This window comes from Ambystoma mexicanum, chromosome 14 (assembly GCF_040938575.1).
Source record: "Ambystoma mexicanum isolate Mex_15411 chromosome 14, UKY_AmexF1_1, whole genome shotgun sequence".
Lineage (NCBI taxonomy): Eukaryota > Metazoa > Chordata > Amphibia > Caudata > Ambystomatidae > Ambystoma > Ambystoma mexicanum.
The window spans coordinates 169,953,543-170,426,819 of NC_090940.1; the positions used below are offsets into that span (position 1 = coordinate 169,953,543).

Consider the following 473,277-nt stretch of genomic DNA (forward strand, 5'->3'; position numbering starts at 1 on the left):
CGCTCCAGTACTAGCAAACCCAGATTATGGGCGCGAATTCTTCTTATTTTCACACTGCAAAGGAACATTGATGACAGCAGTACTGACACAGAAAACATCTTTAGGGCACAAACCACTCGCTTACTATAGCGGCACCCTAGACGCAGTAATGCAAGGTCATTTCGCGTGCGAGCAATCCCTAGCTGCAGCCGCGTTCGCAATTGAAAAAAGTGCCACGATAGTAATGGGCTGCCCGGTGACACTGTTCGTGGAACACTCACTTTTTGCAATATTAGAGCGAACAAAGAGCACATTGACAACACAACGCGCCACAGCATATGAGATAATACTGTCCAGCGCTAACATCCATATAGTAAGATGTAAAACAGTGAACCCAGCCACATTCATCACAGAGGCATGCACCATAGAGGACATGCAAAACCACAACTGCGCCACGTACACAGGTGACGAAAGTAAGGATCAAGTGATTTTTGAAAATGCCCTGACCGAGGGTGAGGTGTATTTTGTGGACGGGTCAGCATCAATAGACATGGAGACAGGAGAAAAGCATGTGGGTATGGCAGTGGTACGATTAGAGGAAGATGAATATGAGATACTAGTACAACACCGCCTCCCATCACACTATTCAGCGCAAGCAGCAGAACTAATAGCGCTAATAGAAGCATTGCATGCCGCCAAGGGGTGCGCAGTGACCATATATACAGACTCAGCATACATGACAACAACAGTTCACGGCGGGTTGGCCCGGTGGGGGCGGAGAGGGTTCCGACGAGCAGACGGAACGCCAGTCCAGCATGCAGAATTATTGAAAGAACTGATTGAGGCCCTGCAAGACCCCACGGCAGTGGCCATCGTAAAATGTCAAGCTCATACCACCAATACAGATTTTGTATCTTTGGGGAACGCGGCAGCAGACGCCGCTGCCAAAGCAGCTTCATATCTACAAAAAGGTGAAATAGGAGAGTACATGTTGCACCACACAGCAAGCCAAGAAGTCCCCACAGGATACAACATGATGTCCACACAGGAGATAATAGAGCTGCAAGAGGGAGCTAGTGCAGAGGAAAAATTGCTGTGGACTAAGAGAGGATGCAGCAAATCACCGACTGATTTATTGTGGCGACAAGAGAGTTCAGGAAAAGTGGTAATGCCAATCACGCTGTTAGAAATAGCATTTCAACAACTACACTTTCCTGCACACAACACAAAGAAACACATAATGGCAGAGATACAAGAAGATTGGTTTACACCTTGCCTCCAGGAACACGTCACAAGGTTAGCTCTAGAATGCACGACATGTCAAATTTACAACTCAGGTATGACATTGCGTACACTAAGGGGTACGATACCAAAACCAAGTGGCCCATTCAGAGAGCTCCACATTGATTATGTAGACATGGGAGAAAGGTGTAACGGGGCTCGATACATGATTGTGGTTGTATGTCCATTTTCGAGGTGGGTGGAGGCAGGCCCTTGTGCCCGCCCTGACGCGAAGGGCGCCGCGAAGTTCCTAGTGCGGGAAGTGTTTCCGCGCTGGGGAATTTGCGACGTTATTCGCTCAGATAACGGGACGCATTTTGTTAATGAACTCTTTAAAGAAGTGACTACATTATTGGGAATAAAGCACAAATTATGTTCGATTTATCATCCTCAAAGTAATGGCGTCGTAGAAAAGATAAACGGCCTGTTAAAAAGCAGATTATCAAAACTTTGTTTTTCCCTTAAAAAGACTTGGATGTACTGCCTGCCTTTGGCCTTGTTTGAGCTACGAAACCAGCCAAGTAAGGATCACCATTTGTCCCCGCACGAGATCGTCACGGGAAGAAGAATGCACACAGCGCATTCGCCTCTCCGTGAGCGTTCTGATGCACACAGAAGCGCAGCCATATTGGGGGAGGAGTTCACAGAATACCTGCGAAAATTGACACGGGCAGCGCGCGTAATTTCAAAGCAACTAGCCCCCCCCTCGACAAGAGAGGAGGGGAACGCGACTGAACCAAACGGTTTGCCTGAAAAACCACTACAGCTAATGCCTGGGGACCTTATATATGTTAGAAGTTTTGTGCGGAGGTGGAACGCACCACGCTTCCATGGCCCCTATGAGGTAGTGTTTTGCACGCCTACAGCAGTAAAGGTTAAGGGCCTGCGATATTGGGTGCATTTGACAGATGTACGTAAAGCTTACAGCGCTGCGGAGAGTGAGGTGCAGGATGAGGCACAGGCAACAGCGGACGATGAAGTTGTGCGGAATGAATGATTTGAATTTCGTGTGCTTCATGAGATGAACAGTGAACACAATTAGCGCGCAACAAATGTCCTGGACTAAAACATGTACACATGTATATGTAAATTTTCTTTTTACAATTTTTGAAAGTTTTGCGTGGGGTTCTTTTTTTTTCCTTCCTGTACTATTTAAGATGTTTTTTATTATTGTTGTTTTTAGAAATGTCATGTTTTTTTTTTATTATTTATATATATATATAGTAAGTTACAAATAATATTGACTGAAAGATACCTTGTCTGTCAACAAACCCCCTTCCTCACCCAACCCTATATTTTATCACCGAAACGTTACAATGTGGAAATGCTTACATGTTTGTATTTAATGAACTTTTGTGTCTCAAACAGGATTTATCATGGCATCGAATGGGCAGCCTGCAACTAATAGATATGTTAGATTTAGAGAAATGTTAGTGGCTAGATTAACATATTCATTTGAATGTGGTTTATCAATGTGTGCTATCGTGTTCTTCATCTCAATGTTTTGTCTGGTGTTACACTGGATTATAGCGTTCATCTCTACCGAGATGAACGAGGGGGGAGGGGGGAACAACACCACCCTTGCTCCTGGAACGAAAACAATTCCGACTGTAGGTATCAAAGAAGGTGATTTCTTGATCTGGGATGGATCACACTTTGTGTGGGGATACTATACTACACCACCCACTGCTGTCCTCTCACAATGGAGAACCAAAAATGTAGATAATGACACAATGTCCCAACCTGGAACATACAACAACCACACGATCCCTCCCGCCCCAATTTCAAACAACGATCTCTTGTTTATTAATGAGGATGGAAAAGTGATTATGATGGCAGAACACACGCCCCTATATGAAGAATTAGAAAAGGGGGGTGGGAGGGAGGAAGGGGGGCCTGGTTCTTCACCTCCTATAACGAGAAGGTACAGAAGAAGGGAGAAAAGTAGGCGGAGAAGAGAGACTGGTGGAAAAGGGTATGATGAGTATTATGGGCTAGGGTTAGACAAAATGGAAGACCCACGACACCCTCACCAAGCAAATAAATGGTATGCAGATATGAGCACAACAGCTAAACAAACAACCAATGAGAGCTGTTATGTCTGCTCACTTATCCCCCATGCATCAGGCACACCTAAAGTATTGTTGCCACGAGAATTGCCCATTGTGGATGCCCAATGTCTCCTTCATCTCACGCTGTGTAGAATAAAGAACACTTTCCAAGCACACGATGTCTCTTTCAGAATGGTACAGAACAACAAAACGTGCTATTCGCAAGCGTCCGGAGTGATCTGCCTTAAAGAACCTTTCTTTGCAATACAAGGGACACTGTTTTCCGAAAACAAATGGAAAGACGAAGAAGTGCTGTGCAAGGCAGAAGCGCTGAAAGGTGTCCAACCGGACAAGTTGCGGTGGATGGAAAGAACGTGCTTGCCAATATGGAAAGAACACATCCCTAAACTAACATGGGTAACAGCGATGGAGAAACCCTTCAAGCTACAAAGTGAAATACAAAACGAACTATGTTTCAAGGGAGAAGGAAAAATGGCAATGGGAACGAACACGAACTGTAACAAAACTCTCACCATCCCGGATATGAAAAAAGGGACAGCAGCATTAATGGACACCTACTGGGTATGCGGAAACCAGGCGTACCTGCACCTTCCCCAATCATGGAGTGGTAGCTGCTCAATGGCCACCTTGCACTCGACACTAATGGTGATTCCAGAAAGCCATATTGACAGAAGTAACATGATGAAAGGAGGCTTGAACCAGAATGCAGCTTCTCCAACTACACAAGCGCACCTTTATGTCCTGTCCTCCGGGGGGAAGGAAGAAGAGCTCTCAAGAAACAAGCGAGCCTCGAACTACATATCACAAGCATCATCTGATTTATTGGCACAGATCCCAGACAAGTATCGCCTGTTCAGCTCCGTGGAAACATTCTTTGCTTCACTAGTGTCCAGTGTCCAAGCAAGAGCAAATGCAAAATGGCTCCAGATCACACGGTGGGAACTGATCCAGTTGGCCAATGACACTGAAGAAGGGTTCAACATAATAAAGGTGGAACTACGAGCTCTGCGACTAATGACCATGCAGAACAGGTATGTTCTAGACCTGTTGACAGCTATCGATGGAGGTGTTTGCCGAAAAATAGGAAGTGCGTGCTGCACGTTCGTACCTTCTGAAGACGCAGAAAATGGGTCCCTGTCCCACGTTATTGAAGCAGTACATAACCTGGGCGAGAAGATGAAAATGGAAGGTGGAGCTGAGGATAGCTCGTGGTTCGACAATATCTTCTCCTGGGTTCCCTCATGGCTTGGAGTGACAATGAAGTTCCTGATACCAATAGTGGTGATCATCCTTGTGATGTTCTGCCTGTGCCAGGTGGGCCTCCGATGTTGTGCTAATGCAGTCCCTAACGGTGCAATGATGATGGTGACAATGGGCAACTCCGGTGGTACAATTAAAGCAACACAAGAAGTACACGTGCAGACAGGAACAGACAACACCCCCAGGTACCAGTTAGTGCCTATGTGCCGTGACAAGTACATAGTAGATAAGCTATGGCACACCACGATTAAAGAACCACGAGACGTAGAACTGGAATGGTATGAGGAGGTCTGGGTAGATCTGGAAGAGACCGGCGACTGTATATATTTGACATGTACACCAGACGAGTATGCTAGGAGAGGTGAGAGCTTAAGGGGGGTGTGCAGAGCATGGATGCCTATAAAAGGAACCCCTGCATGGGATGGTGCAGTGTTAGAAGAACAAGAATGTAGAAGATTAGAAGAGCTAAAGAAATTCGTTACTTTAAGTAACGAAAGGGGGGAAATGTAGGGGAGGAATGGCCACGAGGCCCTCCTCACCTACAGCTCCCTCCCCAGGTGAGGACCATGGCTCGGTGGGAGCACCCTCATGCCACCCGGGCCCAGGTGGAGGGGGGTTCACCCGCCGACGACATTGCCCACACGCACCCTGTCTTTGCATTTACCGAAACTTAAGTTAGGCCTAGACGCCATCGTGCACAGCAAACATGGTGTGAGTTCAGCACACTGTAACGAGGCCCCCACCTTTGGAGGGCCTTTCATGCATCTCTGCCGCCTCAGCAGCCCTGGCAGATCCGCTGCGAGCGCGTTCCCATGAGAAAGTCGGAGATGAGCTAAACCCGAGATGCCAACACGGCAACATTATATTAGTAACAATGTGATATTGCACCCCGTATGACCCAGACCGCAAGGCCGGGGCAACGGGGAAAAAAGCTGAAGCATCACTATCTGAAGAAGGTAGAAAATAGTTCAAGTATTGGTGTTAATGAACTACCTCTGTTTAAAATGTGAACGAACCATAAAAATGTAACGTTATATGATATCCCTCCAGGTCTGGACTAATGCTGCTATAACCACGGAGAAAGATGTTGACCAAACGTGTAACCTCTATTTGTAAAAGTGTTTTTCAATAGTATGTAGAAACTTGAACTCATATATGTTTTGAATCACCCAAAGCGGCGGGCATCAATCTCTGTAGGCCATAACCTAGATATCCCTCGTATAACGTCTAATGTACATACAATACGCACACAATGTAGTGAACATAATGTTAGGTAATGAAAAGGTACTGGAACCGACTGTATTAAAGAAATGTGTAACGAAAATGAAATATATATATATATATATGTGTGTCTGAATAACGTTAAAATGAGGCAGAACAGTATAAAACTTCTGCATTCACTGATCAGCAACGCACGAGGAAAATACCTTTGTGAGTATATGCAAGGTCATTCCCTCTCCCACCCCACCAAGCCTGCCAGATAAAAAAGCTAAGACTTGTGCTGCGCTCCCTCACCTCCCCCAACCAAGCTGGCGTTACTTCAGAGAGTCAGAGGCCCCGGCGCCGCAACCAAGGCCACAGCCCGCCACCTGTGTTATTTACAGCACGGTAATAAACCCACGGATGAACCCACTGATCTACCAGCACCCTCTCATAAATCCCCACGAACCCCCCCAAGAATCCTGACCCCGTGTAAGGACGACCCCCATCATTGGGACAAGACACAGAGACCCATCTATATAATAACTTCTAACGCAGCAGACAGACATGTATCACTCGGCCCAGGTCCCAGAGCCCCGTCCCGTGACCTAAAATACCGGTCAATAAGACTCAGGTAAATCTCACCCCAACCAACAACCACCAGACCTCTCACGAGGTGCATTCCTCATGTGTTGCGTTTATTTTATAAGATAAGCTACGGAACAATTTATTAGTGAACGTAAATGTCATTTTCTGAATAACTGCAGTGTGCATGGCCTAGGGCAACTAAGACAGGAAAGGTATTCATCATTGTCACAGGCTGCCCCAGCGCACCAACACCGCACGGATGACCTCAAGCCGGCCTGCCAGGCCCAACCCAACCCACGAGGCTGACCAGTGACGTCGTCTTGCCAAGACCAACCATGCTGCAGCAACACCTATAGTTAGTCGACGATACCCAATCCCAATTAACTTGTGCCCCCTATAGTGTTTAGGTGTTGATGACGTTTTCTGTATTAGAAATACGCCTGTCTTTGCTATTGTCAGACAGAGCGCTCTCGTAGGTTGCAGAGTTCTTTGCATGCCTTATCCTTGGATAAACTCCCACTTACGCTCACCCGCACTCTGTCTTGGTCTTATTCCCACTACGGGAGAGTCCCTTATTGTCTCTCATTGCGGGGAGGATCGTGCTGAATTGGGGGCGCTTCCTTTCAGGCACGCCAGTATATACTACAGATATACCCATTCACTTCATCCAGTGCACAGTTGCAATCTCTTCATGGAGCCAATTGAATGCTTAAATAAAGCAATTGTTAAAAGTTTTGTTGTTTGACATATAACAGATCTACGTGTGCACAGAGTATACAGTGGTAGGGCAACATGCAACCTTTCGGTAACACCATGAGCCTCAGACCTGAGGGTTCAGTGCGCTGCAACACATGCACGAATAAATAAATAAATATTTCGAGTATGGCGGGGGAAAAGTAACTTTTGTTACATTTCTAGCCCTGAGAAGCATCTACATGAGATCATGAAAGTGAAGTCTTTTCTGCAGCTTTGTGGTCTAATTTATTGTGTCAAACTCACTACTTGTAAATACTTTCAAAACCGCTTAACTGCTGAGCTTTAATCAAGTCTATGCAATAAGGACGACCGTACTCGTCCTTAGCACTTACCAGTTAACAAAAAACAGCTTTGGTTTATATTGGAATCATTTCGAGGCAGGGTTGCAGTGCAGGGTTTGCGGTATGGGCTTTCATGCCCTGGACAATTTATTCTCAAGAAACTGCCCTGAACACACAGTCCAACAAAACTGGGCATCATGAATGAGCATGGGCAGGGCAGGTGCCCGGGGCAAAGCAGGTGGGCCTCCAAGGGCTGGGCTGTGAGCTCCAGTAGGGCAGAATGACATGCATGATGCCACAGAGTGAACACAGCCCCTCTTCTTCCACATGGCTCCTGGATCCCAGGAAATACTTCTAGCAACTGGCACACCAGACCTCTCCTCTCACAGAGCTTCCAGGGTGGCATTATAATGTAAACCGACACCTCACGTGCCAGCTTGGCGCAGTCAATGACACTCTGACATTATGTGCCCCTGCTGTGGTGCAAATACACGTTGGGTGAGTATGCTCATGGCTGGGCAACTGTTGTAATACAATCTAAGCCCTGGTTGGTGAGCTGCCAACAGCCCAGGAGAGCTGTTGGAGGCTTCACTCGCAAAACCATCTGAAAAGCATTTTATACTTTTTTTTTAAATTTCGATTTATTCTGTTTCAAGGAACATAAGATACACAAACATAACAGCTGGACTTGTACACCTAGCTCCGAACAACACAATCCCCTCTCCCCCAGATCCGCCGAAGAGAACAACAAAGCATTTTCCCCCCATTTTTTTGGGAACAAGAAAAATGCTTTTTATTTGCTCTTTTGGTCAATCCTGCACTAAGGTTTGGAGTGGTGAAAAATAGAACAAGGGCAAAGAATAAGGAAATGCTACCACTTGATTTCAAAGTTTCAGAGTTACATGCATGACATGGCACATGCGTGTAATATGTTATGCAATGTTACTGGGATTTGTACTGCACCCATCTGTCATGTGCATGATCGTCAGGCATTCTGGTGGACCTGAAAGAGAGCTGCATAATTTAGGGTAATGGTAAAAACTGCAAACAATGGCAACGCTACATTTACCAGAATTTAAGAGCCCCTCAAAAAACCTGTAACATGGAATATTTAACACTGAGAAGGTTGTGAGAAACCAGAAGGTGTCTCACTCACTAGTCCCCAGGGATCTTTCATCCAGGTGGCCAGGACACAGCCATCGCTTTTGGATCCAGTTCCTAGGGGTGGACCAGTGTGGGAGGATCACTTGATATGATATGATATGGCATTGATAACGCGCCTATACACAAGTGTTTCAAGGCACGATGAGGCAAGGGGGGGAACAGAGGGAAGACAAGAAGGCGTGGACCTTCAATAGGGTATTCCAATATATTAACTTGTGGAGATCCGGACTCCAGAGGCTGCAGCACCAGGGTTATTTTGCCCTACACTGGAGAGCCATATTCATGGTTTTCCCCCCTCCCCCTGCTAATGGTATGATGTGTGTGTTGGAGGGGAGTCTTTTCACTGGTCACCTGAATTGTTTAAATGGGTTCACTACATTGACCATAATTCCTAGAGACTGGAGCTGCATTTATACTGGTTTCACCTGAAAGTGAATGGCAACTCAGCCTCCCTGATGAGTATTGCAGATACGAAAGCGCTTGGAGGAGTACAACAGTGCAAGAACCCTGTGAACCTTATTGGGATTTAACCATGTGAATATTTTGGACACTTTGGGATTTACTCTGTGATTAATTTTGGATACTTGTTCAGGTAATATATCGGCCAGGAATTGGAATGCGCGCCTCACCCCTGCTTTTTTGAATAATACAAAAAAGGTGTGAGATGACTTTCAAGCAAAGAAAGAAGTGTTCTCAGATAATATGTGAGGATGCGGTAGCTTGATTCTCCCTTCCCCACATTTTGAGCATGGGGTAAGGTAGAATCTTGGAGCACAGCACACACTCGAGCTTTCCCAGCACGAGTCAACATTTCTGTTCCAGTTTATCAGGAGCCTCGATGGCCAAGTCCCATTTCTCTTGAAAGTCTCATGCCTTCGAGGACTTGACGTATTCAAACGACAAAAAAAACAAGTTTCTTCAACAAAATCAAAGTTAGTTTCCTTGTTTTACTTAGAGTGAGGATTCTTCATCCCTGGGTCCACCTCTTCTGGGCGCTGGCCCATGTTCCTATCAATATCAAGGCTTCAGTGGTTGTGTCCCCTGGTTCTGAGGGCCTGATAGATTTTCAAATAACCAAAACAACAAACAAACCCAAAGTTCTGTTCTACGTATTTCTCATTGATGGATTCACCCGTGGGTCCCCCTATTTTGGGCACAGACCCCTCTATGCTTTCAGCCTCCCTCCACCGGGTTCACTCTGGCTTTTCTCAGGAGATGAATTCACACTGGGATCTCCTTCTATCGGTCTCAGATCCCTCTCGACTAATGGTCTTTTTACAATGAACTTCAGGTGATAGCTTCACCCCTGGATCTCCCTCGTTTGGGTGCGGACTCTTCTCAAATGTCAATGTCTTTTTAAACAGTTCATAATGGACATCCCTCGGCTGGGTTCAAGTTTGTCAACACACTGTTTCTTGGGACTTTAAACTTTGCCCCCTTATCATCAGCACTCCGTTGTCGGTTTCACTCTTGCCAACTTCACATTCACAATTGTTTGCAGGAGTCACTTCCCTTTCTTTCTCATAGTTCTTAGGTCAAAGGCTTTCAACTGGACAGGGATTTTACTTGACCTCCTGTATTACTACTTTGACCTAACTTGGCGGCTCTCCTACGGCCTTCCGGTACCTGTAGTTCCATTCAAATGGGGATCGGCCAGAGTCTGAGTTAGCACCCATGTGGTGCTGATTCCCTCTGTAGCTGGTCTCTCCTCAACACTTTTGCAGTTTTTTTTTACTCAGTTCAACTTGCCACTTTGCGTCTTTCATTCACCACAGCCCAGATTTTATGGGCTCTCCCCTCGACTCACCGGCTGTGATGAACAGCTTGGCTTTCTTCTTAACTGGAGTCAAGGCTGGTACCAGGGTAGCAGGAGTTTCCCTCGCTCCTGCTTATCAGAATTGACGCGCCCTGTGCACCGTTGACATCTGCTGCAACACTCTTGGGCTATTGTCCTCGGTCTTACGATTCACTCTGCGGAGGTTTCATGGGTATGCGTCAAAAAGGGCATAGCCGTGTCCCTCCTTGTCAGCCTCTCAATATTCGCCACCTTTCTCCTCTTGATCTGCCGGCTCTGGATAGCTGTCTCATTGTGCGGTCTGCCTTGCTCGTGCTGTGCTTTCTTGATTCACGTTTTATCCCTGTGGGGAAAGTAAAGATCCGTCCGGTGTGTGTGATTCATGTTAATTGCCTGACTTTGACTGACGCTTGGGTTGGGACATGTCAGGTAAACGGGGGGAAGCAGATTGTCAGATTTTTCTACGGAATAGGTTGGGGAAACAGTGCTATATTGGGTTACAACCCTCGTACTAGAGGGGCTTTTTGTGATCTTGGAGGGGTGGGTTTTGGAGGGGCTTTGAAATAAGTAGAAGGGTTTGTGAGGCAAACAAGAATGACCAGAATTATTAGTATGAAATGAACAGGGGGAATTGTGGGGTTGGTAGTGTTTTGTTTGAGCAGGCGGGGAGTGAGGGGAATAGTGACTAGAGGGGCATGGAAAAGAAGACCGGGAGTATGTGGGTAAAACACGGGAACACAGAGGTTATGGGAGAGATGGTTTCTAAATGTGATGGGGTTTGAGATCCTAGGGGACTGGTTATATACAGAGGGCTAGGTGGATTTGGGTAAGAGAGATCCAATGGGAGGAAATGAGGCAGATGTTGCGCAGCCCACAAAGATCTCAGGGATCTTGCCCTCCTCGTCTTCTTCAGTAACATACCGCGTCTCCATTTGGATCTTCTCCTAAGCACAACTCTGGGCTCCCCTACCCAGGTGATCTTTCTCTGCTCATCTGCCTTCAGGGTTGGGATAAGAGAGGGTCAGCCCTTTCTTGGCCACCTGAAAAAGGGATTCTTGAGGTTTGCTGGGGAGAATTCCCTCAGGTTTCTCACAACAGACAGTTAAAAGACGGAAAAGTGATGCACTCTGGATTCCGTCAGGAGAGTAGTCAGTATGGTTAATAACCACAACAGTTTAAGGTTACTTGGCTTGAGCACAAAGGCAGCAATAGGTCTCAATATGTCCCTGGGGCCCTTCTGGAAAGGCCCAGGGGGACAGAACCACAATTTACCTTGTGCTGTATGTGTTCTTTGTGCTCGACAGGGTTGAGTCGGCTTCAGGGTGCTTTGCAGGCTTCTGCAACAGAGTTCGAGATGGGAGTCAGGCGGCAAACGGTTCAGCGAGCAAAGCTGGACGAACGGCAGCAGGCTGGCCTACACGGCTACGGGTCAGGAATCATTGTCTCAGTGCTAATAAGTGGTTCTGAAGTACTGGTCGAGACATCTCGGATTTCTTTAAGCGATGGTGGCTTGACAGCAGTCAGCATTGCCGTCAGTTGCGTATCACAGAACTCAACCCGCTCGAAAATGTCCTTTATGGCAGACGTTGGTAGATGTTTGTTGTGGCACTTCTCCCAGCTTCTTCAATGGACTTGTGTCGTCCTTTAAGGTGGACTGTCCACAGCTGTGGAGTGTGTTGCAGGGTTATGCCTTATCCTTGGTATCAGGTTCAGAGACCTTCTGGCACTTCCTAACTAGGAAGCTTGCGGCAGAGCCTAGCAGGGCACACTGTATGCTGGCTGGGTACCGGTTTAGGAGTGGCTGTAGGGTCCTCTGAGTTCTTTACCTCCCTCTCTTCCCTGGGAGATGTTTAGGGCAGGTATCTTGCTTCCCTCTTTGGACGAACTTGGCCTTCCTTCATTGGCAGAAGCTGTAAGGCAGACGGTACCTTCAGCCAGGGTCCAAGGGTGAGTTCTTCTTGTGAAGCCTTCAGATGATCTGCCAAAAGAAGGGCTCAGCCATCTTTTGAAGCCAAGTGGGTCACAGTGGTTGATCTAGTCTAGGCCTACCTTAATAAACCAATCCTGGGGTCTCCACCAACAATCTCCTATTAGCATAAGGTCATAACCAGAGTGCTTTGCAACGGGAAAGGTAAAGGGGTGAAAACTTGTGATACTAAATCCCACCCATCTTCCTGTCTATTGTTGACAACATTGTCTCTCTGGGTAATGGATCTCTCTATTTGGTTCCTGATTAAAGCAGAAGATCTCCATTGAAGCTGTGGCAAGACCAAACCCTCTGGCTCCTTCAAAATACATTCTTGTACCTTATTAATTGGGTCCCTATACTAGGGTGGCCTACTGTAAACTCTAGCCTCAGACATGACAGTTCACTCTCCTTGATACTGAGGGTGGGAGCTGGCTTCAGGTTGACACAGTTACGTAAGAGAGTGTTTGGGTTTCCTGTCTCCTTTGTTAACCTCTGCAGCCAGGCCCCATGTGGGCCTGTTTGAAATACCCTCTAATTGGTATATTAATCGCTGCCACCAGCTTCTGCGCCTAACAAAATACCAGGGTGGGTCCATGGATACTTTGTTAGTTAATCAGGCTGGCTATGGCAGGGGGGAGGTTGGCCCCCTTCCCGGAGATGACATGGTGCACTCCTGGCTGTCACATTTCAACTAAATATGACAGGGGGGGGGGCTGTGCTTGTAATCTTAGTTCACCCAGAGTACACAGGTCTATGTGTTTGTCATAGTGTGAGCATAGGAAAATGTGTGTGGATTAGCCCCACCCATTTTCCTGAGGTTGGTCTTCCATCATTCTATTTATTTAAACATTTCAAGAAGCCCAGGTGAGCGCACGCCCACCATGCGGATTGGTGGAATTTCTCACACTTGCGGTCTCTCTCTGTCTCACTCTATACCCCTGTCTTTCTCTCTCACTCCCTCAGGAGCACTCTGTATTCCTTTCTTTCTCTCTGTAGCCAAGAGTCACAGTGTGCTAGAGCCGCCCCAACAGTTGCTGACAGCAGCACAACCAGCGAGAAACACAGATATCTCGGAGGGGACCAACGGGAGAGGTTACAAAAGAAGCTATTAAAAATTGAATTTTTTATCTATACTACCATTCTAAATTGGCTCTTTTAAAAAATGTGATAGTGTTCCTAATGATCACTTCCACTATACATTGTAGTCATAATAAGGGCTTTACATGTGTCTTACTGAACAAAAACAAGTTATCAAGATACAAGGTTATCATTTCAAGATGGACTGTCTGGTACACTCCGATTGTTCTTTTTCGAAATACCCACATGGGAAATGTGAAGGGGACAAACAAAAAAAGTGATGATCCATGGCTGCTTTGCATAAAATCAAAGAGCATTTTGGGAACAAATGAATGATCACAGATCTTCATATTTGACAAATATGTCTGCGAGCAAAAGGTTGTATAGTTGAACTAGTAAGAGCATAATCCACACTGGGCGTGTTGCTCATTTCTTTCTCCACAACCCTCACCTTAACATTAAAATGTTTGCAGCCATGAACCGGATATAGCCATTTGGACAGCATCAAGGTTAAAATGGCTGTAATATCTGCCACTCCATTGGAGTCCAGACGTGGTATTACTTCGCGTTTCCCAGAGAATTAAAAAAAAAAAGAGGGGCTGAGTCCCAGCCCCCAATAAACAGACATCTTTAGAGAAGAATATATGTAGGGTGAACATGGACCAAATTCAAGCAATAGGGGATACATAGTTTTTGAAGTACAAGGGCGATGTGCAGGATAGCGATTAACGGCGCCAGACCCTAGTCGACGACAATAATCTGCAATTTGGGCAGAGCAAGAGCAGCTGAAGTTCCAATTTTCAGCCCAAAAAAATGAAGAAAATGTAGTTATTAACCTGTGTTAAAATCCTTTTGTGAAGCATGGCGATCCCTTAATGCCGGCGCTGAATGAAAACACGGTGCAGCTGCATGTGTCAGAATTGTACAATGTTTTAGTGAAGAGGCCGGTTTTTAGGGCCCTTCAGAAAGAAGGGTGGCTTGAGGGAAGCCTAAAGTCCAGCAGCAGGGTGTTCCAGAGCTGTGGGGCCAGGATGGAGAAGACGCGACTACCAATACATATTTTAAACGAGAAACAGACAGAAGGGGATGACACCCTTAGTACGGGGAATGGGCGGGGTGTTATTTTCCAAGCCTATCAATCAATCAAACAGAAAAAGGAAAGGCTCGGTCCCGTGAAAGGAGTTTCTAAAGACTCCCCATGGAAGTGCCACCATAGCGCCCTGCTGCCTGGCCGCGTTTCACCTCAAAGCAAAGCTTTCTCAAGGAAAATCGCCGGTTTGGAAATAAAGCCCTCCTTTAATCCCGGCGAGGCTCAAGGGCATTTGAAGTGGTGTACACGTGTTGCATATAATGTATGCTTCTTCATTGAAATATCCCAAAACCTCCAAACGTAGTCCCATGCTGTAGAAATGGGTGGCATGGAACAGCAAAGCCACCCTTTCTCCCCGTGCTCTGTGCAATTGTGTACAGGGGTGGGGCCCAGAGGCAAAGTACCAGAATTTGCACATTAAGATGCACAAGGTAACGTTGTTGGAAATGTAACTTTCAGGGATGTTGTCATTAGGGGTGGACTGGGCACCAAAAGGGGCCCTGGAAATAATGTTCAAAGTGGTCCCATGTCACACATTTTCAGCAAGCCCACCCATTTTTCTATGGGAACATTTGGAAATGAAATAGGTCACCAGTCAAAAGAGGCATAGGGTGCAGCTGCCATCTGGGAAATCTCCAGAGGTCACTACAGGCCAGTCCACTCCCGATTCCCATCTTGGTTTTGCGACGGTCTAATGTACCCCTTTCTTTACTTTTAGAAGGAATAGCCGCAGCTAAATAATGTCAGGCTTCCAGTCATCAGTGCGTGTTTGTTACTTGGTAACATTCGCTGTAGAGTGACAAAGAGTCATTCTGGATTGGCTTCTAAAGAAAGTAAATTTGATTGGCCTTTTTGGGCACCAATTTTGTTACTTACATATACAGCCTGATTCATGGAATTATTTGCGTGAAATACGCAGATTTGCGCGCCTTTCTTCCCGCAAATCACTGTTTGAAGTATGGTGATTTTCGCGCAGAAAGGCGTACAAATCTGCGTTTTTCACGCAAATAATTCCATGAATCAGGCATTAAGTCTATTGATATTCTCTATCAGGCCACTGCTCTTCTTTTTAAATGAAGCAGGATACCTGCCACTCCTTTACAGAAACACAACAAAAGAAATTGTATGATAAGGTTGCATGCTTGTAGTCAGTGTTGACACTCGTGCAGCTTGCTATTATGGGCAATATCAAGAAATGTTGAAGTTTCGCAAGAAATAAATAAATCTCAAAACAGTTTAAAAAGCGTGGCATTTTAAACTTAAAAAGCTTTCTTTAAAGTACAACCATAGCAAGCAATTGCACAGGCATCCTGATTAGATGTTCAGGTGGTCTTGTGGGTAAGGGCATCCCCCTGCTTCTAACCCCCTAGCTTCAGGTGTGGCTTCTGAACGACATTAAAAGTGAAGGATACAATTTGATTTTTTTTACACTAAAAGACCTGATTTGTCCAAATGTGTCTGTGCGTAGGCAATTATATCTGGAAAACAATTTCAAGAATTTTAAATATTTATTATAGGAAAAGATTTGGGCAATGATTTTTTAGCTGGGAAAACACCTCACTTGTTCTAGCAACTATCACATTTTTAGAAACAATAGAAATAGGAATTTAAATTGAATGTATTTTAAAGTATGAATTTCGTTGTCGAGTTCAAAGGTGTGAATGAATTTAATGAAGTTGTTTTTAAACTATTGCATAACTGTGTATATTTACTGTGTCATTGCATAACTGTGTATATTGACTTTGTTGACTTTTAGCACGGAAAACACCTTACTTGTGTTAGCAATGATCACATTCTTGGAAGCGTTAAACTTAAATTGAATTCATTTTAAAGTTTGAATTTGGCTTGCGAATCCAAAAGTATGAATGTATTTAGTTACGGTGTTTTAAATGGTGTCATTGTATAATTGTGCATATTAACAGGGTAATTCATAGAATTTCGCACAAAAGTGGCGCACGCGGCTGGCGCACAGTGTCCCCGTGCGATACACTGCGCCAGCCGCGTGCGATAAAATCCATTTCATCGCACAGTGTATTCATGGATTTCAGCCTCCAAAACTAGCCGTGCCGCAGAGTGGCGCAGCGACCCTTCAGCAGCGGCAGTTACGCCCCCAAGAACGCCCTCGCGCAAGGAAAAGCCATCAAAATTCCCAATTCATCGCAAAGGGCTGCGCTAACCCTGGACCAGTTCACAGGGCTGCCAAACAGCAAACGCCAAGCGGGGAACCTGTATTTCAGTGGTTCGCGGGAAGTTTCACACGCGATTGTCCTGGGTACGTGTACATCAGGGGTGCGCGTGAAGTAACACACGCAATTCCATCAGGGCACGTGTATTCCAGGGGTGCGCGGGAAGTATCACACGCAAAATCAGCAGGGTACGTGTATTTCAGGGTTGCGTGGGAGGTATCACACGTGATTCCATCAGGGTACGTGTATTTCAGGGGTGCGCGGGAAGTATCACACGTGATTCCATCAGGGCACGTGTATTTCAGGGGTGCGCGGGGAGCACTACACGTGAATTGTCTGTGTGGGTCCTACCAGGTGTTCCCTCTACACCCTCCACAGCCCCTGCAGCCAGCCCACACCACAGGGGACTACCCTGCACCCCTGCTCATGTCCCGCAGGCAGCCCATCCACCATGGCCATGCCCCCCAGCCAAGCCACATGTCACCTTGCACTACTGATCAACAACGCATGTCTCCCAGCACCCTTACCCCCCAGCACTGTGGGGCACCTGCCAGCAGGCCCTCACACATGTCCAACTCATGTCCCCCTGCACCCCCACCCCCCAGCACTGTGGGGCACCCTCCACCAGGCCCACACTCATGTCTCCCAGCACGCCCACCCCCCAGCATCCAGGGGCACCCTCCACCAGGCCCCCACTCCTTTCTACCACCCCCCTAACCTCCCAGCAGTGCGATTTGCCTGTGTACGTGTATATCAGGGTTGCACGTGTAGTCTGATATGCAAATTCATCAGGGTACGTGTATTATGGGTCCGCATGAACTTCCACACGCGATATCAGCAGGGTACGTGTATTACGGGGTTCGCGGGAAGTTCCACATGCGATTGCCCTGGGTATGTGAATTTCGGGGTGCGTGGGAAGTTCCACACGCGATTTCAGCACGGTACGTGTATTCCAAGGTGCGCGGGAAGTACCACATGCGATTGCCCTGGGCACGTGTATTTCGGGGTGCGCGGGAATTTCCACACGCGAATTCAGCAGGGTACGTGTATTCCAAGGTGCGCGGGAAGTTCCACACGCGATTGCCCTGGGCACGTGTATTTCGGGGTGCGCGGGAAGTTCCACACGCGATTGTCCGTGGTGCGTTTATTTTGGGTTGCGCGTGAAGTTTCACATGCGATTTCAGCAGAGTACGTGTATTCCAAGGTGCAAGGGAAATTCCACACGCGAATCCAGCAGCCTACGTGTATTCTGGGGGTGCCGGGCAGTCCTACACGTGAATCTGCCGTGTGGGTCCTCCCAGCTGTTCACTCGACACCCTCCACGGCCCCTGCAGGCGGCCCACACCACAGGGGACTACCCTGCACATGTCCCACAGGCAGCCCATCCACCATGCCCATGCCCACCAGCCAACCCACATGTCACCTTGCGCTACTGCCCACCAAAGCATCTCCCCCTGCACCCCCACCCCAGAGCATCCAGGGGCACCCTCCACGAGGTCCCCACTCATGTCCCCCTGCACCCCCACCCCCCAGCACTGTGGGCCACCCTCCACCAGGCCCCCACTCATGTCCCCCTGCACCCTCACCCCACAGCACTGTGGGGCACCCTCCACCAGGCCCCCACTCATGTCCCCCTGCACCCCCACCCCCCAGCACTGTGGGGCACCCTCCTCCAGGCCCCCACTCATGTCCAACTCATGTCCCCCTGCACCCCCAACCCCCAGCTCTGTGGGGCACCCTCCACCAGGCCCCCACTCATGTCCAACTCATGTCTCCCAGCACCCCCACCCTCCAGCACTGTGGGCCACCCTCCACCAGGCCCCCACTCATGTCCAACTCATGTCCCCCTGCACCCCCACGCCCCAGCACTGTGGGGCACCCTCCACCAGGCCCCCACTCATGTCCAACTCATGTCTCCCAGCACCCCCACCCCCCAGCACTGTGGGACACCCTCCACTAGGCCCCCACTCATGTCCAACTCATGTCTCCCAGCACCCACAACCCCCAGCACTGTGGGGCACCCTCCACCAGGCCCCCACTCATGTCTCCCAGCACCCCCACCCCCCAGCACTGTGGGGTACCCTCCACCAGGCCCCCACTCATGTCCAACTCATGTCCCCCTGCACCCCCACCCCCCAGCACCGTGGGGCACCCTCCACCAGGCGCCCACCCATGTCCCATTGCAACCCCCACCCCCAGCACTGTGGGGCACCCTCCACCAGGCCCACACACATGTCCAACTCATGTCCCCCTGCCCACCCACCCCCCAGCACTGTGGGGCACCCTCCACCAGGCCCCCACTCATGTCCAACTCATGTCCGCCTGCACCCCCACCCCCCAGCACTGTGGGGCACCCTCCACCAGGCCCCCACTCATGCCCCCCTGCACCCCCACCCCCCAGCACTGTGGGGCACCCTCCACCAGGCCCCCACTCATGTCCACCTGCACCCCCACCCCCCAGCACTGTGGGGCATCCTCCACCAGGCCCCCACTCATGTCTCCCAGCACCCCCACCCCCCAGCACTGTGGGGCACCCTCCACCAGGTCTCACACATGTCCAACTCATGTCCCCCTGCACCCCCACCCCCCAGCACTGTGGGGCACCCTCCACCAGGCCCCCACTCATGTCCCCCTGCATCCCCCAGCACTGTGGGGCACCCTCCACCAGGCCCACACACATGTCCAACTCATGTCTCCCAGCACCCCCACCGCCCAGCACTGTGGGGCACCCTCCACCAGGCCCCCACTCCTGTCCCCCTGCATCCCCACCCCCCTGCATCCAGGGGTACCCTCCACCAGGCCCCCACTCATGTCTCCCAGCACCCCCCCCCCCAGCACTGTGGGGCACCCTCCACAAGGCCCCCACTCATGTCCAACTCATTTCCCCCTGCACCCCCACCCCCCAGCACTGTGGGGCACCCTCCACCAGGCCCCCACTCATGTCCCCCTGCACCCCCACCGCCCAGCACTGTGGGGCACCCTCCACCAGGCCCCCACTCATGTCCAACTCATGTCCCCCTGCACCCCCACCCCCCAGCACTGTGGAGCACCCTCCACCAAGCCCCCACTCATGTCCAACTCATGTCCCCCTGCACCCCCACCCCACAGCACTGTGAGGCACCCTCCACCAGGCCCCCACTCATGTCCAACTCATGTCCCCCTGCACCCCCACCCCCCCAGAACTGTGGGGCACACTCCACCAGGCCCCCACTCATGTCCAACTCATGTCCCCCTGCACCCCCACCCCCCAGCACTGTGGGGCACCCTCCACCAAGCCCCCACTCATGTCCAACTCATGTCCCCCTGCACCCCACCCCACAGCACTGTGGGGCACCCTCCACCAGGCCCCCACTCATGTCCAACTCATGTCTCCCAGCACCCCCACCCCCCAGCACTGTGGGCCACCCTCCACCAGGCCCCCACTCATGTCTCCCAGCACCCCCACCCCCAGCACTGTGGGGCACCCTCCACCAGGCCCCCACTCCTGTCCCCCTGCACCCCCACCCCCCTGCATCCAGGGGCACCCTCCACCAGGCCCCCACTCATGTCCCCCTGCACCCCCACCCCCAGCACTGTGGGGCACCCTCCACCAGGCCCCCACTCATGTCCAACTCATGTCCCCCTGCACCCCCACCCCCCAGCACTGTGGAGCACCCTCCACCAAGCCACCACTCATGTCCCCCTGCACCCCCCCACCCCCCAGCACTGTGGGGCACCCTCCACCAGGCCCCCACACATGTCCAACTCATGTCCCCCTGCACCCCCACCCCCCAGCACTGTGGGGCACCCTCCACCAGGCCCCCACTCATGTCCAACTCATGTCCCCCTCCACCCCCACCCCCCAGCACTGTGGGGCACCCTCCACCAAGCCCCCACTCATGTCCAACTCATGTACCCCTGCACCCCGACCCCACAGCACTGTGGGGCACCCTCCACCAGGCCCCCACTCATGTCCAACTCATGTCTCCCAGCACCACCACCCCCCAGCACTGTGGGCCACCCTCCACCAGGCCCACACTCATGTCTCCCAGCACCCCCACCCCCCAGCACTGTGGGGCACCCTCCACCAGGCCCCTACTCCTGTCCCCCTGCACCCCCACGCCCCTGCTTCCAGGGGCACCCTCCACCAGGCCCCCACTCATGTCCCCCTGCACCCCCGCCCCCCAGCACTGTAGGGCACCCTCCACCAGGCCCCCACTCATGTCCCCCTGCACCCCCACCCCCCACCAGTCAGGGGCACCTGCCAGGAGGCCCCCACACATGTCCCCCAGCCAACATGTCATCACAATCTAGATCCCTGGGCCTTATGGGCAGCCTCCAAATGCCAAACACCCACCCGAGTATTGCATCCACCCACTTAGAAATGGCAATTACATGATACAACCCCAATGGCAAGTTTGTAAATTTACACATGTCCCTCACATACACACAATGGGTGTCAGTAAATGTCAAAACCCATGTCATGATATGCATGAAACCAATGAGATGATACTACACATTGAAGTTTGAAGAAAAAATATGTATTAAAAGCAACATAAATTGAATCAAAAATAAACAAACGAAATTGGGAATTAAAAAAAAGAAAGCAGCATGTCCGTAAAATAATGTAAAACCACAAATCATAATCCAAAGGAAAGGTGTCCAAAGTCACAGTTCACAAAAGTAAATCCAATGGAAAATTAAAATCGAAAACCATTGCTCCATGGGTAAATTATAAAAAAAAATAGAAAATCCAACAGTCAACTATATACAGATAAACAATCCAGGGTCCATGATCCCAACAGAAGAAATGAAACCTATCTAATAACACTACCTAATAAAAAAAACTATATACAAAAATGTGGCCCATTGTCCAAAAGGTCCAAATAAAATGCAAAACCAAAGGAAACCTAACACTAACTACAGAACTATTTACAAGGGCAGCGGGCCAGTCCGACGGCTCACTTCGGGATGTTCCGGGCCAGGGCATCATCGAACTCCTGCACAATGTCCCGGAGGCGGTCCTCCTCCATGGCGCCGAGGGTCCGCAGGCCCGTCGACATGTTCACTTCCAACTCCCTGCGGATTGCCTCGAGGCACTCGGCCCGCCTCAGGGCCCTCCGCATGGAGTTCTCCGCCTGCCTCAGGGCCCTCAGCATGGAGTTCTCCGCCCTGACCATCATGAGCCGTGCCTCGTCCGCCCGCTGCCGCTCCGCATCTATGGCGTGGCCCAACCGCTGCCACACGGAAGACACTTCCCGTCCTGGGTCCTCCTGCCCTCCGGCCGATGCCTGCCCCTCTGATGTCGAAGGCCCCGAGCCATCATGGCTCCCACCTCGTTGCTGCTGCTGCTGTGCCTGTGCCCGTGCCCTGGCTCCTGCTTCCTGCACATCCTCCACCGGCTGGGGTGCAGTCGTTGATGTGGCCACCCCTGCTGGACGTCCGACTCCCGACTGTGGCAGGGATGCCTCCTCCACCAGCCTGGCCGCACCGTCAGAGGCAGCTCCACAGGGCACCCAGGTGACTAATGTGTGGGAAGATGGCAGGGAGGACGACTGGCGCATAGGGGGTTCAGTTGAGGAGGGGGTCTGAGCAAGCCCCATCAAACGGAGGAATCCGGCCTGGGTGACCTGTCCCAGTAGGCCGACGCGGTCAACGAGCCATTCGAGATGACGTGCAGTCTCCTCATGAAAAGACTGCAGGTCACCTTGCATGGCCCGTTGATGCAACGCCACATCAGTGAGGACAGGCTCAACCCGCACCCAGATAGCCATGTCCGCAGGCAGAGGAAGGCCAGTTGTTGTGAGCTCATCCCCTGCCTGAAAACGGGTCTGGACGTAGGCATCCCTGCTGGTGCAAGATGATGCAGTGACAGGATCAGGGACAGGATTGCACACAGGCACCTCTGTGGCGGCCTGTGCTGCCTCCTGTCCCTGGTCCTGCACTGCACCACTAGCACCAGTGGAATCCCCACCTCCAGACCCCATCTCTGTTGCTTGCACGGCCTCCTCCTCCACCAAACCCCCCACCAACCTGGATGACTCCGTGTCATCTTCCCCCGTTGGGCCCTGTGGGGTCCCAGCTGCCCCTTCTGCTGCCGAGGAGTCCAACTCCGACCTCCACCTCTTGGACCTCCCCCCGGCAGCTGCGGCCTGGGACGCGGCACCGGACTCCTCACTCCCCGACGAGATCACAACCTGGGAGGGGAGCCGGGCCTTGCGTCTCCGGCTGGCGGTGCGATCCCCGCCGCTGTGCTCCACAGCACCTTCTCCGCCCTCTTCATCAGTTGACGCTGCAGACAGGGAGAAATAAAACACAGGCATCAGGGCACTGTACAATAGACACATACAAACATGACAGTTGTACATGAGTGGCATTGGCAAACCTCAGACATGGCATCACAATCGCCAACACACATGTCATTTCAACTTGCACACATGAGCCATACCACAGCCATATCGCAACTGCCAGCACCATCCATACACATACAACAGCATGAGCAGGCAAAGGTGACCCAGACATCACATGCAACACAGGGAGTGCACTACACATGTGCACACACCACCACACTTGCATGCATGTGTACACCTCTGCCAACTGTCGCAGTGTTCAGATCGGCATCCATGTCACATCTGCCAATCAGGCTTCCACATCCCGCTGTCACATGCATCCATGTTGCATCACTGTTGCACCCTTGTCAAATACACACACATGCACATGTACACAGTGCTGATACATGCAGCTGAAAACAACATCCATGTGTGACATCACAAAAATGCCTACTTACATACACATTCATCCAAACATGTATGCCCACACAACTGCATTAGGCATGCAAGCCTACACACACAAGCACCATCCTTGTCTCACACATGACAGCCCTTGCATGTGTTAGCCTCACGGCCCTGTACACCCCACCCATACTTGGCCCCATACAAACACATGTGCAACCTGCACACTACTGGCACATCACCACACGCACAGCTTACAATCATGATGCATGTACACTTACCGCTCGACTCCAGACGGGTCTGCCTCTCAAGGACCTGGACGTGGAGCGCTGGGGATATGCGTTCCAGGACCCTCATCTGATCGTCCGACAAGTGGTCCCGGCACCCCTTAGCATCCGCTGCCTTCAAGAGGCGCCGGGCCTTGTTGAGGGTCCTGGACCTGAAGTCCTCTGAGCGCTTCTTGACATGATGGAATAGTTGGACTGCCACCCCCTCCGCGTTGATGGCAGTCACGATGTCTGTCCAGATCCGAGTCCATCCTTCCTTGTCGGCGCGCAAACTTCCGAAGAGGGCATGATACTGCCCCAGGACTTGCTCCACCAGGACACCAACTTTGGTGGCAGTGAAGCTGGTGCCCCTCTGCTTCTCTGGCTGGGGGTTGTCAGTGGTGCCAGATGTTGCAGTGCCCGACATGACAACCCCAGAGGCAGGAGTGGGTGGGCAACTGGGTCCTGGGGCTGGGCTGTGGAGCGATGGAATCCCAGTCGGGAGTCTTCGGTTCCAGCAGGGGTGGTCACAACAACAGCACCCCTGGCTGATGTGCAGGCAGCAAATGGCAGGGCACGTGGGCAGCAGGCAATCAGGCAGCAGCAGATGGCAGGTGGGAGCGTGCTCGGGGCTCTGGGGGGCAGTAATTCGGCCTTCTGGGCAGGAGCTTGGTCTTCCGTCTGCTTACGCGTGGCCAGCTTGATACGGAGTGATTTGGCACGTGAAAATCCAGCACGTCTGCGTGTAAAGGAAAGGGCCTTAGCGCATAAGCGCGTCAGCACACGTACGCGAATTCATTGGCCCTGTGACGTGTGTGCGCGGGCGTTTCCCTGTACACGGGTGCATGTTACACGTCCAATGTCTGCACGTCAGAGTGTCAGCTCGTGTAATTGGAGGATGGGGCCTTAGCGCGTACGTGCGGAAGTGACGCTGGACGTGTGGGCATGTTTAAAAGGTACGTGTAGAACGCCATTTCCTTGTACGTGCTTTTCGTCGAGTTCGTACTCCCTGTTACCTCTGACAGCTTTTTGTCTTCTTGTCTTTTTCCTGGGCCTGTTTCCTCAAACAGCCTTCACTTCTCCTGTTGTCCTGTCTCCTCAGAAGGCGTACAATTCTTCTTTTGGCGGGGGTGTTGCGCGTATTTTTCACGTGATTTTTCCTGGCAGACGGTGAGTCGCGCACGTATTTGACATCTGTGCTTGCCCCGTGTGTTGCCTACCCCTTCAGAGGTCAGTTTAGGCTGCGTGTGACACGCATACGTTAATTTTTGTGTTTCTGGGTGCCACAGCGTAGTGCAGGGTTTTTTTTCCACGCACGTGGTCTAGGAGGGGTTGCGTGCACATTATCTCCCTTTTTCGGGGTGCCTGTGCATTGCGTGACCCGTCATCTTCCCCCAGGGGTCACATACAGCCTTGCTAGAGCACTAGGGTACGAATTCCATCTAGTACCCTACCCCTTTGACCCCCAATTGCCCAGGACAATAGTTTACTGCAACTCCCATATGCACAACAACATCAGTGCCATGGTTGGGAGGCAAGCACGCGGTAAGGGTGGCAAAGGTGGGCGAGCCACAAGAGGTGGCCGTGGTGGATACGGTAGGGGACGTGGCCAGGACTTGCAGGGTGCTCCTAGCCCCCCATGTGTGGGTGACCAGTCAGGGACAACCATGCCCCCCCCTGGTTCAGGGTAACGTGGCTGACACCATCCCTGCTCAGCCCTTGTTGGACCAGCCCATTGTGGCACCAGACCTGGCACTGGGTGACTCCATGGCTGACTTCCAGGCCAGCAGGTCTAGGCCAAGTGTGGCGGTGCACGTAGGTGTCACCAGCCCACGTGGATCAGGGGCAGCTATGTCATCTGCTGCCCCGAGTAGGCAGGGTGGGGAGGCTGCAGGGGCAGCTGCGGCTCCATCCACCCCAGCTCTGAGTGTCCCAGCCAGGACAGTGTCGGTCCTAGTCCATCCTGCTGACGTTCCCCCTGACTACATCACACTTCAGCTAATGCCTGCACCAAGTCCCATGGTGAGTGTTCATTCCCACACTCCTAGTCCACAGTCCACCGGGGCTCCTGCCCCTAGTGTCCAGAGCGGCGTAGGACACTCAGTATCACCACCACCTTCCAAGCGGAAGAGGAAGAGTGCTCGTCCAGTATAGGCTGATGCCCCAGACACGGCTACACAGTCCAGCCCACCAAGGAAGCCCAGCTTCAATCAGGTCGAACTTGATGCACTTGTGGAGTATGTGTCCGCACATGACAGCGAAGTGGTGATTACTGCAGGATGCAAGACCACACCTGCACAACGTCAGGCACACTGGCAGACCATTGCGGAACTCATAAGTGCCCTTGGATTCGTGAGGCGCACAGCTAATGATTGCTACAAGCGCTGGAATCACCTTAAGCGCAGGGCAAAGAAAAAGCTGGCCTCAAGTCATGCCGCAACTCTAGTGACTGGAGGTGGGTGTCCGGCAGAGGACATAGAACTCACTCCACATGAGTATGTTGCTGGGACCTACGTCACGGAGGAACAGATCCAAGGCGTGGGAGACCTGCCAGATTACGAGGCGTTGTCCGGGGAGTGCACATGCATGTGTGTGTCATCCATGTGCATGGTGTGTGTGTGTGTGAGTGCTTCTGATTGAGTGCCAGGTGAGGGGGTGTGTGCCTGAGTGGTTTGGGTCACCCATGTGCTTCATCCAATACATTCTGCGCACCAGGATTTGGGTGTTGCAGTAGCCCTTCTGGCAACAGTAGACATTCAGCCCAACCTCACGCCAGCTGCCCTTGAATTGTCATCTTGCCACAACATAGTTGCATGTTATTCTGTGTTCATTCAGGCTGATTGTCTGCATTCCACCACTTTTACTAGGCATTTCCCAGTCCTAGTGTCACATGTGTGACATGGCTAGGGTACATGCCATCTGTGTGATGGCATGTGTCATGTATGTGTATTGGACATGCCAATCACAGGCCAATGTGTGATGACACTGCTAGGCAGCATGCAGCAAATTTGTTGGTCTTCCATCTTGGTGTCATCAATGTGTGCCATTTGCCTCCCCTTCATACGCAGTGACAGTGCATGCATGGGAGGGTTATAGTCATGTGGTACATGTGTCAATGAAGTACTGTTTCTGTTGCTTCTCAGCCCTAATTGTGTTCCATGTTGCTAATGCCTGTTCCCATTTCTTTTCTTGCATGTCTTTGCAGGGGATGACGCACTTGATACTGCTGGGGTTGTGGAGATGGTCCAGACCCAGGAGGGGTCTCAGGCCCGATCGAGCACCAGTGAGGGATGTGGTGTGGTGGTGGGTGAGAACCCACACTTGCTGCAGGCCGTCATCTCAAGGGGTGTCTCTGGGTGCACCTCCCCCGAGCTCTATTCAGGTGTCGATTCGGACAATGAGACCTATGTGCCGTCGCAGGTAAGTGTTTCTGGGAGGGATTCTGTACTCTCCAACCCACCTGCACCAGGGTAGAACCCTCAATGGGGATGTCAGTGTTGGTAGGTCCGCCTTTGGTGGTTACAGATGCAGGGTCACACTCTGCTACATCTGATCCTGTTCCTGGGCCAGCAGATCAGAGGGGGGAACACAGTCCTGCAGCCTCAGGCAGTGCCGGCACAGCAAGGCGCAGTTCGCCTTGCCCCAGACAGGTGTGGTGCCCGACGAAACGGTGACCATGCGCCACCTGGCAATACCGCATGGGAGCAATCCATATACGGTATGGCAAACCAACAGGCAGCATCAACTAAGATGATGGCTCAGGCCATGGATAGGGTGGCCACTTCCATTGTCCCCCAAGAAAGGCTAATTGAACAACTACAGCAGGCAACAGACTCCATTAGCTAGTCACACAGGGAGGACATGTTGGCGTCCAACAGGGACAGGCGGGCGGCACTGGAGACTCTGCGGGAAGCCATTTCTATTCAGTCCCAGGGCCACAGGGAAGCCCTGAGGGTGGAACTCCGTCAGCTCAGGGCAACTCTGGTTGAGCTTGAGGCTTCAGCTAACACGAGGACAGAACAGCAGCTGGAGCGGCTCACATGTACGCTCTCGGCTGAGATGCAGGCAACTAGAGCGGAGGTCCGGGCATCCCGTGAGTTGTTGCATGGGGACCTACGCACAATTAACCTCCAGAACCAGACCTTCCACACCCACATGCTTGCTCCATGGAGGACCAGACTAGGGCTTTGCGTGGGCTGCCTCCCATAGTGCCACCACCTCCTGATGCAGCTGCAGAGGGTGAGGAGAGCGACAGCAGCGATTCTCCCACAATAGGAAATCCATGCAGGCCATGAGCCCATGGAGGTGTTTTTTTTCGCAAGATCCACACAGGTGGGTTTTGGTGTGCCCCCTGTCCTCGGACCTCCTGGGTGGCCTCTCCCACCCCTCCCCCCCTCCCCCAGGCGCATTCGTGGCCATTTTTTTTTTTTTGATTTTTGAATCTTGATTTTTTTTACAGTGTGTTGCATTGTGTGGCACCTGTGGGCATACGCTGTATTGTGGCTGGGCACATGCAGGCTTGTCCTGAATTTGGGTCAGATGCTTGGGTTTGTGTGACACACACCCCTCCTGCTTCCCGTTTCCATGGGCTTGCAAAGGGTGTGCCCAAGTGACATTGACTTACACAGTGACGTTGGACTCCCATATGATGTGTGGGAAGTCTGTAGTCAATACTGTGCATACATTCCTAGTGCATATTGTGGTTGTATTGTACACTGCATGGTGTATTGATATGTGCCTCTGCATCCATCTCATCCTCCTAATTTGCAGGTCCATTTCTCATGTCTTCACAAGGTGGTCTACTTTGGAACTGGAGTCCATGTTGTAAGCAGTGCACCTACACTCTTGCGTGGCGCTAACACTGTATAGTTGGAAGTGTTCGAAGTGCTGGCATTATCAGGTAGTGAGGCTACCAATTTTTTAAGTCCGTACTGTCATGTTTATGGTAGGTTGGAGGTTGTGTAGGTGATTGGTATTATTGGTAAGTATTTGGTAATGTGTGTTGTTGGTCCTGCATTACTGTGAGCATTTCATGTGTGGCCAGTTTCCATTAGGGACACTGTAGTTGGTGACACTTGGGGCATGTTGTGGGGATTAATTTGTTTGCTCTCACATTGCATGACATGCCATGGTGTGTTGTGTGGCCGTGCCGGGGAGGGGTTGGGTGACATGGCACTGTTCTCATGTTGTATTTATTTTGCAAGTGTGTATTCATTTTTGCTGCATGGAAGTGTGTCTTTTGATGACACTGCATTGGTGGTGTTTGTGTAGATAGGGATGCACACATTGTGACACTTCAAACAATCTCAGGCTGCTATGGTTCTGACAGTTGACTGTCCCTTAATTCATCAGAATTGTCAGATTGAGTCATCATTGATTGTCAGATGGTATGTGCCAGGGCTGTGTGCACTCCACAGGGGTGTCCTTTCTATGTGAAGTAATTAGCCACCAGCTGCGTACGGGCTGCCTCACCCCGTGCCCTTTCCCCTCCCATGCACAGCGGGCGTGCATGTGGTTGGGAATGTGGGGGCACCACCATGTCCACAGCCAGGCCCCGGCATGTTGCAACATTGTGCAGGACACATGCTGCCACTATGATCCTGCACACTACTGGGGGAGCGTATAACAGCTGCCCACCAGAACGGTCACGGGAGCGAAAGCGTGACTTGAGCACTCCGAATGTGCGCTCCACTATGCCCCGTGTTGCAATATGGGCTGTGTTGTATCTTACCTCGGGAGGCGTGATGGGGTTCCGAATTGGCGTCATCATTTGTGTGCTCAGAGGGTAGGCACTGTCCCCTGGGGAAGTGGTGATGGGGATCATTAGTGGGGTATTGGCATTACTCTGTATCTGTCATGCATGCATGTGCTGTGGCATTTCGACTCACCAAGCAGCCATGCATCGCCATGCCGCCCAGCTTCCATGTCCCGGTTTAGGGTTGACATCCTGTAAATGAAGCTGTCGTGGGTGGACCCTGGATAGTTGGCATATACTGAGGTGATGATTCCCTTGGCATCACATACTACCTGGACGTTGATGGAATGCCAGTGCTTGCGGTTTCTTTAGATGTGCTCAGATGCCCTGGGGGGACATAGAGCCACATGGGTGCAATCAATGGCACCTAGCACTTTGGGGAATTGTGCCACCCTGTAGAAATCCTGGCTGACAGCCTGCCTTTCTGCAGGTGTTCTGGGCAGGTATATGTGCCTGCGGACTGATGGGCGTGCAGTGATGATGGCCAACACCTGGTGTAGACACCGTGACTGCGTGGCCTGTGACACCCCCACCACTATGGCACTTGTCCGCTGAAATTATCCGGTAGCCAAGAAGTGCAGTACATTGAGGACCTTCTCCAGGGGGCTGAGTGCTTGGGAGCACAGGGTGGGTGATGTGAGGTCATCCTCCCACTCACTGACCAGGTCGAGTATTATGTGTGGTGGAAACCTGTACCTCCCATAAACCTGGTCATCAGGCATACCAAATAGGCTGGTTCTGGGTGTGAAGATTCTGGCCCTGACTATCCTTCTCCTCCTCCTGCGGTATCCCACGGCCACTGCTGCTAGGAACGGTATATTCATCCTGGCGTCTGAGCTTGTTTGTTGTTTGCGCACTCTTTTATGCTGCGTGGGACGTGCGCCTGCTTCATGCTGGCGTACGTGTTTCAGGATTGGACCTTTTATTTTTTGGCGCGTTGTAGGCAACCGTGTAAATCTTCCCGCCCACCCCAGGAATACACGTAACACGCTCTCCCAGGCCCAGTCGCGAGTAAATATTCCCACCCACCCCTGGAATACACGTACCCCACTCTCACAGGCCCAGTCGCGTGTGGAACTTCACACGCACATTGAAATACACGTACCCTGCAAATTCGCGTGTGGAACTTCCCATGCACCCCGAAATACACAGACCCTGCTGGTATTGCGTGTGGAAGTTCACGCGGACCCATAGTACACGTACCCTGATGGAATCGCGTGTGAGACTACCCGCGCACCCCTGGAATAGATGTACCCTGCTGGTATCGCGTGTGGATGTTCACGCGGACCCATAATACACGTACCCTGATGGAATCGCGTGTGAGACTACCCGCGCACCCCTGGAATACACGTACCCAGACAAATCGCAAGGCTGGGGGTGGGGGTGCAGGGAGACAGGAGTGGGGAACTGGTGGAGGGTGCCCCTGGATGCAGGGGGGTGGGGGTGCAGGGGGACATAAGTGAGGGCCTGGTGGGGGGTGCCCCTGGATGCAGGTGGGTGGGGGTGCAGGGGGACAGGAGTGGGGGCCTGGTGGAGGGTGCCCTACAGTGCTGGGGGGTGGGGGTGCAGGGGGACATGAGTGGGGGCCTGGTGGAGGGTGCCCATGGATGCAGGGGGGTGGGGGTGCAGGGGGACAGGAGTGGGGGCCTGGTGGAGGGTGCCCCTGGATGCAGGGGGGTGGGGGTGCAGGGGGACAGGAGTGGGGGCCTGGTGGAGGGTGCCCTACAGTGCTGGGGGTGGGGGTGCAGGGGGACATGAGTGGGGGCCTGGTTGAGGGTGCCCCTGGATGCAGGGGGGTGGGGGTGCAGGGGGACAGGAGTAGGGGCCTGGTGGAGGGTGCCCCTGGATGCAGGGGGGTGGGGGTGCAGGGGGACAGGAGTGGGGGCCTGGTGGAGGGTGCCCTACAGTGCAGGGGGGTGGGGGTGCAGGGGGACATGAGTGGGCGCCTGGTTGAGGGTGCCCCTGGATGCAGGGGGGTGGGGGTGAAGGGGGCCAGGAGTGGGGGCCTGTTGGAGGGTGCCCCTGGATGCAGGGGGGTGGGGGTGCAGGGGGACATGAGTGGTGGCCTGGTGGAGGGTGCCCTACAGTGCTGGGGGGTAGGGGTGCAGGGAGACATGAGTGGGGGCCTGGTGGAGGGAGCCCCTGGATGCAGGGGGGTGGGGGTGCAGGGGGACATGAGTGGGGGCCTGGTGGAGGGTGCCACTGGATGCAGGGGGTGGGGGTGCAGGGGGACAGGAGTGAGGGCCTGGTGGAGGGTGCCCCTGGATTCAGGGGGAGGGGGTGCAGGGGGACAGGAGTGGGGGCCTGGTGGAGGGTGCCCCTGGATGCAGGGGGGTGGGGGTGCAGGGGGACAGGAGTGGTGGCATGGTGGAGGGTGCCCTACAGTGCTGGGGGGTGGGGGTGCAGGGAGACAGGAGTGGGGGCCTGGTGGAGGGTGCCCCTGGATGCAGGGGGTGGGGGTGCAGGGGGACATGAGTGGGGGCCTGGTGGAGGGTGCCCCTGGATGCAGAGGGGTGAGGCTGCAGGGGGACAGGAGTGGGGGCCTGGTGGAGGGTGCCCCTGGATGCAGGGGGTGAGGGTGCAGGGGGACAGGAGTGGGGGGCTGGTGGAGGGTGCCCCTGGAGGCAGGGGGGTGGGGGTGCAGGGGGACAGGAGTGGTGGCCTGGTGGAGGGTGCCCTACAGTGCTGGGGGGTGGGGGTGCAGGGGGACATGAGTGGGGGCCTGGTTGAGGGTGCCCCTGGATGCAGGGGGGTGGGGGTGCAGGGGGACAGGAGTGGGGGCCTGGTGGAGGGTGCCCCTGGATGTAGGGGGGTGGTGGTGCAGGGGGACAGGAGTGGGGGCCTGGTGGAGGGTGCCCTACAGTGCTGAGGGGTGGGGGTGCAGGAGGACATGAGTGGGGGCCTGGTTGAGGGTGCCCTACAGTGCTGGGGGTGGGGGTGCAGGGAGACAGGAGTGGGGGCCTGGCGGAGGGTGCCCCTGGATGCAGGGGGGTGGGGGTGCAGGGGGACAGGAGTGGGGGCCTGGTGGAGGGTGCCCCTGGATGCAGGGGGGTGGGGGTGCAGGGGGACAGGAGTGGGGGCCTGGTGGAGGGTGCCCCTGGATGCAGGGGGTGGGGGTGCAGGGGGACAGGAGTGGGGGCCTGGTGGAGGGTGCCCTACAGTGCTGGGGGTGGGGGTGCAGGGGGACATGAGTGGGGGCCTGGTGGAGGGTGCCCCTGGATGCAGGGGTGCAGGGGGACAGGTGTGGGGGCCTGGTGGAGGGTGCCCCTGGATTCAGGGGGGTGGGGGTGCAGGGGGACAGGAGTGGGGGCTTGGTGGAGGGTGCCCTACAGTGCTGGGGGGTAGGGGTGCCGGGAGACAGGAGTGGGGGCCTGGTGGAGGGTGCCCCTGGATGCAGGGGGTGGGGGTGCAGGGGGACAGGAGTGGGGGCCTGGTGGAGGGTGCCCCTGGATGCAGGGGAGTGGGGGTACAGGGGGACAGGAGTGGGGGCCTGGTGGAGGGTGCCCCTGGATGCAGGGGGTGGGGGTGCAGGGGGACAGGAGTGGGGACCTGATGGAGGGTGCCCAACAGTGCTGGGGGGTGGGGTGCAGGGGGACATGAGTGGGGGCCTGGTGGAGGGTGCCCCTGGATGCAGGGGGTGGGGGTGCAGGGGGACAGGAGTGGGGGCCTGGTGGAGGGTGCCACTGGATGCAGGGGGGTGGGGGTGCAGGGGGACAGGAGTGGGGGCCTGGTGGAGGGTGCCCTACAGTGCTGGGGGGTGGGGATGCAGGGGGACAGGGGGTGCTGGGAGACAGGAGTGGGGGCCTGGTGGAGGGTGCCCCTAGATGCTGGGGGGTGGGGGTGCAGGGAGACATGCATTGGTGGGCAGTAGTGCAAGGTGACATGTGGGTTGGCTGGGGGGCATGGCCATGGTGGATGGGCTGCCTGCGGGACATGTGCAGGGGTGCAGGGTAGTCCGCTGGGGTGTGGGCTGCCTGCAGGGGCCGTGGAGGGTGTAGAGGGAACAGCTGGGAGGACCCACACGGCCAATTCACGTGTGGGACTCCCCGGCACTCCCGAAATACACATAGGCTGCTGGATTCGCGTGTGTAATTTTCCGTGCACCCGGAGTACACGTACCCTGCTGAAATTGCGTGTGGAACTTCACGTGCACACCGAAATAAACGTACCCTGCTGGTATCGCATGTGGAAGTTCACGCGGACCCATAATATACGTACCCTGATGGAATCGCGTGTGAGACTACCCGCGCACCCCAGAAATACACGTACCCTGCTGGTATCGCGTGTGGAAGTTCACACGGATCCGTAATACACGTACCCTGATGGAATCGTGTGTGAGACTACCCGCGCACACCTGGAATACACGTAAACAGGCAAATCGCATGGCTGGGGGGTGGGGGTGCAGGGGGACATGAGTGGGAGCCTGGTGGAGGGTGCCCCTGGATGCAGGGGGGTGGGGTGCAGGGGGACAGGAGTGGGGGCCTGGTGGAGGGTGCCCCTGGATGCAGGGGGCTGGGGGTGCAGGGGGACAGGAGTGGGGGCCTGGTGGAGGGTGCCCTACAGTGATGGGGGGTGGGGGTGCAGGGAGACAGGAGTGGGGGCCTGGTGGAGGGTGCCCCTGGATTCAGGGGGGTGGGGGTGCATGGGGACATGAGTGGAGGCCTGGTGGAGGGTGCCCCTGGATGCAGGGGGGTGGGGGTGCAGGGGGACAGGAGTGGGGCCCTGGTGGATGGTGCCTCTGGATGCAAGGGAGTGGGGGTGCAGGGGGACAGGAGTGGGGGCCTGGTGGAGGGTGCCCCTGGATGCAGGGGGGTGGGGTGCAGGGGGACAGGAGTGGGGGCCTGGTGGAGGGTGCCCTACAGTGCTGGGGGGTGGGGGTGCAGGGGGACATGAGTGGGGGCCTGGTGGAGGGTGCCCCTGGATGCAGGGGGTGGGCGTGCAGGGGGACAGGAGTGGGGGCCTGGTGGAGGGTGCCCCTGGATGCAGGGGGTGGGGGTGCAGGGGGATAGGAGTGGGGGCCTGGTGAAGGGTACCCCTGGATGCAAGGGAGTGGGGTGCTGGGGGACAGGAGTGGGGGCCTGGTGGAGGGTGCCCTACAGTGCTGGGGGTGGGGGTGCAGGGGGACAGGAGTGGGGGCCTGGTGGAGGGTGCCCTACAGTGCTGGGGGGTGGGGGTGCAGGGGGACAGGAGTGGGGGCCTGGTGGAGGGTGCCCCTGGATGCAGGGGGGTGGGGGTGCAGGGAGACAGGAGTGGGGGCCTGGTGGAGGGTGCCCCTGATGCAGGGGGGTGGGGGTGCAGGGAGACAGGAGTGGGGGCCTGGTGGAGGGTGCCCCTGGATGCAGGGGGGTGGGGGTGCTGGGAGACAGGAGTGGGGCCCTGGTGGAGGGTGCCCCTGGATGCTGGGGGTGGGGGTGCAGGGAGACATGCGTTGGTGGGCAGTAGTGCAAGGTGACATGTGGGTTGTCTGGGGGGCATGGCCATGGTGGATGGGCTGCCTGCGGGACATGTGCAGGGGTGCAGGGTAGTCCCCTGTGGTGTGGGCCGCCTGCAGGGGCCGTGGAGGGTGTAGAGGGAACAGCTGGGAGGACCCACACGGCCAATTCACGTGTGGGACTCCCCGGCACCCCCGAAATACACGTAGGCTGCTGGATTCGCGTGTGGAATTTTCCACGCACCCGGAGTACACGTACCCTGCTGAAATTGCATGTGGAACTTCACGCGCACACCGAAATACACGTACCCTGCTGGTATCGCGTGTGGAAGTTCACGCGGACCCATAATACACGTACCCTGATGGAATCGCGTGTGAGACTACCCGCGCAACCCTGGTATACACGTACCCTGCTGGTATTGCGTGTGGAAGTTCACGTGGCCCCGTAATACACGTACCCTGATGGAATCGCGTGTGAGATTACCCGCGCACCCCTGGAATACACGTACACAGGCAAATCGCACGGCTCGGGGGTGGGGGTGCAGGGAGACAGGAGTGGGGGCCTGGTGGAGGGTGCCCCTGGATGCTGGGGGGTGCGGGTGCAGGGGGACAGGAGTGGGGGCCTGGTGAAGGGTGCCCTACAGTGCTGGGGGGTGGGGGTGCAGGGGGACATGAGTGGGGGCCTGGTGGAGGGTGCCCCTGGATGCAGGGGGGTGGGGGTGCAGGGGGACAGGAATGGTGGCCTGGTGGAGGGTGCCCCTGGATGCAGGGGGTGGGGGTGCAGGGGGACAGGAGTGGGGGCCTGGTGAAGGGTACCCCTGGATGCAAGGGGGTGGGGGTGCAGGGGGACAGGAGTGGGGGCCTGGTGGAGGGTGCCCTACAGTGCTGGGGGTGGGGGTGCAGGGGGGACAGGAGTGGGGGCCTGGTGGAGGGTGCCCTACAGTGCTTGGGGGTGGGGGTGCAGGGGGACAGGAGTGGGGGCCTGGTGGAGGGTGCCCCTGGATGCAGGGGGGTGGGGGTGCAGGGAGACAGGAGTGGGGGCCTGGTGGAGGGTGCCCCTGATGCAGGGGGGTGGGGGTGCAGGGGGACAGGAATGGGGGCCTGGTGAAGGGTACCCCTGGATGCAAGGGGGTGGGGGTGCAGGGGGACAGGAGTGGGGGCCTGGTGGAGGGTGCCCCTGGATGCAGGGGGCTGGGGGTGCAGGGGGACAGGAGTGGGGGCCTGGTGGAGGGTGCCCTACAGTGATGGGGGGTGGGGGTGCAGGGAGACAGGAGTGGGGGCCTGGTGGAGGGTGCCCCTGGATTCAGGGGGGTGGGGGTGCATGGGGACATGAGTGGAGGCCTGGTGGAGGGTGCCCCTGGATGCAGGGGGGTGGGAGTGCAGGGGGACAGGAGTGGGGGTCTGGTGGATGGTGCCCCTGGATGCAAGGGAGTGGGGGTGCAGGGGAACAGGAGTGGGGGCCTGGTGGAGGGTGCCCCTGGATGCAGGGGGGTGGGGTGCAGGGGGACAGGAGTGGGGGCCTGGTGGAGGGTGCCCTACAGTGCTGGGGGGTGGGGGTGCAGGGGGACATGAGTGGGGGCCTGGTGGAGGGTGCCCCTGGATGCAGGGGGTGGGCGTGCAGGGGGACAGGAGTGGGGGCCTGGTGGAGGGTGCCCCTGGATGCAGGGGACTGGGGGTGCAGGGGGACAGGAGTGGGGAACTGGTGGAGGGTGCCCCTGGATGCAGGGGGGTGGGGGTGCAGGGGGACATGAGTGAGGGCCTGGTGGGGGGTGCCCCTGGATGCAGGTGGGTGGGGGTGCAGGGGGACATGAGTGGAGGCCTGGTGGAGGGTGCCCCTGGATGCAGGGGGGTGGGAGTGCAGGGGGACAGGAGTGGGGGTCTGGTGGATGGTGCCCCTGGATGCAAGGGAGTGGGGGTGCAGGGGAACAGGAGTGGGGGCCTGGTGGAGGGTGCCCCTGGATGCAGGGGGGTGGGGGTGCAGGGGGACAGGAGTGGGGGCCTGGTGGAGGGTGCCCTACAGTGCTGGGGGTGGGGGTGCAGGGGGACATGAGTGGGGGCCTGGTGGAGGGTGCCCCTGGATGCAGGGGGGTGGGGGTGCAGGGGGACAGGAGTAGGGGCCTGGTGGAGGGTGCCCCTGGATGCAGGGGGGTGGGGGTGCAGGGGGACAGGAGTGGGGGCCTGGTGGAGGGTGCCCCTGGATGCAGGGGGGTGGGGGTGCAGGGGGACATGAGTGAGCGCCTGGTTGAGGGTGCCCCTGGATGCAGGGGGGTGGGGGTGAAGGGGGCCAGGAGTGGGGGCCTGTTGGAGGGTGCCCCTGGATGCAGGGGGGTGGGGGTGCAGGGGGACATGAGTGGTGGCCTGGTGGAGGGTGCCCTACAGTGCTGGGGGGTAGGGGTGCAGGGAGACATGAGTGGGGGCCTGGTGGAGGGAGCCCCTGGATGCAGGGGGGTGGGGGTGCAGGGGGACATGAGTGGGGGCCTGGTGGAGGGTGCCACTGGATGCAGGGGGTGGGGGTGCAGGGGGACAGGAGTGAGGGCCTGGTGGAGGGTGCCCCTGGATTCAGGGGGAGGGGGTGCAGGGGGACAGGAGTGGGGGCCTGGTGGAGGGTGCCCCTGGATGCAGGGGGGTGGGGGTGCAGGGGGACAGGAGTGGGGGCCTGTTGGAGGGTGCCCTACAATGCTGGGGGGTGGGGGTGCTGGGGGACATGAGTGGGGGCCTGGTGGAGGGTGCCCCTGGATGCAGGGGGGTGGGTGGGGGTGCAGGGGGACAGGAGTGGGGGCCTGGTGGAGGGTGCCCCTGGATGCAGGGGGGTGGGGGTGCAGGGGGACAGGAGTGGTGGCATGGTGGAGGGTGCCCTACAGTGCTGGGGGGTGGGGGTGCAGGGAGACAGGAGTGGGGGCCTGGTGGAGGGTGCCCCTGGATGCAGGGGGTGGGGGTGCAGGGGGACATGAGTGGGGGCCTGGTGGAGGGTGCACCTGGATGCAGAGGGGTGAGGCTGCAGGGGGACAGGAGTGGGGGCCTGGTGGAGGGTGCCCCTGGATGCAGGGGGGTGAGGGTGCAGGGGGACAGGAGTGGGGGGCTGGTGGAGGGTGCCCCTGGATGCAGGGGGGTGGGGGTGCAGGGGGACAGGAGTGGTGGCCTGGTGGAGGGTGCCCTACAGTGCTGGGGGGTGGGGGTGCAGGGGACAGGAATGGGGGCCTGGTGGAGGGTGCCCCTGGATGCAGGGGGGTGGGGTGCAGGGGGACAGGAGTGGGGTCTGGTGGAGGGTGCCCCTGGATGCAGGGGGGTGGGGTGCAGGGGGACAGGCGTGGAGGCCTGGTGGAGGGTGCCCTACAGTGCTGGGGGGTGGGGGTGCAGGGGGACATGAGTGGGGGCCTGGTTGAGGGTGCCCCTGGATGCAGGGTGGTGGGGGTGCAGGGGGACAGGAGTGGGGGCCTGGTGGAGGGTGCCCCTGGATGCAGGGGGGTGGTGGTGCAGGGGGACAGGAGTGGGGGCCTGGTGGAGGGTGCCCTACAGTGCTGAGGGGTGGGGGTGCAGGAGGACATGAGTGGGGGCCTGGTTGAGGGTGCCCTACAGTGCTGGGGGTGGGGGTGCAGGGAGACAGGAGTGGGGGCCTGGCGGAGGGTGCCCCTGGATGCAGGGGGGTGGGGGTGCAGGGGGACAGGAGTGGGGGCCTGGTGGAGGGTGCCCCTGGATGCAGGGGGGTGGGGGTGCAGGGGGACAGGAGTGGGGGCCTGGTGGAGGGTGCCCCTGGATGCAGGGGGTGGGGGTGCAGGGGGACAGGAGTGGGGGCCTGGTGGAGGGTGCCCTACAGTGCTGGGGGTGGGGGTGCAGGGGGACATGAGTGGGGGCCTGGTGGAGGGTGCCCCTGGATGCAGGGGTGCAGGGGGACAGGTGTGGGGGCCTGGTGGAGGGTGCCCCTGGATTCAGGGGGGTGGGGGTGCAGGGGGACAGGAGTGGGGGCTTGGTGGAGGGTGCCCTACAGTGCTGGGGGGTAGGGGTGCCGGGAGACAGGAGTGGGGGCCTGGTGGAGGGTGCCCCTGGATGCAGGGGGGTGGGGGTGCAGGGGGACATGAGTGGGGGCCTGGTGGAGGGTGCCCCTGGATGCAGGGGGTGGGGGTGCAGGGGGACAGGAGTGGGGGCCTGGTGGAGGGTGCCCCTGGATGCAGGGGAGTGGGGGTACAGGGGGACAGGAGTGGGGGCCTGGTGGAGGGTGCCCCTGGATGCAGGGGGTGGGGGTGCAGGGGGACAGGAGTGGGGACCTGATGGAGGGTGCCCAACAGTGCTGGGGGGTGGGGTGCAGGGGGACATGAGTGGGGGCCTGGTGGAGGGTGCCCCTGGATGCAGGGGGTGGGGGTGCAGGGGGACAGGAGTGGGGGCCTGGTGGAGGGTGCCCTACAGTGCTGGGGGGTGGGGGTGCAGGGGGACAGGAGTGGGGGCCTGGTGGAGGGTGCCACTGGATGCAGGGGGGTGGGGGTGCAGGGGGACAGGAGTGGGGGCCTGGTGGAGGGTGCCCTACAGTGCTGGGGGGTGGGGATGCAGGGGGACAGGAGTGGGGGCCTGGTGGAGGGTGCCCCTGGATGCAGGGGGGTGGGGGTGCAGGGAGACAGGAGTGGGGGCCTGGTGGAGGGTGCCCCTGGGATGCAGGGGGGTGGGGGTGCAGGGAGACAGGAGTCGGGGCCTGGTGGAGGGTGCCCCTGGATGCAGGGGGGTGGGGGTGCTGGGAGACAGGAGTGGGGGCCTGGTGGAGGGTGCCCCTGGATGCTGGGGGGTGGGGGTGCAGGGAGACATGCATTGGTGGGCAGTAGTGCAAGGTGACATGTGGGTTGGCTGGGGGGCATGGCCATGGTGGATGGGCTGCCTGCGGGACATGTGCAGGGGTGCAGGGTAGTCCGCTGGGGTGTGGGCTGCCTGCAGGGGCCGTGGAGGGTGTAGAGGGAACAGCTGGGAGGACCCACACGGCCAATTCACGTGTGGGACTCCCCGGCACTCCCGAAATACACATAGGCTGCTGGATTCGCGTGTGTAATTTTCCGTGCACCCGGAGTACACGTACCCTGCTGAAATTGCGTGTGGAACTTCACGTGCACACCGAAATAAACGTACCCTGCTGGTATCGCATGTGGAAGTTCACGCGGACCCATAATATACGTACCCTGATGGAATCGCGTGTGAGACTACCCGCGCACCCCTGAAATACACGTACCCTGCTGGTATCGCGTGTGGAAGTTCACACGGATCCGTAATACACGTACCCTGATGGAATCGTGTGTGAGACTACCCGCGCACACCTGGAATACACGTAAACAGGCAAATCGCATGGCTGGGGGGTGGGGGTGCAGGGGGACATGAGTGGGAGCCTGGTGGAGGGTGCCCCTGGATGCAGGGGGGTGGGGTGCAGGGGGACAGGAGTGGGGGCCTGGTGGAGGGTGCCCCTGGATGCAGGGGGCTGGGGGTGCAGGGGGACAGGAGTGGGGGCCTGGTGGAGGGTGCCCTACAGTGATGGGGGGTGGGGGTGCAGGGAGACAGGAGTGGGGGCCTGGTGGAGGGTGCCCCTGGATTCAGGGGGTTGGGGGTGCATGGGGACATGAGTGGAGGCCTGGTGGAGGGTGCCCCTGGATGCAGGGGGGTGGGGGTGCAGGGGGACAGGAGTGGGGCCCTGGTGGATGGTGCCTCTGGATGCAAGGGAGTGGGGGTGCAGGGGGACAGGAGTGGGGGCCTGGTGGAGGGTGCCCCTGGATGCAGGGGGGTGGGGTGCAGGGGGACAGGAGTGGGGGCCTGGTGGAGGGTGCCCTACAGTGCTGGGGGGTGGGGGTGCAGGGGGACATGAGTGGGGGCCTGGTGGAGGGTGCCCCTGGATGCAGGGGGTGGGCGTGCAGGGGGACAGGAGTGGGGGCCTGGTGGAGGGTGCCCCTGGATGCAGGGGGTGGGGGTGCAGGGGGATAGGAGTGGGGGCCTGGTGAAGGGTACCCCTGGATGCAAGGGAGTGGGGTGCTGGGGGACAGGAGTGGGGGCCTGGTGGAGGGTGCCCTACAGTGCTGGGGGTGGGGGTGCAGGGGGACAGGAGTGGGGGCCTGGTGGAGGGTGCCCTACAGTGCTGGGGGGTGGGGGTGCAGGGGGACAGGAGTGGGGGCCTGGTGGAGGGTGCCCCTGGATGCAGGGGGGTGGGGGTGCAGGGAGACAGGAGTGGGGGCCTGGTGGAGGGTGCCCCTGATGCAGGGGGGTGGGGGTGCAGGGAGACAGGAGTGGGGGCCTGGTGGAGGGTGCCCCTGGATGCAGGGGGGTGGGGGTGCTGGGAGACAGGAGTGGGGCCCTGGTGGAGGGTGCCCCTGGATGCTGGGGGTGGGGGTGCAGGGAGACATGCGTTGGTGGGCAGTAGTGCAAGGTGACATGTGGGTTGTCTGGGGGGCATGGCCATGGTGGATGGGCTGCCTGCGGGACATGTGCAGGGGTGCAGGGTAGTCCCCTGTGGTGTGGGCCGCCTGCAGGGGCCGTGGAGGGTGTAGAGGGAACAGCTGGGAGGACCCACACGGCCAATTCACGTGTGGGACTCCCCGGCACCCCCGAAATACACGTAGGCTGCTGGATTCGCGTGTGGAATTTTCCACGCACCCGGAGTACACGTACCCTGCTGAAATTGCATGTGGAACTTCACGCGCACACCGAAATACACGTACCCTGCTGGTATCGCGTGTGGAAGTTCACGCGGACCCATAATACACGTACCCTGATGGAATCGCGTGTGAGACTACCCGCGCAACCCTGGAATACACGTACCCTGCTGGTATTGCGTGTGGAAGTTCACGTGGACCCGTAATACACGTACCCTGATGGAATCGCGTGTGAGATTACCCGCGCACCCCTGGAATACACGTACACAGGCAAATCGCACGGCTCGGGGGTGGGGGTGCAGGGAGACAGGAGTGGGGGCCTGGTGGAGGGTGCCCCTGGATGCTGGGGGGTGCGGGTGCAGGGGGACAGGAGTGGGGGCCTGGTGAAGGGTGCCCTACAGTGCTGGGGGGTGGGGGTGCAGGGGGACATGAGTGGGGGCCTGGTGGAGGGTGCCCCTGGATGCAGGGGGGTGGGGGTGCAGGGGGACAGGAATGGTGGCCTGGTGGAGGGTGCCCCTGGATGCAGGGGGTGGGGGTGCAGGGGGACAGGAGTGGGGGCCTGGTGAAGGGTACCCCTGGATGCAAGGGGGTGGGGGTGCAGGGGGACAGGAGTGGGGGCCTGGTGGAGGGTGCCCTACAGTGCTGGGGGTGGGGGTGCAGGGGGACAGGAGTGGGGGCCTGGTGGAGGGTGCCCTACAGTGCTGGGGGGTGGGGGTGCAGGGGGACAGGAGTGGGGGCCTGGTGGAGGGTGCCCCTGGATGCAGGGGGGTGGGGGTGCAGGGAGACAGGAGTGGGGGCCTGGTGGAGGGTGCCCCTGATGCAGGGGGGTGGGGGTGCAGGGGGACAGGAATGGGGGCCTGGTGAAGGGTACCCCTGGATGCAAGGGGGTGGGGGTGCAGGGGGACAGGAGTGGGGGCCTGGTGGACGGTGCCCCTGGATGCAGGGGGCTGGGGGTGCAGGGGGACAGGAGTGGGGGCCTGGTGGAGGGTGCCCTACAGTGATGGGGGTGGGGGTGCAGGGAGACAGGAGTGGGGGCCTGGTGGAGGGTGCCCCTGGATTCAGGGGGGTGGGGGTGCATGGGGACATGAGTGGAGGCCTGGTGGAGGGTGCCCCTGGATGCAGGGGGGTGGGAGTGCAGGGGGACAGGAGTGGGGGTCTGGTGGATGGTGCCCCTGGATGCAAGGGAGTGGGGGTGCAGGGGAACAGGAGTGGGGGCCTGGTGGAGGGTGCCCCTGGATGCAGGGGGGTGGGGTGCAGGGGGACAGGAGTGGGGGCCTGGTGGAGGGTGCCCTACAGTGCTGGGGGGTGGGGGTGCAGGGGGACATGAGTGGGGGCCTGGTGGAGGGTGCCCCTGGATGCAGGGGGTGGGCGTGCAGGGGGACAGGAGTGGGGGCCTGGTGGAGGGTGCCCCTGGATGCAGGGGGCTGGGGGTGCAGGGGGACAGGAGTGGGGGCCTGGTGGAGGGTGCCCTACAGTGATGGGGGGTGGGGGTGCAGGGAGACAGGAGTGGGGGCCTGGTGGAGGGTGCCCCTGGATTCAGGGGGGTGGGGGTGCATGGGGACATGAGTGGAGGCCTGGTGGAGGGTGCCCCTGGATGCAGGGGGGTGGGAGTGCAGGGGGACAGGAGTGGGGGTCTGGTGGATGGTGCCCCTGGATGCAAGGGAGTGGGGGTGCAGGGGAACAGGAGTGGGGGCCTGGTGGAGGGTGCCCCTGGATGCAGGGGGGTGGGGTGCAGGGGGACAGGAGTGGGGGCCTGGTGGAGGGTGCCCTACAGTGCTGGGGGGTGGGGGTGCAGGGGGACATGAGTGGGGGCCTGGTGGAGGGTGCCCCTGGATGCAGGGGGTGGGCGTGCAGGGGGACAGGAGTGGGGGCCTGGTGGAGGGTGCCCTACAGTGCTGGGGGGTGGGGGTGTAGGGGGACAGGAGTGGGGGCCTGGTGGAGGGTGCCCCTGGATGCAGGGGGTGGGGGTGCAGGGGGACAGGAGTGGGGGCCTGGTGAAGGGTACCCCTGGATGCAAGGGGGTGGGGGTGCTGGGGGACAGGAGTGGGGGCCTGGTGGAGGGTGCCCTACAGTGCTGGGGGTGGGGGTGCAGGGGGACAGGAGTGGGGGCCTGGTGGAGGGTGCCCTACAGTGCTGGGGGGTGGGGGTGCAGGGGGACAGGAGTGGGGGCCTGGTGGAGGGTGCCCCTGGATGCAGGGGGGTGGGGGTGCAGGGAGACAGGAGTGGGGGCCTGGTGGAGGGTGCCCCAGATGCAGGGGGGTGGGGGTGCAGGGAGACAGGAGTGGGGGCCTGGTGGAGGGTGCCCCTGGATGCAGGGGGGTGGGGGTGCTGGGAGACAGGAGTGGGGCCCTGGTGGAGGGTGCCCCTGGATGCTGGGGGTGGGGGTGCAGGGAGACATGCGTTGGTGGGCAGTAGTGCAAGGTGACATGTGGGTTGTCTGGGGGGCATGGCCATGGTGGATGGGCTACCTGCGGGACATGTGCAGGGGTGCAGGGTAGTCCCCTGTGGTGTGGGCCGCCTGCAGGGGCCGTGGAGGGTGTAGAGGGAACAGCTGGGAGGACCCACACGGCCAATTCACGTGTGGGACTCCCCGGCACCCCCGAAATACACGTAGGCTGCTGGATTCGCGTGTGGAATTTTCCACGCACCCGGAGTAGACGTACCCTGCTGAAATTGCGTGTGGAACTTCACGCGCACACCGAAATACACGTACCCTGCTGGTATCGCGTGTGGAAGTTCACGCGGACCCATAATACACGTACCCTGATGGAATCGCGTGTGAGACTACCCGCGCAACCCTGGAATACACGTACCCTGCTGATATTGCGTGTGGAAGTTCACGTGGACCCGTAATACACGTACCCTGATGGAATCGCGTGTGAGATTACCCACGCACCCCTGGAATACACGTACACAGGCAAATCGCACGGCTGGGGGGTGCGGGTGCAGGGAGACAGGAGTGGGGGCCTGGTGGAGGGTGCCCCTGGATGCTGGGGGGTGCGGGTGCAGGGGGACAGCAGTGGGGGCCTGGTGAAGGGTGCCCTACAGTGCTGGGGGGTGGGGGTGCAGGGGGACATGAGTGGGGGCCTGGTGGAGGGTGCCCCTGGATGCAGGGGGGTGGGGGTGCAGGGGGACAGGAGTGGTGGCCTGGTGGAGGGTGCCCCTGAATGCAGGGGGTGGGGGTGCAGGGGGACAGGAGTGGGGGCCTGGTGAAGGGTACCCCTGGATGCAAGGGGGTGGGGGTGCAGGGGGACAGGAGTGGGGGCCTGGTGGAGGGTGCCCTACAGTGCTGGGGGTGGGGGTGCAGGGAGACAGGAGTGGGGGCCTGGTGGAGGGTGCCCTACAGTGCTGGGGGGTGGGGGTGCAGGGGGACAGGAGTGTGGGCCTGGTGGAGGGTGCCCCTGGATGCAGGGGGGTGGGGGTGCAGGGAGACAGGAGTGGGGGCCTGGTGGAGGGTGCCCCTGATGCAGGGGGTGGGGGTGCAGGGAGACAGGAGTGGGGGCCTGGTGGAAGGTGCCCCTGGATGCAGGGGGGTGGGGGTGCTGGGAGACAGGAGTGGGGGCCTGGTGGAGGGTGCCCCTGGATGCAGGGGGGTGGGGGTGCTGGGAGACAGGAGTGGGGCCCTGGTGGAGGGTGCCCTTGGATGCTGGGGGGTGGGGGTGCAGGGAGACATGCGTTGGTGGGCAGTAGTGCAAGGTGACATGTGGGTTGTCTGGGGGGCATGGCCATGGTGGATGGGCTGCCTGCAGGACATGTGCAGGGGTGCAGGGTAGTCCCCTGTGGTGTGGGCCGCCTGCAGGGGCCGTGGAGGGTGTAGAGGGAACAGCTGGGAGGACCCACATGGCCAATTCACGTGTGGGACTCCCCGGCACCCCCGAAATACACGTAGGCTGCTGGATTCGCGTGTGGAATTTTCCACGCACCCGGAGTACACGTACCCTGCTGAAATTGCGTGTGGAACTTCACGCGCACACCGAAATACACGTACCCTGCTGGTATCGCATGTGGAAGTTCACCGGACCCATAATACACGTACCCTGATGGAATCGCGTGTGAGACTACCCGCGCAACCCTGGAATACACGTACCCTGCTGGTATCGCGTGTGGAAGTTCACGCAGACCCGTAATACACGTACCCTGATGGAATCGCGTGTGAGATTACCCGCGCACCCCTGGAATACACGTACACAGGCAAATCGCACGGCTGGGGGGTGGGGGTGCAGGGAGACAGGAGTGGGGGCCTTGTGGAGGGTGCCCCTGGATGCAGGGGGGTGGGGGTGCAGGGGGACAGGAGTGGGGGCCTGGTGAAGGGTGCCCTACAGTGCTGGGTGGTGGGGGTGAAGGGGGACATGAGTGGGGGCCTGGTGGAGGGTGCCCCTGGATGCAGGGGGTGGGGGTGCAGGGGGACAGGAGTGGGGGCCTGGTGGAGGGTGCCCTACAGTGCTGGGGGGTGGGGGTGCAGGGGGACAGGAGTGGTGGCCTGGTGGAGGGTGCCCTACAGTGCTGGGAGGTGGGGGTGCAGGGAGACCGGAGTGGGGGCCTGGTGGAGGGTGCCCCTGGATGCAGGGGGGTGGGGGTGCAGGGGACATGAGTGGGGGCCTGGTGGAGGGTGCCCCTGGATGCAGGGGGGTGGGGGTGCAGGGGGACAGGAGTGGGTGCCTGGTGGAGGGTGCCCCTGGATGCAGGGGGGTGGGGGTGCAGGGAGACAGGAGTGGGGGCCTGGTGGAGGGTGCCCCTGATGCAGGGGGTGGGGGTGCAGGGAGACAGGAGTGGGGGCCTGGTGGAAGGTGCCCCTGGATGCAGGGGGGTGGGGGTGCTGGGAGACAGGAGTGGGGGCCTGGTGGAGGGTGCCCCTGGATGCTGGGGGGTGGGGGTGCAGGGAGACATGCGTTGGTGGGCAGTAGTGCAAGGTGACATGTGGGTTGTCTGGGGGGCATGGCCATGGTGGATGGGCTGCCTGCAGGACATGTGCAGGGGTGCAGGGTAGTCCCCTGTGGTGTGGGCCGCCTGCAGGGGCCGTGGAGGGTGTAGAGGGAACAGCTGGGAGGACCCACATGGCCAATTCACGTGTGGGACTCCCCGGCACCCCCGAAATACACGTAGGCTGCTGGATTCGCGTGTGGAATTTTCCACGCACCCGGAGTACACGTACCCTGCTGAAATTGCGTGTGGAACTTCACGCGCACACCGAAATACACATACCCTGCTGGTATCGCATGTGGAAGTTCACCGGACCCATAATACACGTACCCTGATGGAATCGCGTGTGAGACTACCCGCGCAACCCTGGAATACACGTACCCTGCTGGTATCGCGTGTGGAAGTTCACGCAGACCCGTAATACACGTACCCTGATGGAATCGCTTGTGAGATTACCCGCGCACCCCTGGAATACACGTACACAGGCAAATCGCACGGCTGGGGGGTGGGGGTGCAGGGAGACAGGAGTGGGGGCCTTGTGGAGGGTGCCCCTGGATGCAGGGGGGTGGGGGTGCAGGGGGACAGGAGTGGGGGCCTGGTGAAGGGTGCCCTACAGTGCTGGGGGGTGGGGGTGCAGGGGGACATGAGTGGGGGCCTGGTGGAGGGTGCCCCTGGATGCAGGGGGTGGGGGTGCAGGGGGACAGGAGTGGGGGCCTGGTGGAGGGTGCCCTACAGTGCTGGGGGGTGGGGGTGCAGGGGGACAGGAGTGGTGGCCTGGTGGAGGGTGCCCTACAGTGCTGGGAGGTGGGGGTGCAGGGAGACAGGAGTGGGGGCCTGGTGGAGGGTGCCCCTGGATGCAGGGGGGTGGGGGTACAGGGGACATGAGTGGGGGCCTGGTGGAGGGTGCCCCTGGATGCAGGGGGGTGGGGGTGCAGGGGGACAGGAGTGGGTGCCTGGTGGAGGGTGCCCCTGGATGCAGGGGGGTGGGGGTGCAGGGGGACATGAGTGGGGGCCTGGTGGAGGGTGCCCCTGGATGCAGCGGGGTGGGGGTGCAGGGGGACAGGAGTGGGGTCCTGGTGGAGGGTGCCCCTGGATGCAGGGGGGTGGGGGTGCAGGGGGACATGAGTGGGGGCCTGGTGGAGGGTGCCCCTGGATGCAGGGGGGTGGGGGTGCTGGGAGACATGAGTGGGGGCCTGGTGGAGGGTTCCCCTGGATGCTGGGGGGTGGGGGTGCTGGGAGACATGCGTTGGTGGGCAGTAGTGCAAGGTGACATGTCGGTTGGATGGGGGGCATGGCCATGGTGGATGGGCTGCCTGCGGGACATGTGCAAGGGTGCAGGGTAGTCCCCTGTGGTGTGGGCCGCCTGCAGGGGCCGTGGAGGGTGTAGAGGGAACAGCTGGGAGGACCCACACGGCCAATTCACATGTGGGACTCCCCGGCACCCCCGAAATACATGTAGGCTTCTGGATTTGCGTGTGGAATTTTCCGCGCACCAGGAGTACACGTACACTGCTGAAATTGCTTGTGGAACTTCACGCGCACAACGAAATACACGTACCCTGCAAATTTGTGTGTGAAACTTCCCACGCACCCCGGAATACATGTGCCCAGGCCAATCGCGTGTGGAACTTCCCGCGAACCCCGTAATACACGCACACGCTATTTTTCACACAGCGGGTGTCCGTGTTTGTCGGTACCCCTTTGCACCTCATTTGTCCTGGAGGGCCACTGTATGGATCATTCATCATAGCTGTATATGGGTGCTTTTTGTTAGCGCACATTTTGGCGCACATTTATTTCAGGCGCAGGGACGCTACCGCCTGCTTTCTTGTGGCGTACTTGTTTGGCCCTGTGCGCGTCTTTGCCTGTGCGCTGGTTTGCCCTATTCGATTCCATGAATACGAGTTGTAGGCGAGCATGTGGGCGTTCCGCGCACTTGCCTCCTGTACTTCCCCTGTGACGCCCATATTTTCACTCGTTGTTCCCCATTCCGAGTGTTACGCCCCGTGTTCCGCCTACTTTTGTAATGTGTGCCGCGCTATGTGCGATTTCGCAGCGGCCGTGGCGCACGCCGTTGGATGACCTGTGCGCCGCACACTTTTTCAGCGCACATCCAATTTTTTTCTCACGCGCGGACTTCCATGAATCGATGTGCGCTGGTTTCCCTGCGATTTTCGCACTTTTACTGCGAATCGCACGTTTTGGCACCTCTGCGCAGGAATTTTCGGCGCACATTAATTCCATGAATCGGCCTGTAAATTTATTGAAATGTTGAGAATTCATCCAAAACAATAAGAAACTTATTTTTTTACTGCATTCGTGATCTGGTGAGACAAATGCCACCCAATGCCAGCGTTAGCTAATCTTTGGCAAGAGAGAACTGTTTACTAAAGTTATTGATACATGTTTAAAAAAGAGTGTTATGCCAGAATACAATGAATAAAACAAGACTAAAGCAAAGCTCCCAAGTTTCCGGTGGAAATGTGTGAGAAGCATCCAGTCCTGATTTGTTTCCCTTTGGATTCTGGGACTTGTAGTTTTTCTTTGCCATTTGATATTTAGGAAAACTACAAGCCCCAGAATTCCAAGCAGAAACAGGACTGGTCGACGTACTTACGCATGGCCATGGGAAATTTAAGAGCCCCGCTGAGGGTGTTCCTCACAATTGGGATAAGACAACTTCTGTGCTCTTCCTGCAAAACTTGAAACTACAGGTAGAGTTTGCGTCACCACCCGGGTCCCACGCAATCCAGTCCTAGACAGAATGCCTTTTTAACAATAGATGCATTCTATTGTCGTCTGGAATGTCTTCAATGAAACGAAGTCCACTTCTGCCAATGTTTTGTTTCTGTGCTGGCCAGGATGATGAGAATTGGGAGCGACCAACCATGCACCATGGCTGCTGCTTGCCTCTCCATTTGAAAGATGGCCTTACCTTTAGAGAGCAGGTGGTGGTGTGTTAGGCTCTTGTGGTTTTTTTAAGGAATGCTTTTGCAATTCTCTGCCTCAAGCACCAATAGCGTGAGTGCAGTGCGGTCTGTGCGAACATGCCCCGGTCTCCTGGCAGGCACTCCACGCCACGCCAGAATAGGAAGACGCTATAGGTCGGTGCCCGTACTATTTTTACTCTTCTTGGCTGAGGGAGGGCACCACACACAACAGCACTCGCACACCATCTGCGGATATAAAGTTACCCCCGCGTTCCTGCCTTGCAGGGGGGAGAGTCCAAGCGCCGGTGCAGACCGAGGAGACACCACGACGGCGGCGGGCCGGGACTTTGCCACCTGGATTTCTTAAAAACACGAGGCCTCCCCCCATTTGAGAGACCAGCCCTGCAGTTCCTGCCATCGCTCGCAGCTGCTCTCCTAACCGCTGCGTGCTTGTGAAATCATTTTGGGGGAAGCACAGGCAGGAAGGAAGATTTCTTCTTTTTAAATTACAGGGGTTGGGGGTAGGGCATTGTTTTTCGAGAAATAGCTTTCGGCGAGTGCTCACTATTTTAAAGGGTGATATTTTAAAATGGCTATAGCCTAAGTTATAGCATCATTTTTAGGGTTGAAAAAGTACATATTGTGGATGTAGCAAGGTGGTTGCATTAGGAGAGGAACTCCATGTTTATGAGGGCAGGGGGTGTTGATTGCATTATTTTGGGGAGTGGGGCAGGATAAGGTGGTTTTTCATGGGCAGGGGCTTGCTTTTAGGGACATACTGTTTCTTTTTTTTATTTAAGAAGGTGGGCTTTGGAAAGGTCGGCATTGTTTGTCCTTTTATTTTCGAAGTGGCTTTTAGAAAGGGCTCAGCTCTCTTTTGAGGGGTAAACACCTTTTTTGAGTGGAGGGGGAAGCTTGGCTTGGGCAGTGCTGTAAGTTGGAGGGCAAGGACATCTGCCTTTAGAACAGTCCTCTCTGGGCTCGCCATGCCTTCAGCCATCATCCCGGCGGTGGCCCAGGAGACTGGCGCAGGCCCGATCCCTGCGCAGAATATGGGCACTGAAGCGGGCCCGGTGGGAGGAGCAAGCGCCCCAGGAGGCATCTTAGCGGCCATCCTCAGCCGCAACCAGCCCATCAAACGCCGGGAGAGGACCTTCGAGGAGCTACTGAACAAGTGCCTGGAAAGGAAGACCCTGTACCAGGACCCAGAGTTCCCGGCTAATGACAGCTCACTCTTCTTCAGCCAAAGGTTCCCTATCAACTTTGAGTGGAAGAGGCCGGCGGTGAGTGTATGCGGCGGGCGGATGGGTAATGGAGGGTAATGGAGGGTGCATGCTCAGGTCTGATGACCAACCAACCAACAGCAAACGTTTCCACACCTATAGGATGCTAGACTGATGCGCCCCGTTGCACGCAGGGTTGATCTGATGTTGGTCAATGTACCCGTTACTCAGTCATTACCTCTACACCTAGTATCTACAACTTTGTCCATCATACCCAACATTAAACCGACAAGCTCCACTATATCCAACTTTACACTGAATAGTACCACAGTACTAAAAATGAGTCCTACTTTACCGAGCATTGAACCCACAAGTGCCGCTGTGCCCAACAATACACTCACAAGCCCTGCGGTACCCAAAACGAGACCCACAAACTCCATCACACCCACCATTAGTCCCACCATCTCCAACATATGACCCACAAGCCTCACCACTCCCAATATTTGAACACAAGCCTCACCGCCCCTAACCTTGAATCCACCAGGTGCGACACACCAAACGTGAGAATAGCACTGCCCGGAGCTTCTGGCATTCACATGACTGGCTCTTTATGCAAAGCGGCGACCTACAGCAGTTCGGGCCAGAATGCTGATTAGCACAAGGGGGGTCTTCTGTGGTGATGCAGAGGCTTTAAAAATTATACAAAATACTTAAGGTTTTCCCGCTTGTTTAGAAATGGCAACACAAGGATTTTCCTCACATTGTTTTGACTCTGGTTCCATAATATCATAAACGCATGGCCAGGCTCCACATCATACAGTATCCGACTGTAAATCACACCATCAATAGCCAGATTGACCGCAACAGATACTAATCCAAAAAGGTCTACAGCCATCAGCATTACCATGATGGCCATTAAAAGTACAGTTTTATGTAAAAGCTTCCATAGCAGACAGAATTACAGTAATGTTTTGTTTATTGTAAATTGTTTCTTTTTTTTAAACAAAGCTATCCAATTGTAATATTATATCACAATGAAAAAGAAACATAAAACAGAAGAGAATTCCGTACAAGCAAGTAAATGTAATACAAAACGAAAACCCTATTTGAGGGCTTTAAAAAATTCTAGCCCAGAGTCTTCCCCGAAACAAGCATTGGCAATGCCAATAGTGTTGGCGTTTACTGTAGTTCTTTGCTTTTTGCATTTATAGGTGCGAGGAGGAAAGGACACATTTTTCAAAGGAGGATTCGATAAAGGGTGCAGACGGGCAATAGAATGAGAAGGGGAATAGAACAAAAGAGGAAGCCACCGAGAGAGCGCACCATTGATGATGAGCAAGAGAAATACGAGCGAGAAAGAGTGAGAGTGCGGTAGAGAAAGTTGTTAGGCTGGGTCACATGGGAGTAGTGAGAGATGGGTATTTAAAGAGAGTTGGGTGGGGTAGGGTTTATTGGTGGGGTAGAGAGAGGGGCTAGATTCTGTGGGGACAGAGAGAGTGGGGTGGGTGAGAGTAGGGTGGGGTAGAGGGAGTGTAGGTAGGGTGGGTAAGTGGGGGTAGGGTGGGTGGGGGCGGAGAGAGTAGGGTGGGGTAGAGGGAGTAGAGGTTGGGTGGGTGGGGGCTAGAGATAGTGTGGTAAGGAGATAGTGTGGCTTTCAGGTACTTTTGAGCCTCATAGTGGTTTTTTTTCCGGAAAGTATCAGGGTGTGTAGTCCGACATTTGGAACGGGAAAAGCAAAACGACATATTCCCCAATGTAAAATGCATAACAAGGTGGGTTGGGGGAAAACTTGTATGAGCATAGCAGGTTGAGGATACGCATTTAGTGCATTGGTACAATTTAGGTTTAATCACTACGTCGTGCAGACACCAACGGCCTTCAGTCTTAACCACATTTACATCAGTGGACTCTCATCTGAGACGACCATAAGAGGTCTCTGTGTCTTTCTTGGGACTACCGTGTGCCATCCGTGCAGATATCGCCATTACACGGGGGATCCTCCATCAAGGCACTTGTCCTCACAACCGCTGCAAGTTTGCTGACCTGGAAGCTGCTTGGGTGTGGGCGTTCTCACCACTGGTTATCAGCACTGGGTGTGAGGCCAACTTCTCCCACTGTGGACTGGATCTGCGCTATGTGTGTGTGTGTGTATATGTGTATATATAATGAAAACACTGCGGCGGTGCATAAAAAATGGTGTTTCACTGTTTGGGAGACGGTGCATAACATTTTCTTTCATTGTGACACCACAGCCTTTTTTAACCAAATTGATCAGATTCCATGGAATGACAACTATCTCTTAGTAGCACTTCACATTGTCTTGCTATATACTTGCATTTCTCACCAACAAGGAATTGAAGCAGTGAAGCGATATCTCTCAACGAGTTCCTTAGGCTACCATGATCACTCACAAATGCTGCTCGATATGTTATCTTTCTGCCTGACACATAATACCTCCATGTTCGATGGGCAATTTATAATCAAATATGCAGTACCGCCATGGTCACCACAGTCACCCCTACATTTGCTAACCTGTATATGGGTGCATGGGAGATTAAACTATTTGCCTGTGATGACAAGAATATCCATACAGACAACTTAATTTTACGGTGTAGATACATCGACGATCTTTTTATTCTTTGGGACGGCACAGAGGCAGAATGGCTGAAATTATTTCAGGTACTCAACATGGATCAAAACAACTTGAAATTTACTGAACACCATGATAGAGTGGAGGTGGTCTACCTAGACATCGAAGTCAAGATAGTGAATGGGACGATCACGGCAGAACTACATCGAAAAGCCATTACAAATTCAGTTGTACACGCCACTAGTGCGCAACCAACTTGTGTCAAGAACAGCATACCGTATTGTGAGATTTTACGCATTAAACGCAACTGCAGCGAAAAATAAATATGGGTGAAAAATGCCAAGATGGCAGCCACCAGATTCCATGTCAGAGGATACCAGAAAGAGACTTTCAACAAGGCCTATGATAAGAGCTTTGGCCAATCCAGAAATTATATTTTCACTAAGAGGAGATCCCAAAGTCTGAAATCTAAAAAGAAGGAAAAAATTATTATTCATTACTACGTTCAACCAAGGAGCCAATGAAGTGTGAAAAATTCTGGAAAAACACTGGGATTTTTTTGAAAAGAGACAAAGACATCTGTCACCACATACAAGCTAATGCGACTGTCACGTTCAGAAAATCGCCATTGATACAGTCCAAACTATCACGTCTGTTCCAATCCATCACTGCTGCCAGCTGGCACATAAATCAATCTCCAGGATTTTACACCTACTCGAAATGTAAAACATGTCATTTTGGAATCAATACCAAGATGTATATCCATCCACGTACAGGGAAGGAGATTGTAATTAAAGTTACCACCTGCTCTACACAGTTCATCATATATGTCATCTCCTGCAAATGCAACCTGTGGTACATAGTACCAAACTCGAGGTGAAACACCGAATTTTACAGCATCTAAGAGCGATTAAGAACCGGGACATGGCTTACCCGTTGGTAAACATTGCGAGGAAGTACGGCAGGGAGACATCTCCTCCCTCATGTGTTTTGCGATCGATATCATAAATGTACACCCAAGAGGAGGAAACAGAATAATGAAGTTGAGACAAACAGAGTGACGCTATATAGTAGTTTATAACACCAAGTCTCCATCTGGACAGAATAAGAATGAAGAGCTGTATACTTTTGTGGGAAAATGGAGATCACAACTAGATCACATGCTCACAAGCATATCCTTAATTTGAAACATACTGATGGAATAGACATGGACCAATCGGGGGATCATCTAGGGTTTTTGAGACCTCCAATATGGGCGATTGGACACTTTCAGGGTTCTGTCATTTAATGCAATCGCTATTCCATTGCAGTTGAATTGTAATATTTTAATGTGTTTATGCTCACTCTCTTTCTCGCTCTGTTACGTACAGTGTATAGTCAGGCCTTTGACTTACTTACTGGTCCCTACTCCACATGGGTATCACTTGTACACGTATAACAGTTCCAAGGACCAAACCTCAAGATGGTTTGTCAAAATGAGTCATTAGTAGGGCCCTATCGAATCTGACACGAGACACAAGGACAAATGGTATTTCACCATCTAAAGATGATTACCTCAGGCACGTACATTTAAACAACAGTACGTATACAACATTGACGCATGCAACACTGAACGCATAAAGCACTTTGCATCATAGTTCCCTTTGTTGTCAGACATACACAAATAACTCTGTTTAGAACCCGTGTCATTGGACTAACTTACAGCGTCCACTAGGACTGTATTGTCACAATGTCACCAGTTTGGACAAAGGTCCTTTTGGACTTGACTTTCATAGATCAAGATCTTAAAAAAACCATACACTCTTTGTACATTTTAACAATTCAGCGCTTCAAGGGAAATCTAATATATGGGTCAGAACTATTTGCACAGCGGGTCACATTTTAATTGGGACACAGGCATTCGCACAGCACATGACACTTAACATTATATCTACATATGTGACTTGGAGAGTTAGTTTAACGAACTAATGGGCTCCCAGATGCACAGTGCAAGATCTCCACATCGGACAATTCAGAGACCTACATTAAAGTTAAACATCTATGCTACTATTGTTGCACAGCAGGTTGCACTTTACACTGTGTCGCTATACGTGTCATCCATCTAGTATTGGTTTTTTATTCATGTAAATGATATGAGATACATTATGTCGTTATTGTCTCTAGTGCACCTAGCACCTTATCATGTCCCATTTTCAATAAGCAAAGTCACGACTAGATGTAATCATTTTAATATATATCAGCACTTTAGGTAAAAGCATGGCGTGCTTAATAGACAATCCCGTTCCAAGATGCTGGCTAGTAATGACCATACTAGAAACCGCGCCATCTTCATTTGCACAACACGTTGCACTTTTTATTGTATGTCTAATGATACAACTACACAGTATCGGCGTTCCATTTGTGCAAACGGGATGGGCTAATTATGTTATCTTTGTCTCCACTGCATTTAGCACTTTATCATGTTTTACCATTAATACGTAAAGTTATGATCAGATGTAGAAACATGGTGTGCTCTTTTGATAATTATGTTCCAAGATGTCGGGCACTAATGACCATACTAGAAACTGTGTACCATTGTAGACCCTTTCCGGCAGCAACACCGAAAAGGGACTGGTCCTGTCATGTAAATACGACCTGCGTGCATTGTACTCACTCAAACCCGAACTCGCCCACATTTGTCCACCAAGCTTTGTGAATAAAAGACACTATTTTGCCGCTGCTGAGGGAATCACTCTGATTTTTGGAAATATTACTTGTATGCCGCTGTACCTTTTTGATTGCTTCGCAGTCCCATTTTTTTTTTTTCATATATTACACGGCCCGCGGTAGCGGCCATGTAGTTATGGTTAAGTTGCCAAACCTATAGGAAGAGCACTTTTTGGGCGGCTTATAACTTCGCTCCCCTTGGACGAATCCTCACCAAACTTTGTAAAAAAAAGTATATGGCCCACTCTGAATTTCTTTGCAAAGTTATGGGGGCCCAAAATGTCTTTTTTTTTCCCATAGACTGAATGGAGAAAAAAACTTTGCTCATGCCTACAGCACAAACCGCTGCATGGATTTTCACCAAATTTGCGCCAGGAGTGGCGGCTTGGTCCCACAAGCGTGCTTTTGTAAATTTGGTGGAAATCCGTCAAGTCATTTATTTTAAAACGACCAAAAAGTAGGTCTACATTTTTTAAAATATATATATATATATATATCTCACAACAGCGCTGAATAAAGTTGATGTTTCACTGTTTGGGAGACGGTGGATAACACTTTCTTTCATTGTGACCGAGAACGCAAACAACGCCACTACGTTCAGGATCAGTAACGCAAGAAAAAGTCGGCTTGAAAACAGATCACTCCGCATTGACCAGAGTTTAAGTGATAAAAAGCATTGCTGCATACAAATGAAAAGAATAATGGCCATATACTTAAGTGCAGTAATTTTACTCGTACTTCGAAGCTTGCACAGCTTCCACAACAACAGCAGCAGGCCTCCAAACGTGAGCAAGAGGTTGTCAGCCCAAATGGTGCTTTGCCCATTTCATTGCCACGCACTGCAAGTTGCCATGGCAACACCACACACTGCCTCCCTTTCTCCATTTATGCCCTCTTTTTCGATTTCCAATACAATGTTTTAGTGATTAGGTGGCTTACGCCACCAAAGCACCAAAACCAAAAGACAGATATAAAATGTTTAAAATACGGTAGCCAAAATGTTCTCTTGGCTGACTCAGAATTAACTTTTTGTATTCATTACATTTCATATAGCGCTTTAAAGCAAAGTGCTTCACATAAAATAACAAGAATACAATAGGTACAATGATCCAAAACATGAAGAACAGTAAGTAGAACAATTTGCCGAGGTAATTAGATTAAGAGCCAGGGTAGGGGAACTAGGGGAGGGAGTAGTAGAGAGCTGTCAGGAGGGAGATTGAAGAAGGTGGGATTTTAAGGAGGAGCGGAAGGAAGTGTATCAAGACAGAGTGTATAGGGAGAGGAAAAGAGTTCCAATGGAGAGGGGCAAGGAGCTGGAAAGATCGGAAGGGGCACAAGGAGGGGGTGGGACAGTGAGTAGGAAGTGGTCAGTAGAATGGACCGGGCGAAAGGGAGAGTAGAAAGAGAGGAGGGAGGAGAGGTAGGGGGGTGGGCAAGATCATGAATAGAAGACAAGACAGAGGAAGTTGAATTTGAGTTGGGAGTGAAAGGAAAGCCAACCAAGAGAGGAAAGCGCAGAGGGGATGGAGTCGTGAGGAGAAAGGGAGCAAAGAGTGCGAATTGCAGAGTGGTAGAGGGATTTGAGGGGGACATATGAGAGGCGGGGAGGCCAAAGAGGAGAGCTGAGCAGTAGAAGAGACGAGGGAAGAAATTAAGAGTTTGGTGGCGTGGAAGGTGAGGGAGGAACAGATTTTACGAACATTGTAGAGATGGAAGCGACGAGCACAGGAAGTGAGAGAGATGTGGTGAGTAAAGGAGCGGTTGGAGTTGAAGTGGAGGCCTAAGTTGCAGGCAGAGGCAGAAAAGGGGAGATGGGCAGGAGGAAAGAGGATAGAAGGAGGGGGATAAGGCGGAGGAAAGGTGTTGGCGGGAAGGAATACGACTTTGGATTTGTCCGTGTTTAGGGTGAGAAAGTGGGAGGACATCCAGTTTTTAATAGCAGTGAGACAGGAAGAGAGTTTGAGGTGGATGTCGGGAGTGAAGGAAGAGAAGGAGAGGAAGATCTGGGTGTCATCAGCGCACAAATGGTAGGAGATACCAAAGGAAGAGATGATTGGAGCTAGAAAGGTGGTATAAAGTGAGAAAAGGAAAGGGCCAAGCACAGAGCCTTGGGGAACACCAAAGTCAAGGGAGTGTGTAGGGGAGGAGCGGCTGCCCCAAGAGATGGCAAAGGAGCGGTCGGAAAGGTAGGAGGAAAACCAGGTGAGGACAGAGCCTTTGAGACCAAAGGAGGAGAGAGTTTTGCGGAGTAAGGGGTGATCAACAGTGTCAAAGGTGGCAGAGAGGTTAAGGAGAATGATGATGGAAGAGTGTTTGGAGTAGCAAGCAGTAAGGAGGGAATTGAGAATGGAGATGAGCGGTTTCAGTGGAATGTTTGGGGCGAAATCCAGATTGGGTAGGGGGAGAAGAGAGGTTAGAGACAAATGCTAAGAGTTGGGAATAGACTAGACGTTCCAGCAGCCTAGAGAGGAATGGTAAAAGAGAGATGAGACGAAAGTTGGAGACCAGAAGGGGGTTAGCAGAGGGTATTTTCAGGATAGGGATGATGGTAGTGTGTTTGAAGGCTGAGGGAAAGGTGGCGGTGGTTAGACAGATTTTAAAGAAAGAGGTAAGGTATGAGGAGAGGTGGATTTTGGGAATCAGAGGGGTGGGAAGTGGATCGGAGGTGGCAGCAGTGGGGTGAGTTTTAGATAAGAGGAGGGATACATCGGAGTGAGTGACGGATGAAATTAGACATGGAAGAGGATGGGGTGGTGAGAGATGGGGGAGGAGGAGAGTAAGAGGGGGAGTGTAGAATGTTTTGTCGTAGGTGAGTTTCTTAGAGGAGAATAAGTCAGCGGAGTCAGAGGGAGAAAGAGGCAAGGCGGTAGAGTGGTCAGGAGTGGGAGGGGAGAGAAGAAGAGTACGGGTTTGGAAGATACATCGAGGGTGAGAGGATGGAGAGTGGAGAAGGTTAGAGAAGTTGGATCGTTTGGCTCACCTAAGGCAGGAATCATAGAGGGAGTGATAAGAGAAGTAGGAGGCTTGGTTTGCTGGTGAGCAGTGTTTAAGCCAACGTCTTTTAAGGCGTTGGGGAAAGCAGTACATTGACAGCAGATGAGAGGAAAGCCAGGGTTGGGAGGGTCTGCGGGAGGGGCAAAAGAGGGAGAGAGGGTATTGTTGATCAAGGCTGGAGTAGAGGGAGGAGGATAGAGTGTATAAAGCATCATTGGCAGAGAGAAGAAAAGGGAGGGAGGGAGGGAGTAAGGGAGGGAGGGAGGGAGGGAGAGAGGAGGTACAGGTATCATGGACGTGAGAGGGGTTAAAGTTACAGAGGTCTCGTTGAGAAAAAGAGATGGAGGAGTGGAGAGACATGGGGAGTGACTGAGAATGAGAGTAAAGATTGGTTAGAGAGATAGTTGGGCAGGGTTGAGACAGGGGAGGGGGAGAGGGAAGAGACAAAGATAAGATCAAGAGTGGAGCCAGAAGAGTGTGTAGGTGAGGTAGGGAAGGGGGTAAGAAGAACGGAGTTGAGAATTGAGAAAAGAGGGGAGGTTTGGTGGGAGGAGGAGAGATGAAGGTTACAGTCACCCGGTACAGTTAAGGAAGAGGGGATGGGAGAGAGGAGGTTATCCAGGTCATCATAGAAGGAGGTGAGGGGGCTGGGTGGGTGGTAAATAATTAGAAAGGAGATAGCGTGGGGGGGAGGTGAAGGATTTGTACAAGTATTCAAACGAGGGGAAGACGGGGAGATAAGTAGGATAGGGGGTGGACAGGCAATTAGGTTGAAAGAGAAGGCCAATGCCGCCGCCAGGGCCAGTAGGGCGGTGGACAGGAGTAAAGGAGGAGGAGGATGTGAGAGAAGCAGGTACTGTAAAGTTGAAGGGATGGATCCAGGTTTTGGTAATACATAGGAATTGAAGATTTAGCCGTAGAAACAGCTACCGTTTTGTTACAGAGAGATCTTGCATTCCAAAGGGCGATGCTGAAGATGCAGGAAGGTTCAACGATGGGAGGGTAGATGTGGTTGGGGCGGTGAGTTAGGGTAGAAGGGTGTTGGGACGGACAGGAATGATTGGGTAGGGGAGGCAGAGGAGTTTGAGAAAGGGCAGGGAGGTGACGTGGGGGAAGGGATGGGAGAGGGGAGGTAGCCAAGTGGTTGCGAGTGGAAAGTAGGATCTTGCATGCCTGAGGAAGCAATAGGAGTGGGTGGAGGCGTAGACGAAGAGTGAGTTAGAAATGGGGTTGTGCTCAAGGATGGTGGCTAAGGTGCAGTGTTTGGCCACAGTGCCTGGTGGTTGCAGGAGGGGAGTCCACCGAGGTCACAGGTGGAAGAGACGTCGCACAGTTGCTGGGGACAGGGCAGAAGGTAGAGACAGGGAAGGTCTAGAGAGCAGCTCCACAGGAGTCTAGGAGGAGAAGTCCTTGGAGATTAGAGCACAGTGCTAAGGGAGAATAGATCAGTATCGGCCAGTGGCAGGCCCCGATGTCGCTGGATACAGGACAGGGGTGCACAACACTGGTCACAGCGGGGAGCAAGACAAGATTGGGAGTACAGCACCACAGGAGAAGGGCTTAGCTTCGACGGGAGGAGGGCCCACGTGTGGCTGGATGCAGGATTGGGGTGCCCAACACTTCGCAAAGAAGGACCAGGGACAAAGTAATCAGGCTGAGGAGCCCGACCACTGAGGAGCAGTGATCAGGCTGTGGGCTCCAGTGTGGTAAGATGCAGGATGAGAGGACAGATGATGGCTAGGGACAGAGCAGGATGTTAAGTCAGGGGAGCTCGGGGCACCCTAGGGTGGTGGGAGATGGGGTCCTGGAAGATTAGGGACACAGCACTGCAAGAGAGGAGATCAGCTGCAGCCGGTAGTAGGGCTCAGGGTGCAGGCTCACGGTGGGTGGGGGCCTGCTGGGCGCCAACCGCATTAGCTCGCGTGCCGTACTAAGGAGCTTTCAGGTCGTGCACGGGTGTGGAGATGAGCCCCAGGGGGTGTAGAAACGCGGAAGCCTGCAATAGCGTAGATGTCAGGAGCAGAGGGGTCCGGCGGCCCAAGCCAGACCAGTCGTTCGCATCGACCGGCTGACGGAACTAGAGAACAGAGCACACTCTGGTTGGGGGGCCGGCTGGGTGCCAACCGCCGTGATTCACAGGCGAGCACTGAGCTGTCAGATCCAGGTGGTGTAGAACGTAGATTCAAACACTGAACAAGATATTAGTAGCAGGAGGGCAAAGCTGCTCACATTAGTGCACTGCAGCGAACCGCTGTCTGTTCTTGTGCGGTCTTGGTATGAAGGCACAGAAGCAAGGAACACAGAAGAGCTACAGCGCTGTTGGAGCTAGCGTATGCTGCGCTGTCAGGATGTGCGTTGGTGTAGAGGTGAGCCCCAGGAGGTGTGGGACGAGGGTGCACACAATTGAGTCAGATGGCAAGAGCAGGGGGGGCATTGCGGCACAGGCCAGTGAGGCGTGGTCACCTGCTGACAGATTATGAGTGCGGTGTAGGCACAAGGTGAATAGGGCCTGCTGGGTGCCAGCCGCTGCAGCTTGCAGACAAGGGCTGAGTTGTCGGGGCCTGTGCAGGCCAAGGGGGAGAGCCCCTGAAGGTGTAGAACGCAGAGGCACTCGCTGTAAAAGGAGTCAGGAGCAGTAGGATCAGCGGTTCAGGTCAGAGCACTGCAGGCGACCCGCAGTCTGAGCTTGAGCAGGCTAGGAGAAGTGACACAGGAGCAGCGGAACGCAGGTGAGCTCCACCGCGTTAGGGCTTGAGAAGGCGTGAGGCCGTGATAGCGCAGTCGCAGCAGAGGCCCACGAGTAGCGTTCAGGTGGAATCCGTTAGCGGTTCTTGTTGAAACTTGAACCAGGCATGCCTGGGGTGCTAGTGAGCTGGAACGTGAAGGGAGGTCACGAGAAAATGTAGTAAATACTGAACTTAATCTAACTGATTCAGCCTGAATTGAGGAGACGTCGGATCAGGCATCCGAGCTTCAGTACCAGACATTAACTATCGATTTAACTAGACAATATCAATTAATATAATGAATTGATTATATATAATGAATATATTAATTAATTGCCAATTAATATCATATCTAGTTAATATCGATTAACTAGACAGTCGCTCAGATTAATGTCAGGACTACAGAGAAGGTTTTGGCATTTTTGTACCCAAACAGTAACTAGATGAGATGTAAAATTATTCACAGCTAATTTAATATGACAAAACTGCAGGTGAACAAACATATACTTGAATTGTCCAGTGTACTGTTGCATGCAGGGAGTCTAGTCCCAGTTCATACCCAATAATATATATGGGTATAAAATTAGGGAGTCCCAGAACACGTGTCCATATCATGGCCTCTATTCTGTCATATTTGAACATGTCTTCCATGTGTATAATTTCAGAACCATGAGTTAAAGCAGGGGTGACTTTTGATTTGTAATACTGAATCACTGGAACAAAACAAGATCTCCAATATTTCCTAATAATAAATAACCAATTCTTGATTCGAATTCATTAGGAAGAACAAGATAGACCTTTTCTTTCAACCAGAGTTGGCCCTACCGAGAAGTGGAAAACTAAGATCATTAAATTGTTCAACCACCTTCAGGTTGATGTTATGAAGTCTTCAATTGCAGAAACTCTGTTTAGGATTGTTAAAAAAATGAAGACTCTGGATGTATTTACTACCATTTAGTTTGCTATCATAAAGGCAGTCATTGCTTCCAGATATCTTTGCAAGCCTATGGGAGAAAGATCCAAAAGACTTCAATCGTCTGTGTAAAGCAACCATTGAATTCTTTCCTTACCTAAGGTGGGCTGAAATGCTCTTCATTTGTGTACTGATTCGCCCAAATCGGAGATATAAAGGTTAAATAAACCAAGAGCCAGAACAAAACCTTCTCTCGGGCCATTAAACAAAGGACTTTTACCAGATAAAGTGCCTTGTGCATTGAGTCGAATCTGGACTGATGTATTTGAAGTGAAGTCGATCAAGGGAGCCAAAGAGTGTCTGGTATCCTCCATTTGCAGAGCTTCCACCATAATATATTTCTGCTCAATTTGTCAAAAGCAGCCGTTTAATCTGTAAAAGCTATATAGGTGGTAATGTGCTTAGACCAGGTCTGCTGTTTGAAAACGGTTTGGGTCTATTTGACCTAAAACATTTGACCTAATCACATTTGATCAAATTGATTTGACATTTTCTTCGTTCTAAAATGCAGGGGGAGACCCTCCTCCTCACTTCCCCTCAATCTAACCTATACCCTTACCCAACCCCATATATATATTTAATTAAATTTGACCAAATAAAAGGTCAAAAACATTTGATCAAATGTTTTAGGTCAATTATGCTAATACCTTGAAAACAGTTTAATACAATCCCATTCAGGGATGTTGCTAGATTAGTTTCTAAATCCAGTTTGATGGTAGTCCATTCGACTGCAGTTGTTAGCCCAGGCCACAACATGCTTTAGTAGACGAGCGGCACATATTTTGCCCAGAATATCTAGTAAATCAATGGGCGTACCATTGCTTGGGTCCACTCAATCCCCATTTTTAAATGTGGGGACTAGGAGGGACGTTTTCCGAGAGTCTGGCAATGTCCGTCTTGCAATGAACTCTCTAAAAAGGGGTTATGTTTTTTCCGGCCACAATTCACGATTTGCTTTAATAATTAGATTGGACTGCCTGTCTGCACCTGGGTCTCGCGAGGAGCTAAGGGCCATAATACAGTGCAAGATATCATAGTCAAAGTAGAAGGACCAATCTACGTTAATAAACTTTAACGTGTAGTCGGCCTTATTTATCAGTTCAGATTATAGGTTAGCATAAAATTGCATCCGATCACGCTCAGCCACAGAATTAGATTGCATAGAAGCTTGAACCTTTGCGTTCCCTTTGATGAGATGCCATAATTCAGCGGGCTTCCTAGTAGCTAAAAGGTTTAGCATTAAGTCACTGTCTATGTGAAACCTAGGCAGACTTCTGCCTCAGAAGGCAATTCTTCTATTGCTGCTCAAGCTTTTTCTCTGGAGCCAAAAGTCTGTGATCTTATTTTTTTCTTTTAAGAGCCCTCAAGGAAGATCTTTTCATCTGGACCTTCTCACCAATACATGATTTCTTGAGAGAATGTATTTTTGCTTTTGCATATTAATACATTCAAACCCCTTGGAAATGTTACTATGTATATGATTCTTGAAAACCAGACAGAGAGTAAAGGCCCGCTTTGTGTGCATCTGTTAAGCATTCTTGCATGTCTATTAGCTTGGCATTAGCACTGTTGTTTCTCCTGGGGGTTCATTTGAGCCGATTACCAGCATTATTGATAACGAAACAGGTTTCACATCTTCCGCAGATTGCAACACTAGCAATTCAAACCAATTCAACATAATGGATTTATTAAATTTTGTTATTGATTTAAATGGTTTAGTTTGTTACAAACTTCATTATTTCATCATCATTTCCATCACTAAAAAGAAAAAAAACGATAAGGATTTGTAAGCAATTCAACATAATGGAATGTTCGCACATAGAGGTGTCTGTGACCGTAAGGGCACTACCTTGTAACGTAGGGGTTAACAAAAATGCATCCCCAGAATTCGGGCGCAAGAACCACTATGGCAAATAGTGGCAGCTGGTATATCGCCTACGATTGCACCATTCAGCATCTTTAAGCTTTGATTTTTCCTCTATATGTTCCAGTATGTTCTACAACATCCAAATTGGGCAGACGGGCTTCACACCACCGAGCCATAGATTCACAGCTTTCAAAATGACCAACATAACGGCATTCTCTTGGCTGCCACAAAAACCAGCATGGGACAAAATCGTACCACAGCACCCGCAATTGGGCCTGAATGTTCCACAACAGCCAAATTAGGCTGACGGACATCACACCAACCAACCAACCATAGATTCACCACTGCCAAACTACCCAACATGGCAGCAGGCGCTTAAGCTTCACAGCAACCAGCATGTAACTCGATCACACCACGGCACCCAAAATTGGACCAGAAGGTTCCACAACAGCCAACATTAAACTAAAGTGTCTAGTACCTCCCAAGAAAAATAATCAAACAGATTGACAAGTCCAACAGAAACTAACCTTAAGCTTAAAGCTTCTGTGACAGCGACCATTCCACGTACATCCTACATAACCGCGGCATTACCCGGTCTCTACAACACCCACTAAGAATAGAAAGCCCTTTACCAGCAAAAGTTGAACTGATACACCTAAAGGATCATGCAACAAACCCAAGGCATCGGATATTAGCTATGCAGGCTCCAGTTACACAACATTAGAGTGAAATGTTATGGTCCATAATAACGAGCATTAGACTAACGGGCTCCAAAGCACCCACATTGGGCAAATCGGCTCCTTAACACCTAATATCCATTTAACAGTCTCTGCAACATCAGCTGAGGATCATCATAGCACCCAGCATTAGACTGCTTGGCTCCAAAGCACCCCACAGTAACAATATAAGCTTCAGAACATCAACGTCGGGCTCTAAAACATCCAACTGCCAGATGACACCACAGCCCCCAACTTTAAAATGTACAGCCTCATGGCATCCCCATTAGGCTGACTGGCTAATAAGTAGTGTGTTGTGACTCAACCCTGATGCGACTCAACCCCCTGAAGTGTGTGTGAAATAAACCTTTAATGAGTCTTTTTTTTATTTTTATGAAGAGGAGTGAACAAGAAAGCCAACCACTCCAGAAACAAAGAGCCACGTGGTGCTGGCCCCAGTTCAGGAGCTTCAATTTAAACAAACAAATAAATAAATAAATAGGATTTTTATTTTTTTTAGGGGTAGCAATGGAGACCACATGGGTCACAGGTGCGACCCCCAAATGACGTCCCTGTTTGTGGTGGTTGGGATTCCAAGTCCAGGCCTAAAATAGATAATTTCGGGAAGGGCTCTCCTGGCATCCTATCTAGTACTAACCTGATGCCATCAAGAATGTCTGTCCAAATGTTCCTCTCCCTCGGACACACCCACAGCCTGTGCTGAACTCTGCCCTTCACCGGGCTGTAGCATGAAAGAGGCCTTTATAGATCTAGTTGCTGGAGTGTAAATATGTATATTGGACCGGTGGCAGTGGGCAACATCTCTACCTCTCTTGGAAGACTCTCTGATGATCCACTTGAAAGATCTTTGACTTCACCCCCCCTATATCTACTACTCCAAATCTCAATAAATGTCTTGGGGTGCGAATACTAATGAAACCTTTGGTCTGTGTTGCACCCCATGCAGTGCTCCAGATAAAATTTTGTAGTGGGAGTATTTTACTCGCTGGATTTTACAAAAGCACCAATTTCCAATGGCAGTATTTTATAAGCGAGTACAAATATTTTTATTGTTTGTAATAAATATTTGTTTGCGTCAAGTTATTCATGCACATTAAAAGATACATGTTTACCTCTTCTAATTAGGGTTTCATAATAAAAGTTTCTTCATGTAGCACCACGTGTAGAACTGGCCTCAAACATATCCATGGAGCTGCATGGGTGAAAACGGGGGGGGGTGTTGTGGGGAGGTGGTGTGTGTGTGTGTGTCTTCCTTTTATTGTTGGAAGCATTTTTGCTCCCTAATATTGTTCATTTCTCGGATTATTTGCCCTATTTTTAGGGAGTAAAAGTGGCTGATGCACCTCTTGTCTGTAGGGCTGACTGGGGGTATGTTTAAGCACAATGATCTCACTATAGGCCCACTTGGGGTCTTTTCTGAAGGGATGCCCTCCCATACCCAAGTGCCATTGTTCAGGAAGGCCCAACTACAGATTTCTATTTCTGAATCTTGTTGTTTCTGGGCTTCCTGCCCAAATCTTCCTGTGCCATGTATACATATGTCTTAAAGCATTCCCTTTTCGTTTTTTTCCCTTCATCTGCTCTGTTGCATTAACCTGTCCATTTCTAACATTCTGATGTATTAATTTTATAAAGTGAGCAGCTATCCCTCTGTTCTGTGATTTGCAATCCAAATATGTAAGTGACTCACCTTGGTAATGTATGCAGATTTCATCAGGTGGGGGCGGGTGCACCAACTCTCCCCGCCCCTGGACCGTTAATTGGCATAGCCCACCTGATCAACAGCATCGAAGGGCTTCCAATGTCTTCAAGCTATATCTTTCTACCTGTGCGTTGACCGCATCGGGTTGGCAAGATAAATGAGTGTGCTGTTGGCATAACGCAAAATGTATCCTTCTGCCCCCTGACTCTGCATAAACCACAACAATGATAGCTCCCTTCGAATGCAGACTGCTAAGGGGTAGAAGCTAGCAGTGATCTTTTAAGAAGTTGTCTCCTTAAAACGGATACACCTTTTTAAAATCGTTTAATGGGCAATGGTGCATTCCATACATTCTATTGAGCTCTAGGGTCTAGAACACCTTGCACCAGACATACAAAATGACCGGAAGTCTTCACAACAGCTAACATTAGACCAACAAGCTCAACTTGTGTGGGCAGGAACCCTTCATCGTATCCACTAGTACACAGATGGATTCTACATGCCAACAATTACCAGGAGGCTTTGTGTAGGAGGCCCATATGCCTTCTGCTGAAGCCATACTTTTTCCTGTAATGTGCAGTTTCTTTGCTTACACCTGTTGGGGCCGCATAGGCTGGCAAGCCCTTGGCTAGGCAATAAACAGTCTAACATTTCTTTCAAAGTGAAAGTAAGTGCATCTGTGCTGACAAAAATAACCCAGTAATTGAGCTGGTGTGAAAGGCTCCTTTCAAAAGCCACACCACCGCCATTAATTTGTTGATGGGCACATTACTCTGGCCTGTCTATACAGGTCAGAAAGTTGGTGCACGATTTTTAATTCTGATGTAGGTTTTAATTATAATTGTAGTTGTTGGGGAAATTAGGTATGACTCCATATTGTCTGATTTTCTGAAACCTACATTTGGCTTAATTAGTGCTTTAGTATGGTTCCCCTGCGTGACCTTTCCTCAGCAGTTGCAGGCCGGACAGCAGACAAGTAGCGGCCTCTGGGTGGGAGTACTGAAGTCTCTTTTCAGGGTCGGGGACCATTTCTTTACGAGCCTCCTGAGAAAATGCCTCTCTTGCTAGCCCCTGAGAATTGGTGGCCACTATCTGGAAATTCCAATCGTTCCATTAGAGGTGTGTGGAGATCCCTTGAGTCCCTGCTCTGACCGAGTTGCCCAAGGCACGCAGCAAGTGACTGAAAGAAAGGGAATCCATTTAGCACATACCGTTTTTGGCAATGGACAGCTCCAGTTTGTCACTTTATTTTTCCAACATTGTCTGTCCTTTATTTCCAAATACTGGTGGAGCCCTGGTACCCTCCTCCATCATAGGTTTCCAGAGGTAGGTATGACCAGTGCTCTACTCCCTGTGGTCTGGGTAAATGACATAAGAATCCATGAAACATCTAAGCAGAAAAGCGGACCCGCGCAAGAACTGCCGGCACCATTAGTCACCTCATGGATCTTATTGGGGGAGGAGGCACGCGACCCAAAGTGTCACTTCCTGAGAAACGGTAGCGTAAGTGACAACACCGCCCCGCTGATAATGCGAAGGTTAAATCGTATTCACTACAAAAATGGACCTTACACCCTCTTTGATCCTGATGAAATCCTACTAAGTGGATATGGAACGTATATAATGCATGTACAGCTATACAATAACTTCATTCTCACGGAAACAGTGCTATATAGAACCAATCACGGGTGACATCTTAATACCCCCCACCCACACCGTTATCAGTAACTGTGCCACAGAATGCCCGGTCAACACTTCCTTACTGGTCGTTGCATTCGGGGTCTAATACACAAAACCACCTCTTAGTGGGCTTCTGTAGGTTCTTGAGACCCAGAGCCTACCTGTTGAATCCATACTCTACCACAGGCTGGATAAACCAATGGATGTATGTTTGCAGAAGCATAGCATACTCCATGGATCAAACTTCCTGCTAGTTTATTTTTTTTTTTTTTTTTTTTTTTTTTTACAATAACAGCAATTTGATTTTGTTAATAAAAAATGCACCATCTTTTATTATACACACAACCATTTAATCTGAGGAAAAGATAAGGTTTTGAAAATGGCATAGGAAAAGTAAGAATCACAAAATCTTGCAAAGAATCCCATAGTCCAAGAATTTAGGGGAGCGTGGACCCTGGAGGAGTGTTACTTGCCGTGGAGCACTGCCTGCCTTCCTGGACCAGCATCTGCAACACCATTTGGTCTTTCCTGCTACCTCTGCTGTTATATTCATACTTCTAATGTGCCTTATCGCCAGAGGCATCTTGGCGCTAAGCAAGACCAACCAGCAGGCTGTAAAATAAACCAGAGTAAGCTAGAACAGAAAGGTTTCTAGAGCACGTCTAAACTCTAAATGATTCGTTGTAGTTCTTAGCAAGCATGCGGTCGAGTTCCATATTTTTGCTGCCACAATAAGCGCCCACCAGTTCTCGCTAATCCAAAACGAGGAACTTGGAGCAGAGACTTGTCTTGAGACCTTGGACACTCTACTGTGATCTCACTGAATAGCGCCCATGCTTAGTGGTCTCTTGCTTTTGCCTGTTTCAGATACCAGTGAAATTGGAGGCCTCCTTTGGTTCTGCGCTCTGAGGGCAAGGGCGAAATTGGTCCTCTTAATTTCTTACCATTGTGAGGGCCCATATTCTCTTCATGTTCATGCTTGTGCTATTTGGTGGTGTGTGGGGTGGTTTGGGCTTCTGAAGGGAAGGGTGGTACAGTTGGATATCCAAGGATTCGAGGCTGGGCACGAATGATTCTGTGAATGCGTATCAGATTCTTTGCACGCAGGTCTACGCCTTATGGGAGTGCATACACTGAGGAAACATCCCGCTCTAAGCCCACTTCTTGGCAGCCTGTACTGCTTTCCCCTGCAATTACTCCAATCAGTTAATCTCTTTGTGTTACTAATAGTTTTTAGGACAGAAAGTTGTGAAATAATGAGGATTTTGGCAGCTCACGGGGGGAGGCGCAGAAGGTGGTGGGAAGGCAACGTTAGCGTGCAGCAAAAAAGGAACAGTTGTGCTTGTGTGCTATTTTTTGGGATACTGTTGTATGCAGGCCACTCTTCTGTTGCAAGGTTGGTAGGGGTAGTGACTGTGCACACCACCGAGAAGTAACACAAGAGGTTGATGGAGTCAGAGCCCAGCTCGCTGGGGAAAGAAGCACACAGGCAATATTGTGCTTGCTGGGAAAAAAGTCCCAATCCCCTTACCCCCCCCCCTCCTCCACCTCCCCAAAATGGTTCCTTTCTCAAAGCCCGGTGCATTACCAGCAATTTTGAAAAGCCAGCCATCAGACCTCATGGAACCTTATGGAATCTGCCAAGTGTAGACCAATAGGAGCACCCCGCTGACCACAATCGGGAATGGGCATTTCAAAGCTGGCACTTGGAAGCATTTGTATGCGCAAAATCCAATGGTAAGGAGCACACCAAGTTCAGAGATGAGTTATTATAACTTACGATAAAGGGGGCGAGGGACAATACATCCCTGGCACTGGGTTGAATACAATGAAAACCAACAAAAAGGGTCCACACACTGTGTAACACGTGTGTCCCCCGCACACCTATTAGTACTGTATAACAGTCAATCCTTCTCAATGAAGTCTACGTATATAAAGGTCGCCCCTACTTGCAATGGTGGCTGGAGTAAACTGTCAATATTAAACAAAGAGATCCACCATTGAAAAATCTACTTGTCACAATAATTCCAACAATTTGATAAGTGTGAGTATCTAAACTGATATCCTGCTTGACAAAACTCTAGTGCGACACTGTGAAACAGCACCCTGACATATAAAAAATTGCATTGAGAGAGCTTCAGGTTTCAGTACAAATGAGTGAAACAAGGAGAACGATGAAGAAAAAACAAGTAAATTGGGTTAATATTGAGGAATGCAACAGGCTATTCACGTGGACATGTAAACATCAAAAATGGCCCTAGAATCAAGGACAGATCCTTGAACACCAATTGAGAGGGAAAGCAATGGGAAGAGAACCAAAAGCAAAGCAGTGGTAGGGAAGAGGGTGAGTTTGCCTGTAGTTTCAACTCTCCTCTCTTCTTTCTTTCCCAGAAAGAAAAGGTGTGTAAAGGGGAGCTAAAGTAAAAAATCAGTAAACAAGAATTAATTCAATGGCATGAACAGATAGATACTGTGTTTACCTATGTTGATTGTGTTAAATGTCTTATTGAAATGGGGCTGTATCCATTTTCCGAGTTCCTTAATTTGATTCTTAGGCAATGAATACAATACAACAATTAAGGTACATATCATTAATTTGATTTGTATCTTGTGATTGGTATCTCCTACATTCTTTAGGATACCCTGTTATAGCAAGGTTCGGTAAATGCAGGGGTCTACCAACGTGTGTCAGACTACTTGGGGTTGAGTGGAGGGGTGTCGGGCAGTGGAATGAGACCCCAGTGGGAGCAAGTTTTGGCAAAATTGGATGCAGTCCAGTCACCTTCCTCGGGGTAATTCACTCCTTCTGTCATGACCCGGCGAAATTGCCCCTTCTGAACCTCATGGTCATTGTCACGAAGGGCTTGTACTCCTTGTTCCTCCCAACATGGCCGTACCAAGCTCGTTGTACGCACTAGCTTTCACGTCGTAGCACATACTTTAAATTGGTCACGCCCTTGCGGGTCCGCGCGTCTCAACGCTATCTTCGATAGTGACCCGACGTGTGTTTGCTCTCTACATTTGCTTCCTTGATCCTCATCTTCCTTCCTTGCCTTTTTTCATGTTCCTGGACTTCCCCCCTACATTGCTTGTTTATTGCTAATCCTGGACACCCTGGAACCACGAACTTCCCGGAACTCTGAACGCGCTCTGCAACCTGACGAGGCTCGGGCGAGCCTATTCAAGACCCGAACCACCCACAGGAACAGTCCTGCGGCCGAACAAGGGAGATCCCGATCACAGGTGAGACGGGGGAGATTTACGACAGTTTGAGACGCCCACCGATCAATACGGATTCTACCATGGAGAATGCTATTCAGGACCTGATGCGCGGAATGCAAGAACTTTCCACAGAGATGCAGAATATAAAAGCCGAGAATGCGGCGCTAAGACAGCTCGTCTTATCACGCGACGCCGCGAACAAGGACAGCGTATTATTGGCAAGAGTGGTTGATAAATGTGACGGTTCAACAAAGACCTTACGTGGATTCCTGGATTCTTGTTTGGTACATTTTACCTTCAAGCCCTACTATTTCACAACTCCTAGGGCTAAGGTTGGCTTCATAATATCGCATCTTTCCGGTAATGCCCTTACATGGGCCACTCCATTACTCAATTCAGGGGATGCTCTCCTGGATGATTATGAAGGGTTCATCGCGGAACTCAACACCATGTTCGAACGACCAGAGCTGGTTCACAGTGCTCAAGAAAAGCTACTTGACTTCCAACAAGGATCCCAAGACATGTTGACCTATGTTACCAGATTCAAACAGCTAGCCAAAGAGGCGGACTGGCCCCTGGAAGCCAGTTTTACTTTGTTTCGCAGAGGTCTAAATGAAGAGATTAAGGACGAGTTAGCCAGGGTGGCACGTCCTAGTTCATTCCAGGCCCTCCTGGACTTGTCTATGCAAATAGACTTTAGAATCCAAGAAAGAAAGGCCGAAAAGAAAAAGAATAAAGTATCAATTCAAATATACTCCCTAGAGAATACTACAAGGACAGAATCTGCCAAGAGTCCGAGCACTCATTCTGAACCCATGCAACTTGGAGCCTTTCGTGGACCAATTTCCCCGCAGGAAAGGTTAAGAAGAATACACACAGGCTTATGCATGTATTGTGCCTCGGATAAACATCTAGTTAAGGTATGTCCTCTGGCTCCTCCCCGAAAACGCCAGCTCCCGATCCTAAATGGAGCAAGGTTTCGGGAGAGCGATGTTTGCTCCACATCAATTCCATCCTTGAACTCTCCTGGACAAAACAAATTGGTGATATTACAGGCCTTTTTATCGCCATCCAAGGACAAGGTCTACCCCATACTGGCCTTGGTGGATTGCCTAGCAATGGGAGTCTTCATTGATCAAGATTGGGTCAGAAGTCATAACATTCCGTATGAAGCAAGAAGTTTTTCACAGCCAGTGGAAGCGATTGATGGAAGACCTCTTTCCTCAGGACCCATAAGTCTGCAAACAAGGGAGATCCATCTTTCCATAAATCATCATCAAGAAAGAATTGTGTTTGACATTATAAAATCAGCCCATTACCCCTTGGTTTTGGGCATGCCCTGGTTACAAAGGCACAATCCATATATCAACTGGATGGCCGGATCCTTATTCCTGGGCTCGGAGTTCTGTATGAACCATTGTTTAAACCTGGATACCTCATTCACAGCCCCTAAAAGTCCACCAAGGTGTCCAGAGACACCACTCATGGTTTCCAATATTGTACAAGTTCCAGAGATCTATCAAGGGTATGCTGATGTATTCTCTACTGCCATCGTTCAAGCCTTACCTCCACATAGACCCAAAGACTGTGCCATAGATACTGAACCCTCAGCAGTGATTCCCTTTGGCAGGATGTTTATCCTTTCAGAACCAGAAAAAAGAGCCCTCCGGGAATACCTAGACACTAATCTTGAGAATGGCACCATAAGACCTTCAAAATCACCAGCTGGTGCTTCATTGTTCTTCGTTCCTAAAAAGGATACCAAAGAGCTCAGACCTTGCCTGGTCTATCAGGGCCTAAATCAACACACCCTGAAAGACAGATACCCACTACCCCTGATCTCGGATATCCTTGAAGCTGTGAGAGGTGCAATGATATTCACGAAACTGGATCTCTGAGGTGCTTACCATTTGATCCGTATCCGGGAAGGAGACCAATGGAAAACAGCCTTTAGAACACCCTTTGGTCACTTTGAATACCTAGTCATGCCCTTTGGTCTGACTAATTCTCCCGCAGTCTTCCAGCGTTTTATGGATAGGGTGTTCTCTGGCATGTTATTTCTCAATGTTATCGTCTACCTGGATGACATATTGATCTTCTCAAAGGATTCCTTGAAACATGAAGAACATGTAAAGGCAGTACTTCAACTTCTCCGTGAAAATCAACTCTTAGCCAAACCAGAAAAATGTTTGTTTCATGCTACATCAGTTCACTATCTGGGGTTTGTCCTTAGTTCAGAAGGAATTAGTATGGATCCTTCAAAGGTGAAGGCCATACTGGCTTGGCCCGCCCCAACATCTGTAAAGCAAATACAGTCCTTCCTGGGGCTTGCCAATTTCTACCGGAAATTCATTCCCACCTTTTCCGAGATTGTTCAACCCATTGTTAATCTCCTGAAGAAAGACGTTCCTTTCAACTGGTCTATACCACAAGACAAGGCATTAAAACGCTTGAAAAAAGAATTCACTCAGGCCCCTATCCTGGCCCAACCTGACATAAATCATCCTTTTCTAGTGGAAACAGATGCCTCCAATTACGCCATAGGAGCAGTTTTAAAACAAGAATCCGATGATAAATTGGAACATCCCATGGCTTACCTTTCACAGACCCTGACTACCAGTGAGACTCACTACTCAGTTCTGGAGAAGGAGTTATTGGCCATTCGTCATGCCTTCACTGAATGGAGACATCTACTCCTGGGCGCTAAATATCCAGTTCAAGTCCGTACTGATCATCCAAATCTTCAGGTCCTACAATCCATGGAGTGCAGGAACAGTAGACAAACTCGATGGGCCTACTTCTTTGCCCAATATCAATTTCAAATCTCACATGTTCCTCGACCGCAAAACATGATTGCCGATGCCCTTTCTCGGCGTCCCGACTACGTTCCCTTGGAGGATAAGATCTATCCTAAAATGTTTCCACCTACAATATTTGTAGCTCAAGCGATCAATCTCCTGGAAGAAATCAGAGTACAGACTCAATCATCTGAACTCTGGAAGGATGTATCCGAGAAAAATCCCTGGCGTTTGACAATCAAGGAAGGATATTTATTCAAGAACAATTCAGTGGTCATTCCGACAAAAGAACTTCAACAGAAGGAAATGAATCTATGCCATGATACTCTTCACTCCGGCCATCGAGGGGTAACCAACACCTTCCGTCTTATACAAAGACAGTTCTGGTGGCCAGGGATGAAGTCCAGTGCAGTTTAATACATCAAGACCTGTGCAATTTGTAGTCAGAACAAATACGATAATCAGAGGCTGGCGGGTCTGCTTCTACAACCTATGTTGCCAACCAGACCCTGGGAAGTTATTGCCACTGACTTCATTGTTGAATTACCACCTTCCCGAGGATATACAACCATCATGGTAACCATTGACTTGTTCACTCATCTAGCTCATTTTACACCATTGTATAAACTACCATCTTCCTCAGAACTTGCTGGAATTTTCCTGGAACATATTTTTCGTCTTCATGGCCTCCCTTCCAAGATTATTTCGGATCGGGGACCTCAATATATTTCACAATTCTGGAAACAACTTTGTCGTGTTCTAGGAATCCAACGTGCCCTTTCTTCAGGCTATCATCCACAAACCAATGGGGCAACGGAACGAGTAAATCAAACCCTGGAACAATATCTTCGTTGTTTTGCCACCAAGGTTCAAGACGATTGGTCTCTCCTCATACCTCTAGCCGAATTCTCCTACAATAACTCAGATCATTCAGCTCTCAAGATCAGCCCTTTCTATTGTAGTCAAGGTTATCATCCGTCTGTTTTACCATCAGTTCTTCCAGAATCGACTCCGGTACCTACCCTTGACTCTTGGATTCAGACGCTGATCGACTTACAAAGAGAGGCTAAGGATCAGTTAGAACAGGCCCAGACTCGTACCAAAAGATATGCGGACTCTAAGAGAAGACCATCACCTTCCTATTCAGTTGGCGATCAAGTCTGGCTAGCCTCGAAACTGTTACCTCGACATCTACGACCAAACAAATTAGCTCCTCGCTATTATGGTCCATTTTCTATAAAGGAGATCATCAATCCTGTCTCCTTCCGACTTAAGCTCCCGGATTCCTGGAAGAAGATACATCCAGTCTTCCATACTTTCCTGTTGAAACCCTACGTTAGTTCTACTCGAAAACCCTTCAAACCCACACCTGTCGTTGTGGACGACCAGTTGGAATATGAGGTGTCCAGGATATGTGATTCCAGGTATAGAAGGGGTCGATTACAATATCTAGTCGAGTGGAAAGGCTACCCCCCTAGCAAGAGAACATGGGAACCAGTTTCTAATTTAAAGACCCCTCGTTTGCTCAGAAGATTCCATCTTATTCACCCAGGCAAGCCTGGAGGAACCAGTCTTCGGAGGGGGCATGCTGTCATGACCCGGCGAAATTGCCCCTTCTGGACCTCATGGTCATTGTCACGAAGGGCTTGTACTCCTTGTTCCTCCCAACATGGCCGTACCAAGCTCCGTGCTACGCACTAGCTTTCACGTCGTAGCACGTACTATAAATTGGTCACGCCCTTGCGGGTCCGCGCGTCTCAACGCTATCTTCGATAGTGACCCGACGTGTGTTTGCTCTCTACATTTGCTTCCTTGATCCTCATCTTCCTTCCTTGCCTTTTTTCCTGTTCCGGGACTTCCCCCCCTACATTGCTTGTTTATCGCTAATCCTGGACACCCTGGAACCACAAACTTCCCGGAACTCTGAACACGCTCTGCAACCTGACGAGGCTCGGGCGAGCCTATTCAAAACCCGAACCACCCACAGGATGAGTCCTGCGGCCGAACATGGGAGATCCCGATCACAGGTGAGACGGGGGGAGATTTACGACACCTTCTCAATGAGTCAGTTAATTTACATATGGTCCTATGGGACCATAAATAAACTAACAGCAAATATCCCAGTCAATATAAAAAAGGGTAACCAACTGCCGGAATATATGAAGAAGTTCCCGAACAGAGCTCTTTGGACCACCTTCTTAAGAGCTCATTCAAACCTGCTGGCGACAAAAGAGGGTCTAGCCATAAGAGGCCAGTCTATAACAAACAAATGTCGATATTGTGAGAACCGAGGGCAGGTGGAAACAGTGTGACATCTGCTGCTTTCATGTCCAGGTAGCAATGAACAAAGAAAAACTTATTTAACCCACCATTTTGCTGCATTGCAGATGCACGAAGAAGACGACTGGTGTGTCCGCTTGATGGGTGGAGAAAAAGTGTCAGTAGAGATCGCTGTGGCACTCTTTCTCCAAAACATACTGCTCAGGGGTCTGAAACCGAAAAAATCGTAATCCACGCCAGATGGAAGGAAATGGGGGACAGAAATTCCTGGGGAAAAAAGGAAGAAGGAGGAAATAAGGGGAAAATTAGGAAAGACTGAGAACATTTTGTAAAGAAATTAAATTTGGAAATGTGTAGTCTTGTAAAAATTGAAATCAAGTAAATAAAAAAGTGTTCCTCTATTCCTATTGTAAGATGTAAGCGGGTGAAAGAAAAGCCACAATGGTCCTACCTTGCAAAGAGTCAGGGACCCACCCAATAGTCAAGAAAAGACCAGGGGAAGAGAGAGAACTATCCTTTGGCACAAGTCAAGAGAAGACCACAGGCTCAGATTCCCCTGTCAGGCAGAAGGGAAACAAGAGTGCATATATGAGATGTGGAGCTGCCCAATGACTACATTTATATATAATATGCAAACCTATTGGCTATATCTCTGAGGCCAGCTTTCTGGTAAATTGCGTGAAGTTTGAACCCACCAACCCAGGATCACCCACTAGGCCAAATAATACAGCCTATCACCCTAAGTAAGGGGAAAATAAGTGCTTGCTGTTAAGCGCATGGGAAAACTAATGCGCCAAGCAAGGGGGGGATACTTGCTGGTAGGAGTGTGTCTTGCCAACGTAGCCCGTAATGGCGACCAACAGGTGCTATCCAAGTCAGACCTGTATGTGGAAGTACTTGCTGATAGGTGTAGTAAGACTAGGGCTGTTTTCTACATCCAGGGAAGTGAGGAGACAAGTAAGCTTGGTTCTATAACCCTGGCACTGCGGGTTTGAGCCAAGACGCGACTGGAAGCCATTTCCCTAAGTCTGTGTATTAGCCCAGGAATTCCTGAAGCGACCAGTGTCCTCTGGAGGGATTATTTTTCCCTTGGTTACTCATTTTGTCTGCTTTAGTAATAGTTTGGATGTTGTTGGATAGACTAGTCCAGAAGTAGGGAAACCTACTTTAGAGCCCCTGTTCTTTAGTTTGGCCCCTTTATCCACCCTGACACGTTTATGTCCAGTTATCTTTTTTGAATTTCATCAAGTATGTAGGCCCATTGTCGTTATATTAAATTGTTTAATTTTTAGGTACGTGTCAAAATGGGGTGTATGTGTTTGTGATCGATCGTGTGTGCGTATGACCATGTGTGCGTTTGATCGATCCTTCAGAACAAGTAGTGGCTTTACAGTGTTTATCAAGCAATCATTTAATTAGGCTAAGACCTCATGCATTAAATGTCGTCGTTGAGGATTTGCCCTTCTTTTTGAGAAGCACTTTTCCCAATAAGTGTACTTTAATGGTAGGATCTACTACCCACTCTGTGATCTCAGACGGGTAGGACGGATCTCTATACTACAGATCATGCAGTGATCGCACCCCATGAGCTTTAAATAAGCTCTGGAGTAACCACGCATAGGAAACACGAGGCTAATGTTTGTATCAATAGGGGAGTTAGGTGGGCTCTTTGTAAAAGTATATAATCCATTTAAATTTACAATGCACAGAGCCTTCTGTGGTATGGTAGCAGATTGCCCCCCCCCCCCACCATTAAACTATCCCTACAGATCTTTCTCCCTGGCGTTTCTGGCTTTCAATGAAGTGGAACATCTTTCTGAAGGTACCGTGGAAAATTGGCTGAACTAGCTCAAAGCCCTAAACAAAGCCCCCCCACTAGCCATCAATGTCTCTTCCACCTGTAAAGTTGCGAGCATTTTATACGTGTGTAAATTCTCCCCAGTCCAAAAACTGTCTTTCCTTCCTGCAACATAAGTTGAGGTGCCCCAAGGAGACCCACCATAACTTAGGCATTCAAACAGGTACTATGTTCCATACTGTATTCTCTTTGTGGCCCATGTAGTGCCCCTCGAGGAACTCGAACGTGATCAAATTTGGACCTTTTGCTATCACACATGGAGGTGAATTGTGATCACTGATCTTTTTTGTCCACTGAAAACAGCTGGCCAAATGTTCGAGTGCTCGACCCCAAAAAGCAACCGTGTTGCATGATGTTTTGGATTTTGTCTCTTAGCGAGCTGGTGATTTGTTCAGATAATGGTTCAAGCCCTGTTGCTGGCGGGCCACAATTGTTTACCCTAACATTTCTATAGGCTGCAAGGAAATATGGAGTGTTGCGCTTTCTTGCCCCATGCCACATAATGGCCATAGGGTCAATCCTGAGTTAGCGTTTGCAGCTGTGACTAATCGATCGGACAGTCTTAAAATGAACTGAATAACCGCTCGGTTTGTACGTTCTACTTGTCTAATCCTGTAAGATTATGGGAACGGGTGGGTTATCATAGTCTTGTGTTGGGTGTTGGGAATCTTCTAGGGAATTAATGGAGATCACCACTGGATCCCAGTAGGAAAAGGTCTGCTACAGGTTTTACTCAAAGGTGAGCAATAGTAACATCCAGTAGTTTGAAAGGAAGCCGCTATGTCTGAAAAAGAGACCTCTGTGAGGGCATACTCCAGAGTACTGCTTTCCAAATGTGCAGGAAACATTGGCAGTGGCTCAGAGCGAGTAACCTACCAAGCAGATTCTCCCTTTATTTTGTGAAATAATTCTATTTTGCAGGTTTTTTTTTCACTAATCGCATCTGATGATCTGACCAGGGACATACGTTGTTATCTAGCGTTATTAAATACTTTTCGATCACGGATTAAGTTGTCTTTGTTGTGGTTTCCTTTATAATATTCTGTTTAAATGTTGATATACCACTGGCTAACTGGCATTGCTAAATGCGATGTCTTTGAAACAGAATGTCCACATTTCAAAACTTCCAGGATCTTATTGGGCACCTAGAAGCAGGTCCATGCACAGTAACTAGATACTTTCTAACTACAGGCACCAAAACAACAGCAAAGCAGTGTAGTGTGTGCCATTTCTACCCACCTTCAAATCCACCAGAGCCCCTGGAGACCCTGCAGATAGCAGTGATGTACATCCCTGCAGCATAACATGGCATGTGTGGCCAGGTGCATAGGAATCCCTTGTAGAAGGTTCTGTTGCGGTTAACCAGGCGGTATAATGGTCCGTCCAGGCCGTATGCAATGGAAGCAAGACCAATTCGATCAAGGTTAAGTGAATCGTGTTCGGCTAATGTGCATGTTGCATAAAGTCTCTAGACTTTCCAGGTTCACGAGGAAGCTGTGGGTGGCACGGTGATGCACGCTCTCAGCCCACCGTGGTGGATTTCTGTCTTGCTGATACATTTGTGGCGGGAATCATGAAGATGTTCCAATGGCACAGGGGGAAAGAAGTTAGTGGTATGTGATAGCAGAGTGGCCTTTGCAGAACCATAGAATGGAGAGGCCACTACTGTGGATCAGGATAGGACTGCCGGTACGGGTGAAAGATATACCCCTTTTCCTTACACGCAGAGGATGGAAGAAACCAACTGAACAGCAGGATTAGATGAAAATCATGAGGACGTCCCTCCAACAATACAAAGAAAAACTAGTATAAAAGTGGAGGCAATGCAATGATTTAACGTTGAATGGACCATGGCATTGGAACGCTGATTCCAAATTCTCCCGGTTAGAAGCAGAAAGTTTGTTATAAATGGTACAATGCTTCGTACACACGGGGTATCGGGCACTGGCCTTCTACCTATTGACCTGGGTACCCTGTTGGAAAACATGTTTTGTTGTCTTGTCGCCGAAAAATGTGTTTGTGGCTTTTCAAAATACATCTTCTAGTTGGTTGTGACGGGTTGGATTCTCTCTTGGGAAGGGTCAACCCTTAGGTTTGACTTTCGCAAAGTCACAAACACGGATGCTTTCTGATTGCAAAAAGATTTCTGTCCAAACACGGGTCGCGTGTCTGAAAGCACATTTTGAGAGTTTCTTTGTTGCCTCTAACCACCCCACTTGTTAAAAACTTTGCATTGTGAAGGGCTTCGACACGCGTGTCGCCTGGTATGTATGTTTGGCCATTGTGAACAGCAAATCGAAGCCTACACCTTTGCCCCCATTTACTGGACCCATGTGGCAGTGACTTTAGGCGCTCGCTGCAGTAAAACCACCACCTGGAAGCCAAAAGAAAATGCAGACTCTTCTGTCCTGGTTTGCTGAAAGGACTCACTTGCAACAAAAGGAGCCAGAGGTACCAATCGCTAGTGGGCTAGGATTCTGTCGATACTGCAAACTCCAGGAGCAAAGGTCGCGTGACACCATGGGACCACAGTTCATTCATGGACATTTCGAATGGCTTACTGCTACCCTCCCATCTATTTGTCCTTCAGAGGCATGATATGATAGGTTATTTATAACGCGCTTTCCCCGGGGATCGAACCTGTGTTGCTCTGTGTCATCTTGCTTCCAAAGCGAGCGTGTTGTCGCTGCGCTATCCTCCCGAGGCATAGCCAGGATTGTCTAACAAGTGGGGCTTGAAGCTAATGTAGTTGGGCCCACTGCAGTGACATCAACATCTGGAAACGGTCACGCAGCGCCACTGAGTGGGCATTTACATATTTTGGGTGGGCCTAGCCCACTCAGGCCCTACCCTGTCTACTCCTCTGATGTCCCTCTTTCCATATATTCTGAGTAAAGCACAATGAAAGGAAATGTTTTCATCCGCATTCTTTGCTCTCTCCTTCTCTTGATTGGGTGCTTCGGCCCAAAGCTCCCACCAGTGAATGACCTATGGGTATAGTGTTGTGCACATTCTCGGGAGGATAGCTCAGGGGCAACGTGCTCGCCTTGGAAGCAAGATGACACGGAGCAACACAGGTTTGATCCCTGGGTCCGCTCTTAGAAACCTCTAGGTATTAAGCGCATTATAAATAACCTACCATATCATACATTGTTGGCATGCAGCTTCAAAGACGCCCTGCCTGCTCATCACTCTCTGTGGTGTGAAACGACCTTCCTGTAGGCATAAAGCACACTATGCAAGCGTTCCAGAGCTTTTTGCAATGACAGCCCTCTATGTAGGAACCCTGCAGTGACTGCACTCAAAGAATATTGCACTGTTCGCTCCCACTACACTCGTCCTGTGGCTAGCCAAGTGGGTCTCTCAGAGAGACCGCCCACGCACCCCGATTTCCCTTCCTCTGTGTTTACCTCGCTCACGTTGCACACAGTCCACTGTCTGGGCTACAGTCTGCTGGGCAGTTCCAGATTCCTCTCTCTCTGGGGTCTGTCTGGTTACCCTAACACCAAACAGAAAAATGAGTCTCCACTTCAAGGGTACGCTGGAGCACATCTAAGCTCATCACACAGCACTCATTGGGCCTCATTCCGAGTATGGCGGTAAGGGATAGCGGCCACCGGTAACGAGACCGGTGGCGGTAATCCCTTACCGCCATACTCCGAGTTCCCCCTGCGCCCTCGCCCTTAACGCCTGCTTTGAGCAGGTGTTAAAGTCGAGGGCGCAAAGGGGCCTCCAAGCCAATAACGGTGACCGTAATGAACGGTCAGCGTTATTTGCATCTTCCCCATTCCCATTGAGCCCTATGGGGGCTCATTTGGGAATGGGGAAGAGCCTTGGTGAATGGGGAATTACCGCCCCGCCAACCTTGGAATGGGGCGGTAATTCCGCCATCCACCAAGGCGCTGCCGGTCTGGGTACGGCGTCAACCAAGGCGTTAATAGCGCCATTGGTTAGCGCCGTACTCGGAATGAGGCCCATTGACTCATTTCAGTAATTCACGGTAAGCACAAAGCACCCACATGGGTGTAAGCTGTTTTGCAGGAGCATTAGGTTCTTACCCGATCATTCTGCAGCAACTCTGCAGGCATGCAAACTATCACAAACTCACTGTTGCACGCGATTCCCTTTCTCCTCCTTTGCCCTCTCCACTCCTCTATGCCTGGAGGGGGCACAATACCCCACTCTCTGGACAAACCCCGACCCTGTTATACCCTTATGGTGGCAACTGGCACAGTATAAACACTTTTAATATGACATACCATTTGTGAGGAATCGTACAATTTGATGTCGCCTCGTTTGACAAACCATCGGGCCCTGGTGCTTGAGAATTCTTACATGGAATGATTAATGACGCTATCTGCTCCTCTGAGCAAGCCACGCGCCACGCGTCACGAGACTGATGTAGGTTCCTAATGGCGATCTCTCACTCTTTTGGGCCCTGAATCCAAATGCTAGGGTATTGGTTAATGGTGTGGCCACTGAAAAATGTGTGACAAGGGGCACCGGACAAGGTTGGCCTCTTGCCCCTTCTTCTTGGATCTATCTACCCATGGAACCACTGCCCGTGGCCATATATAGACCTATAGGTACTGCTGCCCCCCATACCACGGTTTCACGTTTAAGGTGCTACTTTACACTGACAATATATTGCTCCTTATATCTAACCCTGAAAGCTGGGTGTATGCCTTTATTCTCGCTTTTGGATCGATTTGGGGCAATCTCGGATTTTTCAAGGAAGGCATGGTATCAAACAGTAAGACAGACACAAGTGATCACAGTTCAAGAGTGTTTATTGAACTTCAATTGGGTTTGAAAAACGCCTATCTAATCCTAAATCTAAAGATAGGAGCAAGCTACGACCATCAAATAATAACGCAGTCCTAGTCGAGTCGGTCAGAATAAAAGAGCCTATGCTAATAAACCTATTGCTAATCCTTACTTCTAAATACTAAGTGTGGGAAACAATGTTATGCAAAAGAAACGTTTTCAAGAAATAATGTGTCGGGATATTCAAGCTGTTGGCTTCCCTTCCCCACGTTTTCAGCACAGGACAATGTGGCACACTCGAGCTTAGCACACTCTGGCTTCTCAAGACTGCAACATCAGGGCCTTCTGTGCCAAAGTCTCTTTGCCATTCAAAGGGCCTCATTATGAGTCCGGCGGTAACCGAGGCGGTGAAACCGCCTGGTTACTGCCGGACTCGTATTACCATTCCGCCTCTGTGATTCCCGGAATTACCGGGGCATTACAACCCCGATGAACCAGGAATTCCGGAGGCGGAATGGTGTAAATCCCCATTCCCATTGAGTCCCATAGGACTCAATGGGAACGGGGATCATGGAAACACCGGCACCATCTTGTGATGGTGCCGGTGTTTCCTCGTCTGTCTGCAGGCGGGCGGTGTTAAACCCGCCAGGTGAGACCTGGCGGGTTTGATGCCTCCGCCTGCAGGAGTTGTGATCACCTGGCATGCAAACAACAGTCGCAGGACGTTTACCGCCACCGTTGTTTCCATACTAGGTCGGTTGTAATGAGGCCCAAAGTCTCTTATTTGAGAGGGCCTGATGCAACACTACAAAACATTCAAGTTCCTTTCCTCTCAGGATTTTCACTTCTACAACTTCTCGGGTGATTTACGGGTCCCCCTCTGCCAGGCTCAGGCCCACTTTAACACAAAACTTTCAATTGGTCTACCGGGCTCGGACCAAATTCATGTATTTTTCCAAACTTTCTCTACTTCATCAAAAGACTTTTGATTGTGTGTGAGATTTTGCTTGACCCGTCACAGGACCACTTCGATTCACATTTCTTCGTTCTCCTTCAATTGGTCTCCCTCTGCCGGGCTCAGACCAAATTTATATACTTTCGTCACTTCTCAGCTTGATACCTTACAGAGACCTTTGAGCACCTATGCAGTGCTGGACTACTCTTATAGCTATTGTAGCTTTCTTTAAAGTTCAATCACTCATCAGCATTTCAACCTCACTTGCGTCTCTTATCACACATGTTTTAACAATGGTCGTTCCATCGCTCGCCATACAATGTTGCTGCTTGCAACCTTGGCTTCAACACAGACCGGTCTAGTATCGGTCTCCCCAACTCACCGGCTGTGTTGACTTCACTGAAGCAGCTTTGTTCTTGCAGCCAAGCACGGTACCACAGCGACTGGTGATTCTCCCTGCCTTGATTATTGATGCCGGAGGGCCCCGGCTATCTGACACACAATGCAGGATTCTTAAGCCTTGTTTCCTGGCCTTACGCTTTCTATTCTTGAGGTCTCTGGAAAGTAACAGTTACTTGTCGAAAAGGTCCAGGGGAATTTCCCTCCTTGCGATCCCCTTCGGTTTTGCTGTCTTTCCTCTCTTGCTCAGCTGCCGTCTCAAAACTGCTGTTTCCTCGTGTGCTTTGCCTCGCTCAGAGTGTACTCTCGTGCTGCGCATTTTTTCCATGTGGGAAAGTGTAATGGAAGTCAGGTGTGTGTGATGGTGAGTAATTGCCTGACCTCACCTGACCATTGCATTGGGACACGTCCGGTATACTGCTCGGTATTAGTCTGTTTTCTCTCATAGCGGGCTGTCTGTGAGAAAGTGTTCATGTTGTATGTTGTAAAGGGTGAGGGGTAGAGTTCCTAAATATCCTACCTAGTAGGATGGGGTAAAGGTGTTACAAGGAAGGGGATACCGCGTCTCACCATCCGGTGTCCCACACCCACTCCCTGAAGACCCCTCTCCCAGGTGATCCTCCTACACTGGTCCACCCCCAGGAACTGGATCCAAAAGCAATGGATGTGTCCTGGCCACCTGGATGACAGATCCCCAGGGACTAATGGGTGAGACACCTTCTGGTTTCTCAAAGTAGGTGTGAACCTGAAGTCTTCCATGTAAGCTCTACCCACCTTCCCTCCATGTTTACATGCCTGTACTTTAAACGAGTCAAGGTTTTATTGTCCTGGGTATCAAGGTGTCACATAATACTAATGTTACTGCTGGAACACCATGTGAAAGGTGTGCATGGAGAGTGTTCAGCTGATGTTAGTTAACTTGGTTTTTCTATCTCCTATCTAGGGTAAAATGTATAGCATTAGGATGCCGTTACACCCCTGGTTCCCATATCTATTTAGTATGATCCCGCTCCTGTTGACTGCAAAGGTTCAGAATTCAAATGAAAAACTCTTCAAAGGGTTTGCATCTGACAGAAACAAGGGTGCAAAGCTCCCCCTTGTTGTACCCTTGGAAAATGTGGAGGATTATGGTTTTGGATTTCTGTATGTCTGTAGGCATCGTTGAGCTTTCAGACTCTGCTTGCTACACTTGTAGGTCTCCCCCACACCATTGTGCCGGAGCTGTGATGGCTGACTATAGAGTGGATGGCTGTCTCCCCAGTTCCACTAGTGGCCCTCCTGTCTAGGGATAGTGGTGCTACTAGAAAATGACCTCTCCCTCTAATCCAGGTAGCAGTGAAAGAGTTTCAGGGAGGTGTCCTGGATATGGGAGATAAGTTCTTGCTTCACTCGGAGGAGTCATTCTGGGGCAATGTGGAGCTCAGGTTTGATAGCCAGTCACTGTACTGATGGGTATGGGCAGAGGCATGTATCCTGTGGATCAGGGATAAATGGTTGTTGATCGGTCTGCTATTATTTGACTTTTTGAAGTTCACTGGACTGAAAGAGGTGCTACAGGTTGTGTTCCATGAGGGGTTGCTGCTTCAGCAGAAGTCTCCGTTGCATGCTTTCTCAGCCTCGACAGTATATCAGCTTCCTGAAAACTAGCCTTGCTGCTGTTCATACCGTGTGTAGAATGCATTGGGAGGCTGAACTTAAGGTGATGAGTAAAGAGATGTGGCCTGCTGCATGCCCCAAAATTAAGATGATCGCCTTCAATCTTAGGTTGATTCATCTGAAGAAATTATCAAGGTTGTACTTGTTCCCATCAAAGATGCTCAGTGGTGCTCTGGCAGATGGAGGCATCTGTTGTGGGTGTAGGAAGGCTTGGGGTGTCTATGGACCAGATGCTTGGTGAATGCAATAGGATTGTTGGGTTTTGTGGAGATGTAGAAGCTTAGTTGGAGATGATTGTTGGGTGTGAGCTCCCAAGAACTCCTTTCATGATCCTGCTTGGGGGTGTTTTCGAGCCATCTGTCTGTTTCTGTGGGAGCTCAGCATTGGTTCTTCAGGGTTTTGATTGCTTCAAAAAGGGAGCTACTCAAGGTGCGAAAGTTGGATAGAAAGCTGTTGTGTGATGAATAGTTTGAAGATCTCATCTCGTTATCGGCCATACAAAAAGTTGTCCGTCAGAGAGGAGAAGAAGTTTCAAGGGGTGCTACAATGCTATTTGGAAGTATCAAGCGATGATGTGGTCTGGTCTCTCTTCTCTCTTCCTCCCCCATACTACCTACTGTTTTCTTATTCCCCCTTGCTTCTTTCCCTATTGTTGTTGTTGCATTGTATATGTTTCCTGTGCTGTCTATTTTGTCCTACCTTACCCACTGTACGGAGTGGTAAAAACATCTGAAGCTCTAGAACTGCAAGGTTGGCCACAGTAGGGTTGAAAAGATGCAGATCATTGCTATTCTATGGGGTTTCTTTGATTTTGAATAACCCTTTCGAATGGTGGCCCTGTAAATACTGTGTTTTGAACAATTTGTGGTATGTTTGAATTTGCTCCTTAATGTAACCCCACAGATGCTGATCATTTGTATGTTTGTGAAGCTGTGTTTGACAAACATTATGCTGAAAAACACCCAAGTATCTCACACTGGATCCGATACAGTCCAACCTCACGGCAGGCTTCCCAGGGGTTCCTGTACCCTTGAAGACTCTTGGGTGGTTGTTGCAGGGTTCCAATGGGTTGCTGGAATGTGGGTTGCTGGAATGTGTTCCCAATCCTGGCCCACCAAGTTCCCCAAATAAATGTAGCTGCATACTCCACCAGCAAGGAGGAGATGTCGTTTTTGTGTTGTGTTGGGTTGAGATGAATCATGGGTGATTCACGTCCCCCATGCTCTCTGTAGCCCATCCCAGATTGTTCTGACCACTCCTCCTCTGGCCTGCTTCCCTGGGTCTTTTTCCTCCTCCAACCACTTCTGCTTGCCTTGGGCCGACATTGCCTCCATGTTGCTTCCTATTCTGTTTTGCTTCACAGATCCCCCTACTCTGTTGATAATGCCAATGACGTTATCACATCCTCCTCTGCTGTCCCCACCTCTTGCTTTTATCACCTTCTCCACATTCTGCTCCCCTGATTTCTAACACCTACTTAACACTCCTCGTATTACACTCCAACCACCTGCCGCAACACACACTGCCTGATTTGAGGTATCTGATTTCCTAGTGCTTTCTCCTCCCCTTGGGTTGGACATCTGGTGAGGGTTTGCACCTGTGTTTTGTAATTGGGGCACGGTTTGATTGGATGCTGATCCTGGGTGCATCTAACTTTACTTTTGCCATTTAGGGGCTAGAGAAAGCCTTCATCTGGGGTGGCTGCCATTTCGGATTGCACTCGCCCCTCTCTAAGTCTTCGTAGGACCCAGGCTTGTTGTTTCTCATCATGTGAGTAATGGGGGAATAAATCTCCTTGTAAGGTGTTAAAAAACTCCAGATGTCTCAGTTTGCAGTGAATTTGTAACATATTCTTGGCTAGGATATGCTCTGCTGGGAGACACGGGATTGTTACTTTTGTCTCACACGCAGTTATTTGCGCCCGGGAAACTGAACACTTTCAACATGGTATCGTGTGTAGTACTTCAGAGTTAACACATAGAGAATACCGCAGTCGGAAACCTGTAAACGTACAACATTTTATCAACCGCGGGTCCGATTACTTCATCTTATGTTATGTTACCTTGCATTTATATAGCGCCTTATATACCATTGGTATAGTCTTAAGGCGCTGGTAGGTTGAACGCCCTTGGGAACCGAAGTTCAAGTCAGTAGAGAGAGTAGAGAGAGTCAAAGGTGCGTGTGAGCAGCAGATATGTGTGCATCTGGTGTGGCATTCGTGTAATAGCTGCTTCTTAGCGGTAGGTGTGGTGGTTGAGAGATCACGAGTATGTGTTCGTTCTGGCAGGATTTATCCAGACCGATTGTGGCTGCGTAAGGCCTGAGGAGAACGCCTGGCTGGGGGGGGGTGTAACCAGCAGTGTTTAGTTAGAGTGATGTGGAGTATGCGGCAGATGTTGATATGAGAACAGCTATACCGAATGGTGTCATAGTATCTCTGTGTTCTAGTTGAGTGGTGGTGTAAAGAAGAGAGTAAGCATGGTGATGTGATATGTAAGTCGCGCAGTTCTATGGGCTCCAATCCGTTCCACGCACTCCAGCCCGCTCCACGCACTCCAGCCCGCTCCACGCACTCCAGCCCGCTCCACGCACTCCAGCCCGGTCCATGCACTCCAGCCCGCTCCACACTTTCAAGTCTGCTCCATGCACTCCAATCCGTTCCAGGCACTCCAATCCGCTCCACGTACTCCAGTCGGTTCCACGCACTTGAAACCGTTCCATGCATTCAAATCTGTTCCATGTACTCCGATCCGTGTATTTCTAAGTTGTTTTATGCACTTCATCCAAGTATTTCACTCGTACCATCCACATAGTTCCCGTACCTTTCACATATTACAGCAGTACTTTCCACATACTTCATGTGTTCCATCCACATATTTCATCCGTTCCATCCATGTACGTCACCCATTCTGGCCACATACGTCACCCGTTCCTACCACATACATCACCCATTCCATCCACATACATCATTCATATCAACCACATACGTCAGCTGTTCCATCCACATACATCATCCGTTCCAACCACATAAGTCACCCGTTTTATTCACATACATCACTTGTTCTATTCATATATGTCATCCATTCCATCCGTTCCAACCGCATACGTCACCCGTTCCATCCACATACATCATCCGTTCCAACCATACGTCACCCGTTCCATCCACATACATCATCCGTTCCAACCACATAAATCACCCATTTTATTCACATACATCACTTGTTCTATTCATATACATTATCCATTCCATCCACATACTTTGCCCATTCCGTCCGCTCTATGCACTCATCTGCTCTACATGCTCTACGCACTCATTCGCTCCACGCACTCGCCCGCTTTTGCACCATGCTCTGCTCTCACGCACCCCTCCTCTCTTACGCTCTCATTCGCTCTTATGCACTCAACTGCTCCATACACTTGTCCGTTCTATCCACTAGTCTGTTCTACGCATTCAACTACTCTACACACTCCTTCGTTCTTACACCTTCCTCTGCTCTACACACTCTTCTGCTCTGGGCACTCTTCTGCTCTGGGCACTCTTCTGCTCTGGGCACTCTTCTGCTCTGGGCACTCATCCGCTCCCCGCCCTCATCCGCTCCCCGCCCTCATCCGCTCCCCGCACTCATCCGCTCTATGCCCTCGTTCTTTCCACGCACTCATCTGCTATATGCACTCATCTGCTCTACAAAGTCGTTCGCTCATAGGCACTCATCCGCTCTATACACTCATCCGCACTATACACTCATCCGCTCATCACATTCATCTGCTATATGCATTCCTGCATTCTACACTCGTCCGCATCTACACACTCGTCCGCATCTACACACTCGTCCGCATCTACACACTCGTCCGCATCTACACACTCGTCCGCATCTACACACTCGTCCGCATCTACACACTCGTCCGCATCTACACACTCGTCTGCTCTACACACTCGTCTGCTCTACACACTCGTCTGCTCTACACACTCGTCTGCTCTACACACTCGTCTGCTCTACACACTCATCTGCTCTACACACTCGTCTGCTCTACACACTCGTCTGCTCTACACACTCGTCTGCTCTACACACTCGTCTGCTCTACACACTCATCCGTTCTACACTTGTCCTCATTTATGCACTCATCCGCTCTACATAATCGTCCGTTCTAGACACTCATCTGCTCTACACCCCATGCGCTCAACATACTCATCCGTTTTATACACTCATCCAATCTACACACACAACTGCTCAGCGCATTCATCCGCTCAACGCACTCATCCATTCCACCTGCTTCATCAATTCTAACGATTTCATCCGCTCTCCGTTCACTTCGTTCATTCATCATGCACTATTGATTCAGGCCATGTCACTTGTCATATGCACTGGATCCGTTCCCTGCTCTCTATCTGTTTCATGCACTACACCCGTCTCATGTCCTTGAATCGTCTATTCTGTACATAAAGAGTTTCACTGGGGCTCAGAATTGATTAATCTAATTTCATAAATTAAACAGTATCAGAATCCACACAGATGGTGCCAGATCTATGAAAATGACTTCACTTGATGGAAAGTTTGTTTTTCCTTGCTAGGGCTTTGGGTCTAAGAAAACATCAGGCTCTCACAGCTGGGGAGGCGTTCATGTACATGGTTCTGCGACTACCTAAAAACAGATTCTGGCATCATTCCATGTCATATCCTTGAGCATGCAGCAGAGTGCAATACATAGACTAAAACACATCTTACCCGACTAAGTCGCCGGTCAGGGAATTGTTCCATGTGTCCAAGTACCAACGAGAGTCCGAGCGCTGCAACCACGGCAACCTTTGTAAAACAGCACAGCCATCGGTGCATTCCCGACGGTGCGTGGCCTGGTACTCAAGTAATGAGCCTACATTGGCTCCGGCATTATTGGTTCCGGTATTGGTATACTCACTGCTTTCTGATGTGTAATGCACACGGACAATGGGGCATCAAACCAGTGAACCGGTTGGGTGCCCTGCATCTGCAATAAGACGCCAACGCTGCCATGGCAGCAGACCCTCTGGAAAGGAGCTGCCGTGCCTCGCACGTGGAGGACATCTTAGTCTAGTTTCGATGAATACTATTTCCTATGCTGGAAACTCCATCGTTGTCACTCAAGTGTCTCCCTTGACCGTAAAACATTACTCCACATATAACAAGGTTACCATCATGGCCCAGATCTCCCTCTATTCAATAATTCCAGCCTCATGTTTATTACGTACCAGACCCCAGGGGTTACTCTAAATGCCCCTCATCTTGGGATACAGACCTTAAAATTACTTGGGTATTGTGTCTAACAATGCTTCTGTTTTTGTAGCTCTCGCAGGCTACAGGGCATCTAATACGCTGACTGGTGTAATCTTTTCATGCGTCAACCGAATGACGCCGCTGATATCAAGGCAACACTCCATGGCCAGTTGGGCTGCAGAGCCCACAATGGATTTTGTATTTAGCAATGTCTTATAAAGGACAAAACTGAGAACCCCTTTGGTTCAGTGCTTAGAGTGCCACAAGTGGGAGAAAAGGAAGGGGAAAGCAAGTAGGGAGATTAGAGGGGGTTCTGATCATTTTTGATTTTGGGATATTCCAGATCAGTTAAGTGCATGGGACGAGGACTGGTGGAGTGCAAGTACAATCTAGTAGGCTGTGTACAACTCCCTTATAGTGCTCAAGGTGAAACAAGCCTTGTCATAGTTAATGGTTTATCTCATCTAAATAGAGCAGATAGTGGGTTTAGCATTTGGTGTAAACGCTAGCCTTTGGTCTGCGATCTACTGTGACCTGTCACCAATTCTTCAAGTATATGATCATAAACAAATTGTGTATTAATGTCGCAAAGACTAAAGTCATGTCCTTCGGTTCAACATCAGGACAAAGAAACAGAAACTTCACATGGTCAATTGGAGCGGAAAAGCTAGAAACCACTAATGAAATACGATACCTGGGAATCCCTTTTAACACTTCTATAAGAGAATGGGAGTGGTCTAAAGACTTAATTCATCGGACAATAACATTTGCCCATCAAGCTACAAAACTGCATAGGCTGTATGGCAAATTCACGATGCAACCTGTACGGGAATTTTACCAACTGAAAGTTATACCAGCACTAACCTATGGCGTTGAAGCAGCCTGGAATTTAAACCATAGAATATGGCCGTATTTAGAAGCTCAATTTTGGAGAAAGGTTTTAAGGCTACCCAAACATGTATCAGTTATCAAGATCAGAAATGAACTCACATTAAACCCCCTCCAAGGAACTGTTCTATGGAAATCATTGTCCCTACTTAGGAAAATGAAGCTAAGTTCCCCGGAACCGGCGTACGAAATTTTCCAAAATTGTGACAAAAAATGCTCGAATTCCCTGATAAATGAATGGCAACGAAAACTCGTTGAGACCTTGTCTCATGCAGATACATCTTTGGACATGTTAATAAATCATCTGCAAAATGCAAAAAAGAAAATAAAACAATGGCAACGGATCTTAAACCTAGAACATTATAACAACTTGGACTCTGCACTATACTTGGGCCCAGTTGCAAATTGTCTTGATTTGCTACCCAGGTACCTTAAACAATTTCCATCAAGACACCACCGAGACTCCTTTATGAAATTGCGTCTAAACGCCTTGAGGACAAATGAACTGCTATTCAGGATACACGCCCAATGACACGATCGACAACCTATGCAGATTTTGTAGGGGCGAAGTTGAATCCATCAAACACCTTACAATTGAATGCGTGGACTTAAAGCGCCAAAGATCAACTCATCTTGGAAAATATGCACCAGAAAACTTGAATATGGAAGACTGGTGGTTTCGTATTCTTGGTGGAAACAATGTGATGCTGACTTGTCGAGTCATTGACTTCTTAGACGAAATCCTAAAGGATCATATCGAAACTGCCACTTTAGAATTTAAAATCAAGAAACTGTAACGAGAGAGATATTGTTTTAAAAAGTTTGTAAATCAAGCTGTAAAAAATTTTCAAAAAAAATAAAAAAAATATTTTTATACTGTATATGAACCTGGGCGCTGTTGGCTTTTCACCCTCCTCCGAGGCAAGGTAATCTTTCGGCCTGTAAAAGCTAGCAATAAGAGAACATGCTATGAAAGCACTATACGTCCCAGCAGGCATTGAACTCAAATTGACAGAATAAAGAGCAGCCTGGAATGGGAGATCAGCTAGTGAACATAGAGGTTCACCTACTGACTGTGTCGGAGTGGATTGGTGATTCTGTGATCAGATGCAGATGACTTTACCCAGAGCCGGCCTTAGGGGAGGGCGAGCTGGGCAACTTCCCGGGCCGCCATGCCCCCCAGGGCGCCATTAGCCCTGACCTCGCCAGCTCAGGGGAGTCTTTCAAGGGCTCCCCGAGCTGGCGTTGTGGGAGAAGGCGCGGCAGGCGGCCTTTTGTTGTTAAATGCGCCTGCTACCTCATATGCCCCACGCCAGCTCGGGGGAGTCTTTCAAGGACTCCTCCAAGCTGGCGTAGTGGCAGAAGGCGTGGCAAGAGGCTCATTGTCATTAAATGCACCCGTGGCGGCGGGCTCATTTAATGACAATAGGGTGCTGACGCGCCCCATTCATATCATTACCTCCTCGCTGTAGCCAGGAGATTAAAATAAAAAAGAAAAAAAGTGGCCCATCCTGGCCTGCCCCTTTCTGCCCCGCCCCATGTTAACCAGGGGCACGAGGGGGGGGGGCAATTCGTCCAGGGCGCTGCTGCCCTTAAGGCCGGCCCTGACTTTACCACTCTGTCAGCACTTGCCCATCAGGGTAGAGCACAAGACCTGCATATAGGCAAAGAACGAAATCCAAGATCGAACCAATGCCACAGGCTGTACAACTGTACAGACATTTCTCAATGATAACCTTGACAATCTGCCCAATACCCAATACAATTGAAGAACTAATCGTTAAAATGCCCACCACTTAAAGAACCAGGTAGAAAGGGGCCAAAGAGAGAGGATGAGGCAGCTTGGCAAAGGGAGAGACCAATCCCAGGCAAAGACACCAACACACCTTCTGACCTATGCGAATGAAAGGGGCTGGGAGAGTATGTGTCTTGGATCAGTAGGAAGCAGACTTGCTGTTGGACACCCACTGGGGACATAAGGAGACAACTACTTGCAAGACGTTGTTGCTGCTGCTGGATCTGCATTGCAGCCTGAGCTCTGCCTGCTGCAACGTAGTGTTCCCGCCACTACAACTTGGTGTGCAGGAGGAGGAGCTTCCAGCAGACCCCTATCCCAGAAGCCTGGGGGAGACAGAAGGACCTAATCGATGGGATTAGTAGGAACCTTGAAGGAGAAGGACCTTGATTAGAGGTGTGACAAATCAAGGGAATTTCTCCCTTCTTTTCAAGGACAGGCGGGCGGGGGGGCGCAACCCCCTTTGAGGCAAGGGAGGAAGCCTGCTTAGCAAAACCCTCCCTAGGGGTTTGAGAAAACTTCACTCGTGGGGAAATGGACTGCTATTCCTCTAAGGAACTTGCAGTCACAAATACCCAATCAGCCTATATGGGACTGGAGAAGACTGGTGTGGGATCCCCCAAGGTGGAAGCAAAGACCTACTGATCATATTTCATCATCGTTGGCTGAAGCCAATGCTGACTACCAACATAGCGTAGCAGCTTACGGGAGACAACACGCCCCCCGCAAGGATGACGCTACGAATAAAGGAGTTACTATTCATGGCAACAAAGAGGGAATCCTATGCAGAGGCAAAACCCTGAGGTAAGAACGTCCTGGAGGGGCAGAGCGGTGTAGAATCGCAGAGCTGACGGCTGTGAGGGCAAGCTCAACAGCAGAAGAGAGACGCCGACCAGCAGGTGCAGAGAAGAAAGAAGTGCAGAGTCGAAAGCGGTAGAAAACCCACTATACCTGGTGGCAGTCGTGGTGGGCTTGGAGCCCTAACACAAACACCAAGACCGGGGAATGATGGAGGAACAAATCCTCCAGTGTCTAAGCAGGCAAAGAGAAGCAGAAAGCAAAACAGACAGGAGCCATGAAGCCAAACTCATGTCTCTCGGAAATGCCAGAGAGAGCGAAAAGCGGCAGCCTGGTCAGTGAGATGCAACCCCACTGGAGCACACGCAAAAGAAGCAATGGTAACCAGGTTGCCCAGGATAGAGGGAGTCAAAGTGCACAAACGCCAAAAGGAAACCACCTATGGGTCAGTCAGACCCTCTGAGAAACACTATCCAGAAGGGTTGCAGGCATCTTGAATTCCTGTGCATTAGACATTGGCAAATAAGAGTGAATCAGCCCCTGTGGCTAAGAAAGCCAGAAGGTCAGAGGGAATTGGAGAGCCCAGAAAGCTTCAACCAGTTAAAGCAGGAGCACAGTGAAGGGGAACTGGCAAAGCTCCTTTTTGTAGAATCAAGAGAAAATAAACCGATACATTGGTGGAGATGGATTAAGGAAAGTGTACCTCCAACAAGAGGACTTGGGACATTTGGTTTCTTAAAAGACTTTTACATCTCATTCAGCTACCTTAGAGAGACTTGGGGAGCTTCTTTGAGGAACTTTAACCTTGTTTTGGAGATACCACACTGAATAAGGCTGGGGCTTGCGATCCCAAGTGGGTTTTAAAACAAAGCAGCCAGAACAGAGAGCATCTGTGGGATGTCTCTTATTTTCTATTTTAATCCAATAAGTAAGACTTATGAAAAATGCTAATTAATCGTCTGAATAATCATCTCTTAACAATTCATCTGTCAAATCTGTCAGTCTGTATCCTTCACCAAGGGCTATCACTACTCACCATCCTCTTCCCTCATCTGCCCCATGAACAACCACCCTCTCTTCTCTAACTACTGCTGCTTCTAACTCTACGGAAATTATCTGTCCATCTTAATTACCATAGGTATTTCTGGTCTAACAAAAAATCATCTGATATCCTCAATATTTTACCTACTAATCTGGTGAGCCATGATAACAAAATAGTTACCCCGTATAGGAATACTTCTGGATCTAAAGGGAACCCTCGTAAAGCCTTGTGTTTTGCAAATGCAAATATGAACTCTCTTACATTCAAAAAATGTATTCCTGGAGTGGAACACACAATCCCTTGAGTGAAAGAAATCGTGATGTTTAATTTTGTCATCAAATCTCGTCCTAATATGTTAACTGTTGTCTGTTGAGAGAACAATAGTGGCATAGATACATCATGTTCTCCTATAGAAATTGGTAACTCATCAGTAAAAGGAACAAAAGTAGTCACAGAGAATCCCTGCGTGTTCACGGCAATGCCAGACATTAAGACATTAGGTATTTTCCCTCTGGAACACAGGAACTAGTTGCTCCGGTGTCTACAAGAAACAGAAATGACTTGCCTCCGATCATCACTTTGACCCTTAGTTCCTCTTGGGGGTCTGGTCTCGCTGATGGTACTGAACACAGGTCACTCTGTGGGCTGTCCTATTGTGGATATACATTTATCCCAGTACCCGTGAAAGGATTTCCTCCTACTTCAGTCACACTCCCTATCCTGGGTGTAGGTGCTTTTGGGATTCCTGTATTCGTATTACATTGCAGTGTTGCTGCTTGCTGAGTCTGTACTTGTTGTGCTTGTATAGGCGCTTGCTGTAGATACCCTTGTGGCATCTGTACTTGTGCTATACTTTGCTGTTGCTGTATTTGCAGCTCATGCATCTGATTTTGTGTGTAATATCTGGGCATAATACTCCTGTGGTTTTGCATTATGCTGTGGAGAATAGCTCATCTCCCACTTGAAAATTGCCAGTTATGTTGCATGCCCCCTCTTCTCCCGCAGGATCAGGCTATATGTCCCATCCTCCTGCAATTCCAACACTGTTGTTGCTGTCCTCCATTAAAGCCGCCTCCTCCTTGAAAGTTTTGGAATCCCACTAGTCCTCTAGGTACATTCCCTCTGGCCAAAAATGATACCCACTCTGATCCATAGGATACACTACATTACATTGCTGCGCTGGCTGTACTCCTTGTGTTACCACACCTTTACCACTTGTCAATACTGCTCCTTCTAGGCCAACATTTGACAACATTTTCGGAACTGACTTTGCTTCCTCTTGCTTTCTCGCCTCAGCTTTTTTCTTGTTCTTCTCTTGCAATAATCGGCAATGATGTACAATAGTCAATTGTATTTCTGGCCAGGGCTTTGTTTCCATTCCCACCTGTTTCTTCATTTGTTGTTGCACTGGCTCGGGCAACCCCTAAGACAAAATGTGGTAAAATAATGCCACTGTTTTATCCCACGGTTCTCTCGTCTTGAGCCTCCAGCGCTCTTGAATCTCTGGAATAAAAGCAACAGGGTCTTTATTCTCACCCATTTTCCTTTTCATAGTCGCGCCCATGCCTGATGTGTCAGGATACTGTACCCTAAGCGCACTCCATACATCTGCTCTATAGTTATTGAATGGTGCTCTGTCATGTGTCATGTTCTGTGCAGTTACACTCGAATATCCTGCTCTCTTCCAAATGTCATCAGCTCTCTCCCCTATAATGGCTGCCAGAAAGCCTTTTTTTTATGACACCCACTGCTAACATTATTCCTGCTTCATTCTTTCTAACTCGTAAATCAATTTTCCCGCACCTGCAGTCAAACTAGTCAATTTACATTTCAAATGATCTTTATCCATTTGTGGCCATGGTATATGTTGTGGTCGTCCTCTCCCCTTCGCTAATAATGGGAATTGGGTATACCCTTGCCTATAATCATACCCACCTATGCTTCTCATTTTCCAGGTGGGGCTAGTTTCACCCGTCTGTCTTTGTCCTGGCAGCGACCTTAACATGCTTGCATATGGCAGGGATAAATCCCCTGCATCATGCAATGGTGCTGGTGGTCGTTCAGAATATTGTGACGGTTCCGGTGTTTTCTCTTTAGGGTCTTCTAAATCTGACCATTTTACCCCTTTTTCTATACTCTGGTCTATCGAAAACCACATGCAGCCTCTTTTTGTACCTTCTTATTTTGTTCCCTTTCTTCATCTGATATCATTATGCTGCAGCTAGTATGGCTGTTATCCCTTTCCTCTTTGTCAAGATCTAGTCTACTTAGGTACAGCGCACTATGCTTGTCCATCAATCTATCACCTGTACTACTTCCTGTTTCCTTTGGTGGAGATCCTGCAGGGCTCTCCATAGCCTCATAGCCATCTTTCTCGCGCATCTCTCTATATAGATCCCCAATCCTTTTCCCTATGCCTTCTGCCTCATGCTAGTCAACCCATGTCTGTATTTTCGGTATCCCTTGCAACTCCCTGTGGGCTGTTGTGACCCTCTCTTCCTCCCATTGCTCTTGCGCTCAATGGGTACCATACTTCTTGCAACCTACATTCTTTCATTCTCTGAGCTTCTATTTCTCTGTGTTTTCTGTTCTCTAATCTCTCCTTCTTTCTTTTGTTCCTCATACCTTCTTTGTTCTCCCCTTTGTTCCCTCTCATTCTCCTTTTCCTCTTCTATGCTCTTTCTACCTTTTCCTTCTCTTCCTGTGCTTCACTTTCTTTCCTCTCTCGAACGGCATCAATGCCCTTTCCATCTAACTTGAGTAATGTCTGTCCTCCCATCCATTCGTTTTGCACTACAATCCCTTCGTTAACTCTGTCCTCCTCCTCTTTTTGTCTCTTAGCTTCCTTCTCCATTTCTTTCAGTCTACTTTTTCACTCATCACGCTATTTATGTTCGTATGCATGCTGATATTTTTTTCCATTCTTTAGTCTTACTTTCTTCCATGCTGTCTTCACTAGTGTAAGCGGGAGGTGTGTATATTGGATTAACATACACTGCTGCTGCCTTCAATTCCTTTAAAGGATACATTCCGTCTGTATCTTCGGTTGTGCTATCTTTTTTTGGTGCAGTAAGAGGAGCTGAAGGTGTTACGTCCTCCTCTTTGTGCTGATTAAGCATCCACTCCTCCTCAAGTGGGGTTTCTATCTCATTCTGCTAAATCTTGCACAATTCTAAAACAGCTAACCTCTTTTGTAACTTCCTTCCCTTGTATGTAGGATACAAATACGTCGTCATGTGTCATTTGTCTGAAGCCTAATGAATAGACCGGGTCATCTGTTCTTGCATGATGTGTTAGTAGACCACTAATTTGTCCATTCCATCCTTTTATTTACTGCTATTTGATTTAGTTGTGCTGGGTGCTATTACTCCTCTTTGCCTCTGGAGACTTGGTTGTTCCACTTTGCATATGCTTTTCGTATCTTTAATTGTCCAACCCTTGGGCACTTGCAGATGTTTTTGCTTCTGCTTAATCTAAGAGAAATGTGCCCTTCGTTCTTAGCTTAACCTGGTTAACTCACTTTGTACTTTACAATTATGTCCTGCTGCATCATCATTGGACTTAGTAAAACAGATATTCTTTGTTCATTGCATGAAGCTGTTTCTGCAGAGTCTCCCAGTCCTGCAGCCTCGGTTTGTCTCTGAGGAAGTTTCAATATGATCAGACGTCCATCTTTTCATCATGGCCGCTCTGTACACCTTATAGCATTTATTGCAGAAAGCTTCTATATGTCTCATCTGCCTTGCATTTCTGCATATGTATATTTGTTGAGCTTCATTCTCACTCATCTTTTTAGCATACACAATGTTTTCATCTCTTACACTCAATTACTTTGTTACTTCAAATCCATCTTCGTTCTTTAAGTATCTGGATATCGTTTCCGTGCGTCCTCTTGTCTTACCTTTATGACGTCACGTTGCAGCTGGCAGTATGCACTTACAGCTCTTCTATGTCCAATTGTGTATGTCAACATCCTTCCACCAATTTCTTGATGTATAAACGCCTTACAAATTCAAAATAAATAAATCAATAAGTATGAGGGTGCATTCGATACGGCTGTTTGAGTGCATAACGTCTCTTATCTTCGGTGCGGTATTGAGATGATACATGGTGTCACACACAGTGCTCTCTTGCTGTCCTTCCAGTATGACAGAGGTGAGGGGGCTGGCACTAGAGATGACACCACCTGCTCCTCTACATAAGGTTGGGAGAAGGCCTAAACTGCCATATTCTAAGGTGGGATTTACCTACCTATAGAAACTAATGATCGTCTGTGTCCATGAATCCAAGTTAAAAAGTCAGTCTGTGTTCAAAACCTATCCTTGCACTCACATCTAAAGATACATAACGTGTAGGGATGTCAGCAACCACAAAAATAATGTTCAAAACAAAGTTCTGAGCCTCTTCCAGTTCCTCGGCTTGTATTATAGCCCTTCTTTAATTTCAAAGCAGGTTCACAAACAGGACCTCGGGGATCCTAGTCTCAACAAGGATCTTGGGATTCCCTTCCCCAAGTTCAACACAGTTCCACAATAAGGCCTTGGCGTTCCCTTCCCCAAGTTCAACAGAGTTCCACTAATAATTCCATTTCTCTTGGTTTTCAGTAAGGTCTCCAATCCAACTTTGCAACCGAGCTTTCCATTCTAGGCGCAGTTGTCGAACCACACGGTCCACTCATCACTGGTCGCACAACTCGAAAACCCTCTGCACTTCATTATAGTCACTGGTTCTCTTTAGAGTTCCTTGCAGGCACAGGTGCCCTCTTTAAACCTGCACTATTTAGCTGTTTGCAGCTCTTGTCCTCTTTGGCAGCACCCCATGACTTTAACAATGTTCACTTTGGAGAGACTTTCCTTGCTTCCCTAACACACTTTAACACTTTCAAATAGTGTAGTATTCCTTGTACTTCCCACTTGTTTTTTTTTAAAAAGCCCTGGTTACTGGCTTTCCTTCAATTCTTATTCTCGCAGTGTTCATGGACTTCTCGATTTGGTTTTCTTTATTGTCAAAATTGTATTTCACTTTCCTTTCATTTATACGATAATTTAATGTGCTTCATACAACTTTACTTCGGTATTCACAATTTGCAGGTAATATTCAGAAGCTTGTTTGGGTTCCATAAAACTCTCCTTTGGTCTCCTGGCCCAACAAACATTTGCCTTTCTCCGATAGGCATCCTTGCATGCCCAAACCCAAGCCCCTGGAGTTGGCCCATGTGAATTTCCCTCACGGGTATCCAGCAATGCCTCTGGTTCTCTCCTTGGAATTTGCTCGCTCCCCGTTGTCCCACCGGGAGCCTCGGCGAGCCCGGCTCGCCTCCTCTGAACCTTCCTGCTGTAAGCTGCGGCTCCCAGGAGTCTTCAGTGTCCCCCAGCTCCAGTGGGGTACACATGGCCTCGTAATTTGCAGGACTCTGGCCACTCTCACAACCCAGTCGGGCCGTGGCATCGCTCTGTTTGTCCTGCAATGCGCAGCGCCCTTTTCACTGAGCAGGCTGCTTTCTCCACATGGGACACCGCCTCTTACATGTTGGGCTCAACCCCAACCCACCACAGCTGGAGTCTCAGTCTTTCTCATCTCTTTCTCCTTATATACACATGTGGCCTGGCAATTGGCTCCAGGTATGAGTCCTTTGCCTGACCCCAATTATTGAGACATGCCTGACTTGTATACTGGTGTTTTACAGTCCTCTTCCTCGTCCCAGTACTAGATTGGGTTAGACATGGGGGAAATGCTTTACTATAGGCTGTAAAGGCCGGGGGAGGTTAGGGTTGGTTCTCAGCAGTAACAGTGGGGGATACCATGGCTCATCTGTGGATATCCCCCCCCCCCCCGCAATCCCCAAGGACTCTCCAGGTGATCCTCCCTCACTTTTCCACCAGGAGGATCAGGATCCAAAAGGGATGGCCTTTCCCTGGCCACCTGAGCAGAGGATCCAAGGGGAGTAGGTGTGAGGATACACTCTGGTTTCTCACAGGGATGGCTCCTCCCCTAACTCTGCCACTGGTCTAGCAGTCTATCACTCTTTCCTAATGACTGCGCCTCCTCACTTTCCTTTCACTGACTTTTGCCTTTTGTGGCCGAGGCCACCCCTGGGGGCGGGATACCCCAAGCTTTTTTTATTTTTAATAATAAAATGATGCTGGTATATTGGTCACTGAAAGTGGGATCTGCTAATCAGACCCCCATAGTGCAAACACGCGACTGCTGAACTTGTCTACTGACACTTCTCAGCAACTGCCTTGCGGATTGGCAACATGGCAGTCACAACGTGATGTGCACTCCTGCCAGAAGCTGTTGGAACCAAACAAACCAGCAGTCAGTATCTGCCTATAGCAATGGGAAGACCTCATCCTGAATTAAATTCTATTATTGTGAGTTTCCAGAGACTGGTGGCAGAGATAAAAATCTAAATATAAGCCATGTATTTTACATGGTGGTTTCTGGGAATCCACAGCAAATCTAGTCAGAAAACCTATTGGTGTCATTTTATTGTCATCTTGGTTCGTGGTGACCTACCTGTCAGGGCTTCTTGTGTATTCCTTGTATGGGACTGAGTTTTACCCAAATCAGACCATGTGGACTCGGTAACTGCAAAACTGTTCTTCCCTGGGAAAGGTTTGTCTCCTTTCAGGAAGACAAACAGGCTCCACGGGCCAGAGAGGTCCAGTGCTTTAATGGACATGCTCTTCGAAGCCAAATGAAATCACATCTGGGAGGAAATTAAGACTTTTTGTTATATGCAGACAGGAAAAGGGAGCAAAGTAGAGGAACCCAAGAAAGTACTTTTCAGCAAGCGAAGTGTTCCACAATCCCAAACTTCATGTCTCCAGCTCCACTTCCTGTAGACCAAGCACTCTGGATATGACATCACAAGGCAGAAGATTTGGAACACCAAAGCCAGGATTGGGACTCTTAAGGAAAGATAGCGAGGAACCAATCTGCTGTGGCATTTTGCCTGTATAGGCTGAATCATTTTTGGACTACTAAAGAAGATGGATTACACCTGGAACTTTGTTGGGAGTACAGTCTGCTCCAAAAATCTGTTTCATAGAGGTGAAGGGGACTTTCAAGAAAAGGGCAAGCCTTTTCCTTCAAGCATCCGATGGGACTATTTGGCGTGACCTGCTGACTGAGCAAGGCCTGAGGCAAGCTGAGACCACTGGTAACCAAGAGCCTACTCACTGTAGGTGACCGAACCACCCTCAAGTGTTCTCTAAAACGTTACTGGCTAGGATGTGCAGCACAAAAGACTTAACTTGCCCCTGAAGACCCTATATAGGCCCCCTTGCACACAGAAGATGAGAAACAGCGCTGGACCCTGTTTTTCTAGCTTTCATCCGCTTGCAAGCCTTTTCAACAATTTTGAACAGCTTTTTGAGCCGCTGCAAGCTTCCAGATCTGCCTTTGTCACTCACAGCCTTTCCATCTCTCGTCAAGCCACTGACTCAACCCATCACCTGCCTACATTCCAGCTATTTTCAAACCAATCACCTTCTGAAGAACTACATTGCATTGTTTGATTTTCATGCAGTCTTAACCGATTTGAGGCCCTGACTCGACTGGACCTATTACCTGCTTGTTATTCACCCGATTGAAGCTGATCACTGCCACATGGCTGCATCTCTAGCCAAGTCCACTCTCTTAATGTTCGTGACCGTTTGGGAACAGCCAACTCAAAACTCCTTGACAATGACTTGACCCGTTGTGAAGCACCTAGAAGCCTGGCTTGATACTGTCAAGCCCTAAGAACAAGCATTAAAGGTATTTGAAGTGGTTATGCCCTGCTTGCCTGCCTTAACGGGCCCTAGTCACTAGTACTAGTATTAGTCACTTGGCCTAAGCCCTGCTTGCCTCTCTTTTTCCTACTTAAGGAGCCCTCCAGCCTGTTTTCCTTTGCAGATGGGGAGCAGGTGCAAGTGGATCTAGGTCACCTGGCCTAAGCCCCGCCCACCTGGTGCCTTCCTGCCTGCCGCTTTTTTTCATCACTTAGCAAGCTCTGCCCACCTGGTGCCTTTCTGCTTGCCGCTCTTTTTCACCACTTGGCAAGCCCCGCCCACCTGGTGCCTTCCTGCTTGCCTCTTTTTGCTACTTAAGGAGCCCTCCAGCCTCTTCCTATGCAGATGGGGAGCAGGTGCAAGTGGATCTAGGTCACCTGGCCTAAGCCCCGCCCACCTGGTGCCTTCCTGCCTGCCGCTTTTTTTTATCACATCACTTAGCAAGCTCTGCCCACCTGGTGCCTTTCTGCTTGCCGCTCTTTTTCACCACTTGGCAAGCCCCGCCCACCTGGTGCCTTCCTGCTTGCCTCTTTTTGCTACTTAAGGAGCCCTCCAGCCTCTTCCTATGCAGATGGGGAGCAGGTGCAAGTGGATCTAGGTCACCTGGCCTAAGCCCCGCCCACATTGTGCCTTCCTGCCTGCCGCTCTTTTTCACCACTTAGCAAGCCCCGCCCAGCCTTTTGCAATCTCCTCCCCTTACTTTCTTCTATGCACTTACTCTATCAGAATTGTCCCTGGACCTAATATGATAGCAACCTCGTCTGTTTCCTCCAACCTCCCATTACTGGTTTTTTTCCTCCCCACACCCCCTCCAGCACTATTTGGAATGTCGTCATGCCTAGTATGATAGTTGCTTGTTTTGTTCCTCCCCTCCCTTTCTGCAATCCTCTCCCTCACCTTTTGTTTTCTCCGGCTCTACCAGAAATGTCGGCAGGCCTAGTACGGTAGTCGCCTGTCTGTTTCCATTTCCTTCCCACTCTCCCCCTCCCTTCCTTATCTATGTCTTAGCTCTTGCACTATCTGAAATGTCGTCAGGCCGAGTACGATAGTTAATTTCACATCCTTACTGTTCATGGCCTGTAAGAATGTCATTGTATTTTCCCTTGTTCCCTCCCTTGCCTTGAAGCGCTTTGACCCTGCTCTCTACCTTTTTAAAAGATTTCGACAGTGAGCTTGACTTTGCTGCTGAAATTATCTGTACGCCCTTTGTCTTCAGACATTGTGCGCCCCCTTTCTTTACAATGTCTGCATTTTGTGTGTTTTCTCTTACAGGGTGGGTAATGATGTTTTTGATTGGTGCGTTTGTATTTTTAGTTTGATTGAAGTATCTTATATTTTTTGTAGAACCTTGGCTGGACATAATTTTATTTTGGTATCACAATACCATTGTTTGGTTCATTGGCCTCTGCACGCAGAACAAAGACAGCGAGCAAGGGAGCTGACAACCTAAATGGCCACTTAAAACCTATAAGGGTCCTGGCTGCCAGTGCCTATCATGGGTACTGGCTGACTTGGGTAAGGTCTCTTCACTTTGGGTGATGCACACCTTTGTGCTATTATTGATGCAAACTGATTATTCTTTTTACAAAAAAAATAAAAGAATTTCACCTAGCGAAGCCTGCAACCTTTGGTGCACTAATCATCTTGACTGCAACTACTACGATCTGCCTTGTTTTGTACCATTCCGAATCTTATCAATTTTTGTTCGACTCTGGGCATTCCAAGATGGCTGCTCCTGGCTACCTTAACCTGGCTCTTTGGTGCCTGAGCCTGCTCCCCTCCCATTGGTTGCATTGGTCCTCTTTAATCAATTGCAGCAACCGGGAGGCAGGAGCCGGCCCGTTACTACTAAGGCCCGAAACAAAGGCCCTGTCCATCCCTGTCAGTGCCTGGACGTGCCCTGGGCTCGACTTCTTGGCCCACTCAATCCACATTCCTTTGAAGATTGTCACCACTCATTATCTCTGACAGATTGTTTCTTCTCGGTCCGCACCATCAGGTGAGATCAGTGCCTTCCCCAGCCCTTTGATTCCCTTCTTCAAAACCTACCAAGTTCACTCTAGAACAGCCCTATGCTCTACAATGACCATGTTTTTTGCTGCTACCCACTGTGACTCTTTCACCATCTACTGGAGTCTCGTGCTACAACCATCGTTGCATCTCTACGTTATTTACTTTTCCCTAAAATTGCTTTAGCTCTGCATGTATGCTGCCTTGAAAGCATGCATTTTCGCGCAAATCGCTCTGCTACTTCCCTGCCCCATCTATGCTTTAAAAGTGCCTGCCTGATGCACCACCTGCCCCTCCCCCCTTGTGTGATGCCTAAAATGCTCCTCATATGCACTCTGTGCCTCTTATACACTTCACCGCTCCCATTTGGTTTCACTAAGGAGACCTGCAGGCAACAGCTCCACTGTCAGCACATCAGTATTACCTGACTTCACCTAACCACACCCCCTTCCCCTCACGCTATCGCCTGACCGTATGGGTCACCATAATACTGAACTCCCCACTACTCATCTGCCCTTTGCAAGATATTGTTGCCCACCCACCTTGAGGCAGGGCTTTACAAATGATGCACCCTAATGTATGTCGCTTTGTATCTACCTGTAACTGCATGTTTTGATGCAGCACCCCGTACCATGAGGTGAGGCTTTTCCAAATTGTGCATCCATACCTTTGTTGCTTTTTACCTACCTGCAACGGCATGTTTTGATGTAGCACCCCATACCATGAGGGGTAGCTTTCCAAACTGCACCCAAAACATCTTGAGACTGACCAATCTGTAACCCATGTACTATGCACTTCCTATAACCAGCGCCCAGATGCCCCAGGGTTCGGTGCACTGAAATAAATGCAAAATAAATGTAATAAAGTTGGTCCTGGGTGATTTATTTACAGAAGGAGGGTTTTGAACTCCCTAGTTTAATTCTTTATTTACTGAGAGAGAATGTGATTTATTTAGACCATTTCTTTTTCCACACAAACTGAGCCAGTCAGAGATGTATTTGCAGCATGTAGACTGGATGCAAACCAGATCTCCCGAGACTATGTTGAGTGACCCAAAATGCATAGTTTGTGATGTATTGTTTTGGTAGGTGGCCCTTTCATAAGCCACCTGGCCCTTCTTTAGGCCACGCCATGCGCTTTGTTCACACCTCCTTGTTAGAGCACATCCCACTTAAAGCTGTGAAATCTACTTCTGCTGACATTTTTTTTGTTCCTAACTCAGTCATATGGTGAATACTGGCACTTCTTTTAATCATTTCAATGACGGCTGGCAGGCAAGTCGTTTACAAATGGCCAAATGTGTCATGCGCACATAGGACTAAAGAATGGCTGCAAGACTTGGATGGTGTGTAGGGTGGTCCCCGGAGAACCACTCTGTGTTTTCCAGAACTGATAAACCTCCAACAACCGGGGTGGGATCCAGCCAGGTTCAATATTTCACTGAACGATAAAGGGAGTTCATGGTGTAAACCCTACATAGCAACATGGGGTTGAGGGTCATAGTGTACTGGTGGCGCACATCATGGTTTCTATCTTTGATGGGATCTAGAGAAAAGCTCTCATCAAGGCATAGTCAAAAACACAAGGGAACTGTGTAGTGTGAGAAACCTGAGGGCGTTCTCACTTATAGACCCCAGGGATTCTTTGTTCAGGTGGCCAGAGCACAGCCATCGCCTTTGGAATGAGACCCTAGGGGTGGAGCAGTGTGGGAGGATCACCTGGGCAGGGGATCCTTGGGAACTGCTGGAGGAATGCCCTCGGGAGAGACGCAGTATTCTCCCCCCTTTATGACACACCCCTACCGGACACCGCCTACACCTTTATAGGTTGTGTTAAGTTCTGTCCTGTTGCCCCACCACCCCAATTCCAACAGGTACCCACATCAAGGGGAGGCATAGGAGGATAAATACATCACCCTATATTTCACAACAAAATATTCCCCTTCTTCTGACAATATTCTTCTTCCTTTTTCTAACACCACTCGAAAAAACTAGAACTTACAATTCCTACTTCCACTATAGAAATCCCATTTGTATACTAGAATACCAAAACACTAAGAAGAGGAAAAAGGAAGCTATGAAGATTACCCATAGGAACCAATGCACAAGGGATTCCTATGGGCAGTAGCCATTTTGTCCTGATAATGAGGCCAGGCAAGGGCAGGCCTCCCTCCACAATCATTCCCACCTGCAACCTCTTAAGCCTCCCTTTCAGTATAAAAGGCAGAGCACACAGGCACACTTTGAACGAGCTGGGGATGTTGGATGGAGCACAGAGACCATGAGGAATATTCCAGCTGGAGAGACCCTGTAAGACCAAAGACTGTCAAATTGCTTGGCTTGTGAGTACAGGGGAGGCTGCAGTGTGGCGAGGGAGTGCCAACTCCAGGCAGCCAAAACCAGGGGCCGTTGGGGGCTTCCTGCCAGTACCCATACCAGAGCTCCTCCACTGGGTCAGGCAGGAGAGCCCAGGCCTTTGAAGGGTGGATGGTAGGACCTTGACATCAGCAAATATCCCCTTGAATTCCTGCAGCTCCCAAAACACTGGAATGTGTTTTTTTGGGAGCTATCGATGTGGGAGCGAAAAAATGAAAGTGCATTCTGGGACTTGAAGTCCAAAGACATTAATCTTGCAAATTAAGAGGGGTTTGAGCCGGGCTGAGGGAGACCCATGTGGGAACTTTAAGGAGAGGGTCCGAGCCCGACTGAGGGAGACTCCTGGAGAGGACAAGAAAGGAATGCACACAGCCGGTGAGTTGGCACGCGACATGAAAGACCGGTGTGTGTGTGTGTTAAGCAAAGATTGAAGTTGCAATAGTATATCGCACCATTTAAGGCTGCATGCATGTGGATGAGATGCAAAGGAAGGCAGACCTGTGCTGAACTTTGAATAACCGATAGCTGTGAAATCAGCGATACTGAGTAGTGGAGTGGTCTGGTGAATGCAAGTAGCCTATTTGAAAGTCTGTGAAAGGTGAAATGTTTTTGTCGATAAAGTGAATGAACAAACTATAAAAGTGAAGTGATAACTTGGTGCTTATGACATCGTACTGACCAGACGGAGACACTGGGGCAAATAACATGAAAGTGTGAATTGAAACAAAAGTTCAAGTGGTCCTGGGGAGGTCTATAGTAAAAGCCAGGCACATTCGAAAGTCTTCAACATCAGGAAAAGGTCCAAGCTCGACTGAGGGAGACCGGAAGTGTGATAAGTTAGGGGGATGGAAGCCCTAAAGGATGTGAATTAATCTTGGGGAAGGGAACCTCTGCAAGTGCTGTGTTTGAAAGGTCTGAGCCCGATCGGGGAAGACTGTGTCAACTTTTTGTTGACCTGTGTTTTGAAAGCTGGAAAAAGAGAATTTAACGTGGAAAGCCAGGGTCCGCCTCAATCCTCCTTTTTGAACTGCCTTTGTTTTGAGAACCTGAGCCCAGAGTGTGTCATCCTGTCTAGAAGCGCTTTATAAGAACGCAAATTATTTGTGACAAAATGCCATCTGATGAGGGTGCGATCACCTGAGCTCTTTTTAATGTATTTTTATTAAATAAAATGATGCGGGTATTTCTGTTTCAGAAAGACAGGTGTGCTAATCCGACCCCACTTTCATAATTGTTCCATGTCGAAATTATAATGCAATCACATGCCTTTTGCTGAGACAGTCTCCTGACGCCCCCAGCACCAGCCATGCAGTGTCAGCAAGGCCAAAAGTAACACATGCATTCATGGAAGCTGTTGGAACACAATAATTAATAATAATTGTGTCTCCCAGTAAACCTGGTGGAATGTTAAGCTATAAATATGACCCATACTGGGTTATGGCATGGTGGATACTATGATCACACCGTTATATAGCCACAGCTATTAAATATCCTATTAGTGTTTGTTTGGGTTGCAGTGTCCAGCTATGACGGGGGTGCACATTAACTGCTTGGCCGGGCTGTCTCCACAACAGCCATGTGGGACAATGACTATGAAGCTGCCTTTTAATTCTCCTGGGCGATGTGCAACACCTTCCTCCCAGGGCACAGAAACCCTCTCCGGGAGATCCCATGGGAATCAGTGCTTCAAAGGCAGCACTGGCATACTAAAAGACACACTTAGACCAAGGTGCTGACCACTGAAGCCCCTTTAAAGTCAGCAAGCATTTATAGGGGCAGAGATAGTGACCAGAGGTGAGAGATAGTCAGCAAGAGGAATACCTTCATCATGGGCTCAGCTAGAGCTCTCTACAACTTCCTGTCCTCTCATGCCATGCAGACAAGGCACTCTGGATATGATGTCGGCAGGCAAAGGACCTGGTTACAACAGCCTGGATTGGATCCCTTATAACGGGCTTGCTTTGGACTAATCCCTGTGACATTTGCCTTTATAATTAGTAGTAACCTTCTCCTTATGTGATTCATCTTTGGACTCTCTAAAGGATTCACTGGACTGCTTTTGGGAATGCAGCCTATTGCAAAGTCCTCTACCATAGCCGTGAAGTTATTAGCCACCAAAGAAGAGGAAAGCTCTGCTCCCTAACTTTCCCTAGGGAACAGTGGGGGACACGCTGCTGTGGAGCAAGACCTCTATGCGGCCTCTGTGCGGGAGCTAGGATCCTGCTCTCTCGAGGTGAAAGACCCCCTGTAGGTGCCAGAATACTTCCTGGAGTGGAAGTGCAAAACTAAGGACTCACTTTGTCCCTGGAGACCCTGGATTGGGCCTCCCAGCAACCCTGAAGTAGCAGAAAGCCTCTTTCATCGCCTCAATCTCTGAGCAGGTTTAATTGCGCCCCATTGCACTTCGATCCGCTGTAGGCCCCACAGTGCTTCTTTTGGTGCTATATGCAATATCAAATCGCTTTTCTGCCTTTCAAGCCGTTTAGATGCCGGCTCAGTCCATTGAAGCGTAATTCCTCAAATGACAGCTCGACTCTGTGGAGGTAACTGACTTGACTTGCTGGAAGCCATTGACTCGCCAGTCTCGAACGCCGACTCGACCCCCCTCCCCAAGAAAAGGCATTGTTTTGCTACCGACTTGAACGCTGCCTTGATCTCCAACCATTGGAAACCATTGACTTAACTGTTGTGAATGCCAACGCAACCCAGCAGGAGCCTGTGCATCAAACAGAGTCTATGCCAGGGCTCAAGTTGCGGGTACACGTGGGTGGGTGGAGTCCCACAACTTTTTTCAGAAGTCCCCCGCACCCCACTACTTTTTTCAGAGGGTACCTTGATATGCTAATTTCTGGTGATGCCACATTCAATGGGTGTGTTAATGAGTCCCCCTACTTTTTGTGTTAGGAATTAACTCCTTGGTCTACACTGACTCGCCAGGACTGCACAACTGTCTCAGCACCAGCTCTATTGCAGGAAAGGCGCTTAGATGTCTGGCTGGATGCTGTTCACCCAAGACGAGAACCACATTTGAAGAGGCCCTGCCCCCCAATATCCACTTTAAAGGGTCATAGTGACTTTGAAGCACTTTTTTTTTAGCCTTTTTGAGAAAATATCCTTGCATATTGGCATCACTGCTGAAATCTCTTGCCTAAACAACCCTGCTTATCAAACCAGAGTGCGCTTTCTCATCATTTTGCATTTCCTGTGCTTCTCCAACTAGGGTGGGTTTTTAGTGTTTTTGGTTAGTTTGTTTGAATTGAATGTATATATTAAAGTCCGTATTTTTATAGAACTTTGATTGGACATTCTTTTCTTTTGGTATCGCAGTACTAGTTGCTGTTTTATGTTGCAACTCTATCGGCTCACACACCTCGTGAAGATATAGCCTGCCTTTGGCCCGCGTTACCAAAAGAGGCCAAGTAGGTATACTGTCTGGCTGTACATGTTTTATCTTCATGACTGGGATCACTCCTGGTTCAGTGGTAGCGTGGTGCTGAGTAGGCGGTACAGCCACTACTCGTCCTTGTACCCCTGCATAGCAGTAATCATTTCGTTGGATTACTATTATTATAGTCCTTCATTTAAAATTGCAGGACTACAAGTCCCAGACTGCAAATGGAAAAAACAGACCTGGGCTAGTATCTCCCCATTGCAATGGAGCATGGTGGCATATCTACGCTTCTTCTGCATAACAAAATGGAAAACGTGTCTAAAATAACTAAATGGAAACCTTCAAGTTGTTCGTAAAATTAGAAGGGCAAAATCGTAGGCATTTATTTTAGAAACGATACCGGCCATTAATCGTTGCCAAGCCGGTGCGGGGAATTAATCTTCCTTTCGCTGCCATAATATAGCGCCCGCGAGGCCTATGCGGAAGCGAGGGCGCCGAGGGAGCCACTTACACTTTGGGTGGATGGCATAAATCGACCCCAGCCACGCTCGCTATGTAGGTCACGCCATCAAGAGATGGCACATGTGTTGGACGAGAGGGGGCCGGGCGTGGCTGACATTTGGAAAATAATTCCACTGCGAAGTAATCCTGATGGGCCCCACATTAGAAGTGGATGGCAGAGTCGCTGCCTTTACTTTTTCTTCACACGTTTGTGCTGTGCAAAGTATGCAGAATTGGTTACACACACGTTTCTCCCCTTTCAGATTTGGGATCGGCGCGAGCATGCTTGCCAGCTTGTAACCAGGCCCCTTCCCGGTGCTTCTGACAGTCGCAGGGTTCTGTGCGCAGGGAGGGCGCGCGCGCACGCGCACGCACGCTCTGGGTGGCATTTGCTGACTGGGACGAATCCCGTGCTGCGTGTCTCCAGTTCCTCCTCTGATCGGAAACGGCAGCTGTTTGTTTATTGCAGGAATCCGTTGTCAGTCAGCTGCAGGGCAGGGGCAGGGCACGCTGCTTTGATCAGTCAAAAGGTCATCACATGGCATGCCGAGCTAGTGCGGGAGATGTTTTTTTTAAATTTTTATCTAGTAATAAAATATTGTGTACAGAAACCATTAGCTAGAGGTGCATTTACTTGGATATTTCATTGTCAAAAAGTAGCATTCTAGTTCCAAAATGCTAGATGCAGTTTAATCGTTCGTCAATATTTTTCATTTTTTCCTCTGTTAAAAAATTGTTTTGTGCCGATTTTTGCGGCATGAAATAGCAAATTTAACAGCATTAAATAGCAAATTTTGCGGCATACACCTTTTTATTTATTGCAGCATTTTTGCAGCACAATGTTTATTGACTGCAGGGTGTAAGATTGGCACATTGCAGGAAAGAGACAGTGTGCAAGGCTACAAGAGAGGCAGGGTGACATTATTTGTACCTTTTTGTATCAATTTAATAGGAAGAGTCCTAGATGTCCCTGGCTTGGTAGAACAGTGTTTGTCTTTGCTACATTTTTTGGTTTAATGTGCATGCCTATTTAATATTTTTAATGGTATTGATCATTATCAGTTGTAATGCTGAAAATATTCTCCTTCTATGTTCTCCAATCACTCAAACACCCACATACCTCTCTCACCTAACACCCCTCAGACGTTTCACCAATTCTCCATCACAACTTGTATTTTTGAACCTCACTCTCTGTCATACACATGCTCTGTCACACTGCAAGTCATAATTTGCACTATCCGGTCCCTGCCAAACTCCAAATCCTATTCCCAACTCCCACCTTGCGCTCCCCAATTCCTCTCGCAGTGTACAGTCCTTCATTCTTTCATGCTACTTCTGCATCTCGCATCCTTTCTCCCATTCTATCGCACTCTTCCCTCATCCTTTCTCCCAATCTGCAGCTTACTACCTCTTTCTGGCCAACCCCTCTGTTTATTTTTGGCCCACTGCTACCCCTGAGCCCACGCTCCTTCCACTTCTGTACCTCCGCTCCCTCTCTGATTTCTGTCCCACTGCATTCTCTCCTCTGTTGCCCACCGCTTCCTCCTCTGACACACTGCTCTCCTTCTGACCTCCCTCTGCTTTCTTGCCTACCACACCACAGCTCACCTATCACTCCCCCTCTCTCTCTCCTTTCCCTCTCGTATTGTGACCATTTTTTAATTTTTGAAAACTATTTTGGCCCGGATCCTCAAAAAATGGGGCATCTAAACATAGAGCAGAGTATGTGCTATTTTTAGATAACCCATTTTTGGAAATGAGCAGGTTACTTTATTCTCAAAGGTGACTTGTGCGTTTCCACGGGGCTGAGCTGTAGCGCAAATGATGCGCTGGCCAGCCGCCTTGAATACGTTTGTGTTGGAAGAGCTTTCCCGACAATGGTCTACAGGCTCCCCGTGCATTTCACCATGACGGGCCCTTAAGGGTCCTGCCACTGTAAAATGCAACCCAAAAAACAGTTCTACCCCATTGGGGAACAGAAATGCAAGTGAGGCAGCAGCTGTCACACTTAAAAAAAAAAATAAAAAAAAAAAAAATCTTTTGTCAATTTGGGATGCGCTTTTAAATGCGGAGAAATGCCCCCTCATTTGTGCAAAGGGGTGAAAAAGGATATCTGAATGGGCGCATATAAGAAGCGGCCATTCAGATGTCCTTTGTGAATTGGACTGCAATTTTTTTTGCACAAGTGATGAGATGTACTTGCGCATTTTATTTCTTGAATCAATAAGTGTTGAGTAACTGGCAACTTGAGTATTTTATTAAAAAAATGTTTAGCAAAAAACGGCAATTTTTGGAGGTGTTTTTGCGCTTTTAAAAAAAAACTTCAAACCCGCCAGAGGCCCAAGAGAGAAAAAGCTGGGTTATCTGACAAGAAGCTGCTCAAGATCGTCAAGAAAGCTCTTCAGGACTAAAGTGTAGAGGAAGGAGAAGGCACTGAATCTCTCCTCCTTCCACAGAGTCCACAGAGTCTTCCCCCTCAGTCTCCTGGCTCCACGGAAGGATAGCAGAGGGGGAATTGCTAGCACAAGTATTCGGTTCAGTGCTTTAAATGGAAAAAAAGAAGCACTGGTGCTCCCGAATCTAGGCTTTAAATCGGTGAAGGCAAGTCCCTGTTACGCTCATGCCAGAAAGAATACAACCCTATAGGGAAACAACTTGAAACCAAGAATACAACCTTCAATGACGGATGTTTTAGGCTAACCGTTTTAGGGGTTCGAACCTGAAGAGCTTTCAACACTAAAGGGAGATTCCATGCTGCCAAACCTGTTGGTACCATTGGCCTGGCCTGCAAAAAGCTTTTGAGTTGCTTAGACACCAATTGTTCTCCCTCTGAAGATGAAGATTGTCCACAAAGGTCTCTAAATGCCTTTATTTCTGCCCACTGTGCTCTCGGGGAAGAAACTGCGCGACTTACCTCAAATCCTTCTTACAAGAACAGGAGAATTGATGGGTTAGACCGTTCTCTGGATATACATAATAGTAGTAGTAGTAGTTTGCAATCTTTTTAGCACCTTTATCCCATTAGTATGGCCTCAACACACTTGTGGTGGGAACGCCCTTGGGGGACCAACGTCCAAGGTTTAGGAAAATTGTCATGACGATTAGAATGTGTCTGTGCATTTGGCCAAGATAGGGAGTTAGGTGGGCTGGCCGAGCTCCAGTAAGCCACCCATGAAGGTCAGGCATGTGGATGGGTCATGAGGTGGTCAGAAGAGTGCGCGAGTGCAAGAGACTTGTTATGTGTCCAGCTAGACCAGAATTTATGTCTTAGGTCTTTGCTGCATTCTGGTGCATGTGGATGGGTAGCCGTGCCTGCGGCAGATGTCCACCGAAGTGGTGCGTGAATAAGTAGCTTGAGGCTCAGATGGAGCTTTGTTTTTGTTGTAGCTGTGTGATCACATCTTCTATATAATAAACAGGCTACCCTCATAGATCCTCTAAGCGCAATAGACAGGCTACCCTCATAAAACTTCTAGTTACCTGATGAACCCATGGGGACTAAGGGGATTATGAATACCTGAGATGTGGGTAGCTCTAGGAGGAGGGATACCAACTCCTTCTTGGCCATAGAGGGGCCAACACCAGGATATCAAAGTCCCTGATCCTGAGCAGAGGTTTAAGGAGAAGTGGAAGAGGCAGAAATGCATACAATAACCGATTGGGCCACTGAACTGTCACCATAGCTCCCCCCTCGCCCCCAGACTCCCTCTGTCTGTAGCCTGGAGCAGAAGAGCAGATCTATGTGACAAACACCTTAAGGATGTGATATTCACGGCAAGTTCCCGCCATTTGGAGGTAGAGGACCTGTTTGCCTCTTGCCATTCCGAATGCTTCTGCCACTGATCTCTTCCCAGCATGGCTTCACATCCCATGGCACTGATGGCTAATGAGAAAGATCTCTGTGGAGGAGGAAAGAGGAAAGCCCCTGAAATATTTAATTTCCAGCCACCCCTTCAGTGACTCTCTCAATTGCTACAGAATGTGGATCTGCATCGAAAAAGTTCCCGTAATCTTGATCGCAATGTGTAAGCAGATGGTTCATCAATGGCCCTCTTGTGTTCTGGTCCAGGGAACCTCAAATACACATGCTGCCATATGTCCCTGCAACTGGCACACTTTCATGGCTGTGATCCGGTCGTCCTGCCGAAACTCCTGCAGGAGATTCTGCAATCTTCTTGCCCTGCATATTAGGAGAAGGACCTGATTTGTTGCTGCTCAGGATCTGGTCTAGATCGATTTCAGGTCATGGCATGGTTTTAAATGTGATTTCTGGTGGTTTATTTGCAGACCTATCTTAGGAACCTGCATGTTTCCTCCGTGTGGTATCTCAAGCATGCCTCTGATCAGCCAACTGTCCAAGTATGGGAAGACATGAATTACCTTCGTGTGTAGTGCTGCCACCATTGTACTCAACACCTTGGTGATGACACAAAGTCCTTCTTGAGCCCAAATGGAAGCCCTCTGAATTGTCAATGGAATTCTGGAGATTCCTGTGTACAGGGACATTAAAATATGCACCCTGCAGGCCTATTGATGGTAAGAAATCTGCATCTGTAATCATCAGGATTATCTATTGTAGTGTCTCCATTTAGAATTTCTTCAAGGCCACAAACTGATTTAGATTCCTTAGAGCGAGGACCAATCGAAATGACCTGTTATGTTGGCTCATCTCTTCCTTCCTTTTGGGGGAATCGAGATCTGTCCTGTGTGAAAAAACCTGAAGGTTTCTCACCTGCTATTCCCCGGGGATCTGTTATCCAGATGGCCAGGACATGGCCATCGCTTTTGGATCCAGTTCCTGGGGGTGGATCAGTGCGGGAGGATTACCTGCATGAGGGGACACTTAAGGGTGAGAAGCAGTATCCCCTTCCTTATAACACCTTTTCCCCACCCTAACAAGTAGGATACCTAGGAAATCAACCCCTGTCCCTTTCCCGACACAAATACGTTCTCACGGACAGCCCACCATGAGCAACGACGGACTAACACCAGAGCCATATACCTGACCTGTCCTAACACCATGGTCGGGCAAGATCGGGCAATTACGGATCATTACACACCGGACTTCCATTACACTGCCCCACATGGATAAAAGGTGAAGCACGCTCTGAGCGAAGCAAAACACACGAGGAGACAGCAGTTCCAAGATGGCAGTTTAATGCAAGGAGAAAGACTGCAAGACCAGAGAGGGTCACAAGAAGAGAAGTGCCCTTGAATTGTAAAGACGTTACATTTGTGAACCTTGGAAAGTAAGAAACCGAAGACCAGGAATGAAGGCTGATCAAACCTGTACAGTGTGTCTGAGGTACCCGGGCACTCCTGTGTCAATAACGCAGGTGCGGAGGAGCGATTGCCACTGTGGTACTGTCTTTTTCCTCCTGCAACAAAGCAGCGTCAGAAAAGACAGCACTGCCGGGGAGTCGGAGAGACTGATATCAAATCAGCTTTTGTTTCGAACCAAGGTCGCAAGCAGCAACTTTGTATAAAGAGAACTTTGTGAGAGGCGTTTGCGATGTGAGTCACAAATGTAATTGAAAGCTATCAAGACTGATTGAACTTTTGGAAGGTTAAGCAAAGATACCATATACAGAGTGGTCCTGCGCCGCGTGGGTGCTAATTTGAAAGTCTCTGTTAGGTATACAACTGATGCTTTATGTTAAAAAGGAAAGGTTGAGGTCAAAGTGGTCATACAATGGGTTAAGATAAACCCTGTGTACATTTGAAAGTCTTTGACCATGTAAAGTGTATCAACATTGGTCCGAGCCCGGCTGAGGGAGACTGATTGATGTGAAAAGGATCTGAGTCCGGCTGAGGTAGATCCAGGGTCACTTGTGTCTGTCTTACTATTGCCACCATGCGTTCCTTACACCTGTCAGTTGTGGTTGTACTGAAAACTCTATTCTGTGGCCAAAGTGGAGGATGTTGTCACCAATCTGTTTGAGGACAGTTTTATCCACTCTCTTGAGAACCAGTGGATTCTTACCACCAATGGCATGGCGTCACGACTTCAGGCTAAGATGTTACATTGGTATTTTCCACTACTGGTATGGCTCACATATCCTAATTCTCAGATACTGATTTCCAAGTGACGTCTCTGATCGACTGAATCTGGACAATTTCTTCCCATGAGTACTCAGAGATGCCTTTCTTGCTATATTCTTCATTAGCCTATCTACGTGTTTATCTTCCTTGAAGACTCTGTGGACCCTATTCTTCAGAGAGTCTCTAAACATCATATGTCCTTTGAAAGGTATCTTCAATGCCTCTGTTTTCTGATGACTGCCAATGTGTCCGTTTCTTAGATGTAGTTGGAGCCTACCGAATACCACTGCACCCCTGACCATGGCCCACATTTGATTTCAGCATACGCCAAATCCGACAGGAACTCTTCCTCGGCCTGCAGATTCATCATAATGGGAGCACAGTCTGTGCCTTCCTTTATGGCGTTGAAAACCCTCCCAGGTTTGGTTCTGCTGTGTATGATGCCTATCGACAATCCCTTAGACCCAGGACTTGGGGGAGCACCCGAGTATGCCTTCTTGTGAATAGAGCTTCTTGACCGCAGCCCCCTCTGAATCCATAGATGAGCTACCAACTAGGCTTATTAGTATTTTGTTGATGAGCACTGACTGTGGCAGGGAAGATTCATCACCCTGTAAAGGGCATAGCTTTGTCATCAATCTGGGAACTTTGATTTTTATCAGGATCTGTCTATTCACTTAGGAGTTTGTCCTTTATCTCTGGTAACCAGGGCAATATTATTTTCATCAAGCACTTAAAACTGCTTTGGAGGAGGCTGCTTTTCCTGTGTCTTTGAAGCTGAAGCAGTCCTTTGTTGGGAACCCATGAATTCTGCAACCTGGGTTGCAACTCTTTAGAAGGATCCTGTGCAAGAGCTTTTCCTTCCTTTCTTTCTCATCTTTTTCCTCTTCCATTTCAGTGATTGAAGAGAAGGTGGAGGATGTATTGGAGTAAGTCGCCCTCACATTTCTTGTTCCTTTTTCCAGACTTCCTGAATGCTTTCGTGAAGCATTATTTTCAAATCCTTCTCTATTGTGCCCGAATGTTCCCTTGATTCTGAGGCTAAAGAGGAGGCGGAGGAAGACTGCATCTTCGCTAAATGCATCCTTTTGCAAGCCACCTTTCTACCACTCATGTCTGACTCGGTCAGGTATGTTGCACCAGCCATAATGGTTCTGAGAGTCCTTTTTATATAAACTGTAGTGTGTGCTCTGTAATTGTGCGTTATTATCCACAATGCAAGATGTCTACCATCTCTTGCTCCAGATGGGCCTCTTTTTTTTTTTTTTTTGTTATCCTTTTTATTGCATGCCTAACGATGTGCACGAAAAACAGAAAAACCAAGCCGGCATCTTTACCCCTGCGGCCTGTTCTACTTGTGTCAACCACCGGAGACAGTTCTGAAAACCCACCTCCTTGTAGCTGTGGGGACTTCGGTGTCCCCCAACGAGGCCATGTGCCCCTCTGTGCGCCCCATGAGGACGTTCTGAAACCATTGTGGCTGAATGACATCTAATTATAGGACACCACAAATCCTAAGATCCGACTACATTTTCTCTCATGCCGGGCTGTGCTTTGCTCGGGTGAATCTGTCATTGTCAGCGTCTACACCTCCCTACTGTTCTAGTTCAGTCCGCGCTTTGAGCCTGCTTCAGATCTGAGATGGTCCTCCTTTTGGTTTTCATGGCATAATAATGGTCTTTCACCAGAGGGACAAACCAGTCTTTGTGCTCATCCTGAGCCCCTCGTCTAGCCGGCAACTTTGGATGTAGTCCTTGTGAAGCTAACTGCCCTCTCAACCGTGGAGCTGCAAATGTTACCCCTCTGAAGCCTAGCAGCACAAGGATATTTGTAGCAGCATACTGCTATGCAGAACAACAAGAGTGCTCCTACCAGAAGGCCGGCTGTTTTTGTAACTGGACTGGGTGGGGTGTTATCATGTCGAGCTACCTCCCAATGTCTTGTAGATGAACCAATTACTTCAGTAGCATTACTTATGTTGGTAGGAGAATGCTTGCATGGTTGAAGCCAATAGCCTAAACCCTCGGTCATACAAAATGCATAAATATTTTTATGATCATTAAACAAACAAAGCTGACATGTGTTTCGACTTCCAGAAGGACCCCATCGGGGCTTAGTGTTCAATAAATGTGTCTAGAAGATTCTGTTAAAATCTGCTGTTGTCTTGTTGTGTCCCCAAAACTAAACGTTTCACAACCTCATATTTTTGTGTTGCTCCATGAATCTCTTTCGTAAGCTAGAGCATGTGTAACTATGTATGGTGGAGGTTGAAACACGTGCCGGCTTTGTTTTTTTATTGATCATAGAAACATGTATGTTTATTGAGCGTTATATGTTTGTACTTATTTACAAGTAGGGATTTGGACTATTATTGGTATAAATAACTAACTCACTAAATGTAGGTTCTTGTTTAATTTTCCTGGGAGATAATTGAGCGCATGGAGTAGAGCCTTACATGTGTATTGATTTTGTAACTGGTGCATCATGGGAGAAGGAGGAAGGCCTGGGTTTTGCAACAAAAAAAAAACTGGAAAAAGGGTTTCTGTCATGGAGGCTAATGACTCTTATATAAGTTCTGAGCAGGGCCGGTCTTACACCAGATTGCACCCCAGGCAGGAAGCATCGTTGGCACCCTCCCTCCACCCTGACTGGCTCACGTCACTCTGAAACTACACCTGTCATGCGACAAAACCTCTCTTCAATATGAATAAATAATTGCTATACAAATGAAGCTAGTTTCATTACATTGTAATTCAAGTACTTTACAGAAGAATTATAATGTGAAAACACAGCTGTTGCTGCCCAAGTAAATGGTTTTTCTGTCACCTGCTCTTAGGGTAGGCCTTGCCTGATTGTAGTTTTCAAACTGTCCATATTGGCACACTGTGGTGTGACCAGTCTGCCGGGGTCTGATGGCCCACTGACCACTGGCCCTGTGTTGCAGGATTTCTGTTCGTACCACCTCACGTATTTCACAAGGGTCTAGACTAAACATAGGAATAATTTTCTGATAGTAGGTTGTCATTTCAAGATGGACAGTCTGGTACACTCTTATTGTACTCTTTCAAAATACCTCTCTGAGAGTGGGAAAGGGGACAAATAGCACCAATGAGGATTCCTGGATGCTTTGCATTAAATCACAGAGCATTTCAGGACTATAACAGTGATCAGAGATCTCTACATTTGATAAACATGTCTGTGATAAAAGGATTGTATGTGTGAATCTCTAAATGCATAACCGATGCATGGCTTGGTGCTCACATCACGGTTCACAATACTCACCCTAACATTAAAATGTTTGTAACCATGAACCATACCTGCTCATTTGGACAGCTTAAATTGTTGGATGCAAGTATTAAATGGCTGCAACATCTGGACTGCATTAAGGTAAGCCAACTGCCGCAGCCCACATGCCGGCACCTCTTGACAGTGGTTAGCTTAGCAGCACCAGCATTAGCAACACACCGACTTACATTATTGATAGGCAGAAGCACTCAGCATCCACGGGCTGCGCTGTGGCTGAGCCTCCTGACCCATTCACAATTCCGTGCAAATTATGACTGACGCATATTAGTCTTAGGACAGCAGGTCAAGGAAGGGCAAGCTGCCATGCCCAGCAGTTCTGCTCCAAGCTGAGTGAATCAACTCTACTCAGCAGGGGTAAAGTCCTAAAAATGTAAGTGGGCAGACTCATTAACAAATGCAATGCAATGGGATGTGACGTTGCCAGAAATTAGCATAACAAGGTGAAATATGCACATTTCATTAAATTGGCTTTGCATAACCACCCAAATTGCACAGGACGAAGGGCATTTGCCTTTTCATAAAATCAACACACACAAAACCAAGAGATATTTTCTTCTAATAGTGTTTTTGAAAACGTTAAAAGGTATGCAACTCTAAGAACCAATACAACTGTTTCCCCTGGGATTTGCAGTCCTGAAATGGGACATTTCACCCTTTGCTGTTGTTGTTATTTTTCATCATGTAATATAATGCAGAGGTGAAGTGTCCGGCATACAATCCTTGGGGGCAATGCAAGGGTACTATTATACATGCCGCATTGTATGGGAACGGGGTGCAATAGGCATCGAATGGGGCATATTGTCCGCTAAGAGATATACACACATGGTAACTGATGGTCTGTGCAAAGAGCAGTGGATGTGAGTGATTGGGTACAAGGCGAGCCCGGTGCTGGTGAGATTGGTGCCCTCAAGTTTGGGTTTGGTAGTCATCGAGGAGATGAATTTTGGTTGGAGAGTTCGGGGCTCTGTTGGTACGTTTTCAGTGCCATTGATGGCTTTGGGAATATTGAAAAAGTCAAGGATGGGTTTGGGGAACGCAGTGTTGGGGGTGTTGCTTTGCTCCCTGTACTGTTATGCCATACATGGTCAATATCAAAAGTGCTGCACGGTTCCAGCGTGTGTTGTAGAGGCAAGCCGCGGGCAATAACACCATTGCTGTTTAAATGACCTGCCTGGTGCAGCGCTGGAATTGGGTGACCAGAGCGGTTCCGGTACCTGCTGGATGAGGTGGGGGAGCGCTGGTTCACATTGCGCAGATAGTAATCAGCGCCAATGGTTAGGGGTGGGAGGATGCGCCAGGCAGAGAGATATGTTCTGGGACTTGGCCACTAATAATCAAGTACGTGATGCCTGGGGGCTTTGGATCACCGCAGCTAGATTGAGGTATTGGGGAGCATTCGACTGCTACGGAAACAGACGAGTGCATCGGGCGGTAAGGGGGCATTGCCACAGGGCATTGGAAGGGAATGGACACTGACAAGCGTCCAGGCTACTGGAGGATGGGCACAGCTCGATAGGTGGAGGATAGCTAAAGGGCATTGGACTGGCACATTCAGCGACTATCATTATAACAAAGATGTCAGGTGGCTGATGCTGCTTGTTTTCAGTGTCCAGTGCAGGGTCCCGAAGGGCAATGACAGACACAGAGAAGGTATCACATGGATGATGGCACAGCTCACACAATGCATGCCATGCGACGCAGTGACGGGGACTGGCAGCCACCCATCCCCCACCTGCCCCGGCCCTCCCCTCAGCCCGGGTTGGAGAACACACAGCGCACCCCCACCCGCCTGCCCAACCAACCATTAGGGCCAGCAGCAGCAGCCAAAGGAGCTGACAAGATCACAACCCCGGGTCATTACCACATCATGCCAGGCAGTGCCCCCAAGCCCTTACTATCACCTGCGCACCCACTCCCCTTACCTCGTAAAGGAGGGGAGGGTGCCCGTCAACGCCAGCCCCAATCAATCCTTCCTGTGTCACTGTCAGTGCATGGTGTGCGCGCGCATAGCCTGGCCGCGCATAGCCTGGAGGAGGGCATGTGCGCACCTGGGCCCGGCTCCACCCGGGGGGAAGTTAAGTGACATAAAGCAGCAAATGTTACTAATTTTCCAATTGCTGCCTTGCCTGAGGGGCGAGGCTGTAGCAGTGTGCTTCTAGCAATAAACATTATCAAAATGATGAATGTGGCTAGCTGGCTGGTGCATGCGGCCTGGCCTGGCTTTGCAGGAGCACCGGCTCGAGGCTCAGGCAAGCTATAACAAATGCAGCAGCAGGACTAGCGGCGCCCCCTAGGGGCTGACTGATGCGAGGCAGCCGCCTGTGCTACCTGACACAAAGACCGGCCCTGGTTCTGAGTCGAGGAAGGGAAACATGAAGGTAATGATTCTAGCATTTGATAGAATATGTGTGCTCTATTATTAGAACTTTTCTTTTGGCTTCTTCACCATAAAAGTTGAATTTATATCACATAAGCAACACATTTTGCCATATAATTAAAAAGCTACCTTAAAAACATTGCAACGAGTTAAAACTGATCAAAATCTCATTGCATGCAACCAAAAACTACATAAAGCATTCTAAAAGCAAAGTGAACATGAAATTATCAACAATTGTGCATAGAACAGGTTACATATAACATTCAACAATTAAAAATGTATTCTCTATAAAATGCTAAATGTCATGAAAAAGCCAAGGAGGCTAACGCATGAAGACCAGCCAATTTCCGATATTGGTTGCAATTTATCTGAATACATTTTACTTAATTTCTCCAGTTATAATGGATAAACGGAAACTTGGGCCATATACCAAAAACAATACCGCTATACTCCTATACCGACTTGACTTCCGACACATAACCTCTATATGAATGCATGTCTTCCCGTCCTCCAGGAAAACAGCAGATGATTTGCTGCTGAAGATATTACTACATGATTGTTGCTCTGACGACATAGAACTAGGTCTTCACTGACCGAGAATATCCTTTTGCCAACATAAAATGGCTTCACTACAATGTCCTTAAATATAAATATGCTGGAGAGATGAGATTGACATGCAACAGATTCTCGGTGTGGACGCACAATGTGGTCAAAATACAATCGCCTCCATTCTCCAATCAGAGGTCGTATACCTAATTTCAATTTCATATACTTGTGTTTTGCTGCATACGCTCGGTCCATTTCAATATAGGCCTCTGAACCCCAATAAACGTTCAACTCCATATTGTGAAGACATGACTACTGTTCTGCAATAGTTAAGGGATGAGTTGTGGCTAAAGCACCTCCTCTGCGTCCCACTACTACTAAACCAGCAGTGATGCCAACAGGTCTAAGCCGAAAGGTAGGCTTCCTTCGTCTTTTTTGGTAATGTGAGCCGAGGTCTAGCTATGATTTTCAGAAGGGCTGTCTGCTATCACAGAAACATCCAAAACAGCAGTAGTACTGTGGTATCAAAATGAAAGAAATGTCCAATCAAGGAGGTCTTTGTCTGCTCTCCACCAGAACCATATCTCACATAGGCACTGTTATCACCATGCAGTGCCACAATCATTGATAATAGGACCCTAGTAGTCACGTATGAACAATCCAAAATGTATTTGGTGTAAAATGCATAGGTTGCCTTTGCATACTCCCACATTTCAAAAACCGCAAATACATTCTTAAAATCTGAACATGGGTTTCGATTTCCATTTTCTAAAACCAGCCTGGAAGTTTGAGAGAACATCTTCCAACACCCAGTTCCCCAATACTTTTTTCAGAGCTATCCAAAAGGTAAATTGGGTGATAATATGTGTGAATCATTTTGTCATCCTTCTTTTACAAAAGGATAAGCCCTGCCACACCAAGCTATCTTTTACCAGGTTGTCTCTCATGATACCATTATAAAATCATGCCAATATTGGAGACTGAATTTTTAGCTGTGACGGAAAACATTCCACAGGAGGTTGTGTGGCCCAGGGGCTTTCACCCGCTTTCTGGGACTATGTTGCTTGCTTCACCTCTAAGGCAGTCACTACCACAGAGTCATCTGGGCTTTGATGTTCTAAATTAAGTGGTATTTTTCAGCAGCCGTCTCCTGCAATATACAGAGATTAAACATTTCCCTACCTAAAGGAATAGCTAAGGGGCGTATCAGTCATCTTTTACAATGTCTAAAAAGAATCTGTCCACCGTCTGAAAACTAACATCATCTGACCCCATCACTATTCCAAACAAAATAAAAGGGGCAGGAGAATGACTCCCTTCTCCTGGTCGGTATTTCAGCACATGTCTTCTCAATATTTGGTTTTTCAATTGTTCTTGGTAAGTCTTTTTATCAGTTCATTTGATTCTTTCCGCACATTACTATATGTATTCTTCACTTTATATGTGTCTTTACTTGGTTCAGATTGATTTCTCATAAACACTGTTTTGATCGGACTTCAGCTCTTCATACTTTTTTCTTAGGTCCCACTCTTCTGCTTGGAACACAAGTTTTATATTTATTTATTTCCAGGACAAAGAGTTATTCACTTTATTATTCCCTCCTTAGGGTATCTGTGTTTTTCTGTCTTCTATTAAAAACACTTAAGTTCATTTAGGTTGACGTTGAGCTTTTCTCACTCTCTTTCAACTCCGTTTTTGGGATTGTTATTCCTTTTCTTGCATTTGTAGTTTGGTTTCAACAAGGATATCCCATTTCCATCCTCCTTCCCTTTGGGGACCAATATTGTTTTCCTTCTTAGACTGTCACAGTTCACATTTAACAAGAATATTCCTCTTCTATTCAATTCTCCTTCAAAGAGTGGTATTGCTCTCCTCCTTGCTGTATCATAGTTCTAATTCAATAGATGTTTTCATTAGTACTGAGATGAGTTATTCATGTTGTATAATACTCGTCTGTGATCTTCCTGTGCCTTCTCTGTGCACCGTTACCTTTGGTCTCACCACATAAGATTCCTTGCACGTAGCAATTGAAAGGTTGTATGATATAGATACTACAGTGTACAATCCAAGATTGCGTTGGAGTGTAACAAACTGTAATCCAAAATGGTGCCCAAACAACATCACGTGATCATACTATTATGTGCACATGATCACTATAAGAAGGGCAGACGTGTTTTTGCCACGTGATTAGTGGCTTTCCAGAGTCTACGTGAGATTTTGCTGCAACCATAACCTGATTTTTGTGATACAGGTAGAGGAATTGGAGGTTTCTACTCCACTGCTTTACATCGATAGGGACCCTTCTTGACAGACTACTATACTACAGAGAGTCTCTCTATTCTTTGCATGTCCTGGGTCTACTGTAAACTAAATGCCTTATCTGGTATCGGCTGTAACTTGGATGAATTTTGTGAACATTTAGATCACCACTAACCATTGTGAATTTCTTTCTTAATTGAGCAGCGCCAGCTCATCTGGAAGGTAGGAGCTTTCTCATCTTTTGTATTTTATTGATTAGTGTGTAAGAACTAAACATATAGTTTGAACATTCTTTTTTCCCCTGGATTCTTTTTCGAACTTTGAGACTCAAATTTGGAGGACTCATTTGGGGATTTGTTTTGGAAAATCTTTATTGTAAACACCATGGAGGTCCTATAGGAATCATGGTTTCAATTACCCTTGCTTATTCCTTACTGCCTTTTATAAACCCTGTTGAGACAATACTGTTCGTATTCCATCTTTTTGTTAACCTTAAAGATATAAGTTGACATTTTTCTCCTGAAGAAGGGGCGACTAAGTCCCGAAACATGTTGAGCTGGATCCTACTGTTTTTAAAAATAAATATTCTGGATGAAGACAATTAAGACTGGGCATTACTATATGTGACTCTATGACAGAGTATGTATAATAACATTAGGAAAAGAACAGTAAACTTGACTTAAACGTTTTGCCGACGTTAGCCATTGATTGAGTGCAGGGAATGAGAGTGCCCCCAAAATGGGACCATTTTTTTGCTTTGCTTTTTTACAAACTTTGTGCTAGGATTGTGTGTTTCTCTCCTGCACCTTAATTTTCTTCATAATATTTTTGACCTATGACTAATTCCCATATGTGTAAGTGTTTTCTTTACAAAATAGGAGTGCAGTGTGAAATTGATAATTTGTTTAGTCCTGATGGTAAAGATTACAAATGGACACACTACTTTCACAAGGGCTCATAAAATGCGATGAGCCTACCTCAGTGGAGTTACAATAGCTTTCCATCAGAGGGAGAAGCCATTTATACAATACCGACAATGAAGAGACCAAGTCTAGATTATTACGATGGATTCTACTCGTATTGTGCAATGCTGTATTCACTGAGACACACTCAGTGGGTGATATACAATTAGAGTCGGGTTGCTTCCAGAAAGCATGAGATTCCAGAAATAAAGCTTCTTGGTAGCTTTCCAACCTAGAGAGAACACTTCATTTGCTCATTCTCCATCAACTATTTAGCTGCATAAATCTATGTATGTTTTATAGTACCCTCAGTGAAAAGGGGCTCTGGCTGAACATCATCCACAAATCCGCCGTGGCAACATCTAAACCCTAGTTCATAAACATTCATATAAATTTGCTCGCCAGAGAATTTTCGAGCTGTGTTCATGTAAATAGTATGTGGGATTTCATGGGTCTAATACTCCTTCTCTAATTCTGTCCAAAGACACCATGGTTCAAGATTAATTGAAATCCCCACCTATTATGAAGATCCCATTTCGTTCCTCAGATTTTTTGTCCTATAGAGCGCTAAGTGCTCTCTAGCAGCGAGAAGGATTTCGATCCCATCTTCCATACACATTGAATAGCAACAAAGATTCCGCACTTCTTAGTTTCACCTTTGCTGATGTTTTTCATTGACTATGCCGGCAAGTTGGGCTGGGGATTTGCCTAATGAGTACTTCTGTTATTGAACTGATAGTGACTCCTGCGGTTGCACGACTTCAGGCAATGAAGTGGGCAGGGCTGGCCAGTAGATATGTGGCTCTGTAGCAAGGGTTGTCACCATCAACGGTAATTAGTTCCAGGAAATGTTTATTCACATCCCTTGTGCAAAGCTTTTTTATAGGAATATTGTTGTAGTGTCAATATTCTTATAAAAAAGCTTTGCACAGGGGATGTGAATAAACATTTCCTGGAACTAATTGCTGTTGATGGTGACAATCGATTGCAAATACTTTAACAAAAGGTCACGTACAGGATTTCTAAAAGTGCAGCCCTCCTTAGGGCCAACTGAGAGCACCAGTTTTTTGATAGAGTAGTTTAACTCTATCTTTTTGCTCATTACGATTTGGTCCTTATGCCATAGGACCTCCTCATAACTGGTAGACCCCGGCTAAAGTTTGTTTATTTTATATGAAACAATACATATTTTTTGGATGTATGAATAATATTGTAGTGCCCACCTTCATACTTCATTCTGCAGCAAGGGTTACCAGATTGGTGTGAAGAGGGGGAGAGAGAATAAGCCCAAAGCCAATGGCAAACAATATAGGGTAGGTGGCCATGGTGCCTCCAGCTTATATCTCACTGTACAGGGCATTTAGAGGCAGTAGAGCTGGAGCATGGCACATGTGTCCGCATAATCCCAGAGCCCCCTCCCTGCCAAACAAGGCATTCAATAGGACAGGGGTCTGCCACCTGAGGCTCTCCAGATGATTTCAAGTATGTCTCAAATGCTCCCTCATCATTGACTATGCTGATTAGGGCTGATGGTAGTTGTAGTCTAAAACATCTAAAGAGTCAAAGGTTGCCGACACCTGCAATAGGACATCACAGGGTTTTGTAGGGGTCAGCAGAAGACATTTGGGGAGTTCCCTGTTCTAACAATCATATTGAGACCAGATCACACTCCATGTGTGTTTGTGTCGCTTCTTCTCAATCCACACACACCTATCTACCTCCTTTTTTACATATTCTTTGATTGGTTCCCGCCTGCTTCTCTTTTATGATCATTAGAAAAATATTTTTAGAAAATGCTTGGTACTGGAGTTTTCCCATTAAGTACTGAGGGCATATATTTTTGTCCTTCATTCCATTCTACATAATTACAGCCCACCCACTCCTGTACATCAGCCATTTTACAGAATGGTTGTTGCACCTAAAACAATGGGACTCAATTTACCAGTCTTTGAAAGATGAAAGGCCAAGTTGCCACTTCCAGAATGTAAACCTACACAGTCAGGTTGAATATTTTTCCATAGCTCTCTGAATACCTAGATGCAGCTCGAATTGGGCCCTGTTGGTTAACCCCAATTAGTTGCAGGTGATTCATGTCTTAAGTGGGGTGAAAAAAGTGTGGGAGGGCGTCACCTAAAGCCACAAATAAAAATGTTTATTTGGGGTGTGGTGCAAGAAGAATGTTCAACAAACGTTCTTATGAGGGTCTAGCCTATGAGAGGGAGTGGCCTAGCGGGTGTGGACAATAATCTCATGCTTTAGTTTGTACATTCGGTGAGGAGTCAGGAATGAAACTCGGACACAAGTGAACTAACTGTAGACTTCCAGCCCTTTAAGATGAGTAGCAATACCCTGGAGATGGATGGGGATGCAGATTTGAATCAAACATCAATAATTCCGACGAAAGAAATAGCTCAGCAAAAGTTCATCCTTTTTAATGCAAGTAACTAAAACAGGGAGTACAATGAACATCCGCAATCACTCGATACTCAAATCTCATTTCATAAAAAAGATGGGTTCTTAAACCCTAAATTGGTCATAGCGGACGTGCTGACATGCATCATTACCAACGTCATCCTGCATGGCAAACTTCTAAAACCGATCTGGAAGCGGGATTGGTTGTAAGTGAATAACTACGCAAAGCTGCTATATCTGTATAGAGTAACGGAGAGAAATAATGGTATACTTAACATCAGGTGGGGCAACTAAGCCCTCTCTTGAAAATGGCCATGATGAACGTCACTAAATGTGCGATGTCCCATTGGCTACACAACTATAGGACCCCCAACTATGTGGCCCTTTACAATTGGTTGGCTACTTACCCCCGTCAGTAACTTTCCACATACGTGAGCAGACCGAACAACCAGGTGTGGGTGAGCTTGTCTTGATACCCACCAATTAAAAGTACACTCCATCAGCTCAATGGTTCAGTGTCAATCAGTGTTTGAAGTTGGCCTTGAGTTTGTACTGTTCTCTGAGATTTTTTAAGGAGTATGGGTACTGTCTGGCTACCGTGCGTAGGTATCATCTTCTCATGCGTCCAACTTTCTTTCATCACATGACTGGACACCACAATTTGAGCCTTTTCGTGCATTTGATTTATTCTCCAATAGTCCTCTGACGTCTCTTGTTTTCACTTGACCTTCTTCTTGAACAGGATCTTCTGTTCTTTCACTTTAATTGTATCCAATGTGAGCCAATTCTAGTTCTGATAAGACCTTGGCTCTCTTGGCTCAGCCAACTCCTTAGCTGAAATATATTCTGTTTAATTCAATTGCTTTTGTAACTGCGACACTGACCTGAGGCCTTCCTCGTTGCTCAAGACTGCTATATATGTAGTGGAACATTCATTCTTTATTTAATCCATATGTATCTGACTTATATATGTATATGTTGGCGCTTGCCGTGATCTATTTACTCTAAGCATTTGGCTAGCTTCACGATTGCTTTGCTGCTTGCGTTTCATTGCATCTGTACATGTTTAAACTAACTAAATATCTTCATCATGCTTATGGCATAAAATCTCTTCATCTTGATCCCAAGATGTCACTTATCCTTGGTACTTCTTTGTTCTTCATAAATAGTCTGCCTCTCTGGTCTGGTTATCATCTATATGGAGTCGATTCAGCCGCGTATGATGTCGCCATTCATCCTGGTCATTCAGTTTCTTTATTTCATCAGGAATCGCGTTCAAATGGCCATCATATTGTCTTGGATGTAGGTATGGTTTCCTTAATGGGTACTTTACTTCCCATATTCTCTTAGGTATAGGTATTCTAATGGGCAATGCACAGAATTGTTGCTCTTCTTCTTGCTTTCTTATTGGTGTAGTATACGTCGGTTCATACTTTTCAAGTAATGTAGCCGGGGCAGGTGGAGTGGGGGGTACTTGGCTCCTCCTCTACACAGGTGAACCATGTTTTTGGCAATAAACATTTATTAAACAGAAATGGGTTTGGAAAAGGCCTCTGTCCCTGCTGCAAGGGGATTTCCCTACCTAAAACTAAACTAATGTGTCTGTCCCTTGCCAGGTTGTCCGAAATAAATTGTCCAAAAAACTATTCTGACCCTCCCATTCTAAAAATCAACTACAATGTGAAAAGGGGAAATATCTTGAGCCTTAGAAGGTGCATAAATGCTATAACAGTGAACTGCTCTACTCTAACACAAGTTCCATGCAAAGCAAGTTCACAAATCCAAAGGGTGGTGTCTTCCCCTGGATTCATCTTAACTTAAGTTTATAAAGGTTCCTTTATGTTCCAAAACAAACTTGGATTACAAAATAGCTTGGCAGACAGTTTGTCGAACTGTTGACAAACTACCAGGTGTACTCTCCTGCTGGGGTTCTCCCTTTACTGTTTTAATTGCACTCTTGACAAAGTACCTGGTGTTTTCTCCTGCCAGGTTTCGCCTTGTTCTGTTTAAATTACAGTCTTTATGATTCACTTGAATATTCTTGGGAGCCTTATACCTAGTAGTGAATATTCGTATGAATTGTTCAAATGGGTCTCACCCGGTATACTCTGCTGCCGGGCTCCTTTCAAATGTACAAACACGGTTTCTCTTCTTCTAAAACACTTGTGACTTGAAATGCCTTGTATACTCTCCTGCCAGGGCTTTTCATATGCGCCTTGCGCACACTTGTTAACCTTATAATCTTGTACAGTCTTTCTAATCTGTTCCTTTAAGATATGTGGTAACTTTCTTTCTCTTCCATTTACTTCATTCTTCTTTATTTGCATTCGGTTCCATTGCTGAAATCATCCAGTGTTCCCTTCTCCCTCAGGAGAACTCACTGGTGTGTAATAAGGGGTACAGCTCTCTCTGCGGTGAGCCCACAGCGACTCCTTGGCATCCTGCTTCCCTCTTTCTGGTTCACCGCCTCCTCTGGGGTTCCTGTCTCTCTCACGGCTTTCGTTTGCTGTCTCCCTGAGAATCACCCCCCCACACCTGCAAGGTGTCCTCCCTCATATACCCACCCCCAAAGGTCAGGATCAGGAAGTGGATGCCATCCCACTGGCCACATAGGGGTAGGTCACCCAACGGAAAGAAGTGATGACATCCTTGGATTCATCACAATTCCTTCATAGAGCAGACCGAGGGACAACAGCAAATCAAGAAAGGAACATGATCGCTATTGAGGGCAAAAATAAATTTGACTCTGAAGATGGCGCACCTGTGCAGTCTCCCTCCAATGGAATGTGCTTGGGACATAGTGTATGCCCCAGATCACACTATCTATGGAGCTTGAGCAGCTACACCAAGTAATCCAGTGCCTAATTCTTACTAAATAAGTTGTTTCTCTTTAGGTCTGACACACAGCAATTCTTTTTTTACATTTTCCTCAATTATCACTTTGTACACCTTTCACCATTGCTCGGTGAAAGTCATTATGCCATCTATGCAATATCTTTAGTTATATGCATCTACCATATGTAAAACAGGGTCATTATTCCTCTTCTGAATAAGGTGTGTGCTGCCTCTTATGTGGCTGAGAAGTACTGCCTCTTTTCTCCTCTTCCCTTTGTGGTCCTTATCTTGGGAAGAATTGCCATCTCACTGTGCCCGCTCTACACTAATCATCATGGCTTGCTACGAGATCTTCACACAGTATAGGTACTGGGAATGCCAGCCTAAATACTTTCGAAAAATTGTGCATGCCGGGGTACCTGGGCCAACCGGCAGCATTGAATCTGGCAGATCTATTGCCTCCGTTTGACACTGTAGACCATACCTTTCTCATCAGTGCTTGAACAGTCTGTTTTGATTGGCCCTGCTTAAGGCTGGATCCAGTCTTTAGTGACAGATAGGATGGAGCAGGTATGTTTGAACGAACATTGGTTAGGGGCGGAGGACCCGGTGACCTGTGGAATTATTTCTCGGCTCCAAACTCTTCCCTCCACTCTTTGAACACCGCACATGCTACCCATTGTCGGCCTGGTTGTGGAATCTGCTCTTGGATTTTATATGCATGTTAATAACACCCAAGTGCTGGCTTAGCCCGTCCCAGGCCAAGATACACAAAGTTTGGAGGATCGGCAGGCACATGGCTCTTACAGACCAAAGGTGGTGGAGAGTTCTTCAGAGGAGAAGGACATCCTGACGTGGTCCTGGAAGGGCATATTGCCATCTGTCAGGCAGGGGTGGACTGGGAACCAACAGAGGCCCTGGAAATCATTTTCAAAGTGGCCCCATTCTGCACATTTTCAGCAATCCCTACCCTTTTCCTAGGGGATAAAGTGGAACTACCGCAAAAAAGAGGCCCAGAGTGCAGAGGCCTACCGGGCAATCTCCGCTATGAAAAAGTGGAAAACCATAAAGGCCGTAAGTGACTTGTTTGACTGCCGTTGGCAGAGCCAAAAAGATAGAGGGAAGTGCGGACAGACTAGGGCCCTTGAAAGTTGGATTTGCTAACCTTTGTTGCCTTTTTTTGTATTAAATTTTTCATTTTGAGTTTTCAATTCTCTTGACTTCAATCCACCCTGATCTCTTGGCACTTTTACTTTATAAAATGAAACCCATTGTATTTGATATTCAAGGCTCGTGTTTTTTTTATTTTGTATCCCTCCCAGTGACAGGCTGCAGACAAGATCTTGAAGATAGAGTTGTTTACTTCCTATTTTTGAAATTGTGAATACAATTGTGAATCCTCCTTCTCAAAAAACCCAACCTAGACCCTAACATCCGCACGAACTATAGACCCTTCACTACGGTCCCTTTTCTCCTTAAAATCTTAGACAGAGTAGCCTACCTCCAAATACAACAACATTTGGAAGACCACAACCTCCTAGGCTTGCGACAATCCGGCTTTAGACCCAGGCATGGGACTGAAACTGCCCTCCTTGATCTAAAAATCCAAATGGATGATGCCAAAGACAAGGGCAAACTGGCCATTTTGCTCCTGTTGGACCTCTCCACTGCCTTCAATCTGGTTGACCACCAGATCCTCACACAACACCTCTCTTCGGCTGCTGCATTCTCATAGAATGCCACCAATTGGATTCAGTAATTTTTCGTCTGACAGGTCGACTAGGGTCTTCGCCCCCTCTGCGGCTGTTGACCCTATCCCAATCCAATGTGGAGTTCCTCAAGGCTCCTGCATTTCGCCCAGACTTTACAACATCTTCACTAAGCTCCTCTTTGACCGTCTCGACTGGGTGTCAGCTACACTAATTACGCAGACGACACCCAGGTCCTCATCACTCTCACTGGTTGCTATGAAGAAGATGTTGCAAAGCTTAATGAAATCTACCTTGAAATTCAAGCCTGGATGGCCACACAGTCTCTTTCTCAATGACGATAAGACGGAACTGCTTAGCGTAGGATCCCAGGCCCGCCTCAATAAATTGGACCCTAGGTACCAATCCTTTACCATTGACGGCAACATTATAAAAGTCTCCAAAGAGGTCAAAACACTAGGTGTGTACCTTGATTCCATCCTGTCGCTAAAAAAACAAATAAACACCACCATTTCAACCACCACCTACACCAATAAACTGATCAATGCCTGTAGGCCTTTTCTTTCCCACTCCAGTTGACTCACCCTAGCTAGAGCGTTGATATTGTCTACATTAGACTACCGTAACACACTCTACCTAGGCACCACCACCAAAAATTTTAACAGACTCCAGGTTCTCCAAAATAACGCCTTAGGATGTGCCCTAAACCTCCCACGTAAGGCCCACATATCTACGTCCAGCAAAGAAGTCCAATGACTCCCTATCCCGGACAGAATCAAGCTAAGAACCCTTGTCATCACACATAAGTGCCTGTCCCTCACTGCCCCACGCTACCTTTCGGACAAATTCTCTAGACACTGCTCCATTAGACCCACCAGAGCTCCCTACCTGCACCAACTAAAGGTTCCCTACTACAATCTAAAAACAGCAGGAGGATCCAGCTTCTCAGTGTTCGCAGCTCAATGCTGGAATTCTCTCCCTCTTACAATCAGATCGAAAGCCTCTTTCTGGCCATTCAAGGCCATGGTGAAATCCTGGCTCTCAGCCTAAACACCTTGCCATATACTTACACTTCTTCCTGGCCTCCTCTCGCCACTATCCAGAACTGTATGCCCTATTTAAATCATGAACTGGACCACCATGTAACTCAGTCCTTTCTTTCCGTTGTAATTATCTCATGCCACATTCTGTACCATTCCTTTTGTCCATTGAATGTATGTACCCTTTTTCTATACATGTGTTCGTGTAACGATATGTAACTATGCTGTGCACATGATTATGCGCCCAGCTACCTGAGGGTTCGGACGCGCTCTATAAATAAACAATCTAAACTAAACAATCATGTTTATGGAGTAAAAAGTACTATATGCGGACAATGTCCTTCTATACTTGAAGAATCCTGAGGCCAATGCACCAACAGTACTGGGGGTACTTGATAACTATGCGAAATACTCTGGGATACAGTTTAGCAGACACAAATCCTCCGCATTTCCCCTGGCCGGACTGCGAGGCATGGCAGCGAAGGACCTCCCACCTATAGGGATAAAGTGGCAACTCGACAAGTTCCGATACTTAGGAATCAATGTGAGCCACACTCCGCAGCTCACACACGAGCACAACACTGAAGTTGCAATCACCGGCCTTCGCCGAGCTATAAAATTCTGGTCCAAACTCCCACTGGCAATGGTAGGAAGAGCGGCGATTGCCAAGATGATAATTCTCCCCCAATTCCTGTATTTCTTTGTGAACATTTGCCACTACGTTCAGCCGCCCTTCTTCAAGAAACTAGAGGCAATCATCAAAGACTTTTTGTGGGGTCCTCATAGGCACAAACTAACATTGGCCACGTTATCTTTGCCACATAAAGAGGGAGGAATAAAACTTCCAGATCTCCAGCTGTACTATCTAACTGCCCAGCTCAGTCACATAACGAAGTGGATATCAGACGAACCTTCAGCCGAAGCGGGGCTACTGAGGCAGTCTCCTAGCAACATAATCCCCAAGGAAACCCTATGGCACCCTTTCCGGCAATCTTCGGAAACCCCTCTGGTCGTTGAGCTTGGCAGGCAGATATGGGCCAGGACCTGCTACATAAGGCAGGTGAAATATCTGTACTCTCCACATAATCCTATATTGGTGGATGTGTGCAAAACGGAGGCAGAACTACCCACAGCAAGGAGGTGGGAAGAAGCTGGCATATACACGTGGGGAGACCTGTTTGAAGAAAGGGAATTTAGGGACTTGGAGTCGCTACAGGCCAATGAAGGACTATCTAAGGGTCAGTTTCTTTGGTGCCACCGGCTCAAACAGACCGCCAAGAAGCAATGGAACAGTTGGCCGGAGGAACCCACCCCGGACCCATTGCTACAGGAAATGCACGACCTTTCAGGTGGATGGAGACCAATCTCCAGGCTCTACAACAAGCTTAACGACAAACCTAATCCCAAAGGAGAGGCTCTGAAGGTGAGATGGGAAGCAGATCTTGAAACCTCACTTACTGATGAGGAATGGGAAAGAGCATTAATATACCCCAAGAAAGTGTCGAGAAACTCCAGATTTGGTCAGATCCAGCTGAAAATCCTTTATCGGACATATATGACCCCCCATAGGGTCGCTTCCTTCAACGAAAGGTCTCCCCGGCGTGCCCATGGTGTGGGAATGACAAAGCGGACATGATCCATATGTTCTGGACCTGCACTAAGGTGATGACACTCTGGTCCAAAGCTAAACAGTCCTGCACAGACGCCGGAATGGAAGGGTACGACTGGACACCCGGAGAATGCCTATTAGGGACTTACCCCAGACCAAGCAAACTCAAACATGTTGTAAAATTGATGGACATTTCATGTATATTAGTTAAAAGGACCATAGTGATGGCCTGGAAGACTCCAGCAGGCCCCAGACATGAAAGATGGTTGAAGGAAATGGCGAGATGGACGACTGCCGAAATCAGGGCCTGGCAGGACGGAACCATATCCAGTGGAGACGTGGCAAGTGGCACCCTGGACTCCTGGAAGGCCCTCCTGAGCGACATGCGCTTCAACGCAGACCACAAGCCTCCTTGACAATCCACAGCGTTTGTAGCAACGGATTCCTTGCACCAACATAGAGACGATGTTCCCTGAAACTGTTCCCTCTCACTTCCTGAGATACCAGAACTTTGTTCTAATGCACCATCCCGAATGCCACATGCAGTATCATACGAAGACTGTTGTTGGTTTTGTTGTTTTTCTTTGTTCTTGTTTTAGTTTGTATGTTTGTATTGTTTTGTTCTTACCGCAAAAAAACAATAAAATACTTTTTAAAAAAAATGGAGTAAAAAGTATTTCTCACTAACATAGAGGGATATTTTTGGGTAGGAACATAATTGTAACTCGAAAACCGATACCTTTTTTTAAAAAAAATTGTATTCCGTAAATCTTTGTACTTTGTAACTCATGCACATTAAAAGATGCAGTTCCCTTCAAGGTCCACTTCGGATTAGGCTGTGATAACACTAAGCCCCTTCCTGCTGTGTTACTCTGCTCGTGGCACTCCTCTAAACCTATCAGTGAAGCTCTGTGGGTGGGAGCAGGGTGCAGACCCCTCTGTCAGTGGTTTCCTATTTTTTTGTTGATAGTATTTTTATTCCCGTTTCTCTTTTTCATGGGAGCATTTTCCTGTTTGTAGGGAGTTAAAGGGACTGGAATGCAGAGGCCTAGCCAGGATTGTCTAACAAGTGGGGCCTGAAGCTAATGTAGTTGGTCCCACCTCAGTGACATTGACATCTGTAAATTCTCACACGGTGCTGCTGAGTGGACAGTCACAGATTTGTGGTGAGCCTTGCCCCTGTCTACGCCTCTGTGTGGTACACGGCTTAACAGTAGAGCTGCACCATTAAACTGCACTGTATTTTTTGGTAGTTTAAAGATCTAGACTTGAGAATGAAACACTATTGGTTCCAAAAACTGAAAACGTGCAGGTCAGTGATTCTGGAATTAAATAAAGGAAGGACTCTGTAACTCTCCAAAACATTGTGAACGGCTTTTGGAGGGAGAGCGGAGACCCGTGCAGGGTGGCCTCGTTGGCTGCAAACAATAGGGCGGCGCAGATCCCCCCCCATGCATTCCTCTGGTTGTGTAGGATTAGGGTATTCTGTATGTTTGTATAGGCTTAGACTATAGTGTGTGTGCATAGCGCCATTTATGCGCCATGCCATTGACAGTAGGATTTGAACGCATGAATACCTTCTGCTGATGCAGGGCCAGTTCTGCTGGCATCAAAACAAAGCAAAGAACCAAACAAAATACTGAAGTCTTTGTGGTTTCTTTTTCTTCCACACACATAAGCACAGAGGTTGACCTAGAGTGGCACACCCGGCTCTCGTATAGGGGACACATGCACACTGTGTGTTGTGGAGCTACAGCACGACCAAAATAGGCTTGGTTGCCCTTAACGGAGATAAGAACCGTTTCATGTGCTCTGTCCACATACGTGGAGTAACCTGCAAAGAGCTGGCATTGGGAAGATTTTCCATTTTGCCACCGGCAGCAAGCGGGGACCCGAACCGGATTTTCAGTGCGATGCCGTTCCTCCCATCAGGTTTTTTCTGTGACCGTGTGATCCACGAGCGGGAGAGGAAAAATGGCGAGGGATCCCTCGCTAAGCCGGTGAAGTTTGAGGGGCAGGACTTCACCCCGCTTAGAAAGGACGCTCTGGCTAAGAAGAAACTGTATGAGGATGATGTCTTTCCTCCCGGGGTGCAGTCGCTGGGCTTTAAGGAATTTGGGCAGAAAGCTAGCAAGGTGAAGAACATTGTCTGGAAGCGGCCCAAGGTAAGAAACCGCAGTGAAAACTGTAGCACGCAGTAATGTGAGGGTTCCCCGCATGCAATGGCTTGACTGGATGGGGAGGGGTTTCTCTCTCTCCTTTTTAATACCACTTGAGTCCATTGGTGCATGCAGCGTGTGGACTTACACTAAACAGTCCAACGGCTGTTTGCCCTTTAGGAAAAATGATGGTACATAAAATCGGCTTTTGTGATTTTCTGCAACCTTTTGCCTGCATTCCTTCCTTGGTTTCCCTACATGTCCTCTTTTGCATAGAAGACACACTGTGGGCCTCATTCCGAGTATGCCGGTCTGGAATTAACATGCCAGTAATTCCGTACACTGGCACATTTCCGGAACGGCATACTCAAGTTTGGTGGTGAGGTGGGCGGAATTACCTGCAGCTCCAAACTTCCAGTAATTTCGGCAACACATCACAAAACATGTAGGTATTACTGGTGCCACTAATACCAGCACTTTCCCCCACGGAGTCCTATGGAACTCCACGAATGGGGGATTCCTGCCTTTCCCGCCACTCGTAATCTGCCAGTAATTCCGGCAGACCAAGTGACGGGAACAGTTTTACCGTTTGGTGGTATCCTGCCCGATTTACCGGCGGATACCACCAAACTTATGAGGCCCAACTGCCTTTAGTTGTGTGCAGGGTCTTGCTTGATCCCACAGTGCACTCTGTGTACGTATGGGGCCCTAAGAGAGTAAGGTTTCGTTTTTCACAGCTAAATAAATAAATAAATAGCTGGCAGATTGTAGATTTGGAATTTTGCGTTAACTCTTCATACCATTTTATGGTTAAGAAAAAGAAACCCGCAAAGGAGAGCTAGAAAGTAAATTATTAATCTTCTTGACTTGACCGTTTGGCACCCCCCCCACGCCCCACCTAAGCTGAAACTGAGTGATCTAGGCCCCCCCGCCCCACCCCGCCGTTTCCTCCCCTGGTTGCTTGTAGATCCCTTGCTGCCTAATTACCCTTCCTCCCAGTGTTGTTCGCTCCCCTCTCCCTTGCATCTCTGCTTCTCTCACCGTCTCCTTCGCACTAGGACTTGTACAGCGCTCTGTTGCGCCCCGAAGCCAGGTTCCGCTAAATAATTACCCTAGTGATAAGAAAAATGTTAAACAGATTGCACTTGTCTGTAAATGCAACGTCGTACACTGTTTTAGGGTGGTTCTCTGAAGTTTTGTAGGCAATAAAAATCCATTTTTAAACTTCTTTCTAAAACTGTTAGTCCGTTACCAAGCATTTGAAATGTTGGTACTTATGAAAATGTTGGATTTTGCCCGGGATGAAATCCCCTGCTTCCAGAGTCGACCGTTTGGTGACTAAACCACATTTCCTCATGATTTTGGGACTGCCGAGTTTCTTTTTTCTTTTTAATGTCACCCCTGAACGCCAGAATTCCATTCCAATGATTGTTGAAAGGTTGAATTGACAGGTATTTAAGATCCGTGTGCTGTGACGCCATGGTGGGGCCTCACACTGCGCTGTAACCTGTATGCTAATGTCGGGACTCGGGGCTAGCCAGCCTTTTTGTTGTAGCCCCTGAGCTTCTAACCGGTGCTCCAACCAAAAGACCTGGGACTATAGCCCCTTCACCCCCCCCACCCATTAGCAACGCCTCCGCCAGTGGGGGACATTGTAGGCAGAAAGAGAGCAACATGCAACACATTTTTCAAGGGTTGCAGCCATGCTGGGTGACAGCCAATTGCGTTGAAACAGATTTATTTACCCTTAACTGCTATTGGGTGTTACAGTGGAGACATGTGCTTTAACTTCAGAAAGAACTATTCCGGAATGGTCAAAATAGTTGCAAAACGTAGTGGTACTATTAACAGTAAAAAGAGTAGTGGAACTCCGCTCCCGACTGTTCCCGTTCACTTCGACCACTGCTGAAAGCAGCAGTTGTCTGTGTCCTGCTAAGGAGCTGAGCTTAGTTGGAGCATGTGGGCCAGGTGTCACCGGAGGGAAGCACCAGCTGATGTCATCCTGCTCGGTTACTTGCTATCGATTCCACCCTGTGAGTGTGGATGGGCCATGGAGCTGTTCTCGGTTACTCACTAACAATTCTGCGCCTCGAGCGTGCAGGGCCCATGGAGTAGGGCCCACTCAATCACTTGTGGTTCTGCGCCGCGAGCGTGGATTGGTCCATAGAATTGTGCGGACAGATATTGCCTGGCGGCCTTCGCGGTCAGGAAGGTGTTCCAGGAAGATACTGCTCACATCAGTAAATTCAACGGCACTGGTTTTAGTGAACCAAGCAGTGGTCTCTTTAATGGGGTTCGTTGGTGGTATTTGCATAGAAGATGTGATTGGGCTGCTTGCACAGGGACCGTTCTTCAGAAAGGGGTACTGTTTCTTTATTGCCCCCACCCCATTAGAGTGTATTAGTATTTATTTATCCACATTTGTTGAGCGCGCAGCAGCCCGGAGGCATCGTGGCGCTAGTAACAGACATTTTTCTTAATTACAGGTAGTAGTTTTAAGATAAAGTTTGGGTTGATGAGCATCCCACCTACTGCTATAGTCTAATATTTTTTAATAACACGTTTTTTGCATGTGTCTAGGGCCAGTTTCCAGGCTGTGTCCTGCTATCCTTATCTGCTTACGTAATCCATATTAGCACCTGGCGATCATTATTGACCTCCTCTTAGCCAATGAAAAGGCTTGAAACGCAGTCAATAGCTGCTGGTATTGACTGCATGGCGAACATTCAGGCTGCAGAAGATGTGCAAGCAGCAAAAAGCATTTCTCTGCCTTCAAGTAACAGCAATGCAATTTCCCAGAAAGATTTCTTTCTACAAGACACTGCCTATCTGGGAGTCTGTTTGTTTCCACGGCAACATACCATTTCATGCACCAAGTTGAAAGCAGAAAGATGGAGGCCTGCTTTCACTTTCGCATGGCTGAGCTTAACCGATTACTTTCACATTATACCTAATGTGTGCTCATGTTACGACCTTTCCACTTTAAGCAAGCTTACTATTAGTGTATTAGTATTAGAACTAAAGTGAACCTTGCCTGCACATACACCTGAGCCCTATTGTTTGTTTTTTGCCTCTAGGTGAACTCTGCCTGCATAGTCCTTCTTGCACATGATTTTAGCCTTATTGTCTGATTTTTGTATCTAGGTGAACTCTGCTTCGCACAGTTTTTCTTGCACATGCTTTTAGTCTTATTGTCTGATTTTTGCATCTAGGTGAACTCTGCCTGCATAGTCCTTCTTGCACATGATGTTAGCCTTATTGTCTGATTTTTGTATCTAGGTGAACTCTGCTTCGCACAGTTTTTCCTGCACATGCCTCTAGCCTCATTGTCTGATTTTTGCATCTAGGTGAACTCTGCCTCGCACCGTTTTTCTTGCACATGCTTTTAGCCTTATTGCCTGATTTTTTAATTCTGGTGAACATTGCCATGCACATGTATTTAGCCCTACTGTTTGACCTTCGAATCAAGGTGATTATTGCCTTGCACACACACTCTAGCCTTATTCTTTGAATATTGAACCTATGTGAATACTGCCTTATTCTTGCATTTCAGCCCTGCTCTCTAAATCCCGCTGCCAGGTGAACCCTGCTAGCATATGCATTTCAACCCCATTCTGTGAACTCTGAACCTAGGTGAACCCTGCCTGTATCGGCACTTTAGCCCAACTTAGAGCTCTGAACTTAGACAACATCGTGCTCGTACAAGTAGCTCAGTGTAGATACTAACCTGCATCTAGCGTGCCTACCTTACCGTATCAATGTGCGTTTAGGTCACCCAACCTATACCAGCCATCACTATGTATTTGCCGCTATTATACACAGTTCTACTCAAAACTATCCTCCACTCAATTACCTCTCATAGCATGAGCACAGCTCAGCCACACATCCAGCCACTTCATGGCAATGAACCCCCGGAGCTAACCAACATGACCCTTAAACCATGCAACCTCCAACAGCGGAACCTAAGACTCCGCGCCAGACTCCCAAGAATCTATGACCCTTTAGCCAACTTCCAACTGCCAATTAACAACAACAAGCACACCTTGTGTGCCCCTAATATCCCATCCTATACAGCCAACACTGGCCAACACCGACTACAACTTAACTGCCGAATCTTTAGAGATGTCCCATCAACTAAATGCCAACTCAAGGCCCCTATGCCATCCAACCATCCCACCACACCGGGAATAAAAGGCGCCCTATTAAATGCCAGATCCTTGGTAGCCCACGCCACCGAAATAGCAGATACAATCCTAAATGAGAACCTTGACTTCTTGGCCATCACGGAGTCTTGGCTCCATCCTGCAGCAGGACCAGCTGTTATGTTAGCCACCCCTGACAATTACACCATTATTCGCACGGATCGCACAGCATCTAGAGGTGGTGGCCTAGCCATAATTGTGAAAAACAGCTTATCCCTTAGACTCTCCTCACCACTCAAAACTAACTCCTGTGAATCCCTCACAGCTAAACTCACCATTGCCAACAATCAAACCGTTACCATCCACCTGATATATCGCCCACCAGGCCCTATAAGCTCCTTTGAGGATGACCTTACAAATCTACTATCTGACAACCTAAAGAACTCTACTCAAAGCCTCATCCTAGGTGACTTCAACATCGGATTTAACGACCCACATGACCCCAATGCCCTACAAATCAATAACACCCTTGAGGAGTTAGGATTCTCCCAAAAGATCTCAATTCCAACACACATCAAAGGTAGGACCCTTGATTGGATTGCCGAACAGAACTGCCCTATCACCATCACATCTATAATGCCCCAGTTATGGTCTGACCACTATATGCTATCTTTCACCATAGAAGCTACTATTTCTACCAACAATAATACCTTAGCCCCCATTGCACCTACTAGAAATAAGAAACTTATCACCCCAGAGAATCTCATCCCCCTTATTCTCCCTACCTTAAACTCCATTTCAGATCAGACCGACCCAGCCGCAATGGTAGAAATATACAACGAAGTGATGCTCGCCTCTCTGGACACTATTGCACCACTAAAAGTTAGGAAGAGTAAACCCCGCCAACACCTTAACACCTGGTTCACACCCCAGCTCAAAGAAATCAGACATAAGAAACGCCTCAGCAAAAAAACCTGGAGATCTGACCCATCAGACACCAACAAAAACATCTTAAAGAATCTAGCCACCTTCTACAAAAAAGAAATCCTAGCAAAACAGACTTCTTATAACACTTGTATCACCCAAGCTAAATCTAACACAAAAGAATTATTCACCATCCTGAAGGAAGTCGAATCCCCCACCCAATTCCCTGATTCTTGTATCAAGGACAAGAACTGGTGCACAGGTATCCAAAATGCCCTGGCCGACAGGATAACTATGCTTCAGGCGAAGATCAATAACAAAAAAGTGTCCATAACTGCACCAAACGCAGTTAACCTAAACCTAACCATAAACCCTTCACCAACTCTGAAACCGTTAGACAACACCTCCTTCGTCTTTCGCAAAGTACCCACCAAAGAAGTTGAGAAAGTCATCCTCACCCTCAAACCTTCCAATTGCCAGGGCGACCCATGCCCAGTCCAAATCATAAAAGATGCCGCCCGTGATCTCTCTCCTTTCATTACTAAACTAATAAATGCCTCTTTCACATCAGGCACCATACCTAGCAACCTAAAAAACTCCTGGGTCCTCCCCCTTCTCAAAAAGCAAACTTTGGACCCCTCTATCCCAACCAACTATCGCCCGATAACCACTGTGCCATTCCTGCTGAAAATACTAGATAAAGTTGCCTACCAACAAATTCAACACCACCTGGAACTAAACCTCCTAGGAGTCCAACAGTCCGGCTTCAGACCACAACACGGTACTGAGACTGCACTCCTAGACCTCAAGGCACAAATAGACACACTCCGAGATAACGGCACAACCTCACTCCTACTACTCCTTGACCTTTCTGCCGCCTTCGACCTGGTAGACCATACAATACTTTGCAATCACCTTGTCTCGGCAGCCCGCTTCTCCCAGCAAGCAGTTGCATGGATCCAGTCATTCCTAGACAACAGGACAATGCGAGTATTCTCTCCCCTAGCAGCCGCGGACCCCGCACACATCTCGTGCGGAGTGCCCCAAGGATCTTGCGTATCGCCCACTCTCTATAACATCTTCACAAAGCCCCTTTTCGATGATCTAGACGGTCTTGGTATCACCTACACTAATTATGCAGACGATACACAGATCCTCATCCCGTTGACGGGAGATTATGACAAGCATTTGGCCTTTGTAAACAGAGTCTACCTCATCATCCAGGCATGGATGGCCGCTCACGGTCTATGCCTGAATGATGACAAAACCGAACTCCTCATCCTGGGCACCGCCTTCAATATAAAAAAAACTGGGCACCAAATATGACTCCTTCATAATTGACAACAACACCATCGCTGTAGCCAAAGTAGTTAAAACCCTCGGTTTTTACATAGGTTCCACGCTCTCATTTGACAAACAAGTGAATGCCATGGCCTCAGCTACCTCTTATACATGTAAGCTAATCAGAGCAGCTAAGCCATTCCTATCACCTAATAACTCCGTCATCCTAGCACGAGCATTAATCTTATCGAAATTAGATTATTGCAACGCCCTCTACATAGGCAGTAACAAATACATCACCTCTAAAATTCAAACAATGCAAAATAATGCCCTGAGAGCCGCCCTCAACTTCCCTAAAAATTCCCATATATCAGACCTTAGGAGATCCACCAACTGGCTCTCTACTAAAGATAAAATCCTACTTAAAACAGCCTCCCTCACTCACAAATGCCTTAACCATGCAGCCCCGCAATACCTAATAGACAGATTCACTAGACAAACAGCTGCCCGTCCCCTACGAAAAGCCAACTCTAACCTCCTACTAGTACTGAGATTTAAACTCACTAAATCTGCCGGGAGTAGTTTCGCTGTTAAAGCAGCTCAACTGTGGAATTCACTTCCAACCGATCTAAGAGAAGACCTTCCCTACCAGAAATTCAGATCTAACCTGATCAATGGTTGAAAGCTCATGATGTCTAACATCTCGCGACCCTCATTTAAGATCTCATGCATTTTCTGTCTTTTCAACTGCTCTGTATATTTGTCACATCTGCATACTGTACATTTTCTGTACATACCCGATGTTCTTTTGTCTCTACTTGTCTACAGCACTGTAACCATAGCTGTACCCCTGTTTATTTGCAACATGTAACCTAAGCTTAACAATCCTCTTACTGCCTTCGCGCCCGCATACCCCCGGGTCTGGTGCGCAATATAAATAAACAAACACTTACTTTATAAACACAACCTTGTTAATTACTACAAAATAAAACTACATTTAATTTGCTTACACTTTTATTCTATTTGCTTTACTATGAAACTAGCTTGCTTTCCTTCACCGCCATCACCCAAAAAAGCATTGCAACTATTAATGTGTATAACAGCCTTATAGACCTTGGCGAAGGGCGGGGGGCATTGTAGCTTGGGATAATCGCCCATCGCCAAATGATTTCTTTTGGCTTGCCTAGTGCCATAACTTGGGGGGGCTGGTCATTTTCTGTAATGTCCGCTCATCTGTGAGGCTATATTATGCTGGCAGGAACAAATAGCTGTGAAATCCTTTGCTTATAATGATACATATTACAGTACTTAGAAGTGGGAGTAGTCTGACATGACCTGGTCTGTTCAATTATATTATTGTTATTAAATATTAACCAAGGAATTTTGATTAAACTAGTGTTGTGAAGTTCTACTGTTTGCAAAACCTAATTTTAATCAGGCAAGGAGACCCGTCCCTGCTTAAAAGTTGTATTTTTTATATTTTTGTGAATCCATGCAATATACATTCTGGAAAGTAGGTTATCATGCTATTAGCATTTTATTTAATAGCACAAAGCCAGCAAATATGTCTGTGACCTCGCATTTAGTCAAATGAAGAAAATCCTCCAATGCAATGTTGTGATCGCAGACATAAATGCAGGCTGTTGAAGGAAGTAGTAGTGACATTGTAATTTTGAATTCTGAAAGGTCTATAAATGTATACTTTTGATAGTCTGGTGGGTAAATTGTAATTGCTCAATGATGGCATGGGATTGAAGTTCTTTTTGTATTTCTAGTTGTGATAATGATTCTAGGTGGTGTTGCTTCGGAGCATCCAGTGTGAATAGGATTGTGAATCTTAGAGTCGGTGGTCGTAGTGTACGAAAAGAAGTGGAACTATGGTCCCTACTGGCGTGCCCCCTGCTCCCCACAAACTCCATCACCACGCCCCCTCCCACACACAATACAAACCCTTCGCCTGTTGTTAAAGGGAACGTTCAGTGTAGTGCACTGAAAATGCAAGTTTCAACTTCTTCCTAACCTTTTATTTTAAAACGAAATCATTCCGGAACAGTTTATTTTTCAAATAAAGTATAGGAACAGTAAAGCTTAATTAAAAAAAAAAAAGTAGAGGAACAGCACTCCCAACCTCTCCCGCCCACTTCGACCAGTCTCTTAGAGTTAGTTGTATTTGTGAAAACGTTTCCTGCTCTGCCAGCTTTACAATGTGCAGTGTGTGAAGATGAGGTACGCAAGATGTTATGCTATTATTGGGACTTGTACCGCACACCACTGCCATTTTTGATGGTCCCCAGGTGCTCAGGCGGACCTGGAAAGGAGGGGGATTCGGAGGGTTAGTGGGGTTAAGAGGGAAAAGTGCAAGAGTGCTTTGATGTGCTGTTGGTAGCTTTAGTTTGGAAAAAAACGGTCACTGTGTGCTGCTATGATTGGTATGTTGGCAATTGTGTGTTGTATGCAAATGTTCCTGTGTGTGTTGGGTGTTGCGGAGCGATGGATTAGTATGTGTAGTTCAGTGTTTCGTGTCTGAAGTTTGTGTCTAGTCGGTTATTTAATGTAGTGGATATGGTGAGGGTTAGAGAGTTAGTGGTATGGTCGGTTGGGATTGTTTCAATGGTTTGGCCCTTTCGCTTAGTCTTGTTACTGACGTGGTTGACATTCGAGTGGTCCAGTAGCATGGAAATCTCTTGCGTTGTGGCAGGTGGATTATTTGTTGCTCTCAAGTTTTCTTCAGCTTGGAGCATTGAAGAGCCTTGTTTTTAATAATTTCCTGAACTTGAGGTGGTCATGTATTGTTCGTATTTACTTTGTGAGCGAGTTCCAGAGTTTCATTGCTATGCTCGAAAATGCTGATCCACCAAATTTTTGTTTTGAGTATTGCTTGTGTTCGAGGCGGAATGTCGTTGGTGGATCTTAGTGTAAGTGTGGGTTTGTAGATGTTGATTTTTCACCTGTATTTATTCCGCTCCTTGGCCATGAGTTGGTCTGTGTTATGCAGAGCCTTTCGCAGAGGTGTAATGATATCAACTGACAAGGTGGAAAAGGAGCACCCAGTGGAAATAAAATCTCTGCCCTGGTGACCTTCTTTGTCTCATCAGCGCCCTTTGTTTAACCCTACATGGGCTTTTCCTTTAGGTGTAAACCAGAGGATTCCCAAGCAATCTGCCTGAATTTAGGACCTGCCAAAGAGCAGGTGGATGTGGTAGGAATCCATTAATTAATGCCTCCCGCAAAGCATAGTCTACAGGCATAATTTAACTTTTTTACAAGATGGAGGGAAAAATTGGAGGGGATAATTGGCGAGTAAACACATTTTCCTGGTCTTATGCTTTTGTTTTAAAACCCTCTTTGTAAATGAGGAAAATTGCATGCAGTAAAACCGACAGCACATACGCGCTAATACCGGCGGCACACTGCATGCAATTAACATTTACTATACAATTACGCCCAATGTGTCTTTTATAGAATCATTGGATTGCCGGTCTGTCCACATGGTGTTTGAAAGACTGAATCCTTTCGCTGTATTCAGAGGTCCAACCAACCTTTTAGTGACCTTCAAAGGTTTCTATCGACTGAGGGGCTTGCAGCAGTTCTGTACAGGGATGACCTTCAGATGGGCAAAAAAACGCTGAATGCACTGTATACTAAGACTAGAGTAAGGAACTCATCAGCAGGTCAACTACAACTTTACTCGTGGTGTATAAGGGAAAATGTTGTCTTCTGGCTAGTCTGACACATGGTGCATTTTATTTAAATATTCTTTTTTATTGTGTTTGCTGACAAAATGTGCATGCTCTGCTCAAGGTGTATTGCGGAATTACATTGAACACAATTATTTATAAGTCATCCGCATAACATTTTAAGTGTTCAAGCATGGCACTCCTCATTAGAATACTGAATTGTCTAATTTGCTTCACATTATGTTTTGGCAGTTATTAAAATTAAGTATCTTTTGTACTACTAAACGTTTAAATACTTTTGAAGGAGGATTACATTATATTGTAAGGGCGCCTTTTGCGACAGTTTGTGCCCTGTGTGTATGCTATGGTATGGTAATGTTTATTTGTATAGCGCCTACACACAAGACAAGTGTTTCAAAGCACTCAAGGAGGTGGGGGCAAGGGGAGAAAAACAGTCATTCTTTCTGCAACGCCTTGGCAGGCGAAGGAGGGTCTGGAGGGTTGCCCAGAGCAATGCTACAGGTTCAGATTAATTCAAAACCTTCCAGCCATCACCCCTTTTGTTTCCTAGTAGGACGAGGGGCATTATGGAAAATTGACAACTGTGCGAACAGAAGGGCTCGGGACAGGCCACTGTAAAAATGTGCATCATCGCAACCTATGGAAATTGTAATCTTTGCGACGTGGACCATTCAAGAAAAATGCAAGATGTGTTGCTAGTACAATATTAATTATTTATTTATTGCATATTTATAAGGTGCCTACACACAATGTCTTATTATGGGAAATTACATTGGAACAATGTGTACTCAAGCCAAGACCCAGTATCTATCTAATACTCATAAAGTGAGACTTTTCCTGCTCTGGGCCTCCATCTTGTGACTTTTGCACCTACATCGGCTCGCACTGGCTGGAGGGACAAGGACACAGCACAATTGGAGCCCATCTCTGGCCCTCACAAGTCGCCCCAAAATAATCCACCTTGGATCTTGTGAAACCATGGACCCTTCGATCTATGCACCTGGGCTCCAACCAGCAACCCTCCAAATAGGCCAGCAGCGCCAGAGGTCACACTCTGGCAGATGAGTGCTATGCTCCTTCCTCCAATCCAATGTGGACAAAGTGGTTTGGTTGGAGTGACAGAGTAAACGCGGATTGTGTTGGAGGCGGCTGCAAGCTCTTGCAAGTCACAGAGCGAGTGCTACCTCTGCGGTGTGGCTTGACACGCAAGGCATTGCACGTCTTGTGGGCCTTTCCTTTAAAGAAATTTGCGGACATGGCGCAGCCATACTTGCTCTGGAGCCCTGCATTCTAGGGAACCAGCAACTGCAGCGTTGTGTGAGGCGCCTGGTTCTGGACCTCGGGTGGCAGCAGTGGACCTGCCGAGACAAGTGCAGAAGTTGTGCCACCCCAGATTAAAGCGAGGCACGGGGTACCTGAAGGTGAGGTGAGAGCTACTACTCAAAAGTTCTGTTAGTCCCCTCTTTGACAAGCGCAGTGGTGAGCGCTTTGTGCACCTCGCAGCATTACTTAGAGGGGGTGTTTTTCCTGAGCTGCACCGGAGCCTGCTACGGGACACAGCACAGCTTGCAAGTGCTCTGTGGCTTGTCTCTTGAAGCAGCCTCCTTTTCTCTCTACTGGGAGAGTCACTTTAAGGAGGCTGGGCCTAAACGGCTCCGCTCTTCTGGTATTAAGTATATGGGTGATGTCTGGAGTCACTTGCTTTACTTAATATAAGCGCATTGTTGGTGCAGAGTTGGTTCTACAGTCTGCGCAGTCCGTGCTGACCGTGAAGACTGTGAATATAAGGATGACATAAGGCAGGACGCACTCGGTGGCGTCAAACTATTGCCGTTATTGTTCCCCAACTAGGGATCCTATGCCTACCCACTGAGATTGGGTGTGCTTCTTCTTGGCTGCTGAATTACGCAGTTTTTTTCGAGAGTGACTGCAGGGGTTTGCCTTGGAGCTCTTGAACGCCAGGAGGAATGTTAGGTCTGACTCTAGCTCTTGGGACTCTGTTCGGCACCTGTGGCTGCTTGTTTCGACGAACACCATGGTGAAATTACTACGTAGCAAGGCTCGGCCGGGGGATTCTAGTGTTCATCTAGCGGACTCTCCAGTTGGCGTAATTGAAATTGCTGCTAATGCCGTGCTGCTTCCTCTGTCACTAGGAACAATGCTACAGGGAGTGAGCTTGGTGAACCTGAGGCGCGTTCCACAGCGCCGCATAATGTTGAGATGATCACTTATGCACAAGTACTGGCATCAGAATCCCTTTCAGCCACCATGGACTGTTGGCTAATTTTTCTGCCTCCCCCTACCCCCCCAGTGTATGGAAAATTGATACCTGAACAGCTGCAAACAGTGGGTTTTGACCTCCCCCAATCTGAAATGATGGATAGGTCCCCTATCCTTGATTAATCCTTTTTGCCGCTATGCAATGACATGGAGGTCTCTAACTTGTTGCGTGAAAACGTTCTCGCTAAAATCTCGTAACAACCAAACCTAGTGACTTATTTGAGCCCATCCCGACCCAGGAGGGCTTTTCCAAAGAGGATTGTATCAACTTCAATCAATTTACACCAAAAAATATTGAGATGCGAAGACAATTCAACATTCTCCCAAGTGTTTGATATGTTGGGCCCCGCATCCATCTCAGCTCTTCATCTGGTCCTGGAATCGTTGCTTCGTTTATATGACAACATTAAGGGCATTGTAACCTCAAACGCAACTAAACTCCATGCAGTGGAATCATACATTTTTAAATTGTCTAAGGAAGCTAGTTTAGTTCAACCTGATTTTACGGCCAGTGATGATATTCTACCACCAGTTGGTGAGGACGTTGCTCCAGCTGTCAATCCTATCCACATTACTCGGACACCAAACACTCCATCTGTCATGGTTCAGGTTGCTTCACGACTAAGTTCTTCACCTGTCCTTTTTGATTTCCCCTGTTTCCTCTGTGCCGTATCATTGAATGCCCCAGAGATAATCGAGAGCAATTTAATAGCTGAGGTGTAGGGCTGTCAGATTCAAGGGGGTAATGCCAGTAAACCATCTAACAGAAACAAATAACAACAAAAAGTGGAGTAAAACTAAAAACATGCCAGCCACAAAGTCCAAACGGTGCTCTTTAAAATGTCTACACCAGATGCCTGCCAATGACAGTATCATTGATTTGGATTCACAGAATAACTTGGCCAGTGAATTGAATGCTGCTGGTGATGGTTTGGTCAAAATTAAGGAAGGTATTGGCAGGACTCGCGAAGCAAATCGCAGAGTAGTAAAGACTGTGGAAATTGGTACAGATCCATGCCCCTTAACAATTCCAGGAACAGGCGATGTCCTGACTGCACCTATCAAGCCTCACAATCTTCACACCCAGACTATTCAAACATTCTCCAGGGGTCATCAAGCGAAAATGAATTCCTTCCTTCAGCTTCCAAATGATTCCAGTTTGGTGCTAAAAATTACGACTCGAGAAAGTGGGACTCAAGTCGTGGGTCAACCCATTCTTATTTCATCATCTAAGACCCAGATTGGGGATACCCAATCTTTGAACCAGACGGCTCACACTAATCAAGGGGTTGCAATTGTTGAATTCAATTTGGGAGTGGGCAAGCAAAAAACGGATTCCCGGACCACACCTTTTTAAAATGCTGGAATGGGAGAGTAACACCAACCATAATTAACAAACGCGGATGAATCACACCAAGATTTTGGGGATCTTTCAACAGATTACCCTTTTGCGAGCCCTTAATTCGGATGACATAGACTTGATTTCTCTGCCTTTGATAAACAATAACCGTATGGTCTGTTATTTTCACTCTGAAATTGCTTCCACCATTGTGTGGGAACAAAGAAAATGTGCTTTCCCCGGATTTCAAACCTTGCTTGATCAAATCGAAAGAAGATGCAAAGGCATGTGTGTCTATATCACCTCAGGATAGCTTTCCTAACCCTGTTACTTCAAATGGCAATTCCACTTTATTTTCTTTACTCCTAATGTCAATCAACAAGACTGGTCCTGGGTTGAATTGGTACTCAAATCACTGATGGGGCTCCTACAAGTACCAACTCGACCCTAAACCCCCTCGCCTGATTAAGAGTTTATCATGGAATGTGTGTGGCTGGGTGAACTTTTATCGTTCCTTTTGTACCTCTGATATTTTGAGGGATTGTAATAGTATGTCATAGGAGACCATGTTGACCAGTCCTTGTGATCTGCAGGGATACCATACTTACTCTTGCTTGGCGGTTGGGGCATAATGGGGCAGGCCTAGTGGGGGTTTGATCATTCCAATCGATAATTCTCTTCAAATCAGATCAGAGTTGATCTATTCTAATTATTCCCTCATTGGTAGCTGATATTTCAACTAGCTGTTCCAACATTCAGCAATTTCTGTTTAACATCTTTTGGAACCCTTCTAGACAGTCCATGAAATCTTTACATTCAAGATTATCCCAATTGTTTGAAGGTTGGTTTATTGAGGGCTTCACCCACTCGATTATAGTGGGGGGTGATTTTCAACTCCAACTGCTATGAGGGCAGTGTAGAGAAGGAGTTAAGTACCCCCACCTCAACCACTTCACTCATATTGCCTATATGTTGGGAACCAGAGTGTGAGAACACGTGCGGTACCAGTGAAAATACCAATACCAAGGAGAATCCTGGAGGTAAGGTTCCCATTGCGAAAACCATACCTGCATAAGAGACAGTATGATGGCCATTTGAATGAAATCCCGGAAGAAGCAGAGCAAATCAATGGCCAAGACGAATGGTGACGTCACACAGAGCCAAGCTGACATACATAGAAGAGATGCAGAGACTAGAGAATGCAGATATTCTATAAGGCATCAAGAAAGTATCGAAGATAAGTGGCATCTTGAGCTCAAGATGAAGAAACGTATGCTACAGAACTGATGAAGATGTTAAGTCAGTTTACATGTGTACATATGCAAAGAAACGCAAGCAGATGAAGTATTCTTGAGGCTAGCTAAGTAGTGTGAATAGATTGCTGCATATATATATATGAGGAGAAGGTGAACCGCACACCCGCGGGCCAGGCGTAAAAAATGCACTCCAAAATACTGGACAAAACTTACAAAGACACTGCCCAGAAAACAGATGTCTTTAATGTTTTGTTTTTTTTAATAAAATTTGCATTGTGCAAAATGATTGACAACACATAAACAGCAACAAGCAGACAGACAAAAAAGCATGGTAAGCAGCCTGCAAAACAACGCGTTTCGCGTTAACTCAGCGCTTGATCATGTAAGGGGAGAAGGGATGAACCGGTACATATAAACAATAGAAAAGCAGTCCTACAGCTATGTATGTGACATTGCAAAGTAAAGGATATAGGAGGAAAAGAAGACGGGCATTATAGAGAGGAGTGGAATACATGGAAAAATATAGTGCAGATGAATATAAGCACTAGAACACACCCCTGACAGGGCAGAGGGAGAGGAGCTGTTCAATGCAAAAATGTTCAGTAGATATGTTGAATCAAATACAAAACAAATAAGTATATATAATTGATGAATCCATCAAAAATAATCACAGAATTAGCAAAATTTGCATCCATAACAGTATATATACATATAAAACAACCTACTCCCCCATATTGATGATGTCTAAGAATCACAATTATTCAAAATTAAAACCATCCAAACATATAATTAATAAGATGTGAAACACAATATAATTATTAAAACCGCAGGGATAATGATAAAACCTAATCTTATTAATCCTCAATTAAACTATTCCCATTCATGCAACACGGAAAAGCCAGCCAGAGTTTAAGCCGGGGTGGTCAGTAAAAACGGCTAATAAAACACTGTTTGTCCAAAAGTGCAAGTGCGGAGGAGTTACCCAACTAAAGTGCATAGAAAGCAGCCAGACAACAATGTGTCTGTCCAGCCTCAAACTAATGAGGCTGAACTAAAGTGCAAGTGCGGAAGCAGCAAGCTAACAGGTTCAATGGTCCAATACCATTAACAAAATTGCCCAAGGACAAGCAGCATTGTAAGATGAAAGCCCCAAATGACCCCACGTGAATAGACTGCAAAAAAGGCTGGCGAAACCGGTGTGTAAACATGAGCAAGAATCACAGATACAAGGAGGACTGCATATAAGCCTCAAAGTGAGTAAAACATAATATAATGTGTACCGCTCCCCAGATATGCAAAAAAAAGGGATAATCATAAAGTAAATAAAGTTAAGGAAAACAATGAAAAAATATATATATAAACTAATCAATCCAGACTGGGAAGAACCCCCCATCAAAACACACAAGAAAAAAGTCCAAAGTGAACATACAAATAAAGGAACAGAAAAGGTATGGGAAAGGGAAATCAGAGCCAAAGTGGCAAGAGGAAAATCACATGAATGTATGAAGAGCACATAATTAAATAAACCAGAAAGAAATCAGAATGTCAAGTGCCCAGGAAAGTGTACATCTCCTCATCAAGATTATGTCCTTTGGGATGCTTTGTATCAAAATCCAGAATGAATCTGGTTTCAAGCTGTCTCAATTTTAACACACGGCCACCTCACCTAGGATGTGGAGGAACATGTGCCACTGCAAAGAAAGTTAACATTTTCAAATTATTATCATGTTCAGATTTAAAGTGCTTGTCCATTGGGTACGCCGGGTCAGAGTTCTTAATAGTTCTCAGATGTTGCAAGATTGTAAGCTTCAGTTTGCATGTTGTACTACCGACATACCATCTCGAGCAAGGGCATGAAAGCACATACACGACAAATGTCGTGTCACAATTAATAGCAAATTTGATCTTTTGCTGAGTTTTAGTGACTGGATGAACAAATGATTTCTGTGCCGTGGCATGGGCACATGCTTTGCACGTCATACATTTGGTGAACCCCAATGGAGAGACTGGAAGCCAAGTGGTAGAGGACTGATTCTTGCCAGCAGGAAGTAGAAAACTGGACACAAGTTTATCTCTAAGGGACGGTACACGTTTGTATGTCAGAGTCGGGCGTTTGGCCAGAATAGGTTTCAAATCGTTGTCTAAGGTGAGAACACGCCAATGTTTTTCGATGATTTTACGTATGTTGTTGGAAGCAGTGTCAAAAGAGATGATGAATCTAAGGTCATCTTTGGCAATATTTTTAGAGTTAAAGTTATAGAGAAGTATGTCTCTGGATATGCCACGCGCTCAAAGATAGGCCATTTCAATAGTTCTCCTATCATACCCTTGTTTCAGGAAATCCCTAGCTGTCAATGCACAGTGATGATCAAAACTGGCAATGTTTGAGCAATTCCGTCGATATCGAATGAATTCACCATATGGAATGGACTTTTTGCATGATACCGGGTGACAGCTGTTTGCATGAAGGGGTAGGCCAGTGTTAGTCGGTTTTTTTATGAAGCGCCGTGTGAAGACCTGAGTTATCCATCATTACAATGACATCAAGATATACAATCTCAGACTGACTATGACATTCTGTAAAGGCAAGATTGGCCTGATTACTGTTGATGCTTTTAACAAACAACAACCAATCACTTTCCAAACCTTTCCAAATAATAAAAACATCATCAATATACCGCCACCAAGAAACAATTTGTGTTGGAAAAGAAGATAGCAATAAGTCTGACAAGAAAGTAGCCTCCCACCACCCCATCGTGAGATTTGCATACGATGGTGCAAAGGTGCTACCCATGGCAGTGCCCCTCACTTGTCGAAAAAAAGAACCCTCAAACAGAAAGATGTTATTTTGCAGGCAAAACAAAAGCATATCCAAAATCATAGAGCTGTGCCCAAAATAATTAAGGGAGCGAGTGTCCAAATAATATTTGCATGCATTAATCCCAACCCTGTGACTGATGGACGTGTATAAAGAGACTACATCCAGTGTGGCTAACAGACCTTCCTCCCAAGGTGTATTTGTCACATGCTGTAAAAAGTCCTTAGTATCCCTCAGGTAGGATGGTAACACTGATACGAATGGAAGAAGTGTTTCGTCGATAAATTGGGCCAGATGTTCAAAAGTGAGCCACACAGAGTAACAATCGGCCTACCTGGGGGATGAGTAAGGCATTTATGTGTTTTAGGGAGAAAGTAGATCGTGGGTATAGTGTAGCATGCCGGAGTGAGGAATTTAATCAGATCATCCTCCAATAAGCCTTCATTTGCCCACTTGGTACATAGAGTAATTAGATCTGTTCTTATTTCTTCAGACTATATATATATATATATATATATAGTCATTTTTTTAGGGTTTGCGTTTTTTTTTTGTAGATATATATATATATATATCTTATAAAGAATGGATGTTTCCACTACGTGTTATAGCAGAGCTGGGCTGAAGAAAGAAGGCCTCTTTTCCAGTGTGTCACAGTTACAAAACAAGTGAACTACAATTTGAATCTCAGAAAGGCGAGATTGGATGAGCCAAGAAGCCAAGGTTTTATCAGGTTGCAGTGAGCAGACATTAGATACAAATCGTGTGAAAGAACAGAGCTCCTGTTCAGAAGACATGGACGAAAACAAGGAAGACGTCAGAGGTCTATTAGAAAATAGTATTTTAAATACACTGGGGCTCGATTTTGTGGTCTTCAGTCATGTGGAAGGATGAAGTTGGACGAGCATGATGGTCACACCTACGCACGAGGGCAGAGCGTGCCTTCACTCCCCTGAATTGTCCAGAGCATAGAACACTCCCAAGGACAAGTTCAAAGCCCTAATTGACAGCAGACCACTGAGGTGATGATGGATCTGTTGTATTTTGCATGTTTCATTTGTGAATTGAATGTATGTGTTCTTATGATGTATGTTTTATATTGAACCTTGTATTCTTTTAATTTCCAACTTTTGTGTAAGGTTTAGTGTAAACCAAATCACAATAAAAAAGAAAAAAAAGAAGCCCCCCGCTAAACAGTTCAGAGTCTCTCGCTGAGTGGCAGCGTGTAATGAATGCTGATGGAATACTGTTTTGTGGGTCAAACTGATAAATAGAGTCTGGGTTATTCTTATTTAACAAAATGTTCCCGTAATGAGAACAGGAGGCCATCATTTTCCAGGTGGTTAGTGAAATAAGGCCCAATTCACTACAGATAGCTACCACTGGTAGCGCTTGTGGCAACCCTAGCACTGATCTCTACAGTTTTTCCGGGTAGGGTTCACACGCCAGCTTCCCTCCAGGCTTGGAAACTGCACATCCCTGTGTCCTTCAGCTTTCCTCACGCAGCTGACTTGAAACTCCCAGGCTTCTCTCTTCCTCTGATTTATTACGCTGCTGTGGGACTTCCCCGGCGGAGCATCAAAGTCCTTCTATAACAGAAGAGTACTTTGTATTACTTGCATGGTGTTCTTCGTCTCGGTATTAGTCACGTATTGATTTTCATGTTTACTTAAGGTTTCTACATGACAATAATAAACATCAGCTTGCTCTTCATGTTTTCTTCGGGTAGGTGTGGCTAGGGAATTGTAGATTGACGGGTTAGGGAGTTCCTCATTAGTATGGGTGTCCTTTTCCCCATGGGGGAGTCTCTCCCAGTGAGGTACCACTTGCCTCTACCCCTAGGGACAGTTATTGTGTAGCAGGCTCACTTCCCTAGCCTCGTAGGGAAAGGCTCCCCACTTGGGAGAAGTGACTGAATCCCGCGATTTGGCTCATCATGCAAAGCAAACCTTACCTAAAGGCGTGGCCACGCATCAAACATGGTGTGCCCGGAGCCCGCTAACAGCAGATGAGACCAGGAACGGAGGGAGGACTGGGTCTTCTGCTCTCAACCCTAGAGCAAACCAGTGAGAGAACACCAAGATGAATGGAACGTGAAACCTGCTAGCATCCAATACAGAAAAGCGGACAGCTATGGAGACCATTGAGCAAATCCCCCAACGCAGAAAGTAAGTGGATTTCCCAAGTCGGAGGGAGGCAAGGAGATAGTGCGACCTGCTTGTGGCAAGTGCTGGGGTAAATGCAGACATCAAGTGTCAAGAGCTGGTGGGGACTGTAGGGATAAAGAAACAGCACCCAAGTGCAAGGGTTGCACGCGAGGCAGTGCAGGTGTGCAGCTGGTGGGGGGGAAGGGTCCTGGACCCGAGATCAGAGGATAGCCAGGTGACCAGAATAGCTTCAGTCAGGAGTTAAGCAGGGGAGAGGAGGAGAGAAAGCGGAAGCAAAGAGGAAGGTCTTGAGGTGCTTCCGGAACTGGAGATGGTTCTCCTCAAGTTTCAGGGAGGCTGTTCCAATCGATAATATGTATTAATTGGCCAGCTGATAATCAGAACATCTACTCAAATTATGGCCAATTGTAAACAAATGGTGTTGAATAGTAATGTTGCATATGCTGGTCAACAAAACCTGAATTGCACTTTTCAGGAAAAGTACATGCATGTAAGAATTGGGGAACAAGTTCTGCTATTATTGGTTCCACGAAGTAGAAAATTCTAAATGAATTTAAAACACATATGCAAAATGATCCAGTCATTTCCAAAAAAAGGTTCTTCAATGCTGTGTGGACCATCCTTTATTGAACAAGCTCCTTCAGCAGAAACAGTAGCCATGGCGTTTGCAATCTGACTGCTGCATTCTGGGCTAATTGTAAATAGTGATTTGGGGGTTATGCGAAACTTGCATACAGCACGTTACATTGGTTCAGGTTTTTTTATGGGGGGGCTCCTTTCACCTTCTCCAGATCATCTTTGGGAAGTAAGTGAATTATTAATTTGGGACAGTGGCCTTTTGCCTGAGGTTTGAGGGTGAGTTCTTTGTCCAAGACTACCCCAAGATGTGTAAACATTTATTTAATGGAGAGGTACATGCCAAAGATGGAGGGTGGTATGAGAGTATTTGTATTTTTTACAGAAGAATCTAGCATTGCAGAACGGACTCCAGTCATTGGCTGCTCGGTTCTTCTTGATATGAATCAGCATGTGGGCTCTCCCTGCAGCAGAATGTTTTGTTACGTCTCATGTTTGGCGGTTACATGGCCGGTAATAGCCCTCCAGCTCAAGCCAGGAAGGCCTGAATGCAGCGAGGGTCTGTACTACCAAACTCTGAGCTTAACCTAACACTATCTCGCATGTACTGAGTTCCTATAAAAAAAATAAATCACAAAACAAGATGGCTGGCATGGGAAAAAGTAAAGTGAGCTAGTTCCTCTACTATTTCCAGGCTAGAACGTGGAGCTAGGTGCCTCTGTGGGAGGCGGACAGAGGTTTTGTGGGGGAATGGAAGAGGGGGAGGGTAGGAGGTGGGTGGTGCAGGATGCCATGGAGGAATAAATACAGACTGGGGCACCGGTGGAAGAGGAACATGGCAGATCTGCGGGAGATGCCAAGACAGAGATGATGCATGAGTGGTGGTGCAAATCAGGAGTCTGACTCAAGGATGACATTTCAAGGGTGTTTATTAAACTAAAAATAAATTGCCTATCTATCCCTACTGCGAACAGGGATTTTGCCTACCTACAAAACTAAGCTAAGGGGGCTCGTCCATCGTCAAAATAATTAGGCCTCAGTCCAAACCTAATGGCTATCTGACCCCAACACTGTGGAAAAAAACAACAAAAATAAGAGCTAAAACAGCCTATCAGTTTAGGCTATTTCCGGCCAATTGCCCTTTGGACCTCTTTCTGGAGACGGTTTTCAGCTCATGCAAAAATAGTTCAGAAAAGAAGTGTTTTCAGCTCTAATGTTAGCCTCTTCAGATAGACTTGTAAGCCTCTATATAAATCATGTGTCTCAAGTTCGTTACATGGAGGAATGTCTTCCTTTATTCCTTTGCCATCCCCTTGGCCAGTCTCCATAGAAATCAACAGTATCCACTACTTTACGTGGAGAAATGCTTCCTTTATTCCTTTTACACCAGCTTTACAAGTTTCTAGAGGAATCAAAGTTGACAACTGTCTCTCTATGAACAGGTTGATTGAACCCTCCATGTTCCCTCCTCCTTATGATTGCACCAATGTCACTTCTATCTGAAGGCCCCTCTGGCTTTCAAGTATCCTTAACCTCGCTGGTTGCATACATGCTTCTTGCCAAGATTCAATACTCTGGTTTCTATGGCCCCGAAACCCTTCTTGTCAGTTTCTTTCTCTCTAGCTGTTTACACTCCCCTCCCTCCACCCCAGGCAACCCTGATACGTCTATGCCTACTGGTGTGCTCCAGCGGGATGGCATCCTAGCGCGAATGTTGCTGTTCATCCTTCCCCACTGTGTCACTGACACGTAAGCTTGAGCTTCTGCCCGCTTTGACAGTGTCTGCGGTCTTCACTATCCAAGAGGAGTATTCGGCCCACCAGTCTGTCCTGGCGTCAGCATAGTTTCCCAGGTCCCAGACCCACCACGGCTGCATCATCGTCATGCCCCCAGATAAGACAGTCCTTCCGTCCCTGTCTCGTACTCCTCTACTTCTGCCCAATCGGGCAGTCTCTGTGGCCATCTCGTTTCAATGAGAGGAGTTGTTCAGCCGTTCTGTCTTGGCTCGGAACAATTTTCCAGGTCCCAGACCCACCATTACTGCAGCTTGGATACACCCCCAAGTAGACGGTCCTTCCATCCCAGTCTCGTATTTGGCTGTATCTCCTTTGTCGGCGCCAGCCTTCCTGAATCTTAACCTTCTCTTTGCGCCTCTCTATGCTACCTTTTTGGCTACGCAGTGTAGCTCCGCTCTGCCCCTCCATTACGTCTGTACGTCAGAGGCTCACCTCTGTGTAGTTTTCTTTCTACTACAATCAGTTCTTCGTTCCTTTATTCTCACCGCCATACTTCAAAGGGCATGTTGCTCCTCGTCAGTTGCTGAGTTCAAGGGAATGCCAGTATTACCATAAGCCAATGATCTTACCGCAATGTCAGTATTTTCTGGATGTAAAACAGATATGACATTGGTCTCTCCTAATAGGTGGACATAGTTGTCTTCCTAGGGAATGCCTTGAAGGAATGGGAGTCCTTGTCCCATAGAAGGGAGTCCTTCCCAGTTAGGTCCTTCTTTCCCTGACACCTAGGGAGGGTCTTGCTTAGCAGACTCACCTCCCTAGCCTCATGGGGGTTTCTCCCCCCTGGGAAGAAGGGATGAATTGCCTAGATTTGTCATAGTGTTACTTGCAGATTCCACATGTTGCTGAGCACTGGATTGGCTGCTGCCACTGCCACAAGTGCCGAGGTCGAAGTGGGCGGGAGCGGTCGGGAGCAGTGCTCCTATACTTTTTTTTTATTTTTAAGTTTCACTGTTCCTATACTTTATTTTAAAAAGAAACCGTTCTGGAATGGTCTTGTTTCGAAATAAGTGTAGGAAGAAGTTGAAGATTACATTTCAGTGCACTGCACTGAACATTCCCTTAAATAGCAGGTGTTTGTTTGGGGTTTGGATTGTGTGTGGGAGGTGGTGCAGTGATGGGGTTTGTGGGGAGCAGGGCAGGCCAGCCGGGAACATAGTTCCACTACTTCTTTTCGTACACTTCGACCACTGCACAAATGTGAATATAAAATAACATATATAATTGGACAAGTTACATATGCTATGAGGTTTGCCCTGATCCTGCCCCACAATTTCAGCAGGTTAGAGAACTGTGGGGGTTGGTCTTCCCATTTGTATAATTACATCATACTCCTAGTTTCAGTATCTTACACCAAAAAAGATGGCTACGACTAAGTTAGCCTGAGCAATGGATGAACCCTGCCAAGGCCCTGGGAACCAGGACAAAGAGCAGGGCAGTGCCAAATATATTAATTTCACTCCACTAGCATACATATATAGACCCTTATGCACGTGCTGTTCTAAGTAAAACGGTTTAATTAGTAGCCGCTATTTTTGCTTTTTTTGTATTTTTATATCTTCTGATGAATTAATCTTGAACAGATGTTAAAACATAACAGGAAAACACGCATATTTACATTGCTGAATGCATTGTGAGACAGTGAATATACATGCATATAATACAGAGAACATGCTGTTGCAAACAGACATGGTATACAAAAAAAACTTCAAACCAGTCAGTTAGTACATACATAGAATTGTATCATGTGAGCAACCCATAGAATTGGAGCCCATGAAGTCAGAGCAAAAGTGCATGTGTTTCTGACTATAGTCAATTCAATCATTGGCGTTAAACCAGTTCATAAATGTGTTTTCAGGAGGGTTGGAGTTTTGGTTGGGAAAACCGGTCCCCTGCGCACCGTTTTAGTTTTGAATTAAATTGTTGTCTGCAGCCTGGCACATGGTTTGTCAGAGAGCCGAACTCCAGGGTTCTCAGGAGTTTACGTACTGGGTGAGGTGACGAGCCTTGTTGGTAAAGTTCATAAATGTGTCCTGGATACAAACATGACCAATCCATAGTCACAGTGAGTAAATAAAGACCAATCCATGGTCACAATTTCAGCAGAGCATTGGCTGAGATCTTATTAACAGATGGTACCCCCAGTGCCATATGGCCCAACACCTTAGTGGTGGACATATGGACTAAGAGCAAATGCTTAAAGAAAGTCATTTTTTTCTGGGAAATATCCCTTGCGAATTGCATTCCCCAGAGCCCACTACAGTAGTTTATAATGCTGTGTGTTTGGCTCTATAAATTGAACAATTTCATCGTGGGTGCCTGTTGGCAATTTCCTAAAGAACTGTAATATCCCATCATTTGCTTGCATGCTCCTGGTCAAGGTCAAAGGCCCAGTTAATGATGCTCAGTTTCCTCCTTAACATTACGTCCATTCACCTAAATCGTTAGGTAAATCGTTTCTGCTGTTATTTCGACCCCAGTCACATTAACGCTGACCTGTTAATATTAGGGCTGCGATTCTTTGTTGCATTATGGGTAATAGATTTAAAGACTACTCTCTACAGGTCTCTAGCAGTTCTTGCTAATAAAAGAGCATCATTTGCATAAAAGGAGGGCGGGAGAAACCTTTTCCCGGCCTTGGGCAAATATTTTGTTGCAGTTAATCAAACATTATTTCGACATATAAAACGAAGAATAAAGCTCTACTTTACTCTCAGATAGTATCATCTCATCCTCCCAGACAAATGTGAGCCAATCCTTTAGCAGCCTGTTTAATTGAATTAGAACAGTTCGTAGAGCATTCTCTAGACCGAGCGTGTTGAGGGGTTCCCACACAAGGATCTATAGACAGTGCTCGGGTCCGTCAACTCCAGGACTAAGCCCCCAACCTTGGCAAATCTGTACTTTTTGACCAGCACAGGAAGATTTACACACTGTTCGATTGTTCCTAATTTTTTTTCTAAACCTCAGGGGTAGACTGGGATCCAAAAGAGGAAATTGCAGGAAACCTAAAGAGGCCCTGGAAACAATTTTCAAAGTGGCCCAATATTACTCATTTTCTGCAAGCCCAAACCCTTATCCTATGAAAAAATGTGGAAATGCCACACAAAAGAGGCCCAGGGTGCAGATGCCCACCAGGAAATGTCCAGAGTTCCCCATGGGTCAGTCCATCCCTACTAAACCTGTATGGGTTATCAACAAGAATGTTCTTGGAGTCACACCACCTCTCTAAGAGCCATACTAGAAACGCGTCCCAACGCCTTTACTGCCACCTCAGTCTACGTAATGGACGACGGCATCTGGCTGAAGGTACGTCACAGTGAGTGCTCTCTATGGCTACCTGACATATCATTGAATATTCCTGTCTAATCAGCGGCACTGGCATATGAAATCAGTGCCCAAGAGAAGCATTACTCTACTTTGCTCTTCCCAGCTTGTCATACTTCGCCCAGGCCAGATTAAGGCGGCAATTTAGTTCAAATACTATTGGTAACTATAATAGAGTTTTGTCTGCTTTAGCAGCAATTTGTTATTTTATGTTTATTGTTTTTTTGTGTTGCCACTTCCCATGATCTTATCAGGGGCCAAATGTCATGTTATGTCACTTCCTGCGTGTTGGCACTAACCTGATCCCTGGGATTTTGGTGGATTTGAGATCCATTGTAGCTCAATCCATGTGTAAGTGCCTTTCTCGTTGTTGTTGATCACGGACACCTTGCTTTCGACCCCCCAATTTAAAAAACAAAAAATAAATACATTTGGGAATTCGACTAAAAAGAATTCGTTATTTTTGCCTCGTTATTTTATTTTCTGCCTTTTTAACGTAGAACTAGTTTGCACAGTATTGAAAAGCAGAGCCCCTGAGTTTGCTGCAAAGCAATGCCGGACTGCGAATGCACTGACCAAATGAACTGTTTATCTACCCTGCTGCAGCCCTCTGCAACACACTGCCCTTGTTCTGAAATGCCAAAGCATCGGATCCTTGTTTCTTAGTATTATAAATTTTCTTCACAGGAAATTTGTGAGAATCCCCAATTTATCCTCGGTGGAGCCAACAGAACGGATATTTGCCAAGGAGATCTCGGTACGTAGCCGCTTTGCCTCCTTCGATGATCCGTCTATCACTAACCATGCATGTGCCTCACTTGTGGTGTATCACTCTTTGATATCTTGTCGCATGAAACTGATTGCTTGGAAAGTTTATTTTTTTCTCAATATGTTTCACAATGACAAAGTGCTTTTACAGTAGAACTTTGGTTTGGTACTGTTCACACAATCTGAAGACCAGACTAAACAAGAATTGACAATGCCATCAGTTTGGGCTTTCATGTAGGCATGGCAAAGGCACTTGCCAGGCACAGCCGTAGTGGTATTAACTGGCCTTTGATGGTAGTGGGTACAAACTGGTGCGAGTATCTGGGCATCTAATAGCAGTGCCCATGCCTAATACTGACACACAAGCCCAAACTGTTGGCTTTGCCAATGCTTGTTTTTAACAGGACTTCAGTCAAGGACATGCCGAGTACTTATCAATCGAGTTACTGAAGTCCGACCTCTTTATGACATTTTATTTTACATCAGTAATGCGTTTACATCTCCAATTAAGCAATTAACTCTCGGAACACAGCTTTGAGAAAACACTGGCAGGTACTTTGAGTGCAATGTTTGATGGTAAGGCTTTGACACAAACTGAAAGAGTTCCCATGGGGGAGTGCTCTGGGTGAGGAGGGGCAGGAACATAGTTGGAATGGCTATACAGGGATTAGCATGGCCATGGGCAGGCAATGAGTGGGTGAATAACCAAACAACTCATACAAGCTTTGTCCCTCCTCATATGCCATTTCATCCTATCTATACTCTAATGCAATAGTTTCAGCATTTAAGTGGTGCAAGTGCCACCGAAAAGCCCAAATTACAAAAAGGCACTACAATAAGTGTAGCAAATTATTTCGGTTGCATATTTAATTTGGGTTTTGTTAAAGTGCGGATGTTGTGCGTTTATTTGTGTGCATTGTATCTTCAGTGCATTCAAATGAGAAATAAATTGTACAATATGCAGAATTGTATAGTTAATGCACTATTCCTTTTTTGCTACTCGGTCTGGTGCCTGTTTTATTTGCACTGTTTGGCAGTGAACCCCGCCTGTGCAGTCAGTAGATTGGGATTTTGAAGCTAGTTGGCTTTTGTTGTATTTATCTGCCCATTTCCTGAGTTTGGTGTGTCCCTTCTTCTGCTTGGTTTCTGTCTTCCTTGATGTTGTGCTGTTTGCTTTTGCCACTCACTTCTCACCTATTTCTTTCCATTTTGTTTTACTTCCTTGCCTCTTAGTGACTCTTTGTTTCCTCAGTCTCTTTGTTGCTGCTTGCCTGGGCCTCACAGCTCTTCTGTATTTGTTTCTGGCTCCCTGTCCTGCTGCTTGCCAGGCAGCAAACCTTGGCAAGTGAGAGCTGACAAAAATAACACAGCTCGCGTACACTCATCAAAAACGGTGTAACATAAATATTTAGATGTGTATTAAGGGGCAATGGAGTGGTGGGAAGGAGGAGTCGTGGGGGTGGAAAAGGGAGGATGAGGTAAGGGGGGCCACCACATTTAAAAAAAAAATACAAGGAAGTAATTTTCATCAAAGTAAATTAACAGGCAGTAATTTGCTTCTATAAAACAACTAGCGACCATTAAAAATATGCACCCAGCCAGAAGCAATTTAGCATGCAGGTGAAAACCTAGGTTGTGCAAGATGAGATTCTATAAGGGGTGCAGTGCAACCACTCGGGAGAAGCTTATAGTCTGTGAGGGGTCATAAATGAAAACCGGACACAAATGTCATGTTTTTGGTTAAAGACTTAAAAAAAATGTATTGTGATTCTGGGTTTTAACAAACCTTAAACAAAATGCATAGATATATATATTAAAGTCATTTCAAATCATCAAATTCCTTTATGAACTAACATAATTCATATGAATTGATCCAATACAAATGTGTAAAAATGACATAATGCTAAAATAAGACACATTTTCTCCCCACATTAAACTGGACCAAAAGAAGTTTATAGAATAATCACTGTTAGTAAATTCATCTTCTTTAAAAAACTGCAATCTACAAGGATTAAAATTCGGACAAACAGTGACCCAACGTTTTACGGTTTCATTCGAGGCAGTGGTGTCACATAATCTACAACTTGTCAAAGTGCCAAGTGTATGACAACCCTTCCAATGTTTTATTCTTACACCGGAGTGCAGCTGGTTTAGCCTAAAGCGCATGTATAGGTCATGTACTCTGCTGCATGGGAAACGTTGCAAATCCAAGGCTATGCGATCTTTCCTATGGGGAAAGTGGCTGCATTCAGAGTATGTAGAAAAGCTGTTAATAGAATCTATGGTCTCCACCCAATCAGACATTCAAAGTTTTCTTTGCTCCCCCAAGATGTTGCAATAGCTCCTCTTCTGACCCCCCACACCTGATCAATTGCAACATACAGTCCTTATACACTAGCAGCCCACAGGATGAGTGCATTTGCCAAACTCTAACACGAAGTGGCATAGAACACAGTGCACCCACTGAAACCATCATAACCACTGTGCTAGAAAACTATTTTCAGTTCAATGACACATTTTATATCCAGACATGTGGAACAGCAATGGGAGCGGCATTTGCACCCTATCTGGCTATCCTATACATGGCCCAATTTGAAGACCATTTCATCTTCTCTGATGACAATCCCTACATTGATCACATACACATCTGGAAAAGGTATATCAATAACATCCTTTTAATTTGGAATGGTGATGCCAACAGGTTGGAATCATTCTCAAACTGGCTAAACACGTGCAACCACAACATCAAATTCATCAAAGAAAATGTCCTCATTGTAACTATTAAAAATATTGATGGTACATCATGTGCACTTCAGATAACAACCTACTGATAGAAACACCTTATTGCACCACAAGAGCCACCATTCATGTAATTTGAGAGACAACCTGCCCTTTGGTCAATTTCTTAGGATACGTTGCAACTGCACCATTGTGACAGATTTCAACACCTATGCCCAAATCTGGGACACACGACTATGAAAAAGAGGATGCCCAAAGAAGTAAGTCATTCTAGGAAAATGGCTTGATATACCCCTAGGGAAGTCCCAACTACCCCCTAAGGTAAGGTAACAACTGATAGACTGACATGTGTGATCACCTTCTGACTGCATACCCTAGACCTTAAGAGGATAGTTACAAAATATTGGCCTTTTATTAGACTTAATGCTATTTTCTCTAAAGAGATCCAAAAATCTGTGTGATAAATTGGAATGGGGAATTTGGAATCTAGGTCCTCTAGTAGGACACTGTCCCTGTGGGAAATGTTCAACATGCAAGTTCACGAAAAAAGGTCTAGCACTTCCAAGTAGGAAACCAAAAATGTTCCATAGAGAATTGACTGATTGCAATAGTAGCAGATTTGTCCATTGCATTGAGTGTCCCTGAGCCAAAAGATATGTTGGGCAAACCATGAGACCAATAACTACACAGATCTCGGAACATCGCTCCAGAATAAGGCACAGACATCTCAATGCCCTTTTAGTCCAACATTATTTTGAAAATTGCCTTTCAGAGCATGACATATTATGATGGGTAATCAACATGGTTAAATTTAGCACCAACCTACAACAAGCCCACATCTACGAGGACGTGTGTTGGAGTTACTGTTTTACAGAGGTTTTTGGTCTAAATGATGAATTTCTGTATCCATTATACCATCCAGCACGTACATGTACCTTTGAGTTAGTTGACCCCGTCCTGAAACATTCACATCTATGATCTACCAAATTAAAACAAAGATTCAGTCTCCACACATCATGCTTTATGACTCATTTAGAGATTGTTTTATGTATTGACACATTTTTGTTTACATACTTGCATGTGTTACTAAATATTTGAGATCAAAACAGAAAGGCTCATTAACATTGAACTTAAGAGTGGCAGATATCTGTCTCATGTCAGTGTAGTTGGATCACAATATTGAATTCAATATGTTAAAGATGGCAACCCTGCACTTTAGCGTGATGACGTCACCGCAAATGCTGACATGGTGATGTCCTCACATAGAAAAGAATCTGCGGTATCTGAGAATTGTTGCAAATGATTCTTTAAGATAAATTATTTCTGCAAAAAATAAGAAATAAATCACACTCTAAACTAATGCAGACTCTTCAGAATCCTGTTTCAGAGGTGTCCATAATCTTTACATGGACCCTGATATCTTAAATGCCATGCTAGAGCTTACAGATCACTATAGCGACATGTGCAATGAGGCTGCCAAAATTGCACAGTAGCACTATACATCACCACTTTACATTACATGGCACATGCCACAAAGCCCAAGTGGAACACTGGGAAGATTCAAAGACATGCACCCACAGTAGTGCGTATAAGAGCAGTAGTAGTGCCTCATGACCCTGATTCAATCCCTGAGGCTATGCCTGGTTCTCCACTCCACTCCATGGTATTTCCCACTTTTTCCGTTAACTGTTTCTCAAACGGATGTGTCACTGGCTCTTTCCGGGTTTGTGGTTCTTCTAGCCAGCCTCTCTGGATCCCTTCTGATCTGAACGACTGCTTCCCGCAGTAGCCCCTCGAGCCCTGCTGTTTCGGCATCAGCAATGTCTCACACTCTTACTCCCCACTCAGGAACAGTTCCTGTTTGGACCTGGTGGTCCACCTCATAAAAGGTGCGGGTCTGCCAATCCTTCGGTGGTTCTGGTAGGAGTCAATCACCTGCTTGCTCCTTTGCTGCTTCAGCTTCGGCGACGTCTCGCCTTCTTGCTCCTTTTGCCTGGTTTGAACTTCCCGGGTAGCTGACGCAGACTTCTCACTTCCGCAGTGAGTCCTTCTTCAGTTTCCTTTATTATAGGGCTTGACCTGCCTTTGTGTAACATCAGTCCTTTTTGTTATTGGCTCTGTGGTGATAGTTATGCCTCTCTTGAGCCACCTACTCTCAGTACTTGTAGTTTTGTCCGTTTTCCAGGCACTGCAGCAATACCTGGATCTACTATTAGTAGATGGTGAATCTTCAGTTTTGCAGAGGTACTTTGTAGTATTGGGCAAGGTGCTGGGCTCTATAGGCAGGTGTGTAAGGTGTTGGGTGATATTTGTTAAACTGTGTTCTCCCTAGATATTTGTTCTTTTCCCTAGAGCGGGGTATCTCTCCTTATGAGATCCTCCCACTGAGTACCACCCACAGGGGGTACTATGGGGTAGCGGCCTCACCTCCCTGGGCTCATGGAAAAGGGCTCCCCTGAGGGAGAAGTAATGGCATCTTAAGGATTTGTCACACCACCCATTGACTGCCCATTACCATGCTAATCCCTATGCCCATTTCCACCTAGTTTCTGCCCCTCCTTGCCCAAAACACCTCCTCATGGGAACTCTTTCAGCTCGCTTTAAACAAGCCTTACCATCAAAGGTCCTGCCATTTCTTTTTCAAAGCAGTCTTCTGAGAGTTAATGACTTAATTGGAGTTGTAAACCTGCTACTAGTGTAATAAAAATGTATTAACCAGGTTGCCTTCAGCCACTCAATTTAGAAGTACTCTGTGTGCTGAAGTCCCATTAAAACAAGCATTGCCAAAGCCAAAAGTTTTGGCTTGTGTTTAAGTATTGGCGATTTGCAAGGCACCGCTACTACATGCTCAGGTATTGTCACAATTTTGCATCTGCTACCATAAATGGCCAGTTAATAGTACTACGGCAATGACTGCCAAGTGCCTTTCCCATACCTACACAAAATCCCAAACAGTTGGCATTGCCAATGCTTGTTAGTTAATTCTATGGCTCTTCTCCTCCTCTCCCGCTTGCACTACTCATCTTATGTTTCCAAGGCCTGTGATAGATCAAAAGTCTGTACCCCTTATGGCCAACTTGGAGGCGCTACGAAGTGGTTGTGCCAGCAGATGGTGAAATACACACCACCAATAAATAAATAGGCCTCACTTTGTCTCTTTTATGCTGCTGCTCACAGTCAGGGTATCAGTTTATTTATGTAATGCTGGTTCCTGCTATTGCCTAGATTCTGCCTTTATAGCTGCTTATTTGGTATGTTGTTGCCTTTCCTTATGATCTCTTCTACATGTGTTAAGCCCATTTAGGTTTATGCGCTCTTCCGCTCAACAACTCTTCTGCATTTATTTCACAATTCCTGGGTGTTTCTGTTTCTGCATCTTTCTCCCGCTTTATTGGCTGTTCCAGAGACCAACTTCTGTATGTCCTTTTTAGTTTGGGCTCTTGGGTGTCACCTGCAGGACCCATAAACCGAAACTATTGCATTAGCACATAGGGAGGGAGGAATGACATACAAGGAGGGAGACACAGCCTGTAGAAGCTGTTTGGTTATTTCCCCACCCGTTGACTGCCAATGGCCATGCACAACCTTATGAGCATTCCCACCCAGTTCCTGCTTTCCATGCCAAAACACCTCCTCACGGGAACTCTTTGAGCTCGCTTTAATCAAGCCTTACCGTCTGTTAAGACGGATTTCTGAACTCTGTCCTGGTGGCGCAGAAGTTCAGAAGGCCAACCTAATTACTTGGAACAGGGTAACCTCTGGACGAGCCAGACCAATCAAGGTAGCGATCGCGGCGGTCAAGACTAGGTCCCAAGAGGGGTGAGGGTGACTGAAAGCCCGCAATGAGCACACAAAGCAAGAGCGCTTACAAACTACTCCAAACAGTTGTTATATCAAAAATATATACACATTTATTTTAAGGCCTTTAAAACAATGACCGTAGCGAGAAAATCACAATATCACAATATTAAACCAACACATACCATATCAATACAATATATATACAAATACACAGTCGCAAGCGTTTAAAGCACGAAATATGTAGTCCACCTGAAAGGAAAGGAAAACAGGCAGTGCGATAACGCTTTAGACTCAGTTCGCCTTCAGAGGCACCTAACTAGATGGAAGTCCGAGCCCTGCGAAGAGTGGAGCCTTGTGCTCAAAGTACCTGCCACGCCGGTGCCAACGGGCAAAAGGGGAAGCTCTTCGGAGGAAGTCAGGCAGTTCGGGTTAGTGCACAGCAGAAGGAGAACAGGTTCCGCAACTCAAGCGCAGCCTCCACAGCGGGCAGAAGCAGAGCGCGAGTACGGCCAAAAGGGTGCTGTTTTTACACAGCAGGGAAAAGCAATGGGATACTGCAGGAGGGCGACCAGATCCTAGCTATACTACTCACCGGTCCCCGAAGCAAGCAGACCCAGGCTTCTCCACGTTAGTTTCAGCAGCTGGCAGGTTCAGAAGAGCAGGGAACGCCTCGTAGTCGTGTAGAGCAAAAAGACGTCCCAATCGACGAATCCAGCACAGTTTTGTCACCACAGCAGGGCAACGGAGCGGCCGTGTGTATCCGAGCCAAATGTACACTCCTCCCTTCAGACTTGGGAATGCCAAGTGTACGAAGCGTGGGAGAGTGACAAGGACTCGGAATACAACACAACCTGGCGGCGGTTACAGAGCAGGACTCCCTTGTAAGCTGGTCAGTCAACTGGATGGCCCAGAGACACTTCCGAAGGCTTACTTGGCAGGAGTTGATGAAGTCGCCGGGAATAGCTGTTCCTGCTATTCCAAAGGTCGAAGCACCAGTACAGGCCTTCTGGTTCGATCAAAGGAGGAAAGGGTTTCACAGGACGACAGCAGTGCAAAGGAGGATTCCTTCAGCGGGTCACCAGCGATTTCTCGGTCCAGCCTCTTGGTTGCAGGATACTTGGCTCCTGTATTCCTTCGTTCGTGAGAACTCAGGAGATCGACATGGTAGTGGTGTTTCCAGCTCCCTCTTATCCACGGTTCCCTTCGCGCCAAAACGGAGGGGAGCCAATGGGAGATCCGCACATCAACACACATACCATACGTGGACCAATCACGGACCACGGTGGTCCCAGGCATTCACACCACCCCAGACTCTCTGGCACCCAGGATGTGTATTGGGACCAGACATCCCAGCCCACACCCTGGAGGCACACAAACGACATGTAGAAGCCCGCGAAAGCAACCACGTTTCGCGGGAAAGTACATGCCCAAATAAGGAAGGCCCCGGGTCGCCCGACCTGGGGAAGGTGAAGGGAGCAAGACGGTCAGTGGACAGGACAAAGGAGCCTCGTGGTCTGGCCATTTTGGGAGCCAGGCCACCATTTTGGGTTCAGTGCGAAAAACGTGCTCAGAACGCCAAAAGGAGCTCAAAATAAACAAAACGATCGCTGCCACCATTCGAGTCCCTGAATGACTTGCACCGATCAAATACCATCCTAAAAGAGTATCTAGGGTCTGTAGAAGGCTAGAGACCCAAGAGAGCTGTAACTTAGCTTACAGTGCCCTCTTGTGTCATGTTGCACTAAAGCCGCAACACGATAAAAGAAACTACGGGAAACAGCGTTCCCCGGTACTGACTGTCTTAAGGGCATGTCAGTTTCCCCGTAAGAAAAGGAGCGAAAGCCCAGAGAAGTGCGGCAGAAGGCTGTACTTCTCTGGCAAAGTCAAGAACAAGGTTAAAAACAATAGCAAAAAGTTTAGGGGTTGCCACATGGAAGGAAAATTCCCTACAATTACGAAATCTTTCCTAACACCGTCACACTTAAAGTGCTCGCCAGTGTTTTTTCAAAGCATTCTTCTGAGAGTTAATGACTTAATTGGAGTTGTAAACCCACTACTGGGTGTAATAAAAATGTATTAACCAGGACTGTCGTGAGCTACTCCATTTATAAGCACTCTGCGTGTCCATCACAGAAGTTCTGTTAAAAACAAGCACTGGCAAATTCAACAGTTTAGGCTTGTGTATTTGTATTCTGCATCTGCCAGGCTTTGATATTCAATGGCTAGGTACTCGCACCATTTTGCACCTGCTCCCATCAATGGTCAGTTAATAACACTACAGCGGTGCCTGGCAAGAACCTTTGCCTTGCCTACAAAAAAGCCCAAACTGTTGGCATTGTCAATGCTTGGCGTCAGGATGGCAGCATCTGTATTGCTCCCAGTTGCTCTCCCTCATGTACCACTGGTTTCTGACACTTAACTGTTATTGGGCTGCAGATTGTATTCAGGCTGTCCTCATATGGCGACTAACATGTTAATGCTCAGTGTGTGTGAGTGGTGTGTGTAAGGCGTAGCAATAGTTCTGCTTTGATCTCATACTTTTATTTTTGAGGTGTAGAAATGCCCATTCGCTTACACACCACCAGTACTAAATAATAGTCATGTGTCTGTTGGATATGGACTGTCAAGTTTGTGAGTGTATACAGTACACCTATAAGAGAAACCCTGGCAGGATAGTACACCAGGGGGATTTAAGACAAGACAGAACAGATAGAAGACTATCAAGTCTGCAAGTGTGCACAATGCATATATAAGGTAAGTCCTGGCAGAAGAGTATACCAGACGGATATAAGACAGAACCAAACAAACACAAGAAACTATCGTTTGTAAGTGTACACTGTGTATATATTATGAAACCCTTGGTAAGAAATTATACCAGGCAGACTAAAGCTCCAAGAATATACCTATGAGAATAGCCATGGCAGAAGAATAGCCATGGCAGAAGAATGCACCAGGCAGGTTAAAGCTGCAAGGATATATATATATATATATATATATATATATATATATATATATATATATATATATATATAAAACACCATGGCAAGAAAGTAGACAAGGCAGATTCAAATCATAAGCAAAAAGCCCTTGCAAGAAAGTATACCAGGTTAATTAAAGGTGCAATGAAATACGTAGGAAACCAGCCCTGGCAGGATAGTATACCAGGCAGAATAAAGGTGCAAGAATATACACGTGAGAAAGCCTTGGCAGGAGAGTATACCCGGAAGATTCAAGTCACAAGAATATATACAAATATGCTCTCCCGCCAGGGCTTTTCTTATCAGGCAGAAACTAGTTGCAAGTATCCTTACGTGAAAAAGGTCTGGCAGGAAAACCATACCAGGCATGGTTAAGTTCAACAGTGTGTGCTAAACAGTATCAGTGGAAGTCCTGGTCAAGATATATCAGGACTAGCAAAAGGCTGTGAAAACACATTAAAGAGAAGTGGAAACCTGGCAGGAGAGCACACTAACAGCCAAGTTATTTTGTGTTATTCATCAGAAGTAACTTGAGGAACAGACATTCTTGAAAGTACAGAAGAGAGTGAAGAGAAATCCAGGGGAAGGGAACCACCCCTGGAACAAGGAACACTATCCTTCTGGACCTTTTTGTGATGGAGTTAAGCATTTCCTTTTTGAACATGCGTGCACTACTAAAGGCAAAGACATTTTCTCTTTCTATCTTAGGGTTGTTTTTCATAGATGTGAGGGCCAGAATAGTATGTTGCACACAGGAAGGTTTGCTTTAGGCATCCTGACACTGGACAGATCCTAAATTTTGGTTTTAGGTAGGGAAACACCTTCTTAGATTAGAGACGGAGAGCATTCGCCAACCCCCCCTTTCATTTGTAATAAATGTTTATGGCCAAAACCATAAATCCTTGTCTCATTCCTGGTTCCTCACATACCACTGATTCGCTCAGCAAACTAGAGGGGATATAGCAACCCTAACTCGCTCAGCAACCCACAGAGGATATAAAAGCCCTGACCCGCTCAGCACACTAGAGGGGATATGGCATTCCTGACACTCTCAGAAACCTACAAGGATACAGCAACCGTAACTCACTAAGCAAGCTAGTGGGGATATAGTACCACTGACTTGCTCAACAAACTAGAGGGGAAATAGCATGCCCAACACACTTAGCAACCTACAGCGAAATAGCAACCCCAACGTGCTCACTAACCTAGAGTGGGTATAGCATGCCTGGCCCACTTGGCAAACTAGAGGGGATATGGCATGCCTGACTCACTCAGCAACCTACAGGGATCTAGCAACTCTAATTCACTCCGCAACCTAGAGGGGATATAGTACCACTGACTCGCTCTTCAAACTAGACCATGCCCGACTTACTCAGAAACCTGGAGGGAATATAGCATCCCAACACACTCTGCAACATAGAGGGAATAGAGCACCACTGACTTGCTCAGCTCAGCAAACTAGAGGGGCTATAGCATGCCTGGCTCACTCAGCAACCGAGAAGAGATATAGCACCCCTGATTCCCTCGGCACTCTACAGGGGACATAGCACCTCTGACTCACTCAGCAACCTAGAAGGGATAAAGCACCCTGACTTGCTCAGCAACATACAGGGGATAACTCAACCCTGCTTCATTGAGGAACTTAAAGGGGATGTAGTGCCCCTGACCTGCTTCAGTATAACATACCTTATAGTACTATGGCTGGCCCCTTCCAGCTGCTGCCTCCAGGTCCTCCAGAGGCCTTCTGGGTAATCCTGGACCTTCCATCCAGGAAACGGAACCATGTGAGGGTGGTGGTGGGGGGGGGGCATACCTTGAAGGGTGTATTGGAACGGAGTGGAAATAAGGCCCTGTTACTGGTGCTCTGGGAAGACTGACACTGGCATAGAGTCTGAACACAGGTGTGTATCGTGAATGCAGGAACACCACTGATTGCTAGCGTGGGTCATTTTCGTTGAAGACCATTTGGCTGTTGGTGACAAGTGCATTAATTGCATTATCACCCCATTTTACTCCCATTATGACGAGTATTAATGTAAGAAATAGGAAGACGAAAGCATCGTCAGGCGTTTAATGAAACGAGACGGAAGGACCGTAGCAACGGCGCTCTATATAATCGGGACTAAAGAAAAACCCAACAGGAACCCCACAAAGGGCACTCACCTGGGGCTGTACTGAACCCCACTAAAGACTGAACAGAGAAGCGAGCAGTACTGCGCATGCAAGAAATTGCAAATTCTAATCATCAGTCAGAAAGCACCACTGGAAACCCGTCCATTCAGCAGTATGAAACTGTTTATTAAAACGATTAATAATATGCCTGTAACATGACTACAAAATGAATTGAAAATGCAAGGTCCATTGTATTATCTCACAATGGGCGATTGTTGACTGATTTGTATCATGTATGCCTTGAAAAAGCCTGAGAAAGGGTGAAACACTAGCACGTGCCTCCAGGTGGAGATTGTTGGCACCACTGTACAGCATTACACAATAAAAATAAGTAATACAATGAGATCGCATCCAGCCTCCTGTATTTAACAATTCAAATACAAACAACCTATCCTAATGTGCACAGGCTAGAATAGGAAACCCAAACCTAAACCAATAAAACCTTTTGACAGGTTGGTGGATACTAGTCCCTATGTAGCGGTGCAGCAACTGGACAACTCCAAACGAACCATAAAAGAAGATCCCAGAACTTTATCTCACGGGTAGAGCGCACTCACCCCCTCACTCAGCTACTATCCCATCATGAAAGGTAGAAATAGTTTGCATTTTCAATCAGTTGCACTGGGAGAGACTATTGCTATTGCCAATGTGTGTTCATCTTTGCCCTGATCACGATCCAGTGCTTCCTGCAAATACAAGCAGCACATTGCATCAGTATTTGCTCATGTATCCTCTGCTGCTTCTCTTCTGATGGGGAACAGATGGTCCAATCAGCACCAGCCATAGCTTCATGGTGGCCTGGTTTCATGCATAACAGCATCCATCAGCCCCAGATTTGTTTGCATGCTGGTACTTGTAGTTTCACTTGTCCAATGAAAAAATATGGACCTACAAGTCCCAACATGCAAAGCCAAGACTCTCGGAAGGTGTCCCACATGACCTGGGGACATTTTGCAACATCCATTGACCTGCATAATTACCAGACTACTGCATATGTATGAGGCACCTGAACCAGAGGCCGTTAGATTAGGAAACACTTAATAAATAATTAAATAAACACGATTCCCTCTATTCTTACAGGGACGTCACTTTCTCAGTCACTGTCATTGTAAGGGGTAACACTTTTTTTGAGGACTCCCTTTCCTTGTACCATCCTCTCGGCAAGCATGAGGGCACCTAGCGTTGGGTTGGGTTGGCATGCTTCCACAATTGCGGAATAGCTTCTGGGAAGGGTGATGGTGCCAGGTAACTCGTTTACTGTAGCAGTGGCATGTGTGTGAAACGCCTACCCCATGTCCTACTTTTCAAAGGTCATGTTTATGGCCTTGATTTGCGGGAAGCTCTTGGATATGACTGCATTGATCCGTGTATAGAGAGGACCATGCAAAGTCATTTTACAATTCTCATCACTACCAACATACCATGGGGTACATTAACATGTGCGAATGTCCAGTTCTACTGCCTGATTGCGCAACAGCGACCAGCCTATACATCTCCAAGGACACGGAGTCTCATGAAGGGCATTATGGAGGGTAACTGAGTATTAAAGCATGCGTGCCAGCTGCCCCATCCCATTCTGGAGATGCTTGTCAATCCTGTATTTTCTTTGCATCCTGGGGCTTTTAGTTCTGCTTTTCCCCTATTAGAAATCCAGGACTGCAAGTCCCAGAATGGCAAGAAATAAACAGGACTCTAGGTGCATCTCTTGCTTGGATTGGGGCATGGTGACATGTATGTATAAGCTACAGGCTCACCTTGAATTCATGTATTGGGATTTATGTCTGTTATTGCGATCGTTTAAGCATATGTGACCCAGGTTTGTTTATAATGTGATGCATGGTTCCACATGTCAATGCAAGGCCATATCTTGTGATTGTGTGTGCACATTGACTCCACTGTACATATTGAATTCGCGTCTGCATATTGTGATCTCTATCATGTGACATTTGTGCGCATTTTTAAATTGCATGTTTGTAAACGCATGTGGGCCAATATTGTGAACCAGGGCCCTGGCTCTCAAAGATTTACACTGGAGCAAATCCGGAGTTTCCAGTACGCATCTCGGATTTGCACTGGAGAAAATCCAGAGATGCTCGGATTAGCACTGGAGCAAATCCGGAGATGCCGGTACGCATCGCGGACTAGCACTGGAGCAAATCCCGAGATTCCAGTAGGATTAGCACTGGAGCAAATCCGGAGATGCCGGTACGCATCGCGGACTAGCACTGGTGCAAATCCAGAGATGCCGGTACGCATCGCGGACTTGCACTGGAGCAAATCCGGAGATGCCGGTACGCATCGCGGACTAGCACTGGAGCAAATCCGGAGATTCCAGTAGGATTAGCACTGGAGCAAATCCGGAGATGCCGGTACGCATCGCGGACTAGCACTGGTGCAAATCCAGAGATGCCGGTACGCATCGCGGACTTGCACTGGAGCAAATCCGTAGATGCCGGTACGCATCGCGGACTTGCACTGGAGCAAATCCGGAGATGCCGGTACGCATCGCGGACAAGCACTGGAGCAAATCCGTAGATGCCGGTACGCATCGCGGACTTGCACTGGAGCAAATCCGGAGATGCCGGTACGCATCGCGGACTTGCACTGGAGCAAATCCGGAGATTCTAATAGGATTAGCACTGGAGCAAATCCGGAGATGCCGGTACGCATCGCAGACTTGCACTGGAGCAAATCCGGAGATTCCAATAGGATTATCACTGGAGCAAATCCGGATATGCCGGTACACATCAGGGATTTCCAGCAGCCACTTTAAGAGTCGATTCACAAGCCCTGAAACTGGCGCAAGGCGAGAGCTGCCTGGAGCCTCCATTGCAGGCTCCTCTGCACAGGCTTTTGGAATGACGTTTGCACTCGAGCATGTCTCAAGGATGCTCAGTTTTACGCCTTGTGAATCGGGGCACACCCTGGGTACCCCACATCCGAGATGATCATCGCCTCTTTCTGCTCCAGTGGAAATATTTGTGAGTCGGGCCCCAAGGCACCTCTTGTGATCTGTGCACACATCTTATGTGCAGTGATCAATGTACGTATAGTATGACTGGTGCGCACGTGGTGTGGCCGCGTACACATCCTGTGATCCACACGCAATTCCTTTGGCACTTGTGCTGCCATCTTCTGTCCGCGAAATGTATCTTCTGCTGCGCACGTGCATCTTGTGATGTGAGCTCAACTCGATGCCCATGTGTGAACATTATTATGACATGTGTGTGCAATTTTTGTCGTTCAGGTACAACTACCCACACACCTGAGCTCATATAAGCATGGGGCATTGGCCGGCATATGGAAGACAACCACTAAATGGCAAGCCAATGCGTATTCATACATACGGCACATTGGTTGTCCTCGTTCAGGCCTCCAGGGCCCGAAACATGTCGTTTTTTACGATACCCCTCATTAATATTCATGCCATAAATTTGCATACAATTCTAAATGTCAAGTTGCGTTCTGCCAAGAGAGCCCTCTTGCCGAAAAAGTGAGCCGCACTGCACAGCGTGGGAGTGCAACGGGTGTCAATGCAAGGTTTAACCTTGAAAAGAAAGAGTTGCGAACCATCCGTTTTATCATAAAAAGTGTCCTTTATTCCATAAAACTTTCATGCACGGTTACACAAAAAATGTTTAAAATCAGGGTTAACAACCCAAGCCCGGCATCAAAACAAAGGAGGCCAACAACGGGACGACGCGTTTCACTACTTCCTGTAGCTTGATCACACTTTTTTGCTCATGAATATTAATGAGGGATATCCTGAAAACCCGACGGGATTCCGGCCCTCGAGGCCTGGAGTTGGACAACCATGGAGGTAACCCTCTACCTAAACAAACTTGCAGGAGAGTGTCCAGTCCTTGCCATGCTCGACAGAGCATAGAAAATAGCCTGCTGTAATTCCTCCAGTGCACAGCCGGGTCTGGCCTCTGTCCTGTTGGAGGAAATCTCCTATCTTAAGGGGCTGGAGAGATAGGGTGGGGGGAGAGGCTTGGAAGGTTGGAGGGGGGTGTGTGCTAGCATTTGCTCCAGGATCACCCCGGTTGGGTAAACTGAAGACTCTCTAGCAGTGCTTAATTTGTGGGGGTGTTTGCCGCGTCTCAGCCGTGGCACTTGTTTTTCAGCCCTGGCACTTATTGTCTCAGACTCACTTTAATTATGAAGTGGTGCTAGTCAGTGCATCCATCAACCACAATGAGCAGGTGCAAGCTGCAGTGTGGCCCCAGATATGTCGACACTGTGGGGAGCAGCTATGGGTGGGGGCAGCAGTGGTGGGCAACTGCCTGCCAGCAGTGTCACAGGAGAGCTAGAAAATATTTGGGCCCTGGCACTTCTTTTTATTTTTTTTACAAACCAAGCACTACTCTCTAGACTCTCCCGCTCATCACCAGCCTTGGAGGAACTACCTTCTCACCAAACCCCAGGGAACCCCAAATCTGGAGAAGGGTGCACACTGCAGGATACCCTGGGAGGCTAAGGACCACAGATAAGGGGAAGAACCCCCAGACATTGTGGTAGGGTTAAAAGGTATGTACAACATGCTTAGGTGGGCAAGGCAGGGAAAATAGTTTAGAGACCCCCTAGCCGCTAGCACAACTTCTGGCCCCCTTCCAGCCACCACAGAGGAAGGAGTCTATTCCGTTCTACCAAGTCTTCTTGACCATTTACTGATTGGTCCAAGTCCTTCTCCCAAACTCTGCCCGGCTGTCCAAACTCTCTAGGGCCCTACGTCTAACCCAACCCTGTGCCCCCCCAACCCTCCCCAAACTCTGTGCCTGTATGATCTTTGTTCCACCAGGCGCAGTTGAGACTGCAGCAGGATTCAGAAGAAAGTGTGCCTTTCAGTAAACCGGTTTGCCTCGAAGAGCTGCTACAAGAACATGCTTGTCACATGCACCAGCAGTAGACAGGGAGACCTGCGTGGGAGTGTGAGAATGTGGCGGGGTCCCACGGCCCAGAAAAGCCAAACATAGCACATGGCTCAATGCATGGAGCGCTCAAAGGACAGTTACTGACTATAATCGTGTGCGGGGCCTGAAGTTCATGAGGAGCGCTCGTTGGTGGTTAGGGGGCATTGAGAAATGGACTGCCAGCTGCTGGGAGTGGTGGAGAAACTTTGCTGAAAATGTTGGGGGAGGGTGGGGGGGGGCATGACATCTAAATGAAAGGGGCCCCTGCCGAATGAGTGGGACAAAATGGTGTGCCACAAAAGTTTGGAGGCAAACACCCCCCACACCCAACCAAATTACCACCATGGCTGGTAGAAGGAGCATCGGTAACCACTGTAAAGCAGATTGGACCAGCACAAAGGTGGACGGCCCTATTAATGGTTCAGTCCGTGGATCCATGGAGAGACACGGAGAGACACGTCGACCAATCAGAAGCAGCTGCCGGATCTCATTTGAATTCAATTCAGAGAGTCCACCTGTATGCTCAGCATGTTGAGCTCTGCAACTGAGTGTGGTCTGGCGTATGCCGGCCCGAGGGCGGGGTCTGCGCTGGTATAAGCGTTTCAGAACAGTGAGGTGGGAAGATGGAGCGCAAGAGAGAGAGCAGCGGCGGGGAGGGAGGGCAGTGGAACCTTCTGAGTATTTGATCCCTTGGGCATGACAGCACCCCAAACACCTCTCTTTCTCTCCCACAGGAGAGAAAGCAGACCAAGCTCGTGGAATGGGTGAAAGTCTTGACATTGCCGGTAAGGTGGCTCAGCGGGTTAAACTCACGTCGCTGTGATCTGTGTTTGAACTGCAGGTCGCAGGTTAAAATCTCGGCAAGGCCAACTCAGCCTTTCATTCTTCAAAGGTCGATAAATGAGCGCCAATTTCGATTGGACAATAATAGTAATGTAGGCAAACATGTCCTATGTAAAGCGCTTCAGATTAAAGCGTTATATAAAAAACAAATGATTATTATAATTATTATTATTGACCAAATACCGGGTATTTCTACTGACCGCTTCCCAAACTATGATTACAAATACATGAATGTGAAACTCAATGCTTTTAAATGAGCAGTATGAATTAATTTTAAATTGTGACTTCAATATACAACTTTAAAAACCCTAAAGGCATATGATAAGATAAATTGAAATATTTATTTAAAAAAATGGTTCTACAAAGACAATTGAGGGTTTGTAGTTAATTTGGTGAGTTCCACAAACGCCTCCCTGACAACATACACAGTGGACGCTACAAAATGACCATTTCTATAATGATCTCCACGGTGCACTTTGCCATATATTACGGGGCACCCTGTTCCCTTTACAAAACCGGAATAGATGTAAATTCAACACATTGGTGCAAAGAATTCAATGTGTTGAGTAGAAGAGACAAAAGGAGAGTTTGTATGCAACGTTCTGCACCCCCCCCCCTCACAAACCTCCACAGTAGCACTGGCTACTACCAAATGGCTGAACCTAGAACAGACCCTTGACCATTATACACTTGTCCCGGAGCAGCTGATTACTGCTTTCTCTAATTAGTATCTGCAATATTTCAATATTTTTGCCAGATAGCTAAATCTCTATCTAGCCTGACCTAAAAATGAATGGTTAGCAGCAAAAAGCAAAATACTCAATGTCACTCCTACGTTTTTGTGCTCTACTCATCAACACATGGCCTCTTGTTGCCAGTGGCTGCTTCTTGTACACATGTGCAAAGACACTTCGAAATAAATATTCTGTGTAATATTTGCTGCAGGGTAGTCCGCTGGGCCGTGGTAGGATGCGCTACCAGACACACGTGAAAAGCACATCTTTCATGCAATGCTGTGTGTTATTATTTTGGATTTAAAGTCTAGACAAATGTGCGTGTGGGTGCATGGTGGCACATATTGTGCCTTTGCACTGATGTGGAAGCGATGTGATCCCAGGCAGTGGGAGGCAGAGCGGGCCCGAGGCGTGGGCAGTCTGTGCTGTGGCCCAGGTCCCCACTGTAAGAGGGGGCCCCGCGGGCACCAGTGCCTGCCTCAACTGCGCCAAGTCACATTATTTTAAAGAGGGGCTCTGCTGCTTCTTTGGACGATTCACGCGTTTCCGTTTGTCTGAGTGAGACCACGGTGTCACCCTTCCTCCCCCCCCAAGCCCCTGTGATGCTCTTAAGACAAATACCCCCCTCCCAGCGGCCCCTCAAATGCTGCATGCCCGATAATTACTGCTTAGCACTTTACTTGTTTTATGCTAGCATTTAAAGTAGGAGTAATTTGTACATCATGGCTCATTATAAAGACCATTGTTTTGGGCAAGACGTTCTTTACGTTTCTGTGTTAAGAAATGCAAAGGGTCATTTTTATTCTAAAAGCACACACAAAGCATCAGCTAAATGCCTAAATCTACATTCAGGCCACTTAAAATATATCACACAAAGCAGTTTTAAACTAATTACATTATTTTCAGTTAAATGGTTGTTTTTAACTCTCCAAGAAGCGTTTATTTTTTTTGGTATTTCCATCACACCATATGTACAGCATGTATTTGCCCTACCGGTTTCTATAAGGATTTATATATTTGTGTGATTACCTTTTTATGGTTTGTGTACGTTTAAGTACACTTTATAAAACAGTGTACTGTTCAAGGCCAAACATGGGGGTGAGGGGAAACGAGGAGAGGGCAAGGAAGTAATTTATACATGGCCAGGAATGTGGTAACAGATTTCAATCGTGGAGAGGTTATTTCCCCTCATTGTGGCATTGTGTTGCTTTTCTGGGCACAAGTAGAGGATACATGTGGGTAGGCACACTTTTTCCAGAGAGTGGGTGCTACCCAGCTTGGCTGTTTTTGAGGCCGGCAAACTTGCTCAAGTGTTTGGCTACAAGGATTTCACTCAGGTTGTCATGTTCCAAGTGCAGACGCTTACACACAGGACTACAAAAAAGGTAATCCAAACAAATGTTTTACATTTTCACTTTAGATTGTTGGGATTAAAAAATGGGCACCTTTTATACTTTGCCAGTGTACTTACTGGAAAATCCCCCCTCTTAGGTCATTTTTCTGGCGTTAATAAAAAAATGTTACATGCCAATGCTCTGTTGTCTTATGCACTTTCTTCTAAGCGAAAAGGTCAATTGAACCAAACTTGTACATTTCACTTTAAGATATGTACGTGCGTATATTCATAGGTACCACCTTTTGATTATCGCTATAGGGCAGAAGTTCCCACACCGCCTGAAGCAAGGAAGCAGCACCCATCCCAGGTCAAAACATCACATTTCACAGCACATTTTGCAGTAGGAATAGGAAAAAATCTGTATGATTTACTGGAAGGTCTACACATAACATCTCAGCAACAGTCACCGAACCTGCTCAGTTGCTGTTGTAACATTCTATAGGATCCCCTGCTTCCCTCTTCAATTCCAGCACCCCGCTGTGATGAATTGTGGGAATTTGCCCCCCTTGTGAGGCTAGGGAGGTGAGCCCGCTCCATAATACCCTCCCTAGGGGTAGAGGAAAGCGGGACCTCACTGAGAGAGACTACCCCCCCACCCTTTGGGGACAAGGACTCTTGTTCCTGTGAGGAACTCCCTAGAAGACACTCCAACAATACCTCTTCAAATCCATCCAGTGAAGAACTATATGAGGAACGTCACAATATGTGTTATTGTAAACAGGAAAATGTGCATGGGCCTTTAAATGAAAAATAACCTTTTACCCGGGAACACCTGTGGAGGAGATGAAAAGCCACAAAGAGAGCAAGGACTACAGCCTTACGCTGGGGAAGTCTCACAGCTACAGGATACATGAGAGGGGAGGAGACAGAGAGGAAGCCTGCGAGTTACGAATCAGCTCCCTCGCTAATACAGAAGAGAGACTGGGTGTGCTGCATCCTGCTACTCCGAGGAGAGAGGGAGAGAGGAAGACACACCAAGGCGGGTTGAAAGATGCAGGTACCATGCCGCAAAGGCAAACCTGGAACCAGTTGGTTAACATCATACCGAGGAACCAACTTTGGAGACAGCACAAAGAAAAAGTAATTTAAGGAACACTTGAGGTCAACCCGGTGACGTTATCCCTTGTAACTACAGGTAACGGAAAATTGGAGACCCGGGGGAGATATGGAAGCATGATTGGGATACTCCTACTCGTCCTAGTCAAAACAAAGTATTGACCCATAGAAGATTGAATGGAAATCATTATTGCAATACTCCTACTCGTCCCAATCTAGAAGGAACTCTCATATTTACAATATCGAAGAGTGAATGAGAATTACTGTTCATACCGGTATCAGTCCAGCTGAAGAAAGTCTAATTAAAAAGAGTAGACATAACAGAAGAGGAAAAAGAATGTTTAAACAGCACTCTCGGAGAGAGACCAAACAATGTGAACTGAACCCCAACGAAAAGCAAGCAGAAGGGAAAATGTATAAGTATTGGGTAACTTTACCTTGGGAAAGGAGCAGAAGAACCATTTGTAAAAAATCCTCAAAGAGAACAAGAAAGAAACGGAAATGTGTTATCAAAGAGAGAAGGAACAACGATCCAATGATACATTGATTGAACTATACGAATAGATAAAACCACTCACCAGAGACAACTTGAAGATAATTTATTGGACTGGACTTTGTGAGAAAACTCCAAGCAGGTTCCAAAGTAGTCCCAATATGTGTAGCTACTGAAATAAAAGCATATTGCTAGCTTGCACAATATGGCCAAATATATACACAACAATGAAAAGAATTGTGAAACCTCTGAAAAAACAGCAGTTTGCTTCAGTTCGGAAAACACGATCACCATGTTTTTGCATTGCCTTCCACAGTCAGATGGTGCTTTCAACACAAAGTTTCAAAAATACCTTTTTGCAAATAATATTTCGACAAATGACATCTGGGGAGAGATAGTGCCTGTATTGCAGACTGGTCTCAAATCCCAGCTTTGCCTCTGACCCAAAGTGTGTGCTCCGGGCAAATCCTTATATCTCAGAATGCCTTATATGCTAAAATTAGAATTCTCTGCAAGGTGTTCAGCTCACACTGTCTGCTACTTCAAACGGGAACGCTGGTGAAGGACACATTGATGGCGGAGACCCTAACCTGGTCACAATATAGGAAATTAGCTACTTTAAAAGCAATCCCGCTACAGACTGTGTAGAACGATTTACACACAGCAAGCTGTGCACTGGCACACAGTATGTTTGCTTTAGAGAACGAGTCTCTTCGTTTGGAAGACCCTGAGCAAGACCACTACTGGTCGAAACACGTGTTGGCTGACATAAATAATAAAAGACTACAATTGCAAATATATTGATCAAGTTATTTGTACAAGACAGTCAAATTGATACTGAGATGTGTGTGCAGATTGAGAGTGAGAAACACACACTCATCTCTTTACTTCAAAATAAAGCCTCACTCCTGATATTGATAGGTTATTTATGACGCACTTAATACCCAGAGGTTTCTAAGCGCGGACCTGGGGTTTGAATCTGTGTTGCTCAGAGTCGTCTTGCTTCCAAGGCGATCATGTTGCTCCTGAGCTATCCTCCTGAGCCAATATTGCCACATATTTCAAAAAAGGTAGCAGGCGCTCCTCTCCAGAAAGAACATGGGATGATAACCTGTTCTGAGATGAGTTTGCAGCACACACTTTTTGCTCACTGGACCTTTCACAGATGGGTAAATGTCCATTTGCATATCAGTCTTTGTCCCGCCCACATGGGCAGTCCAGCACCGAAATGCTATGGCAATTCCTCTCTGAACAAGAGTACCAACAGCAACCCCATATCTGTGTTGCTCAGTTGTCTTGCTTCCAAGGCGAGCACGTTGCCCCTGAGCTATCCTCCCGAGACAATATTGCCACATAGGTTAATTTTAACAGTGACAACTCCTATATACTGGATGTTGCAGTGTAAGTGTCTCCTTCCTTACTCATGGCAATGTGTTTTTATGTGACCTCTCATGATCCCTTTCTGTATTAAAGACTCATCTGTGATATCATTTTCTGGAATATCGCCTATGTCAGAATATTTTTCAATCAAGGGAGCCTGCACAGCTTATGCCGCCCAGGCCCCTGCAAATGCTAGGGCCAGCCCTGTCTCGAGGTTTTTTAGTAACGTGAGCAAGAGGGAACGTTTTTGCCAGCCCTTTCCATTCAGACTAGAACATCACCGCCTTCACAATTCCAGTCTCCTTGACTTGCATACTCTCCCGACAACCTCACAGCACCCATCCACGTGCCAGCTCGATGTGGGGACTCGGTCACCCCTACCTACCTTCATATTGGCTAAAATGCGCACACGCATTCTAAACTCCTCAGACGAATCCCCCATACCACAGACTTTGGTTCCCCAAGGGTGTTCACCAACAGGGCTTTGAGGCCATACCAGGCACAATAGGCGCTATACAAATGTTCAACTTTAACACTAACTTGACTAGGAAATCTTTGGGTTCCGATACCCGGCACCGTCCCTTTCACGGGTTATGTCAAATCTCCAGAGGCTGCCCCTATTATCTCCTCCGAGCTAAGTCACCACTCAACAAAGCAACAGCCGGACCTGTGTGTGTTTTTAAAAAGGTGGAGTAGTGAAAAGTCTGATGGCTTCCCCAGTCGCATGATCCAAACGTGTTGAGATACGTATTCAGAGAACCTGGCAAGGATTGGCTGAAACAAACTCGCTACCTTTGATCGTTGTTCAATAGTGACGAGGGGGCGGAGTCAAATGGCTTGAGTGCTGACTGATATAGGCTGAATCAGTTTGCCAACTACTCTCTCTACAAGCCTAACTTGTGGTGAGGGAACAGGGAGCGAGTGGTCCGCAGCCATGCCTATACCAGGGGATGGCTGGGAAGAACCCAGAGTTCTTCCTTCCCTACCCATGGAGTGTGGTGCCAACCTAAAAGTTGTGGATGTCGGCTCAACCTTGGATGTTCTTCCTGGCGGTGTTCGTTGCCTGGAAGGCACGCTCTCACCTAACCTAGACAAGATTCATACCAACTCGCTGCACTGATCACGGATGCAGTTCTCTGGGAGAACACCTCCAGCTGACGCTACATAGCCTGCGCAGGCATAGGAGCTGTCCTAATGTGGGATTTGCCCCCCAAAACCCCATAATGGTCCCTGAGCCCCCCAACCGCCAAACCCCCAGAATGCAGCAAGCCCCTCCATCACCCCCCACTAAACACTAGCATGATGCAGTGAAGAAAACCACGACTAACGGAAGGTTCCACACATGACAAAGGGTCGTTTGCAGGAACTGACTTTGCTTGTCCCGGAAATGTGTGTTTCAGTTTCATTTGGCAACAAGGTCTTGTCAAAACCCAGCAGGTGTTTCGGGACCTGTAGGTAATGGACAACAGGCTTGGACTGGCCTATAGGGCAATAGGGCAATACCCGAAGTGACGGCTGACGATTCTAGTATGCGGCAATCATTTTGGCCGGATTGGGCTACATTTGAATCAGTTACTACAACTGTCTAAACCAATGTTACTGAGCAAATATTCTTTCAAATGCACTATTTTTAACGTATTTTACCAGCAATTCCACTGTGCGTAGTATTCAAATAGTCTTTCCTGAAAAGTAATAGCAGTTTACTCTCCAAGTCTGACCCTGATGGCCACGGTGTTGGCAGCCAATGGTCCCCGGCACCTTGTGGGCACAGAATCGTACATTATAAAATATCATTTCAATCCACTACCATTTGCACTTGGAACCTGAAACGGAGGCTACTGAAAAGGGGACTATGACCTTTCCCTTGAAAATGGCCCTTCGAAAAGGAGCAAAAACTCCCTGATTTCAAAAGCGGGTTAGGACAACCCACATTGCAGGGGCCCAAAAATATCGATGGAGCAGAGCGTGGTATGATTTGCAGGGGTGGGAGAACCAAGGGCAAGGGAGACTGGAGGAGAGGGCATCATTAATGCCAGGGAAAAGTTAAACGCGACGAGCAAACATTGGTCGAAAGTTGGTTTCCGTGCTGTCTTGGGGGACAAACGCCAACAGCAACGCACCTCATCTTTTCCTTTTGAGAGGACAGGGAACTCGAGCACCAGAGTGGCGTGCACACATGTGGAGGCCGCAGCCTATATTTAACCCTAGCATGGCGGAAAGCGGACACTGTGCCATCATGTGTGATCCCGTCGTAAACCGCAAAGGAAAGCGTCGTATTCATTTTTGAGATTTTAAAGTAGCGCAAACCTCGCCCAGCGGTAATCGGAGCGCAGAACAGCAATAAAATAAAAGGGAATTCAAATAAGATAAAATGTAAAAAAAACAGACTGTCTCTGCGCAAATCTTCACCCATGACGACTGCAGGCTGTTTGGCCTTTTAAATTCACACGTGTTACCCTCTGCAAACGGGGAACCGTCAACAAAACGAAATGTGAGGCTTTTGGCTCTCTGCACCTGCCCTCTCTTCGCGTCACCTACTCCCATGGACACCCGGGGCTGCTGGCCCGTCCCTTTACTCCCCAACGCAATAACCCGGAGGTGACTTGTTGTGTCCTCTTTTACTTGTTATAAATGTTCGTTGTAAGGGAGCCATGTCCTTTTTCTGTTATTCCCATTGTTGTAGGCTGCGCCCCACGTGTTTGAGGGAAGAGGCGTGGTTACCGCCTCGAGCGGCAGTTCACGCTAGAAAATAAAGATCGGCCCTGCACCAAATCGCTCCTGTGTCTTATTGCGTTCTGCCTTATTTGTATTGCCTCATTGCCGCCCGCATATTCCACTTGAATTGAAACCATAACAATGGCGACGAGGATCATCTAGGGAGCAGCGGACACTCCCTGCAGCACACGCAACACCATATCACGGGACGGGTTGCGACGTACGCATCCGTGCCGTAAATTTACCCACGGCAACACCCACCTCCGCGACTGCTTCATGGCCTTATTTATGATTGGAGGATTCGTCGGAGCTGGCAGTGCCGCCACGGAAGAAGAGCAGCATTAAGTGGGCGTGTTCTCATCACGCCACGCGCTAACTTTAGGGTGAGTTCCCATCTTCAGCACCGCCACAGAGGAAATTAGCAGTTTCACACATAACTGTTAATGCTCGCACGTGAATGACAAACGCTCCACATCTGTCATCACATCTCCTGAAGTGGCAAAGCGTGCCATCAAGCAACCTAAAGTGCAGACACGTAGACCCTATCCACAGCTAGTCCAGAGCAGCATCACCCTAACTCCAGTGACATCATTATGTCAGAAGGCAACTCTGACAGGGGGCTCCAAAGCCCCCAGGCCAGTTCCGCTCCCAGACATGCCAACACCAGAGAGGAGGGGAACTCAGCATCCTTACAACTTCAAGCAATGCCACATTTTGAAATGTCAGACACCAGTAGCCTGGCACCAAGATGGGACAGGTGGTTGAGGAACTTCAAATCTACATTGACACCTTGGGGGTGAGAGAAGAACGCCGCCTACGAGGCATCCTGCTGCACTCACTGGGACCCACGGTACGTGACATTGTATTTCAAATGCCTGACACCAGCACAGACTCATTTCAGGGCATAATTGACTCATTAAATACATATTTTGCGCCTTTTAGAAATATTGATTATGAAAGACATATTTTCCACACTACCACACAAGAAAAGAATGGAAGCATGGACAATTTCGTCATGAGATTAAGGAAAAGAGCCAAATATTGTGACTTTGACAGATATTCCACTGATGAAGCCCTCAAATCCCAGGCTATTGCAGGATGTGGGTCCCCTGAATTTCGCAAAAAACTACTGCAGAATAGCAGAACATTGGAAGAAATCCTCAAAATTGCAAAAGCCGACTCAGCACTAGCGCTACAGACTGAGTCTCTATGTAACATCACAATCACACAGACCGCCAATGTGGCAACCGTGTGCCCCATTCGTACCCTAAGTGACTCGACAGATCAAAAGAAATGCTACAGATGCAGCTTCAAATGTCCTCATGTAGGGCCGTGCCCCGTGATAGGTCACCACTGCGACAAATGTGGGGGAGAAAACCACTTTCAGTCTGTCTGTAAAAATATTAAATTCTTACAAAGTATCAACGCCAGCAGAGAATCCTGAAGACAAGATGGTCAAAATTCAAGGCAAGAAAGCCAGCGCTGGCGCACAAGTCAATTCATAGCACCCAGCAGGTGTCGCTCACATAGCTCATCACGTGAACACACCCTCGACACGGAGATGGGAAGAAAGAAGAGACCGCTTCAGCCATCGCAAGAGCAGAAATGATTCCCAGCACCGGAAGCCAAGACAAAGAATAAGATACCTGGATGAGTCTCTGCAAGGAAGACGGGCCGCACATTCGTCGTCGTCCAGTGGAGATCGAAAAAGGGCCTACTTACATGCCATTGGCAACAACACAGCCATCGAATACTGCCCAACATTGCTGCTTCAATTAAATGGACAAAATTTAGAGTTCCTAATTGACAATGGAGCTACAGTCAATGTAATAAATGACAAAGTATACCATTCTCTCAATGTGAAGAAGGAGCTAATATAAGCTGACACCCTAATATATCCCTATGGCTCCAACAAACCTCTTATCTCTAAAGGCATGTTCACTGCCACGTGTCAATATAAAGAACGGCGCCAAAAGGTACAAATCTATGTTATCAAGGGAGAAGTCCCTGGTGGAAGCATATTAAGTTTCAAGACAGCCATACAAATGGGTTTAATCAATATTATGTACCAAATAATTTCCGCCTATACATCCAGTTCATAGGATCTGATCCAAAAGATGTTCCCATCACTCTTCAAAGGCCTGGGCCGATTAAAAGACAGACAAATTAAACTACACATCAACACACAGATACCGCCCACAGCTCAACACTACCGTGGCATCCCGCTCCACATACAGCAACATGTTGAAGATGAAATACAGGCACTGCTACAACAGGACATCATTGAGCCAGAATCTGGGCCAACGCCATGGGTATCACTGATCGTACCGGTACCAAAAAGGGACAACAAATCAAGCATACGCATCTGCATTGACATGCGTGCCCCAAACGTGGCCATCAAAAGAGAACAGCATCTTGCACCACAAATGACTGATATGACGCACCTTTTACACAGCGCCACAATCTTCTCAAAGCTTGACTTGAGCAAAGGATATCATCAACTTGAGCTCCATCCATCGTCACGGTACATCATCACATTTTCCACACATCTGGGTTTGTTTAGATACAAGAGACTGAGTTTCGGAGTATCATCAGCTGCAGAAATCTTCCAGAACGAAATACACCAAGTAATCAAACACATCCCTAACTGCTTAAATTATAGCGATGATATCCTCATATTTGGCACCTCTCAAGAAAATCGTGATGACACACTGAGACGAGTCTGCATGGCACTGGAGAACGCGCACCTCACACTCAACCCCGAAAAATGCGAAAGTAAATCCACACAAAAATTCTTTGGACACATATTTTCAAACAAAGGCATGCAACCAGATTCGGAGAAGGTACAAGCACTGGTAGACACGCCCACCCATACCTCCACATCTGCAGTACGCTCTTTTCTAGGGATGGCCAGTTATGGCATGAGATGTATCCAAGATTTTGCATGAGTAAGCACTCCCCTAAGACTTCTCACATGTAAAAACCAAGACTATCACTGGACGACTGAATGTGAGGAGGCATTCCAAGAAATCAAGCACCGCATTGCATATGCCTCGTGCATGGTGTATTACGACCCTAAATACGACACAGAACTCACAGTAGATGCCAGTCCATTGGGACTTGGAGCCATCCTGGCACAATCCAGACCAGGAGCGCCCAAACGTATAGTGGCATACGCGAGCCAGAGTCTGTCGCCCACGGAATGCGCGTACTCCCAGCCCGAAAAAGAAAGCTTACCCGTACTATGGGCATGTGAACACTATCGCCTCTTCTTGTATGGCTGCCCTTTCACTGTTGTCACAGACCACCAGGCACTCACCACCATCTAGGGGAATCCTACTGCCAAAATGTTACCTCGAATAGCCCGATGGGGATTGAGGTTACAAGAATACTCATTCAAAATCATCCACCATCCAGGGAAAGACAATAGCCCCGCAGATTTCCTGTCCAGATATCCACTACCGGCTCAAGGAGAGCGTCATTCAGCAAAAGCAAATCAGTACATCAGCTACCTCATTGACAATGCACTCCCACAATCCATATCCGCAGCTCAACTGCTGGAGGCCACAAAAAAATGACAAACTCCTACAAACCATCCAAGAGTGTGTAAAATCAGGTACGTGGCACAGGAGACGCCATGAAACGCCCAGCCTATCTGACGAAGAAGAACAACTGCGCACGTTCAAACTCATACGACATACCCTGTCCAATTCCCCAGAGGGATTACTACTCAAGGAAAACAGGATGGTCATTCCATCCAGTTTACAAGATCAGATTTTGGACATAGCTCACTCTGGACACTGAGGAGTGGTATCAACAAAGAGACAATTCAGGACAAACGTTCCCTGCGCCACTAAAACCCTCGGAAATGCCATTACAAGTATGGGACGAAGTGGCGGTTGACATGTTCGGACCATTGGCCAATGGGAAATATGCACTAGTAATTGTAGATGAGATGTCCCGCTTCGCGGAAGTGCACATTATCCACCCCACCAGCGCGCAAGCAGTGATACCAGCATTGGACAAGGCATTCGCAGACTACGGAATCCCATCGACGGTAAAGTCGGAAAAATGGACCACCTTTCAGTGGTCATGACTTTGCAATGTTTGCGGAGCACCTAGGTTTCCAGCACAGAAAAATCACACCACTGTGGCCACAAGCCAACGGCATGGCCGAAAAATGTATGAGCAACCTCAAACAGATCCTCCAGGTCTGCTCCATCACCAATGGGTCATTTATGCAAGCGATCTGCACGCTACTCAGGGAATACTGAAACGCCCCTTACAGCTCTACAGGCGAATGCCCATCAACCCAATGTTCGGCCGAGCCATACGGACAAGACTTCCCCACAACCCTCATGTCCGTCCGCCTGTGTCCATCATTGAAGACGCCTGGGCTAAAGACAAAGCGAGCAAGGAGAAAATGAATTATTCTGACTACAGGAGACAAGCAAAACCTAGCCACATTCAAGTAGGTGATCAGGTGCTCGTCAGACAGACTCAGCATGCCAAAGACACTCCGGCATTCAAACCTAATCCCATGACAGTAATCCACACCAATGGGTCCATGATAACACTGGCCAGCCCACACGGGACTATCACGAGAAACTCCTCGTTCTGCAAAATCTTCGAGGGCAACCATGAACCTGAACTCCCAACTCTGACTGCAACCTACGAGTCCTCAGACCTAGACTCTGAATATAGAGGAGAAGATTGTGATGCAGACAACAGTGACAGCGATACCTCTCCCAGCCTGACATCAAGGCCAGTGCGGAGCCCATCAAAAAGAGCCATACGTAAACCCACCAGGTGGATTGAAGAGATGAACTGACAATCCCAATCATCCGTTTAAGTGGGGGGGAAGATGTTGTGTCCTCTTTTACTCGTTATAAATGTTTGTTGTAAGGGAGCCAAGTCCCTTTTCTCTTATTCCCTTTGCGCCCCACGTGTTTGAGGGAAGAGGCGTGGTTACCGCCTCAGGCAGCAGTTTGCACTAGAAAATAAAGATCAGTCCTGCACCAAATCGCTCCTGTGTCTTATTGCGTTCTGCCTTATTTTTATTATTTACGTTGCCTCATTGCCGCCCGCATATTCCACTTGAATTGAAGCCATAACATGACTCATTGTCGAAATGGTTATTCTCCTGTGGAGTCCAAGTAGGATTTAGAAACCCGATGTTCCTCTGGTTATAGTCCCGTTAAATGTTGCTATGTATAGCGCCTTTTATGGTAGTATTGAGGTCATGACTGCTTCATGTATATATTGTCCACACATTTATTTGTACGTTGGAGCTTGATCATAGATGTAATCCATCCCAAGCTTGATGGAGCCCCCCAATGTATAAGTGTGGAAGTGTTAAGGGCTGAGTCATTCCTTCTGGGATTCTAACATGTGACTGCAGGTGTCAGACACCAGAGTTTAACTCCGTCAGCAATCTCATTTTCTGTTGCATACGGTTTAGCTGGTGTCCCCCCTTCTGAAGGCTGTATTCTCCTGCTGTGAGCCCATGGCAGAGGATTCTGGGCTTCACGACCAGCTGCTAAGACGTTGTGGCAGAGTGACGCATCATTTTGAGGCATCGTTCATTTCAGCAACACTGTGGGCCCCTGAGATCTGAGCAATCCTGCTGGTCCTCGCGAAAACCTTTTCACACGTAGTTCTTCACTTAAAGAAACTCCCTACATTTCGGACACCCCCTACTCTATCGATTATGTAAACCCCCACATACTTACCTTCACTGGCTTTTAGTTGAATGTTCTCTCCGTAACCTGTAATGGAACTAGCGCCTTGATGGCTTAGGTTTAGAGCGCTTTACAAATGTACAAATAAATAAATACAATTTTCAGTGCCAGGTGTTTTTTCTCCTTCCTGGGTTCATATGGGGCAATTAGAGGGGGAAACGGATATTTCTAATAGGTTCCATTTCTTTGCATCGCTTACCCTCCTAAGGCTACACTCACTCTGTCTCCGTTCTACTTGCTGTTGTCTGCCACCTCTCTTCTGCCAGCTCCCACCCCAGTCTCGACCCCCTAATACCCCTCGCCTGTTGTGGTCCTCTGCTTTTTTGCCTACTCTGAATGTTCCTTTTCAAAGGGGAGCCCCCTTTCACCCCCATTCTCATGAAGCTGCCCTGCACCACCTCCATTAATGCACCCATCGGTCGCTTCCTTTTCGGCACCATTCACCCCTGAAGGCCTCACCCCCAGCCACCTTGAATGCTTCCCTTCTAGTGATGTATGTTCCAGGGGGTATCAAGCTTCACTCTCTTTGCCTATCAGCTGTCACTCTGAAATCAGTATGCCCCTGTAGTTATCAACCCATGTACAAGTAATATGTTTCCTCTTGCAGTTAGCATTATTAAACACTAACAGTACCTACCAAGTGTTGCCCATTTTGAAAAATTGCAAAATCGACAATCTCCCAAAATCACCTATACTGATGGCACAGGGCTGGACCCTGCTCCACCCCTGTGCAGGGACGCATGGGTGTGGTTGGTCAAATTTCACCATTGTCAGTACACCCCAGACTGGTATGCCCACCTTGGGCCATATCATCAGCACACCAACTGTTGTGGGGCTGGAGCCAACAATCACAAAATCGGCAATCCCCCAAAATCGTCCATACTGATAGCACAGGGACATACCCCGCCCTGTGCAGGGCGAATAGGTGGGGTTGGTCAGATTTCACTATCAGCAGTACACCTCAGTCTAGTATACTGATCTTGGGCCAAATTTTCAGCCCACCACTGTTATGGGGTGGAGCCAACCCCGAACATACAAAAAAAGTTCCCAAATATATAGATAGATAATCATTTTTTTAAAGTTGCTATATACTTGGATTTTGTAAAGTATGGTGCTTCACCCTTGCAAACAGTACCCAAATTGGCGGCACTCACGATTTTCTTTCGTTTTTTCCATGAGGCCTCCTTTCTGAGGTCCAGACTTATCAGGTATTTAAAAGGGGTGCGTAGGGAGAACACAATCTCCCCATTTCCTGCTGTTTGGCAGTTAAAAAAATACTGGGCATGCTGAGAGAAAAGCTGTGTTCTATTTTAAACTGGTTTAAACTTGGTGATCTGGCAAGTAGTTGGGGTGCACCGCTTATGCCGGTAGTTGTTTGTGCTCAGGGTCGGATTGGTGCTATCGGTCATTCGGCCCGTGGCCGAATGACTTTGAGGACTTGGGGCCGGTTTTATGGGTTGGGCTGGGCTGGTTTTATAGTCATCTATCTTTCACTGTATTAAACTCACTGGGCCTCATTACGACCCAGGCGGTAAGTTACCGCCTGGGCCGTGACTTTACCACCATGGCGTAAACTACGTTTACGCCATGATGGTTGGCGGACTTACCGCCCCATTCCGACCTTGGCGGGGCGGTAAGTCCCCAATCCCCATTTACCCTTCCCCATTCCCATTTTTGCCCCATAGGGCATAATGGGAGTGGGGAAGGCGTTAATTACGCCACCGTAAATTACGGTGGCGTAATTAACTCCATGGTCCCTTAGCGCCATGGATTTTAACACCTGCTAAAAGCAGGTGTTAAATCCGCCATGGCGCTAAGGGACCTCGTACTCAGGCGGTAAGGGTCGGCGCTGTTTACGCTGCCGTAAACCCCTTACCGCCTGGGTCGTAATGAGGCCCACTGAATCTTGTGTGTGCCTACCTGAGGCGGGCCAGTGGCCCGCGCCACAGCATTGTGCATTTTATTGCACATGTTTGTTTCCAATTCTGGCTTTCAGCAGTCACGCCCACTTGGTGTGCCGCCCGGGGCCGCAGGCAAAGAACTTCTGGAGTGGAGTGGGCTGGGCCTTGCTGCTGGCTGGCCCGTAATTACAGTGCCTCCGGAAAATCAACTGTCTGCTCTGCAGGGGGAGGGGTTGGGCTGGCTGGGGCCGTGGCAGCATAATCCAAGCAAGGTAACAATTGTTACCTTGCTTTGATTTGCATGCATGCATGATGTGTGCAGTGCATCATACATTATGATGCATGCATCATCAGCATGCATGCAATTATGGTTATGCTCTCACAGAAAGAGCATCACAACTAGACAGTGTGGTGTTTGTTTGCAGCAACGTGTCAGTGTGAGAACTCACTCCTGGCCTGAGGCAGCAGGGCAGGCTGAGGAGCCTGGAGCCAGGATGCCTGCAGGGTTGGGCTGGGCAAAGGGCGTACATTAAAGTTGCTTTCAATTTTGCAGGAAGCAAGCAACACATTTGATGCACGCCACTTTGCCAAGTTGGAAGCAACTATTCTTGTCAATAAAAATGCAGCAAGACTTTGTGCCGCCACCAGCCCTCACTGCCCGCCCCCTACTGACTATATTTTGCTTGGGCCCGGCAGCCTCTCTCTGACCCTGCTGTCGACTGTGCTGAGCTGAACCTGCTCTGACACAGACTCACAGCGCAGAGCGGTCGGGCTGCAGCTTGCAGAGCTCCTTCAGGCTTCAGCCTCACATGCACAGACAGAAAGGAGGACCACTGCCAGGGCCCAGGACTCCAGGACTCAGGAGGACCAGTGCCGCGGGCCAGGCGAGCCAAAGTGGAGGAGGAGGCCGCTGTCCGGAAAGAGGCCAGGCAGCCGCTGTCCTCACGGAGTCTGTCTCCACTCAGGCAAAGCAGCAGTGTGAAGCAGCCGCCAGAGAGGGCCGCCGCCCCTACCCCAGCTAGCCCAGGAGAACAGAGTGGCACTGACTCAAGCAGCCACCCAGGCCGGCCAGCAAGCCGGCACAGAGGTGACCTGCTGACCCCCTACCCCACAGCCCACCCACCACCACCACAGGTGCTCGGCTGAGACTGCCTGCCTGCTGCTGCTGGCAGTGGATAGACAGAGACGCAAAAGTCCCTCAGCTGAGGTAAGAGATGTGCCACCCTGATACTAGCCAGCACCGTCTGAACACATTACGTTGTCCCCTTGCGGATCATATAGAATTTCTTTAGTGTTTGGGCTTGATGGTCGACATATGTTTACTTCCTCTCAGGCCATATTCCCTGAATACAGCCTTTAGCCGCGTAGAGTAGAAGTTCATAAACCAGAATAGCACCTGTCACTGACTTATCGTGAAAGATGTGGCCAGCGACAGTTTCTGTGACCCATAATATGACACAAAATCTGCCATGCTGGAGGTATACACCCAGGGTCTGGGGTAGAGCTGCCAATTTAGGTCTCTGGGTTTAGAGTAAAGTGGCAATTAATTCAAATCCCTGCCCAGATCCTTGGTGCATGTGTACTCTTGGTGAAAATAATGCTGTGCCTCTGTTACCTAAGCGGAATCAGATAAGCGTGCGTCATGCACGGTGCGAGCGGAAGGTAAGCGCAGAACCGATGAAATGCAGACCCTTCCAGCTGGGATGGAGTGGGGAGCTGGGACACGTTGGTATTCGACATAGGTTTGGCAGAGGGCATGCCCCAAGTCTGAAGATGTCACGAATGGAATAGTTGTGATTTATTGTGGGGTTCTCAGGTGGCGAGGGGCCAGAATGGGTGTGCAACTGTGCATGCCCTGATCTGCCTCGTCGCCCAGTGTGCTCATTGAATCTCTCTGCCACTTAGCTTGCCATGACAGACATCTTGTCCCCTTTTGTTCTACTGATGGGAGGACTAAAGGTCTAGGGAGCCAGAGTTTCATTCCTGGACCGCGTGCCAACTCCTCATGAGTGCCTCTATTTGCCAAGCCACGCTGTCCAATAAGTCAGAACATTGGGGTCTTGCCAGGCACTCTGGGATAACAAAGGTATCATTATAATATCATACAGTTATATTTGGCATGCAACAGTGGGATATTTTTCCTTATGACTTACCTCACAACTGAACAGATTCTTTCGTTCACAGAGGCCAAACTATTAAACAATGGCATTGTCCCTCTCTCCAGAAAAACACAGTGAATTGTAAATAATACACTTTGAAAGATTTCCAGCAACCTTTTTCCCATTGAGGGATATTACATTACAATTGGCCGAGAAAGGGCTTTTTTGGCATCTGAAAAACAAGAGAAGGCAGCCAAAGGGCAGAACACCACCCCACCCCCACTGCCACGCCCAGACTTACAATGTGCACTAATCAACGCCAGATCCCTCCCTGCTCACGCTACAGAAATTCATGACCTTCTAACCAACCTTGACCTTGACATCCTCGCCATCACCTCAACCTGGCTACACAATGCCGCCGGCCCTGCCATCTCCCTAGCTATCCCATCAGGATACTCCATCCTTAGACAGGACAGAACACTGTCCACAGGTGGGGGGGTAGCCCTCATAGTCAAAGATCACCTAGAAATAAGGCAACTCTCCTCCAATCTAGGGGAGAACGTAGACTCTCTATCGGCCAAGATCGCACTTTCTCCCAATACCACCATTACCTTTAATCTAGTATATCGCCCACCAGGCCCAATACTGGACTTTCAGGACAACCTCTCGCATCTACTAGGTGAAAACCTTAAAACAACTACCAAAACTATTCTTCTTGGAGACCTTAACCTGGGACTCCACGACCAGAAAGATAGACCCTCCACTACACTAGCACAAGCTCTCCAAGAAATGGGCTTTGAACAAAAAGTACTCCATCCTACCCACAACAAAGGATGTACTCTTGATTGGATAGCTGACCACAACTGTGGCATTGACGCCAGCTCCATCACACCTACCGCCTGGTCCCACCACTTTCTCATTCATTTCCTCATCCCTACACCTAACAACTCGATAAAAAACCTCAAGCCAGCACCGCCAGCCTTAGCCAGAAGCACCAAGAACCACACCAAAGAACATATTTCCCCCTACCTAGAGACCCTCACTACCAACCTCCTGGCCACACCAGACCCAGCCGCACTGGCGGATATCTACAAATCCACCATTAGCACTGCCATCAATATCATCGCCCCTCTACAAAAGAAAAAATCAAAAAATACCAAACACTCAAATACTTGGTTCTCAGCAGAACTAAAAGAATTACGAACCAAAAAACGCAAAGCCCTAAACTTATGGCAAAGTGCACCCAACGCATCCTCACTATCCTCCTACAAATCACTGGCCACCCAATACAAAAAAAGTATCATAGCAGCTAAATCCACGTCCTACAATGAAATAATCGCCAACGCCACCTCAGAATCCAAAGAGCTTTTCGCCATCTTCAGGGAACTATCCACACCGGCCACTAAGTCTCAACAGATTGTCAAGGACCAAGCCTGGTGTAACACCATACAGTCTGCCCTCATAAACAAAATTGAACTCCTCCAAGCGAAAATCCTAGACCATCACAAAAATCTCACTCAGCACATCCTATCAGCATCCCATACGGAAACAGTGACTGAGGAAAAAAAAGACAAATCTCATTACTCCATTTAAATTTAGAGAAGTCTCAGAAAAAGAGGTAGTCGATATCGTTAACAAAATCAAACCCTCTAATTGTAAAGGCGACGCCTGCCCCGCTAAACTAGTTAAAGACTGCGTAGAAACACTAGCACCATTTCTTAAAACCTTCATCAATGCACCCTTCAACACAAACTCAGTCCCAACCAGTTTAAAAGAAGCCTGGGTGCGCCCTCTTCTCAAAAAACCCACTCTAGATCCCGAAAACGCTAACAACTATAGACCCATCACAACTGTTCCCTTCCTGCTCAAGATCCTCGACAAAGTTGCCTACACACAAATACAGCAATACCTGGAAGAAAATCGCATTTTAGGAAAGAGGCAATCGGGTTTCCGCCCGGGACATGGGACCGAATCGGCCCTACTAGATCTCAAAATCCAACTAAATGACATCATGGACAAAGGCAAACCTGCACTCCTGCTCCTGCTAGACCTATCTGCCGCCTTTGACCTGGTCAATCACGATATTCTAGGCACGCAACTCAAAAATGAAGCCCACTTCTCGCCAGAAGCCATCTCTTGGGTCAAATCATTCCTCGAAAGGTCGTCTTATGAAAGTCTTTTCTGACTCTGCGAGCGCTACCCCCACCACTATCCACTGTGGCGTCCCACAACGGTCCTGCACTGCCCCCCCCCCCTTATATAACATCTTCACCCTCCCACTGTTCAATGATTTGGACCATCGTCACATAGCTTACACCAACTATGCTGACGACACACAAGTCCTGCTCCCTCTCACAGGGGTCTATGAACAAGACGCAGCGCCATTTATCAAGATCTATACAGTCATCCAAACCTGGATGGCAGCCAACGGCCTGTGCTTAAAAAGGGACAAAACAGAGATCCTACTAGTTGGCACCAAAGAAACACTAAACAAACTCCCTCCGCGGTACAAATCCTTTAACATAGACAACTCCACTATCACAGTCTCCACTGCAGTAAAAACGCTAGGAGTATACCTTGACTCCACTCTCTCCATGACACGGCAAGTCAATGCCATAGCCTCCTCTGCGGCACTTACCACTAAGGTAATCAACGCCGTTAAACCCTTCCTATCCACTAAAAACTGCCTGGCCATAGCCAGAGCCACAGTAGGTACCACATTGGACTATTGCAATGCTCTCTTCTTGGGCACGTCTGCACAAAACCTAAGAAACATGCAAGTCACACAAAACAATATTCTAAGAACAGCCCTAAGCATCCCTAAAAGGGAGCACATCTCCCAAGCCAGAAAAGAAGCCCACTGGTTACCAATAAAAGAACGGACACTATTCAAATCCATGGCCATCACACACAGATGCCTCTCCACAAAAGCTCCACCCTATCTTTCTGAAAGAATCACCCTTAACACATCCACTAGACCCACTAGGTCACACATGACGAACCAGACCTATGTACCCACATTCAAAAGAAGCAAAGCAGGAGGGTCTAGCTTTCAACACCTAGCACCTAAAAACTGGAACACACTCCCCACCGCGCTAAGGAACGAAAACTCATACCATACCTTCTGCAGAGTACTCAAAACCACGTTGTTTAACTACCTCCACCTTACCTATCCGACTGTATTTTCACAACTGTATGTAAATAAGCACAACTGTATGTAAATATGCAAATATGCTCTGCACTGTATCTATGTATACACCATGTATGCCTGTAACAAGTAAGAGTGCTTTCAGCGCCACGATGCCCCTGGGCAGATGGGTGCTATACAAATCCAAATCCAAATAAATAAATAAATAAATGCTTTGGTAAGATTTATGTTGCTGGTGAAGTGCACACAGACCGCTCTAGACGTGGGTGCTTGCAGTGCAGTGCTGGTCATTGGGCCGGCTCTTGCTGGATCCGAGATCCGGCACCAGATGTGTAGCCAGATCTCGGGATGTGGCCAGAGTCAGCCACCCCAAACCCATGCTCTGTGCTGGGTTACATGGAGAAAAAAAAAGAAAACGCCTGCGACAGCGGAGTGCTCATGGTGGGAATGAGCTGCTGAGCTGCCCCACCCCCCTACAGGGCTTTGATTCTGGTCACAGCTGCAGGACAAGCAAACTGTAACTTCCTCTGGTGACCCCATGCAAGGGGTCACCAGTGGAAGGCAGTCCTCGGCCACAACCCGGTTGATTAATTTATGTAATGTATGTCGGATCCATGGACCCAGATCATTTATTTATGGAAGGTTTGTCAGATACATGTATCCAACAAACCTTGCATAAGTAAATAAATATACAGGTATCCACAAACATTGCATGAATAAATAAATAGCCCTATATATTGAAACAAGTTTCTGGATCAATTGTTAAAAAAAAATATTTGGCTATCTCGTTCTCTCTCTCGCACTAGTTTGTCGATCTTCCTCTTGCACTCCATTTTCCCTCTTCTCTTCCCCCTCGCTTGCTGTCCCTCCCACTTGTGCTCTTTCCCCTGCCCCTCCCCCCCCCATCCAGGGCTTTAAGTGGGCCGGGGCTAGCCAGGGCAGAGCCCTGTCAGTCTTCAAAAAGTGCTCCCGTACCCGGGCTGTTCATCCGGGCTCACCCCGACTAGCCCTATAGCCGTCAAACACCTCAGGCAGCCCTTTAGCGCAGAGCCACGTGGTTAAAGGGCTGTCTGCAGGGTCAGACCTTCTGATTAGAAAAAACAGAGAGGCCCAAAATTTGCAGGCAGTTTTTTAACCACACGGCTATGTTGAGTTTAAGGGCTGCCTGTAGTGATTGGTACTGCTCTCACAAAAAAAAGGAGGAGGGGCGCACTGCCATCAATTTGTTAGGTGTGCTCCCTTCTTTGTTTCTTAATCACCGGTGCTCGAGAAGCCTGCGGAAGCCCAGAGAGACCGAACAGAGCGAAGACAAACCCTAAGGCAGACTGGAACTCACAAGAGAATTTCCAGAAGGTACAGGAGTGAACAAGCTGGCCGGTGGGGGTACCAGAGGGTCTGGGTTATCACACACCCATAAAGAAAGGAGAGGTTAGGATTTAGGGACTGGGATGTGAACCCTGAACTAGAGAGACATGGGGAAAGCCACAAGGTGAAGTGGTTCACCAACAGGGACATAGAGCATCCCCCCAACCTTAAAGGTACATCTCAAGAAGAGTTAATGAGTCCTCCTCCTCATAGCAGTACTTGGCAGGAGATTAAACCAAGTCTGCAGAAGCAAAGAAGCATAGAAGTACGGGTCTGGGACCCACATCCCAAACCAAAGGAAAATACAAGCCATCTTCCTCGTTGCAGTACTTAGTAGGATAGTGCACCAAGTGGGCCATAGCTGTGGAACAAGGATCAAGGACCCTACCAATGCATGAGCTCTATTGCTGCGAAGTCTGAAAGTGTAAAAGAAAAAGCCTGGGGAAGGGAGTCCTTCCCCCTGGTGTTGTGAAATGTGAAACTAAGTTTGAAAAAGACCAGGGGAAAAGTCACAGCCCTGAAGTGGTGGATTGTCAGAAGCAGGTCAAAGCAAGCCAAGGGAGCCAGGATAAGGGAGTCATTATGCTGGCAAGCAAACTAATATGGAGGATCAAACTAGTGATCCAAGGGGAAGGAAGTCATTCCCCCCTGGAGGGAAGATTAGGAAAGGCATGTTATCACAAATATGACACTGACATAATGGGTACAATTTATAAAACCTTTATTGAAAATGTTGGGGCTAGAGAAACTCCTACGTTGCCCTAAAACTAAGATGGTAGTAGTCTTGACCATCAAATAATAAATAACATAGTCTTAATGGAGTCTGTCAAATCAAAATGGCCTATGCTAACAAAACCCAATACCTGCCATATCTATCTCTTGTACAAAAAAATTGTAAAAAGGAGAAATGTATGCAAAAGGAAAAATCAGTGTTCAAATGATAATGTGCTTGAACCAGCTTTCCTCCCCACGTTAGGCCTTACTTAGTGAGGCGGTCCCTGCAAGCAGGATGACACACTCTGGCTCGGTTTCCAACACAATACACAGTTCAAAACTGTGGCTCAAGGCACGCCTGGCCTTCCACGTTAAAGTCCTCTTTCTCTGACGTCCAAAATACGGCTTTAACTGAAACGTTCACAAAAGACTCCCCTCTGTCGGGTTCAGACCTTTCACCATACAGGTCTCCTAGTTCTCCCTCTGTTGGGCTCGGACCTCTTCCAGATGTTGAAGACTTTCGAATGTGCTGGGCTTTCTTTACAGACCATCGCAGGACCACTTCGACTCAAAGTTCACAGTTTATCTCACTCTTCCCTTCTCTAAGAATCGATCTTAGTTATTTCACTTTTGCTGTTCATTCGCTTTCTCGCATTAAACAAAGTAAGTACTTTTCACAGACACTTTCGAGTAGGCTACTTCCTTTCACCGTACCACTCCGTTACTTAGCATCGCTGATTTCACAGCTGTCCTTTACATCAAAGTTCACTCACAGGTCTGCATTTCTTTGTCTGATCCACACACGTGCAGCCTTCACTTGCGAAAGAATGTTTCTATTTCACACTTTAACACACACCAGTCTCTTGGGTCGCTTGCTAACTAACCAGCTGTGTGCGTCTTTTTCAGGGTTTTGCAATTTCTAGTTCACAAATCAAGGTTAGTACCACAGGCTTGGCCTTGCATCCCCAATCTTTGGTTCTCACGGGAGGGTTGCTGGCATCCTTGAAACACAATGCAGTGTTCACTTGTGAGACCTGGCCTTCTCCACTTGCCTGTCGGCGGCAACGACCTCCAGGAGGGAACCTTGGGATTTTCTATGCGCAGCTCTCATCCCTTGGTCCGTCGCTGTGCTACAGCAGGTTTTCCTTCGTCCTGGAAGTTCTGCTCCTACTCGTGTTCCACCTTGCTCAGAGTGTGTCTTTAGGCATTTTATCGGTGTGAGGAGAGATAATTGGTATCAGGTGTATGCACTTGCAGTCAAGTGCCTGACTTCGCCTGACCCAATTAATCCAGTACGATGTATGGGAGTCTTGTTGCTCTGTCACCCTCTTCCTCGCCAAGTGTTTGTGTAAAAGGGGGGGGGAGTTGGAATCTCAGAGTATCCTAAAAAATAGGATGGGGTAGATGAACAAAAAAGGGGGGGAATACCTTGGGCCTCATTACACGGTATGCGGTAAGGGTTTACTGGTACGGGTAAGGGCACCGGTACCGGTAAACCCTTACCGTCTTACTACGAGGACCCTTTGCCGGACCCGACCTCAACGGGTAGTTTTACCAGCCGTTAAGGAACGGGCCCGCAAAGTGACCTTAGTGCTAATTACGGTACCGCAATTTGCGGGACCGTAATTACCTCCTTCCCCATTCCCATTGAGCCCTATGGGGGCAAAAATGGGAATGGGGAAGTGCCTTGGTGAATGGGGGATTACCGGCCCCGCTCACCTTGGAGTAGGCCGGTAATTCTGCCATCCACCAAGGCGGACACGGTAAAATACCGGTGGCAACCATGGCGCTAATAGCGCCATGGTTACCGCATACCATGTAATGAGGCCCCTTGTCTCTCCATCGACTGTCTCCCCCCACTCCCTGAAGATCCCTCACCCAGGTGATCCTCTCGCACTGGTCCACCCCCAGGGTCTGGATCCAAAGGCGATGGCCGTGCCCTGGTCACCTGAGGGAGAGATCCCCGGGGACTAGTGGGTGAGACACCCTCTGGTTTCTCACAGAAGAAACAGTGAACTTTTGCTACAAAGTATTAGGAGATCAACAACCTGTTTGTGAAATACTAAAACCAGGGGATGGGAGTGATTCCCCATGGCAAAGAATTTACAACCAGAACTGTACCATCCAGTCCAGGAGGAGGGAGTCAATGTCCTGGACCAAGAATTGGTGCAACCCTTTTATTTTAGTTATAAGTGTAAGGGACAGAGATGGGGACATTTTGACACAGGACGGTGGACTTTTTAAGTTATTAAGACATCCTGACAGATCCATTCGAATTTTAGGAGAGGCTGCGAAACCTCTCATAGATAAAGTGAAAGGTAGGGTTTCTCTTTAATTTTGCCTTGAATACAAGTATATAGCAAACACTATGCCATCTGTGTGTCAGTCTCCTACTTCCACACCCTTGTACTGTTTGCAGCCTAATAGAGCCTGTTCAACTTTCTTGCCTTCTTGTAGCTCACAGGTTAGGCTCAGGACACGTGTGAACCAGAGATCCCCAGTATCCTTTGCTGCAGACCCTGAACTGGCAACCCTGCCAGATTCCCCTACTGATGGCAGCATTCCTGGATTTGGGAATGCTGGCGACTCTCCAGCCTTTGGCTCTTTATGACCCCCAGAAGAAAAACATTGGGCTTCTGATGACAGGTTACTGGTTTCTGTGAACCTGGACCAGGAAACGTGCAATCTTGACTCACTGCCACCTGCTGCTTATCATCCCGTTGGTGATATTAGCAAATTACCAAGTCCTGCCTCATGCGCGTTATCACTGCCTGTGCCCTGCAAAATGGCCTTGCCATGACAAAAGGTCCCAGAAGTGCCCAAGGATTTTCCACACCTCATGACGGGCTCTTTCAGGAGCAGCCTGTATGCACCTCTCTGACAGTGGAATAATGCTGAGCAAGTGTTACCTGCCACCCCCTCCTCCCACAACTGAATGTATGGTAATATGGCTAAATGGTGCTCAATAAACTGGTCGGCCCACTGATGTGTTAGGGTACATGACTGCACCCGTGATGGGACTGGCCGCTCCCTTATAAATGGTAGGATATTGTGCCCCAGCTAGCCCTGGTCTTCTCTTCATGCATATCTCGGGTAGGCCGGGGCAGCAATGAACCTGCCAAGAAATGTACTAAGGGCAGAGAGAATACACTCCAGCAGATCACAGAACAGAAACATTGCCAAATCTATGAAACCAGGAAACCAGCCTGGACACATGGGTACATATCAGACTCCTTGCTTATGGAAGATGGCTGAAGGCACGGCCCTCACCCGCACGCATCTGCTATTATAGACTACTTTCAGACACATCGGCCAAAACCCCTGCAATAAGAATATAGCTATCTCCAATGACAGAAATGTGGTCTAGCTGGACACATAATGAGTCTCCTGCACTTGCATACTCTCCAGACTACCTCACAGCACCCATCCACATGCCAGCTCGAAATGGGTAGCTTGCAGGGATTTGCCCCCCTCTCCGCCTACTTACCTTCGTATTAGCTAAAATACACACCCGCATTCTAATCTCCTCTGACACATTTCCCATTCCTTGGACTTCGGTCCCCCGAGGGCGTTCACCTACAGAGCTTTGAAGCCATACCAATGGGAAAAGGCCCCATTGTTTCTGTTATATCCTTTAAACAGTGATACCATCGGGTACAGCATATCCAGGTGCTGCCAACATATGAATGGTGCAGCCCCAAATGCATCACTGCCATCCAATGCTGTTTAATATCTCCTATACATGGTTTAGTCCCAATATGTAATGTACAGTCTTGCATGTCCAGTTGCTGCCGTAATACGCCAAGTGCTGCATCTCATGCCCTAGCAATGTAGTGCCCCATATCCTTGGTATATCCTCATTGAACACAGTTCTGTGAAGTCATAGCAATGAAAGCTGTAAATACCTACCTTTGACATTGACATTCGACATAGGTAATGTGCAGCCCTATATGTCTAGTTGCTGTCATTATATGCCAAATGGATCATACCATGCTCCAGTAATGCCATCCAATGCCAGTTAATGTATTGTATGCATGATATAGCCACCATACGTAATGTACAACCTTGCATGTCCATTTGCTGCCATTATCTGTCAAACAGAGCACCAAATGCCCCTATGAGACTACCCAATATCGGGGAATGCCTCTAGCAGGGCCCCAAATACAGATGTACACAGCGCACACCAACCACGTGAGCTACCTACAGCTCTGCTTCTTGGCACTGCTCCCTGCTCTGCTGCCTTCCACCTCTTCCCACATCACACATAATGTTGTAGATGATGTGATGCAATGGAGAGCAGGCGTTCCCACCTCTTGCCTCCTTGCTAACTTTCTAGCCGCCATTAGGAATTAGATAGGGTGGGTGGGGACTAAGAGAGGCATAAGGAGTGGGAAATGCCACAAATCTTACCCCTGATGATCAAATTATGTCTAAAGTGATTTCTGTATACGTCCCCACAGCAGAGAACAATGCTGTATGCTTGATGCTAGAATTTAATATATATTTCTTTTAATTGAGTTGAGTGTTTACAGGCGATTCAAATGGCATTTAGTACTAAAATCCCTAAAAACCCTGCTGTTCAGCTGAATTGGCTTGAATATGATCCTCGGTCTTTTTCCCTCCTTGTCCTGTCATTGGTGTTCGTACCGTTGTGTTTTTGTGCCCCCTGAGGCCTGTGAGTTTTCGGCGCCATATAAATAAATAGAAATAAATAGTACTTGGAAAGAAAAATGAAAATGCATTTGTCGCTACAGTGCAAATTGGTGGTTGATCCAAGTTGGCTAGAGAATTGCTTTCTGGAAGAGTAGAGGTGTGAATGCAACATTTCTGGGAAATGTGCACACATATTGGCCTAGTTGTATAAAGATAGACTAGTAAGGGGAGTGATGTGATGGCGGTGGACTGGCTTGCCGCATCGTCTCCATTCTGCTAACTAGACTATGGGCCTCATTACGACCCAGGCGGAGGACCATGGTGCTAGTAGCACCATGGTCCATGCCGGTAACTTACCGACTCCGCCATGGAGAAAGGGGGAATTACCACCCCATTACAAGGTTGGTGGGGCGGTAATTCCCCCTTCCTCCATGGCCCTTCCCCATTTTTGCCCCATAGGGCTCAATGGGAATGGGGAAGGCGCTAAGTACGGTACCGCAAATTGCAGTACCGTACTTAGCACCAAGGTCCCTTTGCGGGTCCCTACTTTAATGGCTGGTAAAACCAGCTGTTAAGGTCGGGTCCCGCAAAGGGACCTCGTAATCAGGCACCCTCATTACGACCTTGGCGGAGGACCATGGTGCAATTTGCACCATGGTCCATGGCCCTAAGCTGCCAACTCCGCCATGGGGATTGGCGGACTTACCGCCCCATTCCGAGGTTGGCGGGGCGGTAAGTCCCCAATCCCCATTTACCCTTCCCCATTCCCATTCCTGGCCCCATAGGGCATAATGGGAGTGGGGAAGGCGTTAATTACTCCACCGTAAATTACGGTGGCGTAATTAACAACAAGGTCCCTTAGCGCCATGGATTTTAACGCCTGCTAAAAGCAGGCGTTAAAATCACCATGGCGCTAAGGGAACTCGTACTCAGGCGGTAAGGTACGCCATGGTTTACGCCGGCGTAAACCCCTTTCCGCCAGGGTCGTAATGAGGCCCTAAGTGTTTAACGGCGCTGCAGCCTTTTACGGCGCCGTTAAACACTTAGCGCCAGGGTCGTAATGAGGCCCTATATTTGTATTCGATACATCTTGGCTTTTGCATCTATGCAGACAAGAGACCTAACAAAATGTGCAGCAGTTTTCCCTAGCCATGGGAAAGGTGAAACACCAGCAAATGAATTGATAATTTTGCCTCGACTAAGAGTACACTGGAGCCTTGTGGCCATCCTCTTCCCCTAGAGGGATGGCATGATGCCGGGTGACCAGCCGTGCCCAAGTGTGGACCTGCCAGCCTTTTGGCATATTCAGACAGATGCACAGTTCTTGAGAGATGCTTTACGGCCGAAGTGGATAACATTTTCATAAAATTAGATCTTATGAGGGAGCATATGTCCGCCCCTCCAACAGCACTGACAGCAGAAGACTGCATCTTGATCCTGGAGGAGATGGTCCCAACACTTACTAAAATACTGCATCAACGACCTCCCGCCTGGAGGACAAGGAGGTTACGGCTCGTGGAGGCAACCTCTGAATCCTGGGTTTGCCAGAGTCAACTCAATTCATGAAGATTGAACAGCTTGTCAAGAAATGGATACCGAAATTCTGACTGTCCAACTCTCTGCAGTTTGTATAATTGAAAGATCACAGCAGATGTTGGGTCCACGTCAAACCTCCCCAAGTTTAAAATCCAAGGCCAGCAACAGCTAAACTATTGAACTACAGATATGGTCATGCGTTTCTTAGAAAGGCTTGAATACAAATGGGGCATTCAGTATGACGATGATTTGAAAATTAGCTGCTCCCAAGATCCCCCAGGTAGTCCAGTGTGCCCGAAAAGTGTACATGCAAGTCAGGAAAGAAATGCAGCTCTGTGATTCAAGGTTGCTCTTAGTCATTCAAAGAAGCTACCCAGGAAACACTGCCCACATACTATTATCCTCCCCCATCAACCATGTGGATCTCGGGTGCAACCCTTCTGTGATCAGATGTACATAAGGCACAATGGCAAAAAAAAGGTGAGTGGCACACAGGATCTGAGAAGGCTGCTGGTGCTGTGGGAGAGATGGCGCTGATGAGCACTGAAGGTCCAGGGGGTATTGGGGGCAAAGAAGAAGCTCCCAGGTGGCAGACCGCTCGAGGATACAGCAATTCCCTAACTGGACCAAAGAGAGAAGCCGACCTTTAACCACAGAGCTACATGGACAGCTAGAGGGACGTTCGTACACTTGAAGCTGGAGAGCGGATGAAGGAATCATTCCACCAAGACGGGAACCGCATCAGGGGTGTAAAGAAGACGCAGTGAGTCCACCTAAAGTTGTTGGGGATCCCAGGGTGCTCTGAAAACAGTGTCAGCATGTGAATGCAGAAAAAATAAATGAATTATTTGAAGGCAGACAAGGCGAAGTGCAAAAGCCATGATTGTTTAAATACAGACGAAACCCAATGTTAAAGCAATGCTTAAAGGATGAATATCTGAATACCAACAAGATTACATGTAGCAGCAAAACCTCAACGAATATTTATGCGTGAAATGTCAATGTGGGGGGGAAAGCTGGAGCAAGTGTTACCCTAAGTAAACATATTGAAGCACAACAAAGTTGTTACGACTGGGGCATAGTGAAAAACAACAGTGAAACCAATAAGAAGTCCTGGCAAGACGAATACACCAGGCAGTTGGCATTTGTGGAAAAATATCTGGCAGGGACATATATCATGGGATCTGCAGGACCTCATAGAAGGATTCCTGGCAGGGGAGTGTAGCAGGCAATCCACCATTTTGTTCACTTATTAGGCGCTTATGCAATTAGCAAAACTGTTTCACCCACAGGGCAAACAGGGTGGGCACAGGGGAAGATAGACAATGAAATACAGCAAGGATAAATATTTGCATTGATAGTACAACAAATAATGAGAATAAAGGGAAAGGGAGACAAACCTACTGTGCCTTGTGAGTGTTCAAAAAGTGCACGTATGGAGGGGTAGGGTGGGGATAAGGTGCTTAGAAGCTCGTGGAGTAATGATCCTGCATAAAGTCTCTAACATTGTGGCAAGATACCTGGCAGAGAAGTATACCAGGGGATCCAGGAAGTCCATAAAAAGTAGTTCTGGCAACCAAATATACCAGGCATTTTGAAACGGTATAATAACTTTAAAACTGTGGGAAGATACCTGGCAGGGAAGTATACCAGTGGATCTGAATATCCCAGAAGAGGACTCCTGGCAGAGAAGTATACTAGATGATCCATCAAAGTTGTAAAGAAAAGTCTAAAACCGTGGGAAGATACATGTCTGGGGGGTACACCAGGGGATCTGAAGAACCCATACAAGGATTCCCGGCAGGGTAGTATACCAGGAGTTCTAGCCAAGATTGTAGAGGAAAGTTTAACCATGTTACAAAATACCTGGCAGGGAAGTATACCAGTGAAATTGAGAATCACAAGAGAGAGGACCTAGTAGGTAGAGAGACCAGGCACTTGGAGCTATACAGAGACGTTTTAACACAGTGACAAGATACCTAGCAGGGGAGTATACCAGGAGATAGTAAGAGCTCACAAGAGGATTCCTGGTAAAGGATTACACCAGGCAATTTGCTAAAGTACAAGAGAAGTTTATTGTGGAATTTATTATATGAATGAGAAAGTTTCTGAATCGTGTAACTTTGTGAATCCAGTAGAAAGAAACCAAGGAAGTGTTGGATGTCAGGGAATGTATTTTTTTAACAAGAACTTCCTGAATCTAGTATAAAGAACCAAGACCTAGTTGTTCGGAAGAGACAGTTTTGCCATCTTACCTAAATATCCAAGGGAAGGGAACCACCCTTTTGATCCAGGGATTTCTCATTGGAAAACACTTTCTGTTGGATTTATCTTTTATATTTTGGTTATAAACACTTTTTACTAAACATAAGTCGGAGACATTTCCCTGCACGGCTTAGTTGTTTGTTTCTAGTGTGAGGGTCAGGTTAGATTTCTTTACAATAGGGTCAGAGAGGCATTTATCCAACCCATTTCTGTTTAATAAAAATGCCTTACAATGAGAATATTACAACTTTGTGTCGGCCTCTTCTTTCTGACCCCTCACATTACCTCGCAGGAGTCACCAGTGTGAGAATCGGAGGGCATCATACCAAAAACCCTGACATGGACCCCTTCTCAGGTGGACAGGGAAAGGCTGCCACTACCTAATCCTGATCCTGACCCTGGGGGTGGTATTATGTCGGAGGATCACCTGGGAGGAAACCCGCGTCATGAGGATTGAGAAAACCCTCTGAACAATTTCCCTTATGACCATACACTCTTAATGGCCTATTGTAAAGTTGATGATTCTGATGACTCTGATGTTGAAACAACTAAAAACATTATAGGCTTCAATTCCCATAATGCTCTTAATACTGAGACGTGGAAAGGGGGTCTGGAGTTATCAAACTGCAATGAGCAGTCTAGTGGTTGTAATGACCCACACCTGAGCGGGACCTTTAAATACTTAATGGCCTTTCAGGTGCGGCCAAGCAGGAGCAACAGGAAGAAGCAGAGGTTGGGGTCGCTGCTGTACTGACAGCAGGATGCTGTGCAGAGAACGTGGCAGAGGGTGGGATTCCTGTTACATACAGAGGATGCACAGCGTGAAGCTGTATTGAGGCCAGCTACCCCAAGGGAGAGACCCCTCTATGTCCTGCAGTCCGCTCTGGTATAAGCTTTTCACCAGTGAGCGTACGGGGCTGAACAAGCTCCATTGATGGTCAGCGCGAACAGCGGCAGGCTAACGGGAGCTCTCAAACACTGCAGGAGTCAAGACGAATGAAGAAGCAGAACTGGCGAGTCAGGAGATGCCACGACATACCGGTGAGTTTGCCTGATGCAAGTGACCCCGGGCGCTCCGAAGGAAACTGCTGTGCAATTTGAATACCGAACATTTAAATGTAGGCAAATTGGGCGCAATTCTCCTATTAAGAGATGTCAAATAGGAGAATATTGTAACCCGCATTGCCAAAGCAAAACAGGGGAATATCCAATAAGAGACTATTATAACTTGCATTGCCCAAGCCAAAGAGGAGCAATAGTAAAGGAAGCGGAATGCAATTCTCCTGAAGAGGGTTCTCCAATAAGGGGACATTATAACCTGCATTGCCAAAGACAAGGAAAGCTGACATTCACACCAAGGCAATTTGAATATAATAATCCTAGAACAAGATACCTCGAGGGAGGAAGTTGTAAACCACCTTACCAACAGTTAGAAGGTTGGGGTTCTTATGTGCCGTATACTTGTGAAAGAAGCTGTATGTCAAATATGTTGAAAGTCCAGACTAAACCGAGAAGGAATTGCTGATTCAACTTTCTCCATTGAGGATTTAAGTGTGAAAAGTTTGGAACAAGCCTTACCACAGAGTACAAGTTGAAGTAGTAGCAGTTTTATCCTGGCAAGTGAGTAAACCAGGAAAAGGACAAATAGTGTTAGACCTGGCAGGCGAGTGGACCAGGAAGAAGATAAGTACTGTAAATGTGGTAGAAGGTTGTGGTGGAAAAGAAGTGGCAATTCCACTACAGTGTTTTGATGAACTGTTGTATAACCAGCCAGACTAAAATAAATCTTTTTGAATGAACCACCCTGACAAAGGTGCTGTTTATGAAGGAGAAATACGAAGGTGTTCAACCATCCTGACTAAGGTGTTGCTTATGAAGGAAGAATATGATGTGATTAAAAAGTGATTGGTCTTCAGAGAAAAGAATATTCATATTGACCTCTTATTGGATGTGTGAAGAGAAAGACTTTTTGGTTTGTTGTGCAGAGATTGTAGAAATGTTGCCAATTGTCTTCAAGTGCGAGAAACCCTTTGGAACAAAGATAGTCACTTTGCCAAGTTAAGGTCATATTGAATTAAACTAACTTTCTATTCTGCCTGGAGTGGAATTTGGCTAGTGAAAGGAACTTTCCCGAAATTGAACTTTGGTTTGAAACATCCTGAATTGATCCAGGGGAAGGGAATCCAACCCTGGTCACAAGGATTCCTGTTTATAACTTTTGAGTCTGAATTGATATGTTTTTGATTACGTTTGAGCAGCCAAATCATTCCTGTATGATTCTGTTGTATGTATTAGTGTGAGGGACAGATACTTCTGGACATTAGGTCCTTTTCCTTAAGCCTTTGTTTGTTAGATAGAGAAATCCTAGTTAGGCTAGTGAAAGATAGATGTTTATTTTGCTTGTTAATTCCAATGCTAAATCCAAGGTACCCCTCAATACGAAGAGAAGGTTGAAGCCTGGCAAGTGTGCCAGCACACCAGCCAAGTGTCTCTCCATACATGTTTCCAAATTATATAATATGCAATAGTAACCTGCTCATACACTACCCCCTAGTCACATATGATGGCACGGCCACACCCATTAATGCTAAATGCAACAGCTCTGATTGTCTAAGTGCCACTTGGATTACATGTGTATGGTCATGGCAATAAGCTGCCTAAAACACTAATTGTAGTTTACCAGTGCTTGGGATATGTTGCGTAATTTGAAAACCATAAAATACATACATGTAACATTCAGACCGCTCACACCCATCCAAACCTGATGAGCATCAATTTCAGCATGCACGTGTTGCCCCTGACTTTTCCTACGTTTTTATTTTCCCCCACTTCCTTCCTCATTATTTTATTTATTTTGATTCTCCAGTTCGCGCTTTAAATTTAGTCATCATTTAAAGTTTTTCTAAGAGCTCTTTACCATCTCGATGCCTGTAAAATGAGAATATAAAAAGGGAGAAGTTGACCGTGGTGTGGATGTTGGGAAGATGAGTGCCGGTTTTTGACTTTTGGCCAGGGGTCCACGTGCTCTTGAAGGTGGATTCTCTGGATATCGCCACCGTCATGACACACATTTCTGGTTGTTCTAGCAAGGCCAGTTCAGAAAGAGTGTTCTACACCTGGGCGATGAATCGACGCACTCGGACGCAGCATATGGCTCCTACAGGTTCTGTGCTTACTTGGTGGTTTCGTTGATGTGTAACTAGGACTCCAGTCCTTCACGATCACCCGGGCAATAAATGGACGATGATGGAGGGTTGGCGAGGTTGCAGTTGAGTTGCTGCTGGTATGGAGTGGTGGTGCTCTGACCCTTTTCCCTTTTCACTTGCACACAGGTGATTGCTGGTTCCTAGCTGCCATTGCTTGCCTCACCTTGCACGAACGCTTGCTCTACCGAGTCATACCTTACGAGCAGAACTTCACAGAAAATTATGCCGGCATCTTTCACTTCCAGGTGAGTGTGGAGTTGAGAGGTCCATTTGTATAGGTGTTATTTGTATTGGCTTGACAGTTACCTAAAATGGGTGCACTCTTAATGGTCCGGATGCCCATACTATGCCAGACCATTAATGGTGATAAAGTGCATCTTCATATTCCTGCCTGCTTAAACATACCAACTATAGATCCACTGGGGAGATCTGTGGTGGCAGTTCTGCTCTTCTATTGGGATGAAACAGATCTGTCTGGAACCCAGCTGTCTGTGATCCCCAAAATGTCTAACTAAAGGGAGCCATTCTCATTACGAACTCTGCTAGGTTTTGTAGAAGCACTGAAACCTGCCCTTTAAAAACATGCTAGTCTTGTAACTGCAGCTTCATCAATCCATGTTTTTCAATCTATCTCCAGGAGTTACATTTTCTATATGGCAATGCAATAGTTCCCACTCTCCAGTATGTGAGGTCATATGTGTCAGAGCTCCACATGGTCGCATCCACCCAATCCAGCCCGGATCGTCGTCCTGCGCCAGAGAGAGATGGGTAATTCTATCCCTGGACGAGAGGGGTAGGATCAGTCCAATTTACTAAAAAATTGAACTGATCATGCAGGAAAGGTGCGCAAAGGCACGATAAGACGCAGTGCTTTTCTGTTCAGCCCTTGATAGGTCCTGCAAAAAGGGATGTCATATCCTGACCATGGGTCCTCATAGAGGCTATTCACACAGCAGGACGTCCTTGGATAAAGCACCCCTTTCTGCCAATATGTGTATTTGGTTACTCTATGCACGATACAAAATGTCCATGTAAACACACATGATGACAAAAGTCAGTCCTATTGGCTTTGTCAAAGCTTTGATGCACCTCTAAATTGCACTGTCCTGTTGCCTGCCCAACAGTCTGCACCCAAACTACATTACGCGTTATTGTTTCTAGTGGGCGGGGACACTCCACAGTCACAGGAGCTCTTGGGAAATTGACGTAGACATACCGTCCTTCAACAGAAAATGAAACCTCATGGAAAAACATCGTTTTGTTATACCAGGACAACTGATCTCTGCTTTAACCTAAATTGTTTGTAGTGCCGTTTTTAATCCTCGTCAAATGCCTGATTTGGTCCAGTGCAATGTACGTGATGCAACGCAGACCATGAAATAAATATCATTTATTTATTTAATGTGATAGTTTTACAAAGAAAAACTTTTCACGTAGTTGCAGTACTAAAACCGACATAAAACAGAATTTGCATACAATTACTTAACATTCCAGTAATAGTCGAATTAATATAATCAATATAATCAAAAGATTATACATCCCTTCCCCACCAAATGTGCCCGGCTTCAAACTGTGATATGGCAACGCCTAAGGCTTTTGAATCCACCTTCCATCAATACTGAATGTTAAAGGAATTTCCTTCCAAGATGAAAATGGGATAATTTAGTAGCCAGGATTTTGTCCCTAAATGGTGGCTACAAGCGCTTCATGATTGCAGAAAGCTATTAGTAGAGAGCACATTGAAGTTTCACTGGTTGATAGGGAGGGTAATATCAAGTGGCTATTCATGACATTTCTTTCCTACCATTTACCTAACCAGATTCATGGTGGCCTTCAGTCATGCCAAAATCTAGCCTTGCATCGGTTGCGTTCTCTTACCACCACTGTCCTAACTCTACGCTGATGCTATAGCTTAGTACCTTCCCGCTGGTGGCTCTGGGCGATTCTTAGATTTTCCCACGGGAGACTTTGCAAGAGCCAATTGAATGGCTTCGTTGGGGAACACTGGACTAGTGCCGACAGAACCAGTGAGAACACGCGGGCCCCATCCTGTGAAGTATAACATGAGTTCCTGTTGTATCCTGGACACTGTGGAGTATGTAGATCTGTGTTATCTCCATGTTATCTCCATGTGCAGAAGCCTCTCCGATGTGTTGTAAGCTTTGTATTGTACAGACCGTCAAGGTGTTTGACCATCTATTTATCAAATGTAGATTGTGTGATTTTATAATCTTACTAGATACAATCAAAACATTCTTCAAACTACTTATAGTTACGTTCCAACATTATGAAAAGCTTTCCAGTCCTTTTCGCCCCCAAGAATGACGGAAGCCCTTTCTTTTTCTCTCTAGTTCTGGCGGTATGGAGAATGGATGGATGTCATCATTGACGACTGCTTACCAACCTATAACAACCAGCTGGTGTTCACGAAATCCTCCCAGCGCAATGAGTTCTGGAGCGCTCTGCTGGAAAAGGCCTATGCAAAGTAAGAGAACCCTCATCCTTCTTTACTCAAAATTTACCTCGTGGCCAGTGTGATAAAGTCACATTAGCACCCTGATTGGGGGGGGGGGTGAGCCAGCCAATCAGGTGGCTAGTAACGCAGACTGAAACTGGTGATATCAGCCCGCGTTCCAAGCCTGATGGCCGGTTCTCCCTGACACCACCGACCCCCCACCACCCTGCATCCCCTTTTATTTGTATTTATCATTCCCTGTTCCTCTGGCAACCCCCCCCCCACTTAACCCATTTGCTCCTTTCTTTCAGCTTTTGAAGGCCGCCATTGGAAAGTGAAGAGTGCATCTGTACTGAGCCACGCCTTCCCTTTCCATGGCAGCCATCTTTGAATAGTATTTTCCTTCTGTGAACAGGACACCACAAGGTGTCCCATTAAACTACTTTTAATTAGCCCCGTCCCAGCCCTAAGTCTAGCCGTAGAGTGGCCTAATGTGGCGTTAAGCACCCATTCCAAGGGCTGGAATGGGTGGTAACATCCCGATGCACTCAGGGCTATAACTCAGGCAGCCGGGCCGTTACCACCCATTCCAGTCCTTGGAATGGGTGCTTAACGCCACATTAAGCCACTCTACGTCTGGATTTATGGCTGCTCTGGGTACCAGGGATGCCCAATGGTGGTGTGAGGAGTGACCAGGAGGTGACGGGGAAGGGGGGGATTTCCTAAAGCCCCCCTCCTAATCCAGATCTCCATTGCATTGAAAGTTGGTGGGGATATGGTGTAAACCTGGCATTGCAGACCTGGGACTGTGATAAGAGACTGCACCGTTGTTTTAGACACAGATTGTTTCTCAGGGCAACCCACCATAACCCCACATCTCCAAATTCATGATGGTGAAACCTCTAGCTCACTAATCCATATTCACGTCCCGAGAGAGTGTGTTACAGTGACAGTGAGGAGTTACAGTAGTTCGGAGACGGAACCTTCAACTTGGGTTCATAAGCTGGCATAACCCTTGATTGTAATAACTGCAAAGGCACAGTAAACCGAAGCAGTTATTTATTCATCTTAGCAGAAGCTGTCGGGGCACCATGCTTGTCCTGCCTGGCCAACATAAAAATGTATGAACATCTTAGGATCTAGAACGTGGAAGGGGAGGGTGGGTATAAAGAGATAAACAAGGGACTAAACGCATCACAACCAAAATAGCAAAACACAGAACCAGACGATAGAATATAAAACCTTGGTCATTCCCGATTACCAGCCCACAAAAATAGAACTCAGATACCCCCATCCCACACACCTGGCTCCCTTTGCAGATGTGCATGAATGTTCAGGCACTTCCGCCTGACTTCAAAATGGCTTTTTGGGGTTCTTTATCCCTCAGTCCAATCATGGAAGGGGAAAAAGTAAGCAAAATGTATTGTGGGACCTAAGGTGGGGGATGGGGGTCACTAATACCCTTGGAAAAAACCAGCAGGAGCACTGGACAGAGCTAATCACAGAGAAGGAGAAGGGGAACAGTTGATCAGAAGGGCAAAGGGGGTAATCGGCCATCCAATAAAATAACCCACTGCTCAGCTATGGGATGGGATGGCAGTGCAGCGAGGGGGGGGGAAGGAGGGGCAACCCCACTCCCCAGCGAGAAATCGGCAATCCTGCTGGTGCTGGATTCTAGATCAGTCCCAGAGTGAGCGAGTGCCTAAGTGTGAGGGTGAGAAATGAGCTATAGAACAGACATGAGCAGACACTAGACTCTGAGGAGGAAAGACCAGAAGCATGGCAGGGGATGTAGCACAGACACCGGGGTGGGACGGGGACGGAGGGGAGAGAGAAAGCGCGCACGAGAGAGAAAAAGTAAGCGATAATCGGACAGGCAGATGCCAGCTTGAGGATATGCCTCAGACCCTGGGGGGAGACCAGATCAAAAAGAGGAGAGGTAACCAGAAGCCTGGTGAGGGCTTCATCGCAGGTACTACCAGGGAACAGAGCTAAAGGAAAAGAGCAAGCTACAAACCGGGCAACGTCTAGATCAGACACTGGCAGGGACCCGACACTGCGAAGCGACCATGGCAAAGGTGCGGCCCGCAGCTGGTGGATGATATCTATGCCAAGAAGGAACCCTTAACAAGGGGGTAGGACATATTTGATGGTAGGAGTGTCACAATGTATTTCCACTACCTCGAGCGGGTAATATATGTCTAGAGGGGACAGAACACAAACTTGTATCGTAAAGCAAGGGCAAAAGTACTTGCTGCCGGTAGGCAAAGCCAAGAATAGGGTAACCAGATTTTAAAAACAAAAACCTGGGTCTGGCCATGGAAATAGAAGTAGGACTAAAGTAAAACTTTAGTCCTAACTCTATGTCGCTGGCCCATTGTGGGGGGCAGGGAGGGGGTGTGCTAACAGGCACACTCCTCTCATTGGAGGAGAGCGCCTTTGAGGGGAAAGGGGAGAAAATGGGGTCGCGAAAAGCCTTTCAAGCTCCCATTCATACAGGAAGAGTTGCGCCGGGACCCGATTTCAGGATTTCGAAATCGGGTCTGGGCAAAAAAAGGGACCGTAGGCAAAACCCCGGACAGGGTTTGTTAAATACAAAAAACCCCAGGATGTCGTGTGATTTCCCGGGACTGTCCTGGGAAAACCCGGACGTTTGGTCACCCTAGCCAAGAAGCAAGTTGCGTGCTATAGCACGGAGCCTGTGTCTTAGATTAGGGAAACCTGAGAGGAAAGTTCATCCCCTTGGTAGACCCTTAAACAATTTTGCATGAACCCATTCTGACACCCTTAGTAATGGTTTTATGTTTTCTGGAGATAGGCCCTCAGGTCAAGTCATCATAAAGACGGACCCCCCTGTACTACAATGAAGTTTCTGCAAAATGTTTGCAACTCTATACTGAAAGAATGCAGTCCCCACCTCATTCGCGTTTTCTGAGACACGCTAAACTGGTTGACGTGACTTTTGCTAGATATTTCAAGCTATATGTCAGGCTTGCTCCTCATCAATCCTTTGGCATTCCCGCACACAATGTCCTGTTAGTCGCCACTGGCTATTTGGGGCTCTCTGTCCCATAATCAACATATGTTTGATTTATTTCACACTCAGTGGTCTATATGGCAAGGTGCTTCTCTTAGCATAACGGGCATGCCCATTACAGGCGTTGAGGTCGAACAGGAGTGTGCGCTGGGCCCACCTTTCTCTGACGAACCAACATCCGGTTGCAGGAGGGCGCGGGTAAGTGGGGAAGCGGTAGGAGCTATGCATGTTGGGGGAGGGGCTCTAATCACCTTGGATGGCGTCACATCCTTTGTGCGGGGAGGGGAATAATGGTGGGTTTGAGGGAGTGAGTGGTTCGGGAGGGGACAGCCCATTATAAAAATTACTAATCACTGGTGAGTGGTTGGAAAATGAAGATAGCACAGTGGTAAGGTAATGGACATTTCTCGTGGTACTAGCCCATGCCAACGAGTCAGTCAAAAGTCGCGCACAGATGGGATGGGGATTAAGTGGCATCCTTATCTAACAATATAATAAAAGGCCAGATGTATGATATGATATGGCATACATGCATGTGTTTGTCCGAAGCAGTCATAGTTTTGCAGAGGGAGCTATTGGCTTAGGATATATAGTGGTCCTACTGTGTTAATGAAAACCTGCCCTGTGGCCCATGTACATGGGCTTCTTCACTAGTTGTCTTTTAATTTGAAACCCTAGGCCTACTGGCATTCATCCACTCTTACTCTGTTACTTTTTATTAAAGGTGTTGAACTGCATTTCGGATTCGTGTGCTCTGCTTGTCCTACACCATAGCAGACACGTTGATCAATGGTTGCAGAATATATGTGCCAAACACATTGAGAGAAAAGTGGTTGACGTTAAGGAGATTCTCTTTGCAGAGAATGGGCACTTAAGAAATTAATTAATGCTACTCAACTTTAAAAATAGAAAACCTTTGGATCAAAACAGGTTAATGTTATTTAGTTTAGATAAAATATTGAACGCTTAAAACACATTGGCAGTGACGCCTGACTGTTGTTTCTGATTGTAGTTAGAATCTGTCATAGATCCCATGGCCCGTGTCACCCTTTGACTGGTATTGTGCCAGGCCAAGAGTATGCGATCTAAAAACAAACTGGAAGAAATACAGCCCCTTAAAAAAGAACTGGCAAAGCCAATATGTTTTGGGTGCCACGTGCCAAGAACCCTCTCGGGTGCCCCATAACCTTTTCGTCCCATGACTGCAGGAGAGCAATAAAGTGTGCACCATTAGAAGTGACAACAATCATTTAATGTGCAGAACACACAACAGGTACACCCTCCTAGCCTAGCAGAACACTGTTCACTCAAGCCTTGGATGTCTGGGACTCTGCGTGTATTACACAAAAGCAAATCCTATCATGAAATCAGTAGGCCAGAAACATACAAAAGGAGGGAATAATGACACATCACTTAGGTGAATGTGCATTCATACACCTGTGTCATCTACCACTATCCAGCCCAATGGATTCTGCTCCACTGGGTCTGTATAGAGCTACACTTACGAACCAAAGACTAAATGTAAAACATCATTTCACAGTTCTTCAAGACAAAGACAATGGAAACGCACTGGGGGGAGCGGTGCCTCCTAAACACAATCGCACCTTTAGACCTAACATTGGCGCAGTACTTGCATGTTTGAATGACTTAAAGAAATGCATTTAGGTTGACTATAAAAAAAAAATTGCAAAATAGATAGGATGACCTGTACAGCTAAAGAGGTAAAGGGCTTGGAACTGGGCCTGGGTGTTTCAACGCTCAAGAAGTTTGCCCTTAACGAAAGAAGGACACAACTTTAGACAATTCATGCAGATAACGATCCTGAATTAGAGAACTATGACGTAGCCGCATCGGTGAACAGCCACATCTCCATAGCAGATTACCACATGAGCACATGAAGATAAGTGCATACCCAGAAGTGCATCCACATCTCTGCACCTGTCTACCTATCGCAAAGAATCTACCCCGCTACCTCCACAAGGCCAACAAGAGCACCTTACTCAAACATGCTTACTGTGCCCATGGTAAAAAGAGCTAGAGCAGGAGGCGCTAGCTTCCCCTACTTTGCTTCCTTACACTGGAATGCCCTACCTACAACTCTTCGAGCTGAGGTATCACTCATGGCCTTCCACAAGGCCATGAAAACCACTCTTCGCTTGATGAACACCGCATTCACCTATGTGACTGCTTACTGCATCTCCTGTTAACCTGCAAAATGTACTTATAACTTGTGGTCAAATGTATTATATTAATGTACAACATGTAAATGCATAACCCACGTGTACCTTCCCTGTAACTAAGTTCCCCTCAAGTAATAGCGCCACAATGCCCAAGGACTGTTTGTGTGCTATACAAATGTAAAACATACATAAATAAATAAATTAATAAATAAATAAATAAATAGATAAATAAATGAGATGATGACCAGGAGGAGGCATCCCTTGGGGAAAGTGCTTGCAGGCATAGGCAGTGAGAGTGAATTGAAGACTCCTTCTAACTTTATTCCAATTAGTAGGTTTGGAAAGGTTTAATGTGCTTGAGATATTTGAGACATTGATAATCGAGGATCTAACTAAAATAGAGGATAAAATCAACAAGGAATCTGTGCACTGTGGTGAACTTGTTAATGGAGGAGGCCGAGCCCTGGGAGACTGCAGTGGTCTAGCCGCTTTGTGTGGTGGATCCCCAGATGTTGGAGGAAGCGGGACCACCTTGGCTCATAACCCCCTCCAAGATGTGTTAATGCTTCGGTCTGCAAATGCGTGCAGTTAAAAATGTTGCTGTGAAGGGACTACAGGTCCCAGCAGGCATTGAACTCAATGAAGCAAAATGAGATGCAGACCCGAATTGCAGATTCGCTAGCGAATGCAGACGCTTACCCATTGGAGTATGCAGACAGTGTCGGAGCGGATCAGCAATTGGGCGTTTAGATGCAGAGGTATTTGTCTCTCATTAAGAGCTTCCCCAGTGGAGTAACACGTTGGAAAAGTGTATTGGCAAAGGAAGAAATCCAAGATGGCAACAAAGCTGCCCGTTACAATTAAAACTCTGGACTACCGTTTATGACAATCCCCCTCATACCTTTTATGAATGGATAACTAATCAAGACCATGAACACCACTTTTAGAATCAAGTAGAAGGCAGCCAATCAGGGAGGAGGAGACCCCTTGCCAGACAGAGAGACCAATCCCAGATAAAGACACTAACACACCCACAGCCCTATGGGTATAAAAGGGGCTTGGAGCGGTTAGTTGGTGTCTTGCTCCCAGGGGAAGCGGATGTATGTGCTGATGCTCCCTTGATAACAAGGGGAGGCTGCTGAAAAGAGGAAGACTGTAGGAAGGAAGTGCAAGCCTGGAGAGGATGGGGGATAGGTGGAGAGTTGCTAAACCTTGGAATCCTTGGGGGGAGGAAGGGTGCCCAGAAGGGGAGAGCTGCGCCTCTCAATTCTTGGTGGAATTGGAAAGCCAGAGCCCAAGGATTTCCAGCAGCAAGCCCGAAGGAGGGGGGACTGATGTCCATGGCAGAAGGGAAAGAGAATTTAATGTGCCGGAAAAGTATCCTGAATGAATTTGCGGGGGGTGGGGAGGGGATACCATTAAAGTCAAGGTCCAGGAAGAACCTGCCTTGAATCATGAACCCAAGGTAAGGGAGGGAACAGTTGTGAATCCTCAAGTCCAAGGTCCAAAAGGGACCGGTCATTAATTCTGAAGTCCAAGATCAACAAGAGGGACTAGTCGGGAAGACCGAGGCCCAGGAGAGGCATCCTGTAAACTCTGAGATAACCAAGTGACCCGTCCATTTTCTTGCATTCGAATAAAACATTTTTTTGATGTTTGTGAATGGCTTGCTTTGGCCAATCCTTGGGACTTGCCTGTAATTGGCATTGGGTAGTCAGGAGACTAACGACTCATTACGATTAGGTTTGAGACTTTTCTCTCCTATGTCATTTGGACCTTACTTTGTAGTCTAGGACATCCATGAGGGGGATAGCACTTGACAGAATATGTTTTGGACATGTTTAATCAAGAGGGGAACCCCAGGAGCACAAATTAATCTCCATTCAGTTCAACCCGCCCTGACACATTCTCAAACTGAAGAGGGACTTCTGAACAAGAGTTCCCCCTAGTTCCTTTAGTCATTTGTCTAAACGGATCCCTAAACCTTAACTGTCTTGATACTCCATAAAGATACTGTTTGAACCTCATGTTGTAATTTTATGTTGTAAAAACCCATAAAATATCACTTTGAAAGAATGAATTGCCATACATTCCCTTTGGGATCAAATACATATTGTCACCAGAAGAATGTCGGAACTCTTGATCTCTGGGAGATGAAGAATATAGAACAGAAGCATGTGATAGTGTTATGAGGTCACTGTTGTCATAAGGATGAAAGGATTTGAAATGCAGATAAAAGACCTAGTTGCGAGTTCGTATGTTATCCTGTGAAGACAAGAGATTTCACAAGGTATCCAACCATGGAATGCATGTTCCTATCTCCTTCCCAAAATGTATACATCATTAAATTCCCAACCAGGAAGACAATGGGGTCATCTACAGGATCAAACATGCGTAAACCTAACAATATATGTCAATACATTTCTGATGCCTTGGGTGACAATTTATCAGAATATGTAAAATATATGTGACGTTTTTACCGAATGAATGAAGCTTATCGGGAAAACATATTTTCTGACAACATTGGATATTCAATAAACAGCAAATAGGCCCGAAAAGGGGGTGGAAACCTTAAAAAGCCTTAAAAACGCTCTAGATTTCGGATCTGATGGCTATATCAGACTCCATGAGATCCTGATCAAAATTATTGAAATCCGCCGCATTAATATTTTCTTTATATATGTGGACCAATTGTACCGACAAAAGAAAAGAAATTGATATGGGATAATGGATCGACCCTTCATATGCCCATTTGATGGTAGGCAGATGGGAAGAAGCATGGGTCGATTACACGATGGAATGTACATAGCTTGTTAGAATGTGGCTAAACAATGTTGGCATTGGACAAGCCTGGGATGGAGGGCTTCAAAATTGACAAATTATGTGAAATATCTTAAATATAATCATATCCAATTTGATATTTGACCCCAAATATAGTACAGAGAATACATTATCTATATCTTAACCGTTAAGGAACATAGTTGCAAATTGGAAACAAGTGTGTGTTAAACCCACTGCATTCAGCTCAACACTTCGTGCTCAAGTTCTCATGCAAGAAATACAGTATTATTGCTAAATATCATAGACCATCACTGCGAAGCCGAAAATACTAGCCCCATTTCACTGCATATATATGTGGGGAATGGGTCAAGTAAATAACAAATATGGGAAGAGCTGCTGGGGGTCCCCCCCCACATATGTATGCAGATAAATGGGGTAAAAGAAAAGAAATTGGCATTTTCAGCTGCGCAGTAATGGGTTCAGTATTTTCACATAGATCGAAAAATACTAAGCAGAATTTACTGTAAGATTAACTTTTGAGGGCGAGAATGAATTGTAGCCTGGAAATGATTTTGAAGCTCTGGCCACAGATATTATGAGTGATTTAGAAAATGAGGATATCCTGGCTGCGGTATCAAAAGAGCATTGAATAAAGCCAATGGGATGGTATGAATGCTCCGTTGGCAGCAAAAGTAAAGGAACAGGTGGAGTATAATCTGTGGTTTATTACTCGATACAGTGCTCAGGAAAAGGTGGGTAACATTATTACAAAGCATTGGAAGATCTTACATTCAGATGAAATGGTGAAAGGAATAAAATCCTCTTTTACATTTAGAAAATGTGCCACTTTGAAAGATTTACTAGTACACAGCTATATGGTAACCATTGTATGGTTTGTAAATATAATCATAACAAGATTACGATCTTTGAGGATACAAGTACAGGGAAAATATAAAACATTGATCAGTTTATTAATTGCGATTCTATTGTATATTTTTTTCAGTATCCATGTTTGAAACTATATGTTGGCAGTACAATTCAATCATTGGAAGAGTATATCAAAGAACATGGAAGAAAAATTTAAAAAAGTACATTTGGACTGTCCATTGGTAGTTCACTAAGCTCAAAATCGGCATAATTAACATTCTTTGGCGCGCAGAAGATGATAGAAATCGGTAAAGCAACATAACCAAAAACAGCAGTTTTGAAGCCACTGGTGTGGATACCAAATATAGAAATCATATTTTAAATAAGAGTTAAGGAAATCGGGAACAAATCTTCAGAAAGACTAAAGAAAAGTTAAACCTTCGCTTGCAAACATTTCATCCGATAGACCTATTATGAGTGAGGGTTTCCATCTGTTCCTGTAAACAATATTAAATAAGATACAAGAAGCTTTAAAAAACGTAGATTGATATCAAGTCAATGTATCTGGCTGGTGGTTAATGTATTGTTTTGTATTTGGGATTTTAACTTGTAGTTTTGTGCACATGATTGAATTTGGTGTGTACTCTATAATGACAGAGCTTTGCTTGGAACCAGAAGCACAGAAGTACAATATAGTAATGCCAATGATAAATGCATGTAAACATTGCATCATCATTTACTGGGACCATTCTTGCATGAAGCAAGTGGTTACAGTTTTTCTTTCCCTCGGAAGGATAAACAGAGTATACAGATTACATATGAATAATATATTATTGAGTGAGATGATGGTGCCCTCAGTGTTTTATTAGGAAATGACTCTTGAAAGCAACACAATACCAAGTACTGATAACTTGACTCTGCTCTAAAATGGCAACCAGGGATGTATCAGCAAATCACATGATGACAACCACAAGCAATGTTGCTCATTTTTATAAATAGATGGGAATCAAATGGTTCCAACTACCCATGAGAAAGCCTGTGGAGCGAGTGGTTGAGTGAAACATGTTGGGTGTGTTGTCACCCCCCTTACTATCAAGCTGGGAGTTGCTCTGCAATTCTTGTATAACTATGTCATGAAGTGACTTTGATGTCCCACTGATTGCCGTCCAAAGTGCTAGGTTTGGCTATGTATATATGAAGTGCTTATGTAACTTTACTGATATCTATATTTTGTTTTTAATTTAGAATAATTGTTTTGGAAATCCTGTTGGTGTTGAGGAATTCCTATATAATGATGATTTACTTCCTCTGTAATTGTGAATCCAGTACTTTTCAGGGACTTATCATTATATTTGTAGTGGTGGTTTTCTTGCTGTGTCTAAAGAAAATGACCTCATTGATACCCACCTCTGCTTCCCGTCCACTCAAGGTTGCATGGGTCCTACGAAGCTCTTAAGGGGGGGAACACCACCGAAGCCATGGAAGACTTCACGGGAGGCGTGACCGAGTTCTACGAGATAAAAGACGCCCCGAAGGACCTGTTCAAGATCATGAGGAAAGCCTTTGAGAGGGGGTCGCTCATGGGCTGCTCCATTGATGTAAGTTCTGCATTATTTATAATACATTGGATGGGTTTGTGGAGTGCACCACGTGCACAGCATCAGAGCTCCTCAACCCTAATCTGTAAAGATGACCAACATTCCTAGGGGGGTCCACCAACAGGCTTTATGATGTTCTGACTGAAAAGCCACAGTATGTGATTTAGTTTGGATTAGTACGTCATCAAAAATATAAGTTTTTTCTTCTAACAGAAAAATTGTTATTGAAACCAGGAGGCAGAATCCTGTTGCATCCTGTAGTACTATTCTTAGAGAGGCACAGCTCCACCCTACTGATGAGATTCAACCAGACCGAAACACGTGTCTGGGGTTGCTGTTGGCACTCTTGTTCAGAGGAGAATTGCCTAGCATTTCGGTACTGGACTGCCCCAGGGCAGGACAAAGACTGATATGTTTGGGATATTTCTTCTCTGTGAAAGATAGTGAGCTAAAGACTCTGGGTAAGGCTCTTGTAACCAGGACTCATGTCTGGCAGAGAGTCTCCCAGGACCCCCCCCTTGTTAATTTGCATATTTAAGTAACTTTGGGTCTCACCCTAAGTTACTAGGGGAATCCAGATGTGGACCCCTTGCTCACTATTCTTAGAGAGGCACAGCTCCACCCTACTGATGAGGTTCAACCAGACCAAAACACGTGTCTGGGGTTGCTGTTGGTACTCTTGTTCAGAGGAGAATTTCCGTAGCATTTCGGTGCTGGACTGCCCCATGGCAGGACAAAGACTGATATGTTTAGGATATTTCTCCTCTGTGAAAGATAGTGAGCTAAAGACTCTGGGTAAGGCTCTTGTAACCAGGACTAATGTCTGGCAGAGGGACTCCCAGGACCCCCCCTTGTTGTTTCGTGTAGTACAGAGAACAGTAATGATACGCCATTTACATTAGTCATATGAGTGAAGATTTGTTTTCCTTTCGAAAATGCAGAATTTAAAACCATATTTCTCTGCAGGATTTTTGTGTATGGCCAGGTACTTGTAGAGCACAACGATCACTCAATACAAGCATCTGGGCGCTAGATACCCTACCGATATGTGGGAGGCATTAGGTATTCTGCACAAACAAGGACATGTTCAGCTTCTTCTGAAAGATAAGGAGTCCAAGGTGCACCTGAAGTCTACGGGAAGTAGATGCCATTCCTGAGCTCCAAAACCTGATCCTGAACGCCTTCCACTTCCGGGTCACTTAGCTCGAGAATCAGGGCAGTGGGGGAATTAAGTGTACTTTTTGCACCAGGTATGAGGCAGGGGGTTGCCCGCCGCGAGGTGAGGTGCAGCAGACGGTGCCGGCTCAGCCACTTATTTGAGAGGGGAGGTGCTGAGCAGGGAGTGTCACTGCCAAGCATGGAAGGGGATGGCCTGGCGGAAGGAGATACGCGAGTGCGAGAGGCCGGGCGGTGGCAAGCTAGCCGGGAGGGTACAAAAGACGGCGATCCTCCACACCACGGAGACTGTTGGGTACATCCAGCTGTGAGTAGAAGGTTGCCTGAAGCGGTACCGGAAGAGATGAAAGAGAGTTTGGTGAGCTGCAGCCCTGAGCCAGAGCGCCCCAAGTCAGGAAAAGATATGGCTAATGAGTGCCTCGCGCAGTGGTAGAAGTGTACTGAAACAAAGTAGTGTAACTGTGGTCTCGGCAGGGGAGAGGGTAGGCAGAAGCATAGTGCACCATGTGACTAGGTGTTGCGGCCGGGGCATTGCAGTAGTCCAAGTGAGTAGTAACAAAGGCTCCTATTACAACTTCACACTTGCACAGGGACACGAATGGACAAATCCTCTGTATAGAATGGTGAATATGGTCATGAAAAGTACAGGAATGGTAAAGAGAAAAAAATAAAAGTAGTGTAACACTGCTCCCGACCGTTCCCGCTCACTTCGATCACTGGCTTCCCGGGGCACAGGGAAGACAGTGCAGGCTCTGCACAAAGATGCCTTATTGCTTATAGCCCAGCTGGTCAGGGATCAGGGTTACGAGCACCTACCATGTAAAAGTGCCCAGCATTTGCTTGGAATCCTCGACCCTGAACAGTGCGTTCGAAGGAGAGCACTAACAGAACTTAGACACAGTGAGGTTGAACGAACCACAAGAACACGTGTTTCTGACGTTATTCTACATGTTAAGCCTGTATGTAAGGAACCACCGAGATGGGCACTGGGCGGCTGTCATTGCTGCTGTGCACAGGGTGCAGTGACCATGTCAAGCAACTGCGCCTAGAAGTCTGGATTTGTTTGTTTCAGAAATGGCTTAGATTTAACAGACTGGTCAAAGTTGTCCCTAAAAATAACAATGTGATATAAGTGGCCAATGGTCCTAAGGAACATGAATGTAGACCAACAAAAGTAGAGGTTTTTGGTTCTTTATTAATGCAAAAGTAACATGTCTTATAAAGTTAAGGTAACAGTCAAGGAACTGGACATCATGAGGCTTCTTCCACCTCATGGCCTTTCTTCCTATTGTTTCGTGGGCAAGGGAAAAGCAGCTCGGAGGTCGCTCCGCAACCTGCTGGGGTATTAGTAGGAGGCTTCCTCTCGCAGGGCTTTACCATCTATCTCTGGTCATGTGTACCCAGCACCATATCCTGAGTGCCCACCGCCATCCACTAGCAGCACTAGAATGGAAGCGAGCCTCTCTGAGGCTCACCACCAACCTCTTGTGGCATTTGAATGAAGCATGGCCTCTGAGAGGCTTACCATCAACTCCCTGTAGGCATTAAACACAGTGTCCCAGAGGCTTACACGTACTCTCTTGGATTGGTCAGTTGCTTGACTAGTTCTCCCAGGCATACACCTAGCCTATTGGCTTGAACGTCAGCTGGAACAGTAGCAGCAGAGGCTATTGGCCAGTTTCAGGTCCGAACAACACCTGAACCGTATCAGCTGTGTCTGCATCACCTTTTGGCGGGTCTGTAACTTGATGGGATCCAGCAGTCCATCCCCCCTTAGCTCTGCATGGTCGCCGCTGATCAAGCGGTAACCTGCTCTCTATAGCTCTCAGATGTGCGCAAATTGATATACCCATCATGACCTCCCTTGATTCGGTGTAATGATTGGCCTGGCGGCTTCCAGCCTGACCTTCCTTCCCATCACTCTTTGCTCTGGGCCCCACCACCTGGCATTGGTCAAAAAGGCTTGCCCGGCCATTTTGGGTTTTACCAGACACAATATGAAGAGCAATCTAGGTCTGATAACCGAAGGAGAGGATTCAAGGTGATAAATGCGGAGCCAAAACAAGGGGAAAATATGTGCTAGGTGATGGGGAGAAAACCATGTAGACGATCCAATACTCCATAGACCATAATGGCCCATTAATGAGAGACTGAAGGAGAAACATGGGTGCAGGTTCTAGACGATTTGCAGAAGAAAGAGTTCAAAAGGAATTGTTCCCTTCAGCTTCCTGCTCTCCTGCTGGCCAACTAGAACTCTGCCAGGGTCCACTCAAAGTCAACATCACTGGAAAGACCTTTGATATGGTACGCAGCATCCTGTCTCCCAGAATCCTCTCCCTTCTTGTGTACATTTTTTCTGTTCCTTATACCCACCTCTTATTTCAGTTGTTCTAATACCGGCATGCTCTGGTTTCCTTTTCAGAGGTGGTGTCACAGGTGCCCTCAAACTGAAACACTGAGGGTACAGGCATGGCTCAGTCTTCACGTGATACCGTCACGCCATCCTGATCGCTTAATCCCTTGGGTTACTTTCATAGAGTGTTCTTTAACAAACTTTGAAGTTGTTCGTTTAACGATGATGTCCTCCAATAAACGAGGAGAGCTGCTCCGCCATTGCTTAGCAACGATCTGTTTACATCTCTGAGGGTTTCGTCTTGATGATGACTAGTGATCGAAGCCTACGGAATCTATGGTCTACTAGTCCTTATCACTTGAGATCACTCTGAACACTTGGATGCCCTTCTACACTTCAAATCCATCACTGTAGGTCTAGGGTCTATCAGCGCCAAGTCATGGTACGAGCGTAGCTCCATTCAACAGATGCAGATTTAAAGAGTAGACTTGGCAAATTTGTAAAGGCCTTTTTTTGTGGGGTTTAGTTGCCACCTATGGAACCAGGTGACCTCTGCTCGAATTCCCACTTTCCCATTTCGCCAAATTCTGTGACTGAGGCCAAATCATGAGATCCCCGTGGCCTCACTTGCTGGTATCTAGTCATTGCATCGAATTCCAAAGCATCGAATGCCATAGCATAGAAAAAAAAGCATCTAAAAAAAAAGCATCAAATGCATTTTTTTTTAAGGTAAAGGATTTATTTTCATTATAACGTGTTTTAAAAGGTTAACAAAGGGGGGCTGGGAGGACCCCCCATTAAAAAATGTGAAAAAAAATAATTTGATGCTTTCTTTTAGATGCATTTTTTTCGATGGCAAGGCATTCGATGCTTTGGAATTCGATGCAATGACTATAAACCCTCACTGCCATTAACTTGCAAAATTGGAATCACTAAAAACACTCTAAGCCCCAGGCGGGGTGTTTTTTCCCAAATATTTGCCTAGGTGTTATACAAATATATAAGGCAAATGTACCTTGCCTTCGAGAACATTATGTATTCGGACGTCATTAGGACACATAATGGGGGCGCCCTCCTATGATGTCACTATATTTTTTTAGAATACAATACACCATCATTCGGTTTCAGCAGGGAATCGTAATGTTATTATTTAAAGAGGTAGCACAACCTAAGTGACTGAATTGCTTAAGTGGTCAACAGATCATCCCACCTAAATCCCTATTAACCCCCCACCCCACTCAATTTGTATCCCAAAAATACATGTTCCTCATCGATTGACACTACTGCACTAACGCTGAAATATTACGCTGCCTTCCAGTAAATGTTTGCATCCATTTGCATCGTGTATGGAAACAGTTCTATAAAACAAAGAAAAATGATAGACCTTTAAGGCATGGAATGGGTTAGGTCTGGGGTATGGATCAAGTGGCTTATGGGAGTTGTAGTCCAAAACATCAGGCGAACCAAAGGTTGTAGACCCTTGGTTATGGGCCATATGAAAAGCATTATCTTTTCAATAGTGCAAGGCTTGTATTATTTGTACATATTTTCCTTCCCACCCACTTCGTTTTGTATGAATTCCCCAATATTGTGAAGTTCTGCTCTTTCTCTATTCCGCTTTGCCTCTCTTTATATTGACAGCTAAACAGTAACTCTTCCCTGTATTTTAATCCTTCTTCACTGGCTGTTTTTCTCCTCTTTTCCTAATTCGCAACCCCAGGAGAATATGGGGAGCTCCTGTGGCACTGTGCCTCAGAATGATTTGGAAGCAAAAATTGCTCAATTAATCGAGAGTGTGAGTGACCCACTGAAAGCCCCAGACTCGGGCAGCAAGGGGGCCGATGACCACCCACCCTGGGTTTGTATGCTTGACACTGGCCTGGACTGTATGCCTTGACTTGCGTGTGTGGCTCGGCTAGACCTACAGAAGTACATTGCCTGCTGTGTTTGCTTGTTCACTTTTGTTCATGGCCGTCTGAAATTGCATGTGTCAGCATGCTGTAGGAATACGCCATTCTAGGACCCTCAACGCAAGCAAAAATATGTCCGCTGTTTACCCATTCCTTTAGCTGGATTACGCGTGCTTGCTCAGTCTTGGTGTTCAGATAAGGTCCTAAGAGGTTAGGGGGACAGAGAAAAATCGGGGAGAGAAGGTGGCTGACTGAATGCTTGGATGGCAACAGCAGGAGGGCAGATTTAGGGAAGAAACCGAAGCTACAGCCGTGCAGCCGCCTGCATTCCTAGCCCAAGCCTGTAGCTGTGGGAGTGGCTAACTGAATGGAGAATGAAGGGGATGCCGCGTCCATAGCTGTTACTCTGAAGTGTTTTCAAGGTGTCACTAATTCCTTGGCCAGTTTACTCCCGTCTGTACATGAACAATGTCTTCTATAGTTTAGAAGAAGTAAACACAATTGTAGCCAACATGTTTCTTGTTTTCATGCTTAAAGGCTTTAAGTTAGTTGTATTAAAATGAACAATGGATTTGTTATTTCGGCTGGTGATCTGTTATATCTATCTAGCTACATGTTTGTAGTGTGAATCAGTTTTATTCGCGTACATTTGCCACCACCTAGTGGTTCGATGTGGAAGGTACAGTTTGGTTTTCTGAAGGTTGAACTTCATGTGAATAGAGTTAGGCTGGACCTGCCAGGATGCTCGCCTGGAGAAGCAGCCTGTACAGTTCTGAAGTGTAAGTAATACGTCACACACTTAAGGCCTATTTGCTTCACCAGATGCCCTCTGGTTGCTGGATGAGTCTCTTCCTTATTAGATCTTGTCAATCCCATTTTTGCACCACTACTTCTGCTTTTAAATAAGTGAGGAACATTTAGCAGTTTTTCCTGGTTTCATTGTGACAGAGACCAGCTAAAGTTTACACTTGATCCACTCCATTCTGTTTGTATATTGTCTTGGTGACTATTTCAATGAGGTAAGGGCTCACATCTGACATGGGTCTGGCCTGCTCTTCACAATTTTGAAAACTGGGAGATTTTAGGCTGAAATTGGCATGCATGGGCAGTACCTAGGCATGGGGGTGACCACACCTTGCGTATGGTGGCTACACCGTGCATGAGAAGCAACAGCTTGCATTGGGTGGTATTTCTTAAGCACGTGAGGATGCACTTGTCAGATGATGGCAGTCAGCACCTGCAGATGTGAGGCTGCACCTTCCATATGGTGGCCAAACAAGGGATAAGAGGCATTCACAGGCCTTAAGCAATAGAACCCGAGCGTCGGCCCCGGGGCATTACCTGGGATGGTAATGCCCCCGACGCAAGGGTTCTATTGCTATTAGTACCCCGGCCCGCAAAAATTGCGTGACCGGGGCACTAAAAGCTTTTTTTTTTTTTGTCCCGAAACGCTGCAGCGTTTCGGGAGAAAAAAAAACAAAAAGAAAATGGCCGCCGCCCGTTTTCCCTTTCCATGGTGGCCATCGGGAGCGGACGCGCTGGGAACACAAGTGTTCCCAGCGCGTCCGCTCCTGAAAAAGGATAAAAAGAAGGTAAGTGGGGTTGGGAGGGCGGGAGTGGGACGGGAAAAAAAAATAATAGTACCTGCGTCCCCGGCGGGGGACGAGGGAAGCCTCCAGCTGTGTGGAGGCACGGAGCGGGGATGGCCCCGCTCGAGTCTCCACACGGCTGGAGGCTTCCCTCGTCCCCCGCCGGGGACGTAGGACCAAGAAGGTAAGTTGGGGGGGCGAGTGGGTGGGAGGGAAGGGATTTAAAAAAAAAAAGACTTACCCGAGTCCCCGGCGGGGGGCGAAGGCAGCCTCTCAGCTGCAGGGAGGCTCGGAGCGGGGATGGCCCCGCTTCGAGCCTCCTCATTGGCTGAGGGGCTGCCATGCCCCCCGCCGGGGACAAAGGCCGTGGAATCCCGACAGAGGGATTCCCGGCCGGGTAGGGACCTGGCGAGAGCCAATCAGAATGCTTGTTGCATTCTGCTTCGTTCTCGCCGGGTTACTTATTGCCATTAGATGTCATTTCTAGAGAAAAGAGTCTATGCTTGCCACATGAAAGAAGTGACTGGACACTTCCGGCTGCTCCTTACATGTTATGGCAGACCTACCAAGTGAGCCTATAAAATACATAAGATTGCCCTTTCTCCATATAGGCGGTCAAACGGTGCATTTTATGGCAGCACCTGGGCATGTGTGGCTGGTACAACGTCCTTTCATCGCGGGATGTTTTTTCACAAGTTTTTTTACTGAAAGTCTTTTAATAAAAAAACCCATTAAATTATTTTAGGGGGGTTAGCAAATCATATATATGGGATGCAGGTGTTTGGGAATAGATAAACTCAAAAGGAATGACGTGTTGGGGCGGGAACCCCTCCTCCCCCCAAAAAAATCAGATGGTTTTTTTTCTGTAAAAGAGCAGCGAAAAAACATCCCGCGATGAAATGGCATGGAACCGTGTGGGACTATACCTGCCGCGTCAGGATATTACTACCATAGGATGCCAGTAACAGTCCATATGCAGCTATATCGGCAAAGGAAGTGAGTGAACCTGGCATATGTGGTTCAGCTGGTTGTACCCCATCGTAGCATGAACCCTCCCCTGGCATATCAATGCAGCACCCTTGATAGCTAAATACACCTTTGGCTGCTTTAGAAACTATATCTTATTTAATTGCAAGCTTATTTAAGTTTATATCAAGGAAATAACCTTCTGGTGCATGATGCACAGCCGGTATATAATGTAGAGTAACAATGTGGCGTTAAGCCCCTGCTCCAAGGGCTGGAACGGCAGGGGGGAGGCTGAGGGGGGGGGATTAAGGACATTAGCACCCAGGGCTACCAAATTAGTAACTCAGGGTGCTAAAAAAAAAAGTATTTTCAGTCATTGAAACGTCCCGTTCAATGACTGAAACTACTGTCTAAAGATGGCCGCCATGGAAAGAGAAGACGGGCCCGTCTGCAGCCATAAACCAAGACATCGTGTGGGATATTCCACTCTCTAGGCTCAGGATATTTCCTGTAATGTAACTGGGTTCTCCACACATGTTGATCAATATGAGGTCGGCATCCGTGCCAAAAAACAACTATTTTAAAATTCTACCAATAAAAATGTGACGTATACAAACCTTGTGAATGCCAGCTGCAAATACTCGGTCCAAATGAAATATGTCCCTATTACAAAGTTCATTCGACTACACCACTACCCCACCAGGCTCACTATAACTCAATCATAGGTGAGCTTCCTCATATTTAAAGCGACTGCTCTAGTAGTGTGAGTTAAGATTTAATTTGTAGTGTGAAGGACTTTGTATTATGAAAATGCTTCATTTAGACTGAGTGTTTGTACTCAAATGTTGACATTCCCAATGTACGTGCATAACCCTGTAAAGAAAAATGTTTCCTCACTTATTTACTCTTTGTTTGCGTGTACTTGTGTATTCTCTATGTAAAACCTTTTGAGCCTTAGGCGTGGATGCTGAAGGGGTTGTGTTGCATGTACATACCGTGTTTGCATGTTTAGATCTTATATCTGATCCATATGTGTTTGTTGTTCCATATGTTTGAGTCTATCAACATCCCTTGAATATATGTTGGTGTAGTCATATGTCACATGCATGTTGGTGGCATGTCATCTCTTAATCCGCAGTTGCATGATGTGGCCTAGTGTGATTGACGATATATTGTTTGGGGGTGTATGTTGTGTGAGCGGTATGTTGTTCATTGTTGGCTGTATGTCTGCCCTTTCCTTATATGCTTGCATGTTGGAATGCTGTGCAGTTGTGTTAACACTAGCCAAATGGTGCTGCTTGCCTGAACACCAGTAGAAAGTGATGCATCTAAAACACCAGCTTGATTCCTGGTAAAATACAAGACTTAAGATGATGCTTTGGGCACGTGGGTTCTAGGATATGTGATTGGTCTGCCCTACTTCTGGATCACTGTAAATGTGGCTACACGGCCATCTACAGAGGGATCAGGTTCTTTGATATGGTTCTGCCTGTTTTCTCACTACCTTTCTATTTTTAGAAACTACACAAGTATTAGGTGGCGATACATCTGATCTGCTCTAGGCGCTGCGTCATTAGTCACTCATGCATTCATTGGTCGATTCTTTCATATGGAGAAACATTTCAGAATAGTGGCCCTTGCTTGCCAAGTTCCTGTGTATTGCCAATGCCTATGTGTTTGGCATGCAATGGGTTCTTAATGGATTTATTCCATGGATTGTCTGGTTAGTTCCAGCCAGGTCTGAGGATGGACTTTCAATCCAGTCAGGTTTTCAGAAAGGACAACCAATGGCCAGATGATCGCCACTTAAAGCCATGAATTGCAAAGTCTTTTCATGCCCATTGATCAGGGATATACAGTTGACCTGACTTCATTTTACTATTGAGTGGGTCCAGCACCCTCGCCCTATGGCATTCGGACCCTTATCGTAGCGACTGATCTAGCGGGGCCTCTTGCATGAGGAATGCACAGTCAGGCACTAAAGAAGTACCATATAAGCCCCGGTCCTTACACCGCTGTATCTTTCTCGTTCTTCTGCTTCAGTCTCTGGTTCCGGCGCAGTTTGAAACCCGCATGGCGAGTGGTCTCGTGAAAGGCCATGCCTATTCCGTCACAGGAGTGGAAGAGGTACGTCTGGATTTCTGGTATTTTTTTCTCCCCATCATCTTTTCATTGAGAGAACATGATCAACCCTAACTTTGACTTAATACACGAAATGCTGCCACCTCTTTAGAGATACACGAGCAGACAAAAGGTACACATTAATTTATGTTCAAATGAATATTCATCACCAATCATTTTTTGTCATGAATTTCTTGAAAACTAATACAAATTTTACAACGATATAACTAATCTCATTTTGAAATACTCGTTTTCCCCTTTCTCTACATGTACCCCCAAAAAGACGCCTTTCAAAGGGGACAAAGTGAAGCTGGTTCGACTCCGGAACCCTTGGGGGCAGATTGAATGGAACGGATCATGGGGCGATTCGTAAGTTGAGGGTCACTTTGAGTCTCTGTTCGGTGTGGGGTACTCTTTTACACTACTAAGAGGTTTGAATACTATGTTCTGTTGCAGAGTGGGGTAATGACAGCGCTGCTTTGATCTGCCTTGATTCGAACTGTGGTTTAAATACTTTAATGTAAATTGAAGGCGTTCAACCACTTTTAACCTTCTGGAGAAGAAACACCGGTAGAAGATTCTTCTTGCCTTTAGGATTGCATTAAAAAAAATCCTCTCCCCATATTTATGAAGGCTGGTGAGTGCTGCAACCAATACTCTGCAATGGTCATGGGTTATACAGTCACATACAGCAGGTTTCATAGACTCCACAAGGGGAGCAGCAATTTGGGGGAATCCTGTCAGAGGCAGAGCTGTAATAATGGCATGCGGGTGTGAGCTCAAATGTCCTAAACTGTTTCTATTGCATAAAACTCCTGAGTTTCTTTGCTTTTATTTCGGACTGGTTTATTGACCTTCTTCCCTAATGAGACCTCATCAAAGTCACACTCCGTCCCCGAGTGATGCATTTTCTTGGACTTCCTGGATATTGGGGCTCACTATGGAACCATAGCATCTCCCCTGACCACAAGCAAACTTCCAAGGAATGCGGTTTAGACCGAGGAGTGTCACTAGATGTTCCAAGAACGGAATGTTGCCATGCGCCAAGCACCAGTGCTGAAAGCACTGTACTAGAGACTGCAATTAACATATCTGTCTTGGCGGGGATGTAGTGTGGTCCCAAATGGATGAGAAGAGCAGGTAACACCCTGTAGAATACATCCACTGCCCTCTCACGGAGCAAAAACAGAGGTGGGGCGCTGTTGAAGAAAGAATGCTTTGGGATTGTTTGGGCCCAAAGGTGCTTTAGACACCACCTGGCAGTGTCTATATTCAAGATCCAAATCGATCATTCTCCTTTAAAGTGTCTTATTTCCATGAATGCAGAGAATCTCGAGTTGCTCAGGTTTTTCATCAACCTTCAAGCGCTGGACTTCACCATTGAGCACAAGGCAGCTGCTCGTCTTGTGAATTCAGAATCATTGGCTCTTGTGCATATTCGGGGCCTTGACCTCCTACACCAATTCCTCCCAGCTCCTGTCTATCCACAGCACTTTGCATCTGCACACCCTCCACTCTGGAGACACACACTTACACCTCCCGCGGAACAGTCCGTCTAGCACTCTGCATTGCTAACACATCATCCATGGCTCACCCACGGGCACGTACCCCCTCTTCCCGCTTCCTTTCTGCATTTGCACTTGCACGTTCTGAATACTCACAGGCATAGTAGGTTTGTTCCTCCTCCCTCTTCTCTCTCTGATCTTAAATATTGTGATGTAATGTACTTCCCACTCTCCCTCCATGCCTGCTCTGTGGGCGCTTTGAAACAGCATGTTCTTAACGTAAAAGCGCCTAACAAGCAAACAGTAAATAAATAAATAAATAAATGCCACTATTCCATCCTCCTTGCTTGGGTCTCCTTCCAACATCCTTCGTCCTCAGCCTGCCTTGGACCAACCTGACCTCCTCAGACCTTTTACTCTTTTATATCTAAGGGGTTGCTCTTCTGCTTCACAGGTGTGTTCTTGCACTACCCTCACCTCCCTCTCACTTGTGACCACCTCCTCCTCTGCAGTGATTTCTAACGTCTCCTCTGATGCGGCTTCCTTCTCCTCTGATGCTACCTCCTCCTCGGTTGTTCCCAGCACTTCTTCCTCTCTGCCCATCACCACCTCCACTGTTGTTACCAGCACCTCCCCCTCCACTGCTAGACCCACTGCCTCCACCCCGATACCACCCCTCCACTGTGTACACCCTCCCTCACCTCAGCACCCCCTTATCACACCTCGGCACTCTTCCACTATCCTTGACAACCTACACTGAGGGGCTGGAGCTGTGTGCTGGTATGCAGTTTTCTCCTACCCCTGGGTGGGACTGTTTGTGAGGTTTTGTTGCACCTGTGGTTGCGTAATTGTGTGAGGATTAATGCTGGTTGTTGTCTTGAGCTGTACCAAAACTATAGCCGGCCCTGGCCGTCCCTGGTGCTGCCTGTCCTGAGGGGAGGTCCCCTGTGCTTGCAGCTTGTGAATTAGATTCTGGAAACACACTGGTTATGTGTATGCTCTGTAAACTCGTTTTTTTCTACTTTCATACTGTGTACTTAATGAAATGGACTCCCTGCTGCGAGAATCTGCTGCCCGGGGACTATTTTCCTGGGTCTTTGCTTCTGGCAATAGAGTCTCAATGTTCGGGAAGTCGCAGCTTTGTAATATTGTATCCCTGGGGATTTGGGGTTCACCACAGGCTCCCGCAAACTCTGTGAAACAGCTTTGATGTACTGTGTGAAGCTAAAACTGTATGTTAATGCATGCTACTATTGTTGAGTGAAGAGAACGGATTTTCCCTAAAGGGACATGTATCTTTCTATGCCGTGGTTTTGGGTCTGCTCAGTGAGATCTTCGGGCACTGTTGTTGGGTGGGAGTACAGTACTACTGCCCTGGGTGGTTTTTCTGTGCCTTTTCTCTGGGTTGCGCAAAGAGAGGCATGCACAAGGGCAAGGATCCCCTGCTATACCACTCCGGGGCCCATCAAATACTGGCTCAAGGAGGCACCTAGCCCTTGTGGCCCCTAAAGCCGGACAGGGGAGATCCTGCTTCACAGCCAAGAGTTGACAGAATTGCTCAACCTGTGCCACCTCTAGGCCAGCTATGGAAAGATTAAGGAACCGGTTTGGCTAGGTTTAGGAAGGTGCCCGCACAGCCTGAACACATTTGCAGAGTGAACTGATGTCTTCAGGCTATCTGCACAAGGAGCCCTATTGTATTTGTTTGTTCTCCATGGCGGTGGCATGTGGACATGGCGAACCACATGCTTCATTTTCACATTTAGGGTCTGTGCCAATACGTCTGCGGAGGTGCTACGTATTCTCAGAACTGAATGCTAATGGGCCTCATTACGAGCATGGCGGTAGCCGTGCCTGTATGGCAGGCACGGCTACTGCCATGCTCGCTACCGGCATCGCCTCCCGCGATTGGACATGGTGGGCTGTCAGGAACCCGCAAGCAGAACTCGTAATGCGGCGGGACGGTATGAACGGTGCCGGTGCCTTACCGGCACCGTTCATACTGTCACCGTGAGGGTCCTGATGAGGCCCAATAGGTTCTTCTGAGAATTTTATGGCAATTCCTGAGTGAAAGTTGTCGATACTGTTCGTCAGAATTCTCTGAATGTCTCTAGGTTTTCTTTCAGATTCAGCTAAATGTACACTTTATTGAAATGAGATTCTGAGGTTGCAGGCACTGCTCGCCCTCATTCAGCACGCCCGGCTGTTGTATGCAGGTCCCTGCCTTACACCTCTGAGCTTCCCTCCTCTTGGGAAGTTGCCATTGTCTCATGCGTTTGTCAATTGCACTGCTTCAAGTGGGGCGTCTTTGCTTTGAACTTGTGATGGAGCATGGTACATTGGCATGGATTGCCCCTGTGCCCCTATGCCGCTATGTCCTTATGCTTGTCTGACTAAATGATTGGAATTCCTTAATCCTCAGATCCCGTGGCACTGGCATCCGTGGAGGGTCTCTAGCACCCCACCAGGCAAAACTCCACAACCTGTTTCTAATTAAAATAAAAAACTTCAACCAAAAAAAAGTTAACCATTTTTTTTATTTCATCCTAGTTACTGTAGAGATGGGAATCGGGCTCATTGATCACCATCTAAATGACCACCTCATTGAAAACTTAACTGTTCCCTCTTTTGCCCCAGCAGTCCCTAATTTCCTGATAGTACCTGATAGTAAGCATTATATTAGGTTTTTAACGGCCCCTGTTAGAAATAGAAAAGACTATTTATAACGAGATTCAGGAATCTCCTTAGAAGAACACGCATTGCAAAGCTGGTAGTCCCAGTTTGATACATGTAAAAGGTAAGATTTTTCATTTTATTTTTTAATAAATGAAGCCCAAGCACACACAATCCTACCCTCAAAATGTAGACAGTACGACCTATTGTCGTTTCCACTGCCTATTAGGCATGGTCACTGTGAAGGCATCATGAAGCAAGACACTGACAACAGATTCAAAGTTAAAAATAATAGTTTATTAAATCAAATGTCAGGATGGTGGAAGGCCTAACTTGCCCTATGCTAAGGTGAGATTTCCCTACCTGTATGAAACTAAGGAAAGTCAGAAAGTTCAACTTAAATCTGTCTGTGTCCAAAACCTATCCTTGCCCTCACAACGCTAAACAATGTGTAGGGGTGTCAATAACAAAAGAAATGGTCATGAACATAAAGTTCTGAGCTTCTTCCAGCTCTTGGCTTCCTTTTCAGCTCCCCTTCCCCAAGTTCAACAAACGTATCAAGATCTCAAGTTCAAGGCAACACGGTTCGACACAATCCTCTGGGTTCCCTGCCCCAAGTTTCAGGCAACACAATTCAAAAGAAAATGGTCCTGAGACTACGTCCTCAAGACAGCTTTTGCAGTTCATCAAGTCTCAGGGTTCCCTTCTCCAAGACTTCCACATAGCAACGGGTATTTGCTTCAGTCTTTCAAAGACTCTACTTTCGGTTTGAAGACTGGATTGCCTCACCAGTCTTCAGTCTTTCAAAGTTTCTCCTTAGCTTGTTGCACAATGTCTTTGGTTTTCACAATTTGGGGCTCACTGGTCTAGGCACACTTGTCCGACCACTCCGTCCACCCCTCACAGGTTGTGCAACGGGGCACCCCAGGCTCTTAAAGCCCACAAAGGTTTTTTTTTTCTGTAGGCGCCCCTGTGCACTGATTCACCTTGACGTAGCTTCTCCTTGCTGGCCTCTTGGCTCTATGTGCAACTTCACACTCTGCTGACATCTTCTGGTTAGCCTCTTGGCTTTGCCATACTGTGGCATAAACCTCGTGCCAGCCTTTGGACTTGCTGCACTGTATCTACTCATAAAGTTCACTTTGTGATGGTCTGGTTCATGCCCCACCTTTCTGTCGCACCCTTCCATATTTGCGCTATTTTCCGTAGGTGACTTTGAAATGGGTACTTTCTGTTCTGACTTTCATCAGCCATTAGCCTTGCCCATAAAGTTTTATTCAATTTAGCAGTCAATATACTTGGTTTCAGATTTTAATTCAGTCCAGTATTCAATATGCTTAAATCAGCTTGATTTCAAGTTTTCCTTCATACTGCACTTTGCTCCATATGTGCAGCCGGCTAGGAGCACCCCAGCTTTGAGTGGCTTTCTCGGACACTCACCGGTCCTTGGCGTTCTGCTCCGGCGGCTCTGCTGTTTCCTTTCTGCTTCTAAAGCCGGGGGTCAGCCTTTGCGAGCCCCGCTCGCTCTCCGGGTGCTGCAACTCGGCTGTTTCTGCATGTACGTGGACAGTCTTTTCTTCTTTCTTCCTCGCTCTCAGCTCCAGCTGCCATCTTTCCCACACGGTGGCTCCCATGCCTATGGCAGTTTAACAGCCCCGCTTGCCTGGGTCTCCACAGGTCCTGTGGGACATCGACTAGGTTCCTGGCTTCCTCTCAGGCCCAAATATGGCTGCCTCCACCTGAGAAGGTTCCCCTGCTGGTATCTCCCACAAAAGCCTACCTGTTGCTCCCTTTGCTGCTCTTTGGCTCTCCCTTTATACACCTGCAACCATTTGACATGTTGCAGGTGTGGAGTCTCAAATGGAATTGCCTGACTATGGTTAAAGGGATATGCCTGACCCAAACAGTACTCTGCAGGCATCTTCCTCTTCCCAGTAGTAGAGTGGTGAAATTAGGTTTTAGTGTTCATTACTCTGTCGCCTCTTCCTCGTCCCAGTACTGGCAAAGGTAAAATGATGTGGGCAAATAAGGGGAGATGTTTTACAGTAGCCTATAAAGCCCAGGGGAGGGTTAGGTTGGTCTTCAATATGGAAAAGGGGATACCATGTCTCGCCTGTGGGCACCCCATATCCAATTCTGAAGGACCCTCTACCCAGGTAATCCTCCCTCGCTTCTCCAATCCCCAGGGTCAGGATCCACACACAATAGCCTTTCTGTGGCCACCTGAGAAGAGGATCCAGGGGGAGTAGGAGTGAGGATACCCTCAGTTTTCTCACATCGCCCTCTCTAGATGTAGCCGGCTTAAGCATTACTGTTCATAGTATTGGTGTATGAGCGGGTAGTACAGCACCCGCTGGAGGTGTTGGGGTTTTCGAATGTCACATCGGTTTGTATAAACTGGCTCTTCTGCCATGCTGTGGATAATGTACCTATTTCTTGTTCCACAGAGCGAAGGAATGGTCTCTCATTGATAAATCCGAGAAGACCCGTCTGCAGCATCAGGTGAAGGAGGATGGCGAGTTCTGGTGAGGGTACAATTTGTGTATTTTCATGTGGGCGGTACGTGTGGGTGATTTTCTTAATTTGTGGCAAAAATATGCATTTTTATTGTAGATAAGATGTGCAAAGGGCATGCAAATAGTACCTTGTGGCATGCTCTATCAAAAGCAGATAAAATATCCAAGGAGATAAACCGTGAAAAGGAAGAATTCCAAAATGCGGCATTGACTCTAACAAAATCAAGGTTATCAAGGGTTCAAATAGGTCCTGGTTCACAGAGAGTTGCACTGTATCTAACAACGGGATACTGGTGTTATGAGCATCTTTGATTTGCACCTGCTGCCTTACACCTGATTCAAAAAGCCTAACACTGGGGTCAGTCTGGCGGTGTGTGGAGCATCCTTCAGATTCTTGTGTTCAAATGTGGATCATAGAGATCTGCTTGCACGGATATCGGAGATGCACCAGGACCCTCACCTGTGCTCCACTGTTAGGATTTATAATTCAGGAATATGGAAGAGGGTGTGAATCCAGATGCTGAATGCTGTCTCCACATTGGCTCCAGTGCAAATCTCTGTGACTCTGGCACATAGTATGTTTGAGCTGGTGATCATCTGTGCACATAGGCACTCCTGTAACCTGACACGCTAAGCTATTTTGAGGGTGCATGGCTGGTCAGGTGGCTAGAAAACCACCCTGTTCATTATTGGTTACTGTATCTAGCAATTTGAAAATTCGCTAATAAGTCCAACCCACTTCATTCCCCTCTTCTTATGGGGCCAGGTTTTTCACGTCGGGGCCACCATTTCATACCTTTCAATTTATTCCCATATTGTGGCAGGCGCGCTGGGTGTAGGGTTTTCTGAATACCATGGGCTCCACATCACATACTATTTCCTTTCCCAGTGGCCTCTAGGTAATGATGCTGGTTTCTTCTGATGTAATGATCGCCATACAATTAACCAATTAAACAACAAATAAGGCAGCAGATCTGCCTCTTTGTCTGAATTTTAGATCCAGTTTCCATATTGTGCAGTGCCGGTTGATGCTTTTTTAAAGTGGTGGTGCATACATTTTCCCCAAATTGGCACAAGTGCTAACTACCTGAAGAGGGGGTTTAGGTGGCTTCTTCCGGCCACCCCACCGAGGGCCTTTGAAAACAAAAAAATGTATCGAAATGGTGCATTTTACAGCACACATTTCAAGACAAATTGAGCGGTGTGTTGGGTCAGACGATGGACACAGACTCTGGTCTACCATATTCATGGGCTTTATTAACACAAGTGCAAAAACTCCTAACTTTCCCTCTAGTATAAGGGAGTTCCCTATTTAACCAAACTAATGTGCTCGTTATTCATCTGTGATAGTCCAAAAGTAAGATCTGTCCACAGTCAGAAAACTACCCTCTGCTGACCTTACCACCATATATATTTACTTATTTATTCATGTATTCTAATGTGATACAGTTTTTAAATTAAAACTTTACACATTTAAACAAACAATACTAAAACATGACAATCATTGCACTTAGTATAAAACATCAATTAATCGCTTCATCAAATAACAAACTTTCCACATAAAACATAAGAAACTAATATCTTAATAAAAAAATAAAAAGAACAGTAGAGAACAAGTAATAAGAAAAGGGAAGAAGCACTTTACAGTTACCAGTTGACCAGAGGTGACATGCATACTATGAGTTTTTCGTTGGTCAAGCTTTAATGCTAACCTAGGGTTTTCCAGTGAGATGCCAAGGAGTTTGACCGAGCTCAAATACTTTCCACCAGAGCCAGGGCCAAGACCTATTGGTTCCTCCTGCAATCCTCAGGTAGGCATTTGCTTTTCTGCAATAGCCCATATTCTAAAAAGAGCTATGTGTAGTTTAGGATTAAGGCTGTTGATACAATAGTACCAAAACTCAATAGACCCTATGTGTTCCAGGTTGTGTACATAACTCTTAAGATATTTTTTATGGTATTTGGTCATCCTAGGGCATAGGGTTAGTACATGCCTTGCCGTCTCAAGATTAGAAGACACACCACATATTCTACATGATTTTGCAGATTCTGGTAAAGTAGTGCCCCGTGTTCGGGTCACTAATGTGGGAAGATGGTTAATTTGCATTAGCAGCATGAAACGTCTCAGTACTACAGAAGGGCACAGATTAAGGTACTTTTGTCTCCTTTTGAAGGTGTAGAGAACTTAAGACACAAAAGTATAACTTTTCAAGGTCGCCAGGTGTGCATAGTTAGTCTGCCAATCCCATAAGGTTATGATTTTATGTGGATGGTGTATCATACTTTGGTTGTTTTGACCCCAACGCAGGGTCCAGCCACTTGCCTCATGAAGAGTTGCCATTTGTCTTTCCATTTTGGATTGTTTGGAGGTACCCATAGCTTCTTTCATACATCTTAATAAGGGATTGGATGGATTGTTCTTGATCTTGATGTAAAGTTCCGCTCTTTTACGTAGCACAACAGATTAGAGAGAGGATTCCTAGTTCTAGCCTCAGTATTGCAACTGGGATACATAATACATATATAGTTACATAAAACACAGGTGAATGTCTGCCTTGTCCTGTGAATTGGTTCTTCTCCACAGTCAGTTCAGTACTGAATCTCTATGTAGTCGTCAGTAACTACTCTTGTCAGGTTCCATAGTTCTGATACTGGATGTGTTTATGCTTCACTTGTCCTTTCTCTTGTTTTCTTCTTTTTTTCTCCTTTTACCTTCGCCTTGTTTTGTCCCTTGGTTCTCTCTACTTTTCTTACTACTCAGTTTCAAAGGATTAGTTTTATTCAAAGTCCATACTTTTTCTTGGTACTTTATATTCCCACAACTCACAAACCTCTGCTTATTCTCGACACTCTGTCTTTATTGGGACAAGTGTGAATGCTCAAATAATGATTTCCACTGTCTTTACTTATTCTTGATAGTTGGTCTCCATTGAGACGAGTATGATTCTTCCAATTATCTTCATTCACGGACCCTCAGGGTCTCTCGCTTTTCCTGTTAGCTGTGTTCCTCAGGGATAATGTCAATGGGTTCTATGCACGGTTCCATGTCATTTCATCGCGGGATGTTTTTTCGCTGGGTTTTTTACCGCAGATTATTTTACGAAAAAACTCATCAAATGTATTTATTTTTTATTTTTGGGGGTGTTCTCCCCCCCTCTGCTCCCCCACCCCCTTTAATTTTTTATATATTCTCAAACACCCACACCCAATTTATATATTTTTCTAACCCCCCCCCCCAAAAAAACTTTGAGTTTTTCGGGCAAAATATTTGCGGTAAAAAAAACCACGAAAAAACCTCCTGCGGATGATAGGACGTCGTACCCTATGCACATGGGGGACGCTCTGGATCAATTGTCAGGTCGGCTGTCTGGTCTCTCGGTGGTTTCCCACAGAGGCTCTCTCCAGTTTCATCCATTGTCTCTGCTTGCTCCTCTTTCATCAAAACAGTGTTGGCATAGTTTGTTGACTGCCTAGTCCAGCACAGCTTGTTCGTGATCATGCCAACGCGTGTTCCTCTTTCCGGGCCGGCACACCTTATATCCCTCTTAGTGCTCAATTTCTCTTTCTGGCTCCAACTTCAGGCGTACACGGCTGTGTCTGGCCTTTTGCTCCTTCGAAGGCGCCTCATGCCCAGGCTTCCTTCAGCACGTCTTTGCGAGTCTATTTAAAACACGCAAGCACTCTACTCTCTTTGCAGGTCTCTACCTCCTCTTTATTACGCTGTTGGGAGTCTTCCCCAGTGGACCGTGTACGTCCTTCTTTTGATTCATGATCATTACGTTTGCACTGTTTCTCTTCGTCTCAGTACATTTCAAGTTTCTATTCAGAGGTAGCAATACAGTACGTGGTTGACAATAACAAACTCTGATTGGTTTTCCCTCTTGTTCTTCATAGCATGTCTTAGAATGGGTAGGATAAGGATGTGGCTTGTGGAGTTCCTCCCCTGACTGGGAATCCTTGTCCTCCGAGGGGGGGGGGGGAGAGTCTCTTGCAGTGAGGTCCCTTCTTGCCTGCAGCCATCGGGAGAGTATTGTATAGCGGGCTCACCTCCCTAGCCTCACAGGGAAAGGCTCCCCCAGGGGAGAAGTGACCGAATCCAGCGATTTCGTTACAGCAGAGATGATGGAACACAGTTAATGTATTGGACATGTGCGTCTTTGTGATAGAAACATTTAATGTGCCATCTCAGTGGCTTTCCAATTACGGGTCCAAAGAAAATGTGACCTAATTGGCATGACAAAATGAAATGTCATCAATGGATGTGATCTCGTATCGAAAAACATTGGTCCCTCCCCGAATAGAGTGCTTGAAGATTTGAGAGATACCACGTTGGTAGATGTATTAGAGGCCCTCTTAAAAGTTTCAAGAAGTATTCTGATTCCATCTCATTGGGTGGTGCAGTTAGCCTTGATTCACTTTTAACTAATCCTGCCTTGGCCAAGAAACGGCTCTTTCAGGCGGATTGGATTTTCACCATTAACAGGATGAGATTGTATTCCCTCCACAATAGCTTTTCAATGGGAGACACACCGTTAGGCATACTACCATTATATTTGAAGAGATTTCCACACTGGAGACGAAACTTTATTTAATTCAGTTTAACCCTCTCCCTAACGCCCGGGTATTGGCAAAATGCTCAAAGTCACAGGAACTTTCCGGTTTCTGTAATCTTTGTCAATCTAAAAGCGAGAGTCTGAGTGATAGCATCATGATGGTTTTGAGGGGCAGGTTGGGGGTCCTTTAGGAACATAATTAAAGATTCATAAATCTATATATTTTATAGTGGTATTCACATTATATACTGTGTATTTTGAAGGTGTAAATTATATTTCAGCAATAAGCCCCTAGCAGGGGGGCATTACCGTTTGAGATAATGCACCGGTGCCCATTCGCCAGGCCCCGGGGCATTACCGGAACCGATAATGCCCCGCCCTGCAAGGGGCTTATGCTATTAGTACTCTGGCCCATAAGACTGGAGTACTGCTGTAGGAGTTTCGCAATTGGAAAAAGAAAAAAGAATTGCCTCTACGGAATGGGGAGATGGGACTATACATAATCCATTCTCCCTTTCCATGGCAGTCATTGAAAAAATAAAAAAAAATAAAAACAAAGAAAATGGAAAAGGAGAAGGCACTAAATGTAGCAGTGAGCGGAGCCTTGTTGGGCAGGAAAGGACCCAGCCAGGGCCAATCATATCGTTTGAAACAATGTGACTGTCCCTTGCAGTGTACTAATCTGAAATATAGTCTGGACACTAGATACATTCATTGTATACTGAGATGCGCGTATCAAGAAGTCTGCATTATATATTCTGGCTTTCACCCCAGCTCTGGGGGCGGACAGCATTGGTAACAGCCCGCCTACCCGAGCCTAGGTAGGCCCGACCAACGCTCAGGCCTCGGCAAGGCCTGGGGTCTGTTAACCGGTATGTCCGTCCCCCATAGCGGGGTGAAAGCCATTCACACCCGGGGTTTATCCGGGGTGCAAATTGTTTATTTTTTTCCTCTGGAGATTGGCATCGCTTGCGCAGCTAATCTCCCAAGATAAAAGAAAAAAAAGATGGCCGCCGCCATAGGAAAATGGGGCTAGGCCCCTTTTCCATTTCTAATAACCGGGAGCTGGAGGAGCGCCAGGACCGAAGCACTAAGCTCTGGTCCAGCAGGTAAGTGGGGAGGGAGGGAGGGAGGAAGGGGATGGGGAAGGGTGGGAGTTTGGTTGGGGTTGGGGAGGCAACAAGCCTAGGCTCTCTGTTGCCTCCCCAACATAAAAAAAAGATGGCACCACCCGGGGAAGGGCTTTGGGTGGCTGGAAACAGAGGGCAGAGAATGTGTAGTCTTGTTCCTTGTTGCAGCCACCTGAGTGCAAATGAAATATATGTACACACACCCACTATATAACAGGGTTTGAAATTGAGGGCATATGGGAGGTATTTAAGTCCTGCTTGTGGCCTAGAAGAGTTTGGTTAGCTTCACGAAAAGCTACCAGGAGCTACTTTCGGCTCCCCTGGACAACTGATGCCCAACACACCCATGTGAATTTAACTCTGGAATACCGTATAGACATTCAGACACATAGATACAACATTTAAAGCATAATGTGCTAAAATAATGGACAAAGTGATATAGTTTGTATTGTATGTAAAAGTTAGATTTGCAGATCACCATGTACTAGCTCCTGGTTCCCCAGTGGTAGCTTCTGGTCACTGGTTAATGCTGGATACCCAGCAGCTGCCTTTAGCTCCTGCTAATCCAATCTTAAATTCAATCCCTGATAATAAGCATGATACATTGCATTCAGAGATGTACAGCACATGCATTTCAGGGTATAATGTATACATCTCAATATACAATATTTCCCAATGCAGCTTCTACATGTATGAACCTTGAATTCTAGCCCTAATGCTGCCCTTGCAGAGTGGTGGTGTCATGTTGTGAACCAGGAGGGCATGTACAGGTTGGGGGGGCGTGGGGGGGGCTATGTAGCTGGTTGTGATGCGTGGGTGGCAGTGTAGCCGCAGCCGGCTGTAAGGTAAAGTTATGAATCTTGAATCCTGCCCATAATGGTACCCCCATAGAGTTTGGGGGATGGGTCCTGTGAGCCCGGAGCACATGTAGACGCTCGTCCATGCAGCTGGTTGCAGCACCTCGTGTGCCCAGTGGCTGCCGATCGAAAAGGTGATCAAGTTTGTGAATCAAGGAAGCAAGGAACCGAAAAAAATAAGGACATTTGTAGATGGGATTTGTTTGGGATTGTTCCAAATTTCAGGTGGTCTTCCTTTCAAACCTTCAGGTTTGTTAAAACAAGTCTAATGTATTTTTGGCAATAATCTTTCCGACTTCCTGCTCTTTCCAGGATGTCCTATGATGACTTCCTGAAGAACTTCACAAAGCTGGAGATCTGCAACCTGACCGCCGACGCCCTGGAGTCTGACCGACTGAAGACCTGGACTGTGTCGGTCAATGAGGGCCGATGGGTGCGGGGCTGTTCGGCCGGTGGATGTCGCAATTTCCCAGGTGCATAAAAAGTTTGAGCAGGCTCTTCTTTAAAGAGGCAAATGGGATCAAAAAGTGCTTCAAGACAATTAGTTTTCTGTCTCATGTTTTTGTCTTCTCTTTTCACCTTTTGAAAAGAAACAAGCATTAAAGATGCTGTAGATAATAAAACAGGTTGACCTCACAGTATTGGGAGAATTTGACTCCTCACCCTCTCCCATCTGCTGTTGTAGACACCTTTTGGACCAACCCTCAGTACCGCCTGCAGCTCCTAGAGGAGGACGACGACCCCGATGACAATGAGGTTGTTTGCAGCTTCCTGGTGTCCCTGATGCAAAAGAACCGCCGGAAAGATCGAAAACTGGGGGCCAATCTCTTCACAATTGGCTTTGCCATCTATGAGGTAATCCAGTTATAGCAGTCTGTCCCTTTGCGTCCATTGGCCGATGGTAATGACTGCATGACTACTGTGGCTGAGACTTCCTTATGAGGTAATCCCGTTCTAGCAGTCTGTCCCTTTGCGTCCATTGGCCGATGGTAATGACTGCATGACCGCTGTGGCTGAGAGTTCCCTATGAGGTACTCCAGTTATAGCAGTCTGTCCCTTTGCCGATGGTAATGACTGCATGACTACTGTGGCTGAGAGTTCCTTATGAGGTAATCCCGTTCTAGCAGTCTGTCCCTTTGCGTCCATTGGCCGATGGTAATGACTGCATGACCACTGTGGCTGAGAGTTCCTTATGAGGTACTCCAGTTATAGCAGTCTGTCCCTTTGCCGATGGTAATGACTGCATGACTACTGTGGCTGAGAGTTTCTTTTGAGGTACTCCAGTTATAGCAGTCTGTCCCTTTGCTGATGGTAATGACTGCATGACTACTGTGGCTGAGAGTTCCTTTTGAGGTACTCCAGTTATAGCAGTCTGCCCCTTTGCCGATGGTAATGACTGCATGACTACTGTGGCTGAGAGTTTCTTTTGACGTACTCCAGTTATAGCAGTCTGTCCCTTTGCGTCCATTGGCCGATGGTAATGACTGCATGACTACTGTGGCTGAGAGTTCCTTATGAGGTACTCCAGTTATAGCAGTCTGTCCCTTTGCCGATGGTAATGACTGCATGACTACTGTGGCTGAGAGTTCCTTTTGAGGTACTCCAGTTCTAGCAGTCTGTCCCTTTGCCGATGGTAATGACTGCATGACTACTGTGGCTGAGAGTTCCTTTTGAGGTACTCCAGTTCTAGCAGTCTGTCCCTTTGCCTCCATTGGCCGATGGTAATGACTGCCTGACCACTGTGGCTGAGGGTTCCTTATTAGTGCAGCAGGCCAACACATGGGATTAATTCTGAGAAAAACAAAACATTTAGAGTTCGAATGATGTTTATTATCCACCATCTTTACATTTTAGTTTGGAAGTAATGTAAATATGTACATTAATGAGCGAATCTCTACACGCTGGAATGCTTACACTGTTCATGTATTCGTAAATGGCCAATGGTGTCTGTGTAATCTGATTTTATTTTTAAAATGTTTTTCAAATTTAGTATTTGTTCAAATAACATTTTCTAAGAAACAAACACTTAGCTAAACAATATTTTTTTCTGTTTGGATCGCATATGGTTATGCTAAAGAAATAAGGAAACGTTACCACAATACTCACAAAGTTGGTAATTGAGATAGTATTGATTTTAAGACTATGATAAAACACACAGACACTGCCTAAGACTTACAGTGCATTGTTTCACACACATGATTGTTAGTTATTTCATCAATGCAAGCATTCTAAGGCGTTGTTTAGCGACACTTCCGCAAGAAGGAGAAACCTACTGCTTCAGAAGATGGGCGTATAGAGAGAACCGCTGTCTCCAGTTCTTGAAGCTGGTGATGTTTGCAAAACAAGATATTAAATTAATAGGAAAACGTCTTTTAAAATTTACGTTTGTTGTCTTAGCCATTAACCTTATAAATCACCACCAGTCTTGCAAGTATGCACTTATAAAGTCAGAGAACAGAAAATCCTTTTTAATGAAACGTACATTCTTGGCAGGTTTTCTGGATTATGCATGTTCAGCTAATTTACTTGAATGTTTGAGAAGGATCATTTGTTTTGGGAGAATGGAAATGTGCTTGGGTACGGCTGTTGCATGGTAATCTAATGCATGATAAGAAGTCCATGGATATCTGGATATAACGTTCATGTAAAATGTTAACATATTTTAGGTTTTATTTGTGTCGCATGATATTTTTCATTTTACTGTGTCCATAAGCATTCTCCCTTTTGATTTTAAAATATGCCTACTACAGCATTAAAAATCAGCCTGCGATGAAATAGTGAATTTACTCAAAATAAGAAGACGTGCAAAGACTGCACAGATCGTGTGGCTTGGCACATGGCGGTTATCGCCCCCATGACTGTACCCACGTCTTCAGAAGGGCCTTTATTTTTATTGGCCCAAAGACAACTGGGGGCGTGTAAATGTGACATTTTTTTTGCAACATTTACATCCATTTTTTGTATATTGTGAATAGAGGATTTCAAAAAGATAGTACTGTATCCTGCTATACTATCCCTGTGTAGTGCCTTCCAAGGGGGCCACAGCCTTCCAGAGGGCTCAGAACATGGCCTTTATCACCCAGTACAAATCTGCATGCTGAGGTGGCGGACAGTCGCATATTTTGGAACCCCACTTCCCAGCCTCTGCCGCTACTCCCACGACCAGGGAATACAAATCAAATTTTAAAAAAGTGCAAGAAATAGAACCCAAATACACATGACCAATGCACTGTGGCGGACCAACAGAACATGTGACACAGAAATGTTGTTTCAGGGATGTTAATTGTGGTTAGGATGGGAAATGGGATACACCGCTGTAGATTTTGGGGGCATATGTACAATGGGATACACTGCTGTAGATTTTGGGGGCATATGTATACATTAAAAAGATGTCCATGTTTCTACAGTGCCCAAGCATGAGGTGTAAAGAAGGGGGTAGACTATAGTATGTCGGGGGCATCCTATCTGGCTTGGATACTGCTCTCCAACTGAAATTCTGCCTTTCCCCTTACTTCGGGCCAGAGTATGTTGAAAGACCTAGTTGTGATCGTGATTGGTAGTGGGATAAGCACATGTTGATGTTCTGGGTTTATCTATAAATGATAATGATATCCCTGTCTAATGGCAACACTGCTCTCTCTTTGGATCTGTGGTCTAAGTATAGTGTTTGGGACAGAATGCTCTCCAATTTCCTAACATATGCTCAGGGATAAAGCAGCCACCTAGATCCTTGATTCCCAAACCGTCTCAGGAATACAGTGCCTGGTATGCTTCTTGGCTCACACACTTCAGTTGTGTGTCCAAGCACATTATTGATTTTAAAACTCTGTTCCAGGGGATATACAGTCCACCACACTCTTGTTACAAAACACATTGGGCCTCATTACGACCCAGGTGTTAAGGGTTAACGCCGTCGTTAACCCTTAACGCCTGATTCTGATTTTAACGGCTGCTTTTAGCAGCCGTTAAAATCCATGGCGCTAACCCGCCATGATGCTAATTACGCCACCGTAATTTACGGTGGCGTAATTAGCGCCTTCCCCACTCCCATTATGCCCTATGGGGCAAAAATGGAAATGGGGAAGGGAAAATGGGAAATGGGGATTTACCGCCCCACTCACCTTGGAATGGGGCGGTAAATCCGCCATCCACCATGGTGTAAACGTAGTTTACACCATGGTGGTAAAGTTGGCGTACTTAGCGCCTGGGTCGTAATGACCCCCATTCTCAGGGACATTTCGGCCCCTTCCCATGTTTCCTGTTTGACAAACACAATGTTGGGAATTTAGACCCAACACGCCATTCATGATCATTCGGGAGATATGGTGCCTGGCTCAACTCTTTCAGTTCCCGGAGATAAAGTGGCCAGCTCACCTCTGTTAGGAATAGAATGCTTGTGTCGCTTCATTTAGGGATATTAAGCCCAGCTGACCCCTTCAAGGTTTTTAGGGCCTGGGTCACTTGGTAGCCGCTTCATGGTTCTAACCCTCTTGGCTCTCTCAGGACTCGCAGCTTCTCTCTGGACCATCCGCTCCCTCGGGTAAACCAGTCCACATAGCTGGAGTTAGTTCACTGAAAGGTTTCAGATAGCAAGGGATCATTCCTTTGTGCAAAGGCTAAATCAGGGAAAACATTTTGTTCTTCAATAACACCAGATGGTAAAATTAGTTGGGGTCTTTTATCAGCTTCTCTGAAGACCAATTTACCTCTTTCTGTGGTCTATTGTTCTATGGTTTCCTTTTAACAGGGGGAACAGAGCTCTTTCAAGTATCCCTTGTGCTATTTTATCCCGGGGTTGGATTTCAAATGCTGTCTCCCCATCTTTCTGTAAGGAAACCTTTCAATCTCCCCTAAAATCGGGGTCAATGACTCCTGCTATTACATCTAATCCAAACTTCAGGCCAGTCCTGACTTGGGAGCTAATCTAACGTCCAGGGGGAGGTATTTGGACCAAATCACTAAGTATCAATCCCCTTTCTCCCAGAGGGATGGACACTTCCCTAATACTGCACATGTAAAAGCCAATGGAGCCTTTTGTAGTTACACTTGGATCTGAGGCTCTGTTACTCAGTTTTTGAAACTTCAGGGTCCCCCAACTTGCTTTAGTTGAGCCGCATCCCACTCTGACACCATATATGAGGCAGGCATGGTATAACAAGTTAGACACAGACACAAAGGTACACGTTTCTACACATTTTGTTAAGTTTTGAATTGGGGTTGGAGACTTCCAACTGGCCCTACTTCTATAATGGGAGTAGTCTCGACCATCAAGGTAAAATAACATAGTCCATGTCAGTTAGTCAAACAAAGAAAAAGTCTGTCGGAAAGGTATACTGCCTTCATGCTTAACAATAACTAAGCGTGGGGAAATGTATGAATATAAGAGTGTATCAAAAGAAAGTCAGAATGGCAAAGAAGTTGGTTCACAACTCCCTTCCCTAAGTTCAAGTCATTGGTGCTCTTTAAGAGTTCCTTCAAGGTGGGTAGTAGGCACAGTTCAAAGAGTTCACATAAGTCTTTCAGGCTTCCCTCATCTGACTCAACATTAGTTTAATATGTATTGCAGTTCTCTCAGGCTTCCCTCACCTGTTTAACCATCATCAATATAACACAATTCTGATGTAACAATATTTCGGGTGAATCTTTCACCATAGGCCCCTGTCGCTCCAGGAAAACGAGTAACCTTCAGGCACATCAAATAAAGGATTCCTCCAGCTTCTCGGCTTTCCTTTCAACACCTCTGTGGTTTCTTGGAGATACGACTCCCTCGCCTTGCTGTCTCATGCGCTCACTCGCAATTTGTAAGCATCTCGGCCTACCGTTCTCCGCAGCTTGGTGTTCAACAGCCCTTGCTCAGCTGTTCCTTCTCGTACCCGGTCTCGCCCTCTGACTCTGTGCTGCACCTCTTATACTCTGGGTTGCCGTCAATGAGTTTCAGGTGTCTGTGATTGCGACTGAATGCCTGACCCTGCCTGGCCTCATTAGGCGGACAGGGCCATTGCATATCACTAGTGGTAATCTTCCTAGTCTCAGTCTTCCTTGTCTCAGTAGTTCGGCTGATAAAGAAATGAGAGGAATTATGGGAGTTGTACTATCCAATAAAGGTAGAGGGAATACGGGGTAAACTGTCAGGAAATGGGGGTTACCATATCTCACATTCCGGCGCCTCGTCCCCACTACCCGAGGACCCCCTACGCTGGTGATCCTCCCTCGCTTGTACACCCCTAGGGATCGGGGATCTAATAGTGATGGCCCTTCCCTGGCCACCTGAATAAGGGATTCCCGGGGACTGAGCAGTGAAACACCCTCAGGTTTTTCACAGTTCACACAATTTCACACTCAAAATTAATTATCACTTTGAACCACATATCTTCCAATGCATTTCTTTTCTTGCATCTATCAAACCCAGACAGGGTCCATCAATGATAAATACCACCCTTTTTCTCGCCTTGCAAATAAATTAAAAACGTACCTATTGCCTCACTTCTTCCGCTCCTCTTTCCTAGTAATTTCTTCTTTCATGCACTGTGGTTGCAATGAAAAGAGAAAAGGGGCTCTTTTAGAGCTTCCTTATGTCTTTTCTTCCATGCAGGCCTCATCTTGTTGTATTTTCTTGCAGGTCTCTTTCCATTTTGGAAATGGGTTTATGTGCCCCATGTGAACCTGTTGGGCGGCTATCAGTCACAATGGCCTGCTTAGGCATATTTGCTCAGGAATTACAAGTGGGTCGGCCTAGAGAACATTTGTACCCTAAAACTGAGTCAAGAACGTGGGGGAAGGGGTAGATAGCGGTTCAACACCCACTAGATACTCCACATCTCCCTGCCCATTGCCCCTTATCTCGCCATCCTTTTCCCCCACCTTCACCTAAAATTTGGCTGCACTCTCTTCCCCTTGGCCTTAGCTGCTCGAGGTTTATTGCATACCTATGAATGCACTCCTAAAAATGACCCTCAAAACAAGACTACAAGAGTTGCAAGAGTTGTTTAGGTCACAAACACAGTTAGGCATGATACAAATGTGTGGGGGGGTCAGGGGGTGCGAACACGTGGATCGTGCAGAGTGAATAATTTCCTGTTAAAATTAACCGTACAAAATAACAGACATATCTTTTTACGTTTGTGTTGACAAGTTAGGAGGATTACCGCTGAATTAACATTTTGGGCCTGGTTAGAAATCTGAGAGTAACTTGGTGGAAAATCTGCAGATCTACTGCCAAAATCATTTATCTTTACCACTACTCTGTCCTGTGGCATTACCACAGCATTATGAGGGTTGGTGTGGCCATGCAAATACCCATTTTTGGAGTCCATGGGGATTTTGGCTGCAAGTGGTCATTCTGGAAATTGTTCGTGGTGAAGAGGTTGACTGACCTCCAGCTTTTTTCTAGAGGTGAATCCTCCACTTTACCTCCAACCTTTACCTCCAAACTCAGAATTCAGCGGTGCGGAAAAAAGGCCAAAAAGTTTCAGTCATGGAAATACCTCCACTTTACCACACCCCCACTCGTAATGAGGCCCTTTAACACAATCCCTGCATAAGTGAGTTGTTTGCATCTAATAGACAGGCAATCAATAAGTTGCCAAAAAGAAATTCTTTGGTTTTAGAATCCTAGAAAAATCAACATCTCTTCCCAGAATTGCTGATTTGTGCATCTCTCCAGATATGGCCGCCTGGGGAGCGTCAAGACCCAAGGCAGTTAACATAGGCCCTCTGATTGTCCTTTTTATGTAATATACTCGAAATAGTGCCATCTCGAAATATCGTGCGCCCCACTCCCCATCTCTTGCAAATGATCCCACTCTTCTGATTCTCAAACTCGGACACATACACTCACACGTTGACAGTCACTGTTACTCTGTTTCTTTGCCTTGTACACCTTCGACCTCACGTCACATAATCCCTCCAAAATATGGTTTTGTAAACTATAACCAGTTTAGTTATTTATTGGACCAACAAACAAGCTGTTTTACATCAAACAACATCTGGAAAAACCTGTAATCCTTACTTAATAAATGTGGTCAAACATTTAAAGACAAAACTAAACCGAAATGCATAATGGGGGCTGTAAATACTCGTAGGTGCCCCTTCAAAAGCAAGTCTGCAATACCAAATGAGATTTGTGAGCAGGGCACCCAGGAACATTGCAGGTCCAGGCAGGGGCTTCACCAGCCCTTCCTTCCTGAAATCTAGGACCGCGCTTGGAGCATGAACCTATGAATAACTATTTGATCAATTTGAGATTGATATCTGAACTTTTGTAATCTTGTACTTGGACCCTTGGGAGTGATTGCTAACCTTTATTTATCTGTTTCCTTCTCTCCAAGGTGCCCAAAGAGGTATGTACCTATGGACATTGAGGAAAGGGCTGTCCTGTTGGAGAAGTCGGTGAAGGTTTGCTTGAAATCGAGGTCATGTAAAATAGTAGCGGTTGAAAAGGGCCTTCTCGGTTCAAGCGTCTGTACTATGGCACATGCTACCAGCTCCCCCACCCCCAATATGAACCATAGAAGGTCGATTATAAAGACCATGCTCTTTGCAAACCTCGATAAGTAGGTTGTCAGGCCAACAATTTCTCTTTGGGTTTTCTTAGTGCTACAATGCCTATCCAGTGTGTGTGCACAGATGCCTTCAGCCTGTTCTCCATAGATTGTGGACTATGACTCCAAAACCTATGCAGGTCCACTGAGCAAGGGGTCCACATCTGGATTACCCTGGCTCACTGTGCCTTAGAGAGGCTTGTCTTCACCACACTGATGAGGCCCAACAAGGCCGAAACACGTGTCTGAGGTTGCTGATGGTACTCTTGTTCAGAGGAGAATTGCCCAGCATTTCGGTGCTTGACTGCCCAAGCGGGTGGGATCATACTGATATGCAAATTAATATTTCTCCTCTATGAAGAGAACAGGTTATTTGAACGATGTGCTTCCCCAGTAGACGGGCTCCCAAACTTTTCTCGAAGCAAAATATGTCTTTATTTTTTCTGATGTCTAAAGAATGTTTATTTGCCCGCTGCAAATAGTTTAGAATATCAACACAAACGATTGAACTTTGCATATCTAAATGCAAATGACATGCCCACTACAAATAGAAAATGATGGTGTAATGCTGTTCAAGTCCCATTGTTGGGACTAAAGGTCTATCCTATTGGATATTTTTCATATCATCCTGTCATAGCAAGAACCTTAATGAACATGCATGGAAGTTATCAGATTTATTTATTCCTTATTGTGCATAGTTATCTATTGTTTTCGTAATTATTTGAGGTTTTGTTTAATATAACAAGTTTGTACGAAATCTAATCAGTAAATTTCTGTATTTTAATGAGTCAAGGTTGTGCTTTATATATCTCCTTTAAAGATTTCTAAAGAATCTGCAGATGCCTAAAGCTAATTTTACTGAATGGGTGATACCTTTTCAGGGGTCTGTAACCTTTGACTTAGCATATGTTTCGGACTACAATTGCCATCAGCCCTAGTCAGTATAGTCGATGGGATTGGATCATTGGAGTCATAGTCCAAAAAATCTGAGCTGCAGGTTACAGACTCCTGCCTTATATGAACAGATTCCAATGTTCTTTCTTTAGATGCACGGTAACAAACAACACCTACAGAAGGACTTCTTCCTCTACAATGCCTCCAAGGCCCGGTGCAAGTCGTACATCAACATGCGAGAAGTCTCGGAGCGCATTCGACTTCCGCCCAGCGAGTACGTCATCATCCCTTCGACATATGAGCCTCACGAGGAGGGAGACTTCATCCTCAGGGTTTTCTCAGAGAAGAGAAATACGTCCGAGTAAGTAGAAAAACCACATGGGGGTTAGCGGGGGGGGGCATCTGCTCTAAATGGTTATTGATAAGTTTACCAGAAAACTCCATGTCACTGGGGACACCATGACCCCATCCTGGACTTTGTTGTCTGTCCATTGCATTATGGGAGGTATTTTCAATTGAACAAAATGGACTAAAGTAAAACTACTGTAAAAGAAAAGCCCGGGGCTGGAGTATGTGACATGGAGTGATCTGATAACCTTAGTTATAGATATGTTAGTTGGATGCAAAGGTGCATTTTTGCTAACGATCCGGGGAGGTGAGGCCTGGATATTCTACGGGCTTAGATAGGAGTCACGGTTGCTTCCCCCCATGTATGTCTCTCCAACCCATGTAATCTGCTTTGCTAACCCTGCAATTTAACTAACCTGGATATTGATCTTATAAAAGTAAGTGTGCCTTTAGCCTTTGCTTTATAATTATCTCAGTGTTGCTCCTGCATTGTTTATTAACATGCTCAAGCCTCATGTTTTCAATAAAGATTGTTTGAAGAAAAATCAATTTTGTTGTCATGACTGTTAAAGGTTGTGAGATATTGCTTTCCACAATGTCGTTTGGGGGTCAAATTTCATGCGCTGTCACTTCACTGGCGCTCTGCATATGAGGAAATGACACTGCAGAAGCGTGATGGGACGAGGGGAGTTCATATCTAATATCTGCTTCTTTCCTCCTGAGAATGTGCACATCTGTACTATGTATGGTCAAAGCAACACTTTAGTAGGAGGAATTTGCAGACCGGTTCAGTTTGGGGCAGCCATGAATGCATATAGCTTAGCCACTCGATCAGGTCAACTGGGAGTTTGTCCCCTTGTGCATTGATTGTTTTATATACATATTTTCAGAGCTTTGCTTGCCATTTTGCAACTCTATGAACAATGATACGCTGAATTGATGACATTTGGAGGATGTAAGGCTGGTTGGACCCACCAAGATGCAAACAGCGTCTCCGGGTTTATAAAGATACTTTCAGCACAAGCATTAATCCACTGACCTATTTTCCAAGTAGCTCTACTAACCTTATAGGGGATTCCCCATAGCCAGTGAATAGGTTCCATTCCCCTGGCAGATGAAGTGCTGCTACTCTAGGCACGTGCGGAAGGGTTTCACAGATCTTTGAGACTGTCTGGTTCCATCGTGGTCTTTCGTAGTCAATTAATTTACTTAGGAGTTTTGTAAAGCGCCGTATGCAACCTCAGGGTTGCTTAAGTGTGGCAACCAATGGGCCGCCGGAGTGGCGATAATGACTTCCTGAGTGTCCGGCCCCACTTGGTTATTCATGAGCAAATAATTGGCTCAAATTTGGACCCAGGTTACAAGTGCAAGGATCATCCATTAGTTGCGAATGGCTTCAGTCTCTTGAAGTAGATCAAAAGATTAGGTGAAAGAGCATGTAGCTTCAGAGGAAGATGGGGAGCTGCGTGGGAGAAGGAGCGGAGGAATACCTTGTGGGAGTCCTCAAAATAATAATAATCCTAATAGCAATAAAAGCAATAGTATCATCCTTCTTTATAGAGCTTCAGCCTGGATAGGAATCAATATCACCCAATTTAAAAGTACTCAAATTGCCATCCCCGTATATAAGTGCGGATACGGCTGGAGGTGGTTCTCCGATCTCTTTAGGAGAGAGCGGAGCGATCATACCAGCTTTGCCATGACCTGCAATTCACTAAGAGCCGAAGAATGGAACTCTTTTCTTTGCAAATTTGTAGATGTTTTGGTCTGTCATTCGTAAGAACAGTATATTCTTTTTGATTGATTGAATGCTTACAAATAATTGTATTTTTTTATTTTTTTTATTTTTTTTTAGGGAAGTTGAAAAGATTACAGTGGACCGTCCAAGCGTAAGTACCTCCCTTTGACGGGTATAACCTTCTCTTTATTGGACCGGGGCGCACCAATGGCCCTTGGGGGAAATTCCTGGGCAATTGAGACGTGTTTATTTGGTTTCCTTTTTCATAAAATATAGGCAGTCGTGTATTAGTAGTAACTCACAAGTGCATTCTTTGTTTTTTTTTAACTGATCTGTGGTTGAGTACTGTATTTTCAAACTTTGTAAAATCAACCGTATCTGGTTGGTTGCGTGTTGCATCTCTCTACCACCAAATAAAGTGATTCAGAAATAGTTACACTCCTTTCATCTTTGGAATAAAAGGAAACAAAAGTTGGTAGAAAAAGCCACACCTTTTTCTCTTCAGCGTCTTAATATGCATTGCACGCCCTCTAACATTTCCAAGAGGCGCAGGGCCCACTTCAATAGTAGGGTTACGTAGATTCTGTAAGGGGATGCAAAACATGTAATGGAACGTGTACATCCTTATATTTGATATTGGGCCTCATTTAGGAGTACGGCAGTTTGGTAAAGAATGGCAGTAGTGGATCTACCTCCAATTTTACCACACTTCCACATTCTGACCATGGAGGTGTGCTGGAAGAAAAACCTCTAGCACCTGGCTGTAAGAATTTCCTAAAAGAAATTGATGATTCACTGGTGGTGGGATTACCCCCACTGCCCATACAACAAACCCCATTGGAGTCCTAGTTGAATGAATACCGTAGGGTATCACCAACCGGAACCTGGAAGATTTACCTCTATTTCAGAGGCAGTAACCTTGTTACTACTGGCAGTAATGGTAAAGTAAATGGTAAATCCACGGAACTCGTCATGAGGCACACGTTGTTTGTATGATTATCATTAAACATGCATAGTATTGCATGTACATGTTTCCTTCGACCTTTTCTTGAAGAGACTCTTGTGAGAACCAGAAGGTGTCTCACCCACTAGTCCCCGGGGATCTGTCATCCAGGTGGCCAGGACATGGTCATCGCTTTTGGATCCAGTTCCTGGGGGTGACCAGTGTGGGAGGATCACCTGGTGAGGGCTCATCAGGGAGTTGGAGTGGGACACCGAATGGTAAGACGTGGTATACCCTTCCCTATAACCCCTTTAACCCATCCTACCAGGTAAGATATTTAGGAACTCCGCCCCCCTTTTACAACACAAACACTTTCTCACGGACAGCCCACTGTGAGAGAAAATGGACTAACACCAAAGCCGTATACCTGATGTGTCCCAATACGATGGTCAGGTGAGGTCAGGCAATTACTGACCATCACAAACACCTGACTGCCATTAAGCTTGTCCCCACAGAAAAAAAGGCAGAGCACATGAGCACACTCGGAGCGAGGCAAAGCACACAAGGAAATAGCAGTTTCGGGACAGCAGCTGAACTCAAAAGGAAGATGACTAAACAAAAGGTAATTCCCTTTACCTTTTTGACAAGGAACTGTTACTTTCCAGAACCCCCAAAAATAGAAAGCATAGGACAAGGAAACCAGGTTGAAGAATTCTGCATTGTGTCTCGGGATACCAAGGGTCTCCCACGTCATTAATCAAGGCGTGGAAAATCAGCAGCCGCCGTGGAACCGTCTTTGGCTCCAAGAACAAAGCAGCATCCGTGAAATCAACACAGCTGGTGAGTTGGGGAGACTGATACAAGACCAAAGTTGCAAGCAGCAACATTGTATGGCGAGTGCTGGAACAAACATTATTTGAAACGCGTGTCACAACAGACACAAGTAAAGTTGAACTGCTGATGACTGATTGAACTTTGAAACCAAGATACAATACCTTTTGCAAGAGTGATCCGGTACTGTGTGGGTGCTCAATTGAAGGCCTCTGTAAGGTATCCAGCTGAAAAGTGAAAGAGTTGTAAATAATTGTGAATCAAAGTGGTCCTGCGACGGGTCAAGCAAAATCATGCGCACAGTTGAAAGTCTTTGATGTTGATACAGTAAAGAAAGTTTGTGTTAAAGTAGATAAATTGGTCCGAGCCCAGCGGAGGGAGACTGATTGAAGGTTATGTGTTAAAGTGGGTCTGAGCTTGGTGGAGGGGGGCCCATGGTGAACAGTGTACATGGCTCTCAACCTTTCATTGGCCTTGGGTGGGTGAAAACACCCGATTTTGTATTTGGCGGGTGAAAGCCCATTGATTTCTATGGGCGTGTAGGGAGCTTGGCAGGTGAGAGCTGCCTACCTGGCGGGTGATACCCGTCAAAAGCGTGTGAGATGAGAGGTATGAGTGTACCACCCAAGACATTGGGTTAAAGTGGGTCTGAGCCCAACAAAGGGAGACCAAGGGTGAACAGAAAATCACCAGAGAATTTTTAGATGTGAAATCCTAAGAAGAAAGGAACTTTGATGTTTGTCGTGTTGCATCAGGCCCTCTGAAATGAGAGACTTTGAATATCAAAGAGACTTTGGCACAGAAGGCCCTGATGTTAAGGTTTTGAACTGCATCCTCGTGCTAGAGAAGCCGGAGACTGTGCTAAGCTCAAGTGTGCTGCCTTGTCCAGTGCTGAAAACGTGGGGAAGGGAAGCCAATGGCTTGAATACCCTGACATATCATTTCTTGAACACTTCTTTTGGATAACACTATTTGTACTTAGAAATAAGGATTGGTAATATGTTTATTAGTATAGGCCCTTTTATTTTGACAGACTTGACTAGGACTGCGTTATTATTATTTGATGGTCGTAGCTTGATCCCATCTTTAGAAGAAATGTTGGCGGTCCCTAGGTTGAGAACACTCCTGCACTAAGCTCTAAGTTCTCGTGCTAGGGGAGTTATATATGCAAGGTCACAGGTTAGTGGAGGTGAAGCCCACACCTCTTAGATGAGATTAGAAAAAGGATATTAGCTACCTTGCACTGGTATATTTGGAAAGGAGAATTTCCACACTGAATGCAGTTGGTATGGTTTGTTTATTACAGTGAAAACTCTTGGTGTTAGTGGTGGTCAGCCGACATGTGTTTTGACCTCTAGGGTCTTTATCAAGGCTATGTTTAGATTGGGTGCTTTGAGTCTGTGTTCCCAGATGGCTTTCCCTTTGGGGTGGTGCTGGTCCTATATGTCCACAGTCTTGGGTCTTAGATGGGCCTGTGTCATTATTGTCAGTCCCATATGGGATATTGGGGTAAGAGGTTAAAACAAGTCGGGGTTGGGGTGGTGTTATAATGGTGAAAAAATTAGGGGGTTGGGGTGGGCCTCCCAAATTAAAAAAGTGTTTTCTGGTATTATATATAATCAGGGCCTCATTACGAGTCCGGCGGTAACCGTGCCGGAAAAACCGGCAGGTTACCGCCAGACCCGTATTACCATTCCGCCTCCGTGATTCCTGGAATTGCCGGGGCATTACGACCCCGGTGACCCGAGAATTCCAGAGGGGAATTCTGGAAGTCCCCATTCCCATGGAGTCCCATAGAACTCCATGGGGATGGGGACAATGGAAACACCGGTTCCGTCTATGACAGAGCCAATGTTTCCATTTCCGCCTGCAGGCGGGTGGTGTTATACCCGCCAGGTCAGACCTGGTGGGAGTGACACCTCCCGCATGCAGGACTCTGAATCTGCTGGTCTGGAAAGAACGGTGGCAGCGGTTTTACCACCACCGTTCTTTCCGGACCGGCAGGGTCGTAATGAGGCCCATTGTCTTCGTACCTCACTAACGCAAGTACTTTAAAACTCGATGAGAACCTGGTGTGCCGCAATACTGCCAGGTCTCTAGGTCTAATTTCCACATTCAAATAACCTAGTGAAGGATTTATAGTCATAGTTAGAGAAAAACTGAACTCGAACATACAGTGATCGCTATATCCCGAAAACTCTACTCTCATATCGCCTCCCAGCTCTGCCAGGTCCGGGGAAACAAATATGTAATCCAGAGTGGACCTAGACCACACATTTTGCCAGGTAAAGCATGGATGGTCATTCTCTATTGCATTTCAGTTTAATAACACAAGGTCCCAAGCCTCTAGTTGTTTGGAGACCTCTTTCTCTGGCCTTATCAGAGACTGCAGTCCTACCCCGTGTAAAGTACCATACAGGGTCAAGACATTTGGAATTAAAATCTCCTACATTCCCAATACTGGCACCCTCTTCAGGAGTTTAAGCCAGTAACAAATCTGAAATATTAGCCAAAAACATACTTAAATCACCATTGCCTGAGTTAAAATACACATTAAACAGTAAACATTTCTGCAGCGCACCAGTATTGGCTTCCCACCACTCCAATCTTACCAATAAACTGTCCCCTTCTTTCTGTATTGATTTGGTAAATAGAGAGTCAAAGGCCCCCCTGGACAGCACTCAACCCCCAAATGGTCTCCTCTTCTCACCCCGATTTGCTTTTAAATAATACACATAACCTTCAATTATTGGGGATCCACCATCCAAGTTTCTTGGAAACACAGGACCGTATATTTTTCAAATGACACATGTTGGTTCATTAGGTGATTAAAACCCAGGATATTCGAAGATAATAGAACCGACTGCATTACTCCTACATTTGATCCTTTCCTCCTTGGATCTCTATGGAATGTGTTAACGATGGAGGACCAATCATAGTTAACAATTCGAGTGGGAGGTTTAGAGGAAGAGTAAACAACCCTTTCTACATTTTTACAACCTATATTGAACTTTACAGTCAAGGGTAACAGAGGTTTTGCCTCCATGTTACTACAATTCACCCAAGATTGTGGATCACAGGCTATAGAACCATCAAGTTCCATATATTCTAATATTTCATAGCCCAATGCTAAAATCTTCTGGCTCTCTGCCAGAATTGCGTTCCTCACCAACCTCAAACGAAAATGTATCTTACCTACGTTTACGCAATTATCAATTATAAATTCAACTTGCACCAGGTCTTGGGACGTAATTAACCGTAGGCTAGGGATTTCGAAAAGTAGAAACATTATATGATGCCGGTTCAAGGGATTTTCCTCAATTTTGCCAAATAAACGACACAAGTATAGACCATGGGGGTTTGAGTGGGATACACTTTTAAACATGTCTTCCCCCTCATCTACTAAACTGTGACAGCCTAGGGTCAACCCATGATCTGATTCCTATCTCTGTAACCTTTTCAATGGCATCTAGTGATTATTTACAACTTGTTTTAACACCAAGTCACTACCTTTCCTCTTTTCCTCCAATGTTCGGAAAATGGGAAACACTTGTATAGACATTTTATCAGGCTCAACCTTATGCACTTTATCTGACACAGCTTTAGGGCAGGACCTAGGGGCCAGTGGTTGCAGTACAGAACTCCCGGGGGCGACACACACTACCATGGTCTGTACCTTATCAACCAATAATGGAGTAACCCCCTGCCCTTCTGTTTGTTCATTTCCATTATCGCCAAACTGTGAATCAAGCGAGTTGCAGTACGTTGAAATATTACTCAAATAAAATGAGAAACCACCCCCTTGCACGTGCTTAAGCAAATGGGTAACAGCGTTCTTTCCCTGTACCGGGATTGTCTGCTTGAGCTTACACTTGTCTTTTTTGAGGTTTCATTTGGAAGCTTATCGAAATTGTGATCGCTAAAACACCTGCGCTACAGGTCGACCTCATAGCCACAGAATATTCTTTTGATTTAAGAAGCTCAATTTTTAGTTTACTTAAAAAACCTGTGGGAGTCTTTATTATGGTGGCTTGATATGGCCTTGCAGTTCTTGGATGTCTTGGGAATGTAACTATTACCTTTTATTAATAAGGCCCTCCAAGCTACATTGTTCCACCATAATACTATTCAAAAAGCCCTGCGCAACCGACTCCTTCACAGTACCCAATCTGGATACTGTCAGCAGTGATTTGTTATCTAGGTCCACAATGCTGACTTGCATGCTGGCAGCTGTGCTGAGCATGAGGATCTACATCCTCTGGTAGGGGGTTGATATCTATATGAGGAAGGGCCTCTTTGGGAGCAACATAAGCAGGCTTGTGTGTGTGCCCCAGCAGGCCCAATATCCTCCAGACAGATATCCCCTATGGGTTATGGGCATATCCCTTCAGATCCAGACCTGCTGCTTTGTTGTAGCCTTCAAGAAAAGGTATTTGATCACATCAATCCTTTAAGATCAAGCAAACCTCTTGCATTTCATAACCCCTGTCCATCGAGTTTAATATTCACGATATCACGGGGAATGACATAGCATGAGTAACTTGTTCCATTGGGGTATTGCCTGCCTGATTAATGTAAAAAACATTGTCCTCCATACTCATGGCAAATGCTGTTAATGGAAATCCACAGTCCTCAGACAGTCCTGATTGGAGAGGATTCCCCTCTCTTGATTTTCCATTATAGTATTAGAGGCATATTTAAGGTGTATTGACAAAAATCTGGGTGGATATTCTTTGACCCCCCCCCCCCCATCAAAACCTTCGATCAAAAATGTGTTCCTTCTGTAACATACAGTTTAGAAGTCCAAGATTCTAGCAGAGAAAAAATGTTCGATAGAAATGAAGGAACATTCTGTGGTCAACTCTGGGATTGCCCCCGAATACTCCCACTTACCTCTTAAGGAGATAACTCAATCTGATATTAAGAAGTACAATAGCCAGAACTTGAGCGGCAGCACTGTACATACAAATACTCCATGCAGAATTTACCGATATAAAATACAGATTAAAAAGGTATATTTTAGACACAAGTTCTAATCACATGACTACATTTCATGAACATATAATGCCTTTTTCTCATTGTATAGATTTTACATATTCGCCAGACTCACCACTGGGGTTAAATATAATAAATAAGAAGAAATGTTAATGAACAGGACTGGTACAGTAACGGTCTAAGGATACAAAATAACTTGAGGATATTGTAACCGTACATATTTCTGGGGGTTCTGGATAACCTATTAAAACACATTCGATGTTTGCCCAATAAAGACTTGCGCAGTATACATCTAACATTTAGACTCCATTTGCTTGAGACATTAGAGATCACCGGTGTAAGAACAGCGATTCCCAGATCACAATGGTTTTTATATGTGTTCTGTGAGAATGTGAACATGGTGGAAAGCATGAAACGCCTGTATTTATATTGTCTGACATTGAGGAAGTATAGATTTGAGCATTTAAAAAAAAATGTTTGATGCAAATAGGTGGGATGCTGTGACATTCTGGCTTGGAGCGAGGCAGGGACAACATTTGGGGCTCACTTTGCCCATAGCCCGCTTTTGAATGCTCATATCGTTTAAATTAGATATGGTAATCAGGTAAGATGGCATTTTAATATATAAGGAAGGCATTTATAAGACAATTTGTATTGTTATATATCGGATTTTAACAACTTTCTAATTGTATTAAGTGATGGAATTATTTGTATTTTTTGTCATTATGAATTTAAAGTGGTAGGGGTCTGCAACATTTAGCTCTCCAGATGTTTTGGACTACAACTCACATCATCCTTAACCAGCACAGTTAATGGGCAGTTATCATGAGAATTGTATCCCGAAACATCTGGAGAGCCAAAGGTTGCAGACCCATGGTATAAGGATTATTTGTAACCAAAAAGCAGTAATAAAATGTGGCAAAGTCCGCAGCCTGCCCCTTTAGGTGGGTGGTGGGATTGCCATGAGGGCAGGTTCTCGCCACCTGCAGCGTGATGTTGGGCCTGGGGGTAGCATAGAGAGGATCCCCTGGCTACCCTTGTCACGCCCAATGTGGAAGGCGGGGGATCGGCACATGTTGACAATCACTACTGTCCCTTTATGAGACTTCTCTGCAAGCTCCAGGAATGCAATACCTCTCCCTTTTCCAGAACTTAGCCAGGGCACTTTAAGACACCTAAATTGAGTGTAGTCAACGTTTATGGTGAAAACCCAGCCGCCATGGTGTGCCAAAACACTGTAGTACAAATTTGCTTACCCTGGAAACAAACAATGCAAGATTTGTAACGTTATAGTCCGCCTTACAGTGACTCTATTTGTGACCGTGCTTGCTAGGGAATGCATTGCAAGAGTGCACACGGATGCCACTGCTGTTGCTCGCAGAGCTCCAGGGCTTCTGCATGCATTGTGAGAAACCTGAAGGCGTCTCACCTGCTGGTCCCCAGGGATCTGTCATCCAGGTGGACAGGACATGGCCATCACTTTTGGATCCAGTTCCTGGGGCTGGACCAGTGCGGGAGGATCACCTGGATGAGGGGTCTTCAGGGAGTGTAAGTGGGACACGGTATGCCCTTCCCTGTAACACCTTTTTCCCCATCCTACCAGATAGGATACCTAGGAACTCACCCCCTCATCCCCATTTCCCAACACAAACACCTTCTTAAGGACAGTTCACCATCAGCGACAACAGACTAATACCAGAGCTGTATACCTGACGTTTCCCAATACCACGGTCAGGCAAGGTTAGGCAATTAAGGATCATTACACACACCTGACTTTCATCACACTTCCCCACACGACTAGAAGGTGGAGCACGAAAGCACACCCTTAGCGAGGCTAGACACACGAAGAAATAGCAGTTCCAAAATGACAGTTTAATACAAGGAGAAAGACAACGAGACATGAGAAGTTTGCAAGCAGGGGAAGTACCCTTGACCTTTAAGGACTGTTACTTTTGTGTGCCTTGGAAAGTGAGAAACCTAAGACCAGGAATTAAGGCTTATCAAAACTGTACAGTGTGTCGGAGGTACCCGGGGCTCTCCCGCATCGATAACCAAGGCAGGGAGGAGCGATTGCCGCTGTAGTGCTGTCTTTGGCTCCTACAACAAAGCAGCGTCAAAGGAGAGCAGAGCCGGTGAGTCAGAGAGACTGATATAAAACCAGTTTGTCTATTGAACCAAGGTTGCAAGTGGTAACAATGTATAAAGTGAACAGTGTGTGAGGTGTTTGTAAAGAGCAACGCAAACAATTAGGAACCAAAAGGAGTAGCAGAACTTTGTAATTGAACTTTGGGAGTGGTCCGGCGCCACGCGGGCGCTCATTCAAAAGTCTGTTAGGTATCCAACTGATGCTGAGTGTGAGAAAAAGGAATATTAAGATTGAAGTAGTCATGCAGAGGGTCAAGCCGAACCATGTGCACATTTGAAAGTCTTTGTTCGTTTAATGTACATCACATTTGGTCCGAGCCCGGCTGAGGGAGATTAATTGAGTGAGTGAAAGGGATCTGAGCCAGTGGGGGAATCCAACGTTGAACTATTTGGTTTGAAAAGGATCTGAGCACGTAAGAGGGGGATCCAGGGTGAACACCATAATTGAACACGGAAAAGGAAAGGAACGTTTGGTGTTATTACTCCTTTTGTACACCAGGCCCTCAAAGTCAAGAGACTTGGACACAGTAGGTCCTGAACTGTGAAAACTGAACTGTATCCTCGTGCCTCAGAAGCCAGGATGTGTGCTTTGCTCAAGTGACCCACCTTGCTTTGTGCTGAAAACAGGGGGAAGGTAGGTCAATGGGCTGAACATCCTGACTTATAATTTTGTGAGCACTTCTTTCCGATTGAAGAGTGGAAGGAAGAGGATGGAGCGATGAGGAGAGAAAAAGGTGCTAGTTGAGAGAGTGCTGGAGGAAAATCAAATGGCAGGAGGAGGTGGTAGAGAGAGAGTCACCCAGAAGAGGAGGAACGGAGGAGCAACTTAAGGGGGGAGGTGAAAGCATAGAGGGAATTGGAGGATTACACCTAGAAAAAGGAGAGGGTTGTGAGAAAACGGAGACAGTGAGGAGTGAAGAGGTAGAACATCTGAAAATTGGAAAGAATGGAGTCTGAGAAATACCTTGAAAGGTAAGAGAGAAAGTTGAGAAAGAGTGGTGAAACATCAACAAAGAGGTTGGAGAGTCTGTAGCAAAAGAGTCGAAACATCTATAGTTGGTTGGCGGAGGAAAGAAACACACTCAAGGAGAGAGTGAAGGAAATTGGAGAAGGGGGTCATGTCCGGACCCAAAACCTAAGAGAGAGTGAAGGGAGTAAACTCTGGGTGTGGAGTTTGCACACCTGGGATGCGTGGAGGAATGAGCATGAGCGGAGGCGCGGCCAGATTAGGAGTTCTAACAACGCGACCGCTGCGAGAATGTGTGATGCCAAAAGAAGTGTCTACCAAGATGCAGATTTCATTTTGGGAACCAGCACGACCGTCCGGAAAACATCTACTCAAAACTTGAGTTTAAGTTTTGACACCTTTCATTGGACTAACTGAACATATTATGCTCTGATGAAATAATGCATTAGCTTTCGAAGTCTTCAAGGCCCTCTACATCAGATGGTAACGGGCAATGTGAGTGAGGAGACACCTAAGAGCTTTACATCCAAGGCTGGCATGGATAGAATGCGGTGCTGGGACCATCTTATCTAACAGTTATAAAGTGCTACATGACCATTAGCTTGCACACAGAGCAATTCGAAATATTACACTTTTGAAAGAGATGTGTGCAGCTAAACGGTTAAAGCAATCCAGTCTCTTGTGCATGCCCACATAGCTGAAAAACAATTTCAGAAAAGGGGTCTGGGGAATGTGAATATGTATTTTTTATTATGGTAAACATTTCTCTGGGACTAGGGTTTAAAAAGGGTCTGGAAACGTATGGTTATAGTGTATTCATTTTAAAGGCGTAACCGAATTGCTGGAAACACCAGCACCAAAAATGTACATTTTCAAATCCTGTTGTTCTGAAGGCCCGATATTGGCTGACTGCAGTTGTCATGGCACTTAATCCTTTGCAAAAGGCATTTGGTACACAGCAACTTTGCTGACCCTGAACCACTATCAAAATGGAAGAGGGGCTTCCCACAAAGCCCCAGCCTCCATTCCCTTGGCAGCCATCTTGGGTGTATTGTTTATGACACAACAGGCTGCACACTAGCCATATTGTGTTGCTTCTCATCCAGTGCAGCCTGTCTGGCCCCTGCCGTATGGCCTAAGATGCTATAGACCTAATAACCCCTTCAGGCTATACCTGATCGTAACCACTCTGGGCCTGCGTTAAAACGCAAACTAATTAATTTAAGCGCACAGTCCAGTATGGACCACCCTCTACATAACTAGTACCATGGAAATATCATTGGTCATCTGTGGTTAAGATGAACCATATTTTCTGGACACCAGCAAATGGGTCTATTATGCTTACCTTGATAAATGGGCGCCGTATCCTAATCTTTCCCAGTGCTGTACATTTTCTGAGATGCTGAATGCATTTATAATCCTGAATTACCGTGCCTCCATTACTCATGGATAAACCAAGAACCAAAATGATTTGTGAAGTCCACATTGCTCTAAAATTCAAACCGCTGTCCATCAGACTTGACTATATGTTTCACAGGTATTAGCATAATTGACCTAAAATCATTTGACCTAAAACATTTGATTGAATTTGTTTGAGGGTATGTAAGGGTATGTATTAGGGTGAACACTTCTTTCTTTTCTTGTGGGCATTATGCCACACTTTGTTTGTAACTTGGTGGTGAGGATTGGCAATAGTTTTCTTTTTTTTTAGAGTAGGCCCTTTTTATTTGAGAAGACACCACTAGGACTGTATTATTATTTGATGGTCGTAGCATGCTCCCATCTTAGATTTAGGTTCAGATTAGGTGTTTTTCTCACCCATTCATACAGTTTAGTAAGCACCCTTGAACTGTGATCACTTGTCTGTCTTTACTGTTGCCACCATGAGTTCCTTACAGCGCCAAAACAGCTAGCGCCGACAGGGCCGTGCCAAAACGGGGCGTACCACCAACACAATAGTTTTGGCTTACACGTACTGCTAAAGCACCACCTATTTGAAAAATCTAAAACAGCCACTAATATAAAGTTGAAGCTTTTCGATCACCAGAAAGGATGCTTGCTCCACAAATGTCCAATCTTCTGCTGCTTCTGCAGTAGTATTTGAGAATATTTGTTTTGAACACAGAACATGCTAAAAGTAAATAGCAGATGTTTCTCCTTGCATCACTTCTATCCAGTCTGCACTTCCCCTTCAACTTACTTTGACCGCTGCGCTGCTGATTGGTGCGTTCAACCAGTGTGATTAGCAAATCAAAAATGTACATGTTTCTATTGGTCAGGGATGTCAACCCCATATGATTTCAGATGTCATTTCTACTTGCCCTTTGTTAGTTATATATTGTCTTATATTTATTATCTTACATGGTATTTTATTCTTGTTTTCTGTGCATTATCTCTTTTCCAGAAAAAGAAAAAAAAGGTTGGTCTTTTTTTTTTACTAGTGTGAGGTTTTCCAGTGGTTTGGTCAGTAAGAAGTGCATGGACTTGTGAAAATGAACCTGACTTAAAGGTTGTTGGTGTGATCTAATGAGTTGCCCATGTGGGATCTGACCTAATTGCCAGCATGCGGCCTGCTACAGTAGTGCATCCTGCATCTCTCTGCACTGCAGCCCCCCTGTTTGTTTTTCCCATGTATTCTTTTCCCCCTGAAACTATTAAAGTGATGTGTTAATGAAGTATGTGGACATACAGCAAAGGGACCTATGGAGCAAATAGAATCTTCCAATATTTAAGGCCCTATTACTACTTTTTACCCTTCACACCCCGATGATATTTGGATTGTGCAGTGCTTTTTCAAGGTATGTTGATGGTCCCCAAGAAAATAATATCTTAGAAAGATCCCAGAATCAAAATTGAAAAATGTATTTTTACATGTATTTAGTAATGACCTACAGGAGAGGTACACTCAAAAATGCCATTGTTTATCACTACTGCTATTAAAAGAGATGTATTCAACTCTTTAAAAAAAGGTTTCAATGTAAAGTATAAAAACATTTCATTCCTCAAAGAAATACCCAGACTGGGACTCAAACCCAGTTCACGTGGCTGTAAGGGCAATCGCGCCCATTTTAACCGAATACACAGGGCGTGTCTGCCTTGTTAGAAAGTTCCTTGGATGGCACAGTCCTAGGCATGTTCTACTAATACAGCAAGCCCATGGTGTTCAGAAGAATGAATGAATGCAAGTTCTTTCATTCTCCTCAACAGGCCTGGCTTGCTGTATTAGTAGAACATGCCTAGGACTGTGCAGTCCTTCCTAGGAACGTTATAACATCAGTGAGTGCGTTTGAATTCACTGCCCTGGCAGCAGTAAAAACGCATGCGCTCCCTGGAAGGGGCTTGTGTTTGATTATTACCACCAGGGCGTTGAATGAAATACACACAGTACACTGTATACAAAATGGATGTCTGCAGTTTTGAAAAGCAGGACTTTTTGACTTTCGAGCACATTAAGTTGCTCACTTTCCATTCTTTTTTTCGTTTAATAGTTTACATTTTCTTAATAGCAATATTTTTGAGCAATAAATATTTTGAGTCAACACACAATACAGTATACATAATCCTTGGCAAGATATCTTGCAGCCATTTCATTTAAATGCACAGAGTTTGCTTACCAAACATAGGGTTTATTGAAAACCCCGCACTTTTACTTTTACAGTGAATCATTTCCTTTGACATCTCCTGCCTTTCGAGCCTCCATGCACCCATGCATCCATAAACCCATTCATCCATGCATCCATGCATCCGGGCAGAAACGAGCAAGCTATCTCCTTCTTCCTGACCTAGGTAGTCTCCCACAGGACCTGCACCTACAACCCCCTTTCTCCTCCCTTTCCCCTTAACCATCAGAGACTCTGGTCTGGATACTCCAGGAGTGGGCCCAGGAGACCAGGTGCTGGGAGCTCACTAATAGTGAGGGTTGGTTCTCTAGAAAAGGACTAGTTGCATGCATTGGAACGTGCAATAATGACTCCAAAACTGTGCTCAGGATATTTGAATAGAAAGTGTGTGTGAAGAGAAGGGTGTCCGAATGAACCTTTTTGCCCAGGCCTTAATCCACTGCTATTTTAAACTGGTTTCTGTTTTAGTTATCATTGTAGAGTACTGCCTTGGGTTGCTTAATCCCTCAATTTTAAATAGAATTGTACATATGGGGCCGTAGGACAGTTACGTTGCACCAGTGAAAGTACATACGTCCAGTTTAGTTGGGTTTGTCTTTGAATGTGGCCGATGTCCCCCATATTAGGAAACATGTCATCATCAACTCTTTATGGCTCCCGGGGCCTGGAAAACTCAACACAATAAGACAAGTTCCGGGTCTCACTTGTGTGACCAGAATTCTCTCCTCTGTCATCATGACTCTGCTCCTACAGAGTCACCCAGTCTTCCCCATATAAATCAGTTCCAGGCTATTCACTTCCCACAATGGTATATCAGACCAGGGTCTCTCCTCGCCACTGATCTGCCTCGACTTACCCAAGGCCTCCGACACAGTCGACCACAACATCCTTCTATGTTGATTTAACAATGCCATCAGTGTTGATGGCCGGGCTTTGACTTGATTTGCCTCCTTCCTTGCTGATCTTGGAAGCAGGAGAAGTTGGTCTTTTCCATGTTCTCACCTATAGGATCAGCTGTGGACGCGCGTAGGAGTCGCACCTCCTATAGATTCTGTTAGCATATAAACGAGCCGCTGCCGTAGATTATCAGCAACTATGAAACTGGATTTCATGTGGATGCTAATCACAACCAGCTGCATCCTAAACTCCAGGGCATCTCTGTGGGCCATCAATTAGTTGCAGAATGATTCCTTTAGGCTTATAGCTGCATGTCAACCTATGGCCTCTGCCTATTTACCTGTAAGGCAGAGGTGGTCCTTCTGGCAAGAAGGATCCTGCAGTTTCTATTGGCTCGACTCGACTACTGCAGTGAAATCAAGGGTTCCTTAATACAAGTTGCATAAACTACAGTGAGCCCAGATTGCTGCTGCCTTGTACCCGCATTTTAACCTGAAAGCGACGAAGCACATCATGTCCTTTAAAAGCCCCACCAATCAAAACAATTCTTCAACATCAAGATACCATCACTCAACCACAAATCCAGTGATGTTCCCTCCTTGATCAAAATACTACCACCCTTCTTACCGACCATGGTGCAGATTGTCTAACATTTGCAACTGTGCTACATATTGAAATGCATTTAGCTCCAGTTTTACTGCTTAAATAATATGAAGTAAACCGGTTTTGTCCCAATTTGTATTCTCTAAAAACATTTGCGTTAGGAAAAAATGAATTGGACTGTTCTTTACAAACAAATGTATTTTCCACATTTCTTTTTCCGTTACCAAGCGCGCCTAAACATTGCGCTTCATTTTTGCCCTAGTAAAAGTATTTACTTCATAGATATTGAGGCAAACCCTGTTTGCTCCACTTCCTGTTCTACAAGCAGCGGGATGTCGGCTACATTAATTTGCTCAATTCTTTTGCACAATGGCAAATTTAAGAGGACCTGGCCTCGGATGCATTTGCATGTGGCTGGCATCCCATAACCTGCGTGCAGCGCAGCAGCAGCAGTATCACGCGGGTTGAGGTTTTTCTTGCCTTCATCAAGGCTCATCTTTGCGGGACTTGTCACCACTGCATCTCCTGCCTTGAAACAGACCTTAGGAAGTTCAGATAAGCATTGAAGACTCGCTCGTTAATGGCCACCTGTGGATCTTCGGCGTTCTCTGTGCTCTCATGTTAACCCTTTCGCGTCTTCCTGGCCACTCTTCCCGCCAACCTCCAGGCTTCAAAAAGGACTGCATTTGGGATTAACAGTATACATGCAACAAAAAAATTAAATACAAACTGAAACACATAAGGAACTTACCTTCAATACAATCTGGGTCTTTCATTCTTAATCATTGACTAAGCAAAGAAGCACCTTCCGAAATGCTCATGTAAGCATTTACTGAACCATACCCAGATATGTATAAGGCACAACAAATTTAATTTGATACATACAAATTATACCAATCAACCTTGTCTGAAGCAGTTGATCAATTTTCCCCATTAAAAAGCCGGAAACTACTGGCAAAAGAATCTACCTTCTGGTACACTGCAGAGCTACATGGCTTAAAGAAAGCTAAGCGCAAGGCCGATAACATCTGGACCAAATCAAATACCTAGGTGAATAAGGAAGTGTCAGCTCGGCAGCAAAAGATCACGAGGGGGCCATTATAGAAGTAAGAAAGACTGCCTTTGACGCATGCATTCAGAATGACAAGTTGAATTTTTAACATCCTTACGGCATTGGAGAATCCAGCTCCATCAGAGGAGCAACTAACCAAAGATCGATGCTGGTGTGCGGCTTTTCCAGATGCTATGATTAGCAAGGTGCATAAGATCAGGGAAAACACCAGAGATGAGCCGAAGTTATCTGGCAACGACTCCCAAGGCTGTAAGCAACAGTCAGGAAATGTCTTTTTTCAGGCATCTCATCAGGAACGGCTTGCCTTCAGACCAATGTCAGAAACTGACGTAACTAGTATTGTGTCACAGCTGAAACCAATGACTTGCAAAGGTGATGATTGTTCGTCGATCGGATCGGGGTGAGAGCATGTGCGCCAGCATTGATAGCAATCATCACCATGTTTATTAACAGCTCCTTTGCGGACGGTCAGGTGCCATCCATGATAAAACAGGCGTGGGTTTCTCCCCTGTTAAAAAAGCCATCTCTGGATCCCAGTATTGTGACTAACTATCGTCCTATTACTAATGTGCCTTTTCTGCAAAAAAATCCCAGATCGAGCTGCCTATTTGCAGATTCCGGAACATCTAATGAACAATAAATATTGTGAAGTCGCTCGAGATGATTTGAGTTTGGCTAGAAATCCAGAGAAATGTTAGACATTGCCACTTGTGCAGCGAGATGCAGCTGGAATCAGCCAAACACCTATTGGCCGAGTGGTCTTCATTACTAATGCTACGTATGAAGGCTTTGAGTTCAGCCGGTCTGGATGGGAATCTTACAGCTGAGGCTCTTTGGAATCTTTTTATGAATGGTTGTCATGAAGCATGTATTATATTTCTCACCATTTAATGGAAAAGAATTGCCAACATCATGGACATTTTGGCATAATGTGTGCAGACGAATGCTGAGCTAGCAAGTAGGCAAAACTGACTGATCAAGATGATCTTTTCTCTAATGGAACTTTCTATTAATGGACCATCTTTCTCTTTTTATGTTTATTCTTGGATTGAATTTGCTTTTTTGTTTTATTTACTACTGTGTGGTATTAAAAGTAGATTATTTAATTGTATAATACCGTAATAATAATAAAAAATTAAAAAATAAAAATAATTTCGGCACAGGGCAAACTGGTTTCAGATCGGCACACGGGATAGAGAGAGCGTTGTACAATTTGAAGGCACATATAATGCAATCAATGGCTAATGGCAGGATTGTGTTCATGTTACTGGACCTATCTGCTGCATTCGATCTGGTCGACCATACTATTCTGGTTGAAAGATTAATACACTCGCCTGCCTTCACGCCGTCAAAGTGGGTAGAGTCCTTTCTATGTGACCAATCAGCTGGGGTATTCAGTAGTAGTGCAGTAGCTGATGTGGTCAAATTACCCTATGGTGTTCCGCAGGCATCCTGTTTATCGGCCACTGTATAATATCTTCGCCATGCTATTGTGCGAACTGCTGGATAAGAGAGGGATATTTACCTCAACTAGGGCCTGATCCCCGATTTCAGGAGACTATGAGAAGGACATAACTCGTCAACTAAATTAACTCCCTTATTCAGGATTGGATGATTACCAACGGTACGGCCCTGAATGACTCAAAAACCGAGCTGATGCAAGCAGGAACAGCCAACAGATAAACTTAAAGTGCTGAATAGGACCGCTTTTCCGTGGCTGTGTGCACCATTTCAGTGCTTAAAAAAAGTAAAAACCTTGGCCATTATCCTCGACTCTGAGCTGACATTCAAAGCACAGGTGAACAATATAGTCTCCACATCCACCCTACTATCTGAAACTGCTGAGACGGCTACAACATTTCTTATCTAACAGGAGCTGCACTGTGATAGCCAGAGCAATAATCGGTGCAAGACTGGACTATTGCAGTAGTCTACTTCAAGGGGATCAACAAGGGAGAGCTCTCAAGGCTGTAAATGATTGAGAACAGCGTAGTTTGCATAATTGAGGGGCTAGGTAAGAGGGGAGCGCGTATCAGAAGCTAGGAATGGACTACACTGGTTACCAGTGGAAGCCCCTATTCTGTTTCAAGTTTTGACATTAACGCATAAATACCTTTTTGGTATTAGCCCAAGCTACCTCGCAAAAAGCTTCTCCTGGCTGCCAGTTCGCAGGACCTTAAGATCTAATTTTACAAACCTTCTGTTTCTCCCACGAGCAAAATTTGACGCAGTGAGCAAGGGAGTCTTCTTTACAGCAGCTCCTAAATTGTGGGATGCTGTTTCTCCAGATCTGAGGGGCTGTAGGCCCCTAGCTTTGTTCAAACGTCTCCTGAAGACTTACCGATTTGCATAAGCACTCAGTATGCACTTCGATCTTCGTCTCTGATCAGGCGTATGTAGTCTTTTGAATTAATGTAGGTTTATATGTTTGTTGCTGTGAGTGCTCTGATCCCCACAAGCTTGCTTGTATTGGCGCTATATAAATAAATAATAAATAGGTGAAATAAACAGTAAGTGAAAAATGTTTAGCAGTTTGCTGAGTATTTACAAAATATATTACCTGCTTATAAGCTTATAGAAGAGAAATGCTCATTAAAACCCGGAAACTGTCATTCTAACACACCATCTGCTTTATATCTACTTGAGAATTGTTAAAGAAGCATTTCTTTTAGTCTGGCATACACACACTTTCTTGCTGTTTAAATTTCAAATCCTTTTTTATCGTTCTGCAGATTTGTACATTTTTATTTCAATTACTCTTTTCTAAATAACTAATACACATATTTAAAACTTGTTATGCCAACACAACTCTCTCAATGGTTTCTGCAAAAAATGACATGAGGCCATGATGTGCAAGCTAAAAGAAATGTACTGTTTTAACTCTAATCAAAGCAGATTTTGATTTTTTTTCTACATCTAAACTGCGCATTTTAGGGTACATTAGTTTATGTTACTAAACACTTTATCCTACTGACATTTTCCGATATAATCTTCACCGTAATAAGATTATATTTGTTACTTTTTCAAACAAATATGGCTAGGTTGTCTTCATAAAGTATTTTAGATTTAAACTATCCAGTGGACTTTTAAGTGTTGCATCCCAAAATAGAATTCACCAGACCAACAAAACATTATATTTAGTCCAGGTAAGTAGCACAAGCCTTCTGCTGCCACATAGCGAAGCCTAGGCTTACATTTTAACTATAAGCAAAAGGTTGCCATTCAATTTTGCTTCCTCTCAATTCCCTACAATTAGTACCCCAAGGAGTGACGTGGCTGTGGCTAATCGGCTAAGCTCCTAGAGCCTGTATGTTCAGCCGAGCCACAACCCTGCCCATGGCCTTCTCCTTCCTCGGCTGCTCCTCGCTCCGGCTTCCTTACATTCCTTCGTCATTGCATCAGGGGCCACCGCTCTACTCTCCATCCATTCATGGCTTCTGGGTTCTGCTGCCACAAAAGCCGCCTACTCTCACATGTCGCCGGCCTGTCCATGCATGCTAGCGATGCTCCCACTAGTTCTGCCTCTACCTTGTGCACACCACTACTGGCTCCGAATTCGCACCTTGAGTAGTCGCGGCACATGCAGGAGTAGTAATGGATTTCTCGCCCATCCCTGTTGGGCTGCACTGAAGGGTAATGTCACTGAGCCTGCAGGAAAATGGGCTTCCAGGCCATTGCCGCCACCCAATGTAGCCCATGGCCAAGGCTTACGAAGCCTAATGAATGAATATGTAGGCACATTCTTACATGCACAATTTACAGATGATTTCAATTAAGCAAATAATCAGTCATGACCAGGATCATATCTGGTACAATGTTCTGTTGCGAAATAAATAGAACCCGATATGTATAGATATGTTGTACAATGTTCATGTATCAACACAACATTTCTCACCAAACCTTTAAAAATAACGTGTTAATTTCCCAATGTGTAGTGCAACAGTGCCAGGTCATTGAGTGGTTCATGCATGTTGGACCAATGTGATTCAAGAGCTGGGATGTTGAACAAACAGGCTTGAATTACAGTGACAAGCCTTTGGATGAGGCATAAGCTATGCTTTCAAAGCAATCCTGCTGCCATACCTAGACATGGTCTATGTTTTCATATCAACTGTAGAAATATCCGCTACAAAAATGTTGAACTATAGTGTACAGTACAATGTTGCTTAGTGCATATACCCCCCAGCAAAATGCACAGTAATTTGTTTTGAGATCTTAAAAGTGCGTTTCAGTAAACTGTAATTTATTTAAAAAAAAATAATAATCACATCTAATCTTTATATTACTGAGTACATATTAAGCAATTCCATAAATTTAGGAATTACAAACCATCCAAACATCATTTCATTACGTCTGAATTTAACAATAACGCATGTTTCACACATAGGCAGAATCAATTTGCTGTGCTAGTGCTTCTTCAGAGCCATGAGTATTTCTTGCCAAAACCTGACATTTGTCTATTGGCCATACAATTCTCTGTATATAATCTTCATTCATGTGCAATGAAAAAAATCATGTAAACAAAAAATGGAAAGAAAATGGAGAAAAAGGTATATTAAAACAATACTGACATCTTCACAGCAATAAATAACTAAGGGCACTGCACAATACAAAACATTCTGTGCTGTTAATGCATTTTTACCTTGGTGTTCCTTGGCGCAAATATCACGTTTCCAATATGTTATGGTCATCTGGTATAACATTCACCATACATTTACATTTGTCCAAAAACAACTTCACCTGAGAAAGGAACACATTATTGATTAATAATCCAACTTTACAATCAACTCAACATTTCCCAGGCAGTAAAAAATAATGATGGCCTCACCAATCATGCCCTCTTTTCCTTCACACTTCGGTATAAGTCCTGTTAATTTAATTCCTCAACTTCATCCTTGTTCTGAAAATACCTCAATGGAAACCTTTTCCTCACAATTCTGACCAATGGGAATGGGGAAGGCGGCAATTACGGTACATGCGAATTGCGGTACTGTAATTGCCATCAAGGTCCCTTTGCGAGTCCCTACTTTAACGGCTGGTCCAGACCAGCCGTTAAGGTCGGGAGCCGCAAAGGGACCTCGTAGTAAAGCGTTAAGGGGTTAACGGCGCTGCAGCCTTTTACAGCGCCGTTAACACCTTAACGCCTGGGTCGTAATGAGGTCCCTAGTCTTTTTAAACTTTAACCAAGGTATTTCACCCCAAAATATCTTTGTCTCCATCTAGCCTTTGTAGATGCCAATGTTTGCACAACCATTTATAAAGAACCTTGGTCCATGAATTATATTTGGTAATAAATCTGATAGGTTGCATCCTTTCTATATCAACTTTCTTAATCACTTTTCAACTTCTCCACCTAAACTCCAGCTGCATCCATTATATCCTTCTTGCAGCCTCTTTCAAAAAAACCTGTCATGATTTTCTTTTCATTCTGGTAGTCCTCCTGTAAAGTACAGTTCATTTTGGCCCATGTGAATTCTCCCACCAGAATGTTTCTAAGCACAGACTGTTTGTGATAGCTTTCACTATGCAATGTCGTGTTGGCCTCTGTATGTTTGCAAAATGTTCTTCTATGTAAGTGACCATCCTTGATGAATCACTCTAAAAATGCTATCCTTTCCTGACTATAATTGATTGTGCACTTGATGCCAAATTAGTTAGCATTGAGGTGCCCAAAATGTTCCATTAGCTTGTCTTCAGTACCTTTCCAGATCAACAGTGTCTTGTCAATATATATCACATCCACTCTACTATCCCTGCGGTGCCAAAAACCAAAGCATGGGTTTGTTCCACTTGGACCATGAATAGATTGTCCAAAGATGATGCAGATGTGGAGCCCATAGCCACCCCTCGGGTCTGCTGAAAGAACTCCCCATCAGATAAAAAATAGTTTTTATTCAGTGCTAATTCAAGAATGCCACAAATCATTTGTTTTTTCATTGCAATGTGACGCTGACAATGTGCCATGTTGGTACTCTATGGCCTTAATTGCTAATTTATGATCAATTGATGTATACAAAGCCATCACATCCAAAGTTACCAGCTAGTAATTTGAACCCCACTTAAATGTCATTCAATTTCTGTACTACATGCATTGAATCTCGTGTATAGGACAGCAATTTCTTAAAGAATGGGTTAAAAAATGAATCCATGAATTCGGATAATGGTTCTAGGATGGGTTCCACACTACTAACTATAGGCCTCATTGGTGGTATATTTGCAAACTTTTTGTGCACCTTTGGTAAATAATATATGGTAGGAATAACCAGATGTGTAACCCAAAGATACATGTATTTTCTTCCTGTGTGATCATACCCATCATTAATCAATTTTGTAAACATTGCATGTAAACTTCCTTGAATTCATTGATCACACTCCTATTATGCCTTTTGTACCATCAAGGTGTATGTATGTGTTCCCTTGCTGATTTGACCTAAACTTTCATATTCATCACAACAAGTAGCAGCTTCGGGCAGTATAAATTCTAGAAAGACAAAAAGTTTAAGGTATAGGATAGCACAGGATTGGAAATAACCTATTTGACCTTTTTCATTGATTTACCCCCCACCAAAATGCCTGCAACAAATCATCCCACTCTTCCCCCAGTTATCCATGGCCCCAACCTCTTACTCCCGCCCACCAAAAAAAGACCACTATTAAGCTGGCCAGCCAAGCTACAGTGGACTTCTTGCACCCCTCAGTCATCTAGATTCTCTTCTCTTTCCAGCCTTGCACTCTGAAATGCCACCCATCTTTTTCAATCTACATTGTAGAAATCATTACTTCTCCTGGAGTATAGGTAGTTGCAGTCAATATGAATACTGCTGGTGATGAAAGCAGCAAAGAGCCCATTAAGACCCCCAAACCTGAGATCATAAAAAAGCAGAGTAGCATCAGAACAGTGAAATTAAAAAAAATTCGAAATATAACCCTGCATTCAGCCTATAGAGTAGCCTCGTTGATACAATGCCCGCTTCTGCTTCTGCCAAGGCCTACTATGCAAGCATCTGTTGGAGTCGAAGACCCAGTCAAAGAGGCCTCCTTAAAAATGAGAAGTCGAGGAGCTGCTGAGAGGCAAACCAGGAAGAGTGGCAAGTGAGCGACCGAGAAGGAGTCCTGAACTGAGGAGTCTCAACCCCTGACAATTATTGAGACCCAGGGATTTTGTATGAGTTCAGACAATTTGCATTTGAACCCCAGACACTTCTGGTTGTACCTAGAAACTTTGTAGCAAGGAGAAACTATTCTGTGCAGTGTTGTTCAGGACACGCAAAATCCCTCCATTCACCTTCACATCTTGAATAAAGGAGTTAAAAATGACCTAGTTTTGTCATATGTAACATTTGTTACAGTGCCCACCCCCCAAGAGGCTTTGAGATGTGTACTAAGCCTCTAAGAGAGTTTGGTATTAATTTGGCAGTAAATCCCCCTAATTACACCCACGCTCTATTACCGTCACCGCCACTTTGTCCCACAGATTTACCGTAGTATTACAAGTGGTGGCAGGCCGGTGTAAATCCCCATTTTTGGAGTTCATAGGATTCCATGGAGATTTCGGCAGGATTACTGCCGGCGGTAATTCCTGTGATTTTAGTCGATTTTGGGCAGTAAATTGGGAGATTCACCTCCAGCTTTCTGCTAGAGGTAAATTCTACACTTCACTGCCATACCGTAGTATGGCGTTGCAGTAATGTGGTGGTAATGCAGCAGTAACAGAATGACTGCCATTTTGACTTGCACCGGCAGACTTGTAATGAGGCTCAGTATCTCAAATGTAGGTATCAGTCGTACAGTTTCCGGAACAGAGAAACTGGTCACTGGTTGCTTCTTCCACATATTGTACTTAAAATAAATCTGAGTTCTATTTTTTTCAATACAAAATTGAAGAAGGCTCTGGGTTGAGCAGTGTCATGGCACCTGCAAAACAAAATCACTTTCACCTTTTTAATTCGGCGAAAAGGACAGACGTTCCCTGTAGCCCTTCTGCCTTTTCTTATATTGACAATAAAATGACATAGGCTACCCCTCCCTTTTCCGCATATTCACTGCTTTTGCCCTGTGTTCATTAAACATTGGTACAATAATCCACTGCTACCAGCCAGAAACCTGGATAGCACAGGGCCAATGCACTCGCCGATGCAGGAGCAACACAGGTTCGATCCCTGGGTCCGTGCTTAGAAACCTGTGGGTAGTAAGCGCATTATAAATAACCAATTAAAAATTTAAAAAATAAACCTGTTAAAAACTGTTCAATATTGCATCATAGCATTTATAAATTACATATTAAACACATAAAGCCTACACAATCAAAGGAGTCGACCATTTTGTCGGCTCTCATGAAGACCCCAATGTGTACTTCCAAAGTTGACTCTGTACCCCTGTGAAGTTAGTAAACGTGAGTGACCGCATCTTACACCACAAAACTGCTCACATGAAGGAGCTCGGACAAGTTCTGGAACAAATTACAAACTGTCATTCACACATTCCCAATGTCATGTACTGTAAGGGAATAATTCAAAGCCTTATATCTGTATGTTTAGACTCCAATGTCGAAACACGTGTTGGCTGTTTAGTAAAACAATCCTGTTTTGTTAACTGTCTGGTCTATGTATTGAGTCAATGTGACTGATATTGTTGTTTGAGTTTTGGTGTGGTATGGCGCAAGTGGTTAGATTAACACCATTCGTCATTTTGTGTGTCTTTGGGCTTTGGTTACTTCCCTCTGACAAATGCTAGCCAACCCACATTAATGGGACAAGGTATTTCTGGAGATTACCACGCATCCATGAAATACTATGGTAGATAGCTCAGCAGGGTGGTATTGAATTGATATTTTATTTCTATTGCGCTCATACACAAGCGTTTCAGAGCCCACTAGAAGTGTCTTCACATCCTTACCATGCCTTGAGTATGTCGCTATTCCAAACCAGGCTGCAGGTAACGTCTTAAAATGAACTTAAACATCATTGAAAAGGTTTAAAGGGCTTTTATTATTTCCCCCAGTGAAACATGATGATGTCGAGACACTTCAGAAAATAAAAATTATGACCAATATACGATAGAAATCAACAGAAATGTGCCACCGTTTTACATCACTGCAGAAACACAATCTTAGAATAGTATATAGGTTATGACAGACAGTATTTCCTTTAGTGACAATTGGTGGAGCAAAATCAAACTTGGTATGGGTGGTGATAAATGGCCATTGCGCACCTGCCTGAGTGAAGTGTAATTATTCCCTCATTCCCTTTTGTCACCCTGCTGGCATGTTGCTTGGCTGAAAGACACACATTATGAGTGTGTCTTAGTCAACCTGTGTTGCCTCTTCTGACATTTTAACGGAAAGAGTGCCGGATGTCCAGGTTTGACAGAACAGTGTTTGATTTGTTCTACCTTTTTGCTTGACCTGTGTTCCTGTTTTGTGCTGTATTTTAATTACTATCACTTGTGATGGTGTAGAGGAAGTCCCAGACATGGCCTGCACCCCCGCCCCCCATTTCGAGGTACCAGGAACGTACTCGCCAAGGTATGTGACGTATGAGGAGCAAATGAACCAACAGAGAGCAGCACTTGGGCTCTGCCCAGTGTACATCAGAAGAGCAATACCTGTTGAAGCACCCGTAACTAGACAACCATGGGCTGCATGATACCCTCTTAGACAACCATACCAGCAGCTGAGACAAAATGAAGAGTACCTACTGACAGTCCACGAAGAGACCCAAAGAGCCTTAATGGATGGTCAGTGGAAATGACACAAGGGCCTGGACAGACTCACGGATGAACGAAAACGGCTATCAAGGATAGCACGCCAGTGCGAGCAGCTATGAAAAATAGATGTAATGGACACAGGAGAAGAGACGATGTTGAAACGTAAGGAAACGTTACTATGAGGCAAGATGGAAGTAGCCAACCAGCTAACACGTGTAAATAGGCCTGGAACACAAGAAGCTAAGAAAACAGTACTGCTGGTAATGCTTAGTAGAAGAATAGATCGGCAAGCGCCAACCAAATATTTACCTCAATAAGGCACAGTATACAAGTGTGACTCCATTTTGTAAGCAGAAGTGTGCCCAGGAGGCCAAAGGCCTAACAGGCCAGGTTTCATATTCCAGCTAAAGCCAGAAAGAAGAGCGGAATCGAAACTCAGCAAATAAGTTGCTCATGCCTGGGAATAAGAGGTCAACCCAAGGAAGGGGGGAGAGCGGCAATGCTGGAGAATCGAAACTTCAGAGCATACCAGCCTGCCCTGTGAAGGTCAAGATAAGAGGGGCCCAGGCAGGTGGCGAGGCTAAAGGAGAATCAAATACACGAAAAGCTGGAAACTGAAGCAGATTCACAGTGAACAGACATGTGACCAGCCAGGCGAGAAGAGTTACCAACGTCTGATGTCACCCAGATCCAAGGATGCCATAACTTCTCCAGATAAGAGGCTACAGTTTCGAGGCCATACCCAGCCAACTAATTGACACATAGCCCAAAAGCACTGATTGATGGAAGGGAGGCAGGGTGAATCTTGGGACACTAGGCACCTGGGTGTCCATTCTGCATGCTGCTAATTAAAATGGAGATTTATGTCTAGGGGTGTAACTGCCCAATCACAATGGACCAAGTTATCTAGGGACCTATAGATAGTAGAACCAATAGGACATGGTACTTGTAGTGACGTCTATCACGTGTGATGTAGATGGAGGGGTGTAGACGCCCACCCGATGAGAGCTATCCAATCCGCATTCTCTGTTACCATATACAGATATAGCACCTATACTTAAGTTACCTTTTCCAACCAATTATGTTGCATGACAAACTTGTAGAGTTAGACGTCAATGATGATGAGTTTTTGGTATAAATGTTACTGTTTGTATGAAGTTCGAGGAAGTTGAAGCGAGACAGGCGATCGCATCGCTGCTAATTCCCATTAGTTTCCCCGTTTTCTGTACTTGTCATTAAACAGACTTCCCTTTGCCAAACTATTTGAGTTGTCCTTATTGAGTCGTGTTGGAGTAAGTGAATCCTGCACCCCGTTCTTCACATGGTGCAGCTATCTTGTTTTACAGGTACTCGAGGGTGAGCTCTGACCTATGGGCCCGTCAGAGGACATTCCCCCTCTCGTGTACAATGGTGCACACACTATTGCTGTCCTTTAGTCACGTCATGGCCTTTATTGGCACGTTTGTGACTGCACTGACTTGATGTGACTGGCAAACCCGATTGTCTTTGCAAATGTGTATTTGGGTGGGGAGTCATAATGTCGAAAAAAAAATGTCGACAGACAAAAATGTCGACAAAATAATGTCGAAAAAAAAAATGTCGACTTTCGTTTTTTTTAATTATATATTTATTTTAGGGGTTCGGGAGTAAAAAAAAAAGGGAAAAATAAAAAAAAATAAAAAAAAGGGGGGGCTGGGGGGGAACCCCCCCATTTCGAAAAAAAAATGCATTGAAAAAAAAAGTCGACATTTTTTTTTTCAACATTTTTTTCCGACTTTTTGACTGTCGACATTTTTGTTGTCGACATTATGACTATAAACCGTGTATTTGTTAGTTGTCCAAACATGTACTGTAAAAAGGAATGCAATCATATAGTTTAAACAATTTCACTTCCTTAATATGGGTTTCAGAGAAATGACACTGCTTCAGGAACTAGGGGCAAACAGAACAACACTTCACAGGATGACACAATCTAGGGGGTCTCTAAACAGCTGTAGTGAAATGGCAACTTCTGCTGTAATTTACTCTTCAGTCTACAAAGGAGAAAGGTGCCCCATTGAAAATATGTATGCATCTCTGACTTAATACGCTCTGTGCAGTTCAATAAATTAGCATTCTTCAACACTTATTGCTTCTTTTCAGGTACAGTTTAAACCTCTGCAACAGTTTGCAGTACTTCTCCAACTGAACCCCACATTCAGTTTCAGTGTCGCGACGGTGCAGCGTGCAGCATATCGCTACATAAGATGCAATCATGGTTACATTAGCTGCATGGCATATATGGGTGCAATTTTAGGGGGGGAGACAAGGCTGTTTGTCCCCTCCCAACTTTTGTGGCCCACCATTTTGTCCCACTCATTTGGCAGGGTCCCTTTCATTTAGATGTTATGCCCCCCCCCCAACATTTTCATCGAAGATACTCCACTAAGGGCATCACACCGAAAGCGGCAACATCTCAAAGGTGCGCGGGGTGCACAGTTATGACTGTGCTTTGCCTTCACACCCCTGCAGATCTCCCCTCATATGTCCAGATTCAACTAGGGGGCCTGCGGCAGGGGGCAAGGGGCCTGCTGCAAACCCCTCCATGTGTATCCAGTGTTAATGTCGCAGTGAAAATGGCCGCCAGGTGGCGACATTTCCCTAAAAATGCACCCTCCAGACAATCAAACACGTATCCCAGACATTCTAGGATTGGAGGTAATAATATATAATGTAGTTTTTGTATTTATTAAGTGCTTATGGTTGTAATCTAAACCTTTTTACACTGAAATAAAACATACACACATTTCATTAAGTTAAACATCCTAAAACATAAATTAACACAACTAAAACAACAATACGTTAAATTCATTTAGCTCATCAATTCACCTAAATATTTAAAATATCAGCAACATGTCACATCAAAATAAATTTGCTGATAAAAAAAGGAAATACACATAAATCGAAAAAGAAAATATAATATCTAACGCGTACATCGCATGGTAAATGACTCCAATCAAGGCTACGCTTGCTTTACTCAAGGGTTTCTGACATTCCTTGTGCCCTGAGCCATATTTGAAAGGCGGCAGAAGTTAAAATAAGCGACAATGCCCTCTATATCATGCTCCAGAAATACACCCCCCTAGAATATTTGGGGAAAGAATTTTAGGGGTCTTGAAAAAAATCTGGTGACTTTTTCACTGCAACATTATCACATGGAACCCCTCCATGGATATCGAAGTGATCGGCACCTTCCTGATACTGGAATATACATTGACTCACAGACTGCATTTGGAGGCAAGGTTTGCGTCAGGATCCCCCTGCCCCCCAACAAACACCTTCGATCCACAATCGTGATCCTTGAGTGCATATGCAGTGATGGGCTTCAAAGGGCCACTCCTCATCAATGGCGCTTTACATAGCAACATCCGTTTGGTACGTGGAAATGTAAAAGAAATGTATGAATGCTCATGGAAGGCATGAGCATTTCTATTCTTGATGATTACGTCTTGCAGGAGTCTGCCAGACCTAGCATTGCACATTCACTGCTGCCTGGTTTGTGACGGAGCCTCACAGTCACAGAGCAAAGAGCTGTTGATCTGATGCACGTCAAAGTTGTTGTGAATTTGAATGTGCATTGGTCTGCAGCTGACACCCCATGCATTCTGCATCAGTGGAGAAATCGCCTTTGTGAATCTGCCCCAATGACTTCTAATCTGTCCCAACAGAATAGTCTGCACTGTAAAAAATACTCTGGGAACTAAGGGCATGGTTTTTAATCAAAGAAGGGTATAGAATCTTCATCCTGTTTCACATGCAAATATTTACTCAAAATGTGCAATTATCAGTCAGTCAGAAAATGCTTTATTCGGCAAGTTTGCCATCGGCACAGACAGGTTGTAAAACACTGCTGCATAAATCCCATGCTTTACGTCGAAAGACACAGTGGTGTTAACATATGGTTCACACAGTCTCACCATAAAATCAGTTAAATTGCACAATCAGCAATAGGAATTTGATCAAAGAACAGATAAAAGCTTCCTATGAAGCCAGGCACGATAAACGAATTTGGCAACAAAGTAAATATCGTTTGTGATTTCAGTAGATCGACATGAGGCAACTGCTTTTACAATATTTTTGACAGGTGTTTTTCTGAATAATGCAACCAAATACATTTTCCTCAATTCATTATAACATTCACAGAAAAGCAAAAAGTGCACAACAGACTCGGGAACCATACCACAAGCCGGGCAGTTTTCAGAGGTGTTACCCCTCCAACGGCGAGTCAAAGTCGCAACCTGGAGGGTGCTAACTCTGAATTCCATAAACAGGGTACGCGCATAAGATGGGGCTATTTTTTAAATTATTTTATTGGTTTGCTGAAACCTTTTAAATACAGAGCATACAGATTTCACACATCTGGCCTTATTCGAATGTTTCACAATGTCCACGTGGTTCCAAAAATGTTTTTTTCCTTTTTACTATTTAGAGTCACTATGCATCGATGCTGTTGAGTGTCAACAGGTTTTCTATGTCCTTCAAGAAATTAGTCAAGGCAAAGATCAACTTCCTGTCGACTCCTTCATACATCTTCTGCCACCAGTCTTCTGCACACAAGGACGCCTTTTTCAAGAGCACAGGGCCTAAGTGGACAGATCTGCATGGTCGCAGTTTTTGCTAGAACAAAATAAGATGCTTTAAGGTTTCAACTTAATTTTTACAGCTAGGGTTATTAAATCTCGATAACTCTCCCCACCTTGAATAGGCTTCGAGGAGAGATAATCCAACCCTGATTTCAATTTCAGGCATGAACATAAAAGACGTTCCTGGTTGTCACGTTGAACAGGCTGCTTAAGGTTCTCTTTTTGAGCTACGGGCATGGTTGACGGATTCCTCCACAATTCATCCAAGCCCCACCGATCCCATCTGTTGTTTTACATGACTCGGCCATTGCAAAGAACGACCTTCTGGATGGTTCAGCAGGTCTCAAAGAGCTTCTTGATATTTCCCAAGTTCTTGTGAACCCCAAGGTCTATCCCAGTAAAGAAAAATGGTTTCCAGGTCAATTTGTGAGTTATAGGTTTTAGGCCAAACTCCATTAATATTGGAGCACTTGGAGAGCTACACGGTAACCCTGTAGCTTCTTTAAAAATGTGTACTCGGCTACCCCCAAGTTTAAACAATTGGAGTGGCCCCACATCTCGGCTACATACAGGACTGCTGATGTAACCTGAATCGTATAGATGTTAATGGCAGGTAACGCTGCTTGCTCGCCATGGAAGGCCACCACTGTTCTTCTCTGAATTGGTCTGCGACCTACTAGACTGACTTGCCCATGTTCCAGTATCAGAGAACCTTACCCCAAAAATAATCATAGTAGGGGGAACCTGTTCCAGAACAGTCCGGTTACATGTCTTCATACCGAAATATTGTACAAAGAATGAACATCTATCGAATATTTCATAATGAAAAATATATAGAATGCACATTTTCTTTTTCCCCCCAAACCCCAGTTTTTCACCCTAAAAACCCACCCCAACCGTTTCCCAGAAATATTTAACCCTTTATCCCACCCCTAAATGCATTCTCTAAAAAAAAGTTATAAAATATGAAATATATGTTCATTCTTTATAAAATATTCGATATAAAGACTGCATACTGAACAGTCCACACAATGTCCAACCCAAGAGCCGTAACCCTCCACCTTCTTGGTAGAAACACCATCACCTTGGTCTTACTCCTATTGAGGGTCAGTCCTAACTGGGAACACTTAAGAATAAAGTGCGCCAAGCCCTGCCTGATCCCCATGGGGGACGTGGCCAGCAGGACTGAGTCTGCAAAAAATACAGCCGGGCAAGCGTCAGCACCTAGTTTCGGTGGATCAAGGTTCCCCTCGTGGCACTCTGCCACCCATTCTAAAATAATCTCATTTATGCAGAGACAAAACAGAAGCGGGGCAATCACACAGCCTTGCCGCACACCTCTGTCAACAGGGGAACTGGTTGGTAGTTTTTCCTGCGGGGCGCCATCTCACAGTTGCTGCGTTAGAATAGAGCTGGGCAAACTGACATGGCACCCGCTACTGAGCAAAACCTGGCACCCTAGGTACGCTGTCGGAAGCACTTTGAATAATGCAGAAGCACGCATCCTTTTTTAGCACAGTATATTTTCGCAGAATAATGGACAAGCAAAAGCACAGATCTACTTTGCTCAGCCCTTGCTGGAACCCGGCCTAGCGATGAGAAATAAGACCGTTGGCTGTTACCCAGTCCTGCAATTTTTGTAAGACCACCTTCACAAATAGTTTCCCCGATACATTGAGTAGTGAAATTGGCCTATCGTTACTCAGGTTTTCTCTCCCACCCTTTTTATGTATGGGTACAATCTCTGCACAAAGCCATGAATCGGGGACCTTGTTGAGGCTAATCACTGCTTGGAACAGCCTCATTAATACGGGCACCCAGACATTGGGCTCGTCTTTCCAGAGGTGCAATTGTTTACTTATTGCCATTAGCAACATAAGGCAACAGCGTATCTAAAAAAAATGACACCTTCAATTATTTTTAAAAACCTCTTGCCTGGGTCAGACCTGTTGAAATTGTTGGTGGATTAATGTGAACACTGTGTTACTGGCTTCAGTCACTATTTGCTTCTGCTATGCTCTTTTTCAGGACACATAATGCAAGCCGACCGCAATACCCATCTGGCTTGTTGTACGTCTTTGTGCATTCAGATAAGACTGAGTTTTCAATGTCTGTGTCTCCAAGCGTTACATAGTTCTAGAAGCCTGTGACCTAGGGGCAGCCACTATGATGATAATGTGTTTTTTATATTGTGCTTCATTTCAGAGTCTTCCAGTTTCTAAGCACTGTAATGATCTGTCCCACCATTATTACCTACCAATGGTAACCAATGTATTGGCCTCAAGGTGTGGGGGGTGAAGTTGGTCCTGTTCCCAAGGCATGCGTGTTGCGCTTGAGCCATCCGTTGAGACCGCTTATGGAAATCAGTCTTCTTCGCTTCCTGCAGTCCCACACTCTGATGAGGGGGTCTGGGTGAGTTGAATTTAATCTCTGGAGTGTCCTTGAGGGTTCAGCATAGATTTGGATGGATTCAGCCTTTCCACGACAATGCATTTGAAATGGGCAGCAGATCTCCTGATATTGGGGTTCCGCAGCTCTCGAAACTCACAGGACCTCGAGAGATGGTTCAAATCAAAGTTCATTTTGGGACTGGTTGTTCCCACCGCCAAAGTGAAGGAGTCGTCCTCTTCGGAGCTCCTCTGTTGCACAGAACTTTTTCTGTGCAACAGAGGAGCTCCGAAGAGGACTGTCGGGACAGCAGTGGTCGCTTCACAGTGCTGCAAAGCAAAGGGTCTGCAGGCGCCTCTGGTCATCATCTTCGGTTACTTCAGCTTTCAGTGGTCAACTTGCCTTTCACTACAGGAACCTCACAGTATATAAAGTTCCAGCACACATTTCACTGCAATCTCTCTCAGCAATATAAAGAAAGGAGCATTTGGTTGTCCAACCAGGACAGCCAGACCCCCATAGGGAGCTGGTTTTATTCAGGCACTCTGGTAGACAAAGGGCAGGGGGGTGGAAAACTCCTCCCCTACTTCCTGCCTCCCCAGACACTCTGGAGCTTAGGCAGGGACACCCAAGGGTCCCCACCAAAGGCGAAATACTCACACCGGCCTCCCCCTCCTAGAATGGTAGAAAAAGGGCTAACAAAGAACAACCATGCTAGTAATGGCAATAAAAGAAGGGAGGCCCCAAGTTGGTACTTGGGTACCCCTATCGTGCCCTACCGAGGCTATGGACACAGCCTGCGGTGTAAAAATTACACAATAGTTGGTAGAACATGTCCACTGCCACCAGCCATAACTAGGAGATTGTCTATGTGACTAAAAAGTCACAGGAGCAGAGAGAAGAGGGATACTAGATATCCCTTTGGAACTCCACATAAGGTGCTGTGTGCCAGTCTCTCAGACTATAAGGTTTTAGGAGAGATAAGAACTGAAGTTACTCTAGGATAAAGAAAAATAGACTCCATAGTACAGGTAAAATACAAAGAATAGAGTTCCAAAAGACAGAGCCCGTAAGAATGAATGAGTGGAAAATGGCTCCACTTATTCAGGATTAAAGAAAAAGGTCCAGAAGTCCAACAAAAAGCGCTGCGGGGGTCTCAATAGGAGAGGGGATGAAGCAGAACAATGATAAATCCCCCTACCAAGTGTGCACACTGAGATGCTCCCGTTCTGCGAACACTGCAACTTTGGTAATACTCCTTGAGACAGGGTTGCTAGCCAGTGGCCCCTTCGCGAGTTCGGTATTCACAGGTCCGTCTCTGCTTCTGTGCCGCTGTGCCCCCTTGGAGCGCTGCACTCACTCGCACACTAGCAGCGCGTCACGTGTAAAATTCAACACCGGAACTGATATAAACAATTCACGCTGCGTTAGCCTTTAAACAGTCACACTTGTTAAAGCTGCTAAACACTGTTAACCACATCTCATTGTGCTCTTTCCCCAGAACATGATGCATATTTTAACACAGTCAAACACTGGAATATGCTCACAGTCAAGCAGTAAGCAAAAGAGGGTACTTAACCCACTGAAGAGCAGAAAAAGAAGCAAAAAGGACCCGGGCAGGAAGTGACTAATAGGGCCCAGAGGAAAGGAAGTGGACTAAGGGACTATAATGTTCACAGGACTTTTGCGATGTGTAGTTCAGTTTCAATATTTTCATTATTTTGGTTGTGTTATAAAAAAAAAAAAGAAAAATATAGTTTTAAAAGTGAAGATTTGAATCTGCTGAAGAGTAGAATAAATAAAGTTGAAGCATAATGCTCGCCTCTGGTCTTGACCTAGAATTCAAAATTATCTCATTATCGAATTGCTTATATTAACTTTTTTATTCTACAATCTCACATGGTTACTTGTAAGAAATTAACATATCATGGCATTACAGCAAATGTGCACAACTGGTTTAGCTGGGGGTTCTGAGGGTTGTACTGCTCATGTTAGTAGGGTGCTGGTGCGTGAATTTTACATTTTTAAAAGAAAAGACCGGCATTTTGAAATGTAGATTGTATTTATTGAGGTAAACGCCAAGTTGGTTGAATCCTATTTTGCCACTTTTTTTTCTTTAACCTTTTCTTACTGCAAAAAAAAATAGATGTTGGGCTAGGTGTATAGTGGGGGCGAGGGATTAGGTGAGAGGGGAGTGTAAGGGTTCTCCTGCGCATTTTGCAGTAAAATAATCAGTAAAATAAAATGCAGTGAAATGGGATTCTACCATATTTATATTCAGTGAAATCTCATACATTTTTTTCCCTCTATTTTTGGAACTGTAACACATGGGTTACCTATTTTACATTTTTAGCTGAGAAAAAAATCTGAATTTTTCTTAGAAACATAATGGAATCACTAACTAACTTAGGCCACAGAAGGATTAAGGCAGTAAGGCCGGGGGCAAGACATTCAGCACATGAGTAAAACAGATTAAAGTACTTAATGTGTCATCATTGTTACATATGTTTCAATACTTTAATTTGTAAAGTGCAATCGCTGCCATTTGCTTGGCCTCTTCCAATAGTATGAATTAGCAACCAACCAGGAGCACTTAGTATTCGATGTGATAAGCGATTGATAGGAACACTATTTTGGAGGCAGTGAGAGCCAAGTCACCAGGCATGAACATGTCGGCATACTATTGTCTTTTCCCACAAAACATACATTGAACAAGAAACTGTTGGCAAGGATACAAAATACTTGGAACATACTTTGAAACGACTGCCTCATAGCAGCAGTACATGAGGACATTTCATTGGACCGGTCCATTTGAACTGGCCATGGAGAAAGAATAACCAGTTTTTCAGGAAAATATCTGATGTCTTGTAATGTCATCACCACTTTAATTTGTTTGTGTGATGGGACTGAAATCATGTTTTGAAATACGAGGAAACCTTCACGTATTAGAAAGTAAAGACAAAATCAGGACAATCGATGCTTCTCACACCTGACAGTGCACATCTTGAGTGTTGGCCCGCAAACTCCATAGCATGTACATTAGCCAACTGGGATGATGAGCCAACACACTCCCTTCTCTCGCAATGCCACAGAGAGCTAGAGACAAGAAAGGCTGTTGTGGATGCAATCAAATATCATGTGTGTTCAATGCAATCTCCCGCCTTGCCTGCTGTATGGGTCTTTCTTGTTCAAATCTCCTTTCATTTCAATGATCAACATGTAAATCAAGTCCTGAGGAACATGGCGCGCTGCAAAGGCCACTTCATGCATTCCATCAGACAGTCGATCCGCCCTCATATAGATGTTGGCTGTGCCCAATCATGTCAGTACACGGATTGTATCACAATTCATTGCTAATTGTACCCCTTTTTTTGTAACATCACGGATTGTGACGGGAAGAGATGGACTTGGCATCACTAACAATAAAGAAGGTGCTAGGGACTGGACCCCTCTGCCAGAATTCTAATGGGTAGTCCACTCATACCTTTGTACCCAAAACACACAATTTAGAGTGGTACAATACCAGGATTCCAAATTGAGGGGAGCTGGGAGCTATTTAGCTCCTGCTTCTAGCATAGTAGAGCCCGTTTAGCAACTAGTGCCTTACAAACATATAAATGTGACATTAACTTGGAGTATTTGAGAATGTTAATAAAGAAGAATTAGAACACATCTAATACACATTTAAACACAATGTTTCATAGAAAATGGACACAAAGCTAAAGGGTCATCTCTGGTAGCTCCTGCCTACAGAATGATGCCAGCCACCCAGGAGCTGCTTTTAGCGCTTGCTCATCGAATCTCAATTTGGAACCCTGCAATACATACATGCTTCTCCTGCACTGTGATGTGTTGGACCACTCACGCTGTGTTGGGTTGTGTGTCCTTTGACAGGAAACTATCACACTGTGTATGAAGTGTCAGTGATTGTGCCGTTTCAGCATTATTAGCACTTCTGCATGGGTGCTGTGGCATTGCGGAAGTCCTGCTTTCGTATGCAAATGACTTCTCTTACTGTGCAATGCAGGTGCATTGCAATACATGCTAAACTATTACTTCGTTTTAGTTTTTGCTGCATAAATGTTTTTGCTTCATGCAACCATTTTGTACAGTCAGATTTGACTAATGCCTGCACTTTTTTTTTGCATGAGCGCAATTCACCTTTCCTGCCACCAAGATGGCATTTGTATTCTTCTGGCATTCCTAATCTGTCAATCCTCTCTGTAGACTTACTATGGGAGTGTCAGGTGTGGAAACAAAACCGTTATTACTCTCTCCTTGTTTGAAAAATGTTTGGCTCTCGCGCTCCACTGGTACATCTTTTGAGTCTAGCAATGAAAAATTTGATACTGGAATAAAACTATTCGCAAATTTGTTTTGTGGATTATTTGTAATTCCACTGTAAATCGGCAAGTGTTTCACACAGATTGCTTGATAAGGTACGTGTTGCATGCCATAGCATGCGTGTGCGTGTAGCAATTTGATTTATGCTGCATATCTTGTATGTCAGAACTTGTGAATTTTCTCAATCTGATGACCCCCTTGGAGATACAACTTCAATATATTCGTCGTTATACTCACTATATGTCCTGATGAAACACTCTGTGTGAAACATGTTGACTTACAGCACAATAAACCAAGGTGAGCCCTGCACACACATTTGAGATTCCCTTTATTTTGACATATGAAAAGTTTTTATTTTTAACCCACGTTCCACTGCACCAAGCAGCATTTGGGCCAAACTCACCTTTTTTTTTAAACACCCCCTACTTTCTGCCAGTGGAATCCTAGCATTTCTTACCAGTGATGTGGAGTTCAAACTCCTTAAATGTAAGTACTAAGCATGTAAAAGGGTCTGCTGATGCGCAAACACCTATAAAACTCTCCTTCCTGTATTGCTCTGTCATTGTCTTTGCATGCGGGGAAGGTGTCTCAGAATGGAAGAGGTGTACAAACTATACATTGTAGCTCAACAAGAAGGAAATTGACCTTCAGTAAGAGGAACTTCTTGAAATGATGGGAGACTGGTCTTCTTTGTTTTATACAGATGTGCAAGGGTTCATATTGAAATCCACATGGGCCAATCTTCTTTCTTGATACTCAACTATGGTTGTACGTGTTTTATAGCGCTGCACGGGGAGGAATTTGGCATCGTGAACCTTTTCTGAGCAATGATGCATGTGGCATGGGCAAGCTCGTGGAACAGATCTTCTGAAGCTTAGCAATATCTTCCATCTTATAACCACTTCCTTTCTTTTCCTCTCACTCCCCTCACCCTGCTCTCCCGCCCACCCTACCCTCTCCGTAGCCAATCATCTTTGTCTCAGACAGATCAAACAGCAATAAGGAGCTGGGTGGCGACGAAGTGGATGACATGGCAAACAAGAGCCAGGACAAAAAAGAGAAAAAGGAGGTTTCTGTCCTTTCTGCCATAAAGGGCAATGGGCTACGCCTTTGCTGGCATGCGCGTTGCATTGGCGGAACCCTTGTGGGGAAGAGGGCGGGGGGGGTTGCTGGGTGGCCATAGATTTGAAAATGACTCTTGTGCATGTTGATCAAGATTTGTTCTCCCTAGTTCCAAGCAGGTCACCATGTGACCAATTCAGAGCACTTTGTTACAAAGGGACTTCTAGGTTCCGCAATAAGGAGGGGGGGGGTGTGTGATGGGTATGGCACATTTACTGGCTAGCAATGGAGGACTGGAGCAAGAAACAAGGGGAAATGGTGTAGGGAGGGGGCAGCCAGTCGTTGAGCTACCAGATATTCTGGCTAAAAGAATGCCATGATGTGCCTCCATTGATTATGCTGTCTGGGGCTGATGGGAGATGTAGGCCAAAACATCTGTAGTGTGAGAGGTTGGCTAACCCGGATATAAAAGCCATGAGGTCGGGCCGCTCCAGGAGGGCATGGGGGTCTCCTGTAGAGTTGCTTGGAAAATGTGAGCCATGCTTCTAGTTCAAAATGAAGGTCGTGTTTGAATTGCTTCTTTTGAAGAGCATGCAGTTTGATAAGAGCCAAAGGTGTGAGAGACCCTCAACTGAGAGCAAACAAGGCCAAATATCATGTTCTGTTGGATGATGTCCGCTCACTGAGTCCACACATAGGTTTTGGATCCCTATATCATACCCGAGAAGATACATATTTGCATAAGTCTGGTCACGCCCACAAGTACCGTCCAGCATGGAAACACCAGGTTGTGCCTCTGAATAAGAGCACCACCAACAACCTCAAGGATTGTTCGGGGATGCTCCAGAGTCAGGGATTCTACACTCCGATGGACCTGTTTGCTTCCGTTTGCTGTTTGACCATTTAAGGTGGATGATTGGAGTGCTGTTTGGGTGGATGTTTCTTCTGTGTGTTTAGTGCATGGGAGAGAGGGTCTGTCAAATTCAGCAACCCTGTGGTCAGTAATACAAGCATTGACCTCAGAAGGATGAAGGGGTGAGTCGGGTCTGCTGGAATAGGAAATTGCTAAATGCAAGATTGTCCCGTGTCCAAGGCGAGCGCTTAACCTTGAGAGAGCCACCTTCAGTGAACATCAAGACTTTAGGTGCCCACCTCCGCATTCAGAATAACAAACTCATTAGCTGCTGGTTTTCAAGATGGCTTTGTCCCTCGAAGCATCTGAGAAAGGAACAGCCTGCAAGCGGCGACTATCTTACAATGCTATATTTTTCCGAGACGAACATCAAGTTGGGGTGACACAACGAGCATGCGTACAGTGCGAAACAGGGTACCTTGAACTATGTCTATTACAGAATGCAACATGTGTAATTGACTTGACCAGGGAAGTCTGCGATTGGCTTGTCAACCACTTTTCTTTTGTCTCGGCAGAGCCCTGCAGCAAATAAAGACAATGAAACTGAGGAGGAGAAGCAGTTCCGGAACATCTACCAGCAGATCGCCGGGGACGTGAGTACTCACATTTGAACTTGGCCGTCTTAGACTCAATTTACAGTGACTCCAGGAATGTCTACCAGGCTTGTCCTCTGTTGATTGAATGTAGACATTATCCTGAGAGCCTCTGTCATTCTGTGCTCACCAAACCCGGCGCAAGGGTGGGTATAGCAGACATCCTCTCCTCAAACACTCTTGAGTGAGTCTAATATTTATTACATAAACCTAATATTATTTCCCAGTTGACGCATGCGTTGTGCCTGGTGATACTTTCTCAATGCTTGGACAAATATGATCTTTGTATTAAAATAAATCTCAAAGCTTGCTTAAATCATTTGATGGCGTGTTAACTGGATTGGTGCTCTATTGTCACCTCATTGCCCTACAGCTCACTGCCGCACTGCAAACAGCCTCGTTATCTGTTGATCGTAACCATGATCTCAGTGCACTGAGGGGTAAAATATATAGCTTTGTAAAGCAGAGCACATATACCTGTGCGGTCAAGGTGACTCTTCATCTCAAAGGTATCCATCGAAATGGAAGCTAGGGAGAAATGACGCTGGTGGAGATGGGGGAATTGCTTGCGAGAAGCCACTCCTCCCAGGGACTCCTCATGTATGACACGCTCTACATGCCACCCACAAACGAGTGATGGTGTTTACCGGTGCCCCACGGAGATCCCCTCTACACCTCTAGCATTGAAACATGTCTCTGCCACCGAGGACAGCATGTTTCTCCGAGCAAAGCAGGCATCCATTGGGACCCATCAGTAGTGTTCAGGGAGGCCCACCTGGTGCAAATAGTTGCTAGTTGCATTATGCCCTCAATTGAAGGCTTTTGGTCACTTTCAGATTGCCTTGATGTTGCATAAGCATTATGTCTGTTTCTGTTTATTTTCTATAGCACCTTACGGCAAGGCGCTTGACAAAATTAATGAATTGGTACAATAAATGGCATGGTAGGAAGGCTGACTTTGCCAATTGTTAAAGACTTGTTAAATGTTTTAAATGCTTTCAAAAGAAAATGTCATAAACAAAACACTGTGAATTTTAAATAAGCTTTTAGAATATCGGGTGAGGAGAAATTTTCAAGAATAAGAGTTGCTTCGCTTTCTTATCCAATGATGATAAATACATGGTCTTCAATAGGGTAACTTATTCAGCTGAATGTAATCCAGAGCTCAACACGTTTCGGGATATTTCAATCCCTTCATCAGGAGAATCATTTTCAAGTCTATAGAGCCAAAAGTAGATACCTTTTTCAGAAAAAGTTAATGTATAGTCCAAATCATATGTACCTTTTCCAAAGGGAAACAAGAACATCTCATCTTCTTGTAATAGTCTGTTCAAGTCGAAATATAAATGTGGCAATGTTTTGATGTTTCCTCAGTAGCAAGTCAATCGATTCTGTAGAGTCAATTGACTTCCTATTGAGGAAGAAAGACCAGAACATATTCAGAGAATTGCTGTATCTATATTTCTGACATTGGGAAAGAAAAGGTACCAAATGGTAGTTTGGAATCGCACAAGAAAGCTAAAAAAAAAACCTCATACTACTCAAGTTTGCATCAGGGTTAAATCGAGCAAAAGCAGTTTTTCAACCGGGATAAAATAAATGAGTGTACGGTTTCTCCAGATTAAATCTTGCATCTTTCATGCTAAAACGTGAGCAAAATCAACATAACATTTGCAACATTTCTCAAGTTCGCATCATTTTACAAAATGTTTTCCCCCATTTAAATAAAAGTATGTAGGTGATGTTTTCTGAATTCATGTAACATAATAGGCATCTATGCTGCCCCCATTACCACTGTAAAGGCTTCCTGGAGCTCAGGCTTATCCGAGTGGATATTACATATACAATTTAAAATGGATGAATTTAAGGATGTATTTTATAATATGTGATGTGTTTGTTTTTTACATCTTTTGTGCTGGAGTTGTATGGGCATCTATGCCTGAAATAAAATTGATGAAGCATATTGTGAGCACTGCTGGGTCCCCAGATTTTGGTCTGCTGTGGAAAGCCTCGGGGGTGAGCGGGGGGGCTAAGAGGGTTGGAGAAAGCAGGAGCAAGAATTACACAGTAAAAGGTAGGTAAGGAAAGGCAGCAAGGGGGGCGGGGGGTGAGGTGTTTAAGTTTGGACTTGGCTACCATAGGTTGCACAAGAGGAAGTGCAGAATTTTGGTGGTGTAGGGCTGAGCTGCCGATATCTTTACATGTGTATTCTGCGACTTCCAATTGGATGTACTCTGAGTAAAAGGCAATACAATAGCGAAGGACATTGACAAACTTCAGTCTATTTGCTCTGCAGTGAAGTCTACATTTACACAGAGGTTAGTGCAGCTTTCACTGCACATTCACTAACAAGTCAGCACATTCCCCTGCACCACACTGCAATCCTACAGCGCTAACTGCAGATTTGACTGTTAAGCCATCACAACTCTGTCCTTTAGAGCCCACTTCACTCTTGCAGAACTGGCTGCACCTTTCACTAAGCATAGAATAACCAAAGCTTTGTGTGACAGACCACCGTCCAAAATAACAAATTGCAACTCCTCTTTACTTTGAGAACACCACCTCTAGGCTACAGACTACTGTGTCATGATGGGGGCACTCACACAAAGCACTAGGTCTTCTTTGAGCTCCACCTTGGACACAGAACACTGCTTCCTTTGGCAGAGGATGGTTGGTAAATGTGGACCACCACCGCCACCGCCACCGCCACCGCCACCGCCACCGCCACCTTTCTGTCACCCGATACCGGGATATTACAGGTGGCAGAGAGGCCGGTAACTTCCCATTCCATGAAGTCCCATGGGATGGGATTGCTGGAATTACCAACACTGTTCGCATCAGTGCCGGTGAGTCAGCATTTATTTGTCGGTAGGGGCCTGAACTACTAGCAGGTCAGGCCTGCAGTAGATCACTGCCGCCACGGGAAAACTTGTGTTTCCCCGTTCTGGAAACGATGCTGCTGCCAGAATTACTGGAATTTCTTCAGGCACTTTTTCCAGGCCGGGGAACTCGTAATAAGCCCCATACATCCAAATTAGGGGTTACGCTTTTTCTACTATTAATGTCTTGGGCCACATAATAGCAAAAATGGATGACCACTTAGGATGTATTCTCTGGTTCGTGGTAGGGTCTCGACCATTCTCTGGTGACCAGTGGATTTCTGTCTGTCACTGACACGAGGAAGGAAGATTGCTGCTGGAGGGATTGACACTGGTTAGGCCCAATAACTGCTTCAGTCTCACTGAGCTGACTGAGAAACTGTTCTAGTCTCCCTCCCGCCAGTTCCTGCATCCCCTCCGGGTCTCCCGTACCTCCTCTTACCTCCTCGGGGCTCTAGGTAAGTCATCAGGGCTTCCTGAGACAGGGATCCGCTTCACCGGCTCTTCTGATTTCTCTCTGTGTCAGGTTCCGCAACATAGCATCTCCCTGCACAGCTCTGTTTGTCTCCTTCCCTCGGTTGTGAGCTTCGATCTGCACTGACAGACCCAAAGAACAATTCCCGAAGCTGCTCAGCTGTGTTCTTCACGTCCCACTCCTGCTGGACTGCCAGCAGCATTCGGTTCTCCCGCACTGGAGATTGCCTGCACCTGCGTCCACTCATGGCTGTGCTTGACTCCACAGCCGGGCTTGCCTTCTCTTATTTGTCCTTTGTTGCTCTTTATACTTTGTAACCAGTTCCTCCGAGGTGGTTTACAAGAGTTATTTGACTCTGTTGATCATTGGATCCTCCTGCCTCCGCAGGGCCACCTCGTACCAGTATAAATCCAGCAAATGATCTTTGTCTCCTGAGTTTTTCCTTGTCCTAGTACTTTTGGTATTATGTTCTAGGTCACAGTAATACATAAATGTGTCTTCAATGTAGAGGCTCTGAACATTGGGGAGGGTTAAGGAATGTCGGGGAGTGGGCTTCCCCCCAGGTGATCGTCCTTGTCCCCAGAGGGGGAGTCCCACCCTATGAGCTCTGCCCGAATTAAACCACCCCTAGTGGGACTATTGGGTACTAGCCCATCTCCCTATCCTCATGGGAAATGGCTCCCCCTTGGGGAGAAGTCACAACACCTTGTGAATAGCCACACAATCTGTAATAAATGACACATGACAAGCCCTTATTGAAGATTACTACTGAGTCAATAAGCTCCAAGACAATGGGCCATTACCGCCCAGCTAATGCCCCAGGCCCATAGCTATGCTCAGGACTTAACAAAGGCCCCGGGGGCATTACCATGGGCGGTAATGGCCTGCCATCAAAGAGCTTATTGCCATTAGTACCCCGGCACGTTAGATTGGGGTACTAAGGTTTTTTTTCCTGGCTGCGAGACTGCATTGGATTTTGAGGGACATTTAATACAATTGCATGATTCTTTTGATGTTGAATTATATATAGACTAAAGTAATATTGAATTCATCTAATTCAGATCTTGAGACCAAACTACGGTGGATCTGAACAGCATTTATAGGTTATAAGATGCCACTAATAGACATCACTTCACCAATAGTCTTTTCAATTAAGCAATAGTTTAGGGGTGAGGATTGGTGAATGAGAGCAGTGCTTAATTTGTGGTGGTGTTTGCCAGAGATTAGCCCTGGCACTTTTTTCTGAGCTCTGCCACTTATTGTCTCAGACACAGTGTGATTATGATCTGTTTTGTCAACTTCAGTATTGTAACTGCCAGTCGCATAATAAACACCTATAGAATTGTAGAGGAGGAGGTACCTGTCTTCTCTCTAGTCCCCGCCCCATTACCACCATAATATTAGGATGACAGACGAAGAGCCATGATGGGGAACCCATGCCTGAATCCTTGCAATGATCCTGTACCACGTCGGGTATATGAGAGGCGATAGCCACTTAGACAACCCTTCAGAGTCTACCCGCAAGCTGACATAGTGGAGGAAACCTACCAAGAAGGATGCCCTTTGCCGAGCTGTTGAAATGCAGCCATGAACAGAATGCATGTGCGTTAAAACAAAGTTCAACGACAGCAAAAGAATGTCATAAAGAAGATATAAGACCCTATGCTGAAACAACATGAAAGTATTTAAGGATGACAATGTAATTAAAGCACTAAGAGAAACATGTACTCCATGATACAGTACTCACAAACACAAAGAATGAAGTGAGTCACTGGTCAATAACTGTAAATACGCCAAAACGCAAGGTAGAAAGAATACTTGGAAGCTTGCTTATGAGAGGTATATATTAAACATTTAGGATGACCATTAGAAGAAGATGGACAGCGGCTTATGTCAATCAACCCAGCTACCCCAAGATACGAGCCCAGGATCTTAAAGTGGAAAGATGATGAAGTTGTTTTCCCTTGCAAAATCGAGGAGTACATTGGCTTGAAACTAAGAATGCTATTTCGAGAGATGAAGGAAAGCACAAAGGGAGTCCATGAGTAGACCATGTGCGAGGACATATTTCCCTAAAATTAGGAGGAACAGGAACAGTTACGGATGCCAAATACTGGACAATTAAAAGGACATGGGGTTTATATGGTATAGAATGAGCAAGTCTCTAAAGGCCAAGCGAAGCAACTACACCCATCATAATTGAATCAAATGTTGTTAAATACACTGCCGATAGGGACAATTTCATGGTTGCTTGACACGTGATGGAGAGCTCGCAAACCAGGGCTGTTCATGAAGTCTGAAGCTAAGATAATGGGGTGCCTACACTCCCTCGAATCTTCATAGACAGTGCAGACTGGCAAGGTCAGCCTTCAAACTGAGGACACTGGCATGAGGCCTACTGAGGAGAGAGGGTAGACTAATTGGGAAATCAAGGGGAGAGCTGACGTATCTCCATGCACCTGAGTTTTGATTCTATGTACATGCTGCTAGCAAGCCGAATGTCCAAGGTTGCATTTGGGTTGCCAACCAATCAGAAAAGCCTACCATGCACTTTTACATACAATGTTGCAAAGAACTATTCTGCTGCCATATTCTCGTCTATGACAAGTTTATTACACCACGTGTATGGAAATAGCTCAGGGTGTGTCTCACAGACGAGAGACAGACAATGAGGGACTAACATGCGTATTATCTATCTGTAGACATGCTCCCCTAATCCAACCCCAACCTTCGATAGGTTTTACAGTTTGTCACGTAGGATAACATCATAGATGGCACATCCAGCATTATATAAACTGAGTATATTCTAAAAGACATTGCGAGTCAGCATGAATTGGTTTGATGAGTGTTTATTCGCCCTTCTTTACTACTTTGTGATTAAAGCAGTATTTTACCTTCTTCTTTGAGTCTGTCTGGTTATTTGGTCTGAGATATTGTATTGGTAATTGCATCTAGCACACAGACGCTTCAATGTGAAGAGCATATTATCACATCAAAATGTAAATGATGATTGTGACTCATGTCAAGACACAAGTACATTATTTTATGTGTATGTTGATTGGTGTGTGTAAAACACACATCTGCTGTAGTGACCGACTACATCCTTCAAGCACCATAAGCTGGTGGGAGTTGCAGCTTTAACCCCATATAAGTTGACAGCATGGGTGGCAGCCGTGGGTGGTGGCAACAGTGGGAAGGGAGCTGCCCATCCTGACATTGAGCCCCGGCACTTATTTCTTTTAACAAATTAAGCACTGAATGAGAGGTGTGCTGTAAAATATATCCCATGCACAGATGTGCTGTGAGCCATGGAAGCGTGACACTGTCTGACCGATACTGCACAGAACAGTCATAGAAAAAGGTGGTGGAAGAAGGAAGAGGAAATTGAAGGGAGAGTGAGAAAAAGGAAATGGTGAGATGGGATGTTATAGTAGGATGAGGGCATGCTCTGTAGAGAGAAATGGAAGAGAGGGTTGGGAAATGGTGGGTGTTGAAAGAGTATCGAGGTAGGGGAGTGGTGAGTAGTGCTGGTCCTTTTCATTTACAAGTAAATCAGGCCTAATGGAAAGTGTCTGAACCCTTCCATGAAATACTATTCTCTGTGCTGGCACCATGAGCAGGCAAAGAGCACATGTTACCACAGCTGGAATTGGATTGGACAGGTGTGCTGTGGACCACTTCAAGGTAATATTTTGCCTATATAAGGGTGCATGCTGCCCCTTAGTTGATTAATGTTGGGGTTACAGTCTGCTCCAAAGTACTCCACCATAGAGGTGAATACAGAAAGCTCCACAGAGGTGGCAAACTGTTCTCCCTAACATCCCCAGGGCTTATTTGGAATGATCAAGGGCTCACTGCAAGTGCTCCCTACAAACCTTCCTGGTTGGGAAGGATAGAAAAAAAGAGCCCACCTTTCCACTAAGACGCTGGACTGGGTCTCCCAGTAACCACAGAAAAAAGAAGTGAACCCTGGTTCTCTTGGCATCTCTGAACCATCTGTACGCTGGTTTGGGCACCTTTGAAGCATTCCAAGCTGCTACAAGGGAACCGCTCAAGTAATCTCAGACCCAGATGCAAAACGCCTCTACATTTCCATGTTTCACTCGATGCCGAAGATCCTCCATTTCCAAATCTGTGACCCATCAAGTCTTTTAGCATCCCCAACATGTCACCACCTGCCTGGGTTACAATCTTCTCCGAGATATAAGGCGCTGCTGCTGCAGTACCACAATACTGTGTTGAGCCCCCTCATCTCTGAAGGAAAATCGACTTCTCCGTACCAAATGCTGCCGAGACTTCAGCGCCACCGACCTGACACTGCATACCGTACCGAGCATCTTCGCCCAGCAAACGTTGCTGGTGTCACACAGCACTGCATCCTTGGAACCCATCGCCACCACTTTCTGACTTAACACCAAAATGACACAAACTCCAGACTCCATGCTGAAAAGCCTGGCTCAGCACTGTTGAACCCCAAGACCAATAGGCAAAGGTATTTGAAGTAACCCTGTCCTCTTGGTCCACTATAAAGGACCCTAGTGACTTGTAAGCCCCCCCTCTTTCTTTTGAAAGACATATTCAATCACTTTGACATTTAGCTGCTGACATCTTTGCCTGAGCGCCCATGTCTAAATACTCAGAGTGCCCCTTTATTTTAAAGCCTGCTTTCTCTGTGTTTCCCCTTGCAGAGGTGTGCCAGTACGTTTTTATTCGCTGTGTTCATATTTCTTAGTTTAATTCAAGATTATATTTTGCAGAACCTTGGTTGGACATTATTTTATTTCAGTATCACAGTACTATTGTTTGCTTCGCTCCTGTACCAACTCACAACCCTCCTGCTGATTATACATAGCTTGCTATCTACCCGCCCTCCCCTAAACTGTGAAGGAGGTATATCTATTGAGCTGTGTCTATTTCATCTTTGTGACTGGGATCACTGCTTCTTTATTAGGAGTGTGGGGCAGAGTAAGAACTTTATTCACTAGTCCTGCGAAGCAATTGTGATTTTCCCACAGTACCAATACACTGTTTCCCTGTGCAAGCCTACTCACTGCTTGGCTGTGTGGGTGCCACTGTTTGATGGTAGCCTTTGTGCAGTTCTAGTGGGGTTGTGTTGTACCCTGGGTTGTCCCAACTGAAAAAAACAATTTTAAAATCCAATACAGTCACCTGGCCAAACATTGTTCCTACAAATTAGGTAATAGGGTACAGCTGTGACCATATATTACCACTATTCATTAGATCAGATATGACCCATCTCCGAATGTGTCAGGGATTCATGCCAGAGTTCACAATTGAGCAAAAACTCAGGAAGGGCCCATTGCAAGTTGAATGATTGGCCAGTGTCCCAAAGCAGAGTAGAAACAGCAAATGGCAATCTGGAATGTTTAGACAAAGGTTTATAAGGGTTATTTACAGGGTTGGGCCAAACTAGATAAATGCTACGTAATACACCAAGATGGCTTCTCCTTGGGGTTAACTCTTCAGAACTTAGCTTGTACATTTAAGTCAAGTTTTCCTCCCTTGTGTAGAAGCTCAATTCAGTTATTCAGTTCCAAGGGTGTACTATTTCTTGCCTCTTCAGATGAAATCATGTCTTCTGATTCTTATCATTAGTGCACCCCTATTCCTGGGTCTCTGGGCGATGTGCACCAGCTTGCTAGTCCAGCACAAAAGTAATTGCTGGGGCAAAGTAGTGGTAGGTAAAAACCAAAAGCTTCCACCAAGAGCTGGTAGCTTAAAGTTTACCCAGAGGCTACATTACGCTGCTCGTCACCTCCCTGGTACATGGCTCTTGCTTTTCTCCCCACCCTCCTATCTGCACTGCCCTCCTTGATGAGTGCATCCATTTCATCCCTAAGGGGCCCTCCCCTTGACCGCAGGGGCCTTTGTTACTTGGCCAAATTGTTCAAATGTATACTGTGAGGCAGGCATGGTATCAAGAGTGTTGACCGAGACAACATAATTCATGTTTTGAAGACCTTTATTAAAATGTCAGGATGGTGTAAGGCCTAACATGCCCTATAACTAAGGTAGGGATTTCACCTGCCTAAAGAAGGCGAAGGGAAGTCAGTGTCCGAAAGTCCAAATCAATTAAGTCTGTATCAAAACCTATGCTTGTCCTCATATCTAGAAATAAACAGGGTGTGGGGTTTCTTATTAACAAAAACAATGTTCAAAAGCAAAGTCTCAGCTGTCCTCAGCTTCATTCTTCTTGGGCTTTCTATCTCGGGCTCAATACAGTTCCAATAGGTGTTCAGCTCATCAAAGTTCAAACAGGCCTTGAGGTTCTCTTCACCAAGCTCAATATGGTACAGTTCACACAAAAGAAAGAACCTATGATTCCCTTCCCAAAAACAACACTTCTTGGCTCCTTCGGTTATCAGAGTTCCCTTCCCCAAGATTTCAGTACAGTGTTTCAGTGGCTTACTCACAATGCCCTGTGCTGGTCATCATTTAGGGCTCAGTTATCAGACACACGGTCCACCCATCACAGGTCACCCATCCAGGAACCCTATGCTTCTGCTTGGCTTGCTTTAGAATGCCTGATCTTCACAGTAGAGAGCTCTTTGGTCTAGAAGCAAATGTCAGACCAGACAGTCCACCCATTAGGTCACACAAGCACAAGTCTCTGCACTAGATGTGGTTAGCCCCTCGCAGGCCCTTCTTCCTTGGGCTTTGGGTTTTCCACAATTGGCTTCCTTTTTGGCTAGTGTAACCCTTTTCTACATCCGTCTTTTGCTTTGCCACAAGCTCATAAATCTTCCTCGCATTTATGGTTCAAATACTTAAGTGTTTGTTCAACTTGCCTTATGCTTTCATTCGGTTCACAGCGTTGCTGAAACAGTGTGACATTCGCTATGTTAGTTTAACTTTCAAATGTTCGCTTGATATTCAATATCACTTGCTCGTAATCAAAGTAGCAGTTTCCATTCAGTTCGGTATTCAATAGGATGTGCTTTCACTCATATAGCACTTTGCGTTCAGTTCGATATTGAATATGGTATGCTTTCACTCATGTAGCACTTTGCATTCAGTTCGACATTCAATATTGTTTGCTTTCACTTCGGCTTGCGGACCGTTACTTGCCTGCAGTCCCAGGGGAGAGCTCCGCTCTTCCTGTGTCCTCTGACACTCGCCAGCACTTCATGTCTCCTTTCTGCAGCTCCTGCTGTTCCTGCTCTACTCTTCCAAAGCCGGGAAGCAGGCCGCATATGTGCTGCTCTCTCACCGGGCACGTCCTCCCACACGCCAGCTTCCCAGTCCCCCACAAAGAAAGCAGACCGCGTTCTTTCTGCTGGGAGATGCTTCCTGCAGCTCAGCTTTTTCAGCAGCTCTGTCCGGCCGCCTTCCACGCTGAAGGCTCCCAGCCCTGCACATGCCACGTGACCCATTCTACTCGGTTCCTGCAGATCTTCCCCGGATTGTTGCCCATCTTCAGACTTCCTAGCCTTGCCCCAACCCAGCGGTTCTCCTTCTACCATCACATGATTGCCTCCTCTTCCTTTGTACACGTGAGCCCTCTAAAGGGGATTTAGGTGTGTGGTGTTGTCTTGACCTGCCTGGCTACAATGAGCCCAATTAGTGGGACATGCCTGACCTTCAGTACTGCATGTTCTTACACCTCTCTTCCTCGTCTCGGCACTAGAGTGGTGTTTGTAATGGGAAGTGTGCATTGCTCCCAGTTGCCTCTTCCTCTTCTCAGTACTTGAAGGGTATTTTCAGGGAAAGATGGGGCATGAGTGGACATAGCCCATGCAGGCTGAGGGTAGGTTGCCATTCAGCACTCTCTCCCCAATCCCCAAGAACCCTCCACCCAGGTGATCCTCCCTCGCTTGTCCACCCCCTGGGTCGAGATCCAAAACCAATGGCTCTTCCCTGGCCACCTGAGCAAAGGATCCCTGGGGAGTAGCTGTGAGAGTGCCTTCTGGTTTCTCACTATACACTTCTTTCAATGGGGATTGGGTTCCCTAATCTTTCTCTCCAGACCCAACTTCCCATAACAGTGGAAGGTTCTTCTCTTGACTTGTAGCACCATGGGATGAGCTTCAAAGCACGGACGATGTCAACCTGAAAACGGATTGTAAGGTGTCCCTGCCTGAACTTGCAACCTACCAAGACCCTCCCCGAGGGCAAAGCTCTGCCCCAGTGCCAGCCAAACATGACCAGATATCCGAGGAAGACCAGGCATGCTGCTCTTTTACCCTGACCGTGCAAAGTAATGAGTCACAAGCTCTCATAAACTCCTGCCCTCAGGAGACCTTGCTGCTTGTCCCTGCACAGAGCCAAAGAGGCAGGAGCACCGGGCACCAAGCTCACTGCAAACGAACTTCATCTGAGATCTGCTCCTCCTGCTACTATAGAATAGAAACCAAAGTGAATGTCGGCACTATGAGTAACGCACATGCTAACTGCGCCACTGATGCCGGATTCCCATTTACATCTTCTGACAGGGGATCTATGCCTCCACTAAACCTGAAAGGTGCAGTGCACCCCAACCTCAGCAGGTCTTCTTTGGCTACTTTGCATCTTCAGTGGCTTTGTAGGAACTGCCACTCAAGAACACCAACATCTGGAACCGCTGTGATTGACCACTAACCTTTGTGGGACCTAAGCAATGTCTGACCATGACCAGAAACTGTCAATGACATGTAACACGAAGTTTCCATGGCATGCACTCATATTAAAAAAGGTGCCAAGGTGGTTCTGATGCAAAATCCTATTTATAACGTTGGCAGTGACCTCATGAGGGGTTTTTCAGGGTCACCAGCTGCAACACCTGGGGACTCCTTTGGAAAAGCTGGCGTAACCCTTGCAACCCCAATAACAATGATCACAGGTGCAATGCTAGTGAACCAAGTGCTTTCTAGAGCCCTTTTCGCTTTTGGCAGGTCCCAACCCCTATCCATTTTGTATGCCCCCGGGGTGATCGCTATTCAAATCCTTTTCCATTGTTTTTTTCCCCACTGGAAATGTGCATTGTATGTATTGCACATGCCCAATTCTCAGTGCAAAAAAAGTCAAACAAAGATGATTTCCACCACGTTAAATGGAAAAGGGACCTAGTCCCTTTTCTATTTTCTTAGAAGCGATGGTGTGGAAGCACAGGCGACCAGCAAGGAGAGGTTACCTGGGGAAACCAGGAAAGAGTGGGGAGGTTGGGAGTGTGGGGATGGGTGGTATGGGATTCTGTGAAGGCATTATGGACAAGGGGCCTGAAGGGTGCCTGCCAAACAAAAACGCCAGAAAACCGATGTAGGCACTTGAATAGCCGAGAGAATGTCGTCCACCGATTCAACCCGCCACCTGATTGGCCAGTAGCATTGCCCAAGTTCAGATTTCCTGTACATCTGTGTTAATATTCCTATATACATTGTAATACTGTAAGACTATCTTCTCATCTAAATCTGTACTCCTAAACTTTGTAACCACGATGACTCACACATCCACTAGGAGGTGAGCCAAGGACGCCAATGGATGCCTTGCAAGCCTACATTTAGGAAGTTAACAACGCCAGATCCTAACCTTAGTCTTTGAGGATCCCTCCTAACTGGCGTTAGCCAGAAGCGTTCAATGAAATGCCATCAGCGCGGACGCTCTCCTAGTGGGTGTGAAAAAAGAACCCTACATTGCTGATGGGTGTCCATAGTGTAGACCCATCCATGAAAGTGTCAACCTTCAAAGCATACAGAGAACTGAGACTGTATAGCGAAAAGTAACCAGTAAAATCTGGTGAAACAGCTGTCAAACAGCCATCATGAATCCTCTTACCACATTTAAAATGTGCGGGCGGCCAGCAGAGGATGGGGGAGGTTATCGGGGACCACTCCCATCCACAACTTTCCCCTTCTCCCATGGGAGGCGCCATCCAGATGTCGAAACCAATCGACAGCAACGGCCAGGTAAGACACAACGCACTAACTCTTATTGTCAGTAGTTACATGCGCCAAGGCGACCGCTAAGGTACATACAATGCATTCTTCCAAATGTGACTGTCATAGTGCAACCAGTATACCGACACTGTACGAGTACAGAATGCAGCCAGATGAAGAATACATCAAGTGCTTCTAGGCACCTGAGCAAAATAGCCATCTCTTACTCCCTGAGCTTTGTGGATTGCAGAATGCAACCAAGCTCGAATCTAGGATAATGAGGAATACTGCCCATGTATTGTTTCTAGATACCCATGCAAGGTAGCCATCGCTTCATTGCTGAAGATTGAGGACTGCAGCCACTTTATTACTTCCAGGTGAACTCAGAATGTAGCCATTACACTGATCTAGATGTGCACAGAATAGTCCTTTGGGACCCTGAGTTTACTGTACAATCGAGCACGGATACTGAACCCAGGCGAAATAAAGAAAGTTAACGTTGCTTGGAATCCTGACGAGTGTACGATATAGCAGACAGCTCACCTAGAAATAAGATGGCAGCCTCCACGCTTATCCTAGGAGCATGTAGAATTTAGCCCTTCATTAAGGCTAGTTGATTTAGCGTTCAGCCATCTTACTAATTCTGGGTCACTGGTTAGAATGTAGACCATGCATTTAACCTCTTACTCTCCACGCATAGGGAAACTAGCCGAAGGCATGGCCGCAAACCCACACGCATCTGCCATCATGCACCACTCGAAGACACTTCGCACAACACGTCTGCCAGAAGGATGCAGCTGCCATTCACGACAGAAATTCGATATGCAGTTGCCCACCTAACTTCTATCCCGCTCTCTCTTACCCCCTCCAGACCACTTATCACCACCCATCCACATGCCAGCTCGACATAGGTGGATGGCAGGGTGTTGGCCACCCCTCATATCTTAAGCACTGGCCAATATGCACACACGCATACTAGCACCTCCTCAACATGGTCCCCTACCTGGTCTCCGGACCCCCAAGGGCGTTCAACCCACATCGTCTTGTGACCATATTAATGGTGAAAGGCGCTATACAAATGATACGCACTACTAATACTACTACTAATGAGGTTTGTCCCCTTTGAAGGATGCCTCATGTGGAAGGGCAAGCCATTGTTAATTAATAGCCAGATCTCTGAAGTTGAATTTTTTTCTACAAAGATTGGAATCACTATGTATTCATTGATTATACCAATGAAGCCGACATTTTAGTATGCGTTTTCATGCTCCCCTCCCCCACCCCAATTAGCCACTTATTAAAATATTCACCAGTATCATGATTACAGTTATCATCTCCTCCACCAAACATGACTACAATCTCTTACTCCCTTACTACAAGCTTCTCTACTACATCTTCCCTTGAGATCTCCCTCTCTCGTTCCCACCCCTGAGTCCAGCGGCCCTGCTGTAGCCCCACCCCCAGGTGCCGTTTCGTCTCAAGTCCAATGGGTAATTTCCCCTTCTCTCTTTTCCTGGCCCCAGCTGCCTTACTTTCCTCATTTTAGACCCATTTCATTCTCTGTTTTCATGAAGGGTTGAGTATCTACAGAACCCCCGTAACCTCATTTCACCCAAGAAACATTCCCAAATTCTAGCAAAAGATTCTATTGTACCCAAGTTCCACACAGTCTCCTTTACCAAGAGGGCTACCTTAGTTAACATCTGAGGTCATATTTAAGCGATTCTGTGAGTTTTCCTTCACTGCGCAGTAGTACTCTCAACCCTTGCTCTCTAAAATTCACTCAGCATTCCCTTTGGGCCACGATGAGGCCCTGTGGCTGTGGCAGTGGTAGTCAAACTTGTTTATACTGAGCCCCGCCTTGAGTAAAAATATTGTTTCTCTGCAACTCCCTCCCCCTTAGGGGTTGGCACCCAAAGGGTGCCCAAAGGATGTATGGGGGAGGGGCGGCTCTTTAAAAAACGATTAAGGTGACTCCTTTTAATATCAAATATACGCACTGAAAAATATTCTTGTATTTTATAGGAAAAAACTGTCATCTTAATCCGTTTTTAAATACACTGGGCCCCTCGTTTGAAGACCACTGCCCTATGGTGATTTTGAAGGCCCCACTAAAGCAAGCACCAGGTTTCCGCTTTTGCTTTTATTGAAGTACCAATTCTGCCTTGGATGGGGGGTTGTTCTCACAAGGCTCTTGCCCCTCCGCTGAACTATAATGTGCAGTTACAAGTCTTGCTTAGTTTTGGCCATAAAGTGGCACTTAATCAGACCCTTTAGCCAAAATATTGCATTAAAGTACAGCTAGGGAGAAATGCCATTATGAGGAGGGGCACAAAGCTTTCAGGTGTTGTTTGCCCATTGACTGCCCTTTTCACTGCTAATCCCTATGGCCATTCCCATGCACTACCTGCCCCTTCCTACCCAAAACACATCCTCCTGGGATCTATACGAGCTAGCTTTATCAAGCCTAATTATTAAACCTTGTACTCGAAGGGCCTGCCAGTTTTCTTTCAAAGCAGTCTTCTTAGAGTCAATGGGCCTCATTCCGAGTGGGGCAGTCTGGAAAAAAGGGTGCTGGTAAGCTTACCAGCACCCTTGTTTCCGGCCCACCACGCTATGAGTCTGCCTGCAGGGGCCATAGCGGTAGGCAGAGTCGTCACGGAAGCATCGGCACCGTTAGCAACGGTGCCGGTGCTTCCGTCTCCCCACTTCCATGGAGTTCTATGGGACTCCACAGGAATGGGAAGTTATCAAATCCGCCACCTGACTTCCCGCTTCACCGGGACTTGTAATCTCCCAGTGGCACCGGGAAGTCAGGCGGCGGATTCAGTGTTTCGAGATCGGCAGGTACCGGCGGGTTACCGCCGACATCTTAATGAGGCCCAATGATTTAATCGCATCTGTAAACATGCTACTGGTCAGCCACTCGAATTTATGTCTTGCACTGAAGTCCTGTTAAAACAAGCATTGACAAAGCCAAAAGTTTTAGCTTGTGTATGTATTAGACATTTGCCAGGCACTGCTATTAGATGCCCAGGTACTCCCCCCATTTTGCACTTGCTACCATCAAATGGCCAGTTAATACACTAAACAGTGCCTTTCCCATGACTACACAAAAGTCAAAACTGTTGCCATTGACAATGCTCGTTTTTCCTTGACTTGAGACTTTGACTGGATCTGAGTCGCGAGCAGTTTTTGCACCGTATCCTTTACAGTGTTGTCCTTTTTAAGGCAATCGCCAAATGGAGAACATATTTTTGTGTGCAGTGGTGTGAGTGCATTTTCTTTAACATTTTCAGATGGCTGAAATGGCTGGATCTCGTTTGCTTTCTCTTTTTTATAAAATCCTTGCCAGTTCATGAGGACCCTTCTGTGATGTGTGAATGAACGCAGGGCGCAGTATGTGATCAGACGAGTGGCGCATGCGCAAACGTACAGAGGCGCAAACATTTGCAGCTTTAATGTTGGCTTTCTTTAATTCATCAAAGATTGCCGGCAAGATTCACTCTGTTATCTGATGTGGATGACTGGCCTCTTTCTCTTTTCTTGAACAGGACATGGAAATAAGTGCTGAGGAGCTGATGACTGTTCTCAACAGAGTACTTAACAAACGTGAGTATGTTCCTCTTGCTTCGCGCCACTCAAGCATACGAGCCAACATTTTCCATTCCATTCGGGGGAATCTAGTCCATTCCTGCTTCCAGCTTTACATTGGCATGCTTGTGTTCCTGCTGTCCGCCCGCCCCTCATATGAACCCTGGACTACAGGCCCCAGAATGCAAACTTAAAACCAGGACCGCACTAGCAACTCACGAATGGAATGGATAATGTTGGCATGTAGGCTCAAACTATTGGCGCTCTATTTGAGAAGACCAGACTTTAGTGTGTTTTCCGCTGTGAGGGGAATGGTTACAAGAGATGGATGCATTTGGAATTCCTGCTCTCCAGGACCAAGTTGATCCATTTGGACATGATTTAGATGACAATTCCATTGTCGATATCGTTTTTTTTTATAGCTCAGAGCTGTGATTGTTGTGGATTTGTGGGTCTATGATTGTCCGACGTTTCATTTGTTTGTACAGTACAGGGGTCTGATTGACGGGGAATGTGTTGCCTGACTGCATGTTGCCCTGGGAGACGATTATTTTTTTTAAAAAATGTGTATTTTTTATTGAATTAATCAACTTTTCAATTAGAAATATCAAATTAATTTGAAAATTTAAAACAAGCAAATTAACATAGAAATAACATTAAAATACAATGATTACAGAAGGTACACAGAACACAATTGTAAGCAGATACCCATTTACAATCAATGTAACATAGTGGCACAACTTACATTAGTAATTAAAACCAAACTTCATTCAGCCCAATATAGGTGTTTTGAATTCTCATATGGTTATCAGAGGCCAATACACAAATTGATTAATTTAATTGGACACTATTGCATTGTAATTACTCTTGTATAGTAGATGGATTGTTCATGTATGAATATATTGCCAATTCCAACAACCATGAATCAGAACCATGAACACAGCTAGACAATGTTTCAAGCCAACATCCTTACTTTCCTGAAGATTGTTTTCCCCCTTCATTTTAATAACAAGGATAGCAATTAATCAAATGGTTCTAGGACAGTAAACACTTATATTTAATCATTCAGTGCTAATGCTGAAAGAAAGTTTACCGTTGCTAATCTAATGCTAATTGAGGGAGTGGACAGGAGTAACTGCCATCTAGTATCAGAATTCAAAGAACCCAGATATTTATAATGTTTGCCGAAATATTTTAGACTTTCTGCTACTAACGCGATGCAGTGAATTATAAGATGTCCTAGTGTTTCCTTGCATCCTGGCTTGTTGCAGAAACGACAAATATTGTTGCTGGCTTGTAGTAATTTTCGATTGGATAAAAGATCACGAGTAGGCCAAAGGTTCAATCTGAATCGGAGGATGGAGGATCTGAAGATAGGAGACAGGGATCTGTATAGATACGATTCCATCACCCAAATTCTTTTTTCCCCAAAGGGATTTTTTGCAAAATGTTTATACGTTAAACAGAGTCTCCTCGTCTCCATCCAATCTGCCTGGTATATTTTCAAGTTGGCGCGATCTGGATTGGAGTCAAGGACTTCTATGGTAACATCCGCATTATCCAGAATTTGATAAATGCTCATGGTCCAAACTTTGGGAAACTTATGATTGGAAAAAAACACATAATTTGATAGCGTTCTGAGCAATGTGCCCGAGTTTGAGTATGAGACATTTCCTGAACATGGCACAAAGTCGCTAGTGATGCAATGCATTCAACGATACAAAGCCTAATTCACAGAGCAGCCATGCTACCGGAGTACACTCTGGGAGTTGCAGGACCTGTCTCCAAAATGTGCCCTCAAGTTGATCGAAGAAGGCTTTTGGCAAGATACTTCTCGAGTCCATACCATATAAAAGGACCGGTGTAACCTTCTGTGCATAATATATCATGGCTGGACTTAGGGAGAACTTGCCATATTTATGAATGATGATTTTTGTCTGTGATACAGCTGATGTTAATTTACACTCCAGTTGCAGCAAGTGGCTTCTGTTTTGCATATCTTGGTCTATAATCATCCCCAAGAATGTGTAATGAGATACTATGTTGAGACGAGCATTATTAATAGTCCACAACATTTTACCTTGACTGGATTTCTTCGGGTTGCATGCCAAAACCTGTGTCTTTTGCAGATTGATCACCAGTTTATTTTCCTCTAAATAATATGCCAGGGCATTCATTAATCTCTGAAGGCCTATCAGCGTTTTCGAGATAAAAGTTAAGTCATCAGCATAAAACAGTGCTTTGATACTCGCTTTAATTTAGGGGAATCTGAGATAATATTTTCAAATGCTTCCCTGACATCATGTATGAAGAAATTGAAGTGGGCTGAAGCAAGGATGCATCCCTGCTTTAGCCCTCTCGATGTATGAATTGATGATGGTAGTAACCCTTCCGTAGTCATTCTTATTTGCACTGAGGTATTAGAATGGAAAGCATAAATTATATCACACAAAGTAAGAGGACAGCCTGCTTTCTTAAGTCTGGTCAGGAGAAGGACTCGTGAAACGGAGTTAAATGCCAAATGGAGGTTGACAAATGTGAGGTAACTACGTTGTTTAGTCAGTTGGCCTCGCACCTTGATCGCATTAAGACATTAAAGATTAATTCCAGTCGCCATTCCAGCTACAAAGCCAGTCTGATTTGGATCACGTTGGTGATGCGCCTGGGTCCATGCATTAAAGTCTTGAAGAACTAAGCAAGCAAAAACTTTACTGGGGCATCCAATAAGGCTATCAGCCTGTAGTTGGTAGGGGATGAACGGTCACCTTTCTTAAAGATCGGGACAATCACTGATTTGCACCACGAAGTTGGAATTGTGCATTTCGTGACTGTCCCAGAAGATGTTATACAAGATGATAGCCCAATTTCGAGAGTCTGCCTTAAACATGGCATTGCTAAATCCATCGGGGCACATTGCCCTTGAGCCACTTGATTTTTTTAAATTAGATCTTCTATAATTTCGACATAGTGATGCAAATTTCATGCTTCCGATGGCATCTGAGAATATACCATGTCATCGAATTCTGCATGAGCATACAAGGTGGTATAATGTTGTAACCATTGATGTTCCATAACTCCATTTGCTTGGCTCTAAATTTGCATGTTGTGTTTAGTATTATTCATTTAGTGCCATATATGTGCTAAGTTCTTGTTATGCAATTATGTGAACATGGCTTCACTATCACACTGGAACAACCGTGCTCTTCTTCCTCGTATCCAATTATGATAACTGCATTTGGCTGATTTTTTAGAGCTATAAGTCTCTCCTCTATCGGCAATTTGGTGATGGCTTTCTTTTCTCTCCGCCAATCTGCTCTTCTCGCCCTTACCTCCGGATCAAAACAGTGTTTATGTTGATATGCCTCTGATCTGGCTGTCATCAACAACCACTAAAAGTCATCCAAGATTTCTGTATATTGCTTATTGGAGCGACTTTGATTGTTCTGCAGTAGTTTCTCATTCAATGATTGCAAATTATCGTCACACCAATGAAAGTGTTTTTTGGCATTGTTGATTGATATAGCCGGCTTATACCATTGCGCTTTCGGGATATTTGGATCAAGTTCCCAGGTTCATGTCAATGAAAGCATATTATGGTCGCTCTGGGGTTGGCGCACAATTTCAAATGCATCTACTACAGCGAATAGATGGTTATCGATATAGATGTAATCGATGATGTTTTGTGAGTTTCCTCTCCCCCATGTGCTCTGTGGTGGAACATCACCGATCGATGATCCATTTACCATTCTAAAGTTTAGTTCGGACATAACTGATCCATCGCGTTACATCCTGTTAAGTGTCCTACATTGCGTTGTTCTTGTTAATGTTGTATATTGCATCTACTGTAACCAAGCTAAAAGTATACTTGTATCTTCTGTGCTAAAGGTGCCCAGATACCCCCTGGTCAGGTGCGCCATACAAATAAATAAATAAACAAACAAACATCAGGGTTTCTTGCTTTAGGTCCGGAATTAATGCACTCCAAATTAAGGTCTCCGATAATTATAGTAGTGAATATGTTTGCAGTCATGAGAATGTCGTCTAGCAGTGATATTAGTGCTTTATAGAAACTATCGTCTGCCCTACCTGCCGGATTCCTATATATGTTCAACAGGGCTATTTTACAGTCAGAGCAATTTATTTGTACCAGTTGTAAAACATTATTTGTTGCAGCCCAGGTTTGAATAGTGAGACCAGAGCTTTTTTATTTTTACAGCTACTAATAGTCCAGAAGTTCGTCTACCACTAATTGAAGGCTTCGTCGGTAGTAAAACAATGTCATGGTCATCCCATATTGGTGTTATCATAAGCCAGGTTTCCTGGAGGGCTATGATGACAAATTTGGTTATATGGTTATGTTTGGATTATTGTAAATGTGTGTGACTGGGGTATTCCAGCTAGCCAATTGTATTTGTTTTTTTAGACTTTTCTACTGATGGTTATGCCATGCCATGTTGTTGCATTGGCAATTGCTGGTCTCTGGCATGTTCACAATTATTGCAATTTATTGTGGGCTGTTCATTTTTAGTCTCAAATTGAGTCATATTTTTGATCTCTGGATTTTGGGATATAACGAAACCCAGCCTAAACAGATCCATCTTTGCCCTCCACACTACATTCAGAACCCACCAGAGCGTATCCAAAGTCTCACAATGGAGAAGTTCACCACACTCAAGAATTGAAACTGCTCTATGTCCAGGGAGGTGACGTATTCTTAAGCAGGGACATCTGCAAAGATGTTCAATATACTAGCTCTGCAAAGGTCATATCCACTATACGACAAAGCGCGACATTTCATAATCAATGAATGTGCATGCGGTATGGTATTGTCTTTAGTAGGTGCAGAGCGGCTAATTGACTCTTCTTTATTGATCGCGCTGTTCACCTTGTTATTAGAGAGTGGCCTATTTGTAATTGGTAGTTGAGTTGTGAGGCTGTTGAGAATCGATCATTGTCTCATCCCGCCACTGTGTTGGGGGTTTCATTGACGTTCCTCCCCACTGGACTCCTTCTAATATTGTCTGATCACCAGTAGCATCTGTTTTTTGCAGATTCACGCTTTGATCTTTAAGACGTTCTGCCAGATATGCATCTACTCCCTTTTTGATCTCCATACCTTTTTCCTCAAGGAAAGGCTTATAGTTAGTCTGCGATTTGTTTGTTTCTAATGTGGCTCGATTTGCTGCTTGTGATTGCATTATTCTTGCCGTCGGCATTGGGAGATCAAGGACTGCAATCAAGTCATTTAGGGGTTTGTGTGTTAGAGAATGTTCTCCAATTTATTCCTCATGAGTGATGGGGCGTATATTATTTTTTTTAAAGTCGTTTCATTGCCTGATGACTTCGAATTTGCTGCCTAAGTTGGGCTCTTTAATGCTCTACAGATGGCCCGAATGAATGGTTTGGCCCTCTTAATGCTAGATTATTTGAGGGCCTGCATATTATATATATTTTTTTTGGTTGTCTCTTGTTCCACCAATTTAGGTTTGGTCTTTCGGGAAGGTTATTTTTGTAATGTTGCTCCCTTTTCAGTGAATATATCAAAATGGTTCAAAGTGGTATTAACACGTTGCAGGGAGCCACTGACCCAGGAATCATGTATTGTACAACTGATGTGTTTATGACGTCCTCTCCTACTGGTTTAATCACTTGATCAAACTGGGGAAGAGCAGAGGGATAATGCATCTGTCTTGTTGTTTGCAAGTCTGGCAGAGACGGTGCTGGACATAATTTTGCTTTATCAGGTAAAATTAGGTTACTTGTTCCAATTTGTATTTCACGTGCAATCCAATCAGAAATCAATTGGATTTGTACTGATTGTTGCGTCATTTTGGCATCTAAAGATTCAAAACGTTTAAATAAACTTGACATTGTTGATTTAACCGCTGAAAGTATTATCTCGAGCAATGTATTCTGACTTTCATGCATTTGGGGTGATTTCATTTGTGATAGCATACGCCTTTGCAGTGTTGGTTGTGCATATGACACAGTGTGAGCTCAAGAATCCATTGAGCATTTATCATAGTAGTTTTGAGAGGAGGTATTACTCATGTTGTGCGACAATTCACACACACTTGGATGAATAGATCTGTCTGAATTCAAATGGCTCAGATTCGAACCCTCTGGCACTGCCTCTGAGACAACTGAATCTACTATAGTCCCTCGCTGAGGGGAGTGAACTACTCCTAATATTGTCAAATCAGAAATCACTTGTGTTGTTTTAGGACTTTTCTGGGTATTCAGGTCAATGATATTGGTCATGCTAAGGGGAGCGCCTATGGGCGGCGTAGGCTCGCTATTAATACCCTCCCCGTGAGCGTGCTGAGGCATCTGCTGTTCTATTAGAGCAGGTTGCAAGGGTGTCACAGGCATGCACTCCGGACGAATGGAACAAAAGTCACGGATATCCATGTTTGCCGATGTGCACCTATTGGCTGTCACTGGTGTTAAAATGATTGTCTTCTGCTAAGTTTTCCTTCGAGTTTGAATGCCCTCAGCCGCCAGGAGCTGAGGCGTATTTAAATGATCAGGCATTCTTGACTTTAAAGAATAGAGATGTGCTGGGATACATTATTTTCTCTTGTTTAGGTGACCCCTCCTCTTATTATACAGATACCTCCCAAAAAAGACTCACCAATTAGCAGTTAAGAAATCACGATTGTCGGCACACTCTGGTCATCACTTCGCCGCTTCAGCTAAGCAGCAAATCGGTGCTTCCAGGGTGCTTCACACAGGTGCGCGTGTGCTAGGTTTTATGGGGAACTTCCAAAAGGGGCGGAGCCACGTGTAATAGGCCACAAAAAAAGTTCCAAATGCCAATTGCTACAAAGCAGAAAAGTCCAGATCCACGTCCACAGGAGCAGCACGAGCTGGGAAAAGCGATGCTTCCAAGGTGTTTCACAGAGGTGCGCGCCGATTACCTTTGGCTTGCTGGTGTAGGGTGGGGATTGGAGGGGTGCATGAAACTGGTGGTGCAAGCTTGTCAAAGTAAGCTTTGAGAGGAGTTGCGCGTGCAATGATGGGCGAGTCGAAGCTCTGGCATTGGGTTTCTTGGGGTCTCCCATGTGCCGGTGCATTATCTGTCTAGGCGAGCCTAGCCTGCGCGCAGGCGTGAGGGTGGGAGTTGCCCAGAAATATGTCCGAATGTGGGTGATGATGCAGGAGTGCACTGCACTTGACGCTGCAGTCTAGCATATTGCACTGGAGCCATACACAATGGCCGTTAAAGACCCTACTCAAAGCATATCAGCTGGGTCTGTCAAGTCCAACTGCACACATTCTATAATTGATTAACTAAACGTTTTAATATCCATGTATTTTCTCCCATGTTGCAAATGGTTGCATGACCCTTTTTGCACATCATTGTTCTGATGTCCATTCCACGTCATCCTTGCTCTTCGGTACACCTATATTTCCAGTACTGTACGGAAGCCTCCAAGAGACCCCGACATTCAACTTCCAAGTTGCTTCATGGATTTGGGAAAACGTGAAGGAGGCAGTTGGGCCACAATGAGCCCAGAAACTGGGCATCTGTTTACTACTGATAATACTTTCCCACCAAAACCCTTGCCTCCTTTTCAGCAGCGTTGCTGGGGTGGGGTGAGGGGGCTATAGCCCCGGGTCTTTTGGTTATAGACCCGGATAGAAGCTCAGGAGTTACAGCCAAAAGTCTAGCTAGCCCCGAGTCTCGACAGTCCCGACATTAGTGTAGCATGGGATCTTTTCCAGATCTACCAACACCCCTGCTCCATTTCCATTCACTTTGGGCCTCATTACGACCCAGGCGGTAAGTTACCGCCTGGGTCGTACCTTTACCACCATGGCGTAAACTATGTTTACGCCATGGTGGTTGGCGGACTTACCACCCCATTCCGAGGTTGGCGGGGCGGTAAGTCCCCATTAACCCATTTACCCTTCCCCGTTCCCATTTTTGCCCCATAGGGCATAATGGGAGTGGGGAAGGCGTTAATTACGCCACCGTAAATTACGGTGGCGTAATTAACAACAAGGTCCCTTAGCGCCATGGATTTTAACACCTGCTAAAAGCAGGTGTTAAATCCTCCATGGCGCTAAGGGACCTCGGAATCAGGCGGTAAGGGTCGGCGCTGTTTACGCCGCCGTAAACCCCTTACCGCCTGGGTTTGACTCTGTTATTCAGGAACCATGCCCATCATTAATGAGCCTCACAACCCATTATCCAATTGCGCTACAAGTAGTTCATATCTTATTTGAACTGGCGGTCCCAATTTTAAACAGAACCGAAGAGCTAGCACATCCTCCACTTTTTTCGGGACTCTGTCATGGGTACAGTGGTTAAAAATAGCAAAGCTGAAAAAGCGTAGGTCTTGTACCGTGGCCATATTGGAATGGAAAAGTGAATTAAGGAAACTGTTTTAGAGCAGGGGTCTGCAATATTTGGCTCTCCAGATGTTTTGGACTACAACTGTCGCCAGTCGCAGGGTCCACAAAACTGAGGCAAAATGGAAAGTCTCAGGAATCGGGTGTAGGTTAACAAGCAGTAGGTTTCAAGAAAAAACGGGATTAGGTCAATGATATTGGTCATGCTAAGGGGAGCGTTTGGAATTTGTAGTCCTGGAGTTAACCATCATAAATCGAGGACTAGAAATCCCAGAATGCAAAGAAAAAACTGGACTGAACTAGCCTCTACTAAATGTAATGGGTCATGTTGGCAAGTTTGCTGAAACCTCTAAAGGGTACGGCACTACTGTATCCTGTTCTATCCAAATCTAGAAGCCTTCTCTCAAACTCTGCTTGGCCTCCTCGACTACCCTTGTGGCTCCTCGCCCTCCATGTGCTGCTTCTCAATTCTGCTCTCTCTTCTTGCTCCGTTTGCATGTAATTCTCTACTCCCGGACATCCGAGAAACAGTCCACACCAATTTGTTCAATACCAAACTAAAAACCTACCTCCTCGACTCAGAGTTATACTTTTAACCTACCTGTAATCTGCCTTCAAGCTACCATTTTTCCCTCAGTTTATAACCTCCCTCTTTCCCTCTGCCTCCTCTCTATCACTTTATCCATCATGACACCTGGCTGCACCGCCTACATGCACGTAAAATGTCCAATGTTGGTCAACCTTAATCTATGTAAGTCCAGTGATGGATTGTCTCTAGTTACTGTTCCACTTACTCCCCTCCATAGCCTGGTCAGAATCTACCTCAAACTCATCCCATTGTAAGAAGCTCACTGCTTCCAGTCAAATCTGATTTCTTTTCTATCGTTAATTCTTTTGTGATTAAAAGAGCATTGTTCCTCCCCCTATATAAATAAATAAAATAAGCTGGTGGGAAACCTACACAACAGAGGACAGGAGAAGATACTGCAACTTACACTTTAATAAATAGCTGAACTATTCAAGTCTCAATAAAGGGGTATTGGCAAAAAAGTGTTAACATACCAGGCTATTGAAAAACCACAGATCTGAAGAGGTTAGAGAGGTCTGGGGAGACACCACCCTCATGGAGAGAGATCTCCTGTTTCGCACTGCTATATGCAAGATGGCCAGCCAGTCATGTTTTTATTTCCTTGGAATTGTGGGACTTGTCGTTTTTCTAAACTTAAAATGCTAAAGAAATCTATGAATTCCAGAATTCAAAAGAAAAATCAAGACTTGGTGGACTTCTCATGCATTGGAAGGCAAATGTAAGAACACTGCAGGGACAATCTGCAAGCAAACAAGCTTCTGGTTGGAGGAAGTATAGCTTCTAACCACCATAACACTGTGAAAAGACAGCCCTAACTGGGACAAACTACACCAGTATAAAGGCCAATATCTAGACGAGAAAGCAGGAAAGTTTGCGTTCCAGCAATAATGGCACCTTTGATAAGTATGAGCTCTGGGATCCCAGGGTTTATAAAGGCAGCTCCCGGCCAGCACACAGGTGTTCTTGGAGATCTATGTGCAAACCGTCAATGTAGCTCCCTCTAATCTTACACACTAAAAATCAGCCTTTGTAAACAGATCGAATGCTCTGTAATTCTACAGGTTCTAAGTTCACCAAAATTCCTTGGCCTGACGAGATGGGCCTCTGCCCAACCCCATCAACCATAGTAGGAAATCTTGGAACGAAAATGGACAACACCCTGACTCTTGATCCAAAAGTCAAAGCCATCGTCGGAAGCTGTTTCTCCCAGCTGTGCATGCTATACCGCATGTTACCTTAATTAACATTCACCCACAAAGCCATGACCATAATTTCCTTAACAGTACCCAAACTAAACTATGCAAACAGACTCTATCTCAGACTCCCAGATAAACTAAAGAGGAAACATCAGAGTTAAAAAATGCAGCAGCAGGACTACTTCTCAGAAAGTACTGATTTGTACATGTCACGCCAGAAAGTACTGATTTGAACATGTCACGCCAGCATTACGTACTCGCCACTGGTTTCCCATAAAAAAATTAGCTAATTTCAAAACCCTGTGCATAGCCCATCATTCATACCATGGAGGGGGCCTCCCTTCCTTCAGAAGTAGATTTCAACACTACACTACTTCCAGAACACTTCGGTCCAGTAATGCTGCACTAGTACAAGTCCCCAACTTCAACAAGAAACAGCAAGCAGGATCCTGTTTTTCAGTTCTGGCCACGAAACTGTGGCAGACCCTACCCAAACATCTCTGTCTGGAGGAGAACCACCTGACTTTCAGGGAAGTGCTCAAGACTTGGCTTTTTAACCAACCACTTGGAAAGAAATGAAAAATAATAGCGACCAACTAAAAACTGTGCACCAGAAACGTAGGCTAATTTAGACAAGCATTTTTCAAAACTCTTGCCACTGCCATCTGCAGGAAACCAACCTGACTTATGGAACTTCCTTTGCGTGGCACCGGTCTGCATCTTTAATCTCAGTGAAATCTGCCACCTCTCCATGCCCTCAACCCCCACTCCATGCCCTCACCCCTCAACTAACTCCTCACTACTAATCTTGCATCCTTGCACATCCCACACTCACACAGACAAACTCCTAGGTCTAGTGTACTTAACAGATTCAGACCCTATCCGTCTTTCAAAAGCCATTCTGCTGTTAATTTTTGCTGTCCACAATCTGGAGGCTGCCTATATTGCTAACCTGCCCAGCCGGTACAACCACAAAAAACAGTTCTATGTGAATCTCGAATATTAGAGGCTGCACACAAAAAGGACAGTTTTATTTTTCCGGCTGATTTTGTGCAGCCTTTAATATTCAAAACAAATACATTTTTTTCCAAAACCCCTGGCCCAGCTGACTGACACGCACGCACGCATGCACACACACTACACAGACCCCTTTCATACACACACACACCCCCCACTACAAACACAGACCCCTTTCATACACACACACCTTCTCCCCAGCCCACTACAAACACAGACCCCTTTCATACACACACACATTCTCCCCAGCCCACTACAAACACAGACCATTTTCATACACACACCTTCTCCCCAGCCCACTACAAACACAGACCCCTTTCATACACACAGGCACACACACACACACACACCCCTTCTCCTCAGCCCACTACAAACACAGACCCCTTTCATACACACAGGCACACACACACACACACGCCCACACCCCCACACCCACCCCTTCTCCCCAGCCCACTACAAACACAGACCTCTTTCATACACACAGGCACACACACACACACACACACACACACACACACACACACACACACACACACACACACACACACACACACACACACACACACACACACACACACACACACCCCTCCTCCCCAGCCCACTGCAAACACAGGCCCCTTTCATACACACAGGCACACACACACACCCACCCACCCCTTCTCCCCAGCCCACTACAAACACAGACCCTTTTCATACACACAGGCACACACACACACACACACACACACACACACCCCTTTTCCCCAGCCCACTACAAACACAGACCTCTTTCATACACACAGGCACACACACACACACACACCCCTCCTCCCCAGCCCACTGCAAACACAGGCCCCTTTCATACACACAGGCACACACACACACACACACACACACCCACCCAACCCTTCTCTCCACTCGACTACAAACACAGACCCCTTTCATACACACAGGCACCGACACACACACCCCTTCTCCGCAGCCCACTGCAAACAGACCCCTTTCATACACACACCCCACTACAAACACAGACCCTTTCATACACACACACCTTCTCCCTAGCCCACTACAAACACAGACCCCTTTCATACACACACACCCCTTCTCCCTAGCCCACTACAAACACAGACCCATTTCATACACACAGGCACACGCACACCCCTTCTCCCCAGCCCACTACAAACACAGACCCCTTTCATACACACAGGCGCACACACACACACACACACACACACACACACACACACACACACACACACACACACACACACACACACACACACACACACACACACACACACACACACACACACACACCCCCCCTTCTCCCCAGCACACTACAAACACAGACAGACCCCTTTCATACACACACGCACACACCCCTTCTCTCCACCCCACTGCAAACACAGACCCCTTTCATACACACAGGCACACACACCCCTTCTCCTCAGCCCACTACAAACACAGACCTCTTTCATACACACAGGCGCACACACACCCCTTCTCCCCAGCCCACTGCAAACACAGGCCCCTTTCATGCACACACCCCTTCTCTCCACCCCACTGCAAACACACACCCCTTTCATGCACACACACACACCTTCTCCTCAGCCCACTACAAACACAGACCTCTTTCATACACACAGGCGCACACACACGCACACCCCTTCTCCCCAGCCCACTGCAAACACAGGCCCCTTTTATACACACAGGCACACACCCCTTCTCTCCACCCCACTGCAAACACACACCCCTTTCATACACACAGGCACACACACACACACACAGACACACACACACACACCTTCTCCCCAGCCCACTGCAAACACAGACCCCTTTCATACACACAGGCACACTAACATACACTTACCTGAAACCGTTCTTCCCCTGTCAGTCCCTGTGCACACTTGTGTATGGCAGGGGTGTGACAGTTCGATTTAGAAAAACCGCTCTGTGTACGCTCAGAGCGGTCTTTCTGAATCGGTCTTTTTCATGTTTGGGAAAATGAAAAGGACGTTTTCACTTAATACTGAAAAAATAGAGATTGTCATATCGGCACACAGGTAACAGGTACTTCTGGCCTGTATCCATCAACATCAAAGGCTTCCGCGTCTGCCTTCCACCTATCTGACTAACACACCATGCCCTACTTTCTTACAGAGCCATGCACTGAAAAGTCAACATTATTGCTAAAAGTGTGCTATATAAGACCACTTTTACTGTACATTATATTAAATTACTGGGGTGTGAGAGAGGGGTAGGCAGCAAGGATCGCAATGCACCATTTGGGCTCTGTAAGAAGCAAGTTGTGGACTGGATTTGATTCTAGAATACATACGAGAGTTCAGTGGCAGGATACTGGCACAGTTAAGAAGCGTGCTGGGATGAAGACGGGATATAAAGAGCCATATGCATGCTTTGAGGTGGCATAGTGACGGCATCCTGAGAGTTTGCAATTGTATTGATCATCATTTGTGTCTGCACTACTTGAGATGATTTTTGTGATGTTTGTATTTTATTGCTTATAGTACGACCCTAGCTCAAGAGCAGCATGGCGCTTTACAACAGGATTGTGCCAGGATTTGGCTTGGCATTTTATACTGTAATGCAGTATTGTTGTTGGAGGGAGAGAGGGATTTTTATTCCTCCGGCAGGTATTGTTGAAAGAGCCACTTTTTGAGTGTTTTGCCGAACAGGAGGATGGTGGCGGCATTTCGAGCCTCTACACGGATTGAGTTCCAGATGGTCGGGCATGGCAGGAGAAGGACTGCTTGCGAGCCTTCTCTTTGCTGGATAGCTTTGACTCCAACCTTTTGATAGTTTTGCGAGGTGAGGTGAGAGAGACTCCAGAGGCGTGGAGTTTAGCCACCAAGTATGTGGTGTTCTGTTTGAGACGGCTTTGTAGATTATACATGCAGTTTTGAATATGATTCTAGCGGGAAGGGGGAGCCAGTGAAGCGTGCACAGTGTTGAAGAGTTCAGGTCGAATTTGCATGCACCTCTAATGAGACGGGCTGCAGCGTGATGTGCTCCTTTTGAGAGGCGCCAGGTTGTGGCTGGAAGTTCAGTAAGGAAGGCATTTCCCCCATTGATGTGCCAGATAACGAGGGCTCGGACAACCATACGTAATACGTTCGTGGGAGTGAAGGATTTGATTTTGCGGAGTGTTTGGATCTGATAACATATTTGATCCGTTTAGATTTCACATTTAGCAGGTAACATGAGAAAAACAAGGCTTTCCTTGAAAATTGATATTTGTAAATTTGGTTTTACATTACACTTATGCCTTGCATACGATTGTGGGTAGCAAGAGATGAATTTAATGAACTTAACGCCACACAGAAGTATTTAACAAATCAATTTATGATACACTTTCACTGTTATGTTTTAACCACTTTTGAGTTTTGCAAAGCTCTCAAAATTCACCAAGCCCTGCAAAAGTAAGACATGCAGGCCTTTTTCTCTTGGAGTTCTCCAGTTTTCGTCGGCCTTTTTAGGGCAGTATTTCTTTCTCACGCGTAGCATGGGGAAACTTGAGAGCTTTGCCTTTCTTATATCCACTCAGCAGCATTTTTTTGCACGTTTATTTAGCCAGTGTCCGAAATAAAGTAATTTTGATTGGATTTTCCAACTCCTACATGCATTTCGGCACAAATCCTTCGATTGGCCCCAATGGACACAAGCTGTGTTGCATTCTGTAACCTACTACCCTTTGTGACCTTTCATAAGGATATTAGGAAGAAAAGGCTGCGGCGCATTGCAAAACCCATCCGCGGTTTAGTTCGGGCCTTTAAATGAACCAGACATTACAACTAGTCAAATTGATTTAATGTCTGCTATTCTATGGCTTAGGGCTCTTAATATTAATTATTCTATGTTTAAAACAATATCCATTTATTTATGCAATGTGTTTTGTGTGGTTCCACTACATTACCTTATCACCGCTTCAAAGTGCTTAATGTATGATCAGAATTATTTCACACAAGTTTCTGTGAACTCTTGCATGAGTTATCTGTAAGTATGTGCCCTGTATGGTTTCTTGTTATAATAGTTCAGTTTCTCTGCTTCCAAAAGATACACCATAACCACTTAATCTTATTAATGTAAAAACTCAGATTATATATATTTCTCTGATGTTTTTCACATGCACAATTGGGTTTCATCTTCCTTTACATCATATTTTTTTTTTATTGTGCACTTTGTTTAGACACATTTTACAAAAGAATAAAAAGAGTCGTAATATAAGAAACAAGATTAGACAGAATGTGTACTCACAACTAAATAGCATTTGCAGTAATCAACCACCAAGCTGTATTTCATTTCATCCCAGAATCGTTCATTATAACTGATGTGTCAAAATGTCACTGCACAATACAATCAATTAATTTAGTACAACTTAAAATGACTAGTGCCACTAAAGAAAGATTCTGATATTGGTGATGGCCCCTGAATGCATTTTGCTAATGTATGTCCGCTATAGTCCCTAGTTGTGTTAAAGTTCTCACAGCTATTGTGGAGGCAAGTCAAGTGATGGATTCGAGTTTCGGAGGCAAACCTGCCACAAACGGTACGACGTCCTTTCATCGCGTGATGTTTCTTCGCGGGTTGTTTTACTGTGAATTTTTTAATGAAAAAACCCATTGAATTTTTTAGGGGGGATTAGAAAATTATATATATGGGGTGAGGGTGTTTAGGAATACATAAAACATTAAAGGGAATAGGGGGGTTTGATAATGATAATAAAAATAATAAAAAAAATTGGTGTTTTTTTTCATTAAAGAAATCGCGGTACAAAACCCTGTGAAAAAACATCCCACGATGAAATGACATGGAACCCCACACATGCCTGGTGCAAGCTTAGACTGGTCTGTGAACTTCACGTCCATGTAAGGGTGCAATAGTTTACACTAGGACTATAGAGGTTAACGCAAACCGGTTGATCAAGTTGTACTTAGAAGTGAGGTGCTTCTGTCCGTCCAGGGGGATGATGTGCTACGTTGGGGTGCACGGCCGCAATGAACTTACTTCTGACTTCCATTCCTTTCTTCTGTCAATCCAGATAAAGATTTGAAGGTTGAGAAATTCACACTGGAGTCCTGCCGCAGTATGATCGCACTCATGGATGTATCCTTCTTGTGTCATATCTGTCACCTCTCGAGGGAGTCTCGGGTGACCCGTGCAGGAGGGTTTGAAATGATGTATTGAAAAGGTGCAAACGTGTCTTCCACTGATGTTGTTATTACCAAGCATCAAATCTCGGATCTCTGTCTATTTCAAGAAGATCCAATTACCAATTTCCAAAACTGCTTCAAGCCAGATAAATAAGAAAGATTGATGGGTTCTATACGGACCACCCGAGAATTATCCGTGCTGGACAGTATTTGACAAGTTTTTGTTAAAATAAATGTGCATTTTTTTGATATTTTCCATCAAAATTGAATTTAGGGATTTGTATTACCTAAATTATTAGTGGCATTATAAAATACTAGACAAAATATAATGAAGTGCAGGTAGCAGTCATTAACTTGGTGAATTCATCGGCCCTTTGTTTTTCTTCCTTTAAGCCGCATATATCTTACATGTTTACGGAAACAGCATTTTGAAATATCCTATACTCCGTACACAGCCAGCGCTTTCAAAGAAACCCTGTCCCCCTAGCCTATTTGCATCTGCCTGGCTTGCATTGCATTCTTGTACCACTAGAGCCTATTCCATTGGAGCGGGGGGAATTTACAGAAATGTTCAATGGCTCTCTATAGAATTGCTGCACAGGATGTACCCTCAGTAGATGTCATACTATCTACAAAAAAATAGGGCATACTACCTTAGGCTAATGGAAGCCATTAACCCCTTCTTGAACGAAAGTTCAAGAAGGGGTTAATGGCGGAGAAGTGGCGGAGAAGTGGGAGGACAAGTGGTCCTTGGTGGTTCTCTCGAGTCCTTTGTCTGTGCGAGTGAAATTTTGGGAGGCGGAGCCCAGCAGTAGCAGTGAGCAGCAACAACGTTATTTAAACCCACTTCCAGCGCGGAGCGCGCGCGGAGAAGTGGGAGGACAAGTGGTCCTTGGTGGTTCTCTCGAGTCCTTTGTCTGTGCGAGTGAAATTTTGGAGGCGGAGCCCAGCAGTAGCAGTGAGCAGCAACAACGTTATTTAAACCCACTTCCAGCGCGGAGCGCGCGCGGAGAAGTGGGAGGACAAGTGGTCCTTGGTGGTTCTCTCGAGTCCTTTGTCTGTGCGAGTGAAATTTTGGAGGCGGAGCCCAGCAGCAACGTTATTTAAACCCACTTCCAGCGCGGAGCGCGCGCGGAGAAGTGGGAGGACAAGTGGTCCTTGGTGGTTCTCTCGAGTCCTTTGTCTGTGCGAGTGAAATTTTGGAGGCGGAGCCCAGCAGTAGCAGTGAGCAGCAACAACGTTATTTAAACCCACTTCCAGCGCAGAGCGCGCGCGGAGAAGTGGGAGGACAAGTGGTCCTTGGTGGTTCTCTCGAGTCCTTTGTCTGTGCGAGTGAAATTTTGGAGGCGGAGCCCAGCAGTAGCAGTGAGCAGCAACAACGTTATTTAAACCCACTTCCAGCGCAGAGCGCGCGCGGAGAAGTGGGAGGACAAGTGGTCCTTGGTGGTTCTCTCGAGTCCTTTGTCTGTGCGAGTGAAATTTTGGAGGCGGAGCCCAGCAGTAGCAGTGAGCAGCAACAACGTTATTTAAACCCACTTCCAGCGCGGAGCGCGCGCAGAGAAGTGGGAGGACAAGTGGTCCTTGGTGGTTCTCTCGAGTCCTTTGTCTGTGCGAGTGAAATTTTGGAGGCGGAGCCCAGCAGTAGCAGTGAGCAGCAACAACGTTATTTAAACCCACTTCCAGCGCGGAGCGCGCGCGGAGAAGTGGGAGGACAAGTGGTCCTTGGTGGTCCCTGGTGGCTCGCGGTGGAAGTGGACCAGAAAATTAACCTCACGGGGATTACCATCTAACGCTGAACGAGCGGTAAGGAATATACTTACTGTGCAAGTGTGTTGAACAAACCGGAAGTCTGCGGAGGGTTTTCTATCATTCTCTGATCCCTCATTGATACAGATATTACGGTGTATTGTGTGTCGCACATTGAGCATACGTATACAATACTCCTATCTTTGAAGAAGTCTCCTGTGGTGGGTGTGCGAGTAGGGATTTCCAGTAATGACTAAACCTAAAGGAGCGAACGCCCGGTATAATTTACGCAAAGGAAACCAAGACAAACCGGCTAAGGGTGTCAAAAAGACACCGAGTAAAGAGGTGCAGGATATACCTGAAAAAGGTACTATTCCCGCAATGTTTGGAAACAACATCTCTAAAAGGAACAATGGCTTGGAAAATGCAGAGTCCGGAAAGGAGAACTTCCCATCCCCACAAAATATCAGTGATGTTATGGACTCCACAAACTATACTGATATTGATAATAATTCATTATTGGACCTTTGTTTATCCATCCAAAAGTCAATGGCTACCTTAAATGTACCCACTCCTCCTGTTGTGAAAAGCCCAATGGTGGTAGAGGCGCAGGTTTTGATTCCGGCTCAGAGTGAACAGTTAGGTGATAGTAGGGTTCCTAGCCCTAAACGTACTGAAGGATCGATCTTGGTGGAGTTGGAGATGGCAGTGCCGCTAACAAAAAAACAGCGTAGGCAACAGAAACGTGATGCGGCGAAAAATGTGGCGGTTGAAATTGCCTCCCCTCTACCGGCCACGTTGCCCGTGGCTGCCCGATCAAAAAAGAGCAAAAGAAGAGGAAAGAATACAAAAAAACGCGCAAAGAAGGGAGCGGGTCCTTTATCAGGCTGGATTATCCCGGAGCCAACACATGAAGCTCCGACCGAGGTACAGGAAGATTTGGAATCAGAAATGTCCCTTAGCCTCATCGGTGAATCGACTAAATGTTCAATTCCTGACACGAGCGTGGAATCAGAAGAGGAAGCGATCCAAGTACCCACGGCTGTTGAGAACCCGACAAAGGCGGAAGAAAATTATACAAGTAAAATCTGTATAATTAAAAACCTCAATCAGAAAAAGAGAGATATGTGGCTTAACAGAACTGAAATGTTAGCCAAACTGCATAAGATCCCTCAGTTACGGGTGATTCAATCGGAAGACTTCCTTTTTGTGGAACCATTGGAGGCGCGTAACCCGAATGTCTCCGCTCTTCACTGCTGTGTTCTGGCCTCTGCCCAACTAATTCGTAAACATAAACTATCACTGAGACAGATCGGTATGGATGTGGACGTTGACAAAGAAAAGGAGGATCCTTCCCTTCCTAGTAAGGATTATGTGACACCTAAGAGTATTTCTGGAATACCTCCGCAACCAACTACGGCTAAGGTACAACTAGTCGATATCCAGAATACTCTAAAGTGGCTAGCAGAATCACTACCAAGGGTGTTGCAGCAACCATGAGATTATTCTATGGTGAGCTGGAACACCCATGGCCACCAACACTTTCTCTCGGACAAAGGATCTTTGACATTTATTAACCAACATCCCATTATATTACTACAAGAAACTTGGTTAACATCTCCCACTGACATGGATGGTTATGTGACACACCATACCCTGGCAAAGAAAGGGGAACGGGGCCGCCCATATGGGGGCCTATCTATTGGAATATCAAATAAGATCTCGAGTAAAAAGATACCAGTGTTGGAATGTGACTATATCTGTGCAGTAGAAGTGATTGTGAATATGAATGGTATAAATGAAAATTTGCTGTTGGTTAATGTATACAATCCCCCGGGTGCTAAGCTAAGCGAACTGATTCAAGGATCCTTACATGAACTTCTCGTGGATTGGAGATTAAACCAGGAGAAATTCTTTGTTATAGTGGCCGGGGATTTAAACTGCCATATCCATAGCGGTAGTGGCATTGGTAATAACCCCCGCCTCTTCAAGAATAGCATGTGGGGCCCCCAATTATCGGACAAGGAGGGATTGGGCTGGTTGTCCTTTTTTAAGTGTTGGGAATTGGAAATAATTAATGGCCGAACTCTTAGTGATAGGCCGGGCAAAAATACCTGGAGCAATGGAAAATCGGGAAGTACCCTTGACTATTTCTTCACAAGCTGGGAGGTGGCTAGGAATGTGTATGATATGTTGGTGCACGAATGTGAGTGGAGCGACCATGATCCTTTGATCATGACATTAAGTGCCCTGCTACCTAGTACAATGGAGGCCAATTTGGGCCATTTGATCAGTAACCACTCCCTAAACCGTATTTCGTGGTCGGAGAGGAATATAGCAAAGGCCACGACGGCTTCGGGAGTTTGGAATTTAAATTGGGCTGACCATTTCAATCAACTAACCTCTGAGCAAATTGAGGATTGGATTAGTATCTTTACAGGCCAGCACGGTACATGTAAAATGCTGACTATGGTGGGGAAGGAGGGGAAAGAGGTCAGCTATGATCGGGCTATTCGTGATAGGAAACGATCACTAAGAAGGGATACCCGGGGGGCTAGGAAAGGAATTGTATCAAGGATAGCTCTAAGGATAAAACTTAATGAACTGAAGAAAGATTACCGTGGATGGCTGAAGATACATAAAAGGCTGAGGAAATTAGAAAATTGGCAACATACGGTCAGCACCCTGTGTAGTAGAAACTCCAGGAAAATCTGGACTATACTAGGAGATGCTAAAGGGAAGAAATCTGCCTATACAGTCAACCCCATAAGTGATAACGAGTGGATTGCTTTCTTAGAAAATCGTAATGGGGGGCGTACTGAAACTTCACCTAGCCGTGAATGTAGTAGACCTAAGTCGCCTCCCTTTGCGATTACCACTGAGGAACTTCACTGCAGAATAGATAATCTTAATACCTCTCGTGCCCCCGGACCGAATGGGCTTTCTAATGCTGTACTCAAGAAAAACCCTTCCTTCTGGGCTGGCCTATTAAAAATTCTCTTTGAAAAGATTCTAAGTGAGGGACAAATACCTGCCACATGGCAATCTGCCATACTTATACCTGTGTATAAGAAGGGCAATAGAACCGAACCCGAGAATTACAGACTATTGTCTATGCTAGACTGTACGGGCAAGATGTTTGCGGCCCTTATACTGAAGGAATTGCTAAAATGGGTTGAGACTGAAGGCATTCTGGACAAATTCCAGAGTGGCTTTAGGCCAGGTTATTCTACCTCCCATAACCTGTTTATAATGAATGCATTAAGGGATAAGGCTCTATCTTATACAAACCCCCCCATTTATGCCCTATTCATAGATTTTAGGGCAGCTTTTGATACGGTTAATCGATCCCTGCTCTGGAATAAACTTAGGAGATTAAGCTGCCCCGAACCCCTACTCTACTATTTAGAGTTGCTTCACACGAACAATACGTCACGGGTACGACTCGATAACCTAGGAGCTTCTACCATACCGGTGGCACAGTATCGAGGGGTGAAGCAAGGGTGTGTCACGGCCCCTACGTTGTACAATTTATTTGTATCGGACGCTCCCGAATGTTTGCGGGGGATTAAAAACTGCCCACCTAAGATTGGAAATAGTCACTGCCCTATATTAGCCTATGCTGATGATTTAGTGATTTTAGATCACACTTTCAGCGGCATGTTGAGATCTGCAAAACAAATATGGAAATATGCAGAGACTAATGAACTTGTGATCAATATAAATAAAACCAATCTCTTACTATTTTCAGCAGGTAAAGTTGCCAGACCACGAATGCTGATGGAAGGGATTGAAATAAATTATACATCCAGTTACAAATACTTAGGGGTTGAGTTTGATCACAAAGGGAACTACTGTAATTGTATTGTATCTCGAAGAACTAAAGCGGCCCAATTTACATCTCTTATTTGTAAATTCACGAAGGAACAATGTGGTTTTTCAATATGGGCGGCACGCCAATTGTATCTGCAGTGTCTAGTACCGATGGTTACGTATGGCCTTGACCCCTTGTACAATATGAATCTAGGCTGGCTTCAGCTGGTTGAAGGCAGTTTCTGGAGGAGAATTCTGGGGCTCCCCCAATGTATTCCCATGGCCGTCATTAGGCTGGAGTTGGGTATTTGCTCTCTCAAGGCTTTGGTCTTGAAAAAAAGGATAGAGTTTTATATTCGTCTCAAGAATGATCCTACCAACGAACTGCTTATGTGTATTAACAAGGAGGTTGAGGCTGGTAAACTGAAGAAATATGAATTGCACCTGAAAATATTATGTGAAGAGTTAAGCTGGGCTCCGGAATGGGGCAGAGATAATGAAAGCTTGTTTAGTAAATGTGGGTATCGTCTAAAAATGTGGGATTGGCAATGTAATTATACGCACCTGGAAAACTTGAAAAGTTATAATTTTGTCCCGTATGTCCTTTGTACATTTATGAAGGCGCAACTGTATCTAAATCTGTGCCCGTCAGATCAACTAAGACGTTTTATATTACTTCTGCGTATAAACCATCTCCCAGTACTGGCAATTAAGGGACAGGAGCTAGGACTTGAAAAATCTGAGAGATACTGCAGAATTTGTAACGTGCGAAATGAACTTGAAACGGCTCGCCATGTACTGACTCTATGTCTGGGGATGGAAAAGAGTCGTGCTAAACATCTGGGAGGTTTTGTTCATGATCTAGAATTTGTAAAACAGATTGATTTTTGGACACAATGTATTAACACCTTAAACTCCAAATTCCATATGGCAATATTCCGGGTATGGTCTGAAGCATCTGTCTGTTTTCAGTTGAACGGCAGAGGGTCTGAGGGATTGAATAAGTAGTATGAAATATGCTCTTCTCCCATTCGTATACTGATGTCTGCCCGTATTGGTGATGTGATATTACTGGATGTAATGTTATGGGGAATTTATGAAGTGGCTGTTTTATTAGCTGCAGAACGATATGAAAGTTCCTTTTGAATGTATATCCGATACTGCAGGGCTTTATGATTTTTATGCTGATGATTTTAGATTTGAAGACTTATTTTATCCTATGCTGAGGAACATTTTGTCTGTTCTCTTATGAGATCTATATTTAAAGTAATGTTGTTTATATTTTATATGTATTATTGTGTATTATGTGTAAAGTTTGTACGTTTGTACTAAACTATATCACATTAATAATAAAATAAATAAATAGAAAGTAATCTGGCTACAATAGCCAGAGCCATTGTTTTGTCAAGGTTCGACTATGGGAACGCCCTCTTGATTGGGGATACTGTTAAGGACTTGGCTAGATGCCACGTTATTCAAAATGACGCTGTTAGGCTAGTCAACAATTTGAAGAGAAGGGACCATGTAATGAGCGAAAGAGTGTCTCTCCACTGGCTCAGAGTCGAGGAGCGGATAGAGTTTAAAACCCTCACACTGGTGCACAAGTGCCTTTATGGCAAAGCCCCTGGCTACTTAAAGAACAATTTAGTGCCCTATGCACCTCATAGACGGTTACGATCGGAAGGTAAGAGTCTTCTGTCTGTTCCCAAATTCAAATTGAAATCTGGTTTGAGTAGGTCCTTTGTGTTCCTGGCCACACAACAGTGGAATAACCTTCCTGAGGCTCTGAGAATAGAAAACAACCACTTGGCGTTTAGGAAACATCTCAAGACACATCTCTTCAGTTAAGGAATGCAGTCTTTCATCATTTAATGCTTTTACAGGGTTAGGAAGCGGCAAGGTTTTTTTTGCCTAGCTAGATGTGTTGTAGTGTCCAAGCGCCTTGATGCCTGCGGGCTACCGGCACTTTACAAGCATAAATACAAATACAAATACCCAATGGAAATGGTATGCTCCGAGAGGGTTGTAGGTCAAATGATCGAATCTAAAGGATCGGCAGGTCATATGGTCGACAGGTCAAATGATCAAATTTTTTAATTTTTGTTTTTTCACATTTTTTTGGGGGGGGGGTCCCCCCCCTCAAATCCCCTTTTTTGCAAAAAAACACTTTTCTGCCCTAAACGACAACCTAAAAAAATATATATAACTATAAAAAAAAATTCGATCATTTGACCTGTCGACCAAATTGTGTCGACCTTTTGGCTGTCGACCCTTTGTCTGTCGACCATTTGACTAGACTGCCTCCGAGAGACTCATGAAGAAGTCCTATTGATCTCTGTAGTTTCTGGGGGGAAGTTAATTGTGCTCTTTAGTACAAAGTGATATTTATAGTGCTCTATAACATTTGTGGAATTGTATGTTCATATATTTTACTCATGCATTCCTCCCTTTTGGTGATCACCCTTGCTTGACCGTTCTCTCAGAGGAACACCTGCCAGCCTTTGTATCTCTGCAAGGGGCTCTTATCTGCCAGTCAGCCAAGGTAGCAAGTCACTGATCCACCTTTTGAGGGAAGAAGTCAGCAAATGGCCAAAATAGTATGACAAATAAAAGACTAACAGCAAGTGTCTCCATGTATCAGGTAGCAAACACAAAAGACATGGTGTAAATCCTACAATACCAGTAGGATTATGGCAGTTTACTGTGAGGGACCAAAGTGTGTATCACCCACTAGTCCCTGAGGATCTGTCATCCAGGTGGCCAGAACACAGCCATCGATTTTGGATCCAGTTCCTGGGGGTGGACCAGTACGGTAGGATCACCTGGGTGAGGGGTCTTCGGCGAGTGGGGGGTGAGACAGCCGATGGTGAGACGCAGAATTTCCCCCTTTTTTGTTAATCTACCCCATCCTATTTTGTAGGATTTTCCGAAGTTCCAACCCCCCACCCCTTTTTTTCACAAACACTAGGCTGAGGAAGAGGGCGACTGAGAGTAACCAGACTAACTCTCCCACATCGTACTGGAGATGTCCTGTTAATTGGGTCAGGCAAAGTCAGACACTTTACACTTGATACCGCTTAGCTCTCCTCACATGAATAAAAAGCAACACCTAAAGACACACTCTGAGCAAGGCGGAACACAGTTACGAGCAGAACTTCCGGGATGAAGACACACCTACTGGAGCAGAGCAACGGACGAGAGCAGCAGGCCAAAAACCTCAAGGGTTCCATACTGGAGGTCGTTGGCTCCACAGACCGCAAAAGACATGTGAAGGACAGATCCCATAAGTCAAGATTGCATTGTGTTCCAAGGACGCCAGCGACCCTCCCGGGTGAACGGCAGTGTTGGGGGGTGGGGAGGAGAGGGGTAAGAAGCCAAGCCTGTGGTACTAACCTTGACTCGTGAATTGGAAATAGCAAAACAAGAAAGAAGCACACGGAATGTATCCAGGCATGGAAAGAATCTCATTTAAATGTCCCAGTGGGGAGCATCAGTACTAGGGTCTAAAATGAAGCCAAATGTTGAGTTAAAGGGTCCGTATTCTGATCTTGCTTACACATACACAGTTTGGGACTTTTTCAAATGAGCAGACTGGAAAAGGAAAGCAAGGCGTATTGCTTATACACTTCCATGTTGGTGCCTTTCCGAGGTATCGGAGGAGAGGTAAGTGGAATTTGCATTTCTGTGTTGCTTTCCTACTCTGTCTTGGAAGAAGTACCAGTTTTCTCACTTGCATGTGATTTTCATGCCGGCATAAAACCAAAGTACTCCTGCAAGTAAGCCCTGTTTATTTTCTCGGAAGATGCTGAGTAAAAGGGAAGAGTGAAGTCAATGTTTCGTTCATTTACTCTTTGCAATGACACTCACTTTGTGAGTGTTGAAAATCCCATGCTGGTGTCCAGGAATACACAAGTGCAAGCGTGGTGCTCCCTTTCCCTATATTTTAAACTTACCGCCCCTGCATAAACACTAAACACAAACCTGACCCATTTAATCACAGCAACAGCAAAGAAAGGTCCCCCATCTGCCCCACTGCATCCAAACTATCAAACAAAAGACAGATGGTGGAAGGCGGCCTTGGATGGCCTGTTGCTCTCCCTTTTGGACCCACTTTTTGAACTATAAGCCTTGCTGCGAGCCATGTTTAAAACACAAGATGGCCCAAAGGACACCATTTTCTATATGTGCACTGAGCTTTTCATACTTGGTTCTTTATTTGCTTGCTTGCAATTTTCCAGGGATTGTTTACAATTCTAAACAGTTTCAGGTATTAGTGATGGGGGCTTGGGGGGTGCCCACCAGCTTTCCCCTGGTCCCCTGCCCCCCCTGCCTCCTGCTGGGGGGGGCAGGGGACCAGGCCCCAAAAGCTGCCTACGCTGCTCACAGGTATGATTCTTGTGTCACAATGTCATTACAACTAACTTTGAAAACACTGTAGACTGAGCCAGAACAAAACGTTTTAAAGAACACAACCGGATAGTACCATGCTAAAAAATATGTTTATCCAAAATTGTCTTCCTAAAATGTATCCTGCTAAAGGCATTTCCCTGCTTGTCTTCTTTCCCGCTTAATCCTTAACCCAAATTTCCTGCAGACGGATGGGTCCGGGAGGCTAAACCTGGAGGAATTCCAGCACCTCTGGAAGAAGATCAAACACTGGCAGGTACGGAAACTAGATCAATAGAGTCCATTCCCTGTCCGCGAGAGCCACGCCCCAACCAGGGTTTCAGGATTACCACTGAATATATGAATAGCCACCGTTTAGATTCTCTGCTTTCAAGTATATCATGTGGGGATACACTGAAAACCTGGTGTGGATTTGCCTTTCAAGGAACCCCTGTGCTAAACCAATGTCTAACTCCTGGCTACTTTATAGTGAGATGCTGCAGAAGGTGCTTCTCTGTAAAGGAATACATCTCGAAAGGTGGCGTATTGTTGGGATAGGTAGAGGTAGTTTCTTCCCCAGCATAATTGGCCAAGGGAGAATTCATCGAATTTCTTTGAAAGGCAAATATATGTGTGTGGGGCAGGGGGGGTAATAAATGCGGGTGGGAGTTGCAGCGGGTCTCCCCCCTAACATACACTTGCGTTGAAAGGTCACAATAAAAAAAATTAAAAAATCAACCAAATCTCCCTCAGCCAATTCTTTTCGACCAAATCATACAGAACCGTTTGCTAGACGAGAATACTTTGACTTCTTTTGTCAATAACTTGCCTCAAATAGCATTTGGTGTTTCATTACTTCACAAGTATGTATGGCCAGAGTCATTATCATCGGTATGCAGTGATAGAATCGTGGAAAAATGTCGCCTGTACCGTGGTTTGACCCGTTAAAGGTGTACCCCATTACCCCATTTAAGGGGAGTGGGGGTTGCGGGGGTGTCCCCTGCTCCCCTTAAGTGGTATAATGGGTCTGGGGGTCGCAGGGGTGTCCCCTGCATCCTTTACATGGATTGCGGCAGCAAAACCACAGCCTTTTTGCCGCGATATTTTGTGTCCACGGACATTTTTGCCACGATTTTAACACATGGAACCTTATCATCGCCCTCGTGTCCATGAGTAGAGTAATGTTCTACAAGACATGCCCGGTGTACTGTGCACTTATGTAGTGCGCTCTCACTCCGTCTCGGTTTCTTTCTCTCTCTCTGCATAGACTTGCATTATCAGTTGCACGTTTTCTAGAGTCACTAGAGTGGTTGCTGACAGCAGTGCCACCATAGAAAAAGCACAGGTATCTAGAAGCCGGAAAGGTGCTATGTTTTTGTATGGTACAAAGTGGAATGGGTGCAGCAACGATCAAAGAATCTGCAGAGTCCTAAACTGTCATCCTGTGTCTCCTGCAAGAATGTCCCCATCTCACACACTGCACTGTCCTAACGTGAATGTCAGGGGGACACAGATGGCATCCGCGGGGTGTTATAGGGTTCTGGCAAACCTTGTAAGGGAGTAGAAAACAGGCTGCAGGGACTTATGGCATGACTATTATCTATGTTTGTTAACGATTGGGGTTTGTGCATAGTGTAATAAATTCTTGGGTTCACCAGCACCACCAATCGCAACACATCAGTGCCCATCGTGCAAAATAAATGATTGCCTTTGTGTTCTCAGAAGAAACAGATCATTGGTTTTAATCTCAGTGCAACCGTTTCTAAGAAGTAAGGACAATATGGAGAGTATTCTCAGCTAAAGAAGCGGGTTTAATGAAGGGAGTTAGTCACATGTACAAACATTGTAAACTGATTATTTTATAAAATTGTACAATGATCATTTCGATGGGTCACTTTAGTATCTATTGTGGCAATAACATGAACCATACAACTGTTTCACTGAACACAGAACATTGTCAAAACCTAGACTAACCATATTTATTTTCTGATAGGTTATCATTCCCAAATGTACAGTCTGGTATACCCAGATTGCACGCTTTCACAATATTCCTATGAGAAAGGGAGAACCACACCAATGAGGTTTCCTAGCTGTTTTGCATAAAAATCAAAGCGCATTTTGGAAACATAAAAATGGCTGCAGATATTTGGCAAACATGGCTGTGATTAAAGTGGTGCATGCTTGAATCACTGAGTGCATAATGCACAGTGGGCTTGGTGCTCATTTCATTTTTCACTGCACTCGCCATAACTTTACAGTGTATGTAACCATGTACCCTTTGTACCGCTTTGAAAGTTAGGACAAAATGGCTCTGATATCTGTCACTGCATTCTGGTACAAAAGCAGTCCTGGTTCTCCTTGGAGACCACGCTTGCTGTTGCATTGCTTGGTTTGAGAACCTCACAGCATTTTAGACAAGGAGGGGGGCTGTGTTTCTGGTAAGCAGGTGTGTGTTTAGTGGACTGTGTGCATGTCCAATCCCAGGTGCACTGGGCTGTAACATTGGGTATATTTCAAGAATCTGTCTGGCCTGGGTGATTGCCCCATTCTTAGGTGACTGAATTATACACAAATTGCACTCCAAAGGGAGTGAGTGGTGAGCCAGCAAAAGAGAAAGTGAGAGGTACATAGGGTTAAGAACTCCTTTTAGAGGACAAAGGGGATGGAGGTGCTAGTGCAAAAATGTCAGTCCCTCTTTTTAGGGTGGGGTAAAACAGTCTAAATGAGGTCTCCAGCAATTGCTAAACTCTGCTATTGTGGAGCAGTAAACTTTGACTTGAGATGAAATGGTAATTTTTTCGTTTGAAAATGTGCATGCCTTCTAGGAAATCATTTGTTCAAGACAAGAATGTGTGTGTATATATATATATAAAGCTGGATATGAAACAAGAATACTGGCTGATGATGGATTGATTTATTGGAAGGAGACATGCTGACGTCCTGACCACCTCACGAGTGCCGTCCCTGTGTGGAGAAGTGCATCGACTTTTCCCTTTTCTTTGAAATATATATATATATCTCAAGCCGGCCGTCTTGGCTCCCGCGGGGCCAGTGCTGATCCCGCGCTCCCCTGCCCCGCAGACCATACCGCCATGCTCTCTCCCCCCACCAGGGCCCTGCGAGCCGTCTCTCCCTCTTTCATCCTCCGGGCTCGCCACCGCCGGCTTCCGCACCGCCAAGTACCTGCTGGACGAGTACAAGATAAGGTGCCAGGCCGGTTTTGCCCAGGCCTTCGCCGACTGCGACTCCTCAGAGCATGGATGGTACGAGTCGAAACGGCTGGCGGCCAGTTAGCAGCACAGCCAGGCTAGGGCCACCCGGGCGCTGGGTGAGCGGCTGCAGGACCTGCACTTCTGGCGCTCTGAGCTGTCTCGCGAGATCAGCGACCTGCCATCCGAGACCGACCTGCTGGTGCAGCAGAAGCGGCAGCTGGAGCGCGCCATGGATGCCAGCGAGGTGCTAGCCACCATCACCAGCGACAACCTGCAGTGCCGAGAGCGCAGGCTGGGGCCCGACCTGGTGCGAGACCAGGTGGAAGAGGAGCTGCTCCGGGAACTGGAACTGGTGCGAAACGTGCAGGAACTTCTGAAGAGAACTCTGGAGCAGACGGTCATGCAGATCTGGTTGAACAGGGATGCTAAACAAACTCTTGAGATGGACTGGTCAGATAAGGTCGAAGTCTATGACATTGACACAAATGTGGCAGATACAATAACCAGAGCATGGAGATCCAGTTCCATCTGAATTCTTCAAAGTTTGAGGACAATGCCTCTACTCCAGAATTCTGGGCCCAGTTCAGCCATGACAACATCTGCAAGGCAGAGCATGAGAGGATGGCCTCCATTAATCTACAGACTCTAATAGACAACATTCTTCAAGACACAGCAGAAGACTTGCGCGTGCAGGCCGCAGCGGTAGATAAGGCTTTCGCCAAGCGCTGTGAGGAGGTGGAAGATGCTAAGCGCAAACTGGAAAATCAACTGTCAAAGACCCTGGAAGAGATTGCCAAGCAGGAGATGAACATTGCTTCGCTGAAGCAGGCCATCAAGGATAAGCAGGCACCACTGAAGGTTGCGCAGACCCGCCTGTATCAGAGAACTCACAGACCCAATGTGGAACTCTGCAAGGATGCAGTGCAGTTCAGATTGGTCAACGAAGTTGCGGAACTATTGGAATCCATTTGCTGTCTGCAGCAGCAGCTGGAAGAGTCTGAGCAGGCCCTGATCAACATGGAAGACACTAGACTGTCTTTTGTCAAGGAGATGGCCATAAAAGCCAATAGCATGTTCATTGACAGGGAGAAAAGCATGGCCCACCGCACCAGGTATCCCACGCTTTTGAGGCTCACTGGCTACCAATGATTCGGTTTTTTTAATAGCAAGAGTAGACGCTATACACTTGCAGAAGATTTTGTTTTGTGCAATAATTGGGTGCTAAAAGGCTATATTTACTCTGAAGTATTCTCGATTGATACCTTACTATCACAAATAAAAACAATCAGGAAGTGTATCACATATTGCTGCAGGCCTTAAATATTTTATTGTAACTTCAAGCAACTTGAAAATTATTATTACAAATATAAATATTTCAAAGCAATGGTTAAAAAAAAGGGGAAAACAGCCGACCTCCTGCACTCCAATCGATCTGCGCGCTCCTCTGTGCTGCGCCAAATCTCGAAAAAAACAGCCTGACTCGGTCGATTTCCTCACAATGTCCAAAGTTTATTAAATTATTAAACCATTTTTTAAAATATAAAAAAGAACGCTCGTATGACGCGTTTCGCAGCATGCTCGCTGCTTGTTCACATACAAAAGTTTAAAGTACCCAGGGTGATACATGTATTCATACACACTCTAAGTCTCTATGGTTTCCACTCCACAGTTTTCCCTTTTCTCTTTCCTCTTTTCTCCACATTCAATGCATTGAGTATGATGTTTTAGACACAGATACTATGGCAGCCATTTTAAGATGGGTTCTAAACCACTAGTGGTATACTTATAAAACTCTTATATAAGCTTGATATGCTTTCTCGCTAATAAATGCAATTGGCCATTTAAAAAAAAAATATGTAATATATACCATGCATAGAGGCTATTTTCCTAAGTAGAAAATACAGATTGTAAAAGATTTTTTTTTTGGCTAAATGCATCGGAACCATGACAACAACAATCGTTATTTTCACAACAAAGTGCATAGTGCTTGAAAAGTGCTTGGTTCGTCAATAAGAGCATAGCAGCCATTTTTTTGTCACTATAACCATAAAGTGCTTAATGCATAAAGATAAAAATATAGCTGCCCATATTTTCATTCTGATTATAAAGTGCTCCGTGCCTTCTTGCAAAATGTGCACCCTAGAGTGTATCATGCATAATCATTATAGCAGCCATAGCGATTGTTTCCAAAATGGGATGCTCTATGCCAATCCTGTAATGTACTCCAAGCTTGAAAAATAAGCAATAGTTTCTAGTTTCAGTTTGGTGGGGAGCATATCATGCTTATGTTAATGCCTTTCTACACTATATATCATATGCCCCATGTTTGGGGCAAACTGAAAATAGACTGGGCGTGCTTGAGATATTCCAGCAATAGTCTATATTTGTACTCAGGATCCCAGCTATCACCAGCATTACACATCTCAACCACATGGATATATGTCATGAATCTAATTTGACAACTGTAGACAAATCAAATAAGAAACCAACACAAGACTGTGCTTCAATACCTAATCACCAATTAAAAAATGGAGAATAGCATACTGCCATCTCTGAAAATTCTGCAGTGAAACTACAACAATCCTATGAAGAAAATTCTGACATTTTCATTAACATCGGTTTACTATTTGATGATAGGACACACTTTTTTCCTTATTTCTTTAACATACTGTTTGTAGATGCAAATAGAGACCTATTTTGAGAAAAGATGTAAAGAACAGCTACACTTGCTTCAGACTTATATATTAGTTCAAGTTCCTAAAAACGTGTACAATTCTTCATCCAAATTGTGTCCCTTTTTGGCTTTTTCGTTTCAAAATCTAAAATGAATCTTGTTTCCATTTGTCAGAGTTCTAATTCTCGGTTGCCCCCTTTAGGATTTTCTTTCACGTGATGTACACCAAAAAATCTGAAACTTTCAGTTTTCCCTCCATGGACTTCTTTAAAGTGTACTGCCATTGGGTATGAAACATCAAAATTCTTGATTGCTCCCATGTGCTGTAGAACTCTATTTTAACTTCCCAATGGTACTTCCAATGTACCATAACTTGCACGAGCACGTGAGGGCATATACTACAGATTCTGTTTTGCATGTAATTCTCGCTTTTAATTCCACTATATGACCCAATACTGGATGTATTTAAGTGGTGTTGTTCATGGCATGATGACAGGCTTTACACTTTGAACACTTGAAGAAGCCATTTCCATTTCCGGTTAGCCACGTACCGGTATTTAATGTTTTAGTTACAGGGGGCATATAGCTGCTGACAAGTAGATCTTTAATGGAACAAGACTTTCCATGCATAATGTTGATCCTTTCTCCTATGTGTGATGACAAAACTTCATCCGATCGTAGCACATTCCAATGTCGCTGGAGTATCTTTCGTATGGCACCCGAATGTGTGCCATATGTTAGGATGAGCCGAATAGCGTTTTCTTTGTCTGTTTCTTCTAAAGTTTGATTTGTTAGAAGTAGCTCTGTTCGGTTAAAATTCCGAGCTTTTAGGTACGCTCTTTCCAATATGGCTTTTGGATATCTTAGTTTTTTTAAATGTATTGCAGTTAATCTACATTCTTTATCGAAACAGTCCAAGTTTGAACAGTTCCGTCGGATTCTAACAAACTCGCCATATGGGATGCTCCATTTCAAAGCAGTAGGATGGTTACTGTTTGCTAGTAACGGCATATTGGAGCTAGTCGGTTTCCGATGGAGTTCAGTAATTATTTCATGTTTGCCTGATTTTACTACAACATCAAGAAAAATGATTGACTCTCGACTATGTGTTTCTGTGAAAAGTAGTTTCAGATCGTAAGTATTTAGAATTTTCACAAAACCAAGCCAATCTTTATCATCTCCATTCCATAGGATAAACAGATCATCAATGAATCTCAGCCAAAGGACCAACTGATCGGTGTATTTGCTGTTGGTTTCAGTCCATACTGTTGTTTTTTCCCACCAGCCTATTGTTAAATTAGCGTAGGGCGGAGCAAAGCTAGTCCCCATGGCCGTGCCTCTCAACTGATTATAGAATTTATTGTTAAATAAAAAGACATTGTTGGTTAAACATAAGTCTAACATTTCCATAATCATTTGGCCATGTGAGAGATAATTAACTGATCTACTGTCCAAAAAAATGTTTGCACGCTGTTTTTCCATTGCAGTGCTCAATTGATGTGTATAGCGACACTACGTATAGAATATATATTGCCTCTGTTTAATCTTTTGAAGTGTAAAAGCAGTGGGAGGTCTGGGGTGGGGGTGGTCTAAAGAGGACATTGCGGGTTAGATACAAAGTTGTTCAAACCACACCAAATTGTCTCCTATGCAAAGGGTCATGGACTAACCATGTATTTTCTGTATTTCTATGTGCTCTTATAAAGCGCAACCCTAGCTGGAAAGCATTGGAGCACTGTACAAGAGGGTGCAGACATAAGATACAATTAGAATGATGGACTATTATGGGTACAGTGATGAACTGTAAGCAGTGATTCAATTTCAGGAAAAAATAGAGACAATAAATGAAGGGGTATAAATAATTACAAATATAAAGAAGGTAAAAAAATGACAGGATGAAAAAATAATGAAATGTAGACAATAATATAGTATTGCAGGTTTGGAAAACAATAGCAAAACAAGGGTACAGTTCAATGAAAGAAGGGGCCCTCTTTAGGTCAAGTGTCAGAAGAATGCATGTTAGGAAAGGTATATAAAGGGAAAAAAACAAATGTAAAAACATTTGAAGAAGAGGATTAGCATTACCGAAAAATCCACTAGATGGCAATGTAAGACCAAAGAAGGTATATGTATGTATGTATGTATGTAGAAAACAGGCACATTGTAATGTGACTCGCAATATTTATTACAACTTTATCAGCAGCTCATTAAAAAGGCATTGGTGATTTTCTCAGCGAGAAAATAACATATAGGGCCTAATTCACAGAAGCATTTTATAATGGCAAAACCCCATTGGAAAACGCTCTGTGAATCAGGGCCATAACCTGCTGAGCATTTGGAGAGAGCAGGCATATAGAAGAAAACGGGCAGGAGCCAACGATTAGGAAAAGAAAGGTGGGCACCTTTATGGTGTTGTGTATTGTGTTTGTTGATGTTGTATTGTCTGTTGTAGTTGGATATTTGGAATTTGTATTGTGGAATAGAGATTTGTAGTAGTTTTATTAAGGTTTACTTTTATGAATCTTAACACTGTTATATTTGATTGTTTAGCAAATATATGTATTTTACAATCTGAGTGCAAATCCCTGATGTAATGGATGTGTTGATGTTACCTTTCTTTTGTATGACTTGTTCTGAAATAATAAATAAAGTGATAAAAAAAGAAAGGTGGGCACAGAAATCAAAAGGCCAAGGCAAAGACCTACAAGGAAACAAAAGTAATCAACAAGTGAACAAAAGAAAGATGAAAACATGTTACAAACAGACTACAAAGATCACTTTCAAAACACATTTAATCCAGTTAATACCAATATGTGAAAAACATCTAATATGTAAGGGGAAATACATACATTTGTTGACATACAATTAACAATATGTCAGTTTTGATAGGAAATAGAGGGCAATGTAGTGATAGATGAAGTAGGCCTCCTGCCAGAGTGAGTCAGTTTCACAAAGGCACCAATGGGACAAGGAAGGAAAGTATATGGGACACATGGGGCTACATGCATGTTTACATGCCCCCTCACACCACTAGCAGCCACGTGGGGCTGCATTTTGGATTGCTCAGACCGGTTTCCTCCTGGCGTCTCAAAGAGACTTCAAGGTGGAACACGGTAAGTTCCAATGTAGTGAAGTAGGTACATTCTTGACTACAGAACAAGCACAGCAGGGTTCTCAGTCGAGCATTCCCACTTGAACAAACTGTTTGATACCCGACTTTCCGGCCAGATCCTCATATCCCATACCGTTAAAAAAATAAAAATTATGGCTTAGAAACATAGCTGACCACCAGTATTGAGTGGGGGAAAACGTGTGCATGTTAACAATGACCAAAGAAATCCAGTACTGCTTTAATCGAAAATGGTGGCCATGAGGTTTTAAGAGACCCTCCAAGTGGCAGTAATCCTCTGGCTTGGAATCTCTCCCTTCTAAACTGCGATTTCCCCTTACTCACATTGGGCCTCATTACAAGTCAGCCGGTCCGGAAACAACGGTGCCGGTAAATCCACAGCCACCATTGTTTCCGGACCAGCAGATTCCGAGTCATGCAGGTGGGAGGAGTCACGCCCGCCCGGTGTGACCTGGCGGGAGTAACACCACCCGCCTGCAGGAGGACATGGAATCACTGGCTCTTTCATAGATGGAACCGATGTTTCCATGGTCCCCATCCCCATGGAGTCCTTAGGCACTCCATGGGAATGGGGATTTACAGAATTCCGCCTCCAGAATTACCGGATCACCGGGGTTGTAATGCCCCGGTGATTCCGGCAATCACGGAAGCGGAATGGTATTAGCTGTTCGGCGGCAGCTGCCGGTTTTTCAAGCACGGCTACCGCTGGACTCGTAATGAGGGCCTTTGTGTTGTACATTGCACATTTTCTACCTTGTTCAGATGTTCCAGCTTCAATTTAGGAATTGGTTTTGACTAATTGGTCAATTTTGAAATGTTTTATTATGACACATGCACTCTTTTTTTTTTAATATAGAAAATCTTTGCACGCTATGATGCAGATGTTTCGGGCACCATTAACAGCTATGAAATGCGCAACGCAGTCAATGAAGCAGGTAATGTTCTCATAGGCGTGCCCAATAGCCCCATGATTGCCTTGGCCTTCCCTCTTTCCATCTGAGGAGCAGGTGAGTGCGCCCCCATCCGCGACCCCATTCCGCGTGTCCTTTTGTGTATTTCTCCCCCCCCCCCCAGCCCCACGTTGCCCCGTGGTTCCCTGCCTCTCTCTTCCGGAATCCCTCGCCCGCTCAGCCTCCCAGCCCGCCCCCCAGCCCTGATTGGTCACCTAGTTTAGCGTTGCTGGGTCTAGCGACCGGCGCCACTGCACCTACTCCTCTTTCCATCTGAGGAGCAGGTGAGTGCGCCCCCATCCGCGACCCCATTCCGCGTGTCCTTTTGTGTATTTCTCCCCCCCCCCCGGCCCCGCGTTGCCCCGTGGTTCCCTGCCTCTCTCTTCCGGAATCCCTCGCCTGCCCGCCTCCCAGCCCGCCCCCCAGCCCTGATTGGTCACCTTGTTTAGCGTTGCTGGGTCTAGCGACCGGCGCCACTGCACCTACTCCTCTTTCCATCTGAGGAGCAGGTGAGTGCGCCCCCATCCGCGACCCCATTCCGCGTGTCCTTTTGTGTATTTCTCCCCCCCCCCGGCCCCGCGTTGCCCCGTGGTTCCCTGCCTCTCTCTTCCGGAATCCCTCGCCCGCCCGCCTCCCAGCCCGCCCCCCAGCCCTGATTGGTCACCTAGTTTAGCGTTGCTGGGTCTAGCGACCGGCGCCACTGCACCTACTCCTCTTTCCATCTGAGGAGCAGGTGAGTGCGCCCCCATCCGCGACCCCATTCCGCGTGTCCTTTTGTGTATTTCTCCCCCCCCCCGGCCCCGCGTTGCCCCGTGGTTCCCTGCCTCTCTCTTCCGGAATCCCTCGCCCGCCCGCCTCCCAGCCCGCCCCCCAGCCCTGATTGGTCACCTAGTTTAGCGTTGCTGGGTCTAGCGACCGGCGCCACTGCACCTACTCCTCTTTCCATCTGAGGAGCAGGTGAGTGCGCCCCCATCCGCGACCCCATTCCGCGTGTCCTTTTGTGTATTTCTCCCCCCCCCCCGGCCCCGCGTTGCCCCGTGGTTCCCTGCCTCTCTCTTCCGGAATCCCTCGCCCGCCCGCCTCCCAGCCCGCCCCCCAGCCCTGATTGGTCACCTAGTTTAGCGTTGCTGGGTCTAGCGACCGGCACCACTGCACCTACTCCTCTTTCCATCTGAGGAGCAGGTGAGTGCGCCCCCATCCGCGACCCCATTCCGCGTGTCCTTTTGTGTATTTCTCCCCCCCCGGCCCCGCGTTGCCCCGTGGTTCCCTGCCTCTCTCTTCCGGAATCCCTCGCCCGCCCGCCTCCCAGCCCTGATTGGCCCTGACAAGAAGATCTGCACTCATTACCAGTCCCTCCAGGGCAGCCCTCTGCCCGGCAGCCCATCGGCTAAGGACCTGAGGCAAAGGACGGCTCCTACAGAGACGGCTCCAGGTTGTATCTGCAGGTATCAGCAGGAGAAGCAAGAAGCCAACATCAAGTAAGTGTGGAAAGGGCGGTGCCAGAAGCAATTACTTCAGGCCATACTACCCTACCACTCAACTAACAAAGCATCGCCACTGTAAATTCACTATATTCGCCTTCTGAATCTCTGCCCTCTGTATGTGAAATTTGCATCTGGAAGTTGTACCCAATAACCTATAAGTGTATTTAGAAATTGTGCCCAATAGCCTCTCTGAGTAAAATTGCATTTAGAAGTGTTATCAAGTGCATTCAGTAGTGTGCCCAACTGTATTTAATACTGCTCCCAATTGCACTCAGGAGTTGCGCCCATTAGCCTCCTTGGAGAAAGTTGCATTTAGAAGTGTTCCCAATTACATTTAAGCACTGCGCCCAATAGCCTCTCGGAGGCAAATTGCATTTCGAACTGTTCCCAATTGCATTCAGGAGTTGCGCCCAATAGCCTCTCTGAGGAAAACCACATTTAGAAGTGTTCCCAATTGCATTTAGGTGCTGCGCCCAATAACCTCTCTGAAGAAAGTTGCATCTAGAAGTGCTCCCAATTGCATTTAGGTGCTGTGCCCATTAGCCTCTCTGAGGAAAGTCGCATGTAGAATTACTCACAATTGCATCTAGCTGTGTTCCCACATTTAGGTATTGTGCCCATTAGCCTGAGGAAAGTTGCATGTAGAAGTTGCACCAATCATGAGTGCAACCACTCCACCAGAATCAGTCAGAAACACCACCCATGGACCACCCCCACTCTCCGATCTGTCCCCCGTCCCCTCCCGCCGCACCCAAACAAACCCCCCCACCCTATCTCGCACCCCCTGCTCTTCCCCTCTCCAAACACCAAGCAAGGGGGGCACGATGGCGAGCCACCCACCCCAAGACCACTCATCCTCTGAACCCCACCCCTGACCCACCAGCATTACCCATACCCGCTCCCCTCACGATCATACCTGTCACACCCCACCCTGCAATCACCCAACTCCCGCCCTCCCCTTATACCCCAGCCACCATCCCCACTCGACCTCACTCGTTCCCCTCCCTAAAAACTGCACGGCTAGCCCTAGCAAGAACCGAAGCTGACTCCCACTCACCCTCCGACCCCCCCACTCTCTCCCACACACCAGCCGCAGCAAGGAAACTGAAGAGGAAACGTTCCTGGTCCCCCTCAATCTCACAGCACTCCTCGCCCCCCCTATCTCGACCAACCACATCTATCCCGCAATCCCCCCTCTCCCCCGCGGCCTCCCCCCACCTGAAACCCCTCTCCCTCGATTTCTCATCAGCTGCAACTGAAACCCCTTACCGTCAACATCCCTCTTTCAAATCCCCCTTCCAAAACCCGATCATCCTATCACACGCAGCCTCCCAACCCCTCCCGAAGCCTGCCAATCTCTCTGCTCGCCCACTATTCCCATCCATCATCACCCAACCCACCCTCCCCCCCCAAACTCTCCACCACTGCACCCTCACCCCCCACCACCAAGATCATCCCCGACTGCCGATGTGAACTGCATCCTATTTAACGCCCGATCAATAGCAAAAAACAGACACTCCATCTTTGACCTCCTCACCTCTGACAAACCAGACCTAGTTTTCATCACTGAAACTTGGCTCTCTGACGACTTCGGCCCAATCGCCCACGAAGCCTTTCCCCCCAACTACTCCCTCATCCCACTGAACCGTCCGTCCAGGGGAGGAGGGCTAGCATTCGTCTTCAAATCTCTCTTTCGCGCCTCAATCATCAATAACCAACCCTCCATTCCATCCTGCGAATCTCTCCTTGTTAAACTATCCCTCTCACCATCGCTCTCACATAGCTTCCTAATAATCTACAGGCCCCCAGGCTACGATAGACACTTCGCAAATAACCTGTGCGACTCTATCGCCACCCTCCAAATAAACCATCCCAACCTCACCCTTCTTGGAGACTTCAACATATGGCTCGACATCCCCACCAACCCTATGACATACTCCCTGGTTGACGGATTAGATGCAATTAACCTCCAACCCCACATAAACGGACCGACCCACTACAAAGGACACACTCTCGATGCCATCTTTAGCTCCAACAACCTGATTCAGCTAATGCCGCCCACCCCTATCATCTGGTCCGATCACTACATTCTCTCTTTCACCATCCACTCACCCGAACCCCTCCCCCTACTCGTATCCGAACCTCCTAACATAGGCAAATGCTGGAAGAAACTAATAATCACCCCAGACCTAGCCGAGGTTCTCCTCCAGTCTCCACCACCATCCTACCCTCTCAACAACCATCTCACCCCTGAGGCCCTTGATTCATGGCTTAGCGCATCTCTGATGCGCCTCACCCCCCCCTGCAAACCATCAATCCGCCGTGGCCCTTTCCCCAGATGGTTCACTCCTGAGCTGAAGACCACTAAACGACTATACAAACACCTAGAACGCAAATGGCATAAAGAGAAAACCCATGAGAGCAGGACCACCTTAGCCCGACACCTGTATCGGTACAAAGCCGAAATCCGGAAAACAAAAAAGGCCCACTACAACTCCCGATTCCTAAACTGCAAAAACCCAAGCAAAGAACTCCACAAAATTATCTCCGAATTCACCAACCCAGCTTGTAACACAACCATCCCGACCGCATCGCAATCACTCTGTGACTCACTCTCCCTCCACTTCTACTCCACTGCTATAGAAAGGACAAATACTCTAACCTCCAAACTAGCACTCTTACAGCCACTAGACAATCCTCAGCCCTTACCACCCAACCCATCAGCTACAACCTCCACGCAACCAACGTTCGACTCCTTCAGTCCATTAACAACAGAACAGTTTCTCAAACTCCTATCTGCCCGCAAACCATCCGGATCACCATTGGACCCATGCCCTGCCACTACCCTTAAAGAAATCTTTGCCTCCACCTGTGCAGGAGAACACGCAAGATCTATCATAAATGCTTCCCTCTCCTCCGGTACCTTTCCAGACGCATTCAAATTGGCGCACGTCAAACCCCTGATCAAAAAACCCTCGCTCGACCCGCTCGAGCCCAAAAACTACCGCCCCATATCAAACACCAGGTTCCTCGCCAAACTCATTGACCGAACCGCCTACTCTCAACTTAACGCCTTTGTTGAAGCCAACAAACTCCTAGACCCCGCCCAATCAGGCTTCAGAACCTGTCACGGAACTGAAACCACCCTAACCTCTATCTGGGACGACCTTAAAATGACTGCTGACTCCGCGGGTTGCGCCGCACTAATTCTTCTCGACCTATCAGCCGCCTTTGACACGATCAATCACTCAATACTCCTTGATCGCCTCCACTCCCTAGGAATACGTGGAACCGCCCTCAAATGGATAGCCTCATTCCTCAAGGACAGGCACCAAATAACGACACTCTCCAACTTTACCTCCCAAGCCCGACCAGTTGACACAAGAGTCCCACAAGGAGCGTGTCTATCTGCCCTCCTCTTCAATCTCTACCTGACCACCCTCCCACCGATAATTCGTGCACACAACATCCTATGTTACAACTACGCCGATGACACACAACTGATTCTAAAATTCTTGAACAGAATCCTAACTCACAACCTGACCTGGCATCCTGCCTCCTTAACATTGAACGCTGGATGACCCAAAACCACCTCCTGTTAAACCCCTCCAAAACAGAAATCATGGTGTGCGGCAACCAAGATCTTCTCCCGCACCCTCTGCCCTGGCCATCCGCCATGGGCAACTCACCGATACCCTCCAACACAGTGAAAAATCTTGGATGCACCCTAGACTCTGACCTAACACTCTCGCGCCAAGTCAACAATGTCTCAAAGTCCTGCCACTACCACCTTAAAAACCTTAGGCGCATCTTTCCATATCTATCATTTCCTAACAGAGTCTCTGCGGTACAATCAATCGTCATCTCACGGCTGGACTACGGCAACCCCCTATACCTCGGAATCCATGCCCACCAAATGAACAAACTTCAAAGAGCACAAAACGCGGCGGCCAAAGTGCTACTTGCGTTTGGTCCAAGAGACCACGTATCCCCAGCCCTCAAGACACTCCACTGGCTTCCAGTAGCCCGTAGGGTAGCATTCAAAACCCTATGCCTCACCCATCGAGCAGTACATAAAACTGGCCCACAATATCTTCAAGAAAAACTAATAGCTTATCACCCCACTCGCACCCTCAGATCAAGCACAGCCGGCCTCCTAGTAATTCCTAAGACAAACTCAGTCAGGTTAGGCGGAGCATCATTCTCAGCCCTAGCCCCAACCCTGTGGAACTCTCTCCCACCCCACATCAGGCTAACCGAGGAGCTAACAGCTTTCCGCAAACTTCTGAAAACCTGGCTCTTTCCCTAAAACCAAGACTCTGTATGGAAAATTGTACTTAGAAGTTCGCCCAGTTCCCTCTCTGGGAAAATTGCATTTAGAAGTTGCACACTGAAAGAGCATATAACCCATCACACCACACCCCACGCTTACTCTCTCCTTACATCACCACTCAACTAGAACACAGAGATACTATGACACCATTCGGTATAACTGTTCTCATACGAACATCCACCGCTTACTACACATCATTCTATGTAAACACTGCTGGTCCCACACCCCCAGCCAGGCGTTTTCCTCAGGCCTAACGCAGCCACATCCGTTCCGGATAAATCCTGCCAGAACGAACACATTCTCCTGATCTCTCAACCACCACACCTACCGATAAGAAGCAGCTATTACACGTGTACCGCACAAGCTGCACACATATCCGGTGCTCACACGCACCTTTTGACTCTCCCTACTCTCTCTACTGATCTGAACTTCGGTTCCCAAGGGCGTTCAACCTACCAGCGCCTTCAGACCATACCAATGGTATATAAGGCGCTATATAAGTGCAAAATAACAATAACAATAACAATATGGCTATTTCTCCTGTTTCCCAGTGTTTTTCCTCATTCTGCTGTCTTCTAATCCTTATAACCACCCTGCTCATGAATTTTTTGCCCACACGCTTTTCTCTGTTATTCCTTTCCCCACCTTGTGTGTATGTATCCCTTCTCTCCTAGTCTCTTCCATGCATCCTCCATGCAATATGCTTTCACCCCAAGGCAATATTTTGTGTGGTCCAGCTGTTTCCTTGCAACTCCCTCATTTCTGCTTTTCTCTGCCATGAGCCTCATTCCGAGGTTGGCGGTAGCACGCCGGTGCCACCGGTGGGTTGCCGCTGACCTAGAAACACTGAATCTGCTGCCTGGCTTCCCGGTGCCACCAGGACATTACAAGCCTCAGGAAGTCAGGCGGCAGCTTCGGTAACTCCCCATTCCTGTGGAGTCCCATAGGACTCCTTGGGAGTGGGGAGATGGAAGCACAGTGTTGGTGCTTCCGTGACGACTCTGCCTACCGTGGGCCCAAGCGCCCGGCAGGGTCAGACCTGCCAAGTTCTACGGCCCCTGCAGGCAGACTTGTAGTGTGGCGGTCTGGAAACAAGGGTGCCAGTGAGTTTACCACCACTCTTGCTTCCGGACCGCCACACTCGGAATGAGGCCCATGTCTGGTTGAAGTTTTTTTTTATACATCATTTAACAGTTGCTTCATAAATGGAGCCTAGAAACAGGTAACCTAACTTTGCTTATGGAAAAAAAGAGTAGTGCTATTACCTGTGTGTTTAGAAAGTACACATTGGAATCTGAAAGAGTGCAGTGTGTTTTGCGGTCATGACCCATTCTACTGTTTTGTGCTTCCATTATATGTCTGAGTTATGTATTAAGTGCCCCTGACCTATCCTAGATGATTAGAACCACAGATATGCACACATCCCGCACCTTGCGACTTAAAATCTACAAGGACTGTCTCTGTAAGTGTTGGTGTTAGGGACTGCGTTACCTCTGGAAAATGAAACCACTCTGGAGTGTATTCATAAAGAAAGTACAGTAACAAGCAAGGGGGGTGTAGAGGCAACAGCTGCCACACCCCCACCCCTCAAGCAGCAGCTAAAGACAGTCTCTGAGTGGGCCTATCATGTGATCATGTAAGTGAAATATCAGGTACACCAGAAAGAGGCACTGGCAAGTGTTAGTCGCCCCAACATCAGAAACGTCATTTCACCAAAATGCCTGGGGTAGCGGAAGTGACATCACACGATCCTTGACATCTGATGCCATCACAGGAAGTGATGTCATTTGAACCCATGCTGAAGTGACGTCATGGGAAGTGATGGAACACAACATTTCACCCCTTGACAAAACAGGAAGTGGCATCACATGGCATTGTGACCCTTGACCTCTGACATCACAGGAAGTGATGTAATTTTACCCCATGCCGAGGTGACGTCATGGGAAGTGATGGAACACAACCTTTCACCCCTTGAGAAAACAGGAAGTGCCATTACATAGCATTGCTTCTAAGTACACTAGGAAAAATATGGTTATGATATCACTGTAATGTGATATACATTTCATACAAGAATGGATCACCATATGTATTGTTAACATCAGTGTGTATAGGCCAATATTACCAAATTACTGTGAATGCAAGCAGACGTCCAAGGCCAAATGATAACGATGCTTACGTGCTTTAAATAGAACAAATATACATAGAATATCACCCAACTTGTGTTGGTACTCATTTATCGACCTCAGACAGATGAAAGGCTAAGTAGGCCTTCCCAGGATTTGAACCTGCGACCTGCAGATCACACAAATTGCAGCAGCGAGTGCTCAATCCACTGAGCTATATAACTAGCTATAGGTATCTTACCAGCTATAGTAAAATGAGCAATTACGTCTCTAAAAGTTCTCAAAGTCAGAAAGGAAATTATACTTTTTACTGGATACCATTAAACTGGTAACTGAGATTTAACAGCAGGTCAGTTCATCTGCTGGTCTGTGCAAAGATGGGCACATGTCAAGCGTGCATGGATCTACTTTTCAGGCTTCAGGGGTTTGCAAAATACATACCATTGGGAGCGTTCATAACTGTTAAAGAATTTAGAGTGGCGCATGGAAAGCAGCGCACTCACATGGCATCCTGTACTCTGGGCACTTGTTACCTCATACATGCAAACAAACATCCTGAACAGCATGCCAGGGAGATAGGAAAGATAGACACATTACAACAAAGCATTAATTGTGGCACAATTAAATCAAGGGACACTTTATATGCTATTGTGAAACATTTGTACACTGTACACAAGAGTTTAGGCACAAGGATTATGTCAAGTGACCGAGGACACTGAGATGAAATGTCTTCTGATGATCGTAACGGAGAACGGCAGAAAAAACATGCATAACTGCAATTTGCAAAAAGCAAAATACATAGCTTATTCTACTCTAAATGCTTATCAGAAGTTTTTGTCTGCATCGTGAATTTGAGGTGTTTAAGAACAGACTAAATCAGTGACTCAACCCCTGAAGTGTGCCTGAAATAAACCATTAATGAGTCTAGCAATTATTTATAGGATTTCAGAAAGACAAATTATTTGTTATTCCTATTCTTTCTTATTTAGGGTGACTGCTCAAAGTGTTACACTTCTAGAACCCCCTGTTTTTTTAAAGGGGTCTGAACAAGAAAGCCAGCCACTCCAGAAAGAGAGCCAAAGAGAATTATTATTATTTCTTTTTTCGGGGGGCAGGAAGTGTGACCTCAGGAATCGCAGCTGCCACCACTGGCGACCCCGAAATGGCGTCCTTGCCCAGCATACAGCACCAGGATGTGAAATCCAATTACATCACAAACAGAGCAATCCACAGTACTCATTGGAGGTAGTGTCTTTGCAGCACCTGGCTCCGAAGCAACGTTGCCTATGCCGAAGGATGTAGCATCATCACATCTGTCGAGGCACATGTGCACCCACTGGATCCTCAAGGGGAAACCTAAAAAGGCACACTGGGGCAGCCCTCAATGAGCCACTAGGGGTCCACTCTTGGTCAATTCACAATTGCAAGCGCTTCCTTGGCATCTGTGAAGATGCAATAGCTAGGGGAAATGTGGATAACTGCCAGCTAAGGGGCAACTGTTGCTGGTGGAAGACAGCTTATGTACCAAGGAAGGAGAAAGCATGGTTTTATAGTAAATATGTAGAGTAGCACTCAATTCCTATCGTTCTGTGCAGGGACCGTAGCCCTCCAAGTTTGGGTCTTGTTTGACAGAGAAACCTGTCACAGCCCGTCTGCTGCAAGAGGAGAATGTGGTTGTCGTCTACGCCACAGACTGCACCATAATCGCTGCGTATGTGCATGCAACCACCCAATAGATCTTTTTAAACTGAGGTCTGCTTCAGGAAGTCTCCTCTCAACTCAGAAGCCAAGTGCACATATATAGCTGTTGTACCTCGTGCCCAGTATGTCTTTGTAGAAGTAAAAGACCTTCCAAGCCTGGCGGTTCCGGAAATAAGGGTGGCGTATCAGCGTACCTGCACCCTTTCTGGATCACCAGACTGCAAGTATGCCTGCAGGGGCTGTTGTTCCCGGCAGGTTTGACCTGAAACACCAGCCCCATTAGCCATGGTGCTGGTGCTTTCATGTCCCCATTCCCTTGGAGTCCTATGGGACTCCACAGGAATGGGGACTTACACTTCCCGCCGCCTGATATCCCGGGCTGCCAGGACTGGTAATGTCCCGGTCTCGCCAGGATATCAGGCGGCGGAATGGTGTTACAAGTTTGGCGGCAACACGCCGGTAGAACCGGTGGGTTACCGTTGAACTTGTGATGAGGCCCCTTGTGTTCTTTGCACTCCTGAATTACTTGGGTCTTGGAATTTCCTGATGTTTATGGAGGTAGAAGAAAAGTAACTTTCCCCTCAGAGGGAGTCACATTCACCATTAAACTCCATCTGCCTAATAGTGCCATAAATGTTTCATCATCTGGCAACAATCAGATGCTCGCCATGGAAAAGCATGTGCTCCGGATGAGCACAGCAGTGCTGCTTATTATCCCGGGATACAGTTGTTGTTTAGTCGCTAGGGGGAAGGTTGGGTGCAGCATTTGTGGAAATTGTGGTTATTCTTTAGAGGTGCCGTCTGCAACCTGCACCTCTCCAGGTGTTTTAGATTGCAACTCTCATGATATGTTGCCATTTTCTGTGCTAGTTAGTGTGCCACTATGTTTTTCTAGCATGGATAGATATGTTGCATACACAGTGCCAGATGAATATGCAGTGCATAAAATAATTGTGCTAAAGACACATACAGGAGGCATCTTGCTTTTGCCGTAATAGATCTGCAGGTTACAAGTTTGACTGTGGTGAATATATCTGCAGATGTATAACTATATTGGCCAAAAGAGGAAAGTCGCAAATGTCTCTCCCAGGGGGATGGCACACACGAAGGTCGAACGCCAGAAAGTTACTCCTTGGAATCCAATCACCAAACAGACAAGTCGTTCATTCCTTCAAATAACCAGTTTTATTTAAGACATATAAATTAAAAAAGAGAGAAGAAACACGGTACAAAGCGTTTCGCAGCGCTCTCGCTGCTTGTTCACATGCGCACAATGATCCGCTAACAAGGATCTAATCGTTGTGCACAAGCACGCTCCTGACTCACCAATCCTACTGGGACATGGAAATCTGACCATGAGGTCCTGAGACAAATCACAACAATGGGAACACCACAAGTGACTCTTGCCTTGAAAACGATCAAGTGTCGAAACACGTGTCAGCTGTAGCAAAAAAAAGAAATCCAATGCAAGACAATCTGATGACTCTTAAGATTAATGTAGAGTACACACGACAAATAAGGAGCATTGAACACCCAAACTACTATAGGCATAGCGCGAATTACCAGCACAATTAACTAATTTGTCACCAAACCACATCTGTTACTTTAATCACTGACCCCCAACAGACAATAGCAACAGGGGAGGCACCCAGGCACCCAATTAGGTTACTCAGATCGCAGGCTTTAACTAATAGTAGAAGCATGCGTTCTGTGTAAGCTGCCGATGGCTCCTGTCTGCCGCCTGCTGCCCTCCTAGCAGGATCAGGCTGTGAAAAGGGCCAAGTGCCCCTCAGAGGGTCAAGCTGTTGTTCCTCGAGGCAGGGCTGCAAATCAATATATATATATATTTTTAGCCTTGAAGTGCTTAAAAATGTATTTGGGTCCCTAGGCATAGCACTGGAGAGCTATGCCTGGTGACTAGAGAAAGAGGTTTGGAAGTAGAAATAGTTCACCCTCCTTTATTTTCCTTCTCTTTTAAAGTTCTATTACTTGATTGCAAACTGTAATGGAAGTCTCTTTTTGTAAAAGGTTTTCAGTAACCAAAGACAAATAAAAAAAACAAAAAAGTAATTTAAAAAAAATGTTAAAAGAGAAAATGCATCAAGATCTAGCCTGCCTGAGAGAGCCGCGTGCTACAAGACCTCCTCAGCTTCTGTGTACATGGAGTGATGCTCTCCTGTTAATGTCAGTAATGTTACAAATGTGCCTGGGTGACTCCTGCAGTGGGCCAGGGAGGGGGTGAAATGCCCAGGCGGCAGGAGCATCTTCATACTGACCCCAGACAATGTGCACATCTGAATGACCCTGGATGGTAATCCTGGCACCACCGCAGTCCATGCACCAATGGTCTGTTACGATACCCGCCAGCTGAAGTTGGAGTCCATATCTCATTAGGGTTTGTCCTCTGTGCCACCTGGCAAGAATGCTTTCTCTGTGTTGTGCTGGTGAATTTCTTGATCACTGATGAGTTCATTACAAAAAGAGTTTCCGGCTATTTGACTGTTTGTGATACTGACTTTCCGGCACAGCCGCCAAACAAGCACCAAAACAGGTAGAGTACAAAGTTAGCCTGTGATGGTTTTTCATTGACCTGTCCAGAACAGTTATGTGAGCAGCACATGCAAATCAACAAATCACACACAGGCACCATGCAGATGCATCCATCCACAGATAGCTTACAAGTATACCTACACATTTACAAATGCACGCAGTAAATAACCACAGACTGACACAAACGCACACAATTCCCAAGTGCAGGCCCCTTGCAGTCTCCTCTGCCTTCATGAATTCAAGTGCACAGACCACTTCCCATAAAGTTCACCTTGGGAGCCCAAAGAAAGCCAAGTCCTCCTGGCATCGGCGGCTCTTCAGTGTCCAAGTGCAGGCGCCAGCGCGACCAGACCACCTTCTGTGAGAGCATGTGTCCCGTGCTCACTTCACGCCCTCAGTCGCTCCCTGGGCCACTGGTCACACTTACATTATATAGGACCATGTGCAGGGCATGCTAAAGAAATGTGTCTCATATGTTTTGAAATAGACAGAACCGTTTACCTTGACAGGTAGTTTTCCATGTTATACGCTTTGATAACATCTGGAAACTATAGCACACCTATCTGTGGTTCCATGTAATAATGTCGCCACAAAAATCTCGCCATGCAAAAATATCTTTTTTGTTGCCCCGTCCCCATATATATGGTCACCCAAATAATATCGCCACGACATTTTCGTGGCGATATTATTTACGGCGACCATATATACGGCGATATTATTACCTGATACCCTATCTGTGAAGTCATCCCGGTTCCCCTATGGGGCGCAGGGGGTGCTCAGAGTTAAGGTGACATAGCTTCCAACCCTTTTCGAATTTCAAGTTTTTTTGTGTTAAATCACCACTTTTTCTATTAGCATTTTAAAGAATTTCTTTAAACTATCATTCATCTTTCTATTAAATTACTATTTGCAAATAAATCCGAATTTTGATTTTGTGAACAACTCGGCACACACCATGTGTTAATTACATTGACTGCAATCAGTCAGTAGAACCATTTTTAGTTTTGGCTCTGAGGTGGTGCTTAAGCATCACCGCGAACCCAAAACTATTGGATTGGAGTTGCATTGGCGTAGGAGGGAGAGGTTATGTTATTTAATTTGTAACACGCACCAGGGGCCCAGAGGCATAAGGGCGCAAAATGAACAGAAAGACAAAACAGCAAACATACATGAAGCATAAAAAGGAGACTCCTGTTCAGATGCCAAGTATGTAACTCGCCAAAGGGCACTACTTAAAAATGTGGTTCTTTAGTTTCTTTTTGAACATTTCTCTTGACTCGATCCCCCTGAGACCAGGTGGAATCGAGGTCCATTCCATGGGTGCTGCTGGGAAAAAGGCACTTTTGCCCACCACGGTCAGTCTGGTCCTGGGTGCCATCAATAGACGGGTGTCATTAGATCTCAAGGATCTCACCTGAGGTGTTCTCTTTAGAGTTTGTCTGGTATGTCGAGCTGTTCCCTGCTGGACATTTGTGTGTAATGGTCAGTCGGCGGAAGGATCTTCTAGCTTCTATGGGAAGCCAGTGAAGATTTCTTCCAGCTTCTCTTTAATCCTTCAACTGCTCTGACCGCACTATTCTGAATTGTCAGCAGCCTGGCACAGTCCCCCGATACCAAGTAACAAACCACTGCAATAGTCCATTTTGGTACTTATAATGGTTCTGGCAACTGTGCCGCAACTTTCTTTTCTGATAGAAATTAGAGTATCTGGGACAAGAGTCTAATATGATATGCAGAAGTAGAGACGCAGCTATTAACCTGAGCCTGCATATTTAGAGTGTGATCCAAAAATACTCCCAAGGTCTTCACTTTCTGTTGGATAGTAATCTTGCATCCTGCCAGCAGAAAGGTTTGGTACACTAAATCTACCTTGTGTATCCTAGTCGGAGAGGTGACTACCACCAGCTCAGTTTTTTTCATCATTAAGTGCAAAGCCATTTTGGATCATCTATGTCTGAATCAACCTGTATGCCTTAGTAACCTTCTTTACGTCCTCCACATTTACTCTGGATTGGGGATTGCGCACTTTGTGTCGTCCGCGTAATTTGTTGTTAAAGGGACAGGGAAAGACAGGCCCCCAGTGGGACCCCATACTGCGAACATTCTGGGGTTACTTCTGCATCTCCGCGTTATACTCTTACCTGTCAGTCTGCAAAGAGGGACACACAGCTTGTGGGTGTTTAGGTATTCACCCAGTCACTGATTTGCCATGGAAATGCCAAAACCTATTACCATTCCCACCCAAAGTCTGCCCCTTCCTGCCGAAAACACTTCCTCCTGGGATGTGTTTGAGCTCACTGTAGCAAACATTAACACCAAATGGTGGCCTGCAGTGTTCTTTCTAAGCACTTTAATAAGATTTAACAGCCTAATTGCAACTGTGAATGCACGACTAGTGTTCTAAAAATGTTGACTCAAAGTGTGAGTTCGGACACTTCATTTATCAATTCCTTGCAGTAACACCCTGTTAAAAAAAAAAAAAAAAACAAGAACAAGGCCAGCAGTTTGGGCTTTGCATAGGTATTAGCGAGGCATATGCCAGGCATTGTTATCATACCATTTTCCAGATTATGGCATTTTATGGCTAGGTGATACCATTATGGCATTGCCTGGCAAATTCCTTTCATGTTCATTAGCCCTTCCCTGCTCCTTCAACTAGGTTTTTTTGACACATCAGCCCTGCCTCACTCCTCCCTGGAAGGACCATTGTCCATCCTACCAGGTCCCCTCCTTCTAGGCCCATTGGTAGCCCTGCTCCACCCTTTGCACACTAAGCTCCTTGATGGTTGTAGCCCTTTCATTCCACTCCTGATCCGCTGCTACTCATACCTCACCCTCTCCCCAGCGATTGGTCAACTTGACCTGCCTCCTCCCTGTTGAAGCGTTGCGCTTTGTGCCACACCGCACCATTCTCAGCTCAGTAGGTGTCTTGCCCCGCCCCCTGACTTCTCTTCGCATTGTAGTCATTGGACATTACAACTGATGGGCATGCGCATCGATGGATGTGTGAACATAGAAAAGAGCTAGATAAAATGGCTGAAGTAGTGGTATCTGTTAATGGACACGATATCCCCTGTCTACTTTGCCATGCCTTTACTTTTTCTGCATCTTCACATTGTGAAGCTGGTAATGTAGGTGGTTAAACATAGCGTAAGGTTAGTGTTGGGGTCGAGGATAAGCAGGGGTAAGAATTGGGGTTTAAAAAAGGAGGTGCAGGGGATCTCTCCCTGCAACGACAAAGTGTCTGGTGAAGTAAATGTGACAAAGTAAAGACATGCATCCATGGACACTGCCCCTAATGTCTGCCTTTCTGTATTTTGTTTTCAGGGTTCCACCTGAACAATCAACTGTATGACATCATTACGATGCGCTACGCGGATAAGCACATGAACATTGACTTGGACAGCTTCATCTGCTGCTTCGTGCGTCTGGAAGGAATGTTCAGTAAGTCGGCAAAGCTTTGAACAGGATCAATATGGCCGCCAGCTTCACCCGTTATTTTGCACAATCATCTCTTTCCTAGTGCGCATTTGAGACGTGTTCAGCATCCTCCCCTGGTTGCTTGTAGCCAAATTGCCCGCCCTGCCCCTCCCCCGTTGTCATCTCACAGCTCCCTTGTATTGATCCCTTGAGATCTGCTTCCCTCGCTCGCTGTGTCCTTCCGCGGTTACAAGTTTTCAATCAAATTTTTTCCATCAAAGTTAAGTAGCATCGAATGCATTTTATTTTGAGAGAGTCCCCCTCCCAACCCGCCGTTTTTAACCCTTAAAAACACACCCCAAACAAAATTAACCTTTTACCCCACAAAAATATGCAAAAAGAGCAGTCGATGCACATTTTTTCGTTGGAAAAAATTCGATGGAAAAACCCTTGCTTGAACTTTTTTTCTGCATTCCTCCTTCAACCTATGACTTGTAACGTGATCCCAGAAGCTAGCTCCCCGCTCAGTAAATACCCTAATAACTGGAACGTGGAACAGGTGAACACCAGCACAGACGTCAGCAGCATATGTATCCAGCCCTGTGTAGCGCCGGCCATTGGAGGAAATGCTACACAATGTTTACTACTTCTTGAGTAGTGCTGTCCACTGATACTTTGTCTATTGCATCCTGCAGGGGCCTTCCACGCTTTTGATAAGGATGGAGACGGCATCATAAAGCTGAACGTCTTGGAGGTACATGCCTTTTTCACTCTTGTACGGTTAGCTTGCCAGGACTGTAATATTGCTACTTGAAACTCTGCTTCTGTGGCAAGTCGTCTCCAAGCCCACGACTCTGTAGATCAGAGATATGCAACCTCTGGCTTTTCAGATGTTTTGGACTGCAGCTCCCATCAGCCCTAACCAGCATATACTATACAGAACTATAATTCCCATGATACCTTATCATTGACCATGCACATTATGCTTGAGGGGAGATGTAGTACAAACCATATGGCAAGCCAAAGATTGCAGACCATTCTAAAGTGCATACTGGTGTGCCTCAAAATGACAGTCCTACTCAATCTCCTGTGAGGCTGAGGAAACATTTTCGGAACCCCTTGGTTTCATTATGGGGCTGGCAGATTTGTTTTGTCCTGTAATTACTAGTTTTAGCTATTCCCAGCCTTGGATTGCATAAGGCGTGAGAAGGGGTGCATCTAACATGCCTAATTTGTAATCCCTGTTGGGGTCGCCCCCAGCAAATTCTCCAATGCGGATTTCCAATTTCGAATCATGTGGTGTTTACAACTTGTTATATTCCTAGGAATACCATAGTGGGTGAACAGCACATGATTTATAATCTGGTGGGCAGAAAAAGCAGGTGGCATTTAAATTACCACCTGTGTTACTGCCAAACTCCTAATGCAGACCTTTGTGTTCATTCAATGTCCAGTTGTTTCATCGAAGTGAATTGCTTCGTGGTAATGAAGATTACCCCTGCTAGTTGTGCAGGGAGTATTAATTCTATTAAAGACTAGGAGGCGAGCATTATGCTTCAACTTCCATTTATTAGTCTTCAGCAGTTTCAACAAAACACACAGTTTCCATAACAAACTTTTCTTTTGTGAAACTACAACTCCCAAGGTCTCTGTAGTCCAGACTAGCACAGCCCAGCTATGACACATATCCTGTCCCTGGGCTGCGCCTCTCTTTTACGTGCTCTGAACTGTCCTTCGAACTCTATAACCTTGTCCCACCAACAGTGCGAAGACTTACAACTTGTCAACTGGAGCGATGCTGCTCAACTGCAGTGCTGCTGTTGTCGCTCCCTGCTCTGTTATTCTTCTGCTCTTCCCCTAAGGACATACAATAAACAGATTTAGGGTGCCGTCCATGTACTGTTGTAGTCCATTGATATCACATTATAAACAATACATGAAAGGGTGGGAATTTAATTCTCGCCTTCTAGTCTTTGATAGAATTAATACTCCCTGTGCAGCTAGCAGGGGTAATCTTTATTCTATGACAAGACTGGAGGTGAGCATTATGCATGTTCAAAGCTTTCCCAACACTGTACCAGCTAAACTCTCAGATGGTTTGAAATAAAAACTCCTTAAATGTGCGATCACTAGCCCAATCAGCTGCTAACATAATATCACGCAATGATACCCCCGTTGTAAAGGCTCTGAAAGCCATCACACCTCTTACAGAATGTGTCCCATACACTCCCAAATCAATACCTGCTGCTTGCATTACCTCTTTGACACACCTTACAATAGTGGCAGTGGTAACCACATGGAACGGCTTTCTACGCGCTATTAACAATTGAGTAGTACCAGCTGCCTTGTACTCTACTGTCCTACTTTCATACTCTTTAATGCATCTCGCTACACACCATTTAGTATTACTTGGGGAAATACGGATAATGAACCGTAGTCGTCCCTGTCTTAGTCCTCTTGACTATTGAGAAAGTCACTCCTTCCAGGCCAAAAGACCTTCTGTTAATCCCCAACGCCTTGACATCAGATACGCGCTTACATGATATTAGGCATAAAAGCATTGCTATCTTACCTGACAACTGTTTCAAGGACAGATATCTATCTACTGGCCAGCTCTCTAATAAACGCAGTACTACTGTCACATCCCTAACAGTATTATACCTTGGCTCTGGGGGTACCTTATACCTCACTCCTCTGATGAGCCTCACTACCGCTGGATGTTCCCTCACTGGGATTCCCTCAATCGGCAGGTGCCCTGCCGAAATCGCAGATCTGTACACACCTATGGTACCAAAAGCTCTTCCTGTCTTGCAACAATTGTGCTAAGAAATTTAATATAGCCACTACAGGGGCTGAAATGGGATGAAGACTTCTCCCTTTACACCAGTTTGTCCGCTTGGTCCAAGCCGCATTGTAGCTCCTCCTAGTGGATGGAGCCCAGGACTCCACAATAAGTTGTGCAGCCTGGACCGAAATGGCTGGCAGCACCCAGCGTCTCCTGATATCCTGCACGCGACGAGCGGGAGTGTCCCTCTCACTCTCAGAGGATGACACGACCCAGCTGGGTCCGTGAGCAGTCAGTCTCCTTCGGGGAGTACCCTCGGTAGATCTGTTGCTAACTCCATCAGTGTCTGGAACCACACTTGTGACTTCCACAGAGGTGCTACTAAAATCAATTCTGCTCTCTCCCTCCAACACTTCGCTAGAACTCTGCTCAGTATCACAAAGGGAGGAAATGCGTAGTACGGGCTGCCTGGTCATTCTTGCAGGAAAGCATCCGTCCCTTGAGTTTCTGGGTCTAACCTCCAGCTGAAGTACTCGCCTGTCTGGGCATTGAGCCGGGATGCAAAGAGGTCCATGTGAACTGGACCCCATCTCGTATTCAGCATCTGAAATACTGCTGAATCCAGTCTCTGGAGTCCGTCAGGTAGCGGGAGTTCCAGTCGTCTACTACAGTCAGCGCTCTGGGAAGTCACTCCATTGTCACTGATGTTCCTGACTGGAGGCAGAAGTGCCAAAGGTCCTTCGCTAGTTCCGCTAGCAATTTTGACTTTGTTCCTCCTAGGTGATTTATGTAGCGTAATGCTGAGATATTGTCTATCTTCATCAGGATGCACGACTTCACCTTCCCTCTCGTGAATGCTTTTATTGCAAATGATCCTGCCAGAAGCTCTAGGCAGTTTATGTGCAAGCGAAGCTCCTCTTTGCTCCATTTCCCCCCTGTTTCCAAATGTCTGCATCGCACTCTCCAGCCTATGCGGCTGGCATCTGATTCTATTATCAGGTCTAGCCGGTCTCCAAAGGTGGCACGCCCATTCCCAGCGTCCATATTCTTTAACCACCATTCCAGCTCTGCGATGGACTCTTGATCTAATGGAACTCGCTGATATTTCAAACCTTGTTGCAAATGTTTTATCTTTAGTCTCTGCAGTGCTCGATAGTGTAGAGGGCCTAGAAATATGGCCTGGTTGGAGGCTGCTAATAACCCCACGATCCTTGCTAGAACCCTGAGCGAAATCCAGTGCTTGCTTAAGCAGACTCTGTTCTCCCTTTTGATATCCCTTATCTTTCGGGCTGGAAGCTCTAATGTAGCTTTTGTGGTGTCTAGGACGAATCCCAGGAAATCTAGCATCTGTGCTGGCGTGGTGTCTGACTTCTCCACGTTCACTAGAAAACCCAAAGACAAAAGTAGCTCCTGCACCAAATTCGTCTGGTATACTAGTGTGTGTCGGTCCACCGCTAGGAGTAACAGATCATCTAGGTATATTATCAATCTGATGCCTTTCTCTCGAATTGCTTACACTACTGGCTTCATCAACTTGGTGAAAGCCCAGGGCGTTGACGCAAGCCCGAAGGGCATTGTCTAGAATTGCCAAAGCTGTCCGTTCTAGCAAAAAGCTAGAAACGTCTTGAAAGATGCCTACCTGACAGTCCCAGTGCAGGAGGATTACAAGTCCAGCCTCATCAACCAGTCTCCCTGTCTCAGGGAATCTCTGAGCTGGTGGAAACCCTCCATCTTGAAATGACGTACACAATCCACCCGTTCAATTCTTTCAGATTTAGGACTGGCCTGACCTTCTCTTTCCTGTGCACTAGAAACATATATTGCTCACAAATCTGGGGGGTGCTGTGCACCTCTCTATGGCATCTTTCTGTGCTAGCTGGGACAATTCTTGATCTAGACATTCTTGCTAAGCACGTGCTAATCTCTGCTGGTGTGGCCAGCCTAGCTGCACTGGCGGTTCTATGAACTCTGGCCGCAGACCTCTACGGTTTGCAATATCCAAGCATCGCTGCAAAGTGCGCACCAATTTTCCCAAAACATGTGTCCTCCCCTTACCGGAGGATAATCTGTCACTCTCACCTGGTGTAAAACCTTGGCCACCGCCAGTTCCTCTGCCTCTGCATCCTCTAGGGAAACTTCCTCCGGCCTGGAAGAAAGTATCTTGCTGTTTGTTTTCCCAGTATTGAGCCCTGGGATTGGGGGTGGGGGGGTCTTCTTCCTCCCTGATTTTGACCAGCCGCACAACCCCTGAAGCGGCCGGTCCCAGCAAAAACCCTGTTCGAAAAAATCTTCGACATGGAGGCCCGTGCATTTTTTAGAGAAGTGTAAATGCCGATTAATTGGCCCATTTCTTTCCCAAAAGTCTCTCCGAAGAGGAGGCCCTGTGCTGCTTCTCCGGCTTCATATGATGCAAAGTCGCTCAATTTTGGTCGTTGTTGAGCAGCATTCCACTCCTCCTCTCTGAGGCGATTGCACCATTAGCGTTGCCTAGCAGGCAGACTGCCCTTTGTTCCCAGCCTGCTAGCGCGTCAGGGTTCACTTCTTCCCCTGTATCTTTGGCCCTCTCCGCCAGATCCATTATCTTCACAAGAGGTCCCGCTAAATCCAAGACTTTCTCTTGACAACTCCTCCACGACCTGTCAATTCCTTTGCGATGGTCTTTTCTGGTCTTGGACACGAAGGTCAGCATTTTAGGATCTAACTCAGGGGTTTCTGCTACTTTCCCCGTGAGGTTTGGGCATGGGCATTATGTGCGCAGGCGTTGCCTCACTTATTTGTCGAGGGCCTTCCGCAATCTAATTGTCATGTTCTGCACCACCCTAGGGGACGGCTGCCAGTCTGAGGATCTCAGATTCCGGATACTGTCCGGGTCAAACATGTCCTCCTGATCTTCCTCGAGATGTTTCTCCTTGCGGGCTCTCTTTCCCCCACTGGGTTTTGCTCATTCCTACTCCGCTACCTCCTGCCCTCTTGTGAGGACAGGTCTCTCTCTGCCGGCTCCTCTTACGAGCCTGGGTCATCCTCTCCCGAGCCTGGGTCATCCTCTCCTGCGTTATCTCCCCCTGGAGTGGGGGTTGTGAGGTATGGCACCGCCTGACGTTGCAAGTAAGCTTCCTTGAGCTTCACGAATGTGTCAGCTACCTCTGGGGTCTTTTCTCTCACCCCGTCCGATGTGCCCTGGTGGTCGCAAGAGGCTTTCCTCTTTCGGGCTTGGTTACTCCCTTTGACCCTGAATCTGCGGGTCCTGTGGGCATGTGTCCAGTCTCCTTGGTGCTTTGTTTGGGCTGGGTAAGCATTGCTTCTAGCGTCTCCAACCTGTCCTGTAGGCGACTCACCCCCTGCACCACAGCATCGATCAGCGAATTCCCCAGCACCTCCTTGAAGCTGGCAGCGAGATCCAGAGGCTGTTCCTCCTCGCTCCACTCAAACTCTGACATCTTGAAGAGCGTGATGTGTGCCAAAATACCTGAAGCAGATGTCTTTGCATGCCCATTTCGCTTGATCTGATGTTAACTATGAATATATAATTTATTTTTTTTGTTTTTTTTATGGCTAGCACCACACTGTGATATTGTCGTTTGCCCCTTCAATAGGCTGATAGTGTGTACTTTGCCACTCGCCGGTGGCTATCTGTCCATCAGCAGGGTGAAAGACCTGCTTGTGGGGAGGTAATTAGTCTCCCAGCGCAGGACCTGCCTGCTCCACAGCTGTTCACTCGCTGTGTCATCGCGCAACGTTTTCACTGCAAATATTGATTTATTGATTTAATCTAGGCTATGTGCCTCTTGGAATCACTGCTGGGCCCACGTCCGTATTGTTCCGCAGTCACTTGTAAATGGGATGCGCATGCTGCTCTCTGGCTCCGCCCACCCGAGGGTGGGGGCAGGAGCGTCTGCAGTCACTCTGAGAATGCGACGCGTACTCCGGGCTCCAGCTCTGCCTACCCAAGGGGGGGTGCCGGAGCACTCCTACCGCTCTCCTCACCTCGCCCATCGGGGAGTGCGAGCGGACTGATTGTCTCCGCGAAGCTGAGCAAAGCCCCTAGCATGCCGGACATACTGCACGGGGCCACTCACTTCGCGGTCCGCCTTACTCACATGTGAAACTCGGCAGAACTGACTCTCACGCACCCTACTACAACATTAGTGCGTCTACTCAGCACTCCTACGCGCGACGTATATACTATCCGAAATTGCTAATAAAACACAGTCACAAGACGTAGAACTATGCAGTTCTGCTTTCCTCATAACTATCTTATTCTCAATCTCCTCCTAAACATCTATAATCTAATAACTTAATGTCTAACACGGAGAGGTGATAAAAAAGACACTTAACTTGCTGAAGAGCATCATAGCTGGCTGTGCTAGTCTGGACTACAGAGACCTTGGGAGTTGTAGTTTCAGAAAATAAAAGTTTGTTATGGACACTTTGCAGAGTTTTATTGTGTGTTTTGTTGAAACTGCTAAAGAGTAATAAATGGAAGTTGAAGCATAATGCTCGCCTCCAGTCTTGTCATATAATTCACTTTGTGCATTTACTTTGCAGGAAAGTGATTTATATTGCATACTTGGGGTGCGGTGGGAAGGTTATGGGATGAATGGAAGGGGTGCAGGGAGAGTTTGGGGGAACCCTTATTATAAAAGAAAATAACGTAAAAAGCAATTCGATCAAACAACGTAGAAGCATTCCTTTTGCTTCCTTCATTTTATATATGCCTTGACCATCACGACAAGCATGACAAGCATGACCAGCATGACAAGCATGACCAGCAGCAGAACAACCGTCTCCTGTGTTTTGATAGGGTCGAGGAGCATGGCAGAACTGTCCATGCCAGGCAGATTTAGGGCGGATCGCATGGGTGCTCTGGATGATTGCGCTTCCTCTTTTGGGGACCCTAGAGAAGGCTTTGGGAGAGCTTGTTCGGGGTCCCTAATTGTAATTGATTATTTATAATGCGCTTAATCCCCCGAGGTTTTCTAAGCGCGGACCCGGGGGTGGAACCTGTGTTGCTCTGCATCATCTTGCTTCCAAAGCCGAGCACGTTGCCCCTGAGCTATCCTCCCTAGACAAGGCTTTGGTACAGCCAAGAGGCAGATGTAGGTGGGTTAGTGAAGTTGAGCTGGAAAGTCTTAGCAGGAACAATTCCACTCACAGTAAGAATGTAAGCAAACACATCCCACGCTCTCTGAAGATCCTATATTTTACTAATGCTGCGTTTGATCAAAACCATTTTAAGGGGAACCCTGTAAATTGCATGCATGCATCCGTGTTAGATTCTGCACTTTAGCTAGCTAAATGTTCTCTCATTATTACCCTAGTGTCACATGATACTCCGGGGGCATATAGGAGTTACAATTTGCAATGTTTTTGAAATGTGCTAATTCAATTCCAGTCGTAGAAAGTTTTGAGGCACGTATATGATTTTGAATCCCCGCAGGTGGAGCTACATGAGGTCACCCAGGGGTATGCCTGAGAAATTCGCAGTTGGGTAAAGTGGGATAGGCTCTTCCGATTCTGTCCTTCTATAAGACGCGTGCTGCGCGATTGACAATACAGCTATAATATGATAGAGCCTACATCAGTCTGAGCAAACGGACCTCCACTTTTAAAGAAACCGCCCAAAAAGGATTTATTCCGCTTTAGGTCTTGTGTGAGTACAGACAGCTCAGGGATTATTTGCTTCACTCTAGGAAGCCCATAGAACTGCGCGAAGTCCATCCATACTATCGCACAGTGCAGGTTGGCTCCACCCAATGGCACACATGGCTGTTTGAAGGGGCCTTTATAATGGAGAAACTTGAATGCATTGCCACGGTACAGTCATTGCTGGCTGTCCTACATGTGCCTAAGATTAATGTTCAATATTTCTCTTGTTTCAGTGGCTGCAGCTCACCATGTATGCCTGAACCTGGTCCATCATCTCCTTGCTACTTCTCAAACTCTCAAAAACAAGCTCTTCCCAACCACACACAACTACCGCACCAAACTGTCTCAGGACTTCCTCTGTTGGGAGGCTACTCACAACGTTTACCTCAGATCCCCAGGAAGACCCATCTGAAGGGCACTTCGTATGCTCAGTGCAGCTGCTGTGTCCGTGGAAGGAAGGAGTCATGACACGTGCGCGCTCTTGTGAAGCAAAGCTGGGCCATGACCTTGGATTTCAAGGTCACCAAGCTGATCTGAGGTCAACCAACAATTCATCTAGCAGGAGACCGGTTTCTGGGACAGCCAACTTGAATGAAGGGTTTAATATTGTCTTCAATATATTGACTTTCCTCTGAAAATACCTGCTAGGAGCACCTTCCTTTTCCGGGTCTGAATGCCAGGTGTGGTGTTCTTCCATGGAGGACATTTCCCCTCTGGCATCCCCTGTGCAGCACTGGAACTTAGCCTAAGACGAGATTCAACTTTTGCCAAAGCTGTGAACGAGACACGACAAACTAAACACTAACCCGTTCATCGGAGGCACAACGGGTACCCCTTTATACAATTGAATGAGCATTAAAGAGTGCACCGCAAACCACGTAACCTCCTCTACTGAACCTCACCTCAGTCCATGATGCCCCAACAGCTGCTGACTTCACTCAACACCGATTGCATCTGACCGACCTCTCCGTCATACAGCACAGCATTAGGACCTTGTATCCCGTCGTTCTGTGTTTTCTTGATGTTGTGAATGGAGCTTGTATAAATGCAATGTAGGGCGATGTCAGGATTGATGGCTTAGGTTATACTTACTTGATGGCATCTGTGATTAACATATAGCCTGCTACTCTCATCAAGTCCCCTGTGCCTCATACCTCAATGGTGTTCACCTACATCGCCTATGAAATGTTTCTCCTTCACTCCATCAACACAGATATCCTTGTCCTTCATACACAAGGCATCACATTTCATCCCATTTTTTTTCTCTCTGCATCTTGGAAGAAAGCTGCATTTGAAACTATCTTCTTACTTTTATGACTGGTTATATTTCTACCTTTTTATATTTAATGTACAGTTTTAACCCTTAATCATAGAGTACGATTGGAGTGTACCTTGGTGGGGTCATAATTTCCTTGCATGGTTTAACCCTTACTTAAACAATAAGATTGGCATTTGCCCTGGCAGGGTCATGGCTTGCATGCAATTTCGAACCCTTATTGAAAGAATAAGATTGGAGTTTGCCCAGATGGGGTCATGGCTTCCTTGTTACCCAGACGTATGTTATAAAAGACAAGGCTAATGTTAATCTATTAAAGGACCATGGATAACATCAATGGGAAACCTACAAACCACGACCTATTATCTCCACTGCCATTATCGTGTTGGCCTATAATCATAGTAAATATTCGACAGGTGTCTTCTAGTTGAGGCCTGTGGTTGGGGATCCTATATTCAATTACTTCTGGTATAGGTCTAGATTCCATTAACTGCAAACATCTTGTCAATGTCGAGGACCCGGAGAGTCTTAATGCTAGTTGGCAGCCATAAACAAGCAGGCAAGATCTTTCTTGCATAGAGATATCAGAATTTCTCTACAATGTTCAGGGTTTTTCTAAATACTGCTTTACCCATAAGCAACAGGGCTGACTCTTTGGCGTCCAGGGTTCTTAATTGTTTGATTTTATGTATTCTGTCCAAGATTTGAGCAAAGGCTTCAGGTCTTGGGGCCATCTGCATGATGATTGACAAACCTCAAGGGCAGCACAACATCAGCACCTTGGCACTATGCCCATAGTACCACTCAAGGGTCTGGTCCCAGGTACAGATATGAATAAAACAAGGCTGCATGCGACCTTGGTCACTAGTGGAAGCGGTAGTGTTGGTGGGTGCTATATGGGTACGTATCACAATCCCAGTTACTTGGGTCTTGACCGAGACGTTGTGTTGACGCCTTTATTTTCATACTGTCCTCCCTGCTCCATGTGAACTCTAAGCTCATTACCAAGTACATTGCAGGCCCAAGAAGGAGCTCATTGCCTCTGACATTGCTGCTAAAGACCAAGTTGTCCCTTTTTGCCAGTCAGCATAGCAGCACCATTTGCAGAATAGTTCCACGCGCTCTAGGCCTTCTTCACTTGTCGTCACCGACTAGCATTCTCTAACACACAAGCAGCTCAAAGATGCTGTGGTTCTGAAACAATGGAACTGGGCTCATACATCCTATGACACTAGTGTTCTAGTATTTGTTTTCCATATCGTCAAACAAAAGACCCTGTGTCGGTCTCGTAAGCTTAGGCGGGAGGGGATTGAAGATTGCTTAACAAGAATTAAAGAATCACTCCTGAATCCCAGTTAAAAAGCGATTTTATGTCTCCGCTGGAGTAAAGTTTTTCCTGGATCGTGGGATCTAGTTTTACAGTAGCCAGTACCCAGTACAGCCAAACTAGCTCACAAAAACAAAAGATTCACAGCACTTTATAAAATACTCTGCACCTTTGGCTGTCCAGATGTGTTGGACTTCAACTCGTAGTCTGAAACATCTGGAGAGCCACAGGTTGCCGACTCCAATAGAGAGTTCCATTGACATGCTCTTTTGGTGTTCTCTTTCCAAAGAGAGCCAATGCAGACCTCCCCACTCACAGGAAAGAGGAAGAGTGAGGTTATCTGAAACTGCTTCTAAGAAGGCATGGCCATTTCTTGGTACAAGGGGTAGAAACTGTGCTCAATTGATGGCTTTTGCACATGGCCACCATCCTTTGGTACACCCTCTTGCCCACTCGTGAACACGTGGTTTAAAGTGCCAAAGCTCTACACATTTCTGATCTGTACAGATGCATACGTACAGTTACTTTGTTCCCAAACAAACCACACGATGTTGTTCCTAACCCTGCCTTCTGTTTGGGAGGTTTTAAAGCAGCCTTTTAGCACAGGATCAGTCTTGTGGCTCCAGGGGCAGCCGTGCCACAGCCCGGGCAATGTTACTTTAGACATTGTATCAGGTTCTTTCAGTACAGACAGAGGATTTCACCATGATCGGGCCTTTTCTGTTGGAAAACCAAGGTGGCCGGACACAATTGGTTACTATAGTTCCACGTACATTTCCACCTGGCCAAGTGTCCGGATTTACAATGTCTTTTTAACCGCCCTTCTGCGGTTTAGCAGGAGGTCCCTATGAAATTGGCAAACCTATTTCCGGATTTTGCAACTAAAAAAATAATAATTACAGTTGTAGTGGTATGGTGTTCTAGTGAAATCGTGACTGTACCTGCCCCTTCCTTGCTTTGAAAAGGTTTGGGCATTTGTTCACCACCACCGTGATTTGGAGGCCTGGCAGTCCTCCCTTTCAGTCAAATGCATTACCGCAGTGAGTTACCACATTTTAATCTTGCCTTCCTTACAAGCAATACAATTTACCACCAGAAAAAATTTGTATAGTCGATAATTTGATGACATTTGCTGAGAAGGTTATCAAATGTAGCCAATAATACCGAAAAATTCTCAATTGTATTTGGAAACCAGTAAGGGTATGAAACTGAACATCCTTCCAGTGTTCTTGGTCACAAAAGTAGCCTTTTGGTCGTCAGATAATGCCTCTAATACATCTTACCCTCAGGAATTAGAGATCAGGGGTGTTATGCCGTCAATTGTCATACCCATTGCGTTACAGTGGTCGCTGCCATGATCCCTTGCAATTGGCTATGCTGGCTGGGGCTGATGGGAGTTGTATTGCAAAACATCTGTAGAGCCAAATGCTGTAGAACACTGTTTTTAAGAGGGTGGAAGTTCTGCCACGATCACTGGTACATCTTCCATCCCGTGTCTGTCTCTTCTTTTTCTTTTTTTTTTTTTAAATTAAAAATGTGTAACCTTTAACAGCTGAAACTATCACAAAGAACATTAAAAACTTCACATGAAAGGAGAAAAAGAGAAGAAAAATAGAGAGAAAAAAAGGAGACTAAACCATCCCGATAAGCACACCAAAACAGAGTTTGCTACAAATCCATCTCCAAAAATCTGCTTCAAAAACCTGGTTTCTCTTTTGATATCTGACTAATCCTCTCACTGTTGTAAAGTGAATACAGCTCTTGAAGCCACATAGATTTGTTAAGGAAATTGGTAGATTTCCAGTCTCTGAGAATAATCCTTTTGCCCACCAAAGAATCCCTGAAAAGCCAGCTCTTTTGCAAATAAAACGGGTCTGCCAACTCCGTATCCTCTCCGAAGATCAAAGTGTCAAAGTCCTATTCTACATCCAAACCCAGAACCTGGTTCATCACCTCAGTAATTTCACTCCAGAAGGTCCTCACTTTGTTGCAGGCGCACGACATATGCTCCAAAGGTTTTCGCAGCCTCAGCAGGCATTGGATACACATAATCCTTGTTTTGCATATCCTCTTGGGAGTCCAGTATATTCTGAATAATAGTTTGATCTGCCTCACTCTTTCACCAACATTAACTGGGTATATTCCTACAGAGCGCTTCACATCTCAACTCAGTCATTGCTGAAGGAAGGATCAGTGTCTTAACATTATAAACTCACAGGGGGAAACTGGATTGCATGTTTAACTATTCGGCACTTTACAGAAGAAAAGAGTCGGAATTGCAGGCGTTCTTTCTCTTCTAAGGGCCTCATCACGAGTTGGGCTGTAGCCCTTAAATGCAGTGGTATCGGTATTACCGCCACATTTAAGGGCTGGCCCTATCGCGAGTTGGGCGCTAAATCGGCTGTTTTACCTCCAGCTTTTTTCTGGAGGTGAAAATCCCTGTTTTCGGCTGTATTACAGCCGGCTGTATTAGCCCGCAGTATTAGCACTGAAAATTCCCCATTGGATCCAATGGACCCAATCAGGAATGGGGATTTACCCTTAAGGCCCAACCTGTCATCCGGTAGTAATACCGCCGGACTGGTCAGTGCTAGGGCTATTACAGCCGGGAATACAGCCCAACTCGTGATGAGGCCGAAAGTGTGCAATGTCAGGGTGATACACAGAGGCGTAGACAGGGTAGGGCCTGAGCGGGCAATGCCCACCCAAAATCTGTAAATGCCCACTCAGCGCTTTTAATGTCACTGCAGTGGGCCGAACTTCATTAGATTCGGGCCCCACTTGTTAGACAATCCTGGCTATGCCTCATACGTTGGCTCAGACTCACTGGGTTACACACAAAAGCTTTGCAAGTCTGTGGCAGCATGGGATGAAGCATTTCAAGCCATGGTGACTTGGTAGGAATGTGACTTTAGGTCCGCGACATTTCAGGTAACCTCATTTTTTGTGATCTTGCTTAGACTTGGGTAGAAAAATAAGAACTGACTATTTTTGTTTGGCTTTGCATTTTGTACTGCTGCAATAAATGGAATTTTCAAGAACTCCTGTATTTTGGCTTTTGTGTACCCGCCAGGGTGGAACATGGAGAAAGTGTGGCGTTTGGTGACATATTTGCTTCTTGCAGCAGCCCTTCAATGTATGCGTGTGGCATTCAGCCCAGACAACAAATACCCGGGTAATCTATTTTAGATCATTCTTATGAGACTCGGAGATGTGGACATTACCCTTTTTTAACCCACACTGGTACAGAAACGTGGAGTCTGACTGCAGGTGAGGACTTCCAGGCACATCCCATTCAACTTATTTCCTGCCTGCTCTTGATTCATCTAGGCAAAGACTCTGCAACCTTTGGCTCTCCATATGTTTTGGACTACAGCTCCCAGCAGCCCTACTCAGCATGGTCAATGGTGAGGGATCATGGAAGTTCTAGTCCATAACATTGAAAGTCACGGGTTGCAGACCCGGAATCTCGGCTCTAAAATGTTTCCAAATGTAACCTGGATTTCCCTGGGCTAGTGCCCCTAACAGACCTAACCAGCATGGCCAATGGTGAGAGGTCATGGGAGTTGCAGACCATAACAGCAACAAAACCACAGGTTGCAGACCTGGAATCTAGGCCCCATATGGTCTCCAGATGTACACTTTGATTTCCCTGGGCTACTGCTTCCCTCTGGATGCCACAGGTTTGTTTGACTGTGTATGTATTGCTTTGTCACCACAGCTTCAGATAGGTTATTTGACACATTTATTTATTTTTGAATGTTTTTGTACGCATTTGCTTAGTTACAGTTATGCATTTGTTTCCACATCTCATGCCTATGCATGTTAATTACAACTGTCAAACATTCCCATTTTTCCAGACATTTCCTTTCAATAACAACGAATAACCTTTAACAACAACTTCCTACACGTGCTTGTGTTCTGCATTTTGTTCTTTGGGCAAGCGCTTCAGTGTTCGGGGTGGTGGTTACCTGTCCCTTATCACAGTTGGGGGGTGTTTGCATGTCGCAAGGATATGATTGTCTGGGCGCTCTTCAGGTGTAATTTACTTCATTGGGAGCGTTCATGGGGGCTCATCATCGTACGGGTGAAACATGTCCCATAGTAGTGCTTTCCATGCCACACATTTGTCAATGCCATCTGGCTCTGATTTGGTCGCTCCCTCCACCCACACCTTGGTCTCCGCCTCTGCCCACTTTTCAAATTCTTTGCGGCACTTTCCATATTGCGGCCCAGTAGGTGTTTTCCAGGCCATGACAATGGTTCTTTTGGCCAATATACAGGCCAGGTCCATGAACCTGGTCACGTGTTTGTGCTTGCTGATCCAGCAATAAGCGCAGAGCAGGCATTCCTTCTGTGACCACTCATACCTCTTTATTCCTGCTTCACTGCATGCTCTCTCTATTTGTACCCAAAAATTGCACACCCACACACACTCCCAAAACATATGCAGCATGTCAGAACTCTCACCCTTGCACCACAGGCACTGGGAACTTCTTCCTTTTTTAACATGGCTATACTGTGTGGTGTCATGTATGTGCGGTACAGCACATTCAATTGTATTAGTTTGAAGCGTTGGTTCCTGGATACGGCTTTAGGAAAGCCCAATATTCTCTCCCATTCCTTCTCTGTTATGTTTGTACCTAAGTCTTTTTCCCATTGCTCTTTCAGCGATGTACTTTTGGGGTTGTGTGGATCTATCAGAATGCAGTACAGCCTAGATGTCAGTCTCCAGCCATCATTCAGATTGTACATCAGGGTCAGTAGCAGGCTCTCTTTTTCCTCCCATTTTTCTTTAGCGGTTTCCCAGACTATATGGTACCAGAGGAATTGCCCACTTGGCAGCCCCTCTTTTTCTTGTAATGAAGCAAATTCCCGGAAGAACCCGTCTTCATATACATGGCGCCCCTGTCTCTTCCCATTTTCTCACTATCACCATGTCTGAGTCGTCCTTGCATGTGTCGGCCGCTATCAGCACCTCTGGTGAATAGATATTTACCAGTTTTAGTAGATTGTGTGCTCTCTTCCAAACCCTCCTGCCAAGTTTTATCAATAGTGCTGTGTGTTGTGGGCCCTCAAATTTGACCCATAGTACGTCTTTCAGTTGGGTGGGAGCCACTAGGTGTTGTAGTACGTCTGTTTCTAGGGTGGGTTCATCTGCTAGCCATTTAACTACATGACTAAATTGGGCCGCCATGTAATACCTTTCCAGATTAGGGAGTTTCACCACGCCCTTATCAAACAGTAAGTACAGTATTGCCAATGAGAGCCTGTGACAAGCAGTGCCCCACAAAAAGTCCCGAAGCAGTTTCTATAGGGAACGAAAGAATGATGCTCGTATGTAGCAGTGCACGTTGTTGAAGTACAGGAACCTTGGGAGAATAATCATTCTGGTGATGGCTACCCAGCCTAATAACGACAGTGGCAGTTTTGACCAGAACTTCATGGACCTCTTCAGACCCGGCACCACCTTGGCCGTGTTGTGTTCATGCATTTGTTCCGGTGTGTCTAATGTTCACCCCCAGGTACTTGAATGTGTCCACCTCCCAGTTGTATCCCACTTCTGGTAGTTCTTCAACTGCCTTCCCCTTCAGCCCCGCCAGTGGAAATATGCAGGATTTGGTCCTGCTGAAGTGGATCCCGGATACTTTTGCATAGTTATCGAGTATGTGGTGGATCACCGGCACATTCAGGTGCGGATCCCTCATGTACAACAGCACGTCGTCCGCATAAAGCGACAGGAGGTATCCCTTCCCCCCTACCCAGATACCAGCGTCCAGGTGCTGCTTCCTAAGGTACACTGCTATGGGCCCTAGACCCAGTACATATAGAATCGGAGATAGTGGACATCCCTGTCTTGTCCCTCTCCTGATGTCCCAAATAGTTGACACCAACCTCCCCATTTTAACCCTGGCCTTTGGGTTTGTGTATAGTATTTGCACCCATCGGATGAATCCCTCTCCAAAACCAAATTCCCTCAGCGTTGCCACCAGCCATTCCCAAAATATCGAGTCGAACGCCTTTGTGGCATCCAAGGAGAGTATAGCAACTGTTCTTGGGATTCTGCTGTTTGCTCAAGTATATGTTGTAGTCGGCGTAAATTCAGCGCTGTGCTACGCCCTGGTATAAAGCCATTTTGATCGCTGTGTATTAAGCTCCCCATTATTTTATTCAGGCGCTCAGGCAATATGGTGGTTAGGATTTTTACGTCATAGTTTAGCATTGCTAGGGGACAATATGAGTCGCATTCGTTCATTGGTTTCCCAGGTTTAGGTATTGGTGTGATTAGGGTCTCCCTCATGGATTTTGGCAGTTCCCCGTTGGTGTATGCTTCCCGGAAAACCCCTAGCAGAAACGGTGTGAGAGTTGTCTCATATGTTTTGTAGAATTCTGGGGGGGGAGTCCATCGCTTCCCGGTGTTTTACTGGAGGTGAGCAATCATATTGCTTCTGTAATATCTTCCCCTGTTATTTCAGCCTCTAGAGATTCCTTCTGTGCCGGGTCTATTTTAGGAAGGCCAATCTCATCCAGTGTATCTAATATATCATTTTGTGGCACCTGGTGGTCATGGCTGTACAGGCGGGAGTAGAATTCCCAGAATGTGTCATTGATTTCCTGATGCGTTTTGCGTGTTGTGCCTGTACATCCTTGATCTCCATAGTTTGGGATTGCGGGTGCTCTCTCCTACACAGCCACGCCAGCAACCTGCCTGGTTTGTCTTCCTCAGCGTGAGATTTTGCAGTTTTCGCTGCAAAGTCAAATTTGGCGAGCCTCCCCCATGTGTCCTGGCAGTCCCCTCTTAACTTGGCTAGGTCCACCTCCTCTTCCCTTGTCCCCCTTGTGTCTGACTCTCTGTGTTTTATCTCCTCCTCCAGTTTCTCCAGTTCAGTTCTCAGTGTTCTCTGTATGCCCCCCCGCTCCCGCGATTTCCTAACCCCTCACCACAAACTTCATTGCTTCCCATCTTTCAACGCTACCTACATTCTTTTCCACATATTCCTCTATTTTTTCTCACAGCCCTTCAGTGAAGGCCGGGTCTGTTAGGGTGTCTGGTGCCATACGCCATAGTGGTATGGGTGGTCTAGGACCCCGCATTCTCCAACTGACCAGCAGCTGCGAGTGGTCAGATATGGACCTGCCTAAGTATTGTGCTGAGTCAATTTGCCTTTGGTACCTCTTGGCCACAAATATGTAATCTAATCTTGTTTGGAGTGAGTGTGGTGATGAGTAATAAGAATAACCTTTGTCTGTGGGGTGCAGCTCCCTCCACACATCTACTAGATCTAGGGCATCTACTAGTGTGTTCAATTCGCGAGTTGCAGCGTCACTCTTGGTCACCGCTGGTCTCGACCTGTCTAGTTCCCAGTCCCTGACGCAGTTGAGGTCCCCTCCCCATATAAGGAAGCTCTAACGGCATTGGGCTAATTTAGCCCCCAGCATGTCTAGGTGTTTCGGGATCCAGTGGTTGGGGAAATATGAGTTTATTATGCAGACCTCCACCAGCTCAATGCATCCTCTCACTATTATGTATCTGCCTTCCGGGTCTGCCTCCCAGCACAGCAGCTTAAACGGAGTCACCAGTGCATCGCCTGCGCAGTGCCAGGTATCCGTTCCGCATTCGTGTTTGCAGTAGAGTTATCTTGTTGCAGGCGAGCTCCAGTCCGGGCTGACCCGGGGCTGTAAGGCTTCGCTGCCCACACGTCTCCAGTGCGGTGGCACGGTGTCCTATTTGGTCCGCGCTGCTCCTTCCTCTGTCCAGTGGCTTGCACTCCTGATTCACACGCCGCGCTGGTCGTTCCCCAGCTCCGACGTGTGCAGCCCGTCCCGGCTGCGGTTCGCAGGTTGCTGTATCCCAGTCGCCCTATATCATGTGGCGTGCAGGGGCATGCCTGCTGTCTCGGGCAGGCGACAGAGTTTGGGCACCTCTCTTGCCTCGCATTGGTAACTGTTGGTGTTGCCTTCTTCCTAGACCCGGCGCACCACGCCCGCCATCTTGTGGTCCCAGGGGGCGCACTGTTTCGTCGAGTTTCACCACGACCACTCTTCCGATTTTTGGCCAAACTGCAGTCAGAGGTCTGGGAAGTGGTTGCGGTTTCAGAGGGTATGTTTGTGGGCATCAGGATTTCAGTATTTTCCGTCTTTACAAGGATCATTGAGGATCTCGGCAGGAGCTCCTCTTAAACGTGGCCTCACGCCATGAGCCCAGGCCACGCCCCATTATTTGACAAATTAAATACCTTGCAAAAGCTTGTTCTTATATTATACTTTTGCTTTCTCTCATATTTGGATTCCTGTTTTATTCAGTATGTTCTTTAATCTGGTACAGATGGTTAGAAGGACATACTTTGATGTTCCTGATTGCTAGTGCACTATATCTTATATATGATGAGCCTGTGAAGGAGCCTCCAAGAAAGGCTGTGAAGTCAGCACACGGGAAAATTATGATTTTGATCTTATGTAGCAGTTCGTTCTGGGTTCTTCCCACTTCTAAGTGTTGAACCAACTGGTGTTCTTGTTGCCCGATTGTAATGGCACTCAATTTATCAGCCACCAAAGGAGCAAGGGCCGAGTCACCTCTGCCGTTAGATTCAAACTTGCAAAGTTAAGGCTGGCCCCCATGTCTGAGGCGATGGCTTACCTCTTGAGCTATCCACAAGAATGGCTTGGACACCCCTGTCCTCCTCGCCCAGCTGTTGTACAGGTGTTAACTCCTGCTACCCGTAATGCAGCAGTCTTACTAGCTTAGATAACTCTTCCCCCACCCCCTCAATACCAAGAATTCTGGTATATGGATCCATGCTACAAAAAATGAATAACTCCCAATGGCTTCTGGAGAAAAGCAGTCCACATTCATGCTAGTGTCGCAGAGACTTAAAAGCAGCTCACCCAAGCGCCAAAAGACCTGTGGCCGGCTATAGCCATCCAGCCTATATGGCTACAGAATAATCTCTAATATCCAAAGGTGCATGCTTCGGTTTCTTTAGCAATGCTCCAATGACACTCTCAATGGACATATCTCTTCATTATGCCACCTAATGAAAGCATTGGCATTTTACAAAATAAAGCAGCAGAGCAGTCATGTTTTGGGAGGGTACGCAGTCATTACTATTCGACACCATACAGGCAGGTGGTGTCCAGGTGGAGAGACCAACAACATCCCAATCTAAATCTGACGCTCTAACCAAAGAAACTTAACTAATCCCCACTGAGGTATTGGCTTAGACGAGAACCTATTGCATGACACATAGCCACCAAAATGATCGCGCCTCCCAATGAATGATCACATGTGCTTACTGTATCATGCACATTAATCGTGCGTGGACCCTCGTGCTGCTTTATACCTGGGTGAACAGACACACATGACACAACTCGTACTTAGTAAACTAGTGTCATAACATAGTTGCCCCTCTTCCTTTCCTCGTCCGCCTCCTCACCACCACAGCCACTTTCCACAGAGTTACCCTCCTTCCTCCCTTTGTTCCATACCATCACCCCTACCAAATTCCTCCCACCTCTCCAACTTGTAAATAAAATACACACCCGCAGTTGGCACCCTCACTAGGGATACAGTCAACCCCCTACTCAGCTCCACTGAATGGATCCAGCGATTCGCCACACCTCCCACGCCTCTTATCCCTTGTGCTGTCGACATCAGAAATAAGAGATTAGGCTCATGTTTCCGCAATCACAAGGTGACCATAAGAATGTTCACTCACCACACACTGCCCAAACTTACCTGCCCTGCATCAACTTCAAAATCACCTACCACTTCATCTCGTTCAATATCCAAGGGATAACACCCCCACGCCTAACTATTGCACCACCGCCCGAAACTGTCGAAACATCACAATCTCCAGTCTCCGACCACTTATCAATAACATCCTGGACGTGTCTAATTATAAGAATCTGGATGCAAACAATTTAGTTGACCTGTACAAGGACACTTTGGAATCAGCCTTAACATCTCTGCACCACTCAAGCTAAAAAAAGCAAAACCCACCGCCTTAACAAGTGGTTCACGCCTGAACTAAAAATCCTAAGGAATTCCAAAAGGATGGCAGAAATCACATGGCGAAAATCACCTACCATGCAGAACAAAGCTTTGTTCGTGTAACGCTCACCTGGTATCCACAGGGACGTCACACAGCCTGTTCTGACCTCTTACGACCTCAAACCCTTCCCTGGAGTCTATTAGACTGGAGACTGTGCCTGAAACACAGGATTGGTAGAGTTTAATTCCCTATTGTCTCTATGTGCTTGAACCCCTTCTTCCCCGGGGTCCAACCCCTTCCCTTTGATCCACAGCTCACCTTATTTTCTTGGAAAGTATGCTCTCCGTCCTGCTTTTAGCGCAGGGGCGCGTTGATTGATGCAGGCTCGTTGCTGCTTAGTTACTTCACTGGCAAGAGTCCGACAGGTAAGTATAATGAGTCTTTTGAACAGTTCTCTAACTTCGTTCCTTTCCTTCCTTAGATGATGGCCGGCGTCCGGGGATGGCGATGTGCTGCTGAGATGAGTAGCGCTGAAGGTGAGTGAGAGCGCGATGCATCCCTTTCATATTTGTATTGAATTGAGTTCTTATTCTGTGTCTTTTGTGTGCTGCAACATTTTCAGTGTGGATGCCGGTTATGAAGAAGAAATGCGGTGAGTAAGCGCGGTATGCGGCGCCACCAGATGTTTCCACACTAACCTCGAGTGTCTTTTCCCTCTTGCAGATAGATGAGAAGTTCCGGAGACAGAGTTCCCCCAGAGCTGCTGGGATTTAGGTAAGCGTTTGCAGCTCGTACAGTCTTTAAAAATAAGATTTGCTGAATGCTTACTAATGCCTTTTTTGTGTTCTTTTCCCTTTTCCTTAGGAAGCGGCGTGCCGGGATGGGAAGGACACCGCCGAAGATGCGCGCAGAACAGAAGCAGCGATGAATGATGGGCAGAAGTGCCGCAAGGTAAGGCTATTCCTAACGGTGTTCTTGTTCTTGCAGGAGCTGAGCGCAGAAGAAAGATGCAGGCCTACTGGAGACCGATCGGAACACAGCGAGTGTCACGCTGCAGGTACAGAAAACACAAAGCATGTTTCTCAGCCTGGGCGTGGCTTAAATAGTCTCTGGGTATCCCAGGTGTCTCTGGGCTGAACTACACCCAAAAGACTAGACTACACATGCAGTTCTGGGAACCGAAATATGTGGGGGCATCCATCTTGTCCCCATCAATGCACTACAAGTCCAATCCCCAATGTTATCCTATGGGAGTGAGTGAGTCTGGTGCCACAAGAGCCAAGTCTGACTCCAAGTGGGTCTTTGGAGGTATGGAGAGGCCCTTGAGGGCCATGTAGGTGATCGTGGCCTGGCTCCAGCCTGACATCTTGGAGGGCTGGGGACATGAGGGGCAGGAATCATGACAGTTCGCTAAGGCAGCTGCTTCCTACAAATCTGCCATCCTATCCACTAAAAAAGCTTACAACATCAGAATCCTTAATTCCAAATCAAGCTCCAAGGAGCTTCTCAGCATCTTAAAGGAACTAGAATCTCCAGCACCTCCCACGGAGTAGCCTTTCAAGTACCCTCACCACCAAACCAGTGCTTGAGCAAAAACGTCCTCAATGCCCACCCTTCGTGCTCTCCCGAGTAACACCTAAAGAATTGGAACACATTATCAAGAGCCTGAAACCACCTCGATGTCAAGGAGACACTTGTCCGGCATCCATCATTAAGGAAGGAGCCAAAGATCTATCCCCGTTCATTGCCACACTCATTAACTCCTCATTCGAGACTAATCATGTACCTAAAAATCTTAAGGAGGCCTGGGTCATGCCTCTCCTAAAAAAAAAAACCTTAGACCCTAATATTCCAACGAACTACAGGCCTATTACTACCGTCCCCTTCCTCTTGAAAATCTTAGATAGATTTGCATATTTACAAATACAGAAGCATCTGGAGGATAATAATTTATTAGGCCTCAGACAATCTGGTTTTAGGCCAAGACATGGTACTGAGACAGTACTCCTGGACTTCAAAATCCAGATGGATGAGGCGAAGGACAAAGGCAACCTTTCGATCCTGCTGTTGCTAGAACTGAACTATCTGCGGCTTTTGACTTAGTTGACCATCAAATCCTAACCGGACATCTCACCACAGCAGCAGCCTTCTCCACTAATGCCTCCAATTGGATCAAATCCTTCTTATCCAATCGAACCACTAGAGTTTTCTCTCCCTCAGCTAATCTGATCCCAATACTCTGCGGGGTTCCTCAGGGTTCCTGTGTGTCACCAACGCTATACAATATATTCACGTAGCTACTCTTCGATCGCTTGGACAACTTTGGTGTCATCTACACTAACTACACAGATGACACCCAGGTACTCATCCCCCTCACTGGCCGCTATGATGAGGATTCCAAGTTAATTAACGCAATCTACCTAGAAATCCAGGCTTGGATGGCCACCAACAGTCTGTTTTAATGATGAAAAGACAGAGCTCCTGATGGTCGGCACCCAGGCACGCCTAAATAAACTGGAACGGAAGTACTTATCTCTTAATATTGACGGGAACATTATCAAAGTCACCAAGAAAATAAAAACTCTGGGAGTCTATCTTGACTCGACTCTGTCCCTTAAAAAACAAATCGGCACCGTGGCGTCCTCTACAGCCTATACCAACAAGTTAATCTACAGTTGTTAACCCTATCTTTCCACTAGCAGTTGCATAACGCTAGCTATAGCCTTAGCATTGTCAAAGATTGACTATTGTAACACACTCTTCTTAGGAACTTCTGAACAGAATCTAAATAGGCTACAGGTCCTTCAAAATAATTCCTTAAGAGCAGCACTTAACCTTCCCAGATCTAACCATATGTCATGTATCAGCCGGGAAGCTAACTGGCTGTCAGTTCACGATAGAATTACTCTTCGTACGCTAGCTATCACACACAAATGTCTGTCTAATACAGCTCCCAAATATCTGTCCGATAAATTCAGCATATACCAACCTTCCGGACCACCAGATCGGCCCACACCCACTGCCTCTCAGTACCAAGGTACAACTTAAAACCTGCAGGAGGAGCTAGCTTCCCAGTCCAAGTAGCCAAATGCTGGAACATCTTGCCTCTTGCCTACAGACTAGAACAAGCCTTCCTTTCCTTCAAAACGGGTTTAAAAACATGGCTAAACGACAAACCTATCTGATGATGATACTGCCCTCTGACGTTTTTTTCTTTGCCCCTATAGGTTGTCCTTCCTAGGATCGCCTAACGCGCATGTCTCATTTGTAATGATTGTCCCCTGACATAACTGTAACCTCTGGTGCCCCCAACTGTTGCTCTCACTTCTAATGTTTTTCGTCAGACCTATCTGTAACCTTTGGTCTTCTCAATTCAATATCACTTGCTTATGCCTATAACGTTTAAATTGTCCAGTGCCCAGTTACCGGAGGGTTTGGAGCGCAATACAAATACAATAGGGTTGACTCCATCTTAAACCCACCAGGTTGATAAATTGAGTACCAGATTGAGGGTAATAATGATGGTGATAAGTAACATCGGTTAACAAGTTCTCGGACACTGGGTTCCCGGGGAGGCTTTATAAAGCCCCAAAACTGTTATTAGTCATGTTTAGAAATTGGTTCAATCAAAAACAATCAATTGCAGCTCCTGAACTCTTTATGAAATGGTGGCAACCCCTGGATCATACTGAAGAGAGTTTGATGGGAAGGAACACCTGGAAGGGTCATTGCCAGATATTAGTCTTGTTTCAAGGCAAATTAGGGTTTTTCATGTCGGTGAGCCATCAACACTGTCCAAGTGCTAACTGGATGAGGTTCACTAGACGACTGCTCAATGGGCAGTAAGTGGTGACGCAGATCATTTTGTAGGAGGCAATCACATTTGGGGGGAGCAGGCGAGGGTGCTGATTGCATCACACACTTTTACAGCCATGTTGGATGTGCTGTTTAGGAGTGGGGTCTGCAACCTATTGCTCTCCAGATTGTATGAACTATGACTTCTCATGACCCACACTATTGACCATGTTAGCTACGGGTGATGGGAGTTGTAGTCTAAAACATCTGCAAGCAACTGGGTTAGGATATCCCCTCTGGGAAATGTGGACAGTAAGGTCTCAGCAGGGTTTTCTTCTTGAGAGGCACAGGGGAAGGGGTAAAGAAGAGACACATTGAGGCAATTCCTTTAGCCAGTTGCTTCTAATCTGGGAAGGTGTCTTGGTAGACCAGTATTCTATAACTTGCACAAAAAGAATTTGTGGCACCCCATCAGGCTCTTTTCTCTTTCTGGGTCTCTTTTTCTTTTCTGCCCATAAAACTAAAGGCCATAAAGGATGCAAGAAGACCTTGGAGGACAAGAGCAGCCTGGATGCCATGTGCGTTGTAAGCCCTATCGTAGCAAGTTATTGCAGAAAAGGTTAGCTAGATGCTCTAGCTTCATTTAGAGACCAGAAAACCGCAACCAACCCTCCTCTGGTGTAGATCAATTGGCTGTTAATGCAGGGCGTCATTTGCTAACATAAAGAATGAATGCAACATTGACTTGTGTGTGGAATTGAGCACCCTGTGGTCCAGAACTAAACAGTATTTACCATCTGGTTTACCCACTGGCAGTATAGGATTGTATGGACCTGCCTGTTTTAGTTTGACTCCTTAGTTGCTTTGCTTTGATGGGATATTATTTCGGGGGACGAGGCATTGGTTGCACTGGTGTTTTACGTGTAGGACATTCATTATAATGGCCTACATGGTTCTTGAATACTTAACTGCTCCTAGGACACCACGCAATTCTGTGTGTGCATTAACTGACAACCTATTTTGAAAAAGCCGGTTCAAAAAATCTTCGCCTCAAGGACTTTCACTAATATAAAGTGGGGGCCAAGCTTGAGCAGGCAGAAGACTAGTCTGTTTTACGTACAGTCGAGGCCCAAAAAGTGCCTCCATTTCGTTTGGATGTTCCCTCTGTACTGAATTGTAACTAAATTAATGTTATTCTGGTTCTACTATTTGTCCTGTCGGATTCGATTTTTGTGTGTGTTGGTATATTAAGGAAATGTGTTTTTCCCCAAATTTAGAAATGTCTGAACTAGAAAGTAAAAGGATTTCCATTCATTCACTGGCGTTCTTAGTTGCTGGATTTGGTTCCATGTAATAAAGTCCCCTCAAAAATATCGCTGTGCAAAAAAAAAAAATTCTCAGAAAAATTGCCTTTTTTTGTGGGGACATTATTACATGGAACATGTGGGAGACACGCCCGCAACCCCCAAACCCTTTTTTATTTTTCATGCGGAGCGGGGGACACCCCCACCTGCCCTGGCCCTATATGCATGATCACCTATATAATGTCGCCACAACCTTTTCCCGGGCGACATTATATACGGTGACCATATATATAGGGATATCATTACCTGATACCCTGGAATTGGCCGGTGGCCTGGAGCTTTGCATCATTTTCTTTTATAGCTGCTGTCTGCTTTTCCTCTCATTTTCCTCCTTTCTCACAGGTATCTGATGTCCCTTGAAAGCAGAGCCCTGCGTCTTGCCGTTCTGTGGGTGAGAGAAGGTGAGCCTTTGTTTCAATTGAAGAAAATACCAAGGCAGGTGCACAACCTAGTATACTGATTATTTAGAGAAACGTAAAAACTAATGGTATTTAAATTTTAAAGGTGCGGGGGAGGAACTGAGATCCTGGCACAAGACCTCTACAAATAACAACAAAAAAGGAAAAGATTCAAACTTTGAACCCTCCCGTCCCCTGCACACTGTAGGGTGTGATGGATAATCCAACTACTATATCCTCGAGGAAATAAATTCTTTATTAGTAATTAAATGGTATTTAAACACAAGAAGTTTCAAACACAAAAAGTTATTTGAAAAGCACATAAGTGCATATGTTATTATTTTTAAGTACAGGCTTTTGGGTACAAAGACAAAAGCAATCTCAGTACATTTGCAAAAAACAAGTGAAGAATGAAGAATGAAGGAGTGTTGCCAGTAGTCTGTTTGTGGGTGGCGACACGTTTCGAGGCTGGACACCTCTTCTTCATAGGCCTCAACAGACTCTAAACAAAATATTTATACATTAGAAGGCAGGCTTTTTGAGTATGCCAACATATATTAACACAAGAATACCTATCAATTCAAGCTGGTTTCATTATTATAAACATTGTTTCTGTGGTTCCCATGGTTAAACTGTCACTGTTTTCATATCCACGTAATTGTATGGCTGATTATAATTTGCATGGTTTTCAATCACTAAGGTGACATGCTAATAGTTCAAATGTATATCCTGGACACAAATATGCAAATGTATATATAGAGCCCTATGGCCCACATGGAGTGACTAGATTAGTCTGACATTGCCCATAAACTAGAGTAGTATGAGTTACCTGATAGAATCAAGTAGAGGACAGTGCTGCAAACAGAGAAGCGAAAATTCTTCCAGTATGTCGGGATGAAGCAAAAAGGTCGATGCTCAGGCTTCAATGGCAAAGGTGCCCTTAAATGGAGAATGGCTCAAAGTCGAGTTCCATCAGAATTAACAAGAGGGGTTGTTCTGATCTGAGAGCGAAAGAAAATGATATGAAAATAAGGAAAGATAAATACAGGGCACAAATCTTGTGTCACAAACCAATAATATAAACCTAAAGATTAACAATCTACTCTGGTCGAGACGTACTCGTGTCTGAACGCAAAAAATAAGAGTCAGCAATCTACATAAGGAGCGCGAAATGCACTGTATAGCCCAATTAGGATCTCTAAAAGTAGAATTTATTTAGAATCAAATATAAATCCATGTGAGCTAAACCGGGCCATCATGGCCCGAAAAACGAGAGTCAGCAATGTATATGGACAAAGGAAATTATCAGTTAACCTACCCAATTCTAGAGAACTGGGTGTGCATCTAAGTCAGCAGATTTCCTAAAAAAGGTCCAGGGCGAACATAATGGCGATTCCACCATGCGCTGGCACTGGAACCGATCGAATTGCAGTGCTAAAAAGAAGTAATCATGAGAGTTTGTAATAAGAGCAGCGGTCGCGGCTCTGTTGTAAAGAGAAGAGTTCTAATCAAAGCGGTTGTGTACCTTCGATAGCGATCAGTCGACCTTGTAACTGCAGGATAGCCAGTGCTGAATGGGGAAAGCGTGAAGGCATCGGCAACCGTTACCATAGTGGCGCGATCCTCCAGAAAAGGGGAAGTGGAATGAGACCACGTGGGCCGTTCCAACCAATGGTAGAGTATCTAGGCTAGAAATAGAAAACGGACTACTAATGTCTTCTAGGAGACCGTGAAGCGGCCATATTAGAGTATGTTCCTTATGAGGAGCCTGGCTGGCGGCATTGCATAGAAACAAAGTGCACTAAATACGACGTACACCAACTAACCAATTTCCGAATGATACATCGTCAAAAAGTTGACGAAACTATGAAAAATAAAATAGAATAAAATAAACTAGACAATGAAAGAAAACATTAGTGAACAAGGCATGATGGCTAGAATTGTATATTAACGGACAGTAATATTAGCTCATAATGAGTAATGAAAAACGGACTAAATGAAAGTGGGAGCTAAAGTTAAGTCGGGCAATGTCAGAGCTGATCATCTCAACAAGAGGGCTAAAAAAGACATCTTCTTACTATATCTCATCAATACACATGATGGCCAAGTAGACATATATAGATTAACATGTACAGTGAGGGATTATAATCAACATATCAGACCATTATTGAACAGTTGTAACAGGAAGAATTGTACTAATTTCAATCATGAGTTAACATAGTCTCCATAACAGGGCATCAATGTGTTAAAAACATCATTTTTCTCCATCATTCAATGGTGACTATACAGAGACTAGCTAGAGGTAAGAATTAGCAACATACTAGTTGAGGTAGTACAGAATACTCTAAAACCAATATGTAACATAGGGGATGCTCAAAATTCTATCATAGGATACTCATGAGTACTAAAAACAAGTCAACGGTCAAAAACCGGTAAATATTTACATTTTCAAGTAGAGAACAACAGTGCAAATATAGTCGTGGTTGTCCAGAAATACCCTCAGGTATTGTTTCAAACGTTGACAGACATAATTATCAAAGGAAACAGTTTCAATTGAATCAGATTTTAGGCCTCAATTTATTTTTCACCGGATGTTGCTCTGTCACAGATGGTGCCATGAACGTTATCCTCTACTATATTAGATAGGATTGCATACTATCTTCATCCTTTCCCTTAAGTTAAGACGGTAGTTCTGGCTTTGCCAAATTTCCCATATGAAGCCTCCCCTTTTTCATGTATGATCTTGATGACCTTTTCTCACTCATGGTCTTCCATCCGCCTGAAGTCTACTGCTGTGATGTTTAGGCTACTGACTCCAAGCCAATGCCATATTGTTGGGGTGGAAGGGGGTCGAGAAAGCGTGGTCTGACATAACTCACAGCTTGTTTCCCAGAGGAGCACTTTTTCACTGCTGCCCCCGGAGCTCCCAAAACTCGAGACGCTACACAGAGCAGATTTGTGGTCTGCCATGGCTCACAGCTTGTTTCCTGGAGGAGTACTTTAACCGCTGCACTGGCAGCTCCCAAAACTTGAGACAGCATGGAACTGTGTTGTGAAACTGTGGTCAACTGGAGGACGCGGGCTGCAGGAAGTTATAAGAAAACCTAATCTACTCACTGACACATTACTCCGGTAAGAGCAGGCCATTTGTGAGTTTAATAGTACGATCACACCATGTTCACTGTATCATGGCTACTCCCACAGCGACTAAATATGATCTAAGGAGCACCAATATCCAGCTGCAATCTATGCCTCTAATTCTTATAGAGGTTCAAGAAAGGAGGAAACCTCCAGATTTAATCAGTATGGAACAAACAGAACAAGTTGAATCCATAACTCCCACAATACCCAGCTCAAGTAGTGATACTATAGTAGAAGGAGGAAGTACGTGCAGCAAGATCACCCTGTTTTTTCAACCCATTGCAAATATGAACACCACCACACCATCTATCACACTTGCAGATTCAATTGTCCTTTATAAGTTCTTTTTGCCAATGTGTCAGGATCTAAGTGAAGAGTCCTACACACTTGCGCATAGACATGCTAATATGGACATTAACAAAATCTCCTCACAAGCAAGGGTGTCTTTTGTCACTGCGGAAATACCTTCCGTACAAGACAAACATTTTAAACCTCTAGTAACAACACTGAAAGTCACAGCTTCAATGATGCTACCTCACTAGGCAATTTAGGGCCTTTATCGATCGCAGGCCTAGACTTATTTCTTCATTCTATTTTTAGACTGTATGACAATATAAAAGATTTGGTCCAAATGAACTCAACTTTAATAGTATGTATTGTTAGAAAGCTAAAAGCGAACAATAACTGTGTTTGCAAGAGATATGTGAATGGGCCTACATTAAATGAATTAATCCTGTAAACTACGAATGTTAGATGGTCTCATTACTCTTCTCCCACACAGCCTACCAAACCTCAGGATAAATTAGATAGGCAAGAAAGGGTGAGAGTAACACCGGAACCTTTCATGCCCACCCATCTGGATGACTAAGAGCCTGGGGCAGAAACAGTGATTCAAAATCATATTAGTGGACTCCACGAGTCATGACCAAACCATACAACTAGGCGGAGAAAAACACTAAAACAGTAAAAAAACAAAAAGCCAAATCTAATAGAAACCGTTTCTTAAGGACGTTCTTAGGGCTATTTCCCGGATGGACCAAGAAATCGATTTGAATCCTCAACCTTCTCCATCAGATGCAATTATTGACTTGATCTCTGAAGCCCTGATGCCCAATGACCCTGTATGTTGTAATAAAAAAACAAACAAAATGAAAAAAAAAAGGGAACAAATTAAAGAACTCACCAAAACAAATCACCAAATATCTCTTACCCAATGCACAGAGGTCTCCGTCGGGGAGTCCCTTGCCACTGGAGCATGCACAACAAGATGATAATGGCTCATTTAAGCCCATTCGAAAAGGAGGAAGGAAAGAAAATGGGAGCGATAATCATCGCTTAATCAATGAAGACGATGACCTCCTAATCACAAACAATAAGGATCAATTAGTTATTCAAGAACACAGGCCCTTTTGGTTTCCATCTCGTGATACAAACTTTTTAAAGATAGTATAATTGGCTTTGAAAATATTAGACAAGTTAATGGCAGTACTCTATTAAAATCGGTGAAAATTGTTACAAATATTTGCAATGATACCAGCAGTTCATCTCATCCACTCAGGAGACATACACTTAGTTGAAATACCAAATGAATACCAAAAGGGAGGAGATAGAACAGTGGTCCACCTTTTTTTCCGAAATTGTTGTACAACTGGTATGGGAACAAATTGATAACTTGAGATTGATAGGATTTGACATGCTTAAATTCGGCACAAATAAAGAACGTTATGGCCAATAAAATGGGCAACGCTGTGACATTGAACCCAAAAATGTTCGCTCTACAAATTAGGAGACTGTAGCACTACTGATACTAGAATGGTGATGATCCCAGGAAAGATCCCTTACATCTGGGTGACCAGGAAGATTGGATGTGGCTATCCTCCTCCCTTGGTAAAAGTTCTAAGATCAATGGAATTATAAATCGTCTTTAGCTTTAAATCCTTAAATATTTCATCATGGAATAGCTGCTATTATAAGAACATCTTGAACTCTATTAATAAAAAATCAGACATTATTATGCTTCAAGAGACAATGTTCACTGAATCCATGTGTATTGATGGGTATGGAACCTTTCGTCGCAAGGCAAAGAATAGCACTAGAGGTCGCCCATCTGGAGGTTTGATGACAGTCATAGATTTAAGACTAAGGGCCTCATCACGACTTGGCCAGTAACGCCGGCGCTATTAGCGGCAGCGCTATCTGCCCTACCGCCGAACTCCCCGGCGCTAATAGCGCCGGATCACGAGTTCGGCTGTAATGTTAATCCCCACTCCCCATTGAGCCCATTTGGGAATGCCCCATTCCCCATTGGGCTCAATGGGGAAATTTCGCGGATTTCCCGCCGGCAGTATGAGCGCGAATTTTCAGCAGATTTCCCCCCAGCTCAGAGCTGGGGCGAAATCTGACAAAGTCCTGATTTGGTGGACCCTTAAATCCGGCGGTAATAGCGCTACCGCTGGATTTAAGGGTTACCGCCAAGGTCGTGATGAGGCCCTAAATCTCTCTCCTGTTTTAATTGACGCATCAGCTGATGCTCTTTTGTCCGTCAGCTTTCATTCTGGGGATAAAAAAAAATCTACTCTTGAAATTGTATTGGGAAATATCTATTGGAATACCGCAATAATAATAATAATAATGTCTACTCTATTTAAGCACCTCAATGAGATCCTTACTGCATAGCTGGTGAATGGCCATTAAAACAATATAGTGAATGCAGGGGATTTCAATTCATTTTATGCTGACAACTACGAGCATATTAATGTAACTGCTAAAAAACCTACTCGTCATTGGAACACTAGCACTAGGTCCAGAGCTGAAACCTGGGTGCACTTTATGGAATCTTGGAGGTTAGAGTCATTAATATCAGAGAATGAACCTCCTCCCGTTAAGACTTTTCCGTGGGAAAGAGATGTTTCTTTGTGGATTTACCACGTCTTTATTTCAGTTAACTAATTTGTAAGATGATTTCTACCCCTTCCCCCCCTCCCCATACATTAATTTTAATGGTCTAGGTGAACATGCTACTGTTTTGTTCAGGATTGAATACTAATTTCCAGTGACAGTCTGATTAACCTGCTTTGGCTTTTGTTAGACCCTCTAGGAGGGGGATCAGCATAAAATCGAAATATACACTCATGAAGACATTTACACACGTTAGCTGAGTTGAGTAATGTCAATGGAATCGTACAAAAATGTCGACCTGGGAATTTTTTTTAAACCCCCCCCCTTACACCACATATATATGTGGGGGGGTTTAGAGTGTAAAATTAATATGGGGTGATGTGGGGGTCTCGCCACGCATATATATGGGGGGTGTAAAGGGTTAAAAAAAAAGTAGGCATTTTCGGCTGTCGCAATAATCACATAGATCCATGTCAATAACCTTCACAATTGTGGACCCTTGTTCAGGTCTGATGTATTTAATGGATTCTGTGTATCCTTTTGCTGACATTTCTTTTTCTTGAAAAAGAGTAATCTAAAATGTTTTTTTTTATATCTGTCGGGTCCCCCCCAAAATCCCATCTCCTATTATGTATTCCCTATTCGCTCCACACCCCCTTTATACTTTTGATACATTTTATCATTTCGGCAAAAAACAAATCTGAAAATTGACTGGCGATGTAACATCATCATACCATTTAATGATACTATATTTAAGATCCGTTGACTTCTTTAAGAATGTAAATGATATGTGGGTCCCAGTATTTCACCAATTGTTCAGGTCTATATTAAAATCTGGTTTGACTCCGGAATCCTGGACGAGGGCGACTATCATACAGTTATACAAGAAGGGAGGGTGGGAAGACCCAGCAAACTTTAGGCAAATTGCGTTACTTAATGTTTTGGCAGTGTTCACAATTACCTTGCTTACGCGCCTTGAGAGTTGGGTGCAAGAGAACCGACCGGGCCGGCTTCCAGGCAGCCTAAGTACCGTAGCCAAATCTTACTGATTTTAAATGATGGCACATAATGTGCCGTACTGAGACAGATGAATATCTACATTGTTTTCATCTACCTGAAATGTGCATTGAATGGGCTACCTAGGGCTAAGGTATTGAAAGCATTGAGTGACGGAGCTATTCCCCCACAACTGCTGCATGGTATTATGGGTTTGTGCAATTGCAACTCGGCGAGAGTGCTGTGGAATTTAGCTGGTGACGAAACTGTACCGATTTGCGTCAATAAGAGGGGGAGACAAGGATTTGTCCTTGTGCCCACCGTATTTTGTATTTTTATAAACAAGATCATCACTAGCCTTTTGTGTTTGCAGACGGGTGCTCCGAAACTGGGAGGAGATAGAATCCCATTACTGCTCTTTGCTGACAACATGGTCCTCATTTCCCCGACCCCAAGCGCACTTCAAAGGCAGGTGAAAGCCTTCCACGAAGGCTGCATAGACAGTGGGCTATTGATGAAGCAAATGAATGGCAGGACACCCATCTTATACAAGATACATCCACAAGCTCAATATCGCGATTGATGGTCACACCATCGAGCAGGTTGAGTTTTCTGACTATCTTGGCATCTGTTTTGCTAGTAATGGATGCTGGTCAAAAAAGGTGGACAAGGTCTTCTTAACATTAGAACAGCACAGCAATGCCATTCTGAAATTTGCCCTAACACATGGGAAAGGAGCTTTCTCTCCAGCCTTACAGTTTCATAACATTCAGGCTTCTGCAATGTTTGGTGCTGAGCTGTGGGGGCATACGAATAACAAGAGCAAGGAGATCCTAGAAAACAAATTTCTTAAATAAAGACATTGGCCCTCATTATGGGTCCGGCAGCAACCGCACCGGTACTACCGGTGGGTTGCCGCTGGACCCGTAAATATTTACTGGTGCCTGACTTGCTGGGAACACCGGGGGATTACTACGGTCCGGAAAGTTAGGCGCTGGTAAATTGTAATTCCCCTTTCCCATAGAGTCCCATGGGACTCTATGGAGAACAGGGAAGCAACGGCACGGTTATTAAGGGTGCTGGTGCTTCCGTGACGGTCTGCATACCATTGCTGCTGTGCCCGGCAGGGTTCGACCTGTTGGGCACATCGGCTCAGGCATGCAGACCTGTAATATGCCAGTCCGGAAACAACGATGCTGGTAAGCCTACTGGCACAGTTGTTTCCGGACCGGCAACTCAGAATGAGCCCTCTTGTCTCTACCTCCCAGGACACCCAACACCACACTACCCCTCGAGCTGAACCAGAGGAAAATAACAGATGTGATTGCTGCCTGTTTAGTTTGGTACTGGCTTTGCCTATGGACCTCACCTTAACTAAGCAACTACAGAGAGGCTATAATAGATCGCCTTTATAAAGTTGAGGGACTAATTTAAGGTGGTGCAGACATGTCGGGTCCCAACTGTCCATGGTGGGTCTTGAAGATCTATGGGAGAACCCGCACCTTATAAATGTGCGCACTAAGCGTACACTCCTTCAGGCGTTTGGCGGCAAACTGGTAAACCAGGAAGCTATCGTTTTGCAGAGCCGTATTGTGCTTTTTTTTTAAAAAAACACATTTTTTTAAAAAAATTTATTTATTTAATCGCGTATAGAACAATTCACTTTAATGAGTCCCGGGAGCAAGATGGACCCAAGCGCATTCATTTGGCTGCTCTCCACACATTTGCACACAAAGCATTAGCACTTTACAGCAACAACAGTACAGAGCAAGAGCAAGGCGTTTTATTTAAGCTACGTTATAGCACAGCTTGAAGTCCTATTTTTAGATGCCATTGGTGACCCCTCTTAGCAAGAGTCCCTGTAGCCATGTTTGATTATTTACTGAGTTTAATAGTTAAACATTTTATTGTAAACGTTACGATTTTATCGGATATTTGTAATGAAGTTATTGACTGACTGAAAAAAGGGGAAACCGAGTTCACACAACTATTAAAAATCAAACTCGCGTATACAATCAAAAGGGAGCTGAAGCAGAAAAAAGGAAAAGAAACCCGCGCAGGAAATTGGGGAGGGGTCCTTTTCAGGACTTGATTTTAAAGAAAAAGAACTCTTAAGAATATAAGAATGTTGTGAAAGAATTAAGGCAGCAGTCTATATAGCTGACAATCAAAAGCATGCGTCCCAAAAGGGACTCAGCATTCTGGGAAATTGCCAACAGAGACCTGTTCTACTCGCGTTAAAACAATTTAATGCATAAACAGTATCGGTTTCCTATTAAAAAGAAACTAATTGAAGAGGGGGAATCTTATTCTAAGATTGACCAAACTAAATTAAAAAAGATGGAAGAGAAGCTTCTCCTTGACAGACATCACAAAAGGGATTGCCAAAATTAAGGCACCTGGCCCCTATAACCATCAAATTGAATCCTGAACTCTGGACCGAAACCTTGGGCAAACATTTTGATGATATTATGAGAGATGCACTTCCTCAGTCTTGGCATTTGTCTTACATTATTTCTCTATACAAACAAGGTGCCCGACAAAAGCCAGCTAATTACCGCCCCATTGCCATACTGGATGCCACGAGTAAGGTTTTTGCCTCCCTTTCAGTGAGAGAATTAGAACTCTGCGTAGAGAAACAAAATGTACTTTCTAAATTTCAAATAGGATTCCATAAGAAGTTAGGCACATGGCTAAATGGGACTATCCTAGCACACTTACTCGCTTCTGCACAAGATAGCTAAGGAAAAGCTATTTATTTAGCTAGCTTGGCTATGTCCAATGCATTTGACCCTGTCAACAGAGAGGGACTCTGGTCAATATTAAACAACTAGGGCACTCCTGATGGCTCATTGAGCCTCATTACACGTTTATATGAGAAGGCCACATGAGACCAAATAGAGAAGGTTCTCTATCAAGGGCTATTGGCACATGCATAGGTTTGAGACAAGGTTGCATCCTTGAACCTATGCTTTGTAATGTGTGTATATATCAGACATTGATAGATTATGGGACGCTGTGAATTGTTTCCTGATAACAACGGGTGCAATGACCATGCATTGGCCTGCTTTTGCAGATGGCCTGTTATTTCTTGGATGAAACTTCCATTGGTCTGCAAAGAATGCTGGTGGCCTTCAGTCACTATACAATAGATACCAAAATCTTGGTTAATGGAAATAAGTCCAAGATAATGATCTATACGAGAAAAAGGTTCCCAAAAACAATGGGGGTCATTACGACCCTGGCGCTAAGGGGTTAACAGTGCTGTAAAAGGCTGCGGCGCCGTTAACCCCTTAGCGCCTTACTACGAGGTCCCTTTGCGGGACCTGACCTGAACGGCTGGTCTGGACCAGCCGTTAAATTAGGGACCCGCAAAGGGACCTTGATGGCAATTACGGTACTGCAATTTGAGGTACCGTAATTGCCGCCCTCTCCATTCCCATTGAGCCCCATGGGGCAAAAATGGGAATGGGGAAGGGTCATGGAGAAAGGGGGAATTACCGCCCCGCCAACCTTGGAATGGGGTGGTAATTCCCCCTTTCTCCATGGCGGACTCCGGCATGGACCATGGTGCTAATAGCACCATGGTTTAGCGCCGGAGTCCTAATGAGGGCCAATGTCTTGGTTGGTAGGTGACTGCAAACTAGAAAAGATCATAACTCTAAAATATCTGGGTTTTACCATTTCCATTTCATCATCCATACAGTTATTAAATAAGACTCTGAAGGCAAGGATGCACCCCTTGTGAACCCAATCGAAAGAATTGTATCTTAACTTTTTTAAGTTCTCTTTGTTGCCTCTTTTAAAATTGTAAACTATGAAAATAGTGCCAGACCTAAATTACGGCTTGGATGTAGTCTTGCTTGACCTGAGACCATTTCTTAACTATTGAGAAGGCATTTTATGGAGAACAAAAACTTTAGGTCTAGCTAAATCCTTTCCTAATTGTGTCTCGAGGCACAGACATCTTACTAGAAAGACCAGGCAGCAGCAAGGACCCATCCACAGTGTGTGTTTTGTTGGGTGCACTGCCCTCTCCTGACACCCAAGACTCTTTCTCCTGCAGACCCTCCCACCCACTTGTGCGATAGCTGCGGTGGGCAGCCTCCATCCCCCCATAAGCCCTTCTTATCCCTCCTCCAGCCCGCCCCTGCATCCTGATCGGTTGGTTCCTGGACTGAGGACCCAAGAGGAAAGCTTCTTAATAGAACCCCACAGGGGCTCAGGCAAAGGGTACCTTCCAACCCTGTTTGCCCTGGTGCACAAGCCCTGCCAGGTCTCACCCTCACATACTGCATTTACAATGAGGTAGGCGACTATGCCATTGCTGTACTGCTGCATTTTCTAATCTCACTGTTGCTTTGCTCCACCACATTGCATTTTTCCCACAGTGCCCGGGATTGGGTTTGTAATTTGAATCTCACTATTTTATTCTGCCACATTGCATTTTCTAGCCATAGTGCTTTACAGATTGGGTCTGTTTGCATTTTGCTATTGTCATGCTCCATCACATTGTATTTTCTCCTCTGACAGCGCCTCCTCAGCCGGGTTGGCATAAGCTCGCTACTGTGGTGGTCGAGAACATCGCATTTCAGTATTTCCTAGGCTGGGTTTGTTCGCAACTTTGTTTCCTCCCACTGCTAGCAACCTGCCACGCTTGCATTATCGGGCTAGGCTCCCTAGCTGGATTGCCCCTCTGAATCCCCCCCCACTGGGAGTGGTTCTCACAATTTAACTCTGTTGTTGTTCTGCTATGCCATACTTCCATTTTCCACCCTTAGAATCCAGGGTGTGGGCTTCTCACCATGCCTAGCAGCTACAAAGTTAGAGGCGCATTGTGGTGCGCAAGAAACACCTCTGCTCCTCCATGTATACCCCACCCTTACATGCCACATCCTCCACCCCCACCATGCATCCACAAGGGGACACAACCTACCCCCATCCAGCCTAGACACCCCCTCCCGCATCACCCATTCAATCACCCCCTCTCTCACCCCAGGCTACCTTCCCAGCACCCTCTCCTGCATCAGACCCTTCCCTAACCTGGACCTTTCTACCACAACTCCCATGCACACTCCAACATTGCAATCACACCACCCTGACCCATACTTTGCATTCCTAAACACTCTGTTCAATCCTTGCTGCCAACCCTGTCGAGCCGCTGCTCTAAACATCGCGCACACGCCCCCCTGCTGCCCCTAAATTCCTAAAGAACAGACACTGTGCCTCCCATTCATTTTCTATGCAACATACCTCCCCTATCTCACATCCAGACCCAAGACATCTCCCCTCACAGGCACCCTTGCAGCCTCCCCTAAGTCACCTAACCAGTGGAATCACTCCTCAACCTGCTCAATACCCTACCAGCCACACACAGCAGGCACCATCGCCTTTGCACCTTCCCCACTCTCCCTTACTTCCCCTAGAAGACTGTCACTAGACCCCACCCTCTTGACTGGAAACCCCAGTTGGAGCCCTGCAAACCCTCTTGACGCCCTTCTCACCACAGTATCCACCTCACACAAGGGTCTCCACTCCTCATGCCCTCCAATAGTAACCAATACACCCACCTTTACCCAGAGGACTCCCACCGTGCGAGTACTCTACACCCACCCACCAACAATGCACAGAGCCACCAACACCTCTCTCTCCAATGGAAACCAGAGCTCCCCTTCCCCCAAGAGACACCTCACCTTTAAATGCATCTCAGACCTAGTGCCAAACCTTTCCCTCAGACTACATACTCAAGTCATTCACCTGTCCTCCCCGAGCAGCCCCCCCTTCTGTGCATCTATCACTGCATCAGCCTTCAACCCCCCCCCCAACATCTATAACATGCCAACCGCTTCCATCTGGAACCCCTCCAGAATCTTTAACCCCAGTCTCAAACACTTAACCAATCAGCGGGCTAAAGTGCAGCCTGATCAATGCCAGATCTGTTGCTAAAAAAGGTCATAACATTTACGACCTTACTTCACCTGAAGGCCCAGATATCCTCTCCCTTGCTGAAACCTGGTTATCACAAGACCTCCACCCCATTGCACACGAGGCATTTACTCCAGGCTACAACCTTATTGTACATAACAGAACCAGCGATGCAGGTGGTGCCATCCGGTACAAATCCTACCTCTCTATTTCACACTCGGAATAACAAGCCTGCAACTCAGACTGCAAATCCCCCCCTGTTAAAATGTCTGCTCACCATCTTGCACACGCACAGCTTCCTGCTCAAATATATAGACCTCTGGGCTACAAAAGATGCTTTGCAGAAACCCTTAGCGACTCTTTAGCAGCCATCTTCACCCCCTACCCCACCACACAATACTAGGGGACTTCAATATATGGTTCAACATCCCACATAGCCCCATGACACTATGCCTACTGGATAACCTGGAAACCCTACATCTAACACAATGAGTTTCCAGCCCTGCCCACTCTGCAGGCCACACCCTAGAATTAATCTTCAGCTCTCCAGACCACGTCACTGAAACCTCACCCACTCGTCTGCACAGACCACTCAGCCATCCTCTTCACTCTTTTGATTGTAGACCACCCCCCCCCCACCGGTAATCCTGAGACCACCTAGTAATTCCTGACCTGCCAGATTCCCTACCTGTCTCCCTGAGTACCACACCCCTTCATTTGGGCCAGATCTCCATCTGTCACTTTGATCTCTGGCTCTCTGAAGCACTCGGCCCACACACCCCAGTCAGATCCTTCTGTAGCAGGCAAGGCTCCCGTCACAGATGGTTCATTTCTGCCCTCAAAACTTTAAAATCCCAGAACCACTTGCTAGAACATTTATCTGCCAGCTCAAAGCTTACCAGGCAGAAATACACAAAGCCAAAAAATCCTATTACTGGAATAGAATCACCAATGCTCTGAATGCCTATAGGGAACTCCATAAGCTCATCTCCAAATTCAATGCCGCAGCATGCACCACCTCCTCCCGCACCCACACCTAAACACTCTGACGCCCTCTCAGAACACTTCCACAACATAGCCCTAGAAAGAAACATTGCCATTGTCACTAAAATAGCATTGCTCACCCCTGTCCCTCGCCGGGGACCTTAACCAGGATATCAGAACCACCTCACGGTCATCTCTTCCTTCTCTCCACTCTCCCACCCTGAATTTCTAAAGCTACTATTTAACAGCTGCCTCTCAGGATCCCCTAGAGACTCCTGCCCCACGATTCTTCTAAAATAAATCCTATCTCTAACTTGTGCCAGTGACAGCGCAAGTTCTAGTGTTAACACATCTCTCACCTCTGGCTCCTTCAAGCCCTCACTCAACCCCCTTGTCCTCACCAATTAGACCCATCTCAAACAACCAAATGATAGCTAAACTAATCGATCAAACAGCATACTCTCAACTATGTCCCAGCGTCACAAGGCCTCATTTGTCTTGTCTCCCCCTTGTCTTGTGGTGCCTAGACACACTTGTGTACAGGCGCATTATAAATACCTTTTCATATCTTATGCCATATCACAGAATTGAACCAACGCCTTGACCCCCGCACAATCCGGTTTCAGAACCCTAAGAGGGACAGAATCGTGCCTAGTCTCCATCTGGGATTATCTTAAACGATAATTGGACTTTGAGGATTGCAGCGCACTAATTCTGCTCAACCTCTCGGCAGTCTTCGACACCATTGACCACCCAACCCCCATGGACAGACTTCTCTCTCTCAGCATCAGGGATGCCGCTCTGAAGTGGATAACCTCCTTCCTCTCCAACAGATCTCAAATAATACACATGCCTCCTTTCTCGACTCTGTGCCCTGTTACCCACGGAGTGCCACAGCATGTCTCTCTCTCTCTCTCTCTCTCTCTCTCTCTCTCGTCTCTACTCTTTAATTTCAACCTGAGCCCCCTACTTGCACTCATCTGATCCTATGGCCTATCTTGCTCGAACTACCCAGATGACGCCCAAATCATTTTCAAAATCTCAAAGGGCCCTGCCTGTGCCAATCTCGCATCATGTCTCTCAGAAATCGAACACTGGACGGCTGCTAACCACCTCCTTCTCAACCCAAGAAAAACAGAGATTGTGCTCTATGGGAAGATTGCCCTCTTCCCACCAACCCACCCAGTGGCCACTCTCTCTAGGCCCACCCCCATTCTTCCCAATGCAGTAAAAAATCATGGGTGTGGACCTGACCCTATCACATCAATTCTGCGAAAAAAAGCTGCTAGCTGCGTATACACATTATCTGCTGCATCTTTCCCTATCTGACCTTCCCACACTGTCCCTGTGATTGTAGTCAAAGTCCACTCATGCTTAGACTATGCTAACACCGTGTACCTCGGAGCCCCCGCATCACAACTAAGAAAACTCCCTTGGGTACAAAACACTGCAGCAAGGCTTCTCCTTGCCCTAGAGACCACATCACACCCACCCTCTGTGTCCTTCACTGGCTGCCGATTGGGCAACGATCCACCTTCAAGGCAATATGGATCCCCCACGGGGCTCTCCACAACACAGGACCAGGACATCTGCAACATAAACTCATATGCTACAGCCGGCCAGAAACCTGAGATCAGGCGCAGCCCTCCTCATCATTTCAGTGGCAAAATCAACCGGAATATGGGGCTCGTCTTTCTCAGTCCACCTGGAATTTGATCCCATTTACCATCTGCTGCATAGAGGATCACCTAGCCTTCAGGAAGGCTCTCGGAACCTATCTTTTCCCTTTATCATCCTGACAGACGTAGTCCATCTCGTGGGTGAACCATTACCCTCCACTGACAGGAATGTGGGAGCACCTGATGATTCAAAAAGGTGGAATCTAGCCCCCACAGAAAGAATTTGTCAGGCCTTATGATATGCTCTGCAAGACCTTGTTCTAACCAGGTATCAGCCCTGATTCACTGGGACGTCTAGTACTCCACCACAATGGAACATAGCTGTCTCCCCCCTCCTGGGGCACGGCCACCCACCCCCACACATCTGCAGCAAACACTGCACGACTTCACCACATCCAATAGAATGCAGCTGAGTCCCACAAAAAAGAAATTCGTTCCAGCTGTGCACGTAAGTATTTTGATTTTATTAAGAAATGTTACATAGCGCGAACGTGGCTAAAAGGAGTATCCGAGTGCTTTACAGAAAACATGTACAATATAGCAATAGACACAATAAAATGACAATTAAAACAACTCACATATCATCAAAAAGAAAGCCTAAAGCCCTAAAAATTCTATAAAAACACATACTGCCATTGCATAGCTATTAACTTTAATTTGAAAAAGATTATTCATAAAACAATAATTGGGTCCTGATCAGTAAAAAGTCTGTTTGGAGAATAGGGCCTTTACTTTCTTCCTAAATTTGAGGTAGGTTTCAAATCCATATCCAGGGCTCTCCGACTCCCCTGACAATCTGTTACGGCACCCATTCTCTCCTCTGATTTTGCTGCTATTGGTGATCTAGCCACTCGCTACCTACCTTCATTCTGGCTAAAAGAAATGCACACATACATTTTAGAATCCTTCCTTCACATCTCGGACGACGGTCTTTCCATTGGGCAGTCATCCCCAAAGCACTTTGAGGCCATATTAATGGCAATAGGCGGTATACAAATGTCATATAACATAGGATGATTCCAACTGGAAACAATTGTAACATTCACTTTGCTTGTTAAAATAAGTAATCCACCGAAGAATTCTCTCTTTGTTGATTTGAAGAAGGTATTGGAAGATAACTTGATCCCCCTCCTTAACAACATACACACGGTCTTTAGAAAACACACCGAGTGATATAGGCTGTGAGGCTTTAATCACAATCCCACCTATACTAAGAAGAAATTGTACGAGAGCGACTGGAGTCGAACATCTGGGCTCATATTCCTTATATCATGAGTACTCTACATTTCACAGGAGGACAGAGTTATCGAAATAAATGTACTTATTCCTGTGCCAGTGTGCTAGTGTCTATTCAATGAGATGTAAGCTAAAACAGGTACCTACCATGGAATGCTTAGGACCCAGAATCGGTCTAAGCAATGAAGAGAGAAACTGTGTCATGAGGTGGGAAATAGACATATGACACCTAGTCATAAACTGTCCCAAATCTTAAAATTAAGACATAAGCATTTTGACAGATTTTTGGAACTTATTTTTGCCCATAGGGGAGAGAGACTTTGGCTCAGGCTGATTGAAGGAGAACATACTTCTATGAAAATTGTAATGTATAGGTTTTTAAAAGAACTATTTTAGATTTTAGAAATGTTGTGTTCACTATGTGATGTACTTAGATTTTGAATTTTAGAAATGTATTTGTTTTGAAGTGTACAAGATTTAACATGATGTGAATTAATTGCTAATCTGTATTAATTATGTTTGTGTAAAGTTTAATTTAAAAACCAAATCACAATAAAAAAAATATAAAATGCCATTTTCTTTGTGTGTCCCACAAGAGAGACCTCGGTCTGGTCTGTTAAGTAATGTTTGGTGGGTTGTTAAAATAATACACAGGGTGGTCATGTCCATTTGGATCAAAACGGTGGCTGATGTGATTGGTGGGAGAAAAGCGTTTAGGACCAGGTAACACACTAAATTCGAGCAAATTGATGTGCAGTGCTTTTCTTTTGGAGGACCAGATTCCCTGGGTAGACATTGTTTTCATGCGGGAGTCCCATTTACAATAAATGAGTCCATTACAATGGATTGTACTGGTGTCCTGGATAGAAAAGTGTCTCCTTTGATCATGTTTCACTTCTTGCATGACCAGTGTGAGGAATGTGTGGCTGGATCAGTGTGTATTTCTGAAAATCCTGTTTCTGAGATCATAGCACCTCCGGGCATTCCTGCAGGGAGATCATGTTCAGTCTTGCATTGGAAACAATGAAGATTCAAGGTGCCAGAGATTCCAGAAGATTAGCCACCCCCCTCACTATTGGTTGGGATGAGAGCTTCAGATCTTTTTATTTCCTGGACATTAATGGAAAGAAAAGATACACTCATGCTTTGGTGGTGTCAGGAATAGGTCCTAAGTACTGAATTCTTTGAGTAGGTGTTGGAGAAGACTTTTGCAGGTTAAAGAGTCCTAGATCTTAAGTAAGTCTCATACAAGTCTGTACTTGCTTCCTGTGGTGTACTGGGCTTTATTAGCCCATTATTATGGTATGGATAAATACAAATAATGTTCTCTTGCCTTAGGTAAGATACCACCATTTCCCTGCATATAAAAAACATGTGCTGGCAACTTGTGGCTGAATGGTAGCACTTTGTATTGAAAGCGTCAATTCTTGTTCTACTATCGGAATGTGCCAGTACACATCCTCGAGGTGTAAGAAGCATAGCCAGTCTCCTTTCTGGAGCACTGAGAAGATTGACAATCTCTCCTTCACCTATTTGTTTGCCACTCTGAGATCGAGTATTGGTCTGAATCGTAGAGAATCCTCCTTTTGAATGATCAAGTACCTTGAGTAGATTCCTCTCGATGTCTGTGGTTTTAGTACTTTGTCACCCACCTTTTTCTCTGAACTAGGTGTTACGAGAAGGATTTCCATGGTGGGATGTTGGGTGGATAATTAGAGAATATGATTCTGTACCCATACTTGACAATTCTCAACACCCAATTGTCTCTGGTGAGGTGTTCCCAGGCGATAAGATGATTTGAAGTGCTTCCACTCACTTCGGTGTTGAGAAGTGAGTGGGTAGCTCAGTGCTTCAGGGGAAGGGAGATTTCCCTGCTGCTAATGCATATTGGCTTCCACTGCCTATTCATTCATTTTTGACAGAGAAGACGATCTTTGACACTGCTTCTTGGATTGATGGCTATAGGGGTTAAATCCTTTGCAGATAGACATGCCTTTGATGGCAGTGAGATAGACTTGCATAATCCTTATTCTTAGGGTCAAGCCCTACAGCCTTGAGGATGTCTGCCTCTGTCTTCATGTTGGTTAGTTACCTCTTAATTGTTGTGACAGCCAACAAGGGCATTCCCCTTAATGGGAAGAAATAATATATTCTGTTGTGAGTCAATCTTCAAACACGTTAGCCTGGCCCATTCTAGTCTCCAATTGGCGAGCCCAAGGCAGTAACCATGTGCAGTTATCTGAGTTGGTCAGATACCAGGCAACACTCTTTTGCAATTTCAAGGAAATCCTGCTTCTCATCATATGACAGGAAAGCAGTGTTATTCTGCGATGATTACCAGAGGTTTTGGTCAATCTTCCCAATAAAGCAGAGGAGCGGGCAGCCCTTGGAGTGGTGGAGGCAGTCATGCAGGATATTTTTCCCAGGGCATCTTCCTACTTTCCTTCTCCAGCAGAGCTGATCGGGAGGAGGACAGTGATCCTAAAGGGAAGCATTTCCTCACCACAGAGTGAGCTGCAGCATTCTTTCTGAGGACTAAGTCTGTTGGGTGTGCTGCATTTCTCTTCGCATCTCTTTGAGGCACAGATGTCGATGCCATAAATGTGTCCAAGGTTGGCTCTACTAAATCCTGCATTAAAGGAATCAGTGCACATGGATCCTCCATCCAGTGAATAGGTTTAAAAATGATGGAGGCCTCCAATGGTGGCACTGAGATCTGCATCTTCGGCTTCATCACATCCCTCTTGGTGACATTGTATTAGCTGTGCCCCGCTCCCCCCTTTGTTCATATCATGGACAATACATAAGCGCATATAGTACAAGCCATGAAGAATATAATCACAGATATCAAGACAGCAGAATATTTTAACGCACGCTCAACATTACTATACTTATTGGCTCTATTGGCAATCCTATTGCTAACTAACATTAAGTCATTGTCTGTGAGCGTGCTCCTTTTTGGCCATGGCGTTACCTGGAGGGGTGATATAAAATGGTTCAGTGACAAGCATACATTCTTTGTTTACATTGCATAGTTCATTACTGTTTGTGATGGTCTTCGTATTAGTCACTTACGTATTACTATGGAACTCTTACAATAACACTTTTCTACTGATTATGCACTTTACTCGTACTGAGCTACTAACAACATTTCTGTATGTGCACACTTTACGTTTCTTTTTATTCAATTTGATAGTGAGTGCAGGACATACAGGTGAGAGATAGACAGAAAGGATGAGAGAAATAGAGAGAACAAAAGAACTGATAGTTTGTTTCTTTAGATGTAACGAAAGGGGGGAATGTGTGGGAGTGAGGGGCCGGTAGGCCCCCATCCCTCCTTTCCTTAGTACAAACTCGGACCTTGTGCCTCCAATGGTGGGGAGTGCCCCGTTGCCCTTATGCGATGTCAGCATCGGTTGGCACTTGCGTAGATGGGGCTGTTGTGCAGGACACAGGGAATTCATTTTTGTACCCCCTTGACTCCATCTTGGTAATTAGGCCTCACTGCGATAATAAGAAAAGGCTTCTCTCCCCTTTGCAGCGCCGCGCACACAGCACACATGGCCCCCACCTTTTCTCTCACCGTGTCTGGAAAACTCTGCAGCCCAATTCTCACGCTGAAACCGGAGGTAATTACAACAAAGAACAAAATGTAACATCTGATATGATATGATCGTTTATTTATATAGCGCCTATACACGTGTTCAAAAAACTTCAAGGCAAGGGAGGGAACAAGGGAAAATACAACCACACTCTTACAGGCCATGAACAGTAAGGATGTGAAATTAACTATCATACTCGGCCTGACGACATTTCAGATAGTGCAAGAGCTAAGACATAGATAAAGAAGGGAGGGGGAGAGTGGGAAGGAAATGGAAACAGACAGGCGACTACCGTACTAGGCCTGACGACATTTCTGGTAGAGCCGGAGAAAAACAAAAGGTGAGGGAGAGGGGTGCAGAAAGGGAGGGGAGGAATAAAACAAGCGACTATCATACTAGGCCTAACGACATTTCAGACAGTGCTGGAGGAGTAGTGGGGAGGAAAAAAACAGTAATGGGAGGGTGGAGGAAACAGCCGAGGTTGCTATCATATTGGGTCCAGGGACAATTCTGATAGAGTAAGTGCATAGAAGAAAGTAAGGGGAGGAGATAGGAAAAGGGAGAAGGGAAAGGAGGAGAGAAAAGAGAGTAAGCAGTCAAAAAGAGTGGAGAAGCAAGAGTGGAGAGCGAATACAATTGCAGAAGTCAGTAGTAACACATAATGTTGCAAGCCAGGATACAAGATGAAGATGGGAACAGCATGATTCAGGGCCACCATGAGTACAAGATGCAAAGGAAGTCCAGCATGAGAGTTGAGAAAGAGTGACGCACCGTGAATGAATGAAGTCCATAAAAGTCATATCCAGCATTGGCCACAAGACAGTGATGGTGAAGGAAGGTACCAGGTGGGCGTGGCTTGCTAAGTGGTGAAAAAGAGCGGGAAGCAGGAAGGCACTAGGTGGGTGTGGCTTGCTAAGTGAGCTCCTCTGAGATCACTGCCCTGCGTGTGAACACCCACCACACAATCATTAGAAGAAGGGTGTAGCAATGCACCAATAATGCAAATAATAGAGTTGCAGAGGAGAGCACCAATAGAAGAGCAAGAGTTATGGGCCAAACAAGGGTGTAAGCAATCACCAACAGATCTAATCTGGAGACAGGAAGTGACAGGGAAGGTAGTGCTGCCAGTGGAACTATAAGAGGTAGCATTCCAACAGCTGCATTTCCCGGCCCATGTAGCAAAACAACATATTGCAGCAGACATACAGGAGCTCTGGTTTGTTCCCAATCTGCAGGAGCATTTGTCAAAATTCACCATAGAATGCACCACATGCCAGACATACAGTTCAGGAATGACCCCAAGAACATTGCGAGGAACTTTACTGTGTCCTGTGGGGCCCTTCAGAGAGCTCCACATTGAGTATCCGGACATGGGGGAGAGATGTAATGGGGCAAGATACTTGATTGTGGTGCCCCTTCTCAAAGTGGGAGGAGGCAGGACCATGCCCCTGTTACGCTCACCTGGTATCCACAGGGACACCACCCAGCTGAGTTACTCGCTGGTATGCTTCTCAGCTTTGCCCTGATATGGTCTGCGGGGAAGGTTCTGCCTGAAAATACAGGAGGACTGTGTTCAAGACCGACCGACTGGGGCAAGTATCCTCCCTCCACCCCCTGTATGCTTTCAGTCCCTCTGGCGCCCTCTCCTCACCTTGTGGTAGAATTAGGCGTGCTCTCAGTCCTGCCTTCTTTGCAGGGGCGCGTTGTCTTTCATGGACGAGTGCGGTCCAGTTACTTCACTGACGCCGGCCTGTTTGATATTGTTCAGGTAGGTCTTATTGCTGTTCTTTAGTTTTGTTGCTATCCTGCATGCTTTTCTTTGTTTTAAATGTCTCTTTTTTCTCCCTTAGGTATGCAGAGCTTCAGTGTGGCGATCTGGCTTGGTTGAGCCCCGCTGGTAAATGATGGCGCATTAAGAGTGCTATTATGCGGTAAGTAAGCGCTATGCGCAGCGCTGCAAAATCTTGCCTTCGCTAACCTGTGTTTTCCTTCATTGTAGGTTGCAGTGTTCTTCAGCGCGAGTGGAATGTCCGGAGTGGTGCCAGCCGAGAGGCGACCAGCCAGGTAAGTCTTTTGAGCAGTTCGTAATTTGTAAATGTCTCTACAGCTTTCTTTAATGTTGCCTCTATCTTCCTCTTTCAGGTCGTTCTGTCTGGGAGGAGTGCAGATTCGAGGAAGCGGTTCTCAGTAGCTGCTAGTGTTTAAAGATGAAGACTGCAGGTAAGATGCTGCTGCTAATGATGTTCCTTTTGTCTCCTTGCAGGTTCTGCTTCTCCGAGGTTCGAGGGAATAGCTGGACACGGTGAGCGTCACGTTGAAAGCTGCAAAGTAACATGAAGCATGTTCTGCAGTCAGGGTGTGGTTTATATAGCCCAGGTAAAGTAGTTCCAGGCCTGCCACACCCAAAACACTAGACCGGATAGCTTGGTTCTTAGGAACCAAGCAATGTGGATGCCTCCATGTTGGCTGACAATACAATAAAGTAGTTCCCAAGCACATTGTTGTTCATGGTGTATGAGCCTGGCACCATAAGCACCAGGACTGGCCCCATAAGGGCTTTTGAAGAGGATGCCAGGCTCTAGAGGCCCGAGTCCTGACTCCACCTGGCCAATGGGTTTGCCAGAGGGGGTTTTGGGCGAGGGTCATGACAGCCCCCACCCGGACACGAAGTGTGCTGCCAAGTTTTTTGTGCGAGAAGTGTTCTCAAGGTGGGAAATTTGCGATGTCATAAGATCAGATAACGGCACACATTTTGTGAATGACCTCTTCTTCAAGGAAGTGACATTGCTCCTAGGGGTTAAGCACAAACTGTGTTCTATTTACCATCCAACGGCTAACGGAATGGTGGAGAAGATCAACGGCCTGCTCAAAAGTAAATTGTCAAAGTTGTGCAACACACTCAAGAAGAATTGGGTGTATTGCCTGCCCCTAGCACTGTTCCAACTCAGAACGCAGCCAAGCAAAGACCACCATTTAAGCCCCCATGAAATTGTAACCGGCAGGCGTATCCATACGCCACTCTCTCCAATAAGAAAAGCATCCGATGCACACTGGGCTGCCACAGTGCTGGGGGAAGAATTCAAAGAATATCTTACCCAGTTGATGTACGCAGAGCATAGCGTGACAAATTGCACCACCCTTTACTGAGAATGCTGTGACACACTGTAACGCCAGCCCCAGACAGCCCAAGTGGCCCATTAATGCCGGGAGATAATGTATACATAAGGGGTTTTGTTCGCCGAGGTTTCATGGACCCTATGAGGTCGTCTATTGCACACCCACAGCGGTTAAGGTGAAGGGATTGAAGTATTGGGTGCATCTCTGAGATGTGAGGAAGGCATGCAATACAGCACTCCCTCAGTGTGAGCAAACAAGCACCACTGAACTAGTGAATTAAAATGAAACGTAATTGCAAGTAGGGTAAAAGAAACAATGCATATGAATGTGCTTGCATGACTCTCTCCCTCTCTTTTTCTCTCATCCTTTCTGTCTATCTCTCGCCCGTATGTCCTGCACTCACTGTCAAATTGAATAAAAAGAAACGTAAAGTGTGTACATACAGAAATGTTGTTAGTAGCTCAGTACGAATAAAGTGCATAATCAGTAGAAAAGTGTTATTGTAAGAGATCCATAGTAATACGTAAGTGACTAATACGAAGAATATCACAAACCGTAATGAACTATGCAATGTAAACAATGAATGTATGCTCATCACTTAACCGTTTTATATCACCCCTCCAGGTAACGCCATGGCCGAAAGGAGCACGCTCACAGACAATGACAATGTTAGTTAGCAATAGGATTGCCAATAAGTATAATAATGTTGAGTGTGCGTTAAAGTATTCTGCGGTCTTGTTATCTGTGATGCTATTCTTCATGGCTTGGTACTATACGCTCTTATGTATTGGCCTCGAATTTATCAGTAAAGTATGTTACCCAAGCATCCTCCTATACTCCGGAGGACTGACAGTGGGACTGATTGTTGCTTTTGTTGTTTAGTGTCCACCAGATGGCACGTGTATCCCGATTAGCAATTTTACTGAGCATAGCTTGGTTTTTTGTAATGTATTTTTGACGTTGATATAATCTGCACCATTTCCTGTACTGTTGTACCAGTACCTTTTTCCCCTTTCTTTCTCCTCCCAAATTTTTAATGGACATCTATTGGTATTCCTAATTTCACGGCTCATTTGAAATGCTTTCCTTTGAATCTCTCAATCAAAATTATTATGTTTCCTATGCAGAACGATAGTCGCCTAAACCGGTGTACTGGCCCTTATTTGTGTTCTGAGCCTTGACAACAATTTAGGAAATAACTCTGGCAGTGAATGTGAAAATGTGTCATCCTCGGTCAGGTTACTCCACCAGTTGTAGAAGTCTGTGTTAACTGGTTTCAAATTGGTGCTATATTGAGCAATCCTAGTACCCTGATCCAAAACCACCAAAGGTCCACTTTTTACAACCTCAGTGAAATATTGGGGGCCTCTACGGCTCAGGACTAGTTGTAACATTGCATGATCACTTGAGCTTGTTTTTACTTTATTCAGGTCAACCACCTCTTCCGCCCCACAATTCTTTAAAAAGATATAGTCAATAGTGGAGGATGAAAAAACATTTGACCAGGTTGGAACCTCTGAGAGAGACCCCTCAAAGAGTAGGTTGGTTTGCAAAAAGGCCCATCTAGAAAGGAATTTGGACCAGATCTTATTACAATCATCCCTACTCGACAAGTTGTGCTGCCATACTGTGGTGTTGCTTTCAGCTCCGGCACGTCTGGGACAGTTATTGACGGTTGGCGACTGGCAGCAGACCAGCTCCTTTACACGCATGGTAGGGTTACGAAGGTAAATACATACACTATGGGTATCGTAGAGGTCCTTAATGCCATTAGAGCCAACAGGGAGAAACTGGATGCTAGGTGTTTGCCACAACATACTAATCCCATCTTATCCATTTCCCCCCGCTCCCGTGCTTGCCCCACCCAAGACCCTTCATCATAATAGTGCACCTATGCCCATAATGTACCCCCCCCCTCTTGTACGGTCTTTCTTAAGGCACACCTGGAAGAGGAGTGGTCTGAGAGTGCTCAAAGAGATCGCCGCATGCCGGGTCGGCTGTGGGAGGATGTAAGTCGAAGTGTCATGGATGTAAATGGCACTCCTAGCACCCAAACAGTTACACCCCCCCCCCCCCCCCCCCCTTACTGTGAGGTACTGTCAAGGCCCACATAGAGGGGGGGGAGTTGGTTGAGGATGTACAAGCTGAGAGATCCACTGTGGACCCTGTTACTACTGCTAATTATCCGACCCTCCAATCTCTGGATATTTCTAGATGCCATATTCGATCCAAGAGACCAGCAGGTATTTATTTTATTTATAAAGCGCACCAGGCCTAAGGGCAACCGGGCGCATCACTTGGTTACAGGCATAATAAAAGCAAGGTCAAGGCATTATATGTACAAACAAATATATAAACATATGGCTTAAATATACAGATATATACAAGTGATAGAATGAATATACAGGTGCGGGATAGGCAAGTTTAAGGCAGTGGGCAGTACATGCAGTAGCTACTGACTCTAAGGTAGGGTCAAGGTAGGTCGTGGGTGGACAGCCAGGCTTTGGCTTTGCGTTTGAAAAGTGGGAATGAGGGTTCAGCTCTCAGGGGGTTAGGTAGCGAGTTCCACAGCTTGGCTGCTAAAACTGGGAAGCTACACCCACCGGATCTTTTTAGGTTGAAACATGGGATATCAAGGCAGTTAGTTTGGGCACTTCTGAGTGGTCTGGAGGTCGTGTGTCGAGAAAATCTGCATGCTAAGTAGCTGGGGGCTTGGTTAGAGAGGTTTTTGTGTGTAAGCACCAATGCTTTAAGAGAAACCTTTTGGGAGACTGAAAGCCAATGGAGGTTCCGTCTGGAATCTGAGATGTGCAGGTTCCTAGGGAGGTTGAGGACCGCTCTAATTGCATTGTTTTGGATGATTTGTAGTTTTTTTAGATTGCATTGGTTGGTACTCAGATAAAGTGCGTTACAGTAATCAATTTTGGAGAGGACCCGAGTCCTGGCAAGTGTGATGCAGTTGGCTGGTGAGAGGAACGGGCAGCATGCAGTGATGAGCTTACATGTGTAAACTGCTTCAGAGGATACTGCATTAGTTTGTCTGGACAGAGAGAGTGTGGAGTCAATGTAGATGCCAAGTGTTTTGGTGTCTTTAGCAACTTTGATAGTGTTGCCATCAATAGTGAAGGATTTAAACGCTGGGTCAAGTTTACTTAGTCTTTGGTGTGAGCCAAGGATGAGAAGCTCGGTCTTTTCATCGTTCAAGCACAATTCATGCTGAGCCATCCAGGCCTGGATGACTTGGTAAATGGCATTGGTGGCTAGGGAGTCAATTTTGTGGTCTCCTGTGATGGGGATGAGTATTTGGGTATCGTCAGCGTAGCTAGTATACGTGACGCCCAATAGATCCAAGATGTCAAAGAAAGGTTTTGTGAAAACATTGTAGAGTGTTGGGGAAACACATGATCCTTGGGGGACTCCACAAGTGACAGGAGAGGGAGCAATGGGGGAGAAGACCCTCATAGATCTATTGTCAAGGAATGAGGTAATCCAGGCAGTAGCTTTGTCCGAGAAGTGGGCAGCAGTTTTCAGGTGACGGCATAGGATTTGGTGGTTTACTAAATCAAAAGCCGCAGAGAGATCTAGAAGGAGTAATAGGGCAAGTTTGCCCTTGTTCTTTAAGTCCTCAATCTTGGTTTTGAGGTCCAGAAGGGCGGTTTCGGTGCCATAGCGTGGTCGGAAGCCAGATTGCCTTAGTCCTAACAGATTATTAGTTTCCAGGTACTCTTGGATCTGGAGGTATGCTGCACGATCAAGGATTTTGAGAAGAAAAGGGACCTTGGTGATCGACCGGTAGTTAGTGGGTATGTTAGCATCCAAGGTGGGTTTTTTAGGAGTGGAATGACCCAAGCATCCTTGAGGTTGTTACGGACTATCCCAGAACTGAATGACGAGTTTATAAGGGTAGTGATGAAGGGGGCTAAGTGAGGCCTCCTTAATGATAGTAGCAGGGCAGAGGTCCCCCCGACAGTTGGAAGGTTTGAGGGTGTTGATGATGTGTTCAACTTCCAAGACGGAAAGAGGTAAAAAGCAAAATAGTTGCAAGGATTCAGTGTTAGTTTTGGGGTTCTCCTTGGTAGTGTTGTATGAACGATTAGACTGCAGGCTGCTTTTTTTCTCATTAATTTTAGTTTGGAGGGTAGCAATGTTGCCCAGGAGGGCCTTTTGAATGTTGGCACACCAGATACTGTCTTTGGGACATGTGTCTGGTCGGGTGGCTAGAGATTCTAGTTCCTTAAGGATTTTGAAAAGCTCCTTGGTGTTGGATTGGGGTAGTTCGATACGTTTATTGTAGGACTCTTTTTGGCAGAGAGTATAGCTTCTTTGTAATTTAGAGACGTGATTCCAATGTGACTCACAGATCCTTTTTTTCCTTGCGAAGGGCTCTCAGCTGAGGAGTGAACCAGGAATTGAGGTGGGCCCGAGGTTTGGGTTTCCGTAGCTTGGATGGTGCAATGAGATCAAGCGCTTTTAGCATGGTCTGATTGTAAATGTCTACCAAGACCGTGGGATCAGAGCAAGAGGGGGAGAGATCATTGAGGACGGGAAGGATGGGAGGAAGTAGTTTAGCACATGTTATATTACGCTTATTTCTAGTGGTAGGAGCTGGCGCAATGTTAGTGATGGTGGGGATGATTTTAGTTGGAATGCTGAAGGTGATAAGGTGGTGGTCGGTCCACGTGCAAGCTAGGTTAGAGTTGATAATGGTGTTGCAGTTTAAGTCGGCAAACCAATCTAGGTTCCTGCCCTTGGAGTGAGTAGGGGAAGTAACACGTTGAGTGAAGCCTAGGTTAAACAATAGATTGTTGATTTCGAGGGCTGGGGCATCGTTGGGGTCAAGGTAGCCTAGGTTGTAGTCACCTAGAACTATAATTTGGGACTTGGACTTAGTATTGTCAGTGAGGACAAGAGACAAGTCTTCGGCGAAGGTGGAAAGTGGGCCAGGAGGTCTGTATATAATGTGTAATGTGACAGTCTGGTTAGGAGAGATAGCCAGTTTGGCTGTAAGTAGTTCAGCTGAAGTGATTTGGCAGGGAGCAGCGGATAAGCAGAGATTAATTGAGGTTTTGTGGATGATAGCCACGCCACCTCCTTTGGATTGATCAGTGTTGCGATCACTTCTGATGATGTTATAGCCATCAGGGGTCCTGAAGCGGCATGAAGCCACGTTTCAGTAATGGCTATCAGGTCTAGGTCGTGAGTTACAATGAAATCAGCCATATCAAGGGCATGGGCCGTAAGTGATCTGGTGTTGACCAGAGCAGCCTTGATACAAGTTGGGGTGCTTGAGGCAGAGGGGGTGTCCGGCGTGGGAATGATATCAATGGGTGTGGTTACGGGTTGTTGGTCCCGGGCTGCAGGCTTAGTGATGGTTTGGCTGGTCGGTTAGTGATAGAAGGGTGGTAAGAGGTATGAGGGAGTCTTGACCCTAGTCTGGAGTTTCTCATAGATAACCATGCAGGGTTGATTAGGTGTCAGCTTAGTGGCGAAATCTTGTAGCCAAAGAAGTGGGTGGTTGAGGTGGGGGTTGGCAGCTGGGGGGTTGAGCTTGGTAGGCCGTATGATGTGAGGCTGCTGTGTGAGGCACGAGGCGATGCTAGTACTATGCAGATGAGAGATGGAGTGCATGTTGAGAGCAGGATGTGTCAGTAGCGAGGCTGTGGTAGTAGTATTAGCACAACGTAGATGTAGTTCAAATAATGCCAGTAGTTGAACTAAAAGGTGGAGTCCACGTTGGAGGCAAGTGAGAGTGGGACTCTGGGCAAGCATAGCAACAGGTGAGTATGCTGATTAGGGTCAAATAATATATGGCAAAAGGCACGGGATGGGGTAACAGCTAATGGTAGGCAAAAGCTGTTTATCAAGTAGAGTGGGCACCCAGGAGGTGGCAGATGAGGATGAGGCTAAGTTCTAAGGACTGGAATGACCCAAGCATCTGGATTCTAACTGGATTCTAAAGGCTACCTGGAGCAGCAAAAAACAGCAATGCGTCAGGGCATGTGTACACATGAGAGGGCTGCATACAAGCAGAATCAACAGTGCAGTAGGCATAAACACACGTGGAGCGGCTGCATACAGAATAAATAAGCAATATGGCAGGGCTCTGTGAGAGGGCTGCGTTCAAGCAGAATCAATAATGCAGTAAGTTTACACACACGTGGAGCGGCTGCATACAGAATAAATCAGCAATACGGCATGTCAAACTAGAAACTATATCGTGCCTCCTGTTGCTATGAATATATGTATATTGGCCTACGCCAAGCTGCTAACAAGCTGCTTATAAACTACATGTGAATAAACTCGCATTGCAAGGTCCTGACCTTAGAAACCATGTAAACTGTCATTTTGGGTCAAGCCGCCATTTTAGGTTTTCTTGCTCTATAAAGTCACCATGTGAGCTAAAATGGTAGCCTATGTTATTCAGAACAGAACTTGATTGTCATGACCTCTGTACAGCTAATGTATAACTTGCCTGCAGGCCACTTGTTAGGGTCATGAGCTGAGACCTTGTCCTTCTGCTGACCTGTGTGCAATGGATTACCTGTATCACCGAAACTGATCTATAATTGAATGAGAACACCTGCTTAACTATATTGTATAAATTAAGTCCCGCATTGTAATGTTAGGCCTAGAGCATACATTATTACCATTTCTTCTTGTTAATGTATAAACCTAAGATGAACTAGATTTGACCTGGCAAGGGACCCTAGAGCAGTAACTTATTTATGGAATGGTTAACCTGAAGAAAGGCTGGACAACAGGCTGGAGAAATGTATAAAAGCCTGACTGTTTCAATGAATATTTGCACTCACTGAGCACACCGAACCACGCCGGAGTTCGCTGTGTTGTACTGAGGGTCGATAGCTATCTGAATTTTGTTCTGTTCTTTTGTAACTGGATTCAGTATAAAATAAAGTGCTTTGTATGTTCCTTTGTAACCTGTGTTTGGTGTGTTTCCTTTTTGGTTACCCTGCCTCATATTATTTCCTTGTTTTCACAGTTGGCGCCCGGAATAGGGACCCTCAAGAGTGATGCCGGATTATTGAAGGTTGACGCACGCTATCGGACCGGGATCGGACGGTGTGACATAACGGGCCCGACTGAACGAGACGCGACACCTCAACAGCGCTGCACGATCCGTTCCCTGGACGGCATCTTGACGAGGGTCAATTTTTTGAGGCGGGCAGATTTGCCGAAATCACCATACACAAGGTAAAATTCGTTAGGTAAGTCCTTTGTAAACCGATCGGTCCTCCTTAGGTTTGGTCAGGTGAGTCGTTACCCGACTCTTAATTCAACCCTGACAATTTAAATTTGGCGCATTGTATCTGCAGACACATTTATTGACCAGGTAACACAGAGTATTTGAGAAATGCCTGGGAAATTGTCTAGCTGCTTTAGGGCATTATTCCGCAGCGATAGACAATCTTTGGAATTTAGCCATCCGGCACCTCAGGAGGGGTCACCGGCATGTACTATGTACTGTTAGCATGGCATTGTAAGTGTAGTAGTTAATAAAATTTGGCACAGACAAACCAGACATGCCTCCGAACTTCAGTGGCCAGTCAATGGTAGTTTTGAGATCCCTCGTATTGAATATTTAGAGTCAGTCTTGTTAAAAAAGAAGGCCAGACCTGCAGCATTTGATGTTTTGCAAAATTGGAAAAGAGAAGCGTTGCAACAGCTTAAAAGTAGGGAAAAACATGTGCGCCGTCATAAAACAAATTCTGAAAAGGCGCTGTTATATGATCAGGACAAACAGTCTGAGTCGGTTAGGAATATGGACAGGGCTTTCTCACTCGGTATTCAGAAAATCTATCCTTCTAAAGATCTTCATGTTTCTGATGAGTTTATCGACAAATTGTTAAATGAACGAAGGCCTGGTGCCTCTGCACTATCTCCGTATGTTCCTCTTCCTCCTGCTGTACCTCTTCCTGCTGTTATTCCTGCTCTTCCTGCTCAACCTGTTGTTCCTATTCCTCCGGTTGTTGTTCCTCCACCTGCTCCTCTGCCTCTTCCCATTGCACCAGTAATAGTACCTCCATTGAATTTGCCTGCACCCTCACTCCCAAGTAGTTCTGTACCGCTTGTAGTTGATCAGGGTGCGGGGTCGAGGATTGTTACTCGTAATACTGTTACTACAGAAAAGAAACAGGATTTGTTTGCATGGGCTAAGCATTGTATGGAGAGAGATGATCGAGCTAATGTTCTTGCCACACTTTCTAATATGGATAATTTTCCTGAGAAAAATGTTTTCATTGAAGGTTTAGGGATTCATTTATGTGTAATGTGGGGTAAATTAAATAATGCAGACCTCCCACAAGGGTTGAGGGACCTGAATACTTTAGCATTTTCAAGAGACACTGTGGAGAAGGTACATGAGCATGTTGAGAGGATATTTGAGTATAGAAAGGAGTTGGAAAGGTTACGGAATGAGGATGACGAAGAAGAAAGTATGTATGTACAGAAACGATTTCTTCCGTGTCGTAAATCGACATCTGAGGAGGCGCGAATTTGTACAAAAGATGCGATTAGATGGATTTCAGACATATCGATAACTCCAGTTGAGGTATATGACACATACAGTCAATATACGCTAGAAATGCAGAGGAAAGTGATACAGGTAATGGTAGAGTACCTGCAGGATGAATGTTTAAAGAGAAAGGTTAGTTGTCCCACAGAGTTATTGAGCATTTATAAGAGAGCTTTTTCACTTGACACTTCTTCAACTGCTTTAGTGCTCGACTTAGCTCTGTTGCTTAGTAAGCGTTCGGAGTTGCCTACATCTCAGTTGCCTATGAGAGAGGTCCTTCCGACATTTGTCCCAAAGGTTGAGATTCCTGCTAATGCTGCAGCAGGTACACCTGCTGTGGACATTCCTGCACATTATGTATCGCAGTTTGTTCACGTCCCGTTTTCACGATTGGGAGTGAATACTATTAGACAAACTATTCCTGACATTAGGAAAAATCCGACAGGGTTCTATAAAGAGATAGAGTCCGTTTTGCAGTCCTCAGTGATTACCCTAGGCGACATTGATTTGCTATTCCTGTACTCCTGCCTGTAGATTTGTGGAAACAAGTTAGAACTATAGACGATGTACCAGGGTTGGGAGATACATGGGCTAACATAGTTAGGCTTGATGGGGAAAGGCCAGCTGGTGAGAGACCACCTCAGGTGATACTAACTTTGCCTGACAGAATCATTGCAAAACTGAAAACTATAATCCCCGAAAAGAGAATTATTTGGGACAAGCTTACGGCCTGTGTCCAAGGAAAATCTGAGGGTGCTACCGAGTTCTTTAATCGGTTCGAACAGGTATTCTCGGATTTCAGTGGACAAGATTTAGGCACAAGTCTGGGAAAAGATTATTTGTGGACAAATTTGTACGTGGATTGCTGCCTGACATCCAGTCACAAATTATGTCTTCTGAGAGCGCTTGGCAGGCGAAATCCCAATCAGAAGTACTGCACATGGCTCAGTACTACGAGAACCGTGTCAATAATGAAAAAGATAGAGTCGAGAAGAGAAAAGGTAATTTGAAGACTAAAGTATTGTTACAGCAAATTGTTAGAGGCCCCAGAGGGGGTAGTTCGCAGATTAGAGGTCAGTATGTTCCACAAGGGAATGTGCCCTTGGGTCCTGTGAATATTAACCAGTGTGCCTATTGTCGCCAGGAGGGTCATTGGCGTGCACAATGCCCCGTCCTTCGACAGAGGTCGAATAACACATTTGGAAATATGGGTAGATGATCCAGAGGTCGCCCGGGTGTAGGGGGCCCTGGTAGAGGCCAGTTTTCGCAGGATCCCCAACAACCTTTTTCACAGGATAATCAGACTTCGAGTGTGGATACTAGAAACATATTTGATCATCCTTCTGCTGCATATCTATCTGAAGAGCTTCCTTTTGATGATATTTTGTTTCGTTAGGATTGGCCAAAGCAGGGTTTGGAACCTACACCTATTCCCATTAATCAGAAAGGTCCCTACGTTGAAATGGTAGTGGGAAATAGGAAACATCAATTTTTGATAGACACTGGAGCACAGAAGTGCTCCATTGATCATTCTCAGGTTCCAAACATTCCACTGTCAGGGCAAACCAATGTTTCTGTAGGGTTTTCTGGCACACCAGTTGTTTATCCGGTTTTTTCACCGGTACCTGTTTCTTTGGGTGCCTTTACGGACCACTGTCCATTTCGCTTGACTTCGAATTGTGGAGAGAATTGGCTGGGGTTGAATCTGTTGAAGGAATTAAATGCGGTAATTCATTGTTCTTCTGATGGAGTGCGTTTGACGATTTCACCACAGCAGTGTTCTGTTTCGCAATTCTTGACTAGACCTTTGCCGCCAGAATTCAGTAATGTACCAGAGTGTTTGTGGGCAGTTGATGACAATGATGTCGGTGTTTTGCAGATTGAGCCTGTTAAAATAGTTTTGAAACATGGAATTAAGCTGCCCCGTATTCCACAGTATAAGATCTCAGTTGAAGGTGAGCGAGCTTTGAAGAGCATTGTTTCCGATTTTGTGCATCGTGGGGTGATTGAGGAGATTGCAGGAAGTTTGTGCAATAGTCCGATTTTACCCGTGTACAAAAAAGGTGATAATGCAATTCCATTTCGTTTTATAATTGATTTACGTGCCATTAATAAAGTCGACGCTCCGCAATTTCCAATTGTGCCTGATGTGACGACAATATTAACCATGATTCCAGCTACGGCTACTCACTTCAGTGTTGTGGATCTAAAGAATGCTTTCTTCAGTATTCCTATACATGAGGATAGTAGATACTTGTTCGAGTTCACCTTAGGGGGACGCTCATTCACATTTACTCGTGCACCTCAAGGTTATACTGAGAGTCCTAGTATTTATAGTAGGGCTTTGAAAGAGCAGCTTGATACCCTTGGATTGCCCCCTACTTGTACGTTGCTTCAATATGTTGATGATTTGCTTTTAGCCGCTGGCTCTGAGAGCTCTTGTAAAGAGGGCACTGTGTTGTTGCTCATCCATCTAGCTAAGCATGGTCACAAAGCTTCGCTCAAAAAGTTTCAATATTGTTGCCAGGAGGTCACCTATTTAGGCTATCTCCTGTCAAAGGAGGGAAGAAGATTGACACCTGAAAGAATAAAACACATTTCTGGCATGTCTGTCCCAAATACACAAAAGGAAGTTAGAGCCTTGATAGGTATGGCTTCTTACTGTAGGTTATGGATCCCAAACTTCTCACTAGTGATAAAACCAAAGTTGGCCTTGACGAAGAAGGGTATTTCTTTACCATTGCCATGGAATACGGAGCATCAACATTCATTCGAGTTGCTCAAGGCTGCATTATGTTCGGTGCCAGTTTTGGGCACACCGAACTATGAGAAGGCCTTTGTGTTGTTTGTGCATGAATGTGATGGATGTGCTTTGGCTGTATTAACGCAGGAACATGGAGGGAAGAATAGGCCATGCGGTTACTACTCTTCCGCCCTTGATCCTGTTGCATGCGCTTTGCCAAGATGTTTGCGCGCTGTCGCTGCTGCTGCGTCTGTAAAACAGAGTGAGGGAATGGTCCTAGGCCATGATTTAACCCTGATGGTGCCTCACTCTGTAGATATTCTATTGAACAAAACCCAAACGCAACACCTCACTTCCGCACGACTGACAAGATATGAATTAATCTTGTTTGCTCCCCACATTCAAATTAGGAGGTGCTGCGTTCTTAATCCGGCTGAACTCCTACCTTTCCCGCAAAATACTGTTTGCGGTGACAAAGAGTCACATGACTGCCTGTATACTACTGAACAAGATACAAAAGGCAGAGTTGATTTGAGGGACACTCCTTTGGATAACCCACAAGGGGAGCTGTTTTGTGATGGCTCCTGCTTCAAACTACTGGATGGTACATCCACAGCTGCTTATGCAGTCACCACATTGAGTACGGTTGTGGAGACCAAGAGAATTACGCATAACTCTGCGCAGGCCGCAGAGATTATGGCATTGACTCGAGCTTGTGAGCTTTCCGAAGGGCTAACAGTAAACATATATACTGATAGCCAGTATGCCTTTGAGGTGGCTCACAACTTTGGGAGACTTTGGTCAGAGAGAGGGTTTTTAACTTCGCATGGCACCAAGATCCAACATGGCTCCCTGATAGTACAATTGCTTTCAGCGCTTGCGCTCCCTAGTCAGTTAGCAATCATTAAGTGCGCAGCACATCGCAAGATTATAGATGATGTAGGGAAAGGGAATGCTTTCGCTGATCAAATAGCTAGACAAACTGCCTCTGATCTCTTCACGGAGATGTATGTTTCAAGGGAGACTGTAGATGCCTATGCAATGGATGAGGGTGTTGGGTCTGTACGAGATATCCAAGCCGATGCCACATTAGAAGAATCCAAGAGGTGGGCTGAGGGCTTGAGGAAACTCGATGATGATGGGTGTTGGGTGGACATGGTTGAAGGGAAATGGTTGCTTCCTAATGCCTATATAGTAATGATGATTACCATGGCACACGGTCCCACACATGTGTGCGCTCAACAGATCAGGAGAATGTTAGAGAAAGTCTGAGTAAATGATAAGATTTCAAAAATTGCCCAGCATTATGTCCAAAATTGCATGATTTGCCTACAACACAATGTGGGGAAAGGGGACAGCAGCTCCAAGAGGTAGCTTTGGGCCTCCTTCTGTCCCGTTTGAAGTGATTCACTTTGACTTTATTGAAATGGAGCGATGTAACAATCTAAAATATGTCCTTGTGGTCATTTGCGCCTTTAGTAAGTGGGTCGAGGCTTTCCCTGTTAAAGACGCTACAGCCATGACCACTGCAAAGACCATGTTAAAGGAATTCTTACCACGGTTCGGTTTGCCGTGAGTTATCTGGTCGGATAATGGTCCGCATTTTATCGCTGCTGTAATTCTACAGATATGTACGGCATTGCAAATTGACAAACAATTCCATTCGGCCAGACATGCTCAGAGCGCCGGATTAGTGGAAAGACACAATGGTATCATAAAAAACAAGCTCGCTAAGACGTGTGCCGGCACCAAACTAAAATGGCCGGACGCCTTACCGATCGTGTTACTTTCAATGCGGACAACCCCTCAAACTAAGAGTGGGCTCTCTCCCTTTGAGGTGGTCATGGGGAGACCGGCTAATATTTGGGGTTTGCCTAAAAGCTGCGCATTGTGCGATGTAGAAAATGTACTTCTCTCCGATATCTGTAACCAGTTAACTAAAAACCTGTATTTCATTTATCACCAGGTGTTTTCAGCTTTACCTGTACGGTTCACGGGCCCAGGACACGACATACAGCCTGGAAGTTGGGTCCTAGTGAAGGCCTACGAAAGGTCTTCCTGTCTCGCTCCTCGTTGGAAGGGACCCTACCAGGTGCTGTTGGTCACTCAGACAGCAGTGCGGGTGGCTGGAAAAAAACACTGGATCCACACGACACATGTCAAGAAACTTCCTCACCCGACGCCACATGTTACAGAAGAAGCCGAACCCCTCGCTGATGCTACAGTCCCTGATCTTCGAGTAGCAAACAGCGCTGTGAGTGCGTCGGAGAATTTCTCTGAGCCCGTGGAGCTTGGGGAACAGTCCATTTCGTCTCCGCACTCTTTTGAAAAATCACTTCCGGACAATACTGTTTCAAGCTCTGCGACTTCCGTCGCCTCCGATACGTCGCTTCCCTCAGGAAGTGACGACACCTTATTTTCGGACCAAACAATCTTGGGTACCACCAGGTACAACCTTCGATGAAGAAAATAGAACTACGGCACAGGTTTTTCCGTGCATTTGAGAAAGAGAAGTGATCGAAAGTTTTCCTTTGTATAAGAAAGTTTCTGCTGAACAAAAGGGAAAAAAAGGGATTCTGCTGGCTAGGGTTGGGAAGGACTAAGAAATTGCGCGACCGTAGCATTGCCAGCAACGAACATTGGGGTCATCGATTGAGGAACTACAATGCCTGCCACCTCCACTGCTGCTCCCCGCACTGGACTTGTGAATAAGGGGGTGACCAACTTGGACAATGAACAATGTGCCTGGGCCCCGAAAACGTATTGCTGTGTTTTGATAACGATAATTGTTATTTTTGCAATTACTGCTGTAGGACTTTGGTACTTTGAAGAAATCTATCCTCTAAAACCTTTACTACCGACCAAGATTGTACCGACTGCTTTGACTCCCTCTGTACACCTTCACACTCTGTCCCCTAGAGAGTCCCAACATAGACAAAAGTATCATAACACTCTAATGATAGTAATGAATGCAACGCATGCCATTTTTAATAAGAGTAATTGTTGGATCTGCTCGCATTTACCGCAACATGGGGATAAGGGGCTAGGTTGGTATATTCACCCTTTACCTTTGACAACTGCTTGTTATGCTTCACTTAGAGCACTGTTCTTTGGCCGATGGAACGATAGCATCTCGGGGAACTTTGATGGCACTAATTTGAATAGTTTTGAGAAACGTGTTCTGACTCCCCTGGGATGCTCGCTTTTCGCAAATAGGAGTAAGCTCAATATTGCTTCCATTAGGCCTTCTGATAGACTGTCTCGTTCTTTCCAATCTTTGATTTCCTTTAAAATGGCTCCGATAGGCAATAAGGATGCCGTGCCTCCTTCTTATACTGTCAACCATAGCCCCGATTCAGTTTCTTTCTGCATCCAGAGGAATGGCACCCGGTCAATGGGAGATTTTAAAGGTTGTGCCAACGTTGCAAATTTGACTGGGGAAGACAGACCTTTTGTATGTAGGCGAACCTATCTATTTTGTTTGCGGTAATGTAGCATTTCCATGGTTGCCCAGGGATTGGCAGGGAACTTGTTATCTAGGAATCCTGTTACCTGGGGTGTTTATAGCAAGTACTGTAGAGGTTTCGAAGGCTCGTCCACGGCGGGACGAGAATGGCGACACTCCAGCACAGGTTTTAGGAGATGTAGCGAAATCATTCCTTCCATTCTTTGGGCAGATAGCTAATTCCGAGGATATCAGGAAACTAGCGAGAGTACTGGAGAGAACCATCAACCGGACCACAGATATACTCTATAATATGACTTTAGAGCAGAAAGCGATCAGATTGGTAGCGCTTCAGAACCGGATGGCATTAGATGTCATTCTGGCTGAACGTGGTGGAGTATGTAAACTAGTGGGGTCCACTTGCTGTGTTTTCGCACCGGATTCCTCCCCAACTATTTTTAAGGCAATACAGAATCTGCACATTCTTAGTTCAGAAGTGCATGTTCCTGAGGGAAATTGGGATCTTAGCGCTTGGTTCTGGGACTTCTTGCGGTCTTGGGGTTGGAAAGTGCTTTCAGTCTTGCTGATTATTTTTGGGAATTCTGCTATTTCTTTGTTGTTGTATCCAATGTCTACCAAGTATATGTTCAATGCTAGGGGGATGTTGCGCTCAGGCGATAGGTACAATAGGACAAAGTGTATGCCCCGGATAAAACCTCTAAGGAGTATGTACTGAAAGAGATCTTAGTAAAAGATCTAATGGCGATAGATATTTCTGACAGCTATTCAGGGTGTATGGACGATGACACATGGAGTTATTTGCAGGGGGATCAGAAGTAGTTTAGCACTTGGCATTGGCCAAAGGGAGGGTTTGTCAAACTAGTAACTATATCGTGCCTCCTATTGCTATGAATATATGTATATTGGCCTACGCCAAGCTGCTTATAAACTACATGTGAATAAACTCCCATTGCAAGGTCCTGACCTTAGAAACCATGTAAACTGTCATTTTGGGTCAAGCCGCCATTTTAGGTTTTCTTGCTCTATAAAGTCACCATGTGAGCTAAAATGGTAGACTATGTTATTCAGAACAGAACTTGATTGTCATGACCTCTGTACAGCTAATGTATAACTTGCCTGCAGGCCACTTGTTAGTGTCATGAACTGAGACCTTGTCCTTCTGCTGACCTGTGTGCAATGGATTACCTGTATCACCGAAAACTGATCTATAATTGAATGAGAACACCTGCTTAACTATATTGTATAAATTAAGTCCCGCATTGTAATGTTAGGCCTAGAGCATACATTATTACCATTTCTTCTTGTTAATGTATAAACCTAAGATGAACTAGATTTGACCTGGCAAGGGACCCTAGAGCAGTAACTTATTTATGGAATGGTTAACCTGAAGAAAGGCTGGACAACAGGCTGGAGAAATGTATAAAAGCCTGACTGTTTCAATGAATATTTGCACTCACTGAGCACACCGAACCACGCCGGAGTTTGCTGTGTTGTACTGAGGGTCGATAGCTATCTGAATTTTGTTCTGTTCTTTTGTAACTGGATTCAGTATAAAATAAAGTGCTTTGTATGTTCCTTTGTAACCTGTGTTTGGTGTGTTTCCTTTTTGGTTACCCTGCCTCTTATTATTTCCTTGTTTTCACAGGCAGGGCTATGTGAGAGGGCTGCGTGCAAGCAGGATCAACAATGCAGTAAGTTTAAACACACGTGGAGCGGCTGCATACAGAATAAATCAGCAATACGGCATGGCTATGTGAGAGGGCTGTGTGCAAGCAGAATCAGCAATGCAGTAGGTTTAAACACGTGGAGCGGCTGTAAGCAAAATAAATCAACAATACAGCAGTGCGTGAAACACATGAGGAGGATTATACAAAAGCCATATGAACAGATCGGCATGCCGAGAACAGGACTTATGACTAAGTCAGGGTGGGTGAAGAGGCAGTATATTCGGTATAGGAGTAAGCAAGGATTTAAAAGCAGATGGCTAACAGTGAGCAGAGTGAGCAGATGCGGCTAATCCGTGTGAGGACAAGGCGTTTACGCCGCAGGACAGGATGATTGCAATTCATAGCGAGAGGCAATGTTTTGCAGGATAGCAGTTTAAGAGACGGTGATTCCGCTCTCACATTAGGACTAAACGAAGTCATGCAGTAAAAGCTACTGACAAATGAATCGTTAAGCACGGTGATACATGAAGCTGATGATGTGTCCAGAAAAGGAACATCCAAACATGGCAAGTAGATAGGTGGGTGTAATGCAGTGTGCAGGCAATTCAAAGAACGTGCAGTGTCTTACAGTTTTGAAGGCAGCAGGTCGTTGTAGGCCGGTCAGTACCTCAGACACGTAGAGCTTGAAGTAATCAGAGAGGTAGGGAGAAATACGGGCAGAGAGTTTGGGCGAACGGCGAGGAAGGCTGAGGACAGGCAAGGGACAGGGAACCTTTGTGAGTCGTGTCTTCATGGAGAGGGCTGGCTCTCGCCTTCCGGTTTGGATTGGCTGACAATAACAGGGCAGCAGCCAATTCGCCAACACAAAGGGCAGCAGCACTAGGTAAATAGTGCTGGTAGTGGTAGAATCCGGCAGGCGGCCATCTTGGAATGGTGGAAACCTGTGGCAGCTAATGGAGGTTCACTTTGTTGATCAAAGGTTGCTGGTAGTATGCAGACAGTAGGCTTGTAGTAAGGCTACTGTGGTATTAGGGCAAAATTAACACCCGCGATTCCAGCACACATGGTAACATCATTTCAGTGACACCTCCTTCAGGTATTTTGAAAATCATGTTGCTAAATGCGAGATTGCTCCTGAAACATGCGATAGATGCAGCCATGTAGCATTGAGGGGCAAAACATAGATATCTGTGCCCTCACTGAAACTGGAGTCACGAGGCGGCAGGTCCTTCTCTGGCACAGGCCATACCTGAAGGATATGGTATGATAAGGCAGGACAGAGTTGACAGTAAGGGGGGAGGAGTGGCTCTTATCTTCATTTCTGACATAAAAACTTGGGAAACTAAGGTTGAACCTATTCCATGGACTGAACTCTTACTGGTTAAGCTCAGTATTAGTGCAGAAACCACTCCTAATATTCAGCTGTTATATAGAGCCCCAACGTCATCACCCAACTTTCCGTCACAGCTGAGTTACTATATGCTTTCTCTTCTTAACCCTAAAACTAAGCTAATTCTCCTTGGAGACTTTAACCTCTGGTTGGGTAGCAATATGGACGCTACTGCAGGGGCCATGGAGTCCATCCTGGATTCCTTGGGCTTTCTACAATTTATCAGAAAGCCCACACATATAAAGGGACATGCCCTTGACTGGCTCACTACCCATAACTGTAATTTAACTGAGATAGAAATCTCACTATGTCCTTGGTCGGAACATTTATGCATTTATTTACAGACCTGCATTAACCTCTTTACAAAAAAACAGGCTGTTGCGAAGGTATTTACACGGTCAGAAGTTATAAGAATCTGACCTTGGAGAACCTGACAACTTGGGCTAAGTCCCTGAATGAAGAAATTAATAATACTCAAAGTCTTGAGGATATTACCGGCACGCTAGTTAAACCTTTGAAAGCTGCCACAGACACTTTAGCCCCCCTTAAGGATAAATGCTTGGTGAAACGCAAAAGTAACCCCTGGTTCAGTGACAATCTCATGGAGTTCAAGGCAAAAAAAAATCAAATTTTTCTATGCCTGGCGACAATCTCGTGATCTGCCAAGTTTGGATAACTATAAAAAGGCAGCATTCACCTATAAAATGGCAATCCTTGCAGTGAAAAAGGAATCACTGAATTGTAGAATACTATACGCCACATCTGATAGCAAAGAGCTATTTAAAATTTTAAAAGAACATGAAACACCAAAGGGCCTTAACCAAGATCCCATTCTCGAGAATGAGACTTGGTGTACAGACATTCAATCCACTATGTTCAAGAAACTGGAAAAAATCTAAGAGACCATTGAAGAGAAAAAAAACGTCCTTTAGTAAAGAAGAATGCGAATTAAAGACTCTTACGTCTTCCAAAAAGGACGAAAATGCTAATACTTTTAATTTCTCTCCTGTTTCAGAAACAGACCTAGCCAAAATCATTTCTCAACTTAAAACCACCAGTTGCAAGGGAGATCCTTGCTCCACCGTAATTATCAAGGAATGTTCCCCCTTGCTCATCACAGTCCTCACTAAATTCGTGAACTTCCCCTTTGCTCAAAACTGTGTTCCAAATAACCTTAAAAGTGCGTGGATTACCCCTTTATTAAAGAAACCCAATCTTTGTCCGCTAACTCATACTATATACAGACCCATTTCAAATACCCCATTTCTGTTGAAAATCTTAGATAGGGTTGCCTTTAATCAGATCTCCCAGTATCTTAATGCTTCCCATATTCTACACAAATTCCAATCAGTATTTCGTCAAAATTATGGGACATAGACAGTACTTTTAGCTTTAAAATCCCAGTTCCTGAAAGATTTGGATGGCGGTCAAACTTTGTTGCTTATGATTTTAGATCTCTCGGCAGCATTTTACCTGGTGGATCATTCCATCTTGACCACCAGGTTAAGGGATATCGCGCACTTCTCAGCCCAAGCAACCGAAAGGGTCTCATCGTTTCTGAACGACAGATTGATGAGATTGGCGAGTGAGATAGCTGAATCAAAACCAACGCCTTTGCTCTATGGGGTGCCAGAGGGAGCCTGCGTGTCACTGTGTTTCGACAATATTTTTATGGTCCACTTCTTCCATATGCTGGAACAAGAGGGGATTCTTTTTGCCAACTACGCGGATGATATTCAATGTGTTATCCCTATCGCAGGATCTCATGACGCTGATGAAATAAACATCAATAAAATATATCATGCCATACAAAAGGTGGATGGCTATGAATGGACTGGCATTGAATAGTGTGAAGACGGAGCTCATGATTGTTGGCTCTGAATCCAAATTGGCCAAACTTGATTTGATGTATAACAGTTTCAATATAGATAAATGTAACATCAACGTCCAAAATAAAGTAAAGAATCTGGGCGTTAATTCGGGACAAAGATCTGAATATGAAGGCACAAGTTAGCAGTCTGGTCTCATCATCTTACCACATCAAACTGCTGTGCCATCTCTGTCCACTAATCTCAGAAAAAAACTCAGAAACGTTAACAAGAGCCATTATTGGTTCCAAGATATATTACTGTTTCAGTCTTCTAGCTGGCTCCTCCCAAACTGACCTTCACTGTCTCCAGGTAATCCAGAACGGGGCAGTAAGAGTTGTGAAAAGACTGAATCACAGGGATCATGTCTCAGATGCAGGACAGAGCCTGCACTTGCTACTTGTGCAGGCTAGAGTGCGTTTTAGGCTGCTACTAATCATTCAGAAATGCCTTGTGGGTCATATGCCAACATATCTTATGGAAGCTGTAGAAAAAAAAAGAAACTGTCGCAGATCTTTAAGATCTGACAACTCGAACGTCCTGTAAACCATCCACTGAAAAACCAACAAAGTTTGCAATGGACCCTTTCATATAGTAGTGCCACTTGCTTGTAATGTCTTGGAATGTCTTACCCACCCCCCGATCTCTAACTATTGAATCGACTGACGCGTTCAACAAGAAACTAAAGACCCTCCTATTCTGTTAGTCTTACAGTGCTCTTTTCCCAGTTAGGCTCCAGCTGATATTGTTCATGTAATTTCTGTTTGTCCTGTGCATGCATGTTTGCGCCCTTAAGCCTTCGGGAACCGGGAGCGCGGTACAAATTAATAAACAAACATAAACAAGTGAACAAACAGGGCAACACTACTAATATCATCCAACTCATCCCAACCCCCATCCATTACCACACATTTTCAATTAAAAATCTCCAGCCAAAATGACTAAACCATCCGGGTAGGTAATAGACTAAGCTAATAATACATTCTCAATGTCATGTACTACTGTGTCTCGATCTGTGCTTATGGGATTGAAATAAATGTTAATTATCAAGATGGCTGCTTGATGTTAAATTTCCCTAGTATCCCAGATCTTTATCAGGATGACATCCAAGTTTATAGGTACTCGTAATACAACAAAACTTTTTAATTTGCACAGCTGTTAACAGGCCTCCGTTAGGCTTCCCCGTTAATCCTTTCTTCGCAAATGTGCAGTGAGTTGGGTACCCATATCGGAGTAATCCTAAACCAAGTATCTTGGAGGAGGATAATATTAAATTTGTCCAGGAGGGTCTTCTTGTCATTGGTCAGGAAGGAGTTGTGGCCATGCAAGTTCCAGCTTAGTAGTTGCCATTTGTCCCTAGAAGCCAGGGTGACTTCCTGCTGAGACTGGGAGAGCTGAAGTAAGCCAGCCCCAACTCGGAAGATCAGACTCATAGGGGAGGTAGCTCCTCTGCTCTCGATCAAAAAAGCATGTTACTGTAATCTTGAGCTTTTGCTGATTTGGCATGACTCTCCTTGACACGCCCGATAACACAAAGCACTTGAGAAGGATTTTCTCTTGCTGTCCGACCACTAACCTCTCAATCATCTTGCAGTGAAAATGAGCAGCACATTTCCCCCAAACAAGCATGATCGAATAGGTGAACAAACTTTAGGTCCGAAGATTAATTGAATTTAGCTCCGGAATAGTAGACAACAGGGCCAGCATTCTTCCTATACAGGCCAGTGTGGGCAGTTGCTGTGCATGTGTTCAACCCCTTCTTTGGATGTTGATATGTGGATGACCAACCATCACGTTGAGTAGTTTTACTCAATATTACATGATCAGATATTTGCATTTTCTGTTGGACCCCCAGGTCACTGTAGGGTTTATGTTTGCCCGGCTGGAGTCCTCCGTCCGATGACTCATGTAAATAACCCCCTTGGGGTCTCACCGCAGCAGCAGCTGCCATCAATCCTGTTGAATCACAAGAGACAGGCAAAGGCACCTCCTTGATCTTCTTAGGTCTAAGGGCAAGTGATGTGCCTTGGTGAGAAGTAGAATAGCTAACTGCAAAGTCATCTTGCATGTGTGCACCATTTTACACTGCGTTGGCCGCAGCCACCCTGGTCAGAATATCTCTTTATTTTCCGTGACCTGTAGGGAGTCATTCTTTTTGGAAGCTGCTCTCTTTGCAGCAGTAAGGATATTCCCCAGACATTTCTGTGAACCTTTCCTTGTAGATTTTGAAACGATGTTGATGTTCTTAGATTTCTTTTTACTACGAGCGATCGAAACTGGCTCGTTGTTTAAAGGTTGATGAACCAGAATTATATCGTCTGGTTGCACACCCACCATGTGTGCAGGTCCAATAGGCATTTGGATTTTAGTTTTAGATACTTCTGCAGGATCAGGAGTGGGCAAATTACAAACAGAGAGGGTACCAACAGAGGTCTGCAGCTTACATCTATTCTCAAGGAATGTCCTTATTTCATTTAGTACGCCAGAGTTCATTCTTACTTCATATGCCACCACATCATAGAGTAGAATAAAGGACTGGAGTACTATATTTAGTGCCGATTGTGAACTCTTGCCCGTATCCAAAGAATCGTGATAACTAGAGTCGTCACCATGGAACAGGAGAGGAGTTTGATCCCTTGTCATCGGAGTACCATTAGGGATACAGGTAGCTGGTACAAGTGTGTCAGGAATTGCTTTGCCCGACGACTCTTGAGTTTGAAATAGGCCCGGAGACACACTAAGATGATCTCGTATATTTTCAATTGCTTGGATTTCATTTTCGAAACTCAAACACGCTTCAAATATGGAGGTGTTCACCTCATGGTCCTCTTGAGATAGAACTGGCCCAGATATATTGCAGTCAATGTTATTCAAATTGGCTGCTATCACCAAAGTATTATCTGAGATCGTGCCCCCTACTTGGGTAGCCTGTGAATAGGTTTTCTGTGGCTTCGAGGGGGAAAAAAAAGAGGACATTTACCCCTTATCTGTGTCAGTTGTTGTAATGAGGAGGTGGCAATGGCAGATTCCAATGAAGTGACGTTTTTCACTCCTGGGGGTCTCTCTTATTTTTCACCCGCATCCTCGAGGTAAGTGTGCCCGGTCAACAGATATCAGCAGGGATCAAAGGGACTAGCCCCACGGTCTCCCAGGTTTTGGGCAAGTTTGCTGTGAAGAGAGCTCAGCAAGAACCCTGCCCAGCGGTTCTGCTGAACCATAGCCGAGGGCTGGGTAGGAGGAGGCACTGACTGACCTTATATGCAATGGTTGAGGCCAATGTGGCACTCACTGTTCAGGAGTCACAATGTTTTCCCCAGCTGGAAGCACAGCCAACGTGCTACTGGCAGCACTCCTTGGAGGTTAATTATCAGTTAATTCACAGGTTAACATCAGTGATCCCCAACCGCAATGGGTACTAGTTTACTTCACTCCACTCTATTACAGGAAGATCAGTAGATCGAATACAGGAGCTCTACTGAGAGCTTACTTGAAGTGGCTGACTCACCGTTGTGCACATCAGTGTTCCTCATCTGCTCTGCTCTCACGGCACACAGCAAACACCATGGGCACAGTGATCTCGGCTGCAGAGCTCGCAGATTGCGTTTTTTCAGTTGTGGGCTGGTTGTGGGAGAAGTCGACCCTCCACCCTCAACTTTCACAGCACCTCAACCTGGCTCAGATGTCAGAGCCTTCACCCCTCAGCTCCAGAGGTTCTCCACTCCATCCTGCTCCAGAAGGTTAGAGGAAAGGCCTGCACAACGTCAAGCCGCACTACTCAGAACAGCACAGCACTCCTCACTCCAACGTGGCCGCTTCTGACACCAACTGTCATAGGCTTATCACTTTCTTTGGACTATCACTGATTTGTAAGCTTGTGGCCTTGGTGGACATACCAGGAGGGCACAGAGACTAAGTGCAACCACCAATATAAGAGTCACTGGATAATGAGAGGGAAGAGGTGACTTCAAGGTCTTGGGATGACATTCGAAAATAGCATCTTGGACCTTGGGTACCTGTTCAGATTCAAGCCTATTTATGGCCTCATTTTATTCTGCAGGCAGGAATCACCAGAGGGAGCTCAGTCACCTCCAGAAAAAGGCATAGTAGCGCGTTATTGTTAGCTCCAGAAGATATAGTTACCAGCAGCTTGTCTGGAAAGATGCAGTAACCAAGGCCCTGTGAATAAAAAAAATAAAAAAAAACAGAAGTCCACTTACCTTATTCATTCTCGCTACACATTTCTTGAAGCCTAACATCAAAAAGCTCCATGCAGCTGTGAGGTCTGATCTTAAGAGCCTGAACTGAAAGGCAGTCTCAATGTGAATCCATGCAATAATGCAACGACACAGGGTACACATATTGAGTGGTTCTGCATTAGAGAATTGTGCTAGGAAGTACCACCATCTATTAAAGCAGGTCATTTGAGGCATACCCCCACCTTTTTACTTCCAGGACCCGAATTAGTAAGGGGCAATGCAAAATCCAAACTACATCTAAATTAAGAGCCAATAACAGAATATAACATAAAAAGCTAAAAAAGAATTTCTGAATGCAGGTCATTCTCAACATGATCAATGATCTCCTTTTGGAAGGGGACTTGTTAGTCTTGATCTCAAGGACAACAGTGACAATCCCTGTTAACCTGAATGACACGAAGTTCCTTCAGTTTGCCTTGGTTGGCTAGATTTGGAAATTGAATTGCCTCCCACTCTTTCCTATGTCCCTTGGTGCTTCATCAAGACTATGAAGCGAATAGGACCATCGCCTCAAGCCACAACCCCAAGGAATATGGATGATCATCTATTTAGATGATCTGATTCTCATATCTCAGGATAGGACCAATGTAGCGAAAAAGATGGCAATCGCCTTTTTGCAAGGCTTCGGCTTCATCAAAGTGGGAGCTGGAATTATTGAGGGTTACAGGTGGCGACTGTCAACAACCCTACTCTTGTCATCACGCATCGTACCAGACTTGCCCAGTTCTGAGAAAGGGCAAAGACTCTCTCAGGGTGGTTTCCATATGAGGAGTCCTCCTATCTTCCTCCATTAAAGGCATTTTTCCAGCCCTACTCCCCCACTATGAACTGTATGGCCTGAAAATACAACACCTGCGCTCTCATTTTACTCCCAGAGTGTACACTTAGATGCAGAGTGCAAGACATGCAGGGACATATGGAGGCCTGGAAATGACAGGCCATCTTTGGCTCCTTCCCGGACCTTATTGTTGAATCAGGTATTCAGGTATGAAGTGCGAAAAGGTAAAAGTGGGGAGCCAGGTGTGGAAATATCACTACTGGCAGGAAATGGTCATCTGAGGTGTTGAATTTGCATATCGACTGACTGGCACTGCTAGCTGGCCCTTTCGCAATCAGATCCCTGAGCAGGGACAAATTGGAAGCGGCCATTCTGCTGAAAGATGGACAACAAATCGAAAGTCACATATATCAACCTTCTAGACAGCACAAATTGTAGGCTCCTCATGGAGTCAACAAAGTACTTTTGGCACTACTTCCTGCAGAGGAAATTGTCAGTGATAGCGGAATACTTATTAGGCCTTACCAAAGCCATGCTCAACTGAAACTCCAGGCATCTACAAGACCTCAGGTCCTGGAGACTGGATCCTGGACTATTGATGAGGTTACCAGTCCTGAAATGTTCCTTTTGGACCAATTTAATTGCATCCAGGCTGAACATCAACCTTCCACACGTTTTAGCTGCAAGCTGGACCCATTTGCAGTGGCAACAGACACTCTTCTCCAGCTCTTGGAGATCAAGAGCAGTATGGCTTAACTCAGTTTGTACTAACTGCAAGAGTTCTAGTGAAGGCGAGGAGAGAGTGAGAAGGTATCCATAGTAATGATCACCCAGTGTACAGCCCAGACCTCACACATTTATACATTTTCTAATCCTACATACTCAGTATCTGGACATTCTAATGGATTCTCAGGGGTGGCCCATCTCTGTTGGTGTATGGAATCCTCGTGGCCTGAACGGTTTCGAGGCTAGTTGGAATTTTCCTGGTCTTTCGACCTTAGATGATGGCCTCATCAAAGACTCCTAGGTTTCCCTCTACCACAGGGAGTAATGATGCAGCCTCTGCCATCTGGGATTGCCAGTAGGTTCAGAGGGACAGAGAACCTGTTTCAAGTTCTATAGTGGAAGTGCTGAATTTTCTGACAAGGTTGTATGAAGAAGGCAAGGCTTTCCGCACTCTAGGTGTTTACAGATCTGCATATGGAGCTACCAGTGGAGAGCAGAGGCCAGCTGATGAACACCCTTTAGTTTGCAGTCTTCAGGGAGTGAAGGTACCTTGCCTCCTGAGTCCTGATATTCTTTTCAAAACTTCGGAGTAAAATTTGCTCCTGGGGCTGAAGGAACCTTCTTGTAAGCCTACTATACTCCTTTGCCTCTCTTGTAAACGCATCTCAAGTTTTCATAAAGCCCTCACTCCACAGAGGGTGTGTGCCTCGTGGTTTCTAGTCACACAAAAACAGGGCTTAGGGTCAGTGACTTAGGCTTCTCTCCCCAGGCTTGCATGGCTGTCCGTTGTCTTCTTTAAGCAGTTTGATATAACGATGGACTGTTGGCTGCAAGCAACTGCTCTTGGCCTTCAGATGGCATCACAAGCTTGTCTCCATGCCGGCTAGATAGATCAGATGCATCATGGGTATGGGGCACATTCAACCAGAGGAGCCATGTCTTCGAAGGCATTTACGTTGGGTGCCCAGCTAGAGAATATTATGAAGTCAGCTGATTATTCAGGGATGTCTGTTTTCAATTAGTTGTATTTTAAGACAATTGATGAGGCTGCTTGGTTGTGGGAAGGTTTGAATAGGCAGAATATTTGCCTGTAGGTCATGCCATGGAATACAGATTCCATATACATTTTAATAATAGCGGGGTTACAATTCTGTTGGACACAGACTTATTATTCTCATCCTTATTATACTAGTCATGCATCACATGTTGATTTTGTTAGAGCTGTCTCAGAACATTAAAGTTTCCATGCTGACCATGCTTCTGCCCACCTGCTTAGTGATGTTGGATTGTTTTTCTTTCTCAATGTGCCGATCCCAAACCACCTTGAGGGCAATTGCAGGATCTCTGGTTCCTGAGATGGATCATTGTCCAATGTTTACCTTGTTCAGTGTTTTAAGTTGGACTTTCAGTAAATAGGATTGTGGGGATGTGAGTCGGCTGTGAAAAGTTCGATGGGTTGGCTAAGTGCTGGTCGCCGCAAAGAGGAAGATCTGGGTACACAACAAGAGGTCACAGAGAACCAAGCCAGGGAATTGGACTAAGTCTGCTTGTTCAGTTACAGTCTTACAAATGTAAAGAAAACTACAACCAAGACCAGATGTTGCGGGAAAATTAGTTTACAGCTAGATTTGTGCTTTGCGGATGATAAAATTAGCAAAGGAAGCTAAGTATAATACACGTCTCCATGTCATTAATAGAATTGGAAGTCCCTTAATACTAACAATTATGGGGAATGATTGCTGCAGTCTTTTCATCTATATTTCACTGTGTACATCAGGCTATTAGGCAATGTAGATTTTCCTCATTGTCGTACAGAGCGACAGGATCTTGTTTACCTGCTAAGAAGTCTCGTTGACTCATTGTTTTCTAGTGTCTGCAGATGTACCAGGTCTTTCCTCTGCTTTTTTTTCTTTTTTTTAACAGTTTCATGATGTAAAAGGGATGTATTTGGCATAAGGCCAGCCACATTTGTACATTTGTCTTTAATTATCCTGCTGCTTGTGCCTTCATTCCCTTCTATTGTTCTTTCAGTTGATTGACTTTTTCTTTTTACTTCAATTTTGAAAGGTTTTGGGTTGTGATTTTGGTCTCTTTGTTTCGTACCTCCCACGTTCCGTTTCCGTTGTAGCTCTACCTTGCATTTATGGGTGAAGTATGGACAATGCTAATTTTCTTGCCCCTTTCCGTTGCTTTCCTTATTTAATATATAGCCCTTGAATATTGTGGAGGATCAGAAGGAAGACACAATAAAGGCATGTTCTTTGAAGTTTATTTAAAGTAAAATAAGGTCCATCTCTCCCTATAACTATGGGGTGTTCCCTGCTTATATTTCTAGCTAAGGTGCTAGTGGGGATGACTGTCCAAAAAGTCCTTTATCCCAATCCACGCCAGCTATATGACCCTACCACTATTACAATTAAGGTCAGGAGAATGACTCCCTTCTCCTGGTGCTCATATTTTGTCACATGTTGCTTCTCACTCCTTTCAGAAGACCATATACAAATAGCCTCTCATCATCCACTGTATCATTTTTTGCAGTTCTTTTAAGGGACTGATACTGCCCTGGTTCTTATTTTTCCTTTTCAGCTTAAGTCTATTTCGGTTCCCTTTTCTGTCTATTGTACGGTTCCTGAATCTCCGTTACACTCGTCTCATCTCTTTCATAGTAGTTTAAGTTCCAATTACAATTCACCCATTTTCAGGGTGCAGTTTCATATATGACTTCGGTCTCCCTGGCTTCACAGTTTTGTTCTCGCCAAATGTCTCTTTCTTTTACTCTCTTATCTTTGAAGCTCGCAATGAATATTTACCACAAGTAGTCCATAAAGGAGCGACCACTGGGCAAGAAGCAACACAGTTTATAACAGCTGGGCATGCACAAATCACACAGAAGAGTGGAACAGAACTGGTTCATGAGAGATGAAAAACTGGCACACAGCAAACATAATTTTTATACTGCTATTACAATGTATGGAGTTAGAAACATATGCACTTCAAACTTCACGTCTTTGCGGTTTCCACAAAGCTTACTGGTTAAAATATGCCATACCCCTATAGCTAGACATACGTTAGTCAAACATGATTGGAGCAAAGAGATCTGCCCTCTCTAGGCTCATCTCCTCCCCATTTAGCGCCACATTGCTTCCCACTCCACCAGCAAACAGTTTGCAATTAGTAATAACATATTTGTGTTGACCTCCGGTCCTTCATTCATCTGCCATTGGTCAGCACCAAAGCAGAAGGAACACAAGACACCCTGAACTAGTGGGAAGGGAGACATTCACATGGCACCTGCAAGACAGCAACCTTTGCTGGCACTGTAGTGGACACACTGGGGGCTGGTTACTTTCCAGGAACACCAGAACTTACCCTCTGATTGGTCCTTCATGAAACACACCCCTATTCCACCTCCCCATTTCTATACACACTGACCAAAGGGCAAGTTTGGGTGCTTCTCTGGATCAGGTTGACTTCTCTAGCTCCCACAAGAAGCCGTGGGACTGGCTCGCTGACCTTGATTATATCACCCAGTGCTGTTTTAGTGACTAAGATATGCTGGAGACAAGCAGCTTCCCCTCCTCCCTTGACCATGGTGCATGGATAATTTGTTTGAGGCGAGCCTTCAGGGTGAAGCCCAATCTGTGGCACCCCCATAGAGTGCCGTTACCTGTGGTTTCACCTTCCTCGTACTTATGCATACAAGTTCCTCGTGTCGATGTTGTGTCAAACAAGGTGTCCCACTCCCCTTGTTATGATATGGAATTTATAACACGCTTATACACAAATGTTTCAAGGCGTGGCAAGGCAAGGGAGGGGGAACAGAGGGAAGACAGAGACAATGATCTTACTAGGCCAGGTGAAATTGAGATCGCGCAAGTGCAGGGGGGAGGGGGAAAGTACAAGGGAAAAGGGGGCAGTGCAGCACATAGGATAACACTAAAAATAAAAAAAACAAATAGAAAACTGCTGCCAGCTGGTTGCAAGGGTAAGTGCAGACATCAGGAGTCAAGTGCTGGTAGGGGGCTATAGGGATACAGAAACAGCCCCCAAGTGAAAGGGTTGCTAGTGGGGCAGTGCAGGTGTGCAATGGGGGGGGATTGTGGGTGGGGGGGATCTGGGCCCGAGATCAGAGGGTAGCCAGGTAACCAGTGCAGTTTCAGCCAGGCGATCAGCAGCGGAGAGGAGGAGAGAAAGCAGAAGCAAAGAGGAAGGAATTGAGGTGCTTCTGGAACCAGAGATATTTCTCCACAAGTTTCAGAGCGGCAGGGAGGCTGTTCCAGAGGAAGGCCCCAGCCAAAGAAAGAGATCTACCACCAACTCGTTGCTTGGAGAAGCGACTGACCCTGAGGGAGTTGCAGGCGGATGAGCAAAGAGCTCGAGAAGGAAGATAGTTAGGAAGAGAGAGTTGAAGGTATTGAGGCCCCAGAAGGCCTTATGGACAATGCAGAAGGTTTTGAACTTAATCCTCACCGCCACTGGGAGCAAGTGCAGAGATTTCAGTCCTGGAGAGATACGTTCCCTGGGCTTGAGGCCAAGGACAAGTCTCACAGTCCTGTTCTGGATGAGTAGAGACACACAGATTTAGAAAGAGGCTGTTGCAGTAGTCCAGCCTAGAGAGAACCAGAGCTCTGGAGACAGTGAGCTTCTGGGGAAAGGAGAGGAAAGGAAGAATACCTCTGAGGAGGTACAGCTGGTAGTGTGACTTCTTAGAGACATCAGAGATGTGAGGAGAGAAGGAGAGTGTGGAGTCGAAGATGACCCAGAGGTTTTTAGACTCACAGGTGGGAGCAGGAAGAGGGCCAAGAGAGGCCAACCAGAGAGTGACAGGAAAGAAGGGAGCAGGTGTGCCAATGAGGAGAATCTCAGTCTTACTAGCATTAAGGCAGAGATCATTGGCAGCACACCACTCCTGGATAGCAGTCAAGAGATGAGAGAAGGAGAAGAGGTGGCCGAAGGGAGCCTGAAAATGAGTTGAGTGTCATCCGCATAGCACTAAAAGTGGGGGCAGAGAGCGGCAATGCAGTGGGCAAGAAATACCAGGTATTGGTTGAAAAGCCAGGGAGAGAGTTTAGATACCTGGGGAACACCACAGGTAGCGATAGAGGAGAGGAAGGACCTAAAATGGACCTGGGAGGGTCGATCGCAGAGGAAAGAACTCAGCCAAGCCATGGCCTGATCAGTGATACCCAGGTTATCACGGCGACGGTTGAGCAGGATGGCAAGGTTGACCGTGTCAAAGACAGAAGAGAGATCAAGTAGGATGAGGACACAGGGGGTGTTGGAATCAAGGTTGGAGAGCAAGGCTTCATGGATGTTCAGGAGAGCAGTTTACATGCTTCTGGCAGCTCTGAAGCCAGACTGATGGTCACGGAGACAACCAACAGATTCAGTGTGAAGATTAAGCTGGGAGAGGGAAGTTTTTCCAGGAGTTGGCCCAGGAAAGGAGTGAAGAAGTTTGGGTGATAGCCGGGCAGGATGGTTTGGCAGAGGGTTTCTTAAGAAGAGGGTGCACAAGGGAGGGGATCAGGGGGTAAGGGAAGACTCCATTGTTGAAGGAGTGGTTGCAGAAGTCAGCCACTGCACGAGCCAGGGTGTCAATGTGGTCCGGGAACAGGGGTGAACCTGTTTTGATGAGACTTTCATAGATCATATTGTCTAGAAACCTCATCTGGGGAGAAAAGGGGGAAGGCAGAGAAGGGGGGGGGGGAAGAGGTGGCTGAAGAATGGCCAGAGGAAGAGCAGGGAGTAGAGAGAGGAGGGGAAGAGGAAGAGAGAGAGGACAGGATGTCCTGAGTTTTAGAGATTAAATGAGAAGTTGGGACATGCAGAGGGCCTGGGAGGGGACAGGAGAGGTAGAGACTGCAGCAGGATTGGCCAGCTAATTGCTTATTTGAAAGAGTTTGGCTGAGTTGTTAGATGCTGCAGAGACGCAGGCTTGGATGTGGGCTCTCTTCTTGGTGGAGACAGAGAGCCGGTATTGCCTTTGGAGCAAGGGGTAGGCCAGTTTGTCAGAGGCTGTACCGGAAGCATGCCATTTTCTCTAAGCCACCCTGCACTTGCGTTTAAGGGTGATGAGGTCTGAGTCGTATCAGGAGCTGCACTTGGCTTTGGGCTTCAAGCTGATCCTCATGACAGGGGCAAGAACATTGAGAGTATCAGATATAGCAGAGTGGAGCATGGAAAAGGCTGTTTCAGGGTGTGAGTCAGCCAAAGGGGGAAACAGGGCTGAGAAAGTGATGGCAAAAGCCTCAACTGACACATGCTTCTTGGGTCGGATAACCAAGAAGGTAGGTGGCAGTGCTGGAGTTGGCTTGGCCTGAGGGCTGGAGAGAGTGAGCTGGGAGGAAAGGAGAAAGTGATCACTCCAGGAGAGTGGAGTGGTGAGAGGGATAGAAAGGGAGATCAGAACCTCTAAAGTGTGCTCTGCAGAGTGAGTCGGGCCAGAGGGGAGGATAGAAAGTAAGAGAGAGTTGAAGAGGTTGCGAAAGAGTGCAGAGGAAGGACAGGAAGCATCCAAGTGGATGTTAAAGTCTCCAAGAAGGAGGAGCTGAGTGGTTGAGACCAGGAGGGAAGAGGAGAGGTCCGTCCACTCAAAGAGGCAGGAGGAGATCCGACTAGGTGGCCGATAGATGGTAGACACTGGAAGGGAATGGCTAGGAGAGAGTGCCTGCAGACAAGGTATTCGAAAGAGGAGTGGGCCTGCGTAGGAATGACAGAGGCAGGAATCCGCTCAGGGAAGATCAGGGATACACCCCCTCCAGAACGATTGGACCTGGGTGCAGAGAGGATCTTGTAGCCGTCAGGCAGGAGAGTGTCGATGCTCGTGACAGAGCTGGCCATGAACCAAGTCTCAGAGAGACCAAGGACATCGAGGTTGAGTTCTTCCAGGAGGCGGCAGATGTCAGAGGAGTGTTTGACAGCTGAGAGAGTTTAGAGTGGCAATATGGAGAAGGTTGCTGTCCTTGAAAGACTTCTGAAGAGGGGTACAAATCAGAGGTACAACCTGCAGAGGTGTAGAAGATGCCCGAGGGGGGCAGAAGAGGATGGAGGAGAGTGCAAGGTAGCCAAGGAGGAGGCAGCAGGGGGAGGCAAGGAAGCCATGGAGAGAATAGAGGGGACAGCAGGTTAAAGAAAGGAAATTGATGAGGTGCAGGAAGTGTCTATCAAAGAGGAGAAGATGGCCTGAGGGCCTTGGACCAAGACGGTACCATTCAGGTAAACATTAATGATGGCCTTAGAGGAGTGGAAGTGGCTAGGAGGGCCTCCCATCGGGTGCCACCATTAATGGGAGAAGAAGAGAAACGAGAAAGCACATAAAGCATATGGAGAATAGGTCTGGAAAGGGAACGACAAAGAGGAGGTCAGTGAGGGTTTGCCTGGAAGAAGCACTGGTAAGGTGTCAGTGATAGGGAGGCCTGGGTTGGATACCAGGATCTACTTTTTAAACTTCTTCCTACCAGATTTAGTGAGGAGAGCAGGATTGTCGATAGAGAAGCAGTTAGAAAAGATAGGAGAGACAGAGCAACATGGAATCGGTAGGTAGAGGAGAGAAGAGGAAGGGGGTGAGAGGTGGGGAGGGGAGAACACTAGGGAATGACACAGGGAGGGGTGCAAGCAGGCAAGACAAAGAGAGACGAGAAAATAGTAGACAATTGAACAAAACGACAAGAGCTCAGACAATAGTAGAACAGTTTGCTGGATGACTGCTTTGCTAAGAAGGCAAAACAAAAGACAGCACTACTTTCAAATGTAGTTTAAATACTGGAGACAACACAACTAGGTCTGAGAGTCTTGTAGTGGGAGAAAGGCCTAGGTTTCACAATGCAATTTAAATACTGCAGAAAAACACAATTATTCTAGTGAAGGTAAGGTTGCTATGTGGCAGGTTTTCAGGGTAGAGTGATGTCTCTCTTCCTCACCTGGGCCACTCTTACCTTACTAGTCGCTGATGCTTGATGGCTGGCCACTGGCTTCCCCTGCTGACATGATAAGGAGCCGCCTCTGTGGGAGCCACCCTTTGCCTGGGGGCCCTTAGACAAAGGGGCTGCCCTGGGAGGGTGTGTTTAAGAGCACTGAGGAGCCAATCAGGAGAGGGGGTGGGAGGAAGGACGGGAAGGGCCAGGAAGAGGGAGCAGCAGGGAAATCGATGTGGACAAAAAGCTAGTGGAAGCTAAAACCCCCCAAACAGGATCACTACAAATTCAGGAGCACTGGCTGGCCTCACTCGCCTCCAGAACCAAGAGCAAAAGTGCGCCGTTAGCTGCTGTGCAGGGCCTGCAACCTCATTTGGTCTGGCTTGTTTCCTTCCAGGCTTAATCTGAAGGCTGGCTACAGCTCTCACGGGGTTCTAGGTTAAAGGTTTCGAGAACAAAAGGCTTGAATGCCTTTTTTGCGACACCAAAAGGACTGAAGAAAAGGGTCGAATTATTCTTATTATTTATTTTATTTTTTTACATACCAAACAAAAGAAATACATAAATAAATAAAAAAATTCGACTCTTTTATTTTGGATCCTTTTGGTTTCGATCAAAAGGGCATTTGACCCTTTTGATTCAAAACTTTGACCGGACACCCTCCCAGAGTCGCCTTGTCCCTCCCCCTTAGGAGGTGTCCCAACCCATTGTTAGGCAGAATTGCATGCAGTACCCTCTGGGACCACCACATACAATTAGGACTACAGGTGTCAGCAAAACCAACCTTTGGTATAAGTCTGTACTACACATGTTTTTGGTAGCGGGCTGAGCAGCCAGGCTTATCTCAAGAGGGAATGTGAGCAGTAAAAGGATGTTACACAGAGGTTTTACAATCACAGTGGTTCAAGTGGACACTTACACTCAAGGTTTCTTGGTAAAACACTTATTAATTTATTACACAGTCATTTAGAAAACATTCACTAGAAGGAGGCAACTTAATATCATACACAAACATACTTCAATACCAAACCAATACGTTTCTGAGTAAATTAGGCTCCCCTGAAATAGGAGCAGAATGGCATTTCAGTTACTTTAAATTGGAGTAAAAAGGCACAAGTTAATAAAATAGATCACAAATACTTTATTAGGCAGTGCCAATAGATTCAGTTCACTAGAGGACTCGATTAAGTTCAATAGGCCTGGGCCAAAGTAAAAGTCAAAGGGCTAGTGTCATGGATAGGAAAGAGCAGTTCTTGTAGTAAATGGTAAAGTCTTTGTCAAAGTTCTCTGAAGTAGTTTGTCCGAAAAAGAATCCTATGTTGGGTTACAAGCTGATTTGGCCTGCAAGTTGGGAAAGTTTCATGAACTTTCACCGCAAGAGGTAAGTTTCTCTCAATCGGGTTGGCACAGTACCTTAATATGAAGAAAAGATGCAGCTGAAGACATTGGTTCCTGGCAGTTCCTACAGATCTCGCTGTTCCTGAGCCTCACTCGTGGGGACAAGAGGAGGGAGGACGCCGGGGGAGTCCTGCACTTCACAGGGACTGGTCAAACAAGCTAGCAAAATTGAAGATCTTCGGTTCGAGTAGCTGTTGTCAAGCACACAAGCTGGTGTCCTTCCCCCGTGGTTAATCCTAACCAGCTCTGAGAATGGTATCCAGGTGGCTTATGAGTTGATTGGTCCGACCAACTCAAAGGAAGAAGTATTCCTCGAAGGGGCTTCTCTGTCGAGATGAACTTGGCAATTTGGACCTGCAACAGGGCTTCACCGGGCAAACCAATGGTCTAGGAGTTGCAGCAGCCGTCCTCTTCCAGCTAGTCTTCGGTTCTTTTGTTCCAGTGGTCGACTCTGCTTTCCAGTCCAAGAGACTCGCCTTTTAAACAGTTTTCTCCCTTTAATTCCAGCCTAGCTGTCACTCACCCAGCAGGGTGGCTGTTCTTGCCGGACAGTCAGCCAGCCAATCACGCCAGAGTGCATTTGGGTCTCCTAGGAGACTAAGCACAGGGAGTTTCGGACACCTCCTTCACTTCCTGCCTACCCCAGACACTCAGACGCCAGAGGCGGTCTTCAGTCCTGAAGCCCGCCAAAGGCATAGAAACAAAGGGACCAAACCTGGTTTGGCGCGCAGAAATAAACACTAGAAGGAACTTTCCAAAAAGAAATGGCAAAAAAAGACTGGGACCTGTTCAAACAAAGGGGCTTAAGGCGCTATCTTGAAAAATATGGCTCCCGCAATTTTTAGCTACTGGTGTTCGCGGTCGGGAAAAACCATGGTAGTTTGTTGTAAAACAACTGCCACCAGCTATTTCGATAGGAAAGGGTAGCATTTGACTGCTACATGAGTTTCTAGAAACAGGGGATACTAGGTAACCCCTCCAGCACTCTATAGGAAGATAGTGTGTGCTGGGTCTAGGAATTTAAAAAGACTAGTAAAGTCAATTTAACTTTACATCCTCTGGGAAACAGTAGTTTATCCCAGAGAAGGTATTTAAACCTTTTGGAAGTCTAAAAGACATCCCTGTGTCACTGCACTGAGGGTCCTGTGTGACACAAATAAAAAAGATGATGCCTATGGAGTAGTCTAAAACTCCATAACTAAGAGAAATAAACACAGAAAACGAACAGAATAAAAAAGTTCAAAGTCCCAAAGTTTAGCAAAAGAGCTGGGGGTCTCTAAGGTAGAGAGGAATTAGCATATTTTGAGAATTCTCCCTAACACCCATCCTGCTTTTACTCTCAATTAGTAGGTGCGCCCCCCTCGGTCTGGTGCTGAATCAGCCCCTTCATTACATTCCCACCTTCGATCGATACCCTCTTTCCCATCATCTCCTTGCATGGTTCCTTGGACATCCATAGCCGTGTTACCCTGTTCATATCCCCTCCTTCATACCCTTCCAGTGTGTCCCCAATTATTAGACAATCCTGTCCATTTAGGGAGCACGCACCCAAAATGTAGTCTTCTACATTTGGTTCGGGTGCTGCAAAAACCACATGCACTCCATCCTCTCCCTCATTCACCCTGAGAGTCTGCCCTTTGAGTTCGATACCCTCATTATCAATTTTATTAACACACAGTATTGTTTCCATGCGGGTACGTATCTCATCGATAGCTTCCATAAGTGTCCCGTTGGTGGGAATTGCTGTGCAGCAGTTGCTTGCTATCTTGTGGCAGACCACACCCTCCATTGCAGTCAATCAAGAACTAATTTGTTTTGCAGGGCCATCAAGTGCAGGGCATGGAGCTCTTATTGCAATGCTTGCAGTCCTTTTTCGGTCACATTTGCAAACTGGAGCACATCATACCGGGTTATCTGCAGCCATTTAGCATTGGAGGCTCCTTGTACCACGGGAAGCAGGAGGGATGTGAAGACGATGGACGCTTTGCTGAAAAGTTTTAAATGCTTTGGGATAGAATCCAAGCTCTGTGTTGATTCAGCTGCTATGTAGTTATTGCTCCTTTTCTTCCTTGTCATTTGTTTTGGCTCGTCTCTCACCTCCTTCAGCTCTTTTTCATTATACTTTTCGGTTAGTGTAGAGTTCATTGAAAGGTAACAACTCTGACTGGGGCACGACCAATGCAAGGCTTTGGAGGATCACAAGTGCGCATATCCCTCCCCAGTCTGGCCGCAGCTGGGCGTAGGCTCTGGACCTGCAGGCCATCACTGCCGCCGTCCCTTTCTGCAACTCTGGGATGCTCATTGTTCTCCCACAGCCAGTGTTCACCCCCAGCGTGATCGTCCCAGTTGCTCCGAAACACAAAGAATGCAGTTTGAGCGGATTTATGTATACTGGATGGTGTTTGCCATCTACCCATGTCAAAGTATGTAGATTGACATTCCATATTCCTTTGCATTCGCCATTTATTTTCTTTACCACTTCTTCATAACCCACCAGCCGTTCTGCGCAGCACTGCACCATCCCCCTTTCCCATTGTGAAAAACCAAACCCCCATTTGCATCAGGGGTCTGGTGTGGCACCATCGGATATCATGTCCTGTTGAATTTTTGCAATATATTCTCCTGTGGTTAGTTGCTAACTGTTTCCCCCTCTGCGCATCTTCAGTGTCATATTCCAGTACAACATGCTTTGTGGTTTCTTCCCCGGCCATGCTTTCAAGCTGTATACAATTATCTGCATACACCTCCTCCCCTTCGTCTACCCATTGCACTTCTACTGTGTGCCCCTGAAACAGCCCTCTAATTTTGCAGAGAGACAGGGCATCAGGCATCACCCCTCGTCGGCTGTTACTTCTTGTGGCAAGAATTGTTTTGGTGTCCCTGCAATATGCAGGATTAACGTGCACACATAGAAACTGCCGTTGGTGCTCCTTTGTCCCATCCCTTTCATCTCGTTGCTCCACACATTTTCAGATGCTGTGTCTCCTCCCTCCCCAATGGGATCATAGAACATTTCAACACTAGGTATGCTATTTTTGGTGCATGCCTCCCTTACACGATCAGCTAATGCACCTTCATTACATTTATGCAGTAAAAACCAGTGGAAAGAAAGACGACAAAAAGACAAGACAATCCTACCCTTATCATTTTCATATCAAGCTTAGTTTTCTTCCCATAGCTCACCTGCCCATTATCATCTTCGTTTGTGGGCTTTCTATAAAGTCTTATAGCTGAAAATAAAGTCAATGATAACTGAGCAATACTCCCCATCAAGTGGCGTTTTTCTCTTCTCCTTCCGCTGTGCTGCTGTTGACCTTGCGGACATCAGTGATATGTGTCCATGCCCTCCTTTCTTTAACCTTCACTGCTGTGGGTGTCACATATACGATATCATAGGGGCCAGTAAACCTGGGTTCCTGCCACTTCCGTACACATTATGGACATAAATGGTATTACCTGGATAGAGGCGCAGCGCTTGAGGAAATTGCTTCTGCATGTGGGCACTGGTCTGTGCTTCAACATTGGTCGGCCAACCTGTTGAACATTGGACCTGGCGGGAGATGTATTTTAGGACATTGGTCATTGAAGTACTTTTTCATTCTACTCCTAGGACCTCTGCTGTGGTATTAGCATCTGAAATTGAACGTGCAGGAGGGGTAGGTGCAGGCATCCTCCTACCAGTTACAATTTCATGCAGAGTCAAGTGGTGATCCGCACCGGGTAAGTTGTGAAGAGCAAAAAGCACCAATGGGAGGCAGTAAAGTCAGTTTTGGCACAATGAGGAAGTTAGCTTTACTAAGAGTTCTTTAAGCAAGCCATTTAGTCTTGCAACAATTCTGTTTGCCTGCAGCCGGTACACTGCGCATAGCCTGTGTTTTATTCCCAGGAGGTGTATTATATTTCCTTAAAAAGCTAATTGGCAAAAAAAGCTGGCCCCCATCTTGAAAACACCTCCCTTACTAGGAACTTTGCGGCTGACTTTACATCATTTTTAGCAAAGGGCCCCGCCTCAAGCCAACGTGAAAAAGGATAGATGACTACAAGCATGTACCTGTAAGAGGGACATCTATCTTGCATATCAAGGGCACTTCCAGGCACAGTAATGTTCCCTTCACAGTTCTCAAAGTATGACCAGACACAAACTGTTGACACACCACAAAATTTCCCATAAACTCAGCCACTCAATCATGTAAATTTGTTACATACCACCCTTCATTTATCTCTGTTGCTATTTTCTCTTTGGATATATGGGCAGGGAAGTGCAGCTGTTTTAGTGCTACACCAAGCAATGTTTTGGGCATCACAGGCTTCCCTGTGCTATTCTGTTTCCAAATTAAGTCGGTTAGTGAAAGCGAACACCCTCTTTGTATCCATAAATCTTTTTCCTCCTTCGGGGCCTGTCCTTGCAGCTCTATAATCTGAACAATTGGTATTGTATTGAAACTCCCCCATCTCTTGCTCTTGACCCTTCCTTCTCTCTGCCACCATTATTTGCATTTCCTTCAACCCTGGATAGTCTAATACTCCCCTCCGGTAAGTAAGCTGCTTCTTGGACGCTCTGTCGGCCATTTCGTTCCCCAGTGATATTTGGTCCTGCTAATCTGTAGGGGGAGCATATTTTATTATGGCCACCTCCACTGGCAGTTTCAGTGCTTCAATCAATTGCCCGAGCAGCTCTGCATGTTGACCCCTCACTTCTCCTGAACCCCATTCTCTCCCCCTGTGCCAATCTTGAATGTAGTGTGGATGTTACATAGGCTGAATCCAAAAATATGTTAGCTGCATGCCCTTCCATCATGTTTAATGCACTAATTGCTACTAACTCTGCTGCCTGTGCTGAATAATGAGATGATTACAGCTACTGGGACACTATTACATATTCCCCAATCTTGTAGCACACTATTGCTGCTCTAGTATATCTCCTAGTATTGGGGTCTATACTTGAAAGCCTTTCACTATAAACCATGTCTGTCCCTTCCATTTCTTCTGTGGCTTGGATGTTCACTTCCATTCTGTCCATATGTGCTGCACAGTCATGTATATAGTACCCTTCTTCTGCAGGTTCCACCATGAATGTTGTTGGGCTTACCACACAACATCTCACTACCTCAATGGATGGATGGATTTGCCAGTATCACCTCATAATCCAATGCCATCTGTGTCTTAAATGTGCTTTTTGATTTTTTTTCAAGACGGCAATTAATGAGTGCACAACGTACAATACTACGGGGCACCCCATGGTGATCGTCGCTGCCTTCTCTATTGAAAACACTGCAGCTGCAGGTGCTTGTTCACAGGGGAAGTGCCCCTGCATCACTGGGTCTAGAATACCACTGTAGAAAGCCAATGGTTTGTGCACCTGTGGCTTCTTTTGCATGAAGACCGCTGTCATCACTGAGCCATCTGAGTGGGAGAACAAGTACATTTTCTCTTTATAGTTGGAGGAGGCCAACACTGGGGCATGTGCCAATGCTTCTTTTAGTTCTGTGAAGCTTTCTTTAAAGTCTGGTGTCTATTTGAACTCCCTCTTCTCCTTCTGTGCTTCCTTAAAGGCCCACAGTAAGGGTTGTGTCTATGTAGACTAGTCGAAAACCCATGCCGTGCAGTAATTGCATAATCCCATAAACTTCTGCATTTCCTTAACTGTGCCCTGACGTGCTGTTAGGGTGAATTGCCTCTACCCTTTCTTGTGTTATCCTGCACCCTTCAATGGATATTATTTGTCCCAGGTACACAACCTCCTCCTGGCAGTATTGCAGTTTTGCCTTATCCACCTTGTACCCCTTCTCTGCTAGTAGTGTTAAACAGTGTACTGAATCAGCCCTACAATCTTCCTCAGTCTCACTGCATATCAACAAATCGTCAACATACTGGATCACTGTGCTTGGCATTTGTCAATTGCTCAGGTCCATTTGGATTACTCTGTTGAAAATGCTAAGTGACTCGCAGTGCCCCTGGAGCAGTAGTGTGTTAGAATTGGGTCCCCCGATAAGGGACTGCTGTCGGGTATCTTGAGTCAGAGTGCAATGGAATGGAGAAGAAGGCATTCTTCAAGTCAATAACTGTGAAGTACTTTGCCTTTGTTGGGATGTTGCACAGTATTGCAGTGGGGTTCGGTACCAATGGAAATTCTACTTCAACCACATCATTTGGAGGACATAAATCCTGTATAAATCTCCATGACCCTCCCTTTGATTTCCTTATTGGGTATATAGCTGTGTTGCATGGCGATCAGGGGGTCTGCATGATGCCCTGCTGACAGAGCGTGCAGAGTCGAGTATATTCCCTCATCTGCTTCTCTTGCCAATGGGTATTATGTTGTGCCCCTTCCTTTAACCTGATCTTCACTGTCCCCACTCCTTTCAGTAACCAAACATCATGGGGCCCTTTGGTCCATAATTTCTCTGGGACCCTGTGTGTTTGCTCCCCCTTTTCACTAGCTGTGTCAGTATTGGAACCAGATGTTCTACTACCTTGACTGGACAAGGCATCTGTAGCTGGAATGCCATCCCTCCCTCTTCTTCCTCATGAGAGAACAGCTGTTACTTTTGTTACAGTCAGCGTTGGGTCACTGCATAGCACCCTACGCCATTCCATGTTGTCATTGTCTATCCCGCATAGGATCACCATGTCTTTGCATATCACTACCTCCTCTAGCTGTAGGACGAGTGTGGTACCTTTTATGTCATTCTTCTGGCACTGTGGTATGAACAGGAATTCTGATGCCAATTGTAACACCTTCCCTCATATTCCCAGGACCCATCCCAGAAGTATCTCAACCCCGTACAAAAACATGCTCGGGTACATGGGTTGGGCTCGTAGTGTACTCTGAGCGTGTTCCGCTAAAAGAAGCATGGGCACCCGTGTCTAGTACATGCCTGGCGTTGTGTACACCACCCACTTTCTCTGTGAATGATATCGTGGTGTTTAGTTTGCTAGTAAGTCTCTCCCTAGTATATTGATAGGAGTGTCTTTGGAATACAGTAGTTGCACTACAATGTGCTGCATCCCTATTGTTAGTGGCAAATCTTTTGTTACTGGAACCATCATCACTGCCCCAGAGAAGCCCTGCGTATCCATCAGCTTGTTTGATTGTGGGAATCCCCCTTCCCTTATACAAGATTTGGTCGTGCCTGCTTCTATGAGAAATGAAAATTCTCTTGGTCCTATTTTCATGGCTATCTTGGGTACCTCTTCGGGGCCGTCAGTTACTGCTAGGACTGGACACACTCAGGCTTTCTGTAGTCCCCCTATTGCTGGGGGTTGCCCTGTGGGAAAGGGAAAGTATTTCCTCTGACAACACTGACCCCGGTGTAGTGGGGTACCACGTTCTGTCCTAAGACCACAGTACTTCCCGCAACTAGTTGGGGGTGCCATTCAACCATCCATTGGCCCCCTTGCACTTGTGGCGGTCCTGCTGTGGGGCGTCTGTCCCTGCTTCAGCTGGGTGCAGCTGCATCTGCTGCCACTACAGCTGTGACAAACCATTGTTGCTGTGCCATTTGCATTGCTTGTGCCTGAGATTTTTGCCTGAAAGGACATGGACATGCAAAGTGCCCCATGTTCTGGCATATGAAGCACAGCCCTATATCCTGCCCCTCTGTATCCTCCTCCTCGTTGCAGGTACCCTCTCCCCATTAGAAGGAATCCCCATGCATATCATTCCCCTGCTGTGGGGCTCCCCACTGTGCTATATACTGCGGCTGCATGTAACCCCCTTGCTGTGGCGTGTTCCCCACGGGAAACCCTCCCTGTTATGCAGGTGCTACTGTGGCAGCATCAGGCATTACATTGAAGCACTGGTGTATAGATGCGTTACAAATACCATATCATTGTATACCTCGCCAGTTTCTTTTGTACCAGTTTGTTTTCTGCTTCTGCAGAATTTTCACCCGACTGCCTCTCGCTCTCCTGCTTTCGTTTACAGTAGTGTACTATCATTGCCTGTATCTCTGGCCATCCCTTCACTTCTATTCCCACAATCTTGTCTAATGATGCCTGTACATCTGTTAGTAGCCCCTGGAGCAATATGTGGCAAAAGAAGGATATGCACGTGTCCCAGGACCTGTGTCCAGAGATCCTGCCCATTTTCTATAGTCCGCTGCGTCATCCTCATGCCTCATTTTATGTGCCATTACTATCTCGTAGTTGTCGGGATACATACTCCTCAGGACCTCCCATACGTGTGCTGGAAAGTTGTTGAATGAAGTCCCATCGTGGGCATTGGTGTTTAATTTCACCCGTGTGTGCCCCCTTCATGCTTCCATATTTGTCCCCTTGTTCTCCTATTATAGTCAAAAATAAACTTCATGTCCACTATTGCCATTGTCATCCAGCTGTCTTTCTCATGCGCCTGTATCCATTTGCTGGCCCCTGCCACGAGGGAGGGCAGGCTGCATATTAAATTGTCTCTGTCCACGGTCTGCCACAGTACACATTGTGCATTCCCTTTCCCTTTTTTTGTAGAAGAGGCATTTGTCTCATCCTAGTCTCTGTCCCTCCTGCCCCTTTGGCAGCCTGGTGCGGACCTTCTTTTATCTTTGCCTTTTTACTGCCGAGGGAAGTTGACCAGTCCCTTCCAGACTCTTTGATGCCCTGCCCACTTCTTTGTTTTCTCCCTCCTTCTCCCGTCCCTGTCGGGTGTCCACTCGTCACACTCTCCATCGCTCCATTCTCCCCCTACTGCTTCCTCATACGAGGCTGCACTACCCTCGTCCCCTCCTACCTCCTCCTGCCAAGTATTTCCTCTCCCCCTTTTGTGTACCACCTTCTGCAGCGTGTCTGTGTCCCTCTTTCTCTGTTGTCTCCTTGTGCATTTTCCCGCTGTGGTTTGTATGACCCCCCCTCACCAGCCACAATGTCGGATAGACACGGTAGGGCGGGGTCAGAGACCTTGGTCCGCCCCCTTCCTTTGTCCCCTCTGCCTCTTTCTTCATTTGTTTCCCTTTTGTTTCTTCGAACGAAAGCGCCAATATATTCTGCTTACTTTCAACTTAGAGCCCTTGTATTTTGTTAACAAATATGAAAACATGTTTTCTATTATTAGACTATCGAACGTTCCTTCTCTGAGCCACGCATGAAAACACTGACCTGCAGTTTCATGGACTCACTGAAGATACTTTAATATTTTAGCGCGATACTGGGGCAATTTGTTTTACATATGTGTTTGAGGGGGCTATATAGATAGGCCATTATTTCCCACCCTCTGGCTGCCCTTCCTCTATGTCCCTAGCCACCCCTATGCCCTTTTCTTTGTATACCTTTTTCCCTGCAACACCCACACTCACCCTTAATCACTCGCCTCCCCCTTCTTTCACTCACTCTCACCTGGCACACTGGCCTTCTCCACAGGTCCACCCACTTGCTCCGGGTTAGTAAACAACGGCCCCCTCCACAGGTGTCACGACCCACATCTGAAAACCCCTCTGGCAAGCCCATGGACCAGGAGGGGTCTTGGCTCGGGTCTCCAATAAGCCTTGGCATCCACTTCCTAGGCCCTCTTGGAGCCAGTCCTGACACAGGAACTCAAGAAAAGGTTCACCTCCGTGCCAATCCTTCGACATCCTCGTCCAGATCTCCCTTATATCATGGAAACTGATGCTTCCAGTGTGGCAATGGGGGCTGTCCTCTCGCAGAAAGATCCAGAAACTGGCCAGCTACACCCAGTGGCCTTCTGGTCAAAAAAATTCTCACCTCCGGAGATTAATTACACCATCACTGAAAAAGAACTCTTGGCTATCAAGTCCGCCTTTAAGGCCTGGCGGCACTACCTTCTGGGGGCTAGACACACCATTACAGTTATCACGGACCACCGAAACCTGCAATATCTTAAACAGCTAAAGCCTAATCCTTGCACCAATTTCGGTGGGCCCTTTTCTTTGCCGAATATGATTACGTCATCACGTTTCGACCAGGGGTCAGGAATGGAAAAGCTGATGCACTATCTCGTATGGGCACTGATGACATAGTATATACAACTGCAGACCCAGTACCCATTTTACCTGAAGACAAACTCTTGGGCCTCACGACAGCCTTAACTCAAGCAGAACTAAGAAACGAGATTCAACGGACCATGAATCCTGATACTTTCCTTGCATGGCAAGCGCAAGGAGAACAATATACCATCAAAGACCACTTTCCTTTTTTAAGGGATCGTCTGTATGTACCCACAAAGAAGTTACAACAACATATCATTTCAGGTTATCACGATTCACTGATCGAAGGGCACCCTGGGATCACCAAGACTCTAGCTAAGGTAAAACAGAACTTCTGGTGGCCTGCTTGGCGTAAAGACATCATCCAATATATTCAGTCCTGTGGAGTCTGCGCACAAAATAAGTCGCAAAAACAAAAACCATCTGGTCTTCTACAACCATTAGATATTCCTCCCACTCCATGGCACACTCTTTCCCTCGACTTCACTAACCTACCTCCCAGTCAAGGGTTTAACACCATTCTTGTAGTTGTGGGCTTATTCTCAAAGATGGCACACTTCGTCCACTCAAAGGCCTCCCAGGTGCATCCACTCCAAAGTGTTCCTGGAAGGTATTGTTAAACTACATGGCTTCCCATCAGTGCTGGTCTCAGATCAAGGTAGCCAGTTTGTCTCCAACTTCTGGAGAAAGTGTTGTGCAATGACGCAGATTGACGTCCGGCTATCTACCAGTCATCATCCCCAAACGGAAGGTCAAACCGAGAGGACCAATCAGACTCTCGAACAGTATTTACGGTGCACGTTGCACCATGAACAAAGAAACTGGAAAGACTTACTATGGATAGCCGAGTATGCATATAACAATTCCTTGCATTCCAGTATGGGACAAACACCCTTTTATACTCTCTATGGTAGACACCCACGTACCTCTGAACTGGATCTCCCAGCCAGTTTGGAAATGCCAGCAGTGAAAACTCTTCACACCACCATCACTCAGGCTTTCAAAAAGGCCAAAGAACATCTTATTTTTGCCAAGGAAAGGCAAAAGAAATGTGTTGATCAACACCAGAGGAAAGCCCCTGACTATCAGGTAGGAGAAAAGGTTTGGTTGGCCGCTAGATTCGTACCCATCAAGGGAACTCAGACCTTTCAACCCAGGTACTTAGGGCCTTATACCATCAAGGCAATTATCAACCCAGCGGCCGTCAAACTAGATCTACCACCTAACCTACAAATCCATCCGGTATTTCATGTGTCCCTTTTAAAGCCAATGCAGCCCGGTACACGGATTGAGACACCACCAAAGCCCATACTTGTTGACGGAGAACCAGAATTCGAAGTCAGAGGTATCCTGGATTGTAAGTATTCTAGGGGCAAGCTATACTATCCTATTGAGATTTGGACCCCAAGATAGGTTCTGGGAACCCTGTGAGAGCATTCATGCACCAGGTCTGATCAGAAAATATCATCGAAACTTCCCAACTAAACCTGGGCCGGACAGAAGAAACGCCATGGGAAGGGCCTGGGGGGAGGGGGGTGCTGTCACGACCCACATCCGAAAACCCCTCTGGCAAGCCAATGGGCCAGGAGAGGTCTTGGCTCGGGTCTCCAATAAGCCTTGGCATCCACTTCCTAGGCCCTCTTGGAGCCAGACTCATACACAGTGATGACATGTGCTTGGGTAACTACTTTATTTTGAAACTGCCAGCCAACATGGACGCATCCACATAGCTTGGCTCCTTGGAACCAAGCTATGCGGTATAGTGTTTTGGGTGTGGTAGCCTAGGGACTACTTTACCTGGCTACTTTCTTGAAACTATTTAAACCACACCCGACTTGGATTACACGCTTCTCGTTACTTTGCAATCTTGCAACGTGACATTCACTGTGTCCAGCTATACCCGCAAACCTCGGAGAAACAGCATCTGTAAGGAGACAAAAGGAACATTGTTAGCAGCAGCATCTTACCTACAATTTTCATCTTTAGCTGCCCACAGCTCCTGCAAACAGCTTCCTAGGATTAGCGCGTCTCCCGGACCGACGGATCTGAAAAAAGGAAAAAAACTAGGTATTAGAGACATTATAACATTACGAACTGTACCGAAAGGCTTACCTAGCAGGTCGCCCCTCGACCAGCATCGCCTCGGAATTCCACACCCTGGGAGAACACTGCGACCTACGGGAAAAGAAAACGGGTTAGCAAAGGCAAGGCATCGCTGTGCATAGCGCCTACTTACCACATCATAGCGCTCATTACACGCCATCATTTACCGGCGAGACCCAATTCAGCCAAGGCACCACACTGGACTTCCGCACATCTAAGGAAGAGACAGAGACATTAAACCAAGAAAGGCATGCTGGAATAACAGCACTATACAACAGCAATAAGACCTACCTGAAAAACTTCAAACGGGCCGGTATCAGTGAAGTAACTAGATTGCATCCGCCCACAAAGGACAACACGCCCCTGCCAAGAAGGCAGGACGGAGAGCACACCTGCATCAACAATAAGGTGAGGAGAGGCCCCAGAGGGGCTGAAGGCATACGGGGTGGTGGGAGGCTAATTACCCCAGTTGGCCAGTCTTGAACATAGTCCTCCTGTATTACAGGCAGAACTTCCACCACTGGCCACATCTGGGAACCGCAGAGAAGGATACCAGTGTCCATACGGCTGGGTGGCGTCCCCGTGGATATCAGGTGAGAGTAACAACAGGCTCACCTTCTATGCTAGTAAAGATAAGCGCTCACCTCAACTCCTTTCGCGCACGCCTACCACAAAAATACCAAGCACACTATTATACACAAGGTACCTGTTGATGTTGACCCTTCCACCATTAGTCAACACCACAAAACAATATGAACAACACTAACTACCATGTGCAGGTCCCTCTTTATACCTCTGAAACAATTATACAAAAAAAAGAAAATGACAGTCTTTTTCCCCAAAGGAAGCAACTATACAATCACTGGTGCTATGCGCAACTCTCGTCTAACAGTGTCTGCCTCTTTACTTTCACCTCTCTAGCTCTAACGCAGGCATGCCCACACTCATGTCCACTCCCTATAGGGTGACACGTGCTAAAATCTAATACTACTACGGCCGATCATCCTCCCACCTTGAGGATGAGTCAAACACCCACAAAATACAGTCCCTCCCTCCTCCGTGGGCATGCAACCATGATGTGGCACCTTCTTGCACGGGTATACTCACATCCTAGACATCCTTGAATCCCCTCGGCACAGAGCCTCCAGTGCGTGCTCACTCCTCCCCCAGAGCGTGGGCAGCGCTCGGGACCAAGCAGACCTTCATGAACTCAGCATCTGCTGGGCCTCCCTGGTGATGCGTGTGGATCAGGTCTGCGGGCCTTGGACCCACACCCACAGGGAGGGCAGCCGGAATATCTTTAGTTGACAGAGAGAACGGAGGATCTCGCTGGGGCCTGCAAAAATGTACCAGGGGTTGTCCGAAGCTCGTAATGAAGGTTCCATGTAAGAATGTCGCCACAAAAATATCGCCATGCAAAAATATCGCTGAAAAATGATCGTTTTTTGCCCCTGTCGCCATATATATGGTCACCCAAATAATATCGCCACAACATTTTCCCAGCGATATTATTTACGGCGACCATATATGTGGCGATATTAATACCTGATACCGTAATGAATAGTTGCCACAAGTGTTCCAAAAAGGAGCAAACACAAGGCAAGAAGTAATGCAGTATATTCCAGCTGGGCAAGCAGTAATGAAACTGGAGTGGAACAGAACTGGTTGATGAGAGCTTACAAACTGGCACACAGCAAACATCATTTTTATACTGGTAAAACAATTCTCATGGAGTTGGAAACAGTTGCACTTCAAACTTCACGTCTATGCGGTTCCCACAAAGCTTACTGGTTAAAATACATCCTACCCCTATAGCTAGATATACGTTAGTCAAACATGATTGTACCATACAGGTCTGCCCTCTCCTGTCTTATCTCCCCCCATCTGGTGCCACATTGCTTCCCGCACCACCTGCAACAGTTTGCAATTAGTAATAACATATTTGTGCTGACCTTCGGTCCTTTATTCATCTGCTATTGGTCAGCACCAAAGCAGAAGGAACACAAGACACCCTGAGCTAGTGGGAAGGGAGACATTCACATAGCACCTCCAAGACAGCGACCTTCGATGACACTGTAGTGGAAACTCTCGGGGCTGGTTACTTTCCAGGGACACCAGAACTTACCGTCCGATTGGTTCTTCATGAAATGCGCCTCCATTCCACACTTCTTCATGAAATGTACCTCCATTCCATCTTTCCATTCCCATGCTCACTGGCCAAAGGACAATTTAAGACTGTATCAGTGATATGCGAGTTCTTCTATGGATCGGGTCGACTTCCCCACCTCCCACAAGCAGCCGTGGTAATGGCTCGCCGACCATGATTACATCACTCAATGCTGTCTCAATGACTGCGATCTGCTGGAGAGAAGCAGTCCCCCCTCCCCGCCTTGACCATGGTGCATGGGTCATTCGTTCGAAGCGAGCCTTCACGGTGAAGCCCAAC

General features: G+C 46.4%; 1 protein-coding gene and 1 pseudogene across 2 annotated transcripts; both read left to right on the plus strand.

Annotated features, from left to right (window-relative positions):
• The first annotated feature begins 49,510 nt into the window (after positions 1-49,510).
• Positions 49,511-387,969, plus strand: CAPN3 (calpain 3). Of its 2 annotated transcripts, XM_069638824.1 has the most exons (24): positions 49,511-50,604; positions 165,827-165,896; positions 217,882-218,000; positions 220,107-220,240; positions 230,505-230,673; positions 235,923-236,060; positions 240,711-240,794; positions 241,072-241,157; positions 247,414-247,491; positions 254,335-254,495; positions 254,708-254,877; positions 262,350-262,361; positions 263,609-263,817; positions 265,660-265,693; positions 288,101-288,118; positions 303,639-303,743; positions 305,165-305,242; positions 322,023-322,080; positions 338,261-338,325; positions 348,526-348,594; positions 358,190-358,268; positions 373,802-373,918; positions 374,590-374,648; positions 382,559-387,969. In XM_069638824.1, exons 1-24 carry the CDS (start codon positions 50,308-50,310, stop codon positions 382,583-382,585), a joined length of 2,436 nt encoding a protein of 811 aa, XP_069494925.1. In that variant the 5' UTR covers positions 49,511-50,307; the 3' UTR covers positions 382,586-387,969. The 2 variants fall into 2 exon arrangements, with proteins under 2 accessions (XP_069494925.1, XP_069494924.1); XM_069638823.1 differs by lacking the exons at positions 49,511-50,604; positions 165,827-165,896; positions 217,882-218,000; ... (9 more) ...; positions 288,101-288,118; positions 303,639-303,743 and having other exon boundaries at positions 263,589-263,817.
• Positions 351,735-352,683, plus strand: LOC138527565 (tektin-4-like; annotated as a pseudogene).
• Positions 387,970-473,277: the final 85,308 nt, after the last annotated feature.

Coding starts and splice junctions, on each gene's coding strand:
- CAPN3 (XM_069638824.1), top strand. CDS start 50,308: ATGCCTTCAGCCATCATCCCGGCGGTGGCCCAGGAGACTGGCGCAGGC. Junction 241,158..247,413: donor AACGGATCATGGGGCGATTC/GTAAGTTGAGGG, acceptor CTTGTTCCACAG/AGCGAAGGAATGGTCTCTCA. Junction 303,744..305,164: donor ACAAAAAAGAGAAAAAGGAG/GTTTCTGTCCTT, acceptor TTGTCTCGGCAG/AGCCCTGCAGCAAATAAAGA.